Here is a 549433-nt window from a genome sequence, read left to right on the forward strand (position 1 = left end):
TGCAATGCTGTCACATTTGAATTGCACAGTCTGAAAAAAACCCTTAAGGATTTCACTGCTGGTCCACAAAAATTCTTGTTGTTAACTCAATTTCTCGATAGTCCGATTTGCATAAATGTCTCTTCTCTCGAACACCCCGCAGCAGTAGCAGCAGCAGCATTCCAAGAGTAACTATTGTTTTGCCAAGTGCCAGCAGCTGTGTCTGCGAACATTTCCTTAAAGGTCGAATCATGACAGAAAGACACAGATCAACTGGCAGTTCAACAACTTGTCTGCATTTTTAACGACTTATGCATAGACTTGCCCTTCTTTATAACATTTCATGACTGATGATAATCGAGCCATCGCTCGAATCCCATCATGATTATATGCCATTGACAGCACAGCTTTTCCCCTCTCTCTCTCTCTCTCTGCTGCTGCACATTTGTCTGTATTAAGCCGGCAATTGGTGTTGTCATCGAGTGCCATCAATTGAAATTGCATCACATCAAAAGTTATAAGTTTTCATTGCGCGCTGACGTTCAATATGGCGTTCAACTAATACATCAGCAATCCACACACACACACATACACGCTTATGCGAAAAAGTTTGTCAATGTGTCAGCAAATGACATGCATAGTGAAAAAAGAGGGAGACGGAGAGATGGAGACGGAGACGGAGAAGGAAGCGCAGCTGAATGACGATGGCGCATAAAAGTATGCAACACTTGACGACGCTGCCAATGTCACAATTATTTGGAGCTTCGCGCATGTGAGGGGGCGTGGCACAGATTGCAGCTGCAGCTTAACATTTGATACCCACACACACAAACACACGCACACACACACACACACAGGAACACACGGAGACTGGCAAACAGGAAATCACTAGAGCAACTTTTTTAATGGAATCAAATCAAATTGTTCGGAAGCTGTAAAAAGCGATTGCACGGAAGCGTTTTGAGTTGTTGACAGCCGGCGACAACCACCACCGCATTCGACAACCGCCAAGGTGCCAACACGCTGTGTGAGTGTCACAAGAAAACTTGCCAAAGTTGCTACAAAACGACTATGACCCCAAAAAAAAAAGGCGATGAAACTGAAGCAGCTGAAATGCGGATGCGAATGCGGGTGAGAGAGGAAAAAAAGAAAAGAAAATGTCATAAGTACACACTTGAGAGCTGACAGCAGTCACCGGATACGGATCCGTCGTCAATAGAGCGTTGACAAGTGTGTGCTTGTCGCCGCCGCCCTTGTGTATGCCACGCCCACTTCAGTGGGCCATCTACCTGTGCCGAGGCTCTGCTGACAGCTGTAATTGGGCAAATGAAAGGTGGCAGGCTGGATGGCTTTACAAAAAGTTCGCTGGCATTCGTTATATGGCCCATAAGTGAGGAACGCGTGCACTGCACTTTGCCGAAAGTTGCAAGGCCATAAAAATATACCATAAAGCTTACAGCACTAGTCCACTAGTCCGTGCCACAACTGCCCCAAGGTGCCGTTAATCAATGAAGGCAGTCGAGTTGGCAGGCGGCGAGAAACTCGCCACGGCATCTAACTAATAATTCTTGTTGACACTCGGAATAAGTTATGCCCATTGAACTTGAGCAGCTGCAAATTAAGCCAATCAATTCATTAACACTCTTCTTGTTGCCCCTCCTCTTTCCCCTCTTTGTCTTTTCAGCCTCCAGCAACTTTAGCTCTCTTTCGGTCTCTATCAACTTTGAGTGTCATTCGCAACGCGGCGCATGAAAATTAAATTGTCGCCTACAATGGCAAACAAATTTTGCTCAAATGCAAGCCAAATTGCAACAGACATACACATATACATACACTCACACACACTCGCATACACAATTGCACACATTGAAGTTGAAGCAGAACCCGCACCGCATTACCTTTTGTCTTTGCTTTCGGGGGAAGCAGATTAATTGCCAATGAGTGTGTACAAGTGTGAGTAGAAAAGTTTTTCAGAGAATTTTCCTGCTTCCTCTTCCCCTACCCCTTCTCCTCGCACTATTCAGTTGTCTCCCTCTGTCTGTGTGACACCCAAGTGGAGGGGCCACGTGCATTTTATCTCTGCTCCGAACTCAACACAATTCGAGGTTTTTGAGGTGAAACAAATTTCCGGTGACATAAACTTAATTAGCTTTTGTTCGAGCTTTTGTTTTATGGTTTTGCGGGTACAAGTCTTCTTCTCCGTGCGTGTATGTGTGTGTGTGTGTTTGTGTGTGTGTAGCTGGTTGCATGGGCGAATGATTGTGAGGCGAAGCTGTGTGGTTGGGGTACTTTGTTTTATAAATGGCATGTAACGTTGAAAGGCGGCATTTAGTTTTGATTTAATTGAGGCACTTAACAGATGTATCTTTAAGATATTTCATCCAGAGCAGTTACTAATTAAAAACGCAGACAACACAAACTTTTTGGCAGCCATGAAACAACTTTCAAAATTCCATGTTAAACGAATGATATTTACTGATAATATCAGATAATACTTGTACTCCAACTCGAATACGAATCTCAGCCACAAAAACCTCAGCTACAACAATGAGAGGTGCCTTCACATAACATAAAGTTGAAGGAGAAAGCTGTGGAATAACAATAAGCATAACCAGCATGGGCAAATATAATGAAATTGAAAACTGAACTCTGCTCTGAATTGAATTGAAGTGAACTCTGAGCTCGAGACTAAACGTGGCTGAATAGGTAAAAGAAAAACTCAAGTGAATTCCAAACAAAAGTTGTCTGGGGGCTTGTGGCAAAGCGCTCGCTTCTGGTATGAGGAAATGAGAAACGGTTCGTGAACCAACAAAAAAACACATCCACAACTGTAATAAGGGAAGGAGGAAGGAGCAAGCAAAACAAAGAAGAAGAAGAAGAAAACTGCTCACAAAACTAAACAGCAGAGACCTATGATTCCCATTGGATTTGCAGGGACTCAATGAGCGCAAAAGTTTATAAACAATTCTCAATATATTTAATAAGAGTGACGGGATACATTGCGGGTGTGAGTGCGATTGAATGTGTGCGTGTGCGTGTTACGCACAACCGACAAAAGTGGCCAAGGAAAATTAAATACTAAACAAAAGAATATATGGGGGATATACTTAATATTAAGTATACGTGTTTAAGAATATTTGAAAGCTTCATTTAATAATGAATCATTTAAATAAATTTGTAAATAAAGCTAATATCATATAAATGATAGATTATTAAATATTAACTATTAACTAGCGCTTAAAAAGTGTGTAAATCTTGTATATTTTACAGGAGTAAACGAACTCAACAATTTAGTTAATTAAAATCTATTAATATTAAATTGAATTATTTGTAAATAGGCAATATTATATCATTGCTCGTTATTTATATATTAATTAATTTAAATTTTGTTCAGTTATTATTATTTTGGCTAACTGAGGCGTATACTTAATATTTGGTATACATCTCCCAACATAATAAAATGTTGCATATAATTGTTTATGTAATTATGTCTAAATAAAACCAATAGTATGTTAATATTTAAAATTAACCGTATACTTAATATCAATACAATACATGTTAACAACTTATTAATTTGGGAAATATTTTTTTTATTTTTATCCAATGAATTGTGAGCGTGGTTTATTTATATTATCTTCATTTATATTGAGTTGAATAATTATTAATGAGTATATTTAAATGTATTTTCTAACAGCAAGAACTGCTGTAGCTGACCAAAGTAATTTAGTCGCCTGTCTCAATTAAGTATAAGGATTTGCATGAACACACTTCATCCATACACGCACACACCTTTACACACACACACACAGCAAGAGTTGCCCCTGCATGCGTGCTCATAAATAGTTCATCAGCCACAGAAGGCTAAGAAGTCGCAAGGCAGCAAAGTTTTACCTTTTTCCCTCAGCCCTCAGGCAAAGGGCAAGAGCAGCAACGGACGCATAGGCAAACTGACGATATAATGATCTCCCCTGGGGTATCAGCACGGTCTTCCCACTCCATTCCACTTCTGCTCCCTCTCCCCTCCCATCCCCTACCCTCGTTGAGCAGGCTCGTCTCTGAACTGCAGTGCATTGAAATTCCTGCGGCATTTCTCAGCATCACCTTAATCGCCTGCCAAAGTTGCTTATGCTTGCCATTCCGGTTTTGACTGGCTCGAGTTGGAACTAAAGCCGAAGCTGAAGTCTGGCTGTGGCTGTGGCCCGGGCAATATTAACAGGAAATGAAATCAAAAGGTTGCCTTTTACTTGATTTTCCCAATTCCGAGTGCTGGCTGCCGTTTCTTCTCCTTCCGCCCTCGGCGCGCGGAACTCTTCATTGTTCGTGCGCCTCGTAGTTTAGCTTCATCATCTGCACTTGGTGGTCTGTAACTTGCTTAGCTTGGAGATTGCCCTTCTCAACATCTTCCACCACAACTCCGTTTCCGTTCGTTTCATTCGTCATGACTGTAAGCTGTGTTGAGAACTCTGCTCAGCTCTCTGCCCTGTTCTCAGTATTCTCATTGCCATTGCTGTTTGTTGTAGTAAGTAGCTCATCTGCGGCTGAGCGCATTTTATTTGTTTCAAATTGAGTTATGCCTAATGAAAATCAAATAAGCCACAATCCAGCCGGAAATGTTGTCGACTCTCGCCGCCCCCGCAGACAATCCTCATCATTCTGATACCCAGCTCAAGTTCCTTGTTGTTGTCTGTTGTGTGTCTTGTCCACTTGGCTGCGAACCTGGCTTTTGCATTAGACTCATTTACGCATTATTCACGCCTATGTTGTGCAAATACTTGCACGCTTATTTCACGACAGCCGCAAATTGAAAATGCCATTGAAATGAGCTGGAAATCAATTAAGTTCTAACCAGCATGAAGTTAAAAGCTTAGCGCATCACGCATACGCCACGCAGGCCGCACGCAAATTTAACATTTCATTGCCTGCGTCTCTAGTTTGTAGTTTACTTTTGCCCTCCTGCTTGGACTGGAGTGTGCAAATAGTTACGAGTAAATTTACATATTTCATGCGAGAGAGAGAGTGTGAAAAATTTATATACTCGTCTTTTAGTTGCTCTACCGTGTATATGTGTGTGTGTGTGCGAAAAACACTACAGCATTTTGTTTATATATCAAATTGCTGCCTCACACTCCAACACTTACAAACATGATATCTGTTTATGAGTCGGGCCCCACACAGACTCTCAGTCAGCGTTAAGTGCAAGTGTGGAAAATTATTTAATGACTTTTCTGAATTTGAAACGGAATACGTAAGTGCGTTGCGGCAGAGTGTGGAGGACGAGAACGAGAACGAGGATGCGGATGTGGATGATGATGATGATGAGGCCAAATATTTGCATACGCAAAACTTGTCAGAGCCAAGCGGTTGAGTTGATAGCCAGATCCTTTGGCAACTTGCAACTGGCAACTGGCAACTGGCAAGTGGCAAGTCATTTAACACAACCTGAGCCTTGCCTCCTGGGACTTTCGTTGCGCATTTTTCTACAGTTTTATTAATTATTAATGCGTCTTTTGCGCGGCGCGCTGTAAGTAAAGCAGCCGCCTCCTGGCCACTTGTCCAACGTCGCCTAATGAAGCCACACTCCAGCTAGAGAGAAAGATGGAGATGGAGAGAGATGATGATGGGGTCGGCCTACTATGGCGACGTCGATGTCGATGTCGATGGCATGTCGTCGTCGTCGTCGACATCAACATTAATTTGTTCAGGCGACACTCACAAGACAGCTGAAGGGAGAGCACAGGAGAAGCAGCAAGCAGTAGCACATAATTTGTAATTAATGACCAGTTAAAAAGCAACCTTGAGCAGAGTCTTCGACTTCGACTACGACTTCCACTGCGACTACGACTGCGATTTACAGCAGCAAAGTGTCTGACAGCCAAACGCTGATTTATGGCCACAGACCGCAAAATTTATATGCCATCAGAGAAGTGGCGATGCGAGTCGACTTTCCAGCCTGATTCGTCGTAGTTGCCATCTGTGGTGTCTGCTTGTCTTTACTTGCAATCCATATTCAATATTGCTGCCAAGTCGAGCGAGCGAGAGTCACAACGACTTGTGATTAGTTTTGCCACAAAACTAACGAGCATAACTGCAGTTATTCGATTAGTTTTGCTAACAAGAAAATGCATAAAATTTACAGTCATCAGCATTGAAAACATTGCAGATGAAAGTGTATACATAATTCAGCACTTGATATAAGCTCGATTGTTTTTTTACTTTCGTTTTTCTTTATCCTTTGGATTTTGCTTTTGTCACAGCATTTGAATGTGAAATGTCAGTCGCATGCAAAGGCAGGACTTTATGCTCATCTCAGCCCAGTTGCTTTTGCCATAGCTCAACTCTTTGTAGTAGCAAGCAAAGCAAAAAAAAATATATAGAAGGATCTGTTTCATTTTGTTACTGCTTTCTCTCTGGTCTTGCCATGCGAGTAGCAACCAAAGCGCAATTTGTCTTCTGCCAGTCGCCTCGATAGTCAATGCTGAGCCCATTTACATTCGCTTTATTGCCACAGGCGTTTCTTTCTAGCATTTTCTTGCTTCTCTTTTTTTCTTTACTTTTGTTTTCTATGCTTTTTTTTTGCTCTATGTTTTGCATGTTGTGAGTTTTGTCTGCGGCTGCTGTCACTCGACTAACTTAGCCGACTCGATTGAACTGCCGTCTAAAGGCCTAAGACTATAGCCTAGCCTCAACAAGCAGTCTACTACTACTCCGACATACACACAGTGGCCCATTCAAATTGTAATTCCTCAATTATAAGAGTGTCTATGGCATGCCTATAAATATTTGTTGCCTGACGACAGTTTAATACCAGCTACCAGTTTGCTACGCTTTTTGATTAATGGCTGCCCTCGATTTGATGCACTGACAATCCCATAAAATCCAAAAAAAACAGCAGCAGCCGGAAAAACAAAAATCTGTGATGAAGCTCAGCTAAGTGAAACAACACGAGAGATAACATAGAAAACTGTTTTTTGCACTCTGTTTATTTTGAGACCAACTTTTAGCTAAGTGCAAAACAATTTACCCAAATACGCATGCACCTCACTCATCCTCTCACCCTCCCTTCATCCTCCCCTTCCTCACACACTCACACGCTTAATTGTTCCCTCGCCTATTTGCCGCTCTGAGCCGCTGCCGCTTCAGTGGAAGCTTTGTTATTGTTTGTGGCAAGCTTGTAGATTCAGCCAAAGCTGCTAAAAACTTGGCCAGTTCAGCACTCTTCCGCGTTTGCTTTTTATACCCTGTACTCCCGCTTACAGCAAGGATTAAACGGGCGTCCTTGTTCACAAGTTAATATCTCACTTGAAAAAATATTGAACGAAAAATCTGTTTTATAAAATCGCTGTTTACTCTTTGCTGCAATCAAGTCTAGACAACTTTGTTTGTCTTGTGCAAACTTTAAGCATTTTTCCTTTAGTCGTGCACTCCCCTTTCCACCTGCTTTATTATGCTAATGCAAAGACACCTCTCTCTCTCTCCTCTTGCCAAGCCACGTTTTGTTGTTATATTCTCCGAGTTGATTGTTGACTCTATTTTTTATATTTTTGTTTTTTTTTTTTACACATGCTCTTGCAATCTAGGTGGGATTGAAGGGTGAAAACTATGTCAGAGGCTTTGGCAAATGCAATGCATTTGCGTTATGCTTTTTAAGTAGCATTACACTGCATCAAAGTTACTTGTTAAATGCACAATAAGTAGGTGCAACAATTTTATATTGTCACGAAACACGCCTGTAGCATATTTTAAATAAGCATGCGTTGCAAGCTAACTTGAATAAGCTTTCGTAGTTGCTCTAATGGATAAATGTGAGATTTATAAGGAGTAAAAAAAATGAAGATATAAACTTAAACCAAAAATATTTATTATTGTCTTTTAAATTGGTGATTACTCTTTGTAAGATTTTTTATACAAGTTGTAGAAGTTATTGAAGAACAAATTGTATAAAGCAAAAAAAAAAAAACACTGCTGCAGTCGGGTTTCAGTTGCTTTGATTGAAAATCTGGTATTTAATTATAGTAAATTTTGAACGTAGTACTATATCGACACACCAAATATTGCTTTCGGCACAATTCAGTATTTTTCGGTATATCAATTTGATTTATTTATAGACTATAATACCCACGATTATCTCACATTTAAGTCCACTCGACTGCAACATCGTTACGTGTTATTTTTTAAATATTAATTTACTGAAATTACTGAAATAAGTTAATAAAATTAATTCAAATGCTTTCTATTATTTCCCTTATTTTTCAGCTATATTTCTTTAAAATTTTAAATCTTTTTATACCCGCTACCCATAGGGTAGAAGGGTATTATAACTTTGTGCCGACAGGAAATGTATGTAACAGGTAAAAGGAGGCATCTCCGACCCTATAAAGTATATATATTCTTGATCAGCGTCAACAGCCGAGACGATCTAGCCATGTCCGTCTGTCCGTCTGTGTGTCTGTGTGTCCGTCCGTCTGTCCGTATGAACACCTAGATCTCAGAGACTACGAGAGATAGAGCTATAATTTTTTTTCGACAGCATTTGTTATGTTTGCACGCAGATCAAGTTTGTTTCAAATTTTTGCCACGCCCACTTCCGCCCCCGCAAATCAAAAAAATCGAATAACAAGCGTAATTTTAAAGCTAGAGTTGCAAATTTTGGTACATATAATAACAACTATAGTAGTTATGATTCCTGAAAATTTGGTTGTTTGGTTGTGTCGAAGTTATAAAAGAAATACTTTTGTATGGGCAAAAACGCCTACTTATAAGGGTCTTATTTACTTTGGTTGACAATCTGGTATATTGAGCCGTCTATGGTATATTTTGAATGCGGTACTATATTGATATACCAAACATACCATTTGGTATATTTTTAGTATTTTTTAAGTATTTTCGGTATATTTTCAAAATGATACCGCAATATTTTGCCTTTATTAAAAATGGGTAGCGGGTATCTCACAGTCGAGCACACTCGACTGTAACTTTCTTACTTGTTTAAACTATATTTTACTTTCCCTCATTAGAGAAATTTACTCTAACAATAAGGTAGCTAACATTAGTGTCGTGTCTTGATAGTTTATTCAGTCAGTCACAAATTAATAAAAACTGCTTTGAATTAGCTTTCTTCGTTGTTTGGTCTTAAACAACATCAAGCAAAGGCGATGGTGACGACGATGAGAATGACGCGTCGTCTCGGTTAGGTCGTTGCCTGAGAACTTCAGCAGACTGTAAAATAAAATAATTATGAGCAATAAATTTGCAAGAGCGTTACAAAAAAAACAGCGAACGAACGAAACAAGAAACACTGTCGCGACGAAGGCGTCGGCATTGACGTTGATAATGAGCCCAGTGTTGGCCAAAGGTTGTTGTAGGCAACCTTAAAGACCGAGACGGAGACTGAGAATGAGACCGAGAAAGGGAAGAGGGAAGAGGGGAGTGCATGACGAGGCACTGCTAGGGAAGCAATTATGCTGGCAAAAGTACGTACAGCATCTAATTGGATCGAATGGTTGCGAATGGTTGCGAATGGCATGCAAAGCAGCACTGAAGAGAGAAGTGGACGAATCATTTCAAAGATGCTTGCCATTAAAAATTCATAAGATTTGCACTTTGTCAGACAGCGGGCACAAAAAGAAGAAGACTCCAGTCTCGGACTCGGACTCAGACTCGGCTTGTTTGGCTAATTCAATTTAAAGCCTTAAGTAAGGCAGCAAATCCACTTGCAATCGAGAGAGGGGAAAACCTTCGCAGCGGTGCTCATATTTTATCGGTGCTGTCGTCTGGCTGCCGTTGCCGTTGCAGTTGCACGTGCCACACTCTGTCACACTCAACGGCGGCAAGCGGCTGTCCCGGCATTATCGGTGAGCGTAAATTTTGCCGGTGCGCCAAGAAAGTCGCGCACAGATTTATTTCATTTGCTGCGAACGCTGCTGCAACCATCCTTTATATAATTTCAATTATCGCCTGTTGGCCGTGTCATAAATTAACGTGAAATCCAGAGCGTTCAACGTTCGCTGATTGCACCTGGCCAGGCGATTTAATTAACTGCAAGCACTCAGACAAAGACAACTATGAACTAGTCGTTGTGTATGTGTGTACAAGTTGTGAGTATATTAAGCAGTCGTCTCACAAAGATATCTGAGCATTACGCCTCCATGAATGCACAATGCTAAATGGACGGTCGACGGGCCACAAATCTCGCAGTCTGGTCACAAATTTCGTTGACACTCCAACGGGCACTTTGACTGCCAAAGCAGCAACAACACAGAATTGCATATTGTTGTCAACAAAAATGGTAGATAGACTGCAACTGCAAAACAGTCAAACTGTCAAACATTTTGCTCAAGAGTTGTGGCCAAAAAAAATAAAGGTATAAACTGCTGTTGCTCGGTTGCCGTGCCACAAAAGCAACAGCAGGCAAAACTCTTGCAACAAACGATGGCAAACAAGTAAATGCTAACAAACGGAAACAAACAGCTGCATTAGCAGACGCAAATCAGCAACCAAAGCAACAGCAACAGCAACGACAACCAGAGCAGAGCAATAAAAACAACACAACAAACACGGCGGCTGCAAAGTTAAGCGCAGTTGAGTTACTCACTTAAAAATTCGAAACACAAAACGGAAATATGCAGAAGCTTGGGTCAGCAGCGGAAATAACTCAGCCGCCATGTTTGCCAACACAAAATACCCTGTAACTACAATGCTACCCTGTAACAACTGTGCTGAAAAATTAACATTCTAAAATGGATTTTTCATTTATTATTTAAAAAGGGATAAAAGTGTAGCCCAAAAAATCATATTAACTTAATTCAAATTCATTATTAAATTTGTACCCCATTTCTATATTCAATTTAATATTGAAAAATAGGCACTATTTATGAAAAACTTCATTATATATTTATTTAATTAAGTTCTATATTTCAATACCAGTTGAGTTTCTTTGCCAGCTCTAAAAATTATTGCCTACACTTTTTGCCATGAAACCAAATTCTAGATGCCTGTGTCTTAGGCAACTATTTACAGGGTATAAGCTTAGTTGTGCTCATTTTGCTAGCAACATTTCGCAGTTGTCGTTAGCGTTGTTCGCTGTCATCTACCTGACCTGTACGCTAACGAGTGACGCCAAATGATGAGACGCTTACACATCCTTCAGCTGAAGACTTATGAAATTCACTTTGATTGCAAGCGATGTTTCGAAGCAACTGGTAAATGGTTGTGCCGCAGACCTATGCCCCGGCTTGACTCGACTTGGCTTGACTTGACTTCATGTAAGTGCTATCCAAAACCGCTACAAATTAGTGATAATGAATAATTTCCCTAGCGGTAATTAAGTGCATCATTAAAAGGTGCTTAATTGCCAGTAAGGCAGCTTCAACGTTGCAATCCAACAAAATTGAAGTCAAGCCCAAGTACGATGGGCAAAAAGTCCAATTTATTATTCCTTTAATACATGTATACATATACGATGTCAGTAATTTATAAAATTATAGTATAAATCATATTATATAACATTCAATTTAATTGATGTAATATCAAAAACATATTGTTACTACCTTTTTTATTAAAGATTAATTTCTTTAAACTATTATACATATAAAACATATTCTATAACTAACATAGAAGCAATATCGTAAATATATGTTATGTGAAATTGAATAGATTTCTAATACGCATTAATAAAATATATATTTCACAATACTTATTCGCTCTTAAATCGCATAATAGAAATGTACTTCTAATCCTAAAGTCTCCGCAACTAGAAGCATTTTCTCCATTGTGTTATGTGGCAGCTACATATACGATGTGTGTGTGTGCGTGTCTGGCTCTCTAAACGGTTTTCCAATTACCAGGTAGCTAAGTCTAAGTCAAAAGTCATTTTCAGTTTGCATATCCGCAAAACTGGCGCACTGAAACAGCATAAGCAACCCGATTACGCTTGCCTGCGGATTTGCCGAGCACCCGCATCCGTCTATCGTCTACCCCTTGTCCCCCATCCGCCCTCACTCTACGGCTCCCCTATGGCACTGCACTGAAAATGACTGGCTGTCCACTTATCTGTGAAGTGGTCGAAACTCTTTGGCCAGGCAGTTAGCGACCAAATAGACCAGCAGCAGCAGCAGCAGGAATAGGAACAGCAGCAGCGGGCTATCAAAATTGTTTGGCCTGCTTCGAGGGATGTGAAAACGTGGCTAAATTGCAGCACCAACTGCTGCTGCTATTGCTGTTGCTGCAACATGGTGCGGCTTTGGCATTGGCATCAGAGTTGGCGTGCGTGCGATTTGATGTACGTGCGACACGTGTTATGCCGCCAGGCAAACAATCAGTGACCAGCTTCCACCTGTAAACCGCAAATTAGTTGCGTCCTCGTCGTTTTCGTTCTCGTTGTAGTTGCATGCACTGCCATCGCTTGTTGTATAACAGTTCGAGGAACAGTGCAACGCCGGCAATGCTGAAGCCAAAGGCCAGCACAAACAGTGCACCGGAAATGTCATCTACAACGAGTGGCTTCGGTGCCTTCTTCGAGACAAAGCCATTCACCAGATTGTACAGCATCTGCACAATTTTTTTGTCCAGATACTTGGCCACGAACTGCGCACGAAAGTCTTTAGCATATTGTTTGCCTTTGTTGTAGAAGTGCTATTACCTCTAGTTCCCAGCGCATGTAGAGTCCTGTTTCCTGACAGGTGCGTATGTGTTTATTCAGCTGCTCCATCAAAGTCCAACCGCGTATAGAAACAGCTCGCGTCCAATCAAAGTATAGATCATCACGCAGCACCTACAAAATAATTAACTAATTTCATACTCAACTTCAATCCAAATTCCTTCGCTTACAGTGCGATCTTCTAGCGCTGCTAGCGTCACATAATTGCCAAAGTTAAAGCTGCCTGAACTCATGCGTTCCACACCCAAACCATAGTTAGGACGAAAGCTGGCATTGTACATGAAACTATAATCTCTGACTTCAAAGATACTTGCGAGTATTTGATCAATGAGTAGATCCGATTGCTCCACTGTGTGCACCCAAATAATCGAGGGTGCTGCCCATTTCCATTTGGTTTGCGACCACTTTTCAATCGTGTCCACAGGATCGCCATGGAAAGGCACTGTGAGCAAGGACTTTAGTTGCCCACTGTAAATGTTCTCCAACGTGATTGTGGCACACAGCAAAGTTGCCAAAAAGAAGCGTGTGGCAAAGCGATCAAAGCTGCACAACAATTAAAATAAATTCCAATTTTGATATACTTTAAAAATTAATTAATCCAACTAACGTCAAGGGCGCCGATGGCTGTTGTATGAAGAGTGCAAATATATCCAGTATTGACTTTTGTAGATTCTGTACATGCATAAAAGCTTGCTGCACTTTGTTGTAGCCAAAAAAATAGTTTGAATATCTCAGCACATACAAAACCAAGCTGCAGGTGAAGATTGTTGACACTAACAGCAACCAACTAGCGCCATTAAAGGGCAGAATATCAGTGCACCAAGCAGGCAAGGGACTAAGGAAAGAGCTCTAAAGGATCGTTTTGAATTACGTTAGATATTTCCTACTCACACTGGCGCTGGCCCTAGAATAGTTACAGCAGATCTTGCTATGGGATGCGAGGTCTCTGTGATGCCATCGTACCAATTGTATATGCAGCCAATGGCCAATTCGACGCGCTGTTTGTAAATATCGCCCAACATGCCATCGGCACTCTCATTCTCATAGATGCTGCCCCAGTTATCAGCGCCATCTATGAAGCGGAAGCAGTAACTTTCAGAACTTAAATCAGCATTAAGTAAGCTGCAAACTTACAGGCCTCGACACGCAAGTGACAATTGTGCACCTTACAAAAGGTCTTCATAATATTCGCCTCGGCTCCGTCGAAGGCAATCGAGCGATTTGCCTTATGCGAGTTAATTGGATCCTCGTTGCCTTCGCCAGCTGCCTGAGAGAGAGAGAGAGAGAAGCAGAGAAGTAGAGCAGAGAACATAACACACGAGTGAGTGAGTTTATTAAGTTTTGGGCGGCAGCGTCTAATTGGCGTCCATTGTTGGTCATTCGAGTGTCTGTTCTAATTTACTAAATGGCCTCGTAATGGTTGGCACACTATAAGCCACGCCTCCACCAACACATACACTAACACACCAACACACTCAAACACTTGGACAACGTCGACACTCGGCGCCAATTAAATGGAAACACGTAATTTAAATCAATGTTGTGCTAAAGCCGAGCCATAAACAAAACCACATGTACACGCTTGCGGCTATCTATGTGAATGTGAATGTATATGTGTGTGTGTGTGTTGGTATGTGTTGTATTGTTGTTGGTGTTATTGGCATAAGTGTGTTTACAAATGTGCGAATGTCCTTAAGGCAAACAATTGAGTGCGAACAAAACTTCCACCAAGTGACAACAAAGAATTTTTTTGTTCAACTGTTTTGTTTTTGTTTCGTATGTGTTTTCGGCCATGTGTTGTGTACTGCACAGTGTCCAAAGTGCGATTGTAAATGGACTAGATTTTGCGTGAAGCATGGAAAATGGTTAAATGAATTCAATATGAAATTTTTTGATGAGATTTTATGTAAACACATTTTTTCTCTAAAAAAAAAAACTATTGCATTGTGTTCGTAACTTTGCTTTTATTTTATTTCATTAATCTGTTTAAGTAGAAAGGTTTAAAGTGATGTGTTTATATTGTGCAAATATTTTGCATTAAACAATTAAAATAAAATTAATATGATTAATAAAAAAATGAAAGAAAAAATAATGAAATTTCATCACATATTTTGTAAATATAATTACTAGAAATATTGTTGTTTTTTTTTTGTGCTGCTGAAGATTAAAAAAGTAATTAACATAAATTGATTTTTATTAATTTGTAATACATTATTAACATCAACAATTTAGCACAATAATAGAGAGAAGAATTATCTTTTATTTGCAGAGTATTGAATAGATATCAATTAGGAAATTCGCCCCACACAGCGCATATAACAATATGCTTAACTGAATTATGACACGCTTGCGAAAGGCGAATAAAATAGGACTACATGCTGTTTAGTTACCCAAATCGTTGTCCACAACAATAACAACAAACACTCGTATGTCTGGACACACAGCAAGGGGGCGACCACCATCAGTCCACAAATTGTAAGCCACCCGCTCAGATCAGAGACAGAACGAGAACGAGAAGCAGCAGAGACAATTGGGGGAAAAGCAACCGCTGGCCATTTATTCATGACCACTTGGCACAGTGTTCAAATGCGACGAGAACACAGCATTGTATGTGTGTGTGTATGTGTGTGTGTGTTTGGGACAGTGTGCAGATGGGAAGAGTGGTGAGCTGGGGGAACGACCAATTGGCTTTGCTTAATGCCAGCGTGCAAATCTCCGACATTTGTGTGTGCTTTGGGCGTGCCGACAACTCGAACAACAAACAACAGCAGCAGCAGCAGTAAGAGAGAAGGAAAACAAGCACGAGCAGCAGGCAGCAGGCAGGAATAACGATAAATATAAACTTAACCGGCAATTACTTACCACATAATTAGTAACTGTGTATGGCACATAAGTAATGGAGCCCAAGCGAAGCGAGCGCCTCTCCAGATTGAGCAGCTTGTTGGGATAAAGTTCGACTCGGTTGGCAAAAGTTTTGTTCGGCAAGAATGCGTCCAAGAGTATACCATCCAAATTTCCACTGGCACCGACAAACTTTTGTGTCCACAGCTCGAAATTGATGTCGCGGTGTGGTAAAGCTGCTTCTGCCTCTCCTCTAGATTCCTCTACTTCGTCTCTACTATTTGTCTGGGATTGTTGTTGTGGCCGCACCAGCAGATGGTGTGGGTAGACTAAGTCGGCAGGCATGACACAAGTACAACAATTGGTTCATTGTTGCAGTCAGCCAAGGCAAAGACAAAAGACAATGGCGAAAGACAACCAGCAACCAAATTAAGTCCCAGCCAATAACAATAACAGTCAGCAGCAAGCAGCAAGCAGCAAAAACAAGAGCAGAGAAAAAAACAAGGAAAACTTTACAATTGAACAAGATGCCGTCGAGCGTGGAAATTATTGGGCAGTGGCCGAAGTTTTAAAGCCAACAAACAAAACTGATCAACTGAGGCGCCCCGCAGCTCTTTTTGCCACGTTTGTGTGTGGCAACTTCGAGTGTGAAACTTGAAGTTTTTTTGAGTTTGACTTGTTCTGTCAGTCGACCACCCAAGGGAGCCACGTTCAAGTCCGCATTTTATTGCCAACTAATGTCAGAAAAACATAAATAAAGAACGAAACTCTGCTAAACAATTGCTCAAACTGCTAAACACGAAAAGTAAAGAGTAAAGTTGAAAGGGATGTTTAGTAAATCTCAATCGATAGTTTCGTATTAGTGACACTTTAAAGCACTGTCCACAAATTCATATTAAAACTAAGACACTTGTACTCACATTGCAATAGTTCTGAGCTTAGCAAATCCTTGGGATTTTCATGCTCGCACAGAAACAGATACTTTTTATCCTTAAGTCGCACATTCGCATTGCGTGTGGCAAAATAGCGAGCGTGCAGAAATTGCCGCGTCTCTGGCAAGACCGTAATAAAACCCTACAACCAACAACTGATTAGGATTAGCTTCAAATGGACTTCAACTCCTCACTTCAGTAACGCTCGCGTTGACAGTGCGAAGTATTTGCCACTCAAGGGTATCCTGGCCAACGGGTAACTTGGCCACATTGATCCACTGAAGTTTCAGTGGTCGACTAAGATTATGTAAAGAGGCTTCCAATGCATCGAGATATTCCAGCTGAAGTGGCGACGCTTCTTGGCTCACATTATGCACGATCAACACCGAGGAGAGTGTTGCAAAGTATTGTCCAACTGTCAGAATTTATCAGAGAATACCTTAAAAATAATTGTAATCCTCGCTTACCTATGATATGAATGAGTTTGCTCAAATGCGTTAGTTGCAGCGTCAGCAACATGTTGAACTGCTTTAGGCCAACAGCGAAAGAGTACAAAGTCTTTTATAGCTGAACATGTGTTTGCCAAATTGCTGACCATAAATTGGCTGGCAAATTGAATTTAATGAGAGTCACAAGGGCTAAACTGCTCCTGCTGCTGTTTAGTTACCTTAGGCCATGTTTGCATTGGCATTAGCTTAATTAAAGATACACACACATTGCGCAGCTCATATCAATATTGTTTAGTTAGGCCTTGAAGCCAACAAAACAATGCAAATAAATACGCAAAAGGGTTCCAAGAAGGGGGGAGGAAAGAGGGCATCAAGTCAACGCATCATCATCATTGTATAATATACACAACATTATCCAAGAGCTGGCCAAAGGGAAGTTCGTCACACATGGCACACACTGAATTGTTTGTCCACTGCATGTAAGCAGGCTTAATAATAATAATAATACTATATATACAAGTTTGCATACATATTTACATAAATAGGTCGAATGGATAACTGATAGTTTCATATTTACATAAATTGGTCGAATATGCCCGATAGCCCCAAGAAATTGGCCAAGTGTGGCATTCGAGTATTAGATTAAGTTAACAACTGAGATACTAGCTGAATGACAATACACAGCAGAGTGGAGAAAGCATATTAAACGCAGAGCTTTGGATGAATTACTGTTAACCTTTGGTATTGAAATTTAATGAAAATTCAGTTCTGGTCAATTGTAAACTAATTTATAAAGTTAAATACAGATTTATCATTAATATTTACTTTTTATTTGTTATATATTAGTTTAAGCTTTTAACGGCCTTGATAAAAGAAAGCTGATTAAAGATAACATTACAATTTCACTGAAGTGAATTTTGAAAATTATTCAAATTATTACCTAATGTAACCCCGATATATGTATATAAATTTACCTTGAATAATTTATTTTTCAATACTACTTCAACTAATATAACCTTGATGCATATCAATTTAGCCTAAAAATGTATTTTTTGTTATACAACTTTAAAGCTTTTTAAAGCCAAAAGCATAATAACATTTTAGTCATTGTTTGTAAACAGACTTTTTTGAAATACTAATCTAAACGCATATTCGTTTAGCTTACCACTTCAATTTTTAAAAAATCAACTTGAAATCTCTTTCTTGCATAAAGCTCCTTAAAGATACTGTGCGAGTTTTTACATTGTAAATTAAAGCTTTTACAGCTCTTGTTAGTAGACAGTTGATTAAATTAATGAAATATTTAACCGTTCTATTTTTTTTAAACATCTTGCAAACTCTTGTAAAGCTTCTTAAATATGCTATGCTACTTTAAAACTTGTGCTTTAAAGCTTGTAGAAAGTTGATTACATTTAATGATTTTATTGTTATTCATTATATAAAACCAATTGAAATGCAATTGATATTTATTTTCAGCTTGGCCATTCTTTATACTCGTACTTCTTTAAAGCATTAAAAGCTCTTACTGACAGAAACTTGATTAAATAAGAGTTGTATTCATATGCTTTAAACGCAAATTTTCTTAGGCAATCAAACAAATGTGTCACTTTGATCTAAATAGTTGCAGTTAAAAGGACAAACTGCAAAGCTGCAATGCAACAGATTTACTTGCCGAGCCGAGCTGAGCCGAGTGTGTGCTTTGCCAATTAACTAACCAAACAAACAACCCTAATCCGACCACAAATGCTGCAACAACAACAAAGATAACAACAACAGCAACAACAGCAAATGAGCAGGACACGGCATACGGCAGGCAGGATACGGCAGGACAGCATAGCGCACAAAACCAGTTAACGCATTGACTTTCATTAAGAATGCGGATAAACAAGCAGAACATTCTGTGGGTCGACAGCCGTAACTGAGACACCGGACCAAGTAGCAATTGAAACAATTCAATTGCTCACTAAATGTCTCCCTCTCTCTATGGGTGTGTGTGTGTGTGTGTGTAAGTTAGTGCACATGTGTGTGAGTGTGTATTTAACCACAGAACTGGCAGTATTGCCGAGACAGATTAAGGGATTTGCACAGAGTACAGCAAAAAAAAATACAGATAAAGAGAGAAAGAGAGAGAGAGAGAGATTGAATGCGAGGCACCTACAAAAGAAGAGCTTTACGGCTGCAGTTTAGTTGGTTGAGCAGCACTCACCATTTTGTGGATGCACAGCACAGACGTTGATTTCATGGGGCATGCAACAGCCCTGCCCCCCACTCCCTGCCTCTCACTCCCTCCACTAAACCATTATGCTGCCAGTAAAAATATCATGGGGCCAGGCAATTAAACAGTCAAGTGCCAAACTCGGCGAGTTTGCTGCCCAACAGCTTCCTAACTTGGCCTCAAATTAGCTATGAGCGGGGTTCGTTTATCCATAAATATGTGTGTTGCAAATAGAACTGAAGTTTTGTGCGTGTCTTTGGCAATTTACACAGCTCAGACACGCAAACAAAAGCACCGCAAAGAAGCCAGACTCTGATGCTGGACTTCGTCTTGGGGCCAATTTGAGTGCCACATTAAATGCAGTTGCAAGTTAATGAAAACTGTTGCCTCATGCGGAACACTGCACTTGAGAGAGCAAAACTTTAAATGCCCAAAATATGATGCGCTTTAATGCCGCAGAGACTGCCAAATCCATTTGCAATGAAATAGAAAATTATAATAAATAGAAACATGCGGTTGCCAAAAATTTGCATTGGTTTCATTTCGGGCAACGAATCGAATTATATCGTTATACTGAATGAGTGAGAGGAGAGGAGGAGTGACGAGTTGATGTGTGTCAGGTTGAATTTCATTTCGAGCAAGTAATAAATATATAGATGTAGATAGATGTAAGTATATGTTTCTAGTATCAATTTAATTAATGCGTGTGTGTAGCGTAACACTTCATTTCACAAGCACTCAAAACAATTGCAATCCATCACATTCAGCGAAAGGTTTATCCAAAGCGACAGATGTTGAATGGGAAAGCAAAAGCGTAATGCAAAAGAGAGCAGAGTAGTTGCCACAAAGCAATGCATAGAAATGCGACAGTATTTACATGCTAATTAGCTGGCACATCAAAATTTTACCACAGCATTGCCACAGTATATAGTAGTGTTTGTGTCCTTGAAAGGACAACATGAATTTTCTTTGCGCATTTGCGAGGCGAGTGTGTAACAAAATAAATTGCAAGGCCGAGCATAATATTTCTCGCACAATTATGCAGATTGGCTGGCTGTGAACACACACACACAGAGAAGAGAGAAGAGGGAAGAGGAAGTGGGAACAAAATGAAGCAATTGCTCTGCATCAGCGGGGCGTATACGTAATATGCGCAAATATTTGCTAACTGAAGCCGAACGTCATGTTTGCTTGACTGTCCGGGGAAACTGTAACTGCAACTGCCACAGCAACTGCAACAGCAATGGCAACAGCAATGGCAACGGCAGCTGCGAATGTTTTATATTTACTTTTGCCTTTTTTCGGCATTGCAAATTGCATTTTTGCCATGATTTGTAAATAGACTTGAGTATTACGGGTATTTGTATTTGTTGTATATTTGTATTTGTACAAGTATTTGTATTTCAGCTTTTATTTCTTTTTCTCTTGGCTTTTTTTTCGGTGCACTCGTAAAGTATTTGTGGGTTGGGCGCAAACACTCGAGCGTGTAAATGCACACACACACACACACACACTGAAATAAAACTAAAATAGAAACACATTTCATTTCCGTAAGTTCTTGCAACAGCATATGCCACAAACACACACACACAGACAGAGACATAAGCACAGTGGTTTTGGCAAATAAATACAACAATTTCCTATAATAAAATATTGAAGTTTATTCTTGTAACTTGTTTTTTTTTAAACTTCTTTGATTTTGATTTAAACCACTGTGCAACTTGCTGCACAACAGTGGTGCAACAAAATGTGGCAGCTAGCCAGAAACAAAGTTGGCGATAAACCAGCGAAATCGATTGGAAATTTTGTTTTTAACGAAAATTGCAGCTTAAAGCGTCAACGCAGCTTGCGACTGTCAAAAAAAATGAGAAGAAGAAGAAGAAATGCTGTTGAAATTGAACATCAGCTCGCTCTAGATGATTATGACACAGAAAGTCTTCGTCCGACATTTACACTTAACAAATGTTGCACTGTGGATTTTCTTGATAATCGCCTCTCTCGTTCAAGTGTGCAATTCAACTGAACAGCTGCAACAACAACAACAACTGAAAGAAACAGTTGCAATGGTAACAATGCTCGACGGCCCAAAGTCCGGAGTGCGGTCAAGTGTTCTGCGCCGGAAACGAAGTGTAATGAAAGCGTGTAAAGTGCAAATCGAAAATGCAATACAAAATACTCCAAGCTCCGTGCTAACAGGAGGCAGCAGGCATTTGTAATGTTCCCCTCTCTCTTTGCCCCTTTTACCTGCCTTTTTGGCCGAAAATTACCAATGTCGACAAGGCGATAAGGTAAAGGCACCAACAAGAAGAAGCCAAGGCGAACATCCTGAACGTAATGCTGCAGCAAATTGTTGCAAGATTTTTATGTGCACCTCGTTTTCCGCAGCTAAATTATTTCTTTAATTAAATGCTGTTAATTTTAATGTTGTCCACGGGCAGCATTAAATGCCGTTCGCTGACTTATCAGTGACACGTGCAAAAAATCAGCAAACACCGAAAAGCGGAAAAGCAAGCGAAAAACTAAAAACTATTGAACATGTAATATGAAACAAGTAAGAAAGTTACAGTCGAGTGTGCTCGACTGTGAGATACCCGCTACCCACTTTTAATAAAGGCAAAATATTGCGGTATCATTTTCAAAATATACCGAAAATACTAAAAAATACTAAAAATATACCAAATGGTATGTTTGGTATATCGATATAGTACCGCATTCAAAATATACCATAGACGGCACAATATACCAGATTGTCGGCCAAAGCACCTAAGACCCCTAGTAAGTAGGCCCTTTTGCCCATACAAAAGTATTTCTTTAATAACTTCCACATTTTTTATCTGATAACAACCATTTTCAGGAATCATAACTACTATAGTTATTACTGTATATACCAAAATTAGTAACTCTAGCTTTAAAATTACACTTATTATTCGATTTTTTTGATTTGCGGGGGCGGAAGTGGGCGTGGCAAAAAACAAACTTGATCTGCGTGCAAACATAACAAATGCTGTCGAAAAAAAATTATAGCTCTATCTCTTATAGTCTCTGAGATCTAGGTGTTCGGACAGACGGACAGACACACAGACGGACAGACACACAGACGGACAGACACACAGACGGACAGACACACAGACGGACAGACACACAGACGGACAGACACACAGACGGACAGACGGCCATGGCTATATCGTCTCGGCTGTTGACGCTGATCAAGAATATATATACTTTATAGGGTCGGAGATGCCTCATTCTACCTGTTACATACATTTCCTGCCGGCACAAAGTTATAATACCCTTCTACCCTATGGGTAGCGGGTATAAAAAAGGTAAACGGAAAAACCGAGTTCAACAATTTCCGATGCTCTACTAAATATTTAAAACATCAAATTGGTTTGGGAGCAGAGGGAGCGAGGAAATGTTGTAACGCATGTAACATTTGAATAAATAGTTAGACAGCGGATACTTTTTGCGCAGTTTAAAAACCAAACACACACACAGACATATGTGCGGTGGTTTTTCTATCTGTGTGTGTGTGTGTGTGTATTATCAGTCTAAACCGCATTTTTATATATTATTAACAATTACATTGCATTCACAAAACCGCCAACGAATTAAATATTGATAATTGTTTTTACAAATCACATTTTTTTCTTCGTTGATGACCGCTTCACCTCATAAATATAATATGCAACTCACATAACTATTTATTTAAATACATACATTTTTTTTGTGTTCATTCACTTTGTGCGCATATTTTTATTTGGTTTTTATTTGCTTTTATTAATCGAATCGGGAGAGATAGATTTAAATTTCATGGCCATCAAGAGTTTAGAATATTTTTCAATTACCAAAACTATTTGCAACAACTATTGTTGTACGTTTTTAATTTGGCGTATTTTCTTTTGCAGCGTAAAAAAAGCGTAAATCCTTTTGTTCTATGCGCTGTGGTTCATTCCATGCAACAACAATTAAATGCACGCAATTGCATGCCCCTTTTCACCTGGCACCTTGCACCTTGCCACCAGCTGGGGATCAAACAGCATTGCCTCACCTCAGCTTAGCTCTCAGTTGTCCATCTATTTGTGCAGCTCTCTTTTTATCTGGCGGAACACACAAAACAGGCTTTCATTTATTCATATAGGATTGGCTTTGCCAATCAATGCACTATGGTCCCAAATCCCGATTTGGTGGCATAAAGTCCAAAATTTCATGGAAGAAAATCTGAATTTTTTTTTTATATATTTAAACTAGATACCCTAGATAGAAAGTATCAATAAATATTTTTGTCAAAAATGCAACCTTGCAATTTTTACAGATGTTTAAAGTCAGGTGATTGAGCAGCTGATTTTTGTGACAAAATTGGCGGGAAATTTTTAATAACTTTGAGCGCTCGGCAAATCTAAACTAAACAATATTTTTCTATTATTTAAAATGGATATTGAAGTTGGAGGTATGTAAATTACGAATAATAAACACAGTTTGTGTGGTAATTTGCTTAACGTTATATATTTGTACTGTTTTGTGTTGTCCAAGGAAATCAAAAAGCTGACAAAAGTGTTCGTCTTCTGTAGAGGAAAAAAAGGTGTTCTGCGTATTTGTGCGTTGTTTAATGTATGTTAAACAATAGTAGACATTTTATATTAAATTTTAATAATAGTTTGGTTTGCGGCTTTTTGCGGCTTTTCCGATGCTTTAATTATTTAGATGTGCTTGAATTCTGTCACGCCACGTTGCTGGACGTGTGGATGGACAGCGGGCGCCACTCTTCCGCGCTGGTTGAACTTGTATTTGGTCAAATAGATGAATGTACACTGAGTGACGACAAAAAAGAGAGCAATAAATAAAAAAAAAAAAAAAAAAAAAAAATTTAATAAAATATCACGTATACGTCATGATGTCTATATGGTCATTGGAGTAGGCGTGGTCAAACTTACTTGAAAGTTTGCTTAAATATTTAGAGTGGTCTATTAATGAAGTATGCCAAGTTTCAGCTCGATAGATGCAATATTCGATTTTATGCCACCAAATCAGGATTTGGGACCATAGTGCAATGGACAACATCGATGACGGCCGAGTCGAATTGAGTTGAGTTGAGTTCAGCTGCGTTGCGTTGAGTCCGATGCCAATGCCATTTCACTGAGCTTTCAGTTGTTGTGTGCAGTTTTCCATCTCTGTCACAGATTTTCCGCAGCAAATCAATGCACATGCGGTCGCTGTGGGTATCTATGTGTGTGTATGTGTGCGTGTGTCAAACGTGATTGAAACGAACAAAATCAATGCGAATTATTTGGTTTTCCAATTCGTTACACTTCACTACAGCGCTCAGTTAATTAACGCTCGTTTTTTGCCCCTCGCCATTGAAAACAACAATTCACTGCATTTCAAATGAGGATGGAGAAAAGAGAGAGAGGGGGGGCGAAATGTTGCCTAAAACCTTGTTGCTGCTGATCCTTTAATTGTTTTATTTCATATCTGTATTTCAATGCACCTTTTTCAATTGTTCATCAAATAGCCGCAGGCTGCAAAATTTATTTTAGGCCACCGCATAAGCCGCACTGCTCATTTGTAGCCAACAAAACCGCCAATTTGGCAGTGTGGCTGTTGGCCCCAAACACGCCCGCAAACACGCTTTTATTGTTTATACGTTATGTGTGTGTGTGTCTGTGTGTGTGTGCAACCCATCATTATCAATGCTGAGAACGAAAAAAAAAGGAAAGAGAGACAGACACATCACTAAAATTGTCGCTTGGTTATGCAAGGACATTTTAAGGTGCTTGTAAAACACGAGGCATGAAAATAAACCAAGCTTATCGCACTTTAATTTCTCTATATGAGCAACCCACTCCGCCCCCCTCTAGATCCCCTCTCTCCCCGCACAGAGCAAGACCGAGACGACTCGCAGCATTTGCCGGCGACGTAAATAAAAATTTATGACCACAAAAGTATGCTACAAAACATGCGCATAAAATGATTATGACGATTATGTTGTTGTTGCTCGCTGCTGCTGTTGATATTATGGCCAAGACCAAAATACCAAACACCCCAGATGAAACATCAACACATGTGCAGTGCTAAACGGTCACACGCACACACACACAGTCACTCGTATATGTATTTATTGGCACAAATTGCTTTTTAGAACAGCATTTTCTCTCCCTCTTTCTGTCTGCATCGCTTGTGAGTTGTTTTCTTCTCTTCTGTGAGTGTGTGTGTTTTTTTTTTTATTAAAGCAATAATAAAATATTCATAAAGATTTCGTTTACGCAACGATGACAACATTTTACCGCCTATTTTGCAATAACAACAATCTTTTGCTTCTCATTGTATTAGCATTCGTTACTCGTCTCCCAATCTATCAGTGGATATATTGTAGTTTATTAGCTCATCTAACATGCATGAGTTATTGTGTTTGTGGTGTGTGGAAGGGGAGGGGAGGGGAGAGTTGCGATTTTAAAATGATTCGGCGAGTGTATAACTACGATATGTTCATTTAAATGGCACCACGACAAGCTGTGGCCGCGCAATCATGTCAAGAATTCAATATCAAAATGCGCGCACAGCTGTCGCTGATGACATCGAGCAGCAGCAGAAGCAGCTCAACAAAGCGGCCCATCACCACCCACCTCCCATGTCCTTCCCCCCTGCGACCCTTTGTAGTGCCTTATTGATGAACTGACTTGTAGTTATGAGTGCCACAAGGCGCGAGGCAAGAGGCGGGTGCAAAGTTTGATTACAAATATGAAGCATGTTTATGGCACACACACGCACACTAACTAATATTGCACAGTGGGGCAATATTCAATTCAATTGCCGCAAGTCCCATTGCAATTGAGCTAAAGCAACTTAACACATTCGCAATCAAATTTGATGCACTGAACAAGTGGGTCACATTCAATAGAATACGAGTAGAATTCAAAACTATGATTTACTATTATCAAACGTATATTATTTAAATAAATTAATCATAAACTAAAAGAAAAATATATAAACTTAAATTGTATATTATATTTAAGTGGTAAACATATGTATATGAAGAATGGAATTTCGTTTATTTTAAAACCGCCATTTGTTATTTTTCAGTTTAACTGAAAATATATGAACATTTACATATTTACATTTACATTTATATAGTAACTGAAATATTTTAATTTTAAGTAGTAAATATATACAATGGATAAACTTTTACTTATTTTAAAATCGCTCTTTTTTATTTTTAAAATATATGAAAATTTACAATTATGTAACATTTATTCAGATAAGTTACATTTTATGACTTAATGGTTTTTTAAATATTCTTTTTCACTTTTCCAAAACAAAATTATTCAATTTGTAAACATGTTCTACTAACTTTTTTTAATTAAATTACATTTTTCATTTAAAAATGTCTTCTTTTTAATTTTTATGGATAAATAAAACAAATAAAAGTTTTTTTTTTACTTCTTTCGAATTAATCAGAATTGCTTGATTTCTTAATGTATACCTAAGTATGACTCTCTATATAAAATTCTACAAAAATATCATAAAATATATATGTAAATTTTTATCAAAATAAATATAAATATTATATTATGAAGCTAATAATTTTCGTTGACTATCAAAGTAAATAGAAATATAATATTATAAGCTAATTTTTTATGTTGACTATTTACATCTATGTATATAAAATATTTCTGTCGCTTTTAAACTTTCCTAATTTGCCCATAAGGAAATCAGTTGTCGTCCCACTGTGCATTGGCCCAAAACAACAAGAACAACTGTTTGCGTGTGTGGCATGCATTTAATGGTGTTTCCGAAATTGTATTGAGTAGCTGGCGTTATTCAAGTTCACAGCACTTTGGGCCAAGTTAAGTCATTCGGGTCAATTGGCGCGCTTATGTAGCAAGCAGATAGTTGCAGCAGTCACACTCGACATATATGTATATCGATAATGGCTGATGATCTTATCAATCAGTTTGGCATGACTTCGAAAGCCGTTCAAGAAAGTCCATTAGTTTAATTACCTGGCATTTCTAAGATGTGGCGAACTGCAAAATCAACTTGCAACTTGCCACTGCAGCTTGCGAACCTGCAACAAATTGCTGCACTCAACATTTCCGATGTGTTTCCGTTGTCATTTGCTGTAGCGATGCTGCCTGCATCTGATTACTTAATGCATTTGCCCATTTGGCCAGGAAGGAAGACACGATGAGCGGGAAGGGGGAGGAGGAGGGTAAAAGTTGACATGTTACCATTACTCCCGACTGATTTAGTATCTGTGGCTGCTCTCACTCGATTATTCTGTAGCTCTGCTTGGTTTTAATTAGTGCACACGAGTGGCTGCATCGTTCGTTTAAGTTTGAAACTCAGTTACGAGTTACGGATACGTATTTTCTATGTGGCCAATTCAACGCAGTCGCAGGCGTCAACACCGGAGTCCGGGATTGCGGAAACAGCGTGCATCTAAGTATGTACAAACACATGTGGGTGGATGTTGCCATGGCCGACAGATTGTGTGTCATTAACGTGATGCAACCAGGTCGTAAAGTGGTCCAATCCACAACTGATAGCAGATAGTTGATAGCTGATTGTTGTTGTCTGTGGAAGTTTTAGCGACCCGAAAAAACCACTAATCTATTTTTTGTGGTGGAATTGAAACAGCTGCTTAACGGTCAAGATAAAACATTTATAAACATCTATATATATGTACATATATATATGAATATTAAAATATATATATGTGTAGTAAATATACATATCTGTACTCATCCACGCATTCATTATCCTACAATAGTCATGTACTCGTTCAAAAAATTCATTCCATATTGCACGCATAACATTTGCCTAATTTAAATCTATCCCCTGTTAAAACCCACGCTTATCTTTTATAGTATACCCAGTCATCTATTGCTTCGAACTCATTGGTGAAGCAGCCTCTTTCTCCTTCTCCTCCTCCTCCTCATCATCCGGGAGTTGCTGTCCAGCATCGATGAGCTGCTGCAACTCTTTGTCCCAGCCCAAGGCTTCGGCCAAGGCTAAGACACCAGCATCGCAATCGCCTAAGTACGCCACATCGCGTACATTCTTGGCCTTGCCATACAACAGCGATCGCTTCTCGGCAGGATCCATCCAGGGGGCAAAGCTCGAGCGTCCCACAGCATCGCGATTGATCAACAACCGCACACAGCGCGGTCCGGCGCGCTGGATGAGCGAAGCAAACGGCATCACCTCCAGTGAAGTGCCCATAATGATGAGCAGATCGCAATCCTTGAAGTCCTCATCGGGACTGGTGTAGAAAGAGGACGGCAAATTCTCTCCAAAGAACACAATGTCCGGCTTGACCAAGCCCTTACACTCGCAACGTGGCAATTTATCGGAGAAGATCTGCTCCTTCATCCAGGCCATATCATATGCCCGCTTGCACTTCAAGCAGTGATTGGTATAGAAGCTACCATGGGCCTCGATGATCTTGTCATCGGGCAGACCGGCCAAGCGATCCAACGTATCGATGTTTTGCGTGTAGTGACGTTGCAACAATCCCTTGTCGTGCAACAGGCGCACAAAATAATGTGCCGGAGTCGGCTCAAAAGAGCCCGGATAAAGTTCCTTAGCCAGGGCAAAGAATGGAGTCGGATTCTTCTGGAAATAGTCCACATCAAAGATGGCTGTTGGATCCGGCAACTTGTACTTCTTCAGGTTGTTGTACAAGCCGGTGCCCGGGGAACGGAAATCCGGGATGCCAGCAGCTGCACAATTGTTTATTATTAATATACATATTTATATACTATATAGTTTTAGGGCAACTTACAGGTAGAAATACCAGCACCCACCATGGTCACGATGTTCTTGAAGCCGTGCTCGCGCCAATGCCTTATTAGGCCCTCGAATGTCAACTCCGGCATTACCTTCAAAACAAGGATTTAAGATTTAGTGAACTTGGCAAATCCAAGATTCATCTGTCAACAGGTTTCTTTTGCTTGAACTCACTTTATCGACAGCAACTTCGTCGTCTGGTGATGTGCTCGAGCCCAAGTTTAAAGTCTGTGAAAAAAAACGACGAATAACATCCATTGTACTTTTATCTGGAAAAAAAAACAAACATTTTTGACTACTAGATCAACTATTTACGTCAATGTGCTTTATTAAACCTTCTTCGTTGTTGTCGCTGTCATCAGAATTCGATGATGTTGTTGTCTCATCCTGTTTCTTTTCGTTGTAATTTTTATCGCTCTCCTTTTTCTCACTCATTGTTGTCCAAATGTTATTAACAGTTTGCACGCAAAATGTATATGGTTGTGTTGTTTTTTGTTTTCTGTTTGATATTTCTCTGAGAAATGTGTGTCTTATTTGACGGAGTGCGACCACAAGCGACATTTACTAAAAAATACTAATTTCACCGAGATGGCATATACCAAAACACACAGGAACTTCACAAATTGCCGCCTGGTCACACTTTTCAAAGACGGCACTAAATTTACAAATCGCGAGTGAAAAAGTGCGCATCATTTTAAACAGTTTGCGTTCTCTGCGGTATTCAAAATATTTAGTCGGTGGTCTAAAACAATTCTTTTCGCTGCAGTCAAGTGACTTCCTCCCACTAAACCGAGATTTGTTAAAAAATGTTATTAATTTGGAAATATGCGAATTCGAAAATCAAATAACGGCATTTTTATTACGCATGAAGCTGAAGCAAAAATTGGTAAGACAGCTCGAAAATATCAAAGCAACGATTGGGCACGCGATTAGCGTTGCCACATCGTCATCTTGTTGCCTGGGTAAAACTGACTGCTATAACACGCTTATGCTTCACATGCTGCTGGAGGGATAGCTGTTAAATTCAAATTGTTGCTGAAAGCAGCCAATTCAATTAATTTATTTATTTTTATGAAAAAGAAACACATTTTTTTGATATTCAGAGTATCATTCTGCTCTTGTTTTATTTTTATTATATTGTAGAATTTCCATTTCGTTTGCTTATTTGATAGTTGTTTTAAATTAGCATTGTTTTTTGTTTAGTTTTTCATTTTGTTTTTTTTTTTCTCTTTTCAAATTCTTCACATTCTGTTTTTGTAATCTTGGTTTATTGTTTAAAATTAACATATACATTTAACATTTAAATGATTTCGAAGAAGTATATAATATATTCTCGTCGGTATGTCGGTTTCTTCTGCTTAAAATACTTTAGTATGCATTATCATGATGATCATGTCATTTATGAGAAGTTTTGACGGATGTAGTCACATGTACATGGATTGTGTGCGAAAGTGTGTGAGAATGAGAATTATCCTTTTTTGTCGTTTCGTTTGGTTTGGTTGTTTTTGTTTTCGATTAGTGTGATTATGGATTGAATACATTCATACATTTATGTAGAGAGATGGTACATACATTGTTTGTATAGTGTAAGTACATTTTGTATAGCTAGCACAAAAAGTTGCACATTTAAGTTTAGGGTATGGAATGAATATTCGTAAAGTCATCGAATATGAATCTAATACACACAATTATGGTTGTTACTTTTGTTTTCATTTTTCGTTTTTGGTTTTTTTTTTGTTTAGGTATGAAACTTATCATAAAATCAAAGTTGTATGAAGCAAAAAAGCGAACCAAAGTACAATACAATATACAATTATTCTGTATCTGTTGTTGTTAGTTGAAGTTGAAGTTGATTTTTGTGGACAGGTAATTCTGTTACAGCATTAAGCATTAAGTATCCTGTATGCCTGTACAATTTAGTACGAGAGTAAGTTGTGTGTTTTTTGTTGTGTTGTGATTTTCGAGTTCCGAGTTTCGATTTCGATTTCGAGTTGCGTTGAGTGTAAATATATAAATACATATGTGGTTTGCTGTATATAAAGACGCAAAATATATACTTATGTCTTCTGTATGTATGTATATGTACATATAAAAAGATTTTCTCGTATTTATATGCAAATATTTCTTGTTTATTTTCTGTAGTTTTTGTCTTTGGTTTTCTTTTTGTTTTCTCTTATTTTTCGATTTTATTTTAGTTTTGCCTTCTCTCAGATGGATACTGATATTCAATTAAAAAATGTGGCTATAGTCTGTTCCATTAAAATTTTTGCATTTACTCTTTAAATTTATCGTTATCGTTTTCTTTGTTTCTGGCTCTAGTTAGTTTTTCCTTTTTTTTTTACAAGTTTGCTTTGCAAAAAATATATAGAATGTATATAATTTTCTCTTCTGTATTTTCTTAACTTGTTCATTTATTTTCTCTTTTTTTAAGTTTTTTTTATTTTTCTTTATCATGTTTACATTATTTTGTTTCCTTGCTTTGTAGGTACTCGATTCTCACGTAAAATGTTTTTTCTTTTTTTATCTTATATTTCACGATTTGTTCTAAACATTTTGACTGCTCTTTAAAATTTGCAAATGTTTCACTGTAGTTTCATTTGTTTTGTTCTTTTTTTGGGGTTCACAAATAACTGCATGTATATGTAAATATTATTCTTCTCGGTATCTGTATCTGTATCTGAATATGTAAATGTATCCGTATCTGTGTAGTTAGCTAGTATCTGTAATTTAAGCATGTCACATTCAATCACTAGTATGTTATGTAGTATGTATATCTATCAATATTAAGAGATGCCGTTAAGTTAAGTTCTTGCTGTCGAAAAGTATCTCGAAGATCGTTTCTCGTCTTTATGTATTTCCATCTTTATAGGGTATGTATATGTATATGGTTTTCATAATTGTATGTACGTATATATATGTAAAGTATGTATATATATTTACTGTATATTTCATATATATATATATATTTTTATATATGCATGTAATTATGTATGCTTTTTGGTTTTGTATCTATTTAACATGAATTTACACGACATTTAAGTTTGCTTGGGTTAAACGGTTTAATTTACTTTCTTATTTTTCGTTATGCAAAAACTTAGTTATGCTAAATTCAACTTTATAAGTATGTTTTGCAATTTACTGTGTGTGTGTTTGTGTGTGTCTGTGTGTTTATGTCTGATTTTTCACCTGCTCCCCAGCCCGGACTTAATCGTATCTTAAGTTTTGTTTTTTTTTTTTTTTTGAGGGCTGTCACACTGTGTGCCTTATTTGTACCTTGTAATGTGGTGTTCATTTTATTTGTTATTTCATATTATTTATGTATAGATATATGTTTTCGATTTCGTTTGCTTTCTTGACAATTACAATCCTATTTATTTTTGTGTTTACCATGACAACCAGTTCAACTAGTTAGATAGTTATGTAGTTAGTTTTTAGTTTATCAAAGCGGAAATCAGATTGGTTTCGTTAACAGAATGCGTATATATAATATCTTAGTTAATCGTTTATTATTTGTTCAACATACTATATATTAAGATAAACAAAAACATCATGTACTTAATGAGCCATAAACATAACAAAATCATTCACGTTTTTCTTTGCCATTTTTATTTTTTGTTTTTTTTTCACCATCGGCTGCTTAAAATTATTATGATCCTTAAGGACTTTTGGATGAAGACACAACAACGATTATGTTTATAAGTATTATTATTATTTTGTATTATGCACTACTACAATGTGTATGTGTGTGAGTGTGTGAGTAAATGCGGCGAATGAATGAATTTCAGGTGCATTCGAATTGAGGACGCGGGCCAATGAAAGTACGATAGTCTCTAGATTAAAGAATCTGTGCTCATAGATGGGCTACTATAAGAAGCTCCGATTTATATATAGTATATATATAGTATATAGTAGAAGTGATAACAAATTGAGAAATGTTAAGTGTTAATACCATTAAAAAACATTTTAAGTAGCACGTTTTAGTATTGTTTGTAAACTTAATCAAATGATCATCATTGTAAATGTTATTCATATATTTTCTTTTGTATGTACACAAGTTATATATATATATAAACATTCGCTTCGTATATATGATTTTTGACGCACGCTCAGTACAATGTTAATTTATCGCAATGTGCAAATAATATAATTAAATGTTCTCTTTTTGGTTTTTTTGCCGGGAGTTCTCAGCGCCAAATTCGACTGCCCGAGCGAAAAGTCTTTTGAAAGTAAGGTATTATCTTTTAGCCAATTTTGAAGACATTTTGTGGTTGATTTTTTTTTTTTCGTTTTTTGCTTTTTTGCAACTTAGTTTAGTGCAATCTATAAATATCCTATAGATTAAAATGATGATAATGCCAATGCCAAAAAAGTCATTTTACTCTTTTTGCGCGCTCATTGAATTGAGTTTTTTTCTTTTCTCTCTTTGTTATTTGTGTTTCATTTTTTTTTTTGTTTTTTCAGTATCAGTTTCAGTTTCAATTTTCAGTTTTACAAAAAATGCATTTGCCAATTAGCATAAAATTTAAATCGTAAAAAAGTTACAACAACTCTTGGGTAGAAAAACTTATTTAAAAACTATTATTGAAATTATTTATTACGTGTCTCACTTAATTATAATATAATTAAGACCCGCTCAAATCTCGAAGAGAGGCTTCTCTTGTTTCTTGTTTTCAAAATGATCTCTGGCCTTCTTCAATTCGAGAATTTCTTAATATTTTTTTTGTTACGTCTGATTTTTGTTTTTCTTTTTTTCAAGTTTTCAGTCAGTTTATAAGAATGTGTGCGTCTGTGTAGCACTTGTGATGCAATGCATGTATGTAATGATGTATGTATGATGTATACATACAAAAGTACATACTATGTGTGTGTGTGTGTGTGTGTGTGATTGTATAAACAGCTTATTGCTTCTTCAATAGTATAAGTACGCGTCTTTTTTCTTTGTCTTATTTATTTACTGATTCGAAGAGATCTTAATTTTTCTTTTTAACTAATGGATGAGCTTTGATGCTGTTGTTTTCTGATCTTATGGGCAATACTTTTTCATTTTTGTTGAATGCTTCTTTGGCAGTTTTGAGCCATATTTTGTGTGTTTCGTATTTGTTTTGCCCGTTTATAAATACAATTGTCTGGGAAGGTGATCGTGATAATGAATGCAGCCAATTTATAATATAATAATAATGCGCAAGTCTTTTTCGCTTGGATACACTAAACTAAAACTAAAACTAAACTAAACTTAACTAAACTAATCAACTAATCAATTGAATGCAATCAATGTGCGAGCATTTTTTGTTTGTAAAAATTTGCACTTAATTTTAAATTTTGTTTCATTTTTGCTTTTGTTTTTATAAATTGATCTGGACCTGGTTTAATCTTGATACTTGATATGACAGAGAGTGTCTAAGTGTGTGTTTAAGTGAATGTGTGTGTGTGTGTTTAAGAGTGTGTGTGTGTGTGTGGTGTGTGGGTGGGTGGTGCTCATCTCTCACTATAATAAGTATCTTTATATACGAGTAAAAAAACGAACAAGTCAAATAAATCAGCCTTATTTTCAATTCAATTTTCTCTTTTTGTTTTTCTTCATATATATTGTTTAATAACTAATTTCGCTTTACCAATTTGGAAAAATTGAACCACCCGCACACACATACATACATACATAGGCATACGTATATGTCCAGGTCTCAGAATCGTATATAGACAACTATATATATATAGTATATAGTATATACTTATGCGTTTATTACTTAAAGATAACAACACCAATGCAATTCAATTCAATTCAATTTAAGATCGCCTTCATACACACATACATATATGTACTATATATATATATAATAAGTGATATACATATATAAATGTATTACTTATTTATCGTTTTAGTGGATGCAACATACCGCGCTGTTCCAGCAACTGTTGAGTTCATCAACAGCTGCCAGATGAGAGATTTCTAATTGTAAATACTCCATACAATACTTCTTGATCTCGATCTCGATCTGTTCTCTTAATTTAATGTTAAGTTTTAATAACGTCAACACATCAATAACGACAAATACAGTAAATATCAGAAGAAACATCATAAGTATCAATCTAGATATTTTCTTGTGGTTTTTTGCTATCAATATTTTCCTCATTTATTTTTTTGTAATATTTTCTTGCTTATAAGTATACACATACACATTGGCAAATACTCTATATATATGATTGATTACATATACACATACATATATCAATATTATCATCATCATCAATTTCATTCATCTGAAATAAAAGTGAAAAAGAAAAGAGGTAGAAAAACTATAAAGAGAACGAATAAAAATATCTACTCGAGTTTGTACATGGTCTCAAAAGTTGTTCTATAGACTTAGGAATTAGTTTCGATATATAATCGGGATCAATAGCTAGATCTATGTACGATCCAAAGGGGGAAACCGTGTCACTTAGAGAGAAGTTCTTCGATAGATATTTTCACGAGTTGTTTTCGGGAGAGCATTCAGGAAACCGTTGTAAATAGTACGACATGGAAAACAGAAATCGAAATGGAAAAATTTTGAACTGAAATCGAACTGAAATAAAAACAATATAAAAGAAGAACGCAAATAAAAACAAAGTCGTTTGTTGTTTGGTTTTTTAATTATAAATAACAATTGTATATTTTTAATAAAACGGGTGTTTGTTTCTTGTTTTTTTTCTTTCTTTTTACTGTTGTTGTTGTTGTTGTGATTTTGTGGTCATTTTGCATGAAGGTTGCTTTTGCTTTCGTTCATTAAGTAAGTAATGATATCGAGCCCCCGATATAATGTTAAATTACATACTCTTTTACATCTTTGTTTTGCACAATAATCATTTTTCATTTAAACATTTATTTTCTTGTTGTTGTTGTTGTTGTTTTTGTTGTTGCTTGTCATTTGTTTTGTTTTGTTTTCGGTTTGTTTGTTTGTTTTTGTTTTTGTCGAACAACAATTGTGCCATTTGTTTTGGGTGATCAACATTGATCAGCGCTCTGGACAACATATTTTGTTTGTTTTGAGGATCCTTTTGATAGAATTTGCATTTCTTGCGTTCTCATCGTAATCATATATAATCATAATCATAATCATAAACATAAAATAGTAGTATATGATATATGTATGTTTGTATGTATGTTTTTTATGCATTAGAAGTAAGTTATACAATAATGGATAAAATTTTCTGTTTGTTTTTAAAAATATCACTTATATTTAAATAATTTCCAGAACGCAACGAAAAAGATCGAGAGTGTGTGTGTCTGTGTGTGTGTGTGTTAGAGTGTCTGTGTGTGTGTGAGTTGCAAAGAGAATTAGAATTGGGACCACATGTCGTATGCGTTATTCCATATTTCATTTGCAATTCATTCATGTTTATGTTCGTGTCAAGTGTGTGTGTGTGTTAGAAACGTTGTTGTTCTTTTAAACTTAAGCTTAATAAAAACGAAATACAATTGTAAAAATGTTGCTTGCTTAAAGAAATTGTTAAACTTTGTCGCATTCCAAAATAAACAATGGCCACCATTATGAATTTCATTCAAATCACGGCAAACAATTTCAAAGAAATTTACGCGCCTACGTGTTATCATCATCATCGTTAATCAATTGTTATGATTTATCAATTTTTCACTTTTTCCTTTCTTCATCATCATTATTTTTTGTATGGGGTTTCAATCAAAAATTCTCATTTCTCATTTTCATCTCAAATCATGATTTTTCTCATTTTTTTAAAGCTGCTGCTGCTCTTTCTTTCTTTCTTTCTTTCTCTCTTTCTTTTAAGCTCAAGTTATCATCTGTTCTGTCTGTTCTTTCATTGCATTCGCATTCTCTTTTCTCATTGTCATTCTCCTTCATCTTTATCTTTAACTTCAACTGAGCCTGTAGGCTGGCTTCTGCGCTTAATTCGAAAAATATATGTATATTCATATATCATATTTGTTTTTTCAGTTTTTTTTTTTTTTTTTTTTCTTTTTTTTTTGTTTGTTTATAGTTTATACATATTCTAGATTGTAGTTTGTACTTCCAATTTGGTTAAGAATTCCTTGTGTATTTTCTTTTCTCGATTTCCACTTTTCATATTTCCTCTCCTTTCATTTTCTCTCTCTCTTTCACTTCAACCTCGTTTCGGGCTGTTTGTGACTTCATCATCATCATCATCATCTTCATTGTTGATACCGTAATTTGAACAATTCACAATAGTCGCACAACGCGAACAGTTTTTAAAGTCCTAAATATTAGATTTTTTAGTCGTAGGTACATTACAAATTAATTAATAGACTTTTGTTTTTGTGGTTTGCAAATAATCAGCTTAACAACGAAATAAAATTTGAACATTTCTTTCAAAAAATAATTTATTCTTCTTGGCTCCAAAGTTTTTGCAATTTTCAATTTTCAATTTTGACAATATATTTTTTTTCTCATTCTGTCTGCGGTTGTAATCTTTTTTTTTGTTTCTGTATCTGACTGTCTCTGTATCTGTATCTTTATCTGTTTATCTGTGTTTTTTACCTATGCCTATTGCATTTCGTTTCTTGTTTTGTTTTTTAAATTTTACTACATTTAAGATTAAAGTTTTGCTTTATATGGTATATATATTACATTAGCTTTTGTGTGTGTTTTTGTTTTTGTTTTGGGCTGGGTTTTTTGGGGGGATAATTGTTCTATAGATGGTCGGCAAATATATATATAAATATATATGTAGTATGTATATATGTGTGTATGTATGTTTGGGGGCGTGGTGTTCTCTTAAGTTTATTATCTATAATATTTAATCAGCGATTTTCCTTGTGTTCATCATTATTTTAAGTTTTGTTTTTTATGAGTACTCGTTTATGTATTGCAGTTTTTTGTATTCATGAACTCTTGCTTAATACTTAATTCTTAGCGATCTTACACACACACATATACATAAGAATACACATGTATATGTAAAATTGGTTTAACTGTTTTCTGTTTTCATTTATACACAAGTAATTTCACTATTTTTCTTTTTTTTAGAGATGAATAGTTTTATTTCGCTTTTTGTTTATCTTTGAAGTTGATGCTTGATTAATATGCTTTGAATATATATATTTATATATACGTATTGGTTATTTGTTGAATATTTTGATTTGTTTTTGCTTTTTGTTGAGTTCGTTTTGTTTTTTGTTTTGTTTTGTTGTTTTTTAGAGCAAGAAGAAGAACAAAAATTGCACTAATACTAAGAAAAAATTTACTAGATTCTTACAAACTAAAAAAAATCAGATGTATATTTGTTTAAGATTTGTTTTGTTTTCTTTTTCATTGTTTTTTTGTTTTCTTTTTTTATCTCTATACTTTCAACATATCTTTATATGCATTTCATTTTCTTTTTTTCCTTTTTTTTGTTGTTTTTCTCTATGTATATAAAATTGCTGGCCAAACGAATTGCAGCTGAAAAATGTTTGCCACGAATTTGTTTTTTGTTGTTTAGTTTTTAACATAAGAAATAACAAAGTCAGGTTTTAAAATAAATATGTATTGTATTGTATGTATGTATATATATATGTATATTTATGCATAATAATTATGAATTATTTCTGTTTATAATTATAATTATTATTATTTGTAATTATTATTATTGTATATTGCAAATGTTGCCCAGCGCAAATGTTAGCAACATTTGCACGGCAGTTGGCAACACCAGCACAACAACAAAGAGATACCATTACGTTTAAGGTTTTTGTTTTGTTTTTGTTTTTGCTTTTTGCTTTGTTTTTTGCACAATTCAATGCAGAGTAAATAAGAAGAGACCATTTTTCATTTTCATTTCATTTTTGTTTTGTCAACAACACTTTACGACAATAACAACAGAAGCAAGCTGATTGCACAGCAACAACATTCACTATATTTAAACGTTGTTACTGCAGCAACAGTTGCTGCTGTTGCTGCTGCTGTTGTTGCTGACCTGCAGCTGCAGCTCGACTCCAAGCCAGCAACCCTTTGGCAGCAGCAACCTGTTCTTGCTCATAGGCGGCAGCGGCAGCAATTGCAGCAACATTGCTGTTGTCGCTAGCACCTCCTCCTCCTCCTCCTCCTCCTCCTCCTCCTGCTCCTCCATCTTCGTTGCTGCTACTGCTGCTGCTGTTGGCGGTGGGCGAGGGGGTGGGCGTTGGCCTGTTGCTGCTGCTACTGTTGGTTGCTGCTCCAAATGGCGATACAATCACCGAGGTAGCAACACTTTTGATGCGCGTAAATCTATTGATATTGTTAGTGTGATTGTTGCTGTTGGCATTGCAATTGCTGCCGTTGTACTTGTGTGGTTGTTGCTGTTGCAGTTGTTGTTGTTGTATGTGGTGGACGCCATAGCGTCGATTGGTTTTGATAGTCAGCGATGCTGGCAACTGTTTGCCAGCAGCCACTTCGGCAGCCAATCTTACCACAGTTGTTGTCATTTTAGCAGCTGTTGCTGGTGTCGATGTCGATGAAGATGTTGTTGCTGTTGCTGTTGTGGATGCTGCTGCTGTTGTTGATGTTGCTGCTGATGGTGTTGCTGTTGCTCCTGCCTTTGCGATGTCGCCTTGTCGCAGTGTCGTCGACGCTTGGGCTGCCGCCTCTGCCGACGATTTCTGTCGCTTTCAGTCGCCAAAACGACTGCAAGCCTTCTTCCATCGGCATTGAGTGCACCATTGCTCTCGCTTCTCCATGCCATAGACCTTGCGGCATTTCTTGTTCTCGCCACGCGTGCGACGATTTGGTGAATTGGGCGTGTGCTTGGCAGCGCTCACCGTTTGTTGCACTGCAACATGTTGCAGTGGCATGTGTTGCTGTTGTTGTTGTTGTTGGCCGGAATTGGCAACATGATTGTTGCTGGCAGTTGTCTGTTGCTGGCCGCGCAAATGCTGTTGTTGTTGCTGCTGCTGCTGATGATGATGTTGCTGTTGTTGCTGCTGCTGCGGCGGATGGTAATTCGGCGTGATTGTCACGCTAGACAGGTGGTGTTGCTGCTGCTGCTGTTGCTGCTGTGTGTGGCCATTGCTGGTGTGATGCGCCGTCACTGTGACATTCTGTTGCGACAATTGCTGCAACATGTTGTTGGCACTGCTATTGCTATGTATGACCGGACTGCTGTTGCCGCTGCCACTGCTGCTGTTGCTGCTGTGACTGTTGTAGCTGTGATTGTGGTTGTGATGGTGATGGACGTATGTCGGCGATGGATATGGCGCAGTCGAGTGGGACGGACGCGACGATGATGAGCGTGCGTGTTTATTGAGTGTCGTCGAATTGTGGTGATGATGATGGTTATGGTGGCTGTGGCTGTTGTTGCTGCTGCTGCTGCTGCTACTGTGGTGGGATGTCGCCGATGGAGCGCTCACTGTGATCGCAGCCGCCGATGACCAAGTGTAATTGTGATGCGCCAGCGGCGATGTCGGTATGCAGCTAGTGTTGTTATTCTGCAACTGTTGCTGCTGTGTGCTGGTGATGTGATGAGCACCACTGCTGCCGCTGTTGCTGTGATGTAGCTGTGATTGCTGATGCGTTAGGTGGTGATAGTTATTCATAGCGCGTCCTTGTCTGTATTTAAATTATATATATAGTACATATCACTCATTAAAATTCACTTTTGTTACTCACTTGAAATTGCCAACGATCTGTCTTTGGTATTCGGGATCCTCGTGCGGCGGACGCGCCATGTCCCGGTGGCTGAGCGTGGGCGGTGACGCAGGACTAGGCGTTTTGATCGTCGACTCATCGTCGTCGTCGTCTTCGTCGTAGTAGAACTCCTCTTCGTGCTCATTTTCACTGCAGGAATCTGAGTCGCCAGAGCGTCTGGCCTTTTTGCTGCAAGTCCAAAAATAATGCCATCGATTAGTCCACTGCATTCTCTTTGTTTGTTTTGCGCGCCACATGCAGCACAGGGTGACTATACACTTAATTTTCAAATATTCTAGTGATTCAATCATTTTAGTAATTCCCCTCAACTAACTTATATTTCTAACTTAATTATGTTCCACTCCCAAAAATATTGTTAGTTTTTAATTTTTTATATTTTATTGCTTATATTTTTGTTTTAATGTTTATTTCACGCGCCAAGTGCAGCACAGGGTGTCCGTGCATTGCAATTTCAACTGCACCAACTTGTGCAAATTATTCACAGTCAATCTAATAAACACTCCCAATAAATTAAAAAAAAATATATAAAATTTTCTAAACTTGATTAACTTTATTACTAATCGTATCGATTGCTTTTTAAATATATATATTTACTTTGCATGCATTGCATACGTTATGCCCACTACTCATCGTGACTGTGCATTCACAATATATCGCTTGCTTGGCGTTGCCAGCCGTGCGCGCCGTCAGCGTTGCCACTCGCGCTAGTCGTACGGCAACACCGCAGCTGCCATTCACGCCACAACGCTAACCACACAGCTGCAGGGTTGTAGCAACGTTTGCAAAAAAAAACACGCACGTTCTGTGTCAAATCAATACGAAATCAACAAAAATCAATCGATTTTCGCGAAACAAGCGACACAAAACGCACGTCGATTTCATTACAACTAACAACGCATAACATAACGACGTGCTGTGCACTGTACTCTTGCCCGCTTGCCAAACCAAAACCAAACGAATTTGCTGTGGAAAATTTTTTCGGAAAGAGAAAAAAAAATTTGCGCGTCGCAAGTCTCGCTTCTGTAGCGTCTGTGTGTGTTGTCTCCCTTGCTGTGTGCGTGTGTGTGTGTGCGTGCGTTTATGTGTTGTGTCTGTGTGTGTGTGTGGCGTCCGCGTGCATTTCTCACGGTCTACAATTGTCAATTATAACGCGAAAATATTGTGATTACTTCCCCCTCCAAATAAAAATAATAAAATAACCTTAACTCACTAATATATAAAAGCAAAAAAAAAGAAGCAAAATGTCCACAAGCAGCGCCGTAGTCGCTGCCGCCGCCGAGCAGAACAATAAATGTGCTGCCGCTGCCAACGTCGCTGTCGCTGCCACGAACAGCGTCGCTGCGGCGCTTTGTCCGCTGAGCAACTGCCAATTTACGGGCGTCGTAATCAGCGCCATTTCCGATGAGCAGAAGCTGGAGTTCAACAACATATACAAGAGCAGCTGTACGCTCAGCTGCAGCTACGATTCCCAAGGCGTTTTGCTGCGCATCATGCTAGGTAATGTCTCCCTTCTCTTTCGCACACTGCCTGTCCAACTCTACCTCTCTTTCTGTCTCTTTTTAGATAATGATCTGGGACGTGTGCTAAAGGAATACATGATATCAGCGGACACGGATGCCGCACAGCTCGGCAAACGTTGTTACGCCATCTCGCTGGATGCCGAGAATTTGGTGTTGCGCTTCAGCAGTGATCAGGATCAGCTGCTCTTTCGTAAAGTCGTCGAGAATGTGAAGCACCTGCGCCCCAAGTCTGTGTTCTCGCAACGAACTGAAGAGTCCTCGGCCTCGCAATACTTTCAATTCTATGGCTATCTGAGTCAACAGCAGAACATGATGCAGGATTACGTGCGCACCTCAACGTATCAACGTGCCATTCTTGGCAACTCGGTTGATTTCCAGGATAAGGTTGTGCTCGATGTGGGCGCCGGCTCGGGGATATTATCCTTCTTTGCTGTGCAAGCTGGCGCTGCGAAAGTATATGCCATTGAGGCATCGAATATGGCGCAATATGCTCAGCAGCTGGTGGAATCGAATAATGTGCAGCACAAGATCTCAGTGATCCCGGGCAAGATTGAGGAGATTGAATTGCCCGAGAAAGTGGATGTGATCATCTCTGAGCCCATGGGTTATATGCTGTACAATGAGCGTATGCTCGAAACGTATTTGCATGCGCGTAAATGGTTGAAGCCACATGGCAAAATGTATCCAACGCATGGTGATTTGCACATTGCACCGTTCTCGGATGAATCGCTGTACTTGGAGCAGTACAATAAGGCGAACTTTTGGTATCAATCGGCGTTTCATGGCGTCGATCTGACCACACTGCACAAGGAGGGCATGAAGGAGTATTTCCGTCAGCCAATCGTGGACACTTTTGATATGCGCATCTGCATGGCAAAGTCGGTGCGACATGTGTGTGATTTTCTCAACGATAAGGAGGATGATTTGCACGTAATTGGTACGAAAAGAAAGCAAGTGAAACCATTTAAGATTTGTATTAACAGAATGATTTCTTCTATTAGATATCCCGCTTGAGTTTCACATAATGCAGACTGGCATCTGCCATGGACTCGCTTTCTGGTTTGATGTTGAGTTCAGCGGCAGCAGTCAACACGTCTGGCTGTCCACCTCTCCCATTGCACCCTTGACGCATTGGTATCAAGTGCGTTGTCTGCTGCCCATGCCCATCTTCATTAAGCAGGGCCAAACGTTGACGGGTCGTGTGCTATTGGAGGCCAATCGCCGGCAATCGTATGATGTGACCATTGATCTGCACATCGAGGGCACGTTGATATCGTCGAGCAATACTTTGGACTTGAAGAATCCGTATTTTCGGTACACGGGGGCGCCGGTGCAAGCGCCGCCGGGGACTAATACTCAGAGCCCATCGGAGCAGTATTGGACTACGATGGACACCACGCAGGGCAATCGTAATTGTAGGTAAACTATGCGATAAACTAAAAGTTCTTTTTACTAAGCGAATTTCTCTCTTTCTTGTGTAGCAACTAGCATGCTGAATGGCAGTCTGTCTGTTAATGGAATGGGAGATGCTGGCATGGACATCACCCATGGTCTAATGCATCCGCACTAGGAACAACTTGCTACTGCTGCAGCTGCTGATGATGACAACAATTTCTACAACTTGTTAGCTAATGCCTGGATTGCAAACTAATTTAGTAGATCGCAGATTGTATTTATTATTTTATGGGGTCTCGATTTTTGTTTTGATATTCCGAATTTTAGATGCTTTTGTTTTTATGTTTAATTTATATTGTAATTTATTTATTTTGCAAGCAGTTGTTCCCCCCAAGTTCCAGGTTCTTTGAAATATGTTGTAAGAGATGAAACACCATTAACCATTTAGCCATTAGCAATGAGAATAAATGAAGAGAAGTAAATGTCGAAAGAAAGCAGAAGCAGAAGAAGAGTAATCAATGAGAAATCGCATAGATCATCAACAATCAACAAAGGCAGACTAATAATGTGTATGTAGTTGTTTAGAACAGCAGCATATATAATCGATAAGCTAATTTTAGCCCCACTTCCCAAGCCCCCAAGATAGCATTTAGTGTTTTTAACGTATGTATGTTATTATGTAATACGAGTATCATATTAATAATAATAATAATAATAATCAATGTAGAGAGCAAGCACTGCAGCTTCAGGAAGTTTATTATTACATATTAGTTAATGCCAATTGCAGTTTGCAAAAGCTTTTGAACAAATCCAGATCCCAATTATCATCCACCCAAAAACACAACTAACACAGAGAAATTAAATAATATTCAATTTGTCCCCATGTAACTACCTACAACTACAACTATATATGTATATTATGTTAAGTATAATAATATGAATTGTATTTCAATTATTTCATGTACCTCAACGAAAATGTAGAACCTAGTTTCAATTCTCGACACAAATGTTTTGTGTAGAAGTCAAATATTCAAATGGTTATGCTTAGTTTTTGTTTTGTGGAAATTATAACGAATTGCTCATAGAAATTAGTTGATAAGTTTACAATTATTTATACGCATATATATACTACTACATATATGTGTGCATCATAGTCGTGCTGAGAGATTATAAAATTGCAATTTTCCAACTCTGTACTGTTCTCTTATTATTTGTCCGCCTTTCAAATTCAATTTTAAATTTATCTTTGTTTCTGTCCTGGCATATCTTGAAACCACAATAGAGATCCTACGTCGCTACCAGCCTGCCAAGCGCATAGTTGACATATTAAGTACTATAAATATACGTATACACATATATAGTATAATATATATACATATATATATAGTAATATATAATTATACAAGCATAAATATATCTATACACTTCCATATATAAGTGTGTGTGCATTGTACTTTTTAGCATAGTTTTTGCCAACGACATCAACACCAAACAACAATAACAACACCAACAACAACACCACCAACACATTTACAAAGTATCAACTATAATCCTCTATACATACGACTACAACATACCCATCATATGCATCTACATATGCAAAAAGAAAACAACAAAAAAAAAAACAAAAATGAATATGAACAATTTGAAAACAAGTTCAAAAACTAAACAACTTTGTCTTTTTCTCATAGTTTTCTCTGTGTTGGATTTGTAGCTGTCGTCAACTCATCGCATCGCTCGTTTCCTGCCGCCTTCGCCTTCCCCATCGTGTGCGAAAAAACAAACACATAGGAAACAACATTCAACAACATTCGCAAATGTCAAATGCTTAATGCTGCGACCCACAGTTTGGACCTTGGCCTCAAAAAGCCAGAATCAAAATCAAAAAACTTGCAGCGCAGTCGCTGCCCGCGCACAAGTTGCGCTCGAGTTTGCCACGCCCCCAGCGCCTTTCGCGCCCCTTCGTATTAAAAATGCAGGTGTGCTGCGCTGACTGCGAGGGTGCGTCTGTATGTGTGTGTGACCTGGTTTCTATGTACACACATATCGACTTATGTACAAGTGTTCCACTTTCAAACTGCTCGAATCCGACTGCACAGTGGGCTGAATGACAAAGTAATGTCAGCAAAACTTTTGTAGCAAAGTTTACAAACTTTTCTAACGAGCACGGAATTTGAAATACTTTTAAGCACTTTGTACAGAGTAAATAGTATAATGCTCTCATAAATGTTGTATTTCCTGAACTTTCTTTATTGGTTGTCATAAATATTGAAAGTTCTTGAACTTTAAACTAAATTTTCTTGTGTCAACAAGTCTTCAAAGCGAAGTATGTTAAATACTTGAGCAGATCATGTATTTGGTTATTATTTTGTTGTGTTTGTTAAACTTATTTTATTTAAAGTTATTTTACTTTAAACTAAACTGTTTTTTTTACCCAAGCTTTTAAAAAGAACTAAAAAAACTGCTTCTTTAATAAGAGAACTTTTTGCAAGTTCAACTTTAACACATTTTAAGACCACTCAAGGGATCTATTAAGTTTATAACTATCCAAAGAAATCTTAGTTTGCCCCACTGTGGAAACAATTGTGACGTGCTCTTGCTATGTATTGAGAGGGTATTACTGTTGTTTTGTTGCAGCAACTGTTGTTGCTTTGTTGCACTAAGTCAAGGCCCTGCCACTTGCTGCTCATTGTTGTAGTTGCGCTCTGACCGATGTCAGAGCATTTTAAAGGACACACAGAGCTCTCCCCTCCCCTTCTGGCACTCACTCTCAGTCTCTCATCACTTTATTGTTGTGTATTGTTATTGCAGAACTTACCCCAAATGTGTGTCCCTCACGTGTCGTTCAATTTTCAATTGTGTGAGCTCCACGGTGCCGCATCCCTTCCAGATACAGCGGAATTTTTTCGACTGCAAGCAAAGAGAAGAAGAATCATAAATGGATTAGTTTTGTAATGAGCCAAGAAAATGATGAAGGGATTTCAAAGATTTAATGCGCGTACTTTGCGATGTGCCAAAGTAGGAGGCGGTGGGTCAGGAGGAGGCGTGCCGCTGCGTGATGAGGATGCGGATACGGATGCGGATGATAGACAGCCCGGGCTGGCTTCACTTTCGCTGGCACCGCCGCCAAACGACTCGTAGTCGCTGCGTTCCACGTAATAGTTGAGCGCGGTTGCGTGCATCTCGTTGCGACCAGTGAACGAACCGGTGCCGGGCCGGTGCCAAATGCGACTGTGTTGGTGGTGCGGACAATGCAACTGGCTGCCTCGATGCCTGGCTGCGATGCTTGGCTGGCCAGGATTCGGTTGTGTGTGGCAAACGAGCGAAGCCGAGTGAGCTCCGGTCTCCCGGCTCTGCACTCAGCTCGGCTGCAACTGATAACAGAGGCCGCCGACGTCGCTGTCGTCGTTGCCTTGTCTTTGTGCAACACACTACAACAACAAAAAAAAAATGCGATAGAAGAAGAAAAAGTATTGCCAGCCTATTTACTGGGTCACCTTGCAATACCACAAACTACCAGCATGCAACACCCATGCCACATGCCACGCTCTTCGCCTTGACACGCTTCTCGATGCGAGAGAGAGAGAGAGAGAGAGAGAGCGGAAGAGCGAGGGAGACAGGAGAGCGCTCTGCAATTTTTAGCGGCCTTTAGCGCCTGCAATTATGCTGCGCTTTATGTTGAAGGTTAGGCGACAACGTCGACGTCGACAGCACTGTTGACCCAGTTTTTCGGGCAACTGGTTTGTTGTCTTTCTTCTCTCTTTTTTTCGCTTTTTTGTTTGTTTAACTATTGCGCGTCCTTGCCAAGTTGTGTCCTTGCAACGCGTTGCATGCAGCAGTTCGTCATTTAATTGGCAACTGATTAATGATTTGTTTACCAAAGAATTTTCAAATTTAAATCGACTACTTGCCGCATTATTATTTCGTGTGGCAAACGCGTCGTATGCGCATTATTTCTAATCTTGTTTGTTATTCTGAATTTACCACTGAAAAGCAGGTCAAGTTCTCTAGCTTTATTTGTTGAGTATTTCGTCGACTTTGCCCCCAAAAAGGAAAAGCACTCAGCTTAAAGAACTTAATGACGTATGGCCAATTTTAGAAATGTTTGCTCTCTAGTTCTGAGGGGAGAAAAGTGGAGGGTGGGGAAAGGAAAAGCAGGAAAGCGAAAGCGAAAGCTGCCAACCGCAACGTAATCATAAACATAAATAACTTGGTCTACATAAGCGGCGTAAATTGTTAACGCACGTGGTTGTGTGTGCAAGTGTGAGTGTGTGTGGATGAGTGTGAGAGTGTGCCAGTGTGTGTGTGTGTGTGTTACATTAACTGCCTGGGGCCTGCCAGCAGGTCTACTACACATTTTTCGTTTTAACTCAGTGCAATTAGTGGGCGCCATAATTCGTTTGTGGCCAGCGAACAGAGCGCAGGATATGGCGCATATCCTGCTCATAAATACTCGCATATATACCCCACACACACATATGTATATATATACTATAATATTAAACAATTGTTGCCATTTGTGGCAGATGTTTGCATTCAAGTTTGAGGGAATTTTTGGCAGTTGGCAGTTTGCGTTTGGCATATTAATGCCGCCTGCGACTTTAATGTGATGTGAACGCCAAGCATTCATTTCAGTTAACTAAATGTACGCAGCGAAAATTTGATTAAATTCGGAATTCATCAAGACGACGATGCGTATACGCAACGTGTGTGTGGCAGCGTTTTGGCTTCAATTATTTTTAATTAATGCGCCAACAGCAGCAAGTTGGAAATCGTTTTAGCTTATCAATTGCCGTAGTGTTTTTTTTTCCTTTGGTCAGCCTAACAATCCGCTTAGCTGTTGGCCACCTGCCGCATGCCACCTGCCGAGTTGCATAAATCCAGCACACTAAATGATATTAGAAGCTATGTGCTGTGTGCTGTGCTGTGTGTGCGTTAATTATGTTGCCATGTCTAATGAGTTACAGTGGGCGGGGCAATCGCTTGACTACTAATGAAAGAAAGCAAAACTCTGCCGAACTGAAGTTGGGCATTTCAACCCCCTCACTCCGCTTTTATCGACTCAAAGTGAAAGCAACCATCCATCCCTGCCTCCCCTCTCCATCGAACACAAAGAGCAAACGTTGTTCCTACCGCACTGTGTCCTGATTTGACGGAGCCTGAACAGAGCGCATAAATAGGTAAAACGAGTATGCGGAAATGGCAGGAATAACACAAATCTTGTTAGAGAGCAGAGCAACAGAGATAGCAGAGATGCGACAGAGAGAGAGAGAGAGAGAGAGAGAGAAAGAAGAAGGCAAAAGAGAAAGAGAGTGGAGGAAATTGACGTGGCATTCCCGGTTTGCCTTCGGCTCGAACTTCGCTTGCCTGTATCCAGCAAATGCTTTTTGTTTCACATGCCGTGTGTGTGTGTTTGTGTGTGTGTGTGCTTTATGGATCACCGCTGGGCTGAGTGGCATCGTTATGCTGCCAGCAGCAAACTACATCAGTTTCAGTTTCGCCTGCTTTATGTTTTCAGTTTCGGTTTCAGTTTCGCTTTTCGTTTTTCCCTCGAAAAATAAGGCCAAACTGTACTCCTCGACTTTAACTTTAACTTTTGTTGTGTTGTGCGTGAACTGGCTTAATCTTGCATCTAACTTTAATTGCCAACATAAATATGTTTTGTTCATGCTTATAAACGGCGCTTTCACATGCACGCTGTGCATGTGAGTTGAGCTTTAAGAATTGCACTGACAGCTTTAAAAGCTCACGCACACAATTACAATTTATTTGCTTGAAATTAATACACTTGTCGGTGAATTGCGTTATCAGCTTTTATAATTTCCTATTGCCTTCACATTCAATGAACATTTCACTTGACAGCGCTGCCTCCTCCTCCTCCCCCTCTTTTCTCTCTCTTCTCTTTCTCATATATAAATATGTATGTAGTCGCATTTACGTGCCTTGTATAAATAACAAGTTTTCTCTGCTTTCGGTATTTCGCTTTCCATTTTCTTTTTTTGGAAGGGGGCCGCAAACATAAACAACCCCATACCCCAAAAAAAAGCAGCAACGAAAAACCCAAAATGCCAGAAGCAGAAGCAGAAGCAGAAACAGAAGCGGAGGAGAATCGAGAAAGCAGAAACCAGAACAGCTGTGGAAAGGACAAACACGGAATTGGGTCAACTGTATATAGCCATGCTATATTTATGTATTTCACTTTTTGGGGGTTGCACGTTTCCCGTGTCCCTGTCCCTGTCCCTGTCACATGAAAAGCGTCAGCAGAAGCAGCAGCAGAAGCGTTAGCGGCGGCTGTTAACTTTGCAAAAATAACTGGGCCAAAAAGAGCGGCCGGGCTAATAACAGTGGCAGAGAGACAAAGCGAACAACTGCGCGCGCATTTGACCAAAGAGCGATGTAAATAGGCTATAAGAGAGCGAGAGCAACGAAATCAGGTTAAGAAGAGAGACGCACTGGAAGTGTGTTTGTTTTGATTTGCAGCAGCAGCAGCCGACGATGACGACGTTGAAATTGGGTCAATGGAAGCGCATTAACTGCCAAGTTTTGCCCAAAAGCGAATGTAGCATAAATTATTGACTTTTACATAGAATCGGGCTGAATAACAGTCTATAAATAGCACACTTCATGCAAGAGTAAGTGAGTGTGAGTGAGTGTAAGTGAATGAGGCTGAAAGCAACTCAGCATCAGGTTGCAATGGCATTCATATTCGCTGAGGAATTCCGTTCCTTTCCCCAAAACGCAAATAAAATAAGTAAAAATAAGTAAAAAGCTTAGACAAACACTCTTGCAAACTCAGTTCCCTCTAATAAGGCTTAATTTTTTTTTTGGGAGCAACATTCGAATTGCACTCACGGCGACGTTTATACTTGTATATTTCACAGCGCGCTGACGACATAAAAGTCAAAGGCAGCGCACAAAAGTAGGCAACGCAAATCGTTGTCCTTATTATCCTCGGGCCAGCTGGCAATTTTATGCGCACCATTAAAGCTGCTTAAGCGCCTCATGGCAATCTTCACTCCAGGGGGAAAAACTGGGGAATACACTTCTTATGTGTTGTGCTCTGTATTCTGTGTTCTGTGTTGTGTTGTGTGTGCTCGTCATTTGCATTACCGAGACAACCGAAAAATGCCCCAGGCAACGCCTCCCGCTCCGCTTTGATTTACATATAGATACAAATAGAGAGCGTATCTCTCGCTCGCTTCTAGATATTAAGATATTAGATTCACACTGAAAATGCAATTGATTGAGCCACATTTTTGGTAGCCTGGCTTATTTGCATGCGGTTCTAAATGGGAGCAGGCGAAAGCGTTATCGCAACCCCAGCAGGCAAACCCCAGACCAAGCAAATTGGGTCACATCAAATGATAACAGACCCAAACAGCAGCAGCAGCATAAAGGGCTGACAGCAGAGAGAGAGAGAGAAGGGGGAGGCAATTGGTTGACGCTTTCAACAACAATTTTTGGGAGCTTTGAGGCCTTTGGTTGGTTTTACAGGTAACATAATTGCCGCCAGCTAAAATGCTTTTGGGTTTTGCCTCAATGCGGTTTCAAAATGTTGTTGCTTAAATAGTTTGCTCGCCCTCTATGTGTGTGTGTACTTTAGGGGTGTGTGTGTGTGTGTATGATTATTTGATTTTCAGCTGAGCTCACACATGAGTATAAAACATGATTACCTCAATTTGTCGCCCTCGTCTGGAAATTCGCTTCAAACTTAATTTGATTGCGTATAAATAAACACGCGACGCTGGCGACAGTGACAAACTGACAGAAATGTGTGTGTCTACACACAAGCACATACACACACACACACAAAAGTTGAGAGATCATGCATATGTGTATGTAGATATCATATGCATACATAACTGATGTGACAATCGCACGCGAAATTGTCATTTCTGAACGTCAACGAGGAAAGTTGCGTTGCCAGGAGTGAAAAATAGCGAGAGAGAAGAGGAGAGGAGAGGAAAAGAATGTAGGAAAGAGCGAGAGGGGTAGCTAACATGATTGAGCATGTCGCGAAAACGACATGGAAGCTGAGTTGAGTGTTCATTCATGTTGTTGATTTTAACAGTAACAGCTGTGCGTGTGTGTGTGAGCATGTGTGTGCGCTTGGGTATGCGAAAGCAAGACAATGAAAATGGCGTCGATTTGCAAACATATTCACATATTCACATGTGTATGAATACAACAAGAGCGCACTGGACAGACAAAAGCACAAAACTGACTGAGTTGACATGACAAAAATTTGCTGGAAATTCAGCTTAAGGGTTGCCCGCACAACATACACCACACACACACACACACACGGACACATATACGCGGGGCAAGTTTCGCATTCATATATACAAAATTTATGTGAAAAGTTCGTGAGTGCTTCAAGTTGTTAACGAAAACACATTTGAAATGAAAATTGTTTGCCAGCTCAAAGCTTCAAATTGCATGCACAATTGTTTATGGCCGCCAGAGCGAGAAAGCGACTGAGTGTATGAACGAGAAGAGGAAGCATAACGAATTTGTTGACGCTGCCTAAAAGTAGGCAACACTTTTGCAACGTGCGCCGACACATAAATTGCAACTCAAAGGAAACTCTGTACGTAATAAAACAAAGCTGCGTCATGCTTTCAATTTTGTGTAATATAAATTTTCGCAAATTTGACAAGTCACAAGACAAGCGACATGACAATAAAATGGGACACTCAATAAATTACATTTAAATAACATTATTATTTTCTCAAATGTAGAGGGAAGGAAACTTAAGCTGTCAGAGTCGATGAGAGATTTTCATTGTCGTTGGATTAATTATTTGATAAGTAAGCGAAAGAAGGAAGGAGTATTATTTCATTTCAATTTCAGCTCTTAATTGGCTTGATTTCCTTGACAGCATATGAAAACTGAGGAGTTGCTGATCAACTGCAAATTATAGCAGTCAAAGTCGATGTCACTCTCTGTGTGTGTGTTCTCTTGTGTGCTGTCCAGCACAGACGAGTCGTTGACTGTGCCAAGCGACAACAATATCCGGTAGGACTCAATTTACCACAACATCTCCACCCCTCATCATCATCTTCTTCTTGCCACACACACTCGTTCACTTGCCTCATTCACATAAAATGGCTTATCAGTGAAAAGGCTCGAATTACAAGCAGGCAAACGTGGCAAGCAAACGACAACGACGTCGTCGACGTCGACGTTGGCATCCTTTTGGCCAACGTACTAAAGCAACCCTCTTTTCACCGCAAGTTAATGGACCAAGCTCCACAACAGAGTCAGAGTCAGAGTCAGGGCAAAAAAACAGGCCTGATTATCAACGCCATTGTCACATCTCCAACGACAACGAAGAGTCTTGCAACAAAAACACAATGCCTGGAAATCCAATTATGACATAAAAATTTGCGTAAATTGTGAAATGTAAATTTTGTCAACACTTTTTGGCAACTAAAAAAGGGTTTTTTGGTGTGCCCACCCGCAACGCAAGATAAGCAAGCTAAAATTATTATTTGACACACGTAAATTTTTTCGGGGGCGGCAGCGATAATAAAATCGTAGTATAGCTAAAGTATATATATATATATATAGAATATATATGTATGCCAAGTAGCTTTGCATTTGCCATTGACTTTTATTGCTGCGGTAATTGCCAAATGGAGCTTGAATGGGTCGTCCTGTTGTTATGCCCACTGTGCTCGTGGGTTAATCAATGTGCCCAAAGTTGGGTTGCGGTTTTGATGATGCTTTAAAGACCCAACTGGGCAGCTAGCAAAGTAATTGGCTTAGAATCAAATATGAAATTGTGACAGTTGTGACCTTGGCCAGGGAAAGAAGGAGAGAAGACACTTCTTGGGCAGCTATAGTTAAGTGACAGAACTATAGAGAACTGTTCAGCCCCCCAGAAAGTAAATGCTATCTGCTATATTATTATTTCTGTGTGTTTGTGTGTGTGTGTGCGAGAGAGGACAGCTTGATGGCAGCTCATCTATTTCAATTAAGCTCTGACTGGGGGCTACTTTTATAGGGGCTGTTGTTGTCGTTGTTGTTGTTGTTGTCGTTGCTATTGTGTTGCTCGTGCCTGACCCGCATGTTGACCCAGAATGCAATGCAATGCAAAGTAAAAAGGCAAAAAAGAAGCCGGGGCAGCAAAGTAACTAGGTCACTTTGGCTAACCAATTGACGAAATACTCGTAGTGTATGCATGCTGCTTGCCAATTTTTGTATTTTATTTTGTTCGTCGTTTGTTGCACATTGCTGATATAGCACAAGGCTCTGGCGCCTGGGACGACCTTGCCACAAACTGTGGCGAGGCTGTACCAAAAACACTGGCAGCAGCAGCAGCAGCAGCAGCGAGTGAATGCATCAAGGCCTAGCGCATACATATTGCAGTAACTGTACATTGGAAAGTTATGTTTACTTATCAGCGAGAGAGTGAGAGAGCACGAAAAAGAGACAGAGAGGGAGCGCAGTGCAGCGCAGCGTAGGGAGCGCTTCCTCTTTTCGCACATTGTACAATCAAAAGTAAACCAGGTCAAGCGTCAAGCCAACTATATATAGAGAGAGAGGGCCCCACACATGCATATGATTATGTGTGTGCATGTGTGCAGTAAGTCTGTAAGTGGTGTGGCAAGTACATAATGTGTCACACACTCACACACACAGAGCATAGTCTAAGAGTCTTATGATTTAAGCCCAGCTGACAAAATACGTTTCCCACTCTTTCGATAAGCCATTATTGTAGCATACTTTTTGGGGCATTGATAATACGACTACAAGCAAAATGATTTTGAATTTAAATTACATTTCTTCTCTTGTGCACAGCACAGGAAGGGACCTAAACCTTAAATGCTTTAAACTCTTTACAAATTTGAAGGACATCTTGAGTGGGGTTCGACTATTAAAGTAGCGCATAGACGGCCAGAGAGGGAGTGAAGGTTCTCAGCCCTTGGGACACATTTCAATTTGGCTCTCTAAAGGCAAACGCATAAACTGCCAGACAAGAAACGTTGATGTACGAGGCGTCCCCAGACTTTGGGGACTGGGGACACGTGTCTTCTTGACACGACGACACAACGTAACGCAAAGTAACGTAACGTATCAAAAATGGCCACATAATAATTCCCAAAACTCAGCGTACACGAAAAATAAACTAAAAAAAAAAAAATGTAGAAAAATGGTCAAAAAATAATCAACTTGTGGGCCCAGAGCTTTATGGACACCAAAATGGGGAATGGAATGGCATGGCGTGGCATACAACATGCATCAAGTTTTGGGGCAGCATTTTTCGAGAGGAGCGTGCGACAAAATGTTGCCAGCGTTCGCTCGAGTTACGTTCTGTCATTTCATACGGAATCGTTATTGGACAGCAAATATTGGTAAGGGCTCGATGCTGGCGGGGGATTACCTAGAGGTAAGGGAAGTGAGAAGGGCGGAGTAGAGTTGAAAGCGGTTTATTGCGCACCTAAGAACCTACCTGCCAACACACACACACACACAGACACAGTGGCAAAACCACTCTACGGCTTTAAAACTGCACTGTCGATGCTGTATTTGAAATGCTATTTGATGTGCTGTCAAAGGAGCGACTATAAGCTGCTTATGGCCAGCAAATTAGACATTTTCAAAGTGCTTAAAAAAAGGGCCGAGCTTCAAACTTTCAAACACTGCTGTTCGGCTCATATTGAAATGTATTAGCCAAGTTATATACATTGTTATTCGATGGGAAATTAATCAGATCAACACTGTCCATCGATAACAGTGTTCGATTAGTTAGTGAACTTTTCTATGACTTCTGCTTTAGTTCTAGGCAAACTTTACTTTTTCGTATTGTAAATTTCAACTGCATGCAAATAGTCTTAGAAAGTCAATTGCAAAACTTGCAAGTTGCATAAAAAGCGAATCCATATATGAAGAGGCAAAGGAAAAAGTAAACCATAAACCATATCGTTATGACTTCAACAATTTCACACTCGCAATCGCAATTCAACTCTGAAAGCAATACCAATACAATTTGAAATTCAATTCCAATGCACACGCACGTAACAAAAATAAAAAAGAAGAAAACAAGAGACACCGCAAGTGAGTAAAGAAGAAAGAGAGAAAAAATTGTGGCAAAAATTTGAAAGCAATTTCATTTTTGGAAAAACAAATTTCGCAACAGCTTCGCTTCGACTCGCATTATATATAGATAATTTTCATTTCGCTTTTCTATTTCTGCTGTTTTTTCTTATTTTTTGCCTGTTTGTTGTTTACTCTGCTTGCATATTTCATGTGGCTCCAGGCTCCGAACCCTTTTTGCAATTTGGCGCTTCTTTGGATTTACGCTGGGATTTAAATATTCAATTTCTTAAATTCCACGGCACTTGAAATTCTGATGCGATAAGCCGCCAGACCCCAAGCATCGTAGCACACTCACTCACTCACTTAGTTACAACAGTTTTGCTATCTAGCTAGCTTCAAACAGCTGCTTCTAAACCAACCAATTTGCTATAGAATTAGGTTTTTTTTTGCCCTTGCTGCCCTGTTAAACTTTTCACTCTACATTTTAGCTCTGTGTTTTCCCAGCTTTTTGGCGTTCCACATTTTCGTTGTTGTTTTTTTTCGGGGCGGCTCTTTTACAAAAACTTTTTGCCGGCCAAGTGTCGACGCGTTTAATTGCAAATGATAACAGGGCCATGCTTAAAGTTGTCTCCTTTGCTTTCCTCCTTGGCTTTTTAATTTCTACTCTTGCTGACCCAATTTGCAGCTTTTTCATTATTTTTATGCAAGCAGCCAGCCACACAGCAATAGCAGAAGAAGCGGCAACATCAGGACTCTGCTGCTTCTCTAGCGAAAGTGTCGCCCATTTTCCTGGTCCTGGTTTTTCATTATTTGTTTTTTTCCTTCCCATGTCGTTACTTTGCTTTCGCTTGGCTTCAGCTTCATCTCCATCTCCGTCTCCATCTGGAGTCCTACTCAGTGACTGTGCGGCATCTTCTTGTTTAGATAAAATGCCAAATACCGGAAGATTTTTAATTAGAATTTTGCTTCTTTGTTTTTTTTTTTGTTTTGGTCGCTGCCACCCTCAGACCTCATCTCAATTATTGACTCGAGACAATAAGGCAAGCAGCTAAATGGGCGGGTAACTGACAACTTTGGCCCGCAAAAAGAGTTCAAGTGAAACAGAAAGAGAGAGAGTGAGAGTGAGAGAGAGAAGAACAATGCTCTAAATTTTTGGCGATTTTCTTGAAACAGGGCAATTCCAAAGACCTACTGTTGCTGAATGAATGAATGCATCGACCCCAAAGTAAGAGCTTAAATCATTTTAATAATCCTTTACATTTACTTGGCCAGGACTTTTCTTTGGGGTCTTAAGTCCAGCTGCCTTCCATTGTTTAATTTGCTACCCGCTGATTTTGCTTCTCCTTCTTGTTATTGCTTTCTTTTGTAATTTAATACACAGCATTTCCTAATTAATTCCCTTTTTTTTTTGCTTTGCGGTTTTTCCAGCTGCTTACCAAATCATAAATCGTAATACGATACGGGACGATAATTTCGTAACTATGGGGCGTCCAAAACTGAAGTTATTTGTTTCGCTAAACAATTATTTATAGCTGCACATTTAATAGGATCTTAAAGTGGCATAGAAGACGTTTAATCAAGCAAATTATAAAGCTGATTAAAGCTGCCAAAATAGGATTAATTATTGCACAAGGTGAATACACAATTGAAAGCCTCATTACGCTGAAAGCTTTTATCTACTGTACTTTGAAATCACTTTTCAATTGTGACAACTTGGTAAGAAGTCGAATTAAAATGGTATTCAATTTGAGCTGGTGGCGCATTTGCATTGATGAAATGACAATTGTTATTTGAAAAACTTCAAATCAGACAAAATGCAAATAACTTTGGCTGCAGGATATCATAGCACAAAAAGAAAAAAGAAAATAATAATAGACACTGGGATGTGGAGCAGCTGCTTGAAGCAAATTCCAGCTATCGTTGCCATCGACAAGCGAAAGTGGATGGAAAAAGAAGGCAAAAAAAAAAAAAAAGAAAAGAAAAACCGACTCGTTGCCACAATAATTTTCATAAATTTTCCAGTTTTCGGCAAACGAAATTTCCGCATTTTTTTTACTGTGCGCAATCAACACAAATACAAGATAGAAGAAAAACAAAGAAAAATGCAGTAGTCGAGAAAGTCGATGATGTAATGGACAGCGCAAACATTTCATTTGAATAACTTCGTAATCACCAGGCAGGCATACTCTAAAAGCCTGGACCCTGGCAGACGTGGCGTATGAGCAACCTGAGTAAAACTACCAAAAAGCCCCAAATAGAAAACAAAAAAATAGCACAAAACAAAATAAAAGAGGAAAAAACATCGAAATAAAATTGCCTTTTTGCTCAATGGGTGATTTTTTGTTAGTCGAGCAACGGATTTTTATGGCTAACTTTGTTATGGCAAGTTGCTGTTGCTGCTGCTATTAGGGGGCGGGCGTTGATTGTGGCACGCCCACTTGAAGCAAAAGGTTTTCGACTTTCAGTTGCTGTAGCTGCTGCTGCCTTTGGCGTTAAATGTTGCCTGGCTTTAAAATGTTATTTGCAATTTTGATTTCAACTCAATTGCTGCTCCAGACAAGGCAACGCTTTGCGTTTGAGGAGTTTGCTGCAAGTTGTCTTCAATAAGTTTACTTACAGCATTGGGCATTTGGCAAAGTCGGGATGTGGTTGTGGAGCAGTGTGGCAATGCGGTGTGGCAAGCACTCACCTGTAAAGACACAGACAGAGAAAAAAAGTTTCGAAAATTAAGTGTGTGCAACATTTAACATTACATTAAATTTTTAAGCGAACGACAATCGATCGATCGAATTCGATTAGCTGAGAGATAGGTTGAGCACTGGCATTGGCAATTGAGAGTTGGGAGTTCGCTTTGACATTATTCGCGCCTGGCACAAAACCCAAATTCAAATCGAATTGAGCCCTGCACTTGCGGTCTGTGTTTGTGTTTGTGTTTGCATGTCATCGTCGCTAGTCTGGGAGATAGCCTCGTGTGCCCATTTCCAAGTTTACCATGTCGGGGTCAAATAGTTTGCCGACAAGCTGACGTGCACAAACCAATTGCGAATTGCGCCTATAAATATGCATTACACACACAACGATTCGTATCGCTTGCTTGCTGCTCTGTTTTCATTCGCTTTTAATACCCTGTAACCGGGTCACATATGCTCGCTGATTCAACTAAAAGATTACACGACATTCTATTTGTTTTGTGCTCTGTGTGTTTGGGCTGCAGTCTGTAATTACTACGAAGTGCTTGGCAGTCTGGCAGAGTGCGCGACTTCTTTTCGCTTAGGTTCCTTTTTGGCATTTCATGTCGCAGCTCATTTACAACAAATGCCAGGCATTGACATGATTTCTTCGCAAAGACTTGTTTTGCATTCACGTCTAATTGCCACGTTAATTGTAAGCAATTACAAAACAAAAATTACAGAAAAAAATACACCCTGGAAGGCCGACACTAGACGGGTCTATTCGACATTGCAGCTTGCATGTCGAGGCTGACTTTTTCGGTAATTTTACAATTCTTGGAAAAACCTTTAATTGACTTGACTGTTTTTAATTATATTAATCCATGACTAAGAGAGCGAATAAAACACAGTCCGAGAGATGGAGAGAAAGAGAGAGAGAGAGGATTGCAAAGTCAAAGTCATGAGTCGACAATAAATTTGGTTAATTAGCAAAAACGTCGCTTGGAACAAATTAAAAATGAAAACACCAACAACAAAGAGCCGGACAATTATGCGGGGAGGTGCGCGCGTGTGCAGCAGCAGCAGCAACAGCAAGAGCAACAACATCAGCCGGCAATTTGTCATGTACGTGCAATTAATCAAAAGTTGAATGACTGCAAAGGCTGCGCGTCTTCGTTCGGCAACTGATTAAAGTGATGCTCTCTCTTCTTCGCTTTGTTGTTGCTGTAGTTGTTGCTATTAAAGAATGTTTGTGCGCCGCAAAACTGACAACGATTGCAGCTCGTGAAATTAGTCATCATTACGCCCACGCATACACCGACCAACCGACCAACGAAAAAAAAAAGCATTGCATACTTGTGGGCGAAGCAGCGTGATGCCGTCAGACTGTGATGGATGGATGAGGCGTGTGCTGAGATAATTGACCTCTAAATATACTTGCGCACAGTCGACGCACAAACACTCACACACATACACACAGCTTAAAAGTCGCAAACCCATTGAGCAGCCTTGCATCCCGCGCCGCAAAGTAGGCTAAAAATATGGCACGACGCGCAATGATGATGATGTTGGTCCAATAACCTTTTGGGCTGTCGGCTTTGCGCACAGCTTGAATGCCATTGACACTGCTCTTGCTTCTTCTTCTTCTTCTTCTTTTGGTTCAGTTCGGTTCAGTTTAGCTCTCGGCCTGAAACAGATACTCATTTTGGGCCAGGAGAGCAACGACAACGACAGCAGCATCTCAGCATAAGAAGTCATTGCTCGAGAGGCTCACGCACTTCTCTTTGCTGCCCATTCCAATGCTGCCGCTGCTGCTTTAAGTTGCCTCAACTTTTGTTTTTGTTTTCTGTTCGCTTTTTTTTTTGCGTTTTGTTTGTTTTTTACTTTTGCTCTGCGTTTATTATTCTCGCTGCTGTTGTTGTTGTTGTCATCGTCGTGGGGATTTTATGGCTTTGAGGCAGGCGAGCTACGAGCTACGCGTTGGCGTTGTGGCGTCGTGTCTGCCTTTTTGGCAATGCGTGCGATTGCCCCGTTTCAAGGATACTTTGCTGCTGCTTTGGACTTTTTCGTTTTCTCGTTTTTTCGGCTGCCTTTTGGCATTTTATTGTGTCGTTGGCACGCATCGAGCCAGCGAGCGAGCGAGCAAAAAGTTAAATGGTTAATCATAAAAAAAGCAAATAGGTAGATAGACAAACATATTAGAAGAGAGAGAGAAAGTCTGTCGATTATCAAGGATTCTCAAATGAAAAGCGTTGCCTCATTGAAATGAATTTTCGACTTTGAATTGATTCATGCTTCTAAGAAGCACCTTAATTTATTTCGAACTGAATTTAAAGCCACTTCCATCCCACTGTAACTGCGTTTTTCGCACCTTGGGGTTAAAAGGAAGTTTGTGCCATTCGCTTATCTTGGCCAACACTAATTGCTGCCTAAACATAAAATGAAACACAAAACTTTAAGCCTGTAAATTTCATTTACTGCTTTCACGCTTCGTCTCTCTCTCTTTCTAATACTGTTTGCTGTCTCTCTTTTTTGTGTGTGTGCGCCATTTTGCCAATCGGTGCGTTGACTGTGCCAATGTCCTGGCGATTGGCCAAGGGTTTGAGTCGCCCACTCACAGAGAGTTCTGTGTCGCCTTCTGCAGTTCACAGCTTTACAACAGCGAGAGTTGAATAAACTCGCAGTTGTTCACGATATTTATGCCTGTCTGTGTCGGTGTCTGTGTGTGTGTGTGTATTGTTTGATGTATGTATTTAGGTATGTAAAATTGTCAAATCCGTCTAGACATTGAAGGTCAATTCTGGGCTAACGGTTTGAGGTTCACTCTCAACTGAACTCGACCTCAACGACAGGAAAATTCTTCCTTTTGCCACTGATTTCAATTCCATTTGCCTTGCTAATTGTCATACAACATTTATTCGATTTGATTTACGAAATAAAAAACAAAACGTGACTAACGCTGCGAGTTGTAAATAAGACACTTGGACTTTAAGCTCGAGAACTCGAAACTTAATTTAATTGCAGTTTTGTTTTACAATTGCAATGAAACTTTGTACAGCGATTGCTCATAGATCAGTTTTTGGAGTAGAGAGAGAAAGAGAGAGAAGAAAGAGAGGAGACTGCTGAACATTGATCGCAGCACATTTTTGTTGTTGTTTGTTTGATTGTTATTCTGACTGCCTCTTGTTGCTGTTTCAATTCAATTTGTAGCGCACTCGCGGCCGCTCTTCAATTTCATTTCCTTGGCTGTTAGTGCATTGACTTTAGCGACAACAGCAACAGCAACAACAATGGCAAAACAAAATGATATCAACGATAACAACTCGTTTTCAGTTGTTTTTCCTCTGGCTGCGTTTATAATTTAATTAAACTAAATGTAATTAGCATGTTAACTCTATAATGCAATCTGCAGCAGCTCTCTCACAGAGAGACTGAGTTCAATGGACTCGCAAATTGCGTGTAATTTGCTGACACACAAACTCATGAGCAATAAAATATAGTACTGTATACACTCTATATACTCTATATATATAGACTGTCTGACTTTGTCTGATCCCACGATCGAAACTAACAAAAAATAGAACTCGTGGCTGTGCTGTCTTATCAGTCAGCACACACATGGCCTAGGCCCAAGGCCAACAGCGCTGCACTTCCAAATATCAATCTATAATCAAGTTTATTTGTTCACGTTTCTTTTTTTTGTATTTTTTGTATATTTTTAACACTTTGCTGGCAACGCACAGACGCAGTTACAATCACGTCGACCTTGATGACAATGAACTCACTTACACTCTTCACACACACACACACTCACAGATACACACACTTGCATACACTAAGCGTAGCGTATGTGAAATTGTTTTGTCAAGTGCTCGTCGCTTTGCTTTATAAAATAAAAACATCTATTTTATGCCCATATCGCTTTGATAAGATACGAAATAGCCCCCATACAATTTGCATCATAAAATATACTTAAGCGATTCTATCTGTATAAAGTAAATACAGTATAGAATTGTTATTTCTTTTTGTGTTTTTTACTGTTTACCAACTTTAACTTTGCTGCCAATAAGTCTGTTGAGGTTTTTACGACACTCTTTCGATATGATTGATATCTAAGTGTAGATTATCGTTGTGAAATATATTCAGAAGGGCAATAATTCTAAAGAGAGTGAGTTCAATATCAGATAAGCAAGTTCAGTGTGTGATTAAAAAGGACTTCTTTGGCAACTTTTGTGATTACTCAAAATGAGTTGACTCACAAAAGTTATTGCATTGCACAATGAAATAAAAATGCATTAGCGGAAATACTTTCAACATATTGTTTGTTTGCTTTTTAGGGGCTGCCTTCAACTATATTATTAAATATACAATATGAGTGTGCACACAATCGACCTGCAGGGAAATACAATACTCCCGCTTGCTTTTACAAATGTAAAAAACAGAAAATCGACTGTACATTGCTTTATGTCATGCCATTAAAATTTGAAAAGCCGTATCGAGCGATGTCGGTTAATAACAGCCTACAAAATTGTGGCAGATGACAACCACAGCGCCAAAGTGGGCGGAGGGGCAACAACAACAAAAAAAAAACAGAAAAATAAAAGAGGGGCAAAAAAATGATTGCAGCAAAAGGGGGGAATATAAATATCATGGAGGCGTCTCAGCGCACTGGCACCTGGCTCCTATTACATGCGCACGGCATTATTACAAAGCCACCAACAGCAACAATTGCAAATAAAAGCTAATATTAAAAGCGGCAATTTTCCATGGCACCACCGACAACAGCAACAACCAGCAACCAGAAACAACAACAACAACAACAGGCAACCAACTAGAGCCACCCAACTTTGCCTTTGCTTTTTGCGTGCCATATGCGAGTTCGAAAGGATTTCCGGTTTATGCTGTTGCTTGCCAACTGCCTACTCTACTGTTGCCTCCTCCCCCCTCCCTACCTCCCTCCTCCCTTGCAAGCTCCCTCCGTAACCTTTTGTAATTGTTTTGTTAGGCAAATGCAAAGCACATGGCAAATGCCACGTCTTCAACAGCGAGCTAATGACCGAGTCAATATATATTATTTATTTATACCTAGATTTTCTCTACTTCAATTCCTTGACAATTGCTGACCTGAAATTGCATTTGCACACAAAGCATTTCGTCGCTAGGTGCCAGCAACATTTTTAATAACAAAAATATTTGTAGAGTTTGTGGAGAGTTTCGTCAAAGGACCGCATGCCAAATCTAATATAAATAGTTTTGTCAGCAAAAAGGACTCGTAATTAGCGAGCACACTCGACATCTAACTGAAATGAAATGAATCTATGCGAAAACTCGAACATATGCCAGGACAGCAGCAGCAACAACAATTCGCCTGCAGCGTGCATGGCGATACTTTTTCTTTCTTTTCTTCCACTCTTTTTTTGTTGTGGAGGAGGAGGCGGAGATGCGTTGCAAACACGACTCGTGCTCGAGCGTGCGTGCTGGGCTTCATCTTGATGCACTGTGTGTTAATCCCAAATCAAACAAAAATTGAGACGAAACGAAACGAACGAACGAAGGGGAAAGAATATGCAGGAGCAAGCAGAAGGTAGCAGAGGCAGGTTTCAGCTTTTGGTTTTGTCGATTGTGTTGCACTGACTTGAACCTGAAGTGCAGGCGGCGTTCTACGTTGTACGTGCTGCCTGCCACAAGTAAGCCCCTAGCAGATGTTGCCCTCTGTCTCCTGCCTCCTGCCTTCACTTGCAACTAGAGTTGTGCTGTTGCTCCACCTGCTCGCACCTTCGTTCTTCGTTGGCTGCATTGCTCCTGCTGCTGGTCGCCTGCTGTTGCTGTTGCCTGTTGTTGCTCTTGTTGTTAGCCATGGCTTTGTTTTCGATTTGAGCTTCGTTTTTGCCTTTGCTCGCCGCCTTTTTGCAACGTTTACATTTTGTTGTTGCTGGCAATGTTTATGCCGGTTCGTTCGCTTGTTGTTGTGGTAGGCCTTGCTTGCTAGCTGCTGCTGCTGCTGCCATTGTTGTTGCTTATCCTGTGTGTCGTTGAACTCAAAGCCGGTGTGTGCAGCAGAAGGAATAGCAGCAATACACCTAACCAAAGGCCGTTGCATGTCGCCCCCAAACAGCAGCAGATGCCTTTCCACCTTTCCACCTCTTCGCTCTGCACTTGACTTTGCCCCCCAATACGGAGCAACAGCCAGCTTGAAACGGGGGCAGGACATAAAAGTTTTGCGACAACTCACACACACACAGCGAATCGCCCCCGAAGCCAAGCATAGAGTGAATAGAAAGGAGCTAGAGCTGGCCATAAGCTTAAGCATAAAAGCCGAATAAGCAAAACAGCCAACTGAACCGAAACTAAAGAAATGTAAACAAGCTAAAAACAAAGTGCAACAGCAAAAGGTTTCATGTTTATCCAGGCGCCATGGCAACCCTGCCAACTACTATATTCAGCTATTTGTGTTTTTTCTTTTTAGATGGCGTGTGTCATGTGCCGATGGGTTGGACAATTTCTGCATAAAAACTCTATTGAAATTTATTTCTGCATCTCTCTGTGTGTTGCACTATGGCGAATTTTGTTTTTCGTTTTTATTCTTTTTTTTTCCTTTTTTTGAGGGGACAGGGCAGACAGCCAATACCATAAATTGTGAGCATGTGTAAATATTTTAGCAGATACAAGCCAGGACTAGAAACGAAAGCAATATGAATGTGTGTGTGTGTGTGTGTGTGGGCAATATGCGACATGAATTCATTACGAACTGCATAAATTAAAACATAAAAGATACAAGCAACAAAAAAATTGAAGTCCAATTTGGCATGCTAAATGCTTAAAAAGGCTTTTTGCACATAAGTATGGTCGAAACATAAACTCGATTTATATATGGTAAGAGCATAAATTCGACTAGACAAATTGAATGAATCAAGCGCAAATCAAATGCACAGAAAAGTCTTCAACTTGCACACACTCAAAAGATATAAAGATACATACTGATACAAAGTCTAGAGAGAGAGAGAGACTCTAGAGCCGTAACCTCTGGCAAATTCGTGCTTTAATGTACACATCACGATTAAGAGGGAATGGCCACAGAATATTTCATAATTTCATAGTAAAGCAACTTTGGCCAGTGGCCTTAAGATACATGCATCCAACAGATACAACTGGATTTTCTATGTGTGCTGCTTGGGGGCTCTCTCTCTCTCTCTGTCTGTCTCTTTCTCCCTTGTGTCTTGTGCTGTCCTCATTTGCCGACATGTAAAATGATGCGTAAACAATATTCTGACGCATCATTAAAACGCCTGAACAACTGAACGAGGCGCATCGATCAGTTTCACGTTCAGTTGGGAATCAACCCATCGTCGATGCAAGTGTGTGTGTGGAACGAACATGATTATGATGACGCATCATCGTAGCTACAAAGCTACGGCACTGACCTGCCACAACAACAACAACTAATTCAATTTTATTCGCTTGGACACGGCTCGAGAGTGCTGGAACTTTAACTCGAGCTAGGGACTGGGTTCGTCATGTCCACCTTCAAACAGAGTTCAACTGCCTCGAGAGTACGCAACATGCCACGCGCTCTCTCTCTCTCTCTGTCTCTCTCTAGCTCTTTCTAGCTCTTTGTGTGTATCGCTTGATCGTTTGCTTGCTTCGTTGTCGTTGTTGTCGTCGTCGTCGTCGTTGTTATTGCTGCAGCATGCTCAGCGCTTGTTTATGCTGATCTCTGTAATGAGATATAATGCCGGCCGGCCGGCCTGCCCCAAGACAACCAAAATAACAACAGCAATTGCAATAACAGCAGCTTCTTTACGGCACCGGGCACCTGACCTGGACATGGAGAATGGCAGCTTTGTGCTCCAGCGGGAGCATTGAAGCTGCCTCTACACAAAGGCACTTAAGTTAAGCGAGGGTGGCAGCTAAATTTGCGGTAAAACTATAAAAATGTATAACTCGCTTTGCAGCAGCTGCGTTTTAAGTTATGTGCACTTAATGGCCACTTTAAAGTAGCTACTTAAATGCACTTAGTTGCATATTTTTATTCCCTAATAGTTACCAATAAAAGTAACACTAGAAAAATAGTAGAAAAATCATAAAAAGTAAATGATGGTGCTACTATTAAAGAACTTTCGCTTAGTGACGTCGCAGTTAAGCGAGATATTGGTTGAAAACTTCAATAACTGCCCTCGCAACATGTGTACGTATTGTGGACTGAGCCCATTGTGTATTGTGTTGTGTTGTGATCAACAACAAACATCATTATCAGCATTTGGGCCACATCATTATCACGCTGCATTCGTGATTGTTGTCGCAGCACAAACAGCAACAAGAGCAGCAGCAACAACAACGGCAACAGCAACAACAACATCATTATCATCGATAAGTCGTGCGGCGACAGAAGCATTTGCAGCCTCTGACAAAGTTTTGCTTGCCAAAGCAGTTCACGTATGACAAAGCGAAAGAGAGAGAGTGAGAGAGGAGGAAGAAAGAGAGAGAGAAGGAGAGCAGCACCACAGCACTGACCTGGACAAGTGGCCAGAGTGACGAAGTGACGAAGCGGATCCTCAACTGAATCAGCAAATATTATGCATACAGCTGATTCGAATTGCCAACAAAAACAGTGGGCGTAGTTTTGCAAGGGGTGTGTTGATGCGAGGAACCAAACGGGGAGCGGGGTGTGCACAAGGGGTCGTTGCGCTGAACTTCATGCGTGGATATTAATGACCGGCCTCGACCCCAAAGCGAAACAAGCAACAGCAACAGCAACATCAACAGCAGCAGCAGCAACGTCAACGAACGTGCCCAAGTAATAAAGAAATCTTCAATGTTCGGCGGGGGTGCACGTTCATGCGGATGCATGGATTATGATGATGACGACGACGACGATGATGATGATGATGCAGCCAAGGCGTAGGAGAATAGAGGAAGAGGCTAGAGAAGAGTGTGGAGGAGGAGGGTGGCTGACTGCTTCTCGGAATGAAGCAAAAAGCCAGAACAAGAAATTGGCAAGCGCGTTCAAGAGGCGCATAAATTACAGCGCAGTTCGTTGGGGCTCGGCTTTTGTTTTTGTTTTGTTGTTACTTTTTTTCATTATTGTTGCTATTATTGTTGTTGGCAGGAAATGCATTGCCACCGCATCGTTGTCGCATCGTTGACATTGCAAAAACGCTTTTGCATTGACTCAAAATATAATGAAAATACAAAAAAAAAACCCCAAAGACTTTGCCGCCCCAGTCCAATGCCACACCCATTGACAGAGGCAGGAACAACAACAACAACAAAAAGCAGCAGCAACATTTTCCACTTGAAGTCATTGCAAAATTTTTGCTTAATTTTTTAATTGCCTCGCAAGGTTTTTGCTGTTGCTGCTGCTGTTTTTTTTTGTTGCTGCTCTTTGTTGGCCGCCTGCAATCGAAGTTGGTAATTAAAAATGCGTAACGCGGTTTCTAAAAGTCGCCTTTGTTCTTGTTCACCACTCACAGTCATGTTGTTGTCATCGTCTACTTTATTGTTGTTGTTGCTGCTGTTGCCGTTGCTGTTGCTGTTGCAACTGTGTCGGCCGCCTGCTGCTTTGATCGTGGCTGCAACAACAGCTGGCAAATTCACAGCGCAGCTTGGCGCTGTTTCCTGTCTTGCTAAAAGCAAAGTTTAATTCTTTCTTTTTGCGTTGCTCAACAACAAATCGCTGCAAATAATAAGCAGCTCCCCCTTTAAGGGATTTTCAATGGTTTTCTCTCATTCACCAAGCTGCCAACTTACCAACCGACCAACGACTTTTCGCAACTTTGGCTTTATGCTAAGAAACATCTGTTTACAACTCACCTGCAATGAAAAGAAGATAAAAGGCATTAGCTAAAGTCAAGTAGATTATGTAAAGTAATTGAGATAATATAAATTTGAAATGCGAAAATATTTGAACAAAGACTGTAGGAAATATTATTTATATGAAATATAAAATTAAGGAATAAGTAAAGTATTTTTTGCACCACATATAAAGATCTGATATAATTTATATATGTACATTATTTATTAAGCAAAAGTTGCGTTGTCGCTGCGGTTGCAACCACAAATTGTTGAGCTGAGATTTGACTCTGACTAAAACCAAAACTTAAACCAAAACTAAAACCCAAAACCAGATGATAATAATGGTTGCCGTAGCCGTTGTTCTGGTTCTGGTAAATCCAAAAACAGAACCTAGCCCAACATTGTTTTTGTTTTCGCCAAGCTCATCCTCATCTTCATTCTCATTCTCAGTCGCAGTCGCTGTCTCAATGTTGTCGTGGTCGCCTCATCGTTGTTGTGTTCTCCTTTATTTTTATTTTGTTTTTTTTTTTAGGTTTTATATCTGCGCCTCAGAATCATGTCGCGGAGCCAGTGAGCAACATGTTTGTGCGCCAGCAACAACAATAGGCGGCAGCAGCAACAACAGCAACAGCAACATCAACTTTTGCGAGTGCCGAAGCACTCGGCGATGGCCAAGCCTCTTGCCAGCTGCTTTTTGTGCCACTTCCACACACACACACACACACACATACTCATTTAGTGATGTTGTTGTTGATAATGCCAGCAATGATGTTGTTGCTGTTGCTGCTGTTGCTGCCACTTGCCATGGACTTGCTCATCAACTGGATTTACTGGAGTGAAAGAGAGCGAACGCGAATTGCAAGTCCAAAGTCGCTGCTGCTTGTTGCATTTAGTCATCGTCCTCCTTCTGCTGCTGCTGCTGCTGCTGCTGCACCACACACTATCATCAACATCACCAACATCATGACGATGATGAGCAACATCATTATTATCATCATCATTGCTGCCCATTCGCTCTACGTTCCACTTCAACACCCGGCACATTGCCTTTCCCACAGTTGTTGCTGCTGCTGCAATTGCTGATGTTGCTGCTGCTATTGCTGTTGTTGTTGCTGTTGCTCAGAGTGCAGCAGAGTTCGTTCCACTCGGGTTTGCTTGCTGTATTTCTCTTTTTTTTGTTGTTGTTTTGTTGGTTTGTGGCGTTGTTTATGTTATTTTCTTCTTCATTTGCTTTATGCTGTTGCCCGCTTCGCTTTGTTTTGATATCATGCATTTTGTTTTGCTATTCAGATTTCTTCTGGATTTTGTATTTTGCTCGCCATTCCCGACGCTCTCTCTCTCGCTCTTGCTCTCTGGACTTGGCTGATAATTGCAGTAGCGAGGCGAGAAACTTGATTCGCGGCACACTCGTGACGTCACTGAGGGCATTCACTTTATGCTGCTGCTGTTGCTGCTGCTGCTTAACTGTTGCTGCTTCTGCTGTGGCTGCAACATGTTGCTGACAGTCGCTGGTCGTATGGGCAATCAATTATTTTCATGTTCCAACTTTGGTTCCATTTACAATTGGCCACTGACAAGCGATTGCTTCGCTTGCTCCTTGTGCCCCATTGTCCAGTTTATGAGACACGAAATTTAAATTTACACATCGATAGCAGAGACACAAAGAGTGAGAGAGCGAAAGAGCGAAAGAGAGAGAGAGAGAGAGAGAGAGAGACTCGCGCCCATTGTCACGATAAATCAATTGCACTCTTGGCCCCAAAAAACAAAAACAAAAAAAACGTTGCAATCGCTTTCAGCCTGGCTTTCGAATTGGCCTCAACGGTAGCTCGACTTTCGACTCACAAGACACATGCGATCGTTGTTGTTGTTATTGTTGTTGTAGTTGCTGCTGCTGCTCACGGTAGCAACATGCAACTGACACTGACACTTACGTATGTTAATGTTGACAAAAAAGAGTCAAGACAACAAGAAGGCAGCAGAAAACACTCGACACAGAGCAATTGTTTGTTTGTTTTATATGCTGATCACAATCAAAGACTGATTTTTGACAAAAGCCCTAAGTAAAGTGACTTTTAAAAGAAAAATACTCTGTGTTGAATTGCTTTCGGATTGAATTTGTTAAAATAATTTTGCCTTTGCTTAACTATTACTTTTAGAAAATTGTTAATTAATATTGGTTGCTGCTTTGCTGCATTGCATAGACAAATTGTCTCGTTTTAGTTTGCAGTTTTGTATGCAGCTCGTTTTGTGCCTGCCTCCATACAAAATGCTAGTCACAATTATTAAGCTTCTGTTAACAATTTGGAAGCATGTTCAACGCTTGACCTTTTTTTGTAACGCTCAATTTATGAGCTCAACACATGAGCATTAAACATGCAAAGCGCCATGTCAACAGTAACAGCAACACTGGCAACAGCAACAGCAACACTAAAAGCAACAACAGCAACACTGGCGTGTCAGCGTTGCAATTATTTGCGCTGTTGTTGGGAGTTTGAGTTTTTTCGTTTTTTTTGGTCTATAGCATGGTTAGAGCAAATAAAACGCCGCCAGAGCCTCACATTTTCATTTGAAGTTGAAGCTGAAGTCAACGTTTTGGGACTTCAACTGGATCATTAGGCGCGCCCTGGAGCCATTAATTTCTGTAGAGCCCGAAAAGTGTTTGCCAATTGGCAAAAGTACACAGCAAAGGAGCGAAGCAGAGAAGCTGCTGGGGTGAAAAGTGAGTGGAAAAGGCACAAAAAAAAAAAAGAAAACTAAACGCAGCATTTAAGATAAATTTGCGACGATAGCATAGACCAGAGACCAGAGAGTAAAACAGAGTAGACACAAACTGAGACACAGAGTCAAGTCGTAGTTGTTGCTGTAGTTGTTGTTGTTGCAACATGGGGCACATGAAGTAAGGGCAACAGCAACTGCAGAAATGGCAATCAAGTTCAATGCACAGCAACAAGTCAACACACATACAGAGAACGTGGCCTAAGGACGGCACTGGACTCGACACTGCAATCGAAATCAGACTTGGACTTGGACTCAACTCGAGTCGAGTCGACTTCTTGGCCATTTCGTTTTGTGGCTCGAAAACTTTGTCTTACCTTTCAATCTGCTTTAGCTGGGCAAAGGCAAAAACTAAAAAAAAAAAACGGCAAAAAATAATAGGCCAGGAACAGCAAAAGCAGCAAACAACAACCAAAGCAACTCAAACTGCAACTGCAACAGCAAATGACAACAACATGTTGCTGGCAAAAAACTTAGAATAGAAAGTGGAGCCTCACATGTTTTTATTCTTTCTCGGCTAAGTTCAATGCTCCATTTGCTTAGTGGAACACAGAGAGCAAGCGAGTTGTTGGGGATTTTGTCTGCAAGGGTTGCCGTCGGCCCGTAAATCAGAAAAATCAACACATAAAAACTAAACAATCGCCTCATTAATTACAATTAGAAGTGTTTATTGCCAAAGCGCAGCCATAAACTCGCCAACCTGCTGCAGCAGCAGGCGAAGACTGGACTTCCAAAGCACGGCTTGCGTCATCATCAAAGAAGAGAGTCGAGAGATGAGTTTACTTAACGATCACAGCACAAACATTTTCGCCACATTGCATGGTATATTTTTTCTTCTCTCTTTTTTTTTTTTTTTTTTTGTGATGCCAGTTGACAGCGTACCCAAGCAAGTCTCTCCCCAGGCAGCAGCCGAAGACGACGACGATGCCACTCGGGGGCATTACTGTAGGATTCATCAATCAACAGCTGTCAGTGCAGCCGGCAGCAGCAGCAGCAGCAGCCGAGCGGCCAACAGCCAGCAGCTAGTAGACGTCAAACCGACCGGTTCTCAATGGTCCACAGTCTGCCCCATCTCGGACTTCTTTCCTGCTGCTGCTGCTGATGCTGCCGTTGTCCAGTTGTCCACTCTAAATCAGTATCAGCCGCTGTCCCTTTATGCGTCGTCTGTCACTGCGACTGCGGCGCATGCGCAACGTTTTTGGCCAGTGCCAATTCCAATTCCCATCCCCATCCATTTGCCTCGAGACTCGAGAAGACTCTCGAAGATGGGGGGCACCCTGGAGCTCAGCTTCCTGTTGGCTCGTAACTCTCTCGCTCGATTCATTCGGTTCGTCTCATCCACTTTTGTTTGTTTTGCCTTTGGCAAATGCTCTCAACTTCCTCCTCCATTGACCATCATTCGTTTGCCATTTGCCGTTTTGTTTATTTTTCTTGCATTTTCTTCGACATTTTTCTTTTTTATTGGCGGCGGCTTCGGCGTCGGCCGCGTTTCGTTTTTGCTTGGAAAATTTGCTACTCATTCAGCTGTCGTCGCTGTGTGTCGTCCATTTATGCAAATGCTAGCGATAATTGTGGCACGAATATTGCATAATCATGACACATAACAAATGAGATATGCTGCATCGACTGCTGTTGCTGTTGCTGCTGATTCCAGCAGCGATATCCGCGCTCAACAGCAAAATCAATGTCAGGGCTCATTACAATTTGACGAGTGCAATATCAGTTGCACAGGCGGCAGCACAGCTGTAGTTGAAGGACTTGGATTGAAGTTTTTAATTGAGGTTTTTATTCACTGAAGATTTTAGACTGAGATTTCTAGCACAAATTTTAGTCATAGGTTGTAACTCTAAAAAGTCTTAAGTGTGAGGATTCTACTCTAAAGAAATTTTCGACTGAGATTTCTTCTACCAATTTTAGTCATAGGTTGTTCAAGAAATTTTATTCGGAGATTTCTATTACACAAATGAAATTTAGTCTTAAAATTATTAACCTGTTGTCCCTAATTAAAAGGGACTTTTATCTGAATTTTCTGCTTTAAATAAATTCTAGAGTAAGCTATTGCAATGAGACTTCAAGAAGATTGAAGACAAAGAATTCTAATATATAAATAAAAATATAAATAAAGTTTAATCCAAAAATGAGATCGAGTGTTCTGTGTATTTAAATAAGACTTCTTTCTGAGATTTATATTTCAAATAGATTTCAGTCTAAAGTTGCTACTCCAAAGCGACTTCAGACTGCGATTTCTACTGCCATCGAAGTGAACTTCCCCACATTTCCAGGCCATTTGGTTTGTTCGTCGCCCACAGTGTCCTCTTTGGCTATTTTCAGAGTTCGCTCTGCTCAGTTGATTTTCACTACCAATGCCATCATTTATTTTTGCTGCTGTTGTTGTTGTTGCCCCTCTTGATATTTTTATCTCCATCTCGCCATGACGCCCACGCAGCAGCAGCAGCAAGGGTTTTTCCTTTTGCTTCCTTGTGGGCTCCTTTTTTATTGCTCCAGCTCCCTTTTTAATTTAAGCACCTGCCGGCTGGCGGCTGCTTTGACAAAAATGTCCTTTCTGGGTAACGCCCAGGCGCTGTTGGTGGGCGTTTTGGCGTTGCACTAGGCTCTTTTGCCAGCTTTAGCTTTAGCTTTGGCTTTCGATTTGAGCTGCCTGCGGAGCGACTTTGTTGAGCTGTCTGTATAGAAATAAACGCCGTTTGTCGACTGAGAGAAAGAGAGAGAGTGCTTCTCCTGTGTCCTTTTTATTTTCTGTTCCCTTAGCTTAGTGCCCTTTTGCAACGTCAGCAAACACACACACACACACGGTAAACACTCTTGGCACACTCACATATTCACATTAAGTACACACATAGTTCTTTTTATTTATTTTTTTTTCAAAAAGGATCGTTTTCGCTCTGGGTATCCATTTCCTTTTGTGCGACATTTTGCTTGGTTTTGAGCAAAACTTTTTAATACAAGTTCAGAGCATAAGAACACACTTATACACACTCGTAATTGCAGCTCTCTTAACTCTCTCACTTACGTTGAACATTTCTATTTAATAGGATCACACAATTTCACAAAAATATTTTGCTGCCTGCCAGCTGCCAGCTTCAAATGTTGGTCAAGAGTTTACTGGCTTCGTATTCCCTTTTATCATTTCTTTTTCTATATCTTGCTTTTTTTTCGTTCATTGCAATTTTGATTTGCAAGTCGACGATTACGATTTCTGCCAGCAATTTAGCTCGACCAGCTCGTGTTTCAAATTGACGCGCTCTCGAGCCTTTGGGCCATGCGATAAGCCGAGTGCAGCGACCGACCAAAAAAACACAACTCAACGTATAATACTTTTCTCTTCTGCTCTTTTCTTTGTGAAATTGCCAGCCGGCTGTGTTGTTCCCCCTCCCAGACAGTTTAGTCTACTACTACGTCAATTTGGTTGGTCAAGTACTTGGCGGAAATTGGGTTCGTTAGAGTTGAGGGCATAAAACTTATGTCTGATATCCTGTTGAAATAGTGCTAATGAGCCGGCAGATGGACTCCACTCAACTAGTTATATAGTAGGCTATAAAAAAATCCCTTTGTGTCGTTTCACCTGCAACTTTCCCAGCTTTGTCAATAATCAAACATAAAGCGCAATTATCAAGTCGCGTTTATATGCAAGTCGCATGGCAAGTGTCAAGCAAACAAGTTAAACCGCAAAGAGAATTGATTGTACTACGAATTTAAAATGCTCTTTAAGTTGAAGTGGGAACTAAAAACGTTTTGAATAATAGTTAGCTATTAAATTAAAGCGATTTTTATACTCGGATGCAGACTTATGGTATATTTTGAGTGTAGTGGTATGTTGGACAGTATATTATTTTGGTATATCTTTTTGTAGTTGTTTGAATTTTAAAATATACCAAAATAATTTACTGACCAAATAATAAAAAATGTGCCAAAATTATATACTGACCAAATACTAAAAAATACCAAAGACAATATTTAGTATTTTGTCAGTATTTTATTTTGGTATATCCTTTTGTAGTTGTTCGAATCTTAAAATATACCAAAATATCAGTATATTATTTTGGTATATTTTAAAATTCGATATCAGTATATTATTTTGGTATATTTTAAGATTCGAACACACTCAACTGTAGCTCTTTCACTTTATTTTTTATTTTTATATAATTTTCAACTACATTTATTTTTATATCTCATACTCAACTACTAGACACAAAGTGCATTTATGATTTACTTTATAATTTGCACTTTTGACGTGCAAATTGCCGCTGCATATGGACACTCCCACACACACACATATGGAAACACATAACATAACTGTCACTTGGTAATTATTTTGTGTGCTTATTAAACTGATTTATGAGCACATTGCAACATGAAAGTTGCATTAATTAAAGGAAATGTGCTTAGCTGAGCTCTGATAGATTTTGAAGGGGCAAACTCTTAAGCTGGTTTCGGATCATAAAATAATAATGTTCATACACAGATAGAGATGGAGAAACTGAGCGAGCGAGATAGGCATAGAATTTATGAGTTCATTTTGCAGTTTGCAAAAAAAAAAGTTGTTAAAGCGAATAACGAAAATCGTTAACGTAATTATGGCACATGGTATAGAATCGACATGCATTTCAACTGTGAATATACATCTACATAAAACACACAGCACAACACATGCAATGTGGTGTCAGTTGGAGTTGTTGGCTATTGTTTGTAATAGTTGTAGTTGCTGTTGCTCGAAATGCAAGTGCGCAAAAATGAATGTGAACATGATACATGCGAGTGGAAAGCCACTCAACGTTCGGCTCAGACAGCTTGACGCCAAAGCAAACGCTAAAAAGTTCCGTGTAATGATGATGAAGCTTGCCACTTTTATTGTTGTTGTTGTTACTCGCTGTCGCTTGCTGTTGTTGCTGTTGTTGTTATAAAACAACAGTCAGTCAGTCACTCAGTCAGTCAACTAGCCAACGGGGTATAACAATGTCTATAATAGCAATTACGAAGCAATGGAAATTCCCGTTGTATTTGTGCAGTTTATGAAACGTTGGCAAAATGCAGTGCAAAGTTTTAACAAAAGCCAAATGGACATTAAACAGAGATAGCTAAAGAGTAAGAGGGAGAGAGAGAGAGAGCGAGAGCGAGTGTGTGACTAGGTAAAAACAACGATAATGATGCAAAATGCTAGCTAGAGACTCGTGTAACAACAGCTAAAAGGTAGAATTTGCTGTGTTGCTGAGATAGATAATGATGTTAGCAAAATGGTAAACGAGAACGCATTACGCACACAACAAAACAGATATTGCAACAATATTATGCTGCAATTTAATATGCATAAGCAGCATAATAATAATAATAATAATATTGTATTTAATGAGCAGCAAAAGCTGTCAGTTGCACGTCCACTTGCAGCAGCAACAGCAGCCACAAGAGACCAGCCAACAGTTTGCTGTGTGTATTGTATGGACAATCGCTGGCCGCTGAGTTGTCAAAAAGATTGAATAACAAATGAAATGTCATAAAAAATTCAACTTGGCACGACATCTAGCGTGCAGCCAGCAACAGCAGCAGCAGCAGCAACGTCAGCAACAGCAGCAACAACACCTGGACAACCTCGACAACAACACTTCAAGTTAGCCCGCATGTAATCCTATTAACCTTTTGGCAACTATTAATCAATTGGCCTCACTGTGAGCAGTCAAAGTCTAGCAACTTGTTCACATTGCATATGAACACAAAAAATAGTAATTAATTAATCAAGTTTTATAAGTTGTTAACAACAGTTAATTTTTGGGCAATCGAAAGTGCAGCTTAAAATGTTCTCAAACGGCATATTGACAAATTAAATACATTATGATCACACAAAGCAAACAATCAATGCGCTTATCTTGTGCACTTTGTTGTGACTTTGGCATTATGCAAATTGCCAGCTAATCATTTCAACTGCCATAATCATATAATAATACTCGTAAGCAGTCAATATTTTTTTTACTTTTATTTTTTTGCATTCTAATTTTTCTATTTTGTTTTTTACTTTTTTTTTTGGCAAATTAGTTTCATTATTGTTATTATTTTTTTTTTCTCTCTTCATTTTTTTTTGTTTGTTTGTGATTTGCTTTCAAACTCGGCGGCGCATTGTGCGAATTTGTGTGTATATTTTTTTATTGTTTTGTTGTTGCTGTTGCGGTGAAATCTTCAAGGCCATGCATATTGACTGACTTGAGGTTTTTTTTTCGATGTTTTCGCGTTGTGCTTTTATATAATTTTTTTTTTGTGAACAATATTTTTGTTGCTGGCTGCAACCTGTCGCAAAATATTTCGACGCATTTGTTATGCTCAGCTTATTTCATTATGATGATTGCTGTGTTGTGTTGTGTGCTGTTGTGTGCTGTTGGTTATATTTATAACTGCTGCAGTCATTCATCATGTGAACGAAAAATTAATAAGCCAAAAGTCAGCACAAGTTCCGCCCACATGCAGAGCAGGAAATGGCCAAAGAGAACAGGTCGGACTCCAACTCTTGCGCTAAGTGCCCGATAATTTTGTGGCCGAAACTTAAGTGTGCCACACAACACAATTCAAGTGAATGATTTTTTTTTTATTGTTGGTTGCACATTATACAAGGCCATAGAACCAGAAGGTGATTTGGCAAAAAAAAAAAAAAAAGAAGTGCGCTGCGATTTGATTTCGATGTTGACCGATTGTCGAAGGCGTCAAGGTTAGCTACACAAATTTCCCCACAATTATTTCGTTTTGGCCTTTTATTATTATAGAAATCAAAGTGAAATCACAACGAGTTGCAGTTGAACATAATTAATGACCAGCCGGCAACAAAAAGGCAACTTTCATATAGAATTGTCTAAGCCGATGACGTGATCTATAGCAGACGAGGCGCTTTATCTGATACATACATAACATATGTGAATAAGTTAAAGATAAAGCTGTAGCTGACTAATATTTGGGATGAACAGTAAACGGTTTCAGTTAAGTGGTTTCAATGGCAAGTTATCAAGTTGGATTGCTAATCCATTAGATGCTTATATGTTAAACGATTCTCAAAATATGCTGATGACGCTCGTGGCAACAAAAAACCGGAAATATAAACAATGCATAAAGTTAAACAAATAAACCAAGCACAAGCGAATGCAGCATAAAAACTGCGGCAATAGAAAATGGAATAAAAATACAAGACCCATAAAAAAAAAAAACAGAAATAAGTTATTATTTTTATAAGTAAAGGCAAGAAGGTTAATAATACAAAAGACGTAAATAAATACGAACACTTTTGCGTAGTTATTTGTATTATTTCGAAATGCAAATAATTGCCAAAAGCGAATGAACGCTGAGAAACCATATATTTAAATGCGAATGAACCGAATGAACCGTTCGCTTTGGATCAGATCGGTTGAATGCACTCTCGCCTGGATACACACAGCAGAACACCGCAAAAATTCTAAAAACAAAAAAGCAAATAAAGGAAAAATATTGAATTATTTATGTCAGTGGCAGAGGGAAACCTTCGCATAATGCACAATCGGTTTGTTAGCCAGCCAAAAAGGATATTCACAAAGTGAAGGAAAGGAAAACTCTGTCGATGTTCGTTGTCTGTTGTCGCTGTTTAACCGGACACTTGCTATGCAAATGCGATTCAAATTTCAGCAGTGCAAATTTGCAAGTGAAACGAGTATCCGAAAGATACTTATAGTATATATAGTAGAACAAGAACTGTCGTCATTGGCAGCCAGCGTCACAAGTTATACAGAAGAGTTGACGATGTTTCATTGCTTTCGTTGTTGTTGTTGTTATTGCTTTCCGGCATTGCAAGTCGCGCACGGGTAATAACAAATACGAGCGACGACAGATACAGATACATCTACAGCTACATCTACAGATAGAGATACATATACATATACAGAGAGGTAGAGATACATTTGGCGCGGTAGCTGAAAGCGCATTTTATAAATAGTTGCTGCTGCTTGGTTTTTTGTTTAAATGTATGAGTCTCGGCGACAGCAACTTGTTTGTTGTATTTTGTCATTGCAAAAACAAACAATAAATAAAGGAAGGTTGGGGGGAGTATAAAGAGTAGATTTAATATGCCCATTCCCGATCGCAGGTGATCGACAACTAATGCAAGAATCGGGAATGAAAAGAGTGTGAATTCGCCAGTGCAAATTCATCTTGCGAGCGAGTGAGATTGATTGGAGAGGAAGCGAGCGAGTGAGAGCGAGAAAGTGCGATCGTTTTCAATTTTCGTTTGTTATTAGTCGCTGCCGTCGCCACCTTCGTCAACAGCAAACGCTGACGACAACTGCGACGGCGACGGCGACTGCGACGGCGACTGCGACGCCGGCGACGGCATTGACCGCTAGAATGCAATCAACCTATTCCAAGGCCAAGTGGCCAGCGGTTTTTGCTTGTAGTAGGTGTGTGTTTGTGAGTGCGACTATAAAAACGTATCTCTCTCTCTCTCTCTCTCTCTCTCTCTCTCTCTCTGTAGCAGTAGCTATAGCTATATCCGTTGCTATAAATGTTGCTGTGACTGTGCGGGTCGGCCAAAGTATCTGTGACTTATTAGCGGTGAATTTATTTGATATATTTTTTTTTTTTTGGCGAATCAAAATAATGAAAATGTCAGGAAAATTGGCAAATTATCATATTGCGAGCCAAATAAACAACATTTTTCTGTATGGCGATTTCTTTTTTAAGCGTCTCCGCCAGGTCAGACAAACAACAAATTGCTGCGGTCTGCATTTTCGTTTCGTTCTCATATGACTAATTGTTTCTGATTCCGGGAACTCTATGATATTTTATGACGAAACTGTGGCGATTGGGTGACGCATTCATTGATAAGCGCACAACTCATAGAATGCCCTTTTACATCACGTGATTTTTATTGCAACTTTCTTTGCCACACAAATTGGTATTTGCAACGTTTGCAACGCAAAGCAACTACACAAAAATTGTGATTTATGCTGCGCAATTAATTGGCCAAAAAGCTTCTGTCAATGCAGAAAATATATATTCGGTAAACCGGAATCAGAAACGGAATCAGTTCGCTGCTTTTACTTTTCTCTTTTGGGGGGCTTTCAATATTATCGTATTGATTTATGCAATTGCACTGAAATTTTTGGGTAAATTGTAATTTATGAATTGAAATCCCGCAGCGACAGCAAAAATAAATATCTATCTATATGAAATTTTGCTACTCTATTTCCTCCCCTGAACATGAGATAATCATTAATCATTTGAGCAAAAGGTGCGGTAAAGTAAACAGTAATGATGGAGTTAAATGTTAATAAAATGTCTTCACATGATCAAACCAAACAAAAATGGATCATAACTCATTATTTTCTCGTTCAGTTAATTATACAATATCAATGCTCAACTTTCGAGTGATGCTTGAAAACTGTTTGAATTTTTCTCTCTACTCTTCACTCTACTTCAAATTTTGTTGGTTGCCACAGCAACGAAAAGGAGACTCCAAAAAAAGAAGGTCAAAGCGAAGTGAAATGAATGTAAATGATTGCTGTCTAGACAAATATAAGTATCATTATGATAATTAAAACTGGTACTCAACATCATCATCATATTGTTTCTCGGATGAGTTTCTGTGTTTTTGCTTTTGTTTTCAATTCAATGCAAACAGGTAGAAAGGTGAGCCAAAGTGTGTGCGTTGTATTATGTTCTTTATCTTTATAAATAAATAAAACAAAAAAAAAACCCAGAGACACTTGCCACATTTCTTCGCACTTTGTTTCCAACTTCAATTGCATTCACATTTGCATATCGCATAGAGACATGAGTGTGTGTACATTATAAGCGTATGCTAAGTGTCGGATCGTAGATTTTTCAAGGTTTTTAAGCCCACACGGAAATGGTTTGTACACAATGCTTGCGAATTGTGATAAATGACATAAAAACTGCGTCATACTCACTCACTCACACTACTCACATTGGCTTGCGTTTTGCGGCCAATTAAATGCATTACGAATCGAGAGAGATTTACTCACCTGCAAAGAGAGAGACAAAGTGAAAAGTGGACTTTAAATGAGATGTCATTGGCGAATGGCAAACGAATTAATTAATAGCATTTAATTAACATGTATTAATTGTACGTGGAGCGTAATCAATAAATCATGTGGTATACGCAATAAAAATATTACGCATACGTCGCATTGCACACGCAATTCCCAAAAAGGTCTCGAGGGCTAAACGCGACATTTACGAATTTCCAACACACAATTGACAGCTGTTAACTTTTTCTTTTTCGAGGAGGCGGAGGGGTAACAGCAACATCATCGTGGGGCGCAACCTTGAAGTAATATCGATTTCTTAATGCGAAACGCCCACAAAAAAAAAGGCAAAAAAGGAAAGGGCAAAAGAAATGTTGTGCAGTTGCTGACGTTGACGTTGCTTTGCCTTAGTTTTGGCCAAGTGTCTGTAATTGGCCGGGCTTAATGAAGAGCTTGTCCACATACACACAAAGAAGCGACAAAGCCAAAAACCAAAACCGAAAACCGAAAAAGCCATATCCAGAAGCCAAAGGCGAAAAAGCCTCAAAATTCAGCTATAATTAAATCCAGGCTCAATTTAAAAACGCACTGGTTGCAGCTCGCTCAAGGCTGAGGAAGGGAATGAGAGAGAGAGTCGGCACGACAGTGAGTGAGAGGGATTGTTGAGGCATGCGCAGAGAACAGAGAGCAAAGCAGAGCAGAGTAAAATGCGCGGGAAAACCGAAGTTGCAGCAGTTGTTGTCGTTGTTGTTGTTGTTGTTGCCGCCTGTTACTGTGGCACAAAGCGTTGCATGCGACCCACTGAACCACTGAGCATAGAAAATACTTCGGTGGGAAAGGGTTGCTGTGTGTGTGAGTGTATCTGTGTGTGTGTGCCAAATTCGCCGCAACCCTTAAAAGTGTTGCCATATTGATTTTTGCTCCGTGGCGGTGACGTGTGTGTGGGAGACGACGTCGAAAGCTAGCGCTGACTTTGCTGCCTGACCTTGAATACATCTGCAAATTCTGTGTGTTGTTTTCTGTTTTTTTTTTCTCTCTATGCACTGCCAACTAATGTGTGTGTGTGTGTGTGTGTGTGTATCTTACTTTTTGCTGCTGTTGCTTTGGCAGCGATTTTAATCATTCGCTTTGTTTTGCTTTTTTGCTGCTACCCGGCAAAGACCCTTGCCAAGAGAGCTCATCATACTTATACTATATATAATATAATGTATGTGTATAACATTTATTTTAATTTGTTGCTGCTGACGTCATGTGCAACACTCATTACTTGTTTTTTTTTTTTGTTTCTTGTTTTATCTTTGCTGTTTGTTAACACCGGGGGAGAAGGAAGCTGATTTGACACGCCCGCTGACATTTCATAATTTCTTTAGCCACCAAATATCGTTGTCATGTTTTTCGCTTAGGTGGAAAATTAATTGGTTTTAGCGAGCGGCGAACAAATACTTTGTTTGCCAACCTAAACGATATATAATTAATTTAAGCAAATCTGGGAAAAGGGGAACTCTTTGGCCTTTTTTTCTCTCTCTAGTTGTAATACTGTTTGAGATTAATTGCTTGCACAAAATTTATGAGCAGAGGTGCTTTTATGGAGAGTAGATCAAGGCCAAAGCAATTAAATGTTTGCATTCATCTTGCACCTGTGCAGCGGCATTTGCATTAGTTTATTATTAACTTGAACAAGCTTATGGCCATGATTTCCATTCGCGCGCCCTCATTCTTACCCCATGCCTTGACTTTGCCGGCATTTGAATTTGCTTTTTTTTCTGTTGTAGTTGTAGTGCACTTTTGTTGCTTCCCTCGCCCACACAAACACATAGTAATGGCATCGTGCTTTGGACACAAAGTCAAGCTTTGGAGGCGTGCCGATGCGCCGATGTGCAATGCGATGCGATGCGATGTGCTCTGCTTTAATTAAAGCCAAGCGAGTGCCCACCCACCCAATGCTCTTCAGAGCCACGGTTACAAAATGCAAATGTCAACGACGATGACGACGTTTGCAATTGCAGTTTGCATTTTGCAGCTTGCAGTTTGCAGTTTCGCTGCCTACGCTTGTTGCGCATTTCGAGAGACAAAAGTTTTCCATGACACGTGTCGCCCTTCATTTTGTGTATGTGTGTGTTTGTCTCTGTTTGTTTATCTGCCGCGATGCAATTGCGAAAAACACAAAACTATTTGTTTGGCAAACCCAATTGCATTTTGAGTGATGTAAGTGACGCGTATCTATTTCATTGTTTTAAAGTGAAACGCTGCAATCGCTTATCATCATCATCATAATCATTATATTGTATATCGCGCATACGAACCGTTGCCCTTTCTCACTCTCTCTCTCACTCTCTGCGGTTTAATTGGAAATAAAACTGAACTCATAGCGTATAATTAACAGGCATTCGCCTGGCAAGAGTCGAAAACCCCCCAAAAGCCCGAAACTAAGTTGCTAATGAAATCACCTGGCTCTGGCTGTTGCCAGTCTACGCAGCTTGTTTGGCTTTTAATTATGGCGCGCTGCGCCGACGCCAACAATAAATTTTGATGTGCATAAAGCTACTTATACTCATACACACAGAGAGAGATGGGGAGAAACACGTACACGATTAAATGTTTGCTTTGCATATTCATGGCATTCGCATTAGTATTAATTAATTTTGCGCAATACGAAAATTAATTAGCCATGAAAAGTGAATCGACCGCAAAAACATTTCCAACTTTTGCAAACACAAATGTTTGCTGCAATCTATATATATATATAACATATATAGAGAACATATGTGTCTACATGTTTTTATTTTAAATTTAATCAGCTGCGAGAAAATACATGTGTCGCTATTAGCATTGATTTATCAACAAGCGAATGTTAAATTCATTTTCCTTTTAATAAACTTGTTATTAATTAAACTTGATTTATGCCCCAGTCTTTTTAAATGTCTCGAAAGCCGGCAAAACACAGTTTCAGAACCACTTTAAAACCACTTTCGGCTCGCGCATACGATTCTATTGCCAATGCATCCATTCACTTTACGAGCATGATTATTGAGAATGTCTGTGGAACAATCAGCCAAAATGCAAGCAAAAAAACAACAAAAACAGCAAATACAAAAATGGTGATTCGCACAATAAAATTACACTGTAATTTTCCCTTGACGACGTCAGCGCTGAACGCTGAATGTTGAACGTTGGCAGCGACAAATTGCACACACACAGATTGCGCTATGTGTGCATCTGTGTGCAAACACGTGCCGTAATTCCTTTGACGTCGCAGCTGCCCCCTCGCAAAAAAAAAAAAATAAAACCCAAAGAAACTAAATGCGGCGAGTTGAAACGGAAGTGAGCTTTTGCGCATGGCCGCAAAGATGGCGACGTCAGCGGCAGCAACGAGAGAGTGAGAGCTGAGCGAGAGACAGAGAAAGAGAGAGAGAGAGAGAGCAGAGCTCAAGTGCAACTGCGAGTGTATGAGTGTGTGTGTGTGTGTTAGAATGGGGGAAATGCATTTCATTGCGCAACATTCGTTTTGCCGGCCGGCCGGCGCAACTAAAAAGCCTGCAACAGTGTGCTCATCTGTGTGTGTGTGTGCGCGTGTATGTATGTGTATGCGTGTGTGTGTGTGCTGTATAACCTACAAAAGTGTGACACAGTTGCATTGGCAGCGCGCCCGCATACACTGGCACGAAAAAGTACAGCCACGACACAACAGTTGCAGTTGGCCGCCATTTTGTTTGTGGAAAAAGTGAAACTGGGCCAATTCGCCGGGTACAGTTGTGTGTGCGTTCGCTTTTGTGTGTTTTTGCGATTTAACTGTAACTGCAACTTCAACTACTACCATTTTGAAATTGAGGCTCCACTCTTCATCTAAGGGAGACAGATTGTAAAGTTTAACAACAGCAGGAAAACTTTTCGTTTCAATGCAAAATGCAAATGCAAATGCGAAACGAAACGAAATCGAAATGCAGCTTGCAACATTTTGCCACATTTGCAACTTTTGCAAGTTTGTGGCAAAATGTGTGTCAGAGCCGGCTCGTGGCATAGTTGGCAACAGCCGCAACCAAACAGCCAAAAAATAGAAAAAAAGGAAAATAAAATAAAATGTTTCGCAAACATTTTTCAATTCAGAGCGAACGACATTGGACTGGCCTGTGGCTAAGTATAAAGTCGCTGCAATGTCGACCGAGAGACAGAGTGAGATCGGCTGCTGCTGCTGCTGCTGCCGCTGCTGCAGTCTATTCAAATTTATTGCAATTTGAGTGACATTTTGTAATTTGCATGTTGCACAAATGGGACGGACCGATGGCAACTGCTGTTTGCCCAAAAATAAAATCAAAAACATTAAAGAAAGCCACAATAAAATTGTGAATTGTGACTTGTGATGGGCGGGAGGAAGGGGGAGGGGCACGGCTCGGTTTTGGGGCAAAGTGTGTCAGGTGGGCTGATTGCCAAAGGCAACGATGACTGGCAGCTGCTGGCAGCAGCGAATGGATTGCAAATTTTCTTGGCTGCAGTTATCGGTAAATAAGTAAGCAAAAGACCAGGAAAGCAACTCACTGTGCTCTGCTTGCAATAGATCGCAGATACAAAAATATGTTATACATATATCCAAACAAGTTGAAACCGCCTCTAACTAACAAAGCTAAAGTCGAGTGTGGTCGATAGAGAGATATCAACTATCCATTTTTAATAAAAGAAAATCAGTAAGGTATAATTCTTGAAATATACTAAAAAATATACCGAAAAAATACAAAAATATACCAAATACTATATTCGTATATAGATATTGTGCTACATTAAATATAAAAGTAAAACAGTACGGTATAATTCTTTAAATATACTAAATAGATATACCAAGAAATACTGAAATATACCGAAGACTATATTTGGTTTATTGATTTTTTGTTACATTGAAAATAAAAGCAAACAGTGTGGTATAGTCCGGGAAATATACCAAATGAATATACCGAAAAAATACTGAAATATACGAAAGACTATATTCGTATATAGATATTGTGCTACATTACAAATAAAAGTAAAACAGTACGGTAAAATTTTTGAAATATACCAAATAAATGTACCAAGAAATACTTAAATATCCGAAGACTATATTTGGTATATTGATTTTTTGCTACATTGAAAATAAATGCAAAAAGTCCATTATAATTTATTAAATATACAAAACAGATATATCGAAAAAATACTAAAATATATATTTGGTATATCGATATTGTACTACGTTCAATATATACTATAGATTTCATGAAAAATACCATATCGTAGACACGACTGCAGCAGCCCCACCAAATTATTTCTTGAATAACTTCTACACAAATTAGAGAAGACATTAACATAGAAATGCCGAAACGAGCACAAAAACGTTTTGGCTCATTTTGGCTCAAGTGTCTGTTCAATATTTGTCACCTTGAACATGAAAATTTTGCCGTTTGCCGTTTGTTGTTTGCCGTTTGCACTTGGCACAGAAAATTGTTGTGTGTTGGCTTTAGCGCTAGCCGCATTTTCCAATTCATTTTCTCAGTTATGTCAATATGATGCATTTAAATGAGAATTGTGCAATTTGCAAACGGTAATATTTAAACAATTTTTACAATTTTATTTTATGTTTTTTTATTGTTATGTTGGGAAACCAGAGGAATGTTTTTTTCCGCTGCCCGTCTTGTTATGGCAAATTATTTTTATTGCATTTTTGCTTTACGACTTTTTCATTTGCATCGCATTTGCAGTTTTGTGTTGTTGCTACTGCTGCTGTTGTTGTTGTTGCCATTGTTGCTCTTACACATTTCAGTCACATTTTTCTGCCTTTTGCAATTATGATAAATTTATGAGTTCGTTTCTCCCAAACGTACTGCAACAACAACTACACCCACAATGCAAGTGGATGTGCTTCACTGACTTTTGCTTTTTGTTGCCATTGTTGTTGTTGTTGCTGTTGCTTGTGTTGTGGCTGCCACTCCTGCTTGTGACGCAGACGAATTGTTTGCTGCTGCTGCTGCAAGTATTTCGCCTTTAACTTTACAACGCATTCACACATATTCGTTTGTATTTTGTTGTGCGTTTCCGTTGAGACTTTGGTTTTGGCTTTGGCTTTGGCGTTGGCTTTCAATGCATTTGACAGCTTTACGCTCAATTTTAAAACACATAAATTTCGAGCTAAACAAACACTACCACTAAACTTTACTTTTATATGCATGACTTTGCACTTTGTGTATGTGTGTGGCTCCACAAAACGAGGAAGAAGAACTACTGCTTCCGAGTTGCTCAATTCAATTTCCGAAAACATCAAAAGAGTGAGAGCAAGACGGAAATATAAATCTTGCAAAATAAATATATTATAATCGTGTCAGATATAGCAGAATTTATATATTTAAGTGCAGCGCAGCACAACGCGTAGGCAGACAGCTTGGCTGACTGACTGTCAGTCAGATAATCATTTGTGCTCAGCTGTTTGCTCGATCATTACTCATACGCCCCGTTGCCAACGCTGACGACACTTGAACCACAACATTTTACAAGTACTTTTTTTTGCTAGCAAGCGCACGCTCTCTAATGCTTTAAAAATTGCACCTGGCACCAGGAGATCGCGACTGTGCGAAGGCGAAGGGCGGCTAAATTGCTTTTTAGCCACACAATTAACTTTTTAATAATAACACCACAAGTTGAATAACTCAATAAAAATACATTATATATATATATATCTCCGACAGAGCACAAAGCAAAATAAATGACTGATAGATAAATTGAAATTGCTTCCTAATCAGAATTCAAGGTTAGTTTGCCATATGAGTGAAATTAATACGACGTTGGCTTATGAATCAAGTGCCAAAGGCATCGCAGCGAAGCTGTTTGCCAATCTCTGTACTCAATGTGTTTGTGTTTGTGTTTGTCAAGTGAATGTTGTTTCAAGGTTGCTGCACACACACTCGCAATTGAATTGTACAATTTTTAATTAAATTTTTGCGCTTATTTTCAGTTCTCTTGCGGGATTTAAAAATAAAATGCACACACAGTAAAGCCAAATATGAGCAACGAAGCATGCTGCACAAAATCCATCTATCCATTAGGCGGTTAAAGATACTCTCACAGCGGCAACAGATACAGAACAAAACAACATCATAAATATAAATTTAAGCTTATTTAGAAAATGCAACAGAAAAACTTTGTCAAAAACAAACAAACAAAAGCGGACTAAAGGTTTGTCTGCAGCTGCACCTAAAATAATTGAAGCTGCACGCGAAAATACCCTGCAAAGAAGTACAAAATAACAAACAAAAAATGTAATTGAATAAATTTTTATAAGTTGTAAGTTACTTTTGTCTGCCTTTGACTGACATTTCTGCTTACTTCCATCTATCATAAGTAGCCAACTTCTGTTCGTTACCTTTTGGCAAAAGGAGAAAAGCAAAAGCAGCTGGCAGTTGCCATTTGCCAGCGCATTTTGTCGAAAATAAAAGAGAGGCAAAATTGCAGCTAAGCTGCCAACGCACGTACACAAATGTAAGCTGACACATACGCACACACACACACACACACACACAGAGACAGTGTCTATAGCGACACGTGTGCCGCGCCATGTTGGCTGGCAACGATGCGACGACTGCATTTCGCTTTTTACTCGTCGCAGTCGCAGTCGCAATCGCTGATGATGTTTGTTATTGTTGCGCGCTGCTGCTGCTGCTGCTGCTTTTGCTTAGAACTGTCAGCATTTGCAAAAAGCTAAACCGCAATTGCATTCCCTTTTCTTTCCTTTCATTTGCTTTGCTTTTTCTGCCATTACCCTGCCATTAGACTAAGCCCACCCCTCGCGGAATTTCGCTGTGCACCAATGTCAGTGCTTTGCACACGCCGCGCTGTCTGCCTTATTTTGCACTATAATTTTGTGTTTGCTTTTGTTCAGCTAGCTGCTGTTGCTGTCGCTGTTATAAAACAAATTAGTTAGAAAACTAAAATAAAAGAACTCTGCTTGCTGCAGAGAGAACTCAACTGCGCTGCCACAAAAACGAAAAACGCAATAGAACATGCAATTAGCCGGATCCACAAAACTGACAAAACTGAAACATACTTTGTTTCAAAGTGCTCAGCAATGAGTCCAAATAAAACTCTATGCTCAACTATTGACAGGCTTTAAATGAAATGCAAATTTAAGGCACACAAAAGAAATGTTGGAAAAAAGTAAATTTAAATTGAATAAATTGAAAACCTTAAAATGAAACAAATTTAAGCCACATAAAACAATTTCTTTGATTTGAAAGCTAAATAGAAATATAATCTGAATATACTTTGTGACACTTTCTTTAATTTAAAAGTGTTCAGCAATGAATTAAATTAAAGTTAACAAAGTAACTATTGTTAAGCTGTAAATGAATTACAAATTTGAGGAATTTAAAAACACTTTAAGACAATTTTTGTTCACACAAAGCCTTCAATCAGTGAAACTTCTAATCGCCCTCGACATGCAGTTGTGTGTGCGGCTTTGCCTTGCCTTTTCTCTCTTTGTATCGTCGTCGTCGTCGTCGTCGTCGTCGTTGTCGTTGTAATGCACAAGTGTGCAGCAGGGCAATTTACGAGCAACACTTTAACAATCCACTGCGGTTGCCAGTTGGCAGTTGAGTGGTTTGCCGCGCCAGCCTTGCAATCGCAGCCTTGATTAAAAGGCAAAAGTCCGTGGCTCACGCTCACGCTCTTGACTTCCCTTCTCTCCCATCTCCCTTCTCCTCCCACCTCCGGCAAACGGCTTTGACTGTGACTGTGGACTGTGCTGTGCTTTGCTGTGTGGCAGCAGTTGTCACTGCTGCGTTGAATGCACATAAATCTGCATTTAAAATCGTTTTTACCACAAATGAACACACAAAACAAAAGCCATCATGGCGTATGAGTAATTTTCAACGCTCGGCCGCTTGGTTGAGTAATGAAGGTTAATCATGCGCCATGTTGTGCCGCGCACTTTGCGGCCGCTCAAAGGCAGTTGCTGCCGCATTGCGTTTAACAGTGCGTATGAGTAATGCGCGCACGTTACGTATGCGCCACGTGTCCACATTTTGTTAAATTGCTCATTCCTTATTGCGCTCTTCGCTTGCCTTCCCTTGCTTCGCTGCAAACACACAGAGAACACAACGGAGCAGCGCATAACAATAATTGCACACAATTAGACATTAATTGCATTCATTGCAGGCAACGCTTTTGCAACGCTTTGCGTCGCTCAATGCCAGCGCTGAGATCATTTTCGCCACAGCTCCCATTTATCTATCAATCTATTTATCTGTCCATCCATCCATCCGTCTAGCGTAAGCATTTATCGGTTTGTCTGTTTTTTGTTTGCCACATGCCACATTCACAAGATTATGCGGAAATGTTGCAAATGTCTTTCAAAATGACCGCCACAGTGTCCGCAAATCAATTTGTGCATTGTCTGTGCCTCCAGCTGTTGCTGGTTGCTGTTTGCTGGGCGTGTGCCTGACTGTCAAGAGAGTCAGAGAGCCGAGAAATTCAAATGCAATCGGCCACAGACAAACCGGAAACATGACAATTTTGGGCAAAACTTTCAGTTGCTGTGTTGTGCAACAGGTAATCAGCCGGACACAACGTAAAGTGAAAGTCTAGCCATAGGGAAATCAAAAACTTGCCACACGTAATTACCAAAGAATTTGCAAGACAGTCAGTTGGCTAAGCGTTGCTTAAATATTTGTTAATCAGTTAATACGCGTCTGATTCATCATTGTAAACCTTTAACCTGCTGTCAAAGCAACTTTATCACCTCTTTGCATTATCATTCTCTATTCTCGACTCGACTCAAACACCGACCCTTTTTTTTTACAACATGCCAAGCACGTGGAGTGGAGTGGAGTGAAGTGCGGGGGCGGAAGAATGACGGTGACGATGGTGTTGCCATAATGTAAATAAAATCTAATCACATATTCAAGGTTAACAAATGCTCGACAAATGCTGCTGCTGCTGTTGTCGTTGTTGTCGTTGTTCACTTTTGATACGTATCGTGTCCGATGTTGTTGTGGCCTTGTGTGTGTGCTGTGTTGTGCTGAGAGCCCTTAAAAGCAACAACAGCTCACAACACAACCTGAAAGACGAGCTGACAAAGTGACGCACAAGCTGGCAAACAAAAAACAGCACACAAAAAAAACAAGATATCTAAATAGTTGGGTATATAGAGAGAGATTGCTGGCAAACAAATTGCAGAGGCAGAGCTGAAAAAGTTGCGTAAGCTTCTTTACTGCGCTTTTCAGTTTTAAGTATATAGTTCGAGGGGGTAACAAAAAAATCAACTTCTAACTTTTTCCCCTCCTCCCACACACAGAAAAAGATACGTTAAACGGCTGCAAAAGTTTTGCTTATTGAAATTTTGCAAAGCGTGTTTAGTGCTTAGTGTGTGTGTGTGTGTGTGTGTGTGTGTGTTTGTCTGTGTAGTTAACGAGTTGCCCTTTGATTGATGTTCTTGGCAAGCAGAAGCTTGTTTCCTGCTGTCCACATTGCGTATGAGTAATGACTCAATAGGCGAAGCAAATTATGCATACGCCATGATGTACACACATCGCCTGTGCCAAGAAATTTATGCTTCTCTGACATTTTACATAAATACCGTATATACATATAATTATAGCAATTAAATTCTATTTACAATGTTGCAATTAAAATCGACTGCAACATTTTGTTCGTTGAGCTCGTTGCGCTCTGTTTGTCCGCCTGGTCGTCTGACCGCATTCCTTTTGATCTTATCGTTCGTATGTGTATGTGTATGTTCATGTGACCTACCTTCTTCTTGCGCTCCTCCTTGAAGTCGGTGACAATGCCCTCATCCGATGTGGACACCGATGTTGTGCGTATGCGTGCATTTGCCGATGCAATGGCCGCATCGTGCGGCGACAATATTATGTGACCATGCAATGCACTGCCATCATCGCTCAATGGCGGCGATGCCGAACCGGAGCTCCAAGATGCCGACGAGCTGCTGCCCGGGCTGGAGCCAAACCATTTGTCCGACACTGCAAATGTATAAGAAATTATAAAAAAAAATTTAATTATGTTATACATAAATAAAAATAAAAACGCAGTGAAGAAGGTTGAAAGGAAAAGAATTAAACTTTGAAGTTTGAAAACTTTGTGTTCTTAAAAAAATGCTTGATACATAAAGAATTCATGCTACAATTAAAAATACTTGATCCTCAAAAATAATCTCTAGATTGACAAATTTGAGAAACGAGATTTCCATTTTCAATCATCGTTAAATGATTTTTAGCTTTGATTTCATTCTTGACTCTCAATTAATTAATATCCGGACTTGTAGAATTTTGATCTCGAGTTTAAGAATTTTTCAATCTTAAAACAAATTCTTGAAACTAAAGCTCAAGAATTAAAATTTCTTAAAGCACGAAAAAAAGATTCTGAAATGTTTTATAAAGGGTTTCGATATTGAACTATGAATTTCAGATGGAAAAATTCGTGAAATTTCTTGTCGATACTTAACCTTCTTTCGAGATTAAAAATGCTGATATTTTTGCATTCTTTAAATAACAAATTTATTTTGAAACTTTGATCTTGATTTCAAAATTTGTCATATGGGTTCAATTATCATTTGAGATTTATTTCTAATATTAAACACAATGCAAAACTTACCCGTATTCGGCGAGTTGTGTAGATTCATTAAAATTAATGCTGCATTACATTCATTCATGACGTCCACTTTGCAATCATCGCTGCTGCAGTCGTAAGTGTCGCTTGGCGGACGCTTTCGTGAGCTGTAAGAATAAAAAAAGATTAAAACGATGCGTTAGTTAAGCACAAAACATAATGATGGCAAATAAACTCAATTAATCTGTTCAAGTTGTCGGTCAGTGTCATACACAGTCTGTGTTGTGATACGTAAATAGAACCTAATTTGTTTGGCAATTTGTCGGTTACTTATTGCATCGCATCTCGCAGATAAAGAGCCACATTTGTTGTTTTGTTTTCTCTGAGGCAATTCAAATTCAAAGAATTCTAGCTGCCAGCATTGGCCCAGTTGTTGTTGTTGTTGTTGTGAGGCTCGGCTTTAATTAGACGCCCTCGCAAAAAGCCTAAACCCGAAGCACATCAAAAGCAGCCGCCGCCACACACAATGTTGCTGTTATCGATGTAATTTGCACAACAACAACAACAACAATGTGACGAGGTCTCTTTACGATAATCGCCCCGTGAGGCATTTCAATGCAACAACAAAACTATTTTTCCATTTAACTAATTTTGTGGCCAGCGATTTTGAATGCCCCTGCATTGTTATTGTTGTTGCTATTGCTATTGTTATTGTTGTTGTTGTTGTTGTAGTCGATTTCTGCTCATTCGTCATTAATTGGCAGCTACGCGATAGCATCAAACAACAAAATATATTATGGTGAATTTTGTTTTGCAAATTTTACTGACCTTATGCAAAATTAATTTATGCTTTGTTATTGTTTTATAACATATTAGATATACAGTTATATACAGTTATTTAAGCGGCAAATGTTTCAAGCTTTAAGTTCACCTTGCAGCAACCTTGGAGATATCCAAGAGCGAAGAAGCATTCAACAATGGCTCAGCCAATTCAGATATCCTTTGGCGTTAGCTTTATGAATATCATTTTTACGCTCGAATAACTTGGACAAAGGCGAAAAGCTAAAAGAATGCAGTCCCAGTGTGCAATGCAATGTCAAGAAGGAGCAAGAGCAAGAGCAGGAGCAGAAGCAGGATAATAAAGACGCGACTCTGACGCGGCGTGTCATAAATTCAAAACATTTTCAAACGGCAAAACTGATTTCGAAATACTCGTAATCAAGTTGAGTGGAAAGCTCCTTCAGATTTTTTCTCCACTTCTTTTCGTTTATTTCCTTTTTTCTTTGCTGCCATGGCATTTACACATAACTGAGCCAACAATTGAGACGTCGCGACGACGTCTTTGTTATGGCCCTGGCCAAGAAGCCTTTTGCCAGTTGCGTGCTCGGATTAATATTTGGTTGTGTGCTGAAAATGATATGGCAGCTCCATTGTTGTTGCATTATCAGAAAGGGAACACACTACGAAGGGCTTTTTGAGTTGTGTGTGTGTGTGTTTGACGCATTGCCAACTGCAGTGTGCAATTATTGATGATTGGCAGCTAAGCGGCTTAGCTACTTCAAGTTGCCATTCGCAACCAGTTGCATTGCCTACATCAAATGCAAACGAAACGAAGCTAAAGCTGAAGCTGAAGCTGAAGCTCTATTTAAGGTTCGATTCTTAATTAATTTAAGCTTTGGCAAATCGAACAACAACAACAACAACAACGATTTTTTGACAATAGTCTCTGCCTGCTTTATAGACCATTTGTGTCTTTTGTTGCTGTTTGGTTATCGCTGCTGCCATCAGCACTTCTGCTACATTTAAGCCCAAAAGAAACGTGAAAATGCATTCAACTTCTCCGGCTGAAACCCTTCTGCAACCATTTTGGGTCCATTGTGCAACATCAGAGGCCGCCAGGCACAACGAGCGTTCGCTCAAGTGAATGCAACTCCTTCTGAGAACAGCTGCCATAAAATTTTATTGCCCAGCTACCAGGTTTGGTTTTCAGCCTTTTGTCTAATGCATAGAGACCCAAAGGCATACACTATTTGCAGTCTTCTGTTGTTGTTGCCAGTTGCTGTTGCCTGTTGCAACTCTCTGATGTTGTTGATGTTGGCTTTTATCCATTTGGCACCTTCTGCTTCATTTGCTAACTTTCTGCGCCCCAATTAAATTGACTAAACTTGACGATAAATTTGCGCCGCTCGTTGCTAATCGCATAAAAGTAAATTTGCGCATAAATCGACTTTTGAAATCTCTGCATTAGTCTCTCTCTCTCTCTCTCTGTCTGTTGGTCAGCAAACGCTTGATTTTTGCCGGCCGGTCTGCAGCAATGTTGTCCACTGTGGACAGGGGATATTTTAGCCATCACGATGTGGCCATTTTGTGCGCACAATCGGTACCGTTAGGTTCAGCAGCGGCAACAACAACAACAACAACAACAACAACAATAAACAGGCCGTTCGTTGCTTTCCGCTCGATTGCGCAGCAACTTTAATAAACTGCAAGCTGCAGTTGCAGTTGCTGTTGCTGTTGGAAAATTGGTGGCCGCTGTCTCAGAGAGTGTATATCTCTGTCTCTTTCGCTCGCTGCGTGGCCGCACGTAAATTGCGGCAGGCGTAGATCGGACAACACACACAGAAAACAGAAAACAGAAAACTCAAGAGGGGAATTGTTGGCGCTGCTCTGGCGCGTGATTGAAATGCGATATATTCGCGCCGATTTCGGGGCCAAAACTCGAGTTTGAGCCTGGGAAATGCGCAGTGATTTTCACTTGGTTGTGTTTGTAATGTGCAACAGCAGCAGCAGCCACAGTTGTTGTTGTCGTTGTTGTTGTTGTTGTTTTAGCTGGGCGATGAGCCGCAGCACTGGTAACTTTGGCCCGACGTTCGCTGTTTTGTTGGCAATTATTTGCCCACGCCGCTGGTTGCAATCAGCGGGCGATGCTAGCAGCCAAAACGTTGCATGCTGCATGCGGCATACAATGAGCAACAACAACAGAAAAAAAAGGTGTTGAAAGCAAAATTACATTGCAATGTGCAGCGGCGGCTGTCGGAAATATGCGCGCTCCAGAGATGCGATATGATATGCCTAACCAAGTGGCAAGAGAGGGGAGAGGGGGAAGGGAAAAGATGGAAGGGGATGGAAGTTGTTGGGTCTCTCTTTTTTCTATTCGTTTGCATGCCGCATAAAAATTAGTTGCAACTGCAATTTATAGCTCACGTTGCAAGTTGTTGCTTTGAATTGAGCTGCATTCGTTTTGCTTTGATTTGTGGTTTGTGCAAAAGAAAATAACAACAACAAAATACGAGTAACAACTGAAATACAATTAAAGTCCGCTGCAAAATGAGTTTATTGAATTAGACACGTGCTCGCAAAATTGGACCGGGTAATTGTTGTGTTTGAGAGACCGAGGCAAGGACCAGAGACAAGAGACCGAAGACCGAAGACTGAAGACCAGACATTAAACAATAGCACAACGAAATTTTGTTGTTACTTTTGATTGTGATTTGAGCGACTTTCACCAAAAAACTTTTTGCAACAAGAAGCTACACAATAAAATCGAGAGAAAAAAGTAAAAGTGAGCTTTTTGCACGAACTGAAAACTTGATTCCCGAAATAAAATTAATTTTTATATTTAGTTAGGCGCAATGATTGATTGGCTTCCTTTTTTTCGGCTGTTTTTTTTTGGTGGGTTCATTGCCCCAAAGAATATTGCGCAGCTTTCAAGTCCAAACGAACTGAAGTATCCAGAGACTATAGCTTATCGTGTGTCAAAAACAAAGTCAGCGGCTTGATTAGACGAACCGCGTGCAAGGTGCAAAAAAATCTAGATAATGTGTGTAGAAAAAAAAAGCGAATGTTATTTCTTATTTTGTTCGCCTCAATGGCAGGTGAATTTCATTGAGGCTTTTTCTCTTTTTGTGGCACAAGTGTTTATCAGTTTGTACGATAAGAAGCAGTAAAGTCATTGTGAAATAACAACAAGTGGAAGCACAAACAAGCCATGAACAAGGCACTTTTTCTAGCGTATACTTAATATGTGCATTTGACCGTGAAAATTAATAAAATAAAATAAATGTATATATGATTTTAATGCTAAGAATGAATTTCGTAAATAAACTACTTTTAATTTTGGTTAACTCTAATTTTATTTAGTAATAAATGCGATTAAATTACTAAAGCAATTTTGTTTTCTATTTTTTTTCCTGATATTTTTGCCAACGCGCCAAAAAGTTTGTGACGTCGATAGTTTCGGGCCAAAACATGCGTTAGTACTTATGAGTAATTTTTTTGTTATTTTCGCTTGTTTTGTTTCAGGGCAAACCTGTTATTGTTGCTTGTGCTAATTCAAATCTTTCGGCCTATGCGTAATTTCCAAAAAAAATTTCGCATGGCTGAATTTGATTTGATTTGGTTGTTTTGCTTTTTTTGTGGCGCGTTTCTTACAAAAATAAAAGGCGACCTCTTTATGAATTCATGCTGTTCGTGTTGTTGTTGTTAATTTGTGAGTTTATTTCTTTATTTTGTGCGTCGCTGACACACATTTCTTATACGAAATGAAAACAGCAATAAAATCGAATAAAGCAAATAAATGCCAGTCCAGCTCCGTCTCCGTCTCCAGCTCCCCACCTCAGTTCAGGGACTGTCTGTGTGACCACAGCAACAATAACTCAGAGAGGGGAAGGGGCGAAGAAAACAAAAAAAAATGTAAACAAATATTGAAATTTGACTGCGGCCTTCGTTGGCAGGTGAGCCACGCAGACAAACTTGGCCAGAAGGCGGAAATTTCGCATGTATGAAAACGAGGCAGGGTAAACAACAAAACTCTTCTTGTTGTTGTTGCTAATTTGTGAGTGAGCAAGTGTATGTGTGTGTGTGATGCGTAACTGTAAAATGTGTGTCGTGACTCCGTTCGCAGTGCGTGCATGCGTGAGAGGGAGAAGGAAGAAGTTGAAGCCAAGCGAAGGCGAAGGCAAAGGCGAAGGAGAGATGAAGAGCAAAACTTAACTCAATGGCACATGCGTGCTTTTTGCTTATATTTGCTTTTTGTTAACTTTGTTTTCGCTTTATTTATTCTTCTCTTCCTTTTTTTTCTCGTCTGCTGCGCGCTCTTTTTTTTATCACGCCACAATTTGTTGTTTACTTTTGCATTATTATGTTTTTGGTTGTTTTTTTTCTTTCGTTAACTTTGGCTGCTGCCATTTTTGTCATATTTTTTTCAGTTTCGTTTTTTTTGGCTTGTCTGAAACATAGATAACAAAATGCTGAGTAACAGTTGTATTAGTAATAGTAGACTGTAGTAGTAAATACTAGTTTCTCTATTCATTCGTATTTTTTTGATGCGTAGTTTCGTTCCTTCTTCCTCATTCTCCCTCGTTCTCACTCTTCACATTCGTTTCACCATTATCAGCCAACGAAAATGTGGAGCACGTGCTTTTCGTTCTGATTACGTATGGAAACTATTTCAACCCAATTTGGCCCCATTTTTCGCGTACAGCACTTGAAACCGCCAAAATATGAAAATTGAAGCGATTTGTATTAATTAATGTGGATCTATAATAATACTTTATTTCTTCATATATTATTAAAGCATTAAGTTGCATTAGTATTATTTAAATATATAATTTGGCTTGCTTTTAAATGTACCTTAACTTTATTCATTACTTTTAATGCTTTGTTTATACTATTCAATTATGCTACCATTAATAATAATAATGTGTATGCTTTATTTTCATTTTATACTTTTTTCTATATTATTTATAACATTTTAAAGCCTGCTTGTAAATACATCTCAATTTAATTCAATAATTTAATGCCTTTTTAATATATTTTTTTAACAACACGCCTTAAAATATATCTAATCCATATTAATGAATTTAAAGCTTTGTTTACACTATTAAATTTTACACTTCTTGCACTCTTGTGCTAATTGTCAATTAACATAAAATGGAGAAATAGATTTTCTAAGGCAATTGAGTTGCAGAAACACAAAAAAAAGCGTCGCTTAACTGTTTTTCATTCCTTTGGCTTTTAAATTTTGTCCATTTTTTCGCTGCTGCTGTTGCTGTTTTTTGTGGCTCACGTCTAGAGCTTTCGCTTCGTCTATGCCATTTAGAGGCTCATTTGCACAAATTACTAACATTGCGACAGCGGCTAAAGACATCGGCGACAGCAACAAAAATAGCAAAACGACGACAGCAACAACGATGGGCATAAGAATTGCAATTGTTTAAAACAACATCGCGACATCGGCAAACGAAAAAAAAAAAGAAAACGACGAGAGGCATTGTCACCACATTCCGGCAACGGAAGCCAATGGCAATGTTTTGCAATTGCCACTCGCAACCTGGCGGCAGTGGCAGCAACCAACAGTAGCCGTGGCAGTGGCAGTGGCAACAACAGCAGCAGCGGCTGCCAGATTGCCAATCGACCCATGGGCGCCCCCAGGTCCCAAGTCCCTGCCAAGCAGTCATGAATAAAAATCGTATTAATTTGAGGCACAGTCGATTCTTATTTTCTGTGGAGGCTTGCTTGCCTCAAGGGCAGCGAACAGGAGCAGGCAAACAACTTGAACTTGAGCCTAGCCCTGGACAGAGGCAACAACATTCTGCTCTGTGTGTCTTCTCTCCATTAGAAATGCGCGGACTATTTGCGAGTGACAGGCGACGTTGGGCTCTTTCCCCAGAGGCAACTGCACCTTGCCATCAGCAGCAGCAGCAGCAACACAAAGAGGCAGATATATATATGTATATATAAAGAGGAAGGCGACTCCTGTGTTGACTGTACCTAGACTTCAGTTTTGGCTGCCACTTTCTATTGTTGCTCTCTCTGTTGTGTTGTTTTTTTTTTGGGTGGCCAATTGATAAATCACGAGAAATTCAATTTGAAAAATCAGTTAACATTTGCGTGAAAAACTAAGGATTTGTTGGCCCACTCACCGAGTCCATCACTGACAGCGCCAATAAGCGTGTGACAGCGCCAAAAAGGGCGTAACAAGCCTTGGCAGTTGTCGCCAGACAACGAGTTAGAACAGACCGATAGACAAACAGACAAACAGACAGACAGATAGACGGACAGACACACCTGCCTCAGGTACTGTTCGCATGTGGGCAGCATATGTTTCTACTAGTTGTTGTTGTTGCTTTTGTTGCTGTTGTTGTCACTCATGTGTCAGCGGCATTGCCAACGCCTCCAGCTGCTTAGCATGCAGCGCAGCAAGCGTCAGGAAGCGTTGTTGTTGCTGTTGTTGTTGCTGTTGCCGTTGCTCATGTTGCCGCTGTTGCTGCAATTGGCTGCAACAATTTAGCGGTACTTGGTCGGCCAATGCAACCCAAGTCCACGACCACGACCAAGTCCAAGACCATGGGAATTACACGCTGGCTGAGCACAGTGGAACAAAGTGCATTGAAAAATAAGCAAACACATCAGCTAAATATATGTATATACTATATATATATACTATATATGTACTATACTATGTATATACTATTCATTCTATTCAATTCTGTAAAATAAGAATATATACAATCTATTTATTTTTGTTTTATTTTTATTCTTTCTTCTTTTTTCTGTTTTATGTTTTGTTGTAATTTGTTTTTTATCATTGTGAAATTTGTTGTTTAAGTGCAGAATCCTTACAATTCATAATTAGCACCTTAATCACACAGGCTTTCAACTCGAAAATAAAGCAATCCGTTTGCTATAATCTTAAAGAATCATAAACTAAAGAATTAAATGGACTTGGCAAGCTGAAATTTTACAAACGTTCTGATTAGGCAGAGAGAAAGACTCTCATGGCTGTGATACAAAAAAAATTATACAAAAAAATAATAATACAAAAAGAACAATACAAAATAATGATGTCAACATTTGCATTAAGTCAATTATTGTATTGAAAAATAAAAGAAAAATGAATTCGATGAGTGATGGCGTTTCATATTATAAGAAACCCAAAAAGCAAATACTCATTTAGTCCACTTGAAGAGCTTAATTTAGGTGAAATCCGTATATGATTTTGGTGGGGAAAAAGTAGTTACGAAGCCCTCATAATAGATACTAGAAATGAAAATTACTGGGTATTTCTTCTTCGCAATTTATATAAAGAAAATTTCCCAGATTTTTTCTCAACATTTTGTGTTGTAAGCTTTTAGTTTCCCAATCTATTTAAGTCAGTGATTTATTATTGCTTTCCAATAATATCATAATAACTGTAGGCTGCAAAACTAAAATGCTCTATTCAATATTTATGACTTTAAAACTTTTCAACTCTCGCAATTGAATTGCCATCAGTTTCAGTTTAGTTGCAATGTGCTTGGCCCACTCGTAGTATTGGCCAAGAGCTGAGCTGAGCTGCGTTGCGTTGCGTTGCATTGAGACCCGTAGTCGGTCGCGTACGTGCGTTTGCTTTTACAGTTAAGCCTGGAGAGCTGCCGCACACTTTGGCTAAATGGGTTGCGCAGACAAAGAGACAGAGAGAGGGAGACATAGAGAGAGAGACAGGCAGACAGACAAGAAACTATAGAATTCGTAGCCCGTAGGGGCGATGTTGCCAGCTGCATTTTGATGACCCGCTGCAGCGGCCAACATTTAATTCAATTAACAAATCGCAACAGCCCAGCAAACAACTAAGAGACAGCAAGAAAAAAAAAAGAAAAAAGCAACGCGCTCGGCACTTTAATTATATAGAAAGAGTGTCCAGGCATTCAGCTAGTGTGTGTGTGTGTGTTTGTTCCACTAGCCCAACTAAAACACAGTTCATAGCTTTGATTACATCAAGTTAAGCTGCAAATTTTGATTTAATGGTGGAAGAACGCAAAGATTTTCTTTCTTGGCCACTTGGAGCTCAAGGCTGAGATGAAAATCCCTTCATTAGAGTCTCGCTGAAACACGAGCGGCGAAGAACGCGAAGGCAAAAGCAGCAAACGTATTTGCATTCAAATTGCCAAATTAAACGTGATACAACAATTTCATGTAAATGCCTCTCATTGTTGCTGCTGCTGCTGCTGCCATTGTTGTTGCTGTTGTTGCTGGTTGTTGCTATTGTAGGTCGTCGTCGCACAATGACAATGCCCAAAGGCATTAACAGAACTTTTCGACCAGGCTTGAACTTTAATTGACAACAGTCTCAACACAACAACAACAACAACACAACAGGAAAGCTAAGCAAAAGCAAAGAAAGCATTGCAATTTCCCAACCGACCGCAATAGTCACAAAATAAGCCAAATCAGTTTTCTAGCTTGTAACTTGTAGGTTGTTTAGCTTCAGCTTCGACTTTGGATTTTCCCTCCCCTTACTTAGGCACTGGCCAAAGGCTAGAAATGTGTAACTGTAACTTTGTAGCTGGCAAATTATAGCGTGCGGTTTTTCCTCCTTTTTCTTCGTTTTTGTGTTTTTCTGTTTTTCAGTTTTTCTCTATTTTGCGTTTGGCAAATGACTTTTGTTTGGCAGACATTCGGCCAAGGCAGTCGCTCATTTAGGCAGTCAGTCAGTCAGTCAGTCGCACGTCAGAGTTCCAACACCCGCAGCGTTTGCCATTACAATTGAAAACGACTCAATCAAATTGCCAGTCCGCCAGCCAGATTCAGTCCAGACAAGACACTGTCCGACTTTGACTTCAACTGCAACTGCAATTATGCGTCCCGCTGCCTCATGCCTCATGAATACAATTCAATCTAATTTTTGCGCATTTTCCGTTCTTAGAATTTGCGTTCTTTTCGTTTGTGTGTTGCGTGTTGCCACCACTGCCACGCCCATCGATCTTTTTTCCTCTGTTTGCGCCCTGCGGCCACAACTCATAAGTGTGCACATTAAGTTTTATTGCCAACGATCGAAGAAAAACTTTAGCTCAATTGTGGCCTATTTCAACTCTCTCGATCGTCGGAAAACTATGAACTGACAAAATGCACTGGAAAAACTTTACTAGCTGCAAACTTATGCGCCACATTTGTGCTTGTTTCCCATCGAACATACATAACATACAGCTCCTCATATATATTTCGACATAGACGCTGCGGGCTTATTAATGCATATTGGTATTCGTGCATAAATAATGCCGGCCAAGAGTTGTTGGCTACACCAAATGCACTTTTAAATATAGCCAAAAGGGGACGGCCATCGAGTAGTGAGAACTGCAAAAGCACTTATTATACGAACATAACGTTGGGGGCTTTTAGTCGGGGCCAACTTCCCTTGGGGAGCGTTAATAGAAATGTCCGGTAGAAAAATATATTAAAGTGCACACAACACAGTTGCAAAATATGGGAAGCTTCTAAACTGATTGATGGAACAAGTACAAAAAACATTGTGAGCTTTCAGATTGATTGCACTGCAATTAATGCAATTTATGCGTATACGTAATATAGTATATATAAAAAAAAGCAAAGCATAGCCTTTGAGTTGTTTTGACAAATTAATTTAATTACTTATGATGTGTAATAAATCAATTGCAACGCACTTTTTATTAGCTAAATGTTATGACATTTAATTAATGCGTTTTATTTTTTGCGTTGCACATTTTGCAGCTATGCAAATCTATTTCACGGCTTGTTACCTTTTGCCTGCAATTGAGCACCTGAATGTGGAAAAAACATGTACGAAAACTACAGTTGAGTGTGCTTGACTATGAGATACCTTAATAAAATTTAAAGAGTGCGGTATTAAAATATACCGAATTAATATACCAAACAAATACTGAAGTGTGCATTCGGTATATTGATCGAAATGCATATTTGGTATGTTGATAACAAAAATACTGAAATATACCAAAATGTATATTTAGTATTCGGATATACTATATATCAAAAAATACTGAAATGTATAATTGGTATATTGACATAATATATAAAAAAATATTGAGATATACGGAAATACATATTTTGTATGTTGATATAATATATAACAAAAAATACTGAAATATACCGAAATGTGTATTTGGTATATTAATATACTATATCAATAAATACTGAAAAGTGGTGAACTTCATATTTGGTATATTTATATAATATACTGAATATAAAATACTGAAATATGACGTAATGGTATATTGATATACCAACATGACAATATCGTCTCAGCTGTTGATGCTGATCAAAAATACGTATACTTTATGCTGCCGACATAGTTATAATACCCTTCTAAGTTATGGTTAACAGGTATAACTATATACATATATGACCCTGCTAAACGTTTTGGTATTTTTTGGGGGGGGGGGGGGGGGGGGGGAAACCTAGCACGAAACTCATTGAAGGCGACTCCCTGTGGACGCCGCTAAATGTTGGTGAAAAAAGGCCGACTACGAAAAAGCGGCGACGAAGCGAAGAAGTAGAAGGAGCTTAACTTGCAAATGGCATTTGGCGAGTTTTTATTTGTTGCGCCGCGATTTGAATGCAAAAATAAAATTTTACGATCAAACAAACTATTCGTGCAGAACATCGGAAAATTGTGTTTACGTTTTACGTTCATTGTTGGGTACGGCAAAGGGAACGACGAACGGATCGGAACGGAACATTGGGCACTCTCGCACAATATGCAATCGTATTTATGCCAAGCAGAGGGGGGAGGAGGGAGGAGTAGGGGCTAGAAGACCATTTGAAACTATCTAACGAGTATCTCTCTGGGCTGCGAATGCGAATCCATTTCAATAATTTGCCGTCGAGGGGCCGAAGCATTGCTTAGAAAATGATTATAAATTTATATTTTTTCCCCCCACTTTTTGTAGTTCGTTTTTTTTTTTTACAGCATTGCATTTGCCATTATCGTTGTCTGCTCGTTGCTGTTGTTGTTGTTTTTGTTGCTGTAGCTCGCTTGCTTTGTTTTTGTTCTGCTTCAATAATAATTTTGACCCACTTCTGCGCTCGACTTGACTTTTTATTGTACTGAAATTAAGTATTTTTGTTGTACTTATTTCTTCTTTATTTTTGAGGGCAACACAAACACTCGCTCCGCATAATATTTGTGCACACACACACACACATACACACTCACACACTTTCGTACGTATTCTTGGCGGCAAAAACAACGGCAAATATTTTTCAAGACTCGGCTAATTGCCGCTGCCAGCGTCTGAATTTGTCTCTGCTTTTGTTTTTTATTTACTCTTTTTTTTTTGCATTATTATTTTGTTGCTGTCGTCGTCGTTGTTTTAGTTGACGTCACGATGCTGTTGTTTATGCATTTCTGTTTTTTTTTCACAAGCGCTTTTCACATGCCTCTCAAGTGTGCACTCCAAAAAGCTCAACAAAACTTAGTATAACAGCGGGAAAATGACACTAGCTTAAAGTGACATTTAATAATAAGATTTACTAATGCAAATAAAATATAAAAATTGTATTCTTTTTCTTTCTAGCGTTGCATTTCAACAACTTGAGAATTCTTATGTGACTCATTAACATTTAAAAAACTTAGTTTTGCTGCTGACACCAGATGAAAATGCCATTTAATAAACTAGCTTATCAGAAAACAAATATAGAAATGATTATTATTAAATTAAATTCCTATTCCTTGCTAACGTTGCATTTAAATATTTCAATAATCCTTTTTGACTTATTAATCATTCAAAATTGTTGTTGCTAAAAATGACACTAGCTGAAAGTGACATTTAATAAATTGATTTAAAACGCAAATGAAATAAAAAAGAAAAATTTAAATTAGAAAACTTGTGAAATTTCACTTAAAAACTTTTAGGCTAAAAATAATGACTTTATCAATGCGAAAATAAAATGATAGAAATTATATTATTTTCCTTGCCAGCGATGCATTTAAATAATTTCAACATTCTTATTTGACTCATTAACAATTAAAAATTACATTCAACATTGCCTGGCACTTTACCCAGTTTTAATTGTTCGCTTGATCAAAACGCGAAAATTTCCAAGTTCGCATCACAAAATTGAAGCTTTAAAGAGCTTTTTGTCAAAGTGCATGTAAGTTTTTTGTATTTTTTTTTTGATGCGTCATTGTTGTTGTTATTATTATTATTATTATATATTGCAACGGTAAACTCGTTTTGTAAATTGTATTTTTTTCGCTTTTGTGCGCTGCAATTTTTATGCCATATTGTTTGTTTGTTTTTGCAATAAAGAACAACAAGAGTGAGCAACAATTGCACAAAAAGCAAGTCGTCGACGTTGTTGTTGTGTTGTTGTTGTTATTGTTAATCATGGCAATTACAGCAACAAACAACATGCCTGGCCAATTGGCGCTTACACGCTTTCATTAAGCAACCAGCAGCAGCAACCAGCAACCAGAGACCCAGGAGTTGCTGCCTAACCGTGTGCCTCGATGTGTTGTGATGCGATATACAGCTGGGTTGAAGAGTGAAGAGGGGAGAGAGGGGAGTGCCTCTCGGATCTGGAGACCGGCCGGTCTATTCAGTCTAGCGTTGAAAATTAGCAACTGACGCAACGCGTTCGCAGCGTAAATTGACATTTACGCGATAATTACGCGCTTATTATATTTATTACCAGTTTTTTCCGCATTTAATTCTTTCTCTTTTGCCTCGTATTTTTTTTATTTTGTGTTATTCATGGGATTTAATTTAATTTTTTTTTGTTGTGCAGTTGCAACGTTTTGTTCTTTGTAATGGGGAAGTGAGAAAAACCTTGAGTTAAGAGCGAGGGAAAGGAATATAACGAACAGCCAGAGAGCTGCTGTCAGCTATGTCGAGGAGTCTATTAAGCTTCGGATAGCAATAGATTGTTGTTGTTGTTGTTTCTGTTGTTGTGCTAAAGATGTTTTCAATGTAACGACGTCATTTGGATTGTGTGGCGCGTAATTGAAGTGTGATTAGCTGAAGTGCCCCCGCAATACTGACTTGATAACTGGTTGTGTTTATCTATATCTATATACGATATATACGATACATATATGTATATATCACATACTTTATTTTGTTTATAGATTGCAACTGAACAAATATCTATGTACTATAGTTCGTAGTTTATATCTTACACGTGTGCGCTCGAGTGAATCAAAAGCAAATATTATTTAATAGCAGTTGATTTTGTTTACAAATTCAATTATCAATAGCGATACGAATTCGTTTCCAACGATCATTTTTGTTTACGACAACAAAACTATGTAAATTAATAAAAATATAAAAAGCTTAAAAACACTACATTCAACAATAACAACAATAACAGCTGGCAATACGTAAGCGAGAAAATCACATTTTAGATTACCGGGCAGATGATCGAGGGGGGTGGGGAGGAGGGAAGAGAGCGAAGAATATTACGTCGCATTACGTGTTGGAACACGCGTGGCATTCGCTTGATTGTGTGTGTGTGTGTGTGTGCAAGGTGAGCTGGTTTATATGTATGTTTGAAGGTGTTGTTATCATTACACGTGTACACACATAAGATAGAGAGCGAGATACATAGAAAGTGAGAGGGAGAGAGAGAGAGGGAGCTGCGCATATCAAAACACCGCATGCCATGGAAGACAACGACGACGACGACAAAATGGCGACGACAGATAGAACCCATAGAACACACACACACACACACATGCACAGTGGGCTGTATTTGCGTATCTGTGCGCGAAATAAACACTTCCGCATTCGAGTTCGAATTGAATGAAGCAACAACAACAACAACAGCAACAAGAACAATCATATCAACTGGACTCGACGTCGAGTGCTTATAAGATAAATGCGGCCGGCAAAAAGTGAGCGTTGTCTTTTCCCCACCCCTCTTCATTGCCTCCCCTCACAATGTTTGCTGGGTGCTGCTGTATGTATGTAAGTAATTAAATTAAACTGGCGCAGAACTCGCGTTGAACTCAATTGAATTTTATTTGAATTTTATTACAGAACATTGTCGACTGCAGTTTGTTTTTTCTCTCTATTTTTTTGCCGATTGTTATTGTTCTTCTTATTGTTACAGTTTTCATTTTGCTCTCTTTTTGTTAGTTTTTTTTTTTTTAGTTTTTTTCGATTACGACGCAATTGAGTAGCCTTCTTCCTCTTCTCTCCTCCTGAGCATGACGAGCCACATTTTCTTCTCATCTTGCTTTCTTTTCCTTTATTTTTGTTGCGCTTTTTTATTTTTTGTATTTTGATTATTATTGTTATTACTTTTATTATCAATTGAGAACGTGGCCGGCATTTTGTTTTCCTTGTTTTTGTTATTGGTTTTTTTTGTATTTTGCTTTTTGCCCGGCACACTTGTTGTGCTGTCGCTATTCTCGTTGTTGTTGTTGTTGTTGCTTTTGCGCACTTGACTAATAGTTTGCCATGCGGCGCGCGAAGCTTATCAATTGAAATTGAAATGATATAGTCCACAAGCCGATCAACCGAGTGTTAACAACGAACTGGGAATACCCTGCCAACTAATACCGAAAGCAATCTAGATAATTTGCACTTCGAGTGTAGCTAAAATTAAATTTATGGACAGACAATTTTAGTTTTTCTTTTGTTTTTTTAGTTTGTTGTTCTAACTTAAACTTGCACTGATATCGCGCAACTATTTAAAGTTCTAATCAAATGCGTTTTGTCGTCGTCGCGACGTCTGAGCGGTCAGTAATTGAAAATACGAATTATTTTGCAATCAGACGGAGTATTTTCGACGACGTCGTCAGTCTGTGAATGGCGGGAGGGGGGAAAGACTTAATACACTAGCCATTTTATATAAGTGTATATAGTAATTGCATCGACGTCGCTGTTCACTGTTCAGTGTTCAGTGTTCGGTGTCTATGCTAAATAGCCGGGCGGTGTCTAGTCAGCCGGGCTGTGCGGGTTTCATAGATAGATAAGCTTCAGCCAAACCCCGACGTCGAATTAACTGCGACACATTCGAGAGCGAGAAGGCAAAACAAGTATCACAGATAGAGAGAGAGAGAGAGAGAGTGAGAGAACACATATTGTATCTGTCCGTGACTTGTCGGTTTGTTCCGCTAATTTGTCGCCGCTTATGAATTATTGATATAGCCTAGACTCCATGGACGCCATCGTTGCATATTTATGCAAACGACGCGCTCACCAAATGACGAAAAAACTCAAAAACAAAACAAAAACCATAAATAGAATAGCCAAAAGCATACCCTGCACAATGAAACATTTAATTCTTGTTACTTGCTAAGTAAAACTTTGGCAACTACTAAAAGTATGTGAGTGTGCTCGACTTTGAAATACTCGTTAGCCCCTTTTCAATAGCAAAATTCAAAAGGAATATATTAAAAAATGCTTAAATTGCAATTTACTAAAAATACTAAAATAAACCAAAAGTTGCAATTGGTATATTAATATACTATTACATTGAAATATACCAAATATACTCGCTAGTCCTTTTTCAATTAAAAAGGTAAAATTAAAAAATTATTAAAACGGTATATACCAAAATATACTTAAATTTACCGAAAGTTACATTTGATATATTAATATAGTATTATATACCAAAAAATTATATACATACATATATCAGATATATCATTTAATAAGACAACTTTTGATAATCTGGTATATAATGTACCCTTTGGTATATTTTAATGAAATAGTATATTATTATACCAAATACAATCTCTAATCACAAAAGTCATAATTTGAATTTTATTTAGCAAAAGTATCTGAGTTCTAAATATTTAAGCAATCTGGTATATATTGTACCCTATGGTATATTTTAATAAAGTAGTATATTTGTATACCAAATACAAATTCTATTCACTAAAGTCACAATTTGTATGTTGTGTAGTAAACGTATCTGAGACTTAAATGTTTAAGCAATCTGGTGTATATGGTATATTTTAATAAAGTAGTATATTTGTATACCAAATAAAATTAATTATTATTCTATGTACCAAAAGTGTCTGAGATCTAAATGTTTTCGTCACGCTGATCAAAAATTTTATAGGATCCTTTGCCTGTCACGTCAATTTTCCGTCCGCATAAAGTTCGAATAAAGTGAATTGGGATCGAATAAGTTGTAATTTGACTCACTTGTGCGACGGCGGCAGCGTCAATGGCACCTCAATACTGTGTGTGGTTCGGCGACGATCGCCACCCATGTCGGCCAATCGTGCAAAGTCCGTGTCGCGATCCTGATCGGCTAAACGAGCGGAGCGACGTGACTCCAGCAGACGCACTTCCTCCAAACGCTTCTTCAGCTCGATGGGTTCCTGCAAACAGTAAAAAAAACAAAAGAATTTGTTAATTAATTCATTCAGTTTAAAAACATTAATAATTGTTTATCGCTCTACTAAGAAAAATCGCTTATCTCTGTTTTGTGCTCGTCGCAAATTGTGAATCATTTGCTTTAATTGTCGGCGTTCAAACTACAATTTCAATTGTTTACAAGCTGTTTGTCAATTGATTAACACAAAAAAAAAACACGAGAAAAAAATCCCAAATTTCTTGTAGGTCAATTCCATGAGTTATCTAGGTATTTTCCTAGAAAAAATGGCAAAACACGCAAATGATAATTACAACTACTCGCAATATGAATATAATATTATGTACTAGAAAAGTTAGTTGTTTCGTAGTAATTTCATTTTCCGAGAAATGTGAAACAACACAGTTAATTTATCTAATATATTAATCGAGTAAGTTTGCTGATTCACGCAAATTATATATTATATTCGTTAATAGTTGTGGATAGTTTTAATAGTTCAACATATTGTTAGCAGATTGTGCGATGACCTTGAAATTTGTTGGCCAAAAACGATGCCTGAGCTAATGGGGTCACTCGGTTACAGGGCACGCCCAAAAAGCCAAAAAGCAAAAAAAAGAAAAACCGAAACCGAAATTCGTTCAAGTTTTCTGCGCGTGTTCTTTGACACCGAGAATAAGTACATAATGTGAGTGAGTACTGTGTGTGTTCGTACTTTGTTTTCAGTGCCTTTCACATTTTCACATCGTATTATAATAGAACTATATAGTATATATAGTATTGTATCTTTATGTAATCACCTTTTTTGATTTGTTGCGGCAACCTTCAAAAACTAAAAATGTGAAATTTTTACACAATTCTCTCTCTCTCTCTCTCTCTCTCTGATGTTGTTGTAGTTGGCAAACAAAAACACTTTAGCAATTGATTATGACAACTATTATGCCAAACATCTGTATTTAGTTATTTGCACAATTTTATTTCTATTTTATATTCATTCAAATTAATTTTTCTTTGTGTGTACATATGCATACATATATTTATTTTATTTTCTTTTTTGTATTTTTAAACTTAGCCTTTTGGCTATTGCAACTGCAGTGCAAAAACGGACCGGGAGTGTTGGCTATAAATATTAGAAATATATATTTTAATATACTATACTATTTGGTCGTATCTTTTTGTGTAAATATAAATATGAATATATAAATATATATAGTATATATGTATATTTATTAGATACACTCGCTCACGCACAATCCTATCGGTTAGATTAGATATAATTGACTTTTGTAACTAATTAATTTTGTATTCGAATTTCTATGCCTCAATTGTTGTTTATTTTGCAACGAGTTTTGAATGCCAATAGAACACACACACACGCAAAAAAATAACGGAGCACTTTTTAGCCGGATTTGTTGTTGCGTTAATTGGGCACAAAACGCCGGCCGGCTAGGCGACGTCAACGGAGACAGAGACGGAGACAGCAACAGCGGCAAATGCGTCAGCGGGGCGCGTATCTTACAGATACAATTCAATGCGTACTGGCGTACGTAACATAAAGATACAGATACTCGCACACGCTTGCTTTGCTTTTGCTTTGCTCAAAGAATTCGTTGACGTCGTCGCCCGTCGTCGTGAGTTTATTTATAATTATTTAAATATTTGAGAATTTTGTTGTTTTGCGCTACGTTTGTTTTTTTTTTTTTACATTATTTTTTTTTGTATTTTTTTATTTGCCAATGTCTCGTCTGCTTTTGGAATTGGGGCTACTAGGCCTCGTTCTTAATTATATATGCGAGAAACTCACTCGGCTGCGTCGTCTCTTTATTTATTTATTTCATTTCTTGTATTATGCTTCTTAATTTTTTTCTTCTTTATTTTTTTGTTGCTTTTTTTTGTTACTATGCGAGACTCTCGCGCGCTTACACTTTTCACTTTGGGGGGCTTACACTGAAAAATTCACTTGCACTTTTTTGCTGCTTTATTTTTTATTTTTTTTTTTTGGGGCTGGTTTCAAGTTTCGCACGCTTTCAAAAATAATTAGTTGGCCTTCGCTAAGGGAAGCAACTCGGCTCGCGACACTTCGTTGTTGTTGTGTTTTGAAGTTTTCTCAAACTCGCGCGACACTGTTGACTGTTTTTTTTCCTTCTCACTACTCTGTTGTTGGTATATGATTATGCTGTTTTTTTTGTCTTAGCTGGTCTGTTATTTTTTTGTTTTAAGGGGGCTCTTGGCTGGTGCGAAACGTTCGCGCGCGCATTCAAGAATGATTCTGTGTTGCGGCTCGCTGTGTCAGTTTGCCGGGTCTGCGCTGCGCTGCGGCATTCGGCAAAAAAATATTGTTCGTTTGTCGCGACTCGGCTTTTGTCGTCGTATTGAGTTCGGCTTGCGCTCTCTTCGTGGCTCTCTCTCTCTCTTGCGCTCTCGTTCACACTCTCTCTGTGTATGCGGCGTTTGCGCTCTTCGTGTGTTTTCGTGCGATTTTTCCGGTTCGTCGTGTGTTACTTGTGACGTTTGTTTTTGTTTCTATGCTTTGTGCTCGCCTTTCGCATGCCGCTGTTTTTGTTTATGGTATCCATATACCGACAGCGCGTCGTTGCTGTCGCTGTATCTGTACTGGCTGCACTCTCATTCCCCAGTTCGTCTGTTTTTTTCGCACTCTCACTGCGTCGTCGCGAGTCTGAAGTTCTCTCGCTCTTTGAGTGCAACTCAACTATGGCTAAAAAGTCACTCGAGCCACTTTACGTAAGTCAAAAACAAAAAAAAAGTATTTGCTGCTGCTGCTGCATCAAAATGCCAAACGCAGGTAGCTGCACTCAACTCACTCATTTTATATAATGTGTTTACCTGTTGTCTGACGACTCTGACTCTGACTTTAACGCGCTTTGTCGTTGTTGTTGTTGTGGTTGTTGCTGTTGTTTGGCACCGGCTAAAGCCAGAGTTAAAAGCCAGGCCAGCGGAACAGACAAAAGGCCGCTAACCGCCGATCGCGTTGTTGTTCACTTTGATTTAAGAGCAATTAACTTTGACTTAAGAGAAATATTTTTGTTGTTTATGACGCTGCTGCGGCTGCTGCTGCGGCTGCTCATGATGACGTTGAGCTAGAGGAATGATGACGAAACAAATGCCATCCGTTTAGTGTTTATGTTTCTGTTTTTTTGTGGCTGCTGTTTGCTTAGCTCACCTTTGATCTGAGCTCATGCTGGGGATTTTTAGCACCAACTGAGAAGACTTTTTAGCATTAAGTCTTAATCCAAGCATATTTATGATGTGTTTATGACACAGCTAATTCCAGCTGATGGAATCATAGACACTCAGTACGTTCGCTTCGCCTTGCTCCCCACAGTGACTTAGAATGTAGCAAACATTGCAGTCACATTTAATGACTGGCTCCCAAAAGGCCAGTTTATGATTAGCCAAACTGCCAACGAAACTTGGACTTAGCCTGGCCAAAAGTTGTTTGCCCTGACTGACTGACTGACTGACTCAAAGAAATAGCAGCACGTAGCTCAAACGGTAAGAGCTTGGAGGCTGCAATTTTGACACAATATGGTTTACGATATAAGACAAGGCTGAGTTTTGTTCAGATAATTCCCACTCATATTTTTTTAGGTATTTAAAAGAAATAAAGTTGTAAACATTAAAGTTGTAGAAGTCTTGCAAAATTGTGTTGCATAAAATCAACGGGAGGTTGCAAAGACAGCTATAAATTTAACACTTTGATTTGTTTTACTATATTTGTTAATGTGAATAGTTTAAATAATGGTTTAAAGTTAAATTATGACAGCATTAAAACAGCTATATTCAGCTCAAAGTAACTTAACCAAAATTAAATTAGGAAGAATGCAAAATAGTGAGGTATTTTCTTTGAAATATACTGAATTAATATACCGAAAGAGTAAAAAATGGTGCTGAATTGTATATTTATACTGAATTATATTGAATTGTAATATTATTTTCTTTAAAATATACCATATTTATATGTAAATGTATTTGGTATGTAAATTTATATATATTTTAAAGAAAATAAAATAATACAATATACATGTTGGGTATATAAAAGCGGTATATTTTAAAGAAAATAATAATACATCACTTAAATATACTGAAATCTATATTTAGTATATTATTCATTGTATATGCATGTAACAAACGTTGTAAAAATAAATTTTGGTATGTAAATTTTATATATTTTAAAGAAAATAAAATAATACAATATACATGTTCGGTATATAAATTTGGTATATTTTAAAGAAATATACTGCAATCTATATTTGGTATATTATTCATTGTAGTTTTATGTAACAAACCTTGTACAAATAAATTATAGTTTTATCTCAAAAACTCTCTACAGACAGTCGAACAAGTCATAAGACCCTTCCACCCTTAGGTTAGAGGGTATTTAAATATTTTTAAGAATATCAAATTTATACATATTTAAAAATTTGTGTGTAAATTCAATTGCCTAGATTAGTTTAACGCTTATCATTATTATTTAAAGCTGAGCTGCCCACAAAACTAGAAAAATGAAAAGCTGTCAGCCACAAATGTAATCAGCAGACTTTAAGTAAACATAATCCCCCAAAAACCCAGAAAAATAAATTGCTATCTTTGGGCCATGTGAAATGTGACAAAATGTGGTTTTCGTCAGTGATTAGACATGTTTCTGAAATACAAATTCAAATTGAAATGTTTATGTTTTTGGTCGAAGGTTTTGCAGTGTTTGCCTGAGTCTGGTTGCTGATATGCTGCAGACGTTGTTGTTGTAGTTGCTGTTGCTGTTGTTGCTGATAAGCAGCCAAGTTTTTGCGGTGAGATACGAGCTTATCAGGCCAAGCGGCTATTCACACGATTACGAAGGGACGCTGACTTATGTATGTATGTGTGTGAGTACACGCCCAGACCAACAACAACAACAACAGCAGGCGGCAAATGCAGTCTGGGAATACCGCTAGCTGATAAAGCGTTGTCCACAACAACAACAACAACAACAACGAATGCGATAAGGTTGCCCAAAAACCGCATTCTGTGGCCGTGGGCTCGTTTCGAAAAAAGGCCAACGCGTTGATGTTGATGGTTATAGACCACAAAAAAAAAAGCTAAATAAAAAAAACAGATATATATATTTTTACAAGGCAAAAAGTCGCAGCAATTATGTGGCGTAAATAACGAGCGACCAACGACCAGCGACGACGATAAATTGCATTGGCGCATGCGCAAAATTTGTTACTTGTCACTTGACGCGAAACTTCATTATGTTATTGATCATAATAATGCCCCCAATGATTGCGATTGCGATCGCAATCGACGCGTGTCACTTCACTTCGATTCCATTCGACTTTTCGAAATGCGTCGAACGTGTGCCACAAGTAAAAACCTGAGATGAATACTAAAAACACTCGATGCGCAAATGAGATGTACATGATTATGCATGAAGTATTTCTTATTTTATTTTTCGTTTCTTACACTGTTTGCATATTGATTTCTCGATCCATTTCAATCGATTAACTAATGCCTGTGTGTCAATCAATATCAATTTTTTTGGAGTTAGGGCTATCTAAAGTTAAGCATCTTGTGGCTGCAACTCGATATGTTGCATGTTGCATGCCTAATTTGCTAGCCGAGCCCAGCAACAACAACAAATTTTCGCAACTCTCGTTGCCTTTCAAATGGCCAAGAGGCAGCTGCCAGATGACTTTTTGCTTATGCAATGATCTCTCTTCTGGTTCGTGTTGCATTTGCTGCTTAGCTGTTGCAAGAATACGCGCACAAGAAAACACATTTTTTGTTTTTTTTTTTTTTGGGTGCCCCAAAAACTTTGCCCACGTGCGGCAAACAAACAATTTCAAGTTAATTGTCTATGGATCAAGTCAATGACTGTGACTGCCATTGTAAGAAAAAACAAAAATAAATACAAAAAACACACACAAGCCGCTTAACGCCTTGAATTCTGACACGCGCTCGCTGCCAATTTGGTAAAATATGGCGCATGTTTAAGCCACACAAAACTGTCACGATAACGCATGCTCCAACAAGGGGTTTGCAGAGAGGGGCGAGGGAGTGCATTACATATATATTTCAACAACAATATATTATGCTTCACACAACAACAACAACAACAATTGGCTGCACACTGAGTCAGCTTTGAACTTTGCAACGTTGACGATAATAAATTTTTAGGCGTCATTTGACGCGTTTTCAAAAACTGAAAGTGCGACTTTGTTGTTGTTGCTGTTGTTGTTGCTGTTGTGCTCATTGTTTGCTCTCCAATGCTAAGTAAATGATAATCGGGTTTTACGTAATATTTGTCGTTTGTTGTGTTATACCCCATATGTCAATCATTTGGGTAGTTACACTGGCGGAAGTAAAACAAAATATTGTAAATTTTGGGAGAACAAAATTGGAATAAAGAAATAACTTTAACTACACAGAGTACTAATTAAGAATTTAAAAAATGAAGCTCGAAATTTAGCAATAAGAAAACAGTAAAAACAAAGTTACAAACTGGAAATAAATTGTTAAACAAATATGGCAAGAATGTAATTTGAAGTTTTATTATCAAAATCTACATTTGAAAGAATATATTTACGCTTTTATAAAGAAATAAAAACAAATTAACATAGTTGTAGTAAAGAATACAGAATAAATTTAACATGTGGTCAGTAACAACTAATTTGTATCACAGAATAAATAATTAGAAACCAAAGTCTTAAAATGGAAATAAATTGTAATAAATATAGCAAGACTGTGACTGAAAGTTTACTTGATAGGAAGTAAACTTATATATGGAACAATATTCTGAAATGTATTTTGATGTACAACTAAAAAAATTGAAGATCAATAAAGAAATAACAAAATCGAAAATTAAAACCTTTGAATTTACTTTTGTTCAATTGGAAAAATATCTATAAAGAATCTATCTAGTATATACTTAAAATATTTTGTTTTTACCCCACATTTCACACTAATTATAATTTTCAATCAAGAGTTATAATCTTTGAATCTATAAAAAATCAATCATTTATATATAATACTTGAACTAATACATATTTTGTTTTTAATTATATTTCAATCAAGAATTATAATCTTTGAATTTACATTTGTTCAATTAAAAAAGTATCTATAAAGAATCAATCTTTTATATACTTCAACAAATTCTTAATTTGTTTCTACAGGGTATCCCACAGTTCATCATCGCTATACTTTCAGCCAACTTATGCTGATTTCCTCATTCATATGTCAGCCATCTGCCATCTACAATACACAACGTTCATGTCTCATGTCTGTGATGCGATCTATGTGGAATGACTCGTTGCAAGCACCTTACGATTTGTTAGCGATTTTTGAATTCGAGTTCAATTTTATGACAAATTGTCTTTGTGCTTTTGTAAAGCGTATTGCACTTATCTGGATAAATACTTGTATTATATATTTGAGTATAGTAAGTATGTGTGACAAAGAAGAAGAAACGAAGCGTGAGTCAATTTATGCGGAAGTGTTTTTCTTGTGGCAGGGCGTGGCACATGTCGATGTCGATGTCGATGGGTCGCCTAATGATTCACTTCATCATTCAGTCAAGTCGCATTGCATGAAATGGAATTAAATGCTTTACGCATTTTTCTCTGCTTTTTGTTGTTGTTGTTGTATCTAAATTGAAAGCCACTTAACCCATTTGCAGCATAATGCGAAACATTCAAAAGCTGCGTGACAAGCGGCTGATGCTCAAGGGCGGGGGAGAAGGCAAAGATCTTTATTTTTTTTTTATGATACAAAGAGAGAACGCTTTTATCGCTTCGCCTTTTGTTTGACTTATGCGCCTAATGAAGTTTTAAAAAGTCATTAAAGCAACTGTTTTTCATTCGCGCAGTGTTTTGTATTTTCTGGGTCATTATATAAGAAGAACCAGGGGGGGAGACAGAGAAACTGGAACGATCGGATCGATGGGGCGGACGAAAGATCGTTCGACTTCCACTTCGAGATGCAGCACATGTTTCGCACAGTGGTGCGGCGATTAGCTCTGCTTTCGCAACGCAAGACAACGACAACGACAGCTGCTGACCTGGAGTGGGAAGCTGCAGACAAATTCAGTTTTGTTTACGTGTGGCATGATGCAACTTTTATGGCAGCTAACAAGTAAGAAAGCTAGAGTCGAGTGTGCTTGACTATAATCTATGCGATACCTATTTTCAGTAAGAGCAAAATTGTGCGGTATTATACTCAAAATAAATACTAAAAGTATACCTAAATCTATATTTGGAATATTGAAATAATTCGAAATATCCTACTATTTCGAATTATACCAATCTGCTTAAAATATAAAGGTAATATACCAAAAAAATACTACAAATAAATTGAAATCTAAGTGTGGTATATTAAAATAATTCCGAAAAATACTAAAATATATTGAAGACCTCATTAGGCATATTGATATATGTTAATTATTAAAATATAACAAATTAATATACCAAATAAATACTAAAATATGCCGAAGATTGCATTTGGTATATTAATTTCTTATATTTATTTAAAAAAAATATAGATTAACATACCAGAAAAAGCACTGAAACATGTCAAATGCCAAATTTGGTATATCAATATACTATTATTATTAAAATATACTGAATTCGTATTCCGAAAAATGCTGAAATATACAGAATGATACATTTGGTATATTAATTTCTTATAATTATTAAAAAAAATATGAAATTGATATACCAGAAAAATACTTAAATATACCGAGTGTCAAATTTGGTGTATCAATATAATATTACTATTAAAATATACTGAATAAATATTTCCAAAAATACTGGAATATATAGAATTATACATTTGGTATATTAATTTCTTGTAATTATTGAAAAATACGAAATTGATATACCAGAAAAATACTTAAATATGCCGAATGTTGCATTTGGTATATTGATAGACTATTACTATTAAAATATAAGAAATGAATATACCAGAAGTATACCGAATGCTACATTTGGTATATCGATAGACATTATAAATATAGCATAGATTCTACTTTATGAAGTTGGTGATGCCTTTATTCGTCACAAAACTATAATACCCTCCTGCCCTATGAGTATCGGGTATAAAAACAGATTGCAGTGACATGGCAAAGGGAAAAGGAAAGGCAACCCGAAATGTGGGTGGCTTGTAATATCAAAGCAAATGCTGTTGTTCGCTGATTAAAATAACTCGAAACTTCAGCATTTGTTTGCTTGCTTGACCCAGTCTATGCCACACCGTGTGGCACGTAAATGCGTAGCAAATGTGCGAACAACATCATCGACTTGCTGAGATTTTGTTTGCCGCTGGCTGTTGAAAGTTGTGCGCACCTGTCCGTCTTTCCCAGTCTTTGTATCTACAGTCTGTATGTCTGTCTTTGCCCCTTTGCCAAATGCCAATGACGATGGCGGCGCCGGCGCACTGTTTGCATGACTTGCCACTGGTATAAAGCAAATGCTTTAGCTTGCTTCACCCCCTCTTCAACCAACAGCAATAGCTACGAACAACATTCGCCCACCTCGCTGCTTGTGCCTGTCCAGCCGGTTGACTGACTTGCGTTTCATAATACCCATGAAAGCCAAGTAGTCGTTGGTTTATTTCACTTTTTACATTCGGTTTTATTTTTTACTTTCACTCAGTGGCTGCGCTTGCTTTGAGTTTGTCTGCGGCTTTACAGATTTTTATTTTATTTTTGTTTTTGGCGAGCACGCGCTTTGCACACACACTGAAAACTTAAAATCAATTTCATTGTTTTGCTCACCTTGTCTGGCTTTCTAAATTAAAGACAAATTTAATTTGAAAATTGTAACGCGCCCTCAAAAATATCAATCCGAAATCCGAACAAAAATCTCAGCAATCTCAATCGTTCATTCGTAATTGTTGACGCCATCCAAAAGCCCTGTCTAATTGTTGTAGCTCACAATGGTTCCCCCTCTCTCTCTCTCTCTTCTCTTCCCTCCCTCTTGAAATGAGTTTCAGTTTTAAAAAACCATTTTTATAGCGTTGCTTTTCTATTTGCTGCACTTTCATTTTCCGCTTTATCCGCGCGCTCTGACTCTTTGGCTGCAATTACGCCGCAATTATGCTGCCGGGCAATTACAGTTATGTTTATGCTGGTGCTGAACGCTAACGCTCCGCCATCTCAATGTTAAAGCTGCTGCTGCTGCTGATGCTGATGCTGATGCTGCTCGCTGTTGTTGTTGTTGTTGTTGGCTCCACAATCCCACAAAACCTAACAAAATTAACTGTTATTTGTGTTACGTGCGTAGCGCTTAGAAATTAAACTTTGCGTTTCTGTTTTTCCTGCCACAACATTTTTTCTTCTTCTTCTTTATACTATTCGTTTTTTCTTCTTCTTCTGTGTGTTTTTTTGGGAAAGTTGACTTTCGTCTTGGAAGCGTGAGAAGTGCTCAAGAAATGCAAATGACCTAATGGAAAATGCTCAGTTTGTTTTTTTTTTGTAGTTTTCAAGGTGCGTTGCTTGGTTATGCAAGCAGCCAAAGATACAACGAAATAAAAGTTGTAGAAATAAATTAAATTAAATTTGGGTAAAATATGTTCCAGATACTATAAAATTACTATAAATACTTTATTTGCTTTTATGTTGTGAAAATGAATAAAGTATTAAACGAACAAATATTTAAAATGCTGACAGATAAAATGAAGCCAAAACTATTAAATATAGTATAAAAATATAAAATAATTATTCTAAAAATAAATTAAATAAAAGTTGAAAACATATTTAAAATACATATGGAAACAAGGAATTCCGAAATACTTTACTTTAGAGTATTGAAAATAAAATGAAAATAAAATCAAACAAATATTTTATTTGAAAATATTTAGTCTTGACAATCTGGTATATTTTGCCCTCAATAGTATATTTTGAAAGTAGTATTATACCAATATACCAAATATATCCTAGAGTATTTGTAGTATTTTGTGGTATAATAATTTGGTATATTTATACCAAATGCCGCACTATTTTGGTTATATTCTCAATGAGTAACGGATTTTTCACAGTCGAGCACACTCGAAAGTAGCTTTCTTACTAGTTTTATATTTAAATGTAAGCTTTGCTTCTCTTTTGCTTATAATAAATTCTATGTAAAGAATTAATAAACTTTATTTTCTTAGAAATAATATGCAAACTGTAAATAGATCAATATTTTATATACTAAATATAAACTTTATAAACTTAGAAATAATATTCAAAATGAATGAATATTTTATGTACTGTAATTTCAATTAATTAATATATTATTTAATTTCACTACCATTGAAAATCACCACAAAAGCCCTTATAATGCTTTTATTTTCTTTTATTATTAATTAACACACTGATTATTAAGAGGTTCGAGTTTTTTTTTTATGGTGGCTCATCAAAGACTCGTTTGAATATTTATTAATTTCTTTTGAAAATTATCTCACACACAAGTGTTGCCAACTGTTGCTTGGCCAGACTTTGGAGTAATTTTTTTTGGTAGCCAATTTGCCGGAGGGGGCAAGCTGAGCTGCTACTTAAATAATTACCGTTAGATCTGAGCGAGCGAAGCGTCTATGCCACAAGCGGCACCTGCCCAGCCAGCGAGCTCCCGCACTTGTGGATTACAAAACATAAACTTAATTTTTTCTCATTTTTCATGTCGTTTTTTTTGCCTTCTTTTCTTTTTTTTTCGCTGCTGCTGCCACTGAAATTAATTATGCGTTTGCGCTCAATTTGTAGCTCAAGTATTTTACACACACAGGTAGAGAAGGAGGGCGTAAAACAGGTGAAAGATTTGCGGGTGGTTCTCCTTCCCTCCCCGCACTCTCCGCACTTCGAGTTCGGCGTGAAGCGAAGCGAAGTGAACTCAACTGAAGTGAGGGGCATCGCCTCGGCAGATTTCACAATGTGACTCGAAAACACAGCGCACAGCCGAGGAGGAGAAGGAGGAGGAGGAGGAGGAGGCAGCTCCACTGGCCCGGGGCGCTTTTGAAATCAGTTTGGCCGGGTTACATGTCTGCCACATATATAAAGATGTATGTGTGTGTGTATTTAATGTGTTGTTGCAAGCATGTTGCACTCACACTATGATAAGCATTTTGTGCGCTTTGTTGCCTTTCTATGCTGATGTTGCGTCCTCTGCAGGTGCCGTTTGCTTAGCCTCAACTTCAACTTCAATTCCAACTTCAGCTCAGCTCAGCAATAAAGATTTTAATTAAGCGATTGGCCTGGCCGATTTAAATTAATGGCTAACAACAAATTTTCGGCCGAATTTCAAGTGCGCCTTTTGCTTGTTACCAGCTAATGATTCGTTTTGTTTGCTCTGCGGGCGAAAGTTCAATGCGTTTTCATTAGAAAGTACATTGAACAAAAAAGGGCAGAAAAGTACAAGAAAAAAATCACTAATTAACAGCCACATAAACTAAGTAAATTTTCTTAAGCGTTACACTAATTTAGCCACATAAACTAATTAAATAATTTGTACTAACAAGCAGTTGAGCTTGCAAGTTGCAGGCTGTTAAGTTTTATTGCGTATACGCCGCGGGTGACGAAACTTATACGACACCATAAAACGCTGATTGAGTTCTCGCAAATAAAACGTTATGATAAATAATAAGCGTATGCCACACAAAAATGAAAAAAAGTACAATCCAAATTGAAGAAGATTATATTGTGCACATATAAAGCTGAATTACTTTTTTCACTTTACTCCACACACAACACAACACAGAGCTGAGGTGGCAAAGTATCTATTAGATGCCGTTAACTGTAACTGCAGTCGTTTTATTCGCAGCCAACACGCAGCCAGCCAGTCTCGACAGTTCCCCCCTCTGACAGCCAATCCGTCAATCAGGCAGTCAGCCAAATGCGCTTGTCAGCGTTTCAGAGCATTTCAAAATTGGCCAACTGCATTTTCATATTGCCAACTAGCAAAACGAAAAGGGGAGGGAAGAGAGTTGGGCGGTCAGCTACAGTGTGGAGTTTAGCCGTATAATTACGTGCGACAGGCACAGGAAACGGCAAATTAGAAGCGAGTCGGAGCCCCAACAGAGGCAACAACAACAACAACAACAGCTCGCATTATCCTGCGGCCAAATGCTTGATGCCAAGCTTTGGTCGCGATTAGTGGCCATAATTTCCGCGTTTGACGTGCGGCGCACGCGAATTTTCATTTGCTTTTTTTCAGTTTTTCTCTTTTTTTGAGTTATACCTAACTCTGCATGGGGCGTTGCTTTCATTGGAATGGAGCCATAAAACTTAATGATTTTCGAATTAGCCATCAAAATGATAACAAAAAAACCGTCCATTATTATCTCTTATATGCAGATCACTGATAAACAACTAAAAAAGAGTCTTGTTTGGCACTTGAATATGACAAAAAAAAAAAAAAATGAAATACAATTCTAATTATGTGGCTAAACTTTTGACATTTGGCCAGACACGATTTGCAGTTGCATTGGATAATGCTAAATTTGCATTAACCCGGAAACTTAAGACTTGCCCAGGCAGCTGTTGCTTTTACTGTTGCTATTGCTGACTCATGACCGCCAATTGTTGCAGGTGTGGCGAGACTTCAAACTTCGTGGTCTAGGTTCAATTGTGAGAACTTAACTTCAGTTTACAGTTTGTCCAGCAATTAGAGGCGGTTGAAAAGCGGGTCACTCAGATTTATCACTGATTTCTGATTGCTGTTCAGTATTTCAGCATTCCAGCGTCCGGAGTCCAGTTCAGACTTTTCTGACTGACTGACTGACCCACATCGAGAGTCCAAGGCAGCTGGCTGAAAGTGAAAACTCGCACCACGTTGACCCTAATTCATAATATTTTTTGGCTATTCGCTTTTTAACGCCATTCGTCGTCGTCGTGGTCGTCGTCGGGTTTATTAAAAAAATCAACGTCGTTTCTTTGACTGCTGTTTGTTTTGCCTTTTCTCAAAATATATTCGCATACCAAACGAGTTGGAAAGTGCGAATTTTTGCACGCCTCGAAATTAGCATAAAACGCACACAAAGAACTAAAAGAAAAAAAAAATAAACGTAAAACGAGCAAAGCAAAAAAAAGACCGAGCAAAACAAAATAAAGTCGACAAAAATACTGTGCGTATATTTAACTGAAAACTGAAAACAAGTTGCCCAAAAGTCCACAAGCCAAAGTCAATGGAACAACTTTGAGTTAAGTTGCATAGAGTAAACTTGTTCAAAACGAGCGACGACAACTGAACTGAGTTCAACTGAACTGAAACTGAAAAACAAAATAGATAAATTTATTGCTTAGATACCGAGAACGAGAGTCTATCTCTCTCTCTCTCTCTCTGTATCTCTCTCTTTCTATATATATATATATATCGTTTAAGAAACTTTTCGTCTACCATTATGAAACAATAACATTGGACTAAACTGTGAGGCATCTTGAACTACGCACTTAATGGATAAAGTTTGATTGATCTCGTTGATTTGAATTGCTTTTCAAGTGATTTTTAAGTTATTCAGGGTTAATTTTTTATTACCCAAAAAAAAACTTTTACTGAAACTATTCAAACTGCATTTAAGTTGAATTTAATTCGGATAATTTGGGGAAGCGATCCAAACATTTGCATGCGATTAAAATAAATTATTTAAACTGCATTTGAATTAAATTTAATCGAGCAAAACACAATTTTGTGCAACTGCATTTAAGCTAAATTTAATATTGCATTTAGGAATTTTATTTATTTAGGAAAGAAAAGCGATATTCATATGAAACTAAAACAAACTATTCAAATTCCATTTAAACTAAATTATGTTGGCATAATTTGGGGAAGCAAGCGATTTATTTGTATGTGGCTAAACAAAACTATTGAAGCTGTGTTTAAAATACATTTTAATGTAATAAAAATGACCGAATTTGACAACCATTAAAACTGCATTTCAGTCTAGTAAAAATTGGATTATTTTGCTAAGAGAAAGATACAATTTATAGATACAAATCTAAACAATTCAAGCTGCATTGCAGTTTGATTTAATCTAGTAAAAATATCTTAATAAGAAAAGAAATATATGATTTGTAAATATTAAACTATTAAAACTGCATTTAAGTTTCATATTAATCTAAAAAAGGAGAGATACATTTTAAGACGCAAACTTAAACTATTGAAGCTGCATTTCAGTTTAATTTAAACTAGTAAAAATTCACTAAATTTGAGAAAGGGAACAAGACATTTGCACTGGCAAAAGTAAACTATTAGAAGTGCATTTAAATTTCTTTTTAATCTAAGAAAAAGGAAAGAAAACCTAAACTATTCAAACTCCATTTCAATTTAATGTTATTTGGTAAAAATCACACAATTTGAGGTCTGAATTGAACTTTTTAACTTCATCAAACTGCATTCAATTTTGTTTATTTTTGGAATAAAAAACGAAACATTTGTATGAGGTTAAAATAAAACTTGGTTTATATTTAGTTCGCATAGCTTTTGGCAAGGGAGCGCGACATTTGTATGCGTCAAAAATCAGTCATTAAAAAACAAAAAAAACAAAAATAACAAAAAAACTAAAATAAAATCATAAACAAATTCCGGCAGCAAACAAGTTTCGCATGCAAGGCGGCAATCATAAGCAAACGAAGCAACAACAAAGACATTTGCTAGACAGTCTGAGACTTGACTTCAAGTCGAGCTTAGCATTAGTCTCAGCTTCACACTCAGTTCACACTTTCAACAGCACAAATGTGTGTGTGAGCTATGCTTCAGTAAGTTGAGAAAAAAAAAATAAAAGTATCTCATGGATGCGACGCGACGGTCGGCAATTGTTGCGTGTGTGAAGCGCGTTGTGTTGTGTTTGACTGACTGACTGACAAACAGCTGCTGATGCGCTACGCAAACAATGATTGGCATTTGTTGTTATCGTTGCTGTTGCTGTTTGCTGTTTGTTGTTGTTGCTGCTGCCGCCATTTCAAAGTATTTTTGCACTCGCTGAAATTGCTTAGACGCCGCCAGTGCAAAAACTTTTCAAATAATTTCCCCATTTTGCCATGATACGCCTGGTTTGAGATGAGGAGTGGTGAAGAAGGAGAAGGATTGAAATAACTTGAAGCAGGCATATTGGCAACTTAACTTTAATTAAGGAATCTCTTCAACAATTTTACTTTCAGCTCGCCGTTAAACTGTTTTGTTATCTAACGCCAAACAGAGATCCGACAAAGTCTCTCTCTCCTTCTTCATCGATGGCAGTTTCTTTCCATTTTATATTTAATTAAAAGTATGTGGAAAATGTACTTCACCTCATCAGTTCAACAATTCTTTAGCACTTTTAGAGTCAATGGTTAAAATACGCACCTGCAAAGACAGAAATAAATTGTATACGTTTAGTTAATTGTTTAAAATAACACAATGTGACTATATTTAACTTATAAACAAAAAACGAAACGAAGAAAAAAGTGGAATACAATAATGCAAAAGCCAATTGCACTTTTGTAATGTGTTTTTGTTGCAAGGCGTGTGCCATAAATTGCCGTCGAGTTTTCCTCATTTTCCAGTTTTGTTTATTATTGTTTTTTGTTCGTTTTGTGTTGTTTTGTGTAGCAAACAGATGGAGCAAGTTTTTTTTTGTTGTTTAAGTTTTGTTGTTATTGCCAACACCTGTAAGCCACAAATCGTTGTAGCCAACTTCTTTCTTTCTTTTGAGCCCATTGAGAGCAAAACAACAACAACAAAAGCAACAGCAATGACAACACAAAGACAGTTGATATGTTTTAAGTTGTTGCATAAAGCAAAAGCCGCTGTTGCTGCCACTTTAAACAAATGCAAACAGCGGTGGCAGGAATAAATGGTGCCACTTGTAGAGCAACAGCGAGAGCTTAAGTGGATAGAAGAAACCGTTGCTTTGATTTAACTGCATCAGAGAGAGAGAGAGATAGAGAGAGAGAAAAAAGTGAAAGTAACGCAACAACAAAACAGTAGCCAATAAAAAACAACACAGCACTAACTGGAAAACAAACAAAAGCAGAGGCAGAAAATATATATAAATTTCCACAGGTGAATGAATTTAAATTTTTCTGCAAAAGCCAGTTGCTAGCGATAGACAGTGAAGAGGGGGGAAGGAGGAGGGGAATTAAAAGTTAAAAGTTCACAAAACTTGCATCTTGTTATTTGTGTTGCAGGCGCAAGCGCACCTGTTTTGATTGCAATTGCCGTAGCTGTTGCTGTTGCAGTTGCAACTGTTGTTGTTGTTGATGTTGCAGTTGCTTGGCTTTGGCCAAATCTCATGGCAACGATCGCAAGCAACAACCGCAGACGACAACCGCAAGCAACAAATTCCGCATTTATCAACAAGCGGCGGCAAAACAACTAACAACAAACTTGCAACTTACAAGTTGCAACTTGCAACGCGCTGGGGCATCCACGCAGCAGCGAATGGAATGCAAAACAGACGACTTATAATTGAGATATGCATATGTAGACACCTCGCCAAAAGCTCACAATTGACTTAACCACATGAAGTGCTCGACGAGGAAATGGCCACAACAAAAGTTGTCAAAAACATTAACAAGATTAACAATAACAGCAACAACAATAACAATAACATAGCAAATAATGACGAAGGCTGCCTTTTGCTTTTGCATTTGACGTGGCCAGCGGGGCGCTCTAATACGGAAATGTTTGTATCCAAATTGAGAAAACAAAATAAATATGAAACCACAAGTGAATTCAATGCCTGCCTTCGTCTTGCCTCTCTTTCCTCCCTCTCCACTCTTCTGGCTTCTTAAAATGTGGTAAAATGTTGTATTTGCCTGTGATGTTAGCGTTTGGCTTAAACAAACCACCAACCACAAAGGTAATGGCCTTCCGTCTGCCACCAGCAAGCAGGGAGTGTTTCAATGCATAAATAGAAAAATGTATCTGAAGCTGTAGCTGAAGCTTTAACATGCGACGAGTAGCAAACAAATTCGTGCTACAAGCCACAACAAATAATTCAAAACAAATATCAATTTTAATGGCCTACTGTTAATGATTTTTAATTTATTGCTGGCATAGCAAACAGTTTGCTTAAAGTGCTTTCTTTAAGTATAATTATTGTATTTGCCATATTTATTATGGAAATTTTCTCGTTCATGCCAATTTACAATTATTTTATCAATCAGTTTTCCATAAAATATTCTTTTTATTCATTATTTTTTATTTGCTAACAATTTGCTGTTTATAATGATAATCGATTAGCTTCTCTTTCATGCTAAGCTACACATATTAACTTTATTGAATAAACATTTCTTTATTAAATATTTTATAATTTTGCATTCTCTTTATTTGTCAATATTTTGCAGTTCATTCCATAAAATGATCATTCAGTCTTAATATCATTTTTTTAATTGTCTAACTAAACAACCATTTAGTATAATTTCTTATAATTGCTGGTAATTTCTTAATAATAATAATAATAATAATAATAATAATTTCTTATAATTTTATAATTTTTAAAATTATGATAAGCGACGACCTTTTTTTTTTAAATACATTAATTTTCTTAAAAGTATTTTCTTTTTTTATTTTCAATAAATTTAATATTTTTTATTCAATAAACAATTTTTTTTAAGAAATTGGTTTATTTGTTATATATTTTTTTGTATTTTCTAAGAAAAAGTTTTCTTTAAAATATTTAATTTATTTTTATTATTCATTGCCTTCCTGAAAAATGTTTTATTTAAAATGTATTCTTTATTTTTTTATTTGCCAATTTTTGCCGTTTCTTTTGCTCATCCATTAATTTCTCTTTCATGATTACATTTATTTAATTTATTGATTTTTTGTTTATTATTATCTTCCTCAGTTAAGCTATTAATTTCTCTTTCATTCTGAAATATTTTACCTCGCATTTCTCGCCACATTCTTTGCTGTTAATTTATTGCGCAGCTTTGACAATTTATTGTTATTTTTGTTGTTTGTAATCTTCTTTATCTTCTTCTATTATTTTCTTTTGTTTTTAATTCTGCATTCTTTGTTTCTTTCACGTTTTTGTCTTGTTATCATTTTGATCAATTATTTTCTTTTGTGTGCATTTCTTTTTTTTATCCAACTTCATCACTTTTATCTGTATTTGTCTTGGCCAAGATCAATCAATATAGCCAAAGAGCTCGCTCGTGTGGCAATATTTATTTAATTTGTTTAAATTCGTTTCACATTTTTCTTCCTATGCTATTGACCTTTGCCCTAGCTAGCTAGTATATTTTCAACACCTTTTTACCTGGCACTCGTGTGGCCTCATAATAGTTTTTCTTCTGGCCGACACAAACATTTTTCTGGCACTTTATTTATTTGTCTTTGTCTAATATCTTTCCGAGTTTGAGTTCTGTATGCGCTCAGGTGCAGCGTGAAGCAGCGACCCAATTTTAGAGACGCAGGCCGGTTTTCTCTCTCTCTCTCTGTCTCTGTCGCTCAACGCAGCTAATTAAAGGCAAATGAAGTAGAGTTTTGAAGGGATAACACGCTAGAAAGATAGCCGGGTCATTCATTTTCCAACTCCAAATTTATTCAAAACTAACGCCGGTTTACACAGAATTCACTTCGAGTTCAGCGTTCTAGGTTTGCCTTTTGTTAAAATATAAATGGGGTCATTTGCCTTGGGACGCATTAAATATAGCTGGGAGAGCGAGGAGAACTGTTTAAGGCATTCCAAGTGCATTTTATTTTAATTCGAAAATACAAAATTGGAGTCAGCGGGGGGGAGAAAAAGATATACAGAGAGAGGGAGAGAGAGAGAGCGAACTGTTAACAATTGTGTTGCGTTGAATATTTGTGTTGCACTTTGAATTGTTGTTTAATCATTTCCTTTTTGCCATTGTCGTCGTTGTCGTTGTCGTTGTAGTTGGCATTGGTTTTGTAATCGGGCAATTGCATCACTTGCACCTGAATATAGATAAACACAGACAGCAACAACATTGCACACCTTGCACTCATTGGCAGCCAGCTGTTTCTGTTTCTCTTTTTTTTGCCTCTTATCATTCCAAAAAGAAAAAGTTTCGTAATGTTGTTGCCTCTCTTATCGTCGACGTGCATAAGTGCTGGCAAGTGTCAGCCAACCATATATATATACTATATAGCATATATAAACTACAAATGCAACTACTACCAGCAAGTGAGAGAAACACTTCCGTTTTGTTATCAGTGCTCACGTGCTGGTTGCTGTTGCTGCTCGTTGGTTGCTGCTGGCTGTTGGCTGTATTTGCTACTTTTGGCCTGATTAACTCGAAGCCAGCTCATATCTGCATTTGCGAATTGCGATTTTCTATTTGCATTGTTCACTCGCTTCAACTATCAGCGACACACGTGTCACAACGCCAATCACAACTTTGTCACGTCCCCATTTGTTGTATTGGCTTTGGCTTGAATCGAGTTGCAGTTGCAGTTGCAATTGTTTGACATTAATCTCAATTTATATATATATTTTATTTTTTTTATTTCATAGTATTTCGCACAGCTGCGTGCACTTATGTTTGCCTTTTCTTCTTTTTTTTTACATTTCGCATAGCATTTCTATGCATATTTATATAATAAGCACATTGTCAATCTTTAGCTGATTAGCTCATTATTATTATATGCGATTTAATTGCTCACTGTCACTGCATCTCATTGTCATCTAAATGCGCAGTTAATACAATAGATTGTTCAGCTGTAATTAATTGTAAATAACATGCTTACATTGTAAGCCACCAAAAAGTCTTGGCTAATTGCTTCAAAACCCGCAAAAGGCATTCCTCTGAAGTTATAGAGCTGACTTTTTTTTCTTGCTTCATTATTGCAGACACATTTCAAAGCATTTTTCCCTATGGCAACGTCGCTGTCGAGCGACAAGTGACACACATTTCCATAGATTTTATTTTCGAAATTGTTTACATTACGGCGTCGGGGCGGGGCGTGGCAAAAAGGCGTATGCAGAGAGCGCTGCTGCTGTTGCTGCTGCTTGGCTAAGTAAAATGCTAAAAATGCTTTTATGCACACGTTCAACAATGAGGAAATCTTTACGAGCACATCTGGCACATAAAGTGTCCAACGAAACTGCGGGAATCGTCGTCGTCGTCTCCATTCGCTGCCTCTTTGGGGCAAGTGTGTGTCTGTGTTGCAGCAGTCAAAGATGTGGCCATGGTCAACTTTGCTTTGCTCCGTGTTGTAGTTGCTGTTGCTGTTGCTCTGGCAATTAATTACGTCTACCAGTTGACAGTTGCGCCTCTGCAGCAGCAGTTGCCGGTTGCTTTACTATTTGATCTTTGCACTGCGATAGCGTAACGTGAAAGAGTAAGAGACCAAAACGGGGAGGAGGAGGGGGCGGTGTGTGTGTGTGGTCAACAAATGTCAAAGCAACCAGGAAGTGTTTGGCCAGCGGTCAGCAAATGTTTCAAATTAACAAATGCCACTTACACTGCCCCAGTTCTTGTTTCTCCCCCCCCCCCCCCGCCTTCTGCCACGCCCATCGTTTCTATGTGTGTGGCATTTTCAAAGTTAAAACAACACAAAAATAAAATGCCAACGTGACATTTGTAAGTCATGTTAATTGGTTTAGAAATCAGGCAATGGCAAAAAACAACAAAAACAGAAAACTTGACAGAGAACATCGTTCCCTCATCATGTCTCGCATTTATTTGTCGTTTATTACAACTTGTCCAACTTGTCGGCTTCTTTATGAATTGTATTTAAATTTTTGCTCCTCTAACCACAGATGGTCACACACACACTCCACATTAATTAACTGAAATTCTACACTAATTTGTTGGGGGACAATAAAAAAATGAAAATGAGGTCACTATTGTGAAAAGCCTACCCAAAATGCAACAATACAACAAACTGAAAAAAAGAAGAAAACAAATTGACGAAGCGTTAAGCGTCTGCCTTAAACCCAAAAGGTGGGGCAATATAATATCAAAAAAACCAAACCAAAAACCAAACCAAACCAACCACAAAAGCAACACACACACACACACACAACACCCTGTTTATGCAGCTCACGCACCCAAAAAAGGCCAAACGAAATGAAAACTAGCCAAAAAGAAAATTTGTATAGACATTTTCTAGTTGTTAGCTGTCAGCTTTTGTATTTGAAAAAGAAACACGAAAGAAAAAAAAAAAAAATAGCTATAGACTGTTGCAACTTTACATGTTAAGAAGGCAGCAGCTGTTGAAGCTTGAATTTCATGAATATTAGCTTTCATTCAATCGACTTAATCCCCATTTAAAGCTGCAGATATTTTGATATATTTTCAGTCCAAGTCTCTGTCTTCTAAGCTATTGAAATGTTGAAAATAATACAAAGTACTTTCAAATCACAATTCAATTACAATAATTTTCGTGCTGTAATAAGCACACATAATTGATTTATTAGACCGTACTCGATGCAATGCAAAAAGCTTCTTTTACGGTTTCAGTTTCGTTTTTTTTTGCCAATTCCAAATTCAATTAACAATCTATTCGCCTTCGACTTCGGCCCCAACACACACACACACATACAAAATTTACACAGTTAAATTATGTAATAAAGAGAACAGAATCGCGTTTGGAAATCATAGTCCAAGGTCTTTTCGAACCGAGCATTTAACTTCATCAGACAGCCAGTCGGTCATTCATTTGCCTGTCAGCTGGAAACCCAAACGCAAAACTTTACTGTACTCTACCAAACAAAACTGCTTACAAAACGCTTCGCTTAGCCTCCCCAGAGCAAAGCCCGTTGGCCGGTTCCGGATAAGTCAAATTGGGCGCCACTCCCAAAGTTGAAGTCTGCGTCTGAGACTCTCAGAACACAAGAAAAAGATACAAAAATTTGCAAAGGCGCAGGCGCGGCCGTTTACCGTTTTTGTCCGCTTTTTGCCGCTTGCCACATAAATTTTTGACTGAACTTTTTTTTCGTTTTTTTGGGTTGCCTTGACATGGGTAACAGGAGCGTAGTATGACACAATCTTTTCTTCTCTTTTGTTTTGTTTTGCTGGGTGACATTTAAGCGAGTGTATCTCAAAGATTGCGTATATCTTTTTGGAGTGTGTATCTAACTCAAAAACGAAAAACAAAACAAAACAAAGCAAAACCAGTGGCCAATCAATAACGAAAAACTGGTCGCTTGGTGTTTTATTAATACACAAGTAAATTTGTTTTAACGGTATTTTAATTTACACTATGCAACGACAATGATGATGACGACGATGCGGCGCATCATCAACGTTCGACATTGTGTTCGCGCCTTTGTAGATGACTATCTATTTTTTTTTTTGTTGCTGTTGTTGTATGAGTCCCGTGTGTTGTGTTTGTGGAACATTGTTTGCAACATGCAATTTTCCAATTTGCTTAATTGCTTCATTTTTTATGCTCGAATTTAGTCAATTTTATTGTAGCGCAAACTGCAAGCATGGGAATCAAATTGTATACCTCTCCAAACCCAACAATCACTTTAACTGTGGAATATTTTGTAGATAAAAAAAACAGATACAAGTGCTAGTTAGCATTCACATTTACAATTGATTATTATAAATTGTTATTTTATCGGGAATCTCTTCTCGGCACACTTTTAAAATTAGCCAACTTGATTTCGATGAGCTCATTAAATAAAATCAACGAGTGTGACATTTTGTGACCACACAAATTAGTTTAGGTTAACATTCTTACATCATTGAAATGCATTTGATGCAGGCAACTCCCACTTGTGTATGTGCCTTGGCAACAAACACAACTCACACCTTGCTAGATTTAGCATTTTGTGTGTGTGGGGGTGTTTCATTTATGACAACTATTAACCAAATACGAAAATTTACATATTTCTGGCGAGCTGCAGCTGCAACACAGAGTTGTACATATATATAAGTGTATGTGTGTGTGTGATATGTTGCCTCATAAATGCCAACACCCACACGTTAACCTTCTTCGGCGTCAATTTAAGCGACTTAATTAGCCATGAAGGCCTACAAGTGGTAGGCACTGTTTGAAATGACTGAATGACTAAATGACTGCCAGCCACGCCGTCTTTCTTGTATGTAATACCCTTCATCCACCTCAAAGAAACAACAACAGCAACACCAACAACAACAACATAAATATACAGACGTGATCTGTCTGTATTCATTATGTACACACACATGAACTGCTTTTTTTTCGTAGCTGGTCGAGAGCTCTTGGAATTTGCATTTTAATAATGAAATCCGAAATGAATGTAATAAAGTTATAAATATGTATTTATATTTACACGAGCAGACACAAACACACACACACACAGAACATTCGTATATTACTCCATATACTATGAATATTATTTCTATTTAATATCAAAAGGAAGAGAATTTTTTTTTATTATGTTGACCCTTTTCATGGCACTTTCGCACTCGATTTCGTGATTTTAATTAAAAAATCTATGTGTATTTCGATGGCAATTTATATTGACAGCATTCTACGAATTGTATTTAAAACATATTTTTTTTGTGCTCTCAAATGAAAATATAATAAGAACCTTTTTTTTGCTTTCAGATGAATTCATTAAATTTCATGTAATATTTTTATCTTTGCCATCTTTAAACTGCATTTTAAGAACTACATTTAAAACGTATTTTTTTGTTGTATCACATGAGTAACGAATAAATAATAAGAATATATTTTTAATTACGATATTCATTCATTCATAATTTTGTCTAAGATTGATGTAGGTAAAACATTTTAAAATATACAACATTCATTCTAGTCTTCTTACTCAACAAAAATGTATTTTAAAAATACTCTAAGGAACTTTATTAAAAGCAATTTGCTTTTCTATCAAATGAGAAATGCTTGAACAAATAAAAATGAAAACATATTCTTGTTTGCAGCATTTGTAATTCATTTTCTTCTCAACTATTTGAAAAGTATCTTAAGTTGATCCAAATGTTCACACTTTTGTAATCCCAGGAACTCAATTTAAAATACATTTTTGTACTATAATATTTTCTTTTCAATATAAAATTTTGAAAAGAAATTGAGAAGTATTTTACAATATTTTTTTTGTCAAATTTATTCCTACAATTGTTGACAAATGTTTATACAAAAAAAGCCAATAAAATATACAAAATGTATTCTATCTTATATACGACGTTTCCTATAATTTATTTGATGCCATAACTGAAATAAATATCTTTAAATATACAACAATTATTCATCTTTGCCTACTCAACTCAAATGTATCTCAACAGCACTGTCAATGTCGATACTCTCCCAAACTCTTCAGCTCACACTCGGCGCTCACAATTCACACGATAAAATATATCATTTAATTTGAGATGAATTCGAAGGTATTTAATAATGATGATTGCCCAAAGTATTGACTCATTTTCAAGTGGTGTGCGGGGCACTTGAAGTTGCGCCCGATTCGGAATTAACGTGCATGTTAAATTAATTATGCGCTGAAAATAAAAAGCCACGGCAGCAACAACAAAGCTGCTCAAGTAGCTGCTTAAGAATTATTTTTTCGCAAACAAAAACAAAAGAAACACAAAAAATATTTTAACACTTTAAGCAGACGACAAGCCGATAAACAGCTACAGAAGAGTCAGGAATAAGAAGAAAGGCAACGCATTGCCAACAATTTATTAAAAAAGTTGAATGCCATCTGTTATGTGAGTGTGTGTGTGTGTTTGTATGTGTTTATCGCGATCTGGACGTTGTGTCTTGGCCTGGTCATTTGCTCAAATGAGTTGGCAATATGCATGTTGGCAATACAACAAGCGGATTACATGTAAGTTTTACACGGGATGAACAGCCAACGTTGCAACGCCCTGGGGGGCCTCAGAGAGGAAGAGAGAGGGGAAGATGGGTAGCCAAGTGGGTGTGGCACAAAGGGGAGTTCAAGTCAGCCTCGGTAAAAGTCAGGCCAGTAACTTGCAAGCGGATTAAATTTAATTTTATGACTTTCGTTTACTTTATTGTTGTTGTTGTTGTTGCTGCTGTCTAAAGTGACCTGCACTTGTGTGTGTGTTGTGTGTGAGTGTGTTTGTGTTTGTTGCCTGTCATAATAAAACTGTTTAATTTGCACAACACTGTGACATTCTGAAGTCATTCCCCATTTCGCATTCGCATTTCGCGACTATGCAACTCGCAACTCGAGTGCAACAATTGTTTGTTGTTCGCTTCGCTCAACTTTGTTGCATGCAACAAGCTGGCTCTGGTTTTGCCAATTTTGTGCAACGCCGGCCGGCTGCTAGCCATAAAACTATTAAGATGGCAAAAAACACAATCAGTGACTGCATTTTGCACTCCACACCAAATTTGGTGCGATTCGAGCCAGACAATTTGGCATTTTGTGCAACACACAAAAAAAATCGCATTTTGTCGCTGCACTCAAGATTTTTGTTTTAAGTGTTTTTTTTTTGTTTTTCGTTTGTGGTTTTTGACAGAGTCGTGTTCAGTTCATCAAAACGACAGGCGGCACTCCAATTTGGTCACAACAACAACAACAACAACAACAGTAACAAAATTGGCTGGTGAGTAAAAGGCTAATTGAAGTGGAAACAATGACCTTTCATTGTGTAAATTAGTCACAAGCAATTTAAGTTGAAGCAGCCAGCCAGTAAGCAGGCAGCAGTCAAAGCCACATTTGGGGCCAAACAGGTGGAGCTCAAATTGCTAATGGCCAAATAAGGTTAACTCTGTTCAATATTTATAAAGTTCCTACCCGAAAAAAACAAAAAAACAGAGTTCCAATTACATCGAGCAGACTAGCTTCTAATGTCTGTTTAACCTTTGTGGGCTAACCCGTATTATTATTTCGAGTGCCGCGTGGCATGCCCATATAACATATTTGTTGACCAGCATGTAGTTTAGCTCTGCTCTCTAATCAGCTACTTGTTGATCTCAAAAACACGAAAAAAAAGCTAAGAAAGCTTCAGTTGCGGGTGCTTGGCTGTAATATACCCACTAAGAATTTTAAATGAAAGCCAAAAGTACCGAAAGAATATTAAAATATACCTAAGGTCATATTTGGCTTTGTGGTATTATTTTCAAAATATGCCAAATCTATATACCGAAAAAATACTGAGCTACACATAAGGTAATATTTGGCATTGCGTTATTATTCTCAAAATATTTCAAATAAATATGCTTTAAAAATAATAATAAAGTCATATTTGGTATATCAATTCTATTCAAAATAGACAATAAAGTTTTAAGTATTCCATAAAGTACAATATACATATACCATATTTAGCATTACGGTATTATTCTCAAAATATACCAAATAAATGTGCGATGAAAGTACTAAAATATACCTAAGACCATACTTGGTATAGCGTTATAATATTAAAAATATACGATAACGTTTTAAATATACCATAGCATACAAAATATACCATATTTGTCAGTGCGGTATTATTCTCAAATGTAATGGGAAAAGTACTGAAATATACCTAAGGCCATATTGGGTATATCCTTATACTGCGATATTCAAAATATACCATAGAGTTCAAAAAATACCACAAAATATAAAATATACCATAGAGCACAACATATACTAGATTGTCAACTAAAGCACTTAAGACCCTTCTATCCATCGGTTAACTGGCATAAAAATACAACAACCTGTAAGCTACTTAGTATACATATCAGAAAGTCGCCACGTAAGCTGCATTTTTCGTGTGGCAGGCGACAGCGACACATATCAAAGTCAAATGCAGCAACAGCAGCGGCAAAGGCAACGGCAGCTCATTAATCAACGCCTGCTGCTGGACAAGACAAAGAAAGCAACAAGTCAAGTGGCGACACTTCCTCTTGCCACACACTCCTCTTCGTTCTCTCTTTCTCTTTTATGACGACGCTGCATTTGTTTTAAAAGGAGCAACTAATTACGCGTTAATTTTGTGCTTAGTCGACGGGCAAGTTGCAGTGATTCACTTGTCAATTTCGTAAATTATTACCTCATGCCTCGAGCGATAAAAGTAAAGAAAATTGCGGCGGCGACGACAAGTTGTAAACAAAGTGAATCAAGTTAATTGCCATTAAATTTCGCCATGGCTTGGTAACAACAGCAGCAGCGAAAGGTCACCGAAGGCCAAAGAGAGAAATGCAGTCAGTAATCAAATAAAATGCGTAAATTGCCAATCTTAAGTGCAGCATCTTTGTGTGTTCTTGACTTTGTTTGAAATCAAAGTGACCGCAAAAGTGCTTGTCAAACTGCGATTTATCAACGTCAGCAGCAGCAGCAACAGCAGCAACCGCGTTCCGTAAAATAAAGCTGTAAATTTACGACTTGAATGAAAAATAGGTCACTTGACTTCTAATGACTCAAGCCGTAAATGCGGCACACAGATTACATCGAGCCAACAAACAAACAAAACAAATTAAAACTTTAAATGAGGCTGCTGACTTCATAAAAAAAACACAGAAAAAACTAAAATTAAACTTGTCCTGTTTTAATTTTCGGACACTCTCTCAACACTCAATGTCGAGCTGTGTGCACTGCATCAATATCGATCTATCGAACGATCCATCGATCAATACAAAGAAAAAAATAAAAATAGAGCAAACAACTTCTTATATTGCGCATACGACTTGTGGGCCTTGCCATGCAATTTTCGCTTTGCTTATTTCAGTATTTTTTTTTTTTTTGCAGTCAGTCAGTCTTGCCTTGCAATTTGCCTCAACCCACATTTGAAACTCATATCCAATCAGCCACTTTAATAACCACAGCCAGGCAGGCAGGCAGGCAGCAAAAGCCAAAGCCAAAGCAAAAGCAGGCTGGCAACAGTAACAAATTACGAATACAAGCCGCAATTATTTGCCACTCATTGAAATTGTACCATACAACAAACGATGACGACGGGGAATGAGTGCAGTTTCGGTTTTTATTTCTTGCAATAACAAATTTATATATACGCAGCGCAAAGCCGCTTAACCTTGAGCTGCAAAACAGCAAAACAGTAAAAAAAAAACAAGCAAAATCAAATCAAACTCGAGCCCCAAAACGAAATGAAACCAAAAGCCAAGCCAAAGCGTTTACTGAAGTCAATTTTGAAAATCCGCTCACGAAAACAATTGCACAAAGAGTCATTAAATAAACCAGAATTTGAAATGGCGACAAAAAAAACTGAATACGATCGACTGTTGATCGTTGAGCTGCATTCAAAACTAGGCTTAAATGCATGTCAAATTGCCAATTGGCAATTGGCTAAGCGGAAACTGTGAAACAAAAGTTTTATGACAAGGACAAATGACAAGTCACAAACACACAGAAAAAAAAACAAAAATAAAAATGCTTCCCAGCCTCATTGACTGACCGGGTCAGCAAACAAGCCAAAAGAAGCACACACACATACACACACAGAGAGTCGAAGTCGATTAATTTGTTTTATGATTTTACGACTTGGCACTGCCCACAAGCAGCTAAAGCAGCCAAAGCAGCAGCAACTACCAAAGGAGGCAAGTAGAAAATGCCAAGCAAGTAAAATTTGTACTTAGCCAGCAGCTAAAATGACAGTAAAATGGTTCTTCTCTCTTCTTCATCATCATCTTTAAGTATGTGGCACGAATCAACGAAGCCCAAAGGAGTTTTACTAGCAACAAGAGATAGATACAGAGAGTGCAGACCCCTCGCTTTGCCAGCAGTCAGTTTGTGCCATTAGAAACGCCCCTTAATGGGTAGTTAACCGCCTTAAAATGTTGCCGAACGACACAGCGAGTTTGAGCAACGAAAAGGCAAGAAAAACGCAATAAAATCGGTTAATAATGTTTTTCACAACGCCATTCAAATGCTGACCAGCAACAACAACAACAACATCTTATGACCTAAAATATAGGTTAGCCTGCTGCCTCGATCGAGCCCGGACAACAACATCATCATTATTATCATCATCGCGGTTTCGTTGTTGTTGCAACAGCGAGAGAGCAAACGCAACGTTTAACCTCTGATCGAAGAGGCAGCAGCAAGCAGCAAGCAGCAGCAGCAGCCAAAGCAGTGAAACTGCAAGACTTGACCAAATACAACAAGACCAGATGAGGTGAGGCTCAGAGTTGAGTTGAGGCGTGTCTGCAATGCAAGGCGGAAAATGCCAGCAGACAACATCAAGAACCAAAGCCAAAGTTGGTAAATAGTTACAGTGAAGCCATCGTATAAAGTCTAGTGCCATCCAAAGTACCTGCTAATGATTGTCATACTTTCTCTGGCATTTGTTTCAATGCGCTTCGATACGAGTAAAATAGAATTTCACAACAGATTCGAGTTGTTTGATTGCGCCTGCATTTCCCAAAGAATTACGAACATCACTGACATGGACAGACAGTTAATGTAATTTCCAGTGAAATTTTCAACGCTTTGGTTTTTTTTATTTTTTATTCGCAAAATGATTTCAAAGTGCAGCAAACTGAAGAAAGAGGTGGAGCAACAACAATGCTTGGACTGTAACTAGCTACAGGTAGAAGAACAAGCAAAGCAAATCTAAATGTGTTTTTCACGGTTAGGTTTTTAGGCCAACGTAACCATACAAGTACCGAGAGAGACGAGACGAGACGCGACGAGAGAATCGAGTATGAGTACCAAGTAATTTCTGTTATCTTTTGTGCATCATTTTATTGCCGCGTTGGCAGAGCAGCAAACTCTGAACTGAACTGGTTGCCACTATACTACAATTGTGCAGCTGAACAGACAGACGGACAGACAGACAGTTGGACAGACAGCTAGCTAGCTACCAATTATTATGCTGCTCATAAGAGCAACAACTACGAGTTCTCTCTGTTCTATGTGAATATACAATATGTGCTGTCTATATATGTGTGTATGTGTGTGTGTGTGTGTAATCCGCATGAGAATGTTCAGCAACCAAAATGCAAGCAAGCTCCACTTTTTTTCTTCCAAATCAAAAACAATGGCAGCTTTTGTGTTTTCTATTCCGCATAGAACTAAACCTGTACTCACTTTGCATGCCGCTGAGCAAAATGCAAAGCTTACTCTCTTTACTAGCTTACCGACTTATCGATACGATGGAGTAAATATTCTTGAATTTTAAAATATCTTAAACCATGTGCCTTATATAGCTTTTCTTTTTATTAATCTTGTGAAATTTACACGTAATTTTTAACTTTTAAATTGCTTTAGTTATTGCTCGAAAACGAAATAAATAATAACGAAATAACTGAAATAATTTCTTGCCTCCACTTGATACATTTTCTATTCGTAAATCAATGTCTGAATTATTCTAATAGAATATTGCTGTTATAAATTATTCTCCTTTCAATTAAATAAATAATCAATTTAAATAAATTTGTATTCAGTTTCTAAGAACTCAACTTCCTCCTTATTAGCTATCTATAATTTATATGAAATTTCTAAATGTAGAAACATATTTAGTATGATATCTAAATTATTCTATTATATTTTAAACTTACTTAAGTAGTCTACACTCCCTAAAATTTAATAAACTGTCTTAAATTTCTATAAAGCAACCTACTTAACATGATCTATAAATAATTCCATTTAGAGCTTGATTAAATTCACAAATAAAGTAAGTTGTTGCTGTGTTTATTTTTTGTTTCGTAAGTATTTCTATTTCGTATTCGCCTATTATGCGTTTACTGTTATTATCGACATCATTGTTGAGTTCCTGTTGCGTTGGCTGTGCTAACAAATTGATAACTCTAATATCATATTTTCCATGCTCATTTTCCACACACACACACATGCAGTTGGAGAACTATTTACACAATGTTGTGCATAGAAGTAAGTAGATACACAATCCGGACGTCAGCTGCAACAACAACAGCAACAAGGGGGCGTGGCAGCAACAGCAACAGCTAACAATTGAAATCAAGCATATGCGTATTATTGTGTGTGTGTGTGTGTGTGTGTGTGTGGGCCGAAACAACTTTAGCTGCATATCAATGCAGTTGCAGCATTCTTATTGTAGTTGCTTCTATGAAAATCATTAATAATGCGACTACTGCTGATGATGATGATGATGATGTTGATGCTGTTGCCGTTGCTCTATTGAGCGTTGATATCGTTAGCTGAATTATAATTTTCTATGCTGTGAAGTTCAAAAGTGGGCAGCAATGAGTGGGGTTGGGTTGGCTTGAATTGAGTTTTCATTTCAAGTGGGATATAGAAAAAAAATGTAAAAAAAACTAAACTACAATGCTGCAACGCTTCGCTGCGTGCAACTTTATTTCTCTCTCTCTCTCTTTCTCTCCTCTTTGGAGTTTTTGTGTTTCTATAATAATTAATTAAAATTGACATTGAGTCGCAACGAACAACAACAAATTGCAAACAAGCTCTTCTAATGATTAGTTGCATGCCTCTTTGCCTGCTAACAATGTGCAAAATGCTATTTGTGTTAACAATTAGTCTTCTCGCTATATTCTGTGTTGTGTTTGTGTCTGTTTTTTTTTTCTATGTTTTGTTGTAGCATTATTGTCGCTGAAGTCGATCTCTTCCCTCGTGTTCGTGTTTTTCTTCCACCTCTATTTGCCAAGGCCATTCGCATTGTTGTTTGTGTGTTTGTGTATCGCATTCAGGAAGTCGCCACATAACTCAAAATCGCTGACATTGTGCTGCATATTGAGTTTAATTTACGATTGCGGTTTAAGACCAAAGCATATATATATTATTGAAAATCTAAGCAACAACAACAACGATTTGACAAACAACCAATTAGTGTTAAGTTCTATCTGTCGTCCACTGCGTATACTTAATTTGCTTAAACATCTGATTCAGCCTTCAAATTGAACAACAATAAAAACCAGTAGCAATCGAGAAGTTGACTTTGATACATGAGAAGCACTTAAAAATAGAAGAAGCACCAAATTTGATAAGGATTGCTCATTAATTAGAGCAAGTTTGAAAGCTATGCAAATTTAGTTCTTGAACAAATTAATTTGTGTCTACTTTTTTTTGTAGGGTAACTTGTAGTCTATTTGCTACACTTGTTCTCTCAATTAGAGCTATATATCTTTTGTTGATTATTTTATAGTTTATTTGCGTTCGTTCTTAACATTTTCTCATTTGAAATAATTTCGACCAATAACCGAAAGTATTCTATACACAAATTTTCGACAAACATTTCGAGAGGCCATAAAAATAAAAATAATAATAGATGCATATATAAAACGCATTTGTTGCTAAGTGATTTATACAAATTCAGACAGCGTAATCAATAAATAAATTTCCTATTTATGCAACAGTCTAGTCGGGGTCTCTCTCCCGCCTTCTCCTCCTCCTCATTCTCCTCCCCTTTTCTGCTCTGTGCTGTGTGGCAACATAACGGGCCAAAGCGGCCGACAAGCAACTTGTCATGAATACGAATACGATTATTCACATACTCATGCATAGTTTTATGTGCACTCACACTCACTCACACACACACTCTCATAAAAAAAAACGCTTTTTTTCTTCTTATTTTTTTTTTTTTATTTTAATTTATGCAAATAAATTTCCACTTTGCACAGAAATCAAAATGAATTAAGTGCGAGTGATAGAAATGTTGTTGCACATATGCACATGTGTGTGTCGGTGTGTGTGTGCAAGTGTGTGTGTGTACCGTTGCTTGTGCCACTTTGAACAAGTTGAGGTTGTTTTTTTTTCTCTCTCGTCGTTGTCTTTTCGATTTTTAATGCAATTTTTCGCTTTTGGCCGGCCGGCATCGAAACGAGCTGCGTGTTGACATCGTCACGCTGGCGGTGGCGGTGGCAAAAGCGGTGGCGGTGACGGTGGCGATGGCGGGGGAGACACATCGAAATGCGTCTCGCGACTTGGCAAGTGCGTGTGCAATGCAGTTGCTTGATCAAACTCGTTTCGTACTCGCCTCTCTCAAAGTAGTCCAAGGTGTGTGATATAAATTTTGTCGAGCTGTCCGAATTGCGATTTGGATTTCAATTTGGATTTGGATTTGTGGATGCCATTGGCCTCCGCATAAGTTTTTCGCAACACAAAACAAAAATTTTCCTCGATTAGCTCTGCCAGTTGCACTTTCATATATAATTCGATCAAAATCCTCCTCGCAACAATTACTCAAGTCAGAAAGAAAAGCGATGTTGCACGTCAGCTTGGCTGCCCCGCTGTGTTGTGTTGCGTCCGGTTTGTGTTTGTGTGGTGTTGCCACCCACAAAATAAACGACAACAACAACAATGAAAACAATGTTGCAAGCGAGGCAACAACGCTCAACATTGCAGCCCATATGCCACACGGCAAAATTGCGTAAATTAACATAAATTACTGACTAAGTGGAAGTTGAAAAGCGTGTACGCAATCGCCTTGAAAAATGTGCAGCGGAAATTTAAGCGTAATTTGCTGACCAGCAACCAGGAAGAGAATTACAAGGACTTTTTGTGCCCGCCTTCCATACACACACACACTCACACACACCCTTCTGGCTTCACCCCGCTAATTAAGTGGAAATTTATGGAATGAAATTACACTTTATACATTGGCTTGAGCATTGCGAGGCAAAAATATGATTTTAACGAACACGAGAGAGAAACAGAGAGAGAGAGCAGAGCGAGTGGAAGCGTTTGCCAATTTTCCATGCAATTTAAATAAAATTGAATTAAATGCCACTTGCAGTTTGTATGTTGCACACTCACACACACAGACACACACACTCACACATGTCTGAGTATCCTGAGCCATGTCAATTATTGTGATTTTAGCCACATTGAACACACATTATGGCAGCAAATTGACCACAATCTGTTGCTCAACTGTGTTGAAGGCGTCGACATCAAGGTATGCAATTTTCATGATTTTCCACCCCCCATCCCATCCCCAAAAAGGAAATTAAAAGGACGAACGGACAGTGTCGAAGACTGAGTAAAGTCTGGGCCAATCAATTTCCGCAAGAAAATATCCGAAAATTCATTCAAATGAAATAATTGCAATATTTACATTGACGCTGCAACTACAATAAATTTTGCTGTAAAACTTATTCAACTAAAATCAATTGAGTTTATGTATTAAATAACTATCAAGGATATTCAATATATATTTTTATGATATTTTTTATTTTGATTTAAACGCGGGATCTGCATAAAAAACTGATGCTGTAAATCTGCTGCTCAATCAACAAATTGAATAAAAGAGAGACGACAGCAAAAAGCTTTATTTTGTTGTTTTTTTTGCGACCCCTTTTATCTACTAAGTGTGCAACAGAAAATGCAAACTGTGTGTACTATAATATTGCATTTTTTTCGTATGTGCGTGAGTGTAAACATTGGCATTAAAATAAAATTGTAATTCATGCAACTGGCGATAAAAATCGCGGACAAACAATTCGCTGCTGAGAGTTTCATTTTGCGCTTGCGAAAAATAATAATAATAATGAAAACACTGTGTGTAAATATGTGCTGAGTGGTCACAGTTTAATATTGTTGCATTAATGCACGAATGCATTTAATATCCTTGGATTAAATCAGAGATACACAGAGAGATACATGCCTCTGGCCTCGTTGACAAAATATCTCCCCGCCCTCTCCCCACAAAAGTATTTAACGATGATGCCCAAAAATTTTCACGTTTTCGAAAATAATCAATTAATTAACATGACCATGAGTGTCTGTGTGTGTCTGTGTGTGTTGGGCTGATAAGTAAAGCTGGCTTATTCTGGTTCATTCAGCTAGCTGACTTATGGTATTGTTATGAATATCTAATTAAATTATAATCTAATAACCAATGGGGACTTATGCAAATCTCTCTTCGGGGTAATTAAACCGAACAACAGGCCGAATCAATTGATAGAGGCTACACATTCAATTTTCACAGCACCGCAAACAAAAATTAACATACGGCTTTTCATAACTGCAATGCAAATGGCAGAAAAACAGTAAACAGTAAAGGCAACGGCAACGACAACGGCAACGACGAAATCAATCTGCTTAGCATTTAAGCGGCTAAAAGACAACGAGGCCTTTGGGCCATCGATGGCAACGACAAAAAAAAAAAATTATTGCTGAACTGGTTTTCGGGTTACCAACCAAACACGTTGCAAACGTTACAAATGAATTACAGCAAACCAGTTGGGCGGCTCAAAAAAGCAAAAAAAATGAGAAATAAAACTGAAAATTAATAATAGCAATATCAGAATATCTGTGGCAAGTACTTTATGCAAAAATAATTCCACATTACATTCGCACACGTATCTCGTACTGTGCGTGTGTAGCTAAAAATACGACGATGCCACGATACAAAAAAGCGCAAATATTCTCAATGACAACGCGGCGTATACTTAATTCGCACGAGAGATATGAGTACCGCAAACGCACAAGTGAATGGACTTGCAATTCGCTGTGTTGTGTTTGATATTGAGTAATTCCCGCACAACTAAAATGCCGCTCGGTATAATAAAAAGCGAAGCCGCAGCGCCAGCAAGTGCATTTTCAACTTTTACTACCAAAAACGCCGCTTGCAAAATATGCGGTAAATTTTATTTCGGTTTTTTTGATTGAATTATGTGCCGCTAACGCCGCAGTTGCTATGCCGCCCCCGCTTGCCATTCCATTTTCAATAATGATTACAGCACATTTTGTAGTTGGCCTCGTGGCGCCGGCAATTGCACAACAACAACAACAACAGCAGCAACATCAACCACAGCAGCAACAACAGCCACTCAACTAGGCGCAGAAAAAATTGAAAGTGAACTTGCGACTTTCATTTTTGGTTTGCTGATTTTTTCGTTGTTGTTGTTGTTGTTGTTGTTTCGTCTTCTCCACATTTTGATACTTTTAAGCCGCTTTATTGTTTTCATGTCAACTTATTTAGCTTAATTTAACTTGGCTCTTGAGCCGACAACTTGCCAAAGGGCAATCAAAAAACACAAAAAACGATATCAAGGCGCCTAACTAACTCATTTGTAAGTATGATTTGAACAATTTCTATGATTTTTTCGTGCAAGTGAAAGTCAAACAAAAAAGAAACAAAAATAAATTAAGGCGCATAATCAACATACAATTTTTTAAGGGGTATTATGCTGCTGCTTTGCTTAATGTTTCAAGTTCGTTGCCTCATCGCGGAAGTCGTAAAATGTGAATGTTCAACGAATTATAGACATCGATGCACTCTCGCATAAGTGTTAATTAAAATGCATTTCAAATTTGGGAAATTGAGTAATGCACTGCAATTAAATTGGGAGATTTATGTTAAAGCTTATATTTTGTTTTCCCTGGTTTTAGAGAGAACATTTTCTTGCTTAGCAGTCGCAGTAATTTTTCCTACTTTCCTAGTAAAGTGAGAAACATGGCGTTGGTTGAGGGTGCCAAAATGCCAGAGTGTGCAACTCGACAGCACTCATATGTAAATTAGTGAAAAATTCCAGAACATATTAACCGGAAGTCTGAAGCACAATAAATATACCTGAATTATGATGTTTTGTTCCAGGTTTTTCTCTGCTGCAGTTTTTCCTGGCAACACAAACACCACCACCAAGTTCTCGGTGCTCGGTTCCCTCGTTCTGGATGAGTGCTTGGAAAGTGCGTTACCCGCTGCCAACCCAAAAAACAAAAAAAAAAAAAAGGGTAAGCCAAGCCCTTGCCCAGAAAAGGGGCAGAGTCATTAAGTCTGTGGTTTTGTTGTCGTTGTGGTTGCAGCAGTTGCAGTTGCAGTTGCCGTTTGCCACAGCCGCTGAGAAGTACCGTTTTTCGATTTTGTGGCAAGTGCCGGGATAAAAATGAGGGGGAAACACATACACACAAAAAGCATGCATACATATATGAGAACTTGTTGTTCAGTTGAGTTGAGTTCAAATAAATTACCATAAAAATACGCCGAATAAGAATGCAATGCTCGCCAGCGAAAAAAAATATGCGGAAATCTATGTATGACACTTTTAAACCCCAACTCGAACTCGAACACGTAATGAGACAGACGCTCTGAGTGTGGTTGCTGTGTGTGAGAGTGTGAGTGCGAGTGTGTGTGCGATATCAAGCGAAATTATTGAGAAATGTCACGCAAATTTTGTGCAGCGCAGCGATACACACACACAAAAAAACAATGAAACGTCATAAAAATAATATTAATAGTAGTAAAATATGTGAGAAATTGAAATGTCAAGCGATAAAGAGAGCGTGAGCGTCTGGCCAACAGGGCGTATGCGAAATTGTGTTTGTGATTGTGATTATTTGCTCTATGCGCATGAAATTATGCAACTTTATGCGTGTCGACTTTTTGTTTCCCTATACAATACATTTTTATACCCGCTAGCCCTTAGGGCGAAAGGTATTTATAGCTGTGTGTCTACTGGCAAGAAAGATCAATAAAGACAGTCTGGTATATCAATATACCAAATATATGTTTTGGTATATTTTGTACTCTATGGTATTTCTGATATAGTATATTAAAATACCAAATATATACCTCAATGTATTTTGAACCATGCAGTATATTTTGAATTTTTTTTAATATAGGTTTTGGTATATTGTGTATTTTTTGGTATATTAAGAATTTAATAGTATATAAACATACCAAATACATATTGTAGTATATTTTGCAATTTGGGACATATTTTAAATTAAATACTATATTAATATACCAAATACAGCCTTTGGTATATTTTTGCATTTGTGGTATATTAATTTGGTATATTTTAGGAATAATATCGCAATGTTTTGGTTAAATGAAAAGTGTTTGCGGGTATCTCATAGTCGAGCAGACTCGACTGCAACATTCTGACTTCTTCTATTTGGTATTTTTGTTTTGTAAATTACACTTTTCCTAGAACTGTAAAACGGTAAAGTTCCGTATCACAGAGCAATGGAAAACTCTTGGTGATTCTTGTAATTAAAAACAACAACATTGCAGGAAACCGAATATGAGTTGAAAATTGAAAAACAATGTAAACTTGCATAGTTACCACACACACACACTTACACACAATAGAAATGCATCAACTTACTGCGTTAATTATGCATAATGCACTTTAAAGGATTTTCGGGGCAGATTTTCGGTGTGTAAATTGATTTGCGTCAGGATATTAGATTTTCCAGCTTACCTGCAAATATAAGAGAAGGAGAAGAAGAATGTGAATGAGAAGAATATAATACAAAGAGTTAATTAATACAACGTTTGCCAAGCGCCGTGCACTGCACTGCATTGTTTGTAACATGAGAGTAATGTCTGTATTATACAACTGTAAATTATGTTTACATAGATATCTGACTACGTTTATTATGCAAATTAATGTGGCAACCACAGCAACAGCGGCAACAAAATGAGAACACAATCATAATGCTGCAGCAGCAGCAGCGAAAAAAAAGAACTGACCATGAAACAAATGTTGCCAACAATCAAGTTAAACAATTTTTTTTTTTTGCGCAAAAAACTTTGGGCATACTTTCAATTTGAGCCGCGTTGTTGCTCATGTTGCACGCAACACACAACTGGTTAAAAATATATTAAAAAAAAAAGAAAAATATCAACAAATATGCGCGAGCGCGCGGTTCTCGAAAAGTTTTTAATTATGAAAATGTTTGTGTCTGGCAGTTGGCAGTTTGTGCAAACTATTTGCATATGAGCAGTTTGAGTAATTAAATGAAAACCAAAACCAACAAGGCAACAAGTGAAACCTCAAATGCAAAACGCATGGTAATCCACCCCTAATCCCCTCTACCTCCTCCTCCACTCTATAATATAAACTGGCCATTGACGCAGTTCTCTCTCAGTGTGTGTGTGTTTTTTTGCTTTTCTTCTCTTGCATTATTATGATGGCAATTAATTACAAACACTCCGACGCCGACAAGGTTTAAGCTTATGTTTGCACCCAGCGAACCAACTGAGTTGTTGGCCAGCTCGATGGCTGGTTCGGTTGGTCGCTTGGTTGTCCCTGGCGCCAACAAAGGCTGTGCTGTGGCTTTAAATCGCTTGCGGTTTTATTATTAGTCTACCTCAGCGCACTCTCCCCTTCGCCTCTCCTCTCTTTTTGCCTGGCAATGCAATTAACAGCTGCACTTCGTTGATAGTAGTAGCATAATTAAATTTGCACTTTTGCCGTTAACCTCAAAATTGCCGCAGCAAACGTTTATTAACTTGGCTAGCGAAATGTCAACACTGACTTTAGCTGCTTTAAATGTCAGGCGGGGGCGTTAGTTAGTTAGCAGCCTTTTGACTTGATAAATAGAATATAGAGCGTGCATCTCAAAGAGATCGTTGCTGAATGGAAATTCTCTGTGCTCTGACAAATAATGAGATTAGCACATTAATACAAATAATTTTGCTGTTTATGGCATCAAAGATTAGTGCAAAAGTATTCCACGAGTTGTAAAGAGTTGCGAACGCAAAAGAAAGGGAAATTAAATCAAATAAATGAAATACATAATATGACATTTTATTATTATTAATATTGCAGAAGTTATTCCTACATATTTAGTCATTTTAATTCTCAAACAAACCAAAAACCTAAGCAGCCAAAGCTTGTATAAATTTATTTGTAATGTATGAATTAGTAATAATAATAATAATAATAATCTTCAAACAGGATTAATTTAACAATTTAATCTCAAATACATTGTTCAAAATCTATGGCTTATATTTTCAACAACTTGTTTTCTGTATACTAAATTATTTATATTCAATAATTTTCACTTTTCGACATTTGTAGCTCAACGTCATTGAAAACTCACTGCGACATTTATTTACCATATTATTTACGCCTTGACAGTTGCACTTTGCTTTCTCAGTATTCTATATTTTTCTTAGTTACGTGTCCAATATTTGTAAAGTATTTTTATTATTTTTTTTTTTAGCTGAGCTGACGTCGATTTGATGCGCTTATCTTGTCACGTAATTGCACGTCAAACACTTGAACGTGCGAAACTTTCAATTTTTATGTTGTGCTTCACCCTGTGATACGCATATGAAGCAGTGAAAAAAGTAGAGCGAACGCAACAGGGCGTATGAGCAATGTGCATCAAAACAAATCGAAAAAGCGAGTCAACAAACAGAAAAAAACTATTTAATAAGACACGAAAGAAGTCGTCAGGAGTGTCCTGTTGGGACTCGCATTCAATGAAAGCAGGAATTGTGAATCATTGCGATGCGTGTGTTTTGTGGACTTTATTGGCTCGCATACCAGTTGCACACACATACATATATTGACTGCCCTTTTTGAGTGGCCAAATGAAGTGTGTATATGTGTGTGTGTGCTGTTCAGAGTCCGACAGGATGCAGCTAGCCAGCCAGCCCGAGGACTGAGGCAAACGAAATTGGCACGCCGTCAAACCAGTTTTCAGCTCTGTCTGCTCAGCTGCAGCAGCAGCTGCATAAATGTGTTTGTGCCTGGGCTTGGCCCCAAAATGAAAAGCCCAGTAGCTGTCGTACTGATTTATGTGCCGCCTGCAGATTCGCGTTGTTAATAGTGCGTACGATGATGGAGAGAGAAGAGAGAGGGAAAGGAAGCGGGAGTCAGTCACTATGGCAGCAGCAGCGGCACGTGTGGGGACACAAAGGCGCAAACAAAATTGAATCAGGAATTTTTTTCTTCTGTGCTTGCCTCCTCTTTCCATAAATCAGACCCGAAGCCATCTGCTGAGTCATTGCAATGCTTTGACAATTATGTCATGTGCCGGCCAAACAGCAGCAACAGCAACAGCAGCAACTTCATCAATTGCGAGCCATAGCCGAAAAATTCCGTGTGCACTCTAGCTGCAAATTTATGGCATTTATACTAAACTATAAGATGCGATAGTGAAGCAGCAATTTGTTGCAGCTGATCAGCGATAAATGTGCAACGCGATTGATTCATGATGGGGGGCCAGCTATCGACAATTGACTATCGGGAAAAAAACATTCATTTTTGCGCTTATCTAAACGTGAAGCGTATATTAATGGATGGCTCTTAAATAAATTGGCCGTGTTAACTGGCCTCTGTGCTGCGGGGTGCAATTCATTTGCCATTTGATAACCCCCCCGGGAGGTCTCTGCACATTAAATAAATAAGCAGGCGTTTAAATTGGATCAAAACCGTAAAAACGAGTTAACTTTCTGCATTTACTTTTCGGCTTAGTTCATACTCACGTTAAATGCATTTTGCGTGTCATAATCAGAGCATAATCGAGAGCACAGCTCAATCATACATACATATATGTTTACCATATGAACAACAGTTCGGCCCAAGGGCTGACAATTTAATTAAAAATTCTTCACTATTGCATTTAATTAACTCGCCTTTGAGGACATTGCAATGGCAGAAATTACTCAATTAGCCTCGGAACTCGGACCTCGGACCTTAACCAAACCTGACACCTGGCCAGCACGATGTGAATGTGAATGTGAATGTGAATGCGAATGAATGCATTCTCGCTTTTTGTATTCACATCATTCAAAAATTGTACACACACAATGCATTACGCATACGAAATGTTGTTTGTTGGTTTTTGGACTCTGCGCTTTTGTTAGCCAGATATCTGTCAGATAAAATTGGTCCATTGGCGGCTGTCATGGTTACTGCTGCCACAGCTGCAACTGCAACTGCAGCCACAGAAAATTTCCCTTTTTGCCATGACAACTCTTTCGACTTGATGTTTCAGCGCCGCGTGTTGGCAGCTTCAATTATTCAAATAGCCAACGGATGCGCTGTTTTGGCATTTTTGCGTATTTGGAAATTTAGACATTGCTTCGTTCGTTTGAGTTGTAAGACTGTAAAAGGAGTTGCTTGTTGATGTTGTTGTTGTTATTATTGTAATACGAAAGATCGAAATTTGCATTGTTCAACGTTGTTGTCCATACCTCTGACCCACTTGCTCAAAAAAAAATTTCATTTCGTTGCATACCGTTTATGGGTAGACCATGAATCAACGGGCTTATCTGCATACCCTGCACACTGCTCACAGCTGCTAATCATATAAATTAAGGCTGTTCGTTGCATTGCTCATATGCGAGAAAGAGAATATAACGACAGAGACGGAGAGAGTGAGTCAGAAAGAGAGAGACTCTCGCTTATATCTTTACTTTCAAATCAGAGTGGCGTCTCCGCTGCGAAAGGGAAAAGCCCGACAACCAAGTTGCCATTTGACCCACAAATTAAGCGTAATAACTTTCGAATTTCGACGTTCCATTGCATTCTGGAGTTTCTCCGCCAATTACGACATTTTTATTGTACTTTTTGGGTCACCAACAAGTGCGCTAAGCGCTCGAGGTGAAGGTTGCCCTTCATTCTTTTTATTTTTTGCTTTTTTTTTGTTTGCATACTTTCTGCATCGATTCGACGATTCATCCCGAAAAAAAAGATCTTAACCTTAACCGGTTGTGGCTTTTGACTCACGTTTACCGTTAGACTCGCCTCGCGCAAATATAAATCTCGAAATTTATTATTATCGAAGTGCATTAAATTAATGGGCCACTTCTTATGAAACCCCAAAAAAAAAAAAAAAAATGATTCAGACATTTTAAAATTTTGAAATGTAATTCAATTTCTTTGGCCATTGCATAAATATTTAACACATTAATGAAGGCCATTTATCAATTGAATAAATAATACTCGATTGCACTTTAATTTAATATTGTAAAGAATGCATATGAAAAAAAAAACAGAGTACACAAATCTATCAATCAGCGTATGAAATGAAAGAAAGTCATAAATAAATAAACGCATACATAAATTGTTATTGATATTTACGAGAGTTGTACAATAAAAATCAAATACGTATAAATTGGCCATTAATTACAAATACAAACATATCGTGTAAAGTGCTTCAGTCGAAATAAAATTAATTTATTAATTGCAATCAAAGTAAATTAAAAACGTCAATTGAAATTTAATTAAATAAATAAACACACAAAAAAGGCCAAACTAATTGGGAAATACTTTGTACAACTTGTTGCACAACTAGCGGGAAAATAGGCGTGGCATACACACACACACACACATCTGTTTAGCATTTCCGTCTATGGAACGTTATCCAAATATGCATATCACGCGCCTTGAGCTGCGATGGAATTTATCAGCGACATTTTCATCGCAACCCAAAAAAAAAAAAAAAATAAAAAGAAACAGTACAGAAAAGATATGTATAAGGCACAACATATATGTATGTATATTGAAGGGGAGCCTTAAGAGCACACGCAGTCGAATTGTATTTGAAATAATGAGCAATAGCGAAGATCACGTTTTCCCATTAGCATTTTGCCAGTTTTTCCGTGTGTGCCTTATGACCATTGTCTTGAAAATGCTTCGCTTCGCAATAGAGGATTGCGATCGTTTTTTGATACCCGCTACTTATAGAGTAAAAGGGTATTATAACTTTGTGCCTTCAGGCAAAAGGAGATTTTGTATAAAGGACTATATAAATATACAATATATAATCATTGGTATATTTTTAGTGTTTTTGAGGCATATTAATTTGGTATATTTTAAATTTAATACCACTCTGTGTAGCGGGTATGAATGGAGTACAATATGAATATACCAAAGATAACTTTTGGTATATTTTTAGTATTTTGAAGGTACATTAATTTGGTATAATTTAAAACTAATACCACACTGTTTTGTGGGTATGAATGAAATACTATATCAATATACCAAATATACCATGCAGTATAATTTCAGTATATTTTAGGTATTTTCATTCGGTATATTTTCAAATTAATACTGCAATGCTTCTCTTCCATTCGCAATGTGTAGCGGGTATCTCACAGTCGAGCTTGCTTACCTGTAATTTTTTTTGTGGCAGCTGCGTTTACTCGACAGTTACCGTTACCTTAGCTTAGCTTAGGCCATATCCATAATAAGCCGCGATTTAAGCAAGATTGTATCTTTAAAGTCCGTTCATCACGTGCGTAAAATCAATAAAAATCCAATTAAAATATTCAACGAAACAAAAAAAAAAAGTTTCATAATTACGCCAAAGTGCTTTTTAGAGGAGGAAAAAAAATGTCGATCCCGCCCGCGGGTCATAGAGAAATTTTGCCAACTGAAGGAGAATTGGAGTTGTGCAAATGCAATAAAACAAGTACAATTCGCAGTGGCTGTTGTTGCTGTTGTTGTTGCAAGTTTACACGCAATTCAGTTGTTGTGCTTTTATTGTTGCTTACAACATGCCTTTAATGCTACCCGATTGCAGTTAAAATGAAAATGCAAATGGGAAATGTTCGCCAAACGACGTGCTAAAAAGACATTTTTCCCCCTCTTTTCGGTGTTAAGCAATTTTTTTTGTGTTTCGCTTTTTTTGACATTTTCATCATTTACGATTATGACACTTTAAATGCCGGCACCACGATGTTTTTTCTTTTTCTTTTTTTTGAAGTCATCATAATTAAGCATTTAAAGGCAACATTTTGTGTACAAAGAAATGCAAATTAACTGCAGCTGCAACTGTTTTCGAGTTGTATAAATTCAATTAGAGAAAATGCTAAATATTTTCTACATTGTGGCATGGTTGTAATTAGCTACTCGCATTGCATTGACAGCTCTCGCTTTGTCATGGATACACACAGAGTAAAGTGATACACAAAAGGCAGCAGTTGCATGCACCACACAAGACACACACACTTATAATCTCTCGCTCTCGGTTATATAGATTCTTGACCGCCACAGCTATGCTGATGCTATTGATTAGCGAGCGGCATGCTTTGTAGTGTTTTGTTGTATACGGCGGATAAGCAACAAACACAAAAAACCCAACTCTTTTGAAATTTAATACATTTTCAAACGAAGCAGGCCAAAGAAATGGTATCCGGTAACTGGTTGGGGAGAGCGCAACGGGCTTTGTACGGTTCACTAAGCGGAAGCAACTCACGCTCAGTCCTGCCACAAACTGCACCTGACATAATGCGCGCAGCGCGAAGAGAGGGGCCACAAAAGCTAGGCGGATGCACCAAAGTTGATGTCATGTCATAACATAAAGAAAAGCAAAAGAAAAAGCTGAAGAAAAAAACACCTTCAAAAACTAGCTAAATGAAATGCGAAACCAATTTTTAAATAAACTGAAAGTTTCAATGATTAATTAAGGCGCAAGCAGATGTTGGGGAATGCAATTAACTGAGCCAATATGCAATCCACCTGGAAATTGTCGCTGACCAACATTAACCATAATTGGCACAATTGTTAAATTCTCTCTGGCGACGTCGCATTTGATATGTCAAATTAAATGCAAATTACATATTTGGCATTTAACATCGCGCTTGCCGCAATATGAATTTCACTCTAGCCAGGACAGTCGCTTCGGTTTGGTTTGGTTTGGTTTCGTTTGACTGTCTGTATGTCTGTCTCTCCATCATCTGTCATTGTTCGCTGCTCCAGGCGAAACCCATTAAAATGCCATTAAAATTGGCTACGCTGACACTAATTTCTGTCAACATTGTGTGAGTGTGTGTGTGTGTGTGTGTGTGGCATGTTGCATAGGTTGCTTGTTGTGTGTTGACAGCAACAGCGCAACAATTTACCAAACTTGTTAAACTTGGTTTAGTTAATGATTTGCCAGATTGATTCACTTTTGACTACTATTTTTGGCACCCAATTTTATGTGAAAGTTCAAATTTGTTAATTAACTAAAAAAGATTGTTAAACTAAAAAGCTTATAACTATTTATTAATAGCCTTTAACTGCTCTGATTTTAAAGGTTACAGCAACATGATAAGTAGATTTTCTTGAACTTCATTATTGTTTTACCCTGCGATTGCCGAAGTAGCCAGAGGAGTAATTGAAAATCAAATTCATTTCAATGTAATTGCTTCAATTTATGTTTGTTTAATTTACAAATGGAATGCAGCATTTTAATTGTCTACCGAGAGTACCTTCAAGTCAATCACGCTCAACTTAAGCTGGCATATCTTTAATTGCAGAGCTGTCAATTGCCTAATGCACTATTTTACTGATTTTCAAAAAGCATTTCATTAAAATTTTTTTGATGGCTCATTTGAATTCATATCGTACATTTGAAGTAACAACAAACAAGATTTCCCAATACGAAAACACTAATTACACAACATACTTCACATGCACCGTCAATTGTATTTTTAAAGCTTAGCGAAATTGGAATAATTACAAAAAGCTTCGAAATAGAAATAAACGTTGCATAAACAAGTTGACAGCACAACAAAAGAAGAACAAAATAGTGAAATAAAACGTTGTAAAGCGCAAAAGCGACAATAAGCATTAAAATAACAATGAACTAAGTCGAAAACATGGAGGCACGTATGCAAAATAAAAGCATTAAATTATAAATAAAAAACAATAAAAATGGCAATAACAATCTCTGAACATAACAACAAAGAGAGACAGAAAGAGAGAGAGAGCGAAACTGCATGAATTTCCACATTATGTCGCTGATGACGATGAGGGAGCGTTTATTTATGTAAAGGTCAATTTGCAATATTTGTGCAAGGTTAGGCATGCAAGCATGTTGGAATTGGAACTACAATTGGAACTGGAATTGGAACTGAAATTCCAAATGGAACCGAAATGCGAACTGCAATTGGAACGGGCAGTCGAGCGAACGAAATGCTGCGAGTTGCTAATTGAGGGAACTGAATAACAAAGCAAGGGAGATGAAAGTTAAATAAACTGCAAAATACCCTGTAAATAAGTTATTTAATTTAACAAGAATTTGAGTGCAACAATAGCAAAAGACATTCTCATTTGTATAGATCATTTTAGTCTTTAAATTTAAAATTCTTTGTCTTGACGGGCTGGCTGGCTCAGCTTCTGAACAGTTAACGTTCAAACGGTAACAGGTAGGTTTATATTTTTTATAAAACAGTTGAATTTGATTGTGCAATAAGCAGACCCCTAACTAAAATCTTACCTCATCAAATACAAATAGTTATATTAAATTAGAACGTGAATAATGTTGCGAATCAACGCATAGCCCAAATGGTAGAAGCTAGGAGGCTGACATTATTAATAAAAATAGCTAATTTTTCAAATTTCTTCACTAATAGTTTGTGTAACTTTATCATGGAATAAAGTACATTTCTATAAGCTGCAGCGCTGGCAAATCTGCGGATCAACAGCACAGTTTAGACGGTAGAAACTAGGAGGCTGACATTTTGAACCAAAATAGTTTATTTTTCAAATTCCTTAATGTCAATTATGTCAATGTAATATATATTATAATTATTATTTTATCTATGAATGTTTGTAGTTTGTATAACTTCATAGAGCAAGAAGTAAGCACTTCTACAAGCAGGTCACATTTGGGTCACATTCCAAATGGTAGAAGCTAGGAGGCTGATGCTATATGTAGTATTGAATTAAAAAAATTTCTAATCTTACACTCTTAAATCACTCATCACATACAATAATACTATTACAAATGCATATACCCCACTTGCGGCTAGCAATTTGTGCAGGGTATATAGAATAATGATTGCGCAACTATGCAGCAACAACTACTAAATTGCATAGCTATAGGAAATACCTTAAAATAGCTGGAATTTTTGCAGCTCAGAGATTAGTGCACGCTCTGCCTCCCGCGCGATTCTCGCCTCGCCTCCCCTCTCTCTCTCTCTCGCTATTGCTCAGTCTCTTCATCGCCCCTATCAGTTAGTTGAGTGTAACGCGGCCTGCAGTGAAATGACAATGCCACTTACAATTAGACGGCCGTTTGGCAGGCGGACTGATGGCCCCGGGGCAAATAGCGATGCCACCACCGCCATCGCCACCGCTATCAACCACAACCACAGTGGCAACCACAGTCGAGAGCCACTGTCAGAGCCTCTAAGCTGGCAAAGAAAACTCTGAGTAAGTAGATCTATGTGTGTGTGTGAAAATGGCATTAAAAGGAATTTGTGCTGACAATGGCTAACGGATTAGCGCCATGGGTAAAAAGCAAAAGCCAAAGTGCAAACCTTGCGGCACTCGTTGCCTCGTTGAGCTCTGTGTGTGTGTGTTTGATGCGGGACGTCAAATGGCTTTGACAGATCCTTGAGCTATGCCTAAATACGGCCAAAGCAAAGACAACGGAAAAAGCGTTAAACACAACAAAAAAACAAAAAAAAAACGCAAATACTAAGGCCAATAATGTTGTCAATGGCAATGCCAATCACTAAGATTGTGTGGGCGATAATTGAAGTCGATGGCTTTTAATTATTATACCATAATCAAGCAAATACTCGAAAATTGATTTTGCAGTTTCGCTCTTTCTCTCTGTTTGTGCATTTTTATTTTTTGGGGGGAGAAATGAAAACAATGCTTTTATTCGTTTTTCGTTTCAGTCTTTTTTTTCGGTTTGTCGGTTTGTTTTATCGACATTGGCAATGCCAGTCCATTTATGCCATTTGGCACGCCTTCATGTGCATTGTCGTGTGTTCTGGGGCCAAGGTTGCATTTGGCATTCCATGAGGGCGCATTGTTGCATTGACAAAAGCCCCGAGACTGATAACTGTAAGTATAGTAAGTATATGGGCATGCATAATACATGCGAAGAGACAGTCTGAGCGACCAATCGAAGGCCTCAAGCTGGCGGTCGTCTGCTTTTGTTGCAAGGTCATCTTAATGGGTTATTAGACAAACTCTGTCTGTTATCAATTGGACAATTTGTTACAGCTGCAACCACACCCGCAAGTGCAACGTTTACCTTGCGAAACACGTAGATTGATATAGGATTATATTATGGCTCAAATCAGACAAGTTTGTTGAGAAATAGTAAAAATAAATGTAGTATATTGTAAGAACATATTATAGCTCAAAACAGTCAAGTTTGCTGAACAAATTCTGTACTACAATTGAGCACAAATAATATAGAAAATTTAAGAATATACTATTGCTGAAATCAACAAAGTTTGCTGATCTTTTACTCTACTACAATTCAACAAATATTGTAAATGAAAATTAAATAAAATATAAGAACATATTCTGACTCAAATCAGTTAAATTTGTTGGACATTTTCTCTACTGTTATTCAAAATAAATAGTTGTAGAATATAAAGCATATATTAAGGGTGAAATCAACCAAGTTTGCTGATCTATTTCTGTTCTACAATTAAACACAAATAATCACAAAAGTATAGTATATATAAGCTCAAATCAGCCAACTTTCTTGACCACAAATAGGTATAAAAATAAAAATAAATTTATAAAAACATATTACAGCTCGAATCAGGCAAGTTTTGTTTACAATTTTCTCTATTGCGTTTGAAGCTGTTACATAAAAAGCAAATACCGGCATTGCTTGTTAATTTAACGTGTTATTAATACTATTTTTTTTATTTTTAGTATAGCAATTCCAGAGATAGCGAGAAAGAGAGAGAGCGAGAGAATGCACTCTATGCATTGGCATAACACAACTTTTATGCAATCTCAACGCCTGCTGTTTGCTGTTTGTTTACAAATGCCAACAGCAAAATGCTAGACACAAAACAAAGCTGTCGCTTTTCGACTGTCGTGTTTAAATGAAATGTCAGTTATTTTTGGCTTTTATTCAATAAATGTGGAAAATATGCAAATAGATTTTTGCTATCTTACTCGCCAACGCCCGCAAATATGCAATTTGCAGTTTATTTTCGCATTTTATCTGTCGGTTAACTTTTCTTGATTTTGCTAATGGCACAAAACTGCACACGATGTCCGTCAATTATGAAACATTTTTTGCTTACCTGAAATTAGAAACAAATGGGAAAAATTACGAATCAATATTTGCAGTAAAAATATTAAAGAACAGACTTATTAAATTTCGCGTAATATTCATTAAATATTTTATGTAATTTTAAGCAGCTTATTTTATTATTAAAATCGCTTTTAAAAAGTGCTTTGCCAGCTAAATATCGGTTGTGTCATCCGTCAAAGAACTTTTGCTGTAATTTTCAGATATCACTTTTTTTTAGTCTTTTTTTTTTAATCCAGTTTACCTTGTACAGTTAATTTGATATTTAAATTTCCGAATTCGTGTTTGTAAGCGAAGCAAAAAGTCGCTTAACAAATACCCTCTCTATGATTTTTTCTATATTTTTTTCGGTTACATGTTCTATTGCCAAACCGGAATACCCATTGACAAGCGGGGAGGAGGGGAGAAATAAATTTATTTTTAAAAAATGACAAGTTCTTTTGTGCTCGTTCGTTCGTTGTTTCTGCAACTGATTTACAGCGACAAATAAACAAATTCAAATAAATTACAACCATAAACGAAAATGTTTATAATACCCTATAGAGAGTGTTGTACATCAGCAATGCAAGTTTTCATTGTTCATCAACTGCTTATTCATTTCACTTTACAGGGCATTCGAAGCGTCGATCAATTGTGCTTAGCATGCCAACTTGTTTAATCAAATTCACCTTGAAAAAAACACAACAACTGACGAAGAAGCGTACAGAAAAAAAAATACCGAACACGAGCATAAATTTGAAATTACAGCGGTCTGATAAAAGTTTGTAGATGAAACGCATGAAGTAAAGAGGGGGGGCAGATGGCGGTGGCGGTGGTGGTGGAGAGGGAGCAGGAAATGGTGGGCACTTGATAAATAAATTGAAATAAAATATGAAAAATTTGCCTCAACACACACACAGCATATTGTTTACATATGTGCGCTGCCTAAAAAATGGGCAACATTTTTTTTCAGCATTCATTATTACATACTTGCCAACATACAACAATAACTTTACACGCAATTGTCTAGTACATAGCATATTGTATATATATATTTGAATTTAGTTGTACATAGAAGTACAAATACAGCTGCAAATGTGGCAGCTTAATTTATGAAATTAACAAACCCACAGCACAAACACACGGAAAAAAATATGTATGTGTATTCTCGCCAACAAATAAATAATAAAAGCAAACTACCGAACAACAATAAAAAAAACAACAACATGAAGAGCGTATGCTAAAAATATTTTTACTACGTTCTCGGCCCTTTACAGCTAATGGCAGCAACCCACGAGAATTTTAGTTTCCAGCTTTTTTTGTGTTGCTTTTCATATGTCACCGAAATTAGAAAAAATGCAAGCAGAAAAAATAAAACTTGCGAGGCGCTCAAAACATTGAAGGTGATAGCGATTCAGAGCTGACTTGATGGACGATAGTGACTGAGGAGCGGTGAGTGGAGAGGGGCTAAGAGAGGGGGAGACTCTGTTGTTGGTAATCAACCTTGAATTTGTTTATTTACACAGCACACACACTCACACACACACACACACTCGCACAGACAGTCACCTACACACACTCTGACCAAACGAACTATTTTATTTCTTTTCATATTTTTTGTTGTTGGTGCCCAAACCGGCTAAAAAAGAATTCTTAGTGCTCCCGTTAACGCAAAACTAAAGGTGAAAAATTATATAGATTACCAAAAAATAAAGAAAAGAATTTAGTTACATTAATGCTAAGATTTTCCTTTAATTGTTTTTTATGGTTATCATTAAGCTACAATTTATCCCTTTTTTTGCTCAACGCCATTAACTGTTTGCCATTAACAAATTGACGCTTCTGCCGCATTGTTTTGCTTAAATTAACTACTTTTACCACTGCTTTAATAATCAATTTATTAAGACATAAAATCAACATAAACGAAACATAATTTTCGAGCTCACTGCCATCACGTGATGGCAACATGCAATCGCCTAAAAATACACATTGTTGTTGTGATTGCTCGTTGTTCGTTGTGTCCGTTGCTGCTGCTGCTGTTGTTACTGAAATTTATTTATAGACAAGTTTTGTGTATGGCACTTCACGTTTACCTTTAGCTTTTGTCCAAAAACAACAACAAAAACAGCAAGAGAAACATACACAAAACTTGTAGCGCCTAAATCAGACAATATTCCAAGGCAATGCATTAAAATTCAAGGCGTGCCTTTAAGCATTTTATTTTATCTACGTCATAAATTGTTCATAATAGCGCAAAGCTTTAATGCACAAGTAAAAGCGCTGATCAGCACTTGACTACGCATCGAAATTCAATCGAATAATTAAAGCCAACAGTGCGTATACGTAATGTTTGTTAATATATCCTGTATACGCAGCGTTAGAAATGGTTTTCCACAGCTGATTTATTTACTGTTTAAGTATGCTTATCTTTTTAAGAGATAGTTAAAAGGCTGTTTACTGGCTTTAGTCCCTTGTTTAGATCCAATTTAGAACACAACAAATACAGATTGAAATCAGGGTTCATAAAACTGTGTGAAAATATTTACGGGGCAAATTTCGGGTGTCATTGCACTTCGGATTGTGACAGAGTGACAGTTCAACAGCCCGAGAGCAACTTGACTAATAAATATTTGATATGCTGCGACCCACAAAAACAGGTCGTGAGTAAGTAAGTTAGTAAGTGAATGGCTGACTAAATGACAGAGTTATTTGCATTCATTTATTTCGTTTCGAAAATATTTAATTATTTATTTACGATAACGCACACTGATTGAATAATGCTCGCTTTTGTCAGTTTTTGAATTGTAGGAAGCATGCAATAGAAATAGAATCGAAATGTAAATGTAAATGTAAATGTAAATAAATAGATAAAGACTCAACACTTGGCAATCACGCACTTGAAAATGCATCGCATATATATGTGTATATGCAATGACAAAATAGAAAGAGAGAGAGATCAAAATCTAAACTAAAAATAATGCTTATTTATTTGCCAGTTTGCTTTTGTCTTCCGTTGCATCAGTAGCTGATGAAAATGAATGCATTGCAAATGGCGATTTGCAGCACAAATAAAATAACATAACAGAAGAAAAACAAAGTAAATAAATGAAAAAAGCAACTGTTCACTGTTGCACAGTCACCGTCAGCGACGTGCCACCAAATGGGGCAGCTGCCGCTCAGCCTTAGCTCAATGCCAGCTCAATACACATAAGTGTAGTTTGCTGCTGCCGCTGCTTTGCTGCTGTTGTTTTGTATCTATGCGCTACATTTTGCCCACGTTTGCCGGGGCCACTTGCAGTTTGCCGCTGTCATTGCGGTCGCCAGGCGAAGCAAGCAGCGGCAGCAAGCTAGCGAAGCGTGTGTGCGCGCAAGCGAGATGGGTGACATTTGGAAAATTGGGTTATTGGGTCATGATTCAGTTCGACTAGCAGCAAAAGCAGCGACACAAAAGCAACAGCGTCGTCGTCGTCGTGGTCTCGATTTGTATTTCGTTTCTGTTTTTTTTTTTTTGCCAGCGCCCAGTCGTTGTTATTGTGTGTACTTGTAGATACTTGTGTTTTTTAGCTACTGTTCAGTGCATGCAATACTATATTTTTGTTGTCGTCGTCGTCGTCATGTTGCAATTTAAGCGCAGACTCCGAACCTGAACCCAAAAAAAAAAAAAAAAACGCTAGGCCCGAGTTTGAAAACTGCAGCTGAGAGCTAAGAGCTGAGCTTGTGCTCTGCGCTTTGTATCTTTCTAATTGACTTCCCTCTTTTGTATGGCAACTGCGATGTTGTCATTTTCATTGAAGTTTATTGTTGTTGTTGCTGGGGCAACACTTGACACTAATTAGGCCACTCTTTGTGCTTTGTGGCAGCAACAGCAGCAACTCGTATAAAGTTTATCAATGCAGCCAGCTACTAGAAAACATTATCTCTAACTCTCTGTGCTGCATCTCACTCTCTCTCTCTCTCTCTCTCTCTTTCTCTTTCTTTGGCATTTGCTGCATGCAAATAAGTATCTTTTGTCCGCCTTTCAATTAGCGTTCGCATAAATATTTACTCAAATGATAAGAACCAAACAACAGTTTTACAACACAACAAAAATGTAAATAGGAAGAAAATCAATTGCCCATTACGAAATAAATAGGAAAAACTCACACAAAATTGTTTTGGCTGCTGCGGTTGTTTCTTCAGCTATAAATACGCAATGAAAATGAAATGTAAACAAAACTATCGATCGACTGCAAATACTTTTGAGAAGAAATCTCTCTCTTCTGCGGTATTTACTTGATTCGCCCACAAATCAATGATGCTCTTGTCAAAGCATTTTTAATTATGACAATTTTTGTTTTTTGGTTTTTTTAGTGCGTTTTCTTGTGCGTAAACAGAGCATGTAAACACAGCATTATAAAAAGAATCTTTTGCCTGAGAGCAATCGCTATCTATCTATCTATCTATGCCAAATTTAAACTCATGGCCCGACAGCGATGAAAATTCTTTGTGCCATTGACCAACATTTGTTTTTGCCTACTGCGACGAGTATGAAAAATTGAAATGAAAATGTTGAAAATGAAAATAAGATTGAGTCTGAGGACAAAACACACAGGCCATAAATTTCAATCAAAAATCCCGTCTGATGTAAGCAATTAAATTGCAAATAATTTATGATGTTCAGTGAAATGCTTAGCAGACAATCCACAAAATTAATGCATCAAAGAGGCAACTTTTTTCAAGTCAATATTGCTACACATTATATTATATAGTACATATAATATTTTGAAGACTGCTTTTTAACTATGGAAATAAAAGAGTTCATGAGGTTAAGTTATTAATTAATATCGAAAATGTGCGTAGAAAGAAATGCTTACAGAAATGCAACATTTCCAAGTCAATAATTTATATATATTTTATTATATTTTTAACTATGAAAATAAAAAAGTTCATTAGGTCAAGTTGTGAACTAAAATCGAAAATGTGCTTAGAAAACAACATCCTATATTAAAGCATCAAAGAGGCAACCGTTTCTAGTCTTTTTCATATATTCATTTTATATTTTCAAATGAATGAAATAATGTAGTTGATTAGCTCAAGTTGTTAATTAAAATCCAAAATGTGTGTAGAATGAAATGCTTACAGAAATGCAACATTTGCAAGTCAATAATTTATAAATTTTTTATATTTTCAATTCCATTTTGAATCATGAAAGATGTTAACTAAAATCGAAAATGTGATTAGAAAGAAATTCTTACAAAACAACACTCAATATTAATGTAACTTTTTTATGTCATTAATATATTAATTTCTTATATTTTCATTTTATATTTTCGATTACATTTTTTAACTACAAAAATAAAAGAGATCATTAGCTCAAGTTGTTAATTAAAATCGAAAATGTGCGTAATTAATAAGTGTGATTAAAAGTTGTTTGTGCTTAGCACTTTATCTATGATCTAAACGAGCAAACGCTCGAAATAAATGACTAAAACAATTTCCATAATCGCATATCAAATGCGAGAGTCTGGGGCAAGGTTTTTATGGGGGCGTTTGTAATATTTTTCTCTCATTGTTGTTGTTGTTGTTGGTTTTTTGTTTACGCATTTGTGCCCCCCGAATTATTAACGTGCAATAATTTAGAGTATTTTGTTGCTGCTGCCGCTCAAACTTCGTAACATGACACGCAACATTGTAACAGTGACACCAAATAAATTTTGCTATGAAAAATTTAACAAGCAACAACAACAACAGCAGAAACAACAACAGCAACAAGGCAATTGGCATTGCTAATGCTTATTGTTGTTGCTTTGACTTGCTTTGAATTTAATTTCTGTGACAAGGCGACGCGCTAAATTTGTTTACGCCGACTGAGACTCAATGACTCCCAAGCATTGAGGGGGGGAAAGAGTGTAAATGCGGGACGGGGGCATGCAGGCGGTTGGCACACATTTTACACTTGGCGTTGTTGTTGTTGTTGTGTGGCTGCTACTTTATTTTATTTTATCTTATACTCTTTTTTTCGGGCTGCATTCAAATATGAGCAAAACACTGCGAGTGACACACTTTGCAGCAACAGCAGCAGCAGCAGCCACATCAGCTAGCGGCGCCTCTTACGAGTTGAAAGAAAACAACAACAACAACAACAAAAAGAGAAGCAAAACCCAAACCGCAAACGCCAAATGCCGGCAACACTCAAAGTTTGGCCCCCATGGCGGCTACGAAATATTTTTATATAAAACATATATGTGAATATATATTTAGATATATATATTCATGCATCAAAAAATATCACACATATAGAACAAAGAAGCTATCAACACGACGGAGCCAACTATTTTAATGAACAGGTGTTAAACATAATTAAAGTAATTAATCTACATATTTAAAACTAAAAGTTATTCTGCTGCAGTCACAACAAATTTACAACAAGTTGTCGACTTTATAAGATAAGAATTAATGCCTGTAATCTGTTGCAATTATGCCCTAATTTTTATGGAAATAAATATTTTTGCAACCACCTGACTCAGTAATGTGGCACACCTAAAAAAAAGTTTGCAAAATAAGTAAATACAATTGTAAATTATATTTTGTTTAATATTATTCATAATTTGCTACGAAATGTTATTAAAATATTCCATTTAAATTCAGATTCTTTCTGTAAGTTACTCATTTGAAAATAAAATCAGAAAATATAACAAAAAATAATCCATTTAAATTCAGAGCTTAATTTCTAATTCTTTTTATAAGTTACTGATATAAAAATAAATTCAGAAAATATAATAAAAATATTTGATTTAAATTCAAAGCATACATTTAATAATATATTTCTACCAAAATTCGTTTAGAGTTCAATTGTGAAATGTATTATTTTTAATCCTAAATTGATATAGTCAGAAAATACAATAAGAATTTTACTTCATTTCGCAGCTAAAGTTTTTACTTTGTATTTCTTTTTGATTTGAATTTTAAATCATATTTTTTTCAATACTTTTCATTAGAATATTTTACAAGAATATAGGTAGAAAATATAATGAATAATCGACTCAAATTTGCACACATATTTATACTATATTCATTTTAATATATTTTGTATTTATTTCTTACTTATTTTTGATACTTTATTCTCTGCTTTTAACAAAATTATAATAAATGTTTAGCTCAAGTTTATGCTCCCTCTAAACTATCTATAAACTGTAGCCATATTAATATATTTGGTATTTGTTTCTTACTTATTTGTAATACTTTTTTCTCTCCACTTAACAAAATTATAATAAATGTTTAGCTTAAGTTTATGCTCCCCCCAAACTATCTATAAACTGTAGCCATTGTAATATACATATTTTGTGATAGTTTCTTACTTATTTTGAATACTTTTTTCTCTGCAATTATCGAAATTATAATAAATGTTCTACTTTAATTTACAGCCTAAGTTTATGCTCTCTTTAACATATTTCTTCGCAAATTCCCTTAGAGCATTAAAACTTCGACTTTTTGGTTTCTATGTCAACTGAATTTTTGTATTCTTTTTTTTTATGGTGGGCGCTACAACATAAATGTGTGTCATCATTCGTTGCTGTTGTTGTTATTTCGATGTTGATTCCGATGGGTTGGCTCCCATTCTTACAGTCTGCTTGTTGTTTTGTTTTGTTTTGTTTTCAATTCAACATTTGCATTTGTGGCACACACGGAGGCAAATGCTTTAGTCATAACAAACTTATGCGCAACGTTGCCCGGTTGCAGGTTTCAAATATGATTCCAGCGCATACACAACAACAACAAAATAAATAAAGTCAGTGAACGAAAAAAAAAATGCTGTTTGACCTATTTTCACGTTGCCAGCGCAAAAGCAGGAAGCAAATTTGACGCCATTTGCAATTGGCAGACTCAGAGTCAGATTCACAGTCAGGACACAGCAGACAAGTCAACTGCAAAATGGGTCAACTGAATCCTCTGCTTAAAGTCTACACCAGCGAAAGTGTTCGGAAAAAAAGAAAAGAGAATCAAGTTGTATGTGAATATATGCTCAATTTGACTTGATTAGGCCTCGAAGCGATGGCATATCAATTGATTTGAAGGGCTCCAATATTTGGGTGAAAGCAACGCCGATGGTCACGTAACCAATTAAAGAAACGCGCACGCAAAACTAAATAAATAGAAACCGAATAGACATAGAAAAAAAGAAGAAGAGAGGAGAATGTGCAAAGTTCCATTGTTCGTAATGATAGTTAGCAAAAGGTTTTTTTTTGAGAGGGGAGCTCAGCTTCTTCCCAGCCGAAAAAACAAACACGACACAACAAATTGTTTGGGCCTACTGGTAATTACCATTGGCATAAATTTCGTCATGACGATGGTCAATAAACTTGCCCCGAACGTTGTCTCATATTTGGACTCGGGTTCGGATTTGTTTTGGGTATGGTTTTTTCGACTTTTTCGTTGTTGTTTCGTCTTCTTCGTTTTTTGTTGTTGCTGGGTTGACTTGACCGACTCTCAAGTGCCTGGCAACGGCATATTTTTGGACTCATGACGAAATCAAACGCGTCTCTCTCCCCACCTGCGTTCTCCCTACGCTCTTTCATAAATAAATTAAGTCTGACACGCATTGAAGTCGAGGTTTTATTACGGGTTCTTAGAACCTTTCATAGGCATAACTTATTAACTTAGTAACGTAAGCTCTTCGTCTAAGATATGCATCTTCAACTTTAGAGTATCTAAGTGTCGGTGGCCACAAAACCGAACAGAAAACTATTCTATCTTGTCTCATTTTATGGTTAATTTTCGAGTGAATTTCGTTTGTTGGGTATTCGTATGGTTTCTGTTTTGATTGTCGGCATTTTTCTCCACCTCCACCTCCACCTCCATCGACAGTGCGGCAAAAGAGAATCCCCAAAAAGATTGGATTCAAATTACCGTTTTTTCAGGCTTCGCTGCACGACGACGACGCCACAAAAGGAATAAAATACACACAGAAATACACACACGAATTTTTCGAGTTAGACTAAAGTTCGTTTGCCTCTCCCTCTCTGTTGCTCTTTCCCTGTGTGGCACCACCAAGTTTGTTGACCTTCAGCCGGCGCAAAAAAACACGAAGAAGACAAAAAAAAGGTAGACAACTCTCTGGGTAAAGGCAAAGGCAAAGGATCACCTGTTGCACCAGCTGCTGCTGTTGCTGCTGCTTTGCGGCGAGACGAGACGAGACTACAAGAATGTTGTTATTGGAGAGCGAGACAATGAACCCTCAATGCCGTGCACTGAAATTTCAACACCTCCAGACACACAGAGAGAGAGAGAGAGAGAAGGGAGAGGGAGAAGGAAGCAAAGCAGAGAGCATAAAATAAAAAACAGACTGAAATGCCGGCAAAGCAAACCCCATGCTTTGATTAAAAAGAGATACGCGCTTCGAAAATAACAGAAATTCTTCTTAAATTATACGTTGCACAGCAGCAAAGAATAAAACCAAAAGAAGAACAATAATTGTTGACAACTTTGCTTCGAAGATCAAGCACAATTGGAATCGAGAATGAGCAGAAATTTATTTGTATTTATTATATGTGATGATTGGCCTACTCCCCCGACTGATTCACTCAAAAACAAATTCTTACATAATAACTGGACAAAAGCTAAAAGATTGACAAGTGGATTGCAATTGCTGAAATTGAGGCGCAAGCAAAGCGAAAATATTTAAATGCGTTTGTTACCCTGTTCAAATAAAAATAAAAAAACACACACACACAGTCGCACTTGAGGAAAAAGTATACAACAAAAAAGCGGGAGAGCGACAGAAAAGAAGAGAAGAAAAAAACGAATACAACCCAAACAGTTTTGGAAGAGTCAAACGGGATCAACGGCTCGACTCGACTCGCGGTCGTTCCCGAAAGTTGAATAACCCAAATGGGCGTATAAACAACACACAACAACAACACAAAAAATACACACACAAAAAAACGCCGGGAGACAACGTTTCTCTCTCTCTTTTTGGGTTATTCTCTCTCTCGTTGAATTTCAAGATTATTTTGCATAATATTATATGGAAAAGTGACGCATCGTTGTGACAAGATCAAAACCCCTCCTGAGGGGACACGACGGTATTTCTTTTGGTGTGATTAATACGCTATTCTAGAGAATGACGACGCAGGCGCAACCTCCACATCATAATGATGCTGATGAGGGTCTTCAAACCTCTAAGTAATCAATGCGAATACGCATTTAGCAACTTAAGAACGTCGTCGTAAGTAGTTCGATATATTGACCATATCCAATTGCATTTCCGATGCGCATAAACTACTCCTTAACTCCTCTGCAACAACCCTCTTTTTGTGGGTCGCAACCCCTGTCAAAGATTTCTTTTCATTGCATTGAAAATCTTCTAGCAAAGCGACACTCAACCTCCTCTCGCTCTCTTTGAGCTGGTGAAATTTATGCGAGAGTTTCCTGTTTCAATTAAATTTTATTAGTGGCGATAAAATTTTACGAGCGTTCATTGTAATCGACAAAAATGTCAAGCAAAATGCCAATGAAAATGTTAAGCAATTTCATTGCGTTCTACAAAAATTGTTTGCCAAAGTTCAACTCAGACAACAAACATAACTTAGCGCAAAAAAAAAAATACGTAGATATATAAGTAAAATTGAATTTGAAAACACGTACGCAAAGGAATTTCAAGAATTTTGCATTGATTTCCCTAAAATTTGTTGGATAAACACTTTTTCGTTTTCTACGTCATCGACACAGAGAAGAAGCTGCGTGAGGACAACGGAATGAATGAATGAATGAACGCTAAGAGAGTGTGTAGTATGCTATATGCTATATTTACATTATGACGTCGTACAAAGACGCCCACATGCTGCTGCCAACAACAACAACAACAACAAGAGAGAGAGAGAGAAAAAAACACGCCCAATACTCCAGCAGTTTTACGCCCACGCCTCTTTTTTGGAGCAATGTGATAATGGCCAGGCTGCTAATGAAACCCACAGCTGTTTGGCAATGAGCTGGGCGCGAGAGTGTGAAGAGGGAATGGGAAGAGGGAAGCAGGGAAGAGGGGATGAGAAGGCCGGCAAAGCGAGCAAATAAGTGGGAAGCCATAAATATGAGACTACACTGAGAGAGCAAGAAATGTGGCATGAAAAGCGAATACGAAAATGAGTCAAATAAAATTGAAAAGGTTTTTCTTTCCGGGTAAATGTGTAAAAAGGCGGCTTAGCCAACACACAGGGAGTCGCCTGATAAATGCTGAATGCCTTAAAGGAAATAATGCTACGTAAGCAAACAAACAAACAAAACGTAGAGTTGGTAAGACAAACGGCCAGACGAACTCAACTTACTCACATTACGTATACGCAGCGTGCGATGACGACAAAATAGAACACAACGCAACACAACACAAGATTGCGTACCAGATGCCATTAAAACGGAAGCAGCGCCAACGCCCACAAAAGCCGACACGCCCACTGGACCCCTCCAAAGAAATATGGCAAAAAGGGCGCAAGAAAAAAAACTGCGGAAGGTGGCAAAACTTGCAAAGCTAAAGCTAAGGCTGAGAATGAGACTGAGACTGAGAAGCGGCTGCTTTTGTCTATATATTTTTTTTTTTGTTTTTTGCATGCTGCGCCGTAAAACTTAATTTAATCGCGTAATTTACGCATGATTGGCATCGAAAGCGTTTCACACAGTCTTGAAAGCGTTTTTTTCTTGGTCGTTTTTTTTTTTGTAGCGCTTTCGAAATGTAAATAAAAACGAAAATAGACAGAGAGAGAGAAGGAGAGCGGGCGATGCGTAAAAATGCGTGATGACGTCGCCGCCTACGCAAGGGAAGAAGAAGAAGCAACAGTGGCAGCGAAAAAAACGCGCCAAGGAAGCTCGAAATTGATACGAAACTGAGAAAAAAGCTGAGAAAAGCGAAATAAACAAAACAAAAATCGAAATATATAGACGCCGAAAACGCGAACAAACTCAACATAACGGGGCACGAAACAACAACAACAACAACCAGAAACAAATACGCACACACAAAAACAAAATGGCGGCCATATTGCGTCGTAGTTTTTCGCCCTCCACCTCCTCAATTTCTGCTTGTGGCGCTGCTTCTTCTTCTTGATTATTTTCAATGAACAGCTTGGGCGACTGCCATTTTGTTTTTAGTAGTAATACTAGTTGTATCTCGCTCACACCATCATCTCGATATCGCAGAAGTATCTTTTCTGCTTTCGGCATCGTCTTTTTTTTTAGGGCTTTCGACCCGGCCGGCAAAACTAATGGACACATTGATAGAAATACGCTTTCATAGTCATTTCTAGGGCGCGCAGCATCCACAGCAGGAGAAAGTGTGTGTGCGAGTGTGTATTTGTGTATGTGTGTGAGTGTGTGTTTACATTAGATAAAAAGTATCTTCAAACATTTTCCAAACTGCCAAAGGAATTTATCGAAAAGTTCGCGTTCGACTTGGAAAACATTTGGAAAAACTCTTTGATTGGAGTAACATGTTATTTTTAGCAGCTGTCTTTTTTAATTTTTATTCAAATTAAAAAAAAAATGATCATTCATTCTTAAAGCAGATCTCTTCTAAACACACATTAAGTGTTAATTGAAGCTTAAAAACAATTGAATTAAAAAATGAAACTAAATTTTTACTTTTTGTCACACATATTTTATTGATCTTAAAAAATTTAAAAAAGTATTTATGAAAAATTTTTATTAAATTTCTTATGTTAAATAAATTTGATTTTAAAAAATTTGCATTAATTTGAATTTAAAGCTGTAAATAAAATGTTATTTGAATTAATTTAATTTGAAAACAGATTTAAAATAAAACAAAACTAAAGTTTTACTTGTTGTCATACATATTTTATTGATCTTAAAAAATGTAAGAAAGTATATATGAAATTTTTCTTGTGTCAAACAAATTTGATTATAAAACATATTTATTAATTTGATTTTAAGGCTATAAATAAAATGTTATTTGGATTAACTTATTTTAAAATGTCGATTTTATGTTCAAATTGTCAAATTTTTAAGAATACGAGAATGTAATATGAATTAATTTTGGACGTTTACAAATTCTGCTAGACAAACGAATATTTTATTTATTTAGAATTCCGATTTAAGCTTAAAGATTTAATTTTCAATAATATATATATTTTATCAACTGTTTTTATATACATACAAATGACAAATGTATCTTAACGACAATTTTATGGCTATGAAATTTTGTATTTTATTTTAAATACTTAAAAAAAAAAGATTAAACATATTGATTGTATTTTGAAAAGCAATTTAGTTCAATAAACGATATTTTCATTGATTTAATAATGAAATTCATGGCTATTGTTGAATTTAATTTCTTTGAAAATTAAATAGCAATAAAAAGATGCTTTCCGCTACAAAGCCATAAATTTATTAATATATTTTCCGCACATTCTGTGTTAACACATATCCATAAAATTACCAATATATTGAAGCTTATGCTGAGCTTCAAAAGCGGTTCTTCTTTCAAGTCCAGATGCACTTAATTCCACGCATATTTTCAAGCTAATCTGTGGAATTTTCTTTTGCCTTGCCACGGTTTTCACTCAAAACAGACTTTTTGCGCAACACAATCAATTGAGTTATTGATAAACAACAATGTTGATGAAAGAAGCTAATCTGGCAAAGCGGAGAGTGAAGTGTGGAGAGCATAATCAAGACATTATCATAAAGTTATCGCTGCAGCAGCTTATTCAATTATCGCGCACATTTGTGCAGAGTATGTGTGTGAGTGTGTGTGTGTGTGTGTGTGTGTGCAGTGAAATCGCTTTCCACTCGCAAGTGATTTTGAGTTTTGAGTTGAGTTGGAGTTCGCTCTCGAACAAATTCGAAGCAGCAGCTGTGATAAGCCATATACGATAAGCATACGAGATTTACAATCGCACTGCGTCGTTGGGGATTTCACGATTTGATATGTGTCGGATACTTGAGCTGCTGCTGCCGCTGCTGTTGTTGATTCCCCCTGGGGGAGCAGCAACGCTTGTGGAGTAAGTTGCCACTGTCAACTGCTTCACACAAATCTGTTGAAATCAACAGCAGCTTGCAGCAGCAGCAAAACTGTTGCAGTTTCACATCCACTTCAAATTATAATCAAATTGGTTGCCTCGGGGCAGCAGCAACTGTTGCAATGCATTTGCCTGCCACACACACACACACACACACACACACACACACGCACAACTGCACATCAAACAATTGTTGTGCCCTCTTTCCACCAACTTTGGCCCCTTTTTTTTGCCTCTGCTGCTGTCGAACATTTTAATTTGATTAAATTTCATGTGACCCAAATACCGGAAACAGTTATTTTTGGTTGCCCCAGACGCCGCTGCCCCAAAGTGACAATGGCCGCAACATTATGAACAAAAAAAAAGAACACAAAAATTGTATAGAAGAAGAAGAAGCAGCAGCAGAAGATGAAAACAACAGTGGAGCAAAATCAAGTTAAGGGTGGGGCAGCAAATCAAGGGTGGAGTGAGACAGAGACAGCGACAGCGAGAAGTAGAGTTGTGGGGGTGTTTGATTATGCTGCCAGGGTTGCCCCAACAAAGCACAAATAACAATGTCGATGACGTTGCCGCGTCGCGACGTTGCTGACGTTGATATCTTCTCTCTCACTCTGTCTCTTTTTTTCTCTGTACGATTTTTCGCTGTGCGCTGCCAACATGAAAAGCAATTTTCATGCGTGGCTTCTTCTTTGTTAAATACGTCTACTCAAGTGTGTGCGTGTGTCTCTCTGTGTGTGTGTCTGAGTGTGTGTGTGTCAGCGGGCGGTCAACGCTGCTGCGTATTTCCGCCACACAAAACCCAAACTCCAGGCACCAAGCGAGTGAGAGAGCAAGAGCAAGAGAGCGAGCCGGTTTTTCTTCAAAGGCAAAGGCAAAAATATCAAGACACACTCACACACACTCACACACACACAGAGGCAGCAAACAAGCTGACAATCAGCTCAGAGCGTGCGTAAAGTGCGTAACTGTCGCTGTGGCTCCGTTTATTTTATATTTTTTTTTGTCCTCTTCTTCGTTACTCAAACGGGTTTCTGCGGGAGACAACAACAACGACAACAGCAACTGCGCTGCTCTCGCCTCCACATTGCGTACGGCATCTCTGTCGCTCTTTGCTTGGGCTCGCTTTCATGGTGTGTACAGCTGTTTTCTGTTTATCTCGCACTTTCCGCTTCTTCTTTACATTCGTGTTTTTGTTTACGTTCTGTGGCACGCACACGACCCAGCACTGTCAGCTCCCCCCTTCCCCATCTCTTCGTCTGTAACTGAGAGCGTATGCGTGTGTTTGCGTTTGTGTGCGTTCGCTTGGCAACTTGATTACTTTGATATAGACTGTGTCTCTTTTTTTCGGTGGAGAGTGGGTAGCAAACTAACTTTGTCCTGCATTTCAGATTACACTGTACTTTGTACTCCTTCTCCCTCACTCACTCTCTCTACATATTGCGCAGCAAAGTTCCTTAAAGCTTTTGAAGTCGCTTAAAGCTTTGCGTCGTAGAAACTCGAGCATTACCTAATAACGTTTTAGCTACGCATCAAGCTCAAGCAACGCTTTCACTTTTAAATTAAGTCATAATTTTATACGCAAAAAAGCCGAACAAAGGCCAACGCAGAAAAAAGAAGAGAAAAAAAAACTATTTAACCTACATTTTTGTTTGAGCGTAAAATACAAAAAAAATACAAAATCTGCGCAGATGATAAAAGAAAAAGACGCACACAACAAAACAGCGTGAGTTGGAGCGTTAAATTTGATTGAGACTTGTTGGTCTCTTTATCAAGTGGTTTTTAAGGTATTTTAACTGTTTCCCCCACAACAGCAACAACAACAACAACAAAAAGCCGCAAATGCTTTTCAAAGAGACTTCCGGAAAGAGGAATGTCAACTAATATAATAAAATGTATATAATAATTATTTTCACTCAAATATTCAAACATTAAATTGCCAAGCATTTATAATGCATTATAATTTGTTTGAATTTAACATGTAAACAACATTAATTTTAATACAAGCAATAAACACAGTAAGCAATAGTGAATCAGCTACTTTAATAGATAGGAAAAACAAAAAGCTTAAAGCACAAAAAGTTGTCAATACTTTAGGGAATTCCCCCGATTCATAGAATTTCCCCCTTGGGCATTTTTTACATTGATTTTGAAAAGAAATACCCAAAAATTAAAAAAAAGTGCTTTGAATTTTATATTTATAATGTGATTTTTGTATATACTTTATTTTCAGACAATTCATTTATTATAATCCTTCTTTAAATTAATTTGTATTGTTTAGATTTTATTATTCCAATAAAGAATTTTAATTAGAAGTAGAAGTTTAAGTTTTTAAGTATATTAATTGGAAGTACTTAAACCAACTTTTGTGTTTTTAAGTTGCCCTTTTTTTCGCTAATTCTTATAAAGGAAATATATTTTTTATTTTTTTGTTTTCATTGCAATTTTTTGCAACGCACCTTTGAATTATCTCTTCTGATGTTGGCCACATGCTTAGTCAGCAGTTACGCCTGCTGCCAATAATCTATTCAATCTGCGCGTTTATGAGGCATTTGCCGCGCACTTTGTGTGAAAATGTCTCAACGGCAACGGTCCCTACTTCTTCATAAATAAAAGAAAAACCAATACCAAATGGCAACCCGAAACGTGTTCGTTCCCGTCTCATTTGCTGTTCCCGATTCAGTTTCCCATTTCCATTTCCATTGCCATGCCTCGCTTAAGCGTTTGGCAATCCTGTCTCGGGATATAACTACAACTCACTGAAAGTGTGTGTGTTTGTGTGTGTTGGACTGCCTGCTGTTTGGCCTGGCTAACGACCTGACTCGGGGTCTCGGGGATTCGCTTGTTTCGCCTGCTGCATTGCTATGGTTTTATGATAGCGGCAAACATTTTTTGGCTGATTTTTTTTTTTGTTCGGCCTGCGTGTTGTTTGCCTTTTTTTCCACTCGTCGTTGTCGTCTTCGTTTTTTTTTTGTTTTTAGTTATTTTTTTTGTCGAAAAAAATGACAGGCTGGCAGGTCACTTGAACTCCGCAGTGAACCCTTGTTTATGTCCAGGTCGATTCGGGGTCGACTCTGGGTCGGGTTTTGGGTCGTCCACATTTTGCTGCACTCTAATGACTAATCAACCTTGTGGCCCAATCCAGCAGCAGCAGGTAGAGGAACGTCTCCGACTTCGACTTGAGCAAAATACCGCCTCAAAAAACCAACAACAAAAACCGCGTGCTCTAATTGGAAACGATAAATTAGAGACAGTGAAGTATCAGTACTTGGTATCATAAATAATTGAACAAACTGCGCTCAGAATGCAAACAGAAAGTATCGTATGGTATTTGGCATTTATTTTATTTGATGTGACTGGAAATTCTTTCTCAATTTTTGACCTTTTCTTTCTATGTATACATATAATATATATTTCACTTTATCACTGCCTCAGGTTGAACGACATTTTGCGGCCCGCTTAATTGTTTGTTGAACTTGTCTCCATTTACAGATGTCATCGTGTGACGAAAAGTCTGAAGAATGTTGCCAGTTCAAATATCGTTTTGTATAGATATCATTTCTTTTTCTTTTTTTGCTGTCGACCCAAATGCCCAGTTATGGCCAGCAAAAGTGACAAATGACTCATTTTGTAATGTACAACAGTGGATCTCATGTTGTTCTTTAGCAAAAAAAAAAAAAACGAAAGAAACAAAGACAACATCAGTCGCTTCCTCAAAAAGCAAACTTGTTTTGTTAACAATCTGTGTGTGTGTTAAGGGAGAGGTGAGACGTGGCTTTATTCTAAAGCCAAAAGGGAGTCCAAAAAAAATACAACTGAAACTGAAGGTGAGCCAAAAAAAACAACAACAAAAAACTGAAATAGTCGAAAAACCAAAATCTAAACGACTTTCAAAAAATACAAAATGTAAAAAAACAGAAACAAAAAACTGCAGGCAGCTTTTGAAGGGGGGATTTGGTTGTAGCGGGCTTTAATGGTTTGGCTTTTGCCGCTTTATAGCGGCCTTAAAAGCAACAACACACAAATGCACACCTGACAAAAGAGAGAAGTGTGTGTGTGTGTGTGTGTGGCACCTTGGTATGTGGGTCAATTTGAAATGGTTTTTGATCAACGTCAAAGCGCCGCTTGAATTGAATGACTGATAAATCGTACACAGATAAATACCTAACATATATTGATAAATTGAAGCTTTTAACATATTTTCAAATGTAGCTTAACGATTATTAAATTATCAAGTTTTAAGGGAAAAGTGAAAGGATTTCCTACTTTCCAAAAGACTCAAATCCTTGGAGCGCCCTTTCACTTGGTTTGCAATTTATAAATATAAATACAATTTCCTTGAGCTTGAGAGTTGAGAGTTGGCTGCCTGCAGCTGACAAACAGCTCTGGCAACCTTTACCAACCTCACAGAACTTGTTAAACTACAGTTAAAAGCATTTTTCACTTTCTTTTGGGTCAACATATAAACTGTTTATTTTTTTGCAGCGTTTCTGTCAGCTGACAGTGAAGTCAGAGCGTTGTCAGTGCCATTGCCAATGACATGGTCAACAGTTTATATATTTTTTTTTGTTCGTGCAATGCTTTTCGACTGATGAAAAAATACTCGTACAGAAATACACAAAATGAAATGAAATGCGTTGGCTCCATTAATTTTAAAACGCGCTCAAAGTGCGCGACTGCACTTTATATTCTCTCCCAAATACTTTTAATTTACGACCAAAATGGGTCGAAAGAAAGAGAGAGAAATACAGAAACTAATTGCAAGACAAATGACGAATGAAAGTAAAGTAAGAATTGAAAGCGAATCATACCAAAAATTGGCAGTTTTTTTTGGGAACGAAGACACACATGAGAAACTATGTCAGAGAGCAAGTTGCGTGTGTTTCAATGTCATTAAAATAAATGTACTTTTAAATACACAACGAGACTGCGGAAGTGTGAGTAAACAAAACAACAACAAAAAATCTCGAGGGAGTCCAGTTAAAGTAACCGCAGTTAACGCACTTATAAAGTAAGGGGAAAAGAAAAAAGGAAGAAATACAAAAATAAACTTGATAAATGGCGCCTGACATTTTCCCAGACAGTTGAGCTTAGTATACTCGTATTGTGTTTGTTGTGCGTTGCCCTTTAATTATATTAGGCTGGCAAATTATATACGACTCCTGGACTGATTCATTGGCTGGTAATTAGGCGGCTGACGCGGCGTATACGTCATCGTAATTGAAATGAAAATGCGAGCAACAAGTTTCTCGTTCACAAATAACCTTAGAATAAATTGCCTCACGTTTCCGTCACACACACACACACATACACACTCATAGAGAGCCGGCCAAACTAGTTGGGGAGTGTATAAGTGTATTTGTGTGTTTGTGTGTGTGTTTACTCGCCATAAACAAAAGGCTGTTGCTCAAGTCGAATTCAAATTCAAATTCAAAATATCGTACATATTTTGTTGTTGCTGTCGACTGCGTTTTCCACATTTTTACAACAAGCTAAACAACAATGGATCATTGTATAAAATATGAAACTGGCTCGAACTGGCAGCCAAAAAAAAAAACACACACACACAAAGTATAAAACACACGTGAGCATCACATGCGAGGACAAGCATAGATACAGATACATTTACTCAGATACAGATACAACTTTTCTATATATTTTTTGTCTTTTCTTTGCTGCTGATTCTCCCCCTCTCTCTCTCTCTCTCTCTCTCTCTCTCTCTCTCTCTCTCTCTCTCTCTCTCTCTCTCTCTCTCGTTGAGTTCATCGTGGAAGTTTGTATTACGATTACGAAACCAATTGTTGATTGACTTACGATGAGCGGCAATCGCTATATAGCTATAGCTACAAAATAAACATAAAGCTTCGATTTAGCTTTTTGACTCTCTGCACATCAGGTCACATTTCGTTGTTTTGTTTTCTGTTTTTTTCTGCTTTTTTCTCCGTTTTTTTTTGGGTGTGTTTTGTGTAAATTATTGACTAGCGCTTGATGAGGTCATAAGCGACTTGTAAGGGCTCAAATGAAACTGACATTGAGCATTCAGTGTTCAGTATTCAACATTTAAAGGCATATTGATTGTACTATTAACGCAAGTTTTCAAAGTGAACTGAGTATAAAATAAAGTAGAAAAAGTAAAAAAAAAAGTATAAAATTTTGTAGAAAATAGAGTAGAAAAAACATTACTTAATTTTAAATTGTTTAAAATGAAACGATCTAGGGACAATCGCATTAACTGAAAAGTATTTCTTGCTTAAAGAAATAAAAGTGTATTATACTAAAACTATATACTTTATACTTTAAAGAATAACAAATCTATTAAATACTTTTTAAGTAACAAGTAACATATAAAATAAAGTAGAAAAAAGTATAACATTTTGTAGAAAATAGTGTAGAAAAAACATTAGTAAATTTTAAATTGTTTAAAGTGAAACGATTTAGCGACAATCGCATTAACTTAAAAGTATTTCTTGGTTGAAGAAATAAAAATCTATTAAGCGAAAACTGAAACGCATTTCTACTTTGAAGAAATACAAATATATTAAATACTTTTTAAAGATACAAAGTTTCAATTTTATGCTGCACAAAAGTTTGTAAAATTCATGTAACGATTGTTTATTGTTTTTGTTGTGCGTCGTTCTATGCTTTCAAATAGCTGAACTCAGGGTCAAACAAATAGTTGAGAAATATATTTTTCAAATACAGCATAGAAAAAAACAACAACTATAGTGCGTGTCCGCTCGAAGCGTTGCGCATCTGTTGGATACATTGAGTCCCAGCACACACACACACACGCACACACACTCTTTGAGGCACACACCCATGTAAGCACTAACTGAGATATATTGACAAGCCACACGGAACAGATACGCGCAGCTGAGTTGGCATTGAGACTGGGTATCTGTAGCTACATCTACATCTATATCTGTAGCTGTATCTGTATCTGTATCTGTATCTGTAGCTGTAGCTATGCATTTGTGTAGCTCGTTGTTAGCACACGCCTCAGAGTGCAGTGTAGTGCAGCAACAATTGCAAAACGTACGAGTATTTAGCGATTATTAGTTGCAAAGCTGCGGGCTGCAAAACAATAATAACAGCTAAAAGAAAAACAAAAACATCACAAGTGTAGGAAGTAAATGAGATAAACGAAACTGAGAGAGAGAGAGAAAGATGTGGCGACAGATAAAGAGAGAGCGCAAAAGGTGAATTCGAAAACGCAGTTTGAGGCTGTTTGTTGCCGGTCTCAGTCAGGGGCCGGCTGTAGATACATTTGTATCTGTAGCATGCAGGCGAGCGTACGTACGTACGCTTATCTAACTATCAATGACATCCAACTACAAGCCGCAGCTATTTTTATATATATGTTTCTCCTGGCTGACTTATGACGCAATTAAGCGAAAACAATTCCTATGTTCATCAGCGCCAGTCTGGCAAAATAATCTATATAATTAGCTATCAAGCATTAGAATTGTGAGAAATTTAAATTGAACGAACGAACTTGTTATGTGTATCTACAAAAAGAGAGACAGAGAAGAGACAGAGAGAGAGAGAGAAAGAGAGCGAGGAAGATACAAATACGTTTCCACGTATGTTGTGTGTTTATTTAACCCTGAACATTGCTTATTTTTTTCTGTTATTTGTCTATCGAATTCTTGCACGAATTTAATGCTAAACAACATTTCTATTACGACATCGTCGCGGCATCGTCATTGCCATCAACAACGAAGCATCGAAGCATCAAAGCATCGGAACATCGTAGATCGGGGCATCGAAATCGAGCAATTCTACTTATAAAAGTTGAACCCCCCCACGAATGATGCTTCACTCTGGCATAGAAATCGTGCGGGTCGCTCTTTTGCTTTTGGAGTGACGTAATTGTATTTTTGGGGCTGTGGCCTGGAGACGCCACAAAAAAAGCATTATTACACACACAAAAACGTGAGCAATGATGAGTTGAAAACACACACACACACCACAAAAATGCAACCAGTGGGTTAGCAACCCACCAAATATAGCACAAAATTTCTATTTTGGACTTTTCATCGATGATGATCGACTCAATTGAGTCTCAGGAATGTTCACAAAATAACACACGATTATTTCTAAGATCAAATAATTGTGTGTTCGAGAACAAGCGTCATGAAGTTGGTGTTATTTTGATCTGCAAATGATTCATAAATTGGAGGTTGCATTATTTATAAATCCACAGCTGACGATGATTTTCGTAGAAATATTTATAATATTATACATTTATTATTAAATATTGAATCAAATCGGTCAACGTTGATCTCGATGCATAAATCACAGCCGAATGACCATGGAGGACACTGAAATCAGGTCAAATGTGTGAGCATAAAATTCATTAAATTTTATGTTTGGCTGCAGCTTAAGATGTCGTCGTTGCTCTTCGCATTATAGTTATTGTGTTGGCTTTTTGTATTTAGGCCATCCAGGGCATTTGGCAGCTCAAGAAGTAGCAACGGCAGCAGAAGAAGGCCAACAGCACACACACACATACAGCACACCCGAGTTAACCCAGTTACGTGACTCTGAAAAGCGCGAAATGCGACCCTCAAAAGCAATTTTGCCAGTGACCAAGCAATGCAATGCAATTGCAGTGCACTGCACAAAAAGCATATGCACATAATGTATGCTCAACCCCACACAGATACACACACATAGATACATAACATAGCTACATATGTATTGCATGTAGTTTTATGTGCAGCAGCATACAACTCTGAGGCTGCGACTGCGATTCCGACTGCTATTGGGGCTGGGGCTGAGGCTGACCTTGGCACAGTTTTGAGCAAAACGCCGCCAGCTGCACATTTGTCGTGTCGTGGGTGGACACAAACTGAAACCAAAAAAGCCAACCACCCACCCACCGCCACAAATGGGGGCAAGTCAAAGCTTTGATTTTATTTTATATGCACTGCATCGCAATCTCTTATTATTTTTTTTTTTTGTTCATACATCTTTTTGTGTTGAAAGCACATGCAAAACTGACAAATAATTAGACTAATAGTGGGTTATGCCTAAAACGACTAGAAATTTATATAAGGTAAGAGCTAGGAGGCTGCACTTTTTTTATAAAATAACTAATGACAATTTTATATTCTTCCTACAACTATTTAAATTCATATTTACATATATATGAAGTGGTTTGAGCTGATTGAGTCAACTGAAACGGTAAGAGCTAGGAGGCTGCAAGTTTTTATAAAACTCATAAATAAAGATTCCTGTTATAACTTCTTTATTCTATATATAAAGTTATTCAGATTGAATATCAATGTAAAACTCAAACGAGAAGACGTAGACGGTAATTTGTGAACGCATAGTTCAAATGGTAAGAGCTAGGAGGCTGTAAGTTTGTATAAAACACAAATTTTTAAATTCCTTTTCATCTTCCATCTGTATATCAAGTTATTTAGTCGGATTGACTGACTAAACTATTAATACAAAACTTAAACGATAATACCTAAAGATCAAATGGTAAGAGCTAGGAGGCTCCAAAGTTTTTAAATCAAATAGTTAATGACATTTAAAGTTCCTACTCTAGCTGTTTTAATTCATATATGTATATTTAAAATAGTATGAGTTGACTGATAGACTAAACTTATACGGTAAGTGCTGGGAGGCTGAAATCTTCAGAGAATAACTACTTTAATCTATATAAAGTTGTTAAGCCTGATTGACTGACTGCACTATCAATGTAAAACTAAAATGGTATAACCTAGAAGGCTGCAAGTTTAACATGATATTGGATCGGAAAGAGATAGGAAGCCGCTTATTTTACAAATTCCTATTCTATCTATTTATATTTATACATAAAGCTATTTGTAATAATTGACTAACTGGCAAATGAAACTATTAACGTATAGCACACATGGTAAGAGCTAAGAGGCTGCAACTTTAACACAACTTAGATGACGAAATTTGACATTTTCTAAATAGGAAATACTCCTTTAATGCTTGCTATGTTTGACGTAACTGACACACCGATTATCTCTATTATTATCACCCACCTCAAAAGGTAAGAGCGAGGAGGCTGCAATAGCAAAAAAGCTAATAGCTAATAAACAGATATTTGAAGCATATAGATACGTATTAAATGTATATTTACTACAGATATATTTCGAAACTCACCTCATTGCCAATTGTGGTGATCTTGACAACGACCTCATCCTTGTTGACATCATGCTGGACCACATCGCCGCTCTGCTCGCGCCCATTGTAGGTGATAAAGATGCGTTGTCCCGGCTGCAATTGAATGCTCATTATGGAACGAAAACCGGGTCCAATCAGATCGGATTCACGGAACTCCTTTGTCATTGCATTGCGACGCAATGCCTGAGCCGGACTAATGTGAACGCTGGCAGCAGCGGCTGCGGCGGCGGCGGCGCGACGCGTCTCGACAATAACCGACTCGGAACCGGCGACGACGACGGAAGAAGAAGCATTAACGTTAGCGGGCAACGTTTGCGTTTTGAAATCGAAGCGAACTATGTAACGCGTATCCGCATTCAATTGCGCATCGCCGGGCGCCAAGAATGTGGGCGGCGGCATCGGATCGGCGGACATTAGTGTGGGCGTCTTAACGTCCTGTATGACGCCCGAATACCAAAGTCCGTCCGGACCCGGAGCACAGACTTTGGTGCCAATTATTGAGCGTTTGGCCAAACGGCGGCTGGTTGACATTTTTATGTTATTTATTTTTTTTTACTGGAAAAAAAGGGGAAGGTTGTTGTTGTTGTTGTTGCGTGAGCGCTTTTCTTTTTTAGGGGTAAATTGTTGTTTTTTTATTCCGCACTGTTCTTCGACTACAGAGTTTTCTTTTTAATTTGCCTTGGCACCAGCATCTTTAGCACTTTTCATTTTTCATTTGATTTGCTTTTTTATTGCACTTTTTATTACACTTTTCTTTATTTGCACTTTGAGCTTTTTATTTTTGTTGCTTGCACTTTTGACAACTTGTTGCACACAGTTTTGGTTTTGATTGACGACAGTTTTTCGATTTCGATTTCTATTTTTTGTTATTTTTGTTGTTGTTTAACTCAATTTGTAGACATTGATTTTGTTGAGCTCGCTGAGTTTTTTGATAATGTTCTTGTGATAAAGCTCCAGACAAAGCGTGACACGTTGATTCAAATGCTGATTGTAATCGAGACGCAGTTGCAAGGCTTGGACGGTTGCAAGGCGATGTTGTAGATGATGTTGATGATGCAAGGTGGCAGCATCATCGAACGTTTGGGGCAGCTTCACATGCTTTGTTGCCGTTGTTGTTGTGGTTGTTGATGTGTTGTTATTGCCTTTGGGCCTAAGCATAATCCAATTTGTGGCTGCTTCCTCTGGCTCTTGTTGGCCACGACGAAATCAATGCGCAAAGAAATGAACAACAAAAAAACCAAAACAGTCTCTTTGCTGTTGTTGTTGCCACATGCAACCGATATGTTTTTCAATTCGAAAACAACAAATTTGAAATGTAGTTTGATTTGTGTTTTTTTCGTATTCTATTTATTGCTTGGTTTGCTTTCACGCTGCTTTCGCTGCCGGTCGTTTCACTTTTTCCTCGACAAAGTTTTTCTTTCTTTCTCTCTGAGAAACGCACACACACACAAACACACACTCACATACACTTGCAAAGCGTCAGAGAGCAAAATGGATGCAATCTGCTGCCGCTTTTTTGATGCTGCACGAACTTTTTTATTTTGTTTGTTGTTTGTTGTTGTTTGTTTTGTTGTTGCTGGGGATTACCCAATACTTTGTGTTGCTGTTGTTGTATTATTAACCAACAGTAAGTTGATATTTTCACATTTGAAATTGCATTTGTTGATTGTTCCAATACATATGTATATTTGTTTTATTGTATTTTGGTTTATTTGGCGTCTACGTTGACGACGACGACGTTGGCGACTCGCAAATAAAGCGCTTATCGGTCTGTACACGAGAGTTGGCTATCAAAGACTAAACGAGCGGCAACGAGTTACATTGGCGGCGCAGCAGCGAGCAACATACACACACACACACACTCACACATACACATAAACTCTCTCATGCTCGCTGTTCATGTCGCTCTCTCGTTCGCTTGCTCTTTAGACTGCGCTCTCTCTGTTGCTGTTGCTGTGCTGCTTGCGTTTGTTTTATATTATGCTTTCACACACACACACACACACCCATCCAAAACATGCATAGATATGCTTGTTGTGCGTACCTGCTGTTGGAAAACTATGCTGCTGTGTGTGTGTTTTCCACAGCATAATACGTAAAATACTTGAGCAACACAGCATGCTCTTGAAATCTTTGCAGTACAAAATGCATTTGTATGCTTGTATGTACGTAGGCCTCAAATTCACTTAACAGACAAAATGTTAGTTTTTAACAGTGAATAAACATAAATATATACAACACATATACATAGTATATAATACATTCACATACAACATATGTAGCTTAATTAAATTTGACACTCCCTTCTCTCAACCCCCGCCTCCGCATCAGCGCGTAATTATCGCCAATTTGTAGCTACGCAGTCTCGCTTATCACAATATAACAGTCACATATACAGTACATAAAGCACACACACACACATTCATACTCTTTGTGACTGTGAGTCTATGACGCCATCGTCTGTTTGCCAGCATAACAGCAAATGTCGACGTAGACATCGATGTCGCTGTCGCTGTCTCCGTCGCTCTGCTCTACCAACCCCAACCCAAAAAAAACTACGCAGTTAACAAAAAGTTAAACACTTGTCAACATTTTTCACAACGTCAACAGAGCGCCGCATAACTGTGCCTCTGTGTGCGTTCATGTGTGTGCCATATCAACAACAGACCGTGAGCGAAAGAGAGAGAGAGAGCGAGACGCTGGCAACAACACAATAACAGCTGTTGTTGGCAGCACAGCAACAATGTTGCGAAAACAGCTGTTGAGCGCAGAGCCAATACAGAGAACTTCATCCACATAATAAATGAGTCGCAATTCCAATACATTCAACGACACTTCAATACTCTAACTACGGTTGCACTAAAATTAAGTTGCCATCAATTGCAGTTTTGTAATCTAAATAAATTGAATTATTTATTTAATTAATTTCCTCGCTTATTATGGTATCTATGCGCTACATTTATCAATGTAAAACTTAACATTTTATTCTTATTTTCCACTGGTTGCTGAAATCGACTGAGCAATGTTATTGATTTGTTGCTTGCAGGGCATTTACTGTAAAAGCGCCGGCCGGTTTTCTGTCAACGTCACAAATTTAACAGTTAAAGAGCGCGCTCTGCTGTATGTATGAGTGAGTGAGTGTGCCTGGGTGGGGGAGAGTCTGATCTTACTCTCTTGGTTTCGCTCGCTCTCTCTCCCTCTCTCGCTCAACCAATAACAGCTGCTTTTGTTTACATCGGCATGAATTCTATGTTGCTGTTGACGTTGCTGCCTCTGCTGCTGTTGTTGCTGCCGCTGTTGTTGTTGTTGGTATTTATGTTGTGCGTATGTATTTCAGATTTTTTTTGGGGGGTCTTTGCTGTTGTTGGTTTTGCTTTATGTTGGCTGTATGTAGCTGTTATTGGCATTGTTGTTGCCTTTGGAATGACCTCTGTAGGCATAGCGCAGCGACGATGGATGGCAGCGGAGGAGGAGGAGGAGAAGCAAGTGATGAGACTGGCGTATTTTTTGTTGTTGTTTTTTTTTTTTGGGCTTACGCACTCTCGATATCCATCAGCCAGCATAGGTACACACAAATACATGCATACACATACCCACATATATACAGGGGCATAGATTTGTGATGTTGTTGTTGTTGTTGTGTGTGTTTGGGGTGGATTTCATGCCAGCAGAATTTTTGAGAACGCCATTTGCGATAGACGCCCAAAATGCGTTGCGTAGTAGTTCTGGGGATCATAGGGGGAGGTTATGCTCACACACATATTATATTTTAATCTGTATTTGTATTGGTAATTGAATCTCTAAGATATGCTTTAATATTTATTTATTTTCTTTAATCCAAGCTGATTATGAACATTTTTGATCATTGTGGCAAATGGGCGACCAACTGCAAAGATGCGTTATCTGACAAATTCAATTAATCATTTTCTTGAGTGAAAATTCCTAAGCGCAAAATATGTAGGCACAACAACAATAACAAAGCACCAATTGTATTCAACAGAGCGTTGCTGGCATTACAACAAATACGCAGTTACGAAAAACCCAAGCAGCAATAACAACAACGACAGCGACTGCGACGTCAGCAGCGCAGCGATTGCCGGTGCTCCATTGCCTTCGAATGCAATCTTCGAGTTACAAAACCAAAACGAAACGAAAAGAAACGCAAAAAGCAAAACCAAAACAAAGCGTTAGATGGAGCAAGACAGCAACAGCAAGCGCACCAAGCACACAAAGCCACATACACACACTCACATACACACATTGACATATTACTAAACTGGAAAATAGGTCAACCAGCTGAGAGAGCGAATCATTGTGCTGCTAACTCACTCTAACAAAGAGAGTTTCTATGTTCCACAGTCTATGCGTGTGTGAGTGTGCGTGTGTGTGCATTTGTGAGAGCATAGCTTAACATTGTAAGAGAGCGAGCATTGACAATTAGAACGGGAACTACTGTTAGCTAACAGCGGCCTCAATACACACACAGTCTGATTGGAATGAGCCAAGTGGGTCCATGCAGTGGGTGGCTAGCAAAGTTTTTCACATACATAATTATTAATAGTGCCACAGTGACTGCGTGGACTGTGTGTCCTGTGGCATATCGTCGTATGTGTAATATTACTGTATGTAACTAGGCTTCGTCTTGCGACACTTGCCAGATAAATTTGTAATTTTATTGCATTTTGATGAAATGGAAACCGGATTTCTTGATTTCTTTTTGGGTAAAACTGTATTTTGTTTGCTGTTGTTGTAATTTTATTTTTATCTGCTGTTGTCTTTGTTGTAGCTGCTGCTGCTGCTGTTTGGTAGGGCGCTGCTTTTATTTTTTCTCGCTTTTTGTATTCATGTTACGTGAGTGTGAGTGATTTTGATTCGATTCAGTTCGAAACCGGATTTTCAAAATACATAAGTATGAATACATGTACGTAACAAAGTATGTACAAATGTATGCAAGTGTGTATGGTTGGGTATGTCATTACATTTCCATTCAATTTGGTTTTTTCTTTCTGCTTATTCTGATGGATAACAACGGGTTGCCAACTTTCCATTATCGCCATTACCAACAAAGAGCTCATTGAGCCTGACTTGTTCAATATGGTCAATTGATAAGCACAATAATAATATAATAGATATAGATATAGATATAGATATAGATATAGATATAGATATAGATATAGATATAGATATAGATATAGATATAGATATAGATATAGATATAGATATAGATATAGATATAGATATAGATATAGATATAGATATAGATATAGATATAGATATAGATATAGATATAGATATAGATATAGATATAGATATAGATATAGATATAGATATAGATATAGATATAGATATAGATATAGATATAGATATAGATATAGATATAGATATAGATATAGATATAGATATAGATATAGATATAGATATAGATATAGATATAGATATAGATATAGATATAGATATAGATATAGATATAGATATAGATATAGATATAGATATAGATATAGATATAGATATAGATATAGATATAGATATAGATTATCGATTAATGTATCCATCGATAGGAAGATACAAATGTATCTTTCGGTCAAGAGGCAACAGAGTGAGGCGCATGTCGAGTTGTCCATGGACACAGCTTGTGGCAGGCAACTGTGTGCTCAGTTGTCCATCAAGGTTGTCAGTGGCAAGCGTCGCATGGATCGCTGGTCACTCCAACGTTGGGGGCACGCAGGGGAGGCAAGGTTGCGTGCTGGCTCATTAGAATGTTGAATGTTGAATGTAGAATGTTGAGGTGATGTTTACCTGGGCGCTTGCCATTGTTTGCGTTTTGTGTTGGAAGCAAAACTGAAATCATAATGAAAATCAAGTTAACCAAATGGGGAATCGCTCAGGGTCGTCTCTACCGCTCTCTCTCTTCCTTTTGGTCTCCCCTATCTCCCTCTCTCCCTCTCTTTAGCTGATTGATGTGCACATGTCAGCGCCAGGAAGCATAAATTCTAGACGAAAGATGAGCGTTGGCATTACAAGACATCAAGCTGCAAGTTGCCACGTTGCAGATACAAATTTATGTCATGTCCAGCATTTTGACAACCGGTTTTCTTTGCCTCCCCGCTTAGGAAGCGTGAGCTTGGGGAGGGGGTCAAATGGGCACCTGGCTGAAAGAAAAACTTGACATGGCTAACAAACTAATTTCACCGATCAACGAATGCGGCATGCGGCATGCGGCATGCAGCAATTCAATTGCCGCTCCCAGTTACCAGTTGCAAGTTGCCACACATCGAAACATGCTCTTTGTGCGTGGCACTGTTGACATTTGGTCATAAATTTTCGTGGAAAGCAGACACAATGCAGCCAGCCAGCTAGCAAAGAAGAAGACGTACAAACATTTCCATTGTTTTGAAAACGTTTGACAAGCAAATAGCGAAATGGTTTGCTGCAGCAACCCCAGTTTGCCCCCACTCCAATCATGATAAGAAAGAAAAAGAAAAGAGCTGCATCCAGCTGTCAGCAGGGAGACAACTAAATTTGTTATTATTATAATTGTTGACATTGTGAACTTTCAACTGGCTCTAATTGCCTAAACAAGTCGAACAAGAAGGCATCTAGAATTAGAGAAAATAAACAGTTGAAACGGATAAGAATTAAGAATTATTATGATCTTGAATAAATTAAATCTATAATTGCATTCTTTACGTCAGAATTATAGTTTGATTTTCATAATAATATTTTCTAGTAACAAGAAAGAAAACTGCTGATCGACTCTGAGATACATTCTACTTATTTTGAATGTAAACAAAAGCTATATTTGGTATCTTGGTATACTAAAACATTTAAAATATTATATATAATGCGTTTTGAATGAAAGAAAAAAGGTTGTTATTATACTTAAAATATACCAAATTAATCCACCGCTAGAGATTTTGAAATATATCGAAAGCTATCTATTTTATATACTAATATACTACAACATTAAAAATATACAAAACAAAATATACTAGCGAGTATAAAAATCTAGATGATTGTTTAAAGGAGAAACATACATACTGAAAATGTATTATTCAATGTGTGCTCATATAAAACAAACCAAAAAATATTATATTATTTTTTTATATAAATTTATAAATAATTATTTTTCAATAATTGTATTTTTATGTCATTTAAAAATACAAAAACCAGTTGGAGTTTAAAGCTTTTTAAAACATATTGTCGGACAACTTTTAGCAGAATGAAACCAATTCTTAATTTATGCTTTTATGCTAATACCTGAATTAAATAAATAATTCCTATTTATAGGTTATATGCTTAATAAAAGTATGCATGTTATTTGTAAATAAAATGCGTTTAGTGGGGTAACTTGCAGCTTTGATATTAACATAAATGGGGCACGACGCAACCTGAGGCAGCAACGAAAAAATATGTTGACCTACATTCGGCATTTTCAGCACAAATTTATGTACACATAATACGTATGTATGTATTAAGTTTGTATGTACATACATAGGTAGCATATGTATGCATTAATTCAACTTGATGAAAATTGCAGAGCAACTTGAGCTGTGAAAATGTTTATTGCTTATCAATTTTATGCAAAATTGCTTATCAAATTGATGGACCGTTAAAAGAGCGCAGATACATAGCTTAAATGTAATTGGGAATGTGTGTGTGTGTGTGTGTGTGTGTGTGTATCTGTAGCCAATGCCATGTATTCATTCTGAATCCGGTGGCAGGCATCAAGGACAAATTCACCGTGCCAAGGGCAGCAGCGAGTTACTTGACCCACTTTCCTGCGACGCCTATGTATGTGCATGTGTGCATCTGTGTGTGTGTGTGCCACATAAATATATACTGAAAGTGGGGCAGCGTTTTATGGCCCCTCCCCTAGCAATGGCGAGAGCTTTGATGCGCATAAAAATGCTGCGCTTTTCACACAAAACGCTTTCGCGCAGCTTAGTTGTAAAAAGCTCTATGGCTCAGCATTAGGGTGGCTCAATATTGCAAGCAAGAGCTTTATATTGAAAGCCCAAAAGTATGCAACACTTTTTTTTACGACAACTCCAAGCTGCATATGTTTTCAATTAATGCTTATAGCTTGAAACCCGCTGAGAAAAGAAGGAAAAGTTTTGTCTTGTTCTCCTATTATTCAATGTAGAAGTTTTAATTGTTACAAATATTTTTAAAGGAGCTGAAAATTATATGCATATTTGTAATAATTGTACCAGCCTCATTTTAATGTGTGGAAAATCAAATAGGTTATGCCAAGATTATAATAAAACATGTACTTAACAAACAAAACGTTTTGTGTACAAAAGATCCGAATTAGCAAAGATAACACCAAAGACAGCTTTCAAAGACAGCTTTGATTTAAATAAAATTGAGTAAACAAATAAAACAATTGAGTAAATAAAGCGCCTAATTTAATCTTTGTTACTATAAGGAAAATGTAAATTATATTTAAAAAATACGATTTTAAAATATTTATTAAAAGATTTATTAGCTTCTTGATTAATAGAAAACAAGTAAGAAAATTACTGTTGCGTGTGCTCGACTGTGAGATACCCGCTAACCATTTTGAATAAAAGTGCGATATTATTCTTGAAATATACCAAATGTTGAAGCTTTAATGTTATATGTATTTGAATAAGAGCTGAAAATTATATGCATATTTTTATGAAAATTTGTCATGAATATGTATGTTAGGAAAATCCCTAAAATTCATAAAAAAAAAATTCTGTTTAAGACCAGATTTCGGGTTTTATTTCTTTATATAATGTAATTTTACACCTAATTCAGTTTTGTTCATTAAATATAATATGAGAACACATAATTTTGAAAGCTGATATATGTATATACTTCATAAGATTAAAGCTGTCGATTGGCTTTGCAGATAAACTATTAAATACTATAAGGGGCTGTCCACGTTTTCTGCGATTTTTGACCCCCTCCCCCCCTGGTAAACAAAAGTCATTCCCCCCCCCCCCCTAACAATGATTACGTAATCACAAAAAAAGAAAAATATGAAAAATTGTTCTTTTAATCTGTATTTTCAAAAAGAGATTCCAGCCAATCTTTAATATTTTTTATTATTGGAAGTTGGCTTGTCAAAATCTCTTTATATCCGCAGGTATCATCTTCGACTTCGTCGTCTACATAGTCCTCGTCAAGCCATTCGAGGTCTTCACATCCTTCATATGACTGAATTACTAGGCATTCTCCCTTTCGCCGTCCAGCCACATGGTGAAGGGGTTTCTTTAATTTCCAATCGAAGCTCACAGCTACATTTATATGAATTATTTCATTCGGTACTTATCGACAGATTAATCGGCTCTAAACCAATTTTTGAATAAATACTTTTAACAACAAAATTTTTACAAAATGATTACGTAATCATTGTCCAAGACCCCTCCCTCCCCATGTAATCAAACATAATCATTTCCTTGACCCCCTCCCATCCCCTAAGTGATTACGTAATATATGGACAGCCCCTAATTCAAATGCACTGAGCGGGCGTAAACAATTCACACGATCAGCTGCTCAGTTTGAGTGTCATTTTTGGTTTTTTGAGTTTCACGACATGCATACCACAAATCTTGAATTATCTGTGCAAAAATTAATATAGCAAAGCATATAATAACTACTTTGCCCATTTGAATCGCTTTTTGCTTCCAATGCTTTTGGGGCTCCTCGGGAATGTTACATTTTGCGGTCAGAGCAATACTCTTCTGTGTTTCATCAAGATCATCACGAAGGCAATACAAAGTTGTTTTTTGCTTCTTTTGCTTCTGCAAAATTAATTGACATGAATTAAACTTAAAAACAAAAATATGTACTTATAATCCCTACTTACTTTTATACGTTCATTAAGTTCGAAGAGTTTCGGCTCTTCGCATTTGCACTTGAACACATTGTTGGCAATAAAGATTTCGACGTCGTTTCTTATCGCCAACAATTCCAATGGATTCTTCAAAGAATTGCAGCTCACGTTAAAGGTCTTTAAGTCTTCAAAAAAGTGCATCGAATTGTCAGGCAAATTCTTAATCGCATTGTAAGAAAGATCAAGTTGCTGAACATTATTGAAGTTATACTGAAACAATTGTGGTGGTATCTCCGTTAAACCATTATTTTGTAATATCAGTTCAGTTGGTCTAAAATGCGATAGGCAGTCATAGTTTATTTTAAAGCTGTTTGAGCAGTCAGCTGTGCGCTCATTTTGGTTACTGATCAATTGGCATCCACAGTTTTCAATGCCTTGGGTGACCAAGATTTGCCAGATCAATGTCAAAAATAATATTACCAGCTTCATTTTAATCTGTGGAAAATCAAAGAGGTTATGCCAAGATTATAATAAAAAATATACTTAACAAACAAAAAGATTTATGCACAAATGTTCCGAGATAGATAGATAAATCTTACACCAAAAATCTATGCACAAAAGATCCGAATTAGCAAAGATAGCACCACTTAAAGACACCTTTGTTTAAAGTAAAATTGAGTAAACAAATGACAACTAAATAAAGCGGCTAATTTAATCTTAATTACAATAAGGAAAATGTAAATTACATATTAAAAATACGATTTTTAAATATTTTTTTAAAGATTTATTTATAACAAATAAAAAAACAAGTTAGAAAATTACAGTGGAGTGTATTGATCTTGATCTGAAACTTAACAGGAAATACTTGCTACACGAGTTAAATGAATGCAATCAATTTGTCACTTAAGTTTTAATAAGACGTTGTCATGTAAGTATTGATAAGGCTAATAACGCCAATATATTTCTTTTAGCAAAAAGAATTTGCAATTGGTTGTCAGTACAGATACTAATGTTGGGGTAATTTCGAGAATAATTACAAATTATTTGCACTATATTTTTCACTCGAGAGCAAAAAGAAGTTTATAAATAAAATAAAGAAATTTGTTAGATGTCAATTTTTATACCCGTTACCCATAGGGTAGAAGGGTATTATAACTTTGTGCCGAAAGGAAATGTATGTAACAGGTAGAAGGAGGCATCTCCGACCCTATAAAGTATATATATTCTTGATCAGCGTCAACAGCCGAGACGATATAGCCAAGTCCGTCTGTCCGTCCATCCGTCCGTCCGTATGAACACCTAGATCTCAGAGACTATAAAAGATAGAGCTGTAATTTTTTTTCGACAGCATTTGTTATGTTTGCACGCAGATCAAGTTTGTTTCAAATTTTTGCCACGCCCACTTCCGCCCCCGCAAATCAAAAAAATTGAATAACAATTGTAATTTTAAAGCTAGAGCTACGAATTTTGGTATATACTGAAGTAGTTATGATTAGTGAAAATTTGGTTGCGATCAGATAAAAATTGTGGAAGTTATTAAAGAAATACTTTTGTATTGGCAAAAACGCCTACTTACTAGGCGTCTTAGTTACTTTGGCTAACAATCTGGTATATTGTGCCGTCTATGGTATATTTTGGATGGTGTACTATATCGATATACCAAACATACCATTTGGTATATTTTTAGTATTTTTTTTTAGTATTTTCGGTATATTTTGAAAATGATACCGCAATATTTTGCCTTTATTAAAAATGGGTAGCGGGTATCTCACAGTCGAGCACACTCGACTGTAACTTTCTTACTTGTTAATACTAAGTTTGTTCTAATTAGAAGTATATTTTTAAGCCAAAGTTTATTTTTATTGGATTTCGATTTCCAATACTACTTTTTTTTTTACTAGATGTCGGTTTTCAGTACTAAGTTTTTTCTCGCTTGGTAATTTTGCTATATTAATGCAGTAATAATACAATATTTCAAAATATAAACGACTTTCGGTTCTCTGACATTCTATGAGATCCATGACTTGCGCTCTCAAGGAATATATACTTGCATGTATATTATCAGCATTCTCTGAGCAATTCTTCTCTCTTGCTGATAATAACTATAAGCTGAGTTTTACACGAATTTACAGTGAGCATTCGTTGAACTGATAATAATAAAAAGTGAAAATTATAATTTCGATTTTTTAAAAACTGTTATTTTAATCCATAAACATTTAAAAACGTTTATTTAGACCACACAATTTTCAAACTTAGTGAAGTCAGTTTTTACTTGCGTTGATATAAACCGCGAATGATCACTGTATGTACTATATATACATATTTATATATTATTTATGAAACTGCACTTATTCATTGCTTGAATACGAGATTATAACATTCATGTCAGTGATCATTTTAATTTCAACAAAGCACAGCGAACAGAGCTAAGATGGGAATAAAATCTGCTAAAGTGGAAATACTAAATATATTGTCGTGGAGTCAAAGGAGATGAGTACAGTTTCCTGCAGAAATATACTTTTATATCAGAAACGCACACTGTGATTATATTCTCCTTCAATAATAGCAATAAAAAGGTACGTCTAATATTAAATCAAATAATTTCTTTTTAACAAGCCCAGTACAAAGTTGACATATGGTTCAAGAAACCGACATTCAGATAGACAATCTGTTTTTCCAATCTTCCTCAACATAGTATAAAAAAAACTGTAGTTTGTATACTCGGTAGGAAACTACAGTATTTATGATTCGTGAGAATTTGGTTCTGATCGGTTACAAATTCTGGAAGTTATCAAAGAAAAACTTTAGTATGACAAATTTTACCAATGGGGACTTAGCTGCTTTGGCTGGCAATCTGTTATATTCTGCACTCTCTGGTATATTTTGATTGTAGTTCTATAGAAATATTCCAAATATATATGTAGATTTATTACATGTTATACAGAATATCATTAGTATATTAATTTTATTTCAGTCAACATGCAACTGTCAAGAACACGATGAAGAATTTACTCTGTAAGTGATTGATTGCATTTGAAATTTGAAATGTTGTGCAATAAATCCTAAAAAGATTATAATTTTATAAATAATAAAAAGAATAATCTTTTCCCAAATTTCTTCTTCTTTCGCCGATGAACTTTAAAAATGTGTCAACGTGAGCATAAATTCTTTTCACGTTTAAATCAATTAATATCATCTATTCCACTACCATAGGTTCCGCAGAAGGAGACTGAATTGTTAGATTTGAGCGGCTTTTAATTCTTATTGGATTAAAATTAAAGGCATCTGAAAATGCATTTAAAAGAGCAACCAAATTTGTATTGCGACTAAGACACAATAAATTGTGGCTTATAGGCGGAAATAAGGTACGTGAGGTATGTGCGTAGAGTTAACTTTATCAGAGGTGTCAGAGGAAATAATTCTACTCAATCTTTGTAGTGGTCGCTTGGACCGCAATAATTTCTTGGATGGGCCTAAATGTAGGCAAAGAATTTTTGGCTATTGGAAAACGCCAGCGCCACGGCATTTCGTGTAAAAAAGTAGTTAATGTAATAATAGTAATGTAAAATGCAATTTTTGTTAATTAATTGTTAGATGTATAATAATTGTTTAGTGTTAGTATAAACTTGTTGGATATATGTATTTTGTTAGGAGAAATTAATTAGCGCCATCTATGTGTGAGGCTTGGCAACATCGTAGAAAGATTTTCGCGAGACTGAGAACACTAACCATACAATACAATACGATGTATTGTATGGTTAGTGCTGTGAATGTGAAAGAATAGGAGAGCAAGAATGCAGCAAAGTTTAATGTCTTATTGACAAGCCATATATTTTATTTTATACCTGATTGGGTTTCTCGAAAGTCACGGACTAATTTTGTCGTGGTGATATAAAATATAGATTGAAAAAAAATAAAGTGCGACGATCGCCAAATAAAAGCTAAAATAAATAGTCAAATAAATAGTGAATAGTGCGAGAAAAATTTGTGTGAAATCACCCACCCCATTAAGGCCAGCAGCCAACAGGCGACAGGCGGAGAGAAACTTTGAAGGAAACTTTGCCGTCCAAAAAGGCAGGTTAAATATTGCTTACGGCAGATATAAAGTTTACATAAATGATATTAATGCTCTGATCAGACGGCACGCAGTGTTATATTGTTCTTTTGGATGAATATATTTGGTTCATGAATATATGTTAGATGAAAAACTGTGTTGTGTGTGTGTTACGTATGTTATACTATGTAACAGATATAAATAAACTTCATTAGTTACTATAAAGTTATTCTACATGAATCTTGTCCGTAAACATTTTTATACCCGCTACCCATAGGGTAGAAGGGTATTATAACTTTGTGCCGGCAGGAAATGTATGTAACAGGTAGAAGGAGGCATCTCCGACCCCATTAAGTATATATATTCTAGATCAGCGTCAACAGCCGAGACGATCTAGCCATGTCCGTCTGTCCGTCTGTCTGTCCGTCTGTGTGTCTGTCCGTCTGTCCGTATGAACACCTAGATCTCAGAGACTTTAAGAGATAGAGCTATAATTTTTTTTCGACAGCATTTGTTATGTTTGCACGCAGATCAAGTTTGTTTCAAATTTTTGCCACGCCCACTTCCGCCTCCACAAATCAAAAAAATCGACTAACAAGCATAATTTTAAAATCTAAAGTTGCGAATTTTGGTAATAATTACTATAGTAGTTATGATTCCTGAAAATTTGGTTGCGATCAGATAAAAACTGCCGAAGTTATTAAAGAAATACTTTTGTATGGGCAAAAACGCCTACTTACTAGGCGTCTTAGTTACTTTGGCTAACAATCTGGTATATTGTGCCGTATATGGTATATTTTGAATGCGGTACTATATCGATATACAAACTATACCATTTGGTATATTTTTTTAGTATTTTTGCAGTATAATCGGTATATTTTGAGAAAAATACCGCAAAATATATTTCTTTTATTCAAAATGGGTAGCGGGTATCTCACAGTCGAGTACACTCGACTGTAGCTTTCTTACTTGTTGTTTACTGTGAAGATTTGCAATTTTAAAATTGAATTTATATTTGTTTATAAAACAATTGGAACATCTGGCATAAAAGCTCAGATCACCATGTTAGTATAAAGCTTTTGTACATTTTTGCTCCACAGCTGAAACAACAACAACAAAACAACACACACACACATATCTCCGACTGTGAAAGAACTTTCGATGGTCCATTGTCAAACTATGATATGGATTCATAGTTAAATAGTTTTATATCGTATGAAAACTTTGAGTAAATTAGCGTTCCATATTTAAAAATTGTAGTATAAAATATTGGCTATTTATTTCTATTATTCATATTTATTATTTTTATCTATTTATTTAGTTTTTAAGTATTAATGAAATATTTTTTTCTTATTCCGTCCATATCTTCTTTGGTTACCATAATTGCCGTTTCTTTATGTATGTTTATAATGTATAAATTATTATATACTAGTAATTTTTCAAATTTGGAACCATGCAGCGTTTGTATGAGGAGGGTTGAGTGAAGAGGAGCTTCTCTGAGGGATCCTGTAATTTAAATTGATTTTTACCAATGAGTGCACCGTAAAGGAGAAGTGCTCCAAGTCGAAGGTAGATCTAACCTAACTTCTTTTTTCTCTAATTTTCTTCCAACTCTTTTGTTGACTGTCCTTGTATGTCTCTTCCCCATTTTCCCCCTCCAACTTAGGTGCGCGAATTTTGTAATGATGTAATTAATCTATGGAAGCACGTAGCGGAAAGGATTTTTTTTTTGCCCACAACTATCCGACCAGACAACAACTGTAGCGATCGCGTACGCCTTTCATACCGTTACAAGTCCACCAGCTTCTTTAGCGAACAAGCTTCGTTACTCGTTACATCTTCACATTAAATTCGCTTCAATATGTCAAAGAATTCTTTTTCAGTGCTTTTGAAAACTCCGATTATTTGAACTGTATTTTGTCTAAAAACATTAATGAAACATTAATTTTGTGTGAAGATCCATAACATTTTGGTAAATTACTATTTAAATTAACACAGAATTAACTTTATTTTGAATGAATTCAGATTTCCAACAAGAACAATTTGCAGACTACTTAAGCACAAGCAATGAAAAATTTAAAAAATTAACAAACACACACAGCAGAATTAGAACACGACGAACAGAACAGAAATTAAAGAACAATTTTTAAATGTTAAATTATATGCCAACCAAAAGAGGATTTTTGTATGGGATATTTGAACCAATGTAGCTCAAAAGAGACCAAATAAGGTTCATGTCTACGCTAATCACTCGTAATACTGTTAAATGGCGAATATGTTTCAGTGATGAAATCACAAGTAAGAAAGCTACAGCCAAGTGTGCTCAACTGTGACACACCCGTTACCCATTTTGAATAAAAGCAAAACAGTTCGGCATTATTCTTAAAATAAATTCTTAAACGTTAAATGACATATTAGGTATATTTGTATATTGTAAATATTATTGTATGAACCAAAGTTCGAGACTCTTACATTTGCAATTCGATTTTTGTCAATTTGCAGGGGCGAAAATGAGCGTGGTAAAAATTAAAAAAAAACAAGTAAGAAAGTTACAGTCGAGTGTCCTCGACTGTGAGATACCCGCTACCCATTTTTAATAAAGGCAAAATATTGCGGTATCATTTCCAAAATATACCGAAAATACTAAAAAAATACTAAAAATATACCAAATGGTATATTTGGTATATCGATATAGTATACCATTCAAAATATACCATAGACGGCATACCAGATTGTCAGCCAAAGCCCTAAGCCCAAACCTAAGACCCCTAGTAAGTAGGCGTTTTTGCCCATACAAAAGTATTTCTTTAATAACTTCCACAATTTGTATCTGATCGCAACCAAATCAGAAATCATAACTACTACAGTAATTATTGTATATACCAAAATTCGTAGCTCTAGCTTTAAAATTACACTTGTTATTCGATTTTTTTGATTTGCGGGGGCGGAAGTGGGCGTGGCAATAAATCATAAAAAGATTATAATTTTATAAATTGTTTTGTGTAGATTCGTTGTTCAATTAATAAGTAAAATCACCATCCTTTTTTGTTATCAACAGCTGTATACATGTGTTACCATTAGAACTACCATACCCCTAATAAAAAGAAGAATCCTTTCCCAAATTTCTTCTTCTTTCGCCGATGAACTTTAAAAATGTGTCAACGTGAGCATAAATTCTTTTCACGTTTAAATCAATTAATATCATCTATTCCACTACCATAGGTGCCGCAGAAGGAGATTGAATTGTTGGATTTGAGCGGCTTTTAATTCTTATTGGATTAAAATTAAACGCGTCTGAAAATGCGTTTAGAAGAGCAACCAAATTTGTATTGCGACAATAAATTGTGGATTATAAGAGGAAATAAGGTACGTGAGGTATGTGCGTAGAGTTAACTTTATCAGAGGTGTCAGAGGAAATAATTCTTACTCAATCTTTGTAGTGGTCGCTTGGACCGCAATAATTTCTTGGATGGGCCTAAAAGTAGGCAAAGATTTTTTTGGCTATTGGAGAACGCCAGCGCACTATGGGGCATTTTCCATTTTAGCTGGCATTTAGGCGTTTTTGAAAAGTGTTCCAATTAGAAAAATGTTAATGTCAATGCATTAACAGAACATCAAACTGTTATGGCTCATACCAAAAACATGTATATCTAACAGCTCTTTTGAGCATAACAGCTGTAAAGTCAGTTGTTGCATCCGAAAGCACGCTTGCTAAGTTTGCATATTTTTTTTTGAGTGAACTTTGTTATTCAGTGCACATCCGGGATAGGATTTACATTATGTCTTCCAAGAATGGGGTCGTTTGCTCTAAAATTGCTCAAAATATTCAATTTTTTTTAAATTTTGAGGGCGGAAGGGGCGGGGAAAAATTTTAAGGGGCGTGTCGAATTCTGAAGGGTAAGTATATATTGGTGTACAAATTTTATAATACTAACTCTATAGGTGTCCGTAATATTCAATTGTTTCCGATTCTTGGGTGCGGTAGAGGTGTGGCCACGCCCACTTTTCTATGATAGATTCCTTGGGAATATAGTAACATAATACCGAAAACTGCAGTAAAAAATCTCGTATGGTTTACTCGTAATATTAAATGCCAGCTAAAATGGAAAATGCCCCATAGTGCAGCGCCACGGCACTATGTGTAAAAAAAGTAGTTAATGTAATATATTTATTAAAGTTACGTTTATATATATTAAAAATACAATTTTTGTTAATTAAATGTTAGATGTATAATAATTGTTTAGTGTTAGTATAAACTTGTTGGATATATGTAATTAGTTAGGAGAAATTAATTAGCGCCATCTATGTGTGAGGCTTGACAACATCGTAGAAAGATTTTCGCGAGACTGTGAATGTCAAAGAATAAATAGGAGGGCAAGAATGCAGCAAAGTTTAATGTCCTATTGACACGCCATATATATTTTTATACCCGCTACCCATAGGGTAGAAGGGTATTATAACTTTGTGCCGGCAGGAAATGTATGTAACAGGTAGAAGGAGGCATCTCCGACCCCATTAAGTATATATATTCTAGATCAGCGTCAACAGCCGAGACGATCTAGCCATGTCCGTCTGTCTGTCTGTCCGTCTGTGTGTCTGTCCGTCTGTCCGTATGAACACCTAGATCTCAGAGACTATAAGAGATAGAGCTATAATTTTTTTTCGACAGCATTTGTTATGTTTGCACGCAGATCAAGTTTGTTTCAAATTTTTGCCACGCCCCCTTCCGCCCCCGCAAATCAAAAAAATCGAATAACAAGCGTAATTTAAAAGCTACAGTTTTGGTATATATGTACAATAATAACTATAGTAGTTATGTATGATTCCTGAGAATTTGGTTGCGATCAGATAAATATTTTGGAAGTTATTAAAGAAATACTTTTGTATGGGCAAAAGCGCCTACTTACTAGTGGTCTTGGTTGCTTTGGCTGACAATCTGGTATATTGTGCCGTCTATGGTATATTTTGAATGCGGTACTACACCGATATACCACATATAGTATACCATTTGGTATATTTTTTAGCATTTTTGCAGTATATTTTGTATATTTTGAGAATAATACCGCAAAATTTATTGCTTTTATTTAAAATGGGTAGCGGGTATCTCACAGTCGAGTACACTCGACTGTAGCTTTCTTACTTGTTTATACCTGATTGGGTTTCTCGCAAGTCACGGACTAATATTATCGTGGTGATATAAAATATAGATTGAAAAAAAAATAAAGTGCAACGATCGCCAAATAAAAGCTAAAATAAATAGTCAAATAAATAGTGAATAATGCAAGAAAAATTTGTGTGAAATCACCCACCCCATTAAGGCCAGCAGCCAACAGGCGATAGGCGGGAGAAACTTTGAAGTTTCTATGGTGCCGTCCAAAAAGGCAGGTCACGGCAGATGTAAAGTTTATATATGTATATGATATAATATTAATGCACTGATTTTTTTTTTAAATCAGAGGGCACGCAGTGTTATATTGATCTTTTGGATGAATATATTTGGTTCATGAATATATGTTAGATGATAAACTGTGTTGTGAATTAACGTATGTTATACTATGTAACAGATGTAAATAAACTTCATTAGTTACTATAAAGTTATTCTACATGTATCTTGTCCGTAAATATTTTTATACCCGCTACCCATAGGGTAGAAGGGTATTATAACTTTGTGCCGGCAGGAAATGTATGTAACAGGTAGAAGGAGGCATCTCCGACCCCATTAAGTATATATATTCTAGATCAGCGTCAACAGCCGAGACGATCTAGCCATGTCCGTCTGTCTGTCTGTCCGTCTGTGTGTCTGTCCGTCTGTCCGTATGAACACCTAGATCTCAGAGACTATAAGAGATAGAGCTATAATTTTTTCTCGACAGCATTTGTTATGTTTGCACGCAGATCAAGTTTGTTTTAAATTTTTTGCCACGCCCTCTTTCGCCTCCGCAAATCAAAAAAATCGACTAACAAGCATAATTTTAAAGCGAATTTTGGTATATACAATAATTACTATAGTAGTTATGATTCGTGAAAATTTGGTTGCGATCAGATAAAAACTGCCGAAGTTATTAAAGAAATACTTTTGTATGGGCAAAAACGCCTACTTACTAGTAGGCGTCTTAGTTACTTTGGCTAACAGTCTGGTATATTGTGCCGTCTATGGTATATTTTGAATGCGGTACTATATCGATATACAAAATATACCATTTGGTATATTTTTTTGTAGTATAATCGGTATATTTTGAGAAAAATACCGCAAAATATATTTCTTTTATTCAAAATGGGTAGCGGGTATCTCACAGTCGAGTACACTCGACTGTAGCTTTCTTACTTGTTGTTTACTGTGAAGATTTGCAATTTTAAAATTGAATTTATATTTGTTTATAAAACAATTGGAACATCTGGCATAAAAGCTCAGATCACCATGTTAGTATAAAGCTTTTGTAAATTTTTGCTCCACAGCTGAAACAACAACAACAAAACAACACACACACACATATCTCCGACTGTGAAAGAACTTTCGATGGTCCATTGTCAAACTATGATATGGATTCATAGTTAAATAGTTTTATATCGTATGAAAACTTTGAGTAAATTAGCGTTCCATATTTAAAAATTGCTGTATAAAATATTGGCTATTTATTTCTATTATTCATATTTATTATTTTTATCTATTTATTTAGTTTTTAAGTATTTATGAAATATTTTTTTCTTATTCCGTCCATATCTTCTTTGGTTACCATAATTGCCGTTTCTTTATGTATGTTTATAATGTATAAATTATTATATGCTAGTAATTTTTCAAATTTGGAACCATGCAGCGTTTGTATGAGGAGGGTTGAGTGAAGAGGAGCTTCTCTGAGGGTTCCTGTAATTTAAATTGATTTTTACCAATGAGTGCACCGTAAAGGAGAAGTGCTCCAAGTCGAAGGTAGATCCCTAACTTCTCTTTTCTCTAATTTTCTTCCAACTCTTTTGTTGACTGTCCTTGTATGTCTCTTCCCCATTTTCCCCCTCCAACTTAGGTGCGCGAATTTTGTAATGATGTAATTAATCTATGGAAGCACGTAGCGGAAAGGATTTTTTTTTTGCCCACAACTATCCGACCAGACAACAACTGTAGCGATCGCGTACGCCTTTCATACCGTTACAAGTCCACCAGCTTCTTTAGCGAACAAGCTTCGTTACTCGTTACATCTTCACATTAAATTCGCTTCAATATGTCAAAGAATTCTTTTTCAGTGCTTTTGAAAACTCCGATTATTTGAACTGTATTTTGTCTAAAAACATTAATGAAACATTAATTTTGTGTGAAGATCCATAACATTTTGGTAAATTACTATTTAAATTAACACAGAATTAACTTTATTTTGAATGAATTCAGATTTCCAACAAGAACAATTTGCAGACTACTTAAGCACAAGCAATGAAAAATTTAAAAAATTAACAAACACACACAGCAGAATTAGAACACGACGAACAGAACAGAAATTAAAGAACAATTTTTAAATGTTAAATTATATGCCAACCAAAAAGAGGATTTTTGTATGGGATATTTGAACCAATGTAGCTCAAAAGAGACCAAATAAGGTTCATGTCTACGCTAATCACTCGTAATACTGTTAAATGGCGAATATGTTTCAGTGATGAAATCACAAGTAAGAAAGCTACAGCCAAGTGTGCTCAACTGTGACACACCCGTTACCCATTTTGAATAAAAGCAAAACAGTTCGGCATTATTCTTAAAATAAATTCTTAAACGTTAAATGACATATTAGGTATATTTGTATATTGTAAATATTATTGTATGAACCAAAGTTCGAGACTCTTACATTTGCAATTCGATTTTTGTCAATTTGCAGGGGCGAAAATGAGCGTGGTAAAAATTAAAAAAAAACAAGTAAGAAAGTTACAGTCGAGTGTCCTCGACTGTGAGATACCCGCTACCCATTTTTAATAAAGGCAAAATATTGCGGTATCATTTCCAAAATATACCGAAAATACTAAAAAAATACTAAAAATATACCAAATGGTATATTTGGTATATCGATATAGTATACCATTCAAAATATACCATAGACGGCATACCAGATTGTCAGCCAAAGCCCTAAGCCCAAACCTAAGACCCCTAGTAAGTAGGCGTTTTTGCCCATACAAAAGTATTTCTTTAATAACTTCCACAATTTGTATCTGATCGCAACCAAATCAGAAATCATAACTACTACAGTAATTATTGTATATACCAAAATTCGTAGCTCTAGCTTTAAAATTACACTTGTTATTCGATTTTTTTGATTTGCGGGGGCGGAAGTGGGCGTGGCGAAAATTTGAAACAAACTTGATCTGCGTGCAAACATAACAAATGCTGTCGAAAAAAAATTATAGCTCTATCTCTTATAGTCTCTGAGATGTAGGTGTTCATACGGACAGACGGACGGACACACAGACGGACAGACGGACATGGCTAGATCGTCTCGGCTGTTGACGCTGATCAAGAAAATATATACTTTAAATGGTCGGAGATGCCTCCTTCTACCTGTTACATACATTTCCTGTCGGCACAAAGTTATAATACCCTTCTACCCTATGGGTAGCGGGTATAAAAACTGGATCTGTGTACCAAAATATGAAGTGCTATCGAAAACAATTATATCTCTATCTCTTATAGTCTCTGTGATCTCTATTTGTAGGTGTTCATACGGACAGACAGACAGACGGACATGGCTACATCATCTCGGCTGTCGACGCTGATCACGAATATATATATTTTAAAGGATCGGAGTTGTCTCCTTCTACCTGTTACATACATTTCCTGCCGGCACAAAGTTATAATACCTTTGCCCTATGGATAGCGGATATAATCATATAATCAGACGCAGCGTGGTGTGTGCTATGTACGTGCTTTGACCGCCGGCTGGCTAAGGCGTTTCGTTTCGATGGACGGGGTTTTAATGTATGTATGTGTATGTGTGGTATGATATAAAAATATATATATCGGAAAACTAAATCTCTTCATATCTTTTCAGTTTAGGCCCTGCAACTCGAAAAAGTGCGGCAACTGCGGTGGCAATCACACTGCTAACTATAGAGGTTGTCCAGTTTATAAGGATCTGAAATGCCGCATCCATCAGAGAGGAATTACAGCCCGCACCCAAAATAAAACGTTGAAAGTCTCCAGATCAAACCCTGAAGTCTTCTTCTCGACTGCAGCCAGATCCTCACTAGGACCTATTAACTCTGAGAAAAGTGTGACATCCGCAAGCGCTTTGAAATCAGGACCGGCTATCCCTGCCTCAAAAAGTTCATTTCTGCAATCAACATACCAAGAACCGAACATGGCTCAGCAGCATCAATCGCCGGAGCAGCCAAAAAGCAACTTCGATGCTATGCCTTATGGAATTTATGTCATTTATGTGCACAACTATGCAAGATTTAATGCGAAACCAAAATCTATTGATTCAAATGCTGGTTTCAAAACAATTCAAATAATGACTTCCTTACGGATATCTACGTCGAACGCTAACGGCGTTTCGCAGCACAAACTTAAGTTAGCTCAATTCCTGCTCGACAATCAAATCGACGTAATGGAGCTTTCAGAAACACACCTTACAAACTAATACAGTTTTCAACTACGAGGATATTCGTTCTACGGAACAAATCATCCAGATGGTAAAGCACATGGTGGGACTGGAATTCTAATCAGAAGCCGTATTAAGCACCACTATCATAACAAATTTGCTAAAAATTACGTACAGGCCTCATCTATAAATATACAATTAAATACTGGCAACCAACTTAAATGCGTTTTGACTCGGATAAACACATAACTAAGACTCCAGGAAGGAATCCCGTCACACCAATTTTGGTTTCGTGAAAAGCACGAAACAATTGAGCAGGTCAACCGGATAACATCAGAAATTCGGAACGCGTTCGAAGAACGAGAGTATTGTACTGTCATATTCTTAGATGTCTCTCAAGCATTTGATAGAGTCTGGCTAGACGGTCTAATGTACACGATCAAGACAATGCTGAGATGCAACATTGCTATATCTGAAGATTTCACTGTTGGAGCTGGAGTTCCGCAAGGTAGCGTTCTAGGGCCAACACTATACGTCCTATACACTGCAGACATCCCGACAAGCACACGAATAACAACATCTACGTTTGCTGATGATACAGCTATTCTCAGCCGCTCAAAATGCCCGAGGCAACCAACTGCGCAGCTAGCTCTTCATGTGGTCGATGTTGAAAAATGGCTATTAGATTGGAGAATTAAAGTCAACGAACAAAAATGCAAAACTGCCCGCCGCTAATGTTAAACAACACTCTACTCCCGCAATTAATCGAAGTGACATATCTAGGAGTACACCTCGACAGAAAACTCACATGGCGGCGGAACATTGAAGCCAAAAAAACACCCCTAAAGCTAAAAACCATCAGCCTTTATTGGCTTATCAACGCTCGGTCTCCCCTTAGTCCCCTTGGGGGAATGCCAGCAATAGCAATATTGACAAAGTCCAGCGAGCTCAGTCGAAGATCTTGAGAACCATCACCGGGGCACCGTGGTACGTTCACAACGAAAATATACATCACGACTTAAACATTCTACCAGATCGCAGAACAGAAGGAAAAGTACCTTACCAAGCTATTGTTGCTGAAGTGGACAACCATCTATTGCATATGCTATATGCTAAGTGGACGGCAAAGGTGCACTTTTGCGAAAAAAAAACACAATTAATGTATCAGTATAACAAATGTACATTGCAGTATCATTGTATATTTACTTACTGATCTATGCATCAGACTTCATCAACCACTTCACTGCGGTATATATTTTTTTGTTTTAGCCACGTGCACTTTTTCACACTTTATTTTTTTTCTCAGGATTTTCACATAACCTGCTGAAGGAGCAGTTCCACCCTAACCACTTGGCGAGAGGTCTAACAATGTTGAGCAACCAATCACGTGTTCGATGCAATGACTTACCCACACAGCGACAGACTTGAGGGACGCGCAACCGGAACGCAGTCTTAGCACACTCTAAGGCTGATGTCAGAGTGCGCGCGAGAAGCGAAGCGAAGCGAAGCGATGCGAGAAGCGATGAGCAAAGCGAGAAGATGTCAGAGTGAGAGCTTTGCGAGAAGCGAGTTACATTGTTATTTTGTAAGGTTTGAAAATAAACGGTAATTAAATCAAAGAATGCAAGAAAACAATCGTACGCTCTGAGAGAGTTGAAGCGATAAAGCAGGTTGCAAACTGCTCTCTCGCTTTGCTCTCGCTTTCTCGCTTGAACTCGCAACTCGCTTCGCTCTCACTCTGACATCTTTCGAGCGATTGCATATGAAAAGGGTTGCAGTGGTTTATCGCTCGTTCTCGCCCAATATTATCGCATCGCTTCTCGCTCGCACTCTGACATCAGCCTTAGATAAATTTTAATGTTACGATTCGTAAATTTATTGTTTGTCTCAAATTGATGTATTTTTTTATTCAAATCACATGAAATTTTTCACTATTTTTCACTCAGGTTCTGCACTTAAATAGCCAACAATTTTCTTGTATATGAAACCAACGAAAAAAGCTCTTTTCTATTTTTGTGTGGAGTTAACATGATCAGTTCTCTGTTGAAGGTTATAAAAAAATACTTTGAGCAAGAACGTGCAACATGTATTGTTATGTCAAGAAGTGGCAAAAACGAGCAAAGAAGACCAATTAAATTGTTGCCGCCATTTTGCAAGTTTCATGGTTGCAATGAATCAGCTGGTTAAATGACCGCGCTAAATTAACAGAGTTGCAATAAAGCTCAAAAAAATGTCTATTTATATTTATTTGGGATATCTATTAATCAAAATTTTGTTCATATTCAAAAAATAGTTTCATATTTTTTTCGATTTTATGCCGCGCTGGGACCATTGTGCAGTGTGTAAATTGTAATAACCCAGTCTCAATTTATATAAACGCCGTAATAATTCATATGAAAATTTATGGAAGAAAATCCTAATTTGTTTTTTATATATTTAAACTAGATACCCTAGATAGAAAGTATCAATAAATATTTTTGTCAAAGATGCAACCTTGCTTTAATGCTTTAATTATTTAGATGTGCTTGAGTTCTGTCACGAAGGACCAAAATGTGTAGGGGGGCGTCTTCAGATAAATAAATCAACACTTTACAAATTTGAACTTTACAATTATTTTATTGCACTTGGAAATGCACTTGTTGTGCCGAGAATAGAAACATATGATATTAGGAAAAAGCACTAAAAGAGGGCAGGGTGGCCAACATGAGGATAAACTAGATCAGTGTGACTGCGCGTGTGCTAAGGTCACACGCACAGTATACTAACTTTGTCACTATCGATATCAATCGATCGCGACCACACCCTCAGCTGTTTTGAGTGGTCACACCTGCCATCATCCTCCCCCCCTTGCAATGAGTTGCAAACGGATTTATTGTCCACATGGACCGGACAGAATCCAACTCAATGTAGAGTTCTGGGCCATTGGCAAACCGTTGGTGCTCGGCAGGATGCCAGGTTGAAAGATGTGAGGATACACATCAGTGCCGAGCACCAGGGAGGTGAGGTCGTTGGAGAATCGAGAAGAGGAGCAGAAACATCACGCCATGAATCCCTTGGGGCAATCGCATTCGCAGAACAGCAACTGGAACTGATGCGTAAAGCTGGCAACGAATTGCAATATTTGGAAGGTAGTCAGGTACTTCTTCCACCAAATGAATTCTTGGTACTTGGGTCCCATGGCAGCAATCATGTAGTAGAAGTACATCTCAATGTGTACGAGCGAGTTGAGGCCCATCCACACGGAGAAGGGCATGCAACATGGAACGAAATAAGAACAGATGATTATTACAGTAGCTTCTTTAACATACATTGTCAATGACACATGGAACAGGACAGTATAGGACAGCACAGAACGACGAATAGAGAAACGAAGGAGGATGTTATTCGTCTTTGTGTCGGTGCCTATCTGGTTTGAATGAATGATGAGGCAGATAAAAATTAGGAGTGGTGACGGGCTTCCGGAATGGAAGAGTCACCCGAGATCTGCCACATCTGCTGCGTGAAGTTGTGTTTTCGCAGCTAACCAGCTTCGACGGAATATCCTTCGCCTCCCAAAATTTGGAGCTTAGTCTGTCGAGTTGATCGTCTGCTTGGATAGCGACTCTTGTCGAAAACGCAGAGACAGTTGTCGACACATTCTGGGAGACGGGGCCGGTGAGAATCCAACCAAACACGGTTTGTTGGCCAAGGAGTGAGCCACAAATGTTTGGCCGTGAACCGCTCTGGAGGACTGACGGAAGGATATCCGCGCCAATTAAGATGTCAATCTGAGCCCTTTTGTAGAAGTTTGGATCTGCCAGTTCAATCGCTGGTAGATCCTTTAGGAAGCCTTTCGGCACACGGAATGATGGCAGCTTGTCTGCCAGTTGTGGAATAACGAACGCTGAGGTCTCGATATGAAGCCTCGGCTTCGTTGGAGAACCAATGCTGGACAGCAGGCGCCACTCTTCCGCGCTGGCTGAATTTGTATTTAGTCAAATAGATCAATGTACACTGAGCGACGACAAAAAAGAGTGCAATAAATAAAAAAAAAAAATAATAATAAATTAAATTAAATATCACGTATACGTCATGATGTCTATATGTCTTACTTGAAAGTTTGCTTAAATATTTAGAGTGGTCTATTAATGAAGTATGCCAAGTTTCAGCTCGATAGATGCAATATTCGATTTTATGCCACCAAATCGGGAATTCGGACCATAGTGCACTGTTTAATTGTACAAGGTCACAATGGCAAACACTTAAGAGTGCATATAAGGCAACAGAAATAGGCAAGATTTCATTGTATAATTGTATTTACTTATAAAATTTAATGATTTTGTATTGCCGCCGCTACAACCATACCTGCATACGTGTGTATGTATGTATGTTTGTTTTGATCGTCTTACATAGCAAGTAGAAAAAGCTCGGAAATTATTATTTCTCTACAGCTACACCACAGACAAGCACCAACTAGGGTTGCATGATATTTAAAAAATATCGTATCAGTGATATATCGTTTTTCAAAAATATATAAAATTGATAAAAATATTTATCACCCAAAAATATCGATATATCAAGTATTTTTGATATTTAATTTTTATATATTTATTTTTTTTCATTAACCAAAATTTAACTCCACAATTATATATATGTATAATAAATACATAATTATATTTTTTTGTCTATATCAACATATGCATCTGCATAAAAACATATATAATCCTGATTTTATTTCGCCTATTAAATCTCTTACACGGAATACACGAAATCCCCAGAAAAACATCAGACAGACGCATGTGTGTATTTCCCCGAAATTGTGAACCCTTGGCACAATTTCGGCGAAATACACACATGCCGATGCCTGTTTTTAAGGTGAGATAGTAAGTTCGACGAGTTGCCGCTCGTTTTGACAATTTTACTGCAAATTTTGCAGGTTGCAGAATGATTTTAACTTCCGAAAAAAAACTTTTTGCCGCGCTCATCTTTACAGGAAGTTAGGTCAAATCAAAGTGACCAATTAGGAAATATCAAAAATATATAAAAAAAAAAAAAAATCGCGATATTCGTTATATCAGGGGGAAAAATATCATGATATAAATATTGATTTTTATAAAAAAAAATATCGATATATTGATATTTTGATATATTATCAACAACCCTAGCACCAACACAAGGAAAGATCTTTCTGCGTGGGAGTCGCGACTGTATGTAAGTCTGATTCATTCTAACTAATTGATTTCTTATGAGCTAGAGCTAAAGCTTTCGTTTGCTTGTGGTCCCCCTGACCATAGCGCTGCTACAGCTGTTTGCAGTCCCAGCGGTCAATGACCTTGCGAGACTGGCAATAGCAAGTCATTTATTTGAGCGACAGCCATCAGCTGATCCACATTTAATTTCAATATAATGTTTGCCTATATTCTGAGTGCTAGCAATGCATTCTAAATGAACCAAAATTAATTAATTTTAACTATCATTTTAGTTTCACTTATGCTAGAACATATTTTATATTTATAGGTTAATTATTTTTAGTATATATTTATTTATTCTTTCCTTTTTTGCGTTATTTAAATAATTTCCGCCTCATACACACTTACTATGTTTGTCCGTTAAATTATTTATTTACTTATTTTTCTTGTCATTTCGTTTATTCAAATCACTTTTCTTGTATGTTAATAAATTAAGTATGTTCGTTTAATTCTATCATTTTATTTGGAACCATGCATAACCAAGCAGGAGTAGGTTAGCCGAACCACTTTCTTTTAGCGATCCTGCCAACTTTTAATTTTTGGCATTTGAATGCAGGATCACGGTAGGGTGGGCTTCTGCACACAATAACAGTTGTGTTGCATTAGAGAGTGGCTTCGTCTTCTTTGTTAACCTACCTTCCTCTCCTTCCCTTTCTCTTCTCTTTCACTATTGTTTAATGTAACCTTCCCATTACACTCCTTCTTCTGTTTTCCCATATGTATGCGAGTTTTAATGTATTATTGTTATAAGTAGTGCGTCTTATTAGTTGGCCAGACGAATACTACACTACCCTGCAGTTCTGAGCGCTAGTTCATTGCTGGTGAAATAAGCACTTACCAGCAGACCACCACTATTTACAAAGTGGCGTCTAGCCATGCGTTTTTATACCCGCTACCCATAGGGTAGAAGGGTATTATAACTTTGTGCCGGCAGGAAATGTATGTAACAGGTAGAAGGAGGCATCTCCGACCCTATAAAGTATATATATTCTTGATCAGCGTCAACAGCCGAGACGATATAGCCATGTCCGTCTGTCCGTCTGTGTGTCTGTCCGTCTGTCCGTCTGTCCGTCTGTCCGTATGAACACCTAGATCTCAGAGACTATAAGAGATAGAGCTATAATTTTTTTTCGACAGCATTTGTTATGTTTGCACGCAGATCAAGTTTGCTTCAAATTTTTGCCACGCCCACTTCCGCCCCCGCAAATCAAAAAAATCGAATAACAAGCGTAATTTTAAAGCTAGAGTTGTCAATTTTGGTTTATACAATAATAACTATAGTAGTTATGATTCCTGAAAATTTGGTTGCGATCAGATAAAAATTGTGGAAGTTATTAAAGAAATACTTTTGTATGGGCAAACACGCCTACTTACTAGGGGTCTTAGTTGCTTTTGATGACAATCTGGTATATTGTGCCGTTTATGGTATATTTTGAATGCGGTACTATATCAATATACCAAATATAGTATTTGGTATATTTTTAGTATTTTTGCAGTATATTTGGTATATTTTGAGAAAAATATCGCAAAATATATTTCTTTTATTCAAAATGGGTAGCGGGTATCTCACAGTCGAGTGCACTCGACTGTAGCTTTCTTACTTGTTTAATTTCCGTTTTTGTATGAAATGTCCGCAAATAGGGTCAATCGGCACCGCCTCGATTACCCACGAACTAGTGAAATAGTGCAACATATTAGGGTCTTTAAAGAAACTACTTACATTAGACCCCATGGAACGGCCGGTGAAATAAGTACTTACATGGGACCCCATTGAAGGGTTGGTGAAGTATGTACTTTCATTGGACCCCATGGAGGGGTCGGCCATTATAAATTTAAAAAAATTTACAATTACAATTAGTTTTTATTTAATTTTAATTTTTCTTTATTTTAATAGGTCGGATACTTTTATTACGTTAAGGCAACTTGAGTTTTAAAAAATCGTTTTTTTTTTAGCTGCAAAACCTTTCTCAACTGGTCCTCAGTTATTGAATCTGGAAATAAAGGATTTAAAAGTTTTAATAGATTAAAGTGGATAATGATTATTAAATAATTATGTTTTAAAATACTCACCGCTCATAAACTCAAAGAAATTGTCTTCTTTTTTTAGGGCCGCATTCCCCTGTCATTATTTCCATAACGTAGATTTTCTGTCATAATTTCCACTACCTCTTCTTTAGGTGCATTGTCGCTTTCCACTGTAGAACTATACATTATGCTAACTGCTTGACGTTCTTTTATTATCTGTTTATTTAATATTTTACACATTAAACATATAATACATACATAAATTATTTTTTAAGTAACTCCCCTAATAATTGATCGCGTTGCACTTCTCAACTCAAATGCTTGTAAAAATTTCATCAGCCAGGAAACACAGCTGCGTTTGAGCAAAAGAGTAGCACAAAATAAAACAAAGACGCGTAAACAAACAGTGATGTAAAGCGTAATCGAAGTTTTGTCTTTAATCTTGTGTATGCCCTTTCCACAAAATAACAAAAACAAAAGCGATGCTTGCCGTTATTTTGAACTTATGCTTTAAAACGCATACATTTATTAACTAGGTGGTTCGACGTTCGTTTACTATAGGGTCACATTAGTAAGTACCCATGCAGTGATCGGCAAGGTAAGATCTTACCCATGGCCAATCGACACCTCCAGTTCTGCAGGGTAGTGATTCGTTACAGCTTGCAAGTTGCAACTTGCAAGTTTCGTAGTCTACTAATAGATGGCGCTATTTTTTGAGCTTTCAGACTCATGGATAACTGAAGCTCCACTTCTCAAAACAAAATATGACAAGACATTCAGTACCACTTTCCCAGGCTACAAATAGTTTTCTTCAACTAAACAAATTAAATAATATAAATTAAATAGGACAATAAATATTTAAATCACTAAAATAATAAATAATATGTATAAATATGGGTGCAGAAAAAGAAGAAAAAAATATTGCATACTTTTAGGCTTAGTTAATTTCAGCTACGATAAGCGGCCTATTACAGCGAGTTCGGGGACGGCCTCCTTTAAAAATGTATATAGCAGTATTTGTGTGTTTTGCTTCAAAGGCTGTTCATCTAGTACTGGTTGCTGACTTGTCGACTAACTGTTTTGTATTAACCCTAAAAAGCTTCATCGCAAGGCGTGGCGTTCCACTTCGGATGTATTCGGAAAACGCCACCAACGTCGTCGGGAGAAACAACCTGCTCAGGGAGCTGCGGATGGAGTTCTCGAAGCAGCAGGAGAAACTACAATTGTTCGTGTCGGAGCTAGGAATGCACTATGGAGCATTTTCCATTTTAGCTGGCATTTAATATTACGAGTAAACTATACGAGATTGTTTACTGCAGTTTTCGGTATTATGTTACTATATTCCCAAGGAATCTATCATAGAACAGTGGGCGTGGCAACACCTCTACCGCCCCCAAGAATCGGAAAAAATTGAATATTACGGACACCTATGGAGTTAGTATTATAAAATTTGTACACCAATATATACTTACCCTTCAGAATTCGACACGCCCCTTAAAATTTTTCCCGCCCCTTCCGCCCTCAAAATTTAAAAAAAAATTGAATATTTTGAGCAATTTTAGAGCAAACGACCCCAAAATGTAAATCCTATCCCGGATGTGCACTGCAAATTTTGTGCCGATCGGATCAAAAACAAGGAAGTTATTCACAAAACATTGCTTCAGACGGCCCTTCTCTCTATTTCCTACAGAGCTCTGCAGAGCACAAATCGGTGTTGGAAAACGTGAGGTTCTCTGAGAAAAATGCGAATTGCGCCAATTGTGCGCAAAAGTGCAGAAAAAGACAACTATTGATGGATTAAGAATTGACAACACTACAACATACACTTGAAGGTTTTGCTAACTTTTGCTAACTTCATTTTCAAAATCCTTTCCAAAGTTGAAAATTGTTCTTCAAAATCCAGCTTAAAAAGCTTTTAAAAAATTACAAAATCTTAGTATAAACACACACAATTTGATTAATTATTTACTTTTAACATATAGTACAAACATGCGAAATTATTATCCATCACTTCTTTTTTTTGTTAATAGCTTTCAAAATAAATAAATGAATAACAAAGTTCACTCAAAAAAAATATGCAAACTTAGCAAGCGTGCTTTCGGATGCAACAACTGACTTTACAGCTGTTATGCTCAAAAGAGCTGTTAGATATACATGTTTTTGGTATGAGCCATAACAGTTTGATGTTCTGTTAATGCATTGACATTAACATTTTTCTAATTGGAACACTTTTCAAAAACGCCTAAATGCCAGCTAAAATGGAAAATGCCCCATAGTGGAATGGAATGACACTTCATCCCTCCTCGAGCCCCACATTTCGGAGGGCTGTGGGAGACCGCGGTGAAATCCGCAAAGCACCTCCTCGTCCATCAAATGGCCAGCGTCACTGGCGGAAAGCGAGGTCAGAGCTCATCTGGCAGATGTCGAGGCCATTCTCAACTCGCGACCTCTCACCCCACTCAGCTCCGATCCCAACGATGCCGGGCCACCTTCTAATCGGGCAAGCCATACGTCCGCTGCCGCAAGGATCCGTGCCAGACAGGCCCAACAAAGAGCTGACGTATTGGCGAAGGTGGCAAATGTTATCCACGCTCAGACATAGGTTTTGGCTACATCCACAACCTCCAAATCCGCACCAAATGGAAGTCTCCACAGCCCGGCTTGGAGGTCGGATGCCTCGTCCTGGTTCACGAGGACAACACGCCACCTCAGCGGTGGATAACTGGAAGGGTCGCAGGCGTAACCCGAGGAACAGACGGCCAAATTCGGGTGGCCGAAATTAGAACGGGCACTGGGACATTCAAGCGCCCAATCCATAAATTAGCGCGGTTGCCAGTAATTTGAAATCCCACGTCGGCTATTCCAAGGTGGCGTTAAATCAAGCGCCTTGTCCCACTGTAGGCCTGCTCAGCCTAACTGAGCAGTTACATTTTAGTCTCAATCTTTCGCTCAGTGTTACAGTTTAGTTATAAGCTTTCGCTCATCTTTGTTTTTTTGTAACTACTAGTGTCAGAATGACCGCCAAAAAATAAATTGTCGCTCTCTTCTTTTGCAACCATCAAGGTATTCTCTCTTTTTTGCTCCCACCAACAATAAACTTTTTTCGAATTTCGTAATTTTATAACTTGAGTAATGCCATTATAACGTAACGTAAACTTAAACCACAATCAGTAACGAAATGTAATTCGTATTTCAATGTAAATTTGAGCCTTTGTATTTATAATTAGTTTTTTATGTTAGATTTAGTTGAAGCGTAAGTTCTTATGTTTCAAATGGGTATGGTATGTGTATCAAATCATATAAAAGCTGTTATATATAAAGTATAAGTAGAATAGTGGGCACAATGGAAAAAGTAGAACATATGATATGTGAAAAAAGTACTAAAAGTGGGCAGAGTGACCAACATGAGGACGCACAGTATACTAACTTTGTCACTATCAATATGAATCGATCGCGACCACAATGTCAGCTGTTTTGAGTGGTCACACCTGCCATCATCTGGCATCAACATCCTGCCCTCCTTGCAATGAGTTGCAAACGGATTTATTGTCCACATGGACCGGACAGAATCCAACCCAATGTAGAGTTCTGGGCCATTGGCCATCCGTTGGTGCTAATCAGGATGCCAGGTTGAATGATGTGGGGATACACATCAGTGCCGAGCACCAGGGACACCATCGATGTAATGCTGCGGACAGGTCGGAGGGGGGTGCAGCGGAAGAGTTGGGAATCAAACTGAAGTAGCACCTTTCGTCGGAAGTCGTATGTCGGATGATCGCCGTGCAGACGCCCTTCGTACCAACGCGGGTGACGGATACCCGATAGGCCGTTGCCAATGATGCGCTGATACGGCTGGTCGATCAGTGCTCGCATCTTGAACCTTTTACATCCGGTGTCGATAAGAATGTTGGCCGTCGGTAGGATCCTCACAGCCTTATTCTGCAACAAGGATGCGAGCGACGTCGGAAAAGCGCCCTCGGACAGAGTTGTGGCCGGTCGATGGGGGGACGGCGAGCGGGAAAGTGGCCGTGCTGGAGTTGAAGACCGAGCCGGTTCCGGCTGGTTGTCGCGTCGTTGCTGACGACTTCCGTAGTGGATGGATTCCACGGCACACGCGACACCGGAAGGAGTTAGTGCCAGCGGGGCAGCTCTGGTCGGCGGCTGCATGTGATGGCATGCTGCATGGAATGAAACAAGAACAAATGATTATTATAGTAGCATCTTTACATTGTCAATGACATATGGAACAGGACAGCATAGGACAGTACAGGACGACGAATAGAAAAACGAAACAAGAGGTTATTCGTCCGTCAGTCCTTCCGATAGAGAAGGTTCAATCTTGCTGTCCTCCATCAGGAGTAGAATTAGTTTGGCGACGGGTCTGCGAATAGTACCCCGCACCGTGAGCACATCTACAACTCGGACTCTTGAATCGGTGCCTGAACACATCGTCAGCACCCGTCCTAGGCGCTACTCGTTGGAGGGAAGGTTGTCTTCCTTTACGACGACCATGTCACCGATCCGAAGGTTCCGTGTAGCGGATTGCCATTTCGTCTGTTCCTTCAGGTACGCATCCCTTTAAGGGAAACAAAATTGTTGGCGAAGAGCCGGTTGGTTAATTTCTGGTTCCAACACCGAAATAAGCGGGCCACCTATGAGGAAATGGCCAGGAGTTAAGACTAGTAGATCCGAAGAGTCTTCGGACATCGGAGAGATCGGCCTCGAATTCAGGCAGGCCTCGATCTTAGACAGAAGAGTATATAACTCTTCAAACGTATATTTTGTGCTGGAGGTCGCCTTGTAAAAGAGTGCCTTAAAGCTCTTTACGCCGGCTTCCCATAATCCTCCTATATGTGGGGCGCCCGGCGGGTTGAAGTGCCAGGATAGGCTTTTGATACCCGTGTGCGTGAACGGTGTCGAGTAGGACGCCTTTTCCCTCATCTTTTAGATCTCCAATCTCTTTTTGTGTATCACGCAAACCTTGCATGAGTTGATGGTGGATTTGACGACGACCTTCAGCTTTGGAATCCAGAATCTGGAGTGGATCAGACGCATGACGACTTGGTTACCCCCATGTAAGGATATACCATAACAAACCAATAGTCGCGCAAAGGACAAGGAATATAAGAGCATGATTGGATGACATAACGCAGCGAGTGGGACGCCCTCAGACGCCCACAGGCCCGTAGAATCCCGTAGCCATCGAAAAATGGATACAAGTTTCGAATTGAACTTGAAGAAGGAACCTGCTGTCTGGACTGAAGACAGTGGTATTCCTTCGGAAAGGTTTGTCGTTGAGCCATGACGACTAGACTGTTTAAAATAAAATTGAGTAAACAAATGACAACTAAATAAAGCGCCTAATTTAATCTTTATTACAATAAGGAAAATGTAAATTTTATATTCAAAATACGATTTTAAAATATTTATTTAAAGATTTATTAGCTTATTGTTTAATAGAAAACAAGAGAGTGCCCGACTGTGAGATACCCGCTAACCATTTTGAAAAAAGGCTGTTTTGCCTTTATGTGCGGTATTATTCTTGAAATATACCAAATTTATATACCACAAAATAATATAAATATATCAAAGGCTACATTTGGTATATTTATATAGTACTGTATTATAGTAAGCGGGCATACAAAAGTGTTTATATAATAACTTTGACAAATTTTTTGAATACTATTGTTATTATTATATATATTATATGTAACTTAACAGGAATTACTTGCTTAAATGAATGCAATCAATTTGTCACTAAAGTTTTGATAAGACGTTTCATGTAAGTACTGACAAGATTAATAACGAATTCTACGCCGATATATTTCTTTTAGCGATAAGAATTTGTAGCTGGTGGTCAGTGCTGAAAGTAAAGTTTGGGTAATTGGTAGAAATGATAGATGTATATACTTTATAGGATTAAATATGCACTGAGCAGGGGTAAACTATTAACACGATCAGCTGCTCAGTTTGACTGACATCTTTGATTTTTTAAGTTTCATGACAAGCATACCACACATCTTGAATTATCTTTGCAAAAATTAATATAGCAACGCATATAATAACTACAATGCCCATTTGAATGGCTTTTTGCTTCCAATGTTGTTGGGGCTCCTCGGGATTGTTACATTTTGCGGTCAAAGGAATACTCTTCTGTGTTTCATTTAGATCATCACGAAGGCAATACAAAGTTGTTTTTTGCTTCTTTTGCTTCTGCAAAATTAATTGACATAAATTAAACTTGAAAACAACAAGAAAGAAAGCTACAGTCGAGTGTACTCGACTGTGAGATACCCGCTACCCATTTTTAATAAAAGCAATATATGTTGTGGTATTATTCCCAAAATATACCAAATATACTGCAAAAATACTAAAAATATACCAAATGACATATGTGGTATATCGGTGTAGTACCACATTCAAAATATACCATAGACGGCACAATATACCAGATTGTCAGCCAAAGCAACTAAGACCCTTAGTAAGTAGGCGATTTTGCTCATACAAAAGTATTTCTTTAATAACTTCCAAAATTTGTATCTGATCGCAACCAAATTCTCAGGAATCATAACTAGTATAGTAATTATTGTATATACCAAAATTCGAAATCCTTGCTTTTAAATTACGCCTGTTATTTTTTTTGATTTGCGGGGGCGGAAGTGGGCGTGGCAAAAATTTGAAACAAACTTGATCTGCGTGCAAACATAACAAATTCTGTCGAAGAAAAATTGTAGCTCTATCTCTTATAGTCTCTGAGATCTAGGTGTTCATACGGACGGACGGACAGACGGACAGACACACAGACGGACAGACGGACATGGCTAGATCGTCTCGGCTGTTGACGCTGATCAAGAATATATATACTTTATAGGGTCGGAGATGACTCCTTCTACCTGTTACATACATTTCCTTTCGGCACAAAGTTATAATACCCTTCTACCCTATGGGTAGCGGGTATAAATATGTACTTACATATTCTCTACTTACTTTTATACGTTCATTAAGTTCGAAGAGTTTCGGCTCTTCGCAATTGCACTTGAAAACATTGTTGGCAATAAAGATTTCGACGTCGTTTCTTATCGCCAACAATTCCAATGGATTCTTCAAAGAATTGCAGCTCACGTTGAAGGTCTTTAAGTCTTCAAGAAAGTGCATCGAATTGTCAGGCAAATTCTTAATCGCATTGTAAGAAAGATCAAGTTGCTGAACATTATTGAAGTTATAGTGAAATAATTGTGGTGGTATCTCCGTTAAACCATTATTTTTTAATGTCAGTTCAGTTGGTTTAAAATGCGAGAGGCAGTCATAGTTTATTTCGAAGCGGTTTGAGCAGTCAGCTGTGCGCTCATTTTGGTTGCTGATCAAATGGCATCCACAGTTTTCAATGCCTTGGGTAACCATACGGATTTGCCAGATCAATGTCAAAAATAATATTACCAGCTTCATTTTAATCTGTGAAAAATTAAATAAGTTACGCCAAGATTATAATAAACAAGTAAGAAAGCTAGAGTCGAGTGTGCTCGACTGTGAGATACCCGCTACCCAATTTATTACCACATGCTAAATATACCATATATTTGACAGCCAAAGCAACTGAGACCCCAGTAAGTATGCGTTTTTGCCCATATACCATAAACACGAGCTAAGTGTGTTTGCATTTTATTTGTCACTTAAGTTTTGATAAGCCGTTGTCATGTAAGTATTGATAAGGCTATTAACGAATTCTACGCCAATACACTTTTTATCTATAAGCATTTGCAGTTGGTTGTCAGTGCAGAAAGTAATGTTGGGGTAATTGGGAGAATAATTACAAATTATTTACACTATATTTTTCACACGAGTGCAATGGAAAGTTAACGATGGTAAGCAAAATAAAAAAAAATGTTAGATGTTAATTTTCAATACTAAGTTTTTCCTTATTAGATGTCGGTTTGCAGTACTAAGTTAATTCTAAATGTATGTCGATTTTTAGTACTAAGTTTTTTCTCGATAGGTAATTTTGCTAAATTAATGCAATAACGTTGATATTCAATAGTAAGTTTTTACTCACTTGATAATTTTGCTATATTAATGCAGTAATAAAGCAATACACATTTCAAAATATAAACGACTTTCGATTCTCTGACATTCTATGAGATCCACGACTTGCGCTCGCAAGGAATATATACTTGCATATATATTATCAGCATTCTCTGAGCAATTCTTCTCTTGCTGATAATAACTATAAGCTCAGTTTCACACAAATTTACAGTGAGCATTCGTTGAACTGCTAATAATAAGAAGTGATAATTAATATTTCAATTTTTTAAAAACTGTTATTTTAATCAATAAATATTTAAAAACGTTTATTTAGACCACACAATTTTCTAACTTTGTGAAGTCAGTTTTTAATTGCGTCGATATAAAGCGCGTATTTTAATTGCAGCATATCGATATATCATATATAGGATTCGATGTATTTAAGTATGTATACGGTAATACCGACTTAAAGAAATTTAATGTCAAATTTATTTATATTCTCCAATTAATCGAGTGGTCACTGTATGTACTATATATACATATTTATATATTCTTTATGAAACTGCGTTTAGTCATAAGAGATTATAGCATTCATGTCATTGCTCATTTTAATTTCAACAAAGCACAGCGAACAGAGCTTAAATGGGAATAAAATTTGCTAATTTGGAAATACTAAATATATTGTCGTGGAGTCAAAGGAGATGAGTACAGTTTCTTGCAGAAATATACTGCATTTATATTCTCCTTCAATAATAGCAATAAAAAGGTACGTCTAATATTAAATCAAATAATTTCTTTTTAACAGGCACAGTAAAAAGTTGACATATGGTTCAAGAAACCGACATTCAGATAGACAATCTGTTTTTCCAATCTTCCTCAACATAAAAAAAACTGTTTCTCAGACGTTTACTTTTTATACTCGGCAGGAAATGGAATTAACAAACAGTAGGAGGCATCTCCGACCCAATAATGTAAATATATTCTTGGTCAGATTTGCAGACTACTTAAACACAAATAATGAAAAATTTTAAAAATTAACAAACAGACAAAGCACGGCCAACAAAACAGAAATTAAAAAACAATTTTTAAATGTTAAATTATATGCCAACCAAAAAGAGAATTTTTGTATGGGATATTTCAACCAATAGAGCTCAAAAAAGACCAAATAAGGTTCATGTCTACGCTAATCACTAGTAATAGCGTTGAATGGCGAATATGTTTCAGTGATGAAATCACTAGTGAATTCAGTGGTATTCTGTTGTTCTGTTGAAAACTACAGTCGAGTATGCTCGACTGTGACCCATTTTGAATTAAAGCAAATAGTACGGTATTATTCTTAAAATAAATTCTAAAATGTTTAATGATATATTTTGTATATTTGTATATTGTAGATATTTTTGTAAGAACCAAAGTTCGAGACGTTTGCAATTCGATTTTTGTCAATTTGCAGAGACGGAAGTGAGCGTGGTAAAAATTTAAAAAAAAAAAACTTGATCTGTGTACCAAAATATGAAGTGCTATCGAAAACAATTATATCTCTATCTCTTATAGTCTCTGTGATCTACCCATAGGGTAGAGGGGTATTTTAACTTTGTGCCAGCAGAAAATATATGCAACAGTCAGAAGAAGGCATGTCCGACCCCATAAAGTGTAAATATTCCTGATCAGCATCAATAGTCGAGACGATCTAGCCATGTCCGTCTGTCTGTCTGTCTGTCCGTCTGCCCGTTTGAAACACTGGATCTCAGAGACTATAAGAGATAGAGATATAATTATTTTCTACAGCATTTGTTATGTTTGCACGCAGATGAAGTTTGTTTTAAATTTTTGCCACGCCCACTTCCGACCCCATAAACTGACAAAAATTGAATAAACAGTGTAATTTTAAAGCTAGAGTTGCGAGTTTCGGTATATACAATAATGACTATAGTCTTTGTGATCTCTGAAAATTGGTTGCGGTCAGATAGAAATTGTCGAAGTTGTTAAAGAGATACTTTTGTGTGGGCAAAAACGTCTACTTGCAAGGGGTCTTAGTTGCTTTGGCTGACAATCTGGTATATTTAGCACTCTGTAGTATATATTGAGTGTAGTACCATATCAATATACCAAATACACCATTAAGTAAATTTTAAGTAGTTTTGTGGTATATTATTTTAGTATATTTTTTAACAGTAGCTTTCTTACTTGTTATATAAATTGTTTTCTGTAGATTCGTTGTTCAATTAATAAGCAATTGTTTTTTTAAAGTGCAAAAAGCTTCATATTTGCTTGAAGACTTTTTAGAAATCCAAAACAATATTTATTTATTAAATTGTGTTCTTAAAATCACCTTTATTTTTTGTTATCAACAGCTGTATACATGTGTTACCATTAGTACTACCATCCCCTAATACCCATACCCTAAGGCTTCCCGCATAAAAAGAAGAATCCTTTTCCAAATGTCTTCACCGATGAACTTTAAAAATGTGTCTACGTGAGTATAAATTCTTTTCACGTTTAAATCAATTAATATGATCTATTCCACTACCATAGGTTCCGCAGAAGCAGACTGATTTGTTGGATTTGAGCTGCTTTTAATTCTTATTGGATTAAAATGAAACGCGTCTGAAAATGAGTTTAGTAGAGCAACCAAATTTGTAAGCGGACTAAGAAAATTGTGGTACACAAAATATTGTGGCTTATAAGAGGAAATAAGGTAACTTTATCAGAAGTGTCAGGGGAAATAATTCTACTCAATCTTCACATTAAATTCGCTTCACTATGCCAAAGAATCCTTCTTTCAGTGCTTTCGAAAACTTCGATTATTTTGTCAGTATTTTGTCTAAAAACATTAATGAAACATTAATTTTGTGTGAAGATCCATAACATTTTGGTAAATTACTATTTAAATTAACACAAAATTAACTTTATTTGGAATGAATTCAGATTTCCAACTTAAACAATTTGCAGACTACTTAAGCACAAATAATGAAAAATTTTAAAAATTAACAAACACACAAAGCAGAATAAGAACACGACCAACAGAACAGAAATTTAATAGTTTCAGGAATTAAAGAACAATTTTTAAATGTTGCCAAACAAACAGAGGATTTTTGTAAGGGATATTTGAACCAATAGAGCTCAAAAGTGAACAAATAAGGTTCATGTCTACGCTAATCACTCGTAATACTGTTAAATGGCGAATAAAAACAAAACTGTGTGCCATTATTCTTAAAATAAATTCTTAAATGTTTAATTAAATATTTATACCCGCTACCCATAGGGTAGAAGGGTATTATAACTTTGTGCCGGCAGGAAATGTATGTAACAGGTAGAACGAGGCATCTCCGACCCTATAAAGTATATATATTCTTGATCAGCGTCAACAGCCGAGACGATATAGTCATGTCCGTCTGTCTGTCTGTCCGTCTGTGTGTCTGTCCGTCCGTCCGTATGAACACCTAGATCTCAGAGACTATAAGAGATAGAGCACTTTCGACAGCATTTGTTATGTTTGCACGCAGATCAAGTTTGTTTCAAATTTTTGCCACGCCCACTTCCGCCCCCGCAAATCAAAAAAATCGAATAACAAGCGTAATTTTAAAGCTAGAGTTACGATTTTTGGTATATACAATAATTACTATAGTAGTTATAATTCCTGAAAATTTGGTTACGTTCAAATAAAAATTGTCAAAGTTATTAAAGAAATACTTTTGTATGGGCAAAAACGCCTACTTAGTTGCTTTAGCCGACAATCTGGCACATTGTGCCGTCTATGGTATATTTTGAATGCGGTGTTATATCGATATACCACATATACTAATTTGTATATTTTTAGTATTTTTTTAGTATTTTTGCAGTATATTTGGTATATTCTGAGAGTAATACCGCAAAATGTATTGCTTTTATTTAAAATGGGTAGCGGGTATCTCACAGTCGAGTACACTCGACTGTAGCTTTCTTATTTGTTTGTATATTGGTATAGAACTACATTCAAAATATACCATAGAGTCCCAAATATACCAGATTGTCAGCCAAAGCAACTAAAACCACTAGTATAGGTAGGTATAGGTAGGACCGGCTGCTCCAGTTCGGGGCAAAGCATAGACCAGTGGAGGTCCGTAGCTGTACCGGTGAAGCGTAACTTCGTCTCAGAAGTCGCACAGTATGGATGCATTTTTGGCAAAAGCCAGCAGCATCCTAGGTGGTAGCCGTGAAATGTCACGAAAATCGTTGTGGCACGGCGAATTGAGGTACTATATTTAAGCTGCAGTCAGGATAACACTGGGCATCTACAGAGAAGATGCTCAAGTGTTTCCTTAACTCCGGACCCGTTGCATTTCCTGCACTGATCACTGTTCGTGATACCCAGCTTTACAGCATGGACAGCCGACAGTCAGTGACCAGTTAAAATGCCTAGCACTAGCCTGCAGTCTATCCTTGAAAGCTGCAACCGCCCATGCCTTAAATTCCCGCAAAGTAAGTTCCATTACGGAACTGAGGGTGGTTGGGCATTTCCCAGTTATCAGAATGCTTATGTCATCGGCATAGTGAATTTTTGTAATAGGCTATTCGAAACCAGGTTCCAAAGGAGAGGCGAGAGGACCCCACCCAGGGGAGTGCCACCTCGCACTTCCTTTGTAATAGTCGAATCGCCCCACGTGGCCACCACCCGCCTGTCGCTAAGAAGGCGGTGGATCCATCTGTGGATCGCTGGAGCCGTATTCACTGAGGTAAAGCCCTTCATAATAGCGTCAGTAGTGACATTATTGAAGGAGCCTGAAATGTCAAGAAAAGCCCCCAAGGCGTATTCTTTGAAATGGTCTTTTTTTTCAATGGTGGCTACAAGAGCATGGAGAGCCATCTCGATAGACTTGCCCTTCGTATAAGCATGCTGGATTAGGGCAAACAAATGCAATGAATTGCTTCTGATGTGCATATCAAGTAGTTTCTCCAGAGTTTTAAGCAGCAAAGAGGTTAGGCTGATTGGCCGAAAGTCATTTGGGACCATGTGACTGCATTTGCCCGCCTTAGGCAGGAAAATGACTTTAGAGGTCCTCCAAGAAGTGGGGATATGACACCATGCGAGGCACGCCGTGTAAATCTCTGATAACCATGGAACAATCGCAGATTTGCTGGCTTGCAGCATCGCTGGTGAAAGTCCATCGAGACCGGGCTATTTGGGCTATCAACTTTCCAAAGGTAAGCTGAGAGCAGTGCTTGAAGAGTTTCAGCGCTGTTCTCCGTCCACACTCCATCGCCCGACTTGAGCAGACTTGGGACTGGAAGCCTGCTTAGACAGCAGCTTCCTCAGTCTGGAGGTGTCTTTTATGTTATCTAGGCTCTCCATGAGGATCTTTTAGACCCCTAGTAACTAGGCGAATTTTTTAATACAAAAGTATTGCTCGAATAATACGATAATTTTTTTTTTACTTTTTTTTTGTTTTTACAATATATACATAAATCGCCAGACATAGGTTCTCTCATTTGGCACCATTAAGTCCATATTGCTTATCAATTTAGATATTATTGAATGTAAGTGCTATCGAAAAAAAATATATCTCTATCTCTTATAGTCTCAGACGGACATGGCAAGATCGTCTCGGCTGTTGACGATCAAGAATATATATATTTTATGTGGTCGAAGACGCCTCCATCTGACTGTTGGGTATAAAAATATCGATATCGAATAACAAAATCTTTTCATATCTTTTTAGTAGAAGTTCCAACTTTAGCCAAAGGAAAAAGATGGTTTGTTACAAAATTCTCGGGCCCACAATACAAACACAAAATGATGTCATTGACAAAATGGCTGAAGCGTACATCTACAACCAATCAACGGTCGTATAACACAATGCTGACCGCTCGTGTTTGGGACATATTTTGCTGCGAGAGATAGATTTGTAGCAAGAACCGTTGCCAGTACTTTTCCACTGCATGCTTAACTTTACTTGTAGTTTATAGTTTTTTGAGTTGTTAGCTTTATATTATATGTACTCTCCGGCCCTTTGCCGCAAAAAATATTATAAGTCTGATCATTATTTCTGTCAGAAGGCAAGCACATTGGAAGAGTGAAATTTTCCCAGCATAGTCTTCATAGACTCCAACAACTTACCCCGGCAACGTGGATCTGGCGAGACACTGGAGGATAGTATCTACCAACTCACCCCAGCAACCAGTAATTGGCGAAATATAACTTATGTATATATATATATATATATATATATACATAACTTTTTATTTTTTTTCATTGGACACAGTGTTATAGCTCACGCATTAATTATCAATTGTTTTATTGAATATAAAGACCACATTTTAATGAATCACAATTCATACATGGAACTTTACTTACCGATTAAAACAAGACTTTCACAGAACAAATTTGTTTTAATTATATTAAGCTGTGTTTGAGTTCCTTAGCTTTGTCGATTTTATGGGTGCGATATAAATACCTTTGCGATCAGCGACGGAATTAATATCGATCAATTAAATTACCCCATTACATTGTAATTTATCGTGTATTCGATAAATATTTATTCTTTTAATAGAGTTCAAAAATATAAATGTTAAACTTTGTGCCACGAAATTTGATGGTTCAAAGTGCAGGTCATTTCATTGTTCTTTCTTAACCTCAAGAAATTTCCCTAGTTTTTGGACATTGAGCAACACTGGTGGTTGTTGTCTCCGCTAAGCTAAATTGCTGTGCTGCTTGCAAGCGGTAAACAGCGCGCGACGTTTTAAGTTCGAATTCAACTATTTAAATTCATTTAAAAGCTTAAGTTCTAATGCAACAATTAATGATTAATTATTTTATATGTTGCGATAGGAAATTCCTAGAATCTTAGAAACATTTTTGTAGAGCAAGACTTTTTTAGAACGTTAATAAAGGTACAATTTAATGTGTCATAATCCAGTTGTAGTTGTCGTTGCTAATAAATTTCACAGCTCTGTTATTTTGCTTTTATATGTGAAATTTTGCTTAATTATTTCATAATTTAAAATCAAATACCCATTACTATTTTATTTTTGCTTTAATGTATTTTTAAAGATGATTAAAAAAGCGGTACACAAGATATTTATGTAGAAATTATTTTATTGCTAATACTACCATGCAAATAATAATTAAGTTTACTCAACTAAAGAATATATTGAAAAGAAACAAAAAAGTCAACAAATATCAAACAATAAATTGCTACTCGCATTTCTTTTACTGTAACGACAATATTGCCTATAGTGATCATTGTTTGGGAAAAAGTTTATAAAAATAAAGTAATAAATAAATATACTAAGCTAAGCTTATACAGTAGATTCCGGTTATAGCGACTTTCAAGGGACCGACGATTTTACGTCGTTATACCCGAAAGACGCACTAACCGAAAGGAAAAACATAAATTTTTGTTTTGTTTTTTTTTATGGTTGCCATGTTTGTAACGAATCACCAAGGATGCATTCGTCTGGTGCTGGTGTTGGGTTTATTAGCGAGGCGTACGCGCTGGCTTCTCCGGGCTTTGCTCAGATACCATGTGGTTCAAGGAAAGGGCCAACTAATAGGACGCACCACTTATAACAATAATACATTTAAAATTCGCGTACATATGGGAAAACAGAGAAGAAGGAGTGTAATGGGAATGTTACAATAAACAATAGTGAAAGAGAAGAGAAAGGGAAGGAGAGGAAGGTAGGTTAACAAAGAAGACGGAGCCACTCTCTCATGCAACACAGCTGTTATTGTGTGCAGACGCCCACCCTACCATGATCCTGCATTCATTGCCAAAAACTAAAAAATTGGCAGGATCCCTAAGAGACAGTGGTTCGGCTAACCTACTCCTGCTTGTTTATGCATGGTTCCAAATAAAATTAAACAATTAAGCGGACATACTTAATTGATTAACATATGACAAAAGTAACTTGAATATTAACAACATTATGAAATGACAAGACAAAATGACAAGAAAAATAAAGAAATAAATAATTTAACGGACTAACATGGTAAGTGTTTATGAGGCAGAAATTGAACAGATAAGGCAAAATAAAGAGAAAAAAAAATAAATAAAGACTAAAAATAATTAAACTATAAATATAAAATATGTTCTAGCATAAATATAATATAACTAATTATTTTTGGGTTTGAAAATTACTAATACTTTAAGAATTTTGCAATTAAAATGACTTCATTGAGAATGATGAAAAGCACAATGAATATAGGCAAACATAATCTATCTTTTTAAACAGAAAAGCTCTGCGCAAGCAATTGGATGAGGATCAGCTGATGGCTGTCACTCAATGCAGGCATGTATATGGTCAAGGTCATTGACCGCTGGGACTGCAGTAGCAGCTGTAGCAGCGCTATGGTGAGATGCACCAAAAGCTCTAACTCATGTATATAGTATCATTTAGTAAGAGTGAAACAGACTTACATACATTCGGCGACTCCCACGCAGAAAGATCTTTTCTTGTGTTAGTGACTGTCTGTGGTGAAGCTGCGGATAAATAGTAACAAGAAAGCTTTTGCGCATGCGTAAAAGCTGGCTGCTATGATCTGCTAGTGCAATTCCACACAAACATACATATGTACATACAAATGTACATATGTAGGTATGAGTGTACCTACCTTGCAGGCAATACAGAAACATTAAATTTAATAATTAAATACAATTGTACAAAGATATTTTGCCTATATGTGGTGCCTCATATGCATTCTTAAATGTTTGCCATTGTGATCTTGTACAATTGACCAGTGGTACTTGTACTATGCGGCCCCAAGAAAAGTTGTTGTTATCAATTTTCTCGTCACATCATAATACACTTACAACACTTATAAACATTCACTTAAAAATGCACATTATAACTAAACAATCTAAACTAACAATAATCCAACAAAAACAAACAAAAACATAGGCTGACATTCAGATATTCGCCATCGGACTCGATGTCACAATAAGGAACGACACAATCCGTAGCTAGAGATTGCGGCGAAGCTGCCAGCCGTAAGTTGTTCTTCGACAGCAGACGAAGTCAACCTGCTTGGAAGCAGTTCTCCGTTTAGCAGTGCGAGTCTGCAACTATCTCTGGCTACCGTCGTTTATGTAGACCATCTGTTTGTGGTGTACCGACAGCTGATGTGGCCAGCACAGCTGCGCCGTGAAGCTTTTGTTGTTGGCCGTTAATCACTCATTACAGTGTGGTGAATTTTCAAACGAAATCAAGTTCAAAACTTTGGGTTTATATAAGTTATTTCGGCCTTTTGATAGACAATGATTGCGGTTTATTTAGCTTAATACTGCGTCATTACAATTTACACACTGGGTTATTAGATTCAGTGTAAATACTGGGTCATTAGATTCAGTTTAATACTGGGTGCCGAATATAAAAATAAATACACAAAACTAAACTTAGAACAACAAAAAACTAAACATACGTATAACAAATATTTACCCTAATCTGGAAAACGGCACTTGATATGGGAGGACGTGGAAGTGGACAACCATCTATTGCGTAGGTTAAGTGGACGGCATTGGTGCACTTTTGTGAAAAAACACAATTAACGTATTAGTATATCAATTATACATTGCAGTACCATTGTATACTTACTAATACGATATATGCAACGGACTTCGCCAACCACTTCACAGGTTTTTCACATAACCTGTTAACAATTGTGTTACAAACAAAACCAACAACAAAAACCTCTTTTCGGAATTTGACAAATAATCCTACTCAAAAAGGTAATCGTTGTCTATTTTGGTGTGGACTTACACGATCAGCTGATCTAGTAACTCACGCTTGTAAGTATCGTGGTCCACCAATAGATAGCGCTATTTTTGGAGCTTCCAGACTCATTGCTAAATAAAGCTCCGCTTCTCAGAACAAAAGATGACAAGACATTTAGTACCATTTTCTCAGACTACAAAAATAATTATATACAACTAAACAAATTCAATAATATAAATTAACTAGGACAATAAACATATAAATATATAATATCATAAATAATAGGTATAAATATGTATGTGTGCAGAAAAAGAAGAAGAAAAATGTTGCATACTTTTAGGGTTAGTCAATTTCAGCTACGACAAGCGGCCTATTACATAGGTTATGCCAAGATTATAATAAAACATGTACTTAACAAACAAAACGTTTTATGTACAAAAAACCGAATTGGAAAAGATAACACCACTTCAAAGACAGCTTTGATTAAAATAAAATTGAGTAAACAAATAAAACAATTGAGTAAATAAAGCGGCTAATTTAATCTTTATTACTATAAGGAAAATGTAAATTATATTTAAACAATACGATTTTAAAATATTTATTAAAAGATTTATTAGCTTCTTGATTAATAGAAAGCAAGTAAGAAAATTACAGTTGAGTGTGCTTGACTGTGAGATACCTGCTAACCATTTTGAATAAAAGTAAAACAGTGCGGCATTATTCTTGAAATATACCAAATTTATATACCACAAAATAATATAAATATATCAAAGGCTGCATTTGGTATATTTATATAGTACTGTATTCCATATCCATAGTAAGCGGGCAAATTTTCTCATACAAAAGTATTTATTTAATAACTTCGACAAATTTTGTATGGTCGCATCCAAATTCTCAGGAACTTAACAGGAATTACTTGCTTAAATGAATGCAATCAATTTGTCAGTTAAGTTTTGATAAGACGTTGTCATGTAAGTATTGACAAGACTAATAACGAATTCTACGTCGATATATTTCTTTTAGCGATAAGCATTTGCAGTTGGTGGTCAGTGCTGAATGTAATGTTGGGGTAATTGGGAGAATAAACACAAATTATTTGCACTATATTTTTCACTCGAGATCAATGAGAAGTTAATGACGGTAAGTTAAATAAAAAAAATGTATTAGATATCGATTTTCTATACTAAGTTTTTTTCATATGTGTTGTTTTTTTGTGTTTTTTTTTCAAATGTTGTCTTGTTCTCCCATTTTTCAATGTAGAAGCTTTAATGTTATAAATATTTGAATAAGAGCTGAAAATGATAAGCATATTTTTATATAATATCGTCATGAATATGTATGTTAGAAAAATTGCTAAAATTGATAAAAATTCGATGTCACAATAAGGAACGACACAATCCGTAGCTAGAGATTGCGGCGAAGCTGCCAGCCGTAAGTTGTTCTTCGACAGCAGACGAAGTCAACCTGCTTGGAAGCAGTTCTCCGTTTAGCAGTGCGAGTCTGCAACTATCTCTGGCTACCGTCGTTTATGTAGACCATCTGTTTGTGGTGTACCGACAGCTGATGTGGCCAGCACAGCTGCGCCGTGAAGCTTTTGTTGTTGGCCGTTAATCACTCATTACAGTGTGGTGAATTTTCAAACGAAATCAAGTTCAAAACTTTGGGTTTATATAAGTTATTTCGGCCTTTTGATAGACAATGATTGCGGTTTATTTAGCTTAATACTGCGTCATTACAATTTACACACTGGGTTATTAGATTCAGTGTAAATACTGGGTCATTAGATTCAGTTTAATACTGGGTGCCGAATATAAAAATAAATACACAAAACTAAACTTAGAACAACAAAAAACTAAACATACGTATAACAAATATTTACCCTAATCTGGAAAACGGCACTTGATATGGGAGGACGTGGAAGTGGACAACCATCTATTGCGTAGGTTAAGTGGACGGCATTGGTGCACTTTTGTGAAAAAACACAATTAACGTATTAGTATATCAATTATACATTGCAGTACCATTGTATACTTACTAATACGATATATGCAACGGACTTCGCCAACCACTTCACAGGTTTTTCACATAACCTGTTAACAATTGTGTTACAAACAAAACCAACAACAAAAACCTCTTTTCGGAATTTGACAAATAATCCTACTCAAAAAGGTAATCGTTGTCTATTTTGGTGTGGACTTACACGATCAGCTGATCTAGTAACTCACGCTTGTAAGTATCGTGGTCCACCAATAGATAGCGCTATTTTTGGAGCTTCCAGACTCATTGCTAAATAAAGCTCCGCTTCTCAGAACAAAAGATGACAAGACATTTAGTACCATTTTCTCAGACTACAAAAATAATTATATACAACTAAACAAATTCAATAATATAAATTAACTAGGACAATAAACATATAAATATATAATATCATAAATAATAGGTATAAATATGTATGTGTGCAGAAAAAGAAGAAGAAAAATGTTGCATACTTTTAGGGTTAGTCAATTTCAGCTACGACAAGCGGCCTATTACATAGGTTATGCCAAGATTATAATAAAACATGTACTTAACAAACAAAACGTTTTATGTACAAAAAACCGAATTGGAAAAGATAACACCACTTCAAAGACAGCTTTGATTAAAATAAAATTGAGTAAACAAATAAAACAATTGAGTAAATAAAGCGGCTAATTTAATCTTTATTACTATAAGGAAAATGTAAATTATATTTAAACAATACGATTTTAAAATATTTATTAAAAGATTTATTAGCTTCTTGATTAATAGAAAGCAAGTAAGAAAATTACAGTTGAGTGTGCTTGACTGTGAGATACCTGCTAACCATTTTGAATAAAAGTAAAACAGTGCGGCATTATTCTTGAAATATACCAAATTTATATACCACAAAATAATATAAATATATCAAAGGCTGCATTTGGTATATTTATATAGTACTGTATTCCATATCCATAGTAAGCGGGCAAATTTTCTCATACAAAAGTATTTATTTAATAACTTCGACAAATTTTGTATGGTCGCATCCAAATTCTCAGGAACTTAACAGGAATTACTTGCTTAAATGAATGCAATCAATTTGTCAGTTAAGTTTTGATAAGACGTTGTCATGTAAGTATTGACAAGACTAATAACGAATTCTACGTCGATATATTTCTTTTAGCGATAAGCATTTGCAGTTGGTGGTCAGTGCTGAATGTAATGTTGGGGTAATTGGGAGAATAAACACAAATTATTTGCACTATATTTTTCACTCGAGATCAATGAGAAGTTAATGACGGTAAGTTAAATAAAAAAAATGTATTAGATATCGATTTTCTATACTAAGTTTTTTTCATATGTGTTGTTTTTTTGTGTTTTTTTTTCAAATGTTGTCTTGTTCTCCCATTTTTCAATGTAGAAGCTTTAATGTTATAAATATTTGAATAAGAGCTGAAAATGATAAGCATATTTTTATATAATATCGTCATGAATATGTATGTTAGAAAAATTGCTAAAATTGATAAAAATTCTTTTTTGTCGTCTGGTATTTTAAGACCAGATTTCGGGTTTTATTTCTTTAGAAAAAGTATGATAATATATTTTATATAATATGATTTTACACCAAATTCAGTTTTGTTCATTAAATATAATATGAGAACACATTGTTATATTTGACAATAGTTGGTGGAAGAATTCTTTAGCTTGTTAAGTTTAATTGAATTAACACATGCACGTCAGTGCAGTTTTGGTTTGGTTTTATCAATGTTCGTTTATTCTGAGTAAAATATTCTCTTACCCTAAGTACATAAGTTCAGCGCACACTGCGCTGCCGGTTCAGCCGGCAGCGGCGCGGCTGCATTATATATTACTTATATGTATATACTTATACTTAGGTGTCAATGGACAAGCATGCTTTTGTCTTACATAAATTCTTTAGAGTGAGAGAGTGTATTATGCACTTATGCATAGGGCACTGGCGGTCAGCGTGCATATGCTGACTTAGCCGAATTCGCACAAGCGGCGGATCATGTTACGCGCTCACTTGATTTTGTTATTGTTTATTATGATTTGTATGTGGCTGCACAAAGTGTTGCCGCCACATAAGTGCCAAACACAGTGTACACTCGATACAAATGGTAATCACAGTGTACACCCGATATGTATGACATATGTGCATATTACATCTCCCTCCTTTTGAAAATAACGTAATATAATGAAGTTATTTTAATTTATTGTTTTAAAATGTTTACAAATTTAAAATTGAAATTTTGAAAAGGATTTTACTTTATCGTTTTTTTTTAATTGAAATTGAAATATAAAATTTGATTTTTTAGTTTAAAACGCGATTATATATTTTTAATGTAAATAATAAAGTAATTATATATATATATTTTTTTGTGTTTTGGTTGATCAGGCCAAGTTCCTTTTTTTAAATTTTTTTTAATTGAAAATTTTTAACCTATCCTTATGGACCTTTTGGGTCTTATTTTTCTCGCCTTTAATTACTACGTTATCTCTGTCTTCTATTTTAACTACTGTATAGGGTCCTAAATATACTGGGTCCAATTTATGGCCAGTTTCGTTTTTTAATATAACTTTATCTCCTATTTGTAGTTCGAAATCTACAGCCTTTTTGTCATAAATTTCTTTATTCTTAGTTTTGTATTTGTCGAGCATTATTCTTGCTCTTTTATAGGCTGATTCTAACCTAAACTTAACTTCTTTAGCGTAATCATCTATGTTATATAAAGGATCTATTCTATTTATAGTACTAAAATCATTTGGTAAATTATGCAATTTTCCAAAATTTTGAAAGCAATTTTCGAATTTTGAAAGCTGATATATGTATATACTTCATAAGATTAAAGCTGTCGATTGTCCTTGTAGATAAGCTACTGAATACTATAATTCAAATGCACTGAGCAGGCGTAAACTATTCACACGATCAGCTGCTCAGTTTGAGTGTCATTTTCGGCTTATTGAGATTCACGACAAGCATACCACTTATCTTGAATTTTCTTTGCCAAAAATAATATAACACAGCATCCAATAACTGCAAGGCCTATTTGAATGGCTTTTTGCTTCCAATGTTTTTGGGGCTCCTCGGGATTGTTACATTTTGCGGTCAAAGGAATACTCTTCTGTGTTTCATTTAGATCATCACGAAGGCAATACAAAGTTGTTTTTTGCTTCTTTTGCTTCTGCAAAATTAATTGACATAAATTAAACTTGAAAACAACAAGAAAGAAAGCTACAGTCGAGTGTACTCGACTGTGAGATACCCGCTACCCAATTTAAATAAAAGCAATATATGTTGTGGTATTATTCCCAAAATATACCAAATATACTGCAAAAATACTAAAAATATACCAAATGGTATATGTGGTATATCGGTGTAGTACCACATTCAAAATATACCATAGACGGCACAATATACCAGATTGTCAGCCAAAGCAACTAAGACCCTTAGTAAGTAGGCGATTTTGCCCATACAAAAGTATTTCTTTAATAACTTCCAAAATTTTTATCTGATCGCAACCAAATTCTCAGGAATCATAACTAGTATAGTTATTATTGTATATACCAAAATTCGAAATCCTTGCTTTTAAATTACGCCTGTTATTTTTTTGATTTGCGGGGGCGGAAGTGGGCGTGGCAAAAATTTGAAACAAACTTGATCTGCGTGCAAACATAACAAATGCTGTCGAAAATTATAGCTCTATCTCTTATAGTCTCTGAGATCTAGGTGTTCATACGGACAGACGGACAGACACACAGACGGACAGACGGACATGGCTATATCGTCTCGGCTGTTGACGCTGATCAAGAATATATATACTTTATAGGGTCGGAGATGCCTCCTTCTACCTCTTACATACATTTCCTGTTGGCATAAAGTTATAATACCCTTCTACCCTATGGGTAGCGGGTATAAAAATATGTACTTATATATTCTCTACTTACTTTTATACGATTATTAAGTTCAAAGAGTTTCGGCTCTTCGCAATTGCACTTGAACACATTGTTGGCAATAAAGATTTCGACGTCGTTTCTTATCGCCAACAATTCCAATGGATTCTTCAAAGAATTGCAGCTCACGTTGAAGGTCTTTAAGTCTTCAAGAAAGTGCATCGAATTGTCAGGCAAATTCTTAATCGCATTGTAAGAAAGATCAAGTTGCTGAACATTATTGAAGTTATAGTGAAATAATTGTGGTGGTATCTCCGTTAAACCATTATTTTTTAATGTCAGTTCAGTTGGTTTAAAATGCGAGAGGCAGTCATAGTTTATTTCGAAGCGGTTTGAGCAGTCAGCTGTGCGCTCATTTTGGTTGCTGATCAAATGGCATCCACAGTTTTCAATGCCTTGGGTAACCATACGGATTTGCCAGATCAATGTCAAAAATAATATTACCAGCTTCATTTTAATCTGTGAAAAATTAAATAAGTTACGCCAAGATTATAATAAACAAGTAAGAAAGCTAGAGTCGAGTGTGCTCGACTGTGAGATACCCGCTACCCAATTTATTACCACATGCTAAATATACCATATATTTGACAGCCAAAGCAACTGAGACCCCAGTAAGTATGCGTTTTTGCCCATATACCATAAACACGAGCTAAGTGTGTTTGCATTTTATTTGTCACTTAAGTTTTGATAAGCCGTTGTCATGTAAGTATTGATAAGGCTATTAACGAATTTTACGCCAATACACTTTTAATCAATAAGTATTTGCAGTTGGTTGTCAGTGCAGAAAGAAATGTTGGGGTAATTGGGAGAATAATTACAAATTATTTACACTATATTTTTCACACGAGTGCAATGGAAAGTTAACGATGGTAAGCAAAATAAAAAAAAATGTTAGATGTTAATTTTCAATACTAAGTTTTTCCTTATTAGATGTCGGTTTGCAATACTAAGTTAATTCTAAATGTATGTCGATTTTTAGTACTAAGTTTTTTCTCGATAGGTAATTTTGCTAAATTAATGCAATAACGTTGATATTCAATAGTAAGTTTTTACTCACTTGATAATTTTGCTATATTAATGCAGTAATAAAGCAATACACATTTCAAAATATAAACGACTTTCGATTCTCTGACATTCTATGAGATCCACGACTTGCGCTCTCAAGGAATATATACTTGCATATATATTATCAGCATTCTCTGAGCAATTCTTCTCTTGCTGATAATAACTATAAGCTCAGTTTCACACAAATTTACAGTGGGCATTCGTTAAACTGATAATAATAAAAAGTGAAAATTATAATTTCGATTTTTTAAAAACTGTTATTTTAATCAATAAACTTTTAATAACGTTTAGTTAGATCACACAATTTTCTAACTTTGTGAAGTCAGTTTTTAATTGCGTTGATATAAACCGCGAATTTGAAATGCAGCATACCGATATATCATATATAGGATTCGATATATTTAAGTATGTATAAGGTAATACCGACTGTAGATTTCTTACTTCTTTTTAAAGATATTTATTGTCAAATTTATTTATATTCTCCAATTAAACGAGTGGTCACTGTATGTATATACATATTTATATATTATTTATGAAACTGCGTTTAGTCATTGCTTGAATAAGAGATTATAACATTCATGTCATTGCTCATTTTAATTTCAACAAAGCACAGCGAACAGAGCTTAAATTGGGAATAAAATTTGCTAATATTGACGTGGAGTCAAAGGAGATGAGTACAGTTTCCAGCATAAATATACTTTTATATCAGAAACACATACTGTAATTATATTCTTTTTCAATAATAGCAATAAAAAGGTACGTCTAATATTAAATCAAAAAAGTTCTTTTTAACAGGCACAGTAAAAAGTTGACATATGGTTCAAGCAACCGACAGTCAGATAGACAATCTGTTTTTCCAATCTTTCTCAACATAGTATAAAAAAACTGTTCCTCAGACATTTACTTTGTATACTCGGTAGGAAATGTATTTAACAAGCAGAAGGAGGAATCTCCGACCCAATAAAGTAAATATATTCTTGGTTAGCGTCAACAACCAAGACGATCTAGCCATGTCCGTCGGTCTGTCTGTCCGTATGAACACCTTGATCTCAAACACAATAAGAGATAGAAATATCACTTTTTTTTTACAGCTCTTGTAAAATTTGCACGTAGATCAGAGTTTGTTTAAAATTTATACCACACGCACTTTCTCCCCCGCAAATCGAATAACAAGCGAATTTTGGTGGAGACAATAATAACTATAGTATATATGATTCCTGAGAATTTGGCTCTGATCGGTTACAAATTCTGGAAGTTATCAAAGAAAAACTTTTGTATGACAAATTTTGCCAATGGGGTCTTAGCTGCTTTGGCTGGCAATCTGTTATATTCTGCACTCTCTGGCATATTTTGATTGTAGTTCTATACAAATATTCCAAATATATATGTAGATTTATTACATGTTTTACAGAATATCATTAGTATATTAATTTTATTTCAGTCAACATGAAACTGTCAAGAACAAAACGAAGAATTTACGCTGTAAGTGATTGATTGCATTTTGATTTTGAAATGTTGTACAATAAATCCTAAATAGATTATAATTTTATAAATTGTTTTGTGTAGATTCGTTGTTCAATTAATAAGTAAAATCACCATCCTTTTTTGTTATCAACAGCTGTATACATGTGTTACCATTAGTACTACCATCCCCTAATAAAAAGAAGAATCCATTCCCAAATTTCTTCTTCTTTCGCCGATGAACTTTAAAAATGTGTCTACGTGAGTATACATTCTTTTCACGTTTAAATCAATTAATATGATCCATTCCACTACCATAGGTTCCGCAGAAGGAGACTGAATTGTTGGATTTGAGCGGCTTTTAATTCTTATTGGATTAAAATTAAACGCGTCTTAAAATGCGTTTAGAAGAGCAACCAAATTTGTATGCGAACTAAGAAAATTTTGGTACACAAAATATTGTGGCTTATAAGAGGAAATAAGGTATGTGACGTATCATATATGTGTAGTGTTAACTTTATCAGAGGTGTTTCAGGAAACAATTCTACTCAAATTTCACATTGAATTCGCTTTAAGGCGCCAATGAACCCTTTTTTTTCAGTGATTTGGAAAACTTAGATTATTTTATCTTTGTTTTATCTAAAAACATTAACGAAACATTAATTTTATGTGAAGATGACAAAACAGAGGATTTTTGTAAGGGATTTTTGGACCAATAGAGTTCAAAAGAGACAAGGTTCATGTCTACGGTAATCACTCGTAATACTGTTGAATGGCGAATATGTTTCAGTGATGAAATCACAAGTAAGAAAGCTATAGCCGAGTGTGCTCGACTGTGACACACCCATTACCCATTTTGAATAAAAGCAAAACAGTGTGGCGTTAAAATAAATTGTTTAATAGATTAATAAATAGAACTACATTTAAAATATACCATAGAGTGCCAATTATACCAGATTGCTACCAAAACAACTAAGGCCCCTAGTAAGTAGGTGAATTTTTCAATACAAAAGTATTGCTTCAATAACTTCGACCATTTTTTTTACTTTTTATACTGCTACCCATAGGATAAAAGGGTATTATAACTTTGTGCCGGCAGGAAATGTATTATTGTATAAAATTAAAATTACGCTTGTTATTCGCTTTTTTTGATTTGCGGGGGCGGAAGTGGGCGTGGCAAAAATTTGAAACAAACTTGATCTGCTTGCAAACATAACAAATGCTGTCGAAAAAAAATATAGCTCTATCTCTTATAGTCTCTGAGATCTAGGTGTTCATACGGACAGACGGACAGACACAGACGGACATGGCTAGATCGTCTCGGCTGTTGACGCTGATCAAGAATATATAATATATACTTTATAGGGTCGGAGATGCCTCGTTCTACCTGTTACATACATTTCCGCCGGAACAAAGTTAAAAACACGCAAAAAGCATTCACAAAGCAAAAGTCATAAAATCTAAGCATCAATAGGGGTGAGTGAGAAACACAAGTGCAAGAAAGGCCTGAGTATGACAATCACTCACACTCGCAGTACTCGCATGATTTTGAGTAAGTGTGTAACTCTTACTCGGTTTGCGAGTGCTAAGTAGTATGTTCTGTATATTCTGACAAAACGTACCTTTTCAGGTTATGTGTCTTTTGCACAAGGTATGTGAGTATGTATGGGATTACCACAAACACCAATTCACTTAACACTGCACTTAAGTGGGTATTTTAATGTTTTCGGTTACTCCGTCGGCTGAGCCAGTTTTGTTAACTAAGTTCTGTTAACATTTAATTAAATATAATTAATGTTTTTTTTTGTTTTTTAACTTCTGTTTATTTATTATTCACTCGCACGAGTTACAGTCCAGTGACCGAGGGAGTAAAGGATGTCTTATGTGCGAGAAAATTCTAGAAGATGTTAGAAGAAAGCTTACGAATAAAACGACTGTGTTGTGGGGAGAACAAAATAAGAGTAACAATTTATTATTGAATCAGTTTATGTCAGAATCTATGTATGAGTGTCATAGCAGTAGCAAAGAAAAATAAACAAGTAAGAAAGCTACAGTCGAGTAGCTCGACTGTGATATACCCTCTACCCATTTTGAATAAAAGCAAAATAATGCGGTATTATTTTCAAAATATACCGATAATACTACAAAAATATTAAAAATATACCAAACTGTATATTTGTTATATCGATATAGTACCGCATTCAAAATATACGATAGACGGCACAATGTACCAGATCGTCAGCCAAAGCAACTAAGACCCCTAGTAAGTAGGCGTTTTTGCCCATACAAAAGTATTTCTATAATAACTTCGACAATTTTTATCTGATCGCAACCAAATTTTCAGGAATCATAACTACTCTAGATGTTATTGTATATACCAAAATTCGCAGCTGTGGCTTTAAAATTACGTTTGCTAATCGATTTTTTTGATTTGCAGGGGCGGAAGTGGGCGTGGAAAAAATATGTAACAAACTTGATCTGCGTGCAAACATAACAAATGCTGTCGAAAAAAAATTATAGCTTTATCTCTTATAGTCTCTGAGATCCAGTGTTTCATACGGACAGACGGACAGACACACAGACGTACAGACGGACATGGCTAGATCGTCTCGGCGATTGATGCTGATCAAGAATATATATACTTTATAGGGTCGGAGATGCCTCCTTCTACCTGTTACATACATTTCCTGTCGTCACAAAGTTATAATACCCTTCTACCCTATGGGTAGCGGGCAACTACCCTATGGCAACTGCTGCTGCTGATTTTATTAAGGCAATGTTTCTGTTATCATATACTTGCATGTATATTATCAGCATTCTCCGTGCAGTTCCTATATTCTGCTCTCTTGCTGATAATAACTATATGCTCAGTTTCAGACAAATTTACTGTGACCATTCGTTGAACTGATAATAATAAAAAGTGATAATTATAATTTCGATATTTTAAAAACTGTTATTTTAATCAATAAACATTTAAAAACGTTTATTTAGACCACACAATTTTCTAACTTTGGGAAGTCAGTTTTGAATTGCGTTGATATAAACCGCGAATTTTAATTGCAGCATATCGATATATCATATGATTCGATATAGTATTAATAAGATATACCGACTGTAAATTTCTTACTTGTTTTTAAAGATAATTATTGTCAAATTTCTTTATATTCTCCAATTAAACGAGTGGTCACTGTGTGTAGCAGTGCGACACAAGAAAAAACAAAATAACGGATTATTAGCATATATGCTAATATATGCCCATATATGGGCATGTCCCCGGGTCGAGAACGTACGTTCGTACGAGAAAAATTAAAAAATAAAATCGAAAACAAACGTTTCCTTTTTTTACTTTTCGATAGCATTTGTTTAGCTCTTTGGTTAGTGTAAATTATGGGGCTTATCGATTTTTAATTTTCATAATAAAGGGTTGGCAAAAAAGTCTTGCAGTATTTTTATTGAATTTTCAATTGTTCATAAAATTGGTTATAATAATGCGATTTAAGTCAAATATGCGCCGTTTTGTTCGAGTTCCCAACGAGATGCCAACTTGATAATGCCCCTATTATAGAAGAATAGGGAACTATTGGCAAAAAACTCGGAGAGCCAATTTTCACAGAACTCTCTTGTGGCCAACTTCCGACTACCAAGTTCGTTCGCCATGGACAGAGATAGGTGGTAATCACTTGGTGCGAGATGCAGACTATACGGTGGATGCAAAAGAACCGCCCATCCGAGCTCCCGGAGCTTTTGGCGCGTCACCAAAGATGTGTGTAGCCTGGCGTTGTCCTGATGAAAGACAATTCGGCCTCTGTTGATCAAAGATGGACTCTTCTGCATGAGTGCTGCAACTTGCAAGTTTTGTAGTCTACCAATAGATGGCGTTATTTTTGAGCTTTCAGACTTATGGATAACTAAAGCTCCACTTCTCAAAACAAAACATGACAAGACATTTAGTACCACTTTTCCAGACTACAAATAATTTTCTACAACTAAACAAATTAAATAATATAAATTAAATAGGACAATAAATATTTAAATCACTAATATAATAAATAATATGTATAAATATGGGTGCAGAAAAAGAAGAAAAAAAATATTGCATACTGTTAGGCTTAGTTAATTTCAGCTACGACAAGCGACCTATTACAGCGAGTTCGAGGACGGTAATTTTACAACTTGAGTAATGCCATTATAACGTAACGTAAACTCAAACCAAAATTAGTAACGAAATCTAATTCGTATTTCAATGTAAATTTGAGCCTTTGTGTTTATTATAAGTTTTTTATGTTAGATTTAGTTGAAGCGTAAGTTCTTATGTTTCAAATGGGTATGGTATGTATATAAAAACATATAAAAGCTGTTATATTATATATTAAGTATAAGTAGAATAAAAAAACACTTACAATGAGAATTTCACTTTTGTGTAACACGTTTATTAACTATTTAATACTGGTAGAAAAAACACTTGTAGTGCGCACAATGGAAGAAGTAGAATATGTGATATGTGAAAAAGGTACTAAAAGTGGGCAGAGTGACCAACATGAGGACGCACAGTATACTAACTTTGTCACTATCAATATGAATGGATCGCGACCACAATGTCAGCTGTTTTGAGTGGTCACACCTGCCATCATCTGGCATCAACATCCTCCCCTCCTTGCAATGAGTTGCAAACGGTTTTATTGTCCACATGGACCGGACAGAATCCAACCCAATGTAGAGTTCTGGGCCATTGTCTAACCGTTGGTGCTAGGCAGGATGCCAGGTTGAATGATGTGGGGATACACATCAGTGCCGAGCACCAGGGACACCATCGATGTAATGCTGCGGACAGGTCGGAGGGGGGTGCAGCGGAAGAGTTGGGAATCAAACTGAAGCAGCACCTTTCGACGGAAGTCGTATGTCGGATGATCGCCGTGCAGACGCCCTTCGTACCAACGCGGGTGACGGATACCCGATAGGCCGTTGCCAATGATCCGCTGATACGGCTGGTCGATCAGTGCTCGCATCTTGAACCTTTTACATCCGGTGTCGATAAGAATGTTGGCCGTCGGTAGGATGCTCACAGCCTTATTCTGCAACAAGGATGCGAGCGACGTCGGAAAAGCGCCCTCGGACAGAGTTGTGGCCGGTCGATGGGGGGACGGCGAGCGGGAAAGTGGCCGTGCTGGAGTTGAAGACCGAGCCGGTTCCGGCTGGTTGTCGCGTCGTTGCTGACGACTTCCGTAGTGGATGGATTCCACGGCACACGCGACACCGGAAGGAGTTAGTGCCAGCGGGGCAGCTCTGGTCGGCGGCTGCATGTGATGGCATGCTGCATGGAATGAAACAAGAACAAATGATTATTATAGTAGCATCTTTACATTGTCAATGACATATGGAACAGGACAGCATAGGACAGTACAGGACGACGAATATAAAAACGAAACAAGAGGTTATTCGTCCGTCAGTCCTTCCGATAGAGCGGGGTCAATCTTGCTGTCCTCCATCAGGAGTAGAATTAGTTTGACGACGGGTCTGCGGATAGTACCCCGCACCGTGAGCACATCTACAACTCGGACTCTTGTATCGGTGCCTGAACACATCGTCAGCACCCGTCCTAGGCGCCACTCGTTGGAGGGAAGGTTGTCTTCCTTTACGACGACCATGTCACCGATCCAAAGGTTCCGTGTAGCGGATTGCCATTTCGTCCTTTCCTTCAGGTACTCATCCTTCTAAGGGAAACAAAATGGTTGGCGAAGAGCCTTCAGTCGCTGCCATCGATTTAGGATGGAGGTGGCCGGTTGGTTAATTTCTGGTTCCAACACCGAAATAAGCGGGCCACCTATGAGGAAATGGCCAGGAGTTAAGGCTAGTAGATCCGAAGAGTCTTCGGAGTAGATCCGAAGAGATCGGCCTCGAATTCAGACAGGCTTCGATCTTAGACAGAAGAGTATATAACTCATCAAACGTATATTTTGTGCTGGAGGTCGCCTTGTAAAAGAGTGCCTTAAAGCTCTTTACGCCGGCTTCCCATAATCCTCCTATATGTGGAGATCACTGTCAGCTCCAACGAAAGTTTTCTCGTTGTCCGAGTGCATTTGCTGTGGGCACCCGCGCCGTGCTATGAATTTCTCCGTCGTGAGATCCGATGTCGCCTCCAAGTGCTGAATCACACAAAGACGCAGACATATCCCTTGGTGATGAGGTGCGTAGTTTTTGACTTCGAATGGGCCAGCGAAGTCAACTCCCGTGTGCGTGAACGGTGTCGAGTAGGATGCCTTTTCAATATATAGAAATTTACTTATGTATTTTTACGTTTAGATATTAATTGAATCGAACAAATGACCGGGCTAGAGAGCCTAAGGTCAACGCTGAAGATAATTAAGTTTCAAACAAGAAAAAAACACAAGAGCGAATTTCAATGTTCGTATACTTTATTAAAAGATCAGCTTAAGACTAAATACATTCTCGAACCAACTTGCATGTCAGCATTTTTCAGTTATGCGCATGCTATTGCAACACGATCAAGCGGTCGTTTATGTCTTGCTTATTTTTTTTTAGAAATTTGAGTTGGAGTTGACAAAGTAGCGATGCATAGCATGTACTTTAAGTAAAAAGCAAAAATTTGTAACAAACTTGATCTGCGTGCAAACATAACAAATGCTGTCGAAAAATTATAGCTTTATCTCTTATAGTCTCTGAGATCCAGTGTTTCATACGGACAGCCACATAGACGGACAGACGGACATGGCTAGATCGTCTCGGTTGTTGATGCTGATCAAGAATATATATACTTTATAGGGTCGGAGATGCCTCCTTCTACCTGTTACATACATTTCCTGTCGTCACAAAGTTATAATACCCTTCTACCCTATGGGTAGCGGGCAACTACCCTATGGCAACTGCTGCTGCTGATTTTATTAAGGCAATGTTTCTGTTATCATATACTTGCATGTATATTATCAGCATTCTCCGTGCAGTTCCTATATTCTGCTCTCTTGCTGATAATAACTATATGCTCAGTTTCAGACAAATTTACTGTGACCATTCGTTGAACTGATAATAATAAAAAGTGATAATTATAATTTCGATATTTTAAAAACTGTTATTTTAATCAATAAACATTTAAAAACGTTTATTTAGACCACACAATTTTCTAACTTTGTGAAGTCAGTTTTTAATTGCGTTGATATAAACCGCGAATTTTAATTGCAGCATATCGATATATCATATATAGAATTCGATATATTTAAGTATTAATAAGATAATACCGACTGTAGATTTCATACTTGTTTTTAAAGATAATTATTGTCAAATTTTTTATATTCTCCAATTAAACGAGTGGTCACTGTATGTACAGCTGTGAACTTTGAAATAGCAGTGCGACACAAGAAAAAAACAAAATAACGGATGTTTCGCATATTCCTTTTTGTTAGTTGATCCCCGGCACATTATTTTTGTAAAATGGAACATATAGATAAGAAACTACCAAAAACCCCGTTAGATTTGTTCAGTTTTTCTGAAATTTTGATATATTTGCACAAGTGCACCACTTTTGGGCTGCACTTTAGAATAGCAGTTTTTTCTTTTCTTCCACGAAAAAAGCCGAAATTGTTTTTAATTTTATTAAAAGTGAGTTTAATTTGTTTTATTATTATAGTTTATGCGACAATACATTATAACTATGAAAAAAAATTAAATTTTAGTGTGTAAAGGACCTCACCGGTCCAAGGTAGAGACGAGCTCCAAGTGGCGTAATATCCTTTGGACAAATGAGACTAAACTGGTGTTAATTGTTAGAAAAGTTCAAGACAATATGTCCGTTGATCACCAAACACCGAAAACGACCTAAACCATACACTTAAGACCGCTAACCATGGTGGTCTTAAAATCGTGATATGGGCATGTTTTTCATACAGTGGTGTGGGACCTATAAATATGATCGATGGGATCATAGACCAAGAAGTCTTTGAAAATATATTAAGAAACATCATGCTGAAGTATTCTCATGATGAAATGCCCCTTCAATATGGACTTTTCAGCAGAGCAACGACACCTAAACACACCGGCCAACTGGTCACGGAGTGTTTTGGTCATGAAAAAACTAATGTAATGCCATGGTCCCCGGATTTCCCGGATTTAAATCCGATTGGGAACTGATGGGGAACTTCAAGCATTATGTTGCCAAGAAATCCCCGACATCTAAGCCACACCTTCGACAAGTTGTGTATTTTAAAGGATCGGAGATGCCTCCTTCAACCTGTTAGATACATTTCCTGCCGGCACAAAGCTATAATACCTTTGCCCTATGGATAGCGGATATAATCATATAATCATACGCAGCGTGGTGTGTACTATGTACGTGCTTCGATCGCCGGCTGGCTAAGGCGTTTCGTTTCGATGGGCGGGGTTTTAATGTATGTATGTATATGTGTCTATATCGAAATCTATATATCGGAAAACTAAATCTCTTCATATCTTTTCAGTTTAGGCCCTGCAACTCGAAAAAGTGCGGCAACTGCGGTGGCAATCACACTGCTAACTATAGAGGTTGTCCAGTTTATAAGGATCTGAAATGCCGCATCCATCAGAGAGGAATTACAGCCCGCACCCAAAATAAAACGTTGAAAGTCTCCAGATCAAACCCTGAAGTCTTCTTCTCGACTGCAGCCAGATCCTCACTAGGACCTATTAACTCTGACAAAAGTGTGACATACGCAAGCGCTTTGAAATCAGGACCGGCTACCCCTGCCTCAAAAAGTTCATTTCTGCAATCAGCATACCAAGAACCGAACATGGCTCAGCAGCATCAATCGCCGGAGCAGCCAAAAAGCAACTTCGATGCTATGATATGGAGCCTAAAACAAAGCCTTACGGAATTTATGTCATTTATGCGCACAACTATGCAAGATTTAATGCGAAACCAAAATCTATTGATTCAAATGCTGGTTTCACAACAATTCAAATAATGACTTCCTTACGGATATCTATTTGGAACGCTAACGGCGTTTGGCAGGATCCCTAATGAAGAAAACGGCACTTGATATGGGAGGACAAACTCCTGAAGTGGACAACCACCTATTGCATATGCTATATGCTAAGTGGACGGCAAAGGTGCACTTTTGCGAAAAAAAAACACAATTAATGTATCAGTATAACAAATGAACATTGCAGTATCATTGTATACTTACAAGTATGATATATGCATCAGGCTTCACCAACCACTTCACTGAGGTATAATATTTTTTTGTTTTAGCCACATGCATTTTTTCACACTTTATTTTTTTTCTCAGGTTTTTCACATAACCTGCTAACAATTGTCTTGCAAATAAAACCAACAACAAAAACCTCTTTTCGGAATTTTGACAAATAATCCTACTCAAAGAAGTGATCGCAGAACAGAAGGAAAAGTTCCACCCTAACCACGTGGCGAGAGGTCTAACAATGTTGAGCAACCAATCACGTCTTCGACGCAATGACTTACCCACACAGCGACAGACTTGAGGGACGGGCAACCGGAATGCAGTCTTAGCACACTCTTAGATAAATTTTAATGTTAAGATTCGTAAATTTATTGTTTGTCTCAAATTTATGTATTTTTTATTCAAATCACATGTAATTTTTCACTATTTTTCACTCAGGTTCTGCACTTAAACTGCCAACAATTATCTTGCAAATAAAACCAACGAAACAAAGCTCTTTTCTATTTTGGTGTGGACTTAACATGATAAGGTGATCTAGTGATTCATGCTTGCAAGTTGCAAGCATGCGTTGATACAGATAAAAGATTTGCATTTGCCTTTAAAATATAAAATAATTTAGATGCATAGTGATAAGAAGCAACTAAAAAGATAACGAAAAGAAAAGATAAATATCAATTGTGACTTGTGACTTATTTTTTTTTTTTGCGCTATTTTTTTTTTTTGGTTTGCTTTGTTCTGTTTACTATTATTGCCCTAGGCTTTAAAGGGTATATGCGACGTGAAACACAATAATTAAATAAAATATAAAGAAATAAATAATGAAAATATAATCTTATACCACAATAACCAACTACAACAAAACACTGTGCAACAAAAACAACAATAATTATAACAAGGTGTGTGTGTGTGAACAAACAAATGGTTTTATGTTCCTTTTACCCTTATCCATCGTTTTCCAACATAGCAACGCTTCCTAGCAACACAACACAGTCTAGCAACAAAATCCAGCAATACAGTTCAGCAACACGAAAACGGCAGCACAAGAAGTGCAAGAAGAGAACTTACGGCGAATTCAAATCACGAGGCTTTTGGAATCTTTATGCGGTGTATTCGTCTTGGCTTCTTCTTGGAAATATGTGAAAAATTGTATGCGGCGAATTGGTTGCAGCGCCATATATTGTGAAATTAATAAGTCATATTGTGCAATTTTTATCACACAATAATCAAACACTTCCAGCAATTACATATATTTCGATGCTGACTGTAAACGTAGTCATTGGATCATGTAATAGGCCGCTTGTCGTAGCTGAAATTGACTAAGCCTAAAAGTATGCAACATGTTTTTCTTCTTTTTCTGCACACATACATATTTATACCTATTATTTATTATATTATTATTTTTTTATATGTTTATTGTCCTAGTTAATTTATATTATTTAATTTGTTTAGTTGTAGAAAATTATTCTTGTAATCTGAGAAAATGGTATTAAATGTATTGTCATGTTTTGTATTGAGAGGTGGAGCTTTAGTATCCATGAGTCTGAAAGCTCCAATAATAGCGCCATCTATTGGTGGACTACGATAATTGCAAGCATGAATTACTAGATCAGCTGATCGTGTTAAGTCCAGACCAAAATAAATAATATGTATAAATATGTGTGCAGAAAAAGAAGAAAAAAATTTTGGATACTTTTAGGCTTAGTTAATTTCAGCTACCACAAGCGGCCTATTACAGCGAGTTCGGGGACGGCCTCCTTTAAAAATGTATATAGCAGTATTTGTGTGCTTTGCTTCAAAGGCTGTTCATCTAGAACTGGTTGCTGACTTGTCCACTAACTGCTTTAAACAGTTAAAATAAACTTTTTTCGAATTTCATAATCTTACAACTTGAGTAATGCCATTATAGCGTAACGTAAACTCAAACCAAAATTAGTAACGAAATATAATTCGTATTTCAATGTAAATTTGAGCCTTAGTATTTATAATTAGTTTTTTTATGTTAGATTTAGTTGAAGCGTCAGTTCTTATGTTTCAAATGGGTATGGTATGTATATAAAATCATATAAAAGGTGTTATATATTAAGTATAAGTAGAATAAAAAAACACTTACTCTGAGAATTTTACTTTTGTGTAACACGTTTATTAACATATGATATGTGAAAAAAGCACTAAAAGTGGGCAGGGTGACCAACATGAGGACGCACAGTATACTAACTTTGTCACTATTAATATGAATGGATCGCGACCACAATGTCAGCTGTTTTGAGTGGTCACACCTGCCATCATCTGGCATCAACATCCTCCCCTCCTTGCAATGAGTTGCAAACGGTTTTATTGTCCACATGGACCGGACAGAATCCAACCCAATGTAGAGTTCTGGGCCATTGGCTAACCGTTGGTGCTAGGCAGGATGCCAGGTTGAATGATGTGGGGATACACATCAGTGCCGAGAACCAGGGACACCATCGATGTAATGCTGCGGACAGGTCGGAGGGGGGTGCAGCGGCAGAGTTGGGAATCAACCTGAAGAGTGCCTTACGCCGGCTTCCCATAATCCTCCTATATGTGGGGCGCCCGGCGGGTTGAAGTGCCAGGATAGGCTTTTGTGACCATGCTTTGCGATGATTCACTCCCTCGTCGCTTCCAAAAATTCGGTGGAGATCACTGTCAGCTCTAACGAAAGTTTTCTCGTTGTCCGAGTGCATTTGCTGTGGGCACCCGCGCCGTGCTATGAATTTCTCCGCCGGGAGATCCGATGTCGCCTCCAAGTGCTGAATCACACAAAGACGCAGACAAATCCCTTGGTGATGAGGCAGGCTAGTGTAGTTTTTGACTTCGAATGGGTCAGCGAAGTCAACTTCCGTGTGCGTGAACGGTGTCGAGTAGGACGACTTTTCCCCCATCTTTTAGATCTCCAATCTCTTTTTGTGTATCACGCAAACCTTACATGAGTTGATGGTGGATTTGACGAGGACCTTCAGCTTTGTAATCCCAAATCTGGAGCGGATCAGACGCATGACGACTTGGTTACCCCCATGTAAGGATATACCATGGGTGAAACAAACCAATAGTCGCGCAAAGGACGAGGAATATGAGAGTACGATTGGATGACTCGCATCATAACGCAGCGAGTGGGACGCCCACAGGCCCGTAGAATCCCGTTGCCATCGAAAAATAGATTCAAGTTTCGAATTGAACTTGAAGAAGGAACCTGCTGTCTGGACTGAAGACAGTGGTATTCCTTCGGAAAGGTTTGTGGCTGAGCCATAACGACTAGACTGTTTAAAATAAAATTGAGTAAACAAATGACAACTAAATAAAGCGCCTAATTTAATCTTTATTACAATAAGGAAAATGTAAGTTTTATATTCATAATACGATTTTAAAATATTTATTTAAAGATTTATTAGCTTATTGTTTAATAGAAAACAAGTAAAAGAAAAGAAAATTACAGTCGAGAGTGCTCAACTGTGAGATACCCGCTAACCATTTTGAATAAAGGCAATAACCAAATTCGGTTTTGTTCATTAAATATGAGAATATATAATTATAAAAATGATAGATGTATATACTTTATAGGATTAAATATGCACTGAGCAGGCGTAAACTAATCACTCGATCAGCCGCTCAGTTTGACAGTCATTTTTGGCTTTTTGAATTTCAAGACATGCATACCACACATCTTGAATTATCTTTGCAAAAATTAATATAGCAACGCATATAATAACTACAATGCCCATTTGAATCGTTTTTTGCTTCCAATGCTTTTGGGGCTCCTCGAGATTGTTACATTTTGCGGTCAGAGGAATACTCTTCTGTGTTTCATTTAGATCATCACGAAGGCAATACAAAGTTGTTTTTTGCTTCTTTTGCTTCTGCAAAATTAATTGACATGAATTAAACTTAAAAACAAAAATATTCTCTACTTACTTTTATACGTTTATTAAGTTCAAAGAGTTTCGGCTCTTTGCAATTGCACTTGAAAACATTGTTAGCAATAAAGATTTCGACGTCGTTTCTTATCGCCAACAATTCCAATGGATTCTTCAAAGAATTGCAGCTCACGTTAAAGGTCTTTAAGTCTTCCAAAAAGTGCATCGAATTGTCAGGCAAATTCTTAATCGCATTGTAAGAAAGATCAAGTTGCTGAACATTATTGAAGTTATATTGAAACAATTGTGGTGGTATCTCCGTTAAACCATTATTTTGTAATATCAGTTCAGTTGGTCTAAAATGCGAGAGGCAGTCATAGTTTATTTCGAAGCGGTTTGAGCAGTCAGCTGTGCGCTCATTTTGGTTGCTGATCAAATGACATCCACAGTTTTCAATGCCTTGGGTAACCATACGGATTTGCCAGATCAATGTCAAAAATAATATTACCAGCTTCATTTTAATCTGTGAAAAATTAAATAAGTTATGCCACGATTATAATAAAAAAGTAAGAAAGCTACAGTCGGGTGTGCTCGAATGTGGGATACCCGCTACCCATTTTGAATAAAAGCAAAATATTGCGCTATTATTTTTAAAATATACCAACATAATATAGTATGATATATATAGTTAATTGCTATTTCAATTTATTACAACACGCAAAATATACCGTATATTTGTCCGCCAAAGCAACCCAGTAAGTCTATTTAAAGTTTCTTGACTTACACATTTTTGGTATATTGTTGAGTGTGGTTGCTTGTTGTTAAGTGTCATTGCATTTTATTTGTCACTTAAGTTTTGATAAGCCGTTGTCATTTAAGTATTGATAAGGCTATTAACGAATTCTACGCCGATATATTTCTTTTAGCGATAAGCATTTGCAGTTGGAGGTCGGTGCAGAAAGTAATGTTTGGGAAGAAAAATTACAAATTATTTGCACGATATTTTGCACATGAGTGCAATGGAAAGTTAACGATGGTAAGCAAAACAAAAAAAAAATTGTAGATGTTGATTTTCAATACTAAGTTACTTCTTATTAGATGTATACTTTTAATACTAAGCCCTTCTTGTTGGAAATCAACTTTCAATACTAAGTTTTTCCTTATTAGATGTCGGTTTGCAATACTAAGTTGATTCTAAATGGATGTTGGTTTTTAGTACTAAGTTTTTTCTCGCTAGGTAATTTTGCTATATTAATGCAATAACGTTGATATTCAATAGTAAGTTTTTACTCATTTGATAATTTTGCTATATGCAGTAATAATGCAATATATTAAAATATAAACGACTTTCGGTTCTCTGACATTCTATGAAATCCATGACTTGCGCTCTCAAGGAATATATACTTGCATATATATTATCAGCATTCTCTGAGCAATTCTTCTCTCTTGCTGATAATAACTAAAAGCTCAGTTTCACACAAATTTACAGTGAGCATTCGTTGAACTGATAATAATAAAAAGTGATAATTATAATTTCGATTTTTTAAAAACTGTTATTTTAATCAATAAACTTCTAATAACGTTTATTTAGATCACACAATTTTCTAACTTTGGGAAGTCAGTTTTTAATTGCGTTGATATAAACCGCGTATTTTAATTGCAGCATATCGATATATTATATATAGGATTCGATGTATTTAAGTATGTATAAAATAATACCGACTATAGATTTCTTATTTGTTTTTTAAAAATATTTATTGTCAAATTTATTTATATTCTCCAATTAAACGAGTGGTCACTGTATGTGCTATATATACATATTTATATATTATTTATGAAACTGCGCTTATTCATTGCTTGAATACGAGATTATAACATTCATGTCATTGCTCATTTTAATTTCAACAAAGCACAGCGAACAGAGCTAAGATGGGAATAAAATCTGCTAAAGTGGAAATACTAAATATATTGACGTGGAGTCAAAGGAGATGAGTACAGTTTCCTGCAGAAATATACTTTTATATCAGAAACACACACTGTGATTATATTCTCCTTCAATAATAGCAATAAAAAGGTACGTCTTATATTAAATCAAATAATTTCTTTTTAACAGGCCCAGTAAAAAGTTGACATATGGTTCAAGCAACCGGCAGTCCAAAAAAACTGTTCCTCAGACATTTACTTTTTATACTCGGCAGGAAATGTAATTAACAAGCAGTAGGAGGCATCTCCGACCCAATAAAGTAAATATATTCTTGGTCAGATTAGCAAACTACTTAAGCACAAATAATGAAAAATTTTAAAAATTAACAAACAGACAAAGCACGGCTAACAAAAAAGAAGTTAAAAAACAATTTTTAAATGTTAAATTATATGCCAACCAAAAAGAGAATTTTTGTATGGGATATTTCAACCAATAGAGCTCAAAAGAGACCAAATATGGTTCATGTCTACGCTAATCACTCGTAATAGTGTTGAATGGCGAATATGTTTCAGTGATGAAATCACTAGTGATTTCAGTGGTATTCTGTTGTTTTGTTGATCATAGTATGAACAAGTAAGAAAACTACAGTCGAGTGTGCTCGTCTGTGACCCATTTTGAATAAAAGCAAATAGTACGGTATTATTCTTAAAATAAATTCTAAAATGTTTAATGATATATTTGGTATATTTGTATATTGTAGATATTATTGTAAGAACCAAAGTTCGAAACGTTTGCAATTCGATTTTTGTCAATTTGCAGGGGTGGAAGTGAACGTGGTAAAAATTTAAAAAAAAAACTTGCCTTTTCGTTGTTGCTTTGCGGTTCTGCCTGCGCTTTGCGCTCTACTTCTTCCTTCACTTTTATGCATAGAATTTCATAACTTGGCAATTCGTCGCGCGTTTCGATCGCCACCACGAAATTCTCATAATTTCTTGGAAGACTGGAAAGCAGAATGATTGCTCGTAGCTCGTCACCAATCTGTATCCCAACTCCTGCAAGTTGATCAAGCACTTCTCCAAATGTCTGCAAGTATCCATTGACATCTCCACATTCTGACATCTTAAGTCCCAACAACTTCTTGTACAGTGCGACCTTCCGTACTGGTCCACTAGGCAGATGCACTTCTTTAAGTTTTGTCCAAGCAGCAAACGACGTTGTACAATTCTTTATATAGCTCAACTGTGATGTTTTCACACTTAGTGTGATCATGGCCAGGGCCTTACTGTCTTTGCCATGCCAATCAAATCCTTCGCTAGCATCCTCGAGCTTCAGAGCACCCGATGCCAGCTGCCACAATTCCGCATGTACCAAAACACACCGCATGTGAATGCACCAAGAATCGTAATTCTTTTCTTCGAGTTTTTCAATTTGGTATAGGGAATTCATTTTTAATCGTATTAAAAATTCACTTTCGGTCGCGTCCCTTGTTCGTTAACAAGTCCAACTTTTCGTATACATACATACACAAAAGCACCGCACGCGCGTGCCTGGGCCCATAACCTGTAGAAGTTACGTTTTGCTGGGTGTGTGTGTATGTATTGAAAGAAAAAGATCGCCGAGCACGTCTGCTATGTACGAAATTTTATTTGCGACTGACATCGTTAAGTTATCGTTACAATCGGTTAGTGTTACATAAATCGATATACGCACGCAATGAATCGAACACATAGAGTTTCAATAAAGTGCAAAAAGCTTCATATTTGCTTGAAAACTTTTTAGAAATCCAAAACAATATTTATTTATTAAATTGTGTTCTTAAAATCACCTTTCTTTTTTGTTATCAACAACTGTATACATATGTTACCATTAGTACTACCATCCCCTAATAACCATACCCTAAGGCTTCCCGCATAAAAAGAAGAATCCTTTCCCAAATGTCTTCACCGATGAACTTTAAAAATGTGTCTACGTGAGTATAAATTCTTTTCATGTTTAAATCAATTAATAAGATCTATTCCACTACCATAGGTTCCGCAAAAGCAGACTGATTTGTTAGATTTGAGCTATTTTTAATTATTATTGGATTAAAATGAAACGCGTCTGAAAATGCTTGTACGCGGACTAAAAAAATTGTGGTACACAAAATATTGTGGCTTATAAGACGAAATAAGGTAACTTTATCAGAGGTGTCAGAGGAAATAATTCTACTCAATCTTCACATTAAATTTGCTTCAATAGCCAAAGAATCTTTTTTTCAGTGCTTTCGAAAACTCCGATTATTTTGTCAGTGCTTTGTCTAAAAACAATAATGAAACATTAATTTTATGTGAAAATCCATAATATTTTGGAAATTACTATTTAAACTAACAAAAAATTAACTTTATTTTGAATTATTTTGAATGAATTCAGATTTCCAACTTAAACAATTTGCAGACTACTTAAGCACAAATAATGAAAAATTTTAAAAATTAACAAACACACAAAGCAGAATAAGAACACGACCAACAGAACAGAAAATTAATAGCTGCAGAAATTAAAGAACAATTTTTTAGTGTTGAATTATATGCCAACCAAACAGAGGATTTTTGTAAGGGATATTTTAACCAATAGAGCTCAAAAGAGACCAAATAAGGTTCATGTCTACGCTAATCACTCGTAATACTGTTAAATGGCGAATAAAAACAAAACTGTGTGCCATTATTCTTAAAAAAAAATTCTTAAATGTTTAATGAAATATTTTGTATATTGGCATAGAAGTACATTCACAATATACCATAGAGTGCCAAATATACCAGATTGTCAGCCAACTAAGACCACTAGTATAGGTAGCTATAGGTAGGACCGTCTGTCCCTGTTCGGGGCAAAGCATAGACGAGTGGAGCTCCGTAGCTGTACCGGTGGAGCGTATCTTCGTCTCAGAAGTCGCACAGTATGGATGCATTTTTGGTTGGTTGTAGGTTGAAGCCGTAAAATGTCACGAAAATCGTTGTGGCACGGCGAATTGAGGTATTTAAGCCGCAGTCAGGATAACGCTGAGCATCTACAGAGAAGATGCTCAAGTGTTTCCTAACTTCGGACTCGTTGCATTTCCTGCACTGATCATTGTTCGTGATACCCAGCTTTACAGCATGGACAGCCGACAGTCAGTGACCAGTTAAAATGCCTAGCATTAGCCTGCAGTCTCTCCTTCAAAGCTGCAACAGCCCATGCCTTAACTTCCCGCAAATTAAGTTTCTGTTGCTAAGAAGGCGGTTGATCCATCTGTGGATCGCTGGAGCCGTGTTCACTGAGGTAAGGCCCTTCATAATAGCGCCAGTAGTGACATTATTGAAGACGCCTGAAATATCAAGAAAAGCCCCATATTCTTTGAAATGGTCTTCTATTTTAATGGAAGCTACAAGAGCATTGACAGCCGTCTCTATAGACTTGCCCTTCGTATAAGCATGCTGGATTGGGGCAAACAGATGCAATGAATTGCTCCTGATGTGCATATCAAGTAGTTTCTCCAGAGTGTTAAGCAGCAAAGAGCTTAGGCTGATTGCATTTGCCCGCCTTAGGCAGGAAAATGACTTTAGAGGTCCTCCAAGAAGTGAGGATATGACACCATCCGAGGCACGCTGATAGCCCAAACAATTTTATTTGTAGTGATTACACCGGCAGTGGGTCTCATAACTGGGAGACTGGGAAAGAGCTGCCAGTCATTGTTTTCTGTTGCAATACGTCCCGGGAAATGAGCTGAGAGCAGTGCTTGAAGAGTTTCAGCGCAGCTCTCCGTCCACACTCCATCGCCTGGCTTGAGCAGACTGGGACTGGAAGCCTGCTTGGACAGCAGCTTCCTCAGTCTGGAGGTATCTTTAATGTTATCTAGGCCCTCCATGAGGACGACCTTCTAGACCTCTAGTAACTAGGCGAATTTTTTAATACAAAAGTATTGCTCTAATAATACAACAATTTTTTTAAACTTTTTTTTTGTTTTTACAATATATACATAAATCGCCAGACATAGGTTCTCTCATTTGGCACCATTAAGTCCATATTGCTTATCAATTTTGTTATTATTGTATGTACCAAGTGCTATCAAAAAAATATATATCTCTATCTCTTATAGTCTCAGACGGACAGACGGACATGGTTAGATCGTCTCGGCTGATGACGCTGATCAAGAAGATGCTCAAGTATTTTGCTCCGGGGTCAGAGATGCCTCCTTCTGACTGTTGCATACATTTCCTGCCGCCACAAAGTTATGGGTAGAAAGCCAATGGATAACGGGTATAAAAATCTTGATATCGAATAACAAAATCTTTTCATATCTTTTTAGTAGAAGTTCCAACAGTCTCAGCCCTCGCCTCGTTGCATTCGGACGTGCGCTAAGCAGATCTCCGCAAGAAGGCGTAAGCCTTCGATCTTTACTCATCAAGTTTACGCTGATTACCATAGCAAATCGGCAAGTTTATCAACCTCGTCTGTGGCTTCTACAGTGGGACCCAATGTTTCCACAGCTTTGGCTACATCGACCGCTAACACATCGTTGAGCGACTTCTTCTCAACAATGGCTCGGAAGAAAAAATGCTTGTTTCAATCCCGTGAGCAGCATATAAGCAAGAAACTTAAAGTTTCTGCAAGCCCACCCAAAACTATAACTAAAGCTAAGCTGAAGGTCGCGAAAAGTCCAAGTGAGAGAATTGACTATTTCGCATCCACCTCCAAGGCAGCGGCAGTAAGCAAAAACCGTTTTGCAGCTCTGGACGAAGAAGCTAGCCATGTTATGCAGATGGACTCGCCAGAAATTGGTTTGGACGACGAACCAGAAACACCTGTAGATGTCAATGAGTATGAACATACCCAGAAAACGATCGCTAAGCCTCCTACTATTTGTGTGCCTAACGTTGACAACCCCATAGATTTGAAAATGGCCTTGGACTCGTGCGTTGGTGTCGATAACTACAGTATTCGTACCTCAAAGTTCGGTGTGTCAAGAATATACACTATCAACTCTGATGCTTTCCGAAAGACGGTTAAGCATTTAAACACTCTTAATTGTTAGTACTGGGACCAAGAAGGATAAGCCGTACAGGGTAGTCATCAAAGGAATTAATGCCAGCGTGCCCACAACCAATATCAAGAACGCTCTTCTCGTAGAAACGAAATTTTGCAATGTCTCAAATGTCATATGTTTGGTCACTCCAAAAGTTACTGCTTTCTAGAACCAATCTGTGGCAAGTGCGCTGGCTCGCACACGACTGGTTCGGTACTATGCACTAGTGATGACTATTTGTGCATCAACTGTGGTGGTGATCATGCTTCAACAGACAAAAAATGTCCAGTCAGGGCTGAAAAAAGCAGAATGCTAAATCCAAAACCAAGGCTCCTTGCCTCCAGCAACACTTTGAGAGCAAGACATAATCAGGACGTCACGCGGAGTTGGATCAAGCGCTCTTAAACATAACCAGCGAGAAACAAACGTGATGCCTGATAATAAATTCCTGGCGTTGGAGTGCTCCATAATGGAGATCAACGCAAGAATGGAACAATAATTTAAGCTGGTCCAAAAAAACATTGGAGGCAAACAAGGCATTTCGAGAACTGGTCACGGTTCTGATTTCTCGTATGCCAAAATGATGCAACCGACAGTTAAAATCGGATTGTGGAATGCACGGGGGCTAGCTAGGGATTCTGAAGAGCTCCGGCTTTTCCTCAGTGCTCATAATATAGATGTTATGCTGGCCACAGAAACACATATGAAAGAAGGACAGCGTATATTTCTGCCAGGATATACTTCTTTCCACACCTATCACCCCAGCGCCAACGCCACAGGTGGCGCCTCAGAGATTGTGCGCTCCACATTGAACTACACTCCACAATCTTCTATCGTGGTGCCGATATGAGTATTTTCAAGGCGCACTTGGAGGAGGAATTGGACATCTACATGGAAAGAGGAGGAGGATATTGACAACGCCATCAATATTTTCATGAACCAACTAAGACAAGCTGCAACAAGAGCTGCTCCTAGAAACCTACAAGATGCGAGTGAACAACGGCAGCTTCAGCTTCCTCCTGCAATCATCGAACTCCTCCGAATTAAGCGCAAAGTCCGAAGAGAGTACGCCAGAACTGGTGATGCTCGAATCCAGCAGATTCACAATAGATTGGAAACAAATGCAAATTGGCAACTTGCTCGATAGCTTAGGGACGGATGCTTCCACTAACTTCCTGTGGAAAATAACTAAAAGGTACAAGACGCTGCCCACAACAAAGTCTGCTTTTAGAGACCCTGCTGGAGGCTGGTGCCGCACAAGCCGTGACAAAGCAGAAGTGTTTGCCAACAATTTAGAGCAACGTTTTAGGCCACATGACTTTGCGCCAGAGAGCCATCGCCGAATGATTGCGGAGTCACTTGAAACTCCGTTACAAATGGACTTGCCCGCAGATCCTGTCATGCTGGACGAAGTTAAACATTTAATTTCAAAATTAAAAGTGAAAAAAGCCCCTGGCGAGGACTTGCTGGACAACAGGACCATCAGAATACTTCCAGATCAAGCTTTGCTATTCTTGGTCCTCATCTTTAACAGCATCCTGCGTTTGGGATCCTGCTTGGAAGTCGGCGGGCATCATTATGATACTCAAACCAGGAAAGCAACTATCAAATGTGGATTCTTACAGGCCTATAGGTCTTCTTCCTTCTTTAGGAAAAATAATGGAAAGACTGATTCTGAACAGAATGATGAGTGTCGAGGTTGTCACCCTTGCGATTCCCAAGTTCCAGTTTGGTTTTCGCAGACAGCATGGCACCCCAGAGCAACTCCATAGAGTTGTCAACTTTGCGCTGGAGGCCTTGGAGGAGAAAGAGTACGCGGTGGCTGCTATCTTGGATATCCAGCAAGCTTTTTACAGAGTATGACTTCTCCCGGACTTTTTCACAAAGCAAAGAAATTGCTAACACATCAGCTTCTTAGAAGGACGCTCTTTTCATGTGATGACCGATGGATATATGTCGTCGACCAAGTCTATAGAAGCGGGTGTTCCACAAGGTAGTGTGCTTGGCCCCACATTGTACACACTATTCTCTGCTGACATGGCAACCCACTCGTCAATCACAGCGCTTGCACGAAAGGATACACTGATTGCAACCTATGCTGACGATACCGCGGTGCTCACCAAAAACAGCTCCATAGATCTTGCAAAAATAGGCCTCCAAGGAATGGGCTAGGAATTGAAACTTGTGCATCAATGCAGATAAATGCACAAACTTGGCCTTCGCAAATCGAGTGCGCAAATGCCCGTGTGTGATGCTTAATGGTAGAGTGTTAACTCACTCAGCATCACACAAATACCTAGGAGTCATTCTAGACAGAAGACTCAATTTCGAAAGCCATGTCAAGTCGCTGCTGCACTCTTATAAAACCAAACTAAATCGTATGTCCTGGCTACTCTCCGCTAAAAACAAGCTTTCACTGGACAACAAAGTTCGAATTTTCAAGTGCATTTTCGCTCCGAACCTGTTCTATGCAATACAGGTGTATGGTATCACAGTTAAAATGCACCTCAACAAAATACGAGTACTTCAAGCCAAAACGCTGAGGCGGATCTCAGGAGCTCCATGGTAAATGAGAACGGCGGACATCGAGCGTGACCTCAAAGCACCAAAAATTGGCGATAGAATACAGGCAATTGCACTAAAATATACAGAGAGGCTTGGTGGTGACCCTAACAGCCTGGCTAAGCGCCTAACGCCAAGTCATCGCACTACAGTCAGGAGAAGACTAAAACGATATCATCCTCAAGACCTGCTGGCTCGGGTCTTGACATAATAATTAACAGCGATACTATACATACATTTCTCGTATAACCGTATATCAGTAGGTTCATTTTATACAATCTTTATTTACTTTATGTGCTGCTGACATAATTCATTTTCTGTTTATAATTTCTGATTTGTTTAAGTTGCCCAGTTAGGTATCAGTGCACCTATCTTTGTTATCATTTCGTTATTATTTTAATAAAAAAAAAAAGAATTTCCAACTTTAGCCAAAGGAAAAAAAATGGTTTTTTACAAAATTCTCGGGCCCACAATATAAATACAAAATGACATCATTGACAAAATGGCTGAAGCATACATCTACAACCAATCAACGGTCGTATGCTGACCGCACGTGTGTGGGACACATTTTGCTGAGAGAGTATTGATAGATTTGTGGCCATTATTTCTGTCAGAAGGCAAGCACATTGGAAGAGAAAAATCTTCCCAACATAGTCTTCATAGACTCCAACAACTTACCCCGGCAACGTGGATCTGGCGAGACACTGGAGGATAGTATCAACCAACTCATCCCAGCAACCAGAAATTGGCGAAATATAACTTATGTATATACAGTGGCGTGCAAGTCTGAGTACATGTTTGCAACTATTGACTTTGCATAAAAAAATTATTAGTAAAACTAATTGAACGTTTTTTTTTTTCATCGGATACAGACACAATGTTATAGCTCACACATTAATTATAAATTGTTTTATTGTATATAAAGCCCACATTTTAATGAGTCACAATAAATAAATGATAAATGGAACTTTACTTACCGACTAAAACATGACTTTCACAGAACAAATTTGTTTTAATTGTGTTAAGGTGTGTGCTTGAGTTCCAAAGCTTTGTCAATTTTATGCCATTCTTTGCGATTCTTTGCGATCAGCGACGGAATTAATATCGATCAATTAAATTACACCATTACATTGTTAAATGCGCATATTCGATAAATATTTATTCTTTTAATAGAGTTCATAATAAATATTTATACTTTCAATTGAGCTTAAAAATATAAATTTTAAACTTTGTGCCATGAAATTTGGTGGTTCAAAGTGCAGGTCATTTTATTATTTCCCTAATTGCGGTCACTCAGTATTTGGACATTGACCAACACTGCCGGTTGTTGTCTCCGCTAAGCTAAATTGCTGTGCTGCTTGCAAGCGGTAAACAATGCGTGACGTTTTAAGTTCGAATTCAACTATTTAAATTCATTTAAAAGCTTAATTTTTAATGCAACAATTAATGATTAATTGTTTTATATGTTGCGATAGGAAATTCCTAGAATCTTAGAAACTTTTTTGTAGAGCAAGACTTTTTTAGAACGTTAATAAAGGAACCATTTAATGTATCATAATACAGTTGTTGCTAATAAATTTCACAGCTCTGTTATTTTGCTTTTATATGAAAAATTTTGCTTAAATATTTCATAATTTAAAATCAATTACCCATTACTATTTTATTTTAGCCTCAATGTGTTTTTCAAGATGATTAAAAAAGCAGTACACAAGATATTTATGTCGAAATTATTTTATTTTTTAAACATTTTTTACTTTATTTTGATAAACCTTTCCCAAACAATGATCACTATAGGCAATATTGTCGTTACAGAAAATGAAATGCGAGTAGCAATTTATTGTTTGATATTTGTGGACTTTTGTTTGTTTCTTTTCAATTCTTTCAATTTCAATTCTTTAATTGAGTAAACTTAATTATTATTTGCATGTTATTATTATCAAATTGTCGTGAAATATTATAATTCTATATATCTTCATATTATTTTTTAATACAACTCTAACAATTTCTTAAATTGAATTCGTTCCCCCAATTGAATTCGATATCGAAAGAGTTAAAGTTAAAATTTGAAAATTTCATTTCAATATTAATTTTGTTTTTTGTTATTGACTTTCTTGAATTCGATTTATTTGATTGTTTGGTTTTTTTATAAATAGTTTAATGCTGTTCATAAGTGCTCAACACTGATGGCAAGCAGCGAGCAACTCGTTCATGAATTCGTCTCTCTCAACGAGAGCGATGAATGCGCAACTGCGAGAATCCTTTCGAATGCTCGACAAAAAGAAAAGCAGAGCGAACGTTTTGCTGTTGACGTTGGCGTCAACGTTGCCAGCGCTGTTGCAGTCGACGTTCGCAAAGTCGACGCCACCCCCCACACACAAACTCACGCACACACATACACACACACATACATACACACACGCAGAGGGACACACACGCAACGCACAAGTTGGTGGCGCGTCCTGTGGCGGAGTCGTCGGGTCGTCATGTCAGTTTTGGACAAACACTCCGAGAGGCACGTCAGGGCCCAGCGTGCGCGCTTCTCGTCTCGATCCAGTGTGTGTTGTGTGTGTTGTGTCTGTGTTAGTGTCAGTGTCGGTGTCCGTGTCTGTGTGCGCGTGTATGTGTTTTGCCTGTAAAAAGCCAAGCCAAAAGGCAGCAGATTCCCGTTCTGTGGCAAATTTGTGCTGTAATCGGCGGTACATTGTGCAAACGAAAAAAAAAAAGCGAAGTGAAAGTGCGACACTGAAGCGATAACAACAACAACAACAACAGCAACAACTACTTTAAGAGCAACGACAACAACAACAACTGGCAACTGACAACTGGCAGCAACGATGTGCGGGGCAGTGCCATTTCAACTGTCAAAAGTTAGTTAGATACTTGTGCTGAGTGCTTCATTTTTTCTTTTTGTTGTTGTGTGGCTTTTTCCTTTTCGTGGAGTAGTGCTAAATAGGCGTGGCGTAGGCGGCGAGCAGCGACATACATATATCTATCGACTTTCTACCTAACACAAAAAAAAAAAAAAAACAAAAATGAAAACAATTATAGATAACTTTTTGGTACACAGTGCGTATGCTTGATTTGTTGCTGAAGGCATTACACGCTGGTTGCTTACCAAATTCCTTGCAACTGTCTGTCGCTCATTAAATGATTGCCATTTGCAAGGACTCTGCTGCTGCTGCTGCTGCTGTTGCTGTCATGACATTACTCATACGCCGTGTGGCCAGTCAGAGCAGTGTGGGAGGCGGGGAGGGACAAAAACTGAAACGCACACTGCAAAAATGAATGCTATATGAATGAAATCATCCAAATACACACAAACACTCACACACACACACAGGCAGACACGTGCATGTTTTGTAGGTGTGCTCTCAGCGTCTGTGTGTGTGTGTGTGTGCTGAAAATTCTGAACTGCGTTCAACTCCCGCAATGCCAAAAACAAAAACAAACTGTGTAGGTGTGCAGGAGTGTGCAGGTGTGTGTGTGTGTGTGTGTCTTGCTAATGTTCCAAGTGACCAGCGTTTAGAGTCACGCGAAGTTACAATAACAATAACAACAACGATAGCAACAACAGTAACAAATGCTCAAATAGAATATAGAGGTGAATAATGGGTGTCATGTGGACATGGACAGCAGCACCAGCCTTAGAATACTTGGAATATGAAAGCATAGCAGCTCAGCGAAAATATAAAATTGCTCCTACAACTACAACATAGCGTACTTGCAACAACAAACATTAGCAACAACAACAACTACAACAACAACAAGAGTAGCAACAAACGTAGCAACAGCAAGCAGCCCATTAGCATACAGCTACAGTGACTCAAAGCTGTATTTTTCAGCTGGAAAACTAATACAATTAAAGGCATTAAAATATGTTAATAGTAGTTGCAAGAGATTTTATAGAAAAATAATATGAAAGAGAATAAAACAAATTGAATTTGCATTACTTTTAATAAATTTAATTTATTATATATTTTTTAAGTTTTGTTATCATTAACAAATTTTTTTATATTTCAACTTTAATTCAGTAATTTAATATTTTAAATTTTAAAACTTAAAAATACCATATTGATCATTTTTTCATTGCTTCAAATAATACAATTTTCATTAATTGTAATAAATTAATTTTTGTATATCAATATAAGACAAATTGTAATTGTAATTGTATAATCTAATTTAATAAAATTTTCTTCAGTAAAATATTATAATTTTTAATCCTACCATATTATTTATGTATCATGAAAATAATATTCAATTTTATTATTAAAATATTATAGCTTTATTTTAAAAATGTATCATTAAAAACTTTTGTATTATTTAATGTTGTATTATTCAAATTTCACTTTTATTAATTGCATTTAAATTTAACTTTATTAATTCATTAGTTCAATAATTATGTTATACAATTATATAATTGGATTTTGTTTTACTTGAGTAAATTTAAATTATTATTTAGTTCAATTATTTTTATATATTTTATTTAACTTTGGCTTCAGTGTAATATTTGTTTATTTATTCTTTGAAATAGTCAGAAGGCAAATTACAGTAACTATATTTTTGTGGTATGTTATTTTATACTAAACTATAATTACAATAAATAGAAACCCTATTTTTAAATTTAAAATATACCATTTGCACAATTTCCTTTTTAGACTCGTATATAATTTTTACGTACATATAATTTGAATACATAATTTGTAATGCAGTTTATTTATTTGATTGACTGCAAAGAATTTTTGATGCTATGCAATTTTATATATTTAATATTTAATTTGTAGCACAGTTTAATATTTGATTGAATGCCAATCATTCGAAGACATTGTTAATTTAAAATCAATCTTTTGTGTTAAACTTAATTGCCATTTGATGTTATTTCTGACAAAGGAAAATAAAATACGCGCTCTGGCCAGTGTTGAAGTGTGACCTAGAGCAGCTTTGGGTGACGGGCAGACATTGAACAGATTTGGGGAGTCGCAGCATCAGTGCGTCGCTGTAATAAATCATGCATATCTTGCTAGTTTTTTTTTTGTGTTTCTTTTTTTTTCTTTTCTGAGTGAGTCTAGGAAAATGCAAATAAATTGAAAAATAATAAAATGCCTTGGCAAAAAGGCAGGCAACAATAACAACAACTACAACAGCAAAGAGCATGCCGCACAAAATGTGTAGCATAAATAATTCCACCCACAGAAAGGAAGAAAAAAAAACAGAAAAAAAGATTACACAGTCACTAGGGCGACACACTAAAGAAAGTCGCAGTCGCAGTTGCAGTCGACGCTGGCAGCGGCATCGGCATCGCAGTCAGCTGAGCTCGCTCTTATTTACTCGCTGCTCGCCTCAGTTCGGTTCTCGGCACTCTCTCTCTCGCACTCGCTCTCGCACTCGCTCCCTCTTTTGTCAAACTAACCTACATCAACAGCTGTAAATTGCGGCGCCCACGCAAGCCGCACTTTGGTAATTGCTGCCATTATCGTTGCTCAAGTTCTTGTTGTTGTTGTCGTTTCAGTGACAAAAGAAGCAGCAACAGCAACCACTACAACAATAACAACGAGAAGCAATTAAAAATAAATAAACGAAAACAACGTGTAAAAGTGTTGACATGCAAATATTAAATAATATTCAAGTTGCAGTTAAGGCTGAGTAGAAACACAAAACCGAAAACGAAATCGTCGTCATTCAGGAACAAATGAAGACGCTGGCGAGCGTCTTCCTCTCGCCATCTGACTGACTCTCGCTGTCTCTCTCTCTCTCTCTCCCTCTCTCTCTCACTCCGTCAGTCTCTCAATCTATTGCTCTCGCTACAACTGTCACTCTCTCAGTCTATGCAACTCCCCCTCTCGCTCACTCGCTCGCTCGTTTGTTCGCCTGTCGTCGTCGACTCAACTCGCGCGCTCTCTTCGGCTCTCACAACAACAACGGCAGCGAGTGCTGTGAGCATTGGCTGGCCGAAAACAGCTGTTTTTGTCCGGTCTTCTTCTGCGTCGACGCGTGTGTACATAACCTCAATCATCGAGCAACAAAGTATAACAAAAAAAAAGTCCTCGTGCTGCGCTTGGATGTTGCGGTAGGCAGCAACGCAACGTCGACGTTGACGTTGGCGTCGTCCAGCCCACTCTCTCTCTCACACTCTCGCACTCTCTCTCGCTCCTTTGCTCGCGCAGTCTCGCGCACTCACTCACACTCACACTCTCAGACTTTTGTGCTGCTTTGACGAGTGCAACGGCTGCGTCTAGCCCAAGGAGCAGCAGCTCTCAGGCCGAGCCGCAGGCTTTGGCTGTTGCGGGTGGTGACGTCGCTGCAGCTGCTGCTGCGACGCCGACGTCAGCGCAAGCAACAACAACAACAAAAATAACAGCAACGAGAACAGTAACAGCAACAACCACAATAGCAGCAGCAACGGCAGCAACGACAGCAGCAGCAGCAGCAGCAACAATCAGCAGCAACATCAGCGCCCTGTGTGCACCGACAATAATATGAGGAGTGGCAGTTCGGAATTACTACTCGAGCAGCAACAACAAGAGCTACGGTTACGTAAAATCCGAGAACTGGCTCCAAAAAAGAAAAATGGCAATCGGCGCTTTCGTTCGTGGCGGGAACGTGCGCGTTTCTATGGCACCTCAACACTCGCCTTCTTCTCGGTGACCGCCGGCGCATCGTTGCTATTCCTGGTGCCGCTCTACGTCGATCCGGCCATCTCGACGCTGAGTCACGATTTCGTCGAGCATCCCACGCTGTGCACAACGACGCGTCGCGAAGATCTCGTCGGTATCTTCAACTGTTCGTGGAGCTCGTGCCGCGAGGGCTGCACCTCAGATCTATATCGTTGTGTCCACATCTATGTGACGTTTATCGAACAGAACATAACGATACCCGAGAATATGACCGATTATAGCAATTATACCGCCGATTGGGAGCAATCCAATGAGGCAACGCTGCTCGTCAACATCAAAGGTTGCGGCTATCCGCCCACAGTGACGTGCAAAAATTTCAATAACTATTATGGCGTCGAGGGCGCCATCTATCCGTGTTTCTATTCACGTAAAAATAAGACCGTCGTCCTAACGTCCTACAATCACGACGATCAGGTGTCCATGATCATACATTTTTTTGTGGTGCCATTTGTGATAACGGTCATCTCATCCATCGCCCTGTGCATCATGCACTGCGACTGCCGCTGCAAAAAGGATCGCAGCCATCGACGCAATCGTCCCCAATGCCGCAGGCCGCGCATCGAAAATCTCAGGTGAGTTGAGCTATCAAAATGTTATGATTGAAAGTATGGCCATGCTTAATAATATAGTCACATTTATGTGAACTTATAAAAATAAGAAAAATAGAATTCCAAAACTAAGGTAATACTTGAAACTTGAAAAAAAAAACTTCTATATCCTTTGGTTATATTCAATGTAAATAAATTTAAACCAAAACTAACTCTTTAGAATAGAAGTGGAAATGGAAAATAGATATTGATTTAGGATTTTAAATGATTGCTTAAAAATTGCAGATCAGTTTTAAACAAAGATGATAATTATATATCTAATAGTTGACATAACTGAAGAACCTTTTTGCAGAATTATTTTGTAGATGTAAATTTAAAATGTAACTACAATTTTAAAACTAAAGCAATCTCGATTAAAGTAATATAACATAAAAACTTTACCCTGTGAATGCAGAAAAAATTTTAAAATGATTTTTAGATTTTAATTAAGAACCGAAGCAATCAAATTAAATAATTTAATGAACTACTCATTTTCTTTGCAATAGAATAAAGTATTTTTCAACTAAATTATTTTCACAACAATTTAAAATTATGAATTAAATTAATAGATGAGAAGTGTTTACATATATTAAAATTCAAATTTGAATAACCCTTAGTATATGTTATTGTTTATTTTATGATGTCAAATCGAAATTTAAAGTCAACTTAAACATAAAGAAATTTGCAGCTGAACATTAATTAAACATTTAAAACTTTTGAGACTATTTAGTTTATTGTAATTCATTTCATATATTTGAACCCAACAAAGATATCACAAAAATTCTATGCTACGATATAATATATCTATAGAATATCGATCAAAGATTTCCCCTTCAAACAACATCTGGTATTAGTTTCCTTATAGCCTGGCGCATAATAATTAGCACTTAAGCAATAAACTTATTTTGGCCAAGTCCACTTTGGCATTAATTCAGCATCTTGGCATTAAACATGTCCGAACTTGTCGAGCCCAAGTTAATTTGCATGCATCGTCGGATTTAGTTTCAGTTGACTTCAAATTGCAAGCTCATTTAAATTAATGAAGTTTCACGAAAACTTTCACAACAACTTGCGCTCTGTTCTCTGTTTTGTTCTATTGTATATGCTGCTCAAGACAGCTGCCACATGCCACCTGCCACAATATGTCGATTGCCATATAATTTAGTGTCCATTATAGTTGTTTTCGTCTTTTCTTTTATGTGTTGATAGAAGATTCGAATAATTTAATAATGACAGCCGCAAAGTAACATTAGTAGTATTCTTTTTTGAGTTATAAGTGGTATATATTATTTATACGTCTAGGTGTCACATGCGTGCACACACACATACACACACGAACACACATACATTAACACCCCACCCAACGAAACGAAACGCATTAGCCAGCCGGCAAACGAGGCACGTACATAGCACGCACCACGTTGCGTATGATTGATTTGTTGAGCTGTTGACAAGCGAACTTTCGATTGAGTTTTTCGGTTCGGTTTGATATTTGGTATGTGCGCTCGCGTATTTCGTAGTCACATTTTGTGTGGTCGTCGGGCTTTGACGCTCCGACATCGAAGTGAGACAATAACAATTACATTTATCATGTGAGCTTAATGCAGGAACAAAGCAAAAAAACAAAAAAAAAACAAAAAAAAAACAAAAACAAAAAGCACTACAAAAGCCACCAATGGCATTGCCATTGATTCTCAATTATCGTCCCTTTGTGTGCTCCTCGTATGCACATGCCGCTGATATGACTGTGGCTTTTGTCTGTGTTGCGTTCGTTTTGTATTGTTTTTTGGTGGATTATTTGCCGTGTGTGTGCATTCTGATTTGGTGTTTTTTGGTTTTGCATTTTCAATTGCGACTTCAGCACTCAATCGATAATGAATAGCCCTTTTTGCCTTTTGCCACGTGCATTTGCATTATTCAATTGTTTCTGACGTGGCTGCCACCCCAGACTCGGGGTTGCACATGCCCCGAAAAACAAGGGCCACGTCCAAGTCTCGAGTCGAATGCAATCAATGCTCCCTTTTGTGTGTCCAGTTTTAGGCATTCCACTCTCTCTCTCTCTCTCTCTTTCTCTCTCTTTCTCGACTCAGGCACGTGTCTCAGCAATTAGTACGAGTGGCCCAGCTCATTGTGATATGCAATCTGCAAGTGAAACGGAGATTTTGCCGCCTTAGTGTGTGTGTGTGTGTGGCAAACACGATTATGCACAGCAATAATGAACAATGCCTGTCACTCAATCAGTTACTCAAATGTGGCCAAGCATTATGGCCTAGTTGGGTTTAGCTTACAATGCTTCTTTGTGGTTGATTTGTAATGGATATTTAATAAAGGCTTGCAAGAAAATATACTTTAAATGCTTATTGATTGACTAAACTATAAATTAATGCTCGAAGTCATACTTTAAATTGGATTCAAATTAAAAGAAAGACAATTAAAATTAAACATTAACGAATATTCTTTAAATGCTATCTGATTAACTAAGCTATAAATTTATGGTCAAAGTCATAATTTAAATTGCACTAAAAGAAAGATAAATGCAAATAAAGCATTGTTTGACTAATGTCTACAAATTATGCTCAAAGCCATAATTAAAATTGCACTTATCATAAAAGAAATAACTTTGTTTGACCAATGTCCACAATTTATTTATAAGTCAGCTTAATCTTAAATCAATTCATTTATGCAATTTATCATTTATTAAATTTGCTTGAAGTGTTTTCTATTTGAAGTAATCTCTTAAATTTCTCAGCTAGGAGAGTAGCAAATGAGCGCCATGACAATGTTAAAGTAAACTTTATATCAGGTGTAGAAACCAACAACAAAAACAAACAAACACAGAGCGAAAACAAAAACCAAAAAAAAAAAAGGATGAGAAACACACAAACACACACACACACACAAAGGACGCATAATTTAGCTTGTTTTCAACGGAAATCACTAATAAAAACAGTTGAAAAAGAGCTGTTGAAAAGTTGCAAAACAAAATGGCGTCAGCTTGTGCCGTTTGTTAATGCTATCTGTGCACACGCACACCAACACACACACCGACACAGACACAGAGACGAGTGTACGTTACATAATCAGCTTACCTTTTTGTCACACAGTCGTTTCTTTTGTTTAAAAATAAAATGAATATAAAAGAACGAGGTGAGCGAGGGAAAATAATTCGAGTTACTTTTTGCCCAAAAAGGATTTGCAGCATATCATGTGTGTGCACAGTTCTTTGAGCTGGCATCATGCCATATTCGCATTTAACTATCGATTAGATGTTTCCTGCTAATTTCACGTTGCATGCTTCAACACGCTTGCCACACACTGAATCTCCATCTCAATCTCAATCTCGGTCTCGAATCTCGAGTCAAGTCAAGTCAATCAGCCAATGAGGCAGCCCTCTCGGTCTCTGCTTCGTTGCTGCTGTTGCTGCAATTGCTGTTGCTGCTGCTTCAAACTCTTAACAAAGCGGCAAGAGAAGCGTCTTCAAGTGCAGCTGTTGCAGAAATGGGTGAAGAGCTGCTCCTTGGCGAAAGTGGCCTACTTAGCCCAGGCCAAACTGCTGCTGCTGCTTCTACTGCTGCTGTGGTTGCTGTGTTGCTTGCCGCGTATTTGCCGTGCCGTGTGTGTGCCACTTCTCGCTATGCAACGCGTCTTCAAACAAAAAAAAATACAGAAAATAAAAATCAATTTTCGCCTTGCCTTATGAAGAATCCAAAATGCAATGTGTGAATGTGAACGTGTATGCGTTGAAGTCACGTCTTTCATACTTTTAATAGCTTCTTCTTCTTCGTCTTCTAGCACTTCTTATGCTTTGGGCCCCAGTTCAATAAATTTCCCAACACTTTGTCTATATTTCTTGCAAATTGACACGAACGTTGCTCGGTGCTTATTGCAAAATTGTATTAATAAATATTATCCACACCAGTAACTTTTTATGTTTCAATTGAGACAATTTAAACAGCATATTGATTGTAAATATGCTGGGATAAAATATGTTCTGTATTTCATTATATTTGCACATACTTTTTAGTGTTATTTGAATTTCAATTTATTTATTTGTCATAAATTCGATTCAAGCGTATACGTAATTTTTTATAGCATAAATAGAATATTAATTATTATATTTGGTTAAAAAAAAGTTATTGAATTTTGTGTAATTTTATTTTATTTATTGCAATATTTCATACACATTTGTTGTCTACAATTAAACACTGTTGTTTCTTTTATGCGTATACGTAATATTTATAGTATAGATAACACATTGATTGCCAAATGGTTAAAAAATATAGATATTACTTTTTATGTTATCTTATTTTATTTATTGCAATATTTCATATATATTCATTTACCTAAATTCGACAGTTCATTTTATACGTATGCGTAATATTGTCAATGCAGAATATTGATTTTAAATTAAAACGAAATGAATATTGAAAGTTTGTATTTGAAAATATGTAATTATATTTTATTTAAATTTATTTATTGGGTTATTTCATACATAATTTTTGACATATATTTTTAATTTTGTGCGTATACGTAATTTTTTCAATATAAGTAAAATATTAATTGTAAATTTAGTTCAAGCATACAATTGTATTGTAAACATATTTTAATGTTATTTGGTATAATTTTTTAAAATACATGTATTTTAAATACTTGCACATTGATTTCTTTTTTAATTATCGCGTATACGAAATTTAGGCAATATAAAACGATATATATGTTATTTTTAGATGTGATTGAAGAAAATAAGTGTTAAATTTCAATATTTTCACAAATAATTTCGTTCAAATACTTTATATAGATTATTTATCATTTGTTCCATACGTATACGTAATTTTCTAAAAATGAACATGGTATTAATTTAATTTTTTTGTTAGGAAATATTGTTATTTTATCTTAAAATTAGTAAATATATTTCATTTATTCAGATTTTATTTTGGATCTATTTTGCCTTGAATGCGTATACGTAATTTTGTCGGTTACATTTCCTTACAAATAAAAATGAAGTATACGCACTGGCTTCAATATTCTAGTAGACAGAACTAATCTTGATAAGCCCATAATTGTATTTTACATATTAGAATGGATGAATAAATTGACTCACAAAATTCCTTTCTCTTTCACTAAGTAAATATTCATTTTCAGCACAAAAAGAGCTGCAATCGCTTGGGCAATGTTATTCTTCCATTGTCAATTTTGTTTGGCTTAAGTAATTGCTGCAAAATGTGGGCTTAAGCGATGCTGGATTATAATTGGGTTTTCGTTTGTTGTTGTGGAGTAAAGACTCGTTTGTGTCACGTCAAAACGTCGACAGAGAATGAGAGAGAGAGACTGTTTGCAATCTAATCTTTTGCTTGATTATCCGTTGCTGAAATGTCACTTAGTATAGTGCAGTTTGCCAAAGCTACAGCTGCATTTCAAACTATGCTTAGTATAGAGAAACATTTTGCGTTTGTCTCACGTACTTCTTGTTTACTCACACACAGACACACATAGAAATACAAACATGTTAGTTTGCCGGAAACAATGGGAGCATAAAAAATGCGGCACGCTTTTATCTTTTTTATTTTTTTTTTTGGGTTTTTTGGTGAAACCAGAGCAAAAACTGGCATAAGATGTGTGCCCGCTATTGTTATTTTTATCAGCAGCATGAAGAAAAATGTACCACATACACGATACTACTTGCTATGTGTTCATGTGTGTGCGTGTATGTGTGTCGTATCTCAATCGTGGGTGGGCGGCGAAGGACAGCGTCTAGTTCTCATCACAGTCACGCCCCCTAATCGATATTAATAATGCGCAGCATATGAATGCCGTTCAATAAATTTTCGTTTTCCTTTTTCGCCATTCAAATGCAATCGGCATAGAAATTCCAAATCATTTGCCATTCGTCCCCTCGGGGAGAGAAAGGCGGAGGCAGAGATCTTACTTTGGCGTAAGTCGACATTCAAAACAAAAATCATGCTGCAGGCTGGCGTTGAAAGCAAGTAAGCAGGCAGGCAAAAGCGAAAGCGAATATTTGCCTTGACGCCGTTCGACTTCATTCAACTAAATCCCCACAAAATCCTTCGAGTTGGCAGGAAAAAGTCCGCTAAGTCAGTCAGCTGTCGCCGTTCGCTATTCGCCATTCAGCACTCGGAGTCGGAGACGCAGTCACATTTAGCCAGACATAACATTAATAACGCACACACACAGACACACACACTAGTTGAGATGTACTCGAAAAGGACAATAAGTAATGTACTTGTGTGGACCCTGAAGGCGGCCATCGTAATCGTAATTGCTATGACAGAGATTCATGCCCATCAAAGTTGGAAGTAAAAAACAACTTTCAGCTGCGTAATGAATTTGTTTACCCTCATAAAACAATAAAGATGAGCCGATAAATGAATTGCATATAATTCAACGTTCATAATGAGTTTTAAATACGAAAACTTTATTAAAATCTCGATGATTATATAATGTAAAAATAAAAGTATAAATCAAATGAATTGAGGTAAATTGAAATGAGTTCAAAAAATGTGAAACATTGCTAAGAGAAATTTACATAAATTAAAAATATCTATAAACAAAATTAAACCTTAAATTACAATTGAATTAATGCTATATCTACAAAATGTCATATTAGTTGATTAATTGAAAAAAAAGATTAAATATATATTGAGTTGGTCAAAGGAATTAAATTAGACAGATATGACTTGAGGAACTATAAGAATTTTTAAAATTAATGTTTGCTTAGATAATTCATTTTTCATTAACAACTTTGTTAACAATGTATATACTATATATAATGTCATACGAATGGCTTGATTTGGTGAATTTATAAAAGTATAAAAGAACTAGAAATATGAATAGAATTAGTCAAAGGAATTAAAGAAGATTCTCAATAAAGAATTTAAAAATATAAATATTTCCTTAGAAAATATTAAACTTCAATTCACAAACTTTGTTAATAAAAATGTCACGACCTTAAAATTCGCTTTACACGATTAATTCATAAAAAACCATTAAATATCAATTGCATAAATGTGCGTGCATAAAGTTAGCTAGATCTTTTGTTTGCTGGCAATTCCCTTAACACTTAAAGAAATGCTTAGACAGCATATTTTGAGAGGTGGCAAGTGGCATTTAAAGAAAACGGCTCTAAAATGTGTCGCCCCAGACAATTTAGTAAAATACATAACTCAACAAAAGGCTGCCAAGACATCAGACATTGCAATTCCATTGAGATTCGAGCGTTGAACGTTGAACGTTGAGCGTGCTTCACTTGCTTGGCCGTGTGTTTTTTTGGCCCGTGCCTCGCCTTGGTAATCAGACATAACAGAAATGCTGAAAAATATGTGTATGTAGAGAGTACTATATATGAACGTACATATATATATATTGCATGCATGGATATTATCTAAATTTGAGTATGTTATTAAAGCAAATTTATGGCGAGGCCAGACGGTTTATACTTTTAGCGCTTTTGGGTTTGTGGCAGCGTCAAGTGGAAGCATCCCATAATAAATTAAAGGAATACAAACAAACACACACACACACACACACACACATGAGAGCGAGAGAGAGATTCATGTAATTCCAAAGGCAACAGCATAACCATGGGGTCGGTTTAATGGTCACACGTTTGGTTGAATATACCGAGAGCATATGAGCACAGACTTATGCATATGCGAATTATGACCAGAGAGAGAAAGAGAGAAGAAAAATTAGATTGGATTAGGCGCTGGGTATACGAAAAAGGTTTTTTCCTATCAGAAACTAATAAGCTGAAATCTAAGCCAACATGAGAACAAGAAAACTGGTTATAAATAAAGGAAAATACACAAAGGAAATGATGTTAGTTATCTTAAGCAAAAATGTTAAATATAATCCCGAACATGTTTAAGATTAATAAACCCTCATGAATAACCAAAACGAACTCAACAGTTGAGCTTAAACTAACGAAGAGTTTTGAGGCATTTTCCAAACTATGAACACTTAACCGAGCCTGAGAATATGAAATGAGCAGAGGTGGAGAAAGAAAGAAAATGCTGTATAAAATTTGCTAAGAATTATGCTTTGCGCATATGTGCATAAATTGCATTTAAATTTCTGTTTCAAATGTTGCAAATTAACAGCATTTTACTTAGCCAAAAGCACGTTTCGTTTCTACCTGTACGTGTGTCTGTGTGTGTCTTCGTTGTTTGGTGGGGAGTGGGGGAGGCTTAATTCTAAAAACAATTAAGCTTAAATGTGCTCGTGAATTTGCTTAAATGAAGCGCAACAGCAAAACGCGTGCGCCATGGGGCGTATGAGTAATGCGGGCAATGCCAGCGCAAAATGCCATCTCTCGCCAAAAAGAGAGATAGGCAACGACAGCAGAGACTGTGAACGTTCTGAGTGTGTGTGTGTGGGTTTGTTTGTTTGTTTGTTTGTTTGCTTCTTTGTGCATATAAAGCAGGCACAAACAGAGCTTTTATTCAAAGCAATTCACGTACATAAAACATTTATCTTTATGGCCGTCTTCAAGTGTTTTTGCATGTGTGTATGTGTGTGTGTCTGACTCTGACTGTGCGTGTGCGTGTGTGCGAGACTTCATATATAGAGCACAATGTGACATTGCTTGTGTCTAATTTGGAAAAATTGAATTTCAAGCAAGTGCCTTGCCTCAAAACTTTAAGAGCGGAAAGAGCACACGATGCTTTTCTAGTTGCACAAATTTAATTACTGCCGCATGTTCTTTTGCCTGCCAGCAGCAGCTGCAGTCACTTCAAAATGAAGTGGCACAACCCAAAAAATAAAAAATAAATGGGAGGGAGGAAAAAGCACAACAACAACAACAGTAACGAAGAAAAAATAAAACAACTAACAAGACGAAGCAGAAGGAGAAGCTTACTGCAAAACAATTTTGTTGACAATCAAGTGCAGTCAGCGTTGTGCAAGGACATTTGCAAAGCATCCTGAACATGGCCATCCCAACCCACAAGCATAATGCAACAAATTTCAATAAGAGACCAAGCATCAGCCATCAGGCAGCCACCTGCTGCCTCCCTTCTCCTTCTCCTTGCCACGCCTTGCCTCGCCTCGCCTTGCTTTGCCTTGCCACACAGCCTATCCACTTGGTGCTTGATGCCTGTGGTGCGGCCTCGGTCAGGACACGTTTGCTGTTGCCAATGCCAGCATCCGCATCCGTCACTGCCACACAGCACACACATACACACACACACACACACACACACACACACATAGAGACACTGAGCCATATTGCCAGCAGGAGCTCAGTACCAGCTCAAGTGCATTATGGCAGCAAGCTCTCTCTCTTTCGTATTGTAGATCCACTCTCCACCGCCCAAGGCTGATCAGTATAGCCTACAGCCTGTCAATTCGTCTATGCCACAACACACACACACACACAGACACAACCTCATGAGTATACTCATCCATTCATTTATTTTAGACAGTCCATCATGCAGCTGTCGCAGTTTTAATTTCGTAATTACAATTCCTTTTTGGCCAAAACATCTGCTACTGCTGCTGCCATTTTCTTGGCCATTTGCCAAGTTGTCTTGCACTTTACCATTTTTCAATATTTTTGCAATGATTTTTGACAGCACTTGCGGTTGCCCCTGGTAATTACAAGTCCACAACAGATTTTTCAATTTAATTACCAAAAATGAAATACAACCTTCTAACCCCATTTGGCCAGCTATAATAAGTTTCCAATTTTTCAATTAAATCAACCAATTGAATTGGATTTTGGGTTAAGTGGGGTATTTCAACTAAATTGTTGACAGATTTTCACACTTTCAATTGAACAACATGCGATTGATACGATATGTATTTTCATTTTGACAAGCTTGTTTCGAGAATTATTTCGGCATTTGCCAATTGTGTTTTATACACATTTTTCTCTCTCTCTCTATTGTGATTTTGTTTTTATACCCGCTACAAATAGGGTAGAAGGGTTTTATAACGTAACAGGAAATGTATGTTAGGGCAAAAAGAGTCATATCCGACGTACATATGTCCGTCTGTCTGTCTGTCCATATAAAACACTGAATCTCAGAGACTATAGGAGATAGAGCTTTAATTTTTCGGTAGAAATCTTAATTTTGATGCCAAATATATTCGTCCGTGCATTTTAGTAATTTTGTGGTATATTTTTAGTCTATTTGTAGTATATTTGTAGTATATTTGTAGTATATTTTTAGTATATTTGTAGTATATTTGTATTATATTTTTAGTATAATATGCTTTTATTGGAAATGGGTAGCGGGTATCTTACAGTCGGGCATACTTGACTCTAGTTTTCTAACGTGTTTTTTTTTTGTTTTATTTTATTGCAAGTGACATGTTACGATTGTTTCGAGTCGTGCTCTATATATTTTTATTAAAACTCTACAATTATATAAGCCGCTTTTGTTGTTCGTATTCTTTTGTTTTGTCTTGTCTTGTTTTCTACTGGGAGAAGAGGGACAGCAGCAGAGGAGGGGAAAACAACAAAATGGATGGGGCATTTTTCATGTAGTTCACCTATAGAAGGCACAACATTTGTATATTTCACAATTTCCGTTTGTTTTCCGGAACGTCGTCGTTGTTGGCGTTGTCGTTGTCGTTGTCGTTGCCGCTGTTCGTGTCACATATTTTTATTTGCCATTGTTGTTGGCCTTGTTGTCGTTCCTCGTGCTGTTGTTGTTGTCGTTGTTGTTGTTGCTGTTTGTGTGTTTTGCTGGCCTTTTTCGCACGGCACTCCAAATGGGGCATTCGGGACCTTTCAACGCAATTCCATGGCCCGGTTTTTTCTTCTTTTTTTCCGTGTTGGCCTCCCTCACAATTTAAATTGTTTGTCTGCGGCGGTTTGGTCATCCCTTGCTCTCTCGCTATCTCACTCTCTCCATCTCCAAGTGCAACGCGCCGGAAACTCAAAAATCTACAACACTAACACTAACAAGAACAACAACAACTACAACAACAACAACAACAACAGCTAACAACACCATCTGAAGCACACTTGAAAAAGCAAACTTGCGAATAGCCTGAAATTGTCAGCGTGCCGAGTTCATCCCAGTAGTTCAACTTCCACATCCACTTCTTTGTGCTTTCAGCTTAGCAAATATGAATCAAATTAAAATCGGTAGCGGAAGAAAAAAAAATATGGTACAAAAAGGGAACAGTCAGCCAATGAGACTATCTACTCAAATACCCTAGAAAAGTTATCCAAATTCATAATAACAAAATAATGATAATTTAAAAATAATTTAAAAATTTATAAAATTAAATCATTTTCATTTTGTAAAGCTGAAATGTTTAATACATTCCTTAATTTCAATGAACAAATAAAGAATGTAAAAAAGACTGTTGAAAAAGTATAGCTGAATAATATATAAAAGTACTTTTCACTTTTCTTTAGAGAACTTATTGAAAGTTACAAAAAAAACCTTAACTCTTTTAGTATTCACAGATTAAGCCAAACTCAAAATACTCAACAAAAAAGTTGTGAATTGAAGACACTTTCAGCAAAAGCTTTTATAAAATGTTTCCAATTAGAAATGCAGGACGAATGCTTAAAATAGTTCGTTTAATTAGTTACTTAAGCGTTACTAATTAATACTTTAATATAGGTGTACAAAACTTATGAAATCACTTTAACAAAAAGAATTTTTTTAAAAAGCAAGTTGTTAGAAAAATACTTTTTGTTTTTTATGTTAGTAAGAGTGCATTAAAAATTATGAAAAGAATAATTTATTGAATATTATTATATACAAAATGGCTTTATCATATCTTATTATCTAAAAAGAGTCAACTTAAGCTTCAAATAGTTAATTTAATTAGTTACTTAAGCAATACTTTAATGTAGGTGTACAAAACTTATGAAATCACTTTAACAAAAAAAATTCCTTAGAAAGCAAGTTGTTAGTTTTTGAGAACGCCAGAAAAAAATACTTTTTGTTTTTATTTTAGTAAGAGTGCTTTTAAAATTATGAAAAGAATAAGATGTGCCTTATATGAAATACGTTGAATATTAATATATACAAAATGGCGTTATCATCTCTTATTATCTAAAAAGAGTCAACTTAAGCTTAAAATAGTTAATTTAATTAGCTAACTAAGAAATTAATACCAATGCCATAAACAGTTAGTAAGCTTAGTCTAATCATAATTAAAATGAGCTTATAACTTCCATCTAGGTTCATTTAAAATGAGCTTATACCTTTAATTTACACTCATTTAAAATGAGCCCATAGCTTTCTTCTGCTTTCAAAGCATCTTCATGGCGCAAGCTCTCTCTTTGAGGATGGCTGCTAAAGGGTATTTAGTAATTTCTTAAATATCATCGCGGCTCGGCGCAGCATTACGCCTTTTGTCTAGGCTCTGTGAGTGCCTCTGCTCACGAGCTTGTGCTCATGCTTGGCGCTCTTGTGCCTTTTTCCCCCCATCTTGCATCTGCAGCACCTGCCTCTCGGCATGCCGCATGATTTATGGAGGCAACGTTGGTGGCTTTTAATTTGCCACCGAATCCTTGTTAAACATTTGCAGCGCGTCTCGTTCTCGTCTGGCTGGCTGCCTGAACTTTTGTTTATTTTTGCGCCGGTCTTTTTACCTTTTTCTCTTTTGTTTTGTTTTTCCACGTTTTTGTTTTTTTTTTTCTTTTTGCTTTCTACCAAAGAATTGTTGTCGCTGGCAAAGCATTTTGTAATTTATTTAATTTAACTTTTTTTCTTCGCTTTTTACAACACAAAAGTTTCCGCCGAGCGCTTTTGAAGTTGACTGAAATGACAAATTGTAAAGGACAATCAAAATGGATGGCCACTGACAAGGACTAGGATAAAAATACATATTTAGGCCTTCAGCCTGCGCAATACCTTTCTGTTACAGCACTTAATGTATAAGCCAAACATTAGGTCCAATCAATAAGCATTTCAAAGGTTTTATTTTTGACGTACAATTTAAGCAAACAATTTACTAAAAAATAAATAAATGGAAATGGCAACTTCAGAAGGAGAAAGAGAACTAAAGTTGCTTACGAATCATCTTCTGCTTAAACATGCATTTAAAATAAATACAAGCTCTAAGTAGAAGCAAATAAACAAGCAAAAATACACTTCAAATCTAACTAAATTGTTTTCTCTGTTTTCATTTCAGGTACGTTTGCAAAGGGAAATGGAAAAACGGTGGTAAAAGCTTTTCTGTGAGAGAACAGGAAAAACATTTTTGGAAGTAGGACAGTCTTTTAGTGACAAAGATTGCCGTTTGGCAACGAAATATCCTTTCAAAGATTATGACAAATGTTTTTTTTTTTTTTTTCGTTTTTTGAGCAATTTGTCTAATTTGTTGCCATTCATTTCATTTTTTGGGGGGGAAATAGTGAAAATATACCATATATATATATATATATTTGTTGGGTAAAATGCCTCTGTGCACAAAATTGATTTTGTGCCGAGTTCAATGAGCGAAAGACAACAATAGGAAATTACAAAAGCCGAGATGAACAGCGGTCAGCTGGGAGTTGGGACAAGGGACAGGAGACAAGAGACTATAGAGAACAGGCAAGGGAACATGGCGACACAAAAAGCGAATGCTGTTGAATGGGCAACAGAGGATATTTTTGGAAGGAAAGTAATTTCACCCGTTTTATGTGGCCAATAAATGCTTTATCTGCGTATCCAAATTGCCGCCAGCTGGCGTGCATGCGTGCCGATAAGCCCAAAACTCCAGCTTCACTTGCCCACATCCACATCCCGACTTTGGCTTAACACCACTGCACTGCCTGTTGATAGAAGAGAAGTGGCAAAGAGCGGAAAGTGGCAAGTGGCAAGTGGCAAGCGGCAAGCAGCAAATTGTGGCAAGAGAGAAGCGTGCTGGGTGGCGCAGGCAACAAATCGATTTATTGGCCATTAAATCGAGGCATTTGCCTCCTAATATTTCGACCCAGTTGCATTTAGCATTTGGCTTTCACAGCGCTTTATCGCCTCTCGGCGCCGCAGTCAATGTGTAAAATAATTTCATTGTCTTTGGGCCGGACGTGTGCACGCGCGTGATTCTTGTGGCTGCCCTTGTCTTTTGCCCTCATTTGAGATTACGATGACTACAAATTGCCTATTAAATTGTGGCGCACAAAAGTTCAACCCCGTCACGTAGCTGCTTTTAATTCCATTTTTAACAACTCTAATATGTTTTTTTTTTGTTTGCCTTGCTTTGTGTTGTTTGCCAAACGCATTGCAATCATACTCAAAACGCATTGTTTTAAATGCGCATTAAAGTATCATTTAAACAGGGGAATTTTAATTAAAATTGTATGTGGTTTCACACTTCAATGGCTTGTATGCATAAACTTGTGCATAATTTAGCATAAAAGTGTTGACCGTCTGCGTATACTTAATATTGTGTATACGCAGTGCAATGAACTCAATCCAAGTCAAATTTCTTTTCGTGCTCAACAAACATAAATTAGCAAATTGGATTTCCAAATCCAAGAAGCAAACCTAATTATTGAGAATTATGTAAATTGAAATCTCATTAAACGTAATCCATAGTAATGATGTAACTCAACAGACAAGCGCCATATGATTACAGTTCGGTTAGCTTACAGCCTTGACAATTGATGAATTCATGAATGCGCAAACCACACATCGATTATGTTGTCTTCTCATTGAATTATAATTGAAGCGTCATCGAGTTGCCCATGACAAGGACGATAAAAAAAACCCACACACACACACACACACACACACACACTCAGTCAATACAAATTGAGCGTAATCAAATGAAGGCAATTGAAACTGGGAACTGGAGAACGGGGAACGGGAATGCGAATGTGTTGAACTTTTAATCTCTTCATGCAGACAATTAATTGAAGTGAATACAGCTTAATGAAATCGAGTCGAGTAGTGAGTGACTGAGTGATTAAATATAGTATAACTCAACTTCAGCAGCGACTGCAGCACAAAGTGGATTACATCTCAATTAGGCACAAACTGAATTTCATCTCACGACAGACTGCACTTCATCCTTTGCCTGTCTAAATTGTTTTAGCAGCTCTTCTTTTTTCAATTTCACATCTTGAATCCGTCACCTCCATCCGCTGGACACGTGTCAAAGCCGCATGAATTCACAATTCGCATTTGTCAGCAGATTCTCGCTCGTCTCCACTTTCCCACTTGCTAAGCCGCTAAGTAGCTTTGGCAATGCATTTGGTCAGTTCTTCTGTCCCTGGTGAATGGTTCATAATTTATTAGCAGGCCGGACACTGAGAGACAGCAAGCGACCCCAAAAAAGATGATGAACAGTGAAAAGCTTCGAATCGAAGTGATGTGACATCGCTGCCGCCCTCACTCCCATTTCGATCCTTCGTCAACCCAGTCGTCCTTATAAATATGAATCAATAATTAAACGCCTCGAAGCGACATGTCGAATTCATGTTTCTTTGCACTTTATGGAACTGGCTAGCAACAATAAAGCTGCCTCCCCTCCCTCCCGACATTCATCGATTTAATACCCTTTCACATAAAAATGTACGTAAATTAAATTACACATACGACACATTGCACAAGTGTTGAAGGCACATCATAAAGATGCGTATTTTATGCCAACACACATATGTATATATTTTTGGAGAGTCAGTAAATTCAAGAATTTCAGCTTAAATTACCAAGAGAAAATCAACTTGAAGTGAAATCAAGCATAAAGCTTCTTTGTGTACTTTTGGTCTCCCCCCTTTTGCTGTCAATCACTAGTGGATTAATTTGTTGCTTTGCCTTGTCAAAGCATCAGCAGAGAAGAGAAAAGAGAAAGAGAGAGAGAGAGATTATATAATTGACACCTGCTTTGAAGCATCAAAGATTCGGAACTTCAACCGAAATAAAAACTAAATACAACTTTGCTTTCTGATAATATTATTACTTGTACTTGAGTAGCCACTGGCAAAAGCGAAATCAACTGAAAGGCGAATGAAATGTGCTCAAACATCGAAAATCAACTTGTCGCCCTCTGAGTGTGTGTGCGAGTGTGTGTGAGTGGGAGGTGTGAGAAAATCAATTTGTTAGGCACATCGACAGCAAAAGCCTCGACGCCAATTTCAGGAACAATGTGGGCAGTTGTTTGGCCCCAGTTCGGTTTGGCCCGGTCCGGTCTGGTCACTTGGTCACTCTCTCGCTCTCACTTCGTTTGCTAGCTACTTAGGCCAGTAAATCGTAAAGCTTCACACGATTTGGTTTGCCTCGTTTACTCACATTGTTGTGGCCTATAATCCAAGCCCCCTCCTCTCCACTTCCACTCATTTATTTGTTGTTGTCCTAATGAATCGTTGGACGCAGGTAACACACAACCGTCATGGCTGGCCACTTTCACTTGAAGTTGAACTGAATTCGTTATGGTCACATGCAAGGACCATACTGAATCGTGTGACACCCTCATATGCCTGCCCTGCTCCGAATGTGACGTGAATTTTTCATATACTCATATGTGTATTTTTATGTGAGTGTGTGTTGGCAGCCCCAAAACCCAAGCCAGGACACGCCTCACCTTGTGCACCTTTATTTTTACCTTTAATTAGTCAAACAAAGCTGTGATTCATTGAGTTATTATTATGGTTGTTTTGGTGAGGCACAATTGATATAACACTTTAAAATCAATTATTAATTGAGTTTTGGTTTTGTATTGAACTTATTTGCTTTGAATTTGCCTGCAGCTGAATTATTTAATTGTCTTTTGCTGGCAAAAATAATGAATTTTCTTTCACACTTCACTTGCACCTTTTCCACAGCTATTCAAAGACATCTTTACTCTATTTTAATGTTCAATTTTCTACTCGTATATAGCATTGTTTGCAGTTGACACTTTTCAATTTTAGAAATTCCATTAATTATTCGATATTGCTTTTGCAATTTGCATTTCAATTTGTTAATTTAAGTTGTTTTAACTTTGAAGTCACGCTAGCAAACAATTTTCTTATAACTTTCCATTTTTTGTTGCTGTTTATTTTCAATTGCATTAAATAAGAAAGTTTCTTGACTATTTTTATTTAAATTTTTTTTCAAATACCTTAAATTTCGAGTTTTCTTGGCTATCAAATTTCTTTCACTTCTTTTTCAATTTTTTTTTGTTTCTTTTTAGTTTTAGTAGTTTAGAAACTTCTGTTTCTCTTTGAAATTAAATTTGTTAATTTCATTTACCTTATAGATACTTAAGTTTAGAGATAGCAATCAACTTTCTTCCCCTTTTTCTGAACTATTTATATTTTTTCATTTTCAATTTCATTAGTTAAGAAACTTCTTTTGCAATTTTCAATTTGTTAATTTCAGTTGCCACTCTCCGATATAGAAATCGCAATTTCTTTGACTTTATATTTTTCATTGTGCTTTGCTCTTTTGCAATCTTCAATCTAAGTTTATTCTCTATCACTTTTCCACCATTAGTTTTTATATTTATTTCCAGCATAAAAGTTTAAGTTAAATTTTTTAAATTAAATATCAATGCTTTGTTTGTATGTTTCTTTAGTTGTTTCGAACGGCAAAGCAAAAAAAAAAAAGAAAAATGAAAAGCTCGACATTATAATAAAATTGTTGTACAATATTTGCCTTTCGTAATAAGTTTTGCTAGCTGCCGTCTGTGGCCGTTGTTATTGCCGCTTGTCCCTTTTGTTGTCCTTATAAATTTCACATAATTTATGCAGATCGACGCTACGTGCAGCCAGCGGCGAGGAGCGAACCGACACAACACAAAAAAAATGAAACTTTTCTAGTATGAGTTGGGTTCGCTAGTCACAAGCGGGGGAGCCCAAAGAGAGAGGGCGCGGGGCGGGACGGGGCGGGACGAAGGGGTGCTCATTGTGTGGGCAGTGGAGCATTTAACATAGAAATAACAATAACAATTTAACAAATTGTCGCCAGCACTCGGTGGCGCTCTCTCTCTCTCTACTCTGTGTCGTTGCCTTTGATGCTCTCTCTCTTTCTCTCTTGCACACACACACACACATAGACAGGAAGAAATACACGCACATTGCAGGACTAAACGTCTAGCCAGGCAACAAAAGAAATTTACTTGCAATATATGTATTTTACTTGGCTTCCTGCGCCCTGTATATATTTCATTTGTGAATTATTTGCCTGGCCCATAGTGCAAAACTGTATAAGAGTGTGTTCGTGTGTGTGTGTGTGTGTGTTGGTGTGTGTTTGTGTTGTAGCTGCGGAAGTGCCAGCACAGCAGCAGTGGGTGAGCCAAAGAGTGACAGAAAGATGGGAGGAGCGGGGGCTAAAGGCGTCGCCCACGCGACTGCCTCGACGTTCGACCCTTGGCACAAAAGCTGGTTAGTCAGTCAGCAGGGCTGTGGGACGACAGTGGGTGTTTAAGGACACCCGCAAATACAATCACATACTCATATACACACACATACAGATACACAACTACACACACACACATAAAAAAGCGATGAACTCATAAAAAACTTATGAAACTAATTTTGTTTTGCTTGGCTTTGCTTTTGCTTTTACTTTTGGCTGTTGCTGTTGCCTGTGCGCTCTCTCCATTGTTATTGTTGTTGTTGTTGGTGTTGTTGCCAGTGCTTTTGTTTGGCAACCCACTCACAAAAAGTCGCGACACACACAGACACACACACAACGAAGCCTGGCAGCCGTTTTTATTGCTTGACTTGAAATTTTATGTTTGCAAGCGAGTCGCCGTTGTCCTTTGAATATTACAGCTGGCCCACAGACACGTTGCTCTGTGTATGTGTGTGTATGTGTTTATATGTATAAGTGTATGTGTGTGTGTTGGCTCATCGTTCACGTTTGCACGGCATGGCCATGGCCAAGTCAGAGTCAGAGTCAACTGTGCGTTGGCCAGTCGACAGTCGACAGTCGACGACAATCGACAAAAATAGGCATTAAAGCGAATAATAATAAAACAGCAAAAATAAAGCCAAAAACGAGAACAGAGCGAAAGAGAGAGAGAAAGCAAAAGTCCAATGCGTGCTTTGGCTAATTTTCATTTGGCATTTAGTTGGGTCGTTGCCGCTTTTTGTTGTTTTGCTGTGGCTGTCGCTGTTGCTGTTGTTGTGACTTTGGCAGGCAATAAAACTGAAACTGAAAATGAAAATGAAAAATCAATAGCATTGCATTTGGCCAGGCGTAGGCCAATGTGCCTGCCAACCCCCACTCCAAAAGCAATCACCCATCTGCCATGCTGCCCATTGACTTTGTCCCGTATCCTTTCCTATGCCATTCGCCATTAGCCAACGCGACTGTTCCACTGTCTATGAGCTGAATACTAAGTGAGCTCGAAGCAAAGGCAGCAGCAGCTTCTCCTCCGCCTCGCTTCGCTTCGCCTCGTTTCGATTCTATTCTTTCTGCTGTTGCTGTTGTATCTCGCATGCATATAAAACGCCATCAAGCGGAAATATTGTCATACGCTGCGTATGAGCAATGCGTAATTTTAAACACATTTATGCGCAATATTGTCGATTTATATCGTCGCGTTACTTTTATTGTGTCACGCACACTCGATTGTTAAATGGATTAAGTGGATAGTTTCACTCGCACTCGTAAATTGCATTCATGAATGCATTCATAAATCGCTACACGCTTTCCAAGCGATTACCAATCATGATTACTATAGTATATACATATCATATACTACGCAAGGTCGCTTGAATGTCAATGTGTAAGTCCAAGATTATTAAATATGATTATTTCAGCTTAAATACTTTATAAGTTTGGACCTTTCTGTAATGCTTTTTGTGTGGTCTGATGAGGGTCCGACATTCAAACAATTCACTTTGTTTTCTTCCTATTCGAAAAGTTGCAAAGTTTTTAATTAGTAAATCCCAATTAAAATGCAAATGGTTATATTATCTGCACATAACGTTGCCTGGCTCCGATTTGGCCTCATCTTCCAATTATTCTTCAATTTGCTGATTGGATTAAAAGGCAAAATTGAATTAAGTTACCGCATTGGCGGCAACTTTTACTTGACGCAGCTGCAGGGAGAGAAAGAAACAGAGCCTTAGAATCAGATTAAAAATTGGCATTGAGCACAACGAAGAAGCGACTGAAGATTTTGTGGATTTTGTGGAAGTGCGAGTAAATATGTAATCGGTATCAGTTTTGTGGTTAATTGTTTGTTCTACTCAATAATTGGATTAAAACCATTTTTCTCTGGAAACTAAAAACAGCAGCAAAAAGTTGCTCCTTTTTAAAGCACCAAGCGTCAAGATAGGAATCAGAGAGCAGCAGCATTTACGTAGCATGTTTTAGATGACAGCAGAAAGATTCAGGAATATATTTCGGAACAAAGTGAAGCGTAAAAGAGATGGCAAAAAGGCATGCCAGGACACGGCGGCTGCTTTTAAGCACTTTTATGCTGATGCTGTGATTTTTTACAGCTGCCATTTCGATGAGGCAGTGTGGGTGTTGAGTGTTGAATGTTTGAGTGTTCGAGTGTGTGCGGGGTGTGTATAAAGAGATAGGTAGCTAGCGGTTTGCTGTTGCTTTTGCTGTTGCTGTTGCCAGCTGTGCGTGAGGTCTGTGTGCGGTCTTTGCATCTTTTTTGCCAAAGACTCTGACGCAGAGTCGACTGTCGGTCGTTAAGTAAACGACAGACGAGTCTGCCAAATGATGTTTGTCTACAGCAGCAGTGGCAGTGGCAATGGCAGCCGTGTCAGCTGCCACACAATCTCTGCTGTCTGCCTGCCACACACACACACACACACACACAACTAGGGGTATGTATATATTGAATTTTGTGGTAATTACAAGTAACTCACTTCAGCTCATTGACAACATTGACGCTGCCGTCGCTGTCGTTCCGCCTCTGCATGAATGTGACTATAACTTTGAGTGTATGTGTGTGTGTGTGTGTGTTTGTTCGTGCTCAACTTTGCATACTTTTTGGCGCAAGCAATCTGCTGACGCAGTTTGTTGACTCTATTTTTTGGGATAATTGGCAGCACTTCGCGTTGGCAAGCAAAAGCTTTTCCAACACTGTTTGCACTCATTTTCTGGCGTTGCCAGACAATGCCAGACAAGCTCTCAGGATTAACGATAATGGCTGCACAACAATTTTCAAACTGCCACAAAAAAAAAACAACCGAATAACAAATTTCTGCAGAATTTTTGTTAGAAACACAAACTTTGCATCTGCATGTGCAACTAAAAGTTAATTAATGCATAAGTTTTGCAATAGAACTGCCTACTCAAGAGTACAAGTTGAGCATTTGAAAACGTTGCAGTTAAGCGAATCACAATGTGCTTAAAAGTTCCTAAGTTGTTTCAATTTAAATGCTTAAAATAAATAGAGAATAATAGCAAAGTGTGCTGTAAGATAGTTTTGCTATGCAAGTGAAAGTTTGTAATATAAATAAACTAAAAAAATGTGAAATATTTTTGACAATTTAATGCCTATTAAAATGTTTTCAAAATGAAGCACTAAAATAAATGTTTTTCAAATTTGAGAGAGTAATTATTTTGCTATGATAAAGTACATTTAAATGGAGAATTGACAAAGCTTCTATAATACCTTATTAAACTGTGAAATACACCTCTCACTATCCAGCCAGTGGATCAATGTGTGTTAATCAAAGTCAAATTAAAAGCAGTTAGAGATTTTAATCATTTACCACAATATTTCCCATTCTCTCGAGTAATAACAAGCACACACACACACACACACACACGCACATAATCTCCAAGTGGAGTAAGAAGAAAATGAAGGGCCAAGCCGAAGATGGAAAGGAGTAAGCTGCAATAATTGAGATAAAAATGTGCAATTAGTGACTTTGCGGTCGCAGTGGCTTTGGTCTTTGCTGTTGCGCGGATTACATGCAATTTACGTGGAAAAAAGCAATCCCACAAAATGGGGAATTAGAGGGGAGACGGAGGCTGTGAAGTGGAGAGTGGAAAGTGAAGCTGCAAAGTGGAGGGAAAATGACTTGGCTCTCTGACAGCCTTTTAACTTGGCCATTGTTATGGCTGCTGCCATTGCAAGCCATTTGCTTGCTGTTCTTATTGTTGTTCTTATTGTTGTTGTTGTTGCCCTTTCTCTCTCGCTTTTGCTCGTCAAAAGTGCGAGCCAGGGAACTTTTTGGCTTATATGCCGAGGCAAACACGTGGCAGCAGCAGAACAACAGAGGGAAAAAAAATGAAATAACCACAACAACAGCAACTTGGAAAATGGCTTCACTTATTTCCATTTATTTTGTTAAACTGCAGTGCAGCAACTCGTAAAAATGCACCCAGGGAGCGGCGAAAAATGAAACCAACGCTTCCTTTCGAGAGTCCGTCGCTCAACTCCAATCTGGGGATATGTTTTTCTAACCCAAAACCAAAGCCAAAGCTCGAGTCGTGAAGTGTAAACGATTTTGTGAAATGTTTGTTATTTATTTGCAGCTCAAACGCAGCGATGAAAGAGCCAAACATGAGTAAACGAGCAAATATTGCATTTGCACTTTAGTTTTAGACAAGCTGGCTCCACAGGTGTTCGAAGCATTAACTTCCGAAAATAATAATAAATTTATTGGCAAGCGTCGGGCTGCTGCAAACAATGGCCAAAACCCAATTAAAATTATTAATCCGATTGTAATCAACACATTTATAATCACATTACGTATACGTCACGTTGCAAAGCACACACACACGCACGCAACTAAGACAGGCAATTTAAAGCAGAAAAGAGTCAGAGGCGGGCAGGCAAAAGAGTAAAGTGCCACAGCGTGATTTCATTACACAAGTAGCTGCAAAAGCCGAAAACTCAAAATGCCCAAGCGCCAAGCTGAAAATCAATGCAGTGGCAAATAAATCATGCGACCGTGCGACCTTTTAACAAACACGGCCAAAATGAAATTTGCCATGAACCGCAAACACGGTCAGCAAAATGGAAATCGAATTGAACATGAGCTGACTACCCCTCCCCCCACAACCGAAAAACTTCCGGCTAGCAGCTGACATTCGATTTCGCTTCTGATTTTCAACTCGCAAAAAAAAAGTAACAGAAAAGCCAAAGTATAAAGCTTGAAATATGCGCAAAATTGTCGACACCAAACGCAACACACACACACACACAAAAAAGGTGGAAAAAGACGTGTTGATTGAGTTGTGAGCGGAAATTAATGAACGGAAACTAAATATCTGAGTGTTTGGTTGAAATCTTTCCTCAATGCTTTTTGCTTGATCGACATGCTTTACGCCATATTTCGAAAATAAAAAATGTATATTACATATTTATTTGCACACAAAAATCCCATCATTTTATTTTTTTTTACGGAAAATGCGCATCGAGTTATTTATGAGGCGTGTTGCATTGGGACCAACAATCACGTAGCTTGGCTTCGGTTTGATTAATGGCCGCCAGGCAACCGCGTCTTCGATTTGTTTGTCCTTTCTCGCTCTCCCGCATATACTCGTGGCCAACTCTCACTTGAGTGGCCAAAACAAATACCAAAGAACTTTTCACTACATTTGCCAAAATTTCAATAAAAAAAATAAAAAAAAATAAAAACAAAAAGTATTCCCTTTAGGAAAAGCACAACAAACGAGTCTGAGCGAGATGGATGTTGGTATTGTTTGTGTTTGGCCAGTGCTACTTAGTATCGAGCGACGTTTTGTTGACGTTAACTTGTCCGAGGCGGGTCGAACGCTTTGTTTGACTTGAATGCAAGTTGGCAATTGGATTGGCAACGCCCTCAACAACAACAACAAGAACAACAACAACAGCAGTAGCAGTAGAACAAAGTTAACGCCCAACTAGTTTAGACAGCAGCAGAATGTTGAAAATTTTAAATTTCTCCATTGATTGGAGCCACATTCACAGCTACTACGTCAATTATTATCACAGTTACAGTCAGAGTAAAGATTACAGTCACGATAAAAGTAACAGTCACGTTTTTAGTTAGTGTAATATGACAAATACAATAAAAGTAACAGTTACTGACCAAGTAACATGTAGAATAAAAGTAACAGTTACTGACCGAGTAACAGTTACTGACCAAGTAACATGTAGCACAAAAGTAACAGTTACTGACCGAGTAACAGTTACTGACCGAGTAACAGTTACTGACCAAGTAACATGTAGAACAAAAGTAACAGTTACTGACCGAGTAACAGTTACTGACCTAGTAACATGTAGAACAAAAGTAACAGTTACTGACCAAGTAACAGTTACATATAGAGTAACAGTTACAGTCACAATTTCAGTAAGTGTAACACGTAAAATCACAGTTACAAAAAGGTTAACAGTTACTGGTTGAGTAACAGTTATAGTCACAATTGAAGTAAGAGTCCTACCTATAGTAAGAAAGTAACAGGCGTGTTTTCAACAAGTGTAACGATTGAAATCACAATTCTAATAACACTTACAGAGAACCAGTTACAGTCACAATTTCACTAAGTGCAACACCTACAGTTACATTTACAATAGGAGTAATAGTTACAGGCAAAGTAACAGTTACAGTTAGAGCTAGAGTGAAAAAGTAACAGTCACGTTTTAAGTAAGTATAGCACCTACAATCACAGTTACGACAACAGTAACAGTTACATAAGAAGTAACAGTTAAAGTCACAATTTCAGTAAGTGCAACTCGTACAATCACAGTTACAAAAAGGTTAACAGTTACTGTCTGAGTAACAGTTACAGTCACAATTGAAGTAACAGTTGCATACACACCTAGAGTAAGAACAGGCGTATTTTCAACAATCGTAACGCTTGCAATCACAATTTTAATAACAGTTACAGACAGAGTAACAGTTAAACTTAGAGCTAGAGTGAGAAAGTATCAGTCACGCTTTGAGTAAGTGTAACACCTACAATCACAGTTACGACAACAGTAACAGTTACATACGAAGTAACAGTTAAAGTCACAATTTCACTAAGTGAAACACCTGTAGTTACATTTACAATAGGAGTAACAGTTACATACAAAGTAACAGTTAAAGTCAGAGCTAGAGTGAGAAAGTAACAGTCACGTTTTGAGTAAGTATAGCACCTACAATCACAGTTACGACAACAGTAACAGTTACAGTCGAAGTAACAGTTAAAGTCATAGTCACGATTACAATGAATGTAATAGTTACAGTCACAGTTACAGTGAGCGTAATTGTTGCAGTCACAGTAGTAGTCGCATTCTTATGCACAGTGTGAAATGTCAGCACAGCGCGACCTTTTTGAGCAGCTGTCATTGAAAATTTTCAAGGCAAACTCGACAAGCTGTGAGCTGTGCTATGCGCTGTGTGCTGTGTGCAGCTGTGTTGCTGTCTTTCTGTCCGGGAGGGTTGCTCAAGTTGCAAGGTTGTGTTCAACAAGTATCTGGTGCAGTTGCTGCGACGCCTTGACACACAAAAGCCCAACCGCATGGTCGCATGAGACAAAAGTGCGGCCAAAAAGCCTAACCGAATATGCATGCTAGATTAGAGCTTTATGCAAATTCAGGCAACATCAGCGATCCCCAGGCACACACACACACACATACATACACCCGACAGACACACTCACACTGAGATACACCCACAGAACGACAACAGAAAACACTTTGCAAAATGTAAGCGACCTCGACGCACCGTCACCATTCACAATCTACATCAACGGAGCCGAGAGCCGAGAGCTAAGCGCCGAGAGCAAAACTTTCATTTGCATTTAAAGTGCTGCCATATGGCCAACAATGTTATGTGCTATTGCCCCTGGGCGTGGCAGACTTCCAACCATCCACCACCCCAAAAAAAAAAAACACAAATATTCGATTTTTATAACATCAAAAAATAAAAATGTGTCACAAACATTTTTCAAAAATACCTGCACAAAATATTTGAATGCTGTTTAAATTTTTTGCTGCATTGACCTCGACCTTTGCCGTTGCGTATTATGCAAAAAGTTCATTAACTAATTTCGTAATTTATCTGCGCCAAGAAAAAGGTAATAAATGATTAAGAAAACTTTGCACGTTCGCCTGTTGAAAGTTTTAAGCATCTTAAGGGCATCTTGTTTGCCGAACTTTATGCGGCATTAATCGAGAGCCGAGAATTGTTGCTGGATTGTTACTTGGATTGCTGTTACCGGGATCGCTGGGATAGGCCAACCAATTGCGCTGTTTGCTTTATAAACATGCAAATGGTTTCACTGTTAAATTAGCAAGTTTATGAACTTAACTTGTCCGTCCGCAGACACAACAACCTGATTACAAATGACAATAACAAGAACTGTCATCTGAAAGCATGAAATTGCCATAGGCAGAATGTCGCACCCAGTGCTCAGAGCTCTCAGTCCTCGACCCAGACCCTCGATGAAACCAGGTCAAAACAGGTATATGCAGAGAGGGAGAAACTGGGAAACTGGGCGCGCGTGGCACAAAACTTCTCTATGTATTTAATTTGAAAATGCGACAGTTATACTGCGCCACTGAATGTTTCGTGTAAATTAAATTACAAAACGCGACGATGCTGCGAGTGTCGAGTTCAACACAAAAAAAAAATAACTGCCCAGACCCGTAAAAGCTCGGTTCTTTGGTCTGCCAACGTTACCATCGGACGGTCTGTCCCGTCCTGTTTCTGTCCGTTTTTCGGTCTGTATTGCTGTCAGGGCCTCACCGGAACTGGCACATTAAATTTTCATTTAACCAAAAGTCCCTAAAGTTGAAAGCAAATGCTGCTGTTGCCGCTGCAGCAACGAATACCACACACAAACTGTTTGTCCGACCCGAGAATTCCAGGCGCGTGAATCCAAAGAGATATACCAACAAACATTAGTACGTTTAGGGTCAGGCAAAGTGTTGCAAATCGTGCGGTGGCGAACGAACCTAAAAACAACTCGGAAAATTAATCCAAATCATGCTGGTGATAGTAAACACAAATACTGACACTTTAAGGCTGCCGACCATAAACAAAAAAAACTGAACTCAAAAACTTTAAGCCTTCCCATGCTCAAAAAGTCCTTAAAGTAAAGTTTTACTTTGATTTAATACTGAATGCGGCATTACTAGTCTTAAGGCTGTCAGTCTCAACTTTAGACGAGAAAATTCATTAAAGCCTTTGAAAATTAATTTAAAGCAGAGCACAAAAAAACAAAAAAAGAAGAAGAAAACTCCACGTCAGCATGGACTTCAGCCCGTGGCTGAATTTTAATTATTTTTGCTCCGCTTTTTATGCAGCTTTTCGCTGGCTGTATGCATTTTTCCAATTCGTTAAATACTTGACGATAAATTCTTTGCAAATGAAGCACGAAAAATGCGCATGCAGCACAATTTTTGTTGTCGTTGTTTTTTTTCTGTTTTTGTTTTTTAATTCAGCCAGTTGCATCGTCAGTTTATTTAAGAGCACGCTCATATATCATGATGCAAAATGTAAAGCGGCAAATTAAAAGCAAAAAAAATTTCATTAAAAGGATGTTTTTGTGTGTGTGTGTGTGTGTGCAACCTTTTGAACATTTTTAATTTGCGCTTAGTTTCAACAACACAATTGGCAACAATTGCACATTTTTGAATTGCTTTTTATTCATTAGCACGTTGTGTGTTGTTTTTTTTTTTGTACTTGTGCTGTTCCTACTGTCAGCTTAACTACACTTGACTGCAAACACTTCAACACTCGACTGAACTGTTTTGCCTGCGGCTGTGTTACCTCCACTTTCATGACTTCCAGCTAACACACCTTTTGCCACTTGACCAACCCAAGCCACCCACTTTTCACCCACTCCAGGTGGATGGATAGCGTGTCCGTCCATACAAGCAATTCAAGTGTTAATTGCGGCGCTGTTTGACTCATTCGTTTTCAGTATTTTTTTTTTCTTTTTTCTTCCCCTGCTGAGTTGGGCGTACTTTGATGTTAAATAATTACTATTAATATTCGCATATTACAAGCTACTAGTTTTTTTCCTCTCTCTTATAAAAAGATCTACATGTATAATGTAGCTAGTTTACGTTGGGTTATAGGCTTAGCTAAGTGCACTTAGCCAAGTTTATATTACAAAAAGAAGGGAACAAGAGAGAGAAAAGAGTCGACAATAACTTCCGGCATATAAAACGAGATGTCTACTTAATTCAATATGCGCTGCTAATGCAGCGAATTGCCATCGAACAGATACTGTAGTGAATAGAGAATGGAATAAATATAAATACAACTAAAATAAAATGCCAATAAAGCGAACAACTTGTGCGCGCCACAGCTTTTGTGTGTGTTTACTACACAAACACAAACATACACATACATAAGTATATATTACATTGAAATAGGAAGCGGAAATGCGATTTTGGGTTTTTGGTTCTGCTGCTGCTGCTTCTGGTTTTGTTTCTTGTGTAGCAGCAGCAGCGTATTGCGATTCGAAATCCCCTAAATACAATAAATTGTACATTTCATTTAATTCCATTTCATTTACAAAAGCGAAACCAAATCCAAGCAAACAAAAGGACTTCGCCGCCATTGTGGGTGCCGCGGCAAGAAGACTCAGAGCGAGAGAGTTTTGGGGCGAACAATGAGAGCAAAGAACGCAAAAAAGAAAATACAATAAATAAATATAACAATTGAACTGAAAATGAATAAAACGAAATGAAATGAAGCTCATGAGCTGCTGCTGCTGCTGCTGCTGCGATTGGGTTTGATATTCGTATGCTTGGCGCATTGCAGCGTCGCTTGTTTTTTTTGTTTTGTTAGGAGGAAAGACAGCCAGTGGCTGTTCCACATTGCTTTGCTGCATTCGCTGCATGCTCAACATTTGTCCATTTGTCGAGGCTTCTTTGGTTTACCACTACTGCTGGACTGCTCATTTCTCATTCACAACATTCGTTACCCCTCCCCGTACTCCCTCCCTCCCCACTCCTATCATCAGCATGCGCTGCGCCATTTCGTATGCTATGAATTTGTAGCACATGTCTGTGGAAAGCGCACCGATTTTCCAGCCAGTCAAAGTTTATTTAAGTTGATGCTCTGCCGAAAATCCCTTTGACCCCGACAATATCCTTATGCCTGTTCAGCTCTGTTCTCTTTTCATCACATCTTTCAACTTGGCTGCAGCTGGCACGATAAACTTGAGGTTTTTTTTCTCCGTTTTTTTTGGTTCGACTTGTTCGACTGCTTTCCATTTCCATTTTATGCACTTTTAGCTGCCGCACTCAATGGCATAATATTAAACAGTCGACAGTCTTTTGATGTGTTTCACAACTTTCCACACGCCGCCGAACTTTGCGATTGAAAACAAAGTTATTGAAATTTTGTTTCGACAAACTTTTAGCATAATTCAATCATTTCCGCTCAGCACTCTGTGGCCGATTCACGATTCACGAACTCAATGAGATTTCCGGGAACATTTGTGCCGAGTTCGTCCATGAATTGCTGTTACACACAAAACAAAAAAACGCTCGCAGTTTTCATTTTCTGTTTTTTTCTTTTCTTGTTGGAGATGAGTTGAGTTGTAGGTAAAATGTATGAATGAAATGCAAAATAGATGAAAAATAATATTTCGATTGAATTCGATTGAATTGCTCAATTCAAAAGATATTTTAATTGGAGGAAGCAAAAGTAAATCAATTCCAAGTTCGTAAAGGATATTCACGAAAGTGAAGCATACTTTCAGGTATAAAACACAAAGAGTAGGAAAAAATCACTTGGCGCTGAAAAGTATGCTATGTTTTTTATATTAATTGGTTTATCTTCCTTTCGTTTAAATTATCTGCTTACACTTTATCAATAATTTTTGATTGACATATTTAAAAAAACAAAAACATTAATTTGTGAGGTTTATCTATATATTTAATTCCCATAAGATCATAAAACATATTAAATAATGGCGTAAAACACAAAATGTGGGAAGTATTCTTGTGGCGCTCAAAAGTATGCTATGATTTTCTTTAAAATTAATTGGTTTATCTTCCTCCAGCTTAAATTGTCTGATTGCACTTTATCAATCATTTTTAATAGCTACATTTATAGAAAAAAGATTAATTTGTGACACTTATCTTTATATTCATTCCCCAAAAGATCATAAAGAATATTACATAAAAACGTAAAACACAAAAACGTGTGAAACTTCATGCAGCGCTGAAAAGTATGCTGTGTTTTTATATTAATAGGTTTATCTTCTCCGTGTTTAAATTATCTGATAACACTTTATCAATCACTTATGCAGCATAAATAATTGTTATATTAAAAAACTACAAAATTAATTTGTGACACTTATTTGCATTTATTCATATTTATTGCATTTCTCTTGCAGTTTAATTAATGAACATCATTTTTGTTGTCTTTCATTTGCAGTGACACTTCGATATCAACGCGCGTGGACATGCTCACGCCTGCTATTGAAGTCTATAAGCCGCCGCTCTGACACAAAGATGACACTGTGGAGAGCAATTTAGGGAATCCATCGACGAGTAGCGATTTCTAGCAGAAGCTAATCACCACTGCGGAACTAACTACGGATAATCTATTTGTTCTTCCATCATAGTGTCAATCAAGTCTAGCAAACTGAATTCTGAAACAAAAACCTTAAAACCCAAACAACTTTTGGCTACAATGGAGGCCAAACAACAACTCCTCAGGCGCCCAAAAATAACAAAAAAAAAGAAAAAACAAGCGAACAATCCCAGGGCCAAGGCCAAGGTCGTCGATAACTACGCACTGGACGCAACACTGAGAAGTTTTAAACAGAAACTACCAATTAACACATACACTAACACTACTACACAAACACAAACACACAGACACACACATACACCTACACAAAACATATACAATGGAAGTGAAGCAACAAAATGAATGAAAGAAAAGAGAAAAAGAAAACAAAAAATAATAATAATAATTGATCCAACTGAATAATTCCTAAGATTGATTACATTTAGTTACTTTTTAGCGTAAATGATTTTTAAACCTGGCCGGCAAATTGGCGGCCTCCAAATTGCTTCAACAAAAAGCAACACAAAAACAAAAAACAAAAACCGAAAACAAATGGAAACTAGTTGTAAGTATTAGGGTATTCAATATATATATATATATATAAATATATATGATTATATATGGCAATGCAACATCGCATATTTTCGTATAACCGCGATGAATTGGGGATGGAAGGGGAAGAGCATAAGAATTGTGTTTGTATCTGCAACAAATTTAATATGTAGTAAGTGTATATTATATAATGAGAGAAATGTGTTTGCAATGTGTATCGAATATGTAAATTTAGTTATGTAAATTTAAATGACAAATATGACAAACGACAAACACAACAAAACAAAACAAAAAAAAAACACAAAGAACAAACAACAAACAACCAAAACAAACAACAATATTTGTGAGTAATAATAAATGCAATGAATAATTTTTGTACTGCTGAAAAGAATAAATAACAAAAATAATGAGAAAACAAAAAAATTTAACATTAGATGTACAATTTTGCATAGTTTATCAATAAGTTTGTAATGCGTTCGTAATATAAAAAACAAAAACAAAAACCGAAAAAACACTCACACACAAAACCAAAATGAATGCAAACCCTTAGCTAAAATTTAGAAAAACTAAAAAAAAAGGAAAAACAAAAACAAAATAGCAAACCAAATTTTCTCGTAATCCAATCAACTGTTTTTCATTTCGTAATTTCACATTTGATTTCCAATTACATTTTCACGCTTCGTTTATTTCTGCTGCTGCATACAATTAAAATGCATCCACACACACACACACACATACTCACAGTCAGTAGGGAGTTTTGAATTTTTGATTTGGACATTTCAGGACGTCAACTAGCTGAGTATATAGACTCTAACAATAGCCATAGTCTCAGCTTCAATCGAAGTCCAGAGCTAATGAGCCCTCACAAAGTGCCCCCAAAAATGAAGATGTAATGAATTTGCTAAATAAATAATTATTTAAATTAAATAATGAATGGCAAAAAGCATAATTAAATTTAATTGTAAGCCTAAGATCAAATATATTGTTTATGCTCCATACCAATTTTGTTCAATCAAGCAAGCAAGCAGTCTTTAATCGGCAAATAAACCTTTTGTATATATAAAACAGAAAACTTAAACACATAATAATATATGTATGTATGTATAGTTAAATGTTTTCAGACATAGTTAATTATTGTTTTTGACTGTGATCACATTAATAATACTTATGTATAATTGTATTATAATTGTTGCATTGTTGAACAACAAAAATTTTAAAACATACATATTTGAATTAAATCAATCAAACCAAAAGCAATTCAATTCACAGTCTCTCGCTTCAATATTAATTATAATGAGTAAATGATAAATTATCTAAACCAAAAGAAAAAAAAAAACCAAGCTAATTTTATGCATTCCGTTTTTATTCTCTCGATGATTATTTGATATTTATCGAATTACAAATTCTAAAGGATTCAATGGGATTAATGTCGCATCCACATAATGCGTCTAATCTCACTTGAAGCTTCAATGTGCTTTCAGAAAGCTCTTCTCATTCATGTTGACAAATTGGAATCCCCCTTTCAGCAATTGTCATTGGGACTCAAGCAGCATTTAAATTCTCAATTTCGCAATTGCTTCGCACACACAGAAATTTTTTCTTATATATTTTATGATTTATTTTTTGAATGTAACAGGAAAACTGGGCAAAATGTTTGCCTCAAGGAAACGGATGTGCTTGACAATATAATTTCTAAAAAAAAAAAAACTAAAATAACAAGCAAATAAAAGAATACTTAGAACAAAATATGTTTTAGCAAAACGATTTAAATTATCATTTTCGATTGCTTTGTAGTTTTTTCGTATTTTATTTTAATAGGCATTTCACATACTACCGCTCATAGAACTTCTGCGCCCTGTACTAGATGAGGACAATGACGATAATGGTAATTGAATGATGGGATATTGAATGTTAACATTTAGTGTTTAGATTGGCGCAGAACAGGATAACGGTTGGCATTTGGCAATTGCATAGTTTTTATATTAATTGTAGATATACGTATGTGAATGTTAAGCTGGTGAAATAATAAAAATATAAATAAATATAATAAACGGAAAGCAGAAAAACACGCTATATGATATAATGATAATATCAAAATGTTCATAGTTAAGAGACAAACAATAATACTGAAAGCAAATCTAAAAGCAAAATGGAAAATGGACAAAAAATACTGTAAATAAGTTGAGCCGAATATATATAATTTTGATAGTTAAGCTTATCGAAACAAAAATCATGCGGAAACGGAAAGGCAAAAAAATACAAGCAAATAAACATTGTGTACTAAGAAAGCAGCGCATAGTTAATAAAATTATGCCTCAGCAGCAGTTGAATTACAAAAAACAAAAAAAATGAAATGAAAATACATACAACATAATATCCATTTTATACACACGCTTCATGTTGAACATGCTCGTTAATTATTTCGTTGTTACATAAATACATAAAGATGCATACGAAACATACTATACATACATTTAGTACTCGTACATATGCAACAACAAAAATCGAAGTATAAATAACTAAATAATAGTAACAAATTGATACACAATTGCACACACACTTTTTTTACCAAATTGGCTTTGATGAGACTATGGTTTAATAACAAATTTGATAGGAATTTAGTTTACAAGCAATTTGAATACGGCAAAACGACAAACTAAAAAAAAATACATAAAAAATAAGAATACATTGAAGCGTATAAAAATAAATTCAACAATAAACAATAGAAGAAACAAAACAAACACAAAAATGATGAAATGAATAAACAACAACAATGGAAAACAAAATGGCAAGCATTGAAATGACACAAACACAAAAAAAAAACACAATGAACAATAAAAAATTTATTTATATATAATTGATGAGAGAAATAATCGAAATACATAAAAATAATAATAGAACTAGGCGCATATTGAAAAATAAACGAGAAATATTATTGACAGAAAAAAATGCATTGAAAGAGTTTCATTTGTATTGAATGGGAATATTTCAGAGTAGACCAAAGGAAACCCTCTTCAGTGACCCTAATTTTTGGGGCAAACACAATGCGGCTAAGAAGATTAATTATGGCCAGAGAAAATCGTAATTTTGTGTTGCAGAACACAGTTGATGGCTGCATTTCATATCGGGCGGGGGGGATTATTGGCTTTGTGTTGTGTCGTCTTTCAGCCAGTGTCATTCGCTATGTACAGGCGAAAAGCAAATAAAATCAAGCGTGAGCAGATAGATATATGTTATATGTGTTATGTAGTAACAACAATAGCATTAGCAGCTATACCACGAAGTGAATTACAGAAATCCTATGAATTTTCTATGTAACAAAATGGCGTACACTTAAGTAACACACCAGCAACAGAAACAGCGGCAGCAACATCATCGTCATCCGCAATTCCGGGCCGTTGATTCCGTTAGATGCTGATGTTGAGGATGGCAACCCATATATGAGTTTTGCCACAAAGGAGCGACACAGTCGCGGGTTTTGCGCTCCCTCGACAACAAAATGAAATGAAGTGAAATGAAATCAAAGGCATCCATCGGCGATGTGTGTGAGTGTGTGTGTGTGTGTGTGTTGCTGCTGCCATCAGAAGGCAACGCATGGAAATAGACACAGTCGACCTCCCATCCTCATCCACTAGAGATATATTCGTATGTAGTAGGCAGTCATCCCAGTCAGTTCCGGTTCTTCTCCTCGCCATTCAGGCTGCCAGCGTCAATGATGATGTTTACAGTTGAGCTGCAATGCGAGGCACACACACACGCACGCAGCTTGCCACCTGCCCCCTTCAAACCAAACTAGTTTATGGGCCATGCATAGTCCTCGCCCCCCCTTTTCGTGTACAAGTGATAGCTGAGGTTTTTGTGCTCCCAAAACGCCAAAGTTGTTTACTTTGGCATGTCTCTCCCCTCCCTCCAATTCAAATCGAAAAGCAAGTTTGCTTCAGTAGATAGTGCGGTTATGGTTAGTGCGGCAGTTGAGGAAGCTCAGGATGTTTTCGGAATTTGGCCCAAATATGCCATAACTATGAACCAAAATTTTAACTACTTCGATTAGCCAAAGACCCTAATTTTATCAGGCTCGCAGCGTGTGTGTCCAAAGATTGAAATCAGTGTCCCGATTTACGACCAAACGCACTTTATAATGAAGCAAAATATCCGCCGGGGATTAGAGTTAAAATTTAAATTGTTAAAATTACATCTGCTGCTCAAACTGAAGCATTATTACTATGCGTATACTTAATAAATTAAAGCTCAAATCTAACGCTTAAATAACTCTTCAATACTTGTGTAATTGGCATTCCAGTTGTGCCCACAGTTAACTTAACTGCAACTTGAAACTCGGACTGAAATATTCTGAGTATTTTTTGCATTTTGCGTTGCTGCAATTTTGCGGTTTAATAAACATTTCTGAGCTGTTGCAAACACTCATCTCTTGCTCCAGCTTTTGTGTTTTGCCTTTACTTTTTTTGATTGCAGAGTAATACTGAGAACAACGTCCCCTTTTTTTGTTTTGGAAGAGTCAGAGCCAGTAATCGTGCAAATCATGCTCAACATGACTGCGAAGCTACCTGCTGCTTGTACAAATCGAAAACTGCCCCCCAGGTGGAGGGTGGAAGGTGGAAGGTGGCTGGCTACACATCTCAACAGGTAAACGAAAAACCGAAGCCCAACCCACTTGTCCAAACGCTTTTCCGGCCAAGCCATGCAAATGGCAAACGGGTATCCAGAGGGGCACTGGAGAGGGGGAAGAGGTGGAGGTAGAAATGGAGATGGAGGCAAGGTGAGCTGATTCGAGTGAAACGCCACTAAAGGGCGCAATTGAGAGAACAACAAGCTTAACAAGTTGCCAATGCTATTGCCATTGGCGGCGTTTGGCATTTTGGTGTTTGGCATTTTGGTGTTTGTTCTCACAGCAGCCTCTGTGTGAGTGTGTGTGTGTGAGAGTGTGTGTGTGGCACAATTCCCACGATTATTTGTGGGGGGCCAGAGATACACGTCAATTGAGCACAATAATGTGTCATTTTTGTCGGCTTTGTGTTGTGTTGTGTTGTGCGCGCTTTAATTGCGCATGTAAATCATAAATCAACAGTTGAATAATTCCATTGTAAATAAAATGGCTCCCCGCAAATGAATTGGTTAGCCAGTTAATATCGATTAGTTTTTTGTGCTTGAGTCAGCCTTGAAAACGGCGGCACTTCAATGACGTTGCCCCCAACCCCAAACCCAAGAGTCTCCACCACAAACCATTCATCGGCTGTCAAACTCGAGTGAAGAAGGAGCTAAGAAAACTATACCCCAAAAACGTGGCCAACGAACGCCACTTCTCTTCAGCACTTCTCGCTTATTTCGCTTTAAATTTATGAACTTGACTCTTGGTTAGCTGCCATCCAATACATACATACAAACACGCTCATTCTCTATGTTTTTTCGCCTCGCCTCGTCCCTCTGATCAGACACACGAAATGCGGCGCTAAAGGTTTGCATGACTACAGGAAATTACCATAATTTCAATTTAAGAAATTAAACGAATTTTGTTGGAAACGCAAAGAGCCCCACACACACACACACACATACACGGTTTGGCATGCCAAAGTAGCCAAGGCTTTAATAATAAAATTGATTCTCAAGACCAAAATGGCTAATACTTAAAGCCAACTGAGACTCTTTTATTTATTTACTCCAAAAAAAATGCTATTCAAATTCAAATTTCATTTACCATTAAATTCTGCATAAATTATATTATTATGTTAATGCGAAATTACCTCATTGCATTTCACATTGTGGAATGAAAAGATAATATAAATAGTTGTGAGTGCAAATATTTGAGCTAGTTAATTACTTGTTGCAGCTGCGTACACTTTGACATGCATAATAATAATTATGAATGTCAATCAATATGAGATTTCTATTTATTTTAATGACATCATAATGTGAAGCGCGTGTGTGATTAAAACGGTTGCAACCAACAAAAAAAAAATGAATTAAATGAGTTAGCAAGCGCAGACAAAAAAATGTTTTAGAAATATGATTGAAATTCAATTCTGTGTTTATTTAATTACAGTCATTCGCATAGCTACAGGCCAAAGCTTAATGTCTATCACTTTATTATGACTGTTTTTTTAACCTAGCATGACAGATTTGATTACTATTTTCAGTTATAAATAAATACATTTTTGAGGAAATAAATGAGTTATCAAGAGCAGATAAACGCAATATTATAGAATTATGTTTTAATTTAAATGTATTAGTATTTATTTATTTCTTTTCAATCATTTTATTATTAGAGATATTCTGACATATGTATAACTATTTTGAATTCTGTTGTAATAATTAATAAGAACGAGTTTTTTCTTTTTCATATTTCATTATCTATATTTAGTTCTTTTGTTGAATGTCTTAGATGCTGTTTATTGCATTTAAATCATTTAAATATGAAGCATATAACTAAAAAAAACTTTTCATTAAAAAATAGTAAATTCATTTGAATTTGTCAGCCGAAGTGGTCAAGGCTGTAATAACAAAATTGATTCTCAAAACGAAAGGGGTTAATACATAAAGCCAAATTTTCTATTTTGTATTGCCCCTATGGTTATAAATTTTGACTATATATTTTTTTTTAAAAGTTCGTTACATTTGCTATGTAGTTTGTCAGGTAATTATCTATCAGATTTTGACAGCTCGATAACTCTAAGCTAGACAACTCTGTGCTGGAATCGTTTAGCAAATTAAAAGATATTCTTATTGAGGTTCTATAAAAATAATTCTAAAGGAAAATGTGACTGAACAGATTAAAGTGTTTATTAATTAAAATAATAAATGATAATAGAAATAATTAAAATCGTATGTTAAGTACAACTTCGCATAAAATTTCAATTAGCAAAAATTATGCATCCTCTATAAATTAAACAAATTTGTTTTTGACTACTTTACTTTTCAAATTAAAGAAAATCCGAAATTCAGCTAAGAATTAGAGTTGAAGTTTTGATGCTGAACGCATAGAAAACTTCCACGTGGAAACTCTTGTCAATCACATTGATACGTGCACACACAAACACTTTGACACACACACACACAAACACACAGCTGTTGACAAAGTTGTTGACTGTATTTTCTGTCATATCACGACGAAAATTCAATAGAGAGAAAGAGAGAAGAGAGCATGTTGTCAAGCGGCAGTGACAAATTTTATCCAACAATGAAGTGCGAAATGTGCCCGAAAATAGTTGCAAACTTTGTGTTCGGTCTATGCGAACGATGCGTCGCCATTTGGACCAGTCAACGGAACGTGGAGGATTTGCACATAACAATGGACAATGTGAATGCGATTCTCGTCGAAATGGCGCAGGACAAAAAATACTACGACGATATGGATCAAACATTTCGACGATTTCTCGAGGACCAGATGCGACGACGTAAAAAGAAAGTTGATCTCTTTCAGAATATGCGCGAGAACTTTCAAACATCACTCATAATGACAAATAAGCGCACAGTCTGCAGGTTACCCTTTAAAACGGAAGAAAATTACTGGGAACTGAAAGACTGCAAATGCGAAAAACTTTTTGAAATTCCGCCAGACGGGTTGCGATCCATTCACAGCGAATATATTACGGATTTCAACTAAATATTGTTTTATTTATTTCGAATTTTCGACAATTTTTTCTATCATTTCGATTGATTTATTGTCGCCAATTGACATTTGGCCATGTTTTATACAAAAAAAAAAAAACAATCAGTCGCTGCAGTTGTCATATCGAGCTATGGCAATAAATTTTACAGGGTGCAGGATCTGGGTTGAAAACCAATTGAAGCAAAGTGATTGCATTTGCAACCAAACAACCGACAACGGACAACGCACTGAAGCACAGCCTGTTGATGTCCTTGGGGACTCGTGTACATTTTGGTAATGAAAATGTTTATTCAAACTTGCGTCAATGGCTGTGTTTATCACAAATAAATATCAATCTACATAAATAAGTGCTGGTAGCTACAATAAAAGGGTATGAGTTGATACAATGCATGCGAGAGTCTACATACATCGAACATGTCATTGTTCGACAATTTGTTTAATGACAAAACTAATAAATCAAATGCTTTGTCCCGTCCATTACATTCAATTTGACCAACTGACGTCAGGCCAACGAACGAAAACGATGAATGTGTAAAGGGGAAGTGGGAAATGAGACATAGATGGCGCGACTGTGCACCGATAGTACCGATCGATAACACGATCGATTGTCGCTGATCCATTTGCTGGATTACAAAACAGAAGTACTTCTCAGTCAACGAAGGCTTTAAAGTTACATTTTAATTAACTTTATTTAAACACAAAAAGTCTACAACTCAATTCCAGCAAATAAATTAAAGCTACAATCTTTGTGTGCAGCAGGTGAGGTAAATAATTTATAGCAAATTGTGTCAGGCACTACGATAAATTTGATGTGGCCATACAGATATCAAATTCATTTAAACTGCAACAGCACTTTCAGAGATAAACTTTACGTTTTGTTTACTTTTCATCTGTATATTCTGTAAAATGTAAGCTGAAACAAGTGAGACAGATAAAGCCGAGTTTCATCGACTTTGAGATACCTTCTAACAATTTTTTCATACATATCATTTAAACAAAAACTGTTTTTGGTATTAAATTGTATAATTATATACTGGCGACTTTTAAAATATACTATAGAATTATGTAAAGAACCACAAAAGGTCACATTTTCCACTAAAGAATTTAAGGTTGTGAAACTGTATCCGATTTTTGCCTTGTTATTTAATTTAAATTTAAACCTAAATTTAAAACAATGTTTTAAAATAAACTTCTTATTTTTTGAAAAGGAACTTAAAAATTGTAAATAATAATATGCGAGTTTTATCACTGAATTTATTTTATCTAAATCTCTATCTTTTATATTCTCAGAAATCTATAGATTCATCGAATTTTTTAATTCAGTATTCCTAAAGTATTTTTTTGATATCGAAAAGTTGTATTCCAGTTTTTAGAATGTAATTTTTTCTTTATACACAGATAGGAGGTGGTTATATTGTCTCATGTTAACGCAGATCAATAATAAACCTTTTGTAATTGGAAATATTTTCCCTTTCTACTTTATTATAAAGTCGTTTCAAAAACTGAAACATGTGTGTGGAATCTCTTTGAAGTCTGAGCTTATTTGTTTTAATCGCAGCACAAATGTTTTGTGAATGTTTTTTAAGCTGGGATAAAAATGCAAAAATTGAACAAAAATTGAACAATTTCTAACCGTGTCAATTCATCGAGTTTGGCAGGTAATAAATAACCAAACCCAGCAGGGAGACCCAAGTGCATCTTTTGTAGCTTTACAGCTGCTGACGTTCGATTCGATGGGAGAAAGGAAAGAGGGAAAATGGGAAAAAGGGAGACAGCTTAAAAGCAAAGAATGGGTTGACAGTAAAAGGGGCTTTCAAATGAACATAAATTGAGGCATGCAACAGCAGCAGTAGCAGCAGTAGCAACAGCCATGGCCAGTGGAAACAATGCAAAAATGTCCGTTAAATGGCAGGACACAGTTGCGAGCTAGCTTGTTGGGATCGTAATTAAAGCCAACTTGGGTTAACGAAGAGAAATGTTTGCAGCCATGGAAACAAACAAGAAACAAGTGCGACTGTGGCAGCTGCAGACAATTTCTATTTTTCTTTTTTTAACTGCTGCTGCTGTCTTTTTTGTTTACATCTTCTTGTTTTCCTCACTTGACTTTTATTTGAACTTGCATTGATATGTGTGTGTGTAACATGAGAGGGGAAGGGGAAAGCTATGAAGGTCGCAACTCGTTGACTGAAGTTTGACTTCCATTTGCACCGCGCCTCTTGTTACCTTTGCAAAAGTTCTTTTCTTTTTTTTACGTTTTTACGTTTTTTTTTTTTTGGCTTTTCTTGTTTGTGTGCATTCTGTCACAGGGCAAACTGCCAAATTGGCCTAATGGCGTTAATGCGAATACGAGCCCTGACTAAACCAGCAACATCAACGGCAGCCAGCAGCCAGGAGCTTGGAGCCAGCTGACATCAAAGGTCATTACACAGGCCATCACTGGATGTTGCCAAGCAATCTTTTTTTTTGGGGGGAAGGAGCAACAATAATACAAGTTTGAGTGCATGCAACTCGTTTGATAAATGCAAATATGCAAGCAGCACTTAGAAAGTTGGCCAATTTGGCACAGGTAACGAAGACGACCATCAAAATGCGTTGAAATCGAAAAACAATCGATTCGATCAAAAACTTTGCAACACTGGAACAACTGACAACGACTATTGTCAAAGTTTTCAAACGCAACTTAATCAACACTCCTCGTTGCCCTCATTCTTTTATTCTTCATTTTGCGGATAGAACACACGTGCAATGGCGAAATTCTCAAAGTGCTCGCAATGTCAAATCAGAACTCGTAAAATTGTTAGAGATCCGGCCACTCAAAAGAACATTTATTTGTGTCCAGTAAGCTACACAAAAATCTTAGCTACAATTGTGTAAATAATTGAATTTGCTGTTTATAGAAATGCTACCAACTGAGGAAGGACAAGAAGAATGAGATGAAGAAACAGAAGGAAAAGAAGAATGAATTGCCTGCTGTGAAAGTAGATAACATTATGATTCCAACTCAAGTGGCGATAATTTCACCGATTCGTCGACAGGAAATTCCTGTTGCAAGTGCTGATGCTGTTGTTGCTGCCACAAACGAAACACTGAGTGAGCCTGGCAACGTATCCATGCCACGGGCTGTGTTTCATTTGATGGAGGTTTTTGTCATCAATGGACGCAAATGTATCGCCATATTTGAGAAAGCATTAATACATTCGACATAAGAAAAATGGCGAAATTTACAAGAATCTATAACAATGTGATCAACATTTTTATAGAAGATTTTACACTAAATAAAAAAACAATATATTTTTCAAATCTCTTTGTTTCATTGTTGCATGACAATAATGTAATCAACATTTATACAAACACAATATATTTTTTAATTTTCTTTGTGAGATTTTTTTACATATTGATGGGAGACCATAATTATGAAGCACACAGATTTGCCTTGAACTTATGTGCAACAGACTGCTAAACTGCTCTTTCAGCTTATAGTGTCGTCTTTGTTACACAGTCCAGGGACTCCAAAACTAAGGGCTGCATCAAAACACTTCCAATGCTTCTTATTGAAAGAAATGTCGATTGTACTTCATTGCACTTGTAATTAATCATAATTAAAAAAATTTTCAAATATTAAAATATAAAATATTAAAATTAAATATAATAAATACAACATAAAATAACTTATATATTTCACTACAAATATATATATATAAAATAAGTACAAGAAACATTACACCAGACAGCAACATATATTTAAAATTCATAAAATAATTTTTTATTATTTAAACAGGAAGTTTTAAGTATTACACCAAAAAAGCAAAGTCAATAATTCAACATTTTGGTACTTTAGTTTTCTATGTTCTCCTTTATTGCTGTCCCTCACTGTCAGCTCACAAAACTGACTAATTTCAGAGGAATGCGCATAAAACCGATTCTCTTAACTTTTAAGTCGACATCAGCTACAAATGTGGCTATATATTATAAATATTGGAGCCTTTGCTATGCAATTCCCAACACTTAATATTGCAATTTCCAACAATTAAAAATTAAATAATTTATTTATTCAACTGTAAAACTAAATAAAATAGAGTATACTACAACAAAACAACTTTAAAAAAAAGAGCGACTTTTTTTATTAAATCCATTACAATATATGCACATGGGCTTCAAAGATATATCGAAAGCGCACAGATTTCGTATGCATAACACATGAAACATGATCGATAACAAACAATGTGTGAAAACGGTGGAACATTTAAAAATGATTGATTGATGCGGATTAAGTTCACGAAAAAGAAAATCAAAATAAAAGCGGCATAGTAAAATATGAAATTCGAAACACAGCTGACATTGAGGGAGAGAGAACGTTAACGTTATGAATTTAATTGTAAATATTTAACAGCAATTGGGGTCGAGTAAAATCAATACGCAAAAAAAAATGGTAAAATAAGTATGTTGTTATTTAAACGGCTCTTGACATTTGCCTGACCATAAACACAAAATTTTAATTAAAGTTTTTGTGCGCTAAACTAATATACAATTTGCATAAATTAATTGGAGCACATTGCGTGACGCATAAAAAGCTAATAAGAATAACAAGCACAGCAACAGCAACAGCAACAGCAGCGGCAACATTCAAAAAGCAACAGCAACAATGAACAATAAACAAAAATAGCAAACAGAAAACGCAACCGCAGCTCAGTCAAAGTTTGGCGCACAAAAATGTTGATGGTGTAAATTTTGCCAGCTTGCATCAAAATGTTTATTTTTAAATATTTTTCCCGTCGTTGCAACTTTGCAACATCTGCGCACCAGTTATTGTTGTTGTTGTTGTTGGTAAAAGAATGTGCGTGCTACTGCGGTATTTATTTACGTCACATTTCCGCTTCCGCTTCCGCTTTGACTCTCGCTGCTTGCAAGCTGCATTTCGCACCAAAAATCTGACCCCGCCTTCAACTAACTCGATTTCCGTCCGTCCCACTTTAGTTGGACACGACGGCGATGCGTGATTTTCTAACATTTTCCATGCCCATAAAACTTTTAATGGAATTTCCATAATCAGATTTTCAAGTTGTGGAAAAGCGCTCCCAACAACCTAAAACTCGATTCGAATTTTTCAAAATTTACTCCACTTTTCAACACCCAGCGAAACTGCGTGGCAAACTGCAAAATTTTCGTATAATAAAAATGCTTTAATTGCAAAAAAGGTTTAACCTCTCTCGTTTGTTATTTTTATATACATTTTTCATACACAGAGAGAAAATCTAGATTGAAAATTAAATTGCAAATCTTGATTTTAAGATTTGATTCATATTGAATAACAAATTCCAAATTGAAAACTAAAAATGTATATTAACAACACATAAGACAAATGTTTTTGTTTTATTTAAAACAATCTAAGAACGCTTGATCTTCAATTAATATTTTTCCCTATTCAGTTCAATGCGATCCGTTTTACATTCTCAAAATAACTTAAGAAAAGAAGAATCATTGTTTAATTTTATTCTTGATTTCGAATTTTACTTTTTTCTTAATTTCGACATTAAAAATGAATTCCTAATCTTAACACTTTTTCCCTGAGTACTTTTTTTGTGTACCAATTTTAAACATGGAAAAGAGACAGTTTGAAAAATCAAGATTAAAAATAAGATTACAAATCTTGAGATAAGAATTCCAGATTGAAAATTTAATACGTATTTTAACAACAATATGTACAAGAATCTTCTTTTTTTTTATGTAAAACACTATAATTTTAAGATACTGAAGTAAGATTTTTTTCTTCTGGGTTTATGATGTAATGTAATATATTCTTGAATTTCAAGATTGTACATTAGAGAATTATAAAATAATCTTTATTTCAAGTTGTTTTTTTTTCTGTGTACTTTTTTGTGCAATTTTAAAACATACATTTTTTGTAGTAGCATTTATTTTGTTTTAATTGAAAAAGGGGCAGCTTGGACAATAACAAGCCCAACTATGCCCAGGGATTACACCTGGAACACACACGTGTCCGCATTGTTGTATGTTCGGGTATGTTAAAGTTGCTCTTAGCAACAGTGTCTAGTGTCAATTTGGCGAAGTTACTCTCTTTCCTCACCGCCCGCACATACTTTGAAAGTCCTTCAAAGTTGAAATGCCAGTGTGGCACATATGTGTTCACACGCACACACACTCTCACACACACACACGTGCTTCGGATGGAGTTGTTGTATATGGTATATGTCTATGTACAACTATTGTCAAAATCAAAATCAATGTTAAGACCTTGTAACCTTCGTCAAGCTTTTCAACTCTGTATGTGTTTTTTGTTTTTTTTTTCTTTTTTTGCGATATGACATTCGATTTTCGTCGTAGTCGGCGACCTACAAAAAAGTTGAACGCCTGAAACTATGCAACACTGTTTGAGTGCACCTGCCAACCCAAAAAAAAAAACGTAAAAAAAAAATGGTAAAGAAAAGGTAAGTCAGGCCAATCAACCAACATGCAAGCAAGGTCTTTAGCTGGCTGCCTAGCGACAATTAAGGTCGCACCGCCCCAAAACTCAGCTGCTAGTCGATGTTTTTCTTGTTGTCGTTGTCATTGTCATTGTTTTCCATGTTTTGACTACTTTATTAAATTCCATGCACGCGATTCCACTATCACTATCTCTCTCTTTCCATCGGTCTGTCTGTGGATATTTGAGACTCGCCAATCGAATCGAACTTGACCAGCTGCTTGACCATTTAATGCAGCTGATTTTCAAAAGCTAAATGCAAAACTCACGTGTCAACTTTACAACCCATTTGCCATAATTGAAGTGCTTCACGCGATTTAAGTAGTCTCTGCTCTCTATTCTTTATTCTCCACTCTCCCCTCTCCTTCTCTTATTCCATTTGTCCATACCCAATCCCCAAGCTCTATTGGCATTCCCATGTCCATGTCCCAATCCCAATGGCAGCTGCTCAAATATCCATTGGCCATTTGGCGCCTGCAGATTGCATGCTCATTAGAGCCCAACACCAGCATTATTTTTTTGTTTATGTGCACACTACAAAACGGGGGAGAGGAAGTGAGAGTTTGATATATATGCCAGAAGTTATGCGACATGCTCATTACATTAAAACATGCTTTACATTTGACAAATGTTTTTCATAAATTATTTCCACATTAATGTCGCAGCGAAGTAAAAAGCGATTTTCACTAAAGTTAAGTTTTTGACAATAAATTTCATTTCATAAAGGTATTTTATATTTACATATGAAAATCTATTTGTACTCATTAAAAGTTTTTAATAAACAATTCATTCATTGAATATTTATACAAAAAAAATAATATTTTTAAGGTAAATAAAGGAATATTACATTTAAAGTAGGTGGCAACAAAAAAATAAGTTCAGTTGCACTAATGTTTTTACAATTTAATATCACATAATACGTAATATCTAATCATTATGCCATATTATATTCAAAATGCGTTACCACATGCTAAAACCTTTTTATATTCGAGTTGAAGTTCTTCACAACAAATATTCTTATTCAGTGAATATTTTATTGGAATATAATTCAAAGTGTGTCTCGAAAAATGACAGCAAAACTTTATTATATTGAACATTTTAGCCATGCAATTTTATTTAACAAACTCATTTTTAAAAAGTTTTAATTATATTAAAATAGTCAAAACAAACTAAAAGCTTTGTCAATGTTGTTGTTGTTAATATAATTTTATTAAGTGAAATGAATTTTAAAAAGGTAATTATATATTTAACAAATGCCGCCGCATATTGAAACCCATTTTTAGGAGAGTAACTTTTTAAACAGTGAATTATTTTTTAATACCATACAGATATATAGAAAAATGTGTCACAGCCTACCAAAAATGTGCATTTTAGGAAATAGTTTTATGATCGAAAATATAAATCCTTTCTTAAAGCACATTTTTAATATGTTTAAAATATTGTAGTATGGAAAATTTGTTAAACGCAATGTAGAGTATTGGGTATTCTACTTGACTTTTCGAGTGCCCGTCATACTTATTTCAGTCTGCGCTTTGTTCTTCCATTCGGTGGCCATTGCGCTGCGCCTTATTCACTGTACCATGAATGATAATGACGTACGCATCCTTTTGGCACGCCTGCAAATAGCTCGGGACGAGTATCAGAGTGGCCCACTCAGCGACTGGCGACTGGCAAATGGAACTGGAACTGGAACTGGCCATATGTTCTATGGACCACCCGATTCACCCCGCTTCCACCCCGCTTCGTCCGCCCCTCACCCGCACAAAGCAACCTTAACTCAGTGCGCCGGCTCTCGGGTCTGGGTGACCTCAATAATAATTTCGTCTAATTGCTTCGTAATTATGCCGCGCACATGCTTTTCTCGATTTGCTGCTGCCTCTGTTGGTAATTCACTTCACCAGCTCCTCCGAGAGTTCTCTCTCTCTCTCTCTGTCTTTTGCTCTTAACAACAACAAAAATAATAATAATAATAAAAAAAAAGAAAAAGAAGAAAAAAAGAGTGCGTGTTAGATTGTTTGGCTGACCAGTTTTGTAGGCCCATTGTCGTTGTCGTTGTTGTCGTTGTTGGCAGCCAACTGGTCGGCCATTTTGCTATATTATTATTTGTCTCTTTTGTTTTGCGCAATTTTTCGTCATTTGCTTCATTTTCTGTCATTAGAAGCATTTAACTTTTTGCTGTTTGCCGATTTGCTTCCATTATTCATGTGCCTCGCCAGCCACTCGCAATTTGTGTGTTGGCCACACAGCAAATTGGCCACAGCAACAAAAAAATATACGAAACACATTATTTTACTTTCGGTTGCAGTGGAAAAATCCAGCTTTGCCGGAAATGTTTTGTGTTATCATTTCTGTTTTTTAAGCGTCAATTAATTCACCTTAAGCAACTTGCTTCATGTTTTTTGTAGTTTACCCAATTTTTTGCGTGATTGTCAAAAGGATGAGTGTTGGCGTGGAAAATAACATTAATTTATTGACACATGAAAACAAAAGAGAAAACTAGTCTGAAGCAGATATTTGAGTCCCCCAAACTTGCGTCCGTCGTTCTGTCTGTCCGCCTGCTTAAATTCCTTTAACTCTAAAAATATTAAAGCTATTAAATTACAATTTTGGATTATTACTCGTATGCCAAATGAGCAAGTCACAATGATGCTGCCGTGGAAAATAGCATTAGTATATTGACTCACTAACTAATATTTGACTCCCAAAGTTTACATCCGTAGTTCTGTCTGTCCACCAATTTAAATTCCTTTAACTCTAAAAATATAAACGCTTTTAAATTTAAACTTTGGATTATTACTGGTATAAGTTTCGTTCGCATCATTCTTAAGCCGACGAAAAACCATTGCTTCATTTGTCTCAAATTAAAAATATCAATATCTTATGAACGTCAATTTCAAACGAAGTTACTTTTGTATCATAATTCAATTAAACAATAGTTTCAATCTTTAATCAATCAAAATTAGTAAAACTTATCTAATTATTTTTGGCTATATTAAATTTAAGTTCAAGCTTTTTACATGAGGTTTAAAACTAAAGCTAAAGCATGATTTTCAATTGAACAAATATTTTGTAACATAACTTACATATACTTTAAATGTAGAGAAGCATTGTGATCAGAAAATCAAGCTAGTTGTAGTTTTTATGTTGTTTTTATAAATTGCTCACGTAGTAAAAGGTTTGGCAAGTGCAGCTTGCAGAGTCTCAGGTAAGAAAAGTGTGTCATGTTGGTTGCCAAGAAGTGTAATTGGCAAGTCACCACAATTTTTGGTATATATATATACCATCTAGTATAAAGTGTAACTAAAAAGCGTATCAATGCCCATACGAACTGTGAGTACATATAAAATATGTCAATGGGTTGTTGGTTTCAATTGAAGGAGCTCAACCTCAACACGTGTCGCGTTCGCAAACACACTATATATGTGTGTGTGTGTATACTTGCCTATGTCATGCCAAAGTCATTTAGATATATCTCGCGCACATTTTTAATGACAACTAAATACGAATGTCATTTGGGTTTTGCAAATGGCAGGCAGCGAACGCACATTTCTCGCTCTCTGCCCCAAGTCCATTGGCAATGCTAAATTGCATACTTATAGGCGGAGCATAGATGGATGGATGGATGGATGGATGAATGGGCGGACATATGATGAGATAGGTGGGGGCGTGGTCGCGTCAACAACGCGTCTCGGCGTGGCACAAGTTTGTCTAATACGCAAACTTTTAATTGAGTTTAAAATTGTATGAGTGAAGCATATGAAGAAACGGCAATGGAAAAGTGTGAGTGTCTCTCCATCTCTCTCTTGCTCTCCTGCTTTATAGCGGCCACATTTATGCGGCAAGCCTGGAATGAAGAATGAATGAATTTGAGTGCCTGAATGTCAATATGTGTGCGAGTATGTGTATGTGTGTGTGTGTATGTATGAGGTACGCAATTTTTGAAGTGTGTCGGTTTCAATCCTGGCAAATTGCCCATGAAATATTAAATTTACCATAATGAGACGCCATTTTTATACCTCGTAATTTGCCAAACTTTACGTGTGTATTTGTGTGGTGTATGTGGGATTTTGTGCTTATTAACGCCTCTCCCACCCATCCCCAAATTATGACGCTCTACCTCCCAAAAAAGGATGTGCGAAATGTAATGTAAAGAGATTTTATACGCACATATTGAGGTTCGACTGTAGCCGGGTTACCTTCATCATGAAATTATACGCTTTTTTATGGTAATGACAACAAACTGGCAAAATTCCGTTTTTATGGCATTAGTGCATCATCTTTGTATAGAGTGTTGTGTGTTTTCGTTTATTTATAGCGAAAGGGGCAAGGTTGTGAAAGCATTTTTTATGTATAACAAAATATGCACTTAGTTAAAACCCAAAAACCTGGTGTCAAACACATTGAATTTGCAATCTAAATTTATGCGCAGCGATCTGGCAATATCAGATGAGTTAAGTTGGCTGCGCATAAATTTGAAATTTAAATTTATGTGCAGCAATCTGGCACCATTAGTGAGAGTTAAGTTGGCTGCACCAAAATTTATGTTAAGTTGGCTGCTCCTCAATTATGTTAGAAAACGTGTTCAGCAAATGAAGCATAAATTGCCTTTTTCTACAGCTCATTGTGAGCTAATTATTAATGTACATATGTGTGTGCGATGCATACATAATAAATGATGTACCACAATATGTTCGTATGTTTATGTCAACACTATGCTTATGCATATGTTCCAATGCCCTAGATAATAATAATAGTAATAATAATGACTTGACTCCCAACAACTCTCTTCGCAAATACAAACATTTCTCTTTGTGTACATTTAATGTAAATACGAAATATGTGCAGTGCACCTACACAACATAGTATATATTTACATTTCCTAGTTTCTCGCTGTAAGTGTGGAAACTTTAGGGTTTCTCCATTTGAAAAAACACACTCCAATTTGTAAGCAACGAAAATGTGACATATTGAGGTTAGAATAATAGCTCTCGGTCTGTCTCGCTCGCACGCTCGGTTATGTGGCGTTGCCACTGTCCATTAATTTTCGCTTCAAATGAAAAATGACTCAATTTGCAATCGCTTGAGCTTGAGCTTCAACCTGGTTACAAAACACACCTTCCTCCTCTTCGCAGCTGGCCGCCTTTAAATTTTAATATGAAATAATTCGCTGTCTTGGATAGTTACTGCAAGTGACTGCCGTGTGCTTATAAAATGTCTGGGCAATTCCGTATCGACAAATGACTTCTGGCTTTGTGGCACGTACTCCGGCAACTACAACACGGCAGGCGCCATTGAGAAATGCTAACAAAAACAAAAATAAAACAAAAAAAAACATACAAAATTAAGACTGAATAAAAAAAATGGCCACAACAATAACAGCGAATACATAAATAAATAAAAACGAGGAGGCAAAACTGCACGATGCGCGTTTAATGTCATTTAAAGCTGCAATTACTCAGCACGCTTTCTCTTCCTCTCCCTCTGTCTCTTTCTCACTCGCGCTCACTTTAGTTGCTGTCTGCGGCAACGTCACGGAACGCAGCCGCCTCCCAAAAAACCCCACTCCCAATTTTCACTTAGGCTGTGGCTTCGCTTTAATGTCATTGTATGGCCGCAATTATTCTGCATGTGACCAGCCCATTGTCGCTGCATGCGATTCCTATGCAAATACAAAGCACCAGTATCAACAGCAACAGCAGCAGCAGCAACACTAACGGCACTTGCAGCTTTGCCAAGGCGACTCCTTCCGGTGCAATAAATCGCCCCGCCCCTTAAGCGAGCCGTATATTCTACTATAATTAAGTAGAAGGCGCAGCGCATTATAGAATGTGTGTCCAAACACGTGCCATGCAATAGAATCACGTTTGACCTACACCCCCTACACCCCTTCCCCCTGCCTAACTGCTGCAATATCATAATCTTTGACAAAATATCTAAATGGCCATGTTAGTGTAACCAGCAAAACTCGGTTGGGAACTCTGCATTTTAATGCTGCACGCAATGGAAAATAATCTCTTCATCTGCCAATCACAGCGATCGTTGAGAGTGCGAATGAGAGCGCGTGTAAAATGACAGCTATTGTCGTGTTTACTTACATGTCTAAAGATATGCACGACACTATATGTACAGCAAGTGAGTTAGAAAGGGTTAGCATGAAGATCACCAGCACGAATTTATGCGTTCTCCCTTTCTTTTTTACGTAGATCATATGCAGACACTTTGCCCTGCTACGATTGGATAAAGTTTGCCGGTTCTTAATTGTGTATACTGTATAAATAGTCTGTCACATAATTGGCACAATTTGTTTACGACAATATATACACAGAATAGTGTATATTGTTGCTTATTACTATTTTTATTTTATAACTAACTTTTTATTACAATAATAAATAATGCAGTCATATTTACTACATATCTATATAGTTGTAATGTTTACTTTATTGCAGATAACAATTAATTTCATATTACTTGGCCAATATGTTAAATGTCGTTAAATATATATACATAATATAATAATATATATACTAAGATCAGTTTAAAAAGAAAATGCAAAAAAATCCAGCGGGCTCAACCGGGATTTGAACCCGGGACCTCTCGCACCCAAAGCGAGAATCATACCCCTAGACCATTGAGCCATCTGACGTGAGCTCAACAAATAATGTACTTAAACAATGTGACAGTCTGTGTGTTTGCTGTTCTTTTTCATAGCAATCAGCTTTCCAACATCAACACAAACGTGGCAACTGCGAACAGTTCGTTATATTTATTTTAATCAAAAAGATAATTATTCTTTGTCAAGTTGAATGCAATACAAATTGCATATATTTAAAAGCAAATTGTAAGTGTAGTAGTACACTTTGCGTTTATATTGGTGTCTAATGAATCTTGGTAGTTGTGGTATATTTAACAGTGTAAAAAAGGAAATTTTCAAAAATCGCATTGCGGTCACGCTGCTTCCCGCCAAAATAAATTGCACGCCAGACTCACACAACTGCAGCTGCCGCGACAACAAACTTTAAGCGGAAACAAATAAATAGAGATTACTGTTTTTAATATTGTTTTGTTAGTGAAGAAGCCTCGCAAAAAAATAAAATGGTAAGTTGTCCACAAAGTATTTAATATCATCGCGTTATTAATATCGTTGTTTAGGATAATCCCAGTTCACCTCCGCCAAATACGCCAAGCGATGCCGCAGAGCGTCGCGATTTGCGTGCTGCGATGACGTCGCCTGTAGGCGACTTTGAGCCTTTCGAGAATGAGGATGAAATTCTAGGGGATCAGACAGTGCGCGATGAGGAAGATGAGGATGGCGAGGAACTGTTTGGCGACAACATGGAGAACGGTAAGTGTACAAAGTCAACTCCATTAATGATCACATAATGATGATGATTCCCTCAAGATTATCGCGCCATGCCTGAGTTGGATCACTATGATCCCGCCATGCTGGACGATGAGGACTTCTCGGAGATGTCGCAAGGAGAGCGCTTCGCTGCCGAAAATGAAATGCGTCGTCGGGATCGCGCTGCTGGCATTCATCGTGATGATCGCGATCTGGGTTTCGGTCAATCCGACGACGAGGATGATGTGGGACCTCGTGCCAAGCGTCGCGCTGGCGAAAAAGCCGCAGTTGGCGAAGTGGAAGATGCTGAAATGATTGAATCCATTGAGAACTTGGAAGACACCAAGGGACATTCCACAAAAGAATGGGTGAGCATGCTGGGACCACGCACCGAGATTGCCAATCGCTTCCAGTCATTCCTGCGCACCTTTGTCGACGATCGTGGTGCCTACACTTACCGCGATCGCATTCGTCGCATGTGCGAGCAAAACAAATCTTCATTTGTGGTTTCGTACACTGATCTGGCCAATAAGGAGCATGTGTTGGCCTACTTCCTGCCCGAAGCTCCCTTTCAGATGCTGGAGATCTTCGATAAGGTGGCCAAGGACATGGTGTTGTCCATCTTTCCCACGTACGAGCGTGTGACCACCGAGATTCATGTCCGTGTCTCTGAACTTCCGCTGATTGAAGAGTTGCGCACCTTCCGGAAACTGCATCTCAACCAGTTGGTGCGCACCCTGGGTGTGGTCACAGCTACCACAGGAGTGTTGCCCCAGCTGTCGGTCATCAAGTACGATTGCGTCAAGTGTGGATATGTCCTGGGACCCTTTGTGCAATCACAGAACACGGAGGTTAAGCCCGGCTCATGTCCCGAGTGCCAGAGCACTGGACCCTTCTCGATCAATATGGAGCAGACGTTGTATCGCAACTACCAAAAGATTACGCTGCAAGAGTCACCAGGACGCATTCCAGCTGGTCGCATACCTCGCAGCAAAGATGTAATTCTCCTCGCTGATCTCTGCGATCAATGCAAACCGGGTGATGAATTGGAAGTCACCGGCATCTATACAAACAACTATGATGGCTCTCTAAATACAGATCAAGGATTCCCAGTGTTCGCTACAGTGATCATAGCCAATCATGTGGTGGTCAAGGACTCCAAGCAAGTGGTGCAATCCCTCACGGATGAGGACATTGCCACCATTCAAAAACTGAGCAAAGATCCGCGCATTGCCGAGCGTATTGTTTCCTCGATGGCGCCTTCCATCTATGGTCATGAGTATATTAAGCGTGCTTTGGCATTGGCGCTCTTTGGAGGCGAGTCCAAGAATCCCGGTGAGAAGCACAAGGTGCGTGGCGACATCAACATGCTGATTTGCGGTGATCCCGGCACAGCAAAGTCACAGTTTCTCAAGTACACCGAGAAGATTGCCCCACGCGCTGTCTTCACCACAGGACAAGGAGCAAGTGCTGTGGGTTTGACGGCTTATGTGCGTCGTAATCCCGTGTCCAAGGAATGGACGCTGGAGGCGGGAGCTTTGGTGCTGGCGGATCAGGGAGTTTGCCTCATCGATGAGTTTGATAAGATGAACGATCAGGATCGTACTTCGATACACGAAGCCATGGAACAGCAATCGATATCAATTTCCAAAGCAGGCATTGTCACTTCGCTGCAAGCACGTTGCACGGTCATTGCTGCCTCCAATCCTATTGGTGGTCGTTATGATCCCTCGATGACGTTCTCGGAGAATGTGAATCTATCGGAGCCAATTCTATCGCGTTTCGACATTCTTTGTGTGGTAAAGGATGAATTTGATCCCATGCAGGATCAGCAGCTGGCCAAGTTTGTGGTGCACTCGCATATGAAGCATCATCCCAGCGAGGAGGAGCAGCCAGAGCTGGAGGAACCACAGCTGAAGACGGTGGATGAAATTCCACAGGATCTGCTGCGTCAATACATTGTCTACGCTAAGGAGAATATTCGTCCCAAGTTGACAGTAAGTAAAGATTATAATTCATTCTCTTCGATTACGCTTTACTAATTGGCATCTTTAACTTTTGCAGAACATTGATGAGGACAAGATTGCCAAGATGTACTCGCAGTTGCGTCAGGAATCGTTTGCCACCGGCTCACTGCCCATCACGGTGCGTCACATCGAGAGCGTTATTCGCATGGCGGAGGCACATGCTCGTCTCCATCTGCGAGAGAATGTGCTGGAGGCGGACGTCAGCATGGCCATTCGCATGATGCTGGAGAGCTTCATTGAGGCACAAAAGTTCAGTGTGATGAAGAAGATGCGCAACACATTCCAAAAGTACTTGGCCTTCCAGAAGGATCATTCCGAGCTGCTGTTCTTCATTCTGCGTCAACTCACGCTGGATCAATTGGCCTACATTCGCTGCAAGGATGGACCCAGCGCCACCAATGTGGAGATTATGGAACGCGATCTTATTGAGCGTGCCAAGCAGCTGGATATTGTGAACTTGAAACCCTTCTACGAATCCGAATTGTTCCGCAGCAATGGTTTCTCCTACGATCCCAAGCGACGCACAATTCTACAGATTGTTGTCGATGGCGCTGTTTAAAATATGTTTTAGTATTTCCGAATATTCATCTGCCAACATCTCATTTAATTATAATCTCACGCCATACCGTTTTGTCTCCCATTTTTATATGTATTTATGTATATGTCCAATAAAGATTTGGTTAAAGTTCTTCAATAATTTTTATCTTATACTAATTTTGTTGACCATTTATATTTCGCACAAAGTAAAAAGCGTTTATTATGCTGTCAAGTATTTTTAAACATTTTCTTGAAGGTCTTTAAAGTTTTATTAAACGAATATTTTTAGATCCGTTCAATATTGCAGTCAGTAAAAATACTCTATTAGAGATATTTCCTATTCGATTCGAAAGAAATATGTTTTTAAGGTTTTCTTTAGTCAGCCTCTATTATTTTTATTTATTGAGAAGTTTGTTTCTTTCGCTGAGCAATCTCTTGCTGAAAAACATCGTTTAGCACATCCTTAAAGTCATCTGTTGAATCTGATTTCATGAAGCTATCATAAGCCATTTCTACATCTTCCAAGGTTATATCATCCATCAACCCCACCACATCATCACCGAGTGATCCATTCAAATCCCCACAAGCAATAAATGGCACCAGTCTGCGATTGGTTTCCGAACCGGTCTTCAGTGACAAAGCTCTAATATCATCCCGGGCGGGATTAATGATCTGGGGAATGTAACCAGTGGGCAAACGGAAGCCACTGCAAACCACAAATGCTTCAATGCTCGACGGACGCGAACTGGGCGGTTTAAAGATGCAGAAATTGGTGAAGAATGTGCGCATTTGGGATTCGAGCAAGCAATTGTCGTTGCCCTTGAATATCTTGGCCACAAATTTGCCACCCGGCTCCAATACAAAAGTGGCAATGCTCAAGGCGGAGACAATCAACTGGTTCTGCATATATTCATCCATTTCATGGACTCCTGTAACATCAGGTGCTCCATCGCACACCACCAGCTGTGCCTTTTGCTGTGCATCGCTGCTGAAGTGGCCAATGATAGCCTCCGCAGTGCTCTCCTTAGTGATATCACCCTGGATTTGCACAACGCCCGGGAGCGGTGCCATCGCCTGCAGATCGACGGCAATGATTTTCACCGCAAGTTTCTCGTCATCGGTGAGGCTACTACGTAAAAGCTTCTTCGCCAACACCTGTGACCAGCTGCCAGGGGCAGCACATAAGTCCACAGCACGTTGAACACCTGAGATGCAATGTAAGCAATATTGATTCTTTACAATTTTTGGATTTCTATCTGCTTACCATCGAATATGCCGAAAGCCTGTTCGATATGCAGCAATTTGAAAGCGCTGCGTGCTCGCCAACCTTCCTCCTTGGCTAGGCGATAATATACATCACGTTTGTCTTTTGATGTTTTACCCATTTTTAGTTCCTCAGAACTCTTGGGTCGTCAAATAAACAATTTGTGACTATGTTGCTCAGAGTGCTGCAACCTGAGTATATCATTTACTTATGGACAATACATGTGTTTGAATCGCTGTGAATGGCAATTTTTAAATTTTTTATTTTTGAACAGAGCCATAATTACAGCTTAATTTTACTATTGTAAAATATTTTCTAATAATTGGCTCGTAAAAACTTATCACTAAATATTTATAAATATTAAATTTTAATTTAATATTTTGGAAGTATTAATAAGCATACCCGCTTGAATCAGCTGTGATTGACAACTGTCGTCTATCGGTTATCGATAAGTTTATAGCTATTAAAAATCATCTGAGAAAATATTAAATGACTGGTTAAAAAAATTGTAAGTAATTATTTGTTAAATTGACTGAAATTCCGAATTAAATCGTTTCTTTGCATTTCTAGCTATTAAGAAGACAAACGACAATGTGGACAAAACCGAGTTATGCGTTAATTGTGCTGTTGAGCTGTATTTTATCCGGTTCTTGGGGCTTTTTGGAGCACGACAGCTGGATCAGCATTGATTTGCACCATTCGCTGTCTCCCTCGAGGCCTGAATACTTCTCGCATCGCGGCAACATCTCCATACCCAGTCTAAATGCTGGACTTTCAACTGTGCTTCAAAATGAGCTGAGCGAAAGCGAGCTGGAGGAGCTGAAAACGCTGAGCCAGCAGAATGGTTTCTATCGCTTGAAGGCAACGGTCACCTATCCCAATGGCAACACCCAACGCTTTTTGACCTCCAGCAAAGCTTGCAGTCTGCTCGCTTCCCAGCTCAATGATGTGCTCTGGATCTCGTTGGATGCCTATGGTTTTGTCACCGGAATTACAGCTGCCCAAGACCCAACACCCAATGGTTCAGGTTGCTCATCTGAAGAATTGGCACAAATCAAGGAGAAACGTTTCCGATCTGATGTTATCATTAGACACGCTGAGTTGGCTCCAGTACCCGATACCGGCAGTTTTATTCAGAAATACGAGAGGGAGCGTGAGGCCCGGGAACGTGGCGAAGTTCGTGATAATCGCGGCTTCTTCGCCAAGTATTGGATGTATATTGTGCCCGTAGTGCTGTTGGTCTTCATCTCGGGTGCCACAAATCAAGATGCCGCCAAATAAGTAAATTTTTAGTTAAATTCTAGTTATCTTTGCAATCGTTTTGTGCAGTCATTTAAATTCAATACGATCTGAATGAAGATCGATTTGCATTTTTAAAAATTTTAGAATAACATTTCTGTATTCAAAGAGTGAACATTATTCACATTTCTTGGCATTTCCTATAGGTAATTAATAAAAATGATTTAATCAGATATCCTGAGTAAAAATGATTCTTTTTTTATAGTACACGGTACTAAATAAAGACTACCAACATTTTAAATACAGACATATGCGAACATCTTTTAGAAAAGGGATCGAACAAAATACAAATTTTGGGGATAATTTGAAATTTTTACCTTTTTTGCATAAAGGAAAAACGAATTTCTAATTAATTTTTGTAATGATGATGGGTTAATTACTAAACCCTCATTAAATAAAAGAACCAAAGTTAATTCCTAAACTCCAATTAAAATTAAAGAAAAACGTTTCTTTAAAAAGTTAAACATTTCCATTTATTTACATCACATCTTGAACTAATACAATGAGCTTTTTTTTAGTCATCATCATCCTCAATTCCCATTGCCTTGTTGTAATCATCCTCGGTGATCTTTTTCTTCTTGAGCCGCTTAAAGAGCCGTATATCCGTGGCCAACTCATCCAGATCCTCCTGCGTAAATTGCTGTTTCCGCTTGCGTTTGTTGCCCGCTTCACCTGCCTCAGCTTTGCGTTTGCGCTCTTTCTTGGCCTTGCGCAATTCCTTCTTGGACTTCGCATCTAGTTTGGCCTTCTTTGTTTGATCCCACGATTCGGTGCGCTTCATGTGTGGCTTCTGACGTCCTGGCCAGGCGCCCGTTTCCCCATACGTCTGCAGCTTCTGTTTGCGCACCTGCTCCTTCTGCACATTCTTATACGACATCTTGGTGAGATCCACTTCAAAGCTGGGAGCTATAAAGCCGTCTCCTTGATAATTCTTCAGCTCGGGCATTCGTGGCAGCTGCAACAGACCATAGGCCGTTGCCATCTTGCCCAGATCCAGATCTTTGAGTCGCAAAATAGCGCTGCACTCGTGTTTGGTATAAGCACGAACATGGGAAACGAAGGCTCGCATGCCTTTGTCATAGATGCCCTTGTCAGCTGCCTGCAACTGATGCAACTGCTCCACGGTGGACTGCAGCAATGTGGTTGAGACCTCGCCACATTCCTCTTCCAACTCACTCAGCTCCACCTTCTGATTGAGTTTGAGGAACTTGACATACGCATCCTCGCTGGGCAGCAGGAAAACCAGTGCGTTACCTTCGTTACCCTGTCGCGCTGTGCGTCCCACTCGATGAACAAAACTTGAGGCATTCGATGGAGGATCCCATTGCACTACCCACTCAATCTCCGGCACATCCAGACCACGTGCCAGAACATCTGTGCAGAGCAGAACCGATTGCGCTGTGTTACGAAAACGTTCCACGACGTTGGCACGCTTGCTCTTCATCTTGCCGTGGATGCCGAGCACACAACGACCTGGCAGCAATGGCGGCAACACTTCGGCCCAGTATTCCACACAGGCACAGGTGGGAAAGAAGACCATCACTTTGCCGGCGTTGGAGGTGGGCGAGCGTAGAAACTGCAGTAGCGTCAGAAACTTTTGCTCCGGCTCCACAATTTTGTAAAAGTTCTGCAGTCGTGCTGGCGTATTCACTGAAGCCTTCTCCTTAACGGAAACCAGGACAGGATTACGCAGGCCAGCGCGTATCAAGTCTGTGACCTCGGTGGTCTGTGTGGCCGAGAAGAGCCCGGTGCGCCGCTGTCGTGGCAGATAGCCAAGTATATTGTTGACGCTCGTCTTGAAGCCCAAGTCGAGCAGACGATCCGCCTCATCGAGCACCAGGAACTCAAGACTTTTGACACGTGCTGCCAGATTTAAGTCATCACCCTTGCGTTGAAACAGATCCTCGAGGCGTCCGGGTGTACACACCAATATGCAGGGCGTCTGTTGCCTTATGTTGACTATGTCCTCTTCGATGCTGTTGCCTCCCACAATCAGCTGTTGATTCAAGTGCTCCAGCTCCTCGTGTTCTAGAAATTGTGCGAGCACTTCGGATATTTGACGTGCCAATTCACGTGTTGGTGAGATGATAAGTGCACCGATCTCCTTGGCACCCCACGGAGTCTCCTTATGGCGTCGTTGCAGTATCTCCAGCAGGGGAACAAGAAACGCTAACGTTTTACCGCTGCCTGTCACTGCCTCGGCGGAGACATCTTTGCGTGCCAACAGCAGTGGAATAGCTGCTGTTTGCACTGGCGTCATCAGCTCGAAGCCAAAGCTTTGGACCACTTCGAGCACGGGCTCGGAAAGCGGCGGTTTGTCCAGCGAGTTCCATGTTTTGCGTGACATCGTTGTAAACAAATAATCCACGTGCAACGTAGTTGCCACCTGACAAGCAGTGCGTAGTTATCGGTTTGTGGTTATCACTGTTATCGATAATAATCGAGTCGGAAGTAAAACAGCTGATGCAGTGAATTTCCGTTAGAAAGCAAGATGGTTTTCAACTAAATTTAATTAAATTCTATCATAGTTAATATTGTAAATTAAACAAATCAAAAATGTAGCCTGGAGAATAAGAAACGTTTTTAAATTAAAAGGGTAAGTAAAACGAGAAAAGCACAAGCTAAAATTTGCCTGCTTTTTGATAAAACATCAACTTTTTTATGCTCTAATTAAATCATTTTTTGAAGTACCACCAAAACTCATATTTTTTTGTAATCTATAAGAAGAAAACTATCAATTAACATAAAAACATTTGCAATTTATTTAAAAAAAAATTTTTGAAAAAACGTCAAGGGGTAGGCATAGAAAATATTCTAGAAATGGTAGAAATGCTGGCTAACTCAGCCATTTGAAGGACTATTGCAATATCCTTTGGTGCAAAAATAGCTTACATCATACAAAAGTGAAATATGCATGCCCCAGGACGAATGTCCTTAAAACAACAAAGTTACAAGGACTCTTTAACATAAAGAAAATTAGCCATAGCTCAGCCGTATTCGTATAGATCCCAACAATTCATGTGTCTACCAACTTGGTTTAATAAGTACTAGCGACAGTCCAAAGGACAATCGAATCGTCCTTTTGGTTTCCGAGTTATCCTAATTTTTGTGATTTTTCCCATTTCCTTGGCCAAAAATTAAATTGTGCCCCTAAAAGTAGGCAACAACTTTTTTCCTCCATTCGATTTATTTCGTATAATTAATAACAATTCGGATGGCAACAAATATGTCATCAATCAAACCCATGACATAAAGTATTCATTTCTAAAATAAAACACATCGATTTCGAGCTTTTAATGTTTAATTTAAAATACTGTAAAATATATGCAGTTATGTAAATACACATTTAAATAGATTTTCATTAGACACTAAATACAACTTGCCGTTTCCGTTTTTTTACTTTATCGTATTACACATTCACTTAATTAATTGAAAAAATATACACACATGTATGTAATTCTTACATATTGTATGCATGCTACTATGTATGTATGTACGTATGTAAATGTACGCGAAGGCTCCAACAAGCAGCCGGATTAATGGGCGATTAAAACGAAATCCATATGCAAATTAAAAATTTGTTGTTTTATAAAAGAACTGTCGACACGTATAATAATAGTAATAATCATTCATTTTTAGAACCATAAGATTTTGGACGTGGTCTTTATCAAAAAGTGTTTGCAAAAATATTATAAAATTTTAAGACTGAGAATTTTTGTTGTCTACTCGATCATAATCGATCGACAAACGGCAGATTTGATTTTCTTTGCATTTGTTCCTAACGTTTCGTTACGGTTCACACATTGTTGGCTTGCATAAGTTGTGTTTAAATGCCCGCTCCATTGGGCTTAGCACCCAGGCTCTTATAGGGTTTACCCCCATTACGTTCCCATTCGCGATTGAATTCATGGTCAAGTATTTCGGCACCGCGCTTACGCGTCAAGCCCGTCTCCTCCAAGCTCAGTTCACACATCTGCATATCATCGGTGCCGGCAACCAGCAAAATTGGCGGCTTATCAGCATGCAGCTCCATTTGCCGGGCAATCCACTGGCCATCAAAGTGGGCATACCACAAGCCACGCTTAGCTAAAGTAAGGAGTTGAGTTATTAATTTAAATAGAATATAAATTTGAGTAATCTACTCACTGTTATCAGGCGCATTGGCTCGCATGAAGGGTATGCGGAAGTAGCGATGCTGAGCCGCCACAATTTCCTGTATGGGCTGCACAATTGGCGGCTGCTTAAAAGCTGACAACATAAAATAGTTCAGAACTATGTAAAATTGATTTTTAGGTATTAACTTACCAGCTTCCATAACGCTGCGTGGAGCACGCTCATTCTCATCCATGGTGGTGCGCTTGCGGTTCTTTGCCTTCCAGGCATGATACACCTTCAAGCGGCGATGGAACTCTTGACGACAGGCCTACAAAGGTAAGTCATATAAGTAAAAGATTAAAGAAATTATATAGTCCACAAACTTACCTCAAGTAGTTCAATATCACAGGACGTGTTGATAGCATCGCGCAGTTCCGAATACTTCCATTTGGACAAGTCGAACTTTTGTTTGCCCAATGCTTGCTGCTGTGCACGCACATTCTCCGATCTACATTTAAATTTTTAAGATTAGTAAGCATATAAGAAATGTCAGCATATTGAAAAGCGTACGCAAAAGTGAGTTATTGATGGGATTTAATGCTTATTATACAAAAGTTGAACAACAGCTTCAAACAGCTCTACAACTAATAGCCAATATACAAATACGATTATTATTATTAAAACGGATGCTTTAATTAGTGTGAATAGTTTTGACTGTATTCGTTTTAGTATAGGTGTATTAGTAATTTAGTAGTTAGTTAATTAGTTTATTAAAAGTTTTCAAAAACCAGCACCAACTCACTTATTTAAATATCGCGAAGCAATGTTTGACACAACTTGTGAAAAACTTGTTTAATAAAGAATATAGAAAAGTAGAAATAAAGTAGAAAGTAAAGATTTGGATTTCGTTTTAAAGATATACAGAGTCCAATTTGTTATTGTTGTAGTGTTGAAAAATAGTCCAATTAGTTTTTGTGTAAAGCATTTTTAGAAAGCAAAAAGAGATTTGTTTTTTTTTTTTTCAATTACAATTTTGTACAAGAAACAACAAAGATATTTAAAATTAAATAGCGTGCTATACCTGATCAGTTTGTTGGAACCCATGGGAGACGCGTCATTGAGACCACCACTGTGTTTTGTTGGTTGGTTTGTTGTGTGTTTTTGTGTGTTTTTTTGGGGATTGTGTGTGTGAATTGTGTTGGTAAGATTGCGTGAGAGGGAGGGGAAAAAGTTGGTGAGTTTCTGTTCGTTCATTAAATATAAATATTTTAAAAATATAATGTTTTTGAACTGCCAAATATATACAATCCCTAAACTCAAGTAATGTTTAATAATCTGTAAAATAATTCATTTGAGAGCCCCTCTTCAAAGTTTATTCCATTTTTGCATTAACTTCTTGCACCATAAACAATTAAACTCCTATTTTCCTGCACTCTCCATTTTTGCATTAACTTCTTGCACCATAAACAATTAAACTCCTATTTTCCTGCACTCTCCTATTAATGTTAATATAATAAAGCAGTAAACATACTTGCGTATAACAGGTGGACTATCTTCCACCTGGCCATTGGATTCGCTGGCCAAACGCAGAGCGAGTTCGTGATCGCGACGCTCCTGTTCGAGCTGTTGACGATACTTGGCATCGTCCTTGGCTTCTTTCTCGAGCTGTGCCTGCAGCGATAACGCAGCGCGACGATCCTCTTCCTCCTGTTTCAGACGCTGTGCCTCGGCCAGCTTGCGTCTGGTTTCCATTTCCACTTTGCTGTATAATAACATAAAATGTAAGTAAATCCTCATGGCTTATGAATAATGAATACTAACAGTCGCTTGTTTTCAGCTTCTTCGCGTAGACGTTGCTCTTCGGCCTCCTTGGCACGACGTTCTGCCTCCAGGGCCTCTTGAATCTTGCGCAAACGTTCCTGCTCCTCGGCCTGCTGTTGCTCCTTCAGCTTGGTATTCAGATCGACAGTCAGCTTATTCATGTTGGCCATGACCACCGTGTACATGGAATCAATTTCACGCTGTGTAATGCGAGGATTTTGCTGGAGGCAAAAGACACTTAAATTAGCAAGACTGACTAGAAACTAAAATGCAGTTCAACGCACCTTGATCTTATTGATGGCATCATCAATTTGCCTGTAGATATCATTGACACCGCCGACAATCTCATCACGACCCAACTTCAAGCCGTTGGCAATCTCGATGGTCTTCAGCGTGTTGGTGCGTATCTTGTTGATCTTCGCAATGCCCTGATACCGAGGACGATGCTGTTTGCGTGCCAAAAAGCCGCGAGCAATGCGCTGTGCTGTCAGCACACACTTGTTGCGGAAAATAATGCGATTGCGCACTGCAGAGCAGAGGAGAAGAGATTAACAATAAGAGGATTATCACTTCACTCTTTTTCAACTCACATTTAATGACGCAAAGTGCACCGAGCGCAGACTTGACCCAGCGTGAACGTATCAGCCACTTCTTCACCTTGGCCACAATGGCTAGCATATTCTCGGGATCGGAACGCATAATGCGATCAAACTCTACGAATTTGCCCGGCCGGAAGAAGACCTTGGTGATGCCGAACTTAAAGTCCTTGGCGCTCAGATTAAGCGACTGGAACATTGCCTCGCAAAATGTGCGGGCTGGCAGTGATACCAATTCTGGAGGTAGCACCGACTTGTACATGCTGTAGAGATCGGCGAAGAGTACACGCGACGGGAAACCGTGCTCCATCAGCTCCAGCACCGATATGGTGCCCGAGCACTTGAGCTGCGCCAGCGCCAAGCTGCCTTCGAACTGGCGATCAACCATTTTGCTGTTGGGCTTGATGCAACGTATGAAATTGGTTCCCTGCAAGCAACAAATAAATCAGTTTGCAAACTCTAATTTGTGTCTATTATGTTGCCAAACTTACATTCTGCTCGAGTTTCTCCATGAGCTCGCCCAGCTGTGTCTTGAACTTGGAGCCAACGGAAATGAAATTGAGCTTGCCACGCACCGAAGTGTTGCTGCCTGATGGGAAGAGCTGTTTGAGCAATGGATTCTCACACTCCTGCACCAGACCCTCGAGTGAGGCGTGCAACGCATCGTTGTTCTTCTCAATGAATTGCTCGGTGTTGTAGCAAACGGCGCCAGCGAAATGACGCACCAGGAAACCTTCTTCATCACGCAACGTGCGATGCGCTTTGAGGCGCGAAGAACGCGGCAAACCGAGACGATAATGATTGGCCCACGACTTGTGCACCTCGGCGGTGAAATGCGAAGGCGATGGCTTAGGCAACTTGGACTCCTCGTCCAACAGCGTAAATATGCCATTTGCCTTGGCCTCGATCAGTTCAATAATATCCTGATTGTCCGTAAACGTAATCTCGGGCACATTGAGACCCTCGCGCTTATACAGCTCCTGTTCGTTCTTCAAGATGTTATCGTTGAAGAATTTCTGCAGCTTTTCGTTGCAGTAATTGATGCAGAACTGCTCGAACGAGTTGACCGTAAAGTACTCAAAGCCCGCAATGTCGAGCACACCAATGTAAAAGTTGGAGGCCTGGAAAGGAATGCTCTGATTGATCAGAGCCACAATGCGATCGAAGAGGCGACTATAGATGGCCTTGGCCAAGGCATCGCGTGCATTGTTCGCCTCGTAGATCTTTAGAGGAACCCTGCAAGCAAACAGTAATAAGTCAAGGAACATTTTCGTTATAAATTCTGGGTGCTTACATGATAACCGTGCCCTTGAAGCCACCGCCTTTGCTCTGCATGACGCGTGACACCAAAGCGGTGCGCAGCTCGGTCTCATCCACGCCCAGCAAACCACTGGTGATAGTCATCGATTGCTCCGATGCCTCGGACACCTGACAACCGCCACGCACATCGTCGGGTATCTCCTCGAAGGTGATGTTACCCAAATGCAGCACAGCTGCCACCAGCGTATAGATGCCCATTTTATCGGTCTCAGAGAGTCCTAAGCGACCCAGCGCCTTGTCCAGATTTTGAAAGTGCTGATAGTCATCGATAATGGGATCCTTGAGCGGTCCCTTCTTCTGATGACTGTTCGACTTTTGAGTCCCTGGTATTAGCTGCTCGGTCTTGGCATTGGCAAAGTACTGCGTGCAGCCAGAGAGATACTAAAAGAAGAGAATTTGTTAGACAGTTGATTAGTATGTCGATAATTCAGAAACTTACTCGATAATCATCCGGCTTGCCCAAGCTTAGCTTGTCACGCAGCTGCTGTGGAGCGCCAGCTAGCAGCATGTAGAACACATGATAGTTACGCTCCTCGGCGCTTTGGGTGCAAATACGACTCTTCTCGAGCAGATAGTGAGAGATGTAGCCTCCCACCACTTGACACTTGCCATCGTAGTGCACCTCAATGAACTTGCCGAAGCGTGAAGAGTTATTGTTGCGTGTGGTCTTCGCATTGCCAAAGGCCTCCAGCACGGGATTGGCTAAAAGAGAGAGAGAGAAAATGAATCATTACAACAAAGTATAAAAAGTTTGTAAGCAACAAAGGTTATAATGGCTGTACAAATTAGGCTGATTAACTTAAATTTCTCAGCGTAAAAACGTAATATTAATAATTATAATAATGTTGCAAATTAATTAAGATATCTTATATCTTATCTTATAAGTTTCTATATAAAAGACAGAAGCTTATTGACAGGAAGTTTATGTGCTGATTGAACTTAGAAAGATATAAACTTAGTCGGTTATGAGCGAGTAAATTGTAATCTTAAATGAATCGAACTTTGTTATATTAACAAAATGTATATTTTGGCATTGAAGTCATTGTTCTAACTAGTAATTTTTCTTAATTATAAATTAAGCATAAGAAAAATATACTAAAGAAATCTTGTGAAATATATTACCGATAAAATTATTGTATTCTAAATAAATTCTAAATTCTAATTCAATAAGTAAATAAAGGTAAATTATAAATCGACTTAAGAGATATAAGCTGTTTAAAATAGAGCTAATTATTAAATTGCAGATAACAATATTGTATTCTAGAACTTAGTTCTTATACACAAATCATAAATATAAAACTAAATAATAATATCAGGATTTAAGGTATGTCTAGTCTTCCAGCAAATGTTGCCTTACCATCCAATATTTTCGTCTCTATGGGACCGGCGCTGTCGTGTGAGTAACACAGATACTTGAGCAAATATTTGGTGGACTCCGTTTTGCCAGCACCCGACTCTCCCGACACAATGATCGACTGCGACAACTTGTAGACGCGCATGTCGCGAATGGCCTTATCCGCTGTAAACGTGAAAAACAGAGAGAAAGAGAGAGAGAGTTATGATTGACAGTCTTGTAGTTAGTCATCAATCATCGCCACTTACCAATGGCAAACACATGCGGCGGCAATTCACCCAGCGAGCGTCCATTGTACTTCTTGATGGTATCCGGCGCATAGAGCTCCTTGATCTCACGATACGGATTCACAGCAATGAGTATGTTGGCCACGTAGGTCTGCAGAAAATATAATACTAGTTTTAGCAAAATACAGGTATTAAATAGATATATTAACATACATAGATCTTGTCTTTGTAGTAACGCGTTTTCAGATTGTCCAGAAATGTGGCCTCGTTGAGTAGCATAAGTTCACCTGGAAATGAAATTTGGCGTAAGTTGTCTCATTATTCTTGCAACAAAACATGTGCACATTAAAAATCTGTTGGTTTTCTGTTACAACAAGTTAACTTTCTCCCGGGGGGTTCCGGATTCGAAGTCGAGTTGTACTCGTCGCCGGGGTCGGGGTCGGGGGTTATGTTTAAGTGCTTTACCGCTTAACTGTTTCAAGCAAGCGTAGCTAACGATCAAACGACAAGGGTTTTGGATGCTCACGACAACCAAGACTATGAAATAAAGGTTTATGATCTCTTAACCGAAAAGTAGAGCAGAACAATACACACGTGAGATTCCGACTTCGATTCCGATTCGGATAGTTGAAAGTTTAGGGCACTTTTTTTACCATGAAAATCGTATATCAAATTCAAGTTTCTCATGAAACACTTTTGCTGCAATACATATTTGTTTATGGTTCTGATTCTGAGTCTGATTCTGTTTCTGATTCCACAGAATTTCTGACATTATCTCTTTGCACTATATTGTCTTTTCGTTGCAGTTGACGCTGGTGATGGACTTGTGTATTTACTGGATAAACAATTCTGAAAGAAACTCTTGCCATTCACACGGCATTCATATCCAAAACGATTCTCTATACTTTATGTAATCACAACGAACGACTCACTCAAAACGCACACACCAAAAACAAACTAGAGATAAAGTCCCCGAAAAAACAAAGGGAACAACACCTGCACACTCATCCACATCCACATACACTGACATGCACACTTTTTCATGTGTAAATATTGATGGTAAGTAATATCGTAATATCGTTGTTTGCACTTACAGTTATCATCGTGATCCTGTGGTCCATCACATGAGGAGTGTATATCATCGTAGTGACAAGTGCGTTTCGGGAATTTACGATCTATGGGCGTAACTTCAAACTCTTTGCTGCCAATTTCCGTAATCCGACCCTGTATATATCCATCCGCCGGATCTCTTACCCATACAAGCTGGGTATCCTCCAACATTTTGCGCACTGTAAGAATTAGCAAAAACAAAAAGCACACACAATTAATTACATGGAAATCACGATTTGAACATTTGTCTTAATAAACGTAATTAAATGGGGGATTTGCAAATGGCAATCAAAGTGAAAAATCTTATCAACTGCCACCGTCACTAACACTAACACTAGACAACAGGTAACTCGATGTAGTGTGTAGGTAGCAAACGTTCTGCGTTAAGAGCCGCGTCGTCAGAGTTCACAAAAGCAACTGAGCGACTGCTATGCGAACCTCGTCGACGATCCCAGCCAGGTGAGTTTACTCTCCAGCTAGAGGTGACAGCGTGAGGAGTTATCGTGACACGAGTAACGATATGTGTAAGTAAATTAATATTTTGTATTAAATATATGTGTAGCTGTAACTCATCGAATTACGAATTACAGTTAATTTTAAAACATTACAAGTGGTTATAATTGGCTTCGAAGTTTTTCTTTTTACGATTAGGTGAATGTTAAAAATTACCCCAGTTTTAAGCCTAGTTTTAAAAATAGTGTTGCAAATAACAAATATAAAAATTTCATTTGAATGGATTATGTATCATTCATATTCACATCATTATCCCAACATTCATTGTTGCCATAGACTACAAAAATGAACTTACTATATACATAAATATTTCAATGCTATTTTGGTAATAAAGAATAGTAATTAAGAATAGTTTACGACAAATTTTGTCTACAGCTAATAAGTATTACGAAATTTCTGTTCTTTCGAGACCTAGAACAATCTTTTAATATTTCAACAATATCGGTTTAGAGATCATAAATTCCTAAAGTATCACTACATACGAACTTAATTTTTCTTACTCCAGCGAATATCGTACCTTACGATACACGAATTACACCCATTTATAACAATACCTTTGACACGCGCTCATCTCTAATCAACATTGATTGGCTTGCTCTCTCTCTTTTGTGTTCGCTCTCTCATTCTCTCTTTGTGACTGGCTTTATCTCTAGGCAAAGCGAGTAACAGTCATTAAGGCCGTTTTGCCGCTCTGTTGGCAATGTTGCGGCATTGCCGGGTCGGGCTAGGCTAGGCCGGTGTTTTATGTCAGTCAGTTCTTGTTGAGCATTTCTCAGCTATTAAACCTTTACCTGTTTGTTCCTCGATCTCTACCGCACCCGCATCTGCTTTACTCTCTGCATTCGGTTATATTTCTCTCTTTCTTTTTTGTCACTGTTGGCTATTGTTCTTCCCATTCGCTGACGCTGACGTTGTCGCGTTGTGGCAATTTCTGTTACTTTTGCTATACGTTTCAGTTTTGTTGTAGTTCTTTTTTTTTGTCTATTTACTGCTGGTTACCTTTCTTGGTCATGCGTTGACTCATGGGCGTCGTGCCGTTGATAAGCACAGCTCCACCAAACCGTGTAGGTGTTGACATGGTGCAGAGACCGAGACAGCAGAGAACAGAGAGGAGAGAGCGAGAGGGAAACCGCCGAGCGACCCATAACAATGTCGACCTTGCTTTTTTTTTAGTCAATTCGCAACAGCAAAATATTGTACTGAGTATGGGATATACTACTTGAATTCGCATTTACATTGGAAACCGCAAAGCTCTCGTTTACATTAGTTTGTCTGTCTGCCCTCTAATATAACATACTACATACAATAGTAGTACAATCCAAAACACACAATCGCAAACGCTGTTGGGGTAACAAAGACAATGACGTTGGTGAATTGTTTTTAGAGCAAAAACGGCGTCAAGGTGAAATTCATTTATTTAGTTCGCTGGGTTAATGTTGCATACGCTAGGTTCGGATTTTAGGTTCGTAATTGTTCGGCGACTGAAAAACGATTTCAAATATATTGTTTGTTATTTTTTGGGTGAGCGAGCGAGAGAGAGAGAGGGAGAAACAATGGCATTTCCCTTCTTCCCGCATAAATTAAGATGAAATTTGCAAAAGTGCTAAATTATTAAATGATTGTTAAACAAGTTTATTTTTTTTGTTGTCTTTGCTCGTTTCTACATCAATTCGTTGAGGCGAGAGAACTGATGACGGCTGAATAAGATAGGAACAGTGGGAGTAATTGACGTTGTCCGTTTAGCGTCTTGACATTTATGGCAACGCATTTCATCGATTTGTGTCTCTGAGATTTCCATTTAACCGATTTTACAATTATACAAAAGAAAATTACAGAAACATTCTCATAGATGACACACCAGGTTCCGCTTTTCTTTAATGTTATTCTAATGCCTGACACTCTAAAAGCTCTTTATCAATGGCATGGAATATTTGAATATTTCGAATGTTATGTTCATATCAGCAATATGAATGTGTCACGATTTCACGACATTGCCTTATGGATTTGTCAGCATTAGCATTAAAGATATCATCGAGCATAACAAGCATTTTTTGTTTTGTTTTTGTATTTGATTCACTTTGCACCATAATAATTGAGAAACACTTGGAGGAGCGATGATGATATCGTTGAATTAATTGAGCCAGACCATTAACTACAATGTATCCATGGCACAATTAGCCCAGTTTGTGCAAAAGAAAGTGGAACTTGGCCTATGCATATGGCTGAAATCGCTTTATAATGTGCAACGCAAATTAACAACAATTTTGCAGGCAATTTAACATAATCTTGATGCAGAGCGCAAGCTGGGAGAAACAAATGAAAAAAAAACACACTCAAATGCAGTTGAAATACCCTGTAAGTGTGAAAAGCGGAGCATATTAGTGGAGAGATTCAGAAAGATTCCATGAAAGGTTGTTTATTACTTCACAGAACAAATGAAATGCTAAAAGCAAGAAACAATCTTGAATTGAACCCAAAAGAAAAAATCAAGACCGAAATTCCAAAATAATTCTTAATTCATTTATGAAATTCATTTATACTCTTTTCAAAACTGAACCCAGATAGAAATATCTTAAGTCAGGATGAAACATTTTTAAATTAAAATTGAAATATCTCAAGTCAAGATGAAACATTTTTCAATTTTAATTTAAAAGTGTTTAATCTTAACTTGAGATATTTCTATCTCGCTTAAATAAATCAAAAATGAACTCTTTTAAATCTTTTTTAAGTTTAGTTGTTTTTGTATTACTATTATATTAGGAAAAAACCCAACAAAGTTCTGGAATTTGAGAAATTTACGATCTGAAAACAAGACTTTTTAAAAATCAAAACTATGATTGAAGATTGAGATGTTATTTCGAGTTTTTTTTTAAATTAAAACCTTCTTTAAAGTTGTTTAGGATTATAAAGTTTGCATATTCAAGATTTTCTTTCACTGTGTTGCTCCAACTTTTTACAGGGTATGCTGCTAGTCATGCTGCATGTGTTCAACTTTTGTTCTTGAGCTGTTTTTGCATGCATGTCAGCAACGACGACGACGACGACGTCGACGATGGTGATGACGATGACGTTGCGACGCCTTTGGAAGAGTTGCCTACAATTTGTCTGGGCTCTTGAAATCTTTTGCGCTCCTCAGCATGAGACGTCGGCATAAATTACAAATTGCGCAAGGAAACAAAAAATAAATGAAGTTGCCTATGAGCAGCAGCCACACCAGGGAGACGACAAGTACAAGAAAACTGTGAGTGTGTGTGAGTGTGAGATGAATGCCACATTTGATGGCCGTTTATGTAGAGAAGACGAAGACGAAGTTGCCAAGCTGCATTCTGCCAGATTGCATGGCTATGGCTATGGAAATGAAAATGCTGAACAGCAGCACAGAGAGTCTCGAGTCTCTCAGGCCAAGCAACCAAGTGTGGCAAGGCAGCAGTCATTGCAACTGCAACGAGAGAAAAATATGAAGAAGCAACAAAACGAAAAAAAAAGCATAAACGACTTGATGACGCAGGAAGTGCTTGAGGGCGACATTGACAATGGGCACACAAAGCAAACGGTGCAAATATGTGTCCAAGACCAAGATTGCGGCTTCTCTTCAACATCACTCACAACGTTTGTACAGAGAGTGAAAGAAACAAGGGGAAAAAGTAGCAAAGTCATTTGCAAAACGGTAGACGAAGACGAACGGCAAAAGGCTTATGAAATGTGATGCCATGTTAAAGACTGCGTTGACACCTCAACCTGAAACTGAACCCTGAGAATCAGCTTATGCTTGCTTGTGCTTGGGTTTGACCAGGTCGTATACGTAATACGAGTACACGTGCACATCAAGACTTTTTGACCAGCGCCCATAGGTCCAATTAGCCAAAGACACACACAGAGTGATGTCTTCCTGATTTACTCTATGCGTTTTATAACTTACAACTGTGTGTGTGTGTGTGTGTGTGTGGGGCAATGGTGATATCATCAGAGCAATGTTTATCGTCTCGCCCTTTTCCACACACACACACCCAACACCCACCAACTATCTCAGTGAATCAGTCGACTGTCCAGGTTGCGTGATAGTCACTTATTACTGTAATTGAAGGCACGAACATTAGCCTAACGTGCTGCGTAGATATTCAAAGTCGCAATTTTTGCGACAATGCGTTTCATATTGTGGAAGTTGCTGATTAAGCAGGCGTTGAACCTGTCTAAAGTTTTGGACATGCAGCTGGCAAATGTTTGTTATCTGAATTGCATTGTTCTCTTTTTCGACCGATAAATAAAACATCGTATAAAGATTGCAACCAGACGATCAGCGATAATAAATTTAAAAATCCAAAATTGAACAAGAAACAAAAAGCACACAATTGTAAGAAAAACGTCATAAATTGAAAACATTTTGATCTTTATAAAAAGCTAATAAAATTATAGACTATAATATATCACAAATTATAGGATTTTTTAAATTGTTAATAGCGAACTTAATAATATTAATTATAGATAGAATAAAATGATTTGTAAGCATAGTTTAGCTAGCTTTACAAAATTAGCCAGTTAGCTAAATATAATATTCTAAATGCAGCTTAGTTTTGTTATTAAAAATATTTTCTATGAAGCATGTAAATAAGGTCAAAAATATGTATAAATTATATTCTAATGAATAATTAAAAATTATTAAATTAGCAAATTGATATCTAAAATTTCCCTTTGAGATTTTTTCCTTAACAAAATCTTATGTTATGTTCCTAACAAGATCAAATTATTTATATTCCTATAATATTATTTCTATTTCAAATCTCAAATTACTTAAGAAAATGCACTTTCATTTGAGCAATGCAATTTCTTGGGTACATTTTTTTTTTCTTTAGATAACGCCCTTTATGTGCGATTATCTATTATTAGTCTAGAAGTTAATTGCAGCAAACATTCATATGTATTTGTTTCGTATTATGACCCAATGATCGAGTGATTAGATTAAGTTTTATGGAAGTTGCGTCAATTAATTCAATGCTAAAATGAAAATAATGAAACTCACCGGAGTTTGGATCGTGTCGTTCTTTATTGTGGTTCGTATAGAAATCCATTATGAGGGTTGACACACACACACACACACACACACACAATATAAGGGGCTGATGACTGACTTATCAACGAAGAAGGGTGCTCTTAGTGCAGTTGAGTGCACTTTGGACTAAGCAAGTATTTTGAGGGGGTTGACCTGGGTCTGAAACCGTTCTGTATACTAAACGAGTATGTGTGCAAACAGATAGTTGTTGTTGTTGATATTATGATTTGTGTTTTGGGCTTGGCAACCGTTAGCGAACGAGGTTTGCTTGGCAAACTTGTTTGATTTTCACTATCGATTAAACACTTTGCTTCTTCTTCTCGTTCCTCATTACACTTTCGCACGTTTAACCTGATGTTGGATAATTTGCCAGCTCTGCTCTGGTCGCTTTTGTTTTCGCTTTTCGCACTGCGATTTTACAATTCAATTTCCGTGCATTAATTAGATTTTCTTTTCTTTGGTGGAAAGAAAAGTGAGAAACTTTATTGCACAATTTGCAGCAATTGCAATTGCTGACCTACATTACGCGGTAACAAATCAGCAATAAAATCCGATAAACAGATGAGACTCAAGATTGAGAAATGCGCCATATGCTACAATATCTGGAAGCTGTATCTAAGGCGTCTGTCTCTACGTGTTTACTGCATTCTATCTGCATATAGATTTCGAGTTAGTTGTTGTTGCTGTATGTTTCACCCAGTAACCGAGTTATTTGGCACCCCACCCCGAATGACCCGCACGGAGAAAAAAAAAGGCAGCCACGTGCCGGGTTTTGCGACTGCAATCGACGACCTCACGAATTGCACTGATGCGTTTTTAGCGGAGTCTGCGAAAGCAGGATGCTCGTTTACGATTTTTCGGGGTTGTTATTATTTGTTGCATGGTATCGTAAACGATATTCAGCGTCGTTAACTGCGCAGAATCTCACAATTGTTTAGTGTGTCTGTGTGTGGGTGGCACAGTAATAATTCCATTTGCGTGACGCCCTATGAAAGTCAGTTCGCGTTCTGTTTATGCTCCAATAACAAGCCCAAACACAATGGCGTACTAAAGTAGATGTATATTTGTAACACTCCGTTGAAGTGCAGCCGCCACCAGGAAGCCAAATGCAGGCAACGCACAAAGAAAGATCCAACGCATCAACAGCAACATCAACAACAATGCAATGACAGTGCAGCTTGGCATGACATAACAACTTCCGGCATAATTTACCCCGCCGGGTATTTCTTTCATTTGAACTGCGAAAATTGAGTTATTCCAACAGCAACAGCAGCAGCAACAGCTGCTTGAGTGCTGCTCTAGTCGAGTGCTGCTTCATGACAGGCTCCAACTTTGTTTACAATATCGCATCTCCTCAATATGTGGGTGAACTATGTGAACTCTGACACTTGAGCTTTTCTTCTCAAGCAAACAAATCTCACAAGCATACTCGAACAAGTGCTAGAGCGATGCAGCTGATTGCGTTTGAAAGCTTTCCGATAAGCTTTTTATGTCCAACCAATTTGTACTAGCAAAGCTAAAGGTGAGAGGGAAAGAGATAGTGTGCATAATACATGTATGTATGTATGTTTCTAGTTTCGAGGGCTGCTCGCGAAAATGAGAGCGTCAACGAGCTAAACACCGAAAGAGAGAGTGTGAGTATTGTAGAATGCCCAACAGCTGTGTGCTTTAGATTTTCTCTTTCAAATACAAAACACAAAAAAAAAAAAATTTGCAAAAAGCACTTTCGATACGCGAGCGCGATAAAATATAAATAGCCAAAATTGCTAATTGTAAAGAGAGGGAGAGGTAACAAAAAAATCATTTTAATTACTAAATGCAATCACTAAATTTAAAGCGATGCTGCAATTAGAGTTGGAGTACAACACACTTCTATATACATACAAACACTCAAGTTTGTGTGTTTGTATTTCCCCTTAGACCGAAAATTTAGTTGATTCTCTCATGCACAAACACACACCCCTCATGAATACGAAGCAACAACAATGCCACAATGCTGGCTGCCAGTGACAGCTGTGCTGCTTATGTAGCACGTTTGGATCGACTCGCTCAACGAGTCAGGTTGGCCGAGCGGTCTAAGGCGCCAGATTTAAGCTCTGGTTCTCGAGAGAGAGCGTGGGTTCGAACCCCACACCTGACAATTTGGAATATTCTTTTTTTAAATTTTTTGAATGCAAATAATATTTAAATTTTTCACCTACTGCATAATTTTAGGGTTTAATGGTGCTGGTAGCATATTAAATACACATTTTTAGAGGTTAAGAAACACTTTTTCTTATTTAGTATGAATAATTATGGTGAACTAAAATAATTGATTGATAAATTTTACTTTTAATGTAATTAATATTTTAATAAATATATTTGTGGTAACTTGATGAAAGAGCGTAAGAACAAAAATCTAAGCCATAAGTTATAACAATGATTTTCAATTAGACAGAGCATAGAATATTTATTTTTGTTCTGAACAATAGCCGCAATCATATGCTTTTACTGTAATTACTCAAAAGGTGAGTCATAATTAACTATTCATTGCTTGGCTGCAATCGCCGCTTGTTGTTGCAGTTGCAACAATGCATGTTAGCTGTCCAAAAACGGTTATTTAATGGTTGTTATTCTACCATTTGCGAGGGCCGCACACCTTCCGGTTGACCAAAAGGCAATCTCGTATTCGAGTCTCAAAACCAAAAACTCAAACCAAAAACTCAAACAACAACAAAAGGGCCAACAAGTGCCGTTGACTCTGAATAATTAATAATGTGTGTTTTGTTCGTTATGCTGTCTATTGTCTATTGCTTTGGCGTGTGCTTTGTTTGTTATGTATTCTGTTGCATTGCGCAATCAAATACCTGACTAAAGTCAGGCAAATAACTGTTTAAAAGTTGGGATAGTCTAGTCAGGGCGCTATAATCGCATCGTAATCAAAATAAATTAATGAATTGAGAAAATCAATTTGTCAAGCTGGAGATTGAGATTTTGTATTTTGTATTTTGTATTTGTTGAAATGTTGAATGTGGCATTCATCTTGAAACTTTGACTGATGATCTATTGCATGATGCAACTCTGAATGAATTGATATAAATTCAATGGGAGGGGGGATCATAAATGATGTTAGATAAATTAAAAACAATTCGACGAGCTGAGAGAGCTGAGCAATCAATTCAACAATCTTTATTCAATCATTGCATTTGAAGAGTATCTTCAGCCAATGGGTTAAATCGATTTTCCACGACACGTGACATTTTATTGCGACACTCTCTGCGTTTTCCTCATTTCACTTTACCTCTGTGACCCATTTCATTTGCTACCCTACTTATTATACTCGTATTCGTGACACTTCCCCAAACATACAAAAGGTAAAAAAAAGATTGCATTACATTCAAAAAAAAACACAGAAACAAAGCCAGACAATTGCCATAATTTCATAACCCAAAAGCTAGCCAAGCTTGTTCACAATTCTTCCACGGTGGAAAAACAATTCAAATTGCTTGTGGCAAGAAATAAAAAATACAGACCAAGAAGCGAAGCGAGTATCAAAGTGGTAGACAATGAAAATTGTGTAATAATTGCGACATTTTGCAGTAGTTAAAAGCCACAAAGAAACGTCTTGAAAGATTACATCAAGAGCGCAAAGAACTTGGCCAACTAATAAACGAAAGAATTTCAATGGAATTTGATTAAATGCTTTTGTGCAAAAGGCGACAAAAACGGTGCCAAAAACAAACAAACAAAAGAGAGAAACGGAGCAGAGATTCTCTATATATGGTAAAATGGTGAGAGGAATGGGATGCTGATAAAAAAATAAAATAAAAACCCGTTTTCACGGTATGGTGAGTTCTTTGACCATGCCTTTCAATATCAAGTTCAACCAGTCAAGCGCAACTCGACTGCAACTGAGAGGGACGCTAACGGTGTCGGTGTCTGTGTCCAGGAGGCGACAGGTTCGCAATGTGCAGCGCGGGGGCAGCAACAGCAGCAGCAACTTGCAACTTGCAACTGCGGCAGCAACTCGAAACAGCAATCCAGATGCATCTGCTAATGTCAGTTGTTGCATGGATTTCCAATTGTGGCAAGTGAACAACGAACAACGCACAACAACCAGTTCAACTTGTTTTGCAACAGAATTATTTGCAGCTGCCCCCCTCAAAGCTTTTGGCTTCAGGTTCGTTCTGGACATGGATAATAATAATGGTTGCCCCAGCATTAAATGAAAATCAGCACTGTCAGCATTGATGAGTCATTCGGCTAACTAGCCGAACCTGTGATTGTGCCTCAAAAAAAACAAAAACAAAAAACAATCTCTTGGCAGAGGAAACGCTTGAAAAGCAATTACATTTGCAACAATAGAAACGCTGCTGCAGCTGTAAAATTTATGGCCCAAACGTCACAGGAACATGAGCGCGGAGGGAGTTGGGTAGAAGGGAGGAGTGGGGAGGAGCGGGAAGGGGAGCACATTTAAGGTTCACTGTACCGTAAAGGGGCTAACAAAACGCTGCGCATGCGCAAAACTCAGCGACCAAAACGAGTTCGAGTCTGTTTTTTCTCTTTTTTATTTTGGTTTAGTTTTGAATTTAGTTTAGATTTGGATTCCGACTTTTGCTTTTGGTTACCAAATGCAGGTCGCTTGGCTAGGAGAAGACCAAACACACATTATTATGGCAACTTGCAACGCAAAACTATCCTGCACTCTTGGAGTTCAACGACTTTGTGCAGCAAAGTTTTCAAGATTTTTGTTTTCGTTTGCTGTCGATCGTTAAACGTCGCGCAAGTGGAACCAATTAATGCAGACAAAAACTAAAACTAAAACCAAAAACAGGAAAGCAGGAAAAGCCAAGCAACAATTGAAAAATAAAAGCTAAAACAATTATCGCTAGCCATTTCCTATACAACAACACAAGACGCCCCATTTCCCCCATTGCCACAGGAGCAACATTGGTACAACAACTGAAGCAACATCAACAACAACAACAACATTTCCCAGTGGGGAGTCCAATGCCTCAAATGTTGATGGATTCACTGGGGACTCATAACTTATGAGTATGCATTTATTCAGAGTTGTCTTTTTATATGTACATCCATTTTTTGTTCGCTGGCTGCTCTCCACATATGTTCACAGATTTTCCATATGTTTTGCCGACAGTCATGTGGCACAAATTACCAAGTGCACTTTTCGACAAAGTAAATATGAAAATAAACAATTTATTAAAATGATTTTAATGCCTCACAGATGATGAATAACGTCTGTCAACGAATCAACAGCTGCGAGTGTTTTATAAAAACTGCATTTTTTACTGAATTTGTATTTAAATCATCATTTAATTTGATTGAATTTGTATTTAGAGCAGCCTGCTAGACTTAATAACAAAAGCAATTTAAATAAAATTAAACGTAGCTTGATTTTATGTATTTTAAAGAAACATGGTCACACTTATTGCTTCACTTTTTTAGGAGTTGCATACCAAATCAGAATATAACATTTCTATATAACATAGCAGCAAAATTATCACATTTTTGGATTGACTTAAGTGTTAAAATTATAATTTTTTGTAGTAATATAGAAAAATGGTCACACTTTTTGCTTCACTTGTTTAGTATAGAAGAATAGAATAGTAGAATATTGAATAATAATGAAACTCGACTTTTATTTAAAATTTGTATTACTTGCATATAGCTCAAATAAAAATAAAAATATAATAAATAAACTTTTTGCACCACTTTTGTATAAACAAAATTAAATATGGTCACACTTTCTGTATGACTTTTTAAGGAGTTGCATTTGCAATTTCAGTAAACCATTTCTATAGAAAATATCAGGAAAATTATCAAATTTTTAGATTGACTATAGCGTTAAATTTATAACTGTTTGCAGTAATATGGAAAAAAAGGTCACACTTTTTGCTTCACTTCTTTTATAACTGCATACCAAAAATGTATTTAATTTTTTTTTTTAATAATGTAGTTCGTCCTTTATCTTATATTTGTATTATTAACATATAACTAATATAAAGATGGTTATGCTTCTAGATCTACTTTTACATAAACAAATGGTCATACTTTTTGCTCCACTTTCTCAGTAACTGCATACCAAATGTGTATTTCATATTTTTCTATATAATGAAGCTCGACTTTTATTTAATATTTGTATTAGTTTCATATAACTCAAATAAAAATGGTCAAACGTTTTGTACTACTTTTGCATAAACAAAATTAAGAAATGGTTACACTTTTTGCTCCACTTTCTCAGTAACTGCATACCGAAAGTGTATTTCATGTTTTGTTGCTGTCAAGTGAATCGTGCAGTTCTGTTATCATGTGCCCTTTATTAATCTTATCGTGTTATCTACCCTGCTGCAGCTGGGACAGAATAAAGATACTTATATTTGGCCAACAAATGACTGTATGCGGAAATTCACATGGATCGAAAGGAAAAGCCTAGAAATTGAACTTAATTTGTCAGCACAGTTAATTGATTAATTTATAACCATGATTTGTGGCTTTCAATGTTAATCCCATGCAGATACATTTCCAAGAGGTACCGTTATAAATCGTGATATAACTCGAAATGCAAATGGAAAACACAAGATCATAAAAACAGATAAGGTAAATCCAGTTCGGAAGTCTGATTTGATACGATCGCCGCATAAAACGAAACCAAGATGCAAAAAATAAGCGAACATAAGAAAAACTTATGCTAATCTTAAAGGTCTAGTAAACAAAAGCGGTAATTAATCCATGAACTTTCACTGCAGTCAGCATCAGCAGCTGTTTCACTTTTGATTATATGCAAATTTTGCACTTTAAAATTGGGGTTTGAGTTTCGGGGCCGATTAAGCTAACAGAATAAATAGTAGGGCGGGGTGTTGGGTTAACGAGCTCGGCTCGCAGCAGATCGCAGATCGCAGATCTAACTCTATTGTTGTTTGTGACCAACAAATGTTGGGTAAATCCATGTGTACAAGTTTTTTGTTGTTGGACAGCTGTCGCCCAGGTCGACCAACAACAAAAAAAAAGGATCTTCGTGTCAAACAATTGACGATCACATGCAGAACACGACGCGACGTGTTGTGTACGCTGTCAGCTGTGTGGCGCGTGCAGCCTACGACTCGTTTTTACGGATCGCAAACGAGGGTGGAGGGTGACTGACAACAATGAACTTTACAAACACATAAGCACACACAAACGAGTAAACCCGTTAATTGGCTTGCAAAAATATCGGTGATATGCTTAAAAAGCTCGCCGTGAAGCAGTTTCAAGTATTTCAGCTTTTTGATGTCAACGCATGCGTAAGGAGCTCGCTTAAAGCCATTCAGCTTTTGTCACGCTTACGTTTTACATGAAGCTCGTTGTCACGTTCACATTCACATTCCCGTTTCCAGTTCCATTTCCATGGAACATAATTAAACGAAATGTGCCTGGCATCAGAAAATGGACATTTACTCCTTACACAAATGTTTGTTCATTTCCGCACTCAATTAAAATGGCCCTGGCTGGAGTTTTAATGTTTTTATAGTCTGCGCCTGCGTCGGACACACAGAAATCTATCTTGCCAGTTTTTCGAAAAGAACGAAAGAACGAAACCTTCCTGTTTCTTTTGCCTGTTTCATTTCTATATATAGCAAACACTGCATGTGTTGTGCGAGTGTGTGTGTGTGCGGGTGAGACGGCAGCTGCGACTGGTGGTGACTTCTATGCGTTGTTGTTGTTGTTGTTGTTAACATTTGTCTGTTGGGGGTGAAGAAGATGAGGATGTCGCGATTGCGCGCCCCTCTTGCTCTTTCTTTCACGCCTTTCTCATTCGCACGCACACAGTCAATAATTCATGGTCACGTTTTGTGTCTTTGTTTATCGATTGGTCTTTGGTCTATCGCACCCAGCCCAAGTTGAAGCTCAAGCTCAATCGATTCGCCAACGGCCAAATACAAACAGGAAAGAGAAGCAGTGAAAACAACAACAACAAAGTCTAACAGATAACAGATTGAACCTGACGCCAGAAAGGGCAAATATGAATCGGATATGCTCTTCTTACCTGTTGCTGCTGCTTCCGCTATTGTCGTTGCCGCTGTTGTTGTTGTCGTCTTTGCCGTTGTTGTTGCGCCGTCGTGGAGCCGCTTTGCCGGTGCTTATGCTGTGTACTTTATGGGTTTTTCGTTTTTGGCAAATTTAACAAGCACAACAAATCCAAACAATGTGTACAAAGAATACTTGAATTTTTGACACGCTCACTAATAAAAAACGCGCCAATTTCCGTTAATAAATTTTGTTGTTCGATACAGTGCGCTGCTGTGCAGCTAAAACAGCTGCAAAGAAGGCGAAATTGTCCTCACACCCGAATTTACACTTGACGTATTTCAATAGAGTGTCTTGTTTATTTAACTAAAATTTCATATTAAATTCTCGTATTAACTGCGCTGCATGCGCTCACCGACCGCAACGTTCGATGTTTTTGTTTCGACTGCCCGCGCGATCGTGACCGCAAGTTGAATTTTAAAATATACTTTTTTACGTCGAAAAATATACCAAAGTACACTAGTGGCAAAATTTGCAAGCTGGTTACACTGCGCAAGGCCTATTGTTTGAAAAATTTGCGCAGCTCTTGCAGTAACATTTTGTTTTGTTGGTTTTTAGATGAACTGCAATTAATTGCACCATATTGCTTTTAAAATAAAGAAAACATTGTAATACTTTTATATCGAAGCAATCATTGTCATATTGGTCACATTAACATAATTTCCAATCCGACATTTTACAATGGCTCTCATTCAAAACTCAAAATGGCCAACTTGTGCATCGTATCGATATCGATATATCGATTGTAGCTCAGAGTTGTGTTGTTCTACGAGTGTTGATGGATACATGTTGCTAACCAAAATACGCTGCTCTGCAACATTTAATGCTGCCAGTTAAAAACCCAATTAATGAACTTTAATTAACTTTGTTCGCTGTGAAGTTAAACTGTTATGTGATAGACTAAACAGTGCTTCTAATAAAGCTTCTAATAAAGGATGATTTGTTGTTGCTAAATTAAAGCGAAGCCGTTGCTAAGCGTTGTCAACATTATGTTGCTGTGCTGTCTGCCAATGACCGTTAAATTCAAATTTGATTCAGAGATATTGACAGCTTGCCCACTTGAATTCTTGAGCTTTTTACAACTAGTTTTTCATCTTGAAGTGCCGACATATATAGACATGCAGAGACATGTCTCCGCAATTGGCGCCACACGTATTTAAACACCCAATTAAGGCGCCTCCGAGAAGCAGTGTGTGTGTGTGTGTGTGTGTGTGGAAGTGCAATAGTAGCAAATAAATAAGAGATGCATATAGAATGATGAGCGTATGTAACTACTTATATAGCAGGCCATAAATCTAAATTAGCGTGCCAAGATACAAAAATTATTTATTTTGTAAAAAAATCTTTAAGTCAAGAAATTCGTGTTTAAATATTTGGAGCATTGCACTGTGTTCGAGTTCAGTTTTTTTGATCTTGATGATCACTTAAAAGTTCAGATATGCCTTTCAATAAATTAATACATATTTTTACATATTAATTAGCATTAATAAACAAGCTGGTATCAATAAATCGGTTAAATAACCTGTCTTGTATGGAAAACATATATTTCGCCACAGCTTCGAAATCAAACTGAGTTACGCTGACTAATTGAATCTAATTGAGATTGTTCGGATCTCCGTAGAATGATCGTAGCCACTATATTCAACATTCACTGCTTGACTTTCAATATATTTCGTTGATTCTCTGCTCTTCGATGTTCTCAATTGATTTTCCATAAAGCGATAATTGTCATTGACAAATACCAATTGAAGTTAAATGAACTTTTGTCGTTTATTTATTTTTTTGTAGCTGCTCCAATAAATCGAAAAACGAAACCTGTAATGCACACTTCTTGCCATTATTTATCGAAGTGAATGTCTGAGAATGCTTAAACAATTACAACAAAATGGAACAATGTTAACGACTATGAAATACCTAAATAATTTACGATTATTTCAATAAATTGCAAATATGCTCAGCTCAGCATTGAGATTCTTAAAATTGTGTTTGCCCAAAAGTATGCTTTATATTTTGATATGCAAATGATTTTAATGTTAATTTGAGAGTTTATCATTCCTTATTTGATTCCTTAAGTATAGAAATTAAGTATTGTATCACAGTTTGGTAATTTATAAAATAAATTTATAAATTTTTAAGTATGCTTTAATGTAAGTTTGGGAACAAGTCATTAATATTCCTTAAGTCTTAAAATTAAGTATTACGCCATATTTTAGTAAAAAATAAATTTTTAAATTTTAAAAGAAATCCCAATTATAAAGATAATGAACTTGATTTCAAAATATACATAATAAATGTTTGTGAAATTGTAAAAGTATATGTAATAGATTAAAAAAAAGAACAAATCAAAAGAAACATTGAATTTTTAAAGTCAATTAATTAAAAAAATCCAAAGATCTTTTAAATTTTCATTTTCTTCTAAACATAAATTTCAGTACAACTTAATCTACATTCTATTAATAAAATCTTATTATAAGACCCTTGTTTTTTTTATATTTAATCTACTTCTATATTTCTTGCAGTGTAATAGTGCAGCATCATCAAATATATAAATATATCATTCAACCTTCTAATGTGCAAAATATACAAAAAAAAGAAAGACAGAAAAAAGAACTGTAATCATAAATGTGTTTATATTATTTGAGTGTCTTAAACTACAGAATGTGCTGAATCGGCTGATAATAATGTCAATAACGTGCGACCTTTTGTACGCAGACTGGACAATTAGAGCACTGTTAAATTTTGTGTTCCGCCCAAAAACACAGATTGTTTAATTTCTGAAAATAATTGTCACGTGAACACGAAGGAGAGTTCCAAAGGTCTATTAAAAAAAAAAATATAAATGAAGGTAAGAAAACACGCGATATGCAAGTGTGTATACCACATAATGATGACATATGTGAACGTTACTTTAGTTTATGGCCAAAAGCAAACAACAACAACAACAACAAACCCGTTCAATACCCTCTTTTTGTTGGGGTTGCGCTTTAGTTGTTGTTATTTGCCGGCAAAGCAGAAAGCTGAAAACATTGGAAGCGCTCTCCTAATTGCTGGAAACCATTTCACCGATACAAAAACAGAGAGGAAGAGAGAGAGCGTTCGATAGTGAGAGAGGGAGGTGAGCTAGTATTAGTGTCGGTGTGTGTAGAAAGAGCGAAAATATGTGCAAGCAGCTGGCTATGATGGATATGCCGACAAACACACACTTAGACACACCTACACATGGATACAAGTGTGTGCGCGTATAGTTAGGCATAAGAATATATCCAAGTATTGGCAAGACATCAGTCGCCGTCATCGTCGCTGCCCAGACAGTCGCACCGAGAGTCTTCGCATCGCATTGGCCTTCAAATCGTGCGCAGCTTAGCTTCCATTCAGGTCGCCAAATAGTAGTGAGTGACGCACTGAAAAAAATTTCGCAATTTTGTCGTGCAATTAGAAATTTTAGCGTTTGCCTTGCTGTCAGTTTTTGCGTGAACCGGCAATAAGCGGGCAACACGTGTTGCGGCCAACCAGCATAATACATAACATGAAATAAAGTGCTCGACAAAAAGACAAAAAAAGCAAATTTCGCCGGTTGTCAAACGCGCAGACCACTTTAAAAGCGCTCTCTCGTTCGTTCTCTCTTTTACGCTCTTTCGTTCGTTTCGTTCGCTCAGTGCAAAGTACACGTCACCAACAACAACGCGTCACGCGATACGCATTTCAAAGAAAGCCAACAACAACTACAAAATTCGCACATTCATATTCATTAGTGATTCATTGAATCGAAGCAAAGTCAGTTTAACGCGTGACGCCGGCAACACAAGACGTGTGTGCGCTCTCTCTGTCTATCTCTGTCTCTGTTCTGTCTCGAAATGGGCTACGATGAAGTGATTGTGCAGTTGGGTGATTTCGGACGCTACCAGAAGATAATCTTTTTGCTCATCGCCCTCACTTCGATACCCGTTGCCTTCCACAAACTCGCTGGCGTTTTTCTACTCGCCAAGCCCGACTTTCGTTGTGCGCTGCCAAGTGATCCACCCAATGCGAGCTATGCGCTGGCTGCGGAACTCAAGGAGTTGGCTTACTCTGCGCAGGATAATTGCGCATATTATCAGGTGGATATTGCGGATAATGGCAGCTACTACCGAAACCCAAATCAGACGACGCCGCAGCAATGCACTCGCTATATCTACGATCAGTCCAAGTATCTGAACAGCGCTTACACCGAATTCGATTTGGTTTGTGGTCGCAAATTTCTCGCCTCGACTAGTGAATCGATCTTCATGCTGGGCGTCTTACTTGGCAGCATTATCTTTGGCCAACTGAGTGATAAATATGGCAGGAAACCGATCTTCTTTGCCTCGCTGGTGATTCAAGTGATCTTTGGCGTTGTCGCTGGCATTGCTCCAGAATATTTCACCTACACCATTGCCCGCTTAATTGTGGGAGCCACAACATCCGGAGTGTTCCTCGTGGCCTATGTGATTGCCATGGAAATGGTTGGACCGAGCAAACGTCTCTATGCGGGCATCTTTGTGATGATGTTCTTCTCGCTGGGCTATTTCGGGATGGCTTTACTTGCCACCTTCATCCACGATTGGCGTTGGCTGCAGATTGCTTTTACTTTGCCAGGATTGATTTTCATGGCCTACTATTGGATCATACCGGAGTCGGTGCGTTGGCTGCTCTCCAAGGGACACAAGGAGCGTGCCATCAAAATCATTCAGCAGGCGGCGCGATTCAATCGCGTGGACATCACCAAGGAGGCGTTGCAGGTGCTCCTCGATGAAGGAGAAAAGCAGCAGCCGGAGGAGAAGCAGCAACAGGAGCAGGATCAACCGGAGCAAGCTGCATCGGTTTGGGATTTGCTGCGTTATCCGAATCTGCGACGCAAGACGCTTGTCATCTTCTTCGACTGGTTGGTCTGCACCGGAGTCTACTACGGCTTATCCTGGAGCACCAATAATCTGGGAGGCAACGTCCTGCTCAACTTTGTCATCTCGGGTGCCGTAGAAATTCCCGCCTATTGTTTTCTGCTGCTCACTCTGAATCGCTGGGGAAGACGCTCGATTCTTTGTGGTTGCATGATGGTTGCTGGCTGTGGTTTGATCATCTCAGCTGTAGTTCCTCAGGACATGCATTGGCTGGTCGTCACCTGTGCCATGATTGGCAAATTGGCCATCACGGGATCGTATGGTACGATTTATCTCTTCTCCAGCGAACAGTTCCCCACTGTGGTGAGGAATGTGGGCATGGGAGCTGCTTCGATGGTGTCGCGTCTCACGGGGATGTTGGCTCCCTATTTGAATGACATGGTTGTCATTTGGCCAGCGTTGCCCATGATTGTCTATGGCTCGCTCTCGTTGGCCGCTGGTTTCATGTCGCTCCTGTTGCCTGAGACACTTAACAAACCAACTTTAGAGACAATTGCCGATGGCGAACGTTTTGGCAAGAAGGAACGCTTGGATGCGGCTTACTTGGAGACGGGCAAGGCGATGGAGGTGCAGCCATTGAATGCTCCAGTGGCCAATGGCAAGAGCAATGGCCACAAATACTAGAAAAGATCCGTGTAACTAACTGTACTTAAATCGGACCAAAACTTAGCACATTTTCCTACTCTTAAATTTTTAAAAGACGAAAGTATTATATTTCAGAAATCTCATAAGCATGCCAAAAACACACACGAAAAGAAAAAAAAAACACTTTTAATGAAAATTAAAAAGTTGAAAGAAAAAACAAAGAAAATTGAGATGCAAAATAGAGCATAGAATAAAAGATGGCACAAAGGGGGTTGGACTTCAGAATTTAGGTCAATGTCGAAAAGGGCAAAAAACGAACTTAATCTTTTGAAAGGGAATTACGTGACTAATACTTTATTCAACAGATTAATGAACATTATTCTTTTGAAAAGAACTTTAAGTCGGTTCCATCTTTCTTTCTTCAGATTGATGCAGGTATTATTAATATTTTTTAGAGAATTACACTTGAAGAACATAAACTTTTCTATGGGGAATAATACGTGTATCTTTTCTAAGAATTAATAGACGTTTTATTTTTTTAAAAAGAAATTGAATTTCGCTCTTAAAACTTTTACTTGGAATTAATACCTTTTACTTTAAATTTTTTCTTACAGAGACATAACAATCTTAACCTTCTTAAATAGGAATTTAGATATGTCTTAGAACTTTAACAAGAAGTAACTCATGAATGTTCATGAATGTTCTATCCATTTTTTTAGGGAATTGATTTCATTAGTTTCCATAAGAAAAGGCATTAATACCTGCTTTATAAATGTCGGCAATAATTCAATGCACGTATTATATACTTTTAGAAAGGAATTAATACCTGTCTTATCCTTATCACTAGAGATTAATTATTATGCTTTCAACTACAGCTTAATGCCTGTGTCATCCTTTTGAAATAGAAATTAATACCTTTCTAACCTATGTTAACGAGGATTAATTTCAATTTGTTAAATGGAAATTGCACTCAGCGTGATTCTCAGTTCGAAAACAAATCAACAAAAGCTCTCTGCTAAAGCCCGAATCTAACTTAGACACATTGACATTGACCCCCTGCCAGCTACATATATGTATGTGTATATATATATATATGTTTATGTATGTATGTATGTGTGTGTATGTGTATGTTATGTTATATTTAAACACACATTGTATACTCTCGTACTTAATTAATGACTGCACTCTAACGAATTTTTATGGTAGTAGCAACTAAATATACTAAATACTATATACTATACTATATACTATATGCTTTATTCAGCTCAATGTACTTATCTCTGTACGCACTCGACCTATATTCTATTTGTATGTCTAATTTTCAATCAAACTGTGTATTTGTCTGGACCAAATGAATATAAATAAATAAATAAATAAATTATACACATAAATTTTAATTGCCTGATCTAATTTATTTCAATTGCCAATTGGAGTGAACATGAAAAGAGAAATACATATATTTTTAGACACTTGCGGCTGTCGGATTTTGCTTAGAAAAGTTTAGACTTGACAGATTATATTGTGCATAAATATATTTTAAATATTATATATGTATGCATACATTTCTTGTTTAATATTTTTTGTCTTTCAGCTTGAATGCTTGAGTAAAACATAAAAGGGAAAATAGATCTATCTTATTAGCGTATTTGGAAGTAAATTTAGCTTAATTATTTCTTAAAATATTTTAATAAAATCAATTGATTTTGCAAGCAAATTTATTGGCAGGCATTTTAGCATTCTAGTTTTAGCCTAATTGAAACAGTTTCAGTTAGATCTGTGATCATTTAAAAACTTTACTTATTACTTCAAAATATTCATTACAAATGAACTAATCATAATTCAATGACAACTTTGATTTACTGATTTATCCTTAAAGCAATTCATTGAACCGAGTTTTCTGATTATGGAAATATCTCAATAAAACCTACCACAACTCATTTACATTCCATGATTCAGAAGCTGATCAAGTTGAATTCAAATTAAACTGCTTTGAAAAATGTTTATTGTAGAAAATATTAAACGTGACTTCGCTCTAAGTAAGAAAGTTTTTTTTATGGCTCAACAAATTTTGAGTTGAGCAACTATTTGCCATATAAAGTTCGCAACTGATATTTAAATTTAACATGATATTCAAATACTCTTTCTAAAAATTGCTAAACAAATTATGAATGCAAAATAAACTACTAAAATGTTGCCAAATAATAATTGTTTCTCAATTTCCAATCAAGAATAAAATATACTGAACATAAAACAAAATATTACAACTTATAGAGATAGTGTATCAAATTTTCGTTTAGCTTAAGTTATTTTTATAATTCATTAAATGTGTTTTCTTATCAGCGGCAAAAACACGAGACTGACATTCAACAATAAGCAAGTGAACGAAATGAAAATTATAACGACAGCAAATCAAGCGCTTTACACTCGAAGAAACCGCACTCAACTAATTAAAATACATTGAGTAAAAGCAAATTTACAACGACAGCTGAGAAACGTTTCTCAATTCTGAAATGAAATGTCGCAAAACATTTTACTTGTTATGATATTTAACGACTTAAGCCTTCAAAGCTGAGGCCTAGCGTCGTCGAGCGTTGAGATATTTGCATAAAACTAAACTAAACGAACTTAAATTCCTATTTGCATAAATATTAACTAGGCGAGCGTCGACAGAGAGCATTAAATAGAGACACAGAGAGAAACGCATTAAGTGATAAGAGTTTTGGGAGAGCAAAAAAAAGTAGAGAGAGAGAGCCAAAGGCAAAAAGGGAGAGTAACTAGACTGCATGCTAAACAATTGCAAAAACAACACTCTATGGAAAATTGCCAATAGCTTTGCTCACCGTCAATGCAATTCGATTAGTGATCAAACGAGTCTTCGCCTCTCTCTCTCTTTTTTGATGCTGCATCCCTCCGTTGTGGTCCAGCAACCCTCAACGAAGTAAACAAAAATTGTATTACCTGAGTTGCAAAACAAATTTTCCGTAGGGTGAAAATGCAGAGAGCCTCGAATCGAAGTCGCAGTCGCAGTCGCAATCGCAGTTCGAGCAATCCGAGCAGAGCGTCGAAAGTTGAGATAGTAAACAGCGTTGGTGTTTTTTTTTGTTTGTCGCTTTCAGTTCTTGAGAAGCCGCTGCACGAAGCTGCCGCTCTTAGTCGCCGTCTGGCTGAGATCGCGAGCGGTTGTAGTATTGAGTGTTCAATTCAATAATCATCAAAAAGTCTTGCATATATCAATTTGCTTATTGCTTATTGCTCAATCGCAAACCAGCTTAAAACTGGCACACGCGACGTATACGCAACATTCAATGAGAACGAGTTGCGCGCGCGCTCATTAATTCCCAGCTAAGCTAACTTTTGAACCTCTCGGACGTGTCCCAAAATCATACGACACCGTGACGCAGTGATTAACAATCTCAAATCGTAACTAACTAAAGTAGTTATCAAAGCCGGTTATCAAAGGGAGAGTAGTTATCAAAGCCAGTTATCAGTCATGGGCTACGACGACGTCATCACGCACCTGGGTGAATTTGGACGCTATCAGAAACGCATCTATCTCCTCCTCTGTCTTCCCGCCATCGTCTGTGCCTTTCACAAACTCGCTGGCGTCTTTCTGCTCGCTCGTCCCAACTATCGCTGTCTGCTGCCCTTCGAGGATGCCGCGACTGCACGCTACGAATCGCTTCCACCTCAACAATGGTCGCTGGCCTATCCCAATGATAGTGTCACCGGCAAGTCGGATACTTGTGCTTACTACAACGTGGATTACACCGAAGAGTATTTGAGTGGGAACGTTTTTAATGCTGCCAATGGCACGCTTCAGTGCAGCAGCTATGTCTACGATCAGTCAAAGTATCTGAACAGCGCTGTGACCGAGTGGAATATGGTCTGCAAGCGTAGCTTACTCAGTGCCACTAGCGACTCGCTCTTCATGGTTGGCGTGCTGTTGGGCAGCTTTATCTTTGGCCAAATGTCCGATAAACTCGGTCGCAAACCAACCTTCTTTGCCTCGCTCGTCATACAGCTGATCTTTGGCGTCATCGCCGCTGTGGCTCCCGATTACTTTAGCTACACTATCTCAAGATTAATTGTGGGTGCCACCACTTCTGGAGTCTTTCTCGTTGCCTATGTCATTGCCATGGAAATGGTGGGTGCTTCGTATCGTCTCTTTGCTGGCGTCGCTGTGCAAATGTTCTTCTCCGTTGGTTTCATGTTGACGGCGGGCTTTGCTTACTTCATCCACGATTGGCGCTGGCTGCAGATTGCTTTAACGCTTCCTGGTTTGTTGTTTATGTGCTACTATTGGTTGATACCGGAGTCGGCACGTTGGCTGCTCTCCAAGGGTCGCAACGATGAAGCGTTTGTCATCATCGAACACGCTGCCAAGGCGAATAAGGTGGGAATACCCAGCGAGATTTATGCACAGCTTATTGAGGAAGCAGCTGAGAAGAAGCAGAAGGATGAACTTGCTGCCGCTGAGCCTTCGGCTTCGGTGTTTGATCTGCTGCGTTATCCCAATCTACGAAAGAAAACTTTGCTTATTTTCTTTGACTGGTTTGTGAACAGCGGAGTCTATTATGGTTTATCCTGGAATACAAACAATCTAGGTGGCAATCAACTGGTAAACTTTGTCATCTCGGGTGCCGTGGAGATACCCGCTTATAGCTTGCTCTTGGTCACTCTCAATCGCTGGGGCAGACGTTCGATTCTGTGTGGTTGCATGTTGATTGCTGGCGTCAGTTTGCTGCTGACCATCATTGTGCCCAAGGACATGAATTGGCTGCTCATTGCGTGCGCTATGCTCGGTAAATTGGCCATCACTTCATCGTATGGCACCGTGTATATTTTCACAGCCGAACAATTTCCCACTGTGGTGCGTAATGTGGGTCTGGGTGCCTCGTCGATGGTGGCACGTTTCGGTGGCATTCTTGCACCGTATCTCAATCTGCTGGGTGAGATCTGGCGACCGTTGCCGTTGGTCATTTGTGGTGCTCTATCGTTGACGGCTGGCTTGTTGTCGCTGCTGTTACCGGAGACGCTGAACAAACCGATGCCGGAGACAATTGCGGATGGGGAGAATTTCGGCAAGAAGCGCAGACCATCAGGCGACGAGGAGCTAAAGGTCATGATCAATGGCAAGCCGACGAGTTAAGTGAAATGAAGTAGAAGTAAATGGAGGCTGGACAACAGCTGACCATTTCAGCGAATTTAGGCAATTTGCATTTATTTATTGTTCAAATTTATGCAATTCACTCAATATTTCATATATTTTTTATACACTTTTTGAACATTAAATGCACAATGTTTTCCAAAAAAAGAAAGAGAATTTATTACACGTCTGGAAAGCAATGAACTTTAGCGCAGTTTGCTGTATTTACTTTACTTAGCTTTGGCCTCTTGCAGGCGATAAGCCTGGAGGCCTATCGGGAATTAGGTCTATAGAGCGAGCGCTGATAACGTGACTGATATGATAAGAAATCAGCGCACTTGATGTCGGGAGCAACAACCACTATGTTGCAACAACAACAACAAGAACAACAACAACAACAAACATTACTATCATATCATATCTTGTAATTTCTGTAATTAATAATTAAGTTTGTGAACTGATTTGCTTTCGTTATCAACTGAGTCAGCGAGGGAAGTCGCCATAAACTAAACTAGCACATGGCAACAACTTTTGGCAGTGAAAACTATGTTTGATAACATTGTATCGCGTGCTTTGCTCTCTTCTCTATTTCAATTATGAAATGCAATTGAAATGTATAAATAAATCAAGGACACAGCAGCAAACATAATGCCTTCATTTTATTAAACAATATAAATGTGCTCTGAATTATGACTGAGTAGTCATAATTTCGCTATTTATCAAACTGCAATTGACTTCAATGAATTGTTGACAACATACAATGATTGAATGCTGTGAACTTGAACTTCAATCATGACATTGTTGATATGTATGAAATTACCTGATGTATGAATTAAGAGCGTGTTCTAAGAGCAGATATCACTGAGTAAAGAGTCGAATGAGCATGAGCGTAAAGGCTATTGAAAGTTCGTGCTTTGTGTACACAATTGTTGTCACTTGTGTAAAATGATATTATAAATATACGGAAACAATTACTGAAACGCTTTATGTAAGAGTTTGGCTTGAGACGTTTGACTTGCAGCGCACAAAAGTATGCAACGAAATTGTAAAGTGCTCAAGCTAGTTGAATGTATATTTTATTCATACAATTGATGCCCAAGTTATGTAAATTATATTGATATTATTCATTTATTAATTTATAAATAATTTTCAATTGTTACAGAGTAATGTTTAGTTAATTGCGATATACATTGTTTACATATTTTCCTTGCAGTGATGTTTTATAGAATCAGCCTAAAAGTGTGCTTTACTTTTTCATTTGGAGTGCGCTTACATTTTCCAGTAGGATTTGCAAAATATACATATTCAAAATGGCGTATCATTTCATTCGTCGGGCAGAATATTTAAAAATTAAACTTAATACGAATAAAGGTATGTAGATTTATAGGACAAAATAAATAAAGATTTTAGTTCTTATTGTGTGTACTACAAATTGAGACGCGAGCTTCAAAATTACATCTGCTGTTGACTCGGATTAAGAATGTGAATGCCTTCTTCAGCATTTTACATCAATTTTGTCTATGGATACCGGGTATAAAAAGTGCATAATCTGAAAACGATTGATGAGGAGCACCGAAAATTAAACTACAGCTTAAAAGTATGTTACACTTTTGTGCCTCTCAATTGCTTCCATTTTGTGTATTTGTTTGAAAACATCATTTGGATTTTTATTCAAAATTATGTCTGTGTTCAATGTGAAAAAAAGAATACGAATTTATTTAAATGGACTTACCATTTGGCCACGCATCACCAGATTTGGATGTGCTCATTGTGGGCGCCGGCCTCTCCGGCCTGACGTCTGCAGTGAAAATACTCGCTAAGGAAAATTCGCTAAACATGAAAATTCTCGATGAGTGCAGCACACCCGGCGGTCAACTCGGCACACAAGGTGTGCGCTTCGTCAACTCAGAGCAGACAGAGTTGCTCACATTTCTCAATCAAATGAATGTGCCGCTTCAAGAACGCATTGAGAACGAACGGATGCAACTGAAGCGTTGTCGCGATCTTGATCGTGGGGTGTTGGCTATGCCCATCAAATTTGAACTGACTCGTTACATTAATATGCTGGATATGCGCATGAAGAAGTTTAGTTCACTACGTTTTCCGTTAGTTCTAGTTTGCTATTAATCAAGTTTGAAATTAATCTCTCAAATTCTTTTAGATTGCAGAAGCGATCAATGACAATGGAACGTCACATTTGTTCCAATTTGTTCTTTCAGCGATCGCGGCAGATTATGTTCAACTTGGTGGAACTTTGCTCCGGATTGGCGGCAAATCAAATCAAATACGATGAGTTCATGTGCTTGTGCAGTTGCTGTGGAGGACTTGGGGTCATGATCGATCTGTAAGTAACTTGAACTGAAGTTGTAAAAGTATTGATTTTATACTTTTGCAGTTATATTGACATGCCCAACTCCTTGATGGAAGTATCCTGCAAGCAACTGCTCGACAGCATGCTAGAGAAAGTGAAATCAATTGATATACTACAAAATACGTGCGTGGCTAAAGTGAAGCACTTTAAGGATTACGCTGAAGTTATCAGCGTCAATGGCACAAAATACACAGCTCAAGTTGTCATCTTAGCTTTGCCTTGGGATAGAGTTATGCAACTGGATTTTGAGCCGCCGTTGCCAAAGCTATATCAAAAGATTTCCACTAGCAAACCGGAACCCAAGACTTTGCTCACCCAGTTTCATATACGTTATAGTCGTTCCTTTTGGATTTATCATGGTTATTCGGGTGATTTTTCCAAAATTGAACCATTTATCGTGGGCTTCGCACATCCGCCAGCTGCCTACTCCGGTTACATTCTGCACACCGAAGGAGAGTTGATCAGTGTGCGGGATACTGTGCTGGAACTTCTGGCCGAACCCTTTGGTGAAGAGATGCTCAGTCCCTTGGAATTTAATCAGCAAACAATGCTGCTAAGTACGGCGATGATTAAACCACAAACAAAACCTTGGCTGCGCATCATTTGGTCCGGTTCAGCGTCGGTGGCCACCAGGAATCGCAATCTGATGGGCGGCGCTGTTGAAAGCGGAATTCGAGCAGCGGTTAATGCTCTCTACGTGGTGCGTCCTCAGGTGGTTAGCTGGCGAGATCTGAGCGATGTGCAGGACAAGAAACTCTACGAGGGCGTCAGCTTTAGTCGCACTTCGTCGCTGCTCAGCCGGATTAATCTGTATAACTTTACCTTCTACAGCGTGTTTGTAATCGGCCTCATAGTCTTGCTCAACTTTGGCTACAGACAATCTGCTGAAATACAAGTATAACTAGCTATGTGGTATATAAAAGTACTAAAGTATTATATATATTACTGAGACTAGCGATCTAATTCTTTTGACATTGCAATTGCTAAGGGGGCAGGGCGGGGTAGGGAATTCTAAGTCTGTTCGCTCTCTCTCACTTGAGATAGTCTCACTCGTCTAATTTACTCAGTTTTGTCCACATCTAAGCAGTTAAGTACACAATATTTTTGCATAATTCTAAGCTCGTTCCGTGGGCAATCATTCACTTGAGCGACGCTTTGCCACCCACACGCCACAACTAATAAATTGCGTTTCATAAATTTGAATCATTGCCCTGAGTACCTAAAGAATTTCGCCAGGGATGAGCGATGACTGCTATAAGATCTTACCTGTTATTCCTTATCAGTTACTGCTATATTTGCAATAACTTAAATGGTTAATAAATAAAAGTTGGAGTTGCGTGAGACTCTGATATGAAACCAAAATATAATTATATGAAATTGTGTGATTCAGTAATTATTATTTGACATAACTTGTTAAACCAGTTTTCATAATAATATATATTAAAATAATATGTTCTACGAGCTACAAAGTATTTATCGTTTTTTTTTTTATATAATTGAAACATTAAACACGCTCAATAAATTACTGTGATTTTTATCTACAATTCTTTTTGTTGTTGTCAAAAGAACAACTATTAAATTCCTTATTCGGAATGGCTTAATCATTATAATTTGTAAGTTATTTATTTTTGTTATTGACTGTTATAAAGTTCCACTTCACATCTTCACCCTGAAGTCTTGTGCCCAATATAAAGCGCATCTCTGGCCATAAATTGATGTATTATTGCTTAAGCTTAAATCAAGTTCTATTTATATGACAGTTGCAGACGACTCTCAAGATTATAAATGACATATAAATTTGTTTATTTTGGCAATTTTGATTTACTACATTGAATTAGGTCTCTTTAATAAAATTAGTCTCGACGGACAATTGGCACAGATTTATGTATGAGCTGTTGACCTCAAAGTGAAAGTGTGTGGGCGTGGCCAGAGGGCAGTAGGGAGATGTTTACTGTTTCCTACGTGAGTTGGGTGCGCAATGAGAGAGTAACTGTTATTTACAAGTCACATGCGTTTCCAAAAATCGAACAAAAGCTGCACGTGCGTTGCGAACAATATCGAACAACAACGGCAGATAATAATAATAATGAAAGACCAACCCATCCAGATCTGAATACAATTCGATTGTCAACGGAACACGCCCCAGACGTCAATGTGCATTCTGTGCGATTTACATTGATCATTAACGAATTAAAACATACCAAAAAGCCGGCTACCAAACTGAGGCTTTAATTGGATAGCAAAAGCAGATGAGATCGCTTAGGATTGTGCCCGAACTGTCTATAGAGCTGGTTGCCGTTAGAATCGCGCTGTTCTATGCAATTTTCACAGATGAATGGCAAACGAATACCTATGCAGCGAATGATTACATGCATGAGAAAAACTAAACAATAATTAAAGCACAAAAAAAAACAAAATAGGAAAATAAAATATATTATGATGATTGTTAGATACCCTGCACACACACATTCAGAGAGTTAACCCCATGGTTGTTGCTTACGTATTTTATTTACCCATTCATAGATATATCGATCGATCGATCGATCGATTGACGTATAAACAATTGGCGGGGATCAATTGAAGAGCTCTTGAGAGTCGCATGATCTAACTGTTAATACAGTTAACCTCAATTGGTATCCCATCGATCGCTGGGGGTCAATTGCATCATGAAAATCTAGTTCTGATTCTAGTTTCAGTTTCGATTCTAGATAATACATTATGCGTTTATGCTGAGTTCACTCAAGTGGCAATAAATTTCTCACAGATTATAAATATTAACATCAGCATTGTTTTAATGTGTGTACTCAGAAAACAAGAGAGAGCGAGAGAGAGAGAGAGAGAGAGAGAGAGAGAGAGAGAGAGAGAGAGAGAGAGAGAGAGAGAGAGAGAAAAGTGCAAGGCAAAAAGGGTGAACTCAAATGTCTTCCGCTTTGTTGGTTCCACATTCCATTTACAACATTGTACACAGACAATATTCATTCAGCTCTTTGCATTTTAAAGAGTCGCCGCAACCGCAAAAGAGATAGCACAACAGATAGTGAAAGAGAGCGAGAGAGAGCGAGAGTTCACAGAAGAAAACAATAAAGTAAACAGAGCAGGCGCTCGATTATCGTCCACACGAAATTTTCAATGTAATGAAAGAATGAAAATATGTAAATGATATGAATTACCGAGCAAAGTAGAGGAAATTAATGCTTAAGCGCTAATGTGCATGCATATTAACTAAAAGCATTTATTTACTCTCTAAAGTACAGTAAAAACTCGACAATATGTCAATAATAATTTACATAAAATTAAATTTAATTCCCAATTTTTTTAGCCCATATTAAGTAATTAATTTGGACTGAAAAGTCTTTCTTTTCCTAGATTTCATAATCATTACTTATTATTGATAACTTACTGAACAATTTCAGTTCAATTGAAAGTTACTTTTTTGGTAGTTTAACATTTTCTGTAAAGAATGTCAATGAAAATTAAAACTTTATTTATACAACAAATAATAAATTTTTATAATGATATTTCTTAATTACAAATAACTCTGTAATTATTACCACAAAACTTTAATTCGATCGCCCACTGTACACACAATGTAATATTGATCCCGTAAAGAATTAAGAATCGAATGAGTTTGACAAAGGTTCCAGCTGTTTCGTTTGATAGATAACCTCTGCGATCCCTATGCATTTTGGAAGCCTAGATGTAGAGGGATGATTTTTTTGGGGTTGAGTGAAGATTTTCCAATTTTTGCGCAGAGGAAACGAAAAATGCACAAACTTTGAAAATGCAAAAGAAAATTAGGCGTGACAGGAAAAAGATGAATGTGCTAATGGATTGAAAACAAGAATTCATATTTCGAACAGGAAGGTAATGAAAGTTTTTATACCAAAAGGATTGTTGTTAAAGTATGGATATACGATTTCTTCACTTGTATATCTAAGGTAATAATGAGGTAATAATAATTTAAAATTTTAATAATCTACATATGTATTTATATATAAAGAAAAGTAAGTTTAAATGATAGTTCAATTCTTAATTTTTCTTTATTGCTTAAGATTATTTTAGGAGTTTCATGTATAGATTTTTTTTATATTCTTTATTTATTTACAATCTATCTATGTAAAGATAATAAGTAAATTTTATGGTTTTCATGTATAGATGGAAAATTTATTATTTATTATTTTTATTTCTTGTTAAGACAATAATAATTTACAATAAATTAAAAAATTTTTTTAAAATTGTCTTTAATAATATTTTAAATATAATATAATTTTATTTAAGCACGGCTTAAGATTGAATGCTATATATATGCCCCATTCAGTAGGGTGTAGCGTATAGAAAATTGTCGCCAGAAAATAATCTCTGAAAGATTTTAGAAATGCCTGCAGCACACACAGAGCCAAAACTCAAAACCCAAGCATAAGCAAATGGAACGGGAAGAGCCGAAGTCGAGCGATGGCGACGACGACGTCGACGACGATGTCGATGCCGAGTCAGAGCAAAATGAAGCATACTCGCAATCGTAATGAGTGTGCGTACTGTAATTGTGCCTGTGTGTGAGTGTGTTGTGTGTGCAGTATGACAGTCTGACAATCGGACAGTCAGGCAGTGAGGCAGTCAGTCAGTCAGTCGGTTAGGCAGTCTGTTTGGCTGGCTGGTACAAAATGTTGCGATCGACCTCCCGTGGGCTTAGTTTGTGAGACGCCTCCGAAGCGGCAGCAAGTAGTAGTTGGTAGCATTTGCAGTCGCCAGTCGCAATCGCAGTGCATTTTCACACATTGTGCTCGGAGAGTTCATTCAAAATTAGAAACGTTTTTGCCGCGCAGCTGTTGAAGAAATTCTATTCGTGTTTCTTTTCGTGTTTATTTTAACATATTCAAAACGAACGAATTTTGACAAGCGCAAAAGGGAAACAAAAGGAAAAACCACAAAAAGAAACGTAGAAAATAGAACACACAAGATAAACCACAAAAAGAACGCACACACTAAAAGTGAAAGTGAAAACAAGAATTCAAAAAATACCGAAAACAACAACAAAGTTTTGCATTTGCTTTTGCTTCGCCTCTATCATCTATCTTCTATCGTCTCCTATCAGAATTGCCTCGCTGCATTTATATTTTTTGTTGAGATCCGTCTGTGTCGTATTATCAGTCTGCCACTGGATAAGGAGGAGCATTCGACTTCTCGACTTCTGAAGCAGATTGGAGGTGCAGTGAAGTGTTCAGTGCGGTGCGGTGTTCGGTTCAGTGTCGTGTTAATGCACTCGCGATCGTCCGACAATTGATTGCATTAAGTTCTATATATATATATACTACATATATAAACGCATATTCATATTCATGTATATGGCAAATCCGAATCGCGACTTTTGTGATTTGCTATTTTCAATTGAACGATTAATTGGCGTAGATTATAAATAGATTCGCAAAGCCAAGTTCAGTGTCAACATGTGCGCAGCATAAAAATTCAATTGACCGACTGAAAACTGTATTTATAGAGCTCATTTAAACAAAATTTAAAAATAAACTGTTGTAAGAAAAACAATCATTACTGTGATATTTTGTAAAAGACAAAAAATGGCGATATCAAAGGACGCAAAACTGGAAAAGACGCGAGAGCTGATCAGCGAGCAGGGCATGAAGGATCTGCTCACCAAGCAGCTGGAAATTGTGGGAAGTGGCGGAGCCTTTGTTTGGTATGTAAAAAATGTTCTTTCCTAAATGAATCTAAGGATAAAACGACGGGATCTTCAGCATAAGTTTTGGTAGGATAAAAGGCATAGTCATAGGGAAACTTATTCTTTCTCTACTCCAATGAATCACAAAAGTCTTTCCTCTACATAATTATATATAAGTCCAACTCGAGTTGGGAAGTAAAAACTCATGTGCAGCATATTAAATTCAAGGTGTTAACTCAAAGGTCAAGTGCTTAGTTAGAACTTAGTTTTAACAGGAATTCTTTAAGGAAGTAAACTTCTCTATTTATATTCCCTATCATGAACCGGTAACAAAGTTCAATTCAATACACGTAACTCCCTAGGGTAATCAAAATTTTAAATGCTCACATGAATAATTATCACGCGATGTGAGTAAGTGTCAAGTATTCTCTATTGTAGTGCCCGAAGTCTGGTCTAATCTAGAATATAGTTCAGCAAGTATTAATTATAGCATCAAATCAGAGCTCTATTAATGATAATGTCTATGGAGCTCACGATTGCTTTAAAAAAAACGTGAAATACAAAAAAGAATGTGAACGAATCGTGCTATTAATCTACATACTCGTCGCTTGCATTCTAGTATTTGAAAAGCGGTTCTAATAATGTAATCAATGTAATAATTTCAACATTTTTACATTTTTGCAATTGCCACCCAGATCTTATCTTAATGGGCCAGGCTTGGTAATTAATTGCCTGGGGAGGGGGTGAAGATGGTTTTGGTCGAAGGACAAGTCATTCAACTGTCTTAAATGGAATCGTTCAGTTACGTGCTTGAAATATTCATAGTTGCACTCAAACTAATATTGAAACTATTTTTTTTATTTTTGACGATCTTCACTCAGAACTCATTCTCGACTCGATGTGACCGTCTGACGGTCGTTAAAAAACGAAAATGAAAACGAAAAAATAGAAAAAAAATTTAGTCGAATATGTAAATATTGCGCATTGCGTTCCGGTTGCCCGATTTGATTAACGATTAGTGACGATGTCGTTTACATTGAAAAAAAAAAAACGAAACGAAAATATTCTCAATATTGTATCGGGAGTTGTACTCATCGTATTTATACTCATACTACGAGTACTCGTAATCGTATAAAATCGGAGACGTATTTTCAGCAGCATGTGCTGAATTCTCAATGGCCCGAAAAAAAACAATATATGTGAGTTTTTGGAATGTTTCACTAACCTTCACAACTTTTTTTTTGTGTTCGCAATTATCAGTTGGCATTTTAATATTTTGCGATCGGCAATTGTTATTGTCATTTTCGCAATTATAAATATTAGTTGTATTATTGTTTCATATTGTGTTTAGGCAATAACAAGCCATTTAATAAATTTCGTGCTAATGTGCGAAAGATTGATGTTGCGTGTCAAAAACAAGCCAAATGACAAATAACAAAACTATTCATTACGTATCACGATTAACTCCAGCTAAAGCGTTATAATTAGCGCCAGGTGAAACTCTGTCAGCGATTGACACAAATCATTTGCACCCACGCACTTATTTAATATTTACCTTTTCGCTTTCAGGGCAATCTTCTTTCTCTGCGTCACTCCCAACATATTGAACGGTTTCCATGTGTCCTCCTACACACTGATTGGTCACCAACCGGACGATCCTCGGTGCAATGTTGATGATCTGCGTGCTTCAAACTGGACGCTGGAGCAAAAACGCAGCATCACAGAACGGGAATTGGAAAGGGAGAAAGGTTGCAAGGTCTGGGATTGGGATTATAAGCATCTGAGTGGCATGTCCTTTGAGGATGCTCAGAACTACACGACACGCTTGGCCCTGATCAATAAACCCGCCAATGTCTCCTGCAAAGTGAAGGGCAACTACGAGTATCTGAATCCAGAGAGCACTTTCGTCACAGACTGGGACTTGGTCTGTGATCGCGAGATTCAACGCACTTCCGCACAGGTTTCCATCTCGCTGGGCAAGTTCTGTGGCTCCTTCTCCTTTGGCATTCTAGCTGACAAGTGAGTATTTAAATATAAACTTTATAGTTTATAGTTTTCATGGAATATTTAGCGTTTTGCTAAGCTGAACAGCTTAAATGGTAGAGCAAAAAGTTATTCAATTAATGTTCTTACACAAATTTCATATTTAGTAATAAACATTTAGCAAAATGCTAAATATTTTATGAAAATCATTAATGAAACTTACGATTTTTAATTAAGTAAATCTACGAACATATATTTCTGAATAAGCTTCTCCGCTCAAAATGAATACTTTGCAAAAAGTTCATTGAACTTATTAGGAAAATCTAAAATTTTTAATTAATCTTTATTTAAAGTTTGTTAATAATAGTTTTTTTCAACTAAATACATAAAATTATGACGAATTCGTTTTTAGATATTTGTATTACCTCGTTGAAATAAATAATTCTGTTCTTTATTTAAACTGAATTGTAATCTTCTTCCGAAATATAATATTTACAATATTCTGTTCTTCATTAAAACTAAATTGTAATCTTCTTCCGTAATATTTACTATATTTATTTTTAACTTTGCATATTACTAGTCATTTATTTTTATTGAATGTTAATTTATATTTCTAGTATTTAATACATATTTATATTAATTGCTATTCCTGCCTAGATTTGGCCGCAAGACTTCCTTCACGCTGGGCGCCGCTTTCTACATTGTGGGCAGCATTATGTGCAGCTTTTCGCCTTGGTACAGTCTTTTCCTGGTGGGACGTTTTGCTCTCGGTGCTGCCTCCTCGGGTATCTTCTATCCAGCATTTACCATGAGTAAGTCGACTTCAAATTGATTAAATAGTCAATTAAATTAAATATCTTTTCCATTGTAGTTGTGGAAAACATTTGTTTGAAGCATCGTTCGTGGATGTCCATTGCCTTCTCCGCTTCGTATCCAGTGGGCATGATCATGCTGGCGATTACAGGGTATCTGATACAACCGTGGCGCTATCTGCAGCTGGCACTCACGATACCCTCGATGCTGCTGATACTCAACTGCTAGTAAGTTTACTTCAAACAAACTTAATAAAGCATTCTCTAATCCTGCTTTATTTACTGCTTTTAGCTTAATGAATGAATCACCAAGATGGTTGATCACCAAGAAACGCTACGATCGCGTCTATCGGATTCTCTTCAAGCAGTCCAGTCACTATGAGGTTCAACCAGCAATCGCCCCAGCCACCGAAATTGTTAGCGATAAGAAAACAGTGAGTGCCAAAGTGACAAAAAATATAACAAAATTTTGAAAGATGCATTTGTTGCTAAGCGGAAAGTATGGGACTAAATGAGAAATACTTTTGCTTTCTTGTAGCTGGAACCCGCTTCAAATGATTCACTTGGTCAGAAGCTAAAGAACGGTCCACTAAAGTCCATTATTGAGCTCTTCTCGAACCCGAAAGTGCGCAAATTGATCTTCACCTCGTACTTTATGTTCTGCGTAACTTCGCTGAGTTACTATGTGACAGGTGAGACTTAAATCACTCTAAAATCAGAATTCCTCTTTACTAATTTCTTTCCTCTTTATAGCTTTGAATGCGGACAACATGAAAGTGAGTCGCTATCTGTTTATTATAGCCACCGGCTTGGTGGATATTCCCTCGTATCTGGTGCCCGTGTTTATGCTGCGATTCACTGGACGTCGCATCACCACGATGTTCCTCTTCATGTGGACTGGAGTCTCGTTGCTCCTGGTGCTCGCTGTGCCCGCTGGCAACACCACGTGGATTGTGATATTTGCGCTGCTGGGACGCTTTGGCATCAGTGCCACTTACTCGGTGGTCACGCTCTACACCGCCGAACTGTATCCCACAGAGATACGTAACTCGGCATTGGGAACTTGTTCGACGTGGGCGCATGTTGGTTCGATATCGGCGCCGTATGTCGTCGATGTGCTGGGTGCCTTGGGCTGGTACATTCCAACAACGATTTGTGGCTGCTGCGTTTTAGTAGCAGGTCTGCTAACACTCACGCTGCCCGAGACGGGCACTGGGAAATTGTCGGACAAGGTGGAGGATTCCGCCTCCTCATCGACCGAAGTGAAGGCTGAAAAGCAGTAAGATCGAACCGCGACACACAAATGGTTCCACTTAAGTTGTAAGTTAGTTTAATTGAAGCGTCAACGACCCCGCGTAATTTGTAATTTATCTACCAGTACTCTAGACCTAAGTTTCTCCATATTTGTATCTGTATCTGTCTTGTTGTTATTATTTTTTAATAATCCTTGCATTGTCGTAGCATATACATTATTATATTCGTGTAATGTTTTTTGTTTGAGATAACGTATAATAAATAAATTATACATACATTTATACATACATTATCATCATCATGTCCAGGTCTTTTGCACCAACAGCTGAACCCAATCGTAATAGGGTCGCGTCACCGTATAGATGCTGGGCATTCCCTTAATACCACAGGTCAGACCATGCGATACCAGACCATAGATATATTCACCTCCGCCATCACCATACCGACATATCAACGGTCCACCCGAATCGCCTTGACACGAATCCTGATTGTTGCCCAGCGCACAAACCGTATTGCCGCCATTCTTGGGCGCCCAAATGTGGCCAATAATGTCGCGACACTGCTGATGGCCAATGACACGCACCTCGGCCTCGAAGAGCTGCTTTTGCGAGGGTCCTGCATGCCGTGTGGCGCCATAGCCAATAATGCGACACGATTCTGGGAGCAAACATTGCAAGAGGACTTCAAATATTATAATAAAATTGCTCACCATTGCTGTGCGGTTTCATGCCCTGTGGCGGCAGCTGAGCGTATTGCAAATTGCTGCTGAGTTGGCTTTTAAATTCACGATCCAATTGGAGTAACGCAATATCGTTGCGGTAGTTTGAACTGTTTGAAAAAACAAAAGTTTTTAATATACAGCGCAGTTATTGCTCAGCTTGTGCAACTTACGGTTGAAAGTAAATATACTCAGTTCTTTCCACGCCATACGGTTCAAGATCATGCACATTTTCAATGTTCTCATATCCAATAAAGGCCACAATCTGATGAATGTTTCTAACACACAATTATCTAAGACAAGTGTTTTTTTCGTTTGACAATCTACTTACTTTCTCCATACGCAGTGAGCAGCACTCAGTATCCAACGTTCACTTATTAAACTTCCACCACAAAAGTGCTGATAAATCCATTTTAGACTCGCATTTCTATTGTTGCCATATGCGTAGTGCGCATCTTGCAACGACACCATATACGGATACTTGGAGATGCTGCCTGAAATATTAATGGAATTTTTTTAATAACTTTCCCACTTGTCTGTACGATAAACGCATACTGCCCTCGCTGGCAACAATTCGACCGCCAACAATGGGTACAGCGTGACATTTTTGCGAATCAAAAAGATTTATTGCTGCAACTGCTGCAATGATAATTAGGATACCACATTTTCGATTGGAATGCGAACCAGCCTTCATGCTGGCAATTGGTACAAGAGACTAAAGACTAAAGTACGACCGTCATCATTTTCAGTCATGAATTATGATAATACACAAATAAGCGTAAGCGCTCTCACAAGGGAACAAGCTGTGCAAATATTTCAATGTGAATGTGTTGATAGAATGTTTTGAAATCTCTACGCTGCGCCACAGCGGGTCGAAAGAAAACTTTTCACATATTTAACATATTTAATTTTCAAGTTAAGTTAAGAAGAAATTTTAAATCAAGATTAAAATTTGAAAACAACAAAAGTCTACACTCAAAATGTTGGTCTCTTATTTGAAAAACTGTTAGAAATGGCAAGCCTGCCTTTGGCGATCTGGCAGCACTACGTTTATTTTGCTTACGTTAAAGTCCGCCCTTACGTTATGGACCGCAACAGTCTGGCCACACTATTACTGCAGCACAGCTGATTAGTTGTATTCGGGACCTGTGAATGGTCAGACGCCATTGTGTTCACATTACGTGCGTTGCAAATTGTAAGTTAAATAAATTCATCATCTGCTTATCTCAAACACATTGAAATGTTTATTTATGACAAACTTCCGTGTAACGGTTATACTGCACATTTTGCCATACATTTTGAATCATGGAAATAAGCCTAAAACACAATTGTTGAATGTTTTTGTTGTTGGCCTGTTCTATTGTTTTGTTTTGTGAAAAAATAAATAACATGTATTTCAATCAATTGTCAGTGGCAAATTGTTCTAAAACTTAGCGTTAAGCATATTGCTTGTGTGTGAATCAATTAGTCATCAGCAACATACTCGGGCTGAACTCAAGGTGACAAAATCCAAAATTGAAGCAAGCAACCCCGCCCACTTTATTTTGGGGGCTCTTATGGACAACAATGATTGCGCTGAATCAAATGTTTCGCGAGCTGCAACGTGCGTTTATTAATGAAATATGGCATCATTTCAGAAGCAGTACCAGAATGTCACAAGGCGGTGGCACACCATCGGCTGGGAATCCAACAATCCTGCATGCTGGCAAAGTGTTCATACAACGCGACTATAGCGATGGCACATCGGTCAAATTTCATACACGGCTTCCCCCTGAGCTGGAGGGCATGGTAAATAAATATTCCTTATAATTATGAATATGTTTTACAATTCACTTTGCACTTTTACAGATCGAACGTCATGTTTTCGAGGCCACCATTAACAGGCTTAACGAATTTTATGCTGAGGCCGAGGAGGGATCATGTGGCACTTACTGCGAAGGTTGTATAGGTTGTATTACGGCATATTTGATCTACATGTGCTCCGAGACACATTACGAAAAGGTAACTAAATAATATTACAATATAATGTGGCGTCGTGGATCGCCAAAAAATAAAAATATAGTCGGAGGAACTGAATTCTTTTAGGATAACTTCTTTATTTGTATGTACCCTATTTAAGTGTTGCTAATTTTCTCCTTTTCAAATTGCAGACGCTGCGTAAAATATCCAAATTTGTTGCTTCCCAAAATGAGCGCATTTATAATCCAAAGGGACTGCAGTTGATTGATCCAACATTTCGTGGTCTTCGTGTTATAGAAATAACCATATTTGATCGTCCAGGGCGAACGTGACTTCCGCTCTCCCATTCAGCCAATGAGTTTTTCATGTGAGACATCGGCGTTTACTTCAAGAAAGAAAACAGAAAACAAGAAATGAAAACAAAACTCTACTATCAACACAACAACAACAAGGAAAATTGTTACAAAAAAGCAGCAAACAAGTCAAAGCCATTTCGCCACGCCTTTTTGTGCGTGTGCGTTTAAACCCCCATAAAAAAAAACAAAACGCAAAACTGTGCAGTCAGCTAAAGCTTTATATATAAAAAACACCTAAATGGATATGAACCATATATAGGGAACATGATCTACAATGAGTGCAGCATGTGGCATAGTGTTGGATCAGCAAAAGCCTCTTCTGGAGCACGTAAATTAGTCAGTAAGTCTAATGTAATGATGTTGTCTCAGTTGGCAGTCATAATAAGCGTTATGAATAACTGTATGTAGTCGTTAGCGGTTAACTTGTTAGTTAGTACGAAGAGTATTTGGATGCGTTAGCAGAGAGTTAGTTGCTAGTTAATTAAGTGGAAAGCTACTGAGAAAACAAATGCATTTCAAGCTAATACACAAAACAAAAAAAAGAAAAAGAAAAAACTATAATGAAAATTGAAACGAAAATTGATAAGGAATGATTTACTTACAACACACACACACAGACGCATACACACATTCATTTTGCAAATGTTGTTATTGCTTTTACTAATTTATACCGTGTTTTTTGCGAGATAATTGTTACTAATTCAATTGTATTGTATTCGATTTTAGTTTCTAATTACAAAACAATAACTTGTAAAAAGCAAATGAGAATTGCGTTTCATTTTCAACTTGATCTAAAACATTCTGCTTTAGTGCAATTATAAAATGTATGTACAATATGTTAAGTGTAGCACACATATAAACACATACATTTTAACACACATCTTTCACTTGAGAATATAAATATAGTTAAAAAAAAGTACATATGCATAAAGTTTTATATACAAGTCTTGAACAATATCAAATAGCGCCAAATGAACTTACATATATAGCATATATACAATACAAACATATAATCAATTGAAGAGTTGTTCAATTTTAATAAAAGTCTACAACAATATATAAACAATGACCGAATGTTTATTTATTCGAAATCTGAAATTAAGAAAACCAATTAAAAGTCATTGTTTATTTGGATTGATCATTTATTTTCGTACAGCTTGTAATTAATTCAAGAATTCGAATGTTTTAAACATTTGAATTCACGGATGCGTAATCAAACTTCAGTTTCGTCCAAAGTAAAATAAATATTTCCACACAATAATTTTTGCTATCATTTTTTTTCGGTTTTAATACTCGTATATGTATGTACTTATGTATATTTTTGTATTTTTTAAAGAATTCCTATAACGATATATGTATATGTTGTGTTTTCTTTTTTTGCTTTCCTAATGCATAACAATCATTCTTCTGTTTTCCAAAGTTTTCCATTGCCAAACCCTGTATTTAATTTCACAGCTTTTCTCTTTTTTTTTGTTTGCCAACTGCCAACTGCAAATTTATTTGCCCGCATCGTTCATGTTTTTGGGCAAACTAAGCAGCGAATTGATCAGCTCCGAGTTGCGCTTTGGCATACGCATATTGTTGTTGGGCAACGCGTTGGCCAGATAGTAGGGATAATACTTGCAGGGATTGCCAGCTGCCTGCAGTGGGGCATAACGTGCCGCATTATTGATCCAATCGAATAGATCCCGATTATATTCCTTCTCCATGTAACGCTCCTCGTCCGGTGTGGCGACTACCAGAGAGCAACTGATCAACACCAAGAGAGCCAGAATGAGATTGTAGTTGGCCATTGTCAAAAGAGATTCACGCGAACAACGAACTGCAGCAAAGCACTTGAAACTTGCGAATGAGACCATTGAGGATTGTGGTCTGATTTATATAGCAGGACATTTTGGTCGATTGAACCAAGCAGCTTAGGTAAATCACAGCTGGAAACCGCACGCGTATTCAACGCATCCAGTGTCAGTTCCATTGGCAAATATGTCAGGCGCAGGCAAATAACTAAAGGTTGGCTACGACGAGTCGCCTCATGGCCAATATTTGATTATGCACTGTGTTTTTATGTGCTTGCCAACACAACAGAACAGAACACAACACGAGAGAACAGAGAACCCGATACGAAGCCAAAGACATCTATTTGCTTACGCGGAAAAGTCCTCCATCGCAAAGCTGAATGGGTGACATACATTTTGTTTTTGTTTGCCTCGCCAGATTAATTTTAGACTAAACTCCATAAAATTCGAATGCTGTATTAAATAGCCGAAAACATTTTTATGGCCACTTCCAAAATAATCGCCACCCACGTGCGTAGCAAATCTTTTAACTCAACTTACTGCCAGATTATCCAAACAACAAATATTTTTATTATTCTGGCAATAATTTAAATATTAGCACAGCAAACTAAATACATATTTCGCTATGACGCGCTTTAAGCTTTAAAGAGCTGTGGAAATATTTGTCGCTGGTTGTTGTGTATTGAAGAAGAAATTAAATGTGGGAAAACCCCATTGAGTAGAATGTTTAAAGAAGAGATTTATTATATGATTTGACGCAACTCGATGAAATATTTACAACGTGTAATAAATTTGAACACTTTACTGTATTTTTTTTTTAGAAAATTAAGTATACGTTAAAACCCTATTCTGAGTACAACATTTAAAGAAGAGATTTAAGATAATAAAGCTGTTTCTTTTAATTAAAATATTTATAAATGAATTAACAGCAGTATTAAGTAGACAATATCAAATAATATTATGTTATCATAATTCACCCATTTATGGGTATAAAAGTTTCAATAAGAAACTAAGAGTTTCCTGAGTCGAGCATTATTGCAAATTTTAGGTTATTATTTTTATATCTTCACAACTTCCTTAAGCTTTAAGTTCTTTTACTGAATTAAAGTATTCGAACATAAAATTTTGGTAATTCCAAAGAACGTTGAAGACTGCAATATTGCCAAAAAAAAGTACTATTCGCAAAAAATTTAAAAACCAACTGTGCAAATTTGTTATTATCGAATGGTAAATAGGCGCAAATTGGTATAAAAGTCAAATTGTTGCCAAATTCGAACACACTTCAAAGCTTCACTTAAAGATGACAATCGCGACATTACTTTTTGGCTGTGCGGTGCTCGCCTTCTGTTTGATTCCATCCAGCGAGTCTGTGGCTTGTACTTCCTTAGATCCTGATGAGCCAAGTGGCTGCACGGATTGCTCGGATCCTGACAATGACACCGAGGATGACTGCACAACAACAACAACAACAGAAACAACGTCAACAACCTCAACTACGGCGTCATCATCTTCATCATCATCGTCGTCGTCATCTTCGTCGTCATCGAGTTCAATTAAAGGAACACGAAAGCGTATCCGTATCAAGAACTTGAGGTACACGAATGTTCGCCGAATCCGTGTTAACCGAAATGCCAACGTAGTTACAGCCCGACGAAACAATAATAACAGAAGAGTTACGGTGACTGTTGGTTAATATTTGTTGTGCAAATATTTTTGACATAATAAAAAGAAATATTGCTCTCGAATCATTTCTTCCAAAATTTGAGGCATCAAAACCGTAATTGCGGTAATTTTGCAAAAAATTGTCATGTCTCTCGACAATTAATGCAAGAAAGAATAATTGTGTAGAACATTTTTTAATAATTTCAAAAACCAATTAAAAACGTGAAATATTATATATTGCTGAAGAGTCATTATGTTGTTTTTGCCTTCATAGCCAAAAATTAGTATAAAAGACAAGTTGTTGCCAAACTCTTCATCATACTTGCAAGTTACTTTCGAAAATGAGAACTTTAACATTACATTTGGGCTTACTAATCTTTTGCTTTATTCGCACCAGCAATGCTGATGCATGTACATCTTTGAATCCCGATGAACAAGCGAACTGCACAAATTGCACTGATCCTGAAAATGCAATGAAGAATGGCTGCAACACAACATTAACATCGATTCAACGAGTTTGGCGACAGCAGAATCCTAGAGTTAGTGGTTTTGGGTTCTCAAATGCACGCCGGATTCGCCCAAGACCCAATAACAATAATAACAATAACAATAACAACAATAATAACAATAACAACAATAATATCAGATTACTTTTAGGACTGACCAATCTTTTTGGATGATTCCGTTAATATAATGCATTAGTTGTTTTGAATCATTGCTTCATAAATATAGAAATAAATATGAAAAGATACATAATTCTGTTTTGTTATGTTGATAACAAAAGTGTTTTTTAAATACTTAACTTATACAATTTTTATCGGATCGCAATCAAATTCTCAGGAATCATAAATACTTAATGGGATCGGAGATGCCTCCTTCTGCCTACATACATTAAACGCCGGTACAGAGTTATAATAATCTTCTACCATATGGGTAAGGGGTATTAAAAACACGCATTCAAAAAGTCAAGTTGTTGAGAGCAGTAAACTCATTTCACATTTAACTTAGTTGTATAAATTTGTGAAACGCTCACATTTAATCTAAACGAAACAAAATGAAGGCGATCAACAAAGCTTACCGTCTTTTGAAAAAAACTTAACATTATTATATAATATTATAATAATTAACGTATTAAAATGCACTCGAAAATTTTGTATGCTTTACATAATTTTGGAGAAATTTAACACAATCTTAGAGTGTCTAATTCATATTCAAATTTGTCATCGGTAATAACTGCTCTGGAATCATTTACTTGTAAATGCTCGTGCATCAAAAATATAATATATGTAAGTACGTTAATTTCGCTAAAAGGGGTCGATAAGCCTCTTGACGCTTTTAGTTTCAAAGCTTCCAGAAGATCAAAGTTGACGAACCAAATGCCTATGGAAGAAAATTTGCAAAGAATATTTTTTGCTAGTACCATTAAAAAAGTGAAATTATGCTATAAACTATACTTTACAAATGTTAAAGAGTCATTCTGTAGTTTTGGTTTCATAGGCACAAATTAGTATAAAAACAAAATAGTTGCCATAATCTTCATCACACTTAAAAGTTTCTTTAGAAAATGAGAGTCTTCACATTACTTTTGGGCTTTCTCATCTTGTGCTATATTCGAGTCAGCAATGCTGAGGCAGATACGTCCATAAATTCAGTTGTGCCAGCTAACTACATAGATTGCCTTGATCCTGGAAATACAATCAAGGATGACTGCTCTATAGCACTAGGAACAATGACACGCCCACGAAGACAGGCATGGCCTCGGCTCCGAAATTTGAATTTTACAAATATAAGCCGACGTCCCATTCTGCGAAATTACTACAATAATGACAGGAAGTACCCCTTCGGACTGGCCAGACTTTTTGGTTGATTTCAGATACTTAACACATTAGTTGTTTCGAATGATGGCTTCATCTATTTATTAAATAAAAAATAATACTGTTGTTGTTACCAATATATGTAACAAAAACACTGATTAAAAATGAAAGAAAATCTAAAATAAATGAGAATAATCAAAAATAGAACTTTCTTTTATTTCTTTACCTTACCACACAAAGCCTAGCTACATCCAAATATGAAGTAGCCGAGATGTTAACCCATTCAACATCTTGACATGAATTTAGAATATCCAAGGGTATGATTTATTTTTGATTCAAACAAAGCATTGTAGGCGATCAACAAAACTTAGTTACACTTTTTATACCCGCTACCCATAGGGTAGAAGGGTATTATAACTTTGTGCCGACAGGAAATGTATGTAACAGGTAGAAGGAGGCATCTCCGACCCTATAAAGTATATATATTCTTGATCAGCGTCAACAGCCGAGGCGATCTAGCCATGTCCGTCTGTCCGTCTGTGTGTCTGTGTGTCTGTCCGTCTGTCCGTATGAACACCTAGATCTCAGAAACTATAAGAGATAGAGCTATAATTTTTTTTCGACAGCATTTGTTATGTTTGCACGCAGATCAAGTTTGTTTCAAATTTTTGCCACGCCCACCTCCGCCCCCGCAAATCAAAAAAATCGAATTTTGGTATATATAATAATAACTATAGTAGTTATGATTCCTAAAAATTTGGTTGCGATCAGATAAAAATTGTCGAAGTTATTAAAGAAATACTTTTGTATGGGCAAAAACGCCTACTTACTATGGGTGTAATTTGCTTTGGCCGACAATCTGGTATATTGTGCCATATATGGTATATTTTGAATGCGGTACTATATCGATATACCACATATACCATTTGGTATATTTTTTAGTATTTTTGTAGTATATTTGGTATATTTTGAGAAATATACCGCAAAATATATTGCTTTTATTCAAAATGGGTAGCGGGTATCTCACAGTCGAGTACACTCGACTGTAGCTTTCTTATTTGTTAGAGATTAAAAACGACTCCACAAGTATTATTTTGAAATTTCAGCAAAAAATACCTAATACTATAAAAATTTATCATTAACAATAGCAGAAGAGATGTACGACATAAATAAAAATAAAAACTGCTTTGGAATCATTGCATTCAAATTTGCCTTCATCAAAAACGTAATTACGTTTTGCCAAGAGTCGCGGCTTTCAGAAGATCTAAGTTAATGAATTAAAAACTTATGCCAACAAAATGTGTCAAAGTATAATTGTATAGAACATTTTTAAGTAATATGAAAAACCATTTAACAAGTGAAATTAGGCCATCAAGTTTAATCGACAAAAGTTAAAGAGTCAAATGAGGCTGTGAATTTAAGGTAATTAGGATGAAATTAGTATAAAAGCCAAATCGTTGTACTAAAAATGATCATATTCGTGAATTTCTTTTGAAAATGAGAATTTGTACGTTGATTTTGTGCTGTGCTTAGCTCATCTCATGTTCTACATATTCGAGACAGCCATGCTGAGGCCTGCATATCCTTACATCCCGGAACATCAAATGCCTGTACCGATGGGACTAATCTCACAAATATGTTCAAGGATGACACCACGACAGAGAATGTGTCTGCATGTGTGCATGTGTGTCAGAAATATTGGATATTCTGTCCGAAGATTCAATCGTCGAATTAACAATAACAGGAGAATCCCTTCAATGCAGCCAACATTTTTAGGATGATTTCGGGACTTTCACGTTCTCAATTCAGCTTTTGCATAATTCGTATATTATGCGGAACGTATTTCTTAAATAAAAATGAACATTTGAAAATATAATATATAAATTCTGCTGTTTCTATAGCATACTTTTAACACAAATTAAAAAAACACGTAGCCGAGACGTAAACCCATTTGAGAAAGAATTTAATACGTTACATACTAGAATTTTCAATGGTGTGATTTATTTTTGATTCAATTGCATTTACTTACATATTAATTAGTTACACAAATTAATGAAATGCTCGCATATCATCAAAATAAAACATATTGAAGGCGTTTAACAAAATCTTAATTACATCTTTTAGAGATAAGCGAAGGACTCAACAATTATTACTTTAAAATTCAACCGAAAATTGTTTATGTACATAATTTTGGAAATACCTAATACAACTTTGAAGAGTGCTAAACTTTGAAATCATATCAAAAGTTGTCAACTTATAAAAGGATTCATTTGGTTTTTTGCCTAGACAGCCAGTTGTTGGCGCTTATTCGTTTCCTTTCGTTAATATTCACAAAGCTTTCAAGTACATTCATAAAACATTTCATCGTTCGTAAAGTTGTCTGGATTTCGTACAATCAATGGCGCATCAGATTAACTAGAAAAATAGTGTATTTCTTTCATTTTGGGTTCACTGTGAGTGTGTGTGTGTGTGTTGGTGGTGGTCATAATAATTATAATGCGGTGCCCTATAATTTACACTCAAGCAATAGTATTAGTTAACTACAAATACAATTGTTATATTTAGTCATTCTAACATATATAGAAATCCAAAACTTGCTTGGAATGAATCTCTGTAATCGCTTTATACACATATAAAGTAAGTTTGCTCAACATTTAGAGAGAATGTGGGTTTGCCTACAATTGCGAATATATGTATGTATATATAGTTATAGTTAGCTACAGTTAATCGTTCTTCAAGTAGGTGCTAGTTAATATTATTAGTACATACATATCGTATATATAGTATTTGCTAAGTATTTACCATTTATGCGCAACACACATTTACTTTGAGTTGAATTCAAAAATTGACAAAATTGACACCGCACTGCAGATTCGTTTTTCACTTTTAATATTGAAACAATTTCCCCACATTTAGATTAAATATTTGTTTTTTGTGATGTGCGCTATCGATTTCATATTGGGCTAAAATTTCATTTATTTGTGCTGTATTCATATTGTGTCTTTTGATATACATATACATATACAAATACAATTATATGGTAGTTTAGCTAGTCTAAAAATATCATTTAATATTGCTATATAGTTGTAATATTTCACAAAGTTCTTCTTGTTCTGTTCACTAAAAACAAGTATTACAAGTAAGTAGTCATCATTATGTATTCGAATGTATTTCGTTATGGGACATGCCATCAAGAGTTTTTGTTACAAATATAGTTTAACGACACGTGTATAATTATCACATGCGGACTAGTTGTGTGATAGTTGTTTGTTGTTTAGTTGTTTAGTTTACTTGTTGGGGTACATCAACCTCGAAAGCAAATTACGATTAAATGTGCTTCACATAGCCTCACAAATATGACTACATATAGTATATGTGGTTATATTATAGGATATAATTATTTTATTGGTTTTTTGTTGACTAGCACGCTTCGGTTATAAAGAAAACTCTACTTTTTCATCTAGTAACATACATACGGTAGTTTTTTTTTTGGTTTCGGTTTTTGTTGCCAGTGTGTGTGTGTGTGTGTGTGCAAACACCTAAGAGCTTAGAGGTAAGTTCAGATTCAAAAAGATAGAGAGTTTACCCAAAAGGCTTTTGCGCATGCGCTTCGCACCTTTTTGGACCTTAAATAGATCACATGATTTGACATTCACTTAGGTATAATATTGCAATTTCTATTTGCTGTCTTTGTGTGTGTGTTTAGTGTGTGTGTGTTTGTGTATAAGTATTTATTTTGTTGTTGTCTCTCTACTAAATAGGCATATATAGTACACGTAGAGCTGGGATTTGATTTCATTGAACTTCAACTACGAGTACACATAATAGTTAAGTATATATTGGTATTTTGTAGGATTGTAGTTGTTAGTTTCTTGACTGTTTCTCAGTCACTTTAGTTTTAAGACGCATAAACGCAATTAGAATTCGGTCAACCCCCCTCCGCTCTTGTCAGTCTCACTGCCAGGAGTATTGGAGGGGGTCACTAAACTCTAATTTGACGGTTTTCGTCATAAAAGCGCACACAGCTTCGAGCGCTTCTTGGTCTTGTCCACGGTGCCAGCCGATGAGGTCGATGACGATGCCGACATGCGTCCCACACTGCCAGCATTCGGTTGCGATGGACTCGTCGGACTCTTGTCATCCATGTCCTCGCTCACATGCGATTCGAGCAGCTTGAGCGAAGTCTTTGGCTTCGAGCCGTCCATGCTGTTGTACAGCGTCTTCGAGAGCTTCGAACGCACAACTTTACCCAATGCTCCGGTCTTTTTGATGCTCAGCCTCGAGCCACTTCGTTGATGCTCTGGGGTGTGACTATCGTCGCCTCCATGCTGCGACTGCTGATTACAGTTGAGCGTTGTCACCGTGAACTCGATGTCCTTGATCTCCTCATCGGCACAGCCCGCAAACTCTTCCACCGGCTTGTCAATCGTATCGTGATCGATCCAGGTGAGACCCATTTCAACCTTTTCAGCCAAATCCTGCCAGTTGCGGCGATTCTCCAGCGTGCCTTCGTACAGCGGCGTTATCCAAGGGAAAGTGTCGCACAACACGCGATACAGCGGCAGACAAATGACATCTATGAAACCAACCTGCATCTTGGGCAGCTCGTCTTTGCGTTCTCTGTTTAAGGAAGAGCAAGTTATAGTTAAATTTTAAGCAATTCAATTAAATTTGCTCACCTGTCCATCATAGCCACCGGTTGTGTGTTAAGCTGCAGCTTCTCCAGATCGCCCTGATCGAAGAATTCGTCGGCCACCAGCTTGGCAACACGATGTTGCACCTCCCAAGGCTTGGCAATGGCACTGACATCACACGCCGTCATCATCATGCCACAGAGCACTTTAAATAAGAGTCGCACATATATTACGTATACGTACATTATTTCAGACTGACTTACAATCCTTCTTCTCCTCGCCTTGCCAATCGAACTCGCCGTTCTCGACCAGCTCAAGAAAAGCATTACGCTTCTTAAAATACATGGCCAAATCGGTGGAGAGAATAGCGCTCTCCACAGTCTTCATAACCGAACGATAATCTTCGGGCGAAAGTGCCTGGTGAAATGAAAGAATGAAAAAATGCTTGCATCAACTCGACATTCTAACATTCTTTTGCCTCACCTGGAATATGTTGTTGCCCTCGGAGTTGAGTATCATCACACACTGATCGAAGTGATGATGCTCCATGGTGCTTGTGGTATACAAAATAGCCAACGGCGATTCGGTTTTGGTCTGGAAGGCATTGTTGGTGCCACGATGATCAAGATCGTGGCATAGACAAGCCACCAGTAAACCAAGTATTTCCAGATCTGTCATGAAACGCTCCATTTTGCCCGTTTTGAGCATAGCAAACATGGTTTGAGCCACGTTTAGAGCATGTCGCCAATTGTGATACTTGACAGGACGATAATTCTTGCGCACGCTCAGCACCCAGCGACAAAGCACCTGAAAAGGATTGAGAAAATTATCATTACTGTATTTATTTATTCATTTATTTACAGTTTTAACTAAAAACAGTTAATAGGAGAAAAACTTTGAAATTTCATTCAAAATTACACATAAATAAAGTTATAAAAAGTTATAAAAATTTAAGTTTAAATAAGAATTATGAATATATATTTTAAACCAGTATTTCCAAAATATCGAAATAAATCAAATGCTGACAGAATGTATTTTTTATAGAAAATTGTCACATATTGTAAGCAATTGGGAATTACTTGTCTATAAAAAAAAGATTAAAATACTTAATAGCAAATATTTTAAAAAGGTTATTGCATTATTTGTTCAAAATTGTTTTTACAGTTTTAGGAGTAAATATGTTGGCAGAAAATATTAGCTAAAGAAATCATTGTAAAATTAATATTTTTTTAAAATCTTTTTAGATGTTCAGTGAAGTGTTTAGAAAGTATTGGAAAATATTTGTATATAAATGATGTTAAATCCCCTTTTTACTTACATCATATGGAATATGGAACTGTGAGACCAGATTGCATTGCATGAACATGCGCAGCACAGCTCGACAAGTGTCATCGTCCACCAGATCAAAGTCTATAACAAATACAACAAATAATGTACTAACCCAGCTAAAGCAGTCACTCATCATTTACCTGTAAAAGTGAAGCTGTATAAATTATACGACTCGGCCTCTGCAATGGCATCCTGTGTGAGCTTCTCTGTCTGATCCTGACTGGCCGTCGCATGATAACTGAGACACTCCAGCGCCACTTTCTGTTTGGCCATTAGTTTGCAGGCATTCTCATACATCTGAGTATTGTGTATGCCCAGACCACAGAATATGGCAAATGCCTCGAAAATGGATGCATCCGATTCGGTGAAGGGCAATCCATTCGCCTGAAAACACACACAGAGAGAGAGAGAGAAACATCGCGTCAAGTCAGGGGAACACACAAAGATGTCGCTAACTTTACCCACCTTATTAATCAATTGGGCGACGCCTATCACCGTCTTCTGGGCATTGACAATGGGCATGCAGAGAATGGCATGGGTGCTATCAATCTCGCTCTCCACACGGATTTGATTGTGCTCCCTCACCCACTCGTGGACATCGCATATGTTCACCGTCTGTCCGGTGGTGGCCACAAATTGTGCTATCTGAGCCAGCGTTGAGGTGCTTAGCTCATTGATGGATGGCCTCGAAACATTTGCCGCTTGATATTCGCCACCCAATTCGAAGAGGACCGTAAAACGATTTCGCATCTTTAGCTGCAATTGTCGAGAATGTTTGATGTTGTCGATGATAACGATGATGATGCGATGTGATGATGATTATAAAGTGCTGTATAAACTTCAACTATTTGCTTACCTTTTCCTCAAAGCTATCACCGCCTTTAATGGCACGAGTGGTGCGCTGCTCCTGCTGATGAGGCTTCTCGATTATCTTCTCCAAATGGCTCTGTAAAATGGCATGCAAAGTACATGAACATTAAGTGGCTGCCGCTAATGGGGCATCAACTGCTCCCCGAGCAGACTGTGCGCTGATAAATTGCCTTTTGCTCTTCACTCTGACAAGCTTCTGTGTATGTGTGTGTTTGCCCCACATTTTCTGTTGCACATAATTAAAGTGATATGTTGCACATGACATGGCATATTATCAACAAGTTTGCCTCCTAAAGTGGACAAGTTCTTTTCATAGCTTCATTATTGAAATTCAGGTAATTGGCAATTTTGTCGGTAATCGCATTTAGAGCCCTATGAATAAATAATCAAATGCAATCAGCATTTAATTTAGCTGAACGCATTGTCATAATACCGCTACTTGCCGTAAATTGTCTGCCATACAATTAATAACGAAATTATCATAATTAATTATTATGCTTGACCCAGTTTAATATAATTGCTTGCTTTTTTTTTGCATGCCACACATGAAGGACTTCAATTGATGATGGAATGCAGCCTATAAATTACGATTGTTGCAGCCTGTCAGAAAGCGTGGAGAGAGAGAGAGGGGAGAAGGTGGATAGCTGGGGGAAAAACAGCTGCATGCCTTAAAGTGTTACGCATAATAATTAAATATAATATACAATGGTCTGTGTACACTTGAATTGTCATAACAAAGCGAAAGACATTTCAGTGGAATTTCAAATTGCACACAATTAATTTAAAATTTTAATGCGGTTTCTTAAGTGAAATTTCGTGTAAGTTATTTTTGGTGCTCGGAAATATATTCTTGGAATATGTAAAAGTTGTTTGTGTATACTTTTTGTACTTTTCTTTGTGTGTTTTTTTTTTTCGTTTTCGTTTTTATTTAAATTGTCTAATCTTGTTTTAATTCCAAATGGCTCCGAAAAGTATGCTACAAAAATTTGTTTGCATTTAAAACAGGGTTGTCTGCATATTTATTTTGGCTTCTGAGAAGTCGACTCTAATTAATTATTATTTTTTCAATGAAAAGGCAAAATACATGCGTTTTGAATACTTTATTAGTCAGCCAACTGACGTGTCTAACAATATGGTTTAAATATATTATTTTCTTCTAAGTCGAAGTATGTCGAAGTATAACTATCTTAGCTTCGCTGTTACTAATTATAGCAGAAAATATAATCACTTTTTTCCTCCAAAAATATAAAATAAAGATCTCTTTACACAATTGTTTTGTATTGTAGTCATAACTCTGGCCAAGTGTTCGCAGCACACTTAACACATAAAGCGTTGTCTCGTAAATGAACCCAAGGCCGGAAAGAATGTGCTTCTTTATTAATGCGCTGCTGTTCTGCTATTTAGGCATTACATAATACATATATATGCGAATAATAAAACGACTGAAACGGGAGGTGCTAAATAACAAAAAAGCACACACACAAAAAAAAAAGGTAATGGGAGTCGAGACAGTAGCTCAATGGGAATTGGCTGGCTTGAGTTACGTTTTACCTTTTTTTGTGTGTGTTGAATTCGGTTGGTTTCCTAGTCGGATAAAAGAAATATAACAAAACAGCAAAAAAAAGTACGTAATGTAAATTGCACATTTTAATTTCCTTGGGGTGCGCTCACAGTAAAGTTGACAAACAGACAAACAAAATGGCCGCGCTGGCGTTTAAACCATTTTAATTTTAATGAAACTGACAGCGAAACACAGGCACACACACACACACAGATACAGATACATTGAAATTGTGATACCACAACGACACGACCACCGCAGAGCCACAGCGATAGCGATAGCTATAGCCACAGCCACTGGCACGCCCCCCAAAAAAGTGGGCGTACAACCAGAGAGCTATACATTTTATTCATGGGCCATGTACTTAGAGCATCGGCAAGTGAAAACAGCAACAGAAATCATTTGACTGCCAGCAGCATTTTTCATGGTAAAATGTATAATGTAAATTTGTGTGTGAAACGTTGGCAAATTAATTTGCAATTGACGAATTCGAAATCAAGAGGAACCGCAGAGCATCGCGGCTCTGCTCGGCTCGGCATTAGGCGAATGTTATAGCATCATTAAGCACTTATCATCTCGTATGCTAAGTGTACTTCACTCACCTCTTCGCAGCAATCCAAATCGACCAAAAACACGGAGCAACGTTCGCATTTGAGGAGCTCTCGTGCCTCGGTCATGATTTTGGTGACAAGGCACTCGAGATTGTTTTGCTCTTCGAAGATGCTGCGCGCCAAATTCAAAAGGATTTGATTGCGTCTGTACTCCTGGACGGACATTTCAAAGAGCTGAGCGTTTTGGATGCCAATGCCACAGAATGTCAAATATCTGCGAAAGATTTCCACATCATGCTCATCGAATTCCATGCAGCCTAGCCAAAAATAGAACACATACACACACGCAATTTGATTGAGATTGTTAAATACAATATATGTTAGATAATAAGCTTACCATTCGTTTTATTGATGATTTGTGCGACGCCGATGATGTCGCCCTCGTAATTGCAAATGGGCATGCACAAAATGGCGTTCGTTTTGTAGCCAGTCTTCAGATCGATTTCGCAATTGAATCGCGCATCCTGGTATGCCTCTTTAATGTTAATCATCTCCTTTGTCTGCGCCACCATGCCCGCAATCCCAATGCCAAATGGAATGATTATCTCCTCGGCTCGGGCCCGCGTCACCGCATCCTTGAGTGCTGCAATCGTGAAACGAGAGATGAGATGTCGTAAGAGATGTGGTAAGTCAAACCGAGGCAAGGCGAGGCGCATAAATCATTAAAAGGCAAAGCACAACACGGGATGGCGCACACACATCTAAATAAATATTAAATTTATAGACAAAATATTCACTCTGCCATGCAAAAGATACATCAGCAGTAGCAACAGCAACAGCAACGCAAAAAAAAATAAAAATAAAGAAATTGCCAGGGCAAAATCCAAAGCCAAAGGCGCTAAAAGTCAAAATGTGGCCGCGTCTCAGACTCCAAATCAGGGTCGTGGCTCCCAGCTGAATTTGCATGGCACACACATACATTACTATATATCTAACGTGAGATATGTGTGTGTGTGTGTGTGTGTGTATTTGGCCTACAGCCTCGATTGCCGACACAAGTAAACCTTGGTTATGCTCTAGGCTCTAATCTTCTTTTGCAACATTTTCCATCTGAATTATGTAGCGGAAGCGGCGGCTTTAACGCACGAAACAGACACCGAGATTCATTGCAAATGTTAAGCTCAAATTTAGCCTACCTCCCTCCCCCCTCTTTGCATGTGCGCGAGTGTGCGTAAGTGCGTGTGTTTGTGTGTGTGCGAGTGAACACGTTTTAGGCAGCATCTATTTTTCATTTGATAGCAAACCTTTTGAGTTTTTATGGCTTGGCCTACCGAAAAACTTTTAATGCCCACTTCCGCTTAGACTTAATTTGCTAATGCGTTTTGTCTCCCCCCTCAAACATACAGAGGGGGAAAGGAAAGTGTTTGTTTTCCTATTTTGCCGCTAATGAGTGGCACTTTGTGCGGCTTAGTTCGAATGAGAGTCAAAAGCCAACGTCAAAGCCACAGAACGCTCTTTGCTTAATGCATATTTTCAATCAAATATTTTCTAATGCAGCCCGACACTTGATTGTGAATGTTGTCAACGATTTATTTCCATCTATTTCTTATGCATAGGTAATAAGGTCAGCTGTAAGCTTTTGTAATCTCTTTGTTCATTTGCCTAAATGACTCGAAATTGACCCTAACTCATAATTGTTATTCTGCCTTTGAAATGAAAATGTTACTTTAGTTGGAAACAAGTTTTGGCAAACAGTCATAAATATTGCTGCCAATTCGAATTGTGAATATTCACAATTGCAATTACACTGCTTAATTAAATTGAATTCTTTTCTGTTGTGACGTTGGCAACCGATTGGATTGCAAAATGGAGAAAAAAAGTAAAACGGATGCCAATTATTGCTCACCTGTCTTTTGTGTAACGTCAAAGAGTTTGGCCACCAGATACTTGTTGTTGGATGTGCCCTTGGCCAGAAAGAGGGAGCCGCGATCCGCATGGGTTAGCAGGCCAACGTTGACCAATATCTTGTGACAGAGCACATCAATGTCCAGCTCATTGGCCACGTCACGTATCAGCTCCATGAAGAGCTCGCCCTCGTCCAGGTCCATCAAATGTCGTCGACTTTCGGGCAGCGCTTGAACCGATGAATTCGAGAGCCTTCGCGGTGATTTCTACGAACGAATTGAAAGAGAGAAAGAGAGAGATAGAGAGAGTGAGACAGAGACAGAGACATGGACAATAAATGTTAATGAAAGGCTTAGAAACTGATTCAGTATTACAAGCACAGAGAGGACACACACAGGACGAAGCCACTTGAGCTACAGAAATAATTGAAATTTGCGGCGAGTAAGGAGAAAGATGGCAATATTTAATTAACTGTTGTAATTGCTTTGCCTCGTCCAAATCATTTAGTATTAATAGAACAATAAACCTGACATTAGACTGCTATTACTACTATTTTAGAAAAATACATACATTATGTATAATATAGCGACATACGAAAACAAATTCACAGTTGCTGACCGACACAAAAAACACTTAACCCATGCGACTTGTCATCTGGGCCACGTTCAATTTCAAATGAAACTAAGCCCCACAGAATGTCCTGGTCAAAGGTGACCATTAGCAGTAGCGATAGTCAAGAGCGAGAGCGAGAGACTCCTTCAAACTGGTAACTGGTAACTGGCAACTGGTAATTGAATACAAAATGCCCTTTTGGCGTCCCCTCTGCGTGAGAGGGGACAATTAAGAGGGCACCTTTGAGAGCTGGCGAATGTTGCGTGCTGTGCGCCTATCCAACAAACCAGGACTTTAGGACTCAACTCCCGCCTTATTGTGGCACAATTTTTGCCAAATTAAAGCAATTTGTTATTGTTTTTAGCTCCTGTCGTTTGGCTCTGCATAAAACATTTGCGTGTGCCGCACAAAAATATCGATAATTATACGTTTAAAAATAAATATTTTACAACATTTTTTCAACTTGTGTCAATAACTTGAGTTCGCATTTAAAGCGAAATCAAAGAATCTAGCATGAATCATCCATTCATTTATATTTTACAAGTGCCGCAATTTTTATGTATTGATCGTAAAGTTTGTTGTTACATTGTCGTATTTGTCACTTAACAGCGAAATTGCTTGTGGCACGCTATTAAATTGCTGCTATCGATTGGCTTTAAAGATATGTTGAATTAAATATTATCTCCATTATACATTTCATTTGGTTGTTTTTTTGTTTGAGGTTTCTGTTATTGCTTTAAATATGAAAACAAGCAGTTAATAATTTTAATTACAACACGTAATTGCCTGACAATAATTGCTAGAGTGTGCTTAAAATAATCCAATAATCGAAAATAAAGCAATTGAGTAATTTACCAATTAAATAAGCACTGTTTGACAACAAGAGCGAACAGAGGCAAAGTATAAATAGTTAATTAAATGCAGAGACCGACAAATAAAAGCAATTGGCATTGTCTCTCCAATGTTACATTAAGGACCTCTAAAATAATCAAACCGTAACGAGTGCTTTTGAACTTTTGCCAGGAAAAACAACAACAAACAGCAGCAGAAAGCAGAGAGCATTTTCTTTTCCTTTGGCAAGAATAACAATAAAACACAAAACTACATGCGCGCTTCACAAAGTTTTTCGTGAAGCATAAAAAGAAGGGAAGACTACAAAACCAGTCAAAATGGGTTTTAATAGGATTTCGCTTTTGCTCAACTGCAAATTAAATGGGATTTTCCCCCGTTGCAGCATGACAGTTGATGAAAGCTTTTGTTAAATCCCAGCAATAAAACAAAAACAAAACAAGAGAACTCTGACTGTCGATTGCCGATTGCAGTTTGCATTATGTAACAAGCACTTATACAAATTGACAATATCGACAATGCAACACGACGTTGCAAGACATGCGCGCAACACCTGCAACACAACCAGGTGAGGCCAGATTTGAAAGGTGCAGCAGCTGTGTGTACTTAACTGGGTAAGCATTAAAAAACTGCAACATCTTTAGCCAGTGTTTCTCTCTTTCTCGCACTCTCTGGCAACTTGCCACTTTCTCTCTCTCTCTCTCTCTCTCTTTTTCGCTGGCTGCCCTTTCGACTTCCTGTATGCGCATAAGTATGCAAAATCCTTGAGCCATGCTCGCATTTAGTTTGATTTTGCAAGTGCGAGGTGAGTGTTTGCCATTGCAAGTGTCTGCGTATATTGAAGGACTTTTCTCCCTACGTGTGTGTGTTTGTCTTGAAGCGAGCTCAGCTCTTGGTCGAGGCTAGACGCCAAGCGAACCAAGTCGAACAGATCAGAGAACAGACAAGCCGGAGTGTAGTTTTGCAAACAGCACTTGTTGTCATAGGCAAAACAAGTGCGCTCATTTTTGCCAACATCTGACTCTGGTGCTCATGCTCGTCGTTGGTCTTTTTGCCTTCCGTCTGGCTGTCTGTCTGTCTGTCTGTCTGTCTCATACCCTCGGCAAGTTCTTAAGCAAACTTTATGTTTCGCAAAAATGAGCACAACGCACAGCATGTACTTCAAAGAGACACGTGTAAGTGGCGATACTCGCAGGCCAAGTACATAAGTTTAATTATGAAATGTACTCGCACATGAAACGTTGTCATTCAAAATATTAATTAGGAATAAGTGGAGGGAACTTCAAAGTGGAAGTACGTATACAGTATCATCAAGTCGACTAACGTTCTCAATTGAGCCATATACACAAGACAAGTTAAACAAAATCTACATTTACCTTTTAGATACAACAACTTCAATTCCCAAATAATAACTTATTATATTAAAAAAAAACCTTTTCACGTGCTGTACAAAGTAACTGTTTACCCAACTGCGGTTGTTTGATGTTCAAATTAAGTTAAATAGAGGTAGAGAAACAACTGAAGAGTTGCCATAAAAGTAAAGTTCAATAGAAACATAATACAATTTAATTTAAATATGAACTTTGTTGATCTTTCGTTGTTTGTTTAGAATAAGTATCTATAGTATGCTGACTTTGTTGTCTCAAGAATATTCTCAACTGAAAGATCTCTGGATGCCTTAAGGAAAGAAGAGAAGCCAACGTGGAAAAGAAACAATTGTTATTAATTTCAGATACATGCTTAACAAATAAATCAATGTACTCCAAAATAAATGGTTTTTCGTTCGCAGAAAAATCGCGTATTAAGTGAAACATATGCTTAGCAAAAAGAGTGGAACGCGTGTGGAAATGCAAATAAAATGAATTTACGTAAACCTTAAACTAATAAATTTAAATGCACTGGTTGAAAGCGTTCGACTAAAAAATACACTATGAAGAAAATTCGAAGTGGAATAGATGTTATACAAGCTCAGTGTAAAGTTATTTACTCTTTGCTGACTTTGTTATTCTTTGCTGACTCAAATTAAAATGTAACCTTTTATTATGGAATGGAAAATTCGTTCTTTTATTTTTCGGAAATAGTTTCATCGACCCTGTTACGTTTATTCGCTAAAAACTATAATACCCAAAAAAATAAGAAAGAGATGAATTAGAATTCTAAGCTGTCTAATTAACACAATCTGTATAAATAAACTTTAAGTTTTGCATATTATCACAATGAAATTTTATCATAAAAAGAGCAGACGAACTATCTGCCAGTCGAGAAGTTAGACGAATTTCAACATGAGAATTGAAGCCGTAATCCTGGGTTGTGTCTTGTTGGCATTCTGCCTGATCATAAGCAGCAATGCACAATCATCAACAACAACTGAAGCATCAGCATATCCATCTGAGGCAGAAACAAGTACTGAGACAACACCATTTGTGCCACCACCACCACCACCAAAGTGGCGCAAATTTGGAAAACAACCAATAGTTATTAATTTTGGATACTTAGCTAAAAAATAATTCTGGATACAAACATGGAGAATTTCAATTTGACCAAAATTTAATTTTATTTTTCTTATTTTTGTCTTCGAACGTCAAATAAAAATTAATCGATGCAGACCAAACCTTTTTAATCTTTCTTGTTTTCTTTATCTTATTTTTGTCGTTTCAAAAAAGTAGCGAAAAACTGCATAAACCCCTAAATTCTATTTAATGAATATTATAAAATACCACCGAAAATAAATTATAAAAAATTGAAGCAAATGAGCAAGAAAGCTACAGTTGTGTGTTCGACTATCAGATTACCGATCAAAGCAAAACAATGCGGTATTATATTTTAAATATACCAAATTACCAGATCGAAAATTTACAAGTATACCATAAGTTATATTTTGTATATATCATTGGCAAAATATACCATATTTTCATTTTAAATGATTTAAAAAATAAATTATATAATTGTTATCTGATCACAGCTATAAAAAAATTCTACCCGAAATCGTGCAAAATTGTGTCTTTCTAAAATCTATGCAATGCCATGTTATGGAATATTTGTCTTCATAAGAGTCTATGAGGGTTTCATTAACACACTTATACACACATTCGCTTAAACTATAATACACAAGACAAATAATAGAATATAATTATTACAATCTGTGTAAATAAATTTACATTTTTACGCATTATCTCAATGAAAGTTTGGTATAAAAAGAGCTGATTTTTCCAGTGTCTGTCAGTCGAGAAGTTAAACCGATTTCAATATGAGAATTCAAGCCGTTATCTTTGTTTGTGTCCTCTTCGCATTATGCTTGATCAGAGGCAGCAATGGATACACAACGCAACCATTTTCGACCACTGAGGCAGCAACAACCACCACTGAGGCAGCTGTAGCGACCACTGAGGCTGCACCACTTAAGCCACAAGGATGGAGGAAGTGGTTCAAGTTTGGAAAAGGACCAATCCTTATTAACTTTGGATACATAGCTAAAAAATAATTTTGGGGAATTTAAACTTGACCAAAATTATAATTTAATTTTATTTTTCACATGTTTGTTTTTTTAACGTCAAATAAAAATTATTCGATGCAGATCAAACCTTTTCAATCTTTTTGTTCTCTTTATGATATTTTCGTCAATGTACCAAAGTAGCGAAAAAATGCAAATACCCCAAAGTAATGTTTATGAATATTATAAAAGACCAACGAAAATAAATGATAAAAACAAATTGGAGCAAACATCAATAATTTTTTACAAAATTGCGAACAAATAATTTAATGCAAATAGAAACGAGCAAGAAAGCTTCAGTCGTGTGTGTGTTCGACTATCACTTATACACACATTCGCTTAATCTATAATGCCGAATAAAAATAATAGAATACAATCTGTGTAAATAAATCGACATTTTTGTGCAATATCCCAATGAAAGTTTGGTATAAATAGAGGAGACACCTTCCAGTGTTAGTCAGTCGAGAAGTTCAACCGATATCAATATGAGAATTCAAGCCGTTATCCTTGTCTGTGTCCTGTTTGCATTCTGTTTGATCAGAAGCAGCAATGCCCAATCAACGACAACAACGACAACAACGACCACTGCGGCACCAACAACCACCACTGAGGCAGAAAGTGCGACCACTGAAGCAGGACCATTTAAGCCACATGGATGGAGGAAGTGGCACAAGTTTGGAAAACGACCAATCGTTATTAATTTTGGATACATTGCTAAAAAATAATTCTGGATACAAACATGTGGGAATTTCAACTTGACCAAAATTAAAATTTAATTTTATTTTTTATATTAATGTCTTTTAAAGGCATATAAAAATTAAAAGATGCAGACCAAATTTTCAATCATTCTGTTTTGTTTTGTTTATTGCACCAAAGGAGAGAAAAAGTTTAAATATCCCTTAAATTAAATATTTTTGAATATTATAACAATAATATTGCGATCGGATATTTGCTACCCACTTTCAATAAAGCAAAACAATTCGATATTATTCTTAAAATATACAAAATAAGTATAGCGAAAAATAAAAATATACCGAAAGCTATATTAATATACTGTTAAAAATATACCACAATGAACAAAATATGCAAGATTGTCAGCCAAAGCATCTTAGACCCAACTGCACCAGCCCTTTTTAGCCATATAAAATAAATTTAAAAAAAAAACGTTTGATCGCGACTTAAAATATATTCCAGTCTTTTCAAAATTTATACTATACCATGTTATGGAATATTTTTCTTTATAAGAGTCTATGACGCTTTCATCAACACACTTATACACACATTCGCTTAAACTATAATACGCAATAAAAAATAATAGAATACAATCTGTGTAAATAAATCTACATTTTTATGCATTATCCCAATGAAAGTTTGGTATAAAAAGAGCTGACTTTTTCCAGTGTCTGTCAGTCGAGAAGTTAAACCGATTTCAATATGAGAATTCAAACCGTAATCCTTGTTTGTGTCCTGTTTGCATTATGCTTGATCAGAGGCAGCAATGGAACCTCATCAACATCAACAACCACTGAGGCAGCAACAACCACCACTGAGGCAGATATAGCCACCACTGAGGCGGGACCATTTAAGCCACAAGGATGGAGGAAGTGGCACAAGTTTGGAAAAGGACCAATCGTTATTAATTTTGGATACATTGCTAAAAAATAATTCTGAATATGGGCATTGAGCATTTCACCTCGACGAAAATTATAAATTAATTGGATTTTTTAAATATTTGTATTTTAACAGAAAATAAAATTAAACCTGGTCAAGGAAATCTTATTTAAAATTTTATTTTTTAAATTTTTGTTTTCTCAACTTAAAATAAAAATTAAATGATGTTTATCAAATTGTAATTAAAATTTTTATTGTGTATATCATATTTTTACCCCTAATATTTAATATTTATAAATATAACAAGTTAATTTATAAAATTATTTATTTGGAAATCAAAGGGACTGTACAATAACGTTGTTTTTTACAGTTGTTGAGAGGGAAAATATGCGCATGGAAAAAACGACATAACGCATATCGTTCTTCTTATTTTTATCTTTGCTCCAAAAGAGTAAAAAAGTACAGCTACCCTTTAAATAGTACATATAAAATACAATATACCACCAAAGAAAAATAAATAATAAAAGAATTGGAGCAAAGTTAAATAATTTCGATTATGTAGCGACTAAATAATTTAATGTAAATAGAAAAGTTCATTATGTTTCTAGCAAAAAAGCTTCAATTGAAAGTATCTGTTTTTTACAATAAAACAGAACAACTGCAAATAATACAAATTCAGCAAACATGTTTAAAAGCAAACTATTTAATTCTGAGTACATGACTACGAAATACCCTGTTATCATTTATTAGTACTCTGAACGTAAATTATTGTACACAGCTTCTGTTTATTTAACCAATGAATACGAATTAAAAAGCTGCATAATTAATTTAGCTGATTTTAATTTTCATATCTACTGTCTCCAGTAGATTAAGCCTATAAGATTCATGCAATCTCTCAGAATCCAAATACCCTTATTTTCTTTTTCACTTCACAAACAAAAAATAAAAAGGACTTTATACCATATCACTAATACAATCTGTGCAAATAAATCGAAAACTGGCACATAATTCCAATAGAAATTTTGTATAAAAAGCATACAATTTTGACAGAATTTGTCAGAAGAATTTTGTGGACTGATTAAAACATGAGAATTCAAGCTATCGTCTTTGGGTGTGTCCTCTTGGTAATCTGCTTGATTAGGAGCAGTGAAGCCGCTTGTGCCTCATCCATTTGCACCCCTGATGAATGCACCGAGGTGGATAATGCAGCACATATTTCCTGTGTAGCGGCCACAACAACAACTACAACAGCACCAACAACAACATCAACAGAAACACCAACAACTAAAGCATCAACAAACAAATCATGGAAGAAATTGGGCAAATTTGGAAGGCGACCAATTATTATCAATTTCGGCTATATGGCTAAAAAATAATTCTATTTGTTCACAATAAAAGACGTGATTTTGCATTGCTTAATATAATATTGTATAATTGAGTATTATTCATACAAAAAATGTCTTTAAAGAAGTTTTGTATAAAACACTGTGCCTAAAACTCCCATTCATTGCATAAATAATATATAGTAAAAGTAATTCTAATGCAATACTAATTTATATTTATGCCAATCTATTTCTCATTTAAAACTTAAAAACTAAAGTTATTATTGTGAATTCATATTATAACCAATTTGATTCAAGTTAAATAATCTTTTATAAATCGTAGATAAATAACTGTTATACAGATTTTTATTTGCGCTTTAAAATATGCTTCTTTTTTATATAATATTCTAAATGTTATTACCGAGGTCTGTTTTAAATGTTTATTATTTTCTTTAATTCTCGCTTCATGATAAGCTTATTGTTTGCCTTAATTTGAAATGCTAACATAAAAGTACTTTCATGTTGGTTGTTTTTTTTATTATTTGCCCTTGTCTAATCGAAACGTGTGTTAGTTCCAGGCCTACAAATTAACCCATAGTTTGAACAAGTCTTCAGCTGTTGAGCATGACAATGTGATCTCTATAAACTATTTAATGCTTTTATGTTTCGTTCGTAGAAAGCAATTGAACAAATATAAAAAAAAGTAAAATAGTAGATTGACGTAAATGTAACTAAATGTAATTAAGGCAAAAGACGTAACTAAACTTAGTTGTTTAGTTTCTGATTCTTACAAGCTGTGTAAACAGAATCTTTTATCTAAATTTGACCAAATAAAAAGTTTTGGTATAAAAAGTGCCAGAGTCAGGCAAAAACTAATTATCTTTGAAGTAGAAGTTCTACTGATATCAACATGCGTACCCAGACCGTAGTCCTTGGTTGTGTCCTCTTGGCTCTTTGCCTGATCAACAGTACTTCTGGTACATCGACCACCACCACAACAACAACAACGACCACAGAGGCAACAACAACAACTACCACAACAAGCAGCACCACCGTGGACTCCACAACAAGTGCAGAGTATGGTGCTTTGGTTCGTTTGAAGAAGCAGCTTCGTCGCCTTGCCCGCCTGCAACGATTGAGGAAAGAGCGTCAGGCTGCCAGAAGGCGTGCTGCTCAGAGATTGAGAAAAGCTTTGCGCAATTAACGGAGATGTATCAACAGAAGGCGTCGAAATCACGGTTAATCTCAAAAAATTGATTGATTGAATACGTTTTACAGACATTTAAAATTTTTTTAAATCCTAAAATGAGTTTCGAAACCTTTTTAAATTATAATTGTTTCAATAAATGTATTTAATATAATTTATTTCATTTTAATTTTTTTCTTGTTGAGAAAATATTTCATAAAATCTCAAACGACCATAGCCAAGTTTCCAAAATAGGTTACAATAATTTTTATTTTAGAAAAGACGGAAGAAAAATTTTTGAAAATCAACTTTAGCTGAAAGGATTCCAAAATTTACCTGGAACATAAATTTTTCATTTTAAACAAAAAGAATATAATTTTTTTTGTTTAGTGTGAAAAATGGTTTCAGGAACTGTTTTTAGGATGGAAAAGTACCCGACTTCAGGATTTCTATTCTAATTTTTAAAAAATTCTATATATTAATTAATTTCTTATTTTCTAAGGCTTTTAGAAATAAAAAATAAATATTATTCTTTTACTTTTACTTCTCATTAATAGAGAATATAAAGAGTTTTAAATGCAATCGACTCGTAGCAATCAAGTATTTTTAAGTTTATATGAATAGACAGACCTAGTGAATAATTTAGAATATAAATTGCGTGTCTTTTAGATACACTGCTCGCCACTTAAATAGGACACCTTAACTTAACTTCATTCTTTCCAAGTCGTAGAATATGGCCGTTACAAATCTTGGTTATGGTATGTAGAAAAATATGTTTTGATTGTCAATAGAAGTCAACGGATATTTCGTAGCCGTAGTCGAGCCCTCTTGACTAGAATGTTTTGTTTATAATAGACAGATGTTTAATTGGGTACACACACATATTTAATATTCTGTGAATACTCCAAAACTTTTGTATCAATGTGGTAAACACAATATAAATTACTTGGCAAACAATTTAACATTGATATGTGTATTTAACGTATGTATGACAAGATTATTAACCAATCAGGAGGGGATACTAAAAGGTTTTATTTGATTTCATTAACAATAATATTGAATTTAGTTGATATCAACAATTGTTCAAACATAAAATTGCACACCTGGAACTAATGCCATACGTAAAATAATGTATTATGCATGGGATTCCATATCTCTGTAAGTATTTGGAAATTCCGCAAAATCACAAACACTTTCTGGATCAATAAAAGTACGGGTTTGCCTCATACAAGCTGGTTAAATATAATAAAATTGGGAATATCGAATTTGCCCTATCGAAGATTGGTATAAAAGGGCCACACTTCTGTCCCAAAGTATCATTGTATCATCAGTTCAACTGAGTTCAACATGAGAATCCAAACCGTAATCCTTGGTTGTGTCCTGGTGGCAGCATGCCTGATCAGGAGCAGCGATGCCGTTTGTGCCGCAACAACTTGCACAGCAGCTGAGTGTGCCGAGGCTGACAATGAATCGGATCCTTCCTGTGTCACCACGACTACGACTACGACTACAACCACAACCACTGCTGCTACCGACACAGAAGCAACCACTGTAGCTTCCGACTCAGCAACAACAACCGTGTCATCCAGTTCCTCCTCCTCTTCGGACTCCGCAAGCACCTCCACCTCTGCTTTGACCAGATGTAGGCGCAGGAATCGTCGCTTGTTGAGACGCATCAGGGTACTCCGCAGGCAACTCAGAAATTCGAGAACTGGAGTCAGAAGAGTTATTAGAGTTAATCGTGTTGTTAGCAACGGAGTCAACAACGGAGTCAACCGAGGAACCAACAGGAGAGTGACCAGGGTTGTCAACGTGGGTTTCCGTAACGGCAGGGGCCAAAGGGGGCGCGTTGTCGTTGGAAAATAAACAAACCAATGCCTGTCTTACGACTACTTCGATTGTTTAATATTATTAAATGCTATGATTGAACATTTTACATTCCGCTTTTTATTTAAAAGAAAATTTTCGGGTACACTTCTACACGATCTTTCGATACCAGATTTGATGGACCTGCACTCGAATTAAGGAAACAAGTAAGAAAGCTTCAGTCGAGTGTGTTCGACTGTGAGATACCCGCTACCCATTTTGAGTATCATCAAAATATTGCGGTATTATTTTCATAATATATCGAAAATACTACCTGATCGAGACAAAATTTTCGAGAATCATAATTACTGTTGTTTTTATTGTATACACCGCAGCTCTAGCTTTAAAATTACGCTTGTTATTCGATTTTGTTGATTTGCGGGGGAGGAACTGAGCGTGGCAAAAATTAAAAAAAAACAAACTTGATCTGCGTACAAACATAATAAATGCTGTAAAAAAAAATTTTAAGCTTTATCTCTTATAGGCTATGAGATCCAGTGTTTCATATGGACAGACGGACAAACAATCAGACGGACAGACAGATATCCGGACAGATGTCCTTCTGTCCGGACATGGCTAGATCGTCTCGGCTGTTGATGCTGATCAAGAATATATTATATATACTTTACATACATTTCCTGCCGGCACAAAGTTATAATACCCTTCTACCCTATGAGTAGCGAGTACAAAAATTGATAGGTCCGACCACTCCAACCACATTCGTCTTTCATTTTTGTATAGTGAGTAAAACTGCAACTAGATCTCAGACGCTAAAAGGGAAGCAGCTACTATTTGTGTTATTAATTTTTTTTGTAACATTTGACATTCCTGTGAGAAGATGAATTTGGAGAGTAAAATAAAAATTAATTACAAACACATTTCATAAGCTGGAATATATATAGTACATATAGTACAGTATATTTTAATGCCATTCGAGTGCAATAATGTAATGGTTTATTTGTTTCTTTCTTGTAATATCTTATTGTTTAAACAGAAGTGATTACATTCTTAGCGAAACAAATTATTTATTTAAAGCATTAGCGTAGTTTAAGTCAAAATTCCAGCTTTTGACTAGTTATAATCAAAACATTTTGGTAAGTAACAACTAAGCGACTCCAAGACTTAAAATTAATTGATACAAAAGAGTCTATTGCAGTCAAACCATAACTTCTTGTGTGTTTTCTGTTAATCTTTTATTTTTATGTCGAAATATAACTGATGAGAATAATATGTGTTTCTCCACTGAAAGCATACTATTATGTCAGAACCCGCAAATAATAACGTTCTTGTTATGATATTATTGCCATTTTATTAACCTTGGCAAATAATTGAATTCAGATCTTTTCTTTCGGGATTGATACAAATTTTGTGTATCTTCTTATTTATTTAATTTAAAGAAAGACGTCATAAGAATAATATTCTTCATTTATTGTGAATAAAATATATGCTATTGTTTCAAGCATAATGCATTCTTTCATCAAGTCATATGTTCTACAGCAAACATTAATTGATAGGTGAAAAGCACTGCTATCAAATAAGACCTTTGTTCCATTCCCCAAATTTGTTAGAGAACATTTGTGCAAACATATAATATCAATACCAATAGATGATTTACGTTCTAATAAACGAATGTCAATAAGTAAAAATCGAGCATAACTAGTAGAAAATAAAGATGCAGAGGCAATTTTTGTATTCGCCAGGCTGTGCAAATAAGCTAAAATCTGCAAATAATATTGGGCCATCGAAAATTGGTATATAAGGCGCCAAGGCTTATCACCAAATATCATTGAAACAGTTCAACTGGAATCAATATGAGAATCCAGATACTAATTCTTGGTTGTGCCCTCGTGGCAATGTGCCTGATCAGGAGAAGCGAAGCAGCTTGTGCCGCAACAGTTTGCACAGCGGCTGAATGTGCCGAGACTGACAATGCATCGGATCCTTCCTGCACAACGACCACCACAACAACAACGACCACTGAGGCAGCAGCAGCAGCAGCAGAAACAACAACAGCAGCATCGGACGCCAGTGCCACTACAACAACGGTATCATCGGCATCCAGCAGTAGTTCTTCAGACTCCACAACAAGTTCTAGTGCTGCTACTATCGCTAGATTGAGGCGCAGACTCCGTAGGCTAAGGAGGAGGCGTCGTCTTCAACGCCTGCGTAGGAGGAGAATAAACCAGAGAAGATTGCAAGCTCAAAGACTCAGGACAGTGCGGAGGCAAAATAGGCAGGTTGTCAACCAGAACAGGAACCTCAGGAATAGAATCCGTCGTCTTAGACAGGGTTAAGCACACTGTCAGGTGCAGCAGCTAACTCACTCTGAATCACACAAGCTTTAAGTAAATTGGCTAGCATGCGAGTATCTAGCATACTTTCATTGCAGTCAATATACCATATCCAGATACTTTGCAGCAATTAAAGAACATTAACATAAAATCTTACGCTTTTTTATTTGTCTTACTCTTAAAGTGTTATCTCTTTTAGTTTTGGGCAGCTGCATTTAGCTCAGCTAGATGAATCTGCTGATCCACATGTGTTGATCTCGTATTACTAAGTTGACACTAATCTATTTCCACATGTGATTGAATCGGTTCGATACACCTAAATACTAACAATTAAAGAGTTATTGAATATAAACCACAAACCAACCAAATGTAATCTGAACTTAATCCTTTCTGCATCTTCAATCAATAAACAAAAATAAATATATTTAGTATTTTATTGACAAATTCTTTCATACTATATGTCGGTAAATCTCACGTATATTTCTTACATGTAAGAATTTGTAGAATATATGTAAAACTTAAATCGGAATTTGTATGTTAACAAAAAAAAAGTGTGTATTAAAATCAAAACAAAACTTCTTACGATCTCATTGAGTATTTTCTGTTATAGTTGTTTATTTTAAAACAGTTTATAATTGGGTCAGCAATTTTAACAACAATAGAAAAATTCTCTCATTGTGATGTATTCACAGTATAAACAACAAATAAAAGATGCCTCCATTTATATTTGAACAGTTTCGTCTTTGAGAAATTATTCAAATCAGTTTCTTTGCTTATAGTGTTTATCGCTTCTTCATATTCATTCTACTTAAATAAAGATGAGTGTATAATCTTTGTTATTCTATGATTCTCTTATTTTTCATAAGCACCCCTAACAAAATACATTTTTTGTTCCATTTCACAAATTTTAAGTTTAGCTTTTGAAAGCAATTGGGTAAACATATAATAGCTTAACTTGAAAAGACGACTTGCGCTCATCTATCATTCACGATATTCAATAAAACGAAATTGCTTAAAACTAGTTTCAAATAAAAGTGCAAGGGCGGTTCTTGCCTTTTCTCAAGCTGCGTAAATAAACTATAATTGGCAAATAAAAGTTTCTTATCGAAATTTGGTATTTAAAGCGCAAAATTTTCTCACAAAGTATCATTGGAGATCTTCTACTGATATCAATATGAGAATCCAAACGGTAATCCTTGGTTGTTTCCTTGTGGCATTGTGCCTGATCAGGAGGAGCGAAGCAGCTTGTGCCGCAACAACCTGCACAGCAGCTGAGTGTGCCGAGGCTGCTAATGCGTCGGATCCTTCCTGTCTCACAACAACTACGACTACAACAACGACCACTGAGGCATCAGCCGCAACAGCAGACACAACATCCACAGCAGCATCGGACACCAGTGCCACTTCTACAACGGCATCATCAGCATCGTCCAGCAGCAGTTCCTCAGACTCCACATCTAGTTCTGATGCTGCTACGATAGCGAGATTGAGACGCAGACTGCGCAGGCAAAGGAGGCGTCGTCTTCAACAACAACGTGCGAGGAGACAAGCTCAAAGAAGGAGGCAAGCTGAAAGACGCAGGGCAGCATTGAGGCAACAGAGGCAGACAGCTCAGCAAAACCGAAACCTTAGGAACAGAATTCGTCGTCTTACACAGGGTTAATAATAAGCAGAAAGAAAACATGTAATAAAGCTGCAGTCATGTCTTGACTATGGAAGACCCTCACTTCTCATGGGACCCCTTAAAAAATGTAGCTCCCTGAATTAATTTCGAATTAATAAACATTAAAATGTTACTTTAAAACATATAAATTCTTATTTATTCTCCTTTATTTTGTAAATCATTAAAAATATTAATAAGTGACTACCGTGATTGATAAGCGCTTGCTTTCACTGTCATGCTTTCACATGCCAGATTATCCTTGGCATTATACAATAACTTATATTCTTTAATAATTATACCCGCTACCCATAGGGTAGAAGGGTATTATAACTTTGTGCCGGCAGGAAATGTATGTAACAGGTAGAAGGAGGCATCTCCGACCCTATAAAGTATATATTCTTGATCAGCGTCAACAGCCGAGACGATATAGCAATGTCCGTCTGTCCGTCTGTCCGTCCGTCCGTATGAAACACTGGATCTCAGAGACTATAAGAGATAGAGCTATAATTTTTTTTCGACGGCATTTGTTATGTTTGCATACAGATCAAGTTTATTTCAAATTTTTGCCACGCCCACTTCCGCCCCCGCAAATCAAAAAAATCGAATACCAAGCCTAATTTAAAAGCTAGAGTTGCGAATTTTGGTATTTAATTACGAGAATTACTGTAGTAGTTATGATTCCTGAATTTGGTTGCGATCAGATAAAAATTGTCGAAGTTATTAAAGAAATACTTTTGTATGGGCAAAAACGCCTACTTAGTAGGGGTCTGATTTGCTTTGGCCGACAATCTGGTACATTGTGCCGTCTATAGTATATTTTGAATGGTGTACTATATCGATATACCAAACATACCATTTGGTATATTTTAAGTATTTTTTAGTATTTTTGGTATATTTTGAAAATGATACCGCAATATTTTGCCTTTATTAAAAATGGGTAGCGGGTATCTCACAGTCGAGAACACTCGACTGTAACTTTCTTACTTGTTTTTATATTTGTAAAAAAAATTTGGAATTAATATGAAGCACCACAATTTAGTCTTCTGTAAAATTATATATTGATAAATACGAATTTTAGTTATTATTATTACTCTACAATAACAAACCCAAGTAGGTAAATACATAGAATACATAGATATTCTTGAGGTCAAACGGACAGACTATTATATACTTTATATAACTATATATTTTTCTACGATTCGAACTTTTCACTGCATTAGATTTGTGAGCAAAGCTAATATAAATTTTGTCAGTCAATAAAAAATTATTCCGTTATAATCAAGGTTTCTGTATTCCTCACTCAGTTCAAGTTCACTTTAGAATTTGGATATGAAGTCCCTTGCCACCACAGTTAACAAAACTTCACAGAGGATTCGATTTGACAAAGAGAATTCTTACTGAGTATGCTCGATTTGAAGTTATTCCGTGCCCTCAATGGGAATTCAAAATTATTCTTTCTGGGATTTGCTGTTTGCAGCTTTTGATGTAAGATATATACCAGCTGTTTCATTTTTGTTTCTATTTGACTGATATTTGCAGGTTCGGTATTACTCGTGACATGCTTATTTATGATAATTATTTGTTCAATAGTATTTATTATTTTATTCTACGTTGTATAACAATTGTGCAAATATATAGAACAATTTGAAGATTTCAGTTTATATAGACGAATGTCAATAATACCAAATCGTTAACAACTAGTCGAAAATAAAGATGCAAGGGCAATCTTTGCATTTGTCAAGCTGTGTAAATAAACTATAATTTGCAAATACAATTGGTCTATCGAAAATTGGTATAAAAAGCTCCAAAGTTCTTCACAAAGTATCATTGGAGATCTTCTACTGATATCAATATGAGAATCCAAACGGTAATCCTTGGTTGTGCCCTTGTGGCACTGTGCCTGATCAGGAGAAGCGAAGCAGCTTGTGCCGCAACAACTTGCACAGCAGCTGAGTGTGCCGAGGCTGCTAATGCTTCGGATCCTTCCTGTACAACGACAACCACAACGACAACGACCACTGAAGCAGCAGCAGCAGCAACAGACACAACATCTACAGCAGCGTCGGACACCAGTGCCACTACAACAACGACATCATCGTCTACATCCAGTAGCAGTTCTTCAGACTCCACAAGCAGTTCTGATGCTGCTACTATTGCTAGATTGAGGCGCAGACTGCGCAGGTTAAGGAGGAGGAGTCTTCAACGTCAACGTGCGAGGAGACAAGCTCAAAGAAGGAGGCAAGCTGCAAGACGCAGGGCAGCATTGAGGCAACAGAGGCAGAGACAGAGAGCCCAGCAGAACAGGAACCGCAGAAACAGAAACCGTCGTCAAAGACAGGGTTAAGCATGATCATTAAAGAACATTTATAAAACATTTATTGCATTATAAAATCTTTTGTTCTTCACCTGAAGCTTAGCTTCTCATGTATTTCTAATGACATACTAGAAAACTTTGTGTAATATACTATTATTTCGATTTCATGCATTGCCTATTGGAACTTTTGTCTTTGTCATACAATAATCTTTTGTCTACTCAGAAGCTCTGCTCGTATGTTTGCTAGTATCTTTCTATCTACGAACAATTTCTGTGTTTTGTTGTTGCAAAACGATTGTTCAAACAGACAATAATACAATTGGAAAGAAGATTTTCGTGCGTCACTAATATCAATAACAGAAAATTGCAAATAACTATTTGAATGAAAAAGATGGCACGTTTTTGGGACTATTAAAGCTGTGCAAACTGTCTGAAATTTGCAAATAAAATTCGCCTATCAAAATATTGCACAGAAAGAGCAGACTTTTGTCACAAATTAATATTGGAGAGGTGAAACTGATGTGAAGCGAAATTAATTCTTTTCAATCATACGTGTAGTACAATAAACAAAAATTAAATGCTTTGCAGAAACATTTTAGTTCGATACTCTCCTATTATTGTTTATGAGAGCAAAACAACAACACGTTTCAACTTCAAAATAACTGCTACATTTTAGGATAAAATACTTTTGCCTTTGCACACTTTTAGGCAGTCAAAGTAGATTGGCTCTTTGCCAAAGAGGCGTATAAGTAATACAAAGAGCTACACATAATTGCTCAATGAATGTGATTTTGTCGCAGCTATATTGTCTGAAAGTATAAGTCTTTCCAATTAGCCGCACTTTTGCCCTCCCGGCTAAATCAAGAAGAAAAGCAAATGAAATTTGTGAAAATATCAATTCCGTTTATTTGCTCAACAAACAACCAGAATGGCGCAGAGGCGGAGACAGAGAGTGAGAGAGAGAGTGCGAGAAAATCTGCACAGCATGATGAGGCGACATCTTAAAACAAACCAAAGCAAATGTAAACACTGCAAATTAAACGAAATCCCACACTGCAGCGTGTGCCATACGATATGCAAATGTTAAAGGGAGAATTTGCTGCACTGAATGACTATGATTATTTTCATTTAAATTTTAGTATGAGCTATTTAAGATGGAATTCTTTTGTTGCCGCTGAAAAGTATGCTATACTTTTGATAAAACACTCACCTGCTGCACGATGGGCGAAGCCATCCATTGCTGAAACAAATCCGAGGTAACTGAGGGCCGTTTGTTGTGCGACTTGTGACTTTCAATGAACTCGTGAAGGCGACTCAACGCCTCGGGCGGTGCACGTTCTGTTAGCCATTTCTCAAAGGCTTCGGGCTTCTCCTCGAAGAGGCGTGCCACCTCGTCGACATCTTGTTGTGTTGCCGCAGACGACTTGCTGCACTTGGCGGGCGTTGAAGAGCTTGGGCTGCTGACGCTGACGTTGGCAGCTGCCGTTGCTGTTGGGCTGGAGTTGTTGTCAGTGGATACTTTTGGCGTGCTCAAAGTCTGCGTCGACGTTGGCGTTTCTGCGGCTGCGTGTTGATTGTTGTTGCTGCTCTGCAAGTGACGCTCCAATTTGGCTTGATTGCTTGTGGTTGCAATTGCCGGCACGTTGCAAGTTGCCGTTGCCGTTGTCGTTGCTATTGGTGTTGTTGTTCCTGTTGCCGCTGTGGCTGTTGTTGCCATGGCTGTTGCTGTTTGTATTACATCTGCTGTTGGTAGTGGCGCCTTTTTGGCACCATTGGTTAGTGGTTTCGCAGACTCGCCTGGCGCCTCTGGCGGGCTTCGTGTACGCTCACAGGTGGCGCCGGCGCCGGCGCCAGCGGCTGGCTGTGATACATCTGTCATTGTGCCTTTAATTGATTTGTCTTTGGTCTTGATATCCGATTCGAATTCGTTGCTCAACCAACTGGTACCTGCAAATATTCATTGTATACACTCACTCACACACACACACACGCACATTCACTGAGCAATTGGCTTGTTAGTGTGATTTCGGTGAAAGCGCGCTGCGTGTGCTGATTAAGTCACGTATACGCCCACTTGGCAGACTTGTTGCTCGTCGCCTGTTGCTCGGTTCCACGCTTCGCTTTGATGGCTTAGCTCCTAATGGGCAGCGACGTGCAGGTAACCCCCTCTCTGGAAGGGGTAATTGATGAGGCTGTTGGTGACTCAGACTCAGACTCAGACGCAGTTGCCCTGCAAGTGGGTGTGACGCATCTTTAGCTAACTGTGCGCGTTATGTTAGCTTTTAGATTTTCGCTTGCGCACGTTTTTGTCCTCCGTTTCTGGATTGCTTCGCTTTAAATACGTTATATCCTCGAACAAAATGGGTCAGAGCTTGCTAGCTAATCCTTGACGGGCTCTTTAACAGCTCATTTTTGTTTGATTTTCAGTTGAGTTGTGTGCGTTGACTTTTCTTTAAGCCGCCGGCAGAAAGCTGAAACGAAAGAGACCAGAAAAAAGTTAGTATTTCATGGCGGATTACTTTCGCACTCGAATGGAACAAATTGAGAGCGAGGAAGAGCTGAGTCACAACATGGAATTGCAGACATATCGCCACTTAATTTTAATGGTTTGGCATTAGAAAAGTTTTGTGGCTACTGCCAAAAACGGATTTAAACATGAACCTACGCCACCACTTTTCTGCTTTCTGCTCAAAATATCAATAGCTTTGGGTCTTTCGAGATTTGTTTCGAATGCTTTGGCATTTTGTTTATTAAATAAAATAAATTCTCATGCTTGGCAATTTAACCAGATTCATGTGGCATATCAATTATTTGGATGCCATTTCTTTTGGTTTTGCCATTTATAAAATGTCAATCCCATCTTTGGCCAAATGAATTTCAAAAGCACAAGCCAAGAGAGAAACGAAACGAAAATGTGCAAAATAGAATTTATTTGTGTGTAATAAATTTGTTTGTTTCTTTATTGTGAAAATATCTCGAAAATCTGGCCAATACCTAATGGAAAAATATTTAAATGCTTCAATGGAGCAAGAGACAAAATTTATGATCACAAGGTGCAGTGCGAGCGAGAAAGAGATGGGAGAAAGAGCTTTTGCTTCACTGACGTCAAATGGACAAAAAGGGGAACTGAGAAGCAGAACCAGAAAAGCCACCCAAACTTGTTTCAAGAGCGGCTACATTTCAGAAGAGCAGACAAACAATATTTAAATGAAAATGGGGGAAGCGAGCCGAGGCAGCAGCGGCAACATTTGGGGGCAAGAGTTGCCATTTATGCGCATTTGCATTAAAATGGCTTTTGGCATTTGCATAGAAATGCTTTCGGCATTTGCCACGTGCGCTGCACTCGCAGCTCGCAGCTCGAACTCGAGATATCGCAGCAACATTACCTTGACTTTAACTTTAAATAACATTCATGCCACAAAGTCTCCATTCTATCATCACAGCGTACAATACTGCTTTATGGCTCTCTCACACTCCCTATATTTCCCTATGCCTTTCTTCATTTGCCCCGCAGCAATACACATTGATTTTCAGCTTCACCTTTTGTTAGCAAAATTGGCTTCGCCCATGCAGCAGGTAATGTTTACGCTCTGCTTGTTGTTGCTGATTGCTGTTCCTGTTGTTGTTGTTTCCATTATCACATTCTGTTTGCCCAGCAAAGAACCTGTCCAGTACCTTGACCAAAGCGCACTTCACTTGCATTTGCATCCCTTGCCACAAAGTCCACTTTGCCTGCTACTGCTGCTGTTGGTTGCTGTTCTTTCCGTTTGTCATAAACAACGTTGTTTTGAATAAAACACAAAAGCAAACAACGGACAGGGAACTAGTTACAAAAGTTGTGACTCGACCCTTGCATACCCTAAGTGTATTAATATCTTGCTGCCTTACTCCAAATCGAGCATGCTCTATGGCAGACTAACAGAGACTTCAGGCGACATAAGCAAACAACGACAAAGGGCAATAACAACAACTAGGAGTACAAGAACTACCTCGAGGTTTATCACGCACTCGTTTGCAATTTCAAATTGGGTAATAAATTCTTGAACTCTGTTCTCTGTAAGCAACTTGCTCTCTCACTCACACTCTCTTCCTGGCTTTGGCTATAGCTACGTCACTTTGCCATTCATGAGCGTGTGAAATTGCTTTGTTCTCGCCGGCATTTTATAGGGCGGTTAGGTTACTGTTACCAAGCCTGGGCGTGGTCATATCCTTTGCCATTTGACTCTCTCTCTCGCTCTCTCGCTCTCTTTCTGGATCATTGTGTTTTTAAATTTAATGTCAACACTAAAGATTAAGATTTTAATGCGCTTTTTTGGTTAACAAATTCTTTTTATAGCCAAGAGACTCTCTGTCTCTATTTTGGCTGTTTGCATTGGGGGCGTGGTCAGCCGCCCCAAAATGGTAATCAAGCTGTGATGCTCGAAATGGTTGAAAATTGCACTGCAAGTCAGAATTTATGGCTAGAGTTAACGAGAAAATTGCTGAAACTATTTTGTTGATATGCAATGAAAAATATAATATTTGAATTTATTCACTAAACTTACGTAGCCCAGCTTGTCATTATTCACATTATTAAGAATTTAGTTATATGCTCTTTTAGTGCACTTTAATCAGTTATTACATTTAAAATTTATTGCCAGTTTAAGTTCGCAATTTAATATTAATTGACAAACAACTCAAAAGTGACAACTACTTGTTGTTACTTAAAATAACTTATACGCAGCGTTGGCATCAATAATTAATTAACACAATTGCATGCAAGATAAATTTCGCATTAAATTCTCGGTTTTAAATCCCCCAGCTTAATATTAAGTATACGCACATTGTACATACTTTGGCTTAGGCTTTAATTTAATTCAATTGCAAATGAGCAATTACAATCGCTTTATGTGCACCAAATGAAGTTTGCTTCACAGCTAAATTAATCAAATCATTTATGCCCAAATGTGCAACAAGACGTCCGTCTGCCAAATGTTCTCAATTAAGTCTATGCAAATGTATTTGTGGCAAGTGTTGCACTGTCAGTTTGCATGTTTGTCTGCCAGGCGTCAACAAGAAAACGCTACAATAAATTTACATAACTTGAAGCGACTCGCAACCGTTGGCAACATTTGCAACAAAATTGCAGCGACACGTCGTGGGACACTCTCGGTTGATGGGCCGCAATTAGTGTGGCATAAATATGGCGAAATTATGCGAGGCCCAACAAAACCGCAAGAACTACAAGCAAGAGAGTTGATGAAGTTGTGCGGAAATGGCAAGCGGATATAGCACGCATCGCAGCATACAAATGTGGTTGCCACACACACACACACACACATACACACGTACAGAAAGCCACAAAGCAAATCGATGGAATTTTAGATATTAGACGAAAACGTGGGCAAAACTGGAATCCCGCTGAGTCAATTTACTCGCAAACGCAACAAACAAACAGCAAAACTGACGAGTGTTGTTCATATTTCCGTTAATTAAAAAATATATATACATATGTATGTATATAAGCTGCGTGTTTCTCCCCTTAGCATTTTGTTTATTTTGTTGCTGCAGTTATTTTTAATTAAAATGCACAGCAAAACATGTCAGAAACCGCAGCTACGCCATTAGTTGCAGGTGCAGCGTGCAGCGTGCAACGAGCAGCTGCAACATGTAAATGTTGCCTGTGACTTGGCCAACTGGGAGAAGGGCGCCCCTAATGGTGGCTGCCATAAATAGATGGAACGCAGGGGAGGCTTTTGTAGTTGCTCATGTTCATTTAGCCAGCACGTCTGAAATTAGAGAATTAGTGGCCACATTGTTGCTGCATCGCGAGAGGAGTGCAAGGTGAGCTCGTTGCGCGTTGCCATTTTGCAAACCGGAAATGCCCATTACGAGTAAATGACGTGCGTGCGTTGCCAATGCAGCATTGGCATGCCACACACTATATAACTCTCAGGTCTTAGCTTGCAGCGACATGGGGACAGCAGCTGCTTGATGGCTGATTAAGGGGCGGGGCCACTCATGTTAGTGTAAATTAACTTTGCGGCCACTTTGTAGAGCTGCTGACTGCCAGCCTTGTCAAGCTCGCTTTCATTTTCGTGTTTTCAATTTGCCAAATTGCAACACTGCATTTTCGACTTGGCCATCAACGGGCGCTAAGCGTGGCCAAAACGGCGCCAGCCTCGCGACACATTTGCCAACACAGTCACGTAGCCATTACACACACACACACACACACATACACACTGAGTGAGAGGGAGACGGATGCACTTTATAAGCTTTCATCATCTGCCGCTGGCTGCCTTTTTGGCTTGCTGAGTGGAAAATGCGTCCAAGGAGAGTCAACGCTATGCGGCAGCATGTGTACAACAATGGTGTTGACATGCACCAGTCACCGCTTACAGCCAAAAGCCCGCTCTTTCCACTCTTCCCACTCCCTCTCCCCACAACTTCCCTCAGCATTCACCTAGTCGTCGTCGTCGTCGTCTATGGTTTGGCATTCTTCAGTTACAAGCATGTTTGCTTGTGGTTTTCGCCCTTGCTGTGGTAATTCTAATTTTGCATTCTCCCACAGCGATTTCCCACTGCACACACACACGAACACACGTGTCGAAACAACGTACATTGTGTTAGCTGCTTGGCATTTCCTTAGACAATACTTGTTGCATAATAATTGCAAAAAAAAAACGACAACAAAATAAAGAACAAGTAAGAAAGCTACAGTCGAGTGCACTCGACTGTGAGATACCCGCTACCCATTTTGAATAAAAGAAATATATTTTGCGATAATTTTCTCAAAATATACCGAATATACTGCAAAAATACTAAAAATATACCAAATAGTATATTTGGTATATTGATATAGTACCGCATTCAAAATATACCATAGACGGCACAATATACCAGATTGTCATCTAAAGCAACTGAGACCCCTAGTAAGTAGGCGTGTTTGCCCATACAAAAGTATTTCTTTAATAACTTCGACAATTTTCATCTGATCGCAACCAAATTTTCAGGAATCATAACTACTATAGTTATTATTATATATACCAAAATTCGCAACTCTAACTTTAAAATTACGCTTGTTATTCGATTTTTTTGATTTGCGGGGGCGGAAGTGGGCGTGGCAAAAATTTGAAACAAACTTGATCTGCGTGCAAACATAACAAATGCTGTCGAAAAAAAATTATAGCTCTATCTCTTATAGTCTCTGAGATCTAGGTGTTCATACGGACGGACGGACAGACACACAGACACACAGACGGACAGACGGACAGACGGACATGGCTAGATCGTCTCGGCTGTTAAAGCTGATCAAGAATATATATACTTTATAGGGTCGGAGATGCCTCCTTCTACCTGTTACATACATTTCCTGCCGGCACAAAGTTATAATACCCTTCTACCCTATGGGTAGCGGGTATAAAAATGCTTAACTCCTGCTATCACACTTGCTGAAAATTGGAGCAAGGATTTATTTAGTTGATGCCAAAAATGTAAAGCATAGCTCACTTTAACAACAACAAATTTCGTCAACTAAAGCAATCTTGCATGTACATAGCTTTGTCTCGCTCTAACACACTTTGTGCTCATTTCAGTTTGTCTTTTGTAGCATACTTTTGAGCGCCAAGTATATGCAAAGTGTGTCAGCAATTGCTGCCCTTAAAAAAGGTAAAAGCAGGCGAAACAACAATAAGAAATGGTAATGAATATGATAATCAAGATAGAAGCAAAAATGTCAATAGCGTTCGCTTTTTCTTCGCTCGCAAATTTGACATTTAATCTTTGCAATTGCAATTTATATTTTGCTACAATAATAATATCGTTTGTCCGTTTGCATTTCAAAATGACACAATTTCATATTATTTATTCTCTCTTTGCTTGCATTTCCAATTTGCCGTTTGCATTTATTTATCGTGTTTATGTAGTCGAGCCGCACACAGAATTTAAATTTTCCGCCACACACCACATTAAAAATTACTATTTACTGTTGGCAAACAAGTGACAAAAAGAATTTAAATGCGCCGAAAATGAAATTGTTTTATTTGATTGAAAATTTTGCTGATTTGCTTTCAACAAAATATTGTCTAAGTTGTGGTTTGTTTCATCGAATACAAATTTAAAATTTCCCCAATTTTTATTTTAGATAAAAAATTTGTTTTATGACCAAAAAGCTTCTATAAACCTGTATAAAACTAAAAGTTTTTCTTGCACTTTGTAGCTTCTTTTGTTATTTAGCTTTCAATTTTAATTAGAATTCGTTAAAAGTTCAATGCGGACTAAAAGCTTCGTCTATCGTACTTTGTGAAATAAATTGAAGCAAAAAATAATTCACAAATAATTCAATAATTAGAATGTCATCTGCAGCTCTCAACAGTCAACTAAAATTCAATTAAGCCAATTCTCTGAATCAAGTTGCTCCACAAGAAGAAGAAGTCGTCGCTGACTTTTTCCAACTAAAATGCTATTAATTTTTGTCTTTGCCCACACAATTTTACACTTTATCGAATGAAAAACGATGCGGCTGCTAAAAAAAAAAACAACAAGAAAGTGAATGTCAAAGCAAAATAATTGAAAAAGTTTCCAGAGAGCTAAATAGCAAAAGCTCCAAAAGACATGATACGCTGCAGGCGATGCATTAATTAAGACGAATGCTCGAGCATCAGAGTTGGATGACACCCTGTGGCTTTGCAGTAGGAGAACTAAGTATAATCTTCATTAATGCACAACACAATAACCAATTTTCCACTCAACTTTCTTCGTTATTTTGCTAAGTGAGCGTATTTTGCGATTAAATCGCAGAAGGCTCCTCAGGCAGCTTGCAACTCTGTCGCTCCTTCGCTTTCTCGACCCCGAGACCAACAACAAACAAATAACAACGGCAAGTGCAAGTCGCATAAATGTCAACAAAGTTGACTGCAAATACTTTGGTCGCTGACATAATAATACAGCTGAAGCTTCAGGAGCTTCACAGGAGCTGAGCAAAAGTGAATGCGACAGGCCACACTCTCGGGATGCACGGCACATCCTGGTCAGCATAAAAGGATGACTGTGTGACAGCATGCCAAGCACGGCGCCTTTTGTGATGCCTCCTGACTATGGAGTGTCACTTCAAGTGTCGCAATCTACGTGTAGGTGTGTGTGTGTGTGGAAAAACTGTAGGCTGACAGAAGAGCGAAGCAAACGAGACAATGACACTGGCATGAAACACAATTCATTAATTGAGTGACATTTCCATGCAGAGCAAAGTGTCATTATGAATTCAGTGTGCTAGGTAGACCGTGTGCATACCACAAATAACTTTCATTTCTATTTGGCCAATTTGCATACGAGTTTGATATGAGATTTCAGCAGCATCTCTGTTATGTATTGTTCGTTGGCCTAAAGGGCCAATTTAATTCCAATTTGTGTGCGCTGAGAGTCAACGTTTGTTATTCAATTTAGCATCAAAAAAACATATGAAATATATGCGGCGAGAACAAGCGGCAATAATAACATTCTGTGCATAATTTCATAACAGCAAATTGGGGATGTCAAAGTCAAAGTCGTTGTCGATTAAGATGCCTTGTCTCGACTGCTTGATGGCGTCGAGATTGTCGCCTGTCTATTTGCACGCGCTTAAGTGGCATTGGCATTGGCATTGGAAATGTCTTTGCCACTGTGCCACAGTGGCTGCCACAGTGACTGCCACAACGATTGCGCCAGTTCAGTTCAGTTTCGTTCAGTTCGGTTGTATAATATTGTGTGTGTATTGTGTATTATTGTACATTGTGTTCTGTGTGCTGTGTTGTGCCCTTAAGCAAATAGAGCGAAGCGGGAGCATTGCAGCTGTTTCCGTTTCCGTCCGCCATTATCACGGGAAGTGGCGATATGGAGAGGGGCTGCGGCTTTTGTCTCCCTATCTTGTTCGCATCGCCCTATTGACAGTTGTTGTTAATGGCATCACAATATTTAGCCCGAGCTTTGTTTTAAGACAATTTATGCTTGATTGCATTGATTGATTAGCCGCACTTGTTGTTCACTCAGCCACGCCCTATTGTGTGTGCCTCTATCTATGTGTGTGTGCGTCTGTCTGTGTGCGTGCTTCATCGCATCCTGTTTGCTCAGATAGATATCTCTGTGCGTGAGTGTTAAATTTGCTAGAATTTGCTTTTTTTCACGCAACTTTAACTGTCAAACTGACGATACTTGAGCAGCAGCGTTTTAATTAAAGCATTCAAGATTTGCGCATCTAATCACAAATTGTGATTTACATGTGGCCACGGAGAGCCACATTTTGGAAGCCTTGACTAATTTTTGGGAGGAAAACTTTTTAATTAAAACTTTAAACAAACAACTTATATTGAATAATAAATTGTTTTATGGTTAAGTTAAAAGTTTTTGCTTTGCTTTGAGCCAAAAAACTACTAAATTGAATTTTATGCCTTTGGCATGGACTGACTAAATCTTTTGCCGTGGTGAAGCAAACCGAAAAGCTTCTCAGTTAGCACTTTAGACTACTGTGAAGGGCCATTGAACACATTAAGCGGTGCCAAACAAAGCAAATCACAGAGAGTGAGACTAAGAGTGAGAGTGAAAGGAGAGCGAAAGACCTTTTACAAAATAAAAACCAATTCACAAAATCAATGTCAATGCCCTCCATTAATATGAACTGTACATACATCATCATCGCTGCTGAAACTCAAACTCAAACTGAAATGAAAATATAACGAGACGGCTGCTTGGATTGTGGGACGACAAAAACGAAAAGGTCAAAGAATCGCATACAACTTGAGTGGAGATTTCGCTGTTCAACCGAAAAGCTCTCCCTCTCCCTTTGAAGTATGAGTACGAGTACGAGTATGACAAACATAAAGCACATTAATTGCCTGACTTGAAGCCAGCGTACAAAAAACAACAACGAAGGGAAAAACTTTATATCAATGCGTGTAATGTGCGTGGATTTATGTGAGGCGACATGACATGCCCTGGGCCCAGGGCCTGACAACTGTATGAGTGTAGTAGCTGTAACTCATTACTATGCGTCCCACACATGTAGGGATACATGACGAAGATAATATGTATTGTATTGTATTGTATTTTCGAAAGGACCTCATAAAGCAAATCACAGCGTCAGTTGTCATTATTCACATAAAACGAACGACATTCGCTTTTGCTTTTGCCTTGCCTTAATACTTAATACTTAAATGCGAGTATTTTATTTTCAGCTTTTGTTTTATTTTTATACGCTGACAAAAGGGGAATAATAAATAAAGCCTTCGTCACGACCTTCCTGCCTTCTCCCCCGTGTCATGATTATTCCCTCGAAGATAGTTAAAACGTCGCATAAAATGTTGTTGCATACTTTCAGGCGTATGCCACAGAGTATTGTGATAGTTGAGCAACTTTTTGGCGTCTTTTGCTTATTTTATTATTGGCATTTTCTGCAAATAATTCGAGGCTTTTAAACCCACATGCATATACAATACACACACACACACACACACACACTGACTCAGCGACTACAGTGCCTGCAATTTGTACATGTACAAAATGTTTTTGGCTCTGTCATCTCTTTAAGCCGGCAATGACATCAGCTTTGCTTTACAAATACACCCGATAACTCGCCTCAAAATAAATCCCATCAGCCAGTTGGAAAATGACACAAAGCAGACACTTTCAAGTAATATGGCATTAAACTTTTGTGCACAAATTTAAACAAGACAAAGACTGATTGAGTGAACTGACATGACATGACCTGACCTGTTGCACTGCTGCTTCAGCTGCAATAAAGCCATGACAAAAGATGTGTCCAGAGATATGCATTGAAGTGGAATATGTGAGCTTAATAGAGCGATGCAGTTTAGTTATGATTTTCACCGTTGTTCGCCGTTGCAGTTTTTCATAGCTGACTTGTGCCTAATTTCTTTGGCCTTTGTCTTTGCCGTTGACGAGGCATGAGAGTCCTTTGTTTGCAGTTGCAGCTAATTAAAGCTGATTTGGTGTGCCATCAGTTCGATGATTTGAGCTCATATTTAACAGAGTGTCAACCCACTGGTCGGTCAATCATAGTTGCACATCACTCAACGGCAGCTGGACACCGAAATGCCATTAGCATTAGCACACGCTGCGTTCGGTTGACCACAACGTATGCGTCGCCATAAAACATGGTCAACTGCTGACAACAAAAAAGGAAAACAGAAACACACAAAAAAGTGGTAGAGTTTGCGCCGCAGGATAACCGCAGCGTATGACAAACATTCGATTGTACTTTTCCGTTCATTTTAGCAATCGCTGCGCCGTATTGAAAAGTAATTAAAACGCTCTCCATTTCACCACCCACAACGAAATGACGAGTTCAGGTGTGTGTTAGAATAATAAAATATTATGCTGATTTAATTACTGATAAATTATAGTTTTGAACTTTCGGGCGAATTGTGGCCAACAATCATTGGCTGTCACTCACTCAGCTCACAGTTCGTAAATGCGCCACGTTGCTCAAGCACAAGTTCATCAAATATTCATTTATAAACACGCACTGCCAGCATATCAATATTTAATTTAACACAGTAGTTGTCTCCCAATGCGCCCCAAAAGTAAGACAAACAACCCAAAACCCCAGTCGATAAGTTAATGGTTTTCCTTTCAGCTCAACTCGTGACAAGTAAATCAATTTTCTGCAGCACTTTTTCTTCATAAAAAAGGCAAAATGTATAAAAATAATATCATATTTGACTACTACATTGTTTGCCATCTTTTTATGCTGCCTTTTTGTCTTCACTTAAAGCCAACACATTCAGATAAAAGGTCAAAATTGGAAAGTTTTAAAAGCTTTTTGCACCTGAGCTACTTACATAACGTACTGCCTGCTCGCTAAATGCCGAGTCGACTCAACTCGAAACTTTGCCACCTTTTTTTGGGAAGCTCCCCGGAGTTGGTAGTTTTTCATTAATTAAACACTTGGGCGTCCACATTTGTCGGGTGTTTTGGGCTTAAGGGTCTGGTTCCGTTTCAGTTGAGTTTTGGAATTGACACTGACATTTTAGCTTGGCATTTGCAGGCAACATTTCATTTGCTTTTTTTCTCTTTACTTTTTTGGCCAGTTTGTCACTCAAGCGGGAAAGGAGTGGAGCCGAAAGGACTCTGGGCACTGTCTGCCGTTGCTGTTTTTGCTTTATCCGATTAGTTTGGTTCAGTATTCAGTATTTGCGCAGACAGATGGAAAGGCAACGCTTGGGTTACAAGTACTCAAGTGCACTTCTTTGGCAAACTTCGGTTGCCTGGCGAATGTCAAGTGCCAAATGAATTGTTGATTCGGGTCTTGCAAGCTGAGCAGCTTCATATACATGTTTGTGCTATATGTGGAGGTGCTTAAGCTATCGATTTGTCGTTCTCTACTTACCGACATTAATGACTGTAAAATTGTCGTTGGAATGCTTATAATGTGGTCGCAGTTACTGGCAGCAGCGGGCATGGTTCCCACTGGCTGCTTCATCTACCTCCCCCAACCATCCATCAGAGTATTAAACTGTTTACACTGCAAACTTAACGCAAACAAACACAGCACATATGAGAGTCGGAGAGGGCAAGAGAGTGGAGAGTGGAGATGGCAAGATACTTATGTGAAATGATATACTTATGTATATGTTGGCAGATAAGCCGCTTGCCATAATCATGTTTCACGAAACTTTTTATTACTTCCTGATGTTCAGTTCAGTTCACGAAGCGCCTTAAATTGCCGTCATTGAAATGGAATGGATATTTTAAAGCTTTTTCGATTGGTAATTGTTAACGACATTCGGTTGGAAGCCTTCCCAAAAGAGGATTAAGTGCACACGAGAATCGGGTTGGCCTATTATTCATATCCGTATATTAAGTATACGCAAGCGAACAAACTGCATTTTTAAGTGCTGTATTGTGTGCTCACACTGTTCAACGTTTTTATTTTTTTTTTTTTGCAATTAAGTTCTATACTCAACACAGCAGATATATAAAGAAAAAGCTGCCAGTTGCACCCGTAGCCGAAAATCTGTTGCTGAAAACATATCACCAAATATTTTAAAATCTTTTCTCTCTCGTTTTTTTACGACTATACCAACATCTGCTATGAGTGTGTTGTTTGTATGTGTGTGTGTTTTATTTATGTGATTGCGCAAGTTATGGGGACGTAGAAAAACTGTGGCATGTGTCGCAGCAACAAAACCAAAAAACTCTTTACACATGCACAAGCAACTAGCATACGTACGTATACGTGATGCCAGGATATACACAATATCTGCTCTCTAGCCAAGGTGATAAGCATAAATGTTTTTGCACAACATATTTCCATGTGGCAGCACACACACGTGCCACAGATAACAAGCAAATAAATTAATTAATTAAATGTTACTTAGCATGTTCAAAGCCGATGCTCAAGTGTCGCAGCTGCCGCATCTAAAGCTCATTAATGTCACATGTACAACACAAATATTAAATACGAGTAGACAACGAGAAAAAACCAAATACAATTTCAATTGACAGCTGTGATTTATGCACACGAAATATCTGTATCTAAGTAGAAGCTACTAACAAAGAGAATGTCCAGATAGGCAGCCGCATTTCCAGCTAAAAAAGGTCAACGCTTGGCACTTTAGACCACTTTTTTTTTTTTTTTTTTGTGTATATGTGCGAAATTTGCATGAATGCCAATTTATATTATTTCTTTTATTACTTGGCAAGTGACAAGTGCCATTGCAAAGTCGTCTAGACTCCTGGCTGTCGAGTACCTTTCAAATAAACAAAAATGTACGGCGCAAACAATTAAACTGAGCTGAACTGCGCGACTTAAAAATAATCTATAGAATATACTATGTATTTAAAGGTCGAATTTATTTGAAAAGTTTCAAGGGAAATTAACGTTGCGTTCTTTCCGTTTTATGCGCATCCAAAGCCCTAACTTGACAAAGTTAAATTAGAGCGTTGCCAATAAAAACAAAGCGCAACAGATTAACCAAAAGACCGCAAAATGTTGGCCAACCAGTCATGACAAAACGCCAACGCCAATGCCAACCGCCAACGAAAGAAAAAACCAATAAAAGGCGGTCCGAAAGTAGTCGACGTAGTAAACGAGTAAGAGAAACGCAAACACAATGCAGTCCCCGAAAAATCCAACTGTGTGTGTGTGTGTGTGTGTGTGTGTGTGGAGGAGGCAACTTGAGCATGCGGCAGTTTCATTAAACATTAAACATTAATTTTCATTGAGATTAATAGCCAAGTAAATGCTAAAGATTATTAAGGCAGTTGGCTGAGCCATTTAGTCAGGCAAAGGCGCAAAACAACAAAAAAAAAAAAAAAAAAAAGAAAAAAAGAAATCGTTGTGCACTGGGCAAATTATCCAGCCGTGTTTCGGTGTTAATTTTATTTCTTGTTAGCAACAAAACTAAATTGTCCTGCTGAGTCCGGCTGCGTCCAAGAATACATTCATTCTTTCAATTACAATTTGCGTATTTATTTCATTTGCTGTTGTTCAATTAATTGTCTCAGACGCATTGTCTAATTAACATAAGTCAGCTGACTGCAAATATCAACAAAAATATATATAATATAATATTGGATCACGTGCACGTAAACAATTGCGTAATTGCATATTTGACCAATTGGCATTTGAAATTGATGTGTTGGGCAGCCCACAGCCCAACAGCCACATTCATATTAACAGGGGGCACAAATGTGCGCACACGCCATGTAAATGTTGAATGTGAACGTGGCAGCAACAGCAACAGAAAAGTAGTCAGCAGTCAGCTCGTCATTCCGCTTTGGTTCCCCATGGAACTTTGACCTAAACATAACCCAACGTCGAGCCACATTTTTTTTTTTGTTTTGTTTCGTCCCTAGTCTGTCTATTTGTTTGTTAGTTTATTTGTTTGTCCTGGCGCTATTTATCATGCGACAAATGCGCGTTTATCATCGCACGAGCGCTTGGCGGCTGTTGGAGGGCGTGGCATTTGCTCCCATAGCGCATTAGCTTTGTGCCCCAGCTTAATACTCTTTCTTTTGCTTCCTTCCGTCAAGCAACGAAACAATTTTTACGTACATAAATTTCATTTATGAAAATCATTTGCACACAGACATCCGCACAGCAATTGCTAGAGACAACAGTGCGTATGCGTAACGCGCACCCGCCAACTATTTATGCATGCATGTGTTTGTGAGTTGTGTGCGATGTGATGTGTCTATGTGACGTACATGATTGATGTATGGCAGCGCCCAAAATACGCCAGAGGCATTTATTTTTATGTCACCAGTTTTGGCAGCTACAACAACAACAACAGCAACGACAACGGGAACAACCACAATGAAAATGTTGTTGATTTTTTTACGATTTCAATCAAGTCAAGTGGATTTGCATCATTGTTCAAGTTTTCATGGGTTGCGCAACGTCACGACTCGTCGCCTTGCTATTTATCGCCTTTGCGAGCGACCCTCGTTTTCCGTTCAAATAAAGTAGCTCTCATTCCCTCTCTCTCTGTTTCTCTTACTGGCTCCCAAGTGAAAGTTTCTAATCAAAGGACATACATCTATGTGGGTCAACGGCAACAATACGACGCCACTTGACCAAAAATTGTTACCACACCGTCGACACCGTCGCCGTCGTTGTCCCCAGGAGATTGACGGTGAGACTTTTGGGACGAGCGCGCGCGCAAGCGTTGATAATTTCCCTTGGTCTTGGGCCACACGTTGTTAGTTGGCTGGCTGGCTGGCTCGCTGGCTTGTTACCATTAATTAGAATTACAATAAGGCGAACGTGACAGTTGCTTAATTATAATGACATAAATTTCAACTAATTATATGCCCAAGCATTGTGTACCTGTCTGTACTTTATTCCCTCCTAATTTATGTTTATCGATTATAGCTACATTAAAATAAACCTTTTACTTAGCATACTTCAAAGGCAAAGACGCAATACTCATATCAGTTAAGTCTTAATATGTCCTTATGATATTAGTTTTCCCTAAAGTGTGTTGTTATGGTACTTTATTTCTGTACTGGTTCAACCACTTAATAAATCAAAATACTATACAGAAAAGTTAAATCTTAACTACTACAAGTTGCGATAGTAATGAAAATTTTAATATGTTAACGTCGCCTTGGAGCGTCGAGAGATGCTCTCATTCAATTACGATACTTGTAGCATAATGCCATTGAAATGTGCGGCTCATTCATTTGCTGCCATCACATGAGATGCTCGTAATTAAATTGCCTTTAAGCCAAAAGCTTGTTATTTATTTTCTGTTTTTTGTGTTGTTTGTAGTTAACATTCATTCCCAATTGATGCGACTTAATTGACTCGCTGTGGAGGCTCGTTGATGTGGCCATGTCAGTGGCTCTCTTAATTGCAGTCAATTTGCACACTTTTTTCTTCCTTTTGCAGTTCACTTTTTTATTTCGAGGGAAGTAGATTAAATGATGCACACACACACCAATTTCTCTCCACCGACAGCGGAAGTCAATGTGACGTGTCAGGAAGTCAGCTGGCTAAACTCCAGTGACAGCTAAATAATAACGATTTATTTTATTATTGCTTGATATACATTTTAATAGGGGGCGGCAGCTTTTTTATCGACAGCTCATAAAAAACGCAACGGAAGCTGTCATTGTTGCTGGGCTGAATAAGCAAAATAAATGCTTAGTATAGTTTAATAAATATTTAGCTGAAGTTTGCAATAAAGAAACTAGACTTGAACATTAAGTTTTCATAGTTGCAACAATTGTAAATGTTTTTCTGCATTTCTTGCTAACATGAAAGTTTTACAAACAGCAGCTGGCAGCTGAACTACGACTTAACAGATGGATCACACACGCGATGCCATTCTCATTGAGCCAACCAGGCGTATGAGTTATTTTGCTGGTTCAACAGCCACACTACATTACTTTTCTTTTTTGCTGCATTAAGAGGTATAACAAATTTAATAAACGGAAAACACATTCCGGCAGACCAGTTGCACACGGCAGCTTTACTTGTTGATGTTGATGGATGCTCTGTGGTTGCGCGGCTTTCTCTCTCTCTCTTTGAGTTGTTGTTGCCTTGGTTATGCTTCCTTTTTCCTCCCTGCACGCTTGTTAACGTATTTGCTTGTAGTCTTGTAGTCTGACTGCTGCTCGTGCTCATTGTTCATTGAAATTGCAAACAGATAACAAGAACGTCGTAAGCCTGCGAGCGAAGAGAACAGAACAGAAAAGTTTCTGGTTTCATTTCTTTGGCTTGTCGTTTTGCTATTTTCAGACTGGCGTTGGCAAAAGTATTTACTTTCATAATTCTTAAATATGCAAACTAAGTGGAAATCTGACACTTTTCCAGCAACTGAATCTTTCGATAATAATTATTGTAATCGAGTTGTGAAATTCGAAATAATTTATGCACAAACTTGCGAGAGATGCAATTGTCGTCAACAATTTTACAGTTATTCGTAACGATGTCAACATCTTGTTCAGTTTTACACCTTTTCCTGACAATGTCCCATAAAAGCCAACACATGCTGTAGTCATAGTTGTAGTTGTAGTTGTAGCTGAACTACACGTAGTCGAAATGTACATGTCATTGTGTCCAGCCATGAATATGACAAATGCTTGCAACAACTCGTTGCATGGCATGGAACACGTAAGCATGCACAGCAATAACAAGTTGAGGAACAGCTGTCGAAACCCTTGAACCCCATCATTTAGTTCACATACTTAGCCCCAGCGACGTGCTGATGTAATTTAGTGCAAGAAAAAAACGAGATATATATACAAGTACAATATATACGACGCATTTATATAAAAGACTGCGGAAATAAAATACAGCAAAAATGCAGCACTTAAGGGGTAAATTAAGCCGAAAATGAAAAAGCATTGCTGCGTTTCATTATATTATCTTCTTCGATGGTGGCAAATGAAATAAATGAAAAAGAGAAAAAATATATAAAGTAAACTGACTCGCAGTCATACAAGTGGCATATAATTTTATAAGGCCATCAGTTGGGATCAACTCTCGACTGCGTCTTTCCGTTTGCCTGCACATGCCGGATATTTTACAAGTTCCGGCGCCGTTTCACTCTCTCTCCCTCTTACTCACTCTGGGCAATTTTATTGCTCCGTTTGCATTTGCGAGTTGCGAGGGAGCAAACGCTGCCTCGTTAAATTTGAACACTGATGTGTTAATAGCCCAATACTAAAAGTACTTTACTTGGACGCCGCCAGTGCAGCGCGCATAAAGTTAACAGGCCAAAGCGTATATATGTTCGTATATGTATGTAGATGCATACCACATCAACACAAACAAACGAGCAATAAGTACCCCAACAACAGGCTGTCCAAATTTGTTTGAGGCATTGCCAAACATCAAAGCAATTTGTGCCTGACAGCCCAAACTCGACTCGACGACGAGTGCTGGCAAAATAAATTGCCAAAAATGTCACAGTAAAATAAAATATATTTTTCAAAACGTTGCTTTTGGTTGCTTTTTCTCCTTTGCTTTGGTTTTGTTTGTGTGTGTGTGTGTGTCGCACACACATTGCAAAGAACTTCAGCAACTGCTTTCCGCTTGAAAAATCGACACAACAAACATCAGCAGCAATTGCAGTAAGCCATAAATGTGATATATACTATATACGTAAAGGGAACGAAAAGTTGGTAAATTCCACTCTACATATTTACACTTTATGCATTTGAAATGTCAGTCAAACAAACGCATTCACCAAATCCGCTTAAAGCACAACAGAAATCTTTAAGCAGTGCGCAATTTCAACAGTATTTGAAAAGTAAATCTCAGTTCACAGCTACGTCACGCATACGACGCGTGTGCGCAGGCAAAGCCAATAAAATTATGCATACGCAGTGTATGCCGTATGCCGTATGCCGTGGGCTGTGCCACGCTCTTATTGACTCAATTAATAATAAAAACTAATATAACTATTGACATTTGATTTACGCTTTCGCGTGATTAGAACAAGTTCAGGTTGTTGTGTTTTTTTTCTTCTTTTTTTCCTACACAGCGCGTGTTAGAAACCAACACAAAGACAGACAACACAACAGTTAATCACACGCTCACTCGCTAAGCTTATTTACAGTTCACAGCCAAAAGCTGTGAATTAGCAAGTCTCAACATCTCACAACATCTGGAGCGACTGGCATGTAAAATCAATCAGCAAAATGAAGCAGCGGCTTTGGCGTTACATAATTTAGCATAAATTAATGCTTTATTGCCACAGACTTTAGCAAAAGCAAAGCGAAAAAAATGCGTATAAAGGCATTAAAAGTGTCGGGATTAAAGTGCCTTCAAGTGGTTGTCGTCGTTTGATGTGTTTGATGCTGTACTCGGGAATCACTCTCCAAACTGCGAACAGCATTTGTTGCCTTATCTTTGTATTTTGGTATGTGACGCATCGGCCTCAAACTTTTTTGTTATTGCTGTTGGTATTAGTTTGTCTTGTTCCTGCGGTTGGGCTCTCTATTCATTTTTGTTACATCCTGTTGCAGACAAACACACACACACGCACATTCTCTGCGCTCTCACTCTGCATATCAATCACATGTCAGGATGCTGTCACTTCACTGTCACAATGCGGGGCGTGTGAGAATTCCTGCGGTAGAAGCAGCAGAGATAGCAATACCATTCAGCTTCCTTCTCAGATATTCTCTCGCCTCTCTCTCTCTCTCTGTCTGTCATTTGAAAAATATCAAATGTTCGCGTTTTGCATATTTATTGTGCGTTCTAGGTTTGACTTTCCTGCTTCCTCCTCTCATCGCAACACTCAACATTGTCCGGTATTCAGTCAGCAGTCTGTCAATCTTTCATATCGAAATTCTATGCGCGTTTTGATAACAAAAATTCAATTAAAATGCTTTACGTGTTGCAAATCAGTTGTACATCTCTTTTTTCTCGAATTGATTCTGGCATAAATTGTTATTTTATTTCCGCCCGCACAAACACAGCCATTGATTTAACGTTTCCGCAGGTAAACGCAATTATTACTCGACAGCTATCCGGCCACATAAACTCTTATCTAACAAATAATCGGCAAACTAAACAGTTCAACAAAAATGTTCAAATATTCAAACTGCATATTAAAATGAATTTTGAGTTTTATGCGAAACTATTTGCGTATACTTAATGTGGCAGCGGTAGTTAAATAGTTTTTGGCTTTGGCAACAAGAATTAAAATTCAATTTTAGCCTATGCTGCCTTTAACTCAAATATTTCCCACAGCTAACAAATAGTCAATAAACTAAACAGTTAAGCAAAAATAATGCACACAAAATTCACATATTCAAAAGGAAAAGTGAAATGAATTTTGTGTTTTGTGCAAAAATATTTGCGTATACTTAATGTTGCAGCTGTATTCAAGACTTATCAAGTCAAGAAACTAGAAACATAAACTAAATTCAAATATTCCAACTAAAATGAATTTTGCACAAACATTTGATGTGCATATTTAATGTTGCAGCTGTATTCAAATAGTTTTTGGCTTTTCCAGCATAAATCAGAATTCACTTTTAGCTTATCATCAAACAAAGTCTTATCATTTGTTAAATCTACAAAATAGTCAAGAAACTAGAAATGTAAACTGAATTAAAATATTCTAACTGACATGAATTTCAAACTTTGTGCAAAAATATTTACGTATACTTAATGTGACAGTTGTATTTTAAAAGTTTTTGGCTTTTGCATCATGAATTAGAATTCAATTCAAACCTATCCTTAAGCAAAGTCAGGCTAGAAATGTAAACTAAATTGAAATGAATTTTGAATTGTGCACAAACATATGTTGCGTATACTTAATGTTGCGGCATTTGCTAGATCCATGCAAGAAATTAGAAATGTAATCTGAATTCAAATATTGAAACTGAATGCTGCAATCAATTTCGAATTTTTCACTGAAATATGTTGCGTATACTTAATATTGCAGCTGTATTGAAGTTTGATCATTTAATACATCTATGAAATAAGCAAGAAACTAGAAATGTAATCTAAATTCAAATATTGAAACTGAATGTTGAAATCAATTTCGTATTTTGCATATGGTGCGTATACTTAATATTGCAGTGCTTTAAACCATATTGTATTTAAACGTAACCCACTTGGTCTTGGCATTTGAAACATGAATTAAAATTCCATTGAAATTTATGACCCGACTATGATAACACAAGCACAAGCACATCGCAAAAAGAAAAAATAATCTTAAATATATTGCAGGCCTCAGTGGGTTTTGGCCTTGTCCATTTTACTACACTTTCGCATCGCTTGTGTGCCCTCAAAAATTACGAGTATTCATATGGCTCGTTTGGCAAACGGGCTGCTGCTGCTGATGCTGATGCTACTGCTGTTGCAGGCTGAGCCACAGACCGCAACGACAACTATTTATGCATGTGGATGTGGCTCTTTCTAGCTGTGGATCTGCCTCTGGTTGTGGCTGTGACTGCGGCTCTGGTTTGCGGTTGTGGCATTTGCGAGAAAATCTGCACAGACGACACGCACTTACACAGCAAATGAATGCGTATCGATGACGTTATTAACTGCAACTGAAATTGCTTTTATATTCGGCATTTCAATTTTAACGCTCGTCGAACACATTCATAAAGTTCCGCATTGCTTTTTATAGTTTCTAAAGTGAGCAAAAGAAGAACCCTTTTGGTATTTAATTAAAGTGAAAAAGAAATATTTCAAAATCCAAAGAGTATTGCATTTCCCAAAAAGGAAACATTCATTGCCTTCTCCACATTTACATGAACGCACATATTTGCGTGTATAAACATTATCGTTGTTGCTGTGTGTGGCCAACTAAACAGCTGGCACATGCTTAGGGCTTTGCTTTTGCTTGAGTTTGTCTGTCGGTGCCTACGTCGACGCCTACGCACATGCTGGTTAAATATTTGCAGCTATCCATCGTGTGCTTGGCTCGCAGGCAAATTTACATATCAAGAATCTATTAGCAGCTAATAGATTAATATTTTTGTTTGGTTTTGCAATTTCAGTTTGCCCGCCGTCGGTGTGACAGTTGAACTCAAGTTCGCTGTCGAAAATTGAAGCATTATCACATTACGTATACGCCCCCAAATGTGCTTTAAAGCAGGAGCTGGCAACTCAAGTGAACACAAAGCGCTGGTTTTGGGAGGTACGAAAAATGGCACTCGTGTTTGGCTCTGGCGTGCAAAAGTTGCTGTTCAGGTTGCAAGCAAGATTGATTGAATCCAGAAGTGGCAATAACAAGCACAAAGTGAAATGGTAAATGTAAAAAGCAAACAACTGAAGCAGCCCGGCAAGCAGCAAGCAAACGTGGCACGTTGCCTGAAGAAGGAACATATACATATGTATACATATATACAACTATTTCAGTTGCCACACGCACATGCGTGTTATTCAAATGTTGTTGGCTGACGCCATTTCAGGCATTTCGAAGCTTCCCCCGAAAATGAAATTTATACACACGTTTATTGCGTGCGTGTGCGTGTGTGTGCGTGTATATGAGCCTACAAGTACGTGGCTTGTGCCGGAGCCTAAACCTAAGCCTGAGCGCCTCTGTGACCGTGCCTCTGCCTCTGCCTCGGCCTCGGCCTGACCACGCCTCTGCCTTTAGCTCGCAGTGCCAGTGCGTGTGAGGCAATTCTGTGTGTTAAGCAGCAATGAAATTTCGTTTCATGAGTTTGCTTCATTTTGTGCCACTAAAGTGTTTCGACTCTTTTTCTGGAACCGTCAATTTGCTTTAAGCTCAACACGTTTCATCTAAAGAAAAAAAAAACTTAAAGCATACATTCTGGCGCCCACACACACTTACAACTATATGCAAATCAAGTGTATATGTGTATTGAGCAGCCTTTCAGTGTTCAGTGTGTTCAGTGTGTTCAGCCTTGCATAGTTTACCATCCCTGCGGCGCTAGGGTAATTAATTTCATTTTTATTGCATGCCCCATTTCTCGGCCTCCTCCTCAGTCTTCGTCTCTGCTCCTTGCAGCATTTCCTCTTGTGAATGGGGACCCAACTCGTTATTCATCTTTTTTTCCCCGTTCTTGTTTTTTTGTTTTTGCTCCCAGGTCCATTTTAATGTTGCCGCGAATCGTTTTTCGTGAACCACACTGAGGCCATAAAAACTGTAATTAAACACGAAAAACTAGTGTCACATGCCGTATACGTGACGTGGGCCATTTTCTCGATTAATTGTCGCCATCCCACCTCCCAGAACAGAACATTGTTCATACGCACTTGAGGCGCGTGCTCAACTAGTTTTCAGCAAGCATTTCTAATTGAGTTTCCACTCTGCAAAACGATCGATTTTCCAATCAATTTATCATAAAGCAAAAGGAATATTCTGGAATTCTTGCATGTGGCGCAAGAAATGCTCCACAAATGTGTGACATGATGAATCATTTATAAAATTGTCTGTAAATAAATATGAAATGATTTGTATAAAACAGTGAATAATGAGGAGTTAGGAATTGATATACTTAAGCAACCAAAATATGCAAATAAAATATATAAAAATTAACTTAAAATTCAGTCACATAAAGTGACTGTATCTATAATTTATTAAAATAGACTGTCAATAAATATGAAATAGTGTATATAAAGCAAACAATAATGAGAGCAGAATTGTTTTATTAATTCAACAAAAATCTACATGTCAAAAAGGCAAATTAATTTAAAATACAGTTTAAAAAATGTATAAAATATAAGCTCTTTCCCATCACAAATATGTGACTGTATGTATAATTTATAAAAACAGTCTATAAAACAATATGTATAAAGCAAGCAATAATGAGGTGTACAGAATTTCCTCAAATAATTCAAATTTATGTATTCAAAAGTGTAAAAAAAAAATATAAATTAATTTGAAAATAGAGTAGTTAAGCATTTAACAATAAATATGTAATATTATATAAAAGTCACAAAATTGTTATAAAATAGTTTGTATATAGTTGTGAATAATAATCAGTAAAGATAATTATTTGTATTTATTTCTGACTTCAGTACTGAAATTAGTGTAATAAAACAATTAATACTTTAACAACCAAACTTCACTTTAATCACCCAACTTTCAAGAGCTACAAAACTTATTTGACAGCCTTTCAGGGTAATTATTTAAATTCTTGAGCCGCAACTTTTATTACACACATTTGCTGGCAGCTGCAAATAGTTTAGTATGGCCACAAAACTAGTTGATAACTGAACTGAAGCTTAAAACAAAGTAATTTGAGTCCCAATTAGAATGCGTTTAAGTTACAAGGACCTTAGTGAAATTAAGTAAATCTAATTATGGTTGTTGGCAGTCATTAATTAGTTTAGACGCTAGTTAGTGCATTTTGTGTGTTGTGCTGTGCTGTGTTGTGTTTGTTGTTGCCATTGTTGCAGGTCTCTGTTTTAGTTGTGCGGGTCACAAGAGAGTTTGACACAAAAGGCACCTGCAGGCGGCAGCCAAGTTCCAGAGCCTGTTGAGCGCCTCAACAAGGATTAGAGGACGCTTATAACAAGCTTGAGGAGCAGGAGTCAAGAGTCAGTGGTGGTAATGGGAGCATAGCGGTGGCGTCTGATGTGACAGCAGCTCAGGAATAATTACACACGAACATTGTGCAAAAGTTGTTGGCTGGCAAAATGTTTATGGCTCTTTTTTGCCCACATTATACGTTGTTGTTGTTGTTGCTGTCATGACTGAGCCATAACTAAATGCCAGCACATGAACAACTGTAGCTATCTCCCAAGCCTGTCTGTCTGTCTATCTGTCTCTCAGTCTGTCTGACTGCTAACCTCAAGCGCTCTTCAGTGACACACAATGCCCGAGTTGAACACGGGGGCCAAACAAAAGCGCAGCAGCTCTTAAAACAAACAAAATACATATGCGAAAAAGACAGCAACAACATCAGACAACAACAACCACAACAACTATGTCGGTTAAAGCTAACGAACTAATGTAGCATAGATTTTTATATGGCATAAGGAGCAAGAATCGTTTATGACTAACACAGAGATAAAAGCAGAGCGCACACACACACACACACTCACACAGACAGATAGCAGGCATCAAAGTTGAGCTTGGGCACTTAAGCAGCCACCAGAGCAGCAACAGCCGCGACTCACAACGTTGGCTGTTAAGCGGGGGAAGGGTCTGGCTCTTCAACTTGGTCCCGGGCCTGGGACTGTGCGACTGTGTGTGTGTTTGTGTTTGTGTGGAAGCCACATCTTGAATTGCAAAACCGCAAAATACACACACGAGTTAGAGCTAGAGCGACAGCGGCACATACTGCCTGACACTTTACATATGTCCTTTTTTTTGCTGCGTTTCGTTTGCAGGATTTGTGCCCCAGTAGGAAAGACAGATAGATACGACTGTCTGCTACAAATGTATGTATATAGAGATAAGTATAACATTTAAGCAATATTATGTTAAACTGTTCGACGCTGATGACGATGATGAGTCATTCGAACAGCATATGACTAGGATACTTTAGGGTTCATTAAAAGCCATACATCACATATGTATGGATGAGGAAGTGCTGTTGTCATGCTGTCAGTTCCAAGTGGGTCGGCGAGACGGCATCAGCAGTTAAAGGGAATGTGTGTAGCATGTATTTAGTTACATTTGCTATATAAAATATTCATACATTCGTGAGCATTTACTTAGAAATATATATGAGTGTGTGTGTGTTTGTGTTCTTCAGCTGCGCACTGTTGCTCCACACACAGAGAGCGTTACTAAAAGCCGGAAATTTGCATGCTGCGACTTTTGTGTGTAGCCTACTCACACTCCTCTCTATTCACTCTCGAAGCGTGAGTAAAATTTGCTTACATTTCACAAAAATTCATAAAAAAAAAAAAAATGAAGAAGAACTCGGATTTTCGTTGGGTGCTTTTCACTTCTATTTTTTTGTGGTTAAAAGTTTGCGCACAGTTTGCTTCGCCTGCAGTTTGCCAAATTGCCTGCAAAGTTTTCGCATGCAACAGAAACAAAAATATGTAATAAATAGTTTTGAAGCAAAAAAAAAAGAAATAAATAAATAAATAACCAACTACTTGCAGTGTGAATGTCGTAAAAAAGTTGCACGAAAATGTTCGCTGTCAAGTGCATGTTAAATTTCATCATAAAAACGCAGGACATCAAACGCAAATGTTGACAAAGCTGTCAATAATTTCAACAACAAATATACGGCAATTAATAAACGTGCGAATTAAGTTTTAAATTTACTTTTCAGCTTAATTACTTTTGCAGTAAATTATGAATTATGCAGCAGATTTAATGATAATAAATAATAAATTCGGGGATTACTGCACGTGATTTAATATGAGAATTGCATTTGCATAATAGCTAAACTAAAGCTGACCCAGGATCAAGCTTGCTTTCGTTACGTTTTTATCTCGTTTAAAGTTTTGTCAGCCACTTTTAATTTGGCCACTGCAGTAGACAGCAGTCGAAAATTGTAACTTTAACTTATTTAAATTCTTGTTGCCTCGTAATTAACTTTGAAAATCGGGTCAAACTTTAAACTTGTTTAACTCGGAATGGAATTAAACAAATTTTAAATTGTTGGGCTAATTTCATTCTCTGTTTTCTGGCTGCCGACAACAGAGACAACAGAAGAGTAGAGAAACAAAACAGAATAGAAGCACAGTCGAAATAAATTGCAATTTATGTGTATTTAATTTGAATGAAAAGCGAGTAGAACCGGCAGTGTACAAATCAAATTATGCTAATTAAATGCACACGAAAGAGTTGTACAACAACAAAAATGAACTGTTGGTCGAGTGGTTGGTTCGTTGGTTGACTCTTTATTGCCGCACGATTTAACGAACACACTTTGTATGAGGTTGCAGCTGGCAAAAAAAAAAAAAATAAAAGGGTTGAAAATTGCAGGTGAGGTGAACGCTATTTATTTTTGCCAGCTTGAGCCTTGAATGGAAATCCTTACGCTTAAGCTTGTGCGGCGTCATTAAGGATAAGGAGGAAAAGCGCAGACGTTTGCTGTTTCAACACAGTCGCAAATTGTCACAAATTAACTCAATGAGCGGCCTCTTGTAGCAAGCAGCAACCAAAAGCGACAATTCGCAGCGAAAATAATTTAATTATGAAAAGGCAACTTCAACACTGAAACACAGAAGGTCTCTCGACAGCGTAACAAGCGAGGACAACAACGTTAGCGTCGGAATGTTGCAACATGCTTTCAGTTGTTTTTCGCACGCTGCCAACACTGCGTATGTGTAATATAATAATCAGTTGTAACAATGTGCACTGGATAGGAAAATATAATTACACGGCCAACGTCCACGTGGCATTGCTGGTCATTGATGATTACATAATCGATAGTGAAATGTCCCCTCCCCCGCTATTCCTCCCACCTAGCCCTGCTATTATTATTATTATTATTATTGTTCGCTCTGCATGCAAAACAAGGCGAAAGCTTTTAATTGAAACCATTCTCTCCACCGGTTTTTGTTTTCGCACAGTCACCAAAGACGAGGGTCAACTTTGTGGCCAAATTAGTCGCAAAACGAAAACAAAAAGACGACGAAACCATTGACCAAAATAAATGTTGACTACTAAAAATAGCTCGAAAAGGAATAATCAGAAAATCCAAGCGACCAAAACAACAACTAGTCGTCTACTATAACGAAAAGCGGTTGCGAAACATGTGTGTGTGGGGAAAACCAAAGAAAAAGAAATAGAATAAAAGAAAAAAAAGTGCTGCAGAAATTTATGTGTTGAACAGTAAAGCGAAAATCCCCGCAGACAATAACTTTTGTTATGAACGTCATACGAAAAATGGTAACGCATTTTATTCATACCTTCTCTTGCGTAATAAAACTGAGAAATGTATCTCCAAAAAAAATAAAGGAACTCTGCAACATATAAAACAAACTTCCGAATATCATTGCAACAACTTTAAAGTGCATTTTCAACTTTAAGCTGTGTGCAGGTATCTGGAAGTCGTGCCATTTATGTTTATAGTTTATCCTTTGCATTTGTTTTATTCTTTGTCAGTAGCATTTCCCTTTGGTGGTCAAGTCAATGGCAACAGCTAGAGGAAGTCAGTTGGGGCCAAACCACAAAAGCGCAAAGCCAAGAAAATGTTGCTGAAGCTCTTTCAAAGATATTGAGATGAAAGGCGAGAGAAATGCGGATAAAAAACGTGGGTAAGACGGATAAGCGTCTTACACAAAACGGGTAAAGCCCGAACTTTTTCGCGTTTACTTTTACTGGCGTCGTTTGCCAAATGAAAAATATAAAAGCAAAAATTATATACGTACATACAACAAACAACAACAGACGAGTCTGAAAATGAAGCAACTAAAAGTCAGACAACGTCGGCGGCGGCGGCTGCTGCGGAAAAGCAGACCAAATAGAGCGCAGGTTGAAATGGCGTCGGCGTTGGCAATGGCGACAGCGTATCTCCGCTGCCTTTCATAACATTTCTCAACTATTTTCCGCTGAGGAAAACTTTTGCTCGAGTCTTTGGTCAATATTAATAGTTCTTCTTCCTGAAGTTGAAATGTAATTTGATTCGTTGTTGTTGCTTTTTACATTTTTATGAGCTGTTTTGATGCGAGTTTCGAAATCACGTCGATAGCTTGTTTAAAAGTCATACTCGTACACATCACGTATACGTAATTTATAAATAATTCATTTTACTACTACTCACCAATTGTTTGTCGATTGATGATTAGAACGTGTATCTCTACGTTTTATCTGTAAATGATAAATAAATTGAATTAATTTGCGATTAATCCAATTGCTTTAAATAGCCAAGCGATATCTGAATTTTGGCTGTGGCGGAAAATTTAATCATACACTTGATTGGGGATCTACAGCAAACGCCATCGCCCTAAGGGATAATGTCAAATGCAATCACATGAATTTGGATTTATCTATGGCAATAATTTGGCGCTCACACGACAGCAAACAGCAAATTAGCGTCAATTTTATCAGCTAACATTGTGAGCAAGATAACCGAATCAATAAACCAAGCGAAAAATACTTCAAGGACAATTAAAATAGAGAGAGAGAGAAAGAAAGAAGTGGGAGTAGAACATCAAAGCCGTCGCAACGTTTTAATAAATGAATTGCTGATTAAATGAAGTTGGCCTCAGTGTTGCCTCCTCACAGGGAAATTTCGAGAGAAACTGGGCCAACAAATGCTAAAAGAAAAGCCGTGTGAAAAGCAAAGAAAGAAAAAAAGAAAAATGCGTAAGAATGCGTGGAACAAAATAAAGTTGCGAAAATGTGTTGATGTCTGGCCACGAATAAGGGCAATGAGAGAATGTTGGAGGAGCGGTGTGGAGGTGCCATAAAAACCGAATCCAAGGCAAGGTTAAACTAGGCAAAAGCCTGTCACAGATGTGAACGCGACCAGCGAAATGTGCGCAGAGACACCATTTTATGGCCGATGATGAAACTGACAGAGTGACGGGGAGAATGGCGTAGAACGTGAGTAAGGGGAAGGGGAAGGGAAAGAGGAAGCGCCAAAGGCAGAGGAAGCGCAAGTCAAGGCAAATGGCGCTGAGAATGAAGGAACAATAACAAAAACAAATATCCGCCTGCGGACCGCATAAAGCCAATGAACGTCAGTCCACTAAGACATCACCAAGGCACGAACGAAAAAACGCGCCGGGTGCTAAAACGAAAAAAGTAAAATTGCGAATAAAAAAAAGTAAAAAAAAAAGTAAAAAAAAAGAGAGAATCGACATCGACTATTTATACCCTGTTCGAAAGTCGGACATAAGCCTAATCTCCCAATGGACAAACATTTAAATGCTTCAATTTGAAGGTAAAGAAAATACTTTGAAGCCGTTATTGCTTGACCCCTTTGCGTAAGCCGCTTTTATGAGCACTTAGCAAATTGTCATAGATTATTCTTTGTTCATCAGGAAATGAATAAACTATGAACTCACAGAGTTAAAGTTTGTTTGTGCAAGTTTTAGGAAATTCATTGTTTTATCTAGCTAATTTTCATAAAATTAAGTCTAACGATTAAAGATTTTAAGTGACTTATTAGTTGGCAGAAAGATATTTTAGCTAGCTAATAAGTACATCTAATTATTCTAAGTGATTCATTAGTTGATGCTCCAGAGAGGATTCGCTTATGCCTTTTATTGGCCATTCGACAAAGGAAGCAGTTAAAGCAAGTGGTGAAGCATTGTAAAGCGAACATAATAAGTTCGTAAATTGTGTTATTTTTGAAAATCCTTAGAAAGCAGACTGAAAAGAAAAAATAAAAATAAAGAGACACAGAAGGACAGACAGGCAGACAGACAGATGGACAGACGGACGGACTGACTGTGGGTTAATGCAAAACGTTGACATGGGCAACTTTTTGTATAGAACAAAAATAAAATAAGAAGCAAACAAGAACTTAATGGATTTGACTAACTGACTGACTGTCTTGACTCACTGTCTCTGGTGGAGAAATGGGGGAAGGGGGGCCACTTGGCGTATCTCCAAAAGGGCAACAAGACAAAATACGCGCCCGAGTACAAAAAAAAAACACACACACACACACTCTCACAAAACCTAAGAAACTGCGTGAAAACAATTTTTAAAGTAATTTGCGTTACACGTCAGAGGGAAAGAGAGAAAAAAAGAAAAACACGAAAAAACAGGCAGCAAAGGAAATGACAGAAAAAGGAACGAAAGCAAAAAGTTGCTCACGTCGCTGCTTTTTATTTATATTTATGAAATTTGAGGCGAGAAAAAGTTGTTGAAAAGTAAAGTGCTTTCCCAGGCAGCGTTCGCGTTGCCCGACGCTCCTCTTAACCCCTCTTTTAGCTACTAGCCAGCAGTAGAAGCAGCAGCTCAGCACTCTAATACATAAAATACGCGCAGCAAATTCGCATTCAAGGGTAAAATATTGTAATTTACTCATTTGGTGGGGTTCCTCTTCATTTCGCTACTGTGTTTGGATTTCAGTTTACTTTTGGTCTACTAATTTGTGTGTGTTTTTTTGCGGGTGTGTGTTTTGTTTGGTTTTGCTTTGTTTACGCAGCGCAGCGCAGAGCAACGAAAGTACAACAACACAGCTCCAGCTTCAGCTCAGCTGGGCTGAGCTCAAGATAAACACACACACACATGTACACTCATATAGGTAGGCACAACAACATCATCAACAACAACAACAACAACAATAAGTGAAGTACTTACCCAAGCACGCACATGTGTGCGTCGGTGTTTGGCGTCGGCTTCGTCGTCGGCGTCAGCGTCGAATTCAAATGCAGTTTACATTTCGCCTCGATTTGCTTTTGTTTTTGTTTTCATTTTTAAGTATGGTATATTCGAATGTGTCTTTGTGTGTCTATCGCTGTCACTGTCACTGCCACTGTTATTGTTATTGTTCTTGTTATTCTTTTTACTTTTATTTTGTTTTGTTTGGGTTTGTTGTTGCTGTTGTTGTTATAGCTTTTTTTTGCTGCTGCTTGTACCCGCCTGATAACACGCAACTGAACGACACGATGGCTGCGACTATTTATTGCGGGTAAAATGTGAATTAAGTTGGGGGAAAAAAAGGCGACAAATCGCGCTATGCACTGCACTTGACAAGCGTTTGTTTTTGTGGTCGCTGTTTGTTTGTTTTGTATTTATTTTTGTTTTTTAATTTTTATGAGTACACTAAATAGTTGATTAATTTTCATACACTATATGCTCGACTATGCTTTATTTGTTGTTTGTTGTGATGCTTTATTTCATGTTGTTGTTTTCTTTTTTTTTATTTATATTTGCTATACATATTATGCAAAACTGTTTGCTCTACTGTTTTACAACCGGCGGCAATTCCGCAATTCCGACTACGACGACAACGACCAGCAGAAACAGCAGCAGCAAGCAGCAGCTTGAAGTCCGAGCAGATGGCGGGCGGTGGGTGGATGAACGCTGCCACAGAGCTGCCCGGATTTGGTTGTACGACTTTTTCACAGCACGACGTCAAGTTGAGCACTGAGCAACAAAAATGTTGCGACCAAAAATTTCTGTGCGGGCTCCTAGCTAAATTACACCGTAACCCAAACAGTTCTCGCTCGCTCTTTCGCTTGCTTACTTGCGCTCTCTCTCGCTCTCACTCACACTACTGGCTTACTCTCTCTCTCTCGTTGCATTGGTCTCGCTTACACTCTCTCTCTCTCTAGCACTCTCGCTCTCTTTCTGTTGCCCTCCCTCGCTGTTGCGTCTGTGGAAGCATTCGTGTTCTGCAGCGTTTGGGCTCTCAGCTTTTGCTATTGTCGCATTTTCGTTGCTCCAGTTCGCTTTGGCGCCAGACATCAACTGATAGGGCGATGCGTAACCAGCAGCAGCAGCTGAAGCAGCTGAACCAGCAGCAACGCCAGCAGCAGCGTCAGCGTCAGCTTTTGCGCTATCCCTGGCGTTGGCGTAGCATGTGCTACGCTTTGTTTACTGTTATTTGGCACACGCTCTCGCTTTAGCTCTCACTCTCACTCTCTCGCAATGTCACTCCGGGAAGCACGCTCTCGCGCTCTTTCAAGGTGGCTGCGGTTGATGGCATTGACTGCAACAGTGATGCGAAATTGATAATCAAAGCTTACAATTTAGTCAAACATATTTTGCAAAATAATGTTTTTTTTTTAAATATTAATACATATAAATAAATATTTTTCTAAACTTTATGTTTTTTATTATTATTTATTTATTCATTTTCGATTTCATTCATTGCCATTCACATCACTTTTAGACCACTGTAAGCCAAACTCTAAAGACTCTCTTTACTTTGCTGCAAGCTTAAGCGCAGGCGCCATTTTTGTCAGTTGGCGGTCATCAATTGTTGAGCTTTATGCTGCAGAAATAGTTGTTGCTCTTGCTTAAGAGCAACTGCATCCAATAATATTATTTTGATCTTCTTTCACAACTTAAAAGCATGGCTTACAAATAAAACAATTCGTTTCAGAGCAATGCAAGCGACTGCTTATGAAATGCATGATTTTTGTAGCATACTTTTAGGCTGAGCAAAAAATTCGTGAATTAAACGTTGGTTCTTCACACATTTTAATAAGATGTTCGTTTTACTTAATCCATTTTGGATTAATAATATAAAAATTCCTTCTTCATTTTATTGTGCTGTAAATAGTCATACATTGTCTGTACTAAAAAAAAAGAATTTCTTGCATATGCTTCAACCATAACACAGAACATTACAATTTGTCTTTATTGAGTAGCAGTAGACTTAACATACTTAGATGAGCTCACTGGCGTTGGTCACATCGACATCCGGCGCTGCGGCCGCGGCCGTTTCCTCTCCGCCCTCATTGGCGTTCTCAGTGTCCTCGGCTTCCGGTTCGACTTCCACTTCCGCCTCGCGCACGCCATCCTCACATACCATGAGTGGCTTGCGTTCCAGCAGCGGTCGCGGTGTGCGTCCCAGGAATGTGTTACACACTGTGACAATGGACTCACATTCGCCCGGTTTCTTGGTCACCACAAACACGCAGCTCTGGATGACGTCGTGCGGTGTATTGTCCATCAGTTGGAACACAATGTGCTGCTCCTCGATGTCGCCATGCGTGACGAGTTTGCCATGCAAGCTGCGGTCGAAAGCGTCAAAAATGTAACTGCGAAACTGTGACAGCATGGAAATTTGCTCAGAACTTACCCTAGGGGCTCTCCGGTAATTTTCATTTCCAACTCTGCGTATTTCGATAGCACGTATGTGTAACGTTCCTTAGCTTCGCTTAATTCCATCTGATAGATAGCTAAACTTCAATTTTATACAAATTTAATTATGTTTCATACTCACATCTTCTATGCAATGATGTGGAGGTATACAAATCGCAAGCTAATGCAGTAAAGATTAGAACAGTTTATTCACATTTTAGCCACAACTTATTCACTCACCGATCTCTGTATGAAAATCACAATAATTAAATAAACACCGCTTCTAAGCTCCATGACTGATCAGCAATCGACGCAAACTTCAACTGAACAGAATCAACATTAGCCATTGTTTTAGTCGCTCTCTCTGAAATATAACACCTGACGTCATTATAATTAAAACTCTGAATATACAAAAGCTCATTCATTGGAAACTCTCACGACATATTATATATTCCATTGTCTGTTGAGCTTTACAATTTGAAATGATTTGTTGAATATTAAGTATGCTCAATTTAATTATGAAACTACAGCAGAGTTCGACTAGATCCTTCAAATCATTTATTGCGACTGAAAAATAAACTAATATATTTGCCATGCGGCGATAGAGTAGATAAATAATTATTATGAACATATTTATTTATTTAGCTAGTGCAAATACTTTAAAATAAATAATAAAAACTGCGACACTTAGCTGAAGTCATTAAACAATTGAAAGAACTGTGTCTGATACATATGAATATTAAGTATACGTAATAATAGTTCATAGTTTAAATCTTTTATTTTACGTCAACCCCTAGCTAACTTGAAAATCACAAGGTTGTATCTATTCTACACAATAATGGAACACCTGCGCAAGTTTGCAGACAATTTCTCAAGGTTCAAAGCAAATAAATAAATTATTAAATTTCACTATAAAAAGCTGTGCCTGTCAACGAAACTACAACACAAACTTCGAAATCATTCTTCGGAAATAAACCACCACTTCGCAAAATGAGATCTTACACAATCATCCTGAGCTGTGCTATCTTGGCCGCCTTCTTCGTCAGGAGCAGCGATGCAGTCGCCTGTTCAACAACTATCACCAGCAACTGCACGGATTGCTCGGATGGTAACAACGCAACCAATGACGATTGTACCACAACAACAACAACCACAACTGTGGCTTCCGTTACCCTGAAACCTTCTCGCCGCATGATTGTTCGAGTTTCCAATCTGAGATATACAAATGTGAGACGTATTCGTGTCAATCGCAATGGATCTAGCTCGAGCACCAGCACTGGAACTGGAACTACTGGACTTTCAAGCACACGCAACAGTCGCAGAACAAATCGCAATCGCCGCAATATTCGTGTGCTCAGAGGTTAATTATAAGATGATATTTTTCATGAGTGAATAAATATATACACATTGTTATTGAACATTTATTCTTTTTCAATGCTAGTGTAGTAATTGCTTCAGTAAATTAGTATGCTATTTTGGTTGATTAGCTGAAAATATAAAGCATACGACAAGTGGAACATAATTATGAATATATAGATATCATCATTATTGACTTATGGAATACAAATAAATTTTACCCTGAAAAATTGACAACTATGCAGATCTTTCATGACATTTATTTAAATATTTAATTTTTAAATATTATCCGGTGAGGTAAACTTGCCTTCAATGAACACAATGACTTTCTGAGTGTGCACAAGGCTTTTCTACAGCTTTATGCGCACACATATTGAAGGTACTTTGCTTATTTGTTCAACAAAAGTGCGTAATACGTGCTCTCATTAATCATAAATATTCACGAATCGCCACAAGGAAATTCCCTAATAATAGTATCTTAATGACAGTTGTGTAAATAGAAAGGTAGTTCTGAATCTTTTTTTTTGTGTTTGTTTATATAAGATGACACTTCTTAGACAAAATCTTCGTCAATAAGACAAATGACAATACAAACAAATGGTATTTTATAAATCAATTGAATTTAGTGTACCAAAACCCATTTGAAAGATGTTTCATGCTAAAAATCTGTAGTAGACCCAAAAAATACCAATAATACTGAAAATGGAAATAAAATTAAATTGCATAATTGTTGACTTTATTTGAAAACAAATACAATTCTAATTCAAGAAGTCAGTTCAGTTTGTCGAAATATTTTATTGTATATTAAGTATTACAATATAAAATTAAATAAAATCGATTATATGATGAAAACGAACCCTATGCCCCTCATAAAGTTGTAAAATTATGTGCATAAGTATTTATGTGGTAATTTTAAATTGAAGCTCAAATACCATTAAGGTAATTACATAATTTTTAATTAAACATATTTATCCATAGGCATTTAATGAAATACACCAAATGTTCGCCACATAAGTGCCATTTGAGCCCATTGATATTTGCAGAGCTGTTTTTCTCTGTGTGAACAAATATTTAAATACTTCAAATTTGTTTGCTAAGCACTTATAAGTATAAGCTTGCTTCGTATTACAGTACGTACATAAATATGTAGCATGGGTAATTCTTTTCTTATTAAATTAATATTCCATATTAAGGGTAATAATGCATATTAATTTAATCTTAATTACATTGTCTAGACCATCTAATTGAAAAACTTTCACCTAATATATATAAAATACACGAATGAGTCAGTATCAAGACAGTAAGAACAAATTTCCACACTTTAATTGTTCCAAAAATAGAATAGGCTGCTATTTAAAGTTCTTGAATTTCTTGTCTGTGAGTTCAAGCAACGCTTATGATATGTGTTAACTAACAAGGTTTCATAGTTCAAACTTTAAAAAAAGCTGCTCACCATTGCAAATATTTATTCAAGGCTCGTTGCAAATAAGACGATTCTGAATAGTATAAAAAGCCGAGCATTGTTCTAAGACTATATCACAACTTCTAGATACGTTCTTGGATAATAATCTAATAATAAACCAATATGAAGTCTTTCACAATCGTTCTAACCTGTGCTGTCTTGGCAGTGTTCTTCGTCAGGAGCAGCGATGCAGTCGCCTGTTCAACAACCGTCACCACCGATTGCACAGACTGTTCAGAGACTGCTAATGCCGACGAACCTGATTGTACCACAACAACAACAACAACAACCACAACTGAGGCATCCGTTACTCTGAGACCCTCTCGCCGCATGGTTGTCAGCGTTTCCAATCTGAGATATACGAATGTGAGACGTATTCGTGTGAACCGCAATGGATCTAGCTCCAGCAGCAGCTCAAGTTCTGGAACTTCAAGCAGCACTCGCAACAGCCGCAGGACCAACAATCGCTCAAGTCGCCGTGGCCGCAATGTTCGTGTTCGCAGGGGTTAGACATAAACAAATATTTTCAATTTTTAAATAAATATTTACAAATTGTTATATAAAATTGATATCGTCTTCCATCTAAACATACGGTGTACTTTTTAGTGAAGCAGCACACAGTTTTATATTAAGTAATATATAAAGCATACGACTAGTGCAACAAATATTGCCGTCTGAATTTAAAGACATCCTCTTCACAAATTCACAGACAAATCTCTACTTCGAAATTCTAAATTGACAAGTGAGAATCTTTTTAATGCCATTTAATCCGCATATAATTTAAACCACGAAATTTTGAATTTTTAATCATATCCGGTGACGCAGAAGAAGAAACACAATGAATGCTCAAAGTGTAGAATGTTTTTCTCCAGTTAAATGTTCAGCACAAGTACCTAACCAGGGATTGATGTAGAATATATGTGAATTGCATTTTCTAACAGTAAGAAAATTTAAGTTTTTTTCTTTTCAATTATTTGTAATGACTGTAAAGGCTATGGTTTTTTATATTTAATAATAAAATACTAATTTTCTAATAAATATTCATCTTGATTTATAGCAAACTACATTCATTACATTTTAAGATAATTGTGTTCATTCTTATTTATATAATTTGATTTTTTTTTTAATTTTTCCAAAAATGTCAACTATTTGATAGTATTATAACAAATGCGCGCCACGTAAGTCCATTGACATTTTCAGAGCTGCTTTCTTCTGTATGCACAAATATTTAAATTCAACTAATTTGTTTGAAAAGCAATTATTTTTATAACGATAAAAATTTTCTATTTTTGGAATTTCTATTACAAATTAAACAAGTAAGAAAGCTACAGTCGAGTGTACACGACTGTGAGGTAGCCGCTACCCATTTTGAATAAAAGAAATATATTTTGCGATATTATTCTCAAAATATACCAAATATACTGCAAAAATACTAAAAATATACCAAATGGTATATGTGGTATATCGATATAGTACCGCATTCAAAATATACCATAGACGGCACAATATATCAGATTGTCCTCAAAGCAAATTAGACCCTAGTAAGTATGAGTTTTTGCCCATACAAAAGTATTTCTTTAATAACTTCGACAATTTTTATCTGATCGCAAACAAATTTTCAGGAATCATAACTACTATAGGAAGTGGGCGTGGCAAAAATTTGAAACAAACTTGATCTGCTTGCAAACATAACAAATACTGTCGAAAAGAAAATATAACTCTATCTCTCGTAGTCTCTGAGATCTAGGTGTTCATACGGACAGACGGACATGGCTAGATCGTCTCGGCTGTTGACGCTGATCAAGAATATATATACTTTATAGGGTCGGAGATGCCTCCTTCTACCTGTTACATACATTTCCTGTCGGTACAAAGTTATAATACCCTTCTACCCTATGGGTAGTGGGTATACAAATTTTCCGCCATCCCAAAAATAGCTGGTTAAGGCTGTTATTCAATGTTCTTGAATTAGGTCTAAGAGTTCAAGCTATGCTCATGTGTAAGCAAACAAGGTTTCATAATTCTAACGTAGACAGTACTTTGTTTAACAACATAAAAAAAGCTGATCACCATTGCAAATATTTATTCAAGGCTCGCTGCAAATAAGACGACTCTGAATAGTATAAAAAGCCGAGCATTGTTCTAAAACTATATCACAACTTCTAGATACGTTCTTGGATAATAATCTAAATTAAACCAATATGAAGTCTTTCACAATCGTCCTAACCTGTGCTGTATTGGCTGTCTTCTTTATCAGGAGCAGCGATGCAGTCGCCTGTTCCACAACTGTTACCACCGATTGCACAGACTGTTCAGAGACTGCTAATGCCGACGAACCTGATTGCACCACAACAACAACAACAACAACCACAACTGAGGCAGCCGTTACCCTGAAACCCTCTCGCCGCATGGTTGTCAGCGTCTCCAATCTGAAATATACGAATGTGAGACGTATTCGTGTGAACCGCAATGGATCTAGCTCCAGCAGCAGCTCAAGTTCTGGAACTTCAAGCAGCACTCGCAACAGCCGCAGGACCAACAATCGCTCAAGTCGCCGTGGCCGCAATGTTCGCGTTCTCAGGGGTTAGGTTTAAGATCATATTTTCCTCAGTAAATAAATGTTTACAAATTGTTATTGAAAATTTATATCGCTATTTTTTAAAAATACCATATGAGGAACTCAGTACCCAATTTTAAATAACCTGAACTATAATGTATACAACCAATGCATTATAATTTATAAATATCCAATTGCAACAAATATTGCAGTCTTCATTTAGAGACATTCTCTTTTTAGATTTATTATTTGATGTTAATAAATCAAATTATTTCCTATAAAAAAATTGATTTATTTATTCAATATGCATAATAATTTATTACGAACTCTATTAAATAATTAAAAACAATTAAAACATTTTTAATTAATCAAAAAACATTCACTTATCGACGGCGTAGAAATTTTATAAATTATACCAAACCCATTGACATTTTTAGAGCTGTTTTTCCCAGTGTAAGCAAATATTTCAAAAGCAACAAATTTGTTTGTTAAACATTTATTATCTTACTTGGGCTAACATTCAATAACTATTTTCATAATAAGGTAAAATTTCGTTGATGTACAAGAATATTCGCTTTAATATACATACAGTTTCACCTCATGGTTTTATATTTTTGCCCAATAAATAATTGCGCAGGATTCAGGGTCAAATTAGTAAGTACAATTTTTAAAATTTCCATTATCCCAAAGATTGTCTACCTAGCTTCAGCCTTTATTTACAATCCTTGAATGTGGCGTGCGAGTTCAAGCAATGCTCATATTCTCACTAACAAGGTTTTACAGTTCACACGTGTCTAGTTTTTTTTCTCAATAATTGCAAAACAGCTGCTTAACATTGCAAATAAACATTCAAGGCCCGCTAAAACTAAGACCACTCAGAATGGTATAAAAGCCGAGCATTGATCCAAAACTATATCACAACTTCCAAATACGTTCTTTGGAATTAAACTAAACCAAAAAAAAAAGAAAAATGAAATCTTTCACAATCGTCCTAACCTGTGCTGTCCTGGCCGTGTTCTTCGTGAGGAGCAGCGATGCAGTCGCCTGTTCAACAACTATCACCACCAATTGTACGGATTGCACATTAACTGCCAACGCTGATGCAGCTGATTGTACAACAACAACAACGACCACAACTGAGGCATCCGTTACTCTGAGACCCTCTCGCCGCATGATTGTCAGCGTCTCTAATCTGAGATATACGAATGTGAGACGCGTTCGTGTGAATGGATCTGGATCTAGCAGCAGCTCCAGCTCTACTTCAAGCACACGCAACAGCCGCAATTCCAGAAGAAACCGCAGCAACAATGTTCGTGTTGTTCGGGGTTAAATCTAAGAGTTGTTTGTTTCGTTGTTAATAGAAATCTGTTTTAATCATCTAATAAAAAAAAGTATTTGACAATATAATACCTACAATTATTTAAAAAATACAGCGCCTAAAGGTAGGCAGCAGTTTTTATACTTTTTTATAGCAATCAGCTTTTGTTGCTCATCGTTAAGTGTTGGTTGCTTCTTTTAAAGAAAGTTTTTTTCTAAAAAAAAATGCTGCTTTGACAGATAATTTTAGTTGAATAATGTTTTAAATTTTATAAACATGTATTATCAGATGCATGCAAAAATCTATACATAATTTCATTTGCTATAAAAATTAATTTACCTACAAGTTTATTTAACAAGATAAGAAGTTATAATTTACTTTTTGGCAAAAATGTTGTATGAAATCCTTAGAGTAGCAGTCCCTAAAAATAATATAGATCGTAAGCCATGCATTTCGTGGAGAGTCTTAATTAATAATTCATTCAATGTTTATTCATCTTTACGATAAATTCTTAAATTTAATATGCTCTGATCTCTATTCTTTTTAGAAACTATTTGTTTTATTGATCTGTTGCCAAGATTTCGAAATAACCTGACACTGAAATGGTAAGATTCTAAGCGGTACAACAACTGATTACATATTAAATGAGTTAAGTTCAAACAACATTGCATACAACACATGTGTGCCCAATTTAACATGTCAATATGTTGAATTAAACTGTGAATTGCTATAAAAAGAAGGGTCGGCTTACCAAAAATTACATTCAGCACTTGACATCAAATCAGCAGAATTAACATGAGGATCGCAACTGTTATTTTTGGATGCGCCTTGGTGGTATTGTCTTTGGTGCAATACAGCAATGCGGTGGACTGTTCCGCTACAGTGACAACGGATTGTACATCAACGACAACAGCAAGCCCGAGTACATCATCCACAACCGTATCGTCAACCACATCCAGGAGACGTTTGTTGCGTCGCATCAGCGCCCTGCAAAGGAAGCTCAGCAGTTGCAGGAGTCGTGTCACTTCACTGAAGAAACAAGTCGCAAGTCTAAGCTCCAGCAGCAGCAGCAGCGGCCTCAACAGCCTCAGCACCTTGAAGAACCAGCTCTTCGGTTAAACAATAGCAAACAGCAACTGCAACATGAGTATCACGCAACAATCTAGGACCCAATTGTCTCTTATTATAATAGAATAAATTTGTAGTATAAATGAATACTTTTGTGCTTTCTCTCTACTGATATAGTAAATAATATATGACGGTGATAGACCTACATGTATATTATATAGTCAATTTATTGACTGACTTAGCTGCTACAGGTCATAAATTGATTATCAAGTAGATAAGAAGAGAAGTGCAGCAAGAAATAGCAAAATGCAATAGAACGACATGGAAAATCGCAGTCACATCACTGAGGTCACATAATAGTTGATCTCAGTTTGATAATAATTATACAAATTTTGATTGATTCAATGTCACGAGATGTAAATTTAATTGATGGAGGCGTTATTTCCCAGTGCCAATTAAATAAGCCTAATCAAATTATGCAGCCAAATAAGTTCAATGCATATTTTTTTATTCTGTCACTTGTTTGACTTGACAGCTTTAGTTGTGTTTCTTCACCACTTTGCCATCGGGGCAATCAAAGGTGACTTCATTGCCATTGGGCAACCAGGGCTGTGACCAGATGTTCACATTACAAGTCTTGGTGCTGTTCTCAGAAACGAGCTCCACTTCGTAAATGTATTTGGTACCCGAAACAACTTGACGACGAGCTGAGATAACTTTGCCCAATCTAGAGTAGAAGAATTTGTATCAATAACAATACGAATTACTCCTTGAAATTTGTACTCACTTATAATTTGGTCCATCGCCGCTAGCCAGCTTCTCCAATGAATTGTTCAGCACATTCGTAGCAGACACAAGATCATCGCCACTGAGTTCAGTCACTCCACCGGGAACCTAGAATCCAATACAATGCAATAATTAATAAATATGTATTACGAGTATACTTAATTTTGCAAGGTTAACTTACGCCCACTTGAGCCGAAGCAAAGGCAAGTGACAAGCCCACAATGAATACAACTTTCATGGCAAACATTTTTCCGATTTTTCCTTCTGCACAATGCACAGCACGATCACAGACTGAATTTGCAGCTCATCACTCGGCTTTTATAACGTTTCGCTAGCGTAAGTAAGATATAAAAAAGAGAGAGAGAGAGAGCATTTGAAATATCAGAGAATTTTGTGACGTGCGAGTGCCGTCTGCGCTTCAAATTAATAATTTTGTACAATACAAAGTCACGAGACGTCAGTAAACGAGATCAATCGGTAGTTTAACTAGTTATGTATAAGCATTTAAATTAATTCATTTATAAATTAATCTCCACTGAAACCAAAATAAAGTAAACAGCTGCAGCAAGCAAATAAACACGCATATTACTTTATAATATACTTGTTCATAAATACTTCACATTGCCTTTGTTTGAGCGGTGTTAATTTACAGGGAAACCACAATTTGCTTATAATTAAATGATTACAAACACATACTTGCTAATTTGCCATGCAAATTTCAATATATTTAAATAATTATATAGCGTATTAACTTTGACAGACCGGTTAGAAACCCAACCCATTTTGTTGATCAAACAAACTAGTTCGAAGTTCAAAATTTATAATTTACATTTCGTGACTTTTTTTTAGTATTACGTGTACATGTTGTGTATGTATGTAGACATTTATAGCATGGAAATTTTTTGGAATATCAAAAACAAATAGAAGTTCTAGTCAATTACCTAGTTGAAGAAGAGATAAACAATGTCACATATTGCCATCTGTCTATGTTTGAACTTGTCAAACATCATTGCTTCTGTCTTCCATGTTTGTCGCCATTCAAAAATTAGTATTCATGAGTTGAAGGTTTGCCGATCGCAAAACATGCTAAGAAATTGAATATACACGTCATCAGCTCTTTCTCCCATGCAAATAATTCGTATTTCAAATATTATATAATCAAAACTCGTTTATAATACATTATGTATATATAAACAGTGATATTCTTTGAGCTTTATTTTATATATTCATAATTAAATATGTATAAAGAGAACACATAAGAATATGTATTCGTGCCAGAATAATGCAAATTCAAGATTGGAAAGCAGACTCATAGGTCAAAGCAACAAAAATTGATGAGACGGCTTATCAGTTCATAACTCAAAACATACACAGCTGTATTTACCAACTTTGTACAGTGAATACTAGTTAATGTAAATACTACACAATATAAACACAAATTAATATTAAATTACCCTTTGAGTCGACTTAAATATATTCAATACTTTTCAAACAAGATATATAATTCTGGAATTCACTCAAGCTAATATAATTTCCACTATTAAAGAAGGAAATAATAATAATATATAAATTGTCACAGTTCTTTGAGCGATAACAGCTTCTGCTGAAAGCGATTCCGATTTTGTTATGGAAGAGAAGCAAATGTTGAATTTATGTCAATTGCCAAACCGTGCTTACTTTTCTCAATTAAATGTATTCGAAATGTTAATATATTTTCAATTTTAATTTAAACCGCAGGTATTCCTAAAAAATCAAAGAATTGGACACAATATTATAGCATGAAGACTAAAAAGTTATTAAATCAGCGACATTGGAGAATCGACATTGGAATCTTGATCTCATTGTGCGATATCAGATATACTTTTCAGTCATACTTTAAAAGTATATCTGATATCCAAATAAAAAAAGTTATGTTTAAAAGTTTAAAAGTAACAAAAAAGTTAAAAAAAAATACGAGTGATGCTAGCATTTATTATAAATAAAATGAAAGTCAATCGGAAAAGTAATCAGATCAATGATTGTTTTTACCAAGTAGTAGCCATATCATCACCCTCACACTTGATCGTAGTGCTCGTTCTATCAAGCCATGCCTGAGACCAGATCTCAACGGTGCACTGCTTGGAGGCACCCGATTTATCCAACTCCACGGTGTAGGTATGAAGTGATCCAGCAACCACTTGAACTGTCACCTTGGTCACCTTAACAGCTCTATATAAAGAGAGAAATAATACGTAAATTACACATAACTACAATAGATTGACGTGAAGTGACTCACCTGTAGCTGGGTCCATCGCCTGTAGCCAATTTGGCCAAAACCGCATCCAAATTATCAATAGCCTCCCTTAAGTCGTTTCCTTGCAGTTCGCGAGGGCCACCAACACGCACAGGCTGAGAGAGCGAAACACAGACAACAGCGAAGATTGTGAAATAGAATAGCTTTGAACCGATCATTTTTTTCTGCTGTAGATGGATCCAAGTTTGCCCAAGAATTAAATGCTCAAAGCCCTAGCTGTCATATTTATGTGTATTGTTCCTCGAAGAGAATGTGACTTGTAGAGCAAATATCAGTTTCATTCGTGGCAAGGTCAAGGTCAAGGTTTTTCTAGACAGATTAGACTAACGAAAACATTTAAATTATTATAATCAACAAAAACTGTATTTTTGCAATTAAAAAAAAAACCAACAATATTTACTCAGATCTACTGCCATAAGAATCAAAATTTCCCAATATTTTTGAAGAACTATAGATTGATATTTATCAGCAATTAATTTTATTTTTTAACGTAATTTTGTTATTTATCTTGACAAGTACAAATTCATTATTAGATTTTGATTAATATATTTTATCTGCAGTTTAAAAAATTAAAATGTATATATCAAAAAATAAAAAAATATATTGGTTTAGTTCAAAGGACCAACAGTTGGCTCGTATTTGGCTCGAATTTCCAGATTTCCATTACACACGATCCTAATGCTTTTACCCACTAAGCTGATTCTGACTTCACATTTGCTGATATTGTTTCTATCAACCAGATCCACATCGTAAATATCCACGGGATAATCAGTCCTTAGGTATCGAATTATTTTACGCACTTTCAACACTCTTTATTGAGAAATTAAAATATTAATAGATATACTTGCTTCAGATTCCAAAGATTAACCTCACCTGTATTCAGGACCACCAGCAAGATATACATAGTGCAGACCAGTATGTAACCGTTCTATAGCAGCTTCACGTTCAGGTCCTACCAGTTCCGTCGATATTATTCTCATAACACCGTTTGATACGTAGACACAGGTTAAAATTGTCAAAAGTAATAATTTGATAGCGACCATATTGCTGAGGTGTCACTTGACTGACGTTTGCCTGGGCAGCACTATTCTTTATATAGGGATGCATTATATAACATTTTACGTAAAGCGTAAAATGGCTTATAACTGTGCGAGACAAATTCTAAATAATTCTAAATCTAATTGTTTGACCCGTATAAGAAATGAAGCTGAAAAATATAGTATTTTGCTTCCAATTAACGCACTCTTATGAAATTAATAATACAAAAAAAATTTAATGCGGTATATATTTATTGAAAAATTACTTGAACTTCAACATTTTTTCTTTTATGTATATGATGCAAGAATTGACCCGTTCATTCCATTTATTATGCCGAAAGCGTCCCCTTTTCGGTCGGTATGTTCATTAATGAGAATGTGACTTGTAGAACGAATATCTGTTTCACTTCATCAAGTTCAAGGTTTTTCTAGGCATATTAGATTTGTATATAATTTGTATAATTGTTAATAATTTTTATAAGTGAATGCATTAACTTTTACAATTAAAATTAAATACCGGAATTGGACGATATATGTAATAAAACGATTTGCCTAGCTGACTTAGGAGTGATTAGTATTGCAGACTTTTTAAACTAACACCATCGACAATATAAAAAGCCATTTTACCTTTAATTTAAAAAAAAAAACAACCAACATAAGGATCAAAATTTTTCAATTTTTTTAAATCACTATCCTCAACTGTAGATTGACACTTGAAAAAGAGCAAGGCGAAAATAGTCAAAATTTTTATTCAGCAGTAGTCACCAAAACAAAGAGACTGTAAAGCACATCAAGCTCTTAATTTTTCGTTGGTCACTGCAATTTGCTGCACTTTTAATATTGTAGTTTCGATCAATTGCCTACTATAATTCTTTCGTTTCGATTGTGCCGCTGTAACTAGCTATCGAATTTGTATTGCAACTAACTGCAATATTATATTTTGAATATAATAGATTTTATTTAAATAAACTTTAATGTAATTTTGTTATCTATCTTGACAAGTACAAAGTAATTATTAAATTTTGAATAATAGAATTTCTCTGCAGTATAAAATGTAAAAATGTACAAAGCAAAAAAAAAATGACAAATATTCTGGTTTAATAGATCTTCTGAAATTCCAGTTTACCATTACACAGGATCTTAATTTTTTTAATTATTCTCAAAGGCGTTCGAGTATCGATACTCATTTTGACTACACACTGCTTGGGAATTCTTCCAAGAGCCAGATCCACATCGTAAGTATCCTCAGAATAACCAGGAGATTTTAAATTAAAAATCTTACTCACTTTGATCACCCTGCATTGAAAAATTACAAAATTATTATATTTTAATGCTTCAGATTTGCAAGATTTAACTCACCTGTATTCAGGACCTTCATCAACATATATTTCATACAGTGCAATATATAATCTATTAATAGCAGCTTCTCGTTCAGGTCCTGTCAGCTCGCTTGGTTCCGGGAGAATATCAGCGTTTGACACGTAGACGTAGGTTAAAATTGTCAAAAGTAAAAATTTATTAGCGACCATATTTCTGGAGTGTCAGTTGACTGACGTTTGCTTGGGAAACACTCTTCTTTATATAGGAATGCATTTTAAAACATTTTACATAAAGCGTAAATAAATAATTTATAACTATGCAAGATCAATTATAAATTCCCGTATAATAAATGAAGCTGAAAAAATAATAATTCGCTTTATGTCACGAGATATCAAGTACAGCTGAACCTTTTTCACTTTTTCTGAATCTAATTTTATTATTAATCTTGCAAATACAAATTGCTGTAGTGAAGTTTTAAAAACCCAAACCCTTTTTTGCAGTTTAAAACGTATATACCGCAAAATGGAAAAATATATTAGTTCAATAGTTCAATTCATTCGACGACTGATTAATAGTTAATTTCAAATTCCAGTTTCCCATTACACCGGATCGAAATGGTATTACGGACCGTCGTGGGCGGATAATTTTGGATTATGATTTGGACTATACACTTCTTGATAACTCTTCCAACAACCAGATCAACATCGTAGGTATCCACAGAGAAACTATTATTGTCTGAAGGAATACTACTTATTTCATGATTAGTCACCTTATTAACTCTCAACACTCTGTATTGAGAAATTAAAATATTAATATATTTAAATACTTCAGATTCGCAAGATTGAACTCACTTGTATACTGGACCACCTGCAATAGAAACTTTATGCAAACTAGTATATAAACGTTCTACAGCAGCTTCTCGTTCAGGTCCTGTCAGTTCTATCGGTTTGGTGATCGAACTACCGTTTGACACGTAGACGTAGGTTAAAATTGTCAAGAAGAATAATTTTAAAGCGACCATATTGCTGGAGTGTCAGTTGACTGAAGTTTACCTAGGAAACACTATTCTTTATATAGGGATCAATTACAAAACATTTCACAGAAAGCGTAAAATTGTTTATAACTGTGGAAGACAAATTCTAATTTCTAAATCTAATTGTTTATCCCGAATAAGAAATGAAGCGGAAAAATATAATAATTCACTTCATTTCACGAGATATCACGTCTAATAAACGCACTGTTTTGTAAATAATAATAAAAAATACGGTATATATTTATTGAAAAATCACTTGAACTTCAACATTTGTTCTTTTATATATACAATGTATACATTCTTACAGCAGGAATTGACCCGTTCATTCCATTTATTATGCCGAAAGCGTCCCGTTTTCGGTCGGTATGTTCATTAATAAGATTGTGACTTGATCAGTTTCACTTCATCAAGTTCAAGGTTATACTAGGCAGATTAGACTAACGTAAACATTTATTATATTACAATCAACCAAAACTTTATTTTTGCTGTTCTTAGATTTATTTGCATATTGTTAATAATTTGTATAACTGAGTGCATAAACCTTTACAATTAAAATTAAATACCGGAATTGGACGACAAATGCAATAAAACATTTTTCCTAGCTGACTTAGGAATGATTAGTATTACAGACGTTTTAAACCAACACCATAGACAATATAAAGAGCCATTTTACCTTGCATCATCCTATATGTAAATCATTCAATTTAAAATAAAAACAACCAACATAAGGATCAAAATTTCTAAATTTTTCTAAATCACTATCCTCAATTAACTGCAATATTATATTTTTAATAAAATAGATTATATTTAAATAAACTTTAATGTAATTTTGTTATCTATCTTGACAAGTACAAAGTAACTATTAAATTTTGAATAATAGAATTTCTCTGCAGTATAAAATGCAAAAATGTACAAAGCAAAAAAAAAATAACAAATATACTGGTTTAATTCAATAGTTCTTCTGAAATTCTAGTATAAAATTACAAAAGATCTTAATTTTATTAATTGGTTTGGAAGGCGATCGAGTATCGATACTCTTTTTGACTACACACGCCTTGGGAACTCTGCCAACAGCCAGACCCGTATTGTAAATATCCTCAGAATAACCAGAAGATTTTATATTAAAAACCTTACGCACGTTCAACACCCTACATTGAAAAATTACAAAATTATTATATTTGAATGCTTCAGATTTGCAAGATTTAACTCACTTGTATACTGGACCTTCATCAAGATATACTTCATGCAGTATAGTATATAATCTATCAATAGCAGCTTCTCGTTCAGGTCCTGTCAGCTCGGTTTGAATCGGGACAAGAGCGTTTGACACGTAAACGTAGGTTAAAATTGTCAAAAGTAAAAATTTATTAGCGACCATATTGCTGGAGTGTCACTTGACTGAAGTTTACCTAGGAAACACTATTCTTTATATAGGGATCCATTACAAATCATTTCGCGGAAAGCGTAAAATTGTTTATAACTGTGGAAGACAAATTCTAATTTCCAAATCTAATTGTTTATCCCGTATAAGATATGAAACGGAAAAATGTAACAATTCGCTTTATGTCACGAGATATTAAAGCACGAGCAATTAAAGCACCAATCTGTAAATAATAATAATAAAATAAATAAGAACACGATTTAGATTTGTTTGAATGAAGCAATATATAATTTTTTATGGAAAATCCATACTATGTCTTCGATATGACTTATGTGTCGGCATTGTTCATTTACGGTAGGAATCGTTCCGAATTCCGTTCTGAATCTTCTATCGAACTGTAGTTTGCTTTTATAGGCATGCACTCAGCGTAACCAATATTAATAATAGCTATTACAATTTTATAATGTAATTTTGATTTTTATCTAGACAAGTACAAATTAATTTAATATCCCATCGATTTTCTCTATAGTTTAAAACGTTCAATTCAGATGACAATGCTCAGTAGTCGGTTTCAAATTCTAGGGTTCCATCACAAGAGATCTTAATGTTTATACCGCTCCCCGGTTTCCAAGGTCGAGACCAAACTTTGACTTGACACTGCTCGAGAGTTCTCGGATCTCCAACAAACAAATCCACATCGTAAGTATCCAACGAACCAAAATGTATTTCATTAGTCACCGCACCAAAATACGACACACTGCATTGAGAAATGCAAAATATAAATATATTTGAGTGATTTAGATTCACATGATTTAACTCACTTGTATTTAGGACCACCAACAGCAGCTACATAGCGTAGAGCATGTGAAAACCTAGTTTTAGCAGCTTGATGTTCATGTCCTTTCAGTTCTCTCGATTTCCCGTTTGACAAATTGACAAGTGTGAAAGCGATCAGGAATAATAATTTTAATCCGACCATTTTATTATAAGTTTGCAGTTTGCCATGAAAGTAAATGTTGTAGTTTCTAGCTATATTCTTTATATGCATTATTAAACATATTAAGTAAATTGTAATAATGTTAATTGTTTATAACTGTGCGAAACAAATTCTAATTTACAAATCTAATTGCTTGTTCCTTATAAGAAATGAAGCGAAAAAAATATAATAATATCAAAATATATAAAGATATCAAAGCACATGACCAAGCAATATAATTTTATTGAAAAACCACATAAACTTTAACATTTTTCCTTTGATGTTTATGTTTTCCGATACCATGTTTTCGATAATACTTATGTGTCGGTATAGTCCCGTTTACAGCAGGAATTGTGCCGTTTTTAACAGCTGACATATATGCCAGAAGCGTCCCGTTTATGGTCGATGGGTTCATCTTTGAGAGTGTGGAGCGAATATCAGTTTCATTAGTAGCAAAGTCAAGGATTTTCTAGGCAGATTAGACTAACGAAAACATTTATTATATTGTAAACGACAAAAACTCTATATTTTTGGGATTTTAGATTTATTAATAATATTTTTTATTAAATGTGTTCATTTTTGCTTCGCTTTCACTTTAAATACTGAAATTTGATGGTATGCCATTAAACATTTTTCTTAGTTGGCTTAGGCGTGGTTACTATTGCAGACTTTCGATTTACGCCATCGACAATATAAAGAGCCATTTCACCTTGCATCATCCTGCATAAAACAACTTAAATGATTAAAGTGAGCAAAAAAGCGGACTATATTTACTCAGATCTGCTGACATAAGGATCAAATTTTCCCAATTCTTCCATAGAACTATCCTTAGCTATAGCTCGATACTTGGCGCAGATCATAGCTAGAATAACCAAAAGATATAAGAACTTTAAACCGTACATTTTTGGCGAGAACTGAATCTTCTATCGAACTGTAGTCTGCTTTTATAGGCATGCACTAAATGTAACAAATACTAATAATAACTATTAAAAAAATGCTTAATGTTATTTTGATTTTTATCTGGACAAGTACAAATTATTGTAGTGAAGTTTTGACAATTATAGGCCATAGATTATCTATACAGTTTAAAACGTAACAATATATACAATAAAAAAGGCAAAAACTATTGTTTCAATTCAGATGACGAATGCTCAGTAGTCGGTTTCAAATTCTAGGGTTCCATCACATGAGATCTTAATGTTTATACCGCTCCCCGGTTTCCATGGTCGAGACCAAATTTTCACTTGACACTGCTGAACAGGTTTAGGTGTTCCAATAAACAAATCCACATCGTAAATATCCAACGAACCAAAACGTATTTCATTAGACACCGCACCAATAGACGACACTCTGCATTGAGAAATGCAAAAAAGTAATAAATTTGAGTAATTTAAATTCCCATGATTTAACTTACTTGTATTTCGGACCACCAACAGCAGCTACATAACGCAGAGCATGTAAAAACCTAGTTTTAGCCGCATAATGTTCATGTCCTTTCAGTAATCTCGGTTTCCCGTTTGACAAGTTGACAAGTGTGAAAATGGTCAAAAATAATAATTTTATTGCGACCATTTTTTTATAATGTTAGTGATCTGAGGCTTGTCTTGAAAATAGATATAAGAATATAGTCTCTAGCTAAAAATGCATTATTAAATATAATATATTAATTAAATCGTAAAAATGTAAATAGTTTATAACTGTGCGAAACTAATTCTAATTTCCAAATCTAATTGTTTGTCCCGTATAAGAAATGAAGCTGAATAATATAATAATTTGCTGCATTAAAGCATAGCAATGCTTTAATTATAATATTTACCAAAAATGAGAATGCAGTTAAAACTTCAAATCGTACATTTTTAAAAATCCCCAAATCTTCTATGAAGCTTTTAAACTTGTTTTATACTATATCGACATATCAAATATACCCTTTAGAATATTTCAGTATTTTTCTGTATATATTATTAGAATATTGTTTTATTGAAAATTAGTAGCGGGTATCTCACAGTCGAGCACACTTGATGGTAGCTTTCTTCTTTGTTTTGAATGTAATTTTGTTATTTAAATTGACAGTTATCACCATAGTGATACACAACATATATGAATATATAAAAAAATAAGAAATCTATTGGAAGATTGATCAGAAATCCTTTTCAAATTGCAGGTTTTTATCACAAACGATTTTAATGCCTTTGACGATCCACGGTGTCCATGGTCGAGTCCAGATTTTGACTTTGCACGGCCTGACAGTTCCTTCATAAAATAGATCCACATTGTAAGTATCCACAGATAAATTAGAAACTTCTTTATTAGTCACCGAATACACAATCTTTAATCTGCATTGAGAAATGAAAATAATAATATATTTGAATTCTTAAGACTCACATAATTTAACTCACTTAAATTCAGGACCATCTTCATCAATTACCTTTTTCAAGGCAGTCTTTAACATATTTTCAGCAGCTGCATATTGAGCTCCTCTCAGTGGTTCCGGTTCCTTAGGAATAACACCTCTTAACGAGTTAGAAAGTGTGAAAACGGTCAAAAATAATAATTTTATTGCGACCATTTTATTCTAATGTTTGTTGACTGAAGTTTGCCTTGGAAATAAATGTCATAGTATCTTGCGATATTCTATATATATGGATGCATTATTAAACATCTTATGTAAATCCTAAATATATATGTATATAGTTCATAACTGTGCGAAACAAATTCTAATTTCCAAATCTAATTGTTTGTCCCGTGTTGGAAATGAAGCTGGCAAATATAAAAATTTGCTTTATGTAACGAGATATCAAAAATCGTGCAATTAAAGAAATACTCTGTGTATACTCTATGGTATATTTGAAACGTAGTTCTATATCGATATACCAAGTATAGCCTTCATAATAATTGGTATGTTCTTTTGGTATATTCTTAGAATTATATTGAAAATAATTACCAGGTCGAGCACCGTCAAGTGACGGTAGCTTTTTGTCTTTTATATAACTTTTTATTTAAAACGACAAGTGTTACTGTAGTGATACATATATCAAAAGAAAGAAATATATATTGGTGTAGTTCAAATGAAGATCAGTATTTCGCTTCATATTCAAGTTTTCTATTACACACGATCCTAATGCTTATGATGCTTCCCGGTTTCAATGGTCGAGTCCTGATTTTGACTTCGCACTGCTTGACAGTGCCTTTATTAATCAGTTTCACATCGTAAGTATCCACAGATAAACCAGAAACTATTTTATTAGTCACCGAAAGAACATTCTTTACTCTGCATTGAGAAATAATAATTATATATTTTTTGATATATTATATATTTTCACAAAATTTGACTCACTTGTATTCAGGACCACCTGCAATAAATACCTTCTGTAGACCATTATTTAACCTAGCTATAGCAGCTTCGCGTTGAGCTCCTATCAGTAGTTTTGGTACCTCAAGAATAACACCGTTTGACAAGTTGACAAGTGTGAAAACGGTCAAAAATAATAATTTAATTGCGACCATTTTATTATGTTTGTTGACTGAAGTTTACGTTGAAAATAAATTTCGTAGTTTCTAGCTATATTTTATATACGAATGCATTATTAAACATATTAAATAAATCGTAAATAAATTGTTTAAAATGGTGCGAAACAAATTGTAATTTTCAAATCGAATTGTTTGTTCGTTAAGAAATGAAGCTGAAAATATAATAATTCGCTTTATGTCACGAGATATCAAGTACCGCTGAACCTTTTTCACTTTTTCTGAATCTAATTTTATTATTAATCTTGCAAATACAAATGGCTGTAGTAAAGTTTTGAAAATAATAACCCAAACCCTTTTTTGCAGTTTAAAACGTATATACCACAAAATGGAAAAATATATTAGTTCAATAGTTCAATTCATTCGACGACTGCTCAATAGTTCATACTATATTCCGGTTTCCCATTACACACTATCGAAATCCAAGTACGGACCTTCGTGGGCGGATAAAATTGGATTTGGTTTCGGATTTCGACTATACACTTCTTGATAACTCTTCCAACAACCAGATCAACATCGTAGGTATCCACAGATAAATGAAAATCTACTGGAGGATAGCTACTCATTTTATGATTAGTCACCTTATTAACTCTCAACACTCTGTATTGATAAATTAAAATATTAATATATTTAAATACTTCAGATTCGCAAGATTGAACTCACTTGTATACTGGACCTCCTGCAAGAACAACTTTATGCAGACCAGTATATAAACGTTCTACAGCAGCTTCTCGTTCAGGTCCTGTCAGTTCTATCGGTTTGGTGATCGTATTACCGTTTGACACGTAGACGTAGGTTAAAATTGTCAAGAAGAATAATTTTAAAGCGACCATATTGCTGGAGTGTCACTTGACTGAAGTTTACGTAGGAAACACTATTCTTTATATAGGGATGCATTATGAAACATTTTACATAAAGCGTAAATAAAGAGTTTATAACTGTGCAAGATCAATTCTAAATTCCCGTATAAGATATGAAGCTGAAAATATGTATAATAATATGCAGTATGTCACGAAATATCAAAGCACGTGCAATCAAAGTCCTACACTGTAAATAATAATAATAATAATAATAATAATAATAATACAAAATAAGAACAAAATTGAGATTTGTTTGTAAATAATAATAAAAAAAAATTGAATGCGGTTTTGAATTTTTTGGATCAAGCAATATATAAATTTATTGAAGAATCACTTAAACTTTAACATTTTTTCTATGATGTTTATGTTTTCGGATATGATGTCTTCGATATGACTTATGTATCGGCATAGTCCCGTTTGCAGCAGAAATCGTTCCGTTTACAGCAGGTGCCTTATGTCTTAGAAATGTACCGCTGTCCATGCTGTAAAGCTGGGTATCACGAACAGTGATCAGTGCAGGAAATGTAACGAGCCCGGGGTTAAGGAAACACTCGAGCATCTTCTCTGTAGATGCCCAGCGTTATCCCGACCCCGGTTGAAATACCTTAATTCGCCGTGCCACAACGATCTTCGGGACGTTTTACGGCTACCTCCTAGGATGCTGCTGGCTTTTGCCAAAAATGCATCCATACTGCGCGATTTCTTAGACGTAGATAAGCTACCGGTACAGCTACGGAACTCCACTGGTCTATGCTTTGCCCCGTACAGGGGCAGCCGGTCCTACCTAAACCTAATCGTAAATAAATTGTTTAAACTTGTGCGAAACAAATTCTAATTTCCAAATCTAATTGTTTGTCCGTTAAGAGCTGAAGCTGAAAATATAATAATTCGCTTTATGTCACGATATATCAAGTACAGCTGAACCTTTTTCACTTTTTCTGAATCTAATTTTATTATTAATCTTGCAAATACAAATGGCTGTAGTAAAGTTTTGAAAATAATAACCCAAACCCTTTTTTGCAGTTTAAAACGTATATACCACAAAATGGAAAAATATATTAGTTCAATAGTTCAATTCATTCGACGACTGCTCAATAGTTCATACTATATTCCGGTTTCCCATTACACACTATCGAAATCCAAGTACGGACCTTCGTGGGCGGATAAAATTGGATTTGGTTTCGGATTTCGACTATACACTTCTTGATAACTCTTCCAACAACCAGATCAACATCGTAGGTATCCACAGATAAATGAAAATCTACTGGAGGATAGCTACTCATTTTATGATTAGTCACCTTATTAACTCTCAACACTCTGTATTGATAAATTAAAATATTAATATATTTAAATACTTCAGATTCGCAAGATTGAACTCACTTGTATACTGGACCTCCTGCAAGAACAACTTTATGCAGACCAGTATATAAACGTTCTACAGCAGCTTCTCGTTCAGGTCCTGTCAGTTCTATCGGTTTGGTGATCGTACTACCGTTTGACACGTAAACGTAGGTTAAAATTGTCAAGAAGAATAATTTTAAAGCGGCCATATTGTTGGAGTGTCACTTGACTGAAGTTTACCTAGGAAACACTATTCTTTATATAGGGATGCATTATGAAACATTTTACATAAAGCGTAAATAAATAGTTTATAACTGTGCGAGATCAATTCTAAATTCCCGTATAAGATATGAAGCTGAAAATATAATAATTTGCAGTATGTCACGAGATATCAAAGCACGTGCAATCAATCCTACACTCTAAATAATAATAATAATAATGATACAAAATATGAACAAAATTGAGATTTGTTTGTAAATAATAATTTAAAAAAATTGAATGCGGTTTTGAATTTTTTGGATCAAGCAATATATAAATTTATTGAAGAATCACTTAAACTTTAACATTTTTCTATGATGTTTATGTTTTCGGATATGATGTCTTCGATATGACTTATGTATCAGCATAGTTTTGTTTGCAGCAGGAATAGTTCCATTTACAGCAGGTGCCTTATGTCTTAGAAATGTACCGCATCTTCGACGAGAGTACCTGTTATGATGTCTGAATCTCCAATATCGACCTCCTCCTCGAATAGCTGCAACTTCGCAATGCGCGACACACACGAGAGCAAAAATTAACAAAGAGAATTATTTTTCTTTAAATGTAATTTTGTTATTTAAATTGACAAGTGTTACTGTAGTGCGACATATGTATATCATAAAAAAGGAAAAAATATATTGGTGTAGTTCAAATGAAGATCAGTAGTTCGCTTCATATTCTAGTTTTCTATTACACACGATCCTAATGCTTATGATGCTCCCCGATTTCAATGGTCGAGTCTTGATTTTGACTTCGCACTGCTTGACAGTGCCTTTCAGATTCACATCGTAAATATCCACAGATAATCCAGAAACTATTTTATTAGTCATCGAAAGAAGATTCTTTACTCTGGATTGAGAAATAATAATTATATATATTTTTATATTTTAAGCTGAACTTTGTTCACCTTTTCTGAATCTAATTTTGTTATTAATCTTGCAAATACAAATTGCTGTATTGAAGTTTTGAAAATAATATCCCAAAGCTTTTCTGTGCGGTTTAATGGTATTTTGCTTTGCCTTAAGTTTATTGATTACTATACACTTATATTTAAAACTAAAAAGATGATCGGGAGATGAAAGCGGCAAAGACTCTGCAGTGGCGGCGGACGAAGCTGACGAAAACTAATTGAGGGGAGAGTGTGTCTCCTGGAGATGTACTCCCGTAATATCGATACTCGCGTGAGTTATCGAGTTTTGTTGATCACGAGAACTGAAAGGGGTTGCCACAGTACCCCCCTCCTAGAGTTCCAGTTGGGAAAGATACTTTGCTGGGAATCTGATTTGTCGTCCTGATCTTGACACTTTCTCGAGTGTCTGAGCAGTTGGCGCTGTCGTCTGCTCCTGTGTTGGAGGCGGTACGTCTTTGAAGATGTAAGCTGGTTTAAGTCGATCGATGGAAACCTTGTTTTCCTTTGTGTGGCCCTTGAGTGTAAAATATTTGTCGTGTTTTGTTACCACTTCGAAAGGACCCTCGTAGTTTGCTTCCAACGGGGTTTTCACTCGATCCACTCGAACGAAGACGTGGGTACAATGGTTTAGGTCCGGGTGGACAAATTCTTGCGGTGTATGATGGTGCACTGGCTTAGTGGTTGGCAGTTGAGACATGGTTTTTTGAAGAGCCTCGGTGAACTCGGACTCAGTGTGTTTTTGTGTGCTCGGTGCAAAAAATCCGCCTGGCACCCGTAGTGTGGTGCCATAAACCATTTCCGCAGGGCTCAGCCCGATGTCGCTTTTGATTGTTGTGCGTAGGCCGAGTAGGATTAGATGCAGGGAACTACTCCAGTTGATTGGATCGACGCATTTTAAAGCAGCTTTTAACGTTCTGTGCCAGCGTTCGATCATACCATTGGCTTGTGGGTGGTACGCCGTCGTCCGCAGGTGCTTAAAACCACAAATTTTGGAAAGCTCTTGGAATAATGTAGACTCGAATTGTCGACCCAGATCGGTTGTGATGTGAAGAGGAATACCGTACTGAGCGAACCAGCCCGATATCAGTGCGTTGGCTACAGATTTTGCTGTGATGTCTACTAAAGGAATTGCTGCGGGCCATCGTGAGAATCGATCGATACACGTGAGGCAGTATCGGTATCCGTTCGATGAAGGCAGCGGGCCGACTATGTCGATATTTATGTGTTCGAAACGGGTGTCGCTGGCGGTGTACTCTCCTAGTGGCGATTTGGTGTGACGTTGGATTTTGGCCTTCTGGCACGGGATACAAGAGCGTACGATTTTAGCGACATCCTTCGCCATGCGGGGCCAAACGTAGTGTTTTCCGACCAACTTGTTTGTTGCCTTAACTCCCGGATGGCTCAGCGAATGTAGGGCCTCAACCACGGTTTGGCGTAGGCATTTGGGCACAAACGGACGTGTATGGTTATTGGCGACGTGGCAGTACAATTGTTTGTTTGAGCCTGCAAGAGACAATTTTGTTAGTGAGATGGGTTTTTCGGCGTCAGACTTGAGTAGCGATTGTAGTTCCGCATCGTTTTCCTGTTCCAGTGCCATCTCGTCGAAGTTTATGTGTTTGATGGCATCGATGCGTGAGATCAGCCACGTTGTTTTCTTCTCCAGAGATGTGCCGGATATCGGTGCTGAATTGGCTGATAAAATCCAGTTGCCGAGCGCGTCGAGGTGATGCTTTCTCGCTGTTTTGACTGAAGGCGTACATAAGCGGCTTGTGGTCGGTGAAAATAACGAAATTCCTGCCCTCCAGTGCGTACTTGAAGTGCAAAACGGCCTGATAGATGGCAGTCAGTTCTCTATCGTAGGTGCTGTACTTCTTTTGCGTCGATGTGAATTTCCTGGAGAAGAATCCCAGTGGTTGTGTCTGCCCGTTGATGACCTGATGTACTACGGCTCCCATAGCGTCGTCGGACGCGTCGGTGGTTAGAGTTAATTGTGAGTTTGGTGCCATGTAATTCAACAACGTAGCGTTTGCAAGCTCGTTCTTGCAGGCGGTGAATGCGTAGTCGGCTTCTGTAGACCAAAGTATCGGGGTTTTGTCGTTCTTTTTATTGCCTTGGATCAGCGTCTGGAGTATGTGCTGGTTCTCGGCTGCTCGTGGGATAAACGGCCTATAGAAATTAATCATACCCAGAAACTTTTTTAGGTCTTTAGCGATAAGCGGTTTTTTAAAATGCCGTATGGCTTCCACTTTGGCTTCGGATGGTTTTAAGCCGTGCTGACTGATGTCGTGTCCCAGGAATGTAAGTTGTGTCTTACCGAATTGGCACTTCTCAAAGTTTACGGTGAGATGTGCCTTCCGAAGGCGGTCGAGGATTGTGCGGAGGTGCGTCTCGTGCTGCGCCTCGGATTCTGAAGCGATCAAAATGTCGTCGATGTAAGCAAAAACGAAGTCGAGGCCTTGTATGACGTTGTTTATGTGACGTTGAAAAGTTTGCGCTGCGTTGCGCAGACCGAACGTCATGAACAAGAATTCGAATAGCCCAAAAGGCGTGATAATTGCTGTTTTGGGAATATCTTGTGGTTCGACAGGAATCTGGTGATATGCTTTTTGCAGGTCGATTTTCGAAAATATCTTCTTACCGTATAAGATGCTCGTTACATCCAGTATGTACGGAATAGGATATCGATCCGGCACGGTTACGTTGTTCAGTGCTCGGTAGTCGCCGCACGGACGCCACTCTCCATTTGCTTTCTTTACCAGGTGCAAAGGGCTGGACCAGTTGCTATTTGAGGGACGGCATATTCCTTTCTCGATGAGGTAGGAGAACTCGGATTGTGCAGCTTTGAGTTTGTCGGGCGCTAGTCGTCGGGCGCGGGCGTGAGTAGGCGGCCCGTTGGTCGAGATGAAGTGCGTTACTTCGGATGTTGCTGGCAGCCGGTTCGAGTTGATCGTTGCGAGATCGCGATATTCGTGAAGCAATGTAGCGTATTGGTTACTCGTGTCGTAGGATAAAACCGCGTTGATTTTACGTTGGGGCGCGTGACATTTTGATTCCAGCAGCGTAGCCCGATCGATGAGTTTGCGTCGTTTCATATCGACGAGTAAGTCAAAATGTTGAAGAAAGTCGGATCCGATGATAGCGCAGTTGACGTCAGCTATCACGAAAGTCCACACGAAGTTTCGTCGCAATCCCAGTGACAATGCTATGCGTTTTTCTCCATAGGTTTGTATTTTCGTGCCATTGGCGGCGAAAAGAAGCTTTGGAGTGAGCATAGTTTTTGCGTTTTTGCAGGGTGGCATCACTGAAATGTCGGCGCCGGTATCGATGAGAAACTGTGTTTTGGAGAAATTGTCGTTGATGGCGAGGCGGGCAATTGTGTTGTGGTCTTCTTCGAATTTGTCCGCCGAATCCGAAGATTGATTTAGTTTTTTGGTTCGGATGCAAAAGAGCATGGTTGGCGACATTTCTTGGCGGCGTTACCAAATTTGCTGTGGTACCAACACATGTCTCCAGCTATGACGCTGTTGCGATCCGTTCGCAAGCTGTTCTTGCGAGAAAGGTTTCTGGAGAGCGCGTTGATTTGTTGTTCGATGCGGTCTAGACGATCGTCGGAAACGGCGCTGCTGGTTGGCGCCGACTTGGCGTCGATGGTGCGTACCTGATGAAAATCACCGACTTCCATCACTTTATCTGCCAACTTAGCTAAGTTTGCTAGGCTGGCGTCCGATGCTTGCAAGATCGCTTGCACTTGTGTTGGTAAGCGCTGCAGCCACAGTGCTTTCAGAAAAGATTCTTGAACTTTGTTTGCGGCTAGTGCGTTTAACTCGTTGAGCAGTTGCGTGGGGCGCTTGTCACCAAGGTCGGTCTCCGATATTAACTTCTGGATTTTCTTTTGTTCGCTTTCGCAGAAGCGTTCCAGGATGCACGATTTCAAATTTTCGTACTTGCCTGTGCGTGGTTGGTTGACGATGGCGTCGGCAATTCGGGCCAACACCGGTGCTTCGATTGACGCTAGGATTGTGTTAAATTTCGTTTCGTCCGAGGTTATTCCCGCCAGAACGAATTGGGCTTCGATTTGCGATAGCCATAATTCTGGGTGTTCGGGCCAAAACGGCGGTATTTTCACAGCTACACGGTTGATAACTGCGTCAACACCGTGAGTAACGGTATCGTGAAAAACCTCGGCGTCGTCTTGTGGGGCGTCGTTGTTTGCCATTGTAAGCACCAGTACTCGTGTGTATATAGTGATCACGTCGGGGTCACCAATTTGCTTTGCCTTAAGTTTATTGATTACTATACACTTATATTTAAAACTAAAAAGATGATCGGGAGATGAAAGCGGCAAAGACTCTGCAGTGGCGGCGGACGAAGCTGACGAAAACTAATTGAGGGGAGAGTGTGTCTCCTGGAGATGTACTCCCGTAATATCGATACTCGCGTGAGTTATCGAGTTTTGTTGATCACGAGAACTGAAAGGGGTTGCCACAGTATATATCACAAAAAGGAAAAATATATTAGTTCAATAATTCAATTCAAGTAGTCCATTTCAAATTCCAGTTTCCCATTACATATGATCGAAATGCTATTATCGCCCGCCGTGGGCGGATAATGGATTGTGATTCTGACTATACACTGCTTGACAATTCTCCCAACAATCAGATCCACATCGTAGGTATCCACAGGTGCATTAACAATTATTCTTTGATTAGTCACCTTATTAACTCTCAACACTCTGTATTGAGAAATTACAATATTTATATATTTAACATAAATACTTCAGATTCGCAAGATTGAACTCACTTGTATTGAGGACCACCGGCAATAGAAACTTTATGCAGACCAGTATATAAACGTTCTACAGCAGCTTCTCGTAAGGCTCCTGTCAGTTCTATCGGCATCCCGATCATTATACCGTTTGACACGTAGACGTAGGTTAAAATTGTCAAGAAGAATAATTTTAAAGCGGCCATATTGTTAGAGTGTCACTTTACTGAAGTTTACCTAGGAAACACTATTCTTTATATAGGGATGCATTATGAAACATTTTACATAAAGCGTAAATAATTAGTTTATAACTGTGCGAGATCAATTCTAAATTCCCGTATAAGATATGAAGCTAAAAATATAATAATTCGATTTATATCACGAGATATCAAGTACAGTTGAACTTTTTCACTTTTTCTGAATCTAATTTTATTATTAATCTTGCAAATACAAATTAATGTAGTGAAGTTTTGATAATAACCCAAAGCTTTTCTGTGCGGTTTAAAGGTATATACCACAAAATGGAAAAATATATTAGTTCAATAGTTCAATTCATTCGACGACTGCTCAATAGTCCAATCTAAATTCCAGTTTCCCATTACACTCTATCGAAATCCAATTACGGCCCGTCGTGGGCGGATAATAGATTCCGATTCTGACTATACACTGCTTGACAATTCTTCCAACAACCAGATCCACATCGTAGATATAAACAGGTGCATAAACAATTAGACTATTTTTAGTCACCTTATTAACTCTCAACACTCTGTATTGATAAATTAAAATATTAATATATTTAAATACTTCAGATTCGCAAGATTGAACTCACTTGTATACTGGACCACCTGAAATAGAAACTTTATGCAGACCAGTATATAAATGTTCTACAGCAGCTTCTCGTTCAGGTCCTGTCAGTTCTTTCGGTCTCCGGATCATAACACCGTTTGACACGTAGACGTAGGTTAAAATTGTCAAGAAGAATAATTTTAAAGCGGCCATATTGTTTGAGTGTCACTTGACTGAAGTTTACCTAGGAAACACTATTCTTTATATAGGGATGCATTATGAAACATTTTACATAAAGCGTAAATAAAGAGTTTATAACTGTGCGAGATCAATTCTAAATTCCAGTATAAGATTTGAAGCTGAAAATATAATAATTTGCAGTATGTCACGAGATATCAAAGCACGTGCAATCAAAGTCCTACACTGTATAATAATAATAATACAAAATAAGAACAAAATTGAGATTTGTTTGTAAATAATAATAAAAAAAAAATTGAAAGCGGTTGAGAATTTTTTGGATCAAGCAATATATAAATTTATTGAAGAATCACTTAAACTTTAACATTTTTCTATGATGTTTATGTTTTCGGATATGATGTCTTCGATATGACTTATGTATCGGCATAGTTCTGTTTGCAGCAGATATCGTTCCATTTACAGCAGGTGCCTTATGTCTTAGAAATGTACCGTATCTTCGACCAGAATACCTGTTTAAATACTTCAGATTCGCAAGATTGAAATCACTTGTATACTGGACCACCGGCAATAGAAACTTTATGCAGACCACTATATAAACGTTCTACAGCAGCTTCTCGTTTAGGTCCTGTCAGTTCTATCGGCATCCCGATCATAACACCGTTTGACACGTAGACGTAGGTTAAAATTTTCAAGAAAAATAATTTTAAAGCGGCCATATTGTTTGAGTGTCACTTGACTGAAGTTTACGTAGGAAACACTATTCTTTATATAGGGATGCATTATGAAACATGTTATAAAAAGCGTAAAAAAAGAGTTTATAACTGTGCAAGATCAATTCTTAATTCCCGTATAAGATATGAAGCTGAAAAGATAAAAATTTGCTTTATGTCACGAGATATCAAGTACAGTTGAACCTTTTCACTTTTGCTGAATCTAATTGTATTATTAATCTTGCAAATACAAATTGATGTAGTGAAGTTTTGAAAATAATAACCAAAAGCTTTTCTGTGCAGTTTAAAGGTATATACCACAAAATGGAAAAATATATTAGTTCAATAGTTCAATTCATTCGACGACTGCTCAATAGTTCAATCTAAATTCCACTCTTCCATTACGCTCTATCGAAATCCAATTACGGCCCATCGTGGGCGGATAATAGATTCCGTTTCTGACTATATATTGCAGGACAGTTCTTCCAACAACCAGATCCACATCGTAGATATATTTAGGTGCATAAACAATTCGACTATTGTTAGTCACCTTATTAACTCTCAACACTCTGTATTGAGAAATTGCAATATTAATATATTTAAATACTTCAGATTCGCAAGATTGAACTCACTTGTATACTGGACCACCTGAAATAGAAACTTTATGCAGACCAGTATATAAATGTTCTACAGCAGCTTCTCGTTCAGGTCCTGTCAGTTCTTTCGGTTCCTCGACTATAATACCTTTTGACACGTAGACGTAGGTTAAAATTGTCAAGAAAAATAATTTTAAAGCGGCCATATTGTTAGAGTGTCACTTGACTGAAGTTTACGTAGGAAACACTATTCTTTATATAGGGATGCATTATGAAACATTTTACATAAAGCGTAAATAAATAGTTTATAACTGTGCAAGATCAATTCTAAATTCCCGTATAAGATATGAAGCTGAAAATATGTATTATATAATAATATGCAATATGTCACGAGATATCAAAGCACGTGCAATTAAAGTCCTACACTGTAAATAATAATAATAATAATAATACAAAATAAGAACAAAATTGAGATTTGTTTGTAAATAATAATAATAAAAATTTGAATGCGGTTTTTGGATCAAGCATACATAAATTTATTGAAAAATCATTTAAAATTTAACATTTGTTCTATGATGTTTATGTTTTCGGATATGATGTCTTCGATATGACTTCTGTATCGGCATAGTTCCATTTACAGCAGGAATAGTTCCATTTACAGCAGGAATAGTTCCATTTACATCAGGAATAGTTACATTTACAGCAGGAATAGTTCCGTTTACAGGAAGAATCGTTCCGTTTACAGCAGGAATAGTTCCGTTTACAGCAGGAATAGTTCCATTTACAGCAGGAATAGTTCCGTTTACCGCAGGTGCCTTATGTCTTAGAAACGTACCGTATCTTCGACCAGGGTATCTGTTGCGGTGCCTAAATCTCCAATGTCGACGGTATCCCCTAAAAGCTGTTCCTTCGCAAAGCGCGACACACACGAGAGCAAAGATTAACAAATAGAATAATTTTATAGCGCGCATTATTCTATGTTGAAGCTGTACCAAATATTTTCTTTGAATTAAAAGCCCCGCGACAAAGCAATAATATTTATACACTTTCTTCAAAGTAAATATGTATTTCATGAAGTGAACACAAATTTCTCTGGTAGCCAAATAAAAGCTTTAAGAAACTGATAAGAATTATTATATATGTATTAAAAAAAATAATTAGGTCATCGCATTGCTTATGTAGTCACGATTTTTAAAAAACAAAGAACAAATAATACGCTGTTAAATTTAAGGCCAAATAAAAAGCATGTTTTGTTCAAAAAATTTTAATTTAAATGAATTTGAAATTTTTGTTTAAACGGTATTTCGAGTTGGAATTGCCGTTATCAAAGTAACTTCTAGCTCATCAGAAAAGCTTTCCTCATCGACAATTAAAAGGCCTTCATTGGACTCACTAGACAAAAAACATATATAGTACATATAATTTCGAACTGATAGTAATGATGTTTATAATTTACTCATTAAAAGAATTATGTATTAGGGCTAAAGAATTGTCCACAGCTGCAGCCCAATTTCCATTACAGATCAGTGCAAGAACGACAAGAAGATATATAAATTGCATTCCTTCCATTTTGTTATTTAGAACTGAGTTGACTAGCGAACTTCTATCAGCTTTTATATAGGCATACACAAAAAGAATATTAAATATTAACATTTTGCATGGCATTTTGCAATTCATTAAGTTGTCATCTGCATTATCGAAAATGAAATGTCAGTTGTCATATCGAAAAAAACAAATCTATACAAATTACAGCTCTATGAATAGAAGTACAGCACTATGAATAATAGTTCCGGTTCTTCAATAGTTCCAGTTATCGTTAGCTCAAAATCTATATGAATCACACTATAAATATCGCTTTAAATGGGACTTGGTTATAGTTCCAGTTCCACTTGACATCGCATGATCGTTGTTTGTCATGCTCATGATCGTTGTTAAAATGCTATAAATACAAATACTGTGACTTTAAGTGACTTTATAAAAGTTTCCGCAGTCACTTTAGTTACTCAGCTCAAAGTAGGGATTATAAACCACAGATGAATCAGACATCAACTCAGCATTATATACGTACATATGTATATAAGTACAATATGGAAACAGACTCTGAGAAATAATCAACTCAAATAGAATTACGTTCAAGATTGAAATCAATTTTATTGAAGTAGCTGTTGCATCACATCATCCGATTATTTGTTTACCAGGTAGAATCAACCTTCTCGTCACCCTCACACTCGACCGTTACGTTGGTGCCGTTCTCCTTGAGCCAGGGCTGAGACCAGACCTTAACTGTGCACTGCTTGGAAGCGCCCGATTTGTCCAATTCCACGGTGTAGGTCTCGAGGGAACCAGAAACCACCTGAGTTGTCACCTTGATCACCTTAATAGCTCTATGTGAATAGAAAAACAAACATAAAGACAATAAGTTCATTTTGTTTATCTACTATGATTGATATAATATCACTCACTTGTAGCTGGGTCCATCGCCGGTAGACAGCTTAGCCAAAACTACATCTAAGTTCTCAATAGCCTTCTGTAGGTCATCTCCTTGCAGTTCAGTGTGACCACCAAGAATTTGTCCGTCACAGAGCGACACACAGACAACTGCGAAGAGTGTCAAGTAGAAAAACTTTGAACCGATCATTTTGTATAGTTTCAGCTTGAGCGAAGGTAGCTTTGGAACTGAATGCGCAACGCCACAGCAGTCGTATTTATACGCATCGCACTCATTCAGTCTGTCCGCTCTCGCTCTCTCTCTATCTCTCTTTTGCAATATATGTACATATGTATTCGATCGATTCTGAATATATTTTAGATTCTCTTCACCCTGGCAATACGGGAAACGTATATATTTAAATATTCAGTCAATTACTATTAATTAACGAAGAAATTCAGTTCATCAATAAAACGGCATTATATATTTTAATGTTTTTATTAATTAACAACATAATCTTGACACTGGGTTAGTAGGTTTGATTACATTTATAAAAAAGCACACACAATAAAAATGTATTAGATTACAATAGTTTGAAAGCTTATGAAGAGATATGACAATTGTAAGTCGAACAAAACTTATTTATTATTTTTTTTTTTTGTTTCTTAATTTAAAACAACAATTTGATGGAGGGCTTTATAAAAATGCTTATTAGGGCATCCGGGGTTATGTGACATTATTATAAAAATTTCCAAAGCTATTTTTATGTATTTTAATTCCAACGAACTTTTTAAGTACACTGAATAATCTGTGCTATTCGTTTTATTGATTTGAACTGCCCTCATAATGGGAACAAAATGGAATCTTTTTGCAAAATACATTCTAATTTCTATATACAAAACATCAAACAACTCATAAAGAGTGCATAAATCGGTCAAAGAACTTTCAAGATCCGCAGGTGATCCTTTCTACAGATATTAAAGAGGATAACAATAAGATCAAAGAAATTCATACCGCACTCTTTATAATGAAACTAATTTCGCTAATAATGTTGTATGTTTTTATATGTTAGGTGTATATTTGGAGTAATATAGAATTGATCATAAAAAGTGCAATAAAAATATCATCCTTGCTATCAAAATAGAAGAGTTCTCATCAGATCAGTGAACAAGAATTAAACGGTTTCAGTAGTGGGCCAAGTTGTAGTGCTGCTTGTATTTGAAAAAGAAATAGGCCTCGCGACAACATATGTTTTCATTTCACCGCTTGACACACTAAACAAGATTATTAAAGTCATTTAAATAAGTAAATCGAATAAATATTGTTGATTTAATTTACTTATAGTTGCCGCTGCGATGCTTCGAATATGAAACATCATTGAATCTCTTTAGAGCCACTGCCTGATCAGTCAAGAAAATAATACCGTATCCAACGAAAAAGGTTAGAATAAATACGAATCTCATCCCGTTCATTGTTGAATTATACTAATCCTGGCAACGGGTATTTCCAGTTTTTATAGACGAGCCTTCGCATATTAAAACGATAATCAAATAATTTTAATAATACGCTTTAATGTGATGTGTTCATGCCATTTGCAAATTAATCTTAAAATGTTTTATCAACTGAATTATTTTCCTCGCCATCAAATTTGATTTTTATATTGGTGCCATTTTCTTTCAGCCACGGTTGCGACCAGATCTCCACATATGACTCCTTAACATCATCATCCTGGGAAAGTTGGACCTTATAGCGATATAATGTGCCAGCAACCACTTGTGACGACACCGATGTTACATTTACAACCCTAACGAAAATAGAAGAATGATATCAGTCAACTTACATCATTTGTTATTATTATAACTCACTTTAAACTGGGTCCATCGCCAGTGGCCAAAGTCTCCAGTGTTTTCTTTAGTAGATCCAATGCTTCCTCCCGGTTTTCATCATCGATTTGCCTAATACCGCCACATAAATTATCGCCGTGGTCTGCCATGACTGCAAACAAGTGATAAGACGAAAGAAATTAACATACAATGTTGTTGTTTCATCGAACCACACTCTATTAAATACCTGAATCGACTGCCGATGGGAGCGGTAGGAACAAGTTACGAACAAAAACAAATAGACTGATAAATAATACAAAAAAAAGTCGCTTTGTTTGGAAACTCGGCGATGACTGAACACACCGCAAACTTAACACTGCAACAAGTCATACGTTTGAGTTTGCGGGATTTCTTTGTATGATTGAGAGAGCGTTGTACTCTCGGAGAGGCTAAAACAGCGGACAAAGAGCGATAAATATACAAACATATGGATATACACACGCACTTTCATACTTACAAATACTTATGTATTTACTTTACTCATTTCCAGAGCTTAGTCATAACAAGTGATTAAATGAGTACAAAACTGAGAACATCTGGTAAATAAGGGAATTTATCAACGGAACTTTTTGTTCAACGATAACGATTGTAATTATCTGTATACAAACACCGATAACATAGAATCGATTGTGTAAAATAGAGAAATTGCTTGTTATATGTAGTCGAAGTTCAAGATCGTTGTAATAGCAATGATACAATGATGATAGACTTCCGTCATAAATATTCTCGGTATTGAAATGTCGAAAGTAATTACAGCATGTTTTTAAATGAAAAACCATTATGGATTTATTTACTTCAGCATACCAATTCTTTAGAAACAAAATTGAGGTACAAATTTAAAAAGCCTTATAGCTACGCTCTTTACGCAATTTAAATAACGCATTAATCAACGATCTCTCGATGCTCCTATATTACAGTATATGTTTGTATTATACATATGTATATATATATATATATCATTTTTATAGGTTTATATATAGATTATTCGTCTCGCCTAACAGTGTTTCCAATTTGTAATTGAAATGTACGTAAATATTTCAAAAAATACGTTTGATCCTGCGAGAAACTTAAGCAAAAACTTAATGATTACATTAATTGTGTTATTAGTTTTCTTTTCATTACATGTTGTTTTTTTTCCTTCATTTAGTTTTAGTAACTTAACAGTTGTGTTACTAACAAGCGCTACAAAACAGTTCCAATAACAATTCCCTCTCCGTATCAACACACATATGTATATTGATTGATCAGATGTGTATATGCACATGCTCCAGCAACTGAGCTCGATCCGGAAAGTTGGCTGAACACATCTCGCACTCATAGCAACGGGCGCGACGTTCCGGTTTATTGGCGGCTGCTGCCTTGGCAGCTGCATCGGCGGCATCGGCAGCGGAGACCACTTCGGAGATGGAAAAGAAACCGGAACTGACATCCGAAGAGCTGGCATTGCCAGCCACACTCACATGGTAGGAATCAACGCCATAGCTGAGGTACGAGTTGTTGGCTTTGCTGACGGCCACAGACGACGACGATGAGGATGATGCGGATTTCTTGGCACTCGACGTGGATCCAGCTTTACTGCTGCTGCCACGTTTTGCGGCAGTTCGGGAACTCGAGTTGGCAGTTAATTGTCGCAGATGGCGTGAAGTACGCGCCGCCGATGATGACGATGTGGGTGTGCCGCCATGTCCAGCGGAGCTAACGCGCTGCTGGCTTTCGACCATTTCACGCAGATCCGGCGACGTTGGTTCGATTTTAATCAGATTCTGCTCCTCTTCGGGCAGAAACTGTGGCGTTGTCGACGATTCGCTGGTGAAACGAAGCCGCGCATTGCGATCATGCTTCAGCGGACTGCGCAATATCTCCTCGAGATCATTAACAATGCTGGGATTGAACTTCTCGTAGGTCTTCTCGCGCAACAGCGCCGTATCGATCAGCAGATGTGTGTCATCGTACATGAGCGACCCGCGCTGCTGTTGGTGCTGATGCTGCTCCTGTTCCTGCTTAATGTGCAGCGGACTCGAGCTGATCTGATTCGGTGGCTGGGTGGCGGGCGATATAATCTCATAGTCATCCACAATGCACGAACTGGCGACGCCACTCGACTTGACCAGTCCACCCAGCTGCTGGCTGCTGCTGGTTTCGCTGGCATTTGTCCGCGTCACATACGAACGACCTCGCGTCGACTTCTTTGTCGCATTCTCTTGCGGCACTCGGGTCTTTTCCGTATGGATCATGCGTGGACGGGAACTGCTTGCAGCAGCTGCTGCCGTCGCTGCGCTTGTCGCTTTGCTGGATTTGGCAGTTTTTTTGCGGCTGCTGCGAGTGCTCGAAGATACCGTCGTACTTGACTCGTTGGTCGCTGTTGCTCCCGACTTGTTGTTCGGTGTCTGCTGCTGTGTTTGTGGCGTTTGCTTGGCACTGCGACGCGTCTTTGACGCAACTGCAGCACCACTGCTGGATGTGCTGATCGGCTGCAGTGTGGTGTCATTGACCATAACCATCGAATCGATTTGAAAGATGCTCTTAAAAGCGTCATCGTTTGCAGCGTTGCTGCCTCCGGCATTGCCATTGCTATTGGCCTGTAAGAATTTATCGTCCCAGCCACGCTCTTGATTACCGGATTTAGCTGGTGTCGTTGCATTGTTATTAACTCCATTGGCCGCTGGCTTTGTTTGGCCAGCAGCATTGCGTTTGCGTTTCTCCTTTTTGTTGGGCGCTGCATGGCCGCCATCGAAGAAATCGTCCACGTTTTCCACGTCCAGTTCACCGAGATCCATGTCGCTGGCATACTCATCGCCATCCTTGTTCTCTGCCCGCATGTGCGCAATTTCATGCGGTTGCAGTTTCCTTCGTCGCTTGTATTTGCGGGGACCAGTCTAAAAGCGAAACATTGTTCATTTATTATTAATATGTTTCAAACTTATTATAAGCGTAGTTTTAGCAAAGAAATACAGAATATAAAAATCGAAATATAATTTGCCTTTATGCAGAAATAATGCATAAATTTACATCTATAATTTACTAATACTTCTGGCTAAAACAATTTCTTTCATAAAATTGCAATATCGGTTTAACGCCTCTATAGGAACTGGTTGTCTCTGATTACACTTTTCTTTCATGAACACAAAATGTACTTCACAGATTTCAGCTAATGTGTAACTTAATAATTTTTATAAGAGTTCAATAAAGTAGTACTCACAATTGGCTGTCGTTGCTTGGCGGTGTTTGTGTCGCTGTGCTGAATGAGATGATGGATAAGCTCATTGGAAGAGGACAGATCCGCAGTGCAGACGGTGCAATAATATGTGCCCCGCACTGCATCGAGTCCCGAATGATGCGAGCGTATGTGCTCGCGCAGAACGACACGCTGATTGAAGGCCCGTGGACACACGGAGCAGGCGTAAGGCTTTTCACCGGTATGAATGCGTTCGTGTTTGCGCAAGGTGCCGCCATCGGCGAAGGCCTTCCAGCAGTAGCGACAACCATACGGACGTTCGCCCGTGTGAATGCGCACATGAATCTGCTGGGAGCTGCGCGAACCGAAAGTTTTGCCGCACTCGTGGCAGGGAAAGAGTTTGCCCGGCGACGTTGTGCTATGCGAATGTCGGTGATTGGAAAGCGTGCGTCCGTCGGGGAATTCCTCGTGACACACCTCGCAAATGACGGATTTATCACGATGCGAGGCCATGTGTCGCTTCAGGCGAGCCTTGTTGTGAAAGTTCTTGCCGCACTTGGAGCACGAGTGGCATTTTTCACGCGAATGATCCCAGGCATGTTTGATCAACGCTTTGCGATCGCGACACTCTTTGCCACACAGCACACACGAGTTGGGCTTCAGTTCGTGTGGATGACGCGTGTGCAAGTGACGTTTGATGGCCTGTTCCTCATAGAAACTGATGCCACACAAGACGCATCTGCAAGGAGTACGAATTAGACAACAAATCACATAACCTAGGTAGTCAACTACTCACTTGAAAGGCGGAAAACGTGCATGAATCTCGGCGTGAGCACGCAGCTCCAAGGCACGAGCAAATGATTTGCCGCATGTGTCACAACAATGCGTCGCATCTTTGGTATTCTCGGCATCGCCATCCCCGACGTCGCCCTCGCCCTCAGCATCTGCACTGCCGTCTGTGGCATGCTGCTGCTTGGCATGACGTCGCAACAGATCCTGGCGATGAAACGAAATCCCGCATTCTGTGCAATAGAAATCACCATAAAGCTGTTCGGCTTCCGATTCGCTGGCACTATCTTCGCCTGCCGAGGCGGGATCATATTCCGAGTTGCTCTCCTCGAACTGATGCGTCTTCTGATGCTCCTGCAAACTGTGCGTGTCCCAGAACATTTCCTGGCACTGATTACACTCGAATGGCGAATCCACGCGATGATTCTGGCAATTAAGCAAATAGTTTAGTTTATATTTTCAAGCAAATCGCTAGTCGCTCACCTTAATGTGTGACACAAGCGCCTTTTCGCGCGCAAACGCCAAGCCACATTGCTGGCAAACAAATGGTTTGCTCTCGTCCAGCACTGGGAAACGCGAAGCTTCAGACGCCTGTTGATTATCTGTTGTGGCTGGGGATTCTATGGCGGCTGCTGCTGCTGTTGTTGTTGTGGCATTGTCCAGATCCGCGGGCAACTGTTCCATAAACTGCTGCAGTTCATCAGCTGCCGCCTGCTTTTCTGCAAGTACAATATACTGTGTGCTCTCCTCCTTGGGCTTGAGACGGCTGATGCGTCCTCGTACCGCTGTTGGCGCCGCCACTGGCTCCGCATAACTGGCCTGCTGCACCACCGTTAGTTGCTCGGTGTCCTGAATGTGTTGCTGCTGCTGCTGTTGTTGCTCTTGCTCCTGTTCCTGCTCGGGATACATGGGCCACTCTTGCTCATAGAAATGATCAACAATTTGCCGCTGCTGTTGCTGTGGTTCAAATTTAATCGCTGCCGCTGCCGCCGACGCAGCCTCCGCATCAGCTGCATCCTGGGCCTCGGCGTGTGCTTTAAAGTGGTTGATTAGCTCGGCACGGCGCGAGAAGCGTGCTCCACACAATTTACAGAGATGCGGGCGATCCGTTTGATGGGCAAGCATGTGATTATTAAGACTGGCCTTTTTGCGAAAACGCCGACTGCAGAAATCACAGGGATATGGGCGCAACGCCGTATACTCGTCCTGCTCCATATCCAGCAGCTCCAACGCATTGGCATTGCCCGCAATTTGCTCGGCAGCAATTTCCACGCTGGAACAGAGATTTAATTAAAATAGTTCTTATATGTATAAAATTATTCACTTACCGCTCGGCGCCTTGGTGTTGCACCCAATCATCAGTGATGATCTCCTCGGTGACCACTTGAGCATCATCATCAAAGGATTCTGCATAGGCGACGCCACTGTCTGTGATCAAAACTGTTCCACCGCCAGCTTCATTGGCGGCAATGATCTCGCTTAACTGGCCGTCGCGTGCCATAAAGATGAGATTCTCAGCCGCCATATGATCGAGATCCTCGTCGGTGGCATTACCATTGACCAAATAGGCGGCGGCTGCAGTCACCTCATTTTCGTTGGCGCCGTTTTCCAGCAGATCCGATGATTCGGAGTGCTGTTGTATCCATTGGATGCCGCCATAATCCTGACTGTTCATAACTCAATGCTGCGCTGCAAATGCAAATTATTATTGTTGTTGCACAAAACAGTTTACAGTAAATTTACAAAAATCACTATGAGCAACAATTGGTAACATGTGCTCTGTGGGGAAAAAAAAGTACGCGGGAGAGTGAGAGAGCGTTTTAGCGTTGCCGGATAGCTGTAAGCGTACACAACAAACTGTTTACGTTTTAAAACAACCGAATATGCGTAGATTATTTCAGTACGATTTGGCTAATTCATGTCAACGGAACATTGTAATTTTATTAAATACTAAATGCAGTAAATTATAGTATTTAGTTACGTTAATTTCTCTGATTTTGATTGTGCTGGCAACCTTTATTGCTTGCGCACTTCCAGCAAAGGTATGCACTAGTCGTCCCGCTCACACGCACGTGTCGTGCACAACGTCAAGTATTTCTTTACTGTTTAAATGGCCATAAGATTTTTTCCCAACTAATAAGTCTGTGTTTTATTTATATTCCAGAGCGATGCACATAACCTCAAGTTCACAAAACAATAATAATAAACAAACACACCGGTAACCCGAGCTCCAATTTCTGCACATAAAAGTGCATAACAGAATTATATATAATTCACTAGATAAGACAATAGATGGCGCAGTCGTGGCACTCACACTGCCGCGATTACATCACGCCCAAAAATTCTCATTTAATTTCAATTCACACACTTTGTCTTTTTGATAGTCCAATTTGAACCAACACTTTTGCACTTCACACTTGTTTGTTTTACCTGCAATATTGAACTTTACACTGTTCTCATTATTTTAATTGTTGACCGGCAGTTTTTTATTGAGTTCTAGTAAATGCAAACTTAAACTGAAAATACGTTCGAAGTGAAAGAATTTTCGTAGCGCAATCACATATGTACATAGTTTGCTTCTCTCCAACTCACAGCTGTTGCGCTATGCATGTTGGATATGTATGTGTGCCTGGCGCATATGTGAAAGAATGTTAACGGAATACTACAGAAGAAATTAAAATTGCATTTAAGTAAATAATTAATGTTGAGCGTAGCTTTTAAGTTTCAATTCAATTCATCAGAAATTGCTCGAGCTTGTTGAAATTAAAAATAATTCAAATTCAACAGCTGTTAACTGAATGCCAAGCTAAAATGCCGGCGACTGTTTACATTGCCAAGTGAGCATAAGTATTTTAAAATACTTAGTTACTTTATGTTATATTTATATAAAATTCAAATTAAATAAAAAAATATTTCTAATGTCTTTGTAAAATGTTTTATTTCTTTGCTTTAATAGTAGAAAGTTAATAAAGCAAGTCAATGAAGGCCAGAGCTTTAAAAACACTTTTTTAGTGTTGGTGAACGCAATTTACTATAAACTGTTGATTTGTACGTTAAATTTGAAAATCCTTAATTTACCCGTAATAAATACGGCGTTTAAACATGGCTATTTCTTAACAAATTTGGTGGATAGATTGAATATATGGGAATATAATTTAGGATATTTATTATTTTATATTTTCTCCGGCTAATTGAAGCCCTATAACTGCATATAAGGCAAACATTTTGGCTCATCTCATTAGCATGTGTGTTTGGAATGCTTTCCAGACCCAAATACGAATACCGACGATCATTGAATGCACATTACAAACACATGCGCATTGCGCATGATTCTCTTTGAACCTAGAGCTTTGCTCTTTAAACGAGAGCGAGAGAGGGAGAAAGAGAGAGCAACGCGCTTCGCCCAACGCGCGCAAAAACGTTTTGGCTTTCGCTTTGCCTTTGCTCTGCTTTTATTTTTATTGCAGCTGTGTTGCGTTGTGTTGTGTGTTGTGTTTTGTGTTGGGGGTTTTGGGGCAGCGTCAGCCAAGCGACCATTTAATTTTCGTTTTGCCGTGGAACCGTTTGGCGCAAGCGACGTGCGCGTTGTTCTGAACAATTTGGAAAATGTCGAGTAAAAGCGGTTCGTGATTCAATTTTGATTCTCGTCGTTCTGTGCTCGCATTGATAACCACAACAAATATCGAATACCGTTATACAGCAGCGTCATCTAGCGGTGGAAATTGAAGCTAAAACAAAAATCCGTGCCAACTTGTTGCGTTTGTTTTGTTGTTCTAGTAAGTATTACGTTTTAAGCTAAATATAAAGCAAATCGAAAACAGCAGCATGGACAACAACAACTGAAGCGATAACAACAAAAATAACCGCCATCCTTTGACAGGCGGCGACGACATAAAATGTCAAACTGTCGATCAACATCAAGGCGAAATATGCAAGATGCGTGTCTTAAATGCAAAGAGGGGGCAGAATACTCTTGCAAATTCAAATACATACACACGTACATAAGTATGTGTGTTTGTATGTCCATATTTGCAAGGCAGCCATTTATGTAATGATGTTGCCCCATCCATATACACACACATATACATCCATATGTATGTATGTATGTAGCCACATTTCTGGACTATCCTCTCCTTTCTTCGCTTCTTCTTTAATCTCAGCACTGATCTCGCTTTCGGATACGCGTTTTGCATGCCTACCCAATCGCCATCTCTGTCGCTCGTTCGCTGGTGGTTTGGTCGCGCGATTTTTGCCCTTCTCTGGAATGCATTTAATTCGTATTTGAATTTCATCGCTTTGATTCTGTGTATTTTGTTTTTGGCCACGCTCGCTTGTTTTTACAACGCAAAAACACTTGTTGAGTGCTGTGTATATTGTCTAAAGGGAAGAAATCAAACTAAGCGCAAACTTTAATTAATATTCCACGCACTCCCACACACACACACACACACACACTCACAGAAGCACGCTCGTTCCCTCCCTGACACACGTACTTAACTATTTGTGCATGTGTGTGTGCATGAAATGAGGGAACAATGTTGTTATTGTTGTTCGATATGGACGTTATTTGTTGTTGTTGTGGCTGCTGGAATTTGGAATTGATTGGAATTTGCGCATGCTCAACACACTTTATGCTGAACAATTGCGGCACACGCTTCTTCTTGGCAAGGTAAAAGTGCGCCATCTACTGGAATTTACGAGCTGAGCTATAAATAGACTTTACAACTTAGGATTAAACACAAAACAATTTATTATTTCAAAGCAGTTTAATCATAAATGTTTATGATTTAAAAAGGATTCAATTGCTTTTTAAGTGTTTGGAATCGTGAACGTATGCGCTTAAACAACTTCGAGAAATACTTCCTTGCCCGACGACGACGCGAACTCTTTGTGGTCGAAGTTGTCAGAGGCGCCGCAGTTGTCGTAGTCGAAGTGGATGAAGTTGCTCCTACAAGGCACTCGGCATTCTGCGGAGTCAGCAGGCAATTGATACAGTTGGGATCCAGAGGTGCGACATCGCAGGTAACGGCTGTGACGTCAGCAGGAAGGAAGCAAAACAAAATGGCGGCGAAAACGAGAAATTTAACAGCTCTCATTTTGATGTTGAACTTTTAACGACTGTTGCTAGATAACTATAGTTGTGGGTTTTATATGAAGCAAAGTTTATTAGAAAGAAACAGATTTGTATTTCTTGTTATTTAATATTTTATTATTTGAGGGGAGCAAACTTTGTACAGGTGTTCAAACAAAACTAAACCAAACAGCAGTTTCTGAGAATTTCGTTTCGAAATTGTTGAAATAAGTCTATCAAATTTCTAGATAGCAGAGCTGAAACCCACTTAGAGACGAATGCCAAGTTCTGCATGTGGCCAGTGCGATGAGACGAGACGTCGACAGAATTGTGACAATGACAACAAATTGAACTAAATTTTAATTGTTGGCCATTTGCATAGACAACGTTGTTGCTATTATTATTGTTGTGCAACTTGACGATCTCATTGATGTTTTTATGCGCTTGTCAAGCATTATTTATGTATTTATGTGAACGTGAAACGTGCGTGGCTGCCACCTCGAGTCTCGAGTCACTTTGTGTTGCACCCACATAAAACATTAACATATTTTTTTTTTTTTTTGTCGAACATATTCGTTTTTGTTATTGGCACCAATACTGCAAACGTACAACAGAAATTCGGTCGCGCAGCGATCACTGCGATAAACGGAAAAACATGTGAAAGTCAAAATTGAAATGCAAAAATAATGTACCAAATAAATGTCATTCCCGAGTCCATCAGCAAAAACCAAAAACAAAAGGGGGGAAAAAAGTAAAATTTCATAGGAACAGTGGCATGATTAATTACATTTTAAATGAAATGAAAAATGCCAAAGGCGAGTGGGTGAAATTTTGCGCTGTACAACATTGCGTATGAGCGATGTTTACTTGGCAGCTGTTCCACCATGTCTTGCCATCTTGCTCTCTCTCGCACGTTCGCCACAGATCATCATCAGCTGTTTGATGTGCTATATTTTTGACTAGCCGCACTCTATTCTCTCGCTCTCCCTCTCTCTCTCGCACTTTGTGCTGTCTCTTTAGTTGTTGCTCCCAATTTTCCTAAACAAAAATATTCGCGTGCTCATACGAATTCATTTAAAACAATTTGTGCTATTTTTTTGTGTTCTATTTTATAAATAAATTAGCTACCTCTCTTTCGCCGTCTCTCTCTCACTCTATCGCTATTTGTTGCTCTTTCAGCGTTCTCTTTGGCAATCAATTGAAATTGTGCTTTAGCTTTTTGGCTACCAGCAAATTATTTTAATTGTTTACAAACGAATCGTTTGTTACTCGGACACGGTCTCGGACTCGGACTCCGATTCGGTCTTCTCTCGATAATTTCGTGTATTGTTTTTAAGTTTTTATTGAGTATGTATATAATATATTTATTACAAATTTTATTGGCATCGGACACAACGACCGAATGAAACGTGTGCGCGATTTCAGTTTCTTCAATAATCTTTATTGGCCGTTTGACAAATTCGAAAACGCCTCAATTGATTTATTTGATTTAATTCTCCGTCTCGATTGCAAAACATTGTTGTTGTGCTGTGATCGTTGTGCCTATGTTTGTGTGGCTTTATGTGTGGCAAACGTGCAACAAATCGATCTTGTAATCACATCAATATCATAAACATTTATGTGGCATTTTGGTTCAATGCGTTTTTTACGTGCCTTTTGCACGATAATTGCAATTTTCATAATGCAATTATAATAATGTTATGAATATATAACAATAAACAATAGTTTGCTTGTCTTTATATGAGCAGGATATAATAATATTAATAATAATAATGAAACTTTTTGATTGATCTCGTAAATTTTACTTGTATGAATTCGTAGTTCGTCTATCTGTATCATTTTCTGATAATAAATCTTGTTAGAATGCTGAGAAAAATAAATATGCTTGAGAATGTAATAAATCTCAATGCTTACACCAATCTATTTACTCAGTAATTAGCATTAAATTGTTCACACTGCTCGACGAAATTTCACTGCGAAATCTCAGCAATTTGGATGTGCGATTTAAGCTGACTATTAATAGCAAAAAATTCCATTTAATACGATTTTCCAGCATATTTTTAGCCATTTTGTTTACATTGATTACTTTGAATGAAATTTATTGCCAACTAGATATGCTTAACCAGACGTCTGCGAAGATCGCCTTTTATATAGTTCCCAAGTGATTCACTGCCAAGTCAGGTGCTGCCGACAGTTGTGTGTATATAGAGTATATATATAGTATATATCGGCTAATCGGTCGAATGTTTTGGCGCTAAACTTGCTCTGCTTTTGTTTTCATTTGTCTGTTTTTTTTTTCGGACAAGCCTCCATGCCACTTCATTCTGTTGCCCCGCCATGCCGCATGTCAATTGTCTGCAGGGTTGCCTTGCCTGCATCATGCTCCACTTGATCTTGTCGCTGTCGCCGTTCTTGTCGCCAGGGGCATACAACATTAATCCCGTTTCGTGCCGGCTGCTGTTGCTGCTGTGACTGTAGTTGTAGCTGTTGCTGTAGCGGTTGTTGTTGCAGTCAACGGCGCATTTACCTAAATTGGAATTTCCGGTAAACCGTAATGAAAATCGTAGCAATCAAACCGAAAAAAAATACACTGAGCAAAATGTATAAAACAAAATTCATATGCAAATAAGCAGGAACCAAAGAATAGCGACGAAATAAGCGTGCTATAAACTTAGCAGAGATCAAAGTAACGAAATTCATGCAAAAGTTGATTAAAAAGTAAGAACTTCCAAAGCAAATAAGGTTTCAAAGTTAACAGCAGTCTTATGTAGATCAAATGGTGAGCTTTATGCAAAGCTTTGCTCTTTTTGAATGAAGCTTTAATCTGCTTTTATACAAATTTATAATTTATAGTAAAATTTTAAAGTGTTATGGCTGAATTAGAGCTTTAATTAACTTGCAAATTCTTAGAAAATTCGTATGTACTACAAATGATGAGCTTTATGCACAGCTTTGCTCTTTTTGAATGAAGCTTTAATCTGCTTTTATACAAATTTATAATTTATAGTAAATTTTTAAAGTTTAATGGCTGAATTAGAGCTTTAATGAGCTTGCAAATTCTTCGAAAAGTCTTAAGTAGAACAAATTGTGAGCTTTATGCAAAGCTTTTTTTAATGAAGCTTTAATCTGCTTTTATACAAATTTATAATTTATAGTAAAATTTTAAAGTTTCATGAGCTTGCAAATTCTTCGAAAAGCCTTATGTAGAACAAATGGTGAACTTTATGCAAAGCTTTGCTCTTTTTGAATGAAGCTTTAATCTGCTTTTATACAAATTTATAATTTATAGTCTAATTTTAAAGTTCTATGGCTGAATTAGAGCTTTAATGAGCTTGCAAATTCTTCGAAAAGTTGATCACCTTTGAGGTACAGGTATTTCTGCAGTTGAGTATGCTCGACAAGCGTCTTAAGCCCGCTCATACACTTGAATACCCTTACTTTAGCCCAGTCACATTGATATGCAAATGAATGTCACCATCTTAAATGAAATAATCGTCTTAAACGAATGCTGCGCTGCTGCTCTCGCTAAATCGTTCGACTTAATTGCTTTTCCCAGTTCTCAGAGTTCTCGAGAAAGAGATAGACACATGCAGAAGAAATAGTGAGAAAGAGAGATCAATATGGAGAAGGGGGATAGCAAAGAAATTAAAAGGCTTGTTTTTATGAGCGCCTTTAATGACTTATTTACTTAATAATTTTTGTTTTTATTGCATATTACTACAGAAAGCCTCGCCGAACACTTTCAATGTCATTCGTTTTGTGAGTGTTCTGAGAAGAAATCAAATGAAATACGTAAATTCCACACTAAATTTAGATATCGAAATCCAAACAAAAGCCGCAACTACATAGTTGGAAAAACTTTCTGTAATTCCAAGTATAAACAGTTCGTATACAAAATTTGGGTTACAATGTTGTAAACAATAATATCTGCTCAGCATAAATTCTATAAAAGAAACAATGATACAATTTTTTTGTTGGTTATGTTTTAATATAAAGAATACAGAGAAGAATTTTATTTACCATACGCAAATAAATCAATCGATGTTACTTTGGAATTTATAAAGTTGAAGAACTCTTTTGATATGCGTCGATAAAATCAAACCTATTTCATCAAGGTTTCGACACAAATTCAAAATCAAATATACATAGAATCAATCCGTCAAAGATTCCCCAAAAATATTCGTATATGTTATATGTATATAGAATTTGATGGAATTGATAGGTGTTGATGTATGTGGATGCCAGGCGATTGCAAAATCAACGCCACACGATGGGGGCACCAAATAAGAATCAGAATCGGAATCACTTTACTGTTTTGCGATGTGCCGCGAATATTAAATCACTGAAATATGCCAATAAAAAAATATTCGAAACATTTTTTTCTGATTTTTCTTTTTCATTTTTGCAGGCGCCAAAGTAGGCAGACAACTGAAGCCAACTATAGACAAATACAATGCTTGTGACTATAAAACTTTTTATGACTTTGTACTTATTAATTTAATGTACTAATTGCGGTTTCTGTGGCAAGTGTCGGCAAATGGCTGTCAGCGTTTTAAAGTGGGGCTGAGAGCACAAAAAAAAGGGGGCGAAAGCAAGGAGGAAGTTGTAAAAGACACTCAACTAAACAAACGATAGACTAAAGACTTCATCAACTATTTTGCCTAGACACATCTGCATTATTAAACATTTAATTTCGAGTTGTTTTCTAATTTTGATTTTCTATTTTTTTTTTGGTTTTTTGTGGGTGGGGAGGTGCAACGTTTCCGGCCACAATATCCGTGTTTCGTTTTTTGTGTCCACATAATGTTGGGAAAACTTTTTTGCTTCCGTTAGAAATGTGTGTGTTTTCTGTAGAGTTTTCCTATTTAGCATGCAGGCATGTACCGTTAGCCATAAGTTGTACCTGCCACACTTGCCACATACACTCGGTTTTATCCACTCTATACTTTAGTTTTAATTTTTCTCTTCCCTTTTTCTGTGTGCACACACATATTTATAGTAGTTGGTAGTTGGCTGCTTTACCATGCGCATAATTAATTAACATTTTAATAATTGCTGAATGCTTTTCTATTTTCTATGTTTTGCAGGTTTTCAATTGCCCGTCTGTGTTCGAGTGTGTTCGAGTGTGTGTGTTTTTGTGTGTGTCCAAAACTTTGACTACCTATATCCGCCGGAAGCACCATAACTGGCCAGAACAAGTGCAAAGCCCCTGAACTCAACACAACAGTCTCTCCTTCCTCTTCTCTTCCCCCTTCAGCACAACTCTTCCCACACTTCCATATGGCAGCTACAGCACCAAACTGAGCAGACAAGTGAACATTGGGCAAGCATCGGAGGCATTTACTCGAATCAACATGTCATTGGGTAAGTGCTAGTCAATCAATTTTAATACCCTTCAGGCCCCCATAAGGAGGCCAGACGAATTTACGATATTTTTATTGTATATGTAGAAAAATTAATTGAGTATATACAAAAAATCATAAAAATCTTACATGTGTAATAATTTAAGTTGGTTGAAAGATTTATGAATATTTATTTATTTAAATTAATAGTTATAGCAAGTGTTTTAAATTATTAGCAAGGTTAGATAAATTACTTAATATGTCTATAAAGAATAAACTTATAAAACTTAATAAATAAATAATATACATAATATAGGAAAATTGATGAGTACGAAATACTAAATAAATAAATAATAAATTTTATGCACAAAATATAATATAATACAATTCATAAGAACTCACAATCCATGCACTTATTGAACAATTCAAAAGAATTACCGATGCAATCAATTTGTAACTAAATTTACCTACTATCAAATAAATTTGCAAAAACCAAAATAATAAAATTTTTGCATAGTCTACAAATGAATGAAGTAATCAAATAAATAATACATATTTATTAATTATTTACTAGTAAAATATAAAACAGTTAAAGTATGAAGTAGTTCGGGGTTTGGACTTCGCATACTAGCATTTAATTTGAAGTTACTAACAAATATAAATAAATAAAACTAATGTTAAAAATTATAAATCTTACAATGAAAATATACCAAATAATTAAATATACCAAAACTAACTATATACCAAATATCAATTAAATATACCGACAAATTAAATATACCAAATACTAAATGTATGACAAATAAAAATAAAATATACCAAAACTAACTATATACCAAATATCAATGAAATATGCCGACAAATTAAATATACCAAATACTAAATGTATAACAAATATTAATAAAATATACCAAAATTTAAATATACCAAATATTGATCAAATAATACTAAAATTAAAGTAATAAACAAATATTAATTTATTAAAAACTAAATAATAATGAACTAACAATATGAATATGTCAATTACTAAATATTTATATCAATTTAAAAATAAATACTTAGAAGCATAATCGATCAACTAATTAATATTAATCATACGTCACGCAGTCTTGCCACCTCTAATAGAACTTCAATTAAAAGCACCTGCAGCTATACATACAACATATTTCAAGTGCACAAAACAGATTATTGTATAGAGTTGGCCTTTGGCGCTCCAGCGTTGCATGTCCAGTTTTGTTAGACATAAACATGACAATGTCGTTCACGCCTGCGACATAATTTGACACCAAATCGAGCTGCCTGAGTGCTCTTCTGCACTTCGGACTAGACCTTTTCATTACCATTTCTCCGAGCTCGTTAATGATCGGAGGAGGAGGAGAGGGGAGTCGAGTGCAACATGTACATTAGCAATTTCCCAGAACGCCAACGCATTTATCTTGCAGTTGCAAGTTGCGACCCCTTCTGCTTGCCACAGAGACACGCCAACGATTAGTCCGAGCATGAGATGCGGTGCAACCCACTGACATTCCAATTCCAATCGAATCGAAGCGAGCAACAGTAGCAGCAACAAACAAACAAACAAATCTCCACAACAATGAAGGCGTGCTCTAAGATTGTGTACTAGGCACGCCTCGGTGTCGCCTCGCCACCTAGAAAAAAAGTTGCAATTGTGCCACACAGTTTACTTACTTCTTAGTTCATCTTTTTTTTCCCAGCGCCTCAAATGATGCGCATTCAACTGAGACGCCAGTTGTTTTGGCTATGGGAACAAAACTAACTATGGCACTTATCCAATAGATATATCATATATGTAGTATGTGGTACCCATAATGCTATGCAACGCAGACGCAGTCTAGTAGACTGATCAATTTGTGACTCACGGAGAAAGAGCGAAGAGAAGACGAGGTCATTCATCAATTAGTGAAACACACACTCAAACTCGTAATAATAATAATAATAATAATAATCGTGGCAAGAACTGCGGCAAAATGTTAATAAATAACAAATCAAATGTCGAGCATCTAATTAGTCAGATTTGTGGCATCTTCCTCCCCTCCCGCGCGCACACTCCTCAATCACTGTCACTCTGTGTCCAGCCAAACAGATTGTGATTGTGTGTGCACAGTTGTCAAAGATTTCTTTTTGTTATTATTTATGTTGACTAGAACAAATAATCAGTAGTGCTTCAAGCTGATATGGGAAATGGCGCAATTAAAATACAAAACACAAAAAAATACAAACTCGCGCTGCGTACGCAACAGATTCGGATAGAGATACAAATATAGAGTTGCAGATGCAGATACAAATGAAAATGGAAATGGAAAATGGGCTCGCGTCCATTCGTTGTCCATGTTGTCAGACTGTCACTCGAACTCTGCTTTTCGCTTTCCTTGTTTACACTTCTTTTTTTTATTTGTGTGTTATATTTATAAATAGTTTGTCGTCATTCATTAAATCTGCATTGAATTTCATTCATTCGCAGTTATTTTTGTACTTTAATTGCACTCATTGAGTGCACTTGTTCTATGTGTCTCTCTCCATTGATAATGCCGACAGAGTTTAATGCATTGACATCGTTTGTGCAAGATTCTGTTATTTGTTTCTCGTTTATTATGATTATATAAACTGTGACGCAAATAATTAACAAGTAAGAAAGTTACAGTCGAGTGTACTCGACTGTGAGATACCCGCTACCCATTTTTAATAAAGGCAAAATATTGCGGTATCATTTTCAAAATATACCGAAAATACTAAAAAAATACTAAAAATATACCAAATGGTATATTTGGTATATCGATATAGTACACCATTCAAAATATACCATAAACGGCACAATGTGCCAGATTGTCGGCCAAAGCAACTCAGACCCCTAGTAAGTAGGCGTTTTTCCCATACAAAAGTATTTCCTAAATAACTTCGACAATTTTTATTTGATCGCAACCAAATTTTCAGAAATCATAACTACTATAGTAATTATTGTATATACCAAAATTCGTAACTCTAGCTTTAAAGTTACACTTGTTATTCGATTTTTTTGATTTGCGGGGGCGGAAGTGGGCGTGGCAAAAATTTGAAACAAACTTGATCTGCGTGCAAACATAACAAATGCTGTCGAAAAAAAATTATAGCTCTATCTCTTATAGTCTCCGAGATCTAGGTGTTCATACGGACGGACGGACGGACGGACAGACGGACAGACGGACATGGCTATATCGTCTCGGCTGTTGACGCTGATCAAGAATATATATACTTTATAGGGTCGGAGATGCCTCCTTCTACCTGTTACATACATTTCCTGCCGGCACAAAGTTATAATACCCTTCTACCCTATGGGTAGCGGGTATAAAAATCCATACGCATAAACGCGCAAATTTCTCTCACGCTCCAAGCTAAAGAATCTATAAGCATGAATCAGCTTGTTTTCTGAGGCTTCTGCGTAACGCAGTCACACCTAAAATATTAAATACATTTCTGTGTAAATATTTACGCAAAATTCTCGTGCACAATGCAACTGCAAATTGGCAACTGGCCTTTGTTCGAATGCCGCCGCCAATTGCCTGGCAATCGAATTCACAAATTGGCAACAGCCAAACAAAAAAAAAAACAAATAAAGAAAAAAACAGCTGGTTTTGTCGATAAAGAAATCTATCAGTGAGCAAATGTGGATCACTGTCCTCAATTTGTTCCACACTCATTGCCAATGACGATGTCTCGGACGTCACGAAACAGTTTTGCGTTGATCATTTTGTCTCGAATGCTTACGCAAATTTTCATGGCACATGCTTAATTTTTATCGACGAAATTAAATGAGTGTGTGTATATATGTATGTGTGCTCGAAAAGTGCATCAATTGAACATGAAATGACAATCGTTAATACATTTTCCTTTAGTTTTGATGTCTTCATTATTTTTCCGAAGAATTTGCAATTACAAACGATCTAAAGATACACACAATATATGTATGTATATAGTATGACCCGGCATAAATCTAGACAATCCCATTTGGCGCACAGGCACACGAGTCTAAAAATATCTGGGCGTTGAGACATTAGAAGACGCTCTCATCTGCTACAAATGATTCTTCATAATTGAATTACATGGCCAGCGACAAGAGCGTAACAATTTTAATTACACACCTCATAATCATTTGCCAGACTGCGTGTAGGAGTCGAGATTCTAAAGTGGAGTAGGAGTTGCAGTTGGAGTTGAAGAATATAGAAATGGAGTTGGAAGTAGAAATTTAGAGAGACTAGAGGATCCTTCCAGTCTAACAAAGCATTAAACAAAAAAAAAAAAAAATAACAAAATAAAACTTGATCAAATTTCGTGAATGAAATTCAACGATGCATGTCGAGACTGTCAGTTTCCCCCCAAAAAAAGGGGGAAATGCCTTTATTTTCCCAGTGTGTCTGTGTGTGTGGGTTGTTTGGCCTCTGGAACTAAGTTCATGGGGGCTGCAAGACGAATATTTATTTAGACAGCCATCAGGAAATGTTGCACATTTCGTAAATATTTGCACAGAACCAAACTTAGTCTTTGGTAATTTACATAAGCATATGCATAATAAGCAGGAATAAAGACTACTATAGTTTTTTATATTAATTATTTATTACACTTTTTGTCTGTGATTTAAAATGTTTGAGTCTATGGCCTTAGCAGCTAGCATTCCCTTCTTTTAGTTATTATATTATTTGGTATAATAATAAACATGTAAATAAATAAACAAATAATAAAATGTTTCCTTGTTGAGTTTAATCAGCATTTTAGGAATATATTATACAATTTGCGGTAAAGTCATTAAGTGTTATTTGTGTGCTCAATATATTTTTGACAATCAATAAAGAAATTACGCATTTCGTTGGATTTTCTGAGATCTAAGGCATTTGAACATTGCTATTTTTGTAGTTCGTAATTTAATTCAGCAATTAATTCAAATTCCCAAAAAGATTTGATTAAAAAATATTAAAACACTTAATTGAAGTAGGACTTTTAATAATCTTAAAATCACATTTTAAAGTTTAATTTTATATTCTGCTAATGTTTGAACTTATGCTAACGAAAACTATCTATTTGTTTATTTTCTTAAGCAAGTTCTTATAATAAAAAACATTATTTCAACATTATATTTTCAGAATTCGATTGCAGTAAGCACGTTTTTTATTTGTTTAATATAACATCTGTTTTGATACGTGCAAATTTTAATACAATACCTAGTCAAGTTATTAAGCATTAAAAATAATAATGCAACATTTGATAGCAATAAACTATTTTAGCATTTATTTAATATATTTCTAATAATAATAATACATTGAAAGTTCATTAAAAGAATATTCATTAAATGATCATTGAATTATTGATCATTAAACATTTTCGTTCATCGTTTGATTGTAGTAAATAATTTATATGTTTACTTTCAATACTTATGAAAATTTACAATTAATGGTAGTTTTTTAGACAATTCAATTTTAGTTTATGGTTTGATTATAGTAAATAATTTATATGTTTACTTTTAATGCTTATGAAAATTGACATTTAATAGTAGTTTTTTAGACAGACCGTTCTTAAACATTTACCTTAGAGTCTAGAACTAAACACTTCGGACCTTAGTAGATCTTCTACATAGTAGAGTATCAATGCCACAGGCAAGTGAGTGTTAAAGAGAGTGTGTTTGTCTCACTCCATCTCCGAGCTCATATTACAAGTGCAGTCAAAGCTAAATAAATCAAAATTTGAAGTGTGATCGTGCTGTTAAAAAGAATAGCAATGAATGAATGGAAAAAAACACCGAATTCGACGCTAAGTGCAAAGCGAAACAAGATCAACAACATCATTAGAAGCATCATCATCATGCGCAGTAGAGCGATGCCCAAAGGGAAGAAGAGGGAGCTCGAAATGTTGTGTAATGAATGCGACACTGATCCTCTGGGGTATGCCAATTGACATTTAACATCAACCTGTGGTTGTGTCTGCTGCATTTTTACCACGAAAACAGCGAGACGCGCGATGCAACGGAACAACTGCGCAGAAAGTGCGCTGAGTCTGTGGCATGCCCCAAAGCTATATGCCCCAAAATAAAAGTGAGAGACACGCGCTCCACAGGGGATGCAAAGCAAAGCATCAAGATGTGGAGTTTGCGCAGCCTCAACCTTCGGTTTTTGTTTTTTGGCTTTTTGCTTTTTTTAGGATTACACGGAAGAGAACAACGTCTATTTTTTGTTGTTGTTGTTGGTGTTTCGTGTGTGTCATGTGCGCATTTCCATTAAGAAAATAATTAACATTTGTGTGTGCATCAGCAGTGAGAACAGTGAGTGACTTGGGAATGAAATCTGTTGAGCAGATGTCTTGCGGCTGCTGCCCAAGTCCTGTTTTCCGAATTGGAGATTTATGAATGCATTTTATGCATTTCCAAACACCTTTTTTTTCGTCAGCGGCTTAAAAATAGCCACCGAGAGCGAGTGAGATTCTGGAGAAGAGCGATATTCAATGGGTTATCAGGCGGCGCATAAAAGTGTGTTTATTTGATTTTTGATTGGGACTTTTGACAGCCAACAAGCTGCCAAGAGACAACACAACTGTTTTGCTGCCGCAATCGCAACCACAAAACTGTTGTCCACGCCCACACACACATACGTTTGTCACCAACGCCCACGCACACTGATCTCAAGATCAGGTAGTAAAAATTGTTTTCACACTTCACTTCTTCTTACCTTTCTTGTCACCCTCGCGCATTTTCCAATTTCCCCTGCTTAAACATCCCGCTCACATCTGAAGCGAGATCTTTGCTGCTCAGTAATTTCTTTTTGGCATTTCCGTTTTTGAATTTGAAGTGTTTGTAATCATCATTAGCATGTCCAGCACGTAGAAACAAAGATCCTTGTATTTTAATACTTATATCCTTGGCCACATCCTGGCTCAAGCATGCCGCCTTCTTTTCGCAACTTGTTTTCATTGCCAGCTATCCTTTCAGAACTTCGAGTGGCTTCGTTTCAGTCTCAGTTTTCCAAAGGCACTTCATTTTTTTTGCCTGCCCCCTCTTTTCACATTTGTTTTTATAGCAATCGTTGTTGTCCGGGAGCATCCGTTCTGAAGTTATTGTTGTTGTTGCTGTTGTTGTTGCCATGCGTGGGCGGAACTGTAAAATTTAGTTTTAATGACTTTTTGTTTGCGTCTGGCCAACTAAAATAACACTTTTCGAATGCTAGTTTTAATGATTTTTAAAGCATTATGCTCTAGCTGTCCGTTTTATGAGTCTTTGTATAAATAACTCACAATTAATACCAGAAAAATACCAAAAACATACTCTTTTAGTATGTGTGGCCCTCAGAAATAACAAATGCAAATGGCATTCAGTTTTGGTGTTTTGATTTCCAAGGAAGCAGTTTCAGCAACATACATTTTCTGTTGAAGAAGTTAAAAATACACAATTAATACCAGAAAAATACCAAAAGAAATACTACTCTTTTGGTATGTGTAGCCCTCTGAAATACAAATTTAAATGGCATTCAGTATTTGTGTTTTGGTTTTAAGGAAGCAGTCGTAGCACCTGCAGCACAAATTTTCTGTAGAGGAAACTCAATTAATACCAGAAAAATACCAAAAGAAATACTACTCTTTTAGTATGTGTGGCTTTCACAAATAACAAATGCAAATGTATGGTGTTTTGATTTTCAAGGAAGCAGTTGCAACACTTGCAACACAAATTTTCTGTTGAGAATATTTCTGCTGAGAAAACTGACAATACACAATTAATACCAGAAAAATACTAAAAATACTAAAAATACTCTATTAGCAATTGCAACTCAAATTTTCTGTTGATTATACTGAAAATACACTATTAATACCAGAAAAATACTAAAAATACCAAAAGAAATACTACTCTTTTAGTATGTGTGGCCCTCAGACATAACAAATGCAAATGGCATTCAGTTTTGGTGTTTTGATTTCCAAGGAAGCAGTTGCAGCACCTGCAACACAAATTTTCTGTTGAGGAAACTCAAAATACTCAGCATAATAATAATCATAATAATCATAAGTTGCCCGCCCCCCCAAACTGAAATTGTGCGTCGCCAAACTTCCGGGCAGGATGACGGACGCTACGTTGCCTTTTGTCAGTTTTTCTTCGACATATTTCAATTTTCATTTTTGTTTTTGTTCGGCGTGCTTCGGTTTTCCCCATCTGCCTTTCGCTTGCTGCTGCTGCTGCTTGGGGTTAAATCATAAAAAGTCGAAAATAATAAACAAAAATGTTCAATTGAACGTGAAGGAAAACGCGTAGTGCGCATAAAATGATTCAAAATACAAAATTACAACAGCAGAAGGAGCAACTGCAACTGGAACAGTTCTTTTCGCTGCCTGACTATGCGGAATTCCCAAGAAAATAGCTGAGTAAATACGCGAGCACGAGCTTTGTTATTGTTTCAGGGCGAAAAAACTGATGGGGGAAATTATTACAAAACGCAAATACAAATAGGAAAATACACGCAAACGTTGGAAATCGATAGGAAAAATGCACTTGGAGTACAAATTACAAATTGCAAGTTTGTTCGCTAATAATTTATTTATGCAGCTTGCTGGACATGCCATTAAAGGCAGTCATTATTGCCTTGTTAACATGGCTTTAAATTACGCTTGATAAGGTTTATTTTTATAGAAATTCTCAACTGTCATTGCTGGCAACTTTGAAAATCAATAGTTTGGTGAACTAGAGTTGCGCTGAAGCAAAGGTGAATCACTTCATCAAAGCACTAAACTGACCCTAGAGAAACGTTTTGAACAAAGCGAATAGAGAGAGAGCGATTAACCTGTCAACGCCATAGAACAATCAGCGAGTGCAACAAATGGCGCCCAGAGGAGTAAAAGGGTTGCAGCTTGGGTAGTCTCTATAGCAAAGAGCGTGTACAGATTTACGACTAGAGACACGAGGCAAACTCGCTTCACAATTCCCAATACAAAAGACAAGCAAACTCCAAACTGAGAGAGACTGAGAGAGAGTCAAAGTGCGTGGAGGCGAAGACAACAACTTGACATTTATGTGCAGGCAAAATACAATTTTATAAGTACACAAGTATCTCGGCATTTCAAGATCATTTGCCTGCGCCCCTGGAGAGGCTGATGCTGCACTCAAGAGAGAAAGAAAGGAAGACCTCTTCTACTAGTACTTCTACTACATTTTATGAACTACGAAATGTGCAATTTCCGTGGCAAGGCGACCGACTTTTTACGAGTTTTCCATAGGTCCCAATGTGCGTTGCATCTGCGTTGCACTCACTCAGTTTGGCCCAGTCTCAGTTTCAGCTTCAGCTTCAGTTTGCAGTCCCAGTCCACTTCAGAAATTCCACAGTCTCCGGCCACATGGAGTCGCTTCCCTTAATTATTGTACACTATTCTCCACATTTTGCCCTGCTCTCATGGACATTCTCAATGCGCCCGTCTAACACAATTTTTAATGTGCATACCTCAGATGTGTTTTGGGCCTTTGATGGTTGTTTTGCTGCTCTGTCTTCCACCATACGAATTTGCTGCCTGCAACGTTTGCAATCTACATTTTTGGTGTCGTTTTTTTTTCTTCATGCCTTTTACGAGCATAAATGCCTGTCTATTTTGGCCAGCACATTGCATTGATGACCATTTGGCATGCCAATCTTATTAGCACAATGTGTGGTGTGCTATATATGTTGAGGATATTATGCTTCAACAACAATGCACATTTTAAGACTCTTCTTTGTTTAACGTTGAATGAGGGTAGTGAACTCTTTGTTTTGCGGTAATAGAAAAAAAACAACCTTAATTATGTTAATAGTTATTCAAATTATTATTGAAAATACTATTATTCTCTTAATACCATATATTATAGTATATTTATGTATATATTATGTTTATAGTATTATACTATATAAATTATATACTATTTCCTATTCAAAGCATTATTAAAAATACTACTATTCTCTTAGTATACCATATATTATATATATATATTATTATTATAGTATCACAGTATATAAATTAAAAACTATTTTCTTGGTATTTTTCTGAGATTGAAATACTAAATGAAATGCTCATATTGATTTATCATTGAATGTATTGCTGTCTTTCTTTTTAAACCATAGATAATTAATCCTATTTTACTAATCTTCAAATTTCTACTTTTATGAAAATAAGTAAATACATTTACCTTGACTTTCGCTATAACAATAATTATATCTCCAACTTCTTATAAAACTCTGCAGAGGATGATACGATTGATCTTATTTTACAATAATATTTTAGAGTATTTCTTCAATCTTAGAATATTTCTTCAATTTAAGATGACTTCAATTTATTTGTTGTTTACTTTATTGTTTTTGATTTTATTGTTTTATTTACAAAACATAATGCGAAGGAGGTTAAAATATTTTCAAAATAATTTATAGATTCCATATAGTTTACCACTGATTATTTAGCTTATACTTATTTTTGATATTGCTATATACAAATATATATTTTTCAATAAAGCATGTATACCATTATTACTACTAGAAATATTTCTGCAACTTTAAATTTATAGTTTTTTTATTAAATAATTTTTTTTTTTTTATAAATAAATAAATAAATACTTTTTAAAGTAACATAATATAGTAATCACAACAGTCGTATTATAACACCTATAATCTTATATCTAAATATAAATTGGAAACAGAAGTTTAACAAAAACTCTACCTTTAATACTTCACGTATCAAGTCCCTTTTGTTTTCACGATATTTCATTGTTGTTTGAAAACAAATGCGAGGCAAAAGAGGAATAAGAATCAATTCAAACTGCAGACAAATTCAAACTTTGACACTGATAAGACACGACTGCCGACTCGCAGTCAATATTACCTTAGCAGTTGTTGTTGTTGCTGTTTATGTTGTTGTTGCTGCTGGCTTCGCTATCGGAACTCATCAAATATGCGCGACGAGCACAAGACAAAACGTTTGCTGCATGCGATGGGATAGAATGGGATGGAATGGGATGGGGACGAAGAGTATGGGATATGATAGTTGGTTGGGAATCAAAAATCATGCGCAACGAGAACGACAGTATTTTGATCATGCGAAAAACGCACGCAAAAGAAAAACATGCGCAGGTACAACAACAACAACGCCGACGACGACGATGTTGTTTGGAAAACAGTATTGCGCACAGCATGGAGAGTTTTTCCTCTGACAAGCGACGCGTACTCGAATGGCCAAGCGGCAGAAGCAGCGACTGCGACAGAGGCAGAGGTAGCGGCAGCGACAGTGTGAGTGGGTGCAATATGGTAAACATATTTAAACACTGATCCCGCATGTGCGTTAGTGTGTGTGTGCGTATGTTTGTGTTTGTGCGTGTGCTGTGCGTGTGCGAGGGAGATCGCCGACTGCAGTCAGAAGAGGAGAAAGAAGAAGTAAGAGCAGCAGCAGCGCATGGAAAAATAAAATAACCAAAGCGACAAGGGATTCTCTATGCCAGGCAGCAACAGCAGCAGCAGCGACGCTGACGTCGACGTCAGCGCAGACGCTGAAGCAGACAGCTCAAGTGTTTTGTTCTCGTTGAAGTTTTAGAATTTATTCCGTTTCGGGATGTCAATGCAGACGCACGCGCAACGCGTAGAAATTACGACCAAGCAACATCTACAACAACAACAACTTTTCATCCGTTACATTTTGAATTTATTTGGCGCGCGCTTTCGAATATCAAATCAATTAAACTGACATTGCGCACAATTTACGTAGTGAAAACAAAAAACGATTTTATTTTAATTTATCTCTTTTGCCATTTTTGGCAAACAAACTCCAAACTGTGTGTGTGTACAAGTGTACATATATGTGTGTGAGTGTGGCGCGTGCGCAGTCGCAGCTAGTGAAAGTGCAACAACGTATTCGAAGAGCCAAGTGCTTAGAGAAAATGCATCATAAATTGCAATTGTAAATTGACAGAGCAAAACAATCGTGAATAGATTGTTCAAGTAAACGAAACGTAACGAAACAAACGAACTCAACTTGAGCACGTTCAACTCGATACGATCTCAAGATGTTTGTCACCATGGATAATAGTACAAACGCTTTCTTCTCAGGTAAACTTGGGAATTCATTGAAATGCTTTTTAGAAGTATTGGTAAAAGTTTCGGGAGATACATCTCACTAAACGAATAATAGTAGTTATATGACATAAGGAACTTAAAAGAACATTATTAAACTTTGTAGAAACTTCGCTTCAAAAATATGTTTGAATTGAGCAACTAGGTTTTTTTTTTCAATTGGTTTTTTATACTATTAAAAACCATGCATAATTTTTATATAATATATAAATCTTTTTTCTAATATATTACATAGAATATATAATAAATCAGATAAAATAATTTAAAATCGATAAAATGTAATTTAATTTGGAAAATTCATAAAACGATTATTCTTTACTAAAAGTTTTCTCTTGTAATATATAATATAAGAAATACTTTTTAATATGTTTATGTGAACAATTTTCTTATTTTAAAGTATTCATCATGTAATATTTACATATTTTTATTTAACATATCATTTTGATTTATTTTCTTTATTTATATCATATTAAATTTGTATATATTTTTATACATAAAATGTATAAGACTTTAAGCCTTTAACAATTTTGCAATATATTTCCTATATTTAACATATTAATTTTTTTAATGTTTACTCAATATATGAAATGTATAATACTTATAGCATTTAACAATTTTTGCCATATCTTTTCTTTTCTCAGATAATCCCTGTTATTTCTGCAATGACACCAAATCGCCCCGCACCCCGGACTCGCAGTCGTCGGGCAAGGGCTTCTCGATATTCAAACGTCGCAACTCCAAGGGCAGCAGCCCGCGGCCATTGGCCGGCAATCCGGAACAGATGCGTCTCATGACATCGGCCAACTTGGATACAACAGCAACAATGGCCTTTGGCAGCCCTCGCGGCAGCTTCAACTCTCTGGGCGGTTTCTCACAAGTGAGTTCAAGAGAAAGCGCCATGCGATTGTGTTTATCATTTATCCGATCTGCGCAACTTCCTGTTTATGCTTTAGCATTTCTCCATTCTGCATTTCCTTCTAATAATTTGTTGCATTCATTTCCATTTGCATTTCCATTTTGCACTCGTAGCACTCGTTTGAACTGCAGCCGCTGATGTATCGCCAACGATCGTCGAATTCGCATTCGGAATCATTTCGCGAGCGTCTTGGCTCCTGCAATGAAACGCACAGCTCTCAGTGCCCTGGAGGTGGCATCTCAGAGCACGATGAGGTCTTCAATGCAAGGTGAGTGATCGCAATAAGTGTGTGTGTTTGGGTGTGTGTTTGTGTGTGTGTTGACAGGATGCAGCTGTTGACAGTTTGCCAAAAGTGTGATTCCCATTACCGATGCCACTCCCATTGGCCTGCCCTTTCCGCCTTTTCATTAGCATTGACTGTGCTAATCGTGCGTACTTTTGCTCTTCTCTCCCTTTCTCTCCAGCAAATCCCAGCGTCATCACACGCTGCCAAGTGGAGGAAACAACAGCAGCGGCACACGTCGCCATTCGTTTGGCAACTGGGCACAACAACAGCAGCATCAACAGCATCAGCAGCGACAGCTCAACACATCTGGCAGCTCGACGTGCACATCGCCATTGATTGGCCCCAGCTCGCCGGATGAGGTGCCCAGCATGCTGGCCCCACGTCCGCCAGTGGTGTCGCCAAACAAATTTCGCGGCAGCTCCTATCGCAGTCGCAGAGGTGAGTCAAAACAAAACACTTTTATTAAATGCATTTAAGAGATGAAGAACAAAAATATAAATGGATATAGTTCGATATGAAGATGCGAAGATAGATAAATAATAAATACACAGATGGATAGAGATAGACAGATAAAAAGATACAAAGATAGTCTAATAAATAAATGATAAATATACAGATGTATAGACAGAAAGATACGAAGGTAGTCAAATATATAAATAATAATTATACAGATTAATAGAGATAGTTAGATAAAAAGATGCGAAGATAGTCAAACAGATAAATAAGAAATATTCAGATGGATAGAGATAGTTATGTATAAAGATACAAAGATAGTTAAATAGATATAAAAACAATATACAAAGATGAAAAGTAGAACAGCTCGATATGTAGAAAGAATGATAGAAAGAAGCATTTCCATATATAAAAAAAATAGTTAGATGGAGAACTGGACGGATACTTTAATAAGATAATTCATTTTGTAGTTTAAAAGAAAGTTTATTATATAGTTAAACATATGAGTAGATAAGTGGATGTTGATGAACAGTTAAAAATATATTTTATGTATATATTAATATGCATATTAGATGAAGCATAAAGAAAGATAAAATATCCTTCTATTAAAAAGCTGGTAAGGTAGATAGATATAAAGAATGCTTAATAGATATTCCAATACATTTATACTCAACTAATGTGCATTATAAAAGAAAATGCATATCTATCTATTTATCATATATCTAGATACATTTATTGTGATAGATAAGTACGCGTAGTAAAGATATATATTTAACATATTTGAATATTATTTGTGGGTCGCATTGCATTTGCATTTGTTGCCTTTTAAAGATACTCATATCTACCTCTAAAACTTGACAAAAGTACTCCAGGCAGTTAAGCAAATTAGACTGCATATAAAATAAATAAATATGCCCTTAAACTTAATCAAAAAGATGCCAGTTATTGAGAAGTGCAATAGTATATAGTAAAAAGTGTGTGTGTATATTATTAAAATGCCACTTTTGTTGGCCTCGTTTTGTGTTCGCATTTTTGCACTTTGGCGGCTGTCAGGCCGCAAATGCAAAACGCTTGACAGGCCGATCCCGAGAAATACTCACGCTCCGACTCTGCTCTGTTCAGTTCTGTTGTTGTGTCTGTGTGCATCACGTTTGCATATTAAGAAGCAACTGGAACTGTGCCTCCTTTTTGCAGGCGCCATGTCTGCGGCATTTAACAACATTTAAATGTTTACGCAAGTGATAATTGTATTTGTTGCTGTTATTGCCGCCAGCGTGTCGCCAGCGTATGCTATTGTTTTTTGTATTTCACTTTTATACTGAGGCGTAATGAGTGAGTCGCTTATGCCTCATCCTAACTGACATTGACAGTGTCGTGTCGTACGTTGAGGTTGGGGTTGTGATGTATGTCAACGCAATGGCTACTGAATCTCTGATGATGCAGTTAAAGTCATACAACTTGATGGTTTATGATGTGCTCAGGACAATATTATTTATAGTAGGTAATTCCAAGGTGCACTTGAGAACTTATCTGTAGAGATTATCGACTGGAGAAGCCACTTCAAGCACTTGTCTAAGATAAATATTGATGAGAACTTAAGTGAACGAAACTCTTTTAGTGAAATGCTTCGAGTTATGCATTCAAAATTCATTTCAAACCATTTTCAATTCCACTTTGTCACAAAGAACCCAAAGCAATTGACACACTTTGTGCAAACTTCAATTTGTACACCTAAATTTATGGTGAAAAAAGAACATTATCAATTTCCACAATAGCAAAAACGAGTTCATAATTCTTTCAAATGTTTTGAGCTATCAAAATGGCAAATATGCAAATCATTACTATGTGTGTGTGTATTGGTGTGTGTGTGTGGGGCACACATTTCCGGCAAAGTGCAGTTGCAATTGCAGTGGCAGAGTGGACAACATGGCGGATGCGCAACCTGCGCCTCAAAGCGGAAAACGCACAAAACAACAAAATGACAAAAGTCAATAAACGAATTGAATCGTATCGAATCGACTAGAGGGGGTAAACAAAGTGGGTGTGGCAAATGGTGTGCAGAAAAGCATAAATTGAAAAATGTTTTTGCAAAAGGCGCGCGTGGCACAGAACGGAAGACGGGGAAAGAAGTGCTGAAAGGGGAGTCAACTTTACAGGCAGGAACTTTGCATAATTGATAGCCGTGGCCATTGACTGTTTGGTTTGTTTGTTTGTTTTGTTTCGAGTTGCTGTTGCTGTTGCTTTTGCTGCTTCTGCTTCAAACGTGTTAATGGCACGGAAGCGTGAACTCCACAGTCTCGAGTCTTTGGGTGGGTGGAGTCGGAAGAAGCAAAGTCGGAGAAGCAAAACTATTTAGCATATGGCGCGTGCCATTCAAGCGTTTGGCCAAATTTGGCAGCACACACTTTAGGCCAATTGCGCATACAAATGTTGTGCGAGTGTGTGCGAGTGTGTGTGTGGCACATCAAAGCAATCTCACAAAAAAGGGGGACAAGTAAACAGCGCGTCTTTTGCAACACTTTTTATATGGTTGCAGCAATGTGCCATTCATCAATTTATAGACTGCTTGCAGTCCATATATACAATATATCGAGTGGCAGGTGATTTCGGGTCAAACGTCAAAATCGCTTTGTGCTACACACTGCACTTGTTTATGAGTAAGTGGCATGTGGCATGTGGCATACAACAGCAGTAGCAGCAGCAGCCCGCTGTCTTCAATTCTGAGAATCAGATTACAAACACGCTGCCAAAAGACAAAGCAGAGCCGACTTCGACTCCATTTTTGCTGCCCCTGCCACTTGCCACTCTGCCACTCCGCCACTGTCATTGCCACTGCTGGGGGTTCAATACTCGAACGTCTAGCGACCATAACCCTGTGCACTGCATAACAAACAGACTTCAGACTTCATTTGTCCGCAAAATCCTAATGAAGGAAAATGCTATTTTGTTTGTTTTCTCTTTTCATTTTGGTCAATTTCCTTGACCCCTCCCGTGAGACAGAGCTCTCAACCACCTGTTGCATTCATAAATATTATGCGAGTTGCATGCCACATTTGCATAATTTTGGGCTCTGCATCGAGGATAACATACAAAGAATTATGCTGGCATATTTTGCTCACGTACCGAAGTTTCCGACTATTTTTAAACCTTTTTCTCACAGGCAACAAAACTTTGCTTTATCCTTACCTGTTTATTTAAATTAAATTTAAACTTCAGTCTTCTAGTAAATAATATTCCTTGGGCTTATTTATTGCAAGTATTTTGCCCTTGTCTGCGTTGCCATTTAAATCATTTGTTTATACTTTTTTGTTTTTTTTTTTTGGTTTTTATGCCGTTCTATTTGCAAGCTAACTGTTTACAGTCGACTTCGAGCCGCTTTTGGGCTTGAGAACTCGAGTGCAAAACATTGGCATCTGAGATTGGCTAGCGAATGCCATCAAATTGGCGCTGTTGGCCACTTAAAATGCCATAATTCTGTTTATAGCCAGCCTGGCTTCGGGCTTCATTCGCAAGCTTCTTTCTTGGCCCTTACTTAAAATGGATAACGCGTTGAAAGCAGGCAAACGTCACACGGGGCACGTACAACAACAACCAACCACAGCGCTTGACTTTTATTATTTTATAATCTTTTTAATGCATTATTTATTGAGAGACGAACGCAAGAGAGCTCAGACAGAGAGAGAGAGAATGAGAGAGTGAGGGAGTTACTCTCTCTTGGCTCATTATTATTCTTGGCATTCAAATTGTTTGGGAGGCCCAAGTTGCGATGAGCCGACAGCTTTAAGCCAACATCGACTGTCCGCCAGTTGAAGTTGAAGGACTGTGGCAACTTGACGTTGCGCATGCTCGCTCATTTAAGCCAACTTAACTGAAGCGCCAGTGTATCGTATGTGTGTGTGTGTTAGTGTTCGCGAGTGATGCAGCTAATGCAAAGATATACACTTCAAAAACAAGAAAAACAATAAACGCTCAAAATGCTGCTCAAAAGCGAAGACATTGAAATGGAAACGTTCTGCTGCGGTGAGTTAAAGTTGAAGTTGAAGTACAACTGAAGTGCACTCAAAAAAGAAAATAGAAAAACTAAAGAAAAACATCTGAAAACAATTAAAAAAAAAAAAACGAAAGACCAACGCCGATTCAAAACCCTTAAATTTCAAATGCAGTCGCTGTAATTTTCCTTAAAAAAATCAAAGCAAATGCCGAAAGGGTTTAAAGTGCGTGTCGAGCTAGGTTTTGATTTTCAATTCTCCATTGGAGCTTGTTATTTTTTTGTTTTTGTATCATCAAATTTCTGGGGGGACTGTGTAATTAAAGGATTTCAATTTCCGTTCAATTGACAGCCGAAGCAGGCGTTTAATTTCCGTGTACGTGCGATAGCTGAAAAACTTGTAGCTCAATGTATTGTAATCCTGCATTAAAACACAGCACGTGTGTACCCGAGTGTGTGTGTGTATTGTGTGTGCGTGTGTATATCTGATCCACCCTTCAAAAATGCTGATGAGGGAGAAAAACTGCGTGCTCTACTCAAAAATAGAGCACAGATTGAATTTCCGCTGAAGCTGCGCCCATTTAAATCGTCTAGACTAGGTTTTTGTTTTTTAATTAATAACAAAAACAACAAAAAATATGAAGAGGAAAAAAGGCAAAGCCAGACATTTTAAACGCTCTATACGGGGGCATCCTTTGCAACCAGGGGGCACATTCAGCAGCAGCTGCCCCACCAAAAAAAACAGAAAAAACAGATGTGCAACTGCAGCGCGTGCTTCAAAAATTGTGCAGTATTGTATATTGTATTTGTTTTTTTCCATTACGTTAGTTTTTGTGACGGCCGCGTGCCGACGTCAAAGCAAAATAGATGGATAAAAATAGCAAAAAGGCAGCAAAGCAAAAGCAAAGGCAGCAATTATAATTGAAAGGGCTGTGCGTGATGCAAATGCTGAGCAACATAGCCATAAATGTTGCAGCCAAAGAGGGGGGACACAAGTGCTGCCCCCCCCTTTAAAAGGGGGAAGAGAGCAAAACTGAGCAGGGAAGCGAAACTCGCTGCAGGCGCAGGCGCAACGTCTGGCAAAGCGCACAAATGTGGCAGGTGCCGTTGCATGCAGCATATAAACATGTGCAACAGCAACAAGAACAATAATAATAACAAGAAAGGCAGAAAGTAACGTACAATTTGCAGTTGCAGCGACGCTAACTGCGACGCTTGCACCGGAAATCGCTCATAGAAGACAACAGCAGACAGTAGTGAAAGCATAAATGAGGCTGTATGTGTGTGGCTAAGCAAATGCGTGAGTGTGTGTGTGTGTGTGCGTAGTGTTGTCAAAGCTAATGCTAGAGATGGACAAGAGATGGACATGCGATAAGTTAGTGATGGAAGCAGCTAAAAAGCAAAACATAACCTAACACAAATAAGAATTTATGTAAATAAAACGTTAATAATAATTAAAAATAAATTAATATCGATTTTCTATATGAAAATATAAAAAATTGTTGTATATAACTTTTATGAAATTTATAAAAAACAATTGTTGTATATTTAATTTGAATTTTGTTAACAAATTTTAAAACAACACATCAGTGAATACAATTTAATATACAACAATTCTTAAATTCGTTAAAAATGCTTAAACTTAATAATTCAATTCAATGTTTTGTCAATTTTTGTTCAGCAATCTATTTTAATATTCCCTTTATTTGCTTGCTTTGCTTCATCACAAATTAATATTAATACAAAATAAATTAAAATATTTAAAGCATTAACTTAATAATTTAATATTGTGCTGCTTTAAACTATATTCTTTTTTTTTTCGTATTTGTATTTACGTTTTTCCAACACATTCATTTGCTTGCTTTGCCTCATCTCTAGAGCCTACAGCATAAATTGCACGCAGGAAACGTCACACACACATTCACACACGCACACACACTCACTTGCTGTCTCGCTCGCACTCACGCTCACACACACTAACAGAAAATTATGTATGCACGCAGCATCAGTAGCGCTCTCTTTGTCTCTTTCGCTTGGCGACACTCTCGTGCTCTGCTTTAATAAACGGAAATGAAAAATTTGAGTTGATTATTGTCAAGTTTTGTTGTTGTCGCCGTTGTTTATTTCCCACTTCTTTATTTTTTATTGTCAATGCATATCCCAAAAAAAAAAAAATGAAAGACAAAAAAAAAGATTATTATAATAACATTTTGAATGCGACACTGCGACAACTACTTAGTTAAAAGAAATGCAAAAGCTGCGGGCTGATTTAATGTTTTAAGTGCAGCAGCTTAATAGAAGCGATTTACTCACGTCAATTAACCTTGAATAATATTATTATACAGGGTCGGAAACTGTTTCAATCAATTCTTAAAAGCGCATTATTAATGAGCTTTGCTTAGAGCTTTAAGCAGCTTTCTGGGTAGAGAGACAATAACTATATTTCCATCACACGCTTGTTGTCCCCTTTTGCCATAAAAGCCAGCTACCCTAATACATATCATATATGTTTATCTGAGAATCTAAGCATTTGATTCCTTTTAAGAGCTTCCCATAACGAAACAAAATCAAATGATGTGTGAGACATTGCGCCTTAAATTATTCAACGGAATATTTATGAGCAGCGCCTCAGTTGCATTTTGTTGTAGCTGAAATGTCGCTTTCAAATTTATGTAGACATTTATTAGCACACAGCACCGAGCATAGATCTATGAAATGGCTGCCAAAGTGACACAAATGCATCTCACTCCGAAATGCATTTCTCCCACAACAGCAAAACATCAAATAAATAACATAAAAAGAACGAAGAAGAGGAAAAAAAATAGAAATACCAAATGCACACCTTTCGAAGACATTTGAAATGTTTGATGAAGTGTTTGACAAAGTTGTCGTCTTTCCTGTAAAAAAAAAAACAACTACAAAAATGAATGCCACCACATTGGGGGCCCCCATATTAATCAGCGACAACTGCGATAGGGTGGAAAGATGGAAGATGGAAGATGATGAGCTCGTGCTAAGACCACAAATGTTGCATCTTACACGATCATTTTAATACTTATGAGAAATGACAATTTCCTCTTCCCAAAAAAGTAAAATCGAGTTCACTCAGTACTTAAAGTATAGTATTCAAAAAGGGGGACAGACATTTGACACCTGCTGCACAATTATTCAGCGCCCCTTAAAGCGATACCAGGAATCCACAATTTATATTGAAAATAGATTGTGCGCTAAAAATAGTCACTAAAAAAAGAGAAGAGACACAAAAAAAAAGAGTTGTCTGTTGCATTGTTTTTATAAGCAGACTACTACTAGGAACACAAGATAAACATATGGGAAAGGGATTTGCTGGCCATATGTGTGTGTGGGAGCCTATCCAATGCTGACTTCCCCCGACGCCAGCCCTTTTATGACAGCAAAAATAACAAAACATTAATGTCAAAACATCAAAAACAAAAAAAAAAAGGGAATACAACAAAACAACTTCCAGAATCGCAGTCAAAGCTGACAGACCTCCAAAGTTGTTTACAGCAAAAACTGCATTTAAAATGCAGCTCACATCGGATTCGTATGACAGGCCACATATAAAATGCTTAGTCTAGGGACTAAGCCAACTTCCAACGGGCTGTTTTATGTACTCTTCGGCAAACATCATCTTCTATCCATAGCCAATAGACATTCTTGTTTTTCTGTTTATAAAATTTACAACTCGGTTGCAAGTGCAAAGATATATGAACTGTGTGAAAACTGAACTTCTGAACTCTTTTTTCTTTTTGAGGAGGGGGGAGAAAATATTTCATGCATCGTGAAAGTGAAAACTGAAAATGAAATGCTTGAATATTTGTTTATGTTTGCTTTTAGACTGGGGTGGTAAAATACGTTGCCAGGCGAAAAATATCTTAACTCGAAAGATTCTCGAAAGTTTATGATGTGTTTTTAAATGTTTCCATTATGAGCCGTTTCACTAAGCAAATAAATTCCATATTAACTGGGTCAAAGTGGATTCAACTCAACAGGCTATAAGTACAATATCAATGGGGAAGATCGTGTAATACGAAAAACATCAGCTTGACCTCGCGTATTAAATCGGAAAACAAGCTACGCACTGATTGAAACCATGACAATTTATGGCTGGTCAACCTCGGATGCAGGCGCATTCATTGGCATTCGAAAACCGAATCCAAAACAGAAACCGAAACCAAATGCAATGTCATTTATAATCGTTGTCGTCGCCCGCACACCGTTCTGTGTTTGCCCCACTGTCCACTGTCCACAGTAGCACAGTGGTTAAATTCTCACAGTAACGAAATGAGCACAACTCACAGCAAATGGAAAAGAGACAGCAACAACAACAACAACAACTGAGCAATTTACACAATTTAATGAACATCAAACTAAACTGAGGGGCAAATTGAAGCGTTAGACTAGTCGTTGTGGGCGTAAACTAAGTCAAATAGTGGGCGTGGGCAAAAACAATTGAAAGCGTTCTCGCAAAAAAAAAAGTGGAGCAAAGCTACCAAGCGATAAATGATAAATACAAAAAATCATATTCACATTGCAATGCAACTTAAACCGATTCATGGCTTAATTGAGCAGAGGAATTCACAAATCTCATGCGGAAATCAACAATTAACCAAACCAAAAAACGTCACTGAATATGAAACAGTTTTAATCAAGTGGCCTCAACTGAAAAGATGCGCTCATAATTAAGTTACAGTTGACATAATTAAATGATAATTGTTGTGAACCAAAGAGAGCGAGAAGCATTCTTTTTTTTTTTGTATTTTTGTATGCACATTTGAGTTTTGTATATATATTCATTTATATATCGTATTCATATGCACACATACATATCTGGGGGGAGGGTTAATTTGTGTATCGTCCGGTCGGGGTTTCGGTTCCATTTGCGATCCGCTGCTGCCTCGTGGCCGCAGTCCATTTAATCCCGCATTATTTGTTCATTCGTTCGTTCGTTGATTTATGTCTTGCTAAAATGTCACACAGCTCTGGCATTTATTCAAATTGTTCACAAACAAAAAAAGAATCACAAAAAAGACACCAGAGAGTAACATTGTATGGACTGGCAGTTGTTTTTTTTGGGGGACCCCATCATAAAACATTCAAAGCCAAATAAAAGTAGCTTTTCACAGAATAAAACTTGATGAATTGGACATGTTTTAGAAGTTATGATACTTCCTCGAAATGACATCGATAGGCACAACAAGCATGCCAAATACAATTATTAAAAGCTGTCATGTTTAGTTATTTATTATTGTGTCTAACTTCATATTAAAATGTTATGGCATAAGTTTTTCAAACTAAGCTACTGAGCTTAATATTAATGAACTTTAAAAACTTTTTAAAAGCTCTTAAATTGCTGACATTTCATTGAAGACAACTTCATATTCTTATGTTCACTTTCTTTAGTTTGTATTATAAATCAAGTTTAAATATTTTGCATATTTCATTATTAGGTTGCTTCACAATTTCCACTACTTTCAGCTTGTGTTATTGCTACTCTTTCTTACTCTTGATCACACCAGAAGAAAAGCTTCCCTTACAGATTTTTCTTCGAAGCAACTTTGCATAACTTTATTCTCTGTTTACTTTATATTTGAAGACACTTTTAGCTCGTGTCATTGCTAATCTTTCATACTCTTGATCACACTATAAGAATAGCTTCCCTTGCTGATTTTTATCTAAAGCAACTTCGCATAATAATTGTAGACACTTTCAGCTCGTGTTAATTCTGTTTTCTTGAACTATTTCATCTTTAGTTTGCTTTACAACTTCCGCTACTTTAAGCTCGTGTCATTGCTGCTCTTTGCTTACCCTCGATTAAACCAAATCAAACCCGTTTGCTGCCCACCGCCCACTAACTACACACATAGCTGGCGCCGAGCGTTATTTTAATCAATTAATTAAAAGCATAGTCGCATAGTTCTAGGCAATCAGCAAATGACTAACCCCAAGCCCAAGCCCAAGCCAGAGCATCAGCTTCCAGTTCCATTTGCAATGCCGAAACGACAATTAGCCGCGACGCGGACGAGATTTTCGCTGTTCGACAGCAACAATTAAAAAGAGAAATGCACTCAATATTTGGCAATACAATTCGTGTATTAACAATAAATAAATAAAAGTGCTACAACAACAATATATATCAGAGGCAACAAAATGCCAACGAAGCGAAGTTGCAGGCTCTTTGGCAGCTGCCGCAAGGCGGCAACGAATAACTACGAATATGTGGATATGAGTAAGTGAATGTTAACAGATGCAGCTGCATTTGGGCACCATTAAAAAAGCATCGATCAAAGAGCAAGCTACAGAAAAAGACAAAAATAATAAGGAAAAGAAATCGCGAAATTTCAGCAAATTGCTGCGGCAGTTTCACTGTGTATATTTGTGTGTGTGTGATATGAAAACAAAGAGAGAGTGTGGCAAACAAAGGGTCGCATTTTTCTTGCAATTGCCGCGGCGACTGTTTAACAATTACCAGATGTTGGCGCTGAAATATTGCCAGGCGAGTCTGGCAAACAAGTCAAGTCAACTCAACTTAACTCCAGTCACATCTTCACTTCAATGTCAGCGTGCAACTTGCAACTTGCAACTTGGCCTGTTCACCATTTTTCGACAGTCTGTCGTCTGTCATGTAATTGAGTGATAAATTTCAATGCAAGCAACCAGCAGCGAAATCTAAGTTTGAAAATGGCAGAAACAAAAGCCATTATGGAGCAGCAAAGAGCAACTTTTTGGCCACGGCCATTAATCAACCCAAAATCACAAAAGGCAAAAGTTTTGTTTCGCGTTTGTCGCCACATCTGCAACTTGAATCAAGGAGACAAAGAGGCGAGGGCAGGCAACAATTTTCAAGTTAATTATGTTGTCATGCGTTTAGAAAACAAAAATGCGCAAAAAAATATGTTTGTTATACACGATGCAAATTTTGAAAAGATTCAACGCTCCACTTGTCATTTTATTTTTGCACAAGCCTTTTATTTATACTACACAATAATAATAATAAAAGGCAACAGCAGCAGCAACATTCTGTCTCCCTTTGGCCGCATAATGAGCAGCAGCTGCCACATGCAACAGGAAGAAGAGCTCGGGTCTCTCTCTCTCTCTCTCTCTCTCTGTCTTTTGCGTTCTCCTCGGAGACACAGACAAAAGTTTGGAGATGGAGTCGCAGCAAAAGTGACGAGGGGCGAGAAAAAAAAATATGTGTGTCTGCCGCCATTTGTGGGTGTCAAGATGTCGAGAACTGTGCAGAGCGCCTTAAGTGCAACAGTGGATTTCAGTTTGGCCAGGAGATAACATCGAATCGGTTCGCAACTGTTTTTAGAATCGGATCGTCTTCGTCGTCGTCTTCGTTGTCGTCTTTTATTTTATTTAAATGCTCTGAACGTGACTGAATTTATGTTGGCCAGAAGGCGCATCGCATCAAAAGCCGGGCAATTAATTTGCCCTCACACGCCTTGACAAAATAAAAACTTAACAAATTGTTATTGTGCCTATCTATATGCCTTGAATTTATGTTGTTTAATTTAGCTTAAGCAAACTAAAGCCAAACAGACTCAAGACAGTTGTGTCCAAGTTCTCATTGTGGAATGTTTAAAGTTGTGTAAAAGTCAAAGACAAAAATTCAAAGTGCTAAACGCGAGAAATGTAAGAAATGCCAGAGTATGATGAAATGAAGGCGCCAACATGAAATCAGAATATCTTTCGAGTGTGTATGAATGTGAAATCAATCTTTTCAACTCAATCATGGCAAATTTGTCAACAATCGATTGTCTGTTATCCTCATTGATAAGCCATAAAACTATACACTTTACCTTTTGTTTGTACTCAACAAAATTATCACACTTTGCGTTGCATTTTCTACGCTCAAGTGGAAAGCATTTTGAAAAAAAAAAATAAGTCAAACATGGACTATTTGAGTAGGGTCATAAATCGCTAAAGTCAAATCCTAAATACACACATTATTTATCAAACGACAGCAACACAAACCAATGCAATCGCAGTGTGTACTGGGAATGTATTTTTTCGGGGTCGTTAGGGCCAGTTCTTTATCAGTTGTAACATTCCCATGCCCGAACAATTTTGCTCATCAATGACAATCGTCTGCGTCTTTTGATTTCATTTTGCAGACAACTGCGGCAACGTGAACAACACAAACGGAACACCAGCAACCGGCTACGGCTTCGGTCAGCCGGGTTACAACATGGACGACATTCTGATCGTCACTGCCAAGCACAGTGAACGCGCCTATCTGCGCGCCACTTTCCTGAAGAACCATTTCGACAAGATCACCAAGCAGCGCGGACGCAAACCATTCAAGTAAGTAACATACAACTTTCTCTTAAAATTTCAATAATAAAAAAAATTAATGAAATTTTTCGGCATTCTTGAAAATTTTATTCAAATCTCAAAACAAAGTTAATTGTGTTATAAAATTAAATACCATTGTGAAAACTTATTACCAATTTTATATTAAATATAATAATAATAAGAACACTGATTCTTAAAATTTCACAATTCAAAATAGTCTGTTGCAAAAATATTGTAATTTAAAATAATATTCTATAAAGTTTTTACAAATTCAAGAAAAGATTATTATTAAGCCTAGAAATGAGTGATGATAATTACAGATTAAGCACAGCATCCATTTTTTATTTTGCAATAGAAAGTCATATTTTATATGAACATTAATTTTGGCGAAAGTTCAACGGCCGTGTAGCCTAATGGATAGGGCGTCGGACTTCGGATCCGGAGATTGCGGGTTCGAGTCCCGTCATGGTCAGTTGTGAAAATTACTTTTTCTTTTTTTTTACCAACTTAAAAAAGTTGTCAAATGGCTAAAGGGGTTATTAACTTGGTTAGAAACTTCAATTTACGCTTTAAATTTTGTAATATGCAGTATATATATTTTTCTTGTATAACTATTAAAAAAAAGGGAGCAAAGTCTCTGCTTTTATCTTTTTATCCAGTTAGTGCTCTATTCCCATGTTTAAAGGATCCATTTTGCACAAGTTGTAAACAAAAATGTTGAGCTCTCCAGTTACCAAATTCGCAATAACGGTATAGTCCGTGTAGCCTAATGGATAAGGCATCGGATTTCTAATCCGGGGATTGCGCGTTCGAGTCCCGTCATGGATGGCATTTCATTTTGCTTTTTATTTTTCTGAGCAATTTAGTTGATTAAAAGAAGTTAATTTAACTTTCTTTGAAGTTATAGAAATTACACATTATAGTTTTTAATAGCATATAAATATATTTTACATATAAAACACTTAAAACATTAACTAAAATATAAAGAAAAAGCTCGGGTTTAGTATTTCTCCTAACTTAATGTTCCATTCTCATGTTCCAAGGATCAGTTTTGTGTAATATGTAAACATAGATTTTATCTAGAGAGTTACTAAATTTATGGTAATCAAGCAGGCCGTGTAGCCTAATGGATAGGGCGTCGGACTTCGGATCCGGAGATTGCGGGTTCGAGTCCCGTCATGGTCAGTTGTGAAGTTACTTTTTTTAAATTGGTAACAACTTTTTAGTAACTTTTAAGAAGTTGGCAAAGTCAAAGAGTCTAACAATTTCTTTTTTTTTCTCTTCATTTTAGTTTTCTGCACATTAAAATTGATGATGGCCCCTTCAGCGAGGAGATCGCCCAGAAATATCAGAATACAGCATTACAGATTTTCATATTGTGTCCCGCCTTACTGGCACTACCACACAGCTTTCTGATGGCCCAACTGTCGTCGATCATACGCGTGGAGAAGGTGCTGGCCATACTGCTGGATGTGGGCGAGGATAAGGTCAAGGAGATGCACAAGACAGCGCTGCCCAGCTACTACAAGTGGCGTCGTTGTGTGGTGCGTGACAATGATCAGGCGCAGATCAGCAACATACTCGGCATTGCCACCGATATCTTGGGACGTGCGTTGTGCCAACGGCCTCCGTGTCAGGACAACAGCAATAGCAGCAACAACAACAGCATTTCACGCAGCTTATCCAGCTGCTCGGAGGGTTTCACCGTGCTGCCCAAGAAGGTGAAACAGGGTCAGAACAAAGTGTTGGCCATGCTGGCCGAACCTCTCAAACCCAACGATGCCCTCAAACTGCTCGTGGAGAAGTCGGGTGAGCTGATTGAGATCAGGAACTTCAAGTGTCGCAATCCCTATACTATACAGTTTGCCATACCCGAATCCTGCATGGAAATCTCCACAATGATCGAAATACGCATCGAGAAGAATAACAAGAGCCTCGGAGCACGTCCCATCAAATGCGAGAGTCGTCTACGTGAACTGGAGCAACTGTTGCGCATCGAGGATTCGCCCATTGAGTTCATGTGTCATGCGCTGGGCGTTGGTCCGCTGGAGCGTGATGCACTCGATCAGCATTTGCTGCAGTGCTTCCAACGCAACATGCCACCCAATTTCCATCTGCTCAACGGTCCCTACGAGCGTCAACCGCACTTCTTCTCACGCCTCGAGTCCAGTCCCGAAGAGTATCCTACACTGTTGCATTTCGCCGCACGTTGGGGCTTCAATCGGTTGTGTCTGCAGCTGATGGAGTGTCCGGGTGGCGACACAGCTTGTGGCGTGCGCAATTGCGCTGGACGCACACCCGCCGAGCTGGCCGAGCAGGAGGGACACCACAAGTTGGCACAGAATATTGTTAGCTTCTCGGAGTTTCACAATCTCACCATGGTCTATCATTACTTCAAGGGCATTGAGAATCCCAGCAGCGGAGCCAGCAGCCCAGGAGCTCAAACAAAGCCACCAGCAGCAGCAACAACAGCAGCGGCTGCCAAGAATCCTCCACCAACTCAAGTCGTGATTGGAGCGTTGCCCGCATCGCCGCGAGCCAAGCCGCCAAAGCAGCTGCCCACAGCCGCTGAGTACATGGAAATGTCGAGCGGTTCGGAGCGTGAAAATACGCCCGAGGTGCGTGCCAAGACTGAGACAATGGCCATATCGAATCTCAACTACATCAGCGTGGAGACCGAGGATGAGAATCTGCAGTGCAGTGCCACCGAGAAGCACCTCGAGAGCAGCAAAGTCCTCGAAACTCCAACAACAACAGGACCTGCGCAGACAACAAATGAATTGCGCATCAATGAACCGCCATACTATCAATCCAAGGAGCAAAACAAATCCCAAGATGTGGTCGACGGTGCTGCGGCAACCGATAAGTTTAGCCAGGAGTGTTCACAGCTGCTCGAAGCGAATGCAGCTGGCAACGATTATGTAATGCAACCCTCCAACATACCAGTGCAGCAGCCCGACGATGGCAACTATCTGTTTCAGCCCTCCAATCGCCCAGTGGAAGAGCCACTGCGTCCCAGTCGCTCGACCATGCGGTTGCCCCAAGTGACACCAGCTTATGGCACACTGAAGCGCAGTGCCAGCGATGCCTCGAGCAGCACACGCGCCAATGCCGACGATGAGCTCGCCGAGATTATGCATGACTTCAAGAACAATGTGTTGTCGTTGGGTGAAGTCGAGTTGCTGGTGGAGAAGTGGAAGCATCGCAATGATGTGCAGCAAAGCTTTCGCGAGAAGCAGGAGCAGATCGATCAAATGCGACGCGAATATGTGCGCATCAATGATCTTGTCAAGCTGCAAATGAAACGCGACACGCCCTTCGAGCGCATCAAGAAACTATTCTCCCGACAAAAGGCAGCCACAGAGAAACATCAGCACAGTCAAAGCTGTGCCGATAGTCTGCTGGATGAGACCAAGAGTTCCATTGCCACAAGTTGTAGTCTCAAGTCATCGGCACGTCCCATTAGCTCGCTGAGTCTGCAGAGCGTTTCCAGCTCCAGTTCGTCGTCGGGTCGCCTCAGCACTGGCAGCAATTGCAGCGGCGCTTCGCTCGGTGATTCGGGCACGCATTCCGATCACGAGGATCGCCGACAGTTTGGCTGCCGCCTGGGAAATCCTGGCACGCTGTTGGACAACTATTTGGTTCCGCCACCGCCGCGTCCAGTTTTTACGCCCGTCTCAACACCAGGTGATGAACGCCATCAGATCGTCTTCCCATCGCCCATGTCGAGCTGCTCGCGCCTGCACACGCCCACAAGTCCGACGGGCTCGGATCATTATCAGATGTTTCCCTCGAACATACCCGTCTACGGAAATGGCAGCCAACCGTTGTCCACATCACAGAGCAGCAGCTATCTAAACACCATCATGGAGACAAAGGAGCAAGATACTCAGCAACACTATCAGAATGGCGTCACCTTGCAACCGATTAAGGTGAACGAACGCCCCAACATCATCTATGGCAAACTGACCAAGAGTAATTCCAGCAACGGCTGCAGCTCCTTTAAACCCAAACAGGTTGCCTGCCCCCAAGTGGGTTGCATTGAAGTCCAGGCTGAGGTCTATCAAAATGTGGGCCAAGATACAACTGCGACAACATCCGAAGCCGTTGGCAAAGAGCAGGCCACAGAGTCGCCCAACTACATGAACTGTTAATCTGCTCCATTGTATTGTACACATCTCGTAGCTGTTTAAGTTTTCATATCACACACATACGTATTGTCTAGGCATAGGTTTAAGTATGAATAACGAGTACTATATACAAATATATATCGAAATCTACTGGAATGAGTATAAACTAGTTAAACGAGTGCTTCGAACAACATAAGTAATACATTATTTTAATGGTATCTCTATGTCTCGACTCCATTTAGTTGTACAACACATTTTTTTATATTATGTATTATCTGTATAATTATCATTATCGTTATCGATCTGTACATTATTTTTTTTGGCAACGATTGCAAGCAACCAAAACAACAAAACATATCTTAGTGTTTAAGCTGCAAGAAGGTCTCGGCACCAACGAATTGCGATTATGTAATTCTAGCTCTAAGTATTCCCCGCGCATATAATACTATATTTTATTTTACTACCATATGATACAATATTTCTCCTATTCGTAAGCCTAGCATGCAACGCTAAAGCATGAAAAACACTTTTGTTCGCACAAAGTTTAACGCAATAAACGTAATTCTTTAAACAATGCAAAGCTATTTTCATTCATTGCACTTTGGCACAGCACGCTCGGAACATAGAACGTGGCAGATCCTTGCGACTCCTTGTGCAACCACACAGGAAATCATGCGGAAGCCAACTACACGCAAAATGGAATTACAGGTGCCAACATAAATTCGAGGGAAATCAACAAAATAGAAGCTAAAAAACAGAAATAGTTTACTTGCTGTAAAGGAGCGACGTTCAAGATTTCCTTTAAAATTTAAAGCAATGGAAATAGGAAATTTAAAATTTATCTTATACTTCATAAAACATAAAACTATATTGAATGCACCAACATAAATAGAGCATTAACCTATATATTTGCAAACACCTGACTATAATTACACTGTTTGCTGTAATAAACAACACAAAATTAATTGAGCGCATTTTACCAACATAGCGAAGAAAAACACAAGACCTTTGCTTGCCAGCAACCATTAAGCCAGTAATTTTTAATTCACATTCACAAAACTTGCTTCGTCTGGCTTTGGAGGTCGCAATTATTGCGTATACGAACGGCATAGTATTTCTCCCAGCTGAGTAGGTTGTGAGTTAAGCCGCCATTTTCCATTTGCGTTACATGTTCACTAAATGGTAGCAGGGGAGGGCAGCCAGAGCATACAATTTCGCCCACAATATCCGGCTCTGGCTCTGGCTATAGTACAGCTGATGATGGGGAGTCACTCGGCTCGATAGTAAATGTGGTTTCAAAGCTGAACTCGTATATGAAAGTTCTAACGAGCCGCATAGTGGAAATGCGTGTGTGTGTGAGAGGTGGTCAGAAATTGAGCGAGAGAGAAAGAGTTGCGCTGCTAAGTAGGCAACATTTTATGCATGTTGCAGGTTGAGCTTTAGCACAGCGTAGTTCAAGCAAAATATAATAAAATAAATACAAATTTATATGATAAAGTATAAAAATATAATAACAATATATTATACAAAAAATAATTTAAATGTACAAATAAGTTTGCATTTATTTTCAACTTTCAATATTTTGTGTTTTCTTTTTGTCAACTTGAACCACCCTGTGCCAAAGCTTTATTTCAATGCCGCCAGTCAAAACAAAAATAAAGCCCTTCTCCAAGCGCTTGAGCGTAAACTGCTGATGAGAGCAAAGGAGAGAGTGCGAGAGAGAGAACGTCAGATGGGGAGAGCAACGAAAGCTTTTTTTGCACTCTGCCTGCCAAAAGCGAACAAGTGTGTATAAAAAGGACATTTCGTTCAGTCGACTCTGTTAATTAAGCACAACTGCTACACAAAAGTGCGCCACAAATTCCGCAATACGTACACAATTTGTATTTACGCCTTAAACAACGATATAAAGATACTTTAATATAACAAAATCCAATTCTAAATATCCCATTAAAAGTGTTTAATTCACCCAATAGTTAGTTACAACTTACAAGTGCAAAATAAAGAAAAACTTTTGATAATAGAATTGTTGTTTGGCGCATCCTCGGTTGCCCATTGAGTGCTGCTGCACTCTCGTGTGAAAACAATAACATAATCATTAAATTTCAAGCTCAACTGCGTAGTAGACAAAGCAATGCTTTAAATTGTTAATAATCTATAAAGAAAATTGAAAGTGCAACAACAACATTCTCTTTGGGAAATTTAAAAGAGTGCAGCATAAATGCACTGAACTGAACTGCAAGGAACTGCAAATCTGAGAAACTGAGAACCTGAGAACCGCAAGGAACAGCCACCGCTCGTAAATAATTGAAGGTAATGCAAGGCAAAAGGCAAAGCAAGGCAACGTTGTCAGCAAAACTCATAAAATTTATGTGAGATTTTTTCCACTTGTTTTTTGTTTTTGTGGATCCATAAGCAACGAACCGCATTAATTTCCACTTTTTTTGAGAGCCACAACTGGCGACATTTATTTGCCTTTCCATTAATTTGTTCTGTTGTCCCAGGCGGCTAAAGTTAAAATTAAAAAAACGTTGCCATGTGAAAATGCGACCACTTCAAAGTTTCTGCCGAGTAAAGCATTTTTAATGATGCACTAAACGTTGATGGGGCCAGCATCTTTTAACTTGGTCCTCGCGTAAACGAGAGCCTTTCAAATGTTGTGCAAATGTTTTTAGTTTAATTTGAGTTTTCATCATATGTGATATACGATAAGCTGCCAACTTTGTGCTAACAGCAACCATAAACTTTTGGTTCTAAGCAATTTGCAATATCATAAAATAATTATACGATAGCGTTTAGGAAAAAAATACAATTTTAAAGGACTATCAATAAACTTTAATAAACATTTTTGGCATGTCCATGTCTTTAAAACGTTATAGTTTGAGAAACTGAATTTCCATTAAATTTTCATATTACTTAATTTACTCATATACTATACTACATTGGCACATCCGTGTTGTCATAATATGTCCTTGATCTTTGAGCAATTGAAAGCGTATTCACTAACTAAAGGTAACATTTATTTCAAAGAGCACATTTTTTGAATAGCTTTGTTTGTTTTCATTTCTTTTACACTAGCTCGGGATACTTGTAACTATTTCAAGTCGTGGCAAGCACAAAAACAACAACAACAACACACGCACTCTTGCCGCTCGTAGTGTGAGCTTAATTGCATATTGTATTTATTGTACAAATTGTATGCAGGCACAAAGACAAACTCAGAGCGTCAAGAGATGCATGTGCCACAGTTTTACGGTTTTCTTTCTATGTCATGGGGGCAAAAGTCTCTTTTAGTCAAGAAGCAACTACATATATAGTGCAGACATATATAGTACACACACTAGTCACCATAATTTTAATTACCACTTGAGCAAAACCCTCTGCCATAAGCAACGACACAAATACTTTTGACATACAAACACTTTCATACATACATATTACTTTTATTATATGCAATATATGTTTTTGTCTGTGGCATTCAACTGCTGCGCACATTTTTATTCGTAAAGGATTGTGAGGCACAAACAAAGCCTTTATTGACAATGCAAAATACGCCAACAATGTGTGCGATTTTTTTTCCTTTTCGACTTCTTTTGTAATATACGAGTTGCCTGTCTAGATCGGAAGCGCTAAGCATAACAAGCTATATTGCGCATACGCCACATAATCCGGTCCCAATGTATTTTGCCTCAACATACCTTTTTATAATTGCGCATTTTCCACTTCATTGAATAACAGAACCGCACCCGCGTCTGTGGTTTATATATTGCTACTTATATCGATTATTGCTCATACAACAAACATTTTTTAAAGAATTCATTCATTGATTAATGCAAACGAGGAAGGATTAGAAGGATTGCTTATCTGCACAGGCTTTTAAAGTATTGACAAGTGATCATTGAACCTATCAGAGAAATTCATTTACCGAAAAAATGAAATAAAAATATGTTAAATAGAAATTTACACACACATTTATTTATGATTCTGATTTAGGAATATGCTCTGTAAAGATAAGAAAAGAAAGATTAATTAAACAACACAAATTGTAGTTATGCAGATTTACGTTTAATATCACCAACCTTATCAAGTCTCTGAATCTGTCAATTCATTCCTGATATGATTATAAGGCATAGCAAACTTTAGCTTCCTCCAAAAATGCGGATCATCTCGATTCAAATAAGTGTTGTACTTTAAGTAAGACCTAAATTCAGAGTCTAGTGCATCAACATTTACATCTGGATACAATATTACAATTAGTCTCTTGTGTTTGTCTTCCGAAGTGGCTTTAATCGCAGAACGAAACTCAAAGCGACCCCACGACGAGTTGATAAAGTCTTGCGTCATCAATATAATGGTTCTCTTGGAATCTTCAATCGAGGTCAATATACATTCGGGAATCGATTCACCTAGCAACCAATCACGATTGTAATAACACACATTATATTTCTTTGGTCCGTTCTCCAGTGCCTCAACGAATTCCTCAGCATATTTTAAATCCACATGACAAAACGCTAGAAATGCATCGTGTTTCATAAGAAGATTTTCTCCAGGTTCCGGGCGGGAAATCCATCGAAGACAATATCCATTTTCATATAGCCACATTAAAAGAAATATTTTGCAGCGGAAATAAAGGAAATATAAGATGATAAACATTGCAGTAATTGCTCCAATTATTATAATTATTAAAATAGTGGAATCAAACAATAATACGCATTGATCTAATCTGAAGTTTATCATCAGACCAATATTCGGATCAGTACACTTAATACTGCCGCGATCCTCGATCTTGGCGTATTTAGTGACAAATCTTATTAAACTCTGAGCTTCACATTTGCATATCCATGGATTGCCTGATAGCTTAAGGCGTAAAGTGCTTAATCGATTCCAAAAATATTCCAAAACTTGTTCACTTAAACCTTCGATATTATTGTTGCTTAAGTCTAAATATGTCAAATTCAGAGGCAACTGGTCAATGTCGATATCAGAAAGTTGATTATTACTCATATGCAATTCACGAACTTCAGAATATCCATACAATTTTCTTGATGGCAATTTAGTTAGATTTGAGTACTCAAAGTTAAGAGAAGTATTTCCAGTTATTGGAATCGGCAATTCCGGAATGTCTTTATATATAGTTGAACTGCTGCAATTAATATCAAATCTCATTTGCGGACGATCCAAAGTGCAAGTGCACGAATTGGGACACGTTCTTTTATGTATGTCAGACATAAATTGACAGGGTTTCCTTATCTCTGTGCATATAAAGGCTGAAATCTTGTAAGCTTTGTTGTCAAATTTGCGTTCTGCAATTATATCAATGATTTTTAGTTTTTTATAGAATGCCAGTGATTGCTCTACTCCATATTTTACACTGTTAAACTTGCTAACAAATAAATTTAAGTATTCCAAATTATTCTGCAGAGCATCAGATCTGAAAAACTATCTGAAATAAGTTTTTTTTTTTTTTTTGGATAAACTTAATGTAAACAAACCTTAGCCAATCATATGCAAACAAGATGACGGGTAGCCTCAGAAATTTTAAATTTGTTAAGTTTCGAAAATGATCTGCTACCAAAAAAGTTTTCGGGTATTGCATAGATATCTTTGATAAATTCGTTAATCCTTGAAATATATCCTTATGGATATTTAAGTAAACCGCAAATGTTTCACTTTGGGTATCAAGCTCAAAAACTTCCAAATTTTTCATACCACTTAAAAAAGTTTTATTTAAATTAAGTTTAGTTTCTTTTATTCGTATGGGAGGTACTTCGTCCATATATAAATGAAGCTCTTTAAGTTGCTCATGCTCAATAGTATGTAATTCTCTGCAGGAATTATAGTTATTCAAATGAGAAATAATATAAAGACTTTTCAGATGTTTAAAATTGCTTATCAGTTCATTTGGCGATTGACATTTATCCATCATATTCCACCATAAGTGGTTTAAGTTTTGGAAAGAGGATGGGTGAATTTCAGCATCTTCTGGAATACGCTTTGATGCAGTCAAATTTAATGTGTCAACATAAGGAATTATGCATTCTTCAATAAACTCATCTCGGGCCAATAATTCTTTTAATTCATGGGAGGCTTTTATTTCAAATTCTTTACGTTTCACTTGGCAAATATGATCTGAACTGTTGATTACTGAATGTCCTTCAAAAGAATATGTGTTTCCTTCGCGAAAATATTCAAAATTGTAATGGTTTTTCATAGCCATCAGTTGAAGCTCTCTAAAACGCACTTTCACTTTTGATACTGTTTTATTTAAAGAAAGTCCATAGTCTTTATAATCATCTTCTAAGCCACAATTAACCGGTAGACATCGTACAACGAAAATTAATAAATAACAAACGCTTTGTGAAACAACAGTTCTAATATACATTCTATGCTCTTTGTCAAAGAGTGAGTCTTTGCTTGACGACAATTGAATTCAAACTAAAAGCGACCTGAACTGCGCATATTTTGATATGCTCAAATGTTACACTATTAATTGAGATTGAAATAACACACACCACGTTTTACAGCAACAAAATCCATATCATATTTTAACTAACCCCGCCGAAATATCAGCTCCGCACAGTGGCTTGTTTTATTGTTAATCAAATCAAATTGAAAATCATCAAAAACATTGTGGAATTATTATTAAAATATACCAAATAAATATAATTTAAAATACTACAACATAGCTAAATTACCCATATTTGGTATATAGATGTAGTGGTAGATTCAAAATATACTATAGAGTACAAAATATACCAGATAGCGGATACAAAATCAATTCAATATATGTTGGCTTTAACAAATTATATTAAATAAATTAGTACAAATTCATTCATGATGTGCATCAAACATTTTTACACAACAAATTATTTGACAGCGATCCACTGTGCACCGACTACAACAACAACCACTACGCAGCAATTGCTTGGATCCATGTACATATATATTTATTTATTTATTTTATAATTAAATTGTGTAGTTCAGCAACTGAGGCACAACAAGTGATTTTCTCACTTTTTCAAAGTTATTTATTTCGCAATGCAGTTTTTATAAATCAAATTTACTTTTTTATAAGTTTGATCTGAAATAAAAGAAAATATAAATATTAAAACATGAATTCTTTCAACAATATTTTTATTTTTTAATAAATTCTAACCTTTGAATCTACAAGGCATCTTCTGAAACATTCCTTAGCATTTGGTTGTGAGGCATCGCAAACATTAGCTTTCTCCAAAATTGGGAATCATCTTGATTTAAATAAATGTTGTACTTCAAATAAGACTTCAAATCCGAGTCTAGGTTATTAATATCCACATTCGGATATAATATCACGATAAGTCGTTTCTTATTATGGAGCGAATTGGCTTTAATCGCAGAACGAAATTCAAAGCGACCCCACGACGAGTTGATAAAGTCTTGCGTCAACAATATAATGGTTCTCTTGGATTCTTCAATCGAGGTCAATATACATTTGGGAATCGATTCCCCTGGCAACCAATCACGATGGTAATAACACACTTTATATTTCTTCGCTCCGTTCTCCAGAGCCTCAACAAATTCCTCAGCATATTTTAAATCCACATGAGAAAACGCTAGAAATGCATCGTGTTTCATAGGAATGCTTTCTTCGGATTCCGGACGGGAAATCCACCGAAGACAATATCCATTTTCATATAGCCACATTAAGATGTTTTGCTTGTAATAGCAAAATACGAGTATTAAGATTAAGATTAATGGCAAAGTTACTCCAATTATGATAATTCCTTTGACATAATTAGCATATGGATCGCAAACATCATATCCGATGCTTAACATTTGTCCAATATCGGGATCACTGCACTCGATACCATCTCGATCCTCGATCTTGGGATACTTCAAAACAAATTCTATAAGATTCTTGGCGTTGCAGTCGCAGATCCATGGATTGCCTGATAGCTTAATGCTTAAACTGCTTGACCGATTCCAAAGAAATTCCAGAACTTGTTCATCAAGTTTTTCCAGACGATTGTTGCGCAAGTCCAAATATTTCAAATTTGTTGGCAATTGATCAACAGTTAAGTTTTGGAGTTGATTATTAAGCAAATGCAATTCCCGCGCTTCGGCGTAGCCATCAACAGTGTTGTTTGGCAATATTGTAATGTTGTTGTTATTAAATTTGAGAGTAGTATTGCCAATAATTGGAATCGGCAATACGGCAATCTTAACATAATAGTGATGACATGAAATATCAAAGCGCATTTCTAAACGATCCAAAGTGCAGTCACAAAAATGCGGACAGGTGACATTATTTATGCCCGAAATGAATTTGCAAGTTCTCTTTTTTTGTACGCATATAAACGCTGTTATATTGTCATTGAAAAATCCGTCTTGATAATCCTTGAGCGTCTCAATTATTTGAAGTTTTTTATAGGTAGCTAAATATTGCTTCACATCAACATATTTTTGGAAATTATATGGAGGAGTAATTACCAAATGCTCCAAATTATTTCGTAAGGTTTCTGAGCTAAAATATAGAAATGTTCACATTAAATAAAAAAAAATTTAATTAAATGGATCTTCATGGACGTACCTTAAAATTTTATATCCAATTTCAGATGTATTCGTAAAGCTTAGAAATTTCAAATTTGTCAAATTTTGAAAATGATCATTTTCAATGGTGATTATTCCGTTTATCAAAATAATCTTTGATAATTTAGGCAATCCTTGGAACATTTGCTTATCTATATACAGATGAACATTTTTATCTTTAGATCCTCCATTAAACTCAAATACTTCCAAATTTCGTAATTTACTTAGAAATGCATTATTCATTTTAATGAAAATATCACCAGGTACTAGCCGGACAAAAATATGCAGCTCTTTGAGTTGTTCATTTTGAACAGCGTCCAATTTAATATGTTTATCATCTGTATTGAAATATATTGCTAACGTTAGGCTTTCGAGATGTTTATAGTTGCTTAATAACTTATTCAAGGGCTGTTTATCCATTATCCATGTTAAATGTTTTAAGTTGTATAAGCTTGATGGCCTAATTTGGCATTTTTCATGAAGCACAGTGCGTGAAAATAATGTGATTTTCTCAACACGTGGAGCAACACATTCTTTAAAAAATTGAAATCTACTCGATTCATTCGCTTTTAATTGTTGTCTTTGCGGTCGGCAAGAATCGTTGAGATTTTTAATTGAAGCCACACCATCAAAACTGAAATAGTTTTGGGAATACAGTCCACAATAATAGACAAATTCACAAGTCTCTTCTGTTAAATCAAGGCTTAACAATCCATCCTTTAACCACTTGTTTTCGACATTTAAACAAATAACAGCCACATATCCAATTAGGAATATGAATACACAATAAATTGTATTACTTTGAATACACATTTTCAATTATTTGCCGAAACTAAGGTCTTCACTTAGTAATCGCTTTATTGAGACTGAAAAAATAAATAAAATTTTGTACACATGCGATTCCTATAATTTTATACTTTTCTTATCTGACTTAAATCAATCATACCCAACTATAAAATGCCCTTTATTTTTGCATACTTCTAAATACTTCAGTTGATTATATTTGTTGAAAATAACAAATAACAATAACAAACTTACTCAAGATGTCAACAAAGCCGAACGAAGCTAAAATGAAGCATTATCAAAAGTTCATAAAAAATACAAATAGGAAATGAAAAATAGATTTTTTTTAAGAACATAAATTAGTTCTGAATCATTTCGATAAACAAAAAGTTAATAAAAGTTTCTATAAGAGCATTTGTGATTCTTTTTCTCTTAACAAATGTAGTCTGAACTTTTGCGTATACCTCGCATATTTTTGGGAACATGCATGTAACGTTATTAATTGACAGAAATTGATTAAAATAATGAAAAGAACATTTGACATTTTACATTTTTATACAAAAAACTTTGAAACAAACAAGTTTTTTCAATTATGTGAACTATTTTGTAAATATTATTTCAGTTTATTCTATGTAGATCTTGATTCGATAAGGTTACAACTCACATTAGAATTTTCCGGACTCACTTTATTCAATATTTGTAAAAAGCCGAGCTTAAGCTAAAATTAAATAATATACAAAAAATTGTTGTCATAAAAAATTAAAAAATAAAAAAAAATGTTTACAAAAATATCATCAGTTCTTAATAATGTGGGAGACATATTATTAAATAAATAACTCGCGTTGTGGAATGTCTTTTCGTTTTCCGAGCGTCTGTTTAGTAAAACACTTCGATCAAGACTGATTGGGTCGCTCTCAATTAATCATTCGGAAGGTACAAAGTCTCAAAAGAGATGAGATAGTAATATTAAGAGCATACCTAACATCAAGAGAGAGAGAGACTTTAAAATTTAAAGTTTAAATAGTCAATAATTTAGGTAATAACAACGCATGAAAGCAACCATACTTAAATTACTCATTTACTATATTACATTCGCATATCCGTGTTGTCATAATAAAGTATGTCCTTGATCTTTGAGCAATTGATAGCGTATTCACTAACTAAAGGTAACATTCATTTCAAAGAGCACATTTTTTGAATAGCTTTGTTTGTTTTTATTTCTTTTACACTAGCTCGGGATACTTGTAACTATTTCAAGTCGTGGCAAGCACAAAAACAACAACAACAACACACGCACACTTGCCGCTCGTAGTGTGAGCTTAATTGCATATTGTATTTATTGTACAAATTGTATGCAGGCACAAAGACAAACTCAGAGCGTCAAGAGATGCATCTGCCACAGTTTTACGGTTTTCTTTCTATGTCATGGGGGCAAAAGTCTCTTTTAGTCAAGAAGCAACTACATATACATATAGTGCAGACATATATAGTACACACACTAGTCACCATAATTTTAATTACCACTTGAGCAAAACCCTCTGCCATAAGCAGCGACACAAATACTTTTGACATACAAACACTTACATACATACATACATATTACTTTTATTATATGCAATATATGTTTTTGTCTGTGGCATTCAACTGCTGCGCACATTTTTATTCGTAAAGGATTGTGAGGCACAAACAAAGCCTTTATTGACAATGCAAAATGCGCCAACAATGTGTGCGATTTTTTTTCCTTTTCGACTTCTTTTGTAATATACGAGTTGCCTGTCTAGATCGGAAGCGCTAAGCATAACAAGCAATAGTGCGCATACGCCGCATAATCCGGTCCCAATGAATTTTGCCTCAACATACCTTTTTATAATTGCGCATTTTCCACTTCATTGAATAACTGAACCGCACCCGCATCTGTGGTTTAAATATTGCTACTTATATCGATTATTGCTCATACAACAAACATTTTTTAAAGCATTCATTCATTGATTAATGTAAACGAAGAAGGATTAGAAGGTTTGCTTCTTGAAAAAGTATTGACAAGAGATCATTGAACCTATAAGTGAAATTCATTTACTGAAAAAATTAAATAAAAATATGTTAAATAGAAATTTACACACACATTTATTTATGATTCTGATTCAAGAATATGCTCTGTAAAGAAAAGAAAAGAAATGGTTAATTAAACAACACAAATTGTAGTTATGCAGATTTGCGTTTAATAACACCAACCTTATCAAGTCTCTGAATCTGTCAATGCTTTCCTTTCCGTATGATTATGAGGCATAGCAAACATTAGCTTCCTCCAAAAATGCGGATCATCTCGATTCAAATAAGTGTTGTACTTTAAGTAAGACCTCAATTCAGAGTCTAGTGCATCAACATTTACATCTGGATACAATATTACAATTAGTCTCTTGTGTTTGTCCTCCGAAGTGGCTTTAATCGCAGAACGAAATTCAAAGCGACCCCACGACGAGTTGATAAAGTCTTGCGTCAACAATATAATGGTTCTCTTGGAATCTTCAATCGAGGTCAATATACATTCGGGAATCGATTCACCTAGCAACCAATCACGATTGTAATAACACACTTTATATTTCTTTGCTCCGTTCTCCAGAGCCTCAACGAATTCCTCAGCATATTTTAAATCCACATGACAAAATGCTAGAAATGCATCGTGTTTCATAAGAAGACTTTCTTCAGGTTCCGGGCGGGAAATCCATCGAAGACAATATCCATTTTCATATAGCCACATTAAAAAAAAAATTTTGCAGTGGAAATATAGGATGATAAACATTGCAGTATTTGCTCCAATTATTATAATTATCAAAATAATGTAATTAAACAATAATTCGCATTGATCTAATCTGAAGTTTATCATCAGACCAATATTTGGATCAGTACAATTAATACTGCCGCGATCCTCGATCTTGGCGTATTTAATGACAAATCTTATTAAACTCTGAGCTTCACATTTGCATATCCATGGATTGCCTGATAGCTTAAGGTGTAAAGTGCTTAATCGATTCGAAAAATATTCCAAAACTTGTTCATTTAAACCTTCGATATTGTTGTTGCTTAAGTCTAAATATGTCAAATTCAGAGGCAGCTGATCAATTTCTATATCAGAAAGTTGATTATTACTCAGATGCAATTCACGAACTTCAGAATATCCATACAATTTTCTTGTTGGCAATTTAGTTAGATTTGAGTACTCAAAGTTGAGAGAAGTATTTCCAGTTATTGGAATCGGCAATTCCGGAATGTCTTTATATATAGTTGAACTGCTGCAATTAATATCAAATTTCATTTGCGGACGATCCAAAGCGCAAGTGCACGAAGTGAGACACGTTCTTTTATGTATGTCAGAGATAAACTGACAGGTTGTCCTTTTCTCTGGGCATACAAAGGCTGAAATCTTGTAAACTTTGCTGTCAAATAATGTTTCGCGTTGCGCATTTATTTCAATGATTTTTAGTTTTTTATAGGATGCCAGTGCTTGCTCTACTCCATATTTGACACTGGCGGACTTGGTAATATATAAATCTAAGTATTCCAAATTATTTTGCAGAGCATCAGATCTGAAAAAGAATCGGAAATAAGTTATGTTTTTTAAGATAAACTTAATGTAAACAAACCTGAGCCAATCATATCTATTGTATAGCACAGTGAATAGCCTCAGAAAATTCAAATTTTTTAAGTTTCGAAAATGATCTGCTACCAAAAAAGTTATCGGATATTTCATAGATATTTTTGATAAATTCTTCAATTCTTGAAACATATCTCTATCGATATTTAAATTAACGGAGAATATGTCACTTTGGGTATCAAGCTCAAAAACTTCCAAATTTTTCATACCGCTCAAAAAAGTTTTATTTAAATTAAGTTCAGTTTCATTTATTTGTATGGGAGGCACTTCGGCCATATACAAATGAAGCTCTTTAAGTTGCTCATGCTCAATAGTATGTAATTCTCTGCGGGAATTATAGTTATTCGAATGAGCAATAATAGAAAGACTTTTCAGATTCTTAAAATTCCTTATCAGTTCATTCGGCGATTGACATTTATCCATCATTTTCCACCATAAGTGGTTTAAGTTTTGGAAAGAGGATGGGTGAATTTCAGCATCTTCTGGAATAGGCTTTGATGTAGTCAAATTTAGTGTGTCAACGTAAGGAATTATGCATTCTTCAATAAACTCATCTCGGGCCAATAATTCCTTTAATTCATGGGATGCTTTTGTTTCAAATTCTTTACGTTTCACTTGGCAAATATGATCTGAACTGTTGATTACTGAATGTCCTTGAAAAAAATATGTGTTTCCTTCGCGAAAATATCCAAAATTGAAATGGTTTTTCATAGCAATCAATTGAAGCTCTCTAAAACGCACTTTTACTTTTGATACTGTTCTATTCAAAAAAATACCATAATCTTCATAATCATTTTCGAAGCCCCAATTAACCGGTACACTTTGTACAACGAAAATTAATAAATAACAAAAGCTTTGTGAAACAACAGTTCTAATATACATTCTATGCTCTTTGTCGAAAAGTGAGTCTTTGCTTGATGACAATTTAATTCAAACTAAAAGCGACCTGTACCGCGCATATTTTGATATGCTCATATGTGAAACTATTAATTGAGATTAAAATAACACACACACAGCCACATTTTACAGCAACAAAATACATATCAGTGGTGATTTAGACTAACCCAGCCGAAATATCAGCTCCGGACAGTGGCTTGTTTTATTGTTCATCAAATCAAATTGAAAATCGTGAAAAACATCGTGGTATTAAAATATAAAAATATACCAAATTAATATAATGACAAATACTAGAATTCATCGAATTTCAAAATATACCATAGAGTAAACAATATACCAGATAGCGGATAAAAAAATCAATTCAATATATGTTTCTTTTATTAATTATAAAATTATATTATACAGAAGAAAAAATTTTAGTACAAATTCTTTTATGATGTGCATCAAACATTTTTTCACAACGAATTTTTTGAAAGCGATCCACTGTACACCGACTACAACATCAACCACTACGTAGCAAGTGCTTGGATCCATGTACATATATAATTATTTATTTATTGTAGAATTAAATTGTATAGTTCAACAACTGAGGCACAACAAGTGATTTTCTAACCTTTTCCAAAGTTTTTATTTCAAAGTTATTTATTTCGCAATGCAGTTTTTATAAATCAAATTTACTTTTTTATAAGTTCGATCTGAAATAAAAGAAAATATAAATATTAAAACATGAATTCTTTCAACAATATTTTTATTTTTTAAAAAAAATCTAACCTTTGAATCTACAAGGCATCTTCTGAAACATTCCTTAGCATTTGGTTGTGAGGCATCGCAAACATTAGCTTTCTCCAAAATTGGGAATCATCTCGATTCAAATAAGTGTTGTACTTCAAATAAGACTTCAAATCCGAGTCTAGGTTATTAATATCCACATTCGGATATAATATCACGATAAGTCGTTTCTTATTATGAAGCGAATTGGCTTTAATCGCAGAACGAAACTCAAAGCGACCCCACGACGAGTTGATAAAGTCTTGCGTCAACAATATAATGGTTCTCTTGGATTCTTCGATAGAGCTCAATATGCATTCGGGAATCGATTCACCTGGCAACCAATCACGATTGTAATAACATACTTTATATTTCTTGGCTCCGTTCTCCAGTGCCTCAACGAATTCCTCAGCATATTTTAAATCCACATGACAAAACGCTAGAAATGCATCGTGTTTCGTAAGAAGACTTTCTTCAGGTTCCGAGCGGGAAATCCACCAAAGACAATATCCATTTTCATATAGCCACATTAAGATGTTTTGCTTGTAATAGCAAAATACGAGTATTAAGATTAAGATTAATGACAAAGTTACTCCAATTATGATAATTCCTTTGACATAATTAGCATATGGATCGCAAATATCATATCCAATGCTTAACATGTGTCCAATATCGGGATCACTGCACTCGATACCATCTCGATCCTCGATCTTGGGATACTTCAAAACAAATTCTATAAGATTCTTGGCGTTGCAGTCGCAGATCCATGGATTGCCTGATAGCTTAATGCTTAAACTGCTTGATCGATTCCAAAGAAATTCCAGAACTTGTTCATCAAGTTTTTCTAGACGATTGTTGCGCAAGTCTAAATATGTCAAATTTGTTGGCAATTGATCAACAGTTAAGTTTTGGAGTTGATTATTAAGCAAATGCAATTCCCGCGCTTCGGCGTAGCCATCAACAGTGTTGTTTGGCAATATTGTAATGTTGTTGTTATTAAATTTAAGCATCGTGTTGCCAATAATTGGAATCGGCAACACGGGAATCTTAACATAATAGTGATTACATGAAATATCAAAGCGCATTTCTAAACGATCCAAAGTGCAGTCACAAAAATCCGGACAGGTGACATTATTTATGCCCGAAATGAATTTGCAAGTTCTCTCTTTTTGTACGCATATAAACGCTGTATTATTGTCATTGAAAAATCCATAATGATAATCTTTGAGCGTCTCAATAATTTGAAGCTTTTTATAGGTAGCTAAATATTGCTTCACATCATCAGTTTGGAAATAATATGGAGGAGTAATTACCAAATGCTCTAAATTATTTCGTAAGGTTTCTGAGCTAAAATATAGAAATCATTCATCATCATCAAATTCAATTTAATTAAATTCAACTTTATGAACATACCTCAATATTTTATATCCAAATTCTAATGTAGTCGTAAAGCTTAGAAATTTCAAATTTGTCAAATTTTGAAAATGATCATTTTCAATGGTGATTATTCCGTTTATCAAAATAATCTTTGATAATTTAGGCAATCCTTGGAACATTTGCTTATCTATACTCAGATGAACATTTTCATCTTTAAATCCTCCATTAAACTCAAACACTTCCAGATTTTGTAATCCACTTAGAAATGCTTTATTCATTTTAATGAAAATATCATCAGGTACTGCCTGAACAAGAATGTGCAGCTCTTTGAGTTGTTCATGTTGAACAGTTTCCCATTCACTATATTCATCAATTGTACCGAACGATAATTCTAACGTTAGGCTTTCAAGATGTTTATAGTTGCTTAATAACTTATTTATGGGCTGTTTTTTCTGCAATTCCCAAGTTAAATATTTCAAGTTGTATAAACTTGATGGTTGAATTAGGCTTTTTTCATCAATCACATCGTCTGTAATCAATGTGATTTTCTCAACACGTGGAGCAACACATTCTTTAAAAAATTGAAATCTAATTGATTCATTCGCTTCTAATTGTTGTATTTGCGGTCGGCAAGAATCGTTGAGATTTTTAATTGAAGCCACACCATCAAAACTGAACAGGTTCTGGGAATGAATTCCACCCCAATAGTCAAATACACAAGTCTCTTCTGTTAAATGAAGCTCTAAGCTTCCAGCATCTCTCCAATTACTTTCGATATTTAAACCATTAGCAGCAACATTTCCAATTTGGAATATAACTACACAATAAATTATATAACTTTGAAAACACATTTTCAATTATTTGCCGAAACTGAGGTCTTCACTTAGTATTCGCTTTATTGAGACTGAAGCAACAAACAAAATTTTTTACGCATGCGAGTCATATAATTTTATACTTTTCTTATCTGTCTCCAATTAAACATGCCCAACTATAGAATGCTCTATATTTTTGCATACTTCTAAATACTTCACTTAATTATATTTGTTGAAAATAACAAATAACAATAAAAAGCTTACTCAAGATGTTAACAAAGCCGACCTTAATCTAAAATTAAGCAGTATCAGAAGTTTAGGGACATAACAAAATCGTTGTAAACGAAAGTTAGGTCAAAAAAAATCAAAATAGGAAATTAAAAATAGATTTTTTTAAAGAACATAAATTAGTTCTGAATTATTTCGGTAAACAAAAAGTTAATAAAAGTTTCTATAAGAGCATGTGTGATTATTTTTCTCTTAACAAACGAATTCTGAACTTTTGGGTATACCTCGCATATTTTTGGGAGCATGCATGTAAAATTGAATAAAATAACGAAATCAACATTTGAAATTTGACATTTGTATACAAAAAACTTTGAAACAAACAAGTTTTTTCAATTATTTGAAAATATTTTGTAAAGATTATTTCAGTTTATTCTATGTAGAATTTTCCGCACACACTTTATACAAAATTTTTACAAAGCCGAACTTAAGCTAAAATTAAATAATATACAAAAAATTGTTGTCATAGAAAATTAAAAATACAAAAAAAAAATGTTTACAAAAATATCGCCAGTTCTTAATAATGTGAGAGACAAATTATTAAATAAATAACACGCGTTGTGGAATGTCTTTTCGTTTTCCGAGCGTCCGTTTTGTTAAAAACTTCGATCAAGACTGATTGGGTCGCTCTCAATTAATTATTCGGAAGGTACAAAGTCTTAAAAGAGATGAGAGAGTAATATTAAGAGCATAGCTAACATCAAGACAGAGAGAGAGAGAGAGAGAGAGAGAGAGAGAGGGAGAGAGATGTCGATAGCCGAGAGAACGTAAAGTTAATATAATGAAAAATAAACTTTAAATAGGTAATAACAACGCATGAAAGCAAATTCTTATAAAACTTATATACACAAACAATATCTAGTAATGTTTATATTTTTATGCATATTATAATAAAAGTTATACATTTAAATTATGCATTATACCCATTTTTTTTTGTTCATTTTTCTACAGTATAGTTTTCTGAGTGCATTTCCAAATGACTGTCGTTTGGCCCAGACTCAAGTGCAGTTATTGCAACTACAAGGAAAGGTAATCATTATAGCCATGCGATTGTAAGCAATACTCATCGTCTAAAAAGCCCATTTCAAATGGTTATTGGCAAAGCACAAACAAGATATCTTGCCATAATAATTTCTAAAAGTCGTTTTGATGAACATCATATATGTCCAATGGCATTGAGTGAAAGGTTTGTTATATAAACACAATACAATTCAGTATAATGTGTGTAACAGAGGTGTAGGCTAGTCGCTATATACCTTTCGGTATCGGATGGCATTAGCAAGTCGATAGGCGCGAAGCTATCGGTATTATCAGTAATAGATCAGTTGTCAAAAGTAAAACAGAAGCAGCAGCAATCGTCAATCCTAACGAAATTAGAAGCAATATTATTTAAGTTAATCAAACTGTACTTTTACACATATTATCAATTATCCGTATATTACATATTAAAGGTTATTTATGTATATAACCACCATTATATGTATGCTAATTTAAAAATAACTTCATATTGATGACATAGAAGATTTAACTTAACATATTTAACACTTAATAACTACACGATTGTTCATAGTCACGCCGGACTGTAGTTTAAGTCTCCGTTTTTTTGTATAAATTATACAAACGTTTTCAACGGTTCCACGGCTGTTGTCGTTGTCCATTTTATTTTTGCTGTGACCGACATGTGACCCCCAGATTTACACACACACACACACACAAATTCAACTTCATGGCTCGCTGACTTTAAATTTGGTTGCAGTAGAGAGCCAAAAAAAAAAGGGTTGTGCAATAATTAATCAATTTGAGTGTCCTGGCCACAGCTAGCATTTTTGCTATCAGGCATATTAATTATGCAAATCATTTTACAGTTGCCACACGCAACTGTTAAAGTCCCACGAATCAACTTGACTGATTTAAAGACTCTTCACAATATGCACTTCTTTGTGCGGGAAAGTTGTCAGCTGCAACTTAAATGCAAGCCAAAGAACTTGAAGAACTCTCGCAAAGCTCAAAAACTTTTTAATGGATATCACTTAAAGCACCACACACACTCTGGTATTGCATATTAAGCGACACTCACTTGCTCAGCTAAAGAGCATTAAGCACTTATAAAGATAATATTGCGAACGGAACGCAAAAAGCATTAAGTTGCTATAAAGAAATGTTGGGCTTTTAATCTGTGTATATCTTTAATAAATTGAATATTTCGTGCAACATGTTAGAAAAGTCTGGCAAAAGTGTTGAGTGCTTAGCAAAGTGAACACGAAACTCAAAATGCCCCACAGCAGTTGCCACAGTGCAAAAACAACTTTTGGAGACACACAAGCAAACACACACAGACATAGAAATATGTACATGTTCATTTGGTTGCATGACAGTCACGGCCAGACAAGACTGACATTTGAAAATGCCAAAGAAACAACAAAAAATAAAAAATAGATGGAAAAAAAGCAAACTAGAAAACGGCGAAAGGGAAAAGGATCATCGGACAAATAAACAAATCGTAGACAATTGAGTGACTGACGTGCTGTTTACTGAGACTGTAACTGACACACACACACAGTGAGCAGCGAGCTGACTCGCGAGCAGACTGAAAGCAATTAGAATTCAATATGTTCGTCAGGACGACATGTAATTAAGTATAATTTGGCCAGACAACCAAAAAAAAAATGGGAGCAGAGAACAGCAGAAGACACTAAAGCCAAGTTGACAGTTGAGAATATTACGACAAGAGTTATGAATCAGGTAGAGAGCGCAAAGGCGAATGTGCCATCAATGCAAAGATATATGTGCATATAACAAGAATATAACCGAGTCGTCCTAGTGCAATAACGTAAATCAAAGACTGTCGAGCAAAAAAGTCCTTGACAGTGTGCGGCAAAAGGCCGGCAAAAGTCTCTCTACACCGAGTATATAGTATGAGTACTATATACTCAACTTTCAATTATTGAATGGAATGACTAAAGTTGACTCACACACATACACACACACAGAGGTAAACGTAACAAACAAATATTTGTAGCATACCCACAGGCGCTTCATGTAAACGCCGCATGTCGAGCGCCAATTAAATCCCAAAAACGTAAACAATTTCGTTGCATTTCCATTTCACACTAGTTACCAGTGAAAATAACAAGACAGAATGCAGTAACCGAGCAAATAACTGCCAAGCGAGACTATAAACTACCCTGCAAATTGTTATTATGTTTTATTAAATGTGAGTATGAGTAAGGAACTTGCATTTATTTATCTTTTACTCAGTAAATTAGATTTCTTTGTCATTTAGTTATGGAACTTTCTCATGAAAGATCTCAGAAATATACCCTTTCCCATCACCGAGCTCACAGGGTAGACTTATGTTCGCGTGCTCTGCTGCGTTTACTGTGCTCAACTTGTTGGTAATTTGCCCCCACTCACACGCTCATGATTTCGCTTTTGCCGCAGACTTTCCCAATATATATCTGTGTGGCCTCGTCTGTGGTCGTTGCGGACCCTTTGAGCCGAAAGTGAATGCGTACACACACACACACACACTCACAACCAGATATATGTATGTATACATATAAGATGGCAAGTCGCATTTATCTTGTGGCTTCGAAATTAGCATTTGGCATTTTGAATTTCTCGACGCGTTTGGTAAAACTTTTGTTACAATTTTCTTTGCAGCTTTTAATAGAACTTTGGTGTTGCGCTCAATAAGGTCAACGGAAATGTTCTCTAATTAGTGATAGCCATCAAACACTCTTTAATATCAAATCTTGTAATTTTCTTTGCAGACAATCCGCTTAAAATGCAAGCTCAATTTATGTGAAAAGACAACCAGAAAGGAAATTGCACAAGAACTTCAAATATGTCGAATGTAAGCTCGAATAAATGTTACTCTATTTTAAAAACAATTTAATTAAATGTGTTATTCAATGCAGTTGCTGAACATGGACAAATCAAATGGGAATGGCGTCTATGCCACAGGCAGTTGCCACACGGATAATGCAGCTGCCACAACAGCACTAACAACAACAACAACCAGCACATCAACAGCGAATAATATAAACATTATGAATGGCGCCGCAGCCGTTGCAGCTGCTGCAGCAGCCGCCACGTTACCCACATCCGCCTCCAGCGAGGATCTCAGTCAGAGCCTGTCCGAGTACACAGATGCCGATGAGAGCATATCAGCGCCGACAGAATTTCTCGCCGAGGTGAGTGAGCCTGCTGCAACTTTGCAAATGCCAAATGCAACAAAGTTGGAATAAATTTCATTTAAAATCCTTTCAAGAGCATTTACGAAAAGTGCTTTTTTGTGTGCAATCCGGAAACTTATTGATTGCTAATAAATTGTTTTTTCGAGCGCATTTTAACTTTAAGTCGCAGGCAACTTTTTGCCATTGTTGAAATGGATCTTTTGACGCATTTTCATTACAATATTATCTGTGTATTGCAGTTTCTGTCGGCCGTCATGCTCAAGGACTACAAGAAGGCTTTGAAATACTGCAAATTGAGTGAGTGAACAGAACATATATATACAACTATTGTCAGGCTATAACTAATAACTTTCTATCTATAAATATGCAGTTTTGCAATACGAGCCGAACAATGGCACGGCCAAAGAGTTCTATCCCCTCATCTTGGACAAGCTGCGCGGTAAGTGCGGACACATTTATTTATGCCCGTTGTGACTTTGTTAATTAATCGCAACGTTCACACACACAGTGGCCGCATCAAGTGACAGCGACGAGAACTACAATAAATCATCATCACCTGAGCTGGCTTTGGATCTGGAGCAACCCTGCGAGGATAGCGTTAGCAGCCACAGCAGCAGTCGCAACAATTGCTCCGATGAGGACAACGATGATGAAGCTAATGACGACGATGAGGAGGATGACGACGACAATGATGATGATGACGATGATGTTGATGTTGATGAGGACGATGACGTGGACATTGAGGATGACGATGACATCGATGTGGTCGACGTGGAGGAGGAGGAGAGCAGCAGTGGCGATGATTACGAGCTGCCCATAGACGAGCAACAAGATGTCGCTGCAGTCCAAGATGGCCTGGCAGCTCATGCATCACATTCCCACTCACACTCCCACAATGATTCCGGCTCATCACGCAACTCATCGAGTGGCGGCGGCGGTGGGCGGAGCGACAATACAACGCACTCGTATTCCAGTCTGCTGCTGGAGGAGGAGGACGACATTGTGCCAGTGAATTTGCAATTTGGCAACAAGGATGCAAGTGCAACAGACCTGGACATCAGTAATGGTAAGTCAGAGAAGTAATGAATGAATGAACTGCTATTTAATTAATCACTTCGTCTGCTTCTTAGGCAACAAAGTGATCTCCGCTTCCTGCAGCGATTCAGAGTCACCCACAGAGCCGCTGACACAAAGATTGGCAGCCATTCTGCGCTCCAAGTGCGGCGTCTCTTCCCGCAAAGTTGGCGATGATAACGAGCCCTACTGAGGCGTAACTTTTATCAACAATTTAGTTTATAGCGAATATTACTCATACGCATATATGGATGAGTACTATATACACAACACAACTACAATATATTCTTGTACTTGAGCGAAAAGTTTATAATTCCTTTTCCCCAACTAGTTTTCAACTAGTGCATATTCGCTTTACGAACCTAGAAACCGTCCCTAACAGCATACAATATTATACTTATATACTTACTACAACTATATTTCCAATTACTTACATTCTTTTTTTCTCTTTTTGGTTCCACAAACAAATTCCCTAGACAAACATATCGTACAAACTTAATAGGTATATACTATATATATATATATAGTACTTCTAGTAGTCATACTTGTGTATTGCGTATGTAAAAAATGTATAATCAACAATTACTGAAATATAAACAACAAAAGAAATGCTCCATTTGTTATACGAGAGAGCTGCAATAATAATATATATATGATATATACAAATATATATACTATATAATATATATATATGAATTGTATAACAGAATCTATTTTAGTAAGACGCACAGGACTTGGCATATTGTTGGAAAACTTTACACATTTAGCATTTTATAGTGGACGATTTTTTTCCAGACAGTTTATAACATACCGTGTACTTAGTAATAATTTAGTAAACGAAGGCGAGATTGGATAAGTCTGATATTGTGGCAACGGGGGCAAGAAGTAAAACTACAACTGAAATGGTCCAAAAAGTCTAAAAAAAAAACTACGTAGAACGAAACCATAAATACATTTTTTTATTTTTTAATAAGCAAGCTCACAAGCTCGTATACATTTCGAAATGAATTATCTTACTAACGCTCTTAGGCGACAAATACATATTTGATTAACTACGTTAATTCATGAGAATTTTGAAAATTATGTATAGTAATTAAAAAGTATATTTAATTTAGTTATATTTAAAAAAACTCATGTATTTAAATTATATTCGAATTGTATTGTATCTATCATTAGAAGTTGTAATAAAGAAAGAAGGCGATCAAATTTTTGAGTTTTATTGAAATATCATGCAAATATAAAATGAGGTTCTAAAAAAATAAATACAAAACTTCAGCTTACCTTCTCCTTTGATATAAATTTCAGGAAGAAAACTTTCATATGCAAATTAATATTAAACTCATGGATGAGCATTTATTTTATATCCATTATCATAGAACTTTTAATGTCATTAGAGTTTTGAATAACATGATTTTGTGTTCGAATATGTGTTTTTTATAAAATGTGAATCGCAAGTTGAATGTTTTTAAAACATTTATCATAATTCTACATTAAACAGTATCTTTTCTTTATTATTTCCACTGATCCATTGTCTGTTTCATATGATTTAATGTGAATGCGAGTTGGACTGCTTGTATAACTTGTATAAAAAGTTGTTAGAAATTCAATTATACAATAGGTTTTTGATATTGTATTTCAGCTATTTCGTGAGATGAAATACGGGGGTTATCTTTC

At 37.3% G+C, this 549433-nt stretch overlaps 42 protein-coding genes, 5 long non-coding RNA genes and 4 other non-coding genes across 88 annotated transcripts; 23 read left to right on the forward strand and 28 right to left on the reverse strand.

Annotated features, from left to right (window-relative positions):
* Positions 1–12324: 12324 nt before the first annotated feature.
* LOC117575317 (uncharacterized) lies at positions 12325–16926 on the reverse strand. Its single transcript, XM_034259473.2, has 10 exons — positions 16875–16926; positions 16602–16822; positions 16396–16549; positions 15497–15804; positions 13769–13901; positions 13526–13706; positions 13242–13469; positions 12805–13177; positions 12617–12748; positions 12325–12561 (listed from the first exon to the last, which is right to left on the reverse strand). The coding sequence occupies exons 1-10, from the start codon at positions 16924–16926 to the stop codon at positions 12325–12327; spliced, it is 2019 nt and encodes a 672-aa protein (XP_034115364.1).
* A 6534-nt stretch (positions 16927–23460) lies between these two features.
* On the forward strand, positions 23461–23879 carry LOC127566002 (uncharacterized). Of its 2 annotated transcripts, none has more exons than XR_007955338.1 (3): positions 23461–23518; positions 23602–23679; positions 23726–23879. It is a non-coding gene; the product is annotated as an uncharacterized LOC127566002 (long non-coding RNA). The 2 variants fall into 2 exon arrangements; XR_007955339.1 differs by having other exon boundaries at positions 23773–23879.
* Positions 23880–27709: 3830 nt separating this feature from the next.
* On the reverse strand, positions 27710–29423 carry LOC117575697 (NAD-dependent protein deacetylase Sirt2). Its single transcript, XM_034260009.2, has 4 exons — positions 29193–29423; positions 29032–29126; positions 28853–28949; positions 27710–28790 (listed from the first exon to the last, which is right to left on the reverse strand). Exons 1-4 carry the CDS (start codon positions 29416–29418, stop codon positions 27949–27951), a joined length of 1260 nt encoding a protein of 419 aa, XP_034115900.1. The 5' UTR covers positions 29419–29423; the 3' UTR covers positions 27710–27948.
* A 7962-nt stretch (positions 29424–37385) lies between these two features.
* Positions 37386–184503, reverse strand: LOC117574041 (transcription factor mef2A). Its single transcript, XM_034257641.2, is given in 8 exon segments — positions 37386–40391; positions 40452–40658; positions 46224–46315; positions 58068–58139; positions 91452–91681; positions 92313–92434; positions 109181–109359; positions 183938–184503. Coding segments are annotated over 8 exon segments (3108 nt in total). The 5' UTR covers positions 184490–184503; the 3' UTR covers positions 37386–38737.
* On the forward strand, positions 41224–45060 carry LOC117574042 (histone-arginine methyltransferase CARMER). Of its 2 annotated transcripts, none has more exons than XM_052007290.1 (4): positions 41224–41987; positions 42054–42947; positions 43012–43429; positions 43492–45060. In XM_052007290.1, exons 1-4 carry the CDS (start codon positions 41732–41734, stop codon positions 43496–43498), a joined length of 1575 nt encoding a protein of 524 aa, XP_051863250.1. In that variant the 5' UTR covers positions 41224–41731; the 3' UTR covers positions 43499–45060. The 2 variants fall into 2 exon arrangements, with proteins under 2 accessions (XP_051863250.1, XP_034113536.1); XM_034257645.2 differs by having other exon boundaries at positions 41225–41987; positions 43012–43425.
* Positions 52275–52941, forward strand: LOC127566001 (uncharacterized). Its single transcript, XM_052007302.1, has 2 exons — positions 52275–52423; positions 52525–52941. Exons 1-2 carry the CDS (start codon positions 52341–52343, stop codon positions 52781–52783), a joined length of 342 nt encoding a protein of 113 aa, XP_051863262.1. The 5' UTR covers positions 52275–52340; the 3' UTR covers positions 52784–52941.
* LOC117574603 (uncharacterized) lies at positions 161112–228966 on the forward strand. Of its 9 annotated transcripts, none has more exons than XR_007955335.1 (5): positions 223273–223427; positions 223588–223632; positions 225013–225134; positions 225194–225356; positions 228217–228966. It is a non-coding gene; the product is annotated as an uncharacterized LOC117574603 (long non-coding RNA). The 9 variants fall into 9 exon arrangements; XR_007955337.1 differs by lacking the exon at positions 223588–223632 and having other exon boundaries at positions 228217–228308; positions 228358–228963; XR_007955336.1 differs by lacking the exon at positions 223588–223632 and having other exon boundaries at positions 228217–228308; positions 228361–228962.
* Positions 184717–185741, reverse strand: LOC117574045 (uncharacterized). The gene has a single exon (XM_034257647.2). It carries the CDS (start codon positions 185114–185116, stop codon positions 184841–184843), a length of 276 nt encoding a protein of 91 aa, XP_034113538.1. The 5' UTR covers positions 185117–185741; the 3' UTR covers positions 184717–184840.
* Positions 193440–264472, reverse strand: LOC117574602 (uncharacterized). 10 transcript variants are annotated; one of them, XM_052007300.1, is made up of 4 exons: positions 264397–264472; positions 238739–238777; positions 221630–222046; positions 193440–193731 (listed from the first exon to the last, which is right to left on the reverse strand). In XM_052007300.1, exons 2-4 carry the CDS (start codon positions 238769–238771, stop codon positions 193468–193470), a joined length of 714 nt encoding a protein of 237 aa, XP_051863260.1. In that variant the 5' UTR covers positions 238772–238777; positions 264397–264472; the 3' UTR covers positions 193440–193467. The 10 variants fall into 10 exon arrangements, with proteins under 10 accessions (XP_051863260.1, XP_051863259.1, XP_051863252.1 ...); XM_052007299.1 differs by lacking the exon at positions 238739–238777 and adding an exon at positions 254383–254421; XM_052007292.1 differs by lacking the exon at positions 264397–264472 and adding an exon at positions 254683–254791.
* On the reverse strand, positions 214516–214946 carry LOC127566003 (uncharacterized). The gene is made up of 3 exons (XR_007955340.1): positions 214901–214946; positions 214688–214836; positions 214516–214608 (listed from the first exon to the last, which is right to left on the reverse strand). It is a non-coding gene; the product is annotated as an uncharacterized LOC127566003 (long non-coding RNA).
* Positions 240794–241264, forward strand: LOC117574605 (uncharacterized). The gene is made up of 3 exons (XR_004572799.2): positions 240794–240865; positions 241002–241105; positions 241165–241264. It is a non-coding gene; the product is annotated as an uncharacterized LOC117574605 (long non-coding RNA).
* A 1450-nt stretch (positions 264473–265922) lies between the features above and the next one.
* Positions 265923–304500, forward strand: LOC117575730 (protein tipE). Its single transcript, XM_034260074.2, has 3 exons — positions 265923–266286; positions 268926–270662; positions 300874–304500. Exons 2-3 carry the CDS (start codon positions 269893–269895, stop codon positions 300941–300943), a joined length of 840 nt encoding a protein of 279 aa, XP_034115965.2. The 5' UTR covers positions 265923–266286; positions 268926–269892; the 3' UTR covers positions 300944–304500.
* A 4204-nt stretch (positions 304501–308704) lies between these two features.
* LOC117574896 (uncharacterized) lies at positions 308705–309182 on the forward strand. Its single transcript, XM_034258933.2, has one exon. It carries the CDS (start codon positions 308720–308722, stop codon positions 309179–309181), a length of 462 nt encoding a protein of 153 aa, XP_034114824.1. The 5' UTR covers positions 308705–308719; the 3' UTR covers position 309182.
* Positions 309183–311839: 2657 nt separating this feature from the next.
* Positions 311840–312487, forward strand: LOC117574969 (uncharacterized). The gene is made up of 2 exons (XM_034259033.2): positions 311840–312025; positions 312085–312487. Exons 1-2 carry the CDS (start codon positions 311933–311935, stop codon positions 312391–312393), a joined length of 402 nt encoding a protein of 133 aa, XP_034114924.1. The 5' UTR covers positions 311840–311932; the 3' UTR covers positions 312394–312487.
* Positions 312488–322231: 9744 nt separating this feature from the next.
* Positions 322232–322303, reverse strand: Trnap-ugg (transfer RNA proline (anticodon UGG)). Its single transcript has one exon. It is a non-coding gene; the product is annotated as a tRNA-Pro (tRNA).
* Positions 322304–322621: 318 nt separating this feature from the next.
* Positions 322622–325721, forward strand: LOC117573729 (DNA replication licensing factor Mcm2). The gene is made up of 4 exons (XM_034257099.2): positions 322622–322763; positions 322818–323010; positions 323068–325004; positions 325072–325721. Exons 1-4 carry the CDS (start codon positions 322761–322763, stop codon positions 325591–325593), a joined length of 2655 nt encoding a protein of 884 aa, XP_034112990.1. The 5' UTR covers positions 322622–322760; the 3' UTR covers positions 325594–325721.
* A 146-nt stretch (positions 325722–325867) lies between these two features.
* Positions 325868–327054, reverse strand: LOC117573731 (putative tRNA (cytidine(32)/guanosine(34)-2'-O)-methyltransferase 1). Its single transcript, XM_034257102.2, has 2 exons — positions 326836–327054; positions 325868–326776 (listed from the first exon to the last, which is right to left on the reverse strand). Exons 1-2 carry the CDS (start codon positions 326954–326956, stop codon positions 325971–325973), a joined length of 927 nt encoding a protein of 308 aa, XP_034112993.1. The 5' UTR covers positions 326957–327054; the 3' UTR covers positions 325868–325970.
* A 175-nt stretch (positions 327055–327229) lies between these two features.
* LOC117573732 (ER membrane protein complex subunit 10) lies at positions 327230–328379 on the forward strand. The gene is made up of 2 exons (XM_034257103.2): positions 327230–327343; positions 327406–328379. Exon 2 carries the CDS (start codon positions 327427–327429, stop codon positions 328114–328116), a length of 690 nt encoding a protein of 229 aa, XP_034112994.1. The 5' UTR covers positions 327230–327343; positions 327406–327426; the 3' UTR covers positions 328117–328379.
* A 214-nt stretch (positions 328380–328593) lies between these two features.
* On the reverse strand, positions 328594–330545 carry LOC117573730 (probable ATP-dependent RNA helicase DDX55 homolog). The gene has a single exon (XM_034257101.2). It carries the CDS (start codon positions 330479–330481, stop codon positions 328649–328651), a length of 1833 nt encoding a protein of 610 aa, XP_034112992.1. The 5' UTR covers positions 330482–330545; the 3' UTR covers positions 328594–328648.
* A 1221-nt stretch (positions 330546–331766) lies between these two features.
* Positions 331767–352651, reverse strand: LOC117576575 (myosin heavy chain 95F). 6 transcript variants are annotated; one of them, XM_034261448.2, is made up of 18 exons: positions 352241–352651; positions 338642–338836; positions 337761–337834; positions 337569–337698; positions 337324–337485; positions 336406–336668; positions 335941–336347; positions 335138–335882; positions 334641–335073; positions 334335–334576; positions 334051–334271; positions 333761–333991; positions 333311–333358; positions 333032–333076; positions 332617–332737; positions 332440–332557; positions 332281–332382; positions 331767–332220 (listed from the first exon to the last, which is right to left on the reverse strand). In XM_034261448.2, the coding sequence occupies exons 2-18, from the start codon at positions 338826–338828 to the stop codon at positions 331961–331963; spliced, it is 3789 nt and encodes a 1262-aa protein (XP_034117339.1). In that variant the 5' UTR covers positions 338829–338836; positions 352241–352651; the 3' UTR covers positions 331767–331960. The 6 variants fall into 6 exon arrangements, with proteins under 6 accessions (XP_034117339.1, XP_034117336.1, XP_034117338.1 ...); XM_034261445.2 differs by lacking the exon at positions 352241–352651 and adding an exon at positions 344188–344402; XM_034261447.2 differs by lacking the exon at positions 352241–352651 and adding an exon at positions 338991–339088.
* On the forward strand, positions 346274–346357 carry Trnal-uaa (transfer RNA leucine (anticodon UAA)). The gene has a single exon. It is a non-coding gene; the product is annotated as a tRNA-Leu (tRNA).
* Positions 352652–355572: 2921 nt separating the features above from the next.
* Positions 355573–358288, forward strand: LOC117576577 (organic cation transporter-like protein). The gene has a single exon (XM_034261451.2). It carries the CDS (start codon positions 356136–356138, stop codon positions 357819–357821), a length of 1686 nt encoding a protein of 561 aa, XP_034117342.1. The 5' UTR covers positions 355573–356135; the 3' UTR covers positions 357822–358288.
* A 2615-nt stretch (positions 358289–360903) lies between these two features.
* On the forward strand, positions 360904–363081 carry LOC117576578 (organic cation transporter protein-like). Its single transcript, XM_034261452.2, has one exon. The coding sequence runs from the start codon at positions 361273–361275 to the stop codon at positions 362929–362931; it is 1659 nt and encodes a 552-aa protein (XP_034117343.1). The 5' UTR covers positions 360904–361272; the 3' UTR covers positions 362932–363081.
* Positions 363082–364575: 1494 nt separating this feature from the next.
* Positions 364576–366205, forward strand: LOC117576176 (putative flavin-containing monoamine oxidase AofH). The gene is made up of 3 exons (XM_034260760.2): positions 364576–365033; positions 365090–365272; positions 365324–366205. The coding sequence occupies exons 1-3, from the start codon at positions 364651–364653 to the stop codon at positions 366198–366200; spliced, it is 1443 nt and encodes a 480-aa protein (XP_034116651.1). The 5' UTR covers positions 364576–364650; the 3' UTR covers positions 366201–366205.
* Positions 366206–370034: 3829 nt separating this feature from the next.
* Positions 370035–375303, forward strand: LOC117575279 (organic cation transporter protein). The gene is made up of 7 exons (XM_034259420.2): positions 370035–370991; positions 372543–372992; positions 373614–373768; positions 373828–373996; positions 374061–374202; positions 374307–374460; positions 374522–375303. Exons 1-7 carry the CDS (start codon positions 370873–370875, stop codon positions 375049–375051), a joined length of 1719 nt encoding a protein of 572 aa, XP_034115311.1. The 5' UTR covers positions 370035–370872; the 3' UTR covers positions 375052–375303.
* LOC117575280 (elastase-1) lies at positions 375190–376437 on the reverse strand. The gene is made up of 5 exons (XM_034259421.2): positions 376296–376437; positions 376072–376234; positions 375914–376018; positions 375732–375850; positions 375190–375679 (listed from the first exon to the last, which is right to left on the reverse strand). The coding sequence occupies exons 1-5, from the start codon at positions 376432–376434 to the stop codon at positions 375321–375323; spliced, it is 885 nt and encodes a 294-aa protein (XP_034115312.1). The 5' UTR covers positions 376435–376437; the 3' UTR covers positions 375190–375320.
* Positions 376438–376834: 397 nt separating this feature from the next.
* Positions 376835–378245, forward strand: LOC117575333 (golgin subfamily A member 7). Of its 3 annotated transcripts, none has more exons than XM_034259489.2 (4): positions 376835–376935; positions 377378–377528; positions 377589–377741; positions 377891–378245. In XM_034259489.2, the coding sequence occupies exons 2-4, from the start codon at positions 377391–377393 to the stop codon at positions 378029–378031; spliced, it is 432 nt and encodes a 143-aa protein (XP_034115380.1). In that variant the 5' UTR covers positions 376835–376935; positions 377378–377390; the 3' UTR covers positions 378032–378245. The 3 variants fall into 3 exon arrangements, with proteins under 3 accessions (XP_034115380.1, XP_034115382.1, XP_034115381.1); XM_034259491.2 differs by having other exon boundaries at positions 376917–376935; positions 377381–377528; XM_034259490.2 differs by lacking the exon at positions 376835–376935 and adding an exon at positions 377010–377239.
* Positions 378246–379490: 1245 nt separating this feature from the next.
* On the reverse strand, positions 379491–380359 carry LOC117575336 (protein PDF). Its single transcript, XM_034259493.2, has one exon. The coding sequence runs from the start codon at positions 379912–379914 to the stop codon at positions 379552–379554; it is 363 nt and encodes a 120-aa protein (XP_034115384.1). The 5' UTR covers positions 379915–380359; the 3' UTR covers positions 379491–379551.
* A 703-nt stretch (positions 380360–381062) lies between these two features.
* Positions 381063–381633, forward strand: LOC117575335 (putative uncharacterized protein DDB_G0277255). The gene has a single exon (XM_034259492.2). It carries the CDS (start codon positions 381152–381154, stop codon positions 381542–381544), a length of 393 nt encoding a protein of 130 aa, XP_034115383.1. The 5' UTR covers positions 381063–381151; the 3' UTR covers positions 381545–381633.
* A 5198-nt stretch (positions 381634–386831) lies between these two features.
* Positions 386832–444575, reverse strand: LOC117574012 (cGMP-specific 3',5'-cyclic phosphodiesterase). Its single transcript, XM_034257596.2, has 14 exons — positions 443475–444575; positions 440980–441026; positions 412592–413852; positions 394179–394443; positions 392670–392915; positions 392324–392589; positions 390147–390236; positions 389756–390046; positions 389431–389674; positions 389280–389371; positions 388445–388768; positions 388225–388378; positions 388007–388166; positions 386832–387947 (listed from the first exon to the last, which is right to left on the reverse strand). The coding sequence occupies exons 3-14, from the start codon at positions 413258–413260 to the stop codon at positions 387335–387337; spliced, it is 3414 nt and encodes a 1137-aa protein (XP_034113487.1). The 5' UTR covers positions 413261–413852; positions 440980–441026; positions 443475–444575; the 3' UTR covers positions 386832–387334.
* Positions 404579–405158, forward strand: LOC127566027 (uncharacterized). Its single transcript, XM_052007376.1, has one exon. It carries the CDS (start codon positions 404595–404597, stop codon positions 405111–405113), a length of 519 nt encoding a protein of 172 aa, XP_051863336.1. The 5' UTR covers positions 404579–404594; the 3' UTR covers positions 405114–405158.
* An 853-nt stretch (positions 444576–445428) lies between the features above and the next one.
* On the reverse strand, positions 445429–446385 carry LOC117576150 (uncharacterized). The gene is made up of 5 exons (XM_052006594.1): positions 446370–446385; positions 446169–446292; positions 446071–446109; positions 445927–446015; positions 445429–445858 (listed from the first exon to the last, which is right to left on the reverse strand). Exons 2-5 carry the CDS (start codon positions 446220–446222, stop codon positions 445510–445512), a joined length of 531 nt encoding a protein of 176 aa, XP_051862554.1. The 5' UTR covers positions 446223–446292; positions 446370–446385; the 3' UTR covers positions 445429–445509.
* A 4562-nt stretch (positions 446386–450947) lies between these two features.
* LOC117574417 (protein new-glue 3-like) lies at positions 450948–451334 on the forward strand. The gene has a single exon (XM_034258255.1). The coding sequence runs from the start codon at positions 450948–450950 to the stop codon at positions 451332–451334; it is 387 nt and encodes a 128-aa protein (XP_034114146.1).
* Positions 451335–454180: 2846 nt separating this feature from the next.
* On the reverse strand, positions 454181–454780 carry LOC117576151 (sarcocystatin-A-like). Its single transcript, XM_034260719.2, has 3 exons — positions 454657–454780; positions 454477–454583; positions 454181–454416 (listed from the first exon to the last, which is right to left on the reverse strand). Exons 1-3 carry the CDS (start codon positions 454720–454722, stop codon positions 454227–454229), a joined length of 363 nt encoding a protein of 120 aa, XP_034116610.1. The 5' UTR covers positions 454723–454780; the 3' UTR covers positions 454181–454226.
* Positions 454781–456448: 1668 nt separating this feature from the next.
* Positions 456449–456984, reverse strand: LOC117573857 (cystatin-like protein). The gene is made up of 2 exons (XM_034257330.2): positions 456751–456984; positions 456449–456683 (listed from the first exon to the last, which is right to left on the reverse strand). The coding sequence occupies exons 1-2, from the start codon at positions 456924–456926 to the stop codon at positions 456500–456502; spliced, it is 360 nt and encodes a 119-aa protein (XP_034113221.1). The 5' UTR covers positions 456927–456984; the 3' UTR covers positions 456449–456499.
* A 260-nt stretch (positions 456985–457244) lies between these two features.
* LOC117573850 (uncharacterized) lies at positions 457245–457839 on the reverse strand. The gene is made up of 2 exons (XM_034257319.2): positions 457642–457839; positions 457245–457578 (listed from the first exon to the last, which is right to left on the reverse strand). Exons 1-2 carry the CDS (start codon positions 457809–457811, stop codon positions 457377–457379), a joined length of 372 nt encoding a protein of 123 aa, XP_034113210.1. The 5' UTR covers positions 457812–457839; the 3' UTR covers positions 457245–457376.
* Positions 457840–458878: 1039 nt separating this feature from the next.
* LOC117573852 (uncharacterized) lies at positions 458879–475205 on the reverse strand. Of its 3 annotated transcripts, none has more exons than XR_007955443.1 (3): positions 475003–475205; positions 459165–459913; positions 458879–459101 (listed from the first exon to the last, which is right to left on the reverse strand). It is a non-coding gene; the product is annotated as an uncharacterized LOC117573852 (long non-coding RNA). The 3 variants fall into 3 exon arrangements; XR_007955444.1 differs by lacking the exon at positions 475003–475205 and adding an exon at positions 474210–474356; XR_007955442.1 differs by lacking the exon at positions 475003–475205 and adding an exon at positions 459977–460144.
* LOC117573847 (uncharacterized) lies at positions 461034–475732 on the reverse strand. 3 transcript variants are annotated; one of them, XR_007955441.1, is made up of 3 exons: positions 475704–475732; positions 465850–466640; positions 465563–465783 (listed from the first exon to the last, which is right to left on the reverse strand). XR_007955441.1 is itself a non-coding variant. In XM_052007897.1 (2 exons), the coding sequence occupies exons 1-2, from the start codon at positions 466871–466873 to the stop codon at positions 461108–461110; spliced, it is 369 nt and encodes a 122-aa protein (XP_051863857.1). In that variant the 5' UTR covers positions 466874–466905; the 3' UTR covers positions 461034–461107. The 3 variants fall into 3 exon arrangements, 2 of the variants coding, with proteins under 2 accessions (XP_051863857.1, XP_034113206.2); XM_052007897.1 differs by lacking the exons at positions 465563–465783; positions 465850–466640; positions 475704–475732 and adding exons at positions 461034–461306; positions 466704–466905; XM_034257315.2 differs by lacking the exons at positions 465563–465783; positions 475704–475732 and adding an exon at positions 466704–466889 and having other exon boundaries at positions 466249–466640.
* Positions 463514–464137, reverse strand: LOC117573858 (cystatin-like protein). Its single transcript, XM_034257331.2, has 2 exons — positions 463930–464137; positions 463514–463865 (listed from the first exon to the last, which is right to left on the reverse strand). Exons 1-2 carry the CDS (start codon positions 464085–464087, stop codon positions 463667–463669), a joined length of 357 nt encoding a protein of 118 aa, XP_034113222.1. The 5' UTR covers positions 464088–464137; the 3' UTR covers positions 463514–463666.
* LOC117573854 (uncharacterized) lies at positions 464470–465130 on the reverse strand. The gene is made up of 2 exons (XM_034257326.2): positions 464912–465130; positions 464470–464848 (listed from the first exon to the last, which is right to left on the reverse strand). Exons 1-2 carry the CDS (start codon positions 465079–465081, stop codon positions 464653–464655), a joined length of 366 nt encoding a protein of 121 aa, XP_034113217.1. The 5' UTR covers positions 465082–465130; the 3' UTR covers positions 464470–464652.
* On the reverse strand, positions 467826–468477 carry LOC117574419 (uncharacterized). Its single transcript, XM_052007896.1, has 2 exons — positions 468281–468477; positions 467826–468217 (listed from the first exon to the last, which is right to left on the reverse strand). Exons 1-2 carry the CDS (start codon positions 468448–468450, stop codon positions 467992–467994), a joined length of 396 nt encoding a protein of 131 aa, XP_051863856.1. The 5' UTR covers positions 468451–468477; the 3' UTR covers positions 467826–467991.
* A 2857-nt stretch (positions 475733–478589) lies between the features above and the next one.
* Positions 478590–479149, reverse strand: LOC117573851 (cystatin-like protein). Its single transcript, XM_034257320.2, has 2 exons — positions 478926–479149; positions 478590–478847 (listed from the first exon to the last, which is right to left on the reverse strand). Exons 1-2 carry the CDS (start codon positions 479099–479101, stop codon positions 478655–478657), a joined length of 369 nt encoding a protein of 122 aa, XP_034113211.1. The 5' UTR covers positions 479102–479149; the 3' UTR covers positions 478590–478654.
* A 1293-nt stretch (positions 479150–480442) lies between these two features.
* On the reverse strand, positions 480443–481140 carry LOC117576173 (cystatin-like protein). 2 transcript variants are annotated; one of them, XM_034260758.2, is made up of 3 exons: positions 480962–481140; positions 480757–480886; positions 480443–480695 (listed from the first exon to the last, which is right to left on the reverse strand). In XM_034260758.2, the coding sequence occupies exons 2-3, from the start codon at positions 480882–480884 to the stop codon at positions 480497–480499; spliced, it is 327 nt and encodes a 108-aa protein (XP_034116649.1). In that variant the 5' UTR covers positions 480885–480886; positions 480962–481140; the 3' UTR covers positions 480443–480496. The 2 variants fall into 2 exon arrangements, with proteins under 2 accessions (XP_034116649.1, XP_034116650.1); XM_034260759.2 differs by lacking the exon at positions 480962–481140 and having other exon boundaries at positions 480757–480936.
* A 411-nt stretch (positions 481141–481551) lies between these two features.
* On the reverse strand, positions 481552–487317 carry LOC117574548 (uncharacterized). 2 transcript variants are annotated; one of them, XM_034258419.2, is made up of 6 exons: positions 487169–487317; positions 486067–486427; positions 485222–486011; positions 484746–485164; positions 483974–484688; positions 481552–483650 (listed from the first exon to the last, which is right to left on the reverse strand). In XM_034258419.2, the coding sequence occupies exons 2-6, from the start codon at positions 486411–486413 to the stop codon at positions 482019–482021; spliced, it is 3903 nt and encodes a 1300-aa protein (XP_034114310.1). In that variant the 5' UTR covers positions 486414–486427; positions 487169–487317; the 3' UTR covers positions 481552–482018. The 2 variants fall into 2 exon arrangements, with proteins under 2 accessions (XP_034114310.1, XP_051863855.1); XM_052007895.1 differs by lacking the exon at positions 487169–487317 and adding an exon at positions 486482–486497.
* Positions 487318–488231: 914 nt separating this feature from the next.
* Positions 488232–525918, forward strand: LOC117574744 (phosphoinositide 3-kinase adapter protein 1). Of its 5 annotated transcripts, XM_052006695.1 has the most exons (7): positions 488232–488514; positions 494897–495173; positions 507891–508126; positions 508279–508433; positions 508630–508889; positions 521034–521223; positions 522506–525918. In XM_052006695.1, the coding sequence occupies exons 2-7, from the start codon at positions 495164–495166 to the stop codon at positions 525366–525368; spliced, it is 3714 nt and encodes a 1237-aa protein (XP_051862655.1). In that variant the 5' UTR covers positions 488232–488514; positions 494897–495163; the 3' UTR covers positions 525369–525918. The 5 variants fall into 5 exon arrangements, with proteins under 5 accessions (XP_051862655.1, XP_051862654.1, XP_051862657.1 ...); XM_052006694.1 differs by lacking the exons at positions 488232–488514; positions 494897–495173 and adding an exon at positions 507079–507225; XM_052006697.1 differs by lacking the exons at positions 488232–488514; positions 494897–495173; positions 507891–508126; positions 508279–508433; positions 508630–508889 and adding an exon at positions 512849–512924.
* LOC117574420 (uncharacterized) lies at positions 489471–489908 on the reverse strand. The gene has a single exon (XM_034258257.2). It carries the CDS (start codon positions 489832–489834, stop codon positions 489526–489528), a length of 309 nt encoding a protein of 102 aa, XP_034114148.1. The 5' UTR covers positions 489835–489908; the 3' UTR covers positions 489471–489525.
* Positions 521614–521686, forward strand: Trnar-ucg (transfer RNA arginine (anticodon UCG)). The gene has a single exon. It is a non-coding gene; the product is annotated as a tRNA-Arg (tRNA).
* Trnar-ucg (transfer RNA arginine (anticodon UCG)) lies at positions 522327–522399 on the forward strand. The gene has a single exon. It is a non-coding gene; the product is annotated as a tRNA-Arg (tRNA).
* Positions 525919–527109: 1191 nt separating the features above from the next.
* LOC117574965 (germ cell nuclear acidic protein) lies at positions 527110–548404 on the forward strand. 2 transcript variants are annotated; one of them, XM_034259029.2, is made up of 8 exons: positions 527110–527657; positions 543438–543515; positions 546260–546342; positions 546407–546682; positions 546925–546982; positions 547056–547124; positions 547194–547751; positions 547816–548404. In XM_034259029.2, the coding sequence occupies exons 3-8, from the start codon at positions 546334–546336 to the stop codon at positions 547950–547952; spliced, it is 1107 nt and encodes a 368-aa protein (XP_034114920.1). In that variant the 5' UTR covers positions 527110–527657; positions 543438–543515; positions 546260–546333; the 3' UTR covers positions 547953–548404. The 2 variants fall into 2 exon arrangements, with proteins under 2 accessions (XP_034114920.1, XP_034114919.1); XM_034259028.2 differs by lacking the exon at positions 543438–543515.
* LOC117574421 (protein toll-like) lies at positions 529308–529997 on the reverse strand. The gene is made up of 2 exons (XM_052006895.1): positions 529424–529997; positions 529308–529346 (listed from the first exon to the last, which is right to left on the reverse strand). The coding sequence occupies exon 1, from the start codon at positions 529995–529997 to the stop codon at positions 529428–529430; it is 570 nt and encodes a 189-aa protein (XP_051862855.1). The 3' UTR covers positions 529308–529346; positions 529424–529427.
* Positions 540024–541113, reverse strand: LOC127565939 (protein toll-like). Its single transcript, XM_052006896.1, has 2 exons — positions 540606–541113; positions 540024–540554 (listed from the first exon to the last, which is right to left on the reverse strand). The coding sequence occupies exons 1-2, from the start codon at positions 541095–541097 to the stop codon at positions 540024–540026; spliced, it is 1023 nt and encodes a 340-aa protein (XP_051862856.1). The 5' UTR covers positions 541098–541113.
* Positions 548405–549433: the final 1029 nt, after the last annotated feature.

This window comes from Drosophila albomicans, chromosome 2R, assembly GCF_009650485.2.
Source record: "Drosophila albomicans strain 15112-1751.03 chromosome 2R, ASM965048v2, whole genome shotgun sequence".
Classification (NCBI taxonomy): Eukaryota; Metazoa; Arthropoda; class Insecta; order Diptera; family Drosophilidae; genus Drosophila; species Drosophila albomicans.

Bases quoted from the DNA above. Each gene is read 5' to 3' on its own strand.
- LOC117574042 (XM_034257645.2), top strand. From the start codon at position 41,732: ATGTCCACAAGCAGCGCCGTAGTCGCTGCCGCCGCCGAGCAGAACAAT. The intron at 41,988-42,053 runs GTAATGTCTCCC...GTCTCTTTTTAG, and splicing joins TTTGCTGCGCATCATGCTAG to ATAATGATCTGGGACGTGTG. The intron at 43,426-43,491 runs GTAGGTAAACTA...TTTCTTGTGTAG, and splicing joins CACGCAGGGCAATCGTAATT to CAACTAGCATGCTGAATGGC.
- LOC117573857 (XM_034257330.2), bottom strand. From the start codon at position 456,926: ATGATCGGTTCAAAGCTATTCTATTTCACAATCTTCGCTGTTGTCTGT. The intron at 456,684-456,750 runs GTGAGTCACTTC...CTCTTTATATAG, and splicing joins GGCGATGGACCCAGCTACAG to AGCTGTTAAGGTGACCAAGG.
- LOC117574602 (XM_052007292.1), bottom strand. From the start codon at position 254,730: ATGACACTTAACAACAAGCAACCACACTCAACAATATACCAAAAATGT. The intron at 222,047-238,738 runs TGGCAAATCCGT...ATCTGGCAAATC, and splicing joins TATTATTTTTGACATTGATC to CGTATGGTTACCCAAGGCAT. The intron at 193,732-221,629 runs GTAAGTAGAGAA...TTAATTTTGCAG, and splicing joins AACTTAATGAACGTATAAAA to AAGCAAAAGAAGCAAAAAAC.
- LOC117574896 (XM_034258933.2), top strand. From the start codon at position 308,720: ATGTTGTCAAGCGGCAGTGACAAATTTTATCCAACAATGAAGTGCGAA.
- LOC117576176 (XM_034260760.2), top strand. From the start codon at position 364,651: ATGGACTTACCATTTGGCCACGCATCACCAGATTTGGATGTGCTCATT. The intron at 365,034-365,089 runs GTTAGTTCTAGT...AAATTCTTTTAG, and splicing joins TTTAGTTCACTACGTTTTCC to ATTGCAGAAGCGATCAATGA. The intron at 365,273-365,323 runs GTAAGTAACTTG...ATACTTTTGCAG, and splicing joins CTTGGGGTCATGATCGATCT to TTATATTGACATGCCCAACT.
- LOC127566027 (XM_052007376.1), top strand. From the start codon at position 404,595: ATGAGAATCCAAACCGTAATCCTTGGTTGTGTCCTGGTGGCAGCATGC.
- LOC117575730 (XM_034260074.2), top strand. From the start codon at position 269,893: ATGAGGAGTGGCAGTTCGGAATTACTACTCGAGCAGCAACAACAAGAG. The intron at 270,663-300,873 runs GTGAGTTGAGCT...TTTCATTTGCAG, and splicing joins CCGCGCATCGAAAATCTCAG to TGACACTTCGATATCAACGC.
- LOC117576151 (XM_034260719.2), bottom strand. From the start codon at position 454,722: ATGTTTGCCATGAAAGTTGTATTCATTGTGGGCTTGTCACTTGCCTTT. The intron at 454,584-454,656 runs GTAAGTTAACCT...ATTGGATTCTAG, and splicing joins TTGCTTCGGCTCAAGTGGGC to GTTCCCGGTGGAGTGACTGA. The intron at 454,417-454,476 runs GTGAGTACAAAT...CTTCTACTCTAG, and splicing joins GGCGATGGACCAAATTATAA to ATTGGGCAAAGTTATCTCAG.
- LOC117575317 (XM_034259473.2), bottom strand. From the start codon at position 16,926: ATGTTGCTGACGCTGCAACTAACGCATTTGAGCAAACTCATTCATATC. The intron at 13,902-15,496 runs GTAAGTAATTGC...TCTCTCTCTCAG, and splicing joins ACACAGTTACTAATTATGTG to GCAGCTGGCGAAGGCAACGA. The intron at 13,178-13,241 runs GTTAGTTGGATT...ATTGTTGTGCAG, and splicing joins CAGCCATCGGCGCCCTTGAC to CTTTGATCGCTTTGCCACAC.
- LOC117574421 (XM_052006895.1), bottom strand. From the start codon at position 529,997: ATGTTTATCATCTTATATTTCCTTTATTTCCGCTGCAAAATATTTCTT.
- LOC117573850 (XM_034257319.2), bottom strand. From the start codon at position 457,811: ATGGTCGCTATCAAATTATTACTTTTGACAATTTTAACCTGTGTCTAC. The intron at 457,579-457,641 runs GTGAGGTTAATC...TTCTCAATAAAG, and splicing joins GCTGGTGGTCCTGAATACAG to AGTGTTGAAAGTGCGTAAAA.
- LOC117575335 (XM_034259492.2), top strand. From the start codon at position 381,152: ATGACAATCGCGACATTACTTTTTGGCTGTGCGGTGCTCGCCTTCTGT.
- LOC117575336 (XM_034259493.2), bottom strand. From the start codon at position 379,914: ATGGTCTCATTCGCAAGTTTCAAGTGCTTTGCTGCAGTTCGTTGTTCG.
- LOC117574420 (XM_034258257.2), bottom strand. From the start codon at position 489,834: ATGAGAGCTGTTAAATTTCTCGTTTTCGCCGCCATTTTGTTTTGCTTC.
- LOC117574419 (XM_052007896.1), bottom strand. From the start codon at position 468,450: ATGGCCGCTTTAAAATTATTCTTCTTGACAATTTTAACCTACGTTTAC. The intron at 468,218-468,280 runs GTGAGTTCAATC...TTATCAATACAG, and splicing joins GCAGGAGGTCCAGTATACAA to AGTGTTGAGAGTTAATAAGG.
- LOC117573851 (XM_034257320.2), bottom strand. From the start codon at position 479,101: ATGATCGGTTCAAAGTTTTTCTACTTGACACTCTTCGCAGTTGTCTGT. The intron at 478,848-478,925 runs GTGAGTGATATT...CTATTCACATAG, and splicing joins GGCGATGGACCCAGCTACAA to AGCTATTAAGGTGATCAAGG.
- LOC127566001 (XM_052007302.1), top strand. From the start codon at position 52,341: ATGTCACTCTCTGTGTGTGTGTTCTCTTGTGTGCTGTCCAGCACAGAC. The intron at 52,424-52,524 runs GTAGGACTCAAT...ATGGCTTATCAG, and splicing joins CCAAGCGACAACAATATCCG to TGAAAAGGCTCGAATTACAA.
- LOC117575697 (XM_034260009.2), bottom strand. From the start codon at position 29,418: ATGTCGCTTGTGGTCGCACTCCGTCAAATAAGACACACATTTCTCAGA. The intron at 29,127-29,192 runs GTTTAATAAAGC...TTTTTTTTCCAG, and splicing joins CAGCGACAACAACGAAGAAG to ATAAAAGTACAATGGATGTT. The intron at 28,791-28,852 runs GTAAGTTGCCCT...ACAATTGTGCAG, and splicing joins GGGTGCTGGTATTTCTACCT to CTGCTGGCATCCCGGATTTC.
- LOC117576575 (XM_034261445.2), bottom strand. From the start codon at position 344,236: ATGGATTTCTATACGAACCACAATAAAGAACGACACGATCCAAACTCC. The intron at 338,837-344,187 runs GTGAGTTTCATT...TAATTCTTACAG, and splicing joins ACGACACGATCCAAACTCCG to TGCGCAAAATGTTGGAGGAT. The intron at 332,738-333,031 runs GTGAGTTGGTGC...ATTTAAATGTAG, and splicing joins GCTTCGCGATATTTAAATAA to ATCGGAGAATGTGCGTGCAC.
- LOC117576173 (XM_034260758.2), bottom strand. From the start codon at position 480,884: ATGGCAGACCACGGCGATAATTTATGTGGCGGTATTAGGCAAATCGAT. The intron at 480,696-480,756 runs GTGAGTTATAAT...TATTTTCGTTAG, and splicing joins GGCGATGGACCCAGTTTAAA to GGTTGTAAATGTAACATCGG.
- LOC117576578 (XM_034261452.2), top strand. From the start codon at position 361,273: ATGGGCTACGACGACGTCATCACGCACCTGGGTGAATTTGGACGCTAT.
- LOC117574417 (XM_034258255.1), top strand. From the start codon at position 450,948: ATGAAGTCTTTCACAATCGTCCTAACCTGTGCTGTATTGGCTGTCTTC.
- LOC117575280 (XM_034259421.2), bottom strand. From the start codon at position 376,434: ATGAAGGCTGGTTCGCATTCCAATCGAAAATGTGGTATCCTAATTATC. The intron at 376,235-376,295 runs GTATGCGTTTAT...TTAATATTTCAG, and splicing joins AATTGTTGCCAGCGAGGGCA to GCAGCATCTCCAAGTATCCG. The intron at 375,851-375,913 runs GTAAGTTGCACA...TTTTTCAAACAG, and splicing joins GAGTATATTTACTTTCAACC to TTCAAACTACCGCAACGATA.
- LOC117573731 (XM_034257102.2), bottom strand. From the start codon at position 326,956: ATGGGTAAAACATCAAAAGACAAACGTGATGTATATTATCGCCTAGCC. The intron at 326,777-326,835 runs GTAAGCAGATAG...ATTGCATCTCAG, and splicing joins GGCTTTCGGCATATTCGATG to GTGTTCAACGTGCTGTGGAC.
- LOC117574045 (XM_034257647.2), bottom strand. From the start codon at position 185,116: ATGCTTAGGCCCAAAGGCAATAACAACACATCAACAACCACAACAACA.
- LOC117574548 (XM_034258419.2), bottom strand. From the start codon at position 486,413: ATGAACAGTCAGGATTATGGCGGCATCCAATGGATACAACAGCACTCC. The intron at 484,689-484,745 runs GTGAGTAGTTGA...TACTCCTTGCAG, and splicing joins GCACGTTTTCCGCCTTTCAA to ATGCGTCTTGTGTGGCATCA. The intron at 483,651-483,973 runs GTGAGTACTACT...TTTCGCTTTTAG, and splicing joins CCAAGCAACGACAGCCAATT to ACTGGTCCCCGCAAATACAA.
- LOC117575279 (XM_034259420.2), top strand. From the start codon at position 370,873: ATGGCGATATCAAAGGACGCAAAACTGGAAAAGACGCGAGAGCTGATC. The intron at 370,992-372,542 runs GTATGTAAAAAA...TTTCGCTTTCAG, and splicing joins AGTGGCGGAGCCTTTGTTTG to GGCAATCTTCTTTCTCTGCG. The intron at 373,769-373,827 runs GTAAGTCGACTT...TTTCCATTGTAG, and splicing joins CTATCCAGCATTTACCATGA to TTGTGGAAAACATTTGTTTG.
- LOC117574965 (XM_034259029.2), top strand. The intron at 546,683-546,924 runs GTGAGTGAGCCT...TGTGTATTGCAG, and splicing joins CGACAGAATTTCTCGCCGAG to TTTCTGTCGGCCGTCATGCT. The intron at 547,125-547,193 runs GTAAGTGCGGAC...TCACACACACAG, and splicing joins CATCTTGGACAAGCTGCGCG to TGGCCGCATCAAGTGACAGC.
- LOC117576150 (XM_052006594.1), bottom strand. From the start codon at position 446,222: ATGGAGCTTAGAAGCGGTGTTTATTTAATTATTGTGATTTTCATACAG. The intron at 446,016-446,070 runs GTGAGTATGAAA...GCTATCTATCAG, and splicing joins CACATCATTGCATAGAAGAT to ATGGAATTAAGCGAAGCTAA. The intron at 445,859-445,926 runs GTAAGTTCTGAG...TTTCGACCGCAG, and splicing joins ATTACCGGAGAGCCCCTAGG to CTTGCATGGCAAACTCGTCA.
- LOC117573858 (XM_034257331.2), bottom strand. From the start codon at position 464,087: ATGGTCGCAATAAAATTATTATTTTTGACCATTTTCACACTTGTCAAC. The intron at 463,866-463,929 runs GTAAGTTAAATC...TTCTCAATGCAG, and splicing joins GTTGGTGGTCCGAAATACAA to AGTGTCGTCTATTGGTGCGG.
- LOC117573729 (XM_034257099.2), top strand. The intron at 323,011-323,067 runs GTAAGTGTACAA...GATTCCCTCAAG, and splicing joins TGGCGACAACATGGAGAACG to ATTATCGCGCCATGCCTGAG. The intron at 325,005-325,071 runs GTAAGTAAAGAT...TAACTTTTGCAG, and splicing joins ATATTCGTCCCAAGTTGACA to AACATTGATGAGGACAAGAT.
- LOC117573854 (XM_034257326.2), bottom strand. From the start codon at position 465,081: ATGGTCGCAATAAAATTATTATTTTTGACCGTTTTCACACTTTCTAAC. The intron at 464,849-464,911 runs GTGAGTTAAATT...TTCTCAATGCAG, and splicing joins GAAGATGGTCCTGAATTTAA to ATTAAAGATTGTGTATTCGG.
- LOC117576577 (XM_034261451.2), top strand. From the start codon at position 356,136: ATGGGCTACGATGAAGTGATTGTGCAGTTGGGTGATTTCGGACGCTAC.
- LOC117575333 (XM_034259489.2), top strand. From the start codon at position 377,391: ATGTCACAAGGCGGTGGCACACCATCGGCTGGGAATCCAACAATCCTG. The intron at 377,529-377,588 runs GTAAATAAATAT...GCACTTTTACAG, and splicing joins CCCCTGAGCTGGAGGGCATG to ATCGAACGTCATGTTTTCGA. The intron at 377,742-377,890 runs GTAACTAAATAA...TTCAAATTGCAG, and splicing joins CCGAGACACATTACGAAAAG to ACGCTGCGTAAAATATCCAA.
- LOC117573847 (XM_034257315.2), bottom strand. From the start codon at position 466,873: ATGGTCGCTTTAAAATTATTCTTCTTGACAATTTTAACCTACGTCTAC. The intron at 466,641-466,703 runs GTGAGTTCAATC...TTATCAATACAG, and splicing joins GCAGGAGGTCCAGTATACAA to AGTGTTGAGAGTTAATAAGG.
- LOC127565939 (XM_052006896.1), bottom strand. From the start codon at position 541,097: ATGCGCTTTGATATTTCATGTAATCACTATTATGTTAAGATTCCCGTG. The intron at 540,555-540,605 runs GTAACTTTGTCA...TGCTATTACAAG, and splicing joins AAGGAATTATCATAATTGGA to CAAAACATCTTAATGTGGCT.
- LOC117574744 (XM_052006694.1), top strand. From the start codon at position 507,183: ATGTTTGTCACCATGGATAATAGTACAAACGCTTTCTTCTCAG. The intron at 508,127-508,278 runs GTGAGTTCAAGA...TTGCACTCGTAG, and splicing joins CTCTGGGCGGTTTCTCACAA to CACTCGTTTGAACTGCAGCC. The intron at 508,434-508,629 runs GTGAGTGATCGC...CTTTCTCTCCAG, and splicing joins GATGAGGTCTTCAATGCAAG to CAAATCCCAGCGTCATCACA.
- LOC117573732 (XM_034257103.2), top strand. From the start codon at position 327,427: ATGTGGACAAAACCGAGTTATGCGTTAATTGTGCTGTTGAGCTGTATT.
- LOC117574012 (XM_034257596.2), bottom strand. From the start codon at position 413,260: ATGACAGATGTATCACAGCCAGCCGCTGGCGCCGGCGCCGGCGCCACC. The intron at 390,047-390,146 runs GTAAGCAAATAG...CGACAATTGCAG, and splicing joins GTGATAGCTTTGAGGAAAAG to CTAAAGATGCGAAATCGTTT. The intron at 389,675-389,755 runs GTGGGTAAAGTT...GTGTGTTTTCAG, and splicing joins TCGCCCAATTGATTAATAAG to GCGAATGGATTGCCCTTCAC.
- LOC117574969 (XM_034259033.2), top strand. From the start codon at position 311,933: ATGGCGAAATTCTCAAAGTGCTCGCAATGTCAAATCAGAACTCGTAAA. The intron at 312,026-312,084 runs GTAAGCTACACA...TGCTGTTTATAG, and splicing joins AGAACATTTATTTGTGTCCA to AAATGCTACCAACTGAGGAA.
- LOC117573730 (XM_034257101.2), bottom strand. From the start codon at position 330,481: ATGTCACGCAAAACATGGAACTCGCTGGACAAACCGCCGCTTTCCGAG.